We start from the raw sequence: 536,414 nt of genomic DNA, 5'->3' as shown, positions 1-536,414 counted from the left end.
GTGTCGGTGATCACTGGGGTAGTGTGTAGGGGTCTGTACTATGTATTTTCAGTGCTTATCTGGTCACTTTATATAGGTTTTTGTGACTTAGTCCATGTTTTAAATGGCCTAAGTCACAACGCACAAGTTCCGTCTAGGCTCTGTTGTAAAATTTTCAGTTATACATTGAGTACGACTAAGGGCTCCTTTTATCAAGCCGCGCTAGAAAGGGTTAGCGCGTCGGACATTTCATCACCCACTAACCCCCGCGGCTGGCAAAAAAACTGCCTGCTCAATTAGCGTTAGCGGCTATCACGGCAGGCGGTTTAATGAGCGGTATTAAGCACATTAAACCCCTACCGCAGCTTGATAAAAGGACACCTAAGTCAAGCACGGCCCACATCCTACCCAAATCCCGCCCTCGACACTCCTCCTGAAACGCCCTGTTTTGCTCTGGTCGTTACAGTGGCACTCGGAAGGCCTAGGTCGTTTGTAAAGACGTCCAAAACACGTTTCGATTATCAGCACTTGGACATCTTTCATTTATGATCGTCCAAGTGTCGACTTAGGCCGGTTTTTGGACATTTTTCTCTTTCGATTATGAGCCCCTTAGGCTATAAATGGTATATAAATACACATTTCAGACCTATTGATCACATGTCTAGTCTAGTTATCATAAAAGTCTTGATTACAAAAATATTGAAGGAGAGCAAAACATTATTGATGTGATTAAATTATGTTTTTTTATAATTAATAATTTTTTGTAAATCGCATAGAACTTTTGGTAATGTGGTTAACAAGTACATTGTAATGTAATGTAATGTCTGGCCCTGAACACAAAAAAGAAATGAGACCATATACTTGACAACTGCCCAGAGACACCTAGAGGGGCATAATTAAAAAAAAACTTCTAAGTCCCCTTTTGGCCTAGGCCCTAAACGCAGAAAGTAAAAGCAGGGAAAATGTACATTCTCAAAAAAAAAACTTCCAACAGGAGTTTTTTTTTAAATAATGGCCTGCCTCTACGTTCAGCAGTTTAAACGCCCAGACCACTACTACGTCTACACTAGCAACATATAATCAACCAAAAAAAATCCTAAGTCCCAAACGCCCAACACAAGAGCCTTTAGGCAAAGGAGGAGCCAGTCCTTCGCCTAAAAGCTGGATTCTGTAACCGGTGTCTGTCAAAAAGAACACAGGTTACAGAATCCACCCCTCCACAGCAACAATCACGGCAGGAGAGATGGCTCATCTACCCTGCCGTGATAACAATCCCAAAGTACCATCAACAGCGGCACTTGGGATCGCCAATCTCTCCTGCTGCGATCCATCACCCCCCGACAAGATCGGGCAGGAGGGAGCTCAACTCCTCCTGCACCGATGCAGCCCCGTGATCGGCTGGGGCAGGAGGGAGCCCAACTCCTCCTGCCCCAGCGACCCCCTTGCCCCCTACCCCCACTAAGATATAGGCAGGAGGGATCCCAGGCCTGCCTGCCCTGATGCATCCCCCTGACTGCCCCTAACCCCCGATCACCCTCCCGAACACCCCCACCCCCTGACGACCCGCAAGACCCCCTGCCATCCCTGCGACACCCCATCTCTACCTGCGACACCCCTCCTTTACCTTAAGAAAGTTGGACAGACGGATGGGTTCCAAGCCCGTCCATCTGGCAGGCCCACCATCCGCAGAATGGCAGGCCTTAGGGTTTGAGGTACCTTATTGGCCCAGGTACCTCAAACCCTGCCCACAGGAGGGGCCTTAGGCGCCTGGGCCAACCGGAATGTAGTGCACACTAAAAACGCTAGCGCACCTTAGTAAAAGGAGCCCTTAGACAAATACAGTTGAAGCTGACTTAACATTCGTAATTTAAAGTAAGTTTTCTTAATAACATTCTGTATATGTGGTCAAAAAGTAAGCTGAGGGTCCAATATGATCCCTAAATAGGACACCTTATCAGAAAAATGCATCGATGTAACACAGTAATGGCAGCAGATGCTTCCCCCACTTGTTGACACCAACATAATTTTCATCTTCAAAATGTTTAATATCAATCCATTTATAGTCATCCAGCTCCTAATTAGCTTCAACCTAAACTCAGCTTGTGACAATGATTTTTCAGTAGTTAAAAAACACCCTGTATATCATCAGCATAAAGTCGAAACGTTGTTTCATCAATTTGCAGAAGGGAAGTAAATACAGGCTAAATAAAATCGCAGACAATGCAGAGCCTTGCGGAACCCCTGTATACACTTCCCTGCATTTTGAAAAATTACTCCCACACATGCTTCGTGTGTTTCAGAAATGATTCAAACCAATCTAACACTGTCCCTCCAAGTCCAAAGCCAGCCTTTTTAGCGAAATAACATGATTCAAGGTATCGCAAGCAGCACAAATATTAAAAAAAAAAATCAGATATTTAACTCCTCGATCAAAACCACCCTTAAGTTCTTTTAAAGTGGCCATTAACGACGCTATGAGCCTTACGAAAAGCATATTGATGCACATCCAGGAAGCTGCATTGCTGCAGATTACTGCGACTCCCTCTATGTGGGTCTAAACTCTACTCTCCTGAACAAACTAAAGATGATTCAAAACACTGCAATCAGACTATTATTCAAACTAATACAATTTGACTCCATCTCACTTTACTATATGAACTTACACTGACTACCTGTCAAAACTTGTATCACCTTCAAACTATCATGTACAGTATGATGTTCCAAATCCTATATGCAAAAAACTTATTCATCAATTCCTGGTCAACATCAACCAGAAAACTAGAATCGCTTCAATTACTCTATCCATCTTCCAAAGGGGTTAAATACAGATTCTGAAAAAAATTAAAATCTCTCTTCTTTGAAAGCATACACGCCACAGACAAATAACTCAAAATACCTAAAGTCACTAAATCCCATACCAGTACAGTCATGGAACCTCTATTCTTCCTTCCCCGTTACTCCATTCATGACTCTGCCCTCCTCAGACTGCTATAATGTAGTATATACATTCTGTAATTCCTTATATTGTAAGTCGCCTTTAACCTATTTAGGCATAGCGCGGCTCAAAAATACGAGATTAGATTAGATCTAATTGATAATATACAGTAAAAACATAAGAACATAAGAAGTTGCCTCCGCTGAGGCAGACCATAGGTACATCCTGCTCAGCGGTCCGCTCCCGCGGCGGCCCATCAGGCCCATTGCCTGAGCAATGGTCTATACCTATCTATACCCCCCAATCCCTTTTTCTTCTAGGAATCTATCCAAACCTTCTTTGAAACCATTTAATGTTTTCTTGTCTACAACAGCCTCTGGAAGCGCGTTCCATGTGTCCACCACCCTCTGAGTGAAAAAGAACTTCCTAGCGTTTGTTCTAAACCTGTCCCCTTTCAATTTCTCCCAATGCCCCCTTGTGCTTGTGGTGCCCCTTAATTTGAAAAATCTGCCCCTGTCTACTTTTTCTATGCCCTTCAGGATCTTGAAGGTTTCTATCATGTCTCCTCTAAGTCTTCGCTTTTCCAGGGAGAAAAGTCCCAACTGCTTCAATCTGTCAGTATATGGGAGATTTTCCATTCCCTTTATCAGTTTGGTTGCCCTTCTTTGTACTCCCTCAAGTACCGCCATGTCTTTCTTGAGGTACGGCGACCAGTACTGGACACAGTACTCCAGATGCGGCCGTACCATTGCACGATACAACCTTTTCACATATTCCATGAAAACAGATTCACATATTCCATGAAAACATGCACACACACAAACTGGCTCATAATTCTGGGATTTTACATTTTATTCACAATACATTTTCAGCAGATGTATCTAGGACATGGCTCAGTGGCTTTCAAGACTCTTGCACCTTTTTCAGCACCTTAGTGTGGTCAGCACTTCCTTCAGGCTGCCCTGCCTCGTGTGGCACTTACATTGATGAGATTATAAACAACCACAGGAAAGGGGACAGGTGCTGGCATCATTATCATGTGTGAGCACTGTGGGGAAAGTGGTGCTATTTTTGACCATGGTGACGGAGGCCCTCGCTGGCACTTGCTGCAGTGAAAGAAAACTTGTCTTTGGTCTTTGCGATTCCAAGTTTGAGAGGCACTGTCTGGCTACAGGAAAGGACGTTATGTTTCCGGCTGTGGGGATAAGAGCCAATATTTAATGGCCTGAGAACCTTGAGTGCCCAGTTTTCAAATCCCACTATAGCGTCTTGTGATCTTGGGCAAGTCAATTAGCTCTCCATTGCCTCGGGTATAAACCTAGATTGTGGGCCTTCCAGGAGCAGAAAAATGTTTACCGTAACTAAATGTACACCATTTCAATAGCTTTCAGGCTTGCAGCAATGATGAAGTGCTTGGTCCTGGCTTCAGACAAGGCAAAAAGGACATAGGTATTGGCAGGGATTTTTATTTATTTTAAAACGCTTATAGCCCACATATCAAAACATCTATGCGGATAACAGCAGCATACAATTAAAACAAAACATAATACACAATAAAAAAAACAGACAGCCTATAACCCAAAACCAATCCATAAAGCAATTAGTACCATATAGCTACTACTTTATACATTACTTGCATTTGGAAAAGCTAGTCAGAAAAAATATGCCTGGATCGGTAGCATGGAATATTGCTACTCCTTGGGTTTTGGCCAGGTACTAGTGACCTGGATTGGCCACCATGAGAATGGGCTACTGGGCTTTATGGGCCATTGGTCTGACCCAGTAAGGCTATTCTTATATATTCTTTTGATTCAAGCTTTTCCCAAATACCAGGAAGTCGGAAATTAGACAAATGGAATCTGGGATTGAATTCCATAACATTGGTCCGGCCACTTGGAACAGTCTGTGCAAACACTGTGACCTCACAGTGTGCAAAGGAGGTGGTGTGCAAAATCATTGCCTATCTATTGTCTCCTTTTTTGGGTGCAGTGAAGTGGGTGGGTTAGGGACACCAGGGGACATAAACACACAGGTGGAATATCGACTCTGACCAGACCAAAAAAATCTGGGTCAGTCAGGGGCAGTGCTGGGGATGAGCCGGGGCTTATGTGGGTGCTTGCGATATTCAGCTGAGGCCCACTTAAATTAAATGGGTGAATTTAGGAGAGCTCAATATTGGGCCAGGACCCGCAAAAGCTTTATTGTTCTTCTTTCTTATTTTAAATGAGCTCCCAAGAACCTCTTTCACCTTCCCAATAATGTCCCCTCCCTCAGCCAGTGGCAATGTCTCCATTCCAAGTATAGGTAGGCCTCTCGGGCCTACCTCAATAATTGGTGGCCAGTGGGGGGAAGGGGGGGTCGTTGGGGACAGGAGCATAGTCCCCTCACTCCTACCCCTTACTGGTGCCTCTGTAAAATGCTACCACAACCTCTTGAGGCACCTTGCAGTAGTACCCCAAGCTGCTGCAAAAGGTTGCGGCAGTTATTTTACAGTGGTACTGACAAGAGGCAGGTCTGCGTTCCTCCCCCAATGACCCCCCTCACACTGGACCACAAGGTATTCAAGTAAGCCCGAGAAGGCCTATCTAGACATGGGGGGTAGGGGCGGGAGAGGGCATAGGAGTGGCATTATTTGGTTTGTTTATTTATAAAAAGGTTAGGAAGTCAGCCCAATATTCAGGTGGGACTGCATAACTCTGGCACTGAATATCAAGGGATAATTTATCTAGTGAAGACCAGTGTTTAAATAAATGCAGACCACCACTGGCTAAATATCAGGGGGAGGGGGAAGAGTCTGCTGGGGATAAGAAGAAAATAGGGAAACTGCCTGCTTCAGGGGTATGTGCATGCCCACTTCTATAATGACATCAGAGTGCCCTGGTGCCATGATAGAATTGGCACCTCCCATTCTGCAACGGAGTGAGGAGGCACCAATTAACAGAACGGTTCTTCACATCTATGTGGAAAAAATTTGTGAGGGAGAAAAAGGGGGATGTCGGGCAAGGAGTAAGGGGACAGAAAAGGGCAGTTCTTGGCAGGAGCAACCACTAGCTTGTCAAGGAGGGGGAAGATGTACTTTTTAATATCTGGCTCAGTTGCAGAAATGTCTGGTGTCTGCACTGCCTACTAGAATGCACAGAAAGCCTTCTAGAGTTTGTCAGTGGTCTTTGATTCCAGACCTTTAGGCTCTTTCAGGTTACTTTCTTTCTAGCGAAACATTGATGTGGTTGCTGGTTAGTTTGCTTAGATATTTAGAATTACTATTACCACTATTAGTATTAAATGTAAAAACGCATTGAGGATACTGCTATGATAGCCTAGGACCATTCATACCACGTTAACATGAAACATTCATTAACATCACACCATCAATATAAGAAATTATAAAACAACGGAGAAAAATAAACCTCAAGTGTGAGAGGCCGGGACTACACAAGTACCCGAGTCTATTCACATCATCATTGGTTTATAAAAAAACTCCGTGTACATTTAAATCAATACTTCTTCATTCACACTCAATAATTTTTTAAGAGTTTTCAAAGAATATTTTCAAAAGTGTTTCAGGGTGATATATAAAGACCTATTCATGGCATGAACCAGATCCCAAACTAATCATCAGCAGCACGAGGGCTACAGCTCAGCTAAACAGGTGTATGCAATTTGTTGAGGCATGGAAATTTGGAGCACAAGAATGAGAACAAATAACCACTCATCTGAAAAAACCGGAGTGTCCCAAACGATTCTCAGTCCTTTGTCCCGACAGAAAAGTCCTTCTGTTTCGCCTAAAAGGCTACATCAGGGGAAAGATCCAATGTCCAAAAAAAATCTCCTGCTTCCTTTAACGCCAAAAAAACTTGCAGCTGGCTTCTCTCAAGATAGTGTTGGGACTGCGAGACGCGCCCGGTCCGAATAAAACAGCTTACGAACCGGGCGTCTTGACGTCATCACATAAACGTGATGCGTGATAGGCTAAGCCCCAGCCATTCACACACCAAACAAACTCTCTATATTATAGATAAGTCTAAGATTAGCGATCTTAAAGTTCTGAAGACAGTCTAACGTTCAGAAGAAAGGTTGCCATTCGTGACATGTATTCAGACCCTTAAGCTCCAAAGTTTGTAAACGATCTATCCATAACTGCTCCTTCTGCCAGAGCACTCTCCTAATATCTCCTCTCCTTAAAGATATGGGCAACTTCTCAATCACACAACATTTTAAGTTCTCAAACCTATGATCCTGTTGAACACAATGTGCTACAATCGGGGCCGTTAATCTGCGAGTATTTAAACAGCTCTTATGTTCTGTCATTCTTACTGTTAGAGTGCGTGAAGTTTGGCCTACATAAAGCAAAGCACAAGGACAAACCAGAACATATATAATGTTCGTGGATTGACAAGTGGAAGTATGACGTAAGATATAATTCTTACCATCACTTGGATTACTAAAGCTCAAGGTTGTCATCATGATGTTACAATTGGAGCAATGGCCACAAGCGCCATGTCCCATTATATTATCTATGTTATCCATATTCTCTAAATCAAAATTTTCTTTAGATGTGTGACATAACCAATCACTCAAATTCTTGTTTCTAGATTGAGAGAAAATGAATTTCTTATTTGAAAAACAGGGAAGTGTTCTGAGTAATGGAAGATGTCTTTTATATCTATTAATAATAGACTGTGACATGCGAGTTTGTTTTATTACACATGGAATCAAATCCTCTTCTTCTGGTGTCCTTCTATATTCCAATAGATTTTCTCTCGGATTGTGTAAGGCACGTTTCTTTGCTTTTTTAACTACTGCATATGGATAATCCCTAGATAATAACCTCTGTTCTAAAATTCTAGATTCCTGAATGAATCTATCTGTAGTGTTACATATTCGCCGATATCTTAGGAACTGCGCAAATGGAATACTCGTTTTTAAATGGACAGGATGCATACTGTCAAATTTCAACAAAGTATTTCTATCAGTAACTTTGCGAAAAATAGATGTTTCAAAACCATCTTCATTCTTCAGAACTAAAACGTCTAAAAAACTGATCTTCTCCATGCTATATGACATTGTAAATTTGATGGTTCGGTGACATTGATTTATCAATATTTCAAACTCCTGAAGCTGTTGCAAAGTACCCGACCATATCACAAAGATATCGTCGATAAAACGCCACCATTTAATTACATGTTGAAACACAGATAATGTATAGATAAATGATTCTTCGAACCATGACATATAAAGGTTAGCAATTGTGGGTGCAAAAGATGCACCCATTGCTATCCCCGTCACTATTAGTATTAAACATGTGACTGTATATGGCACTATAAGGTGTAAAAAGCCAAACAAAAAGAGCTATGTCTATATATAATACAGTGACAGCCAAAAATTCATATAGACAAAATCTACAACCAGAAAAGCACAGTTGCCCTAATTCTAGTGATAAATAATGAGGAGAAAAAGAGATCTCCAAAAACAACAACCCTTATAATCAGTTCAGAAAAGTCCTACAGGATCTAACACCAGTCATTGGTCTCAGAAAGAACTCCACTTATTTCAAATATCATAATAACAAGAAAAATAGAGCAACAATGTACTGTACTTATCTTCTATGTTGCAAACTGGGATCAATATAAAGAATCAGAATTGGAAAATATGCACTTCTCCCTCCATATTCGCTGTGATAGGGGATTAACAGACCCGCAAACACAGAAAACCCGCATAAGTAACTTTTTCATAAGAACATAAGAGTTGCCTCCGCTGGGTCAGACCAAAGGTCCATCGCGCCCAGCAGTCCGCACCTGCGGCGGCCCATCAGATCTATGACCTGTTAAGTGGTCCCTGCCATTTTCTATAACCTATCTCTAAATCTATATGTACCCTCTAATTCTATCTGTACCCCTCAATCCCCTTATCCTTCAGGAATTTATCTAAACCTTCCTTGAACCCCCGTAGCGTGCCCTGCCCTATCACAACCTCCGGGAGTGCATTCCATGTGTCCACCACCCTCTGAGTAAAGAAGAACTTCCTAGCATTTGTTCTAAACCTGTCCCCTTTCAATTTCTCTGAGTGCCCCCTTGTACTTGCAGTTCCCCACAGTCTGAAAAATCTGTCCCTGTCTATCTTCTCTATGCCTTTCAGGATTTTGAAGGTTTCTATCATGTCTCCCTAAGTCTCCGCTTCTCCAGGGAGAAGAGCCCAAGCTTTTCTAACAGCATATGAAAGATTTTGCATACCTTTTATCAATTTAGTTGCTCTTCTCTGGGACTGCAGCCCTGGGTCATGTAGCCCTGCATGACGACTAAGTTTTCTCTGTACCTGCCGAACAGATACCACAGTTATCAAGTATTGCCATGTCCTTCCTGAGGTTCGGCGACTAGTAATGGACACAGTATTCCAGATGCAGGCGCACCATTGCTCGATACAGTGGCATGATGACTTCCTTTGTCCTGGTCGTGATACCCTTTTTGATGATACTCAACATTGTGTTTGCTTTCTTGGAGGCTGCTGCACATTGTGCCGATGCTTTCATTGTTGTAGCCACCAAAACACCTAGGTCTCTTTCAAGGTTACTTACCCCTAGCAGTGATTCCCCCATTTTGTAGCTGAACATCGGGTTCTTTTTCCCTACATGTATAACCTTGCATTTCTCTACATTATAGCTCATTTGCCACTTTTTTGCCCATTCTTCCAGTCTCGCTAGGTCCCTTTGCAGGTCTTCACAGTCTTCCATGGTTCTAACCCTGCTGCAGAGTTTGGTGTCTTCTGCAAATTTAATAACCTCACATTTCGTCCCCATCTCCAGGTCGTTTATGAAGATATTGAACAGGAGCGGTCCCAGTTCCGACCCAGTTCCGCTCGTGACCCATTGCCAGTCTGAGTATTGGCCCTTCACTCCAACTCTCTGTTTCCTGCCCGCCAACTAGTGTTTAATCCATCGGTAGATATCCCCTTTCACCCCGTGGTTCCCCAGCTTCTTGAGCAGCCGTTCGTGGGGTACCTTGTCGAAGGCTTTTTGGAAGTCAAGGTAAATGATGTCAATGGATTCCCCTTTGTCCATCTGGCTGTTTATCCCTTCAAAGAAGTGCAGTAAGTTCGTGAGGCACGACCTTCCCTTGCAGAAGCCGTGCTGGCTCGCCCTCAGCTGTCCATTGTTTTCTATGTGCTCGCAGATGCTGTCCTTAACCAGTGCTTCCATCATCTTTCACATGTAACTTTTTCATATGTTATTTGTTGTTTTCTATTAAAAACCATCGTGAATATGGTGAAACCGCGAATAACTTGGTGAGAGACCTGGCCTGTTCTTGAAGGAGAGGCAAAACATGGGGAAGAAAGTGCTGGGAATCAGTGATTTTCTCTGTAAATGCTTGGAATCAGCGATTTCTCTATGCAAGCTGATGTAATTTGGGGGAGGAGCCAGCAAGCCAAGAATCATGAATAATTGAAAGCGCAATTGCTGAAACCGCGAATACGGAGGGAGAAGTGTATATGCAAAATAATCCTCGTCAATGGAGGCGTTAGGTACTAGCACGGCAGGTGGTTTAACGCGCGGTATTCCGTACGTTAAACCGCTACCGCACCTTTGTAAAAGGACCCCTAAAAGTCCTAATATACACAAATGAAACCCATGACCCAGACTCTGCATACAGTATACCACCAGAGAAATAGAGAGAAATGCATTTCTTTCTGAACAGTGCAAAATAGAGAGAGCAGATGTAAATTCTCAGAACTGGCGCACTACAATCATTGAACTGAAAATAAAATAATTTTTCATACCTTTGTTGTCTGGTGATTTTATTATTCTAATCATCTTTTCCCAGTCTCTAGCTACATTTCCTTCTGTCTGTGCTCTTAACTTTGTTTCCAGGGCATTTTTATCCATTTGCTATTTTTCTTTCCTTCGTTTTCTGCCCTATGTCTATCTTTGGCATTAAGTTTTAACATTCAACATTCTTCCATTATTTATTTATTTTGTTTTCTATCCAATTCTCCCCAAAGAGCTCAGAACGGGTTACAGGTTATCTACATACGTGATATACAGTTAATAGGTTACAGTTTCCCATAGTTACAGTACAAGTTTTTTGATACAAGTTTATCCTAATTTGACAGTTGATTCCTGTGGCTTGGTATAAAGTTGGAATAGGAATGTTGTTTGGTGGTTTGTAGTTGAAGGGCACAACCAGGGGGCGTTTTGAGGCATATTTCATCCTGGGAACTGAGGTATCTGTTCGGCAGGTACGGAGAAAACTTAGTCGTCATGTAGCCCTGCGCCATGTCGTGCAATTTTTGAACACTAGCATCTGGACCAGGGGTCTCCAAAGTCCCTCCTTGAGGGCCGAATCCAGTCGGGTTTTCAGGATTTCTCCAATGAATATGCATGAGATCTATGTGCATGCATTGCTTTCAATGCATATTCATTGGGGAAATCAAGTTTCAAGTTTATTTATTTAGTTTCTTTGATTAACTCGCATAGTCCAAATCCAATGCGATTTACATAAGTTCCAAAGTTATGTAAAATATTAAAAACCAATAAACATAACATTCATTCCTAATACAATCTATATATATAAAATCGGAGGTATGTATGTGTGTATGTATGTGTGTGTGTGTGTGTATGTGCCGCGATCACGCAAAAACGATTTGAACGAAACTTGGTATGCAGATCCCTCACAACCTGGGGTGATATGTTCTGGGGGTCTCGTGGCCCACCTGCACACGTGGGCGGAGCTACAAACAGAACATCAGATTTCACCCATTCATGTCAATGGAAAAAATGTAAAAAGCTGCCATTCTCACAGTAATTCCAACTACCTGGGGTAATATGTTCTGGGGGTCTCACGGCCCACCTGTACACGTGGGCGGAGCTACAAACAGAACATCAGATTTCACCCATTCATGTCAATGGAAAAAATGTAAAAAGCTGCCATTCTCACAGTAATTCAAAAACGGCTTGACCGATTTGAACGAAACTTGGTATGCAGATCCCTCACTACCTGGGGTGATATGTTCTGGGGGTCTCGCAGCCCACCTGCACACGTGGGCGGAGCTTCAAACAGAAAATCTTATTTCACCCATTCATGTCAATGGAAAGGATGTAAAAAGCTGCCATTCTCACAGTAATTCCAACTATAAAACACTTTAAATGACACTATAACCACTAGGGACATCTTTTCTATTCTACCACGGACACCATACATATAGAGTTTGTATGTTCTAACTGTGTTTGTAACTGTTTCCTTCATGCACCCCAGTTCATAATGTTATTACATTACATGAGTACTCACATATGCTGAACTAGGCACACAGGTTCCATTCTGAACCGGGAAAAAACTGCATGGAGTTTCTTTTCAACCTGAGTTTCCACATATTGAGTTGTTTAAATCAATACTGAAACTTTTGGATGCCACTTATCCTTTTCAGTTTAAGAGATTGCTAATTCCAGTGAGACTTGCATTCATTCACCACTATAAAGTATCTTTATTTGAATCCATTTACAGTGTTATTGCTATAATTAAATACCCGTGCAACGCCGGGGCATCAGCTAGTAGTACATATAAGGAGGGAAGCGGTTAAGAACAATTAACATAAATACAATTCTAAAAAAAACACCTAAAAGTAAAAATAAAACCAGGGGAGGATTAAGCCACGAAAGGTAGGGGAACAAATACCCGCTTGATTCTATTAGATCATCTTTCTGAAACAGATCTATTGGAATGCGTCCTTGAATAGTCAGCTCTTTAGGAGACTTTTAAACTTGCTAAGTGATTTTTCTTCTCTTATATTGAGTGGAAGTGAATTCCAAATTTGTGGGGCTGTGGTGGAAAAGATCATATCTCTCCTAGAATATATAACTTTTAAGGAAGGTACTACTAGCAGGGCTTTATCTTCAGATCTTAAGGATTTTATGGGAGAGTATGGTATTAGATATCTTTCTAAAAATATGGGGGCTTTATTTATAAGTATTTTATGTGTGAGTAAAGCTATTTTGTAAACGATTCTGTAGTTTACTGGTAGCCAGTGTTCTTCCTTTAGAAGTGGTGTAACATGATCAAATTTTTTCTTTTTCTTAATTAGTTTTATAGCAGTGAAACCCCGACTGGATTCGGCCCTCAAGGAGGGACTTTGGAGACCCCCAATCTGGACCTTAAAGACTCAACGTTTGGCAATGGATATAGCTTGAGAGACAGGATTGTGGGCACGGAGGTTTTTTAGAAGTCTGATTGTCACATTTCTGCTTCCTTCTCAATCTGTCTACTTTTCAATGTCTTCCCCTCCTCTCCATCCATGTGTACCATCTCCTCCCTTTCTCTTTCCTTCCCCTCCTCTCCATCCATGGTTGAGTGCCTGATTTGTAAACCATTCTGGCTCTTCTAAAAGGATGGGCTAAAGAAAAACAACAACAAATAAATAAATAAATGTAAATCATCTCTTTGCCCTTCCCCTCCTCTCCATTCATGTGCACCACATCTTCCCTGTCTCTGTCCTTCCCCTCCTTTCCATCCATATGCACCACCTCTTCCCTGTCTCTGCCCTTCCCCTCTTCTCCATCCATGTGCACCACTTCTTCCCTGCCTCTGCCCTTCCTCTCTTCTCCATCCATGTGCACCACCTCCTCCCTCTCTCCGCCCTTCCCTTCCTCTCCATTCAAGTGCACCATCTACTCTTTGCCCTTCCCTTCCTCTCCATCCATATGCACTATCTCCTCCCTCTTTCCTTCCCTTCCCCTTTTCCCATGGTCTGGCATCTCTCCCCTCCTTCCCCTACTGTGTTCTGGCATCTCTTTCTCCTCCTTCTCTTCCCTCCCTTCTCTCCCCCCTACTGTGGTCTGGTATCTGTCTCTTCTCCTTCCCTTCCTTGGCATCTCTCTCTCCTTCCTTCCCTCCCATCTTCCCCTGACATCATCCTCCTTCTCTTCACAACTTTCCGTGGTCTGTTATCCTGTTCCTGTGGTAGGAAGCTGTAGTGAAGGGAAAGCTTCCAGGGGTGCCGAAGGCAGTATGTTTTACTTCACTCACGCTGCCCACGACCCAAAAAGTGCAGTGCTGGAAACAAAAAGAGTAAAAAAAAATGCCAGATCCCGATGGTGAAAGGGGGATGATATTCTGCAAAGGCTCCTTGGGCTGCCGCAGAGCTGCCATTTGCTTGCGGACCTTGCAATGAAGACCACTGCCCTAGATTGTCCCTCTGTACTTAAAATGATGGACATCTGACATCACTGCTCGTCATGTAACTTTTAGATATACCTGCCTCTGGGTATGGCCTAACTGGATTTTTGGAGGGAACTATTTAAGGCCTGGTAATTAAGGGGATGACTGAGAGTGTGCAGGAGACCTTTGTCAGAAGGAAGCAAGGGCTGCAGCTGCTGGAAACAGTGGGAAGATAGTCATGTGAAAAATGAAGACACCTCATGAAATATTCAGTTCTTTCTTAAGATATGTTCACCTATCAGTGTCAAATCTTTTCTTTTTTATTTATCTCTGGAAAAGAAAGTGATGTAATTGCAGGTAAACAACATTTTTCCTTTATTTACTCACGAAACAAAAGATATCCACAAAAATGTGTATTCTAACTGAGGAATAAATTAGAACACCCCCACATATTCTCCCACTTAAAATGGCTCAAATCACCCACAGGTGTATCACATCAAAAAGAATGTTACCATGTGGTTAGAAGAGCAAAAAGAGAATATGAAGAGAGACTAGCCAGGGAAGCGTGAAATTTCAAACCGTTCTTCAAATATGTTAAAGGGAAGCAGCTGGCAAGGGAGGAGGTAGGATTGCTGGATGAAGGAGCTAGGAAGGGAGTGATGAAGGAGGAAAAGGAAGTGGCAGATAGACTAAACATGTTCTTTTTGTCAGTATTTACAAGAGAGGACACGTCCAGTGTGCCGGAACCTGAAAAAATCTTTAAAGGAGATCAAGCAGAAATATTAACATCCATGGAGGTAAGCCTTGAAGATGTGCTCAAGCAGATAGATAGATTAAAAACTGACAAATCTCCGGGCCTGGATGGAATCCACCCTAGGGTATTGAAAGAGCTAAAAGAGGAAATAGCGGAATTACTACAGCAGGTTTGTAATCTGTCCCTGAAAACAGGGGTGATCCCAGAGGATTGGAAGATAGCAAATCTTACACCCATCTTTAAAAAAGGATTGAGAGGAGACCCGTGAACTACAGACCGGTAAGTCTGACTTCGGTTCCGGGGAAGATGGCGGAAGCGCTGATAAAAGACAGCATCGATGAACATCTAGAAAGGAATAAACTCATGAAAACAAGCCAACATGGATATTGCAAGGGAAGATCGTGCCTAACGAACTTATTGCACTTCTTCGAAGGAATAAACAAGCAAATGGACGAAGGGACCCCCCTAGACATTGTATACTTGGATTTTCAAAAAGCCTTCGACAAGGTACCCCATGAACGCCTACTTAGGAAACTACAGAACCATGGGGTGGAAGGGGATGTACATAGATGGATCAAAAATTGGTTGGCGGGTAGGAAGCAAAGAGTAGGAGAGAAGGGCCACTACTCGGACTGAGAAAGGTCACAAGTGGTGTTCTGCAGGGGTCGGTACTTGGACCGCTGCTGTTCAATATATTCATAAATGACCTAGAAACAGGGCTGAAGTGTGAAGTTATAAAATTTGCTGATGATACAAAACTTTTTAGTGGGGTTAGGAATAAAGAGGACTGTGAAGATTTACAAAGGGACCTGAACAAACTAGGAGAGTGGGCATATAAATGACAGATGAAGTTCAATGTAGAGAAATGTAAAGTCGTGCATATAGGAAACAGAAACCCGATGTACAGCTATACGATGGGAGGGCTAGTAATGGGTGAAAGTAGCCTAGAAAATGACTTAGGGGTACTGGTGGACAAAACAATGAAGCATCGGCACAGTGGGCAGCGGCCTCTAAGAAGGCGAACAGAATGCTAGGTATTATCAAGAAAGGTATCACAACCAGAACGATGGATGCTATCCTGCTATTGTATCGGGTGATGGTGTGCCCGCATCTGGAGTACTGCATCCAATATTGGTCGCCGTACCTTAAGAAGGATATGGCGATGCTCAAGAGGGTTCAAAGGAGAGCGACGCGACTGATAAAGGATATGGAAAATTTGTTATATGCTGAAAGATTGGAGAAACTGGGCCTATTTTCCCTGGAGAAGCGGAGGCTTAGAGGGGACATGATAGAGACTTACAAGATCATGAAGGGCATGGAAAAAGTAGAGAGGGACAGATTTTTCAAACTTTCAAAAACTACAAGAACGAGAGGGCATTCGGAAAAATTAAGAGGGGACAGATTCAGAACCAATACTCAAAGGGTGGTGGACATCTGGAATGCGCTTCCAGAGGGTGTGATATGACAGAGTACGCTACTGGGTTTCAAGAAGGAATTGGACAATTTCCTGAAGGAAAAGGGGATTGAAGGGTATAGATAGAGGATTGGATGAATTCCTGAAGGAAAAGGGGATTGAAGGTACAGATAAAGGATTACTATGCAGGTCCTGGACCTGATGGGCCGCCGTGTGGGCGGACTGCTGGGCGTGATGGACCTCTAGTCTGACCCAGCAGAGGCACTGCTTATGTTCTTATGTTCTTATGATTAGAACATTGTTACTCAGCATTTTGTAGGAGGTTTGCCCTACTTGCCGTATTTTTTGCTCCATAAGATGCACTTCTACTTCAGGGCAGCTCCACTGCTATCGGGAGCTGCCCCATCCGAAACCCAGCATCCCACGCCAGGGGAGAGAGACCGGGTCGGCGGCGTGGGAGACCAACTCCGCCTCCTGACGCCCCCCCTCCCCCCCCGCAACCTCAAACTCACTCTCTTCTACTTCAGGGCAGCTCCACTGCTATCGGGATCTGCCCCCAACCGAAACACAGCGTCCCGCGGCAGGGGAGAGAAACCGGGTCGGCGTGGGAGACCAACTCCGCCTCCCGACGCCCCCCATGGCCTCAAACTCACTCTCTTCTACTTCAGGGCAGCTACACTGCTATCAGGAGCTGCCCCAACCGAAACCCAGCATTCTGCGGCAGGGGAGAGAGATCGGGTCAGCGTGGGAGCTCAACTCCGCCTCCCGACGCCCCCCCCCCCCCCGCGGCCTTGAACTCACTCTCTTCTACTTCAGGGCAGCTCCACTGCTATTGGGAGCTGCCCCAACTGAAACCCAGCATCCCGCGGCAGGGGAGAGAGAACGGGTCAGTATGGGAGACCAATTCCACCTCCCGACGCCCCCCGCAGCTTTGTACCAAACTTATTACTGAAAACGACAGGAAATCAATATAACTATTACCACAGGAAGGAATCATAACAATCTGCAAACATGAATCTCCTATTGATCCTATTGATCTATTTAATAAGCAATAACATTAAGGACATTAACTCACTCCATCCACAACTTCACTCTATACATTACCCTGACACACCCATTAGGCTTCTAATTAACCAACAGGAAGAAAGAATAAATCATATTAAAGTAATCACAAGCAACAGAAGACAACATCGTACCCTCAATAAAAGGACAAGGGAAGTAAACCTATCAAAACCACCACACTCACCAGATCCATCACATCCACTTCTGTTCCCTGCGCTTACCTCAACACTAGATCGGTAAGGAACAAAGCTTTCTTAATCAAAGATTGGATCATCAGCAAGCAAATAGCCTGTCTCTTTCTAACAGAAACATGGCTATTGTCAGAAGAGGATCCAATATTAAATGACCTTATACCAAATAACTTTAAAATTCACATGTTAAATCGCGAGGACAGAAGAGGGGGAGGATTAGCAGTTATCCTTAAGGAAGAACTCGAATTTGACTTAGTAGATTTCAAAATAACCAACCAGTTAGAAATACTAGCCTGCAAAATTAGTAACAAGGATCTAGAAGAATCCCTCTCTTGTATTCTATATTATGTCCCACCAAAAAGCTGGTCAAAAGCCAGAGAGGACTTCTACGAATTCGTTCTACATAATTCAATTATTCCTTCATATAATATTATAGCAGGAGACATAAACCTACATTTAGAGAACGAGGACAATCCAGACGCGAAAGATTTTAAAAACTTCCCTCCTCGCTCAATTACAATCTCCCTTTACCCACACAAACACATGAAAAAGGCCATCAGTTAGCTATGTCCACAAAGGAGATCCTAGATCCTTCCATCTCTTTATTCGACGGTATCTGGTGTCATGATATCTGGTCTGATCATTTCACCTACTACTTTAACTTAATCTGGAATCAACCAAAAGCATAAACTCACCCAAACATAAAAAAAGAACATCTCACAAGGGGCCATATCAATACAGAGGAATACTGGGCACATTACGAATTATGTGAGGAAATAGAAGAAGGGGATGATTTTGGGGATCATTGGATGAAAACAAGCACATCCATTTTAGATAAAATTGCCCCTTAACGAAACAGTAAAAACTGCTCAAATTAATATAATAAATGGTTTGACTCTGAACTATTAAAAATGAAATAATTAGTAAGACGACTAGAAAGGATCTGGAATAAAACGGGAGAAATATCAGACCGGAACAATTGGAGATCCAACATAAAGAACTACAAACAATTGATAAAAGAAAAACGAAAAGCATTCTACTCATCCAAAATTAATACATCCAATACGAGTTTGAAAGGAATCAACACTAAAGAACTGTTCAACTTGGTTACAAATTTATTTGACACCACACGCCAATACGAAGCTATCGATAGCAAACGATCTAGCACAGCATTTTGATTCAAAAATTATAAACCTAAGAAACAACTGTTTGACAAACAACATACATGCACATCAAATAGCCAACATACACGGAAATGAAATACTAGTGGATATGATTTGGAACTCCTTTCAGGATCAAGAATGGAATAATTTCATCAAACTATATAACAAATATACTAAATCACACTGAATTCTGGATCTCTGTCCCCCTGACATTATGAAAGCAGCCCCATTAGACTTTAAACTAACACTGTGGAACTATCTGACCGATAATTTTAAAAATGGAAAATTCCTAATTAATAACGGTCACATTATAATCACCCCAATTCCAAAAAATCATAAACAATCCTTAACATCAGTAACCAACTATAGACCAGTAGCATCCATTCCACTCTTCATATAAATAATGGAAGATCTAATACATACCCAGTTGATGAACTACCTCGATCAGTTCTCTCTATTACATGAAACCCAATCTGGCTTCAGACCTCTGTTTAGCACCGAGACAATAATTGCAGCGACCCTAGATTACTTACACTCCTTATTTAGCAAGGGCCATAACGCCCTAATCATGCAATTTGACATGAGCTCGGCCTTTGACCATGTGGATCATGAGAAATTGCTACAATGCTTAGATGCAATTGGCATCAGAAGAGAGGTATTTGACTGATTCCAAGGATTTCTTATGTCCCGCACCTATCAAGTACGTTTCAATTACAACCTCTCTAAAACCTGTTGAAACCCATCTAGCGTTTCTCAAGGGCCACCATTATCCCCACTGCTCTTCAACGTTTACATGTCATCACTAGGCATGCAGCTGGCCCAGCAGGATATAAAATTATTCAGTTACGCAGATGACTTTACAATCATTATGCCGTTCACTACTTCTCTCTCTGAAACTACCCACATGGCAACAGAAGCACTAAACTTGATGGAACAATGGACAACAGAATTCAGACTGAAGTTTAATTCAGAAAAAACTAAATTCATCGTAGCCTCGCCAAACCCACTTGTCACTACAACACCACTGTGCATCAACAAACTCAGCTACTCAACCTACAATGAAAGTTCTGGGGGTAATATTGGACCAAGGCCTAACCATGAAAGACCAAGTGGACTCCCTAGTCAGAAAGGGTTTTTTCACTCTCTGGAAACTTAGGTCCATTAAAGCATACTTCAACGCTTCATCATTCAGAATTCTGGTACAATCCCTAATACTAAGCCATCTCGATTATTGTACATTGCCCATCTGGCAATCTCCCAGAAGAACATGCAGAGACTGCAACTGGTACAAAATGTGGCAGTCAGGTTGATCTTTGGGTTGAAGAAGTCCGATCACATAACCCCTTCCTACCGATGGAGGAACGTGCGAAGTTCAAGCTGGGATGTTTCTGCTTTAAGGTACTATCCGGTCTAGCCCCTAAATATATAACTGACCTCTTCTCCTTCTCAACCAACAGACATAAGAGAAGTACACACCTGAAGTTTATCTCCCCATCGGTTAGAGGATGTAAATTCAAAAGACACCACCAACATCTTCTATCTTATCAAGCAGCCTTATGGGGCAAAGACCTGGAAAAACTAATTACACACGCAAATAACTATGGTGAATTTAGGAAACACCTAAAAACATACCTGTTCTTGAAGTACCTAGGTAATGAATCTGTACAATCTCTCCCATAACAACCGATCCCTTAAACTGTTAGCCACTATTCGTGTCTGTTAGTCACCAATCTCTAACTATGTATCTTCCACTCAATTTGTAGCATCTTTCTAATCATTGTAAACTGCATAGAACTTCACGGTCCTGCAGTATATAAACTGTTATTATTGTTATTATTATTATTTTTCCAAACCCCAAAAAGGGGGTGGAAAAGTGGGTGCATTTTATGGAGTGAATACATCTCCCCCGCCCTGTTTCCTTTTTTTAACTGGTGTGGTCAGTGCTAGATGACTGCCTTTCTCCCTACAGAGTGGCGCATATGGCAGGAGTTCGACCTTTGCGCTTCCTGCCTGGTCCCACTCCGCTTTGTGATTGGCTTGCCGTCAGTTCTCGTGATTCGCAAGAACTGATGGCAAGTCAATCACAGTGCGGAGCGGGATCAGGCAGGAGGCACAAAGGTCGTGCTCCTGCCTTATGCACCACTCTGCAGGGAGAAAAGCAGCAGTCCAGCACCGACCACGCCAGTTAAAAAAAGGTACCTGGGGGCTACAGGCATTGGGCTGTGGGCTTCCCAGCACCAGATACACCAGACCACCAGAAGCACCTACGTGTAGAGGAGGAAAACCAAGAAAAAAAAATTTTGAACCAAATTTTTTTTCTTGGTTTTACCTCCTCTACAGATAGGTGCATCTTATGGAGTCTTATAGAGAGAAAAATATGGTAAACCTTAGACATTTAGTTTGGTGCGCTCATGACTGCTGCGGTGAGAGTGAACACCATGGTGTGATCAAAAGAGCTGTCTGAGGCCTTCAGAAAGATTATAGCAGCTTATAAGTCTGGTAAGGAATTTAAAAAAATCTCAAAAATATTTTACATTAGCCATTCCACAGTCCAGAAAATAGTGTACAAGTAGAGAACTTTCCAATCAACTGCGAACATGCCCAGGTCTGGCCGTCCAAGCAAGTTGATCCCCAGAGCAGACTGCAAGATGCTAAGAGAAGTCTCCAAAAACCATAAAATGTCATCACGAGACGTACAGCAGGCTCTTGCTACTGTTGATGTGAAAGTACGTGACTCTACAATCAGAAAGAGACTGCACAAATTACAAAATTGAAAATAAAATCATTTTTCAACCTTTGTTGTCTGGTAATTTTATTTTCTGATCATCTTGTTCCCAGTCTCCGGTTGCACTTCCCTCTGTCTGTGCTCTTAACTATTTTCCAGGGCCTTCTTATTCATTTGCTGTTTCTTTTCTCTCCTTCACTTTTTGCCCTCATCCATCTTTAGCACAGATTTTTTTCATATTCGGCTTTCTTCCATTTTTCTGCCACCATCTCAAATCTATCTATCTTTCCATCTCTTCCCTTCCCATCTATCTATGAACAGTATCTCCTCTATCTAATCCTCCCTCTCTCTTTCCTTCCCCTCCATCATGTGCACCATCTCCCCTTCCCTTCTACTCCATCCATATGCATCTCTACTCCCTCTTCTCTTCCCTTCCCATCCATGTGCTCCATCTCCTCCCTCTTCACCTCCCCTCCATCCATGTGTACTATACCCTCCATCTTTCTTCTCTTTCCCTCCCTTCCCTTCACCTCCATCCATGTGCACCTATCCCTCCCTCTCTTTGCCCTCCCCTCCATTCATGTGCATATCCACACTCCTTTCCTCTCCCCTCCATCCATGTGAACCATATCCTGTCTCTCTTTTGCATCCAAAATCAGTTCTCTGTATCCCTGTCTGTTCTCCGTGTTCAGAATTGCCCCTCTTTGTTTCTGTTCCTATGCTCTCTCCCCATTCATCTCTTTGCTTTGTCTCTTTTCCTCCCAATATCCAGGTTCTCCCTTCTTTTCCTCTCTTGTCACTTGCATCCCTCAGCAAGTACTCCTCCTAAGTCTAGGTTCTTCCCTCTCTTTCCTTCTTTTCATCTGCATCCTATGGTAAGCAGCACCACTGCCCCTCCTCCCCTCATCTTGGTGTAGCATCACTCATTCTATCTCATCCTGAGTGTGGAATCTCCTCTGCTTCTCCCCCCTTCTGCCATGTCAGAGACTGAGTTAGAAAGGTGGGGCTCAGGCCAGAAGGTGATTAAATAGCCTGGAACATTTATACAGTGAGCAGCAGAAAGATTAATAAAGTGTGTTTTAAAAAACCCTCTTCAAAGAGAAATGTAAGGGTTAGAACCTCATTGCTGGTAGCCTGAAGCTTGATCATTATGGAAGAATCCTTCAGCAGTGGAGCAAGAAACAATAGGAAGGTCCTTTTTTAATTAATCCGTAGTACAGCTGTGAATGTGCTTTATTTGTTTAGTTTAGTTTGTTAAAATCTTGATATACCGCCCTTCAGGGGAATCGGAGTGGTGTACAATAAAAGCACCAATCAAAGAAAAGGAAAAGAACTGCAAACATATTCAGCAAAGGGACAACCCAGCATTAAAGATTAGAGAGATCATTCCAGGCTTTATGGTCAAAATGGGATATCAGGAAATTATATTACATTAGTGATTGCTATTCCGCCGTTACCTTGTGGTTCAAGGCAGATTACATAAGGATATATCTGGCCATTTCCAGAGGAATTAGAGAATACAGAGGTTGGTTCAAAGAGATGAGGTGGTTCTTGTGGCGTTAGATTGTTTTAGAGAATAGAGATGGTGTTAGGTTGATTTCAAGGAATTGTTGGGTAGCAGGGTTTTTAAAAATAGTATGATTTTTATTTCTTTTCTGAATGTTCTATAGTTTGAGGTCATTATCAGCAAAGTGGAGAGTTGGTAGTCCAATCTTAAGAACATGAGAACATAAGCAATGCCTCTGCTGGGTCAGGCCTGAGGTCCATCTTGCCCAGCAGTCCGCTCACGCGGTGGCCCAACAGGCCCAGGACCTGTGCAGTAATCCTCTGTTTATACCCTTCTATTCCCTTTTCCAGCAGGAAATTGTCCAATCCTTTCTTAAATCCCAGTACCGTACTCTGCCTTATAACATCCTCTGGAAGCGCATTCCAGGTGCCCACCACACGTTGGGTAAAGAAGAACTTCCTGGCATTTGTATTGAATCTGTCCCCTTTCAATTTTTCCGAATGCCCTCTTGTTCTTTTATTTTTTGAAAGTTTGAAGAATCTGTCCCTCTCTACTCTCTCTATGTCCCTCATGATCTTATAAGTCTCTATCATATCCCCTCTAAGTCTCCTCTTCTCCAGGGAAAAGAGACCCAGTTTCTCCAATCTCTCAGCGTATGAAAGGTTTTCCATCCCTTTTATCAGATGTGTTGCTCTTCTCTGAACCCTCTCGAATAACGCCATGTCCTTCTTAAGGTATGGCGACCAAAACTGGACACAGTATTCCAGGTGTGGGTGCACCATCGCCTGATACAGCGGCAGGATTACTTCTTTCGTCCTGGTTGTAATATCCTTCTTGATTATACCTAGCATTCTATTCGCTCTCTTAGCGGCCGCTGCGCACTGTGCCGTCGGCTTCATTGACGTGTCCACCATTACCCCCAAGTCCCTCTCTTGGGTACTCTCATTCAATAACATCCCTCCCATCGTATAGTTGTACCTCGGGTTTCTGCTTCCCACATGCAATACTTTACATTTCTCAACGTTGAACTTCATTTATCTTTTTGTCGTCCATTCCCCTAGTTTGTTCAAGTCTCTTTGCAATTCCTCACGGACAGGAGGCCATCGTACAGTTTTTTTTTGTTTGTTTTATTTATTTATCATTTTATAATTATTTATCAAGTATAAACTTGTACAGAAAGTAAAATTCAAGTTAAAAGTACATAACCGTATTAATCAATTCAAATCAAGAATATAAAATCAGTAATACATAACTATATTAATCAGAATTGAATCCATAACATAAAATTAACTTAAATTTTTAACTCAAGTCCTCCACAGCAGATCAAGATGGAACAAGAGCGATTTTAGTAACAAAAAATAGCCATCGTACAGTTTTTTCCATTTGACTTCTCTGATTGGGGGGTATGTGAATTGAGTGTAGGTTCTCCTTTGTTTGGTTGAAGTGGTTTGGATTTGGCGGTTGTTCAGGTAGGTTGGGCTGTCGCCGTTGATGGTTTTAAATGAGGATTGGAAAGCTTGAGAGAAAAATATGCCTTAAGTAGGGCCCAGAACTGGGGGGGGGGGTGTATGTAAAACTGTTCTTATACCCCCCTCCTTTACTAATGCGTAGCGTGGGTTTTAGCGCTGGCAGCAGCGGTAACTGCTCCGACGACCATAGGAATTCTATAGGCGTCAGAGCAGTTGCCGCTGCTGCTGGCACTAAAACCCGTGCTACGTGTTAGTAAATGAGGTGAATAGTTTGGGAGGGAAAGCATTCCACAGGAGAGGTGTGATACTAAAAAAGACAGCGTGGTGTGTGGCCTCTAAGATGAACTAAGAGGAATTATCATTGGGAATTTCCTTCCTCTAAAATTAGAGAAGGAACTGGCTTTTGGGCCCTGTTGAAGCAGCTTGGAGGGAGTGGGAGAGGGAAAACCCTACCATTTCTCATGTGGGCAGAAAGAAGCAGGATATTTTTTTTTATTATTATTTTCTACCTGCTTGTTGGGGTTCCCCTGGGACACTCCCTTACCACTAACAGTAGAACATGACATACATTAACAAATATATACCTTCAAATACTTTTTCTGCAAGACAATCTGTTTTAAATGTGAATTTGGTAGCTGCTAACCATTCTACTGATTTTTTTTCCCTGTGTATTCTTATCAAATGAACAGTATCATTCAAAAATGTTAGCTCTGAGATTAGAGAAAAAGACTTGACTATTTTTTTAAAAGACTTTGCATTTTCTTTCCTAACATACTGTATATATGGTATGTGTCGTGTTAGGATAAAAATCTTGGACTGTAACTATGACAAATTTAAGCTGTAAACTGTATATTATGGATATTGGTATTAGATCCCTAGTATGTGTCGAGTTAGCATAAAAACTTGTACCCCCAAAACTTGCATTGTAACTAAGGCATATTGTAATTTGTTAACTGTATATGTATGTTAACTTGTAACCTGTCCTGAGCCCTTTAGGGAGGATGGGATAGAAAATTAATTTTTTACAAAAGCGTAGCATAATTTTTAGTGCTAGCTGCGGCAGTAACAGCTGCGATGCTCACTCTACGGACCCTCGTTTTAACTCCTATGGACCTCACGGATCCCATTGGAGGGGATACGATGAAGATACATGGGGTGAGCAGGATCCGTGAGGGCTTCGGAAGTTAAGACAAGGATCCCTGCAGACCCCTTGCCAGAGCCGCTTTCTTTTTAAGGCCTTGGGGTAGACATCCGCGAGGTCTGTGGAATCCTCGTGTACAGGTCTGTCAGAGATAAACTGAAATTACAAAATCGCAACTGCCAAAACAGATAAGCAGATTTTTAAGGGCATGCGATTAAGATCCATGAGGCCAGTGGGGTCTGCAAGGTCTGCGTTATACACAGTCCCATTACATAGAAAGGGAAGCCAGCATTCCCACCCAAATTATGCTCTTGTGAACTTGGGGAAGCCTCTTAACCCTTCTCTGCTTAAGCTACATACAGACTAAGACTTCTGGGCACAGGAAATTACCTACCAGTTACTTAGTAAAGGGGGGCAGGGGATGTTGGTGCGCCCCAGACACCGTTGTGGTAGGGCTGCCGGCACCCATCCATCTCTCCGCCCTTCTGCCCCTTTACCGCCCTACATTCCCGCGCACATACACTTCTTCCCTTCCCCCGCACCTTTAACATTCCCGGTGCGAGCAGTAACCCCAACCTGTTGTTCGCGTCGGTGTCGGCTCTTCCTCTGATGTCACTTCCTGGACCCTTGCCTAGACCACTTCCTGGACCCCTGTTAGGAATCAGCAATTTCTCTATGCAAGCTGATGTAATTGGGGGGGGAGGGGGGGGGAGAAGCCAGCAAGCTATAAACTGAATAATCGAAACCACGATTGCTGAAACTGTGAATACGGAGGGAGAAGTGTAATCAACTTGAACTACTCCTGAAAAGGCATGAGTTAAATCGTTTAAAATACTTAATATATCACCTTTCAGCATTTGTCAGAGTGGTATACAATCATTCAATACACTTAAAACATCATGAAAATAGAACGCCATCATAATAAAAAGCTCATAAATCCAAATAAATAATAATATCACTATACAGGACTACCAGGTGATCTAATTTCTGGAAGGAGATTTGTTCATGCCTGGTTTTGAATCTGCATCCCACACAACACATGGGCAACTTATTTAATTTGACAGCATTCCAGGTACTGAAAAGCATCAGGAAGGAGTGGCAGAAACCCAAACCTAAGGACCCTATTACTACACTGTGTTAAAATTTGCAGCTAATGTGGCCTATCACAGGATTTAACATTGCAGTAGTTGCATATTTAATGTGGTAACCACTGGGGGCATTTCCAGCATTCACCATAGGTGACGTGTTAGATTTGCAGATAGGAAAGAACTGCTTCTGTGCTATTCAGGAGGCAGTAAGTGGTTCTGCACCAACTGCAAAAGCAGTGATTAGTGCATATTATTTGCAGAGCACTAATGTCTCTGCCCGTGATATGCCCCTTAACACACAAACACAAGAATTACACTCCAATACTGCCAAAAACCTAAACTAGCAACAACAAAAAAAGGCAGACCTAGTCACATCAAGGTTCATTAGGAGGATGCTCAGGAACACAGACTATACACACAAACAACGTTCAGTATCGTGTGAATGAAGTCAAAATAAAGGGTGCTCTCAGTGTGAACCACCAGCGATAGGAGTCCAGCTCCAACACTTCACTTCTAGGTAGAGGCGATAAGCCCCCACCCGCACACCATCATAGAGCACCCTAAGTGTGCTGAAAATCAAAGTGAAACTTTCACCAATTAAACCAATAAATCCACAAGTGAATAAATCAATGTAACCTGAGCGACCCCCAAACGAACCCTGCCAGCCGAACCCCCCGAAAAATACAACCAAAAAATCAAAATGCACCATACAAGAGAAAAAATAAATGAAATACTTATCTGCGTTTTGTTTCCGTCGGGGGACAGGTTCCTGAAGAAGGGCTCCTCCCCGAAACCAGCGCGGTTGAACCTCCTCTCCTGGCGCGGTTTTTTGCTTTGCAGTTTTGTGACTCTTTCATTTGCAGATAAGTATTTCATTTATTTTTCTCTTGTATGGTGCATTTTGATTTTTGGGTTGTATTTTTCGGGGGGGTTCGGCTGGCAGGGTTCGTTTGGGGGGTCGCTCAGGTTACATTGATTTATTCACTTGTGGATTTATTGGTTTAATTGGTGAAAGTTTCACTTTGATTTTCAGCACACTTAGGGTGCTCTATGATGGTGTGCGGGTGGGGGCTTATCGCCTCTACCTAGAAGTGAAGTGTTGGAGCTGGACTCCTATCGCTGGTGGTTCACACTGAGAGCACCCTTAATTTTGACTTCATTCACACGATACTGAACGTCGTTTGTGTGTATAGTCTGTGTTCCTGAGCGTCCTCCTAATGAACCTTGATGTGACTAGGTATCCTGAAGGGCATAGAAAAAGTAGACAGAGACAGATTTTTCAAATTAAGGGGCACCACAAGTACAAGGGGGCATTGGGGGAAATTGAAAGGGGACAGGTTTAGAACAAACGCTAGGAAGTACTTTTTCACTCAGAGGGTGGTAGATACATGGAACGCGCTTCCAGAGGCTGTTGTGGACAAGAAAACACTAAATGGATTCAAAAAAGGTTTGGATAGATTCCTAGAAGAAAAAGGGATTGGGGGTACAGATAGGTATAGACCATTGCTCAGGCAATGGGCCTGATGGGCCGCCGCGGGAGCGGACCGCTGAGCAGGATGGACCTATGGTCTGCCTCAGCGGAGGCAACTTCTTATGTTCTTATGTTCTTAAAAGCACTCAATGCATGTTGTACTGTGCATTAGCCTCAAAAATACCACAAAGCCCCTTAATGCAGTTCTACACTAGCAGTTACAGTGCTTAATACAGTACAGTAACAGGACCCCTTAGTCTAAAGTGCAGTGGTTAGAGTTACAGCCTCAGCACCCTGAGGTTACAGGTTCAAATTCCACACTGCAAGTCACCTAATCCCCCATTGCCCCAGGTACATTAGTGTTAGCCCACCAGGACAGATAGGGGAAAATGCTTGAGTACCTGAATGAAAGCCACTTGGTTTTATTCTTTAAGTTTATCCTATGAATCCTTTAAGTGTTAAATTACAGTTAACTGAGGGGGTTTTTTTTGGCTTTTGGTAAAATAAAAAAAAAATGAACAGAAGAAATCACTTCCTGCTGACCTTATTTTTTTTCCACTTACTTGATTTTGGCTGTGTCTATTCTGTCCAAGAAGTACTGTATCTGGTTCTTTTGGCTTTTGATGAGTCTTTTAGAAATCCATCCCAAGCAAGTGCAGGAGATCTTCCAGATGCATTTCTCTCTGCTCTTGGTTTTTGCTTCTTGCTGTCAGCAGCTTGTGGGTCTGCCAGTAAATGAACATATCTTTGTACGGCAGGCAGGAAAACCTCCCCCTCTGGTGACTTCAGTGCAGAGGCAACCAAAGTGAGCCTCACATATTCGCTTCTCTCTGCTTTCCTCCGGGTCATAAGGAACAGGTGAATCAGCCTTGGGGGAGGGAGACAGCAAAGTGGGGAAAGAAGATGAGAGGAAATAGGTTTCAGCTCCTGCTTCTAAATGTTATGGAGTGTGTCGAATGTTTTAAAAATACATAATTAGCTCAACGGATTTCTTATGGCAAGCACTACATCTAATACAGTGGTTCTTAAACTTTATTCTGTTGTGACATACTTGACAGATGATGTTCATATGTGTGGCACACTGAACATAAATTCACAGCCAATCAAAAAAAAAAAAAAAATCCTAAATATTTCACTGTAATTAAAAATGATGTAGGGGACATATAAAATATTCTTAAACAATTTTTTTTAAAAATTTTGTAAACTGTTGTTAAAATTAAATTTATCAAATTTGACTTTTTTTCCAGGATGTTTTAACCCCCCCTCCCCCCCACACACACACACTTTTTACAAAACCATAGCGCGATTTTTAGCGCTGACTGCAGCAGCAAACAATTCCGACGCTCATAGAATTCCTTTGAGCATCGGAGCGGATACTGCCCTGGCTGGCGCTAAAAACCACACTACGGTTTTGTAAAAGGGGGAGATATTCTTCACTTTTATTAGTGAGAAATCCAGTACTAATGTGCCGCATACGGTTTTTCAATATGGGGTTGAATGGTAGGCAAATTGATGCTAAATATACTGTCAATATTCAGACATTTTTATCCATTCTAGAATCTACTATATACCCCAGCACAGAGCTAGGATGTTTCCTATTACAGCTTGTCATGCAAAACGAATACACTGGCATTCGAGAAAAGAAATAAACCAGTTTAAGGGCTCCTTTTATCAAGGTACGCTACGGGGGTTAGCGCATCAGACAATTTATCACGCGCTAACCCCCGCGGCAGCCTAAAATCCTAACGCCTCGTCAATGGAGGCATTAGGTACTAGCGCAGCAGGCGGTTTAAAGCGTGGTATTCTGTGTGTGAAACCGCTACCGCGCCTTTGTAAAAGGACCCCTAAGAGTCTAACTCCTGCTCGATACTCACCAGTTGATCACATAAAACTTTGTATACATTATATTATCAAATAGAGATGTGGGTCTAGTACAATGTTTCTCAAACTGTGTGTCCCAGCACAGTGGTGTGCCATGAGAGATTCAAGAATTTTACTTTTATTTTTAAAAATTCCCTTCATAAGTATTCACTAGAATAGATGATATGTATGTCACGTACGCAAGAGTCTGTTAATGTTATGAGCGTCTGTGTGCGTAAGAATACAACTACCCAGACAAGCAACATTTTTTGGCGTTATGGGTTCTTAAAAGCTAACGGCAAATAATTTTATTTTTATTTTTTATGCAGTAGTTATCCTAACTTGAGCAACAAAGCAATCAAGGCTTTGCTACTGTCTGGATCTTCTTACCTTTGCAAACTTGGATTTTCAGCTCTGACAGAAATTAAGGGCTCCCTTTACTAAGCTGCGATAGCGGTTCTAGCGCACACTTAGCACGTGCTGAATTGCTGCACGCGCCAGACGCTAATGCCTGCATTAAGCTGGTGTTAGTTCTAGCCGCGTGGCACGGGTTTAGCGCACATTAAATTTCTGCGTGCGCTAAAAACGCTATCGCAGCTTAGTAAAAGGAGCCCTAAATTTAAAAAAAGGGAACGACTGCAGGTGGTGAATGATGAAATGCGTGTTTGCTTGTCGACTACCGAGCCATATTTTGAATTAATTTGCACTTAAAAATAAGCACATCCATCGCGTTGATTAGCAATTCTATTCTATCTACTTTAGTTTTAGCATTGTTACAATTACCCATATATACAAGTAGCTTAAAGAACTTTAAATAAATAATATTTTGTTGGTTTTGCAATTTTATAATTTCAGTTATAATGTGCTGTGAAAAACATTTGCTCTGTTTAGTGTGTCATGAAAAACATTTGCTCTGTTTAGTGTGCCAGAGCTAAAAATGTTTGAGAGAAACTGGTCTAGCAGAACCAGTACCCTTGTCCTAGTCTAGTTTAAGGCGATGAGAGAGGACAGGAGAGTACTATCAGCCCCATAGCCTTGTGCAGATCCAGACTGGAATGAGTTAAACCCACTTACTGCAAGCAGAAACTGCATATTCTAACAATTCTTTTCCAATCAGTTTGCTTAGAACTGGATTATCAGCAATCAGTCTATAATTAGAAAAATCATCCAGAGGAGAGGTCTTCTTCAAAACAGGGGGACATCAGCTGGTACAATTCCTTCAGCAAAGGAACTGTTAATCAGTTCAGGAAAGATAAAGTGTGTTACGGTAATCCAGGTGACTGATGACTAAGGAGTGGATTAGGACATTAAGAGCTGACAGCTCGAGGAGTGGTTTGATCGAGCGCATCATATGTAGCTTGAAGAAACAACATTGAACAGTCAAAGATACCGGTTGCTGAAAGCTAAGTTTGTTGTCCAGTAGAACACCTAGAACTTTTACTGAGGATGCCACCACCTCTCTCGTGAGCGCATTCCAGGCATCCACCACCCTCTCCATAAAGAAGAATTTCCTTACATTGCTCTTGAGTCTACCACCCCTCAACCTCAAATTATGTCCTCTGGTTTTACCATTTATCTTTCTCTAGGTCCATTTTCCTTTCTCTAGGTCCATTGTTTGAAAAGAGAATGGCTTTGCATTTATTGGGATTTAGTAGAAATTGATTGTCCTGATGCCCTGAAATAATCTGAACTAAGTTGTGATTGATACTGTACATCACCTATACAGCAGGAATGAGCCTTGCTGACACTATTAAACAGTAGACTCAAACCAAGTGTACCACACTGCAGCACACATTCTCATGATCTAAGCTATAGGGTTGGACCTGCATGCATATTGCTTTAAAGCAACCCATCTCTCACCCAAGACAAAGGCGAGCAAGTCTGAGAATTCCAGAGTATGATGAGTGAACCCTACAATTTCTATGAGCGTTGGAGTTCTTTGTAAAGGAGGGGGTTAATCTTGAAGGAAAGGGTTAAAGTCTGAGTATCCCAGGAACTAGCTCTCCCTTTCTGGATCAATGCACCAGCTATGTTGTATCTGGCCTTCCAGATAATAAGCTGGATTTTATAGGTATAAAAGTGGGCCTTGGGTGCTTTCCTATCTACTTAGAAAACTCCTTCATCCTGTTACTGGATTCTGTGCTTGCGCAAGCAGCTCAGTTACCTGTCTTGTACATTCTCACAGAAGTCCAAACTTATTATGGACACTTGACACAATTCTATACCACAGTTTAGAGGTTAAACATAACATTATTTAGATTACATCCTAATCCCAGCACTTAAGATCTACCACCACTTAATTCTTCAGCTCTCTTAGTGGGTTATCCAACACCCATTAATTGACTACAAACCCAACAATACTGACACATCAGAATATTGCATTTGAAGCCTCTGTGAAAAAGAGTCAAATCCCGTTTATCTGGCCCTTGACCTTCTGATGCTTAAACCTGAATAGTCAATTGGACTGTCAGGACTGGCATCATTAGAACAGAGCTGCTATTATTCATTCAATACATTCAACTTTCAGTAGAAAACTGTTTAAGAAGGAACACTGCCATCTACTGGGCTGTGTTAGTACACACCAGACTAAAACATTCTGCTTTCACAGTGGATGGTGATTCAAAAATAATTCACTTCCCCTCTCTTTGGAGAAAGATTGGGGCAGGTTTGATCTGCATTCAAGGCAGCTGCAGTGAAAGAAACAAGGAGTTCCAAACAAGATATACCACTGATTTTTTTTTTTTTTTAATAAAGAAGAGAGAAAGGATGCTTTCAACTCTGACCTGTTACAGAGGACTTAATAGTTTAAGAGGCAGGCATTTAGTCTTGGAAAGCATACTTCCCATAGATGATGGGAAATAAATTTCATTGTTATTTCTAGTGTTATCCCTTTTCTGGGTATCCCTTGTAGATCAGAAGTTATTCTGTTCCTAAACTGAAAAAGAACTTATTCTTAAGTTGTATTTTGTGAATAACCAAGCTTTGGTCTGTGGACAACTAATGATTTTTCCTGAGATGTCCAGACAGACACAATATAAAAGAAAATAGCTTCTTTCTAAAATTCCCTTGTAAGTGTCTTGTAAATTATAAAGCTGATAGATTTGTTTTTGTAGATCCATCACAATTGAAGAATTTTTTGATTGATAAAGTTGTTTTGAAAGTGTCAGATACTAATTTAGTTGTTGAAGAGGTTTAGGGGTCCTTTTATCAAGCCGCGCTAGCGGGGTTAGCGCATCGGACATTTCATCACGCGCTAACCCCCGTGGCCAGCTAAAAAACTAATGCCTGCTCAATGCAGGCGTTAGCGGCTAGCGTGGCAGGCGGTTTAACGCACAGTATTATGCGCATTAAACCCCTACCCCTTGATAAAAGGACCCCTTAGTGACATATGGGAATAGGCCCTTGCCTGTAAATGATGATTATATTGTTACCTATACAAAATTTTTATTATGTTTAGCACTGTGCGGCCCTTTTGATGTGGACTTGAAGAATATTGTATTTTGAATAGTAAGTTTTCTTGTTTGAATTTGCTTTGTCTTTTTCCTGATTTTTGTTAATTATGTAACAAATGTCAATAAAGTATTAATCTAAAAAAAAAAAAAAAAAAAGTTATTCAGTTCCTGACTATGCCCATAGACTGTCTACAAACTCTGATGTGGAATGTCTGACATGGAAAATAAATTCTGCACTTTAGGGCCCAAGGCATGTGACTATTGAGCACTATGAGATATTTCAGACAGTAGTGATGTTCCAAAATAAAATTCTTTACTGTGAAAATTACATCCGACATTGGTATCAGTTTTAGGTGCACATTCAACTACAACATACAGAATAGGGTAGTAGTGTATCCATAAAACATTGGGAAGGGGGCAGATGTTATTGTAGCCATGGGTGACCACTAGGTGCCTACCACGCTACCTCCTCTCACCCCCAAAATTAAGTTTCCAGTCTGGAACTGGGTAACTTGGCATCTCTGTAATGGCCCAGCAAAGCTAAGTCTGAATTTTTCCTGTCTCTAGCATGCCAGTAAAGTGTTACATAGTAACAATAGTAAATGACAGTAGATAAAGAACTTGAATGGTCCATCTAGTCTTCCCTATAACTACATGCATTACGATTTCATTATTAAATTAAAGTGTCTTTTTTCTTTGTTATATCTGGCCCATAGACCTTAGCAGTCTACCCAATACTGGGCACATAACTCAAGCTGCAGTATAACCAGTAAAATAACCGCATCTGGGATTATTTTGCCATCTAGGAGTATCAGGCTACCAAGCCATGGCCCAGTGCTCCTGGGCCTCTGTGTAAAGGGGCTGGCCCCAGCTCAGTAAATGTTAGCAATAGGGTCCCTCTCCAAAGCTCATTGCCCCTCAAGGGCATCTCCTCTAAAATGAGCCTTGAACCATCCCCTCAACCTGACCAGAACCCCCTAGTGACAATGCCCAATATTGATACCTCCCAAGTCTGAAGCTCCCTAACTCCTCCCTCTATCCTTCTGAAGCTCCCCCCCCTCTCCTCCCCCCCCCCGGTCTACTGTAGCTGAATCATTGGTAATCTGTAATGGTGTAGATTAAAATTGTGGTTTTTAAACCTGTCCTAGGGGACCCCCGGCCAGTCATATTTTCAAGATATCCCTAATGAATATGCACGAGCAAGATTTGCCTATAAAGCAGGTAGTAGGCATGCAAATTTCACTTGAGCATATTCATTAGGGATATCTTGAAAATCTGACTGCTATGGGTCCCCCAAGACAAGTTTAAGAACCACTGCTATAGAAGATCCCTAACAGTAGTCTTGAGGTACAAATAAACCAATTACTACTACTGTTGCACTTCCATATAAAGAGAGCATAGATCACTTAGATTTTGACCTTGTAATTCACTTGCTGCCACTCCACTACTTAAAATAGATTGATCTTTGTGTCACAGTTTTGAACTGGTTCACTTCTTATTTACATGCTGTTCTTTTTGGGTCTCTTCTGGTTCTTTTTCTACCATTCACTCCATTTCTTATGGCTTATAACTCCAAATCAAAAACATATCAAAAACCGTGGTGATATGAGAAACGTTTTCTATATGTTTTTGATTTGGAGTTATAAGCCCTTTTCTCCTGAGGCAGAGTGATAATGTGAAACAAGACTCTTGTCAAGGAAAGGTTGTTTGTTAGCTGTTTTCTACCACGGGCCGAGAAGTGCTGTTTGTAGCTGTGGTATGCTGTGTTGGGCTGACAGTTGGAATTGTGGAAGGTGTGACCTGCTGCCGGAGTGGATTACATAGCGGCTGTTGGTGGTGAAGCTGGAAGACTAAAGTTGTGGACTTCTTAAATTGGATTACAGTTGGTATTTCCGCAGGTGGAGACTGCGGCTTTTAACATTGGAATTCACCGGGAGTAGTGAGCCCGTCGGCAGTCTTCCAGGAGAGCGTGCTCCAACCAGCTTCAGCTAAGTACTTGACTTGACTGTGTTTATTTTTGATTTTTTGTATTTTTTTGTTTTTTGTGTGACCACGTTTTTCTACACTGTGCTACGTATATTTTTGCTCTGCAACCGGGACCGGCATAGGTTTTTCTCATGTTTGAGTTTTTTACTGTGCTAGTTCCCAGTTGCATGAGGAGCCTATAATTAATTTGCTTTAGCCTGTGTGGCTGAATTAGGCATGCCTCACTAGGGTTTCTGAAGCCTATTTAACAGCCATTATAGTATATTTAAGGTAGTGTTCTTCGTTCTACATCCATCTTTGGCATTAAATTTAACATTCAGCTTTCTTCCATTTTTCTACTTCCATCTCAAATCAATCTACTTTTCCATGTCTTCCTTTCCCTTCTATCCATACAACTATCTCCTCCCTCTCTCTTCCCTTTCCCATCCATGTGTGTCATCTCCTCCCTGTTTCTTCTCTCCTATTCCCATCTATCCATAAACAGCATTTCTTCCATCTTTTTCCTTCCCCAACACTCCTATCTCTGTGCACCATGTCCTCCCTCACTCTCCCCTTCCCCTCCATCCCTATGTACCATCACCTCCTTCTCTTTCCCTATCCTATAGTCTATATCTGTCTTCCCCCTTTCCCCTTCCTATGGTCTGAGATCTTTATCCTCTCCCCTCCCTCCTTTCCTTTCTCCCCCCCCCTTTTGTGGTCTGACATCTCTCCTTCCCTTTTCCCCCTCCAGTGGTCTCGCGTTTTTATGTGCCTCTTCCCTTCCCTTCCCTGAAGATCTGGCATATTTCCTTCCCTTTTCTCCCTATCCCCGTGGTCCAGAATCTCTCTCATCCACCCTATGCTATTTCACCCCCTCCCCCCAGGATCCGTTGCTTGCTTACCCAGTGTTGCTGCAAGTCTTTGGGCTGTCGGCAGCGTGATTGAAATAAGCACACTGACTTTGGCAACCCAGAAGTTTTCTTTCTGCTACTGCTGATTCATGATTTCAGTGTGTTAGTCAAGTTTCAAGTTTCAAGTTTATTATATTATTTGATTGAACGCTTTTCAGGATACAAAGCGTTTTACAAAGAAATAAAATTGGATTTCTTAAATCACAAATACATCATAAATAAAAATAATTACTTTAAAAATAAAAAACAAACCGGGGTAACAAACCACATGAAACAATAGGAAAGGAGGAAAAAAAGAAAAAATACAATTAAAAAAAATGTATTAATCAGATTAGGTTAGAACATAAGGAAGGTGTGAGGAAAAGAATTTGAGAACTGGAAAATCTAAAGAGAAGGGGTAGATAATCTGAATTTAATAAAAGATGATGAAATTCGGAATCAACCGGAAAATAAACTTTTAGTTAAAGGCTTCTTTAAAAAGAAGACACTTTAAACTATTTTTAAATTTTTTCAAATCCTGTTCAAGTCGTAAATATAGAGGGAGTGAGTTCCAAATAGTTGGGGCTGTAACCGAAAAGATCAGGTCACGGCGAGTACCAATGATTTTTAAAGAGGGGACATATAGGGTAGCTTGTGAGAATGATCTGAGAAATCTTGACGGACTGTAAGGAATCAGGAGCCTATCTATAAATGCAGGAGTATTATTTCTTATTGTCTTAAAGACTAAAAGAGCTATTTTATATGTTATTCTATATGAAATTGGTAGCCAGTGAGCGTTTTGAAGCAGAGGTGTGACATGATCGAATTTTTTTGAACCTGAAATTACCTTTATTGCAGTGTTTTGTATGATTTGGAGGCGCCTTATATCCTTAAGATAAGCCCCCTTTAATAAGGAATTACAGTAATCTAATTTTGAAATCACTAGAGAGTGAATTAAAGTATTGAGCGAAAATGAATCGAGAAGGGGGACCAACGAACGAATCATTCTTAGTCTATAGAAACAATTTTTAACCAATGCACTGATGTGTAATCGAAAAGTAAGATTATTGTCTATAATGACGCCCAAGATTTTTGTATTGGTAGTGAGATTTAGGGGTTTGTTATCTATTAAGATTGGGTTGATGAGTTGTACACCTTCTTTCCCTGAGAAAAGCATAGATGTAGATTTATTGATACTTAAAGAAAGTTGATTAATATTCAACCATTCGTGAACTTTGGCCAGCTTACGGTTAATTTCGAATATCTCCTGGGAATTTAAGGAATCTATGGGGTGCAAAAGTTGAAAATCATCCGCATAGGCATACACTGTGAATCCTATAGATTGACATAGGGTTAAAAGGGGGGCCAGATAAATGTTAAATAGTAATGGGGACAATATGGACCCTTGTGGTACTCCATAATTTGTTTGATATGGTTTTGAAATAGAATTGTTAAAATGTACTGTAGAAGATCTATTTGTAAAATATGATTGAAACCAATCCAATACTTGGTCTTTAATACCAATGGAAGAAAGGCGGTGGAGTAATAAATGGTGATCAATTGTGTCAAAGGCTGCCGCTAAGTCTAAAGAAATGAGAACGACAGATTTATGTTGGTCCAGAAAGTAATGAATAGTTGTGACAAGACCTACTAAGGAGTGTTCTGTTGAATGATTCTTACGAAATCCTGCTTGGTTAGGATGTAAGACCTGAGTTTTATCTACAAAATCTGACAACTGTTGAAATACTACTTTTTCAGTTACTTTTGCTAGGAATGGAAGACTCGCTATTGGACGATAGTTAGAACAATCGCAAGGACTAGTTTTGGAATCCTTGATAATTGGTAGAAGAACTGAATGTTTCCAGTCTGTTGGAATTGATGATGTAGACAAACTTTTATGAATAATTTGAAGAATAATTGGACCGAAAATTGAAAAGTAGCGTTTAAGAAGAAAAGGAGGAAAGGATTCGATTTTAGAACCTTTAAGTTTTATTGCTTGAAATAACTGTCTTAGTTCAGATAGAGTAGGAAGGATAAAGTTGGAACATGTAGCTTGAAGAGAAGTGTAATTAATTTGATCTTCATCAGAAATAGTAGAAGAATTGTTAATTATATTAGCTTTGATAGATGTAATTTTTGTGCAAAAAAAATTTGCTAAACAGTCGGCAGAGGGAGAGTCATTTGTAGAAATATCAGGTTTATGTTTAAAGGTAGTTAATTGTTTTAACATTTTGAAAAGTGATGAGGAATTCTTAGTCATAGATATTTTTTTATTATAATATTTTTTTTTTGCATCGTTGATCATTTGGCGATAATATTGAGAGTGTTTTTTGTAAGTATCCAGATTATTTAATGTAGGTTTGGCTCGCCATTTACGTTCAGCTGAACGTAACTGTTGTTTTAGTAATGCAAGAGAAGAGTTGAACCAAGGGTTTTTTTGTTTTTTTGGAGAAATTATTTTAATTGTTATAGGAGCTATTCTATTTAAAAGAGATTGACAAGTGTTGTTCCAGGTAAGTAGTTGGTCGTTTATAGATAGAGATTTAAAATTATCCAGATCCAGTAATGGTGCAACGATAAGCGAGTCATCTATATTTTGGAGGTCTCTTACTTTAATGACTTTGGGAGATCTAAAAGGATCATGAGGAGGGTGAATAACTACTGTTGATTGAATAAGATTATGGTCAGACCATGGGACTTTTGAAATTTAGGGATCTGAAAAATTATCAAATATTTCCCCTGAGGCAAAAATCATATCTAGTGTATGTCCCTTGGTATGTGTTGGGCCAATATTGAAAGGTATAAGGTTGAGATCGTTCATGTGAACAAGAAATTCGGAAGTAAAAGGGTTAGATTTACCATCGAAGTGGAGATTAAAATCTCCGAGAAGTATAGTAAATGGGGAAGTTGTAACAAAATTTGAGACAATAGATAATAACTGAGTGAATGTAGATTGATTGTTTGGAGGAGGGTTGTATAGTAGAAGTAATTTAATATTTGGATTTGAAGTAAGTTTTAATTGAATGTATTCAATGGTACCAATGATTTGAGTGATTTCAACTACTGGGGATAAATTAGCTTTGTAAATGATAGCAAGACCACCTCCTTTTTTACCTGTGCGATGATTAAAACAAAAGTTGTAGTTAGGGGGAGAAGCATAAGAAAGATAAGATTCGAGATGTCTGTATCGTTAAAATCGTCCTGAAAATGACATTACGGTTAGACCATTGAATTTTGTAATTGATTTTGTTTTGTCTGAAAATAAAACAAAGTAGCCTGATTCTGCCTTCGCAGCCAGTGCGAAAAGGACTGGTTGAAAGAGCTGAAGGTAGAAGTGCTGTGACATCCAACACATGTCATAATAGCACTTGATAATGGGTTGGGGTGTTTTTTTTCCCCGAGCATAAACTCTCAAAGACAATTCATTTGTCCTTTGTTATGACCTATTTAAATTTGCATGTGTACCATAGCACTATTTTGATAACATCCATGTCTTTGTCTTATATGTTTATTCTACATTTTATACGTTTTCCCTAGGGGGCGGAGATAAATAACTTTTGCAGCCCTGGTCTTGTAAAAATATGTCTAATTTTCTGAACATTTTCACAAACACATCAATATTCACACATTTCCGCAGGGCCGATCTAAAATTACGCTTTATATGACACTGCTTTGTGTGAAGGTGACCACTATTATTTTTGTAAAATTGCAGAGTGCATATTTATAGTTATGACTTTGTGAATTTTTTTTCAATTAGTTTGTATGCATATTATATCATTTTAATGATTGGATTATTTTAATGCTGTCCACCACTTTAGGCAGGCTAAGTTAACTTGGTAAGGCAGTTTAGAAGTTCCTAAACAAAAATGTAAGACTGGCCAGACTATTGTCCAAAACTATGGATTTGTTCATGGCACATCACTTCTGTTACACTCATATAGTGATAGATTTTAGTTATTTATTTTAGGTCTGCCTTGTATTACTATAGGAGAAGCGAAGACAAGGGATTATTGTGTTGCACACATGCACATGCTTTTGAAATGCCAGAAACTTTCCGTTCCGTCTTTTCTGTGTGACTGACTGTGATTGCCTACAATGCTGACAAATACTGGGGCTGATGCAGAAAGCTACAGCACACTCTTAAGCCCTCTTTTACTAAGCCATGGTAGAGGTTTCTACTGTGGCCCGGAGTGCTCATAGAACGTCTACCGTAGCTTAGTAAAAGATGGGTGTTTAATAGCTGCTGCATGTTAAAAGGATTTCTGTGCTAAGGTTTATTCCTGTGGTAGACATTTGGCACACAGCATATTAAAATATTTGCTGAAGAGCTTATCAGCTACCCTGCACGATGCAGGGCTGTATACTGATGTCTACTGTGGGAGCTCAACACCAGAAACTATCATCAGGTCTAAGGCTGGCATAGGGCCTGCATAGTCAGCATTTGCCCTATCTCTTTCCTCTCCGTCCCACTAAATAATGTCCCTCCAGCACCCTTCCAACCCTCAAAATGACCCAACCCAATTCCTTATTGCCCTTGGGTCTGAACCTTAGTGATGATTTTTGCTGTAGATCAGTGGTACTCAAATCTGTCCTGGGGGAAACTCAGCTGTCAGGATATTCAGTGTGGATATCCTGAGAACCTGACTGTCTGGGATTTCCCCAGGACAGGTTACAGAGCCACTGCTGTAGATGATCAAATTCTGATTGAATGATCTAAGAAATACTTTTGAAAATCATAATCCTTTCTGAAACTAAAATTTGAACCAGAGGTAGGAGGTCTCTGGTTTTCTGGTGAGGGAGTTCAGGTCTTCACAGGATTCACTCACCTCTTCTTGAATGGATATACCATAACTTCCAGAATACATTTTACCTGAAGGTATACAAAAACAGATCTATTAGGAACAAGCTGATTTTTTTTTATTGCTATGAAGGAGCAGGAATCAGCACAATCAAATATAATTCTATATTTAATCATACTTGAGCCAAGCCAGAAAAAGCTCATATCCCCTCTTTGCCTGCCCAAACATACCACTAGCTTTTGGAATATGTGGATGGAAATGTTATGGTTAGTAATTACAGTTTTCTCTTGCATTATGGTGATATATATTCAGAGAAGTCACTGATTGCCTAATTTTAGATGTCCAAGGAAGTATATTTCAGCAGTCAAAAACAATTCAGCCAGATGTAAGGGAATCAGCAATTTCTCCCTTACTAGTGACTTCAGAATTTTCCATAAGTTCTGAAAATAATGACATCAGTGTGGGTGGAGATAAAGTGATGATGCTCTGAAAGGGATGGTGTCAAGGGAGAAATATGTTTGACTGAACTCAAGTGTTGCGTACAAAACTGTACATTCCCTTGTTCCTTCTTCTCTAGAATTCCTTAGGTATGCTGGGGATTGGGAGAGAGAACACCCAGACACAAGGGAGAAAGTTCTGAAGGTCCACAAGGACAAGTCAGAGAATTATCTTTGTTAGATTTTACACTGTAGGTTCTGGATTTTAGGAAACCTTCGAACCAGGAGTATACTTTGTCTGAGATACCTATTGTATCTAATATTTGCAGAAGGATATTGTGGTCTACTAGATCGAATGCTGCAGTTAGGTCCAGTTGTATGAGAAGTATTTTTTTTTCCTGTGCTTAGTTGTTGTCTGATTGTATCCATGAGGGAGCCAAGTAGCGTCTCTGTGCTATAGTTTGTTCTGAAGCCGGATTGCATAGGGTGGAGTAGGTTATGGTCATCCAGATAGTTGGTGAGGAGTTTGGCTACTAGGCCTTCTGTGAGTTTGACGTATAGTGGTATTGAGGCAATAGGTCTGAAGTTGGATGGTTGATCTGGTGGACCTTTTGGGTCTTTTTGGATTGGGGTGATGATGATTTCGCTGAGGTCCGAGGGGAAAATGCCGTCTTTGAGTGTGGATTGAATCCATTGTAGAAGTAGAGTACGGAATTTTACACTGGAGGTAGTAAGGAGATATGAGGGGCAGTGGTTGAGGTCGCAGGAGGTGTGGCTGTATTTTTTGTAGAGATAGTTGAGTTCGGACCATTGTATATTGGGGAAATGTGACCAAGTTCTGTCTGCTGCAGTTGAATCTTTGTCTGTGGGGTGAGTTGTGATTATGTTTAGGAGGGATGGGGTAGCATTGAGGATGGCTCTGGCGTTTGTGATTTTGTTCTTGAAGTGTTCTGCCAGGATGGTAGCTGAGGGGGGAGGGGTATTATTAGTGGTTGTGTAGGGTTTGGTATCTGTGAGGTCTTTTAATATTTGAAATAGTTTTTTGGAGTCTTGGGTTTCTGTGCCTATAAGATTTGTGTAGTGGGTTTTTCTCTTGTCCTTTAGAAGAAGTTTGTATTGTTACATGAGAGATAATAAAATACATCATTACTCTGATATATATCAATATGTTAAATGAAACATGTTGTTATTGGTACTAACCTTTATAAAAAAAATGTGACACGGATCTTGAGGCCCTAGGCTGAAGCCTAGTTAGCCTAGTTAGCCTATAGGAAAATCCAGCCCTGCCTAGAGTTGCATGAGTTTATTGAATTGGTTACTGTTCTCCTGCCAAACAGGACAGTGATGAGTTGGGTCACTTTGAAGTGGACATAAAGCTGAAATGAAACAAACAGTGTCAAGAAAGGTGTGGAATGACTTGTAAGTTTCATGGCTCCACATCATTCTCTTCTTGGATGGGCTGAGAACGTTTTAGCTGCTCTTTGTATTGTGATGTCATAATGCCTCATTCCACCAATGCCTAAGGGCCGACCTCATCAGTGATGTCACAATGGCTTGATTTCCCTATACTTGTGCCCATTTACTAGATGAATTTGCCTCACTGAAATGAAAAGTGTCACGAAAAGTGTGGAATAACTTGTAAATTTCATGGCTCCACATCATTCTCTTCTTGGCTGAGCTGAGAACTTTTCAACGGCCCCTCGTACACAAACTGCTTCCTTTCCTATATGCCACTAAATAGTTAACCTATCCATCCTTTGAAGTAAATAAATTATATGTGCTTGGTAATTCCATGGAGCACTATAGCTTAGTTTAAGCTACTGCTTTGGCTTAGGTTGCAAACTTCTGCAAAACCTGTTGAAATTTATGCATCATGGAGGGTGCACATTTCAGTTGATTTAAAGCAATAACACCTTGGTCCCAGGGCTTTTGCTGCCAGTAAGTGCTCTGTTAACCAGAGCTGAAGTCAAAGATCGCTTAGTAGTAAAAGTGTTCTTGAGTGGAGGGAGTTACTATCAGATATTTTGGTAAGGTCTCTTACACCTTAGTTTGGAAAAAAGAATCAGAAACAGCCACCAGTGGTAAGTAAAAGAAACAGGGTGTCTAATGGATTCATGCAGTATGGTCCATCAGATTGCTTGCAAGTAAACAGAACTTTTTGTTGAAGTTGTAGAGATGAGAAATCAAATCATATACTGTACAGTGCTCCCCTGTGAATTTGCGGTCGGCGGTTCGCAGTCCCGGTCATTTGCGGTATTTTCTGACCACAAATGACTGGGCAGGAGAAGGCAGCTGGAGAGGCAGGAGAGGGCAGCTGGAGTGCCGGCGAGTGAAGAAAATCACTCGCTGTATGCTCCGACCGCCTCTTCCTGTACTATAGTTGGGCCTTACCAATCAGGAGCTGCGCGTCTCTCCCCTTCCTAAAAACCGTATTCGCGTTTTTTTTTTTAAATTCGCGGGGATTCCTGGAACGGAACCCCCGTGAATTTCGGGGGACGACTGTAGCTTCAAAAAGTATTGCTCATTCTATTTTTATAGAAAAATGTTTTCTTAGATTAAACTCAGAGTTTGTGACTAGTGTCACACTACACTTTTATGAAGGCCTTGATATTTTTCAACAGGCATGAAACTTTGTTTAGATATTCAGGAGTGCAGAAAATGAAAATATATGCATTCTCAGTTTAAAAACTAACTGCAGATTTGTAAGTGGAATGTGTGTAACTGACAATTATGCAGACAGGAAATCCTACATCAGTCCCTCTTGGGGTGTAGCTAACTTTTTGCAGAGTAGCAAGGCAATGGATGGATGATGCCACTGAGTCAGCCACTGACTCATTCCAACATGCACAGTGAGGATGTTTCATGACAGAGTGGTTTGCCATTGCTTTCTCCTGCACAGTGGGTGGCTCCCACTATATTGCTGCAGCCTACAGCAGTGTTCTTCAACCACCGGTCCATGGACCAGTGCCGGTCCACAGAAATTTCCTGCCGGTCCACAGGGCCAGCACGTGCATCAGGCCCAAAACAGTGTTCTTCAACCGCCGGTCCACAGTGCGATCGATGCGGCGTTTTCTTCGAGCCAGCTCCCTCTTCCTAACTGATTCAGTGCACAAAGCCACAGGCAGTGGCTCCTATGGGCATCCTGCGCCTGAACCGGAAGCCTTCTCTTGGATGTAGCAACGTCAGAGGGAAGGCTTCCAGATGAGGCATGGGACGTGCAAGGTGCAATTAGTACTATTAGGGGGACAGGGTCTGGGGTGGAGATTGGGTAGAGATGTGCAGGGTCTGGCCCACAACTTAGCCCCGTGTTCTTCAACCGCTGGTCCACGGACCGATGCCGGTCCACAGAATAATTCTTTTATTTCTGCCGGTCCATAGGTGTAAAAAGGTTGAAAAACACTGGCCTACAGCACCTGGAATTCCTAGGTGGAATCCCATCCAGATGCTAGCCAGGCCTGATGCTGCTTAGCTTCTGATAGTAAGAACAGGCCTGCTCAAGGTGATCAGGCTGTAGGCAGCATGGCAAAGACATGTAAATAATTTTAATGTGCAGCATTACCTCTTGTCTGGCCAGTGAGCTGATTTGCATGCATTGACATGTGGTACAACTTAATAACATGCATTCATTATGCTTGAATTAATGCATGAACGTTTGGATAATTACAAATTTCCAATATTACATTAATTTAATAAGCATTAATTCATTTTACCAGAGGAAAAATGGCATTTAACATGTGCAAGTGGATTAGTGTAGCTCAGTGTTTCTCAACCTTTTCAAGCCAAATATCCCCTAAGCCTAACCGAGTACCCCTGAGTACCCAAACTCTGCCCCTGACTCCACCCCCATAATAATAGTACTAATTGTAATGCAATTTCTTCCATCCATTTTTCATATGCACACAATATAATCTTATTAATACATTAACCACAAAATAACCCCCACCCCCACAAAGCACACTGTACGCAGAAAAAATGTTAATTATCATTTATATTTGGTCTTTTTTTTCAAAGAGGTCAAGGCAGATGACTTTAAAATATGCAATCAGTAAAAACTATAAAAAAAGTAGACAAATATAGACAGCAGATATAAATTCTCAAAACTGACACATTTTGATCACTAAATTGAAAATAAAATCATTTTTCCTACATTTGTTGTATGGTGATTTCATGAGTCTCTGGTTGCACTTCCTTCTGACTGTGCATCCAATATTTCTTTCTGCCTCCTGCATGCTTCCTCTCCTCCAGACCTCATTCTATTCCCCAACTGACATCTCTCTCTGTCCCTCCATGAGTACAATTTTTTCTTCCTCTCTCCTTGCCTGCCCCCTCCCTCTGAAGCTACTGCTGCTGATTTCTCCCTGCCTCCTCGGCCCACCCCTGAAGCCTTCCCTACCACCTGACACACTCCATTACCCTTAATTTTTTCTTTCTCTCTTCCTACCTTCCCACCCTGCTGAAGCTACCACCGCCGCAGATTCCTCCCTGCCACACCCCCGAAGCTGACCCTGCTCCCGACACTCTCAATTCCCCTATCCCCCCTCCCGCCACTGCAGCAGCAGCAACAGGGACGGGCCAGGCACTTGCAGCAACTGCATGTGGGCAGCCCACAAGCCTTCTCCCCCAAATGTCAATTCTGATGTCAGAGAGACGGTTCCGGGCCAGCCAGGCAGCGATTGGCTGTCCCAGAACCTTCTCTCCAATGTCAGAAGTGACATCAAGGGTAAGGCTTGTGGGCTGCCCATGTGCAGTCACTGCCCGTGCTTGGCCCGTCCCTGTTGTTGCTGCTGCGGTAGGGGTGGTGGGTGGGTGGGAATGGAGCATGTTGGGTGGCAGGATCAGCTTCAGCGGGGGTCGCAGGCATTGAGAGATCCCAGGTGGCGGCCAGTTTGTATACCCCCAACAGGCAGCCTGCATATCCTGTGGGGTACGCATACTGCAGATTGAGAAACACTGGTGTAGCTAAGTAATCATTAGAAGACCATTAGCTTTTGTACTTAAGCATCACCCTCGCTTCTACTATCAAAGTTTCACACTCATCCACTCTCACCCATTTCTTACATTGCCTGATCCCAGGATTCAGCTGAACATGAAAAGTACCTGCATGTAATAAATGTAATCTACTTTGGTTATACCACGGAAAGGCAGTGTGTATCAATTCACACTTCACTGCTTTGTACACCAAGAGCTGCACAGTCCTGGAGGAAAACAGAGTGGCTGTTCTGGAGACAGTGCTAGCAACAAGGTGGGAGGAAGTACATATTGAGAAAAGAGATTTAGAGAGCCACACCTAGGGCCCACCATTGGCCCCTAGGCTTTGCAATTAGAAGCACTGGCCTAGGTGAATTTTATAATCATTTGCACACGTTTTTAGTGCTGCAGGTCCACGGTTGTGGAATGCACTTCATCAGCAGATTTCTCAGATCCCTTTATGTCTATCTTTTTGCAAGTGTTTGAAGGCTTATTATTTTCAGGAGGCCTTTGGTAATGTGTAAAGGGGAAATTGTGGTCTCTGCGTTTAACATTTTTATTGAGGCGATTTATAAGAGTATGTTATTAGAATGTTTTTATTTGTTAGGTTGTATATTTATATATACCTATGTATGTTACATAGAAACATAGAAAATGACGGCAGAAAAGGGCCACGGCCCATCAAGTCTGCCCACTCTAATGACCCACCCCCCTAACTTCTTCCCCCAAGAGATCCCACATGCCTATCCCATTTTCTCTTAAAATGTGGCATGCTGCTGGCCTCAATTACCTACAGTGGAAGATCATTGCAATGATCAACCACCCTTTCGGTGAAGAAATACTTCCTGGTGTCGCCATGAAATTTCCCGCCCCTGATTTTCAGCGGATGCCCTCTTGTGGCCATGGGTCCTTTAAGAAAAAAGATATCATCTTCCACCTCGATACGGCCCGTGATGTATTTGAACGTCTCAATCATGTCTCCCCTCTCTCTACGTTCCTCGAGTGAGTACAGCTGCAATTTACTCAGCCTTTCCTCATACGGGAGATCCTTGAGTCCGGAGATCATCCTGGTGGCCATTCGCTGAACCGATTCAGCTCTCAGCACATCTTTTTGGTAATGTGGCCTCCAGAATTGTACACAATATTCCAGATGAGGTCTCACCATGGATCTGTACAACGGCATTATGACTTCATAAACTGCATAGATTTCGGGGATATGCATGTTTTAAATAAATAAATAAGCTTTTTTATTAAGCACATCCTATATATAGCATACCTTTAATGCTAAAGATTACAATATGTTAAAATGGAATTAGTTTTAATGAAATACTTTAATACTACCCTTTTTCTCCATATCACTAAGCCTGACACAGTGGAATGGGCTGAAAGGTGGAGGGGTCATCATAGGGTAAGGAGAGGGGACTGGCAGAGAAGCTTTATATGAAGGGTTCAGAGGGGTTCTTGGAATGAGAGAGAGATACAGTATAATTGTATGAAGATTGGACAAGGTGTGAGATGTTTGAGTGAGGAGACAAGCCATGTGGAATAGCATCAGAATTGGGAATCAGAAGAAAATGGATCCACTTTCTCCTGAACTCAAGTCTCTTCCTCCCTAATCCAGGATACTTATACATGCATGGTCTTCTTTTCCTTTTTATCCCTTTGCTCCCAGTTCTTCCTCTTCTCATCCTCAGCTGACCTTTCCCCTCTTCTCTTCCCTAAGATTCCTTCATCTCTTTCCACCAAAATCCTTCTTTCTATATCACAGATCCTTTTTATACCTCACTAACCTTTCCAGCATCAATCACTAAAATCAGCTCCCATAAAAAAAAGAAAACAAATTATTCAAACAACCACACAACTATTAGAAAGTTACTTATTTATAAAGAACAGTAAAATAAAAATAAAAATACATGATATATTATGAAAACCTATAAAAGCTTTGAAAACACACAGAATTTCAGGAACTTTGCGGAAGAGTTTGCTAAGTTGCCACAAAATGTACCATCGAGCTGATGCAGAAACCTGGAGGCTGTGGACATAGCACCAGATATACACAGCAGTTTCCCCCTGGGCGCAAAGTGGGAAAAATCATTTAGTGTATCTGACCCAAAAAATGAAGTCAAGAAAAAGCTGAAACTCCCAACAAACAAAGAAAATGCCAGTTAACATCTGCAACTCCAGGAAGACAATTTGAATATCTATGTTCAGTTATTCAAACAACTTCCTGGTTCTAATATTTAGCTTGTCGGCCTTTTGGGGCGGTGGCCCAATATACATTTACACGACATATTTGTCTTGCACAAATATTATTATACAAACATCGCATATTTACATAATAACTTTCATGTTAGTCTGACCTAAGAGGGAATACATTTGGCCTCTAATCCTACACACCATGTCAAAGCTGCCGTGTTCACATAAAATGAGATCTTTATTTCCAGGCTCAGGGGAAGCTATATCAGATTATTATTATTACTAGAACTAGAAGAATGCCTTGTTATAAAGTACAGGATTTGGAAGTTTAACATTCATAGTATAGTACCCACACAATTCACTCTGTCTCAAGTCTGGAAAAGTGTTCTTTATGGTGTATGCCAGATTTTCAAAGTTGTTCTTTACGTCATGTGTGTGTGCATCTATTTAATTTTCATTCTTTCTTTTCCTTGTTTCCACTCTCTCTCTGAATCTTTAGTCACTTTTTCCCTCCCATGCCTCAAACATGCACCAGTGTTTTCACTGGTCACACTTCTCAGCTTGTTATACCCATCCTCTGTCTCAACTTCCACCTTCAGCCTTCATTTTGCACCCCAGTCTCCTTCTCCTCCTTGACCATTTCATTCTCTTTTATGAAAATGTGAGGACAGCATCTCCAGTTTTTGTTCTTTCTCAACCTCTGACATTTCTTATCCTTAATGTCACCTTCGGCCCCTCTCAGCCACTGTTCCTTTTAAACTGAGCAGAAGTCCTCCAACTGAATTGCTGCCAGTGGGGGGAGGGAGCAGGGGAAGGGCTTCAATATTGTATTTCAATCCCTAAGGATAACCCAAAAAGCAAAATAAGGAAACTGTGGAACTGATGTTTGTGATGCTGGCATTTATTGAGTTAATTCATAGATGTAGATATATATAGAGAGGGGCATAATCAAAAGAAACTTCTAAGTCTGTTTTGGCCTAACTCACAAGTCATCCAAAGTCAGACACGGGAAAAGGTCCATTTTCAAAAAAATATGTCCAGCATATTTTTTTTCCCCAAAAATCATCCAACTGTATGTCCAGCCGTATGATTGTCCAGACCGCTAAGTCATCCATCTTTATACCCCATTTTTCTCCAAAAATTCATCCAAGTCAAAAACGCTTAGAAAAAGACCTTTTGGACGTGGGATGGGCCAGAAAAGTAAGGGACTGGACACCCAGACATGGCAACAGAGTAGTGGGGCATCTTACAGGACATTGTTGTGAACTTCACATAAAGGGTGCCACATAAACATCTCACAACAGCTCCCTTATAGGTCATGGTAAGCCCCCCCAAAAACCCCAAATCTACCACCCCAATATCCCTTATGGCTGCAGGAGCCACTTATATGGCAGTACAAAAGGGTTTGGGTTTTTTTGGGGGGTGCACATGTTTCTCCATGAATGCAGTATCTTATGGGCCAGAGTCCTCTTCTCCATGGTTCACTAACCTACCCCCAAAACCACTTAAGCCACCTCTGTGCAGCTCTACTAGGCTTTCCTATGCCAGGTTGTCAGGTACTGATGTTCTGGAGGCAGATATGTAAAGGGCTTTATGTGGGGGTCTGTACTTTGTGTCTGCAGTGCTTATCTGGTCACTTTGGATACCTTTTGTGGACTTAGACCTGGTTTTACATGGCCTAAGTCACATCTAAGTTCCGTCTAGGCCAGTGGTCTCAAGCTCAAACCCTTTGTGGGGCCCATTTTAGATTTGTAGGTACTTGGAGGGCCGCAGAAAAAATAGTTAATGCCTTATTAAAGAAATGACAATTTTGCATGAGGTAAAACTCTTTATAATTTATAAAACTTTCCTTTAACAGTTAAAAGGAAAGATATATAAACTATAAAGAGTTTTACCTTATGCAAAATTGTCATTTCTTTAATAAGACATTAACTATTTTTTCTGCGGCCCTCCAAGTACTCTATTTTTTCTGCAGCCCTCACATTTAAAGTTTAATATCTTTTCTTTCTCAAAACTGACACATTTCAATCACTATATTGAAAATAAAATCATTTTCCCTACCTTTGTTGTCTGGTGACTTTATTTTTCTGTGCTTTCAACTATGTTTCCAGGGCCTTCTTGTCCTTTGACTGTTTTTCTCTCCGTCTTCACTTTCTGCCTTGCATCCATCTTTGGCATTAACTTAATGTTCAATTTTTCTGCTTTCTTTTCAAAATCTACGTTTCCATGTCTTACCTTCTCTTCCTATCTCTCTCTTCTTCCGTCCTATTTCAATGGTCTGGCATCTCTTTCCTTCCTTTCTCTCCTTCCCTCCTTCCTTCCTTTCCCCTGGTCTGGCATCTGTCTCCTTCCCTTCCCGCATGCCCTGGCATCTCTTCCTCCCCCTCCATGGTCTGATATCTCCTTTCCTTCCCTCCCTCCCATGAACTTGTCTTCCTTCTTCTTCCTTCCCTCTCTTTCCCCAATTGGGTGCATCAGCAACAGAAGCAGCATTTCCCTTCCCCCTTTCCTGTGCAGCAGAAGAATTTCTCTTCCCCTTTCCCTCCCTCTCCCTCTCCTTTTCCCTGTACAGCAGCTGCAGCAGCATTTCCCTAGAGTCCCCCTTTCCTATGCAGCAGAAGCATTTCTCTTTCCCCTCCCCTTCCGTTCTCTTCCTTCTGGAGAGCAGCGTGTCTGGCCGGCTCAGTTGATCGTTCCTTTCAAAGCCGCGGGTGGCAGCTCCTCTCGAGATCTGCACCTGCGTTTGAAGCCTCTCTGATGTTGTGACGTCAGAGAGGCTTCCAATGCAGAAGTGGATAGCCGGCCAGACACACTGCTGCTCCATAAGGAAGGGAAGGGGGAAGAGAAATGCTATTTTGATCGCATCCAGACCGTGGGCCGCAAAATAGCACCTGGAGAGCCGCATGCGGTCCGTGGGCCACGTGTTTGAGACCGCTGGTCTAGGCAGTGTTGTAAAACCTTCGGTTATATATGCAGTATGACTAAGTCTAGAACGGTCCACATCCTGCCCAAATCCTGCCCTCACCACTCCTCCTAAAATGCCCCTTTTAGCTCTGGTCATTCAGTAGCACTGTGAAGGCCTAAGGTGTTTTTAAATACGTCTAAAACCCGGTGTCAGGTCAAAAGCGCGCCGGGACAAAGGCGCGAGCAGACAACTGAGCGCAGCGCGGAGGCGCGCGCCGAAGATAAAGACTGTTTTTAGGGGCTACAACGTGGGATGTGGGGTATGGGGGGGAACCCCCCCACTTTACTTTATACAGATCGCGCCGCATTATGGGGACGTTGTGGGTGGTTTGGGGGTTGTAACTCCCCACATTTTACTGAAAACTTAACTTTTTCCCTGTTTTTAGGGAAAAAGTTACGTTTTCAATCTGTATTAAGTAAAGTGGGGGGGCTCCCCAACAAAAACCCCCGTCGCAGCCCCTAAAAACAGTCTTTTTCTTCGGTGCGCACCTCCATCTTGCGCTCAGTTGTCGGCGCGTGCCTTTGTCTTCCGCGTTACTGTCTATGAACCCTAAAACCCTGTTCAAGTATCGGCATTTGGACATTTTTTGTTACTGATCATCCACGTGCCAATTTAGGTGGGTTTTTAGATGTTTTTCTGTTTCGATTATGAGCCCCACAATCTCCAAAATACATATTGACTTGAAAAGTATGGACCCAACACGAGTCATGTTTCAACTTAACTATCTTCCTCAGAGATCCTAAGGTGTGAGGTTAAAATTGGCAAATGTAGATAATGACAAAATACACTGGAGACCTATTTGAAGAACTTTTTTGATGAAACAGAAACATCCAACGCATTTGCCTCTCACTAAAGGGGTATATAAAAGAAAGAAAACATGGGGCAACAAGGATAGCAATACAGAAAACTAGTAAAATGTTCTTCTGGTGGACAGGGACAGACTAAACTAAACTAAACTAAACTAAGCCTTAGGTTTATATACCGCATCTTCTCCACTGAAGTGGAGCTTGACACGGTTTACAGAGTTTAAAAAAATATGGGAAGAGAGAAGAGAAAGAGTTTACAAAGCATAAAAAGAGGGGATGTAATCAGGAGAAGAGATTATTATATGCTAGAGAAAAGCCAGGTTTTCAGTTGTTTTCGGAATAGTTGGATGGAGTCCAGGTTCCGCAGCGGGACAGTGAGGTCGTTCCAGAGGCCGGTGATTTTGGAGAGGAGGGATCTACCCAGTTTACCTGCGTGGAGGATGCCGTGTAGAGAGGGGAAGGATAGTTTATGTCTGTGGGCAGATCTGGTGGTAGTTGGTGTCGGGGCGAGGAAGGATAGAGGGATTAGGGGAATTAGACAGCAGAATTCCCCAAGGCCTTTGCTGAGATGACAGTCCTGAAAGGAAATACACAAAAGAAACAAATTTTATATCAAAACATCTTTATTTGATGTGTTCCCCACTTAAAAAAAGAACATGTAGAAAAATTTGGGCAACAGTGAAAAAAGGCCAAAATAATAGGGAAAGGATGAAAAAAAGTATTTTTCCCACTCCTTAAGCCCCAAGTTGATTCCTCTGTTAACTCCTCTTTAATCCTCTTCTGGGACCTTGGCAGGACTCCCCTCTTTCTTTTTCTCTTCCTTCAAATCAAGTCTCATGTGGGAAACTCTTCTAGCAGAATACCACAACACGTTTTACATTTGATCTGTTCTCTCAACAGTTCTCGAGACACTCTCAAAACAGTTCTCTGAAAACCAGTGTTATAGGCCCAAAGACACTTCTTAACTGATATCTCCTATGGAGAGATAATGAAAATGGAAATTTTTCTCTTCCCTTTGAAAAACTAGAAATACAGTATAATCTCGTTATAACGGACTCGCTTATAACGGAACCTCGTCTATAGCAGACGAGGTCCACTGGTCCTAGCCATGCGCCTTTGTAAACATGCAGAAAATCATCGCATATAGTGGACTCGCATATAACGGACTTTCGGATATAACGAACAACCAATTTGGTCCCCAGAGCCGCTTCTAGCTGTAGTTTTGTTCGGCTATAATGGACATGCAGGCTCCGCCTACAAGGCGCATGGCGTGCCAGTGATATAGTATCAAAATGCAGCCCAGAAAAAAATGACAGAGTATTTTTCTTTCCAGTACAGTACGACATATTACTTTAGAACATCTTTTAGTGTTCTGGTTTTGCAATCATTTGTGCCATACCAATGTTTTGCTGAGTTTTGTTATTGATGTTGCTGATATGCTTGTGCAGTGACTGTTGTTCATTGATTGTATGTTGTTTCAAGCTGAGCTAAATAAAGTTTTAAAAAAATGCATATATATATGGATATAACGGACTCTGGATATAATGGCAGGCGTGCTATCAAGGCCTCCGAATCTAGCTCGATACCGAGGAAAACCAGGGAAGTAATCGGGTCTTCTAACTTCTCACGCTCCAAGGGAATCCCAAACTCTTCCGCCATCACCTCAAAGTTCCGCTTCAGCCACCCACACTCATCTGACCACCCAGGGCCAATGAACAGAAAGTCATCGAGGTAGTCCACCACCAAATCCAGACCTGTCCATTGCACAGTGACCCAATGAAGAAAAGAACTGAACATCTCAAAATAAGCGCAAGAGATAGAACAGCCCATAGGTAAACAGCTATCATAAAAATAAGAGCCTCCAAAGCGAAAACCCAGTAATGGATAGGATTGAGGATGAATGGACAATAACTGAAAAGCCAACTCAATATCGATCTTCACCAACAGAGCACCATGGCTTGCCTGAAGAATAAGCCATAATGCGCAATCCACCGACGAATACCGCACCGAACAAAGGTCCTACAGAATACTGTCATTCACCGATGTCCCCAAAGGCTGGGATAAGTTCTGAATAAGGCGTTATTTACCCGGCACCTTCTTAGGTATCACCGCCAGAAATGGCTGTTCATGAAAAGGACCAGCAATCTTTCCCAACTGCAGTTACTCTCCCAATTTACGACGGACCACTGCACTCAAGTGAGAAATCGAAGAGGATGGGGCACGCTGACGTCATTAACCAAGATGGCCGCATGATCACTGGGCTCCGCACTCCTCACCTTTAAAACATCTATAATTTGCGTCCTACCTGATAGTTGGTGGGGGTTTTTTAGCCTCCCCTTCTCGGCACTAATGCGATGCATTAGCCCATACCTGAGATGGCCCAAGCGGGGAAATGCACCATTAAAGATTACGCATATCAAATGCATGTGGGTGATCGCCTGAAAGCAGCTGCGGCTCTAGCATGTGTAGGTGCGGTCCCGGACTCTCCTTATCAGCCAGCAAGTGGGCCGACGCTTTTCCATACTGAGGACACAATGTCCGAATTGCGGGGTATGTTTCAGGAGATACAAGTGGATTTACGGGTGGTTTGCACAGATTTGACTATGCTCACAGCGGACCTCCATGGGGAGATTTCGGAATTGGGCAGTTGGGTGGAAGAATCTGAGGGCCGAATTGAGGAACACCATGCTGATTTCCTTCGTCTGGAGGCCTCGCATAAAGATCATCTGCAAACTCAGCTTTATTTACTTGACAAGATTGAAGATCTTGAGAACCGCAGTTGGCAGTCCAACAACCGGATCCAGGGCCTCCCAGAGTCAGCGGAGTTTATGGATTGTGCGGCTGTTGTTTGCTGGATCGCCTATTCTTTGCTGTCGGAGGGTTCGTGCACATAGAACCTTACAGAAACCGCGCAACAACAGGCCCCGCAACATCATTGCCTGCTTCCAGGACTACACCATCAAGGAAGCGGTAATGCAGGAAGCTCATTTACAGCCGTCACTTTGGTGGGAAGACCAAGATATCAAGCTCTACCATGACCTGGCAGCGGTCACCATATGGAGAAGAGTGGAGCTGAGACCTATCCTGCAACATCTTCATTCCAAGGCAATTCGCTATCGCTGGCGCCATCCCTTCGTCCTTCTGTTTCATCTGGATGGTGACCATTGCACTGTGCACACCTTGGAGGAGGCTGTCCTGATTTTTCCCGGGGTGGACTTTGGGACTCTACTTCATCTGGAGACATTACACCAGTTTATCAGCTGGTGATGGCAGCCGAGATGGCAGCGAGTTACCTGGAGCTGTGGTCAGCCTCTGCGTCAGATTCCAGCCCTTCCTGCTTCTGTTGAAGCCCCGACTGGTGACTGTTTAATTTGCTTAGGCCTTCTCTTTTTCTTTTATTCTTGTTTACTTCATGGCTCTTGTTACTCCTGGTAGAGGGCTGCTTGTGTTTATGTTTCTATGCTTTGGTTAGGGTGTCGGGTTCTGGCTAAGTGCGCTCCCTTCGGGATTGGGGCTAGAGTGAAGACCAGGTAATCAGGACTGGGCTTTGGGTTCTGCTATTTTTTTTTGTTATGGAATGGAGGGGCCATCTGCAGGTTTGGCTTTGGGCCTCCTACAAGAGGACTTTCAGTTTTTTCTTGAGGTTCTGGGGAGCACGGGTGTTCAGCGCCTCCCCCTCTTTTTTCTGGGATTATCTGCCTAGGGGTGTGATATTTTTAGTATGGTATTATCCAGGGGTGGGTTTTGGATAGGGGATGGTGTGGGGATGGGGGCGATTTTGCTATGCATATTTGAGGGTTCTCAGGCTTTTTAGGTTCCCTGTGATTTTTGTTGTTTTTTTCCTTGGGGGGGGGCGGAGGGGGGGTGAGAGTTGGCTTTTTGATGGGCAAATTTTTCTGTTTGTTGTTTACAGATGGGATCTCCTATGGATACTGAGAGATACCTGTTTCAATGTGTGACTTTCAATGGTTTGAATGGTTAATGGTTTGAATGTGTCTACTAAGCGCCATTTACTATATAGAGAATTGTGGTGTATTAGGGCTAATGTAATTTTTCTTCAAGAAACACATTTGTTATCCAGACATGAATATTTAATGCATAACCCTAAATTCCCTATCATGTATTTTGCTTCCAATGTTCAGGAGAAACTGAAGAGGCATTTTGAACCCGAAAAAGGTATCTCGAAACTGACCGAAAAGCCACGCTCCAACAGACCTGCCACGTGAGTGTCTCCATAGAGTCGCAGCCACAGCCACAGTGCGCCCACCCGAACTAGTGTGGGCACCCATCCAGCCCGCTCTCATTTCCCGGCTCCCGAAGGTCCCCCGGCCGATTTCTTGGGGCACTTAAGGACGGAATGCTGCTGCCTACAGTGCGAGTATGCATGCCAGAATCTACAGTTCGGGAAGGGACAACTCAATTTATTGAACCTCCAACAAATATCGGTGCTCGCCCCGTCCCCTGTCCACGCCCCCCTGCCTGAAACGGCTGGCCACTGCCCATGGATCCCACCAGAGCTCACCCGCCACTCCCAGGAACACTCACGGACTTGGAAGACATATGAGTGAGCCACAGATTAACATCCTGGGTCAAACACTGGTTGGCAGGCAGAAGACAGAGGGTTGGAGTGAGGGGTCACTACTCAGGCTGGAGGAAAGTCACGCGGAGTTCCGCAGGGGTCTGTACTCGGACCGCTGCTGTTCAATGTATTTATAAATGACCTGGAAACGGGGACGAAGTGTGAAGTTATCAAATTTGCGGATGACACTAAACTCTGTAGAAGGGTTAGAAATGCGGAAAAGTGTGAGGACCTACAAAGGGACCTAAACAAACTGGAGGAGTGGGCGAATAAATGGCAGATGGACTTCAATGTAGGGAAATGCAAGGTCATGCATATAGGGAGAAAGAACCCGATGTTCAGCTACCAAATGGGGGGATTAGTATTAGAGGGAAGTAACCTTGAAAGAGATTTGGGTGAACTGGTGGACACAACAATGAAGTCAACAGCACAATGTGCAGCAGCCGCGAAGAAGTCAAACAGAATGTTGGGTATTATTAAGAAGGGTATTACAACCAGAACGAGAGTAGTCATTCTGCCGTTGTATCGGGAAATGGTGCGCCCGCACCTGGAGTACTGTGTTCAGTATTGGTCACCGTACCTTAAGAAGGATATGGCAATACTTGAGAGGGTCCAGAGGAGAGAGACACGAATGATTAAGGGCATGGAAAACCTTTCATACACTGAAAGATTGGAGAGATTGGGGCTCTTCTCCCTGGAAAAGTGGCGACTCAGAGGAGACATGATAGAGACCTACAAGATCATGAAGGGCATAGAGAGAGTAGAGAGGGACAGATTTTTCAAACTTTCAAAACATAAAAGAACAAGAGGGCATTTGGAAAAGTTGGAAGAAGACAGATTCAGGACGAATGCTAGGAAGTTTTTCTTTACCCAGCGTGTGGTGGACACCTGGAATGCGCTTCCAGAGGACGTAATAGGACAGAGTACAGTACTGGAGTTCAAGAAAGGATTGGACAATTTCCTGCTGGAAAAAGGGATAGAGGGGTATAGATAGAGGGCTACTGCACAGGTCCTGGACCTGTTGGGCCACTGCGTGAGCGGACTGCTGGGCACGATGGACCTCGGGTCTGACCCAGAGGAGGCATTGCTTATGTTCTTATGTTCTTATCCTGTGTGCCCCACGACATATACTTCTTCTCCTCCATCTTGTCCTGAAACGCCTCATCGTAGGTTAACCATGCCCAGCCCCCGAAATGCTTGTAGGCATTGAGCATCGAGTCTGCGTAAGTGAGCAACAAATCATAGTTCCCCGGATGAGCATGTCACCAAACACTCGCCAGCCGCATGATGGAACGCATCCAATTAAGAACGGACCTCACCATCGGCAATGACTTGGCCTCACTCGTCGAATGTTTTGACTTTTTCTGACTACGCCTGTGCGCCCTACCCTTCATGAGTCGAAAGATATCCAAACAAGAGCATTGCCAGATTTTTCACCGCAAGTCACGAGGAACTCTCTCCCAGAGTTCCGTCAACGCCACCAATGCTGGCACACCCTGACCCTCCCCTTGTGGAACAGCATCTCCCCCCCAGACGAAGGAAATCAGCAAGGAACCCCGCTGCGCGCAGCCACAGAAGAGGATGAAGAAGAGGAAGGCCCAGACAATGATAACGATGTATCCCTCCACTGCCTACACCGATCCCTCCCCCACCCCTTGACTTCTTCCTCTCAGCAACCTTAGCAGGTGCCACATTACCCGACGTTGAAGGTACAACAGAGATGCCACTCGCAGCAATCCCTGCCTCTGCTATCGACCTCTGCGCTGAATCAGTGGCGCCACTGCCAGTAGCCATCACATCCGATGTGGAACCAGTAGCGCCGCCACCAGCAGCTACCACCACTGTGGCGGTATCCATCACTGCCATCTCCACCGCTCTTCCACTCCACTGCCGCTCTGATGTGCTGCCAACATCGCTGGAAGAAGGTCCCCACACTGTCCCAGCTGTTGCTGCATGGTCGCTCTGGCACCAACGAAGGACCCTGCCAAGAGCAGGACCTTGGAAACTTCCCCCAGGTGTCCCCCAACCCGACCCGCAACCCCTGCTAGGCACAGGACCACCGGCCCCCCAAGGGGGGATAGGCGAACCCGGCCCCCATCCAGGTGGCCCAGCACACCAAGGAGGATGGCTCCACTGAGCCCTCCACAGTCCCAGGTAACCTGAATGCCAGGGTCCCGGTGCCTAGAAAGAAAAGACCGCCAGTGCGCTGCAAAAAGCTGCCCTGGAGGACCTTGGAAGGATCCGGGTCCTCCAAGGTCCCGGCTTTAAAGCCTCGCCTCCCCGCCCTTTTCTAACTCCTAATCAATTTAAATCTTCCCTATCTGACAGGCCCCTCACCCTATCCCTGTGCAACTACTTCCCCCCCCATCACTAACCTAACAACCTAGCTGAAGGGTGACACGCGGGCCCTGCCAGCTCCGTGTTATATTCTGCCTATCGACACAGGCTCTCGGGCTCCCATTAAAAGTAATTGAATTTTATATACTGCCTTTCTGTAGTAAAATCAAAGCATTTAACATTTATTATATACAGGTGTTAAAGAATCAGTAAACCCTGGAAATGTTTACAGAATCCCAAATTTGTCTGCCAGTTAATTGTTTCTGTTAGCCACGAAAATAAAGGATATATTAAAAAAGCACAAGAGATTTTTAAAACAATGTTAGAGAAGCATTTCAGTATATCCAAATGAAAACATGATTTTTTTTTTACAATCAGTGTATCAATCTATTTGATTCTTACAGCAGCTGCTGTCTAAGTACCACTTTTTTGGGCAGCATGGGAGCAGGCCCTTGACACTTCTCCAGTTTCTGTATTTCTAGCCGTACAACTACAATAAGGTAGTGTGGTTAGCCTTTCTGGCCATCTGAGATAGGCAAGCAATGAGGGTGAACAAAGGCCCTTGCAGATGCTACTTTTTGTTTGGAATGAATAGTTTTATTTGTGAATAGTTTGGAAAAGCTGCGAACCCTCAATCAAGACTACTACACTGGGATTTCTTACAATTTGTTTGTTGACCTTTAGTTCTTTCTAGTTGTGAAAGTTTCCTTGGCCACAAGCATCGATGCTAAAAACTGTGGATTCAGCACCAGAGATCAGAAAGACTAGTCCCATGCGCCGCACATGCCCAGCAGAGGGCGCTGTGCGCTCGACCAGGAAGCCCAGAAAGGTGGGCACCCGGCTCCGCTTTCTTTGTTCAGCCCGGGCTGCTGGTGGGCTCCTTCTGTGAAAGAAAGGAATTGTCCCGGATGCTGGGCTCCTACAGAAAGGTGAATCATTAAGCTCCGACAGAAGCCAAACAAGGGGGAATTCCATCTGAATTGCAGTTCTGGAAGGTGGCATCTCTTGGAAAGAAATCGGTGGTTTCAATCGCTTTTTCACTGAGATCGAGGTAAACGCTTACCATTGCAGAGCTGACAAATTGTTGCTGGGCACTTCCTAAGTAGCTTTGCTGTTGCTGGCAGCTTGTTTGGATCTTTTTTTTTTTTTTTGTGATCATAGGATTTTGGATTTCCCTCCTCTCCTGAGCAGAACTCGCGTGCTGGAGAATCTCGAGAAATGTGTTGGCAGAACTCTTCTTTCGGTGCATTTCAAACTCTGTTCTTGAAAAGTTAAATGAGGACTCACTTGTGGCACACAACTAACTCCCCAGATCAGATTCTAGTTATTATGAAATAACCCCCCCAAACAAAAAAAAACAACACAAAAAACCTGCCTCAGATTCTAGTGACCCCCCACAAGAAAGTCGAATTGCAACAAACTATGAATCCCATTCAGAATGTGCCTCCAGTACATTTTAGTTTCTGGGTTAAATGATCACGATTGTGTTCCAAGTTCTAAAGTGATAGCAGGCTGTGCTGGGAGGTTCTTAAGCCCTGCATTTAAAGTGGCTACCAGCTCTTCCTGCCCTCCCCGCCCCATGCCCGAGCCCCTCCCCGGGGCTGGTGGCCAGCTTGCACTCTCCGTCCCGGCAGCAGAGCTGGGGCTGCTTCTGGATTGTGTGTGAGGGGGGACAGCGCTCGGCACGGCCAGGTAGGGTGGGTCTCTCTGTGCGGCTTTGATCTTTAGCACGGGGGAGTGGGGGGGGGGGGAGCTCTTCACCTCTGACCTCGCCTCCAGCCTGGTCCTGCAGCGGCGGTGGGTCTTGTGCCTCTGTTTGCTGTTCAGATCTTTGGAGCCATGAATGGGCAGAGAGGTGCCCTGCTGGAGAAGGTCGGCTCTCCTGCTGCCTACTGCAGACTTGGAAAGTTAGGGAGGTTGGGGGAATAGGCTGCGCCCTGTGCTTTGAATTAGGGGTGGGGGGCAAACCAAGCTCCGTCACTAGGTGCACAAGGGGCAAACCTAGTTCTGAGCTGTCCCCATTCCCCCTCCCCCCCCCCCCCGGCTCTGCTTTCTTTGTTCAGTTTTGGCTGCTGCAGGGCTCCTTCCCCTCTGAATGAAAGGAATTGTCCTGGGTGCTGGGTTCCCACAGAGAGGTGAGTCATTTCAGCTCCCGGGAGCCAGACAAAAGGGAATTTACATCTGGGGTTTGGAGCTCTGGAAGGAGGCACTTCTTGGAAAGAGATCGGTTGTCTCAGTCACCTTTTCACTGAAAGAACAAGAGGTAAACAGTGGCCGGTGTGGCGCTGACAAATCGTTGCTGGGCACTTCCTAAGCTTTGCTGCCTGCAGCTTGTTTTGGATAATGTCCAGCTAGGCTTTATGTTCATGTGGTCATAGCACACTGAACTCTGTGCTTGGCTCCATGTGTGTGGCAAGAGAAGGCAGGACTGTTCCGTCAACTCTGATATGGAAAAGTTAAATGAGGATTGACTTGTGGTGCACAGGTAACTCCTCACAGAGTAGATTCTAGTTATGCATAAATTGCTCCCCCCCCAAAAAAAAAAAAATCCAAAAACTTCTACTGAAACTACCCTAAGAATGTTGACTGTATGAATCACTGCATTTGAATCCCATTCACGATTTGTCTTGTAAATTCTAGTCTCTGGGTTAAATGATTTAATACTATTGTGTTTCTAATGATAAACTGATAGTACAGTAGGTTGTACCGGGAGGGATTGGTCTGGTCTTAAACATCCTTTCTTTCTCTGCAATTCACCTTTTTTATTTTTTATTTTTTTAAACCAAAACATTTTGGGAAGGACCTAGTTAAAAAAAATGCATTTTGAAATCTTGTGTTGTGTGTTCTGCAGCAGTGTACAGAAGTTTTGGGTATGGAGGGCCATTATTTTGCTGGGGGGGGGGTGTTCTTGTCAGAGATTGCTTAATATGTGGGAGAGGGAAAGGCATGGGGCACCAGTGATCTTTTTGAAAAAAAAAAATGCAAGGAAAGGGAGAATGCAAAGGGAGTGACACTAGTAGCATGTCTAGATTTTTGGCCACACCTCCAGGGATCCTGCTCATGCCCTCTGTATCTGTCCGTTGAGTTGTAAGGTATATATGTAGTACATGCTTCCTTCTCCCATTCCTCCCCTGTTAGTCACTCCTTTCCACTCATGTTGAAGTCACGGAGTAGCCATGGGTGGTCCTGGGCCCACCCAGTATGGCCTCAGGCACACACAAAATTCTAGCACCTATGTTATGGCTAACAAGCATCCCCAAGCCCTGCCAACTGGAAGAGGTCCTCCAGCAGCCAGAACAGGTAATCCCCTACTTGCTGCATGTGTGGGAGGGAAGGGACTGGCACAGTAGCAGTATGTGAACAGTGCTGCTGGCTGCAGCAAGTAGGGAATTGATCTGTTCTGGCCTCTGAAGGATCTGTTCCAGCTGTCAGGGCTTGAGGATTCCCACCAGTTCAGGTATTTATTTTATTTGTTGGGGAGTCACTAGTTCAGGGGCAGGTGTTGGGGCAGAAAGTTAAGGGGTGGGGGAGAAGCATGTGCCCACCAACTTTGAGATCAGGCCTATCCAAAATACCATGTCTGACTACGCTACTGGTTGATGTACGCCTTTTCATCCTATACTGATGTACCCCTTTTCTTCGTAGTTATATTGGTGATGGGATTTTGGATTTACTTCACACACCTTTGGATTTACCTCACACACCTTTTTTTTTTTTTCCTGTGGTAGCTCAAAGTTACATTCAGGCACAATAGTATTTCTATGTCACTGGAGAGGCCTCAGTTTAAGGGTCCCCTTAATTAAACTGCTTAACCTGTGAAAAAAGAATACTTTAACACATATTGTGGTAATTTCCCTGTCAACTTGTACTAATTGTGTGTTATTTATTATTTTGTAATTATTTAGGGAAGGGGCATGACATGGGGGAATGGACATGGAGGTGTTATCCAGCTAGCATGTTTAATTAGCATGTGTTAACTAGAAAATGCGGGGTTAATGCAGTAAGAGGAGGTAAAAGCTTCTAAATTAATATTTCGCAAGTCTTACCCGCCTTTGGAAAAATTAACACAGGACCTGCAAAAATTTTAAAAAGCCCTGTTTTAGGGACATGTAATAAATGGGCTTAGGGCCAGATTCTCAAAACTTTAAGGCGATCGCTAAACTGGTTCCACAAGGTTTAGCCTGCGTGCATTTTATCAGCAGATTATCAAAATGGCCATGATCTTTATCGAGCTTCTTTGGAGTCTGCAACACTCCCATGCAAATGGGCTCTTGAACATTGAAACGAGCACTCCGGTGGATTCTTAAACATCGCCGAGCCATTCTCCAAGAGCGGCGTTGGCTTTTGGTGACAAAAATCAGCGACAGGTCCAGGGGTGCCAGTACAGTGACAGCGCTGTTAAAAGTGTATCTTGTGGCATGCGTTTTGACTATGGCTAATGAAAAAAAAAAAAAATTTACATGATTCTCATAAATTGTAGTTATATATATTTTAGTGGGAGTGGTAAAAGAACGCTTCTTGAGCACGTGTATTATAGCCTTCCTGGACAGCGGGAGAGATGCCCACGCTCTCCAGCCGCAAACAACACCCCTCCCCCCCCCGGCAGCACCAACCAACACCCCTCAACCCCCTTCAGCAGCGGGAGAGATGCCTCATGCCAGGGGATTGTGTTGGTTGGTGGCAGGAGCAGGGCTGTGGAGTCGGTAGATAAATGTTCCGACTCCGACTCCTCAGTTTTTTGTACTTCAGACTCCGACTCCAGGTACCCGAAATTTCCTCCGATTCCGACTCCTCGACTCCGACTCCACAGCACTGGTTAATTTTCAGATCGTTAAAATGGAATGTCAAGTTGAGAGAAATGAGCATTTTCGACACCACCTTCTTTTTGCTTTTAATCAAGGTTCTAAGGCCGCAGAAGCTGCTCGCAACATTTATGCTGTGTATATAGTGGGTGCTATAGCTGAAAGAATCGCTCGTGATTGGTATGCCAAGTTCAAAAATGGAGTCGGTAGATAAATGTTCCGACTCCGACTCCTCAGTTTTTTGTACTTCTGACTCCGACTCCGACTCCAGGTACCCGAAATTTCCTCCGACTCCACAGCCCTGGGCAGGAGGGATTGGGCATCTCTCCTGCTGTCCAGGAAGGCTATAATACACGCATTCAAGAAGCGTTCTTTTACCACTTCCATTTGCATGAGCGTTTTTTGGAGAATGACTCGCTTTTTTAAAAATCACTACTATAACGGCTGCAACTGCAGCCCGTCGTTTTTTTATGTGGTTTTTTTGAGAATCTAGCCCTTTAGTGGACTGGAAAATCCTGTGTTAAAAAGTGCCAAGCCCTTCTTAGTTAAAGGGCCCTAGAATTTGTATCTGAGGCAATGGGGGATTTGTTCAAGCTCACAAAGAGCATCAGTGGGATTTGATTTGGACTTCCCTAGTTATCAGCCTGCTGTTCTAACTATTAGACAACTCTGTAGCTAGATGTGCCTGGTTATAATTCTTAAATGAGATGAAGAATTTTATTCCAAAATGAATATTTTGTTGAAGGCATGTAGTACAGCATTATGACATCAGAGATACAGGTTGTTCATACATGCACTTGACATGAATAGATTTAATATTTTTCAGGAGTATATCTCAATATCGTTCATTCAAATAGTAGTGCAGTGTCCTCAAGAATCACTTCTTAGCTTCCTGTCTAGACAGTGCAAGAGGGAGGGGAAAAAGTGACCCCTTCTTGCGGCTGGCGTGGCTATGATTGGCATTTATTAAAGCACTGCAGACTAGAGCTATAAGGCTGCTCTGTGCCAGCCATTGTTAAATGTATGTGCAGGCAGTCCCCGGGTTAAGAACAAGTTACATTTTTAAAGCTGTTCTTAAGTCTTGCATGTAACTCAGAACTTGTAGATTTTAAGATTCTTGCTACTTACCTCTGCTCTCAGCTGACAAAAGGGCCGACTGCACAACCACACACTGTTCTTAATATGGCCATGTATCATTCCTGAATCTGCAATCGCTTTCTTAATTCTGAGTCATACTTAAGTCAGGTGCCTGTAATTTGGGGACTGTCTATCTATCTATCTATCTTATATAAATAATATGTAACTGGCTTCCCCTTGCAAAAATGTAAACTTCCTCTATAAGGTTTTATAACCTTTCTCTTCATTGACATACTATTTCCCCATGATGCTGCATGGATACCTCTTATCTTGTAAATCACCTTGAACCTATACTGGATAAGTACGATTAAGAAATCATTAGATTAGATTAATATATAATATACTATATATAGTACTTTTTGTTTTATAAAAGGGCACCTCAGTAAAAATTGCTAGGTTAAAATAGTCAGAAGATATTCTCTGTAACTGTGATATATTGAGATAAGTCAAAAAGAGGCAATTTATGTGGGTTTCTCAAAATAACCTCTCTGGAGAAGTTATGATGATGTTGCTATGATAACATTCCAAAATAAGGTTAGGAATTTTGGAGTTATTTTTGGTCCACCTTGAAGGGCCATATTGCTTGGATGGTTTGGATGGTGTTTTGAATGTCGTGGCTGGTTTTAAGGATAAAATATCTCTTCCTGTTAATGGAATTTTGTTCCTTGATTCAAGTTCTGATTTTTATCAGGGTTGGAATGCATGAACACATTCATTGGTTTGCCACACGTTTTTTGAAAGACTTCCACCTGAATGGAGGAGTAGACTAATGGTTAGTACAATAGGCTGGGGTCCTGGGTTCAATTCTACTACAGCTCTCTCTAACCCTGGGCAAGCCACTTAACCTTCCATTGTTCCAGATAACAAAAGCAATTGTGAGCCCATTAGGAGCTGAGAAAGTACCTGCATACAATATGTAAACTGCTTTGATTGTACAGTCAAACTTTGGATAGCGAGTAACGTGGTTTGCGAGTGTTTTGCAAGACGAGCAAAACATGTTATTAATTTTTTTGTAAATCTTTATTGATTTTTAAACTTTGATAGTGCAATATAAATGATAAATCAGAAAAACTGCACAAAAACACACTATTTACTATACAATTATTACAATAAACATCATTTTCTCCCCTTCTTATCTTAATTATAAACCAATAATACATATGATATAATTTCAGTATTATCATGAAATAATTTAACTCCTCCAAATACATTTCCCACCCCCAACCCATCCACCCACCCTGGATGTGCATGGAATCTAATGAAAAAAGAAAGAAACAAACATATCCCTAATTATAATGCAATAAAATTAGTCAATGGACTCCATACATCATTAAAGGACTTATTAGTCCCCCAACGTTCTGCCATCATCCTTTCATACTTGTATGTGGTACACACGGTTACCCACCAAAAAGTAATCCTATCATGGTTTTTCCAATTATGAGTAATCAGTTGAACCCCTATTCCTGTCAAGATCAGAAAAAGGTGACTTTTATACTTATCTAAAGTAGGTTTAACATGAAGTAGCATACCATATATTATCGCCTCATATGACAAGGGGATAGATGATTCAAGAATGAGATTAATTTGTCCACAAATTGACTTCCAGAAACCAAGTATCAATGGACAAAAATATAACAGATGATCCAAAGTCCCTATATTAATATGACAATGCCAGCATCTATTAGACTTAGAACTATCTAGTTTTTGTAAACAAACTGGGGTCCAAAAAATCCTATGTAATAAAAATAACCATGTTTGTCTCATAGATGCTGATGCTGTACATTTCAACTTCCAAGTCCAAATTCGTGGCCAATGAGATATATACTGTTTTATCTCGATGCTCCAAATATCTCTAAGACTACTTTTTGGCTTTTTATTTAAAAATTCAGAAATCAATTTATACCACTGGGCGGCCTGATGCCCTACTAGATCTGTCTGGTAGCAGAGGATCTGCAAGCTGAAATAAGTTTTTAAATTTTTCCATTCAGAGAATCCACTCTGAATAGCCTGCTTCAACTGCAACCACCTATATTGTTGAGACTTTAAAATGCCAGATGATTGTTGCAGCTGTGAAAAATCAAGCAGTTTTCCATTAAACATAACATCATCTAGTGTCCGAATACCTGCCTGCATCCAATTCTTCCAGGCAATCCCAGCACCGCCTAATTGAATTGTAGTCTGACACTTAGTACATGAGACAGCAGCATAGGGGACATAATTTTCCATTCAAGATATAACCAATCTGGCAGATGTTCCATGAGCTCAGGGAGGATCCAATACATACCTTGACGCATTATATAGGCAGAACATACACCCTGAATGGTGAAAACTTAACAAGAACATCACAGAACGAGACCTGGGTGTAATCATTAGTAAAGATATGAAAACTGCCAATCAGGTGGAGAAAGCTTCAGCCAAGGCTAGACAAATGCTAGGTTGCATCCAGAGAAGTTTTATCAGCCGTAAGCCTGAAGTCATAAAGCCGTTGTACAGGTCGATGGTGAGACCTCATCTGGAGTACTGTGTTCAGTTTTGGAGGCCACATTATCAAAAGGATGTGAAGAGAATGGAGTCAGTTCAGCGTATAGCCACTAAGATGGTCTCAGGACTTAAGGATCTCCCATATGAAGAACGTCTAAGCAGGCTGCAGTTATATTCTCCCGAAGAACGCAGAGAAAAGAGTGACATGATAGAGACATTCAAATATCTTACGGGCCGTATTGAGGTGGAGGAAGATATCTTCTTCCTTACGGGTCTCACGGCAACCAGAGGGCATCTGCTCAAACTCAAGGGTGGGAGATTTCATGGTGACATCAGGAAATACTTCTTCACCGAAAGAGTGGTTGATCGATGGAATGGTCTTCCACGTCAGGTAGTTGAGGCCAGTAACACACTTGACTTCAAGGGACGATGGGATAAACATGTAGGTTTGCTCCGGGGAAATGCTTAAAATAGAGGGTTCTTGTTGAGGAAGGGTTCTTGGAGTGGGTTCGCTCCGGGAAATTCTCAGAGGGAGAGTTCTTGTGGAGGGAGAGTTCTTTGAGTGGGCAGAATTGTTGGGCCGACGGCCCTTTTCTGCCGTCATACTCTATGTTTCTATAAAAACTGGGAAAATTTACCCCACCCTCCATAATTGTTTTTTGTAAAAGATACTAAAGCAATAGTATTCTGATAAAATTTATTTGGCTGGGGAAAAATGCAAGAATTGCTTTAGTATCTTTGCAAAACATGTTATTAAATTTTAAACGAGCATTGTCTTGCAGTTCGAGCACATATCACGCGCCACATCATCAGAACCCACAGCTGAAGCGTGCACATCTTACGCTGAGCGCGGCTGAATGTAATAAAAGTGTCACGCCCAATTTACCCACATTTCAACCACGCACGACATACACACATCTTAAGCTGAGCACGGCTGAACATAAGATGTGTCACACCCAATTTACCCATAGCTCAAGCACTCACAGCATACAGCATTTTGTAATCAAGTTTTTGGGTTGTGGAATGAATCGTCTGAGTTTCCATTATTTCCTATGGGGAAATTTGCTTTGATATACGAGTGCTTTGGATTACGAGCATGCTTCCGGAACGAATTATGCTCGCAAACCAAGGTTTTACTGCTTATGATCCTCCCTCCCCCAATACTAAAGCTCAGATTTTGACAAATTGGGATTATTTTGTGCCACACTTGAAAATCTTGGTTGGCTTTTGCTTGATTGGCATGCTTAGTTTTAAAAATAATATCTTTGGCCAGTAATAGAGATGCTTCATATTTTATCAAAAGACAAAACTGGCAGTTAAATCTCAAAAACTGGCATGAGGGGAGAGTGTGGTGCAGTGGTTAAAGCTACATCTTCAGCACCTTCAGGCTGTGGGTTCAAACCCCCCACCACCATTGGCCAGGGTATATTAGATAGGTTGTGAGCCCATCAGGAGAGACAATGCCGCGCTGGCATTAATTCTAGCTGCATAGTGCGGGGTTAGCATGTGCTAATCTGCTGTGTGCGCTAAAAACACTACCGCACCTTAGTAAAAGGAGCCCTTAAAGATATCAAAATGATTGTAGCAGGGCAGGGATGCAGTTACTGAGGTACAGTGGAGTCTAGGGTGATCGTTCCTCCTGTTCTTGAATCCCCTTCTCTGATCAGGATCTCTACTATTTCCTTCCCTCTGCTCAGTCTCACTCATCTTTTCCCTCCACTGCACTTCCATCCTTCCTTCCTTCCTTCCTTATTTCTCTGCTTTTCCTTGCCTAGGTGCCTTTTTCTCATTTTCTTCCTTTGAGATTTTTCTTCTTTTCCCATCCCTAGATTCCTACTCTTTCCCTATTGTCTATTTGCCTTCTCTCTTTTTTTTTTTTTAAATAAATCTTTATTGATTTTCAAGTAGTAACAGTGCATTACATATGAATCTGAACGTATAACAAATCAAGAAAAGCACTTTGAACTTACAAATATTCAAAAGTAATCTTTTCCCCCCACCCCCTTTACTTAATCAATCATATAAATGCAATTATCCTTCCAATAACCCACTTTTATTAAAGTAGTAATACATTCCCACCCTGGATGTGTAAGGAAATCAGAAAAAAATTAAAGAGAAATTATGACAACTATATAGAAGCAATAAAATATTCCAATGGGCCCCACATCAAGTTACCACACCATACAGCACTTATCCCCAACTATGGTGAATAAAAATCAATGATTATATATATATATATTTTAATTGGATAGTCCAAAAGTTAATCACCATGAAACAAGCTACTGCTTGCTACTATTTGGGTTTTTGCCAGGTACTAGTGACCTGGATTGGCCACTATGGAAACAGGATACTGGGCTAGATTCTCCATTGGTCTGACCCAGTATGGCTATTCTTAGGTTCTTATGTAATAAGGATTAGTTTTTAATTATGTAGTGTGAGGCTGTATATTCATGGGATCTCTTAGGGCTCCTTTTATCAAGCTGTGGTAGGGGTTTAACGCGTGTAATACCGCGCGTTAAACCGCCTGCCGCGCTAGTCGCTAACGCCTCCATTGACAAGGCATTAGTTTTTGGGCTTGCCGAGGGGTTAGCGCGTGATGAAATGTCCGACGCACTAACCCCCGTAGCGCACCTTGATAAAAGGAGCCCTTAGAGAGAGGAAGAGATAATGGTTACTGTGGATGGGCAGACTAGAGGGCCATTTGGCCTTTATCTTCCATCATGTTTCTATGTTTCATTCATAATGTCTCAGGCAGTTTTTCTATTTAGAAGATATCACAGATGCTTGGCTTTGCATTTCTCAAACTGTGAATTTGTGTCTTCAAAGAACATGCAACATTTATGTTATAAAATGTAGAGTTGAGAAAAAGACCTTAGTTAGCCCCATTGTTCCTTTGCAAATCGATGTAAATGATTTAAATCAATTTGATTTAAATCAAATCCATCCTGTCCCTAACACTCCCTTCAACAAAAGAAAAAGCCAAAAAGATTAATTGGGCACACAGAAAAGATGGCAGACAACTTTTTGTTTATAAGGTAAAAAAGTATTTTCATAATTTAATATGCAAATATATTGAACAGTATGCAAATCACCCATCCCCTTTTGGTTGGTCCCCTGAAAGTACTTTTTGTTTTCAGGTAGGGCCTGAAATTTAAGTGAGTTTGACACCAGTATGAGCTTATTTTACTGAATTTTAGTAGAAGAATTTGGAGTACACCTTATCCTGTCTTGGCAGGATTTAACAGTTTTAAACTATTAAGTATGAGCAGTGAAATGTAATTCTATTTTCTGAACAGAAAGGTTGTGACTTTCAGGACTACCAGCTTGTGTGTCTATTTTAAATGACCCATGCTATTTGCCACAGGGCTCATTTTATAAATGTGGGCCTTGCTGCAGATTACATGCTCTGATGGTTTGTAAAAAGAGCTGCTTAGATGACCATATTGTTGGCTTACATCTACTTGTCATGAACTAGAATCTTTGTCGTCCCCTTGTGGCAAAGGAATGCATTTGCAGAGACAGTTTTTTTTCCTCTTCCTGAGCAGCCTATCTCACCTCTGGTTTCAGGAGTTCTCCAAGTGGTTTGTTTTACAAATAACTTAGAAATGTGCACATTTGCTTTTTTTCTACTAAACATTGTAGCTGTATACACATAAGTGCTCACTGTAAGTATTTTGCAAACCAGACTTGTTTGAGAGCCCTGAGGAGTAAAGTTAAGAACTATTGCTTTCAGGCTAATCCAAATACAATTTTTGAGGGCTGTAAACAGGTTAGGATTTTATAATATTCCCAATAAATATACATGAGAAAGATTTTCATGCTCACTACCTCCTTTGTGGAATTAATGCAATCGAATAGTACTTGGTCACTCTTCAATAAAGGCTCTTGACAAAGTATTCAAAGACAATGAGGTAACACTCCAAACGAAGATCAGACTTGTCCACGCACTCATTTTCTCAGTAGTCAGTCACGGATGCGAAAGCTGAACACTATGGAAACAAGGCATAAAGAAGATTGACTCATTTGAGCTTTGGTGCTGGAGAAGGATTTTACATCAATAAACACCTTCCAGTCTTTCAAGTTATAAATATTTTTCTAATTAATGATCCTCAGAGGGCACCAAAACCCATTTGGTTACTGTGAAGCAAATCACAATGATCCGATCGTCATAGGATCTTTTATATATTTTTGTATATTTTGTATATCATGCTGATATTTTATGGAGAGAAGCGGCAGCTTTGAAGCACATTAATCATATGTGGGAGCCTCAACCCTGATGAAAATTATTTTGAAACATGTGCGTGTTGGTATAGGCGCTCCCAAGCATTCATTATATTTATCAAGATAAGTAAATCTATTTATTAGAATTATGAAAATTTCTTAACAAAATATACAAAAATATATAAAAGATCCTATGACGATCGGGTCATTGTGATTTGCTTCACAGTAACCAAATGGGCTTTGGTGCCCTCTGAGGATCATTAATTAGAAAAATATTTATAACTTGTAAGACTGGAAGGTGTTTATTGATGTTAAATTGTGAACCAGTCTATGAATAGCCGGTGATATTGAAGCTAATTTTGGAGAAGGATTTTAGGCATGGTGTGGATTGCCAGAAGAACTAACAAATCGATTCTGGAAGAGATCAAACTGGCTGTCACTCGAAGCCCAAATGATGAAGTTACGACTATCTTAAATGGTCACACCATCAGAAGAGAGAGATCACTGGAAGCCATCATGTTAGGGAAGATCGAAGGAACCAGGTGAAGAGGGCGACCTGCAATCAGATGGCCATACACGTTGAAAACAACAATGGGATTGACACTGGAGGACCTTTGCGGACTAGCACAAAACCGATTTCTTTTTAGATCTGCAATTCATCAAGTTGCTAAGACTTAAACACGAGTTGATGGCACCTAACAACAATAATCTACTTTGCATGCAAATTTATTTCATGGATATTCACATGGGATACTCTGAAAACCTAGCCTATTTGCGGCCCTCAAGCAGTGTTCCCTCTAAGTTGAGGAGTCCTAGAACCACATTCCTGCCATTAGTGGGTGGTGCTTCAATATTGTGTGTTCGATTGCTAGGGAGAGGCAGTTTCCCTGGAGTCCTACAGAGTTATTGAAGATCTGATACTGAAACAGCTCCCCCTCTGGCTAGGGAACTCCCACACAGGTTAGACTAGAGCAGTGGTCTCAAACTCAAACCCTTTGCAGGGCCACATTTTGGGTTTGTAGGTACTTGAATGGCCTCAGAAAAAAATAGTTAATGTCTTATTAAAGAAATTACAATTTTGCATGAGGTAAAACTCTTTATAGTTTATAAATCTTTCCTTTTGGCTAAGTCTTAATAATAATATTGTCATTTATAGCTAAAGAGACATATGATCAAGAAACTGTTTTATTTTACTTTTGTGATTATGATAAAAATACCGAGGGCCTCAAAATAGGACCTGGCGGGCCGCATGTGGCCCCCGGGCCCCGAGTTTGAGACCACTGGACTAAAGGGAACTTTGAAAGACTGAACTTGTGAACAAGCCTGCTTTAGACTGAGACTTGAATGGAAGCCTTCTCTGGATCTCCTGCATGTCTAGTGTGCCAAGTCCTGTACACACAGCTGCAAGCAGTTTTGCTAAAGCCATCATTTTGTTGCTGTTGATTATTAACCATATGTAAGGTCTAGGAACATTTATAGTACTTTGTAACAAAACTTAGAGCTTCCCCCCTCCCCCAAGTGTGCCACTCTTCTCCAGTGGTGCAGTGGACCGGACACTCGTGTTGGTGACTCACTGCCCTTTGTAAATGAGAGAATATCTTGAAAAGGAAACAGACTGCATATGCTATACCTTTTCCTTTTTCCATATTTTATTTTTGACAAGTGAATAGTATGGACAATATAATGACTGATTGTTCCCACCGAGTCATCTGCTAAAGATGCCTTAGTTTCCTCTTCTCACTGTTAGACGGCTTTCCTGCCTTTGATTTTCCTGTTCTATATTGAAGTTAGCAAAGTGAATCATCACTTATGTCAAACCTGGTGCTGCTGGATTTTCCCTGAAGTGCAAATTTAGTTTTTAGGAAACATCAGCTTTGGAGTGGGGATGGTGAGAGACTAAAAGGTGAACAAGGTCATCCAAGAAGTGACCCAGTGATTTACCCAGGAAAGGAAAAATGATGAAAGCAAAAGGACTCTTTAAGTTTGCTCACCAATGGAGAATTTCAAGAAACAGATCCACTAATTCTATACAATTAGACTCTAAAATTAATGTTTAGTGCACAGAGCTGCATGTGTAAGAAATAGTTAAGTAGGTAAGATCATCTGGGGTTCCAAACTGATATGCTCTAAAAGTCATAAGAACTTTATACATGATTCACTGTCTGACTGGAAGCCAGTGGTGAGATTTCAAAAGTCTAGGAACTCTGTCGTATCTGCCAGCCTTACAAAGTAGTTGATTGATACATTTTGAAGAATTTGCAGTTTTTTTAATAGTGTAGTCTGGAATCCCTGTGTAGATAATGTTGCAATAATCTAATCTTGAAACACAAAAAGGAATGAATTAGGGCATGGAAAGTGTCGTGCCTGGATAGGAGATGAATTGAACATAGTTGGCAAAAGGCGGAGAAATTTACCTTGGTTAATGTAGAAATCTGGAGAAGGAAAGAAAGCTTGCAGTTCAAAATTACCCCTAGGTTGTGGAAGCTGTCTACTGGTGTGATCTTATTGCCCAAGAATAAAAGTGGCTCAATGGGTTTTGAGAGGGAACCTGTGAGCCAACAAGCAACCGTCTTCTCTTTATTTAGGATAAGTGTAGAATGGACTTTCATGTATCAAACAATGGATTGGTTTGGAATTGGTTCTGGTTTTATTCAAATGATTCAAACCTTGTATACCGTATTTTCACGCAAATAACGCGCACCCGTATAAAACGCGCACACGGGTATAGCGCGCAGAAATCACGATGATATGTACAAAAACTTTGGTATACCGCGCTCACGGGTATACCGCGCATGCTGCCCGACGCTCCTTTCGCCCGCCCTGACTTTCCGTGCGCTGTCCCGACTCTCCGTTCACCCCCCCTGACTTCTGTGCACTGTCCCCCCTTGAAGGTCTGTCCCCATCCTGAAAGCCTGATGCCCCCCCCCCGACGTCCGATACATCCCTCCCCCCCGAAGGACCGCCGACTCCCCAACAATATCGGGCCAGGAGGGAGCCCAAATCCTCCTGGCCACGGCGACCCCCTAACCCCACCCCGCACTACATTACGGGCAGGAGGGATCCCAGGCCCTCCTGCCCTCGACGCAAACCCCCCTCCCCCCAACGACTGCCCCCCCCCAAGAACCTCCGACCGCCCCCCAGCCGACCCGCGACCCCCACGACCCCCCCACCCCCCTTCCCCGTACCTTTGGTAGTTGGGCCAGAAGGGAGCCCAAACCCTCCTGGCCACGGCGATCCCCTAACCCCACCCCGCACTACATTACGGGCAGGAGGGATCCCAGGCCCTCCTGCCCTCGACGCAAACCCCCCTCCCCCCCAACGACCGCCCCCCCCAAGAACCTCCGACCGCCCCCCCAGCCGACCCGCGACCCCCCTGGCGACCCCCACGACCCCCCCACCCCCCTTCCCCGTACCTTTGGTAGTGGGCCGGACAGACGGGAGCCAAACCCGCCTGTCCGGCAGGCAGCCAACGAAGGAATGAGACCGGATTGGCCCATCCATCCTAAAGCTCCGCCTACTGGTGGGGCCTAAGGCGCGTGGGCCAATCAGAATAGGCCCTGGAGCCTTAGGTCCCACCTGGGGGCGCGGCCTGAGGCACATGGTCGGGTTGGGCCCATGTGCCTCAGGCCGCGCCCCCAGGTGGGACCTAAGGCTCCAGGGCCTATTCTGATTGGCCCACGCGCCTTAGGCCCCACCAGTAGGCGGAGCTTTAGGATGGATGGGCCAATCCGGTCTCATTCCTTCGTTGGCTGCCTGCCGGACAGGCGGGTTTGGCTCCCGTCTGTCCGGCCAACTACCAAAGGTACGGGGAAGGGGGGTGGGGGGGTCGTGGGGGTCGCCAGGGGGATCGCGGGTCGGCTGGGGGGCGGTCGGAGGTTCTTGGGGGGGGCGGTCGTTGGGGGGGAGGGGGGTTTGCGTCGAGGGCAGGAGGGCCTGGGATCCCTCCTGCCCGTAATGTAGTGCGGGGTGGGGTTAGGGGGTCGCCGTGGCCAGGAGGGTTTGGGCTCCCTTCTGGCCCGATATTGTCGGGAAGTCGGCGGTCCTTCGGGGTGGGGGTGCGAGTGGTCCTGCCGGGGGGGGGGGGGATGTATCGGACGTCGGGGAGTCGGCCGGGCAAGAGGGCTTGGGCTCCCTCTTGCTCCGATCGTGGATGCGGGTGCGGGTGGGAGCGCGTGCGAGCGGTCGTTCGGGGTGGGGGTGAGGGTGCGAGCGGTCTGGCCAGGAGGGTTTGGGCTCCCTTCTGGCCCGATATTGTCGGGAAGTCGGCGGTCCTTCGGGGTGGGGGTGCGAGTGGTCCTGCCGGGGGGGGGATGTATCGGACGTCGGGGAGTCGGCCGGGCAAGAGGGCTTGGGCTCCCTCTTGCTCCGATCGTGGATGCGGGTGCGGGTGGGAGCGCGTGCGAGCGGTCGTTCGGGGTGGGGGTGCGAGCGGTCCTGCTGGGGGGGTGAATCGGGCGTCGGGCGGGGTGGGAACTATGTTTTAAAACTTTTGTATACCGCGCTCACGCATATAACGCGCGAGGGGTATGCGCGGTAGGTAAAAACGCGTATAACGCGCGCGTTATATGCGTGAAAATACGGTAGTTCCCTTTCCGCCAGACTATATATTAATAATATATTTTCAGAGCATTTTTCTCTGGAGAGGGGAGTTAGACAATGATGTCCCTTATCTACTTTGACTTTTGATATTGTTCTGGAACCCTTGTTGGCCATTCAGCAGGCAAAGGAGATACAGGGAATTCCATATGCAGGTCGAGAATATAAGGTCTCTGCTTATGCAGATGATATCTTGCTTCATTTGAAGAATCCTGAGTTTACCATCCCACATTTGCTGGAATTGATAGATCGATTTAGTAAATTTTCCGGGTATAAGATAAATTGGAGAAAATCAGAGGTTCTTCCATTAAATGTGCATTGTGTAAAGAGCTTACTTGATCCATTCCTTTTCCTTTGGAAGGAAGAGGGTATAAGATATTTAGGTATCATGATTCAGAGAACATTGGAAGACACAATGACAGTAAATGAAAAATCCTTATTTTTGAAAGTCAAAGAAATGTATGAGCATTGGAATCCATTACATCTTTCTTGGTGGGGGAGTCCAAACCATAAAAATGATGATTGTGCCTGTAGTTTACTACCAAATGAGTATGTTGCCGGTTTATTTTTCAAGGGTCCTTTTATAAAAAATTGAGTGGGATCCTTACAAAATTTATTTGGCTGAGTAAAACTGCTAGAATAGCCTTGGTATCTTTGCAAAAACCACAATCGGTGGTGTGTGTGTATAAATTTTCCAAATTTCTATAAATACCATCAAGCTTTCATAATGCGGCAGGGTATGTATTGGATACTTCCTGAAGTCTTGGAGTATCTTTCGGACTGGCTGATATTAGAATATCAACTCATGTCCCCATTACGATTGTGCCATATTTTGAATATCAAGTTGCCAAAGATTTATAAGGACAATAGTATTCTTTGTGCCACATGGAAAACATTAAAATTCATTAACAATTTGACATCTATACCAGTACAACAATCCACGTGTCAATCCTTATGGTTGAACTCCAAGATTCAAATTGGTGAGTCTAAGATCCTCTGGAAGCATTAGCTGCAGACAGGTATAGATGATGTTATCAAATGTGAAAATGCTTGATTTTTCACAACTGCAACAATCATTCGGCATTACAAAGTCTCAAGCATATAAATAGTTGCAGTTGAAGCAGGCTATTCAGAAGGGGTTCCCTGATTGGCGAAATTTAAATAATCAGTATAGCTTGCCGGGCCTATGCTTACAAACAGATCTGCTAGGGCATCAGGCTGCCAAGTGGTATAAATTAATATTGGAATATTTGAACAAGAAGCCTAAAACTAGTCTAAAAGATATTTGGAGCATTGAGATAAAGCAGCAGATTTCTGTTACTCAATGGCCACGGATTTGGACTTGGAGGATGAGATGTACAGTGTTAGCATCTATGAGACAAACTTGTTTTTTTCTGTTACATAGAGTTTTTTTGTACCCCAGTTCGTTTGCAGAAGTTAGATAGTTCAATGTCTAATAGATGCTGTTATTGTCATCTTGAAATAGGGACACTGGATTATTTGTTGTTCTATTGTCCTTTGATACTCAACTTTTGGAAATCAATTTGGGGACAAGTCAACTTGGTTTTGGAATCTTATATTCCGCTCTCTTATGAGGTGGTTATTTGTGGTAAATATAAAAGTAGATTATTTGTCATCATGACTGAGATAGCAATGCAAATAGTTACCAAAAATTGGAAAAATTGGGATTGGCTTAATTTCACCTTTTGGTGGGAATCTTTAAGTTTATGCTACAAATATAAGAAAATTAACTCAGAACTTTTGGGTAATAATAAGTTATTTAAATTAACTTGGAGTCCATTGATACATTGATACATAAAGTTGATTAGCTGGATTATTCTACTGATTTCTTATTTGAGTTACACATCCAGGGAGGGTGGGAGAGTGGGCGGAGGGGTATTGTATTTTGATGTCATCTCTGATCAATAAGTTCAATATGATCTTCGCTGAAATAATGCATTTTGTTTTGTTCTTATATTGGGGTGGGGGGGAATGTTTTTGAAGTTCCTCTATGTTTGATGAAAATGCAATTTTGAAGTTTATTATATGTATATTTTAATGCATTGTTTTTGAATGAAAAATTAATAAAGATTTATTAAAAAAAAAAAATTGATAAATCTATTTTGCAACAACCAGCTGGCAACCAATTCTAAGCAATTTTGTAAGGGGAGCCTAGAGACGGCAGAAAAGTTTATAGGGAATAGCAAGAGAATGTCATCCACATAGAAATGGGCTGAAATTCCTTGAGGCTGAATTAATGAGGCAGGAGGACTTAAGAAAAGGTTGAATAAAGCTGGTGAAAGAATGGAGCCTTGAGGTACTCCGCTGTTTGGTGGACGATTAGGTGACTGCGATAGTGAGGTATGTTCCTTAAAGACTGTTAGTGAGAAAAGAAGTGAACCAAGACAGAACTGTATCTGTCAGCCCAAGTGATTGCAAATGTTGAAGCAGAAGATGATGGATGTCAGTCAAAAGGGCATGAACAAGCATTTGGTGGTAGATAAGCAGTCCATTGTAAAGGGTTTCTGTACTAAGCATTGTCCCATGGACAAAAATGAGGGAATCTGGCCTGAATTAAAATAAAAGATCAGCAATGTGGACGAATGAAGTGCTGAATAGGGCCTTAGCAACATGGAAGAAAATCCAAGGCATGAACTAACTGGAAAACACTGTGATTTCTAACAGCTTTGTGATCACAGAAGGGTATCAGAAGATTCCCAACTGATTGAACAAAGAAAAATAAATAAACTAAAACATCAAGTTCACTGGTTAATTTATAATACCTAATGCATGCCAAGGCCACAGCCAAAGAGCTGAAGGAGATATACCATGGACCCCGACAGAGCTATCATGTCTTCAAGCATACATAATAGCATCAACAGACACAAAAATTGAGAAGGTGTTACAACATGAAGTACAAGAGCCAACGCAACATTCATCATTAAACTTGGAGAAGCTTTCTATACAAGGAATGAAGGAACCTGCCAATGCACATGGAAAAAGTAGCAACACAAGTCAAAAAGATCATAAATATTTAGATCGGGAGAAAGAGGTGAAATACAGCAAACAGTAAGATGTGCACCTAAAAATCTGATAAATCTGGCATATGAATGATTGAAGACAAGATAGATTGATGGGTGTTGATTGTTGGGGAGCCATTTGTTCTGAACATTGATTATGGTGGCAATTTTTTAATTGCCTACATGCGTAAAAAGTACACACAAACGTTTTCTCTTTGTGGACTTGGCAGGATTTTCAAAGCAAAAATCCTGTTATTTGGAAAATTAATCCAGGAAAACTATTTACAGCTGTTTTTTGCACAAAGGACCCGTTATACAAAGCTGTGATAGCGGGTCTCAGTGTGGCAAATGTAACGCAGCAGCCCATAGGAATTGAATGGGTTGCATTGCATTTGCCATGTGCTAATCGCTACCACGGTTTTATAAAAGGTGCCCATAAGTTAGTGGTTCCAGAGAGTATACAATGGTGAAAACACAAAATAAAAGAGAAACTGGACTAATTTATCTCAGCGGAGGCAACTTCTTATGTTCTTATGGGGTATAGATAGGTGTAGAGGTAGGTTATAGGGTTAGGTGTAGAGGTAGGTTATAGGGTTAGGTATAGAGGTAGGTTATAGGGATAGGAGTAGAGGTAGGTTATAGAGCTAGTCAGGGACCACTGCTCAGGCAATGGGCCTGATGGACCGCCGCGGGAGCTGACCGCTGGGCGAGATGGACCTCTGGTCTGCCTCAGTGGAGGCAACTTCTTATGTTCTTATCTATTTTTTTAATTATTTGTTTTTTTCTAGCCTGTTATCCCAAATACCTCAAAAGACAAAAAAAAAATCTTAATCCACACCAATCTCTAATAAAAACACCTTTTTAGGTGATACTCACTCAAAATCAAGCATTTACAAAACAATAGCAAATAAACAGCACTACCATTTTAGCGTGCGCAATGATGCTGTTAAGATATGTTATAAATAACTAGTTCCGGTTATGGTAAAGTACGGTAACACTTGTGAATGGCATTAGTACACATTTGTAACTAACTGAAAGTGTCCAGAGTCATAAGAACATAAGAAACGCCTTCACCGAATCAAACCCATGGTCCATCTAGTCCAGTGACCCGCACACGTGGAGGCCAAGCTTGGTGTTCTCTGAGGAAGACCTTGTTTAATCTCGATGTGTTTTGCAAGAAGGTGTGCATCCAACTTGCCCTTGAAACCAAGAATGGTGGTCTCCATCACAACCTCCTCCGGGAGTGCATTCCAAGCGTCCACCACTCGCTGTGTGAAACAGAATTTCCTGGCGTTTGTCCTGGGCCTGTTGCCTCTCAACTTCAGTCCATGGCCTCAAATATATAATGAATGTAAGGGGTCCTTTTACTAAGGCGTGCTAACCGATTTAGCGTGCCCTATAAAAGAACAGTCATGAGATATAAATTAAGTTTAATTAAATTAGTTTAATTAACAGTAATGGGAGAACCCTCGGTGTGAGGTTGTGTGAGCTCAAAAGAGCTGATTCAAAAGAACCCGCTCTATTGCTCAGCTGATAAGCCAGACAAGATTCAGCCACACAGCATCATCGGGTGCTCCCGCTGTGTGCAATATAAGTGTCACAACAGCCAGTGAGTGTGTACAGTGCATCCAAATAACTGATTTAGCGCGCTAAAGATTAGCGCACGCTAACATGCTAAGGCACCAATAGAATTTAAAGGGTGCATTAGCATTTAGCGCATGGTAATCCTTAGCGCCCGCTAAATCGATTAGCTCGTGCTAAATCGGTTAGCACGCCTTATAAAAAGACTCCAATGTTTAAAATTATTCAGCGATTCAAAATAATTTGGGTTCAAAAGAATAAGCCCCCGTGCCTGAAATTGGCGGCTCTGCTTTTGCCTCCTGAACCTTTTCAAGCTAAGTGGACTTCAGGGTGGCTTTAACATTCTTGTTGCAACTTCCATCCATTTTGGCCACAGAACGGGGGCTTATTCTTTTGAACCCAAATGATTTTGATGCTGTGCAGCTGAATCTTGTGAGATTTTGCCTGACTTATCAGCTGAGCAATAGAACGGGTTCTTTTGAATTGGCTCTTTCGAGCTCACAACCTAACACTGAGGGTTCTCTCATTACTTAATTTATATCTCAGCATTATACTCAGCGGTTGGGTTCTGGGTCTAAGCCACGTTCTATGCTTCCCCAACTCTTTATGTATCTCTAAAAGAATAGTGGAAGAATCCTTGTCAGTACTATACCAAGAGCTATGAGAGCAATGCAGCCACACAGAATGCAAAACGTTTTCCTAGCCTACCATCTTCTCTTACCCCCTCTTTTATGAATGTGTGTAGGGTTTTAGCGCCGGCAGTGGCGGTTATTGCTCCTATGCTCATAGAATTCCTTTGAGCGTCGGAGCATTTACCGAAGAGTCCCTGTGGAGGTGCTTCTGACCTTTCAGTAGCTCAGGTGTAGGCAATTCCGGTCCTTGAGAGCCACAGGCAGGTCAGGTTTTCAGGATATCCACAATGAATATGTATGAGATGGATTTGCATGCACTGCCTCCTTGAGATACAAATCTATCTCATGCATATTCATTGTGGATATCGTGAAAACCTGACTTGCCTGTGGCTCTCGAGGACCTGAATTGCCTACCCCTGCACTAGCTGAAGCTGTATCTAGAGCTGTCAAATCCCTATGAGTGGAGGAGAAAGGAAAGAGAACTGCCTGGAAGTGCTTAATACAGGAGCCCACAGGAGACCATAAAGTGGAGATGAGGAAGGGGTAAAGGAAAGATTCAAGGAGACGGAGAATCGGGTTCCAAAATGGTTATTGGGGAGTCTGGAGAACTCCAGAGAGATCACAGAGAAGAGAAGGGAAGTGTCCCAGAGGTGTGTGAAGAACAACTCAAGACTCTGTATTTGTATGATATGAAACTGCAGCAGAGCTTCTTATCATTGACAGTTTGACTGGAACAAGCTTTTATTTAGGAACACCACAATCTTGTCTGACCAGTCTCCCTGCACTTTTACTAGTAGCCTTCAGCCCTGAAGCACAGAATCTATTCTTTAGTCCATGCCAGAGCTTGCTGATACTCCCGCCTGGATGTTCAAGGAGTAACCAAGCTTGCAGTTGTGGTACACCATTTCTTCATCCAATGGGGGGGGGGGGGAGGGGTAAGGAGGAGGGGTGAATAAGGGATTGGTACATGTATACCATCTTTTTGTAGTTTTACAACTACTCTCGAAGCAGTTTACATACAGGTACTTCAAATATTTTAGCTATTTTGAAAAATTCCTGCTTCAAATCATGCAATTCGTGTTCCCCCCTCTGAAAATTTTATATACTGTGTAGTACATTTTTTAGGGCACCTAGTACCTTGGTCAAATGTCTAGAGAAAGTAGAATGGGACACATCGCTGGTACCCCCTATCACATACTGGAAGGTTCTGATGGCAAATTACTGCAGGACAGGCAGCAAGACTCTTTTGAAATTTACCTTATAGTTATATAGCTTTATATAGGTGCTTTAGCTAGACTGTGAGTCTCTTGGACAGATAGTGAAGTTCCAAGCACCTAATATTAGATATCTTATTGTTTGTTAACCGCCTTGATTTGACTATAATTGTTAAGAAATGTGGTATATGAAATAAACTAACCCCCTCTTTTACTAAGGTACGCTATGCTTTTTAGCATGCGCTAAACACTAATGCATGCATGTTATCCTATGGACGCGTTAGCAGTTAGTGCATGTGTTGATTTAGCACGCGCTAAACGCTTAGCGCACCTTAGTAAAATAAGGCCTGACTGTAACTGTAGCAGCTTCACCTCCCTTCTGTCCTCATTCTTCTATCTATCCTATCGGCTCCTGAAGAAGATGCAGGAAAACAGCTCCATCCATGTCTGTAGCAGATGAACACAAAAATGCAAGCACTCTGTATTGCAACAGGACAATCTCAGCTGCCTCCACGCGAGAGTCCAATATAAAGCGGGTTGTGTCGTACAGATGTGTTTCATATGCGCCTGTTGTGTGTAAATATATGCATTATACCCTACATATATATTTGCAGTTGTCCACATCGGGTGCGGGCCATATGCCTAACCTCTCCCCACACATATCTCACAACCTCAAAAATTACACATAAGACAGCTGCTTCACCTCTCGCACCGTCCATGAATATGCATACCCTTTCATACCCCCTCCCAACTTGCACACAAATAATACCTACAAAATGTTTGCAAACATCCCACACATTCTCATATCTTTTGGTTGCAGCAGTCACCCTTATGTCCTCCTATCAATGACAGCTTAGATCTGCGTTAAATTTTTTTTTTATGTTACAGGCACACTGGCTACTGATCACCCATTGAATTTCCTTTAACCCTTTCAGGACCATAAGGATCGTAGGCCAATTTTTGTGGTTTTGACGACATTTTTATGGTAAAAAGGGCTTGCAGATGCCAAAAAATTGATTTTTTTTGTGAAATATCATTTTTTTTTTTTTTTTAAAAATCAAACTTCTGGCTTATGGACAGTGTGGCAAGTGAATCTTCTCGTCAATCTGGCAACGACGCTAATGAATGAATGTCGGAACCAGTTTGTTTACATAAAGGCAGTATCATATGGAATCCGTACATATCAAATTTAGAACTGTAGACTATCCCAATCAAAATTTATAGGATTTTAAAGTTATGGGACAAATATGTCCCTTGGTCCTGAAAGGGTTAAGATCATATTATTATCATCCAAAACTCAACTATCTAAAGAGCCCCAATTTATAAACAATCTACTCATTGCTTATATCCTGTCACGTGCACTTCATTCAATGGACCAACATTTATTGACAGGCCCATCCCTAAAAATTATAAGCACACATCGACAAGACATTTTTTTTGGTATTTGCTACAAAGATCTGGAATGCCCTACCATTATATCTAAGGGAAGATAAGAACATGGACCACTTCAAAAGTAACCTAAAGTGTTTCCTATTTAGGGACGCTTGCAATTGCTAAATTTTTCCTTAGCTCTGTTTCTCAGCTGATGCCTTTTACCCCATCCCTATCGTATTTACCTTTATTGTATTTTTCTTCAGAAAAATTATATTTCTTCCTTTCTTTATCTTTTGTACCAGTTAGTCAATGTTTTTGTGTTGTCTGAATTGTCAAATTATTTTTTTAATTATACCCTTTTTTATTGTATTGTATTTTTTTTAATTATATTTTTATATTGTAATTCACTTAGTAAACCAAGATAAGTGATTCTATCAAATTTTTAATAAACTTGAAACTTGATGCGCTTCTTTCTGTGCATCACTTGGAAACGTCTGTGCATCTCACGATGAGCGCATTTTAATACTGCTAAGCTGTTTTATATAGATCTACATACTGTTTTTGTTCCCTCCTGCCACAAAAGGGAAACAACAGGGCTGAGATGCTTTGTGCATTAGATATCCAATAATGGCAGCATTAAACTGGCTAAAACCTGTCTTTCTGAGTGTTACAAGGTCGTTTTTCTTTAAACATCTGCCCCTGAGTCCCTAGTGTATAATGAGTTGGTAGGAGAGGGGGCTTTTACAATGTCTAAAAGGAAGACAGGAAATAGGGGAGGGGAATAGGCCCCTCTCTTTAGCACAATGCAAGTGTTAAGTAGAAGATTATCTATAAATGGACAGAGGCATTGTATATATACCATACTCTGGTCTGAACATGCAGTACAAACCCACTGGAGTATGCTAATCCCTGAATGAAAGAGCTCTTATTTATTCAGGGATCATTTTTTTAGGGGGAGGGGGTGAGGGAGGCAATTTGGACTTTTCTTTTTTTGCACACACCCTTTGCAGTTGCTTTATTAAAATCTCTTTTGCTGGCACCAGGAGTCTTGCATACTGATTCCTGATAGCAACAGGAAGCTTAAGTAGCTGATAAAATCAACCTTAAGGTTTATGTAAGCAAAGATGAGCTGTCCAGAAAAGTGAACTGTGAATATTTAACTCCTGTTTCCAAATGCTTTGCTCTAGGTGTACAGAAGCAGGAGTCCACTACTTGATTACAGATACACAAGGGAAAAATGTACAGTATTCCCTTATTGAATGGGTGGGGATGGAGGGTGCTATCCTCATTATTTTGTTCTTAGGGCTAGATTCATTAAGGGCATGGATCGGATCCGATCCGTGAGAGATCTGATCCGTGTCCGGGGGGGGGGGGGGGGCTGATTCACGAATTGCCCTTATGCAAATGAGGGAGATCGGAATCATGCCCCCAACCAAGCACCCGGATCGCATCTGTAGATGGTCTGCGCATGCGTCGAAGAGCAGCGACTTTAAAAAAAAACTTTAGTCCTGCGTACCCATGTTTTTAACCCGCTTTAAACCCGTGGGTTAAAACCATGGGCTCGCAATGCAGGGGAAGGCCAGGGCAGCGCTTGGGGTAGAGCAGGCCGACAGGAGCAAATTGGCAGAGAGTCGGAGCAGGAGAGGAGATTCGGGGCAGAGCAGGCTGGCAGGAGAAAATAGCGGCAGAGAGCAGGAGAGTCAGGGGCAGAGAACTGGAAAGTCGGGGTAGACAGCAGGCAGAGAGCAGGAGATGGCAGTTGGAAAGCAGTGAACAACTGGTCCCCAGCAGTTGCTTGTTTGTGATCGGCCAGCCCAGTCGGTGTTGCAGGGTTTTTGTTAGTGAATCGCCGCCTGCCTACATTTCAATGCCGTTCCCCCTCATTTGCATGCATGGATCGGAGGATGATCGGGACAGAGGTTAGTGAATCAGGTCGAAGGGAAATTGGGTCGCAAAGGGGTCACAAACTGATCAGTACACGATCGGTTTGCTTAGTGAATCTAGCCGAGGGGTGGGCAACTCTGGTCCTCGAGGGCTGGAATCCATTCGGGTTTTCAGGATTTCCCCAATGAATATGCATGAGATCTATTTGCCATGCACTTCTTTCAATGCATATTCATTGGGGAAATCCTGAAAACTCGACTGGATTCCGGCCCTCGAGGACCGGAGTTGCCCACCCCTTATCTAGCCCTTAGTTTCTTTTCTATTGAGGCAGAGTTGATATACGGTTGATGTCTGGGTGTTGGGTTTTCTCACCTTTACACATATTTTGAGACATCACAGGCCTGAGTCCTTTTCATTCTTCTGAAGGCTTCTTTTCTCGCTGTTTCTCCATTCCATAAACCGCCTCGTTCTCCAAGTCACATCATCTTCTTTCCCTCTGCAGTATTGCTTCCATTTTTTAGCAATGCTTTTCTGTTTCCCTCTTTTCCTCTCACCCCACCCCCAAAAACCATCCAGCTGTTTCCCTTACCCTCCCTTCAGCTGTGCCTTTGTTTTGTGCCTTGCTCCTGCCCATCCCTGCAGCCCTTTTCTCTGACCTATGGGCAGGGTGGCAAATCTCCAGAATCCAGTACATCCCTTTGGTAATAAAAATCATATCATATACACTACTTGTTTAAAAAAACCCTGATATTCTTCCATCTCCCCTCCTTTCTAATATACAGGGCCAGATTTAAGATTTTGATATATATAGACAAGACTATATAGCAGGGAGGGAGGAAGACTAGAGATCCCTAAGGGCTCCTTATACTAAGGTGCGCTAGCGTTTTTAGCACATACACAATATTACCGCGCGCTAAATCATGTGGTGTGCTTCTAGAATAACGCCAGCTTAATGCGTGCGGGGCAATTTAGCGCACACTATTCCGCGCGTTATGGCCCTAACGCACCTTTGTAAAAGGAGCCCTAAGATTGTGGGTGCACAGGATGATAACAGAGGAGCACAGGATGATAACAGTGCCACAGTTTTGTTCCAGCGGCACATGCAAATGGCTATTCGGTGGCAGATCCTATTGCTTGAAATATGTCACCAGCAAGATTACGCCAAAAAGAGAGGTTGGATCTGTTCAAGCGGCTTTTGAAGCATTATTTGATGATATGGGACAGATGATGTTAATATTTTAAGATCTGAACTCTCCTTTTGTTCACCAGTATGATTTGGTTTTCTTATGCATATCTGTACACTGCCTTGGTATACTGCGGTTTATAAATGTTAATACATGAAATGAAATGATAAATGGCTATGGTGATCTTTGTCATAAAGCGCATGGGGACAGGGTTGAAGAGGAGAAAATGATAAATACCTCCATGTAGTTATCATGTGCAGCCTTAAAACAAATTGTGAATGCTTCAGGTGCTCAGGGAAAATACATTGACAAATAAAGATTGGCAGAAATTAAGAACAGTTATTACTAAATTTTGTTGGAATGGGAAAAAGCCAAAATTATCTTTTGATTTTTTACTAGGTTCAGGAATAAGGGGTGGAATGGGTGTTCCTGATCTTCGGATTCATGGGAAGGCTTGCTTACTACGACATATTAGGGATTGGGTGTTTGATGATGTTTTATTTTCCCTTATATTATATGAAAAAGCCTTCTATTACCCTTTTCATTTATTATATCTTCTTCAGATACATCCATCTAAATTACCGGTCCATTTTAAAGGTAATCCTAGTTTATCTTCAATGAGGTCAGTTTGGGGAAATGTAATTAAATTATGGAGATATAACCCATGTATAACAGATTTGCTACCAATTCAGGGTAATGGAGATTTTCAACCTGGTATGACATCTAGGAGTTTTAGAATTTGGGGGTTTAAAGATATTTATTATTTATCACAAATATTGGATGAAACTGGGAAGATTAAGAGTTTTCCTGACCTTTCTATTGTAGTGGGAGGGGGTCCTGGATCATTATATGTGTATATGCAATTGGTAAATTATATTAATAAATTGAAGAGATTGAATTTTTCTTGTGGAGTTCATGACAGAATTATTTCTTTTTTTAATCAATGTGATGATGTGCCTATTTCAGTTTCTTTATTACACAAGTGGTGGTGGAATATATTACCTACCCATACATATGATAAAATTCTACAAAATTGGAATGAGGAGTTGGGAATTCAGATTTCTCTTCTTGATTTTACTCAGTCTATTAATAGACTACCAAAGATTATAAAAGGGTATGTTTAGAGAGAATGTACATATAGAATTTTACATAGGGCTTATTTTTCCCAAATTCAAGCTTTTCATGCGAATCTAATAGATACCCCAATTTGTATTAAATATAGTAAAGATCCTGACACATTATCTCATGCTTTTTGATTGTGTCCTTTGATCAACTCATTTTGGTCTGTCATCCTATTATTTTTGGGTTCTTTATGGGGTAATTCGATAGTGGGTTGTCCTATGGGAATAATTTTTGGTAAAGCATCAGCTTGTGGGGTTTTTGGCCAACTAAAATGTCTTTTAGTTCAGAAAGTCTGTATGATTGGGCATAAATGTATTATGCAATTTGGTTGCAGAAAGAATCTCTAAGTTTTTGGCATTGGAGGAATCACTTACATCGCTTATTTTTATTTGAGAGTTGGGAGGTTCGAGGTTCGCCTAAAAAAACTCATCTTTTTATGGAGGTTTGGGATCCTTATATTCAGAATCTTTCACCAAAAATACGAAGTTTGGTTATCAATGATTTATTATGAAAATTAGGTTTACTAATTCCATTCCAGTTATTTATTTTAATTCTTTATTTTGTCAACTTTCATCCAGGGTGAGGGATTTAATTTAGGGGAAGATAGTGTGTAGGGGATGGAATTAAGGGGGGTGTAGATAAGATTGAATTAATTCATATGGAAATTAAATTTGAAAGAATGATTTAAATGTGTATGAAATATTATTGTGATTCTTATTGTATTGAATGTATTTTTTTATTATCCTATTGTACTGATTATTTGATTCTTTCAATAAAAATAGTTATACATAAGCAGAAGCATACTGAAAGAATGAAATTGGTTTCTTTTAGCCAGAATAAAGTACAGTATGCAGCTTGAATCACAGAGTTGTCAAATAAACAGTTGGGAATGATTAAATAGACGACATTAGTGAGCATTTGCTGTAGAATCACAAGACAGTGGAAATTTTTGGCAGTCTTTGATGTACTAACCTTCTCTTCTACGAAACCGCGCTAGCGGCTTTTAGCACAGAGAGCTGCGCTGAATGGCCCGCGCTGCTCCCGACGCTCATTGGAACTCAATGAGTGTCGGGAGCAGTGCAGGCCTATTAGCGTGGCTCTCCGCGCTAAGCCCACTAGCACGGTTTCGTAGAAGAGAGGGGTAAATGTTTAGGGCCTGATATTTGGACCATGGGAGGTAGCCCACCTAAGTCCCATGGCAGGTGGTGAACTCAGATTATTTAATGTTGGGCAGTTTTCGGTGACTTGCATTTGAATATCCATTTTTTAAAAATGATCAGCTGTAATTTAACCAATTAAGTTGATATTCAGCACTGACTGGTTAAGTTATAACAGGCAAAGGTAGGACTATTAGGTGGTCCAATTTTCCTGCTAAACTTAGCAGGTCAGCGCTGAATATTGCCGGGTAACTTTTAGCTGCTAACCACTAATATTCAGCAGAGATAACCAGTTATCTTGCACTGAATATTTGCAGTTAGCTGGTCACAGCTGTTTCTGGCTGGTTAAATAGCTTTGAATATTGGGGGGGAAGGATGTTAATGCTCAGTTTTTTAATTATTTAATCCACATGCCTGCTTATAGGACCTATAGGAACCCCTGAGGAAGACAGTGGTGTCGAAACACAAACCGTGTTGGGTCCATATGTTTCCAGTGGTTTAGGCCCTAGACATTATTAAGTGGATTATCTATTTGCTCTAATAAAGCCTTCATCTTGGACATCAACTCTCTACAAGTTTTTTGTTTCTTGTTGCATTCCCTTTGCGGAGGGATCAGGGTCAACTTTCTTGTTGTAGACAGATTTTTTTTTTTTAACATCTTTATTAGCAAACACATTGGAGCATTTACCGTGCCGACCCGCAGTAAGAAGCTCTTCCATGGTTAAGTAAAAGGAGCCCAAAGTTATTAGAGCGTTCCTTTTCTTCCTTGAAACACCCCCCCCCCATGATTTCTGGGCTCTTGTATGTCAATCTAAACATGATCTTCCTGTTCTATTTGGTCACTGAAAAAAAAACAAAGCATGGTTACCCCTGATTACTCCTGGCCTTTACTAAACCACAGTAAATGCTCCGACGCTCATAGAAATTGAATGAACGTCCTCGCATTTACTTCGCCGGCCCATGGTAAAAAGCTCTACTGCGGTTTAATTAAAGAAGATCTAAATGTTGACTGTGAGCTGAGGACATGCAGTGCATTGCTTGGCCACCATTAAGGGCTCCTTTTATTAAGGTGTGTTAGCGTTTTTAGCACACGGATATTACCTCGCGCTACGCGGCTAGAACTAACGCCAGCTCAATGCTGGCGTTAGCGTCTAGCACGTGGGGCAATGTAGCGTGTGCTATTCCACGTGTTAATGCCCTAACACAGCTTCATAAAAGGAGCCCCAAGTCATGTTATTTTACTATTAACCCTGGTTATTAGTAACTAGGGAGTCCCTTGGAGGAAAATTGTTCACCAGTATGTGCGGCAAAGCATTCCGTTAGGACGGTGAAGTTGGCTCTTAGAGCCTCTTTCTATGTTTTATCAAATTGTTTTGTGATTGACTCAAAAGGATAGCGTACCTTACCAGCATTCAGACTTCAGACTCCTGAGGCAGGCCCTTTTTGGGCCGAAACACGATCATGTCGAGTCTTGACATAAAATAAAAGGCATTGAACTCCAGAGTCTCTTTCGCTGTTTGTTTTCCACTTACCTAGGTCCTGTTTGCATAAAATGGGACCAGGGCTGAAGAAGCAAGGGTTAGTGGTAAAATGCCATGACCAAACAGTAGCCCAAATTAAAGTAAGCACCCCTTAGTGTCAAGAAAGGCTTTCAACTGTTCAGGCTTGAAAAATACATATGAATTATTCTGAAAAAGTAAATGTACATTTACAAAGGAAAATAAAGTAGAAAGCTTATACGCAAGGTACCTGAGGGGTTTTGGGGGCTTTTATAGTTGTACTTTTTGGGTAGGAAAGGGACTTGATATACTTCCTTTTTGTGGTTACAATCAAAGCAGTTCACAAATTATATACAGGTACTTATTTTGAACCTGGAACAATGGAGGGTTAAGTGACTTTGCCCAGAGTCATAAGGAGCTGAAGTGGGATTTGAACTGGGATCTAACCACAAAGCTGTTACTCCTCTCCAGGCCCTGCAAATAACTCACTTTGGGCTACGACTGAAAAAGTGTGATCTAAATATAAATAAACTTGTAGAATTGTTTTCAAAATTTTAAATGTAAGTGCCACACACATTAACCTGGCTGTACAAGACCAGCCACATGTCTGCATTATCTGAGTTTCAAATATGAATTGAAAGATTCTTTCCAAGTCACAGAGGGGTAGAAAGTGTATCTCTATCTCACAGCCCCCCTGTCATTTAATAGATCCTTAGATGCTCCAGGCCCCATTGCTAGCAGTTATCCATGTCATTAAATTTTAATAGCCTCATCCTGGCAGACCTTGGGCTTTTGAGGCACAAAGCCTGGGCACCCTTTACAAATATAATTGCTAGAGCTGGTTGGGGGAGGGAATGGGATGTGAGTCACCCAGAGCAATTTGTTTTAGTAAGAAGATTTGGTTTGGGATGGGAGTGTTCTTACAGCATCTGTTATTTGGCTTGTGACACTGTAATCCCTACCCGCAGGGGATTGCTAGGCCATCTGTGTCTCCAAGAAAACATTCATTTGATAAAAGTTGATATTCCATATTTGAGCGGCTGTGGGCTATTAAGGCTAAGGATTTTTGTATCTAACCTGAACAGTAATTGTGTGTGTATATGTTGGGGTGGGGTGGGGTGGGGGGGGGGAAGTATATGATAGAAACATAGAATTATAGAAAAATGAAAGCAGTTAGATTATATGGCCTATGAGATCTAATGTATTTGTCCCATGCTTTTTTAAATTCAAATAAAGTTTTTTTGTCTTTCACCACTTGCACCAGGAGACTGTATTGCATAATCCTTTCAGCGCTATAGAAATGATAAATAGTAGTAGCAAATAGTGGTTCTGTGAATTCAAAAACAAAAACTGTGGATACAGTTGTTCTGGAGATAATTTATTAAACACTAACACATAAAACCATGAAAATTCAATTAAAAAAGTACAATGATAAAAAATACAGTGATAAAAGTCCAAACGGACCCTATACGGTCCGTGTTTCGGCGAACACGCCTTCCTCAGGGGTCCAATGGTTTGCAAACTCACATATAAAGAATTGGACTGAAAACAGTCTATTGTCTTTAAACCTGTGAGCAAAGAACACCGCAGGCAAGCTGAAGTAGCAAAAAAATGCTACGGGAAACGTCCAAAATCGGACTTAGGAGTCCTATCAAAAATGCCCCTCCAAGTGCTTTTATAAAACAGGCGCCCAGATCCAGTTCTAATGGTACACATTTGCCAATTCACACATTTTCACCTTGCTACAAGGAAGGTATCAATACTGTATGTATGTGTAATCTACATATGCACATACATGTTTGATAAAATATGCATGTATATTGCAATGCTGCCTCTGTTTCACCCAAGTTATTCCCTGGGAATGATTGTGTGCAGATCTCATAAAAGTAGGTGCAAATTTTCTGTCTCTGTACAAATGAGTCCTTATCTGCATGTAAAGCAGGCTGTACACACAGAAGAAACTTTATACAATTAGTCCTGCAGAATACATATACATATTGCATGTGCCTCAGAGCAAGTGTAAATTTGTGTGAGATTATCAATGCACTATTGGGGGTCTTTGTATGAACCTGTTTTTTTATAAAGCCACATGGGAGGAACTCACCAAGGTGCGCTAATCAATTTAACACGTGGTAACTGTTAAACGCTAAGATATCCATTATATTCCTGTGGACATCTTAGGGCTAGATTCACTAAACTCTCCGTTCCTGTCCAGTTTTACTGGTTTTGCTATGGTTCCCCGACCCCGACCCAATTCACTAAACTGCTGCCAATCAAATCTCCTAGCCGATCCGATCCACCCATACAAATGAGGGGAAATGGCATGCAAAAGTAGTAAGCCATCGATTCACTAAGCTGAAAAAGAAACAGCAATTGAGTTTGCCGATCCAAAATGAAGTGACTGCTGAAGACCAGTCACTCACTATCCTTACCGACTCTCCTGCCCTCTTCCGCCCTGAAATCTCAGTATCGAGGTTATAACCCCATATAAAACAACTATCAAAATAAAAAATACAACTATAAAATAACTTTACATAGAAACATAGAGTATGACGGCAGAAGAGGGCCGGCGGCCCAACAAGTCTGCCCACTCAAGAACCCTCCCTCCCTGGTGTACTCCTCTGTCATGCATAACCTTGCAGTACTCCCACCTGTTTGTCCCATCGACTTTTGAAGTCAGCTACACTACAGGCCTCGACCACCTGGCGTGGAAGTTTATTCCATCGATCAATCACCCGTTCGGTGAAGAAGTATTTCCTGGTGTCACTATGGAATCTCCCCCCCTTGAGTTTTAGTGGATGCCCTCTTGTCACTGTAGGACCTGTAAGAAAAAATATTTCTTCCTCCACCTCAATTCGACCCGTGATGTATTTGAATGTTTCTATCATGTCCCCCCTTTCTCTACGCTCCTTGAGAGAATATAAGCGTAGTTTGGTCAGACGTTCCTCATATGGGATGTCTTTAAGTCCTGAGACCATCCTAGTGGCCAGTCTCTGGACCGACTCCATTCTCTTCACATCCTTTTGATAATGTGGCCTCCAAAACTGGACACAGTACTCCAGGTGAGGTCTCACCATGGATCTGTACAACGGTAGAATGACTTCAGGCTTTCGGCTGATAAAGCTTCTTTTGATGCAACATATGCCTAAGAATTCCTTTTTTATATTTTCTGCAAAAAGCGCTTTGCGAGTCTGTGGTTTTAACCCGCAGTTTTAACCTGCGGGTTTAAAGCGTGCTCTGTTCCATAATCGGGCTGCACAAAAAATAATTAAAATCATTCCTTTTAAAATGTCCACTCGTAGGGCCAGGCAAGTAAACTGCAGCCACCCCTCCCCCTTTCTTTTGAGCTCGCTTGTGCGAAGAGCAAGTGCATGCGCAAATTGCATCAATAACCAAGAAGGATACTCTGCACATACGTTTTGATCGCTCTACAGCGATCCGTGGAGTCGCTGTAAGGCATGTGTGCAACCAGATCATTTGCATTCATAATCTATAGTGAATCGGGCACTTGGCAAAAATCGGCCAAGAATCGCCCAACAATGATCCAGATTGGTAAGTTTAGTGAATTTAGGCGTTAGTGTTTAGTGCGTGCTAAATCAGTTAGCGCCCCTTGATGAATTCCTCCCGTAGATACCTATGTTGCCTTTATAAAATACTGCATTCCTAATGTGGTGTCCCAAACATCTGTCACATACAGTATAATCTCGTTGTAATGGACTATATCCAGAGTTGCATTTTTTAAAAACTTTATTTAGGTCAACTTGAAACAACGTGCAATCAATGAACACCAGTCACTGCCCAAGGATATCAGCAACATCAATAACAAAACTCAGGAAAACATTGGTATGGCACAAAATGATTGCAAAACCAGAACACTAAAAGATGTTCTAAAGCAGTGTTCTTCAAGCTTTCTACACCTATGGACCAGCAGAAATAAAATAATTATTTTGTGGACTGGCATCGGTCCACAGACCGGCAGTTGAAGAACACTGGGCTAAGTCGTGGGCCAGACCCTGCCCATCTCTACCCAATCTCCACTCCAGACTCTGCCCCTATAGTCCTAATTGTAACACAATTTTTTCCATTCATTTTTCATATATACACACAATATAATCTTATTAACAACGCATCGATCGCACCGCGGACCAGCAGTTGATGAACACAGTTTTGGGCCCGATGCACATGCCGGCCCTGTGGACCGGCAGGAACTTTCTGTGGACCAGTACCAGTCCATGGACCGGTGGTTGAAGAACACTGTTCTAAAGCATTATGTCGCACTGGAAAGGAAAATAATCTGTCATTTTCTTCTGGGCTGCATTTTGATACTAAATCACCGGCACGCCGCGCACCTTGTAGGCGGAGCCTGCATGCCTTTAATAGCCGAACAAAACTACAGCTAAAAGCGGCTCTGGGGACCAAATTATTTGTCCGTTATATGCGAAATTCCGTTATATGCAAGTTCGCTTTATGCAGTGCTTTTCTGCATGTTTGTAAAGGTGCATGGCCGGGACCAGCGGACCTTGATTGCTATAGATGATATTCCGTTATAAGCAAGTCCGTTATAACAAGATTATACTGTACTGGGAAAACACTGTATCAGTCCAAACTACACTATTTTCCATACAATATTTGTAGAAGTCATTGAATCATCAGATAGTGAATTTGCAGTACTGAATATAAATCCAGCTCTTCATAAATCAATTTTAAATTTGTTTAACATCCACAATCTCATTTTAAAAAATTGTTTAGTTGAAAGAATTAGGGCTGGATTCTATAAAAGGCGCTCATATATGGCCACTGGAAAAGATCGGCGCCAAATGCAATTCTATAAAGGGTGTCAGACTTCTAGTGTAAATGCAGGCACCCGTGGGCATGCTGACCCGTTACTCTGTAACTCTTCACAGCTTTTCAGAATGTCCATGCTCCTCCCAAGGCCATGCCCCCTTTGAAGTTGCATGCTATGGGATTTGGGTGCCAAGAGTTATATAATAGTGTGCAGCCTGATGTCCACGCAAATCCTAATTGGGTTAGCGGGCCAATTATTGCTTGTTAATGGCTCGTTAGCCAGGGCTGTGGAGTCGGAGTTGGAGGAAATTTCGGGTACATGGAGTCGGAGTCAGAGTCAGAAGTACAAAAAACTGAGGAGTCGGAGTCGGAACATTTATCTACCGACTCCATTTTTGAACTTGGCATACCAATCACGAGCGATTCTTTCAGCTATAGTACCCACTATATACACAGCACAAATGTTGCGAGCAGCTTCTGCGGTCTTAGAACCTTGATTAAAAGCAAAAAGAAGGTGGTGTTGAAAATGCTCATTTCTCTCAACTTGACATTCCATTGTAACGATCTGAAAATTAACCAGTGCTGTGGAGTCGGAGTCGAGGAGTCGGAGTCTGAGGCAATTTCGGGTACCTGGAGTCCGGAGTCGGAGTCTGAAGTACAAAAAACTGAGAAGTCGGAGTCGGAACATTTATCTACTGACTCCACAGCCCTGTCGTTAGCCAACTAAGTTGCACGCACATCTCGGGATTGCACTCAAAGATAGGTTCTCAAATTTGGCACCAGATATAGAATCCAGGGTTAGTGACAAAGGGGTTAGGCGCTTTTATCAGGTGACCAGTTATAAAATGAATCCCTGTATACAGACAACTTCCTGTGGCCTTTTCTGTCTCTACAATTTAAGTAAAACCTTCAATGTTTTCATTATTACCTTCATTTATTTACAGGGAGCATAACTGATACCAAGTTACTGCAGAGTCGTGCAAGTTTGTACAGTAAAACTTAAAAGCTATCGTTTTAAAGTAAACAGGAAAAAGAAATTTTGAAACTGGATCAAAAAATGATAAATGTGGTGAAATGGAAGGCCTGGAGCTAGTAGCTGGTTTCAGAACAGTGCAAGTGGGTTGAATGGAATCTTTCTGTCTCGTGTGGACATTTGAGAGTCATGAAATGGAAACTGGGAGCATGAAAGGAGGGAGGGAGCTCACTATCCAGCCCAGCAAGTCTAGCAGTGAGAACTGGACATTTGAAGAGAGCTGTGAACCTGATGGGATCGTACGAGGGGCCATTGAAAAGTTCCCAGCCCAACCAAGAAGAAAATGATGTGGAGCCATGAAACTTCCAAGTTATTCCACACTTTTCTTGACACTTTTCATTTCAATGATATAAAATGAAATGAAAAGTGTGGAATAACTTGGATGTTTTGTGGCTTCACATCATTCTCTTCTTGGTTGGACTGAGAACTTTTCAGTAGCCCCTCATAGTAGGGATATGGTTAGCACAGTGGTCTCAAACTCAAACCCTTTGCAGGGCCACATTTTGGATTTGTAGGTACTTGGAGAGCCTCAGAAAAAAATAGTTAATGTCTTATTAAAGAAATGACAATTTTGCATGAGGTAAAATTCTTTATAGTTTATAAATCTTTCCTTTTGGCTGTTTTAATAATAATATTGTAATTTATAGCTAAAGAGACATATGATCAAGAAACTGTTTTATTTTACTTTTGTGATTATGATAAACACACCAAGAGCATCAATATAGTACCTGGCGGGCCACATGTGGCCCCCAGGCCATGAGTTTGAGACCACTGGGTTAGCACATGCTTGGTTTATTAACAAAATATAAAAAATGAACCCCCACCCTCCTTTTACGAAGCCATGTTAGGCTTTTTTATCGCCCGCCATGGCGGTATTAGTTCCGATGCTCCTAGGAATTCTATGAGTGTCGGAGCTAATACTGCTGCAGCCAGTGATAACAAAACCTAACGTGGCTTTTTAAAGGGGGGGGGGGAGTTAGTGTACATGAAATTGATGTTCAATAAGCTATGAAATAATACTCTTAACAATTTCATAAGTTATAAAGTTCTGAAGTGTATTCATATTTTTTTTATTCAAGTAAACATGTAATGAACTGAAAAAAAAAAAAATCTGAAAACTGGGAAAAAGTATAAAAACTCTGGTAACAAAATTGAAAGGTTTTTATTTTTGCTCATGCAGATCCCTAGAACCCAGCATAGTTTGGACAAGAAAAGAGATGAATGGAAATGACAGGATTATGGTAGATGAACAAGATGTAGAGTTAAATGATATGAAATTTGTATGCTAATGGTGAAAACAGGAGACTAAGAATCTTTGAGAAGGAAAACTGTTGAAGACTGCTTGGCTGTTCTGCAGTCACTCCCAGAGTAGTTTAACCTTGGCCTGTGTTAAGATCAAAGAGCCGCCACCCTTCCTTGGTTAAGGCTATCTAAATGCCACCATTTGTCACAGTAAAGTGCTGAGCTAAGGGCTGGCAAGGATTTTCTGCTGATGTGGACTCTCTTACGTCACTCTTTTTAACATACTCTAGGAAAATCTTTGCTGAGATCTCCCCATACAGCAGTTTTTAGAATAACAGAGTATAGCTCAGTGGTTAAAGCTACAGCCTCAGTGCCCTGAGGTTATGGGTTCAAACCCATGCTGCTCCTTGTGACCCTAGGCAAGTCACCTAATCCTCCCATTGCCCCAAGGATAGACAGGGAAAAATGCTTGCGTACCTGAATAAATTCATGTAAACTGTTCTGAGCTCCCCTGGAAGAATGATATAGAAAATTGAATAAATAAATATATTAGAACAGTGTTTTTCAACCGCTGTTCCGCGGCACACTAGTGTGCCGCGAGATGTTGCCTGGTGTGCCGCAGGGCCGCCATCAGGGCAGTACTACCAGTCCTGCATTCAGGGGCCCGGAGCTGACAGGGGGCCCGAGGCAGGGGCGCCAGTAGCTCGCCAAGGCAAAGTGAGTCGATCACCCAGGACTCACTTTGTCTTGGCGATCTAATCTATCGAGCCGATAAGTCTTCTTCTCCCCGACGTCAATTCTGCAGTCGGAGAGGAAGTTCGGGCCAGCCAATCGCTGCCTGGCTGGGCGGAACTTCCTCTCCGATTGCAGAATTGACGTCAGGGAGAGCATGCGTCGGCGTCGGCTTTGGGGCCTGTTATCCATTGGTGGGTCCTGTTCCCCGATGGCAGCGGCAGTGGCAATGGCTTGGGGAACGGCAGGGAGAAAGAAAGAAAGGGGGCAGGCAGGGAAACAGAAGGAAAGAAGAGAAACAGAAAAAAAGAAAGAAAGGTCAGGGAGAGAGGAAGAAAAAGTTGGGGGAGGGAATGAGGTGTGGAGGAGAGAAAGCATACAGGCTGATAGAAGGGAAGAAAGATTGGATGCACAGTCAGAAGAAGAAAGTGCAACCAGAAATCACCAGACAAGGTAGGAAAAATGATTTTATTTTAAATTTAGCAAAGTGGAGGCAGTATTACCACAGTTTTCAAAGGAATTTGCCCAAATAACTTAATAGTTAACTGGGTAAATTCCCAGAGATGAAAACTTCCCTTCACTTACTATGCACAGTTCTGAATTTATATCTGCTGTCTATATTTTACAATATGGTCACCTTTTACTAAACCGCAATAGTGGTTTTTAGCGCAGGGAGCCTATGAGCGTCAAGAGCAGCGCTGGGCATTCAGCGCAGCTCCCTGCGCTAAAAACTGCTATTGTGGTTTAATAAAAAGGATGGAGGGTATATTTGTCTATTTTTGTATGCTATAAAAACCAAATACAGAGAGAGACTGAGAGCTGTTGACGAAGAGCTACGTGTGTGTCTTTCTTCGATTCCAGCCAGAATATCAGCTTTGTGTTCAGCCAAACAGGCCCAGGTTTCGCACTGAATAAAGTATTTTATAATTTTTCACTATTCTGTTTACTTAATATTTCATAATAAAGTAATTATAAAATACTTTCTTTGTGTTTATTTGATTCCTATTCAAGAGAATCACTTTATATATAGTCAATATAGGCACAGAGTTAAATTTTTTAACATTTTCTAATGGTGGTGTGCCTCGTGATTTTTTTCATGAAACAAGTGTGCCTTTGCCCAAAAAAGGTTGAAAAACACTGTATTAGAAGACTCACATTTTATTGTCACAAAGATAATGGAATACAGCGACTTTTATGGTATAACTATAGTGAGAGCCATAAGATAGGGAACGAATATTACCTGTGCTGCCAACAGAACGTAGGCCCCAATTCACTAAAGTCAGCGATCATCGCTAAACCTGTTTTAGCAACAATCGCTGCTAACCGACCCGATTCACAAAACGGCCTACCGCGTGTTTTTCCCCTCGATTGCCCATTTTCCGATCCGGCCATGCAAATTAGTAAAACCCCATGCAAAATAGCCAAGTGATTGATTCACTTAAATTGCCTGTTTATTTTGCATCGGGTTTTTTCATGTTTTATAATGGCACAGATATTTTGCATATACTGTACACACAAAATATCTGTGCCATAAAAAAAAATAAAAATCCCCCACCGCCGGCCCTTCTCCAACGACCCCCGAGAAACGTGCGCCCTCCCCCCAACAACAAATGCGGTGATCCACAAATGGCAGGAGGGATGCCCACTCTCTCCTGTCATGAAGAACCTACCCTCCCCCCCCCAAAAAAAATGTCAGGAGGGATGCCCACTTCCTCGTGCCACTTGAAAACTGCCAGAGACAGAGCCCGACATACTGAGTCAGGCAGGTTTTTGCAAGCATACGGTGCAGCTTTCTCTGTCCCTACTGGGGACACAATCTTGAATTTTGTACCTGGGGCAGTGGAGGGTTAAGTGACACTACCAGGGTCAAAGGGAGCTGCAGTGGAACTTGAACCCAGTTTTACTGGTTCACAGCTCACTCCTCCACTCCCTTTTTAAAAAATTTCTAATCCCAATTTGCAGCCCATTTCTACTTTCCAGTTGTAATCCTTTTCTTCTAATTGTAAACTGCTTTGGTGCATGTTTTCAAAAGGTGATAAGTCAAGAAATTAAACTAATACATGTAGGGGGGAGAGTAGGGGTGGGGGGTTACACAAAAATTGATTACAGATGCTTGATGACGTGCAGCCCAGTTGATAATATTAAGGGCAAGGATATACAAGGCCATTTTTTTGTAGTTTGTTTTCAGTTTTGCCTTTTTTTTTTCCTGGTTTTTCAGTGTTTTTAAAAAAAATTTTTAGCTTTACACATTCATGTTAATAATTGTTTAGAACTTTTTAACACATGCAAATCAATGATATATACATTAATTCTTAGGTTATGGTGCATTCAATTGATTTGCGTGAACAAAAATGTTTAAAGTGCATTAATGAAGCAAATGCTTGCTAATGAATATGCTCATTATTCCCTCAATAGGGATGTAATCTTAAAATAAAACAGAAGGCATCAGTAGGCAGGTTTCTGGTAGTTATTCTGGTTGCATTTCTGAAGTGTGCTGCTGCTGTGAAGGTCCTACCCACTTACGAGTACCAAAGAGAGAGTGATGTTATATACCAGTGGTTCTCAACCCTGTCCTGGGAACCCCCACGGCCAGTCGGGTTTTTGGGATATTCCTAATGAATATGTATGAAACATATATGCATGCCTGTCTCCTCCATTATATGCAAATCTGTATCATGCATATTCATTAGGGATATCCTGAAAACCCGACTGGCTGGGGGGGTCCCCAGGACAGGGTTGAGAACCACTGTTATATACAGTGAGATTTACAAAAAGGGGATTTACTGTATACACATACGGGAGGGGGAGAAAGGAGGCATTGGCAAAGGCAAAGACATGGGGAAGAGGGGAGAAAAGTGAGTGTGAACTTCAAAAAGGAAACTGGAAGTGTCTACATGCAGGAGTGTCAAAGTTCCTCCTCGAGGGCCGCAATCCAGTCGAGTTTTCAGGATTTCCCCAATGAATATGCATGAAATCTATTTGTGTGCACTGCCTTCATTGTATACTAATAGATCTCATGCATATTCATTGGGGAACTCCTGAAAACCCAACTGGATTGCGGCTCTTGAGGAAGGACTTTGACAACCCTGGCCTACAGGGACTAGAGAAGGATGGAAGGGAGCGCAGAGAAGAGATAGAGAATGTGGGGAAGGGACATTCTCTTCTGACAGCGAAGTACCAGTATGCAGGTAGTAAGGTGTGGGAGGGGTAATGAGGGATAATACTTAGAGAACCTGAGTAGATTGCGAACCGCTCAGATGTCTGTGTCAATGGGCAGTATATCAAATAAGAAATAAACTTGAAACTTGAGCGAGGAAAGAAGCAGAAGTGAAGAGAGGTGGAGAGGAGAAAAGGATGGGACAAAGAAATAGAGGGAACAAAAGAGAGTTATGGGAAGGAAAAGGGAAGAGGTGGGAGTAGAAAGATTCACTTTCAGTACTGCTTCTTTATCCCTCTGAATTGAAATAAATGTAGTCACTAAGAGCAATATTCTTGATAACTTATTGGGGGGGGGGCTTATGACTATGTTCTAACTTTGGGTACAGCTTGTGGTTTGAACTGCCTGGCACCTATGAGACTGTGGGACCTCAACTGGTTGAAACTGCAAAATGGCTGGCCTGGCATAAAGTGGACAGTGCTGCTGAATATCGGCTCTAAATACCCATTTTCAAATTGGGCAGTAGAAGGATGGTCTGGGGGACGGAGTTGGGGAGGAGTCAGAAACCATTTGGGTACTGAAGATATTCAATGCCAGTGCCCACATAGTTAAGCGACCATCAAGACTGCTGGGTTATATCCTACAGGTTGCCAAGCTAATTCCACCTCTGATCTCCTGGATCCCTTGGTTTTGATCCCCCCCCACCCACCCCCCCGGTCTGATCTGCCCCCACCAAATCAACATCCCCTGATGCTTTTCCCTCCCAAAAGAACTCCTTCATGCTTCTCCCATCCACCTTACCCCCTAATGGCTCCAAAGGCAAAAGAAGCCCACTCACCTGACCTCCTATGACCCTAAAGGCAACAGAGACCCCTTTTCTCTTCCCATCTACCTCAACCCTCAATGGCCCCAAAGACAAAGACAACAGCGATTTCTCCTTCCTCTCGCCACCCACCTGACCTCCCACATAACCCTGACTTAAGGCCATCCCTGCTGGTATAATGGATCAGGTCAGGAATGGTCTCTCTACTCCTGCCCTATCTGGTTCTGGGTGTAAAATAGCGACCACTGATCCCTGACATTAGTCTCATGGTATTGCCTGCTAGAGTTCAATCTTCCTTAGGATCTTGGTTAAGTTAACCTTCATTACCTCCCAGAAACAGGAAAATACTTACTGTATCAGAATATAACTTACCTTAAGCAACTACTTAAAAAAATTGTGAGCTAAATTCAAATAAAGTAGTCTTCTCCTCTCCTTTTCCACAACAGCACTTCCAGTGGATTCAGCTGCCTCAAAAATGCCTTCTTATTAATTGTGGATTTGCTGATTATGTCTGCCAATGACAGAATACAAATGATAGAATGCATCCACATGCATGGTAGAAAGGAATCATTCCGAATAAAATGAGTATCTTGAGCCAAATTATTATTCATATTCAGTTGCTTAAATCTCATCAGGTCCTCACTCCCAGGCCTTAACTCGGGGTCAAAAGTCAATCCCCAATGCTGAAGAGTAGTGCTAGTCAATAGATGCCCCAGGTAACATAGATGTATGATATTATCTGGATTGTAATACTTTAAATAGCTTTTTTCTGCATACTTTCAAAAAAGACGCCTCAGCCCCACCACTCCACCGCCTATAGTATTTTACACAGCGGGAAGCATATTGTGGCGCTTCATCATTGGCTGTCGATTTTTGAATGTTATTTTCTCCTTTTAGTTTATAGTTTATGATTTTATCTTTAATAAATATTCTTAAGAGATAAATATTTCAAAAACACCTTGCTTCTCAGTGTCATGATATACGTTTTAAAAGTAGATAGTACTTATCTCAGCCAAAACCAAGGGAGTCAGACCCGACATGTTTCACACAACCAAGTGTTTTAGCAAGGGTCTCCCTATAAAATATAGAGCAGAAGCTGTCACATACAATTGTGTCCTGCCCCTCTCCTATCAAATTTCTACTTCAAAATTAAAGGTAATGTTAAATAATATGCTCACCAAGGCTGCCGCTGTCACCCGACTCCTGTTAACTTGTGAGAAAAGATGGCGGCGGCGTCCTTAGTTTGGAATTTAAATCATCCCTCTCTAATTGTAATGTATCCGCCCCCTACAGCTCATTGGTCCCAACTAAAGTTACATCATCGATCCCCATTCGATTTCGCTGTTCAGCCCCCGAGGCTCGACTGTGTCCAGCGAAAAGATAAATCTTTGTTCACTCTCATTAAGTTTAACTGAATCGTACCCTCCATCCCACCCAGTCGCTTTTTTAATGACATGCCATCTCAGATCTGTAGTAGTATGTCTCAATCTCAACCAATGCTGAACAAGAGGTGCATGTGTGATCTCATGTCGGATGACAGCGGCAGCCTTGGTGAGCATATTATTTAACATTACCTTTAATTTTGAAGTAGAAATGTGATAGGAGAGGGGCAGGACACAATTGTATGTGACAGCTTCTGCTCTATATTTTATAGGGAGACCCTTGATAAAACACTCGGTTGTGTGAAACATGTCGGGTCTGACTCCCTTGGTTTTGGCTGAGATAAGTACTATCTACTTTTAAAACGTATATCATGACACTGAGAAGCAAGGTGTTTTTGAAATATTTATCTCTTAAGAATATTTATTAAAGATAAAATCATAAACTATAAACTAAAAGGAGAAAATAACATTCAAAAATTGACAGCCAATGATGAAGCGCCACAATATGCTTCCCGCTGTGTAAAATACTATAGGCGGTGGAGTGGTAGGGCTGAGGCGTCTTTTTTGAAAGTATGCAGAAAAAAGCTATTTAAAGTATTACAATCCAAATAATATCATACATCTACTAGCATAATATTGCACTACATTTTTGCCATATTTCTAATACACCAGGTAACATAGAAACATAGAAGATGACGGCAGAAAAGGGCTACAGCCCATTAAGTCTGCCCACTCTGCTTACATCAGATAGATTGCGATCCCACCGAGACAGAAAGGAAAAAAACGTTTGAATACCTGAATAAATTCAGGTAAACCATTCTGAACTCCTTGGGAGAATGGTATAGAAAACTGAATGAATGAATGAATAAATAAATAAATAAACAGGTCCCAATTGCTCTTCAAAAAAGGAAAAACATCCATGTCCTTCTACTGCTGCCATTTCTGTAGCTTTCCCCTTCAGTCCCCTTTGCTGCCCACCCCATCCTATGCTTCCATTGATGTGTTTTAAGTATACTTGTCAACATGTTGTCACTTTTCCCACCTCTCTTGGTGCATTGGGTTTCCTTAGCAGAGTAAGCCAGTGAACCAGGACCAACATATGACATGATGAAATGCCTTTTCTGCTGATTTTACCTCCACTGAGCAGGGCTGACTTAAGAAATGAGCTGGGCGAGACCCTGGATCAGGGTGCCAGAGCTCAAGCGTGCTGAAAGACTTCCTCACTCACTTGGCCTTCACAGTGCCAAGAGGTGTTTTGCTCTCAGCACTGTGCTCTCTGAAGGCCATTGGCACTGCCGCAGATTTAAACGTGAGAAAAAGTACTTTCTGCTCTCATGTTTAAATCTGGGGCTGTGCCAGTGGCTGAATGTGGAGAGTATAGAAGTGAGAGCAAAGTGAAAAGCATTCACTACTATAACAGGTAAAGCTGATGTAAGGCGGCACCAGAACAACATCTGGTTCAGGGCTCTACAATCCCTTCAGACAGCACAGCCTCTGGAATCCTACTGTCTGTCCTGCCCATCGCTATACTTAAAAATTCTGGCCCTGACAAGAGAGTAGGTAGAAAACCAGCCAGCCATACTGGAAGTGGGGGTAGAACTGGTGAGGAGGAGGGGAAGAATGTGGTTTTTCAGGTTCTGCACCAATCCCCTATGCCAAAACTTTCCATACCTGTTTTGGGGATTCCATAGTCAGGTTTTCTGTCTATTCATGAGATACATTTGCATATATTGGAAATCCAGAATATGACAATTTATCTCATGTGTATTCATTGTGGATAGCCTGAAAATTGAATTGGCTATGGAGGCCCAAGGATAGATTTGAGAAGCCCAACCTTCTGACATTCTTCTTCCTTGCACCTGAATACCGAATACCACAGCGGCTCTGTCTGCATATCACTGGAGTGAATGGGCCTCATATGGGGAAAAACAAACAAGCATTTTCTCCATGGAGGCCAACTGCTCCATGACCTAATTCAACAATCAGCAGCTCTGTCATAGAAACATAAGAATAGCCTTACTGAGTCAGACCAATGCTCCATCAAGCCCAGTAGCCCGTTCTCACGGTGGCCAATCCAGGTTACTAGTACCTGGCCAAGACCCAAAGAGTAGCTACTGATCTAGGGCAAGCAGAGGCTTCTCCCAGACTATGGACTTTTCCTCCAGGAAATTGTCTAAACCTTTCTTAAAACCAGCTATGCTATCTGCTTTTACCACAACCTCTGGCACCACGTTCCAGCGCTTAACTATTGTCTGAGTGAAAAAATATTTCCTCTTATTTGTTTTAAAAGTATCTCCCTGCAGTTTCATCGAGTGTTCCCTAGTCTTTGTAATTTTTGACGGAATGAAAAATCGATCCACTTGTACCCGTTCTACTCCACTCAGGATTTTGTAGACTTCAATCATATCTCCCCTCAGCCTTCTCTTTTCCAAGCTGAAGAGCCCTAACCTTTTTAGTCTTTCCTCATACGAGAGGAGTTCCATCCCCTTTACCATCTTTGTCGCTCATCTTTAAACCTTTTCTAGTGCTGCTATATCTTTCTTGAGATAAGGAGACCAGAATTGAACACAACACTCCAGGTGAGATCGCACCATGGAGCGATACAGAGGCATTATAATATCTTTAGTCTTGTTAACCATCCCTTTTTAATAATTCCTAGCATCTTGTTTGAACCTGACATCAAATCTGCTGGCAAATAAAATTTCTGACATTCAAATAGTAACCATTCTCCAGTGAGAGGCTCTAACCAGCAGTTTCTTTTTTTACATGATGCAGAAATTCTTTCTTTTTTAATTTATTAGTTTTAAAGGTAAATGGTTGCATAAGACATAGTAAGTATCACTTTTGAACCTAACGCTTGCTTTTGTGCTCCCAGCTCAATCATTCAAGAAACAAGATATTGTAATGTAATGTAATGTAATTTATTTCTTATATACCGCTACATCCGTTAGCAACCTAAAAGGAGACAAAGGAAAGAATACACGAAGATATCCTAACACAGGAGTCTGCAGCCTTTCACAACAGCAAAGCGATTTTTTTCCTTTATGCAAAATATTTTGCAACCTTTATGTAAACTGAGGAGGTAATTCTATAAATGAGCGTGACTCAGAAATACCAGATTAGATTAGAAGAAATAGGAAATGTGGAGAAGCCATTATAGAATACTAGTGTAACCCTGTCTCAGGGCACCTAAAACCCAGGTGCCCGGAGGTACATTAGCCATAGACCCAAATCATAGAATAATTCTTAGAAGAGGACAAATTTTCAGTGAACTCTTATTTCATTGTTCCCTAGGAAGCTTCTTCCTCCTGTTGATTGTTGTTGGCTTTGGAAGAGAAGAGTATGTCACTGTATGCTTTTGATAGCAGAGTCCACTCTGCAAAGAACAAATGCAAATAGGAATTAGTTATAGTTGCATTCTGCATTTCTTTGCTTTGGCCACTACAGTAAGCTTGTATTGTTGGGTTTTTATTTTTTTTTTTGCTGGTTTAGGAATACTGTTACAATGCCTCTATATGGATCTATGGTCCAACCACGCCTTGAACATTGTGTTCATTTCTGGTTGCTATAGCAAAAACAAGCTGTAGAAGAACTAGGAAAGGTACAGAGAAGGTTAACAAATATGTTAAGGGGATGGAATGATTCCATTATGAAGAAAGGATGAACAGGTTAGGGCTCTTCAGTTGGGAAAAAAGATGACTGAGATAGAATGCGATATAGTTTTATAAAGTTATAAGTGCTATGCAACTAGATAATAATCAATATTTATTCACTCTTTCAAAGAGTACTGGGATTAGGGAACACTAATCGGTAACAGATCTGAAATTAATTTAAGGCAGGATTTTTTTAAAGTCAATCTATGGAATTTGTTGCCAGAGGATGTGGTCAGGGCCAGTAGACTAGCTGGGTTTAAAAGAGGTTTCTTTCTGGAGTAGAGGTCCATTAACACTTGAGCTAGATAGACTTACTTTTGTGAGTAACAGGGAATGGATTTCTCCATTGGGAATCATATTGACCAATGCCAAATCCAGGATGCAGGACTTGATAGACCATTGGTCTGACTCAGCATGGCATGTCTTATGTTCATGTGGTTGAGTTACACATTAAAAATATGGTGAAAGACTGTAGTCTGTCCTCTGGTCATTCTTTGGTTGGTATATGCACACACCTTGAGAGCTTTATCCAAGTCCTTGAGAGAAATAGGAAATGAAAAATAAAAAAAGGCAATTCTGTAACTTGGCGCTTGAAATATACCTGCTAATAACTTGCGTACTTTATAGAATACCAGCCCATATGCATATCTTTGGCACCACTAATTGCCATTTACACAAATAGGCAGGTGCTTTTCTATAACAGGCGTATCTAATCTCTTTGGTCCAGATTCTATAATTGGTGACTGAAGTTAGGTGCTTAGTTTGGCGCAATTAGCCAATTGAGGCATTTTACTTACCTCACCTCTCGTTTTAGTAAGCCGCGATAGAGGTTTCTACCGTGGCACAGAGCACTAAATGCCTTATGATGAAGACCTTGGAAACAAACAGGTGAAATTGCCTTTACATCAGTGAACAGCAAACAAAACAACAAAGGTGACCAATTGTTGTTCAGTCTCTTTTATTGTGATGGACTCGACACGATCGGTTTTCGGCCCACAAGGACCTGCCTCAGGAGTCTTGTTGTAATCAAATCATACAAAATCCACAAAATTTTCAACACATTCTATAGAAAACCTCTCCTTGGTGAACTAACATATGCTGCTAACTGCAGCTCGAGTAAACAGCCTGCAGGAAACAGCAGACGCTGTTTACTCAAGCTGCAGTTAGCAGCATATGTTAGTTCACCAAGGAGAAGTTTTCTATAGAATGTGTTGAAAATTTTGTGGATTTTGTACGATTTGATTACAAGACTCCTGAGGCAAGCCCTTGTGGGCCAAAACACGATCATATCGAGTCCATCACAATAAAAGAGACTAAACACCAATTGTTCACCTTTGTTATTTTGTTTGCTGTTATGAGGACCACCAACCATTCTAGTAGCCTTCCTCTGGACTGACTTCATCCTGTTTATATCTTTTTGAAGGTGCGGTCTCCAGAATTGTACATAGTATTCTAAATGAAGTCTCACCAGAATCTTATACAGGGACATCAATACCTCTTTTGTTTTATTTTATTTATAACCTGCCTTTCCCAAGGCAGCTCACAATAAAAACATGCATAATAAAAAACATAAAATACATATAAAACAAACATGATAAGCGACCAGCACTTTCATCAAAACATATCTCTTAATGCCCATATTTCATCTTGCAAAATAAATGCCTCTTCAGTAATTTCTTAAATGCCTTAAGATTGCTTTGCATTCTAATGTGCAAAGGAAGCCGATTTCATTCCTGAGGTCCCCTACAGAAAAACATAGTTGCACGTGAGATACTCAATCTCAGTTCCCTTACTGATGGCACAAACAAATCGCCATGATGGCCAGAACGCAACTTGGATAAAGGGGCATAAGCTTGAATAATACCCACCATATTTGCGGGAACCAAACCATTCAGGCACAAATAGACCATCACAAGAAGTCCTATTGGCCATATCTCTCCCTATGTACCCTAGCATCCCTCTAACTTTTGCTGTCGCCATTTCAACAACCTGTTTGGCTACCTTAAGTTCATCACATACTATCACAACAAAGTCCCCTATACTGTATCATTCCCTCAGGTTTTTGCAGCCCAAATGTGTGACCTTGCATTTCTTAGCATTAAATCTTAGCTGCCAAATTTGAGACCATTCTTTAAGCGTCGCTAGATCCTTCCTCATGTTATTCACACCACCCGGGGTGTGTACTTTACTGCAGATTTTGGTATCATCCACAAAGAAGCAAATCTTGCCAGTCAGTCCTTCAGCAATATCACGTACAAAAACATTGAAAAGAACAGGCCCAGGAACCAAACCTTGAGGCACATCACTGGTAACATCCCTTTCCTCAGAGCTATCTCCATTTATCACTACCCTCTGTCACCTTCCACTCAATCAGTTCCTGACCAACTGGAACCCATATGGAGGGCACTTAGTTTATTTATTAGACACCTGTGTGGAACACAGTCAAAAGCTTTGTTAAAATCTAAATACACCACATCTAGATATCCAATTCTCTAGTCACCCAGTCAAAGAAATTAATCAGATTTGTCTGACGAAACTTGCCTTTCGTGAATCTATGTTGCCTTGGGTCCTGTAATCCACTGGATTCCAGAAATGTCACTATTCTCTGTTTTAAAAGCATCTTCCTCTCTCTCTTTCCTCTTCACTTCCATCCAGTGTCTACCCCCTTTCTGCACTTCTATTCAGCATCTGCTTTCCTCTCTCCAAGGCCAAAGTGGACTTTTATGAGTTTATTTTATATAATTCGATAAATACTCCTTATAATCTATTATTGGGGGATATCAATCTCCACTTAGACGAGGTAGATAATCCAGAAGTGATGGACCAAAAAGCTTTTTTGGCATCTTTAGATTTTATAATCCCTCAGTTTTTACTATCGCATGAAAAAGGCCACCACTTAGACTTAATGACGTTAACAACAAAAGATGTTTACCCATATTTCTTAAATAATGGAACCTGGAGCCCTTCCATCTGGTCAGATCATTTTATTTACTATTTTAGTCTGCTTTGGATGCCATCTCTCAAGGTTAAAACAAGAAGTCATAATTAGAATTACACCAGACCCAGTTGAATTTTGGAAACGATTTGAATGAATACTACGGTTATGAATACTACAGACTTCCTCATCCATTTGTAAATCTATTTTGGACGATATGGTGCCTTAACACTGTATTACGAAACAATTAGGTAATAACAGGGAATAGTATGATACAGAATTACATAGAATGAAGAAAGTAGTGAGACATCTGGAAAGAAAATGGCTAAAAACTAAAACCAATTCAGATAGGGAAAATTGGCGCAAAGAGATACATAGTTACAAGCTCTTAATAAAGGAAAAACGAAAGGCATATTTTTCTTCTAAAGTAGGTACGATAAATCAACCACCAATACAAAATAAGTATTTCAGCTGGTTAATAATGACTTTAATGTCTCTTGTCATACACAATCACTCCATACATTGACTCCATCTTCTAATGATCTAGCCAGCTTTTTTAGTTGAAAGGAAGCAAAGTTAAGATCATCTTGTCCTTCCAAGGTAGATTCAGCAATTTATGAGCTACCACTCAACAAAATAGCATTTATGCTGATCTACTTTGGCTTTTCTTTGAAAATCCTGATTGAACACAATTTATCAAATTGCATAATAAATTTGAAGACTCTTCTGTGCCTTAGAGACCTTTGTTCCACGATGCTTATGAAAAAAGCCCCTCAAAGTCTAAAATTTGACTTATATAATTGGTTGTCTCATTTTTTGGAGATAGGATCCTTTCCATATACTGAAGGCCATATTATTATTATGCCTATTGCTAAGAACCCTAAAGAATCAAAATCTATAGTTTCTAACTATAGGCTGATTGCCTCAATTCCACTTTTTATTAAAATAATGGAAGGATTGGTTCAACTGCAATTATGAAATTTCCTTGAGCAGTATATTTTGTTACATGATTCGCAATCTGGCTTTCGTTCTCAATTCAGTACTAAAACTGTAATGGCTGCGATCCTAGACTATCTCCACTATATATTCAGTAAGGGCAGCAACACACTTATATTGTAGTTTGACTTAAGTAGCGCCTTTGATTTGATTGACCATAATAAACTCTTGGAATGCCTAGATGGTATTGGCATTCATGGTAAGGTCTATTCTTGGTTTCAGGGATTCTTGGAATCCTGCATGTATCAAGTTAGAGTCAGCAATGTTAACTCAGCACCATGGAAAAACCCTTGCAGAGTTCCTCAGGGTTCACCTCTATCTCCAACGCTTTTCAATGTCTATCATTCTTCTCTAGGACCAAGATGTTGTAAATTTGGAGTAAAATTGTATAGTTATGCCAATGATATTACCATCATAATTCCATGCAGAACATAGGTGAGTAAAATAACTCATATAATCTAGGCAATCTTTGATACAATTGAGGCTTGGATGTCTAAATTTAAGTTGAAGTTGAATTCTGATAAAACAAAATTCTTTTTTGCCTGTCCTCAACAGCTACATTATGATTCATCTATAACTGTAAATGCCATGGAATATACAATCCATTCCACTATTAAAATATTGAGCATTACTCTGGATCAAAATTTAACAATGAAAAATCAAGTTGATGTTCTGGTCCTCAAGGATTTATTTATGTTGTGGAAATTGTGTACACTTAGGCCCTCTTTTACTAAGGTACGCTAACTGATTAGCACATGCTAATCGATTTAGCGAGCACTAAACGCTAACACGTGCATGTTAGTCTATGGACATGTTAGCGTTTAGCACGTGCTAATTCTATTAGCGCGCGCTAATCGATTAGAACACCTTAGTAAAAGAGGGGGTTAGAGCTTATTTCAATGCTTTGGCATTTAGGTCCCTGGTTCAGTCTTTGGTCCTGAGCCAGCTTGATTATTATAATGTTGTATATCTTGTGGGTATTAAGAATAACATCTTAAGATTACGTATTATTCAGAATACAACAATCAAACATATATAATCAGAAGAAGTTTGATTATATCACCCCTTTTTATCAAAATTTATACTGACTCCCTGTAGAAGTGTGCGTAATTTTCAAACTGGGCTGCTTTTACTATAAAGTTGCTACTGGTCAAGCTTCACAGTACTTGATTGACCTATTCGTTTTCCCATCTCAGAGGAGCCCCAGAAAAACCCATTCTTTTTTTTTGCCTTTCCACCAGCTAACGGCTGTAAATTTTAAAAATACCATGAGCATTTGCTCTCTTTTCAAGCTGCTACACATGATAAGGACTTTAGGTACTTGTTCTCTTTGTCTCACTCCTATCTTCATTTTAGAAGGCAATTAAAAATTCACCTTTTTAATAAGTTCATAGGTAACTAGTATTCCTCACACTTGTTCATTCTATGTATTTTTATATTAATCTTTTCTGAACCGCATTGAACTATATGGTTATTGGTTTTATTATATTGTTTTATCTCTATGCTTCCCACTTCCTTCCCGTGTCTACTCCCCTCCTTCTCTCTCTCCCTTCCCCACTTCTGTCCAGCATCTGCTTCCTCTCTCCCCTCCCCACTTCCATCAGCATCTGCCCCCAATCTCTCCCTCCACCTCAGTTCCATCCTGTATCCTGCCCCCTTCTTTCTCCCTCCACCCCACTTCCAGGAAGGCACTGAAAACACATCTATTCTCTTGACTGCACTGACCTGTTACAGCGTATTCATGAACATGTGGTATATACCTCTATATCATTTCTAATATTATGTAAGCTGCAATGATTCCTAGTCGACATTTGCAGGATACAAGAATCAGTATGGTATGGTACAGTATTCTGCTCCCTTCTCTCTCCCTCTGCTCAATTCTATCCAGTATACTGCCTCCTCACAGCTGCTGCTACTTTCTTGAACCAGCAGCAGTGGCAGTAAACTTAAATGCAGCCATTGTGGGATCTTCATGCACCTTCCAGCAGCTGCTAGCTCTGCTCTGGAACAAGGAAATGACATCGGACGGGGTGGACCAGGAGTCATGGGTAGGGTTATCCGGTTTTTGCCTTAAAAAAAAAAGAGGACGTGTGACCTCATCCTGTTCCACCCCTGCCCCCCATTCTGCCCCTGGTCCCGCCCTATTCCGTACACAGCCCTGCCTCGTTCCGTCTCCCAACCCCAGCACCACAAAAACTTGTCTCTTCAAGGCCGTGTCTGGAGGGCATCTGCGCATGCAAACGTACATACGTATGACGTCACTGTGTCACATACGTGCATGCGCAGAAGCCCTTCAAATGTGGTCCCGATCTCAACACTTTTCAAAACCCAGACAAAATGTTGGGTTTTGAAAAACCATCCAGATGCCTAGACAGTCCTCTAAAAAGAGGACATGTCCGGGTAAATCCGGAGATCTGGTAACCCTCGTTGTTGGAAGGTGCCCAAAGATCCAGCAATGGCTGTATTTTACTGCCGCTGCTGCTGGTTCAGGAAAGCAGCAGTGGCAGAGAAGGGTGGGAGGTTCCGGTGTGTTGGCTGCATATCACCTCAGTGCTTGTAACCTGGGACGGACTGCACCCTCCTCTCCCCCCTTGGCATGCTACTGCCTAGGCCTCTCTTGCTGGCAGAAGAGGCTGCCTCATCACTCTGTCCCCTCTCTTTTCTCTCTCTTTTAGGATCATATCTGTCTCTCTGTCATGCCTCTTCCGTAAATTTTCTGTGGCCTGCACGACAGCTGCGCTGCCTAAATCAGCCCTTCTTTAAGCCAGCTCAACAGATTGGCTGGTGAAGGAAGAAGTTTTGCTCTAACTTTTACTAAGAAGTTATTTTTGTCATTGTAGTTTGTATGGCATGTGAGGCTCTTGTCAGGACTCTCCACCCTTTTACAGGCCTACACACCGGCATTAAAAAAAAAAAAAGAAAAAGTAATTTTAGAACTTGACCTTAAATACTGTAAATAGGTTTTGTCCTGTTATCTTCATATGTAAGATGTCAGAGCCAAGAAACCATAATCAGCTTAAGGGAATTTGAACGTCAGCCCATTCCGTTGGCTCCAGGGTGGATGGAGGCAGATCATTTTCTGGGGAACTGTATTGATAGATGGAGACTGTGATTTGGGGTATTTGACTCTTTCTGCTGTCACAGTGCAATCTTTGACATCCTCTTAAGAGTCCCAAGCTTAATGGGAACTGCCAAAATGAGACAGAGATATGAAAGAGCACAAAATTGTGTTAAGGCCACCATGCATGCTAAAAAGGCAAATAGTGCACAACAGCACAGACTATTTACTCCTTTAGCATGTTAAATTTAACCATTTAAGAACATAAGAACATAAGAAGTTGCCTCCGCTGAGTCAGACCATAGGTCCATCCTGCCCAGCGGTCCGCTCCTGCGGCGGCCCATCAAGCCCATTGCCTGAGCAGTGGACTATATCTATCTATACCCCTCAATCCCTTTTTCTTCTAGGAATCTATCCAAACCTTCTTTGAAACCATTTAATGTGTTCCTGTCTACCACAACCTCTGGAAGCGCGTTCCATGTATCCACCACCCTCTGAGTGAAGAAGAACTTCCTAGCGTTTGTTCTAAACCTGTCCCCTTTCAATTTCTCTGAGTGCCCCCTTGTACTTGTGTTGCCCCATAATTTGAAAAATCTGTCCCTGTCTACTTTTTCTATGCCCTTCAGGATCTTGAAGGTTTCTATCATGTCTCCTCTAAGTCTCCGCTTTTCCAGGGAGAAAAGTCCTAGCTGCTTTAATCTGTCGGTATATGGGAGATTTTCCATTCCCTTTATCAGTTTAGTCGCTCTTCTCTGTACTCCCTCAAGTACCGCCATGTCCTTCTTGAGATACGGCGACCAGTACTGGACACAGTACTCCAGATGCGGCCGCACCATTGCACGATACAGCGGCATGATGACTTCCCTCGTCCTGGTCGTGATACCCTTCTTAATGATACCCAACATTCCGTTTGCTTTCCTTGAGGCCGTGGCGCACTGCGCCGATGCCTTCAGTGTTGCGTCTACCATCACTCCCAGGTCTCTTTCCAGGTTACTGACCCCTAGTGGTGTTCCCCCCATTTTGTAAGTGAACATCGGGTTCTTTTTCCCCACGTGCATGACCTTGCATTTCCCTACGTTGAAGCTCATTTGCCATTTTTCGGCCCACTTTTCCAGCTGCGTTAGATCCTTTTGGAGATCTTCGCAGTCTTCCCTCGTTTGAGCCCTGCTGTATAGTTTGGTGTCATCTGCAAATTTTATGACCTCACACTTGGTTCCCGCTTCTAGGTCGTTTATGTAGATATTGAACAGGAGCGGTCCCAGCACCGACCCCTGTGGAACTCCGCTCGTGACCCCTTTCCAGTCCAAGTAATGGCCCTTTACGCCAACCCTCTGTTTCCTGTTTGCCAGCCAGTTCTTGATCCATCGGTGGACCTCCCCTTGCAAATAGCTGTTTTTTTATTCATGCTTGTGAAAATCTATTTAAATTTACAGTTAATGACTGACGAGAGTATATAGGACCAGCTCAAAGTTATATCAAATAGCTAGGTGAAACTTTAGCCATGCACCCCCACACTGGGCAGTTGAGGCCTCCATTTTCTCCTCCCCCCCATCCCCACCGTAATTCAGTATTTCCCATTCCCTTCCCTTCCTTACCCATTATAAGCCTGCATCTCTTTTACCCTTTCCTGTCTTCCATAGGCCAGCAGCTCTTCTTCCCTACCCTACCCCCTCCATATTTCAGCATCTGTACTTTTCTTTCCAATCCTTGCTTCAGTAGTCCAATATCTCAAATCTCCTTCCCTTCCATATATCCCTCATGTCCAGAATCTCTCCTTCCTATCCTTGTACACCAAATAACCAGCATCTCCCCTTCCCTCCTTCATCCCATGTAGGTGTTCAGAATCTCATTTCATTCTCCTTCACTAGCTTCTGGCCCCCCCCCCCCCCATACAGCACTGATGTCCTCTTACCTTTCCTTTGCCAATGTTGCAACCCTACCTCTCTATTCAGATCCAAAATGCTATAGAATGATAATTATCATTATGATTATAATCAGTACCTCATTGTACCTTGAACAAGGGGCTTCGCTCAAGGCCTATCACATTCCAGACTTTCTGTCAGACCTTCCTGTTTTTAGGGGTCAGGACACAGTGAATCTTGTGTGCAGACCTGTGCTGCAAGGCCCTGAACTGTGCTAACAGCAGCAATAAAGTGCTGGCTACCATTGTCCCATGAATGCTGCCACTCTTGGCAGATGCCTTGTGACTCTTTCTGCTGTCACAGTGCCTGTGACAGCAGAAAGAGCCCAGTGATGCAAAACTGCATGTGAAAACAGCTTTGCAAAGCTGATTTTGTGAAATATTTAAATACTCACTGATAGGTTCCCTAGAAGAACTGCATGGACTATTTTACTTTGGCTGCAATGGCTGAAAGCAAATTAGCCACACTAAACAGAAAATACTGGTCCAGATTCAATGCCTCTGTGGGTTAGGGATGTGCATGTGCAAAACATTCTTGGTTCATTTGCTTTTTGGGTGTTTTTCCCTTCATATTACACATTTGTTTTAGTAACATTCTTGCTTGCATGTTACATCTTTTTAACTTGTGCCACTCAGTTTTATGCATGTTCAGTCGATCTGATGCACCCTAAATTTTTTAAGGTGCCCAAATGAATCAAATCTGCACTGATGAATGCAAATCCTTACGATCGGGTCAGTGTAGGACACTGTTTGAAAGCTAAAGTGGACAGAATTGAAAGAATCCTGGAGGGAACAGAGACGGAAGAGACAGCAGTGATAGTTCACGTCGGGACGAACGATGTCACCAGGAGAGACTACAACAAGAATGCACTGACCGAACAGTTCAGGATCCTAGGAAGGAAACTGAAGATGAGGACCCAGAGGATAGCCTTCTCAGAGATCCTGCCAGTACCGAGGGCAGAAACGAAGAGGCAGACAGAACTACAATCAATAAATGCTTGGATGAGGAGATGGTGTGAGGAAGAGGGATTTCTCTTCGTGAGGAACTGGACAACGTTCTGGGGAAAGAACAAGCTCTACAAGAAGGATGGTCTGCACCTGAGCACGGCAGGAACTAGACAACTAGCAAATAACATCAGAAGAGCGATAGAGCAAGCTTTAAACTAAATGGAAGGGGAAAGCCGACAGTCGAACTGATATCGACGGTTCGGGACCCAGTACCCAGTGAAGGTACTGAGGGGGATAAATGCTGGGCAGACACATGTGAACAGCAACAGGTTATGAAACAACAAGGGAGACAGATGAAGAGGGAGGAGGACATGATAAACATACTACAAGGGGAAGTCAAAAAGGATCAGGAAGAAGAGAAGGCTCAGGAAGTAGTAAATACGAACATGCCACATAGGCGAGGCAATAGAAACATATCACAAAGGGAGGACAAAGGAGATAAAATACAGGAGTTGGCTGGCCAGGAAGAGGACAGAAAGAGGACTGAAGCACATGGGAAAACAGCGAGGAAGACTAAATGCCAGGACTTGAACTGCATGTACACTAATGCAAGGAGCCTAAGGAACAAAATGGGAGAATTGGAAGTCATGGCCAATAATGAGAACCTAGACATCATAGGGATCACGGAAACATGGTGGAACGAGGAAAACAAATGGGACATAGTACTGCCAGGGTATAAACTCTACCGAAAAGATAGGAATTATCAGAAGGGAGGCGGAATAGCACTGTACATAAGAGAAACCATTCACTCAACCAGTGTGGATACAGCAGCGGCAAATGGACAACTAGAGTCATTGTGGGTTAAAATACCAGGAAAAAACGGATCCGAGATAAAGATGGGACTGATCTACCGTCCACCTGGGCAACTTGAAGCAGTGGATACAGAAATGGTAGCCGAACTGAGGAGGGAATGCAAGAACACCAACACTATAGTTATGGGAGATTTCAACTATCCCGGGATAGACTGGCATCTTGGAAATTCAAAATGTACGAAGGAAACGGAGTTCCTGGAAGCCGTCCAGGATTGTTTCATGGAACAACTTGTACAGACTCCAACGAGAGGGGCAGCGACCCTGGACCTGATCCTCAACGGGCTTAAAGGACCTGCAAAGGGAGTGGAAGTAATGGGACCGCTAGGAAACAGTGACCACAACATGATTCTGTTCCAAGTGGAAGTAGGATTACCAAAGGGGAAGAGAACAAAGGGAACAGCGTTTAACTTCAGAAAAGGGAACTATGATGCCATGAGACAAATGGTGAAGAAGAAACTCAGAAACAGCTACAAGAAAGCTCTGTCTGTGGAGCAAGCCTGGTCCCTACTCAAGGACACGGTAAGCGAGGCACAACACCTATATGTACCCAGATTTAGGAAAGGAGGCAAAAAGAATCAGACTAAAGACCCAGCATGGATAAACAATGAAGTAAAGACAGTGATAGGAGACAAGAAAACATCATTTCGGAAGTGGAAGAAGGACAAAACGGAAGAAAACTGGAAAGAGCACAGGGAGCATCAGAAAGAATGTCACCGAGTGGTCAGAAAAGCCAAGAAAGAATACGAGGAGAGACTAGCCAAGGAAGCAAGAAACTTTAAACCATTTTTCAGATATGTAAAAGGGAAACAGCCAGCAAGGGAGGAGGTGGGACCCCTGGATGAGGGAGACAAGAAAGGAGTGGTGAAGGAGGAAAAAGAGGTGGCTGATAGACTAAACAAGTTCTTCGCGTCGGTCTTTACAAAAGAAGACACATCCAGCGTGCCGGAACCAGAAAAAATCTTCAAGGAGGATCAGGAGGGTATATTATCATGCATGGAGGTAAGCCTCGAAGCCGTTCTAAGGCAGATAAATAGATTAAAAATCGACAAATCTCCTGGCCCAGATGGGATCCACCCGAGGATATTGAAAGAGCTCAGAGACGAAATAGCGGAGTTACTCAGGCATATTTGCAACCTATCCTTAAGATCAGGGATAATCCCGGAAGATTGGAGGATAGCAAATGTTACACCAATCTTCAAAAAAGGATCGAGAGGCGACCCGGGGAACTATAGACCGGTGAGCTTGACCTCAGTTCCGGGGAAGATAGTCGAATCACTGATCAGGGAAGGTATCAATGAGCATATAGAAAAAAATAAACTGATGAGATCAAGCCAGCACGGTTTCTATAAAGGACGATCGTGCCAAACGAATCTACTACATTTCTTTGAGGGGATAAGCAAACATTTGGACCAAGGTAGCCCCATTGACATAGTTTATCTGGATTTCCAAAAAGCCTTTGACAAGGTACCCCACGAGCGCCTGCTGAAGAAACTGTGGAACCACGGGGTGGAAGGGGACGTCCACAGATGGATCCAAAATTGGCTGATGGATAGGAAGCAGAGGGTAGTAGTAAAAGGACACTACTCTGACTGGAAAGAGGTCACGAGTGGTGTCCCCCAGGGGTCAGTGTTGGGACCGCTGCTGTTCAATATATTCATTAACGATCTGGAAACGGGCACGAAATGTGAAGTTATCAAGTTCGCGGACGATACAAAACTCTCCAACAGGGTCAAAACTGTTGAGGAATGCAAAGAACTACAGAGCGACCTGAACAAACTGTGCGAGTGGGCAAAAAGATGGCAGATGAGCTTCAATGTGGAGAAATGTAAGGTCTTGCACATCGGGAAAGGGAACCCCATGTACAGCTATACGATGGGAGGAAGGGAGATGGGGAAAGGCACCCTAGAAAAAGACCTGGGGGTATTGGTGGATACAACAATGAAGCCAGCGGCGCAATGTGCAGCGGCCTCAAAGAAAGCGAACAGAATGCTGGGCATTATCAAAAAAGGTATCACTACCAGAACGAAGGAGGTCATCCTGCCATTGTATCGAGCAATGGTGCGACCACATCTGGAATACTGTGTCCAATACTGGTCGCCGTACCTTAGGAAAGACATGGCGATACTTGAGAGGGTCCAGAGGAGAGCAACTAGGATGATAAAGGGAATGGAGAACCTTTCATATGCCGAAAGGTTGGACAAACTGGGGCTCTTTACCCTGGAAAAGCGGAGACTGAGAGGAGACATGATACAGACATATAAAATCATGAAAGGCATAGAGAGGGTGGATAGGGACAGATTCTTCAGACTAGCGGGGACAACAAAAACAAGAGGTCACTCAGAAAAACTGAGAGGGGACAGATTCAAAACGAATGCAAGGAAGTTTTTCTTCACTCAGAGGGTGGTGGACACCTGGAACACGCTTCCAAAGGAGGTAATAGGACAGAGTACAATACTGGGTTTCAAAAAGGGACTGGATGACTTCCTGAAAGAGAAGGGGATTACAGGGTATAGATAGAAGGTTACACTACAGGACAAAAGCGAAAAGCATATGTGAGTTTTAGGGTAGGAGCACTATCAGGTCCTGGACCTGAGGGGCCGCCGCGTGAGCGGACTGCCGGGCACGATGGACCTCCGGTCTGACCCGATAGAGGCAAGTCTTATGTTCTTATGTTCTTATAAAAGAAAAAAGGTGTTTGCTCCCCAATGCAATTAGGAAATCAAATGCAAATGATCTGTGTGCATAAAATGTGCACTAATGGAGGAAAGCATACCAGAAGTATGTGTGTATGATGCAAGAACACAATCATGTGTTGCGCTTTACTCAGCGTTGCTTGCTTAAACTACTTACTTTGTAAGCTCTGAGACTAACTTCTACCAGAAATAGGGCCTTTTCCTAAGTTGGTTCATTCCATTGCCATCATCTATTTATGGAATATCTTCTTATCTGGGATTTCGGAAGGCTCCCAAGATAATTATTTTTTTTTTCATGTAGTCCTATTTCTTGATGCGAAGAGCATTTTTTAAAAAAATATTCTTTCTTCATTTTCAAAATTACATTAATTCAGCATCCAGAGAAGTTTAAAGTGTTAAATATATTCATTCACATTAACAATAAGTACATCACTTACAAACAATCATTGGTACATTACATAGATTCTTATCCCTTCCTCTTTCCCATCCCTCCCATCCATATATTCCATTATCATATAAAACATAACAATAATATTCATCCCTCCCTACATCTTAAATTGATAAATATAAGGGAAACAATTTCAATTAATTTTTACAATATTTTGTTAATGGTTTCCACACATCCTGAAATTTCTTAAAATATCCCTGTTGTAATGCAATAAACCTTTCCATTTTATAGATATGGCATAAAGAATTCCACCAAAAGTTATAATTTAATCTCCTCCAATCCTTCCAATTATATGTAATTTGCTGAACGGCAACACCAGTCATTCTTTGCGAAGAGCATTTTTTGATGTGTAATGACTATGCGTATTTGTACTATATTATCATTTTTATTGTAAACCACTTTAAAACTTCTTTAGTATTAAGCAGTATATAAAGCTATCAAATCAAATTAAATAACCCTCAAAGAGGCCCTTTGTGCTAAGCTGTTTAAGCACTAACATACACCTAATGTAGCTTAAAATGGCCTACAGTGGGAAGCACTCAGGTGTCTTGTGGTAAGTGCCATTTTTGTGCATACTAATCCACATGCTAAAAAACTGTTCAATTTTTTTTTGAGGGAGAGAGTACCGGTATGTCAGAGGGTGTTGTGGCACTATTCAGTTAGCACAACTACATTACTGCATGCTAACTGGTTAGCACAGGATTACCGTGTGAGCCCTCTCCGGCCCGGATTCTAGAAGTGGCGCCATTAGCTGCTCTAATCTAATCGAATCTTTTATTTGTGCGTTGCTCATACCTATACAGGCTCAAGGCGACTGTAAAGAGAGGTAAAAGGGGAGAGAAAGAGGAGGGAGAGAGAGGAGGTGGATAGGTAAGAGGGAGAGGAAGGGGAGAGAGGAGGTAGGGAAAGGGAGAGAAGAGAGGGTAAAGGAGATTAAGTATCGAACAGATGGGTTTTCAGTTTTCTTTGTAAGATGATGTGGCAAGGTTCAGTTCTGGTCTCTACCAGTGCCTAAGTTAATTGTTTTAATTGGCTATTGACTGTGCTGTTAAAAACTAATTTAAAACAAATTTAAAGGAAAAAAAGCACCATGAGGTGCTTAAAAAAAAACATTGACGTTGGAATCGCATCTATGGAGAAGTTTAGCAGTGCTGAACATCACAAAAAGGCATGATTATGGGTGGGGCTGACATTCAGCGCCACTAAACGTGATTCTATGTCAAAGCTAGTCCATGATTCTAGGTCACTAAGCGTGATTCTATGTCGAAGCTAGGCCGTTAAACACCTGGCCTATATTTCCGGCGCCTACCTTCGACACAGGCTGCAATTCTGAAAACGGCACCGTAATCTGAGTGACATGACCAACGTCTTTTTTTCATGTGTCTGCCAATTACAGCTCCGCTTTCAGAATCCAAGCCTTACCGTTTATAAAATGGGTGGTGGTAAGTACTCACTTGGTAAATGTTATTAATGGCCACACTTTAATGGTAATATTAGTGCATGTCTTTTAATACAAAAAATGGAAAGTTTTATGGTTGTGACATAAATGATCTTAGCACTCTTGAAAAACCTGTGCAAGGGTGTCCTAAGGCCACTTTTTATCACACCTTTGTAAAAGAGCTCCAGAGTTAGGAGCACAGATTCTTTGACTATCAGTTCTATTGCTCCTAAATTGGCCTCTTCGAAAATTTACTAGAGCTGAGTACAAAATGGCTGCCCTAACTTTCACTGGCTTTAACAATGCTGAGATAGAGGTTTCTACAGCGGGCCGATGAGGTAAATGCTCTGACATTCATAGAATTCCTATGAAGATCAGAGCATTTATGTTGTCAGCCCATGGTAGAAATCTCTACTGCGGCTTTGTAAAAGGATCTCTTTATATGGTAAGTGCCTGGGCAACTTCCAGGTTTGCGGTTATACTTGGATATTCAGTGCTGGGAGATACACATGCTGCTTACCCCTGTGGGCTGAATATCAACCCCATGAATTTTGGAGCATAAATAGTATGTGGTAAAAAGAGCAGATTTAGGATGTGGAAAAACTTAGGAGCTTAACATTGATTTTTAGCACTGTGCTCATAGATTAGGCTCATAAATCTAGGCAAACAAATGGCAGGCCTAAATTAATAAGCATAATTTTTAAGCTCCTAAATTAAGATGAAATGGTGTGGTGGCAATGTTAGTTCACTCTTCAAGGTAATACAGTAGACTGTTAACCGGAACTCAAGCAACCAGACAAAAAAAATCAAAGAAATATTTTAAATAAAAATGAAAGTAAATTCAATTTCTGGTGGAAATTTAAGTGTAAACTTGGCATGCCATACCTGAGTACGCCCATCCTTTGCCTACTACACGTCTGGTAGTTTGTATAGAACAGTTTATAGTATGGCATAATATGGGGTATAATATTAGTTAGATCTATTTTTAATAGTAACTCTCAAGCAACCGGAAACTACATTTATCCGGCATCTACTAATTCCTGTGGGTGCTAGTTAACTGAGAGTCTATTGTATTTAAAACTAAAACAAAAAATGCCTTTTTTATTGGACTAACTTCATTTAGTTTTATGATTAGCTTTCAAAAGTAACTTGCCCAGGGTCACAAGTAGCAGTGAGGGCTTAATAAAAGGGGGCCTAAGTCCAATAAAAAAGGTATCATTTCTTTTTTCCATTTTATTTATATATAGTACCTAAATGTAAGATGAATTTTCAACTGAAAAGTTATGCTGCTAAATTTGGCTGGGAGTGTGTGTGGTGCAGTGTTTAGAGCTACAGCCTTAGCACCCTGAGGTTGTGGATTAAAATCCCTCATTGCTCCTTGTGACCCTGGGCAAGTTCCTTAATCCCCTCTTTGCTCCAGGTACACTAAAAAGAGTTTGAGCCCACCAATACAGATAGGGAAATATGATAAAGTACCTGAATGAAAACCACTTCAGATATACGGTAAGTAGTATATAAATACATATTTAGGAGGTTCTGTTAGGATCACAAATATAGAACAGCATTTTCTCAATATGAGTTTTTAGTTTTTAAATTTTTTTTTTAGTATAATCTTATAGAAAACAACAGGCCCAATATTCAGCCAGTGGCTATCAGGATTTTGCTGACCTCCACTGGTATTATTATCTCTGTAAATTCAATATAGGCCATATCTGGGTATACGGAGCTAGCAAAAAAAACCACATCTGGTTAAGTGCAATATACACTTAAATGGCTGTGGGGCACCACACAAACACTTTCTTTTAAAAGCTTTGCTAGTGGCTGTTGCCTGGCAACGGCACCAAAATGTATTAATTCCCAATGGTTCTTCGGTGCGATTACCACAGGCTGCCGTGATAATCGGCTTTGTAAAAGAGGACCAAAGATGAAACTGCCTCTGCCTCTGGAAAACCCCTAAAATAGCTGGCTTCGAGTTGGACGCTACCTGGACATTGTCAGCGGCACTGTCTAATTGAGTGCCACCAAACATGACTGTTGAGCCCCAAATAAGTGATTTAACCAGCCAGGAGCCGTTTCTGGTCAGTTAAATTGCTTTCAATATCGACTCCCAACATTTTTAGGACATAAAAGAAAGAAATAGTGCAGGGCCCTGTGTATGTTTGTAAACACAGCCACATGTAGCTGAACTTTTCAGAGACGTGTTGCCAACTGTACGGATTTTATAGTGGTATTTTGGTTTGCCTTATGCCTAAAACTTAATTTTGCTGTTATATTTTTAATCTGCACCTAGTTTTCCCTCCATGCTGGTTAACCAAATAACTGTATTGTGCAGAGGAAATTTAAATATGCATTTGTTCATTTTGTCCTGCTATGCAAATAGCTTGGTAGCCAGAAAACCAGATCAAAGTCCTATTTTTTGACTGACAGTGAAAGAGGATGAAGTTCATTTGGAATGTTGAACGCTGTCTCTGGATGGAGGACAGCAGTGATGATTCTCTCCTATTTGCATGTTTAAGTCCATCACAATAGAGCATCACAAATTTATAAGTGAGCTGCACATGACAGCACACACAAATAAGGCACAGATGTCAGTTAGTGACATATTCTGACTGTGGCCTAGATGCACTAAAGTCAGCGATCGTCTAATGATTGTCGCTAAACCAGTTTTGACTGGTGTAGCCATGAACGGATTGGCTGACCCGATGCAAAAAAATGGCTCACTGTGTGGTTTTGTGCACGATTGCTCATTCTCCGATCTGGCCATGCAAATAATATTGAAATGCCATTTTTACTAGCAGAGGAATTGATGCTCTAACATGCACAAAATAAAGTGATCACTTAGTGATCCGAAAAAAGTGACTGGTCAAGACAAGTCGCTTACCTGTCCTACCCATAGTTCAGCCCTGAAATTAATATATGGGAGGGTTGGAGTCTTAGGCCCCGCCCCAGTACATCCCAGGATGCACCAGGAAAGTAGCCTAAGGACCTGATTGGTCCAGATACCTTAGGACCCTCCCATAAGATGCACTAGAAAGGGGAAGGCCTGCTATTTCGAAGAGGCGGGCATGCTAGTAAGAGGGAGTGGTTCCACTTTTGAAGATGATGAAGATCGCATAGTAAATGATGGCAGTCAAAGACCTGCATAATCCATCTAGTCCACCCATGAAAAAGATCTGGGTGTCATTGTAGACAATACGCTGAAACCTTCTGCCCAATGTGCAGCGGCAGCTGAAAAAGCAAACAATATGCTAAGAATTATGAGAGAAGGAATGGTAAAGAAGACTAAGAATGTTACAATGCCTCTATATCACTCAAAGATGTGACCTCACCTTGAGTATTGTGTTCAAATCTGGTTGTCTTATTTCATAAAAAACAGCGGAACTAGAGAAGGATCAAAGAAGAGCGACAAAGACAATAAAGGGGATGGAAATCTTCTTGTATGATGAAAGACTAAAGAGATTAGGGCTCTTCAGCTTGGAAAAGAGATGACTGGGGGGGCCATATGTATGATTGAAGTCTACAAAATCCTGAGCAATGTAGAACGGGTACAATTGGATCAATTTTTTACTCCATCAAAAATTACAAAGACTAGGAGACACTTGATGAAGCTACAGGGAGCTACTTTTAAAACCAATAGGAGAAAATATTTTTTTCACTCAGAGAATAGTTAAGCTCTGGCCAGAGAATGTGATAAGAGCGGTTAATATAGTTGGCCCGAACTTCCTCTCCAACGTCAAAATTGACGTCGGGAAGAAGGCAAGAAGCAGTGGCGGCGGCCCAGGGTTTAAATTGGCGCAGCAGGGAGGCAGACTGGCAGGCAGCGGCGGTGCACAGATGGACGGGTGGGGGAGGGGGGGTTGAATCCACGGGGGGGGGGTTTGAATCAGGCACTGGAGGGAGGGAAGGAGGTAGGCAGGCAGGCAGGCTTCGGGGGAGAGACAATGGCAAGGGAAGACATAGAAAAGGGGCACTATGGACATGGGAAGGAGACACTGGGGGCACTATGGACATGGGAAGGAGGCATTGGGGGCACTAAGGACACAGGACAGAGGCACTGGGGGGACACTATGGACATGGGAAGGAGGCACTGGGGGCACTAAGGACATAGGAAGGAAGGAGGGAGGGAATAGAAAGGGACAATTGTTGGGCCTGAGTGCAGAAAGAAAGAAATGAAAGAAAGGATACACAGTCAGAAGGAAACACAACTAGAGACTCATGAAATCACCAGACAGCAAAGGTAGGAAAAATGATTTTATTTTCAGTTTAGTGATCAAAACGTGTCAGTTTTGAGAATTTATATCTGCTGTCTTTATTTTGCACTATATTTGTATATTTTTTATGGTTACTGAGGTGACATTGCATATTTTAAAGTCATTTGTCTTAACATCTTTGAAAACTCCCCAAATATAAATGATAATTAACATTTTCTCTGCGTATAGTGTGCTTTGTAGTTTTTTTTAAATTTTAAGGTTACCATTATGAATTAATATTATGTGTACATGAAAAATGAATGGAAGAAATTGGGGACGGGATTGGGGGGCGGGGCTAGAGTGGGATTGGAGCGGGGCTAGAGCAGGATTGGGGGCGGGACTGACAATTAATAGATGTCCCCTTATGATGAAAAAAATAAATAGTCACTTTAGATATACTGTATATGTTGTAGGATCTGAATCTTCTTTTATGCCAATTACTTTTAAGTAAAGAAAAATAACAGAAACTAAAACTCAGCAACAGTATAATGTAAATCTGTATTATAAATACCTAACATTTCTGTATTCATTAAACAAAATAAGGAAAAAAATGCCTTTTTTGACTGAAACGTGGGATGGATTCTGAAGGATCACAGAACAGTCACTTTGAATTTGTGTAGGAAATTCTGTGTGGTTTGGTTATAGGACAGAGGGCTAGATTCACTAAAGGCCACTGATTGTGTCCCAACCACTTTGTAACCCGATTTTCCTCTGACCCGATTCACCAACCTAATGGCTGATCATCCTCCGATCTGATCCAATCCGCACATGCAAATGAGGGGAAATGGCAGCAAAGTAGTCAGGCAGCGATTCCCTTAAAAAAATCTAGAACACCAACTGGGCTGGCCGATCAACAAAGAAGCGACTGCTGGGGACCAGTCGCTCATGTCCTTTCCGACTTCCCTCTCCTGCTCTCTGCCGCCCTACTCAGTAAACTCCTGCTCTCTGCCCCGATTCTCCGCTCTCTGCTGCCCTGCTCTGAATACTCCCTGCTCTCTGCCCCGACCCGATTCTCCGCTCTCTGCTGCCCTGCTCAGTAACTTCTGCTCTCTGCCCTGATTCTCTACTCTCTGCCCTGACTGCCCTTCCCCACAGTGCGAGCCCATGGTTTTAACCCGCGGGTTTAAAGCGGGTTAAAACCACGGGCTCGCAAAGTATAAAAAAGTTTAGAAAAGCAGCTCGCAGCTCTGTTAGCATGCGCAGATCATCTACAGCCAAAGATGGTCTGCACATGCTTCAGGATCGCTCACTAGCGATCCATGTGGTCAGTAGGGGGCGTTCCTCCGATCACCCCCATTTGCATGCCGACCCGTTGAGAATTTGTCAGCCTGTCGCGGATCGGCCACAGATTGGGCACGATCGGGCAGGTTAGTGAATCTAGGCCAGAATAAAGTCAACTCAGGTTTGTCCGTATTCTCTTCAAGCCTGGGGGCAGAAATTTGAGAGCTCATCCAGATCTCTCTTTTTCAGATTGTTTGGGATGGGGAGGAGAGAGGATGGAGGAGTTTAATAACAGCTCGTCTCCTGGGAGAAATGGACTTCCTTGCAGTTCTGAGAATGCTTTTCTGTTTATGTAGCCGATAAGGCTGCCACTGACCTAGGGTTATTAACTACCACTGTGTAACATGGTTGTGAAAGTCTTTTTACTGAACATTTCTCCAGTAGCCTGTGTGTGTTTTAATAATTCCCAGGCCTGGCTGGGGTTGAGAATCTTGTTAAGATTACTTACTCTCACTTTTACAAAGCTGCGCAGCAAAAGCCCCAAAGCCCTTTAAATCCCTTTGAGCTTTGGGGTAGTTACCACAGCAGCCTGTGCGGCTTTGTAAGAGAAGGGGGTTCATTTTTCCTGCTTCAAAAGAGGAGCAAGTTCTTCATGGAATCTGGAATGACATCAAACATGTCTGATTTGTTTGGAGGAATATGTTTTTAGTTGCAGTGAAGAAAATAGACTAGTAATCTGTTAAATCATTTATTGCAATGTATTGCAAACTGTGCCGTGGCACACCAGTGTGCCTCCTGAGATTTCAGGTGTGCCGTGACACAATGGAGAGGAGGAGAGTCATCCACGCCGGCTGACTGCCTACAGGACGTGCCTCTCTTGGCCTAGGCAGTCAGCCGGCGCGGATGACTCTCCTTCTCGCCAGTGTCTCTCCTCCTCTTCCTGCACCTCCCTTCCTCCCAGATCCCTCCACCAAAGAGGGTCATGGCCTGATGAGCCTCCACACATGTGCAGACGTCACCGCAATAACTTCACACATGTGCATGATGTCATCGTATCAACGATCACACACTTCCGGGTGCCTTCCGGTCGGGGCATTGGGTTTAGTGTGCTGCCGGCCGGAAAGTTTGCAAGACACTGAGTTATTGAGCGGGACCTGAACATTTGCAGCGGTAAATTAGAAAATAAAAAAGATTATCCAAGGAATGAATAGAAACAAAATTAATCTGGAGTTTTTAGATTGTGATCAGTGATATGCATTTGACAATAAACATGCCCAGTGAGGTAGCCTGAAATGTTGCTACTATGTGGGCTTTTTTGCCAGATACTTGTAACCTGGATTGGCCACTGTGAAAACAGGATACTGGGCTAGATGGACCATTGGTCTGGCCCAGTATGGCTATTCTTATGTTCTTATGTAGACTATAAAGAGATACAGTGCCAGATGGGCTTCTGCCACCTCCTTTTTAATGTGTTGTGTTGCTCTTAGAGGTGTGAGGGAGTTAGGAGAGGCAACAGCCAAGCTGAGAATAAGTGGGTCTTTCCAGGCCCCCCCTCACTGAATGAAGTTATCGGCGTCATATATATTGTGTGGAAATCTTCCAACTTTGCATGGGAAAACACGATATGGATTCCTAAAATGGGAGACTTCTACTCAGCACAGAATACTCGACAAGTCTGTAATTATGTCTGCCAGATTTCAGAACAGGATGTCAGTAGATTTTTTTTTGGCTATGTTTGCACAACAGTAAACATTTCTTTCCTCTTTTGCAGGACAACATGGCCAAAATGGAGGTAAAGACATCCCTTCTGGACAACATGATCGGGGTGGGAGATATGGTGCTTTTAGAACCTCTCAATGAAGATTCATTTATCAATAACCTTAAAAAACGATTTGACCACAACGAAATTTACGTAAGTACCATAAAATATTGAAAGATAATGTTTTGTATTGAATTAACATTTTGGCCATGAGGCAACTGAAGTGGATTATCTAACTTGTTATCATGTGTACAAATTTAGGCCCCCTTTTATCAAGCTGCGGTAGAGCTTTTTACCACAGGCCGGCATGGTAAATGCTCCGATGCTCATAGGAATTGAATGAATATCGGAGCATTTACCTCACTGGCCCACAGTAAAAAGCTCTACTGCGGTTTGATAAAAGGGGCCCTTAGCGGGATAAAATATGCTGTTTTTAGTGAAAGCGCATATTTATTGGCACCTCTTTTTCCCTTTGAGGGAACATTTGCACAATACTAACAGGGTGGAAAATTATAATTGGAAAAGTTAGGCACAAGCCATTATTTATAGGAGCTAAGCTTTTGTCTTTTGTATTCTGGTTTAAAAAAATATTATTCTTGCACAGCATTTGCTTGCTGGGTTTTTTCTGCCTGTCCTTTCACGGTTTAACATTACTGTGGTCCTCCTGGGCCTGCCTGTTTTGTTATTTGTTCTTTCATACTATGGTGTTGTAGTTTCTGTTTCCTTGTTATGGTGATGGCTGTTACCGCAATAAAAATTATTTAAAAAAAATTAAAATTTTTTTTTAATTTGTGCAATTTAAACTTTAAACAACCAAGCAATAAGAATACACTTGTACAGAAAAGTAATCAGTAATTAGAAAAATAAAAGAGGAAAAATATTTTACTTTAAGACGCCCTTTTATCAAGCTGCATTAGGTTTTTATATCACAGGTCGCTGTGTTAAAAGCTCCGACGCTCATAGTGAACATCGGAGTTTTTACTGCAGCGGCCTGCGATAAAAACCCATAGTGCAGCTTGATAAAAAGGAGCCTAAATTTAATCTAAATTGCTGATCAACTCAAGTCCACAATAAAAGATCTAAGATCGACAAATTGGAACATTCAGGAAATTCAAAATTTAAGGTCCGCGGACTGGAGAGCTAAATGCTCAGATAATATTAGGAGCTTTAAGAAAATATCCCCTTGGCCTGAATTAATTTTTCTTTAAACTATGGAATAGTGAGGTGTTTTTCCAAATGTTTTCAGATAATGAGGACTTTTGAGCATCTCCCTACATCCTTTCCTCCCACCTGTCAGAGCTCCTTTTATTGATTTTTATAAATTCTTTGTATACCCTCTGGGGTTGGTGAGCCACTATATCATCTCCGGCAGGATCAGGGTTACATATAGAATTGCTTAACTACAAATGTAATAAATCATTTGTTGCAAATAGTTTTCATTTAAAAAATGTAAAGATGTAGACACATGTATGCAGGTTAGAATTGGAAAGAAAGCTGAATTAGAAGTGGAATTTGTTTTGGGAGGGGGAGAAAGTTAAGAATCACATGGATACCTGGTTTATAAATTCCTATTCCCCAATAGGCATAAAATGATGCAATCCTTTTTTTATAAATTTGGCTTTCGCTCTCTCCCACAAATATACTAAAATAATTTAAAGCTGATTTTATCAAGACTACCGTATTTTCATGCATATAACGCGCGCGTTATACACGATTTTACAAACCATGCATAACCATGCGCGTTATACAAATTTTTTTTACATAGTTACCCCCCGACGTCCGATTCATCACACCGAAGGACCGCTCGCACCCCCACCCCAAAGGACCGATCGCACCCCCACAGCCTCTCCCCCCCTCCCCCTCCCGCATGGAGAAGCTGCCTACCGTTATTTCTGGATGCCAGTGAGCCCAGCTGCTTCCTCTGCCGGCGGTCATGCCCCTTCTCTGAGCCCTGCGCTGCGCTGCTTCCTCTTCGGGTGGTCCCGCCCTTTCTCTGACGTCAGAGAAAGGGTGGGACCGCCGACAGAGGAAGCAGCTGGGCTCACTGGCATCCGGAAACAACGGTAGGCAGCTTCTCCATGCGGGAGGGGGAGGGGGGAAGCTGTGGGGGTGCGAGCGGTCCTTCGGGGTGGGGGTGCGAGCGGACCTTTGGGGCGATGAATCGGACGTTGGGGGGGGAACTATGTAAAAAAAAAATTTGTATAACGCGCATGGTTATGCATGGTTTGTAAAATTGTGTACGTTAATGCGTGAAAATACGCGGTCCTTCGGAAAGGAGAGTTGGGGCGGGCGAAAGGAGAGTCGGGGCGGGTGAAAGGAGAGTTGGGACGGCGAACGGAGGGTCGGGGCGGCGAGAGGAGAATCGGAGCGGCAAGAGGAGAGTCGGGGCGGCATGCGCGTAAAACGCATGTGCGTGCTATAGTAAAAATTTTTTTACATAAATTTCTGTTCCCCGCGCGCTATACCCGTGTGCGCGTTTTACACGGGTGCACGGTATATGGGTGAAAATACGGTATTCCTCAGTTAGAACAGCTCCAGACACTTCTTGACTATAAAACCAGCCACATGCAATAGGACCGTTCTAACAACTTAGATCCTTGCCATCATCTTTCTGTAAAAAACAACTGAATGAAGGAATACTGTTTTCCAGAATATACATTCTGAAAGTTGTGAATTTCCAGCATCACCTCAGTGGGATTCCTTCTAATATTTGGGTGATTTAACAGGAAGATACTGAATCATTTCCCTCTGATTTTGAGGAACATTAAGCCTTGCAGGTGGGTAAATGCTCACATTTGTTGTACTTCAGTGGGAAAGTTTGGTTTGTTGCCAAGCAAAATACCATCTGTAGGAACCAGACTGCAGGCTTTGCAGAGGGAGTAGTAAGATGAATTGATAGATCAAGACTTTATATATTGACTTTTTTCCTTTGTAAAAGCCACTATTTAGTAGTAGTACAATTGAACTTGAGGTGCTCAAGCACCCCAACACCCACATTTCTTTTTTTAGGGGGGGGGGATTGGGAGAAACTGAAGACATCTGGAGGACATTGATGCTATTATCAACTGCTCTTCAAGTGACCTGGAAAATTGTCATTTGTAGTGTTGCTGCCAGAGCAATGGACACACTGATACTACATAATTATATATTACATAAGAACATACGAATTGCCATACTGGGACAGACCGAAGATTCATCAAGCCCAGTATCCTGTTTCCCACAGTGGCCATCCCAGGTCCTAAGTACCTAGCTGCAGATTTTATGTTGCTTATCTTAGGAAAAACCAGTGAATTTCCCAAAGCCATCTCAATAATGTATAAACACATGTGTTTTATAAAATATGCATCACAACTTCACCCCAGCTCTGTGTAAAATTTGCTTCTGGGAACACATGCACAAATCATGTAAAAATAGGCTGGTGTAACCTTGTGGTGTGCTTATTTATTTATTTATTTATTCAATTTTCTATACCGTTCTCCCAGGGGAGCTCAGAATGGTTTATTCAGGTACCTTACTTGTTATGTAATTTTTATGAGTTATTTTCCACAAGAAAAACATGACACAGTCATGGAAATTTTTTTACAAAATGGCCTTGATGTGCCCATGTCTTAATGAATACTGATAAAGATAAGCCTTTAATGTCCCTCCCCCTTCATAGAACTTCATTTATGTTGTGGATTCAGTGAAAGAGCTCATTATTATGATGTAGAAAAGTTATCGAGTCATTGTTTAGTTCCAGGAGTCTCTTCAGCAGTTTCCCCAAGTGCTATTTTGAATATATTGATTCAAATAGAAATGTCTCTTTTCATTTGTTTATATTCTAATTTGGTTTTGAGTGAACAGTTGAGTTATAAATTACCAACTTCTGACATGCCAGGGTGCTTGTTTATCCCTAAAAGAAAAAAAAACATGATGAAATATTATTTAGCATTGACACTCTGGTATTGGAGTTTGGACTCAATTTTCTTCTAGAGTCAAGAGTCTGAGAGAGTGGTTAATCCCTCCGTATTCGCTGTGATAGGGGATTAACAGATTTGCGAATACAGAAAAACCACAAATAACTTTTTCATATGTTAAAAACTATCGTGAATATGGTGAAACCGCAAATAACATGGTGGGAGACCTGGCCTGTTCCTGAAGGAGAGGCAAAACACGGTGACGAAAGTGCTAGGGATCGGCGATTTTCTCTGTAAACGCTAGGGATCAGTGATTTCTTTATACAAGCTGACATAATTTGGGGGTAGGAGCCAGCAAGCTAAAAACCATGAATAATCGAAACTGTAATTGCTGAAACCGCAAATACGGAGGTTGAAGTGTATTAAGTAATTGCTGTTTTAATGCATTTGTTTGTTATAAATTATATATGTTTGTTGGAATCTGCCTAGAAATGTTGAAAGAGCACAAAATAAGTTTTTTAAATTAAATAAATACTATTCAATGACTTTAATACTAGATTTTTTTTAGTTACAGTAGGCCAGTGGCATTAGATACACAGCTCAAATGACTGAGACACAATAGTCTAGGCATAGTAAAGGCAAGTGGTGCCAGCAGTATAAATGCATAATTGCTGTTGATTTTGGAAAATAATACTAAACTTGGTCTCAGTAAGGCTGGCGCTGATCCATGAGAGGAATTGTTTTGATAAAATTGCCTATAAATAATATCATACTTGTGCAAGAGAGTGAAAACGTAATTTATAAAAGATGTTGCTTCAGAGGACTAAACAGGCTAAAACACAACCAATCCCTGGAATTTTCAGGGTTCCTGCATATTTTAGCAGGTGAATCCCTGTTGGCAGGAGTGTTTGCTCGTTAATGAAGTTTCTTTTTAGAATAAAGCTGAGAGTAGGATTCTTTCCTTTAGATAGGTGGGATATAGGTTAACTTTAAATCAATAAATATTTGGTAAATGCATCAGGAAATCAGGAAATAGAGCATTAATGACAGAGATGAAAACTGATCTGAAGCTGATGTGACAACATGGACATTTTCCACTCTGTAAACATACTTTGGTTTTTTAAAAGTTTCTGTGCTGTGAGTAGATGCATCATGAAATGAAAACTGAATCCACCCTGCAGTGTGTAATGTGTCAGGAGCCCATATTGCAAAAATTCACATATACGCTAGCCTTAACGAGCCCCCCTCCCTTTTACAAAGAAGCGCTAATGGCTGCCGCTGTGGTAACTGCTCTGAAGTAGAGAGCTGCACGGGAACGGGGACGACGGGAATCCCGCGGGTTCCCCCTTCGGGTCACGGGGATCCCGTGGGGACGCCCCCTAGGGTCGTGGGAACCCCGTGGGGATGCTCCCTAGGGTCGCGGGATCCCGTGGGGACGCCTCCGAGGGTCGCGGGGTTACTGCTGGGCTGGATGTACTCAGTCGAGCGGCTCTTCTTCTCCCTACCTGTTCTGCTTGCAGCACAGAGTCGAACGGAAGTCTTCCCGACGTCAGCGCTAACGTCGGAGGGGAGGGAGGGCTTAAACAACGCCCTACCTCCCTCCGACGTCAGCGCTGACGTCGGGAAGACTTCCGTTCAGCTCTGTGCTGCAGGCAGGGCAGGTAAGGAGAAGGAGAGTAGCCTCGCGGCTCGAGTGGCTACCAAGGGAGGGAGCGGTCCGCCTCGGGTGCAGCACAGCCGGCCAGGTCCCTTACTTTTGTGGCGCTTCCCCGACCGACCGACCGACAACAGTCCCGGTCCGACAAACCTCCCTGCCCTTAACCGCAAATCTAAATTACCCCCGCGCAACTCTCTACTCTGAAGCCCATAAAGATTTAAAGGGCTTTAGGGCTTTGGCTGTGCAGCTTTGTAAGGGGGAGGAGGTATATTCTGTAAGTGGCATCCTGGTGTTCCTGTGAACCAGCAAGCAATTGTGTTCAGAATGGAGCCAAATATTACATCACCTCATTATGAGACTGAATCACTTCATGCTTTGGGTGATGTCATAGTCATTATTTGAGGGGGTGCTGAAAAGTTCTCAGCCCAACCAAAAAGAGAATGATATGGATACAGTTCAATCAATGATCTGAAACAATGTCAAAACATAGAATTTTGTTTCTGCTAATTGGCACTTAACGAAATAACACTCTTTTCAGCTACAGTGGCAAAATAACGCTCAGAATTTAGGACGCTGATTGGTTGGGCTGAGAACTTTTCAGCACCCCCTTGTAGATCAATTGGATTTGGTACTTGGGAGCTGCCAAAATTTGGGATGATATTCTGAATGTCTGAGGGAAGCAGCTTTAAAAGGTTTCAAATCCAATGTGCAAGTGGAATATCTGACTGAAATTTCTGTACTGGTACGTGCTATTTGATTTTTTTTTTATGGTGGTATGTGGCAGAAGAACACCAAAAAACAAAACAAAACTGCAGAAAATGTACAAGGTGCAGGAATTTATTCAATAAAATCGTAAAAACATGGTAATAATAATGAAACAAAGAAAATTGTAAATTGTGGTAAGACAAGTTTCAGCTATACTGTATAATCTACTGTCAAAGAAATTTGCAGGTTTTTTTTTTTGTTCTTACCAATGTTAGATGGATGGGGATAACTGCATCTCATTTTTGCCTGAAATATGCTCAGGTTCATGCTTCATTGGGGCATATGCTTTGGACCTGCCTCAAAATTCAATAGTTTTGGAGACATCTGGGACATTATATTACGATGCTTTGGGGGAGGCGTTGGCTTCCACAACCGAGAGCACTATTCGGATATTACAATATAGCCACGCCTAAACCTAAGGGAATGACAGCATTTGTCACTAGAGTGCTTTTGATGGGAAAGAAAGCAATCCTTATTAACTGGCTGTCCCGAGATCCTCCTTCCAATGCTCAATGGAAAGCCTTGATGATAATTCATGCTACGCTGGAGCGAAGACTGGTGGGAAACTTGGATCATGGGCCGGGTCGTGGATTTCGTCAGACCTGGGAATGCTTCTGGCAGGACCTCACACCATATGCTCGAAGTAGACTCTTGAATGAATAGATTTACTTTTCACTCTCAATTTTACTGTGGCATTGGACTCTTGGGGTGGGGAGGGATGGGAAGGGAGGGAGGGGGGTGCTTGCAATATTATTTCCTGACTATACTATTTGTTATTGTTTGGTATTTGTTGAAATAATAAAAATCATTTGAACATATTAATAACTTAATGCAAAGAACACAACGCAGCATGTACCATAACAGTCAGTTCACAGAATTCTAGATGAAGTATATTTTAATCTGTACCAACAGAGACTGTAAGGGAACTGCTTTCCAATTTGGTAAGGTTCATAAACCACCTTCATAAACCTGACCGTTCTATTGAAGAACATCTGAAATGGGATATTGTAGCTGAACAAGTACTAAATAAAGCTATGGGTCTCGCAGAATTGCAATACCAGACCTAGAGCTGGATAAAGGAAAAGGGAAAAATAGATTAGCTGCATCTCGAAGTCCAAAACATATCAAGAGTTCAGTTTGCATATTTGTGGTTAAAAATAAGAAACATTTGCATTGGTTATAGCTCATTGTTCTGATGCTTGGAAATTCTGCGTATTCCATGACCGCACCTCTGTGTACACAGAACAATAAACAAGAGCTCTCACATGGAGTGTAAAATGTTGAAGAGAATTAGTAAAACAACCCATTAGATTTTAAAGGGTTTTAAAAAAATATCTACTGTATTCCCTTTATATGTTTATTAAAAACTTTATATGCCACATAATAGCCAAAAAAGGATCCAAGCGGTTTACAATTTATGTTTCAAAACAATTTAGAAAAGAACTCCATTCAAAAATAGAAAAGGAAAGAAAGAAAAAAGAACAAAAATTTTTTTAAAAAAATACTTAAAATTCTATAACAATCAAATATCCATAATAAAAATTAACTAGTTAATACAAACTGAAAATATTCTTTAAAAAAATCAATTACTACATAAAACAGATTGCAATCCCAAACTTGTTTCTTCAATTTGAAAAGGCCAATTGAAAATAATGAGCTTTTAGATGTCTTTTAAATTTTATATACGATTCTTCTTTTCTCAAGTCTATGGGCAAATTATTCCATAACTGTGGAACTAAATTAAAAAAACACACAATCTCTAGTTGAGGCAAGATGGGCCTTTGAGATATGGGGAATGACCACCTTATTATCATTCAGAGATCATAATGAACGCCTCGGTGCATAAAATAACACCAAGTTGGAAAGGTATGATGGTTGTAGCTGAAATAATGCTCGATGTGCAAACATCAAGATCTTAAATTTGATCCTAAATTCCATTAGTAGCCAGTGGAATTTCAGATACGGAGATGTCACATGGTCACAAATGTATGCATGGCCTGACAATCGAATCACAGCTTTTGGACTGTTTGTAGGCGCTTCAGTTGTCCTCCCCCTATACCTGCATATTCCAAATTACCATAGTCTAACTTAGATAGTACAAAAGCGTGAATTAACGTATGTAGTGATTTCTCATCTAAAAAAAATCACAAATGGCTCTAAGCTGTCTTGATGCTCCCAAACCTCTGGCAACCACAGATGAAACCTATTCCTCAAAATTCAAATGACAATCGATTATGATCCCCAAACACTTAAAGCTATTTACTAGCTTTGTACTATAATTATTTAAGGAGAGATCTAATTGCGGTGTTGCCTTATCTCCTGTAATACAACATGCTACTGTCTGACATATTCAAAACCAATTTATGTTCACTCAACCATTCTTCTATCCTTTTTAATTCAGCAAGTGTTACCAATGTTTTCATGAAGCTCTTTATTAAAAGATGCACACTGATTACCCGTTTCTCATCGCATAACATTCAAAATCCTACTTCTTAAGTTCAAAACAAAATTAGAACATTCTCTGGCCTTTATTGATACTGTTCCTTATTCTACTCCTAGAAGATTACGCTCCACTGATCAAAAGCTCTTATCCATTCCATCGATGCGACATATTGTTTATGATACCACATGGAAAGCCATCTTTTCTGTCACAGTACCATCCTTATGGAATGCTCTGTCCATCCAACTTAGACAGGAAAAATCCATATCTAAGTTTAGATCAGATCTTAAAACATTTTTATTTAATGATGTATATAATATGTAAGATCATTAAATAGAGAAAATATATTTTATTTCACCCTTCCTTTTGTGTTTTCCCTTTTACCCTTCGTTTTATTTTAAAAAATTATATTTTTTCCCCTCATTCCTTTTATATCTCCTGCATTTGGTTTTACCTCTCTTGTAATTATGTCTATTTTTAACATACAACCTATACAGTATATATACAATTTGCTTTATTGTACACCACTTAGATTTTCCTAGATAGGCAGTTTATCAAAAACTAAATAAACTTGAAACTTATGCCCTCTTTTACTAAAGTGCGCTAACCGATTAGCGCGTGCTAATTGATTTAGTGTGCGCTAAACTTTAACGCGTGCATGTTAATCTATGGATGCGTTAGCGTTTAATGCACGCTAATTTGATAAGCGCATTTGATAGCGCACCTTAGTAAAAGAGGGGGTTAATTGAACTAAAAATACAACATTCTATAAGCTGATGTGTAAACTCGGGGGGGAACATTGAAATTTTGAAAATCTCATGCAAGTTAAGAACAAAATGCAAAAAAATGAATGGAGGGATATTACCATCCTCCCATCCGTGAAGGACAATGTTGAATATCCTCCAGTGACTGTCTACTACAGTATGGTGTTCAGAGAGCCAGTGAGAAACAAGAGGCGCTTTCAGTATTTCAGAATGTGGGATTTATGCTCATTCAAACATATAAGGGTCCTTTCGCTAAGGTGCGCTAGCCATTTTGCGCATGCTAAATATTAATGCGTGCTAAATGTTAATGCACCCATAGACTATAATGGACCCGTTAGCGTTTAGCGCGTCTTTGTAAAAGGACCCCATAGTCTTAACTCAAGCAGTGAGACGACATTTGAATGAGCTGTGTTCGCTTTTTTAAATGTCCAAATCCAAATAGCTCCAAAAGGTTCCTCAAAGGAAATGAAGCAGCAAAACAACAAAAAAAAGATTGTGTAACAGAAGATCTGATATACCAGTTTGTTTTTATGATTGTTTTTAAGTTATTTGGACGCTTATTAAACTGCAGTCTACGAAAGGTGTTCACCAGGGGCGTCCAATGTGGCCCCGTGAAGTATTTTGTGCAGCCCCGGCCGAGGGCAATGCAGTGTTTTCCTCTGCTGCCCCCGGGTGTTTACTGTCTTGCCGGCTCCCTCCTCTGTCTTGCTGCAGCGTTTGCACGCGGCCCCAGAAACATTTTTTCGCCAATGCGGCCCAGGGAAGCCAAAAGGTGGTGTATACAGTCACAAGTGACCCACCACATAGAAACCAAATAATGTACTGTATACAATAAAAATGACCCAACATGGGCAGTGGTAAAATATAAATGCCTTCCTCAGGGGTCTTACAGGGTCCGTGGCTGTCTTAAATATGAAAACATAAAAATCACAACAAACTTATTATACTTCTTTGAGGGGGTAAACAGCATGGTGGATAAAAGGGAATCCATAGACATCATTTACCTTGACTTCCAAAAAGCCTTCGACAAGGTACCACACGAAAGACTGCTAAGGAAGCTATGGAACCACGGGGTGCAAGGGGAGGTCCACCGATGGATCAAAAACTGGCTGGCGGACAGGAAACAAAGGGTTGGAGTAAAGGGCCATTACTCAGACTGGCAATGGGTCACGAGCGGAGTTCCACAGGGGTCGGTGTTGGGACCGCTCCTGTTCAATATATTTATTAACGACTTGGAGGCAGGAACAAAATGTTAGGTTATTAAATTTGCAGATGACACCAAACTATACAGCAGGGCTAATAACATGGAGGACTGCGAAGATCTCCAAAAAGATCTGACAACGCTGGAAGAGTGGGCCAAAAAGTGGCAAATGAGCTTCAACATAGGGAAATGCAAGGTCATGCATGTAGGGAAAAAGAACCTGATGTTCACTTACAAAATGGGGGATCACCACTAGGGGTGAGCAACCTTGAAAGAGACCTGGGAGTGATGGTAGATACAACCTTGAAGGCGTCGGCACAGTGCACCACAGCCTCAAGGAAAGCAAACAAAATGTTGGGTATCATTAAGAAGGGTATCACGACCAGGTTGAAGGAAGTCATCCTGCCACTGTATCGTGCAATGGTGCGCCCGCACCTGGAGTACTGTGTCCAGTACTGGTCGCCGTACCTCAAGAAGGACATAGCGGTACTTGAGAGAGTCCAGAGAAGAGCAACTAAGCTAATAAAGGGTATGGAGGACCTCTCATATACTGACAGACTGAAAAAGTTGGGGCTTTTCTCCCTGGAAAAGCGGAGACTTAGAGGAGACATGATAGAAACCTTCAAGCTCATGAAGGGCGTAGAAAAAGTAGACAGGGACAGATTTTTCAAATTATGGGGAACCACAAGTACAAGGGGGAACTCAGGGAAATTGAAGGGGGAAAGGTTTAGAACAAACGCCAGGAAGTTCTTTTTCACCCAGAGGGTGGTGGATACATGGAACGTGCTACCGGAAGATGTGATAAGCAGGAGCACGCTACAGGGCTTCAAAGAAGGTTTGGATAGGTACCTGGAGGACAAAAGGATTGAGGGGTACAGATAGGATTAGAGGTAAGTTGCAAAATTAGCCTGGGACCACTGTTCAGGCAATAGGCCTGATGGACTGCCGTGGGAGCGGACCGCTGGGCAAGATGGACCTCTGGTCTGCCTCAGCGGAGGCAACTTCTTATGTTCTTATGTTTTTAAATTCAAGTAGTTAAGAGGCTACAAACAAGCAGCACAACTTACAAGTTATTTGGACGCTAAACTTAAACTACAGACTGATACATCTGATCTTCTGTTACACAATCTTTTTGTTGTTTTGCACTTTTTAAAATGTACCATATACATCAAGCAATGTTTTATAAGAGCCGACTTGGGCATCTCAAATCAAAGCAAGCAATGGGTCATGCACAAGCTGGTCCATGACTCATTTAATCCATGTCACCATTGACCCATACCTCATCCATTATGTGATTCATTATTCATGATGCACTCACCCACAATATATTGAAAATAATCAATGACGGTTCAGCGCTGCCCTACTTAGAGTCCTAGACTTTTAACAAGAACACCATTCCTATGTATTCTGACCCCTTTACTAACCATGGGAACACAATTCCCACACGTTCCTCTCAAAATGACCACTGTAATAGCTAACTGTAAAGTAATATTTGACATTGAGCTTAAATAGGTAGGCCCTTATGTAAAAAACAAGACAGGTCACATTTAGAATATACAAATCCATGACATGTTGACCCATTGGCTATCTCAAATGCTACTTTACATGCCCAAGTTCCTTATAAAATTACCCCACATAGAGGCAAAATTTGGTTTTGTGAAGACAGCAGATTTAAGCCCTTTTAATGGAACCCAGAAAAAAAAAATATAGGGGTTGATGCAGTTCCTGGCATTGAATATCCAGGTATATCTGCCTACCTGGAAGTTAACCAGGTACTGGCTGATATGTAGTCTGATGTCCTGTTAACCAGTCACTGAATCAACCCAAGCTGGAGAGGGAATCTTGTAAAGAAGCCAGACTACCGGTAGTTCCTAGGACCAGAAGCAACTTACTTCAACCAAACATACAGATGATACTCCATTTTGATTGGTTCTTGGTCAAATCTGCATAATTCGCATGTTATCATTCGCAATTTTTAAGACTCATGAGGTAGGCCTGATGGCCGAAAGATGTACATGTCGAGTCATTGAGTTGGTGAATGTATCGTTTTGATGTTTGAACAATAAAGACCGTCATATTACCAGACGGATTGGAGGACACTTTTTTGTTGCACATCATTCCTATCTGGACAATTCCACTCTGGTTCCTGCATATTTGTATTTGTGATATTGTTTTCCCCTGTTTTTTCATCCAGAAAAAGGAGGACAGATTGAGACATCTGGGTTTTACTTCTATTACTTTCAGTGGAAGTAAAATCCAGATGTCTCCATCTGTCCGTCTTACTTCCATTGCTTTCAATGGAAGTAAAACTTAGATGTCTCAAACCGCCCTCCTTTTTCTGGAGCCATATGATAACCCTAGTGGTAGAAGAACTCTAGAGTTAAAAGCACAATGTAAACTAGAAAAGGGATGGGATGAGTCTTGATATACTGCTTTTTTGTGTGATTTACACAAAGTGGTTTAAAGATGGAGGAAGAGAAGGCCAAGGATAGATTACCACGTAGCAATGACTGAGAAACTTAAAAGACCTTTAAATGAAGTGCACATTTTAATATGGGATTTTCATGCACGCTAAATCAAGAATTTAAACTAAAAAATATATTTTCATGCAGGTCATATGCTAATTTAGGGCTCCTTTGACAAAGCCACGGTAAAGGTTTCTACTGTGGGCCAGTGAGGTAAATGCTTCATTGCTCATAGGAATTCTATGAGCGTTGGAGCATTTACCTCACTGGCCCGTGGTAGAAACCTCTACCACAGCTTTCTAAAAGCCAGCTTTAGTTATTAGTGCTCACACAACCTGCCAGGATTAACATGGGACACTTACTGCCTCCTATTAGGAGGCACTAAATGCTCCTGTGTGAACACTACGTTATCTGGTTAGCATTTACTAATCATAATGTGCTAGCTGGATAGTCAACAATGCCCACTCTCAACCCCTGACATGCCACCATCCAAACATATTTTGAAAAAATAGTTAACATGCACTCAACAAACGAGAACAGGGAAATTATAGCACACTTTGTTTATTTAAAACCTTATATTCCACTTATACCTAAGTGGATTACAAAAGACAAACAAACATAATAGCCCTCTTTTGCTAAGCCATGGTGCTAAATACTCCGATGCTGCTCCGACACTCATAGGAATTCTATGAGCGATGGAGCATTTAGCACTTCGGACCGTGGTAGAAGCTTATACTGCGACTTAGTTAAAAAAAAAAAAGGGGGAGATATATAAAATAAAACCACTAAAAACGGATAAACAAAGCATGCTTTAGTAATTGGACCCTGTAACAGCATGAGTGAGGGTCGACTTGGAGCTTTGGAACCAGACGGTGGGTTAAAAGTAAAGCATAAACAGTTTATTGATGTACAGGGAGAGGGGTAACCTGTTCCTTTCATAGGTAAGGAAAAATAAACATAATAAGTCAGTCCCCCTGTGGTATATACTTGTCCTTGGCTTGGAGTCTCAGAGTTGAAGTTCTGTCGTTCAATATTAAACACAATCAGGCTTGACTTAGCCCTAAGTTCCAAAATTACAATTGCAGCAGAGTTCCAAGATAAACTTGGCCAACCTTAGTGAAGCTTCTGCTTCTAATAAGCTTTCAGGAAGGGTTTATGCTTGAGGTTTATTCTTTTCTTCCCAGGGCTTTTTTTCAGGAACTGCAGCACAGCTATTGGAGGGGGTCCTTACCTGGAACCTCCCTGTTCTGTTCTGATCAAGGGCATTTAATCTTCTCTCTGTTTGAGCCCCACCCCTCTGACTCAGCAGGTTAGCTCCACCTATGCTAAGATGGCTCACTCTTGGCGCATGCCACTCCCTCCCTCACAGGCCCCTAAGGGCAGAGAAATAGCCATTCAAGAACATCATATGGAGTATAAGAGCAAACACAGAAGAATCAAGAAAGATAACAAGAATAGTAGAGACATCAGTTTAAAGAAACTGATGTGAAAGAGAATTAATATGGAGAATGTGTATATTATCAAGGAATCAGGTTTCCTAATTTATTAAATAGACATGAAGATGACCCACGAATTGTCATGGATTGCTGTGCAGCATGCGATAATGCTGTGTGCCACATGGGAATTGGGAATTGAATATCAACCAGTGGCGTACTAAGGGATGGGGTGGGGGAGAGGTGGTCCGCCCCGGGTGCAAACCATGATGGGGGGTGTTCCCGGCCTTGGAGTCATGGTCCAGGAACTTCCCTCTCACGGCCTGGTCCCAAGTCTCTGGGTAGTCCCCGTGGCCCAGCATGTTCCCGGTCTTCTCGCCTGTCTAGTCCCATGGCCCTTTACCTTCCGTGAAGCTGAAAAAACTGCCGGCCATGGCAATGATTCAGCTACGTCGCCCGCGGCTCCCCTTCCTGCTTTCTGCGTCTGCCAATGATGCAACTTCCTGTTTCCGCCCAGGTAGATTGCGGCAGAGGCAGACGTGGAAAGCAGAAAGGGGAGCCGTGGGCGACATAGCTGAATCACTGCCGAGGCTGGCAGTTTTTTCAGCTTCATGGAAGATAAAGGGCCATCGGACAGGAGAGAAGGCTGGGAACATGCTGGGCCAAGGGGACTACCCAGAGTCTTGGCACCGGGCCGAAATAAGGGAAGTTCCTGGACCATGACTTCCAGGCCGGGAACACCCCCTTCATGGCTTGCATCTGGGGGAACATTACTACAAATATTTTTTTATATTGGGGGGGGTGTCACAAATGATGGCAGGGGTGTCAAAAAACAATGGGCCCCGGGTGTCACATACCCTAGGTACGCCACTGATACCAGCATAAATATTCTGAAAAGCTAGTGAACAGTGTGGTATCAGGGTGTGGAAGACCTGGACCCAAGTCTCCTGTGTAGAAGTACACATCTTTGTCACTAAGCCACGAAGCAAGCTAATTTCCAGTTGATTTACAGTAATGTTAAACTGGAGTGAAACCTAGCATTTGCTGAATTTTGGTATGTATACTTACTGACTATTTTTCTTTTGTAGACATACATTGGGAGTGTGGTCATATCTGTAAACCCGTACAGATCCCTGCAAGTTTACACTCCGGAAAAAGTAGAAGAATACAGAAACCGGAATTTCTATGAGCTGAGCCCTCACATGTAAGTGTGAACTTGAAGGATTTGGGTTTTGATATTGCAGCAAAGAAGCAGAAGATGAATTCATCTGTTTCCCTTTTGAAATCCCAAGGAAAAAAATGATACTATTATGTGCAGTTTCTTTTTTTCAAGAAGGATGCCAAGTTTTTTGACAGATGCTTTATTTCACAGTTTGTGTAAATCCCTTAATGCTTTAATTTTGTACTTGGGGAATTTTTTATTTTTATTTTTTGGCACTGTTAGGTGCTACTAGCTGTAACATCTGTAGTGGCTGTTTCTGTCAAACAAAAGTTGGAGACAAAAAGTCAGAACTTCCTAGGACATTAGCCTACCAATGTGCAGCCCCAGGGCAACATGTGACTACCAAGGTTCTCCATTGAGGCTCTCAAGCAGTTGGTTGAAATGCTCTTTAAACCCTGTATATCAGTGGTCTCAAACTCAAACCCTTTGCAGGGCCACATTTTGGATTTGGCAGTACTTGGAGGGCCGCAGAAAAAAATAGTTAATGTCTTATTAAAGAAATGACAATTTTGCATGAGCTAAAACTCTTTATCCCAGGACAAGCAGGCATGATATTCTCACATGTGGGTGACGTCATCTACGGAGCCCCAGCGCGGACAGCTTTTCAAGCAAACTTGATTGAAGTTTCAAGTTTGCTACACTGCACCACGCATGTGCATGCCTTCTTGCCCACTAGAGGGCGCATCCCCACCTTGTGGTCCTCAGTTCAGTTTTTTCCGCGGAGCCAGAAGCCCTGTGGATTTTGTGCTCTTCGAATTTAGCCTTCTGACATCGCGGCTGTGTGTTTCTTTCACGGTCGCTGTGCTTAATTTGTTTTTCTTTCTTCTTTTGTTTCAGTTTTCGTCGAAAAAAAAAAAAAAAAAAAATTTTGATTCAGCTCCGGGGGCTCCAGGTAGCCGCGGCCGCGGGACCTTGTTCATTCCCGGCCGGTTTTTGTGTCCATGTCCCGTCCTTTGACGGGCTTTAAAAAGTGCACCCAGTGCGATCGGTTGCTCTCAATTACCGATCCTCACCGGTGGTGCTTGGTTTGTCTGGGTCCTGAGCATCCTACCGAGTCCTGTGATAGGTGCTCCACTTTTCAGACTAGAGCCCTCCGCCGACGCCGTGCCCGGATGGCGGAGCTCTTCTCTGCGGACCCCGCGGCAGGGAAGGCCTCGACGTCGGCCTCGGCTTCGGCCCCGGCCTCGACCTCGGCCTCCGGTCCACCGACCTCGCCTCGACCCTCGACTTCCTCCAAGCCTGCTGCCTCGACCAAGCCTGCTTCGGGTAAGTCCTCCCTTCCATCCTCGACTCCAGGGTCGACGAAGAAGCCATCCTTGGGCTCCTCGACTGCGGGTGGGTCGTCCTCTGCCCCGACCCGAGTAGCAAAGCCCAGTGCCCCGAGGGAATACTCGAGACCGAGGTCGCCCTCCAGTGAGCACTCCTCGGCCCCGGACCTGCCAGCCATGATGGGGGTTCCGGTCTTCCAGGACTTGCTCTGAGCGCTGATTGCCTCGGAGCTGTCCGGGGCCCTCGCACACCTGCAGCAGGCTTCGGCCTCGACTGCTCCGGCCTCGACTGCCCCGGCGTCGGCGGCCTCGGTCTCGGTGCCTTCGGCTTCGGCCCCCGGGGGTCTGCCGACCTCGACCCCGACCTTGCCCTCGACCTCGACCTCGGTTGACCAGCCGGAGAGGAGTGTCAGGCCTCGGGACAAGGTGCGTCGGGTTAGGAGGATCTCTTCCACGTCCTCTTCCTCGAGGTCCTCCCGGGGCTCCTCGCCCTCGAGTCGGCCTCGAATGAGGCGTCGGTTGAGGAAACCCAAGCGTTGAGCTTCTCCTCGGAGACGCGGTCGCTCCTCGCCGGCCGGGGGGGAGACATTACGTGTCTCGGAGCTCCGCCTCGATAATCCGAGGCTCTTCCGCACCCCCGGAGGAAGGGGTTCGAGAGACTCCTCGCCGAGACGGAGGGGACGGACCTCGGTTCCTCATACCCCGGGGACTTCCCCCAAGGGCTCCTCGGGACATAGGCGGTCCCCGACCCCTTCGAGGTCGCTCGGTACGGCCTCCTGGGGATCGGGGTCTGGTAGGGAGCCTCGGTATTCCCGCGAGGCCTCCCCCTCCTTCTTGGCGGCTCGGACCTCGCGTACTCCTTCCCCGCCTGCTAGGCCCTCTTCCTTCTCAAAATTTGTGCAGGATATGGCAAGGGCCTTAGACCTGGACTTGCTTGCTGGGTCTCAGTATACGAAGGAGTTTTTGGAGGAACAAGACCTGCCCACTCCCCCGAGAGAAACTCCTCGTCTGCCTCTCAATAAGGTCCTCCACCAGACCTTCCTGAGAAATTTGGACTCCCCTCTTACAGTCACAGTGGTGCCCTCGAAGATGGAGTCCAAGTACCGGACCATACCATGGAAGGTCTTTGATAAAGCACAACTGTCTCACCAGTCGTTGCTGGTGGAATCGGCGCTGAAAAAGTCGCAGCCCGCTAAGATTTCGGCGGCGGTCCCACCCGGACGGGAGGGTCGGACCCTGGACAAGTTTGGTCGTCGCCTCTATTCCAACTCTTTGATGGCTACCAGGGTCCTTAATTATGCCTTTACATTCTCCTCTTATCTTCGAAGCATGGTCAAAGGCTTGCCTCGTTATCAAGGGGTCCTGCCGGATTCCCACAAGGAGGGGTTTGCCACTTTCATGTCCAACTTATCTCAGCTGCGTCTGTACCTGTTCCACGCTGTCTACGACGCATTTGAACTGGCCTCCAGGGTATCCGCCTTTGCTGTGGCCATGCGCCGCCTGGCATGGCTACGTACCCTGGACATGGACCCGAATTTGCAGGAACGTTTGGCCAATCTACCCTGTGTTGGCTCTGAATTATTTGATGAGTCCCTGGAGGCGGCGACCAAACGTCTGTCGGAACAGGAGCGCTCCCTGGCCTCCTTGGTCCGTCCTAAACCTCGGGCCCCGCCGCAGAAACCGTTTCGGCCTCCCCCACGGCGATACCCCCAGAAGTCTACGCCGGCCTTCTCTAGACCTCCGCCCCGCCGCCCACCGCAGCAGGGTAGGGGAGGCCAACAAAAACCTCAGGCGCAGGGGATGCCCAAGCCGGCGCCGTCCTTTTGACGGGATGTGCGGATGGGGCGGGCCCCCTCCGCACTCTCGCCCAACCCCCTTCCTATAGTGGGTCGACTCCGAGCCTTTTCTGCGGCCTGGACCGGGATCACATCAGATGCTTGGGTGCTCCGGATTATCTCCGAGGGCTACTCGCTCAATTTCTTAACCACGCCGCCGGAACATCCGCCGGCTGCTTACCCGTTCAGCCAAACCCAACTTCCCCTTCTTCTCGTGGAAGCGAGGGCCTTGTTGAGCCTTCGGGCGGTGGAACCTGTACCACCCAACCAACGGGGGCGGGGGTTTTACTCCCGTTACTTTTTGGTCCCGAAGAAGACAGGGGACTTACGCCCCATTTTGGACCTCCGGAAGCTCAACAAGTTCCTAGTCCGGGAGAAGTTCCGTATGTTGTCGCTTCCGGTGTTGTATCCTCTTTTGGAGGAAGGGGATTGGATGTGCTCCCTAGACTTAAAGGAAGCATATACTCATGTTCCGGTGCATCCCGCCTTCCGCAAATTCTTACGGTTTCAAGTGGGGAAGTTGCACCTTCAATACTGGGTCCTCCCCTTCGGACTGGCTTCGTCCCCTCGAGTCTTCACGAAGTGTATGGTGGTGGTCGCTGCAGCCCTGAGATCTCGGGGGCTATAGGTCTTTCCCTACCTGGACGATTGGCTGATCAAAGCGTCGACCAGGGAGGGGGTTATCTCAGCGACCCAACAGACTATCATCTTCCTTCAATGTCTGGGGTTCGAAGTGAACTTTCCCAAGTCTCAATTGTGCCCGACTCAATCCCTTCAGTTTATTGGAGCCGTGCTGGACACGGTTCGCCTTCGTTCGTTCCTCCCCCCTCCTCGGTTGGAGGCCCTACTTCGATTGAGTCACCAGGTCTCGCTGATGCCTGTAGTATCGGCTCAGCGCATGATGGTTCTTCTGGGCCACATGGCATCGACGGTCCACGTCACTCCGTTCGCCCGCTTGCATCTGAGGCTTCCTCAGTGGACCTTGGCCTCGCAGTGGCGTCAGGATTGCGACCCAGTATCTCGTCCAATAACGGTGACTCCTTCTTTGGTGGCTCGCTCCGTTGGTGGACCAACTCTTCCAATCTTTCCGGGGGTTTGCTCTTTCTCGTTCCTCCGCATCGCAAGGTCCTGACCACGGACTCCTCGGAGTACGCGTGGGGGGGCTCATCTCGACCGTCTGCGGACTCAGGGTCTATGGTCGGCAGAGGACCGTCTTTGTCACATCAATGTGTTGGAGCTTCGGGCCATTTTTCTGGCGGCTCGTGCGTTCTGCCACTTGCTACACGATCAGGTAGTCCTCGTACGGACGGACAACCAGGTGGCAATGTATTATGTGAACAAACAGGGCGGAACGGGCTCTTGGTCTCTGTGCCGGGAAGCCCTGCGCCTTTGGGAATGGGCGGTCTCCCAGAACATATTCCTGCGTGCGGTTTACATTCAGGGAGAGAGGAACTGTCTGGCAGACAAACTCAGTCGTCTTCTCCAGCCGCACAAGTGGTCGCTGAACTCCCGGGTTCTACGCGAGGTCTTCGACCGCTGGGGGACTCCTCAGGTGGATCTGTTTGCATCCCCGGAGACTCACAAACTGCCCCTCTATTGAACTCTGATGTACTCCCGGGACCGTCTCGAGGCTGATGCCTTCCTTCTCGACTGGGGGGGGAGGTTCCTTTATGCGTTCCCTCCTTTTCCTCTGATCTTGAGAACGTTGGTTCATCACAAATCGACCAGGGCCACTATGATTCTCATTGCGCCTCGTTGGCCCAGACAGCACTGGTTCTCCCTGCTCCTTCAACTCAGTGTAAGGGAACCTCTGCTTCTGCCTGTTTTTCCCTCTCTGCTGTCTCAGAGTCGGGGTTCGCTGTTACATCCCAATCTTCAGTCTTTACATCTGACCGCTTGGTTCCTTTCCCCTTGACTTCGGTTCCTGTTTCTCAGTCGGTGAGGGAGATTTTGGAAGCCTCGCGCAAGGTCTCGACTAGGCTTTGTTATTCCCAGAAGTGGACCAGATTTTCATCCTGGTGCTCCTCGAATCATCTGGACCCGAGTTCGGTTCCAGTGTCTTCGGTGCTGGAATATTTGTTGCATCTGTCTAAGTCTGGGCTGAAGACGACTTCCATTCGGGTGCATCTCAGTGCCATTGCGGCATTCCATCGGCATATCGAGGGTCGGTCTCTTTCTCTTCATCCTCTGGTAACTCGTTTCATGAGGGGTCTCGTGAATGTTCACCCTCCTCTGAAACCTTCTCCTGTAGTTTGGGATCTTAATGTGGTATTAGCTCAACTGATGAAGCCTCCTTTTGAGCCTATCGACAAATCTCATCTTAAGTTTCTCACTTGGAAGGTGGTCTTTTTGCTTGCGCTCACATCCGCTCGTCGGATTAGTGAGCTGCAGGCTTTGGTTGCGGATCCACCTTTTACTGTGTTTCATCATGACAAGGTGGTTTTTCGCACCCATCCTAAATTTTTGCCTAAGGTTGTGTCTGATTTCCACCTCAATCAGTACATTGTTCTTCCGGTGTTCTTCGCGAAGCCCCACTCTCATCCTGGTGAGGCAGGGCTTCACACGCTTGACTGTAAGAGGGCGTTGGCCTTTTATCTCCAACGTACCAAGTCTCATCGGAAGGTTCCTCAATTGTTTTTGTCCTTTGATCCTAATTGGTTGGGACATCCTGTTTCCAAGCGCACCTTGTCCAACTGGTTCGCTGCTTGTATTTCTTTTTGCTACGCTCAGGCTGGTCTCACGCTCCATGGTCGAGTCACGGGGCATAAGGTCCGGGCTATGGCAGCTTCTGTTGCTTTCCTCCGGTCTACTCCTGTGGAGGATATCTGCAAGGCTGCCACTTGGTCTTCGGTTCATACTTTCACCTCCCACTACTGCCTGGATACGTTATCCAGGAGTGACGGCCGGTTTGGCCAGTCAGTTTTGCGTAATCTGTTTTCCTAAATTGCCATCCTCCCACCTGCCCTTTTTTGGTTGGCTTGGAGGTCACCCACATGTGAGAATATCATGCCTGCTTGTCCTGGGATAAAGCACAGTTACTTACCGTAACAGGTGTTATCCAGGGACAGCAGGCATATATTCTCACAACCCACCCTTCTCCCCGGGGATGGCTTCTTTGCTGGTTATGGAACTGAGGACCACGAGGTGGAGATGCGCCCTCTAGTGGGCAAGAAGGCATGCACATGCGTGGTGCAGTGTAGCAAACTTGAAACTTCAATCAAGTTTGCTTGAAAAGCTGTCCGCGCTGAGGCTCCGTAGATGACGTCACCCACATGTGAGAATATATGCCTGCTGTCCCTGGATAACACCTGTTACGGTAAGTAACTGTGCTTTATAGTTTATAAATCTTTCCTTTTGGCTAAGTTTTAATAATAATATTGTAATTTATAACTAAAGAGATATGATCAAGAAACTGTTTTATTTTACTTTTGTGATTATGATAAAAATACCGAGGGCCTCAAAATAGCACCTGGCGGGCCGCATGTGGCCCCCGGGCTGCGAGTTTGAGACCACTGCTGTATATGCATTCATTTCAATCTTGCCCACTTAATATACGTAGTAACGGCAAACAATCTCTTAAATGTGTTACTCGGGTATCATTTATGGAGTTTTCTGCTGTTAGAAACATAGAAACATAGAAATTGACGGCAGAAAAGGGCCTTAGCCCATCGAGTCTGCCCATACCAATGACCCACTCCCTGACTTTTACTCCCCTATAGATCCCACTTGAATATCCCATTTTCTCTTAAAATCTGACACGCTGTTGGCCTCAATCACCTGCTGAGGCAGCTCGTTCCAATGATCGACCACCCTTTCGGTGAAGAAGTACTTCCTAGCATTACCTTGAAATTTCCCTCCCCTGATTTTCAGCGAGTGTCCTCTGGTTACCAAGGGCCCTGTAAGACTGAAGATATCATCTTTCACCTCTATACGCCCCGTGATATACTTAAAGGTCTCAATCATGTCCCCCCTCTCTCTTCGCTCCTCCAGTGAGTACATCCGCAGTTTTTTTAGCCTTTCTTCATACGTGAGATTCCTGAGCCCCAAGACCATCCTGGTAGCCATTCGCTGAACCGACTCAATTCTCAACACATCTTTCCGGTAGTGTGGTCTCCAGAATTGAGCACAATACTCGAGATAAGGTCTCACCATGGATCTGTACAGTGGCATTATGACTTCAGGTTTTCTGCTGACAAAACCCCTACGGATGCAGCCCATCATTTGTCTTGCCTTGGACGAAGCCTTCTCCACATGATTGGCAGCCTTCATATCATCGCTAATGATCACTCCTAAATCACGTTCCACCGTGGTCCTGGACAAGGTTTCACCATTTAGTGTGTAAGTTCTGTGTGGATTTTTTTTGCCTAGGTGCATTACTTTACATTTTTTAGCATTGAAGCCTAGCTGCCAAGTTGATGACCACTGTTCCAGCTGCCGTAGGTCCTGCGTCATAAAGTCATGCACACTGCTTTTGCTTACTATGTTGCATAGTTTGGCGTCGTCAGCAAACAGTGATACTTTTCCTCTAAGCCCTTGGGTCAAATCTCCTATGAATAAATTGAATAGAATCGGCCCTAAGATGGAGCCCTGAGGTACCCCACTCGCCACTGCTGACGTTTTGGAGGGGGTACCGTTTACCATCACCCTTTGAAGCCTACCATCTAGCCAATCCCTTACCCATGTAGTGAATGTATCCCCTAATCCCATCGATTTTAGTTTGTTCAACAGCCTGCGGTGTGGGACGCTATCAAAAGCTTTGCTGAAGTCCAAATATATCACGTCCAGGGACTCCCCGGCATCCAGATGACTGGTCACCCAGTCAAAGAAGTCAATCAGATTAGATTGGCAGGACCTTCCCCTGGTAAATCCGTGTTGGTGTGGATCACGTAAATTTTCTTTGTCTAGAATTTTGTCAAGTTTCTGTTTGATCAGTGTTTCCATGAGTTTGCACAATATGGATGTAAGACTCACCGGTCTGTAATTTTCTGTCTCTGTTCTGCAGCCCTTTTTGTGGAGTGGAATTACGTTATCTGTTTTCCAGTCTAGGGGTACTTTTCCCGTGCGCATAGAAAGGTTGAAGAGCACGGATAGTGGTTCAGCCAGAACTTCACTCAGCTCTCTGAGTACCCTGGGGTGTAGATTGTCAGGTCCCATGGCTTTGTCTACTTTGAGTCTTGAAAGTTCGTGGTAGACGCTACTGGGTGTAAACTCGTAATCTTGAAACAGGTCATTTTGGCTGTCTCTTATCTGTAGTAGTGGACCAGCTCCCGGTGCTTCACAGGTGAATACTGAGCAGAAGTATTCGTTTAGCAGTTCTGCCTTGGTAGTATCAGATTCTGTTGACATTCAAAATAATGTGAGTTTTAAAAATATATCTTTGAATGTTGTAGAATCAATATTCCTTCATAAATCATCACCCCAAATAAAATACTTTAGACCTTTAGACCTCAGCGGTGTTGCTGCATGAATTAACATAAGACATACAGACTCAACACAATTGTCGTCATCGATCCAGCAATTCTCACAATTTTTTAAAAAATTTTTTAGACTATATATCTCTTTTCTTATAAATATTTCTTCATTCATGTCACAATTTATTAATTTAGCATAAATTCATAAATTTGAAACTGGCTAGGTGGATTTCATTCTGCATAGAGCTTTTGTTTCACCATAGCTTTATCAAGGATATTCCCCTAGAATGGAAAAAATACCTAATTAGGGTATAGAATTTAAACATATTTCTTAGATAGAATTACAGTTTTAGACTGATAATGTGAATAATATCTTAGGCCTCCTTTTATTAAATCTCGTTAGGGATTTTAGTGCCAGCTGCTGCAGTAAAAACTCTGACGCTCATAGGAATTCTGTGAACGTCAGCTTTTACCGCAGCGGTCAGCAATAAACCCCTCCCCCTAATGCAGCTTAATAAAAGGGGGCCTTGTTTGCCGTATCCATCATTCTTGTACTCAGACTTTCTAGATCAGAAACATGGCTGTGGTGTTCATTTCTGTTTTTATAACCTACTCTTAATCATCTATTTTCTTAGCCAATCACAGAACCCTCTAAATTGAAGTTACTCATTTATTTATTTATATCAATGTCATCTATTCTAACTCTAAAGGCTCCATTTACAAAGGTGAGCTAGCATTTTTAGCGCACACACCGGATTAGCGCACGCTATACTGTGCGCTACCTGAAAAACTACCTCCTGCTCAAGAGGAGGCGGTAGCAGCTAGCGCACAGGGTATTTTAGCATGTGCTATTTCGCACGTTAAGGCCCTAATGCACCTTTGTAAAAGGAGCCCTAAATTCAGCCCATTTGTAATCATCTATATATATAAAATCGGAGGTATGTATGTGTGTATGTATGTATGTATGTGTGTGTGTATGTGCCGCGATCACGCAAAAACGGCTTGACCGATTTGAACGAAACTTGGTATGCAGATCCCTCACTACCTGGGATGATATGTTCTGGGGGTCTCGCGACTCACCTGCACACATGGGCGGAGCTACAAACATAAATTCAGATTTCACCCATTCATGTCAATGGAAAAAATGTAAAAAGCTGCCATTCTCACAGTAATTCAAAAACGGCTTGACCGATTTGAACGAAACTTGGTATGCAGATCCCTCACTACCTGGGGTGATATGTTCTGGGGGTCTCGCGGCCCACCTGCACACGTGGGCGGAGCTACAAACATAAATTCAGATTTCACCCATTCATGTCAATGGAAAAAATGTAAAAAGCTGCCATTCTCACAGTTATTCAAAAACAGCTTGACCGATTTGAACGAAACTTGGTATGCAGATCCCTCACTACCTGGGGTGATATGTTCTGGGGGTCTCGTGTCCCACCTGCACACGTGGGCGGAGCTACAAACAGAAAATCGGATTTCACCCATTCATGTCAATGGAAAAAATGTAAAAAGCTGCCATTCTCACAGTAATTCAAAAACGGCTTGACCGATTTGAACGAAACTTGGTATGCAGAACCCTCACTACCTGGGGTGATATGTTCTGGGGGTCTTGCGGCCCACCTGCACACGTGGGCGGAGCTACAAACAGAAAATCAGATTTCACCCATTCATGTCAATGGAAAAAATGTAAAAAGCTGCCATTCTCACTGTAATTCAAAAACGGCTTGACCGGTTTGAACGAAACTTGGTATGCAGATCCCTCACTACCTGGGGTGATATGTTCTGGGGGTCTCGCGGCCCACCTGCACACGTGGGCGGAGCTACAAACAAAATCAGATTTCACCCATTCATGTCAATGGAAAAAATGTAAAAAGCTGCCTTTCTCCCTGTAATTCAAAAACGGCTTGACCGATTTGAACGAAACTTGGTATGCAGATCCCTCACTACCTGGGGTGATATGTTCTGGGGGTCTCGCGGCCCACAACTCTATGTTGCTTGCTCAAGGGTGGGTTCACCCAATAATTTATATGTTCTTGCTCCAGGAGGTGAAACTAAAAATGTTGTTTATAATCACGTTTTGCGTTAGTTGTATTGTATTCATTTTGTCAAATATTTCACAATATAATTTGAATATTGTACTTTTTATTAAGCTGTAAAAAAATAATTTCATTCACCACTATAAAGTATCTTTATTTTAATCCATTTACAGTGTTATTGCTATAATTAAATACCCGTGCAACGCCGGGGCATCAGCTAGTTGTATATAAATAAAAAAATCAATTTCTGCTCTTTAAAATTTAATTTGTATTCAAAATCACCTCCCTCCCACCCTACTTTAACTTGATCTATAACCCACAATTTTAAGTCTGAAATTTTATATTTTATATCAGTCCAATGTTATACTAGAGGGGCTTGAAGAATACCCATAGTAATACGTGATTTATGTACATTCAATCTCAACTTAATCTGTCTGCTAGAGCGTCTTACATTTGAGATCCCCCTAGCTGGTTTCAAATTTATGAGTACTATTTATTTATGCTAAACTAATAAATTTTGAAATGAATGAAGAAATATTTTTAAGAAATATATAAAGTCTAAAAATTTGAGAAAAAATTGTGAGCATTGCTGGACCGATGATGACAATGGTCTGATAAGAACATAAGAATTGCCGCTGCTGGGTCAGATCATTGGTCCATCGCGCCCAGCATTCCGTTCACATGGTGGCCCCAGGTCAAAAACCTGTACCCTAACCGAGACCAGCCCTACTTGCATTCGTTCTGGTTCAGCAGGAATTTGTCCAACCTTGTCTTGAATCCCTGGATGATGTTTTCCTTTATAACAGACTCTGGAAAAGCATTCCAGTTCTCTATCACTCTCTGGGTGAAGAAGAACTTCCTTACGTTTGTACAGAATCTATCCCCTTTTAACTTTAGAGAGTGCCCTCTCGTTCGCTCTACCTTGGAGAGGGTGAACAACCTTTCCTTATCTACTAAGTCTATTCCCTTCAGTACCTTGAATGTTTCGATCATGTCCCCTCTTAATCTCCTCTGTTTGAGGGAGAAAAGACCCAGTTTCTCTAATCTTACTGTATGGCAACTCCTCCAGCCCCTTAACCATCATAGTCGCTCTTCTCTGGACCCTTTCAAGTAGTGCCGTGTCCTTCTTCATTTACGGTGACGCAGTATTCCAGGTGAGGGCGTACCATGGCCCGGTACAGCGGCATGATAATCAGAAAATATAAACATCCAAAAAGTATCCTAAATCGGCACTTGGACTTCCTAATCATCAGGATGTCTAAGTGCCAATAATCAAAACCACCTTTCTGGATGTCTAGCAAAGTGTCAGCCTCTGTGCATCCAGAGTTTAATATGGGCATGGTGGAGGCATGTTATAGACAGACTTTGGGCATGCATAAGAGCAGGTTAGACTTGGACGTCTAGCAGCGATAATCAAACGTTTTGAAAGACGTACTGGATGGAATTTAGATGTTTGGAGCTAGACCTGTTTTAGAAGGGTCAAAGGTGCCCAAACTGACTAGAAGGACACTGCATGCATCAAAGCAAGACACCTCCACACTCCCCCATTGTTCACTGATCCCCTTCTACCACAGAAAAATGAGAACGAAAAGGTACATACCTGGCTCTAGAACAGTAGCATCTGGTGTGAAAAAGTCTAGTAGAACATCACACAGGTGTCTTAAGTAGCCTGGTGGGTGAGTTAGTGAAACATAGAGAGGAGGACCTAGGCCCATAAGGCACTCTATCCACAACATCTATGGTATTAAATATGAGCCCATCAGAACCCACTCAAACCCTATTATTCTGCCATATACTGTATATGCCATCTGCAGCCATAAGGACTATTGGGGTGATGCATAAGTGGGTATAGTCGGTTTTGGGAGAATTTGGTGGGGGGGGGGCTCATCATGAATTATAAAGGGGTTATGGTGAGATATACCATATTTTTCGCTCCGTAAGACACACTTTTTCCCCCCCCAAAAATTAGTGGAAATAAGGGTGCTTCTTATGGAGCGAATACCCAACCCCCACCCCCCAGTTACCTTATTTTAATTCTGGTGCCCTCCCTCGCTGAACGCGGCTGCCTCTCTAGCGGCAGAGCAGCGCACAAGGCTGCCTGCCTGGTTGGCTGACGTGGCCGACCAGGCAGGCAGCTCTGCTGCTAGAGAGGCAGCTGGAGATAGCGAGTCCTGCTTCCCACACAAGCAGCAGCTTCCCTGAGGGCCAGGCACGAGCAGCAGCCATCGGAACCAGAAGCCGCTGAGAGTCCCGGCATGGCGGTGTGGCCCTGACAAGAAAGCGAGCGGCTATGGCAACAGCAGCAGCTGGTTACGACCTCCCACTCTCCTCCCTCCCTTCCCCCATGGCAGGGCTGGGCGGCATATCTGGGCCTCAGCTGCATCCATTGCTGCTCCTCTGACTCCTTTCGTGTTTGCCTTAGCCCCCGCGGCAGGCAGGACATGGAGGAACGGGCCTGTCAAGCTGCGCTGGAGGAACTAAAATAAGGTACGAGGGAGAGTTTGGAGAGGGTACAGGGGGACCCTGCCTGCTTACCTCGGGGGGTGAGGTGCCCTGCCTGCCTGCCTTGGGATGGGGGGGATGAGGAGTACAGGAGGAAGGAAATGAAGCTTGACATGGGGAGGGAAAGAGACAGCAAAGAAATGCTGAAGGAGAAGGGAGCATAAGGACAGGGACATGGAATAATGCTGGAAAGGGGAGGAATAAAGATACAGAGATGTGATACTTAATGGAAGGGGAGGAAATGGTACACATCGATAGTAAAGAAGAGAAGAAAGATTATGCACTTTGGGGGGCCCTGTCTGCCTGCTTGCCTTGGGGTGGGGGCCCCAGCCTGCCACTAGGCCTGCCTACCACTAGACCTGCCTGCCCTGTGCCCTGTCCCTGCCTACCACCAAAAGGGGGACAGGGTACAGAGCCTGGCAGGGAGGGGGGACAGGGTGCAGAGCCTGGCAGGGAGAATTTGGTTCAGAGTGTTATTTTTCTTTTTTTTCCTCCTCTAAATCTATGGTGCGTCTTATGGAGCAAAAAATATCGTATACATCTGACACCCTTTCAGAGAAGTTCACAGCAGTGCCCTCTAAAGTGTCTATGTGGCTAGTCTATCACTATGCTGGCCCCGCCCACATCTAAATGATCTGGAATAGGACGTTTTGAACACGGACATTTTTGCATTCAAAAATGACCCAAAAAGGCCAAAACATTCAAATAGGTAATTTTTTTTAAAAAATTTTTTTTGGGGGGACATCTAGTGATTTCTAAAATGTATGTTTCTCCGCCCTGATATTTGGACGTCTTGCGGGAAACGTACAAAATCGGACTTAGACGTACTATCAAAAATCCCCGTCCACATGCCTAATGCTAATTCATGCAGTAATACCACTGAGGTCTAAGGGTCTAAAGTATTTTATTTGGGGTGATGATTTATGAAGGAATTTGAATACTACACTCTGAATACTTTGCTTGAAATGTTTGAGTACTGTATATTGACAGTAGAATCAATATTAGCATTAATTTTTAACATGTATAACCAATGTGACCAAACAGGTCAAGGATGTTTACAAAATTAATATGTGCAAGCTTGAAATCTTTTGGTGGCCCTCAGAGCTTTCTTGAATTCATACTGCGGCCCTTTACTTGAAAAAAGGTTGGAGCCCACTGTCCTAGGAGAATAAGACAATGTTCACCACTGCTGTAGGGGTGTATGTGTGTGAGAGCAAGCATGTGTTCTGCTGCATTCAAAGCCCGTTTTTATCAAACTGAGGTACAGGGTTTTTTTACCGTGGGCTGGTGAAGTGGAGTATTTACCTCACCAGCCCATAGTAAAAAGCTCTACCATGTTTGATAAAAGGGGTCCTAAGTGGAGCTTTTTTTTGTGTGTTGTTATTTTTGAATATATATTGGTATTTTATAAATTTACATGGAAAATTGTAGCATAGAAAGTGGATTATTTTTTATATACAGGAAATAGGCACAAACAAAATGAAATCCGGTGTGAAACAGGGTGCAAGATTTAAAACCAACCCCCTGTTTTACTAAGATGCGCTATGTGTTTTAGCACATGCTAAATATACGCGTGCACTAACCGCTAACGTGTCCATAGACTAACATGCACGCGTTAGCATTTAGTGCGTGGTTAGCGCGTGCTAATATTTAGTGTGCACTAAAAAGCAAAGCGCACCTTAGTAAAAGGAGCCCCAAGTATTCAGAACTCAGAAATGATAAACACATTTGTAATTGCTGTATATAATATTACATTACATTAGTGATTTCTATTCCGCCATTACCTTGCGGTTCAAGTCGGTTTACATAAGAATTGTCATGATATTACAAAATACATAAGGCAGATTACATAAGAATTGTCATGATATTAGGAAATACATAAGAGGTAGTTTGAACATTTTAGATTTACTAAGGAGTAGATAGTATTGTAGGTGAAGCTTGGGATGGATCTGGTTGAGTTATATAGGTTTTATGTATTTTTTGAAGAGTAGGGTTTTTGTTTCTTTTTTGAAGGTTTTGTAATCTGTGGTCGAAGACAGCAGATTGGTGAATTGTCGGTCTAGATTTGCTGCTCTGGTGGCTAGTAGGTTGTCATATAGTTTTCTTTGTTTGACATTTTTGGTTGGCGGGTGTGTGACTAGTGTGTGGGTTCTCCTGTGTCTGGTTGAGGTGGATTGAGTTAGTCGGTTGTTCCAATAGGTTGGGCTGTCTTCATTTATAGCTTTAAATAGTAGGCAATGGAATTTGAAGTGTACTCTTGCTTGTATTGGGAGCCAGTGTGAGTCGAGGTGTGCCTCTGTGATGTGGTCGTATTTTTTCAGCGAATAGATGAGCCTTAGGGCTGTGTTTTGTACTGTGTGTAGTTGTTTTATCATGGTCGCTGGGCAGGGAAGGTATAGTATGTTGCAGTTATTACAGTTATTACAAAACTATGTGTTCTCTTGTTTTTGTTTCTTCCTAAAAATGTACAGTATCATTCTATGCTCATAGTAGAAAAGATGATTCTAACAGAAAAATCATTCCTACTTTACTAAGTTCCCCTTTTATCAAGCAGCGTTAGGGTTTATCGCCGGCCACTGTGGTAAAAGCTCCAACGCTCGTAGAAATTCTGTGAGTGTCGGAGCTTTTACTGTTGCGGCCTGCGTTAAAAAACCCTAATGCAGCTTGATAAAAGGAGGCCTAAACTACTACTGTAAAGTTACTTGGTTAGTTAAGGTCAGCTGACATGGAAATAGCCAGCGAAGAAAATTTCTTAATTGGTTCATCTTGCACAAGTCATGAGAGGTGAGCAGTATTTTGTACCAAACTCAAACAGTGCAGGCAAATTGCATAACTTTTCTACTCAAGGAGCTCTGCTTCAGGGCTGTGATACCAAAGGATGCAATATGAAATATGATATTCTAATATCAGGAATGATTTTAGGCTGGGCACACATGGATTCTGCTATAGGAAGAGCTCAGTTTGTGCAAGTTGAGTGGGTTTTTTTTGGTTTTTTTTCTACATCAGCTGTTCTTTTTTTGGTTATAGTGTTAAGAGTAGGGTGCTTAATTTTCATACCTGATAGAACAGCACAGGCAGGCACTGCTGAACCATGAAATGAGTTGCCATTTTGAATATGGCCTCAATGATATCTGTCAAAAAAAAAAAAAAACAGAAAGAAAGGGGTAATTTTCTAGCCCATTTCATGTGTTTGTAACTTTTTTTTAATATATTATTTATTTATTAAAGCTAGTACTGAAATCGTACTGAAATATACAATTGCTCATAGAATATGAGGTGAGAGTAGAATGATATGCACAGTATGAAACATAGGGGCCCTTTTACTAAGCTGCGGTAAGCATTATCACTTGCTTACCTCAGGTTAAAATGCACTACCATGGGGGTGTTTGGGGGTGGAGAGTATGCTCAGTTAAGCTAATTGGTTAGTGCATGGACATTGCTGTTAAACTTAAGCACAATGCCAGCCATTTTGACCATGTCATCCCTCTCCTACAAATCTTGTCAGCCATCTTCCCCTTCCTATCTTAATTCCCTTATCGTTCCCTACACCCCTCTCTACTGCCTTTGCTTGTCTGAACAGAATATACTGACCCTCCTCTACCCTCTCTCCTTCATCTGAATGTCTTTGAGGAACTCTGCCTTTAGATACATTGCACTCAAACTCTGGAACGATTTGCCCTTCTCCATCAGAAACCAACCAGCCATCACCTAACTTAAGAAACTATTTAAGACCTATCTTTTCCTAGAATCCTTCCCCTCTATAACTACCCTAGGCCTATGCTCCTTTCTGCTCTTTCCAATAGGTCTTGTCTCTTAGGCCTTAATTCTCAAAACTTTAATGCCGCCGTTAAATTGTTTTCTGATGGTTTAGCCTGCAGGTATTTTAGTGGCAGATCAAAACGGCTTATCTCTGTCTTTAGCGGGGTTTCTAGCAGTTTCTGACACTGACATACAAATGGGCTCTTCAATCTTGAAATGAGCATTCTGCTGGATTCATAACAATTGCCGAGCCATTTTCTAAAAGCGACCTTGGCTTTTGAAGACAAAAATCAGCGACTGGTCCAGGGGTACCGGTACAGTGACAGCACTATTTTAAACTCTGGCATGGCAGTGTTAGAGACTGCTAGAAAGCTAACCGATTCCCCCCTGCCCCAGCAGCGGGAGAGATGCCCACTTTCTCCTGCCACAAGCAACACCCCTCCCTACAGTGGCAAACCCCCCCCCCCCCCAGCAGCGGGAGAGATACCCACTCTTTCCTACCACAAACAACACCCCCCGCAGCGGTGAGCCCCCAGCAGTGGGAGAGATGGCCACTCTCAACTGCCACAAACAACACCCCCCTTGTAATTGCGACCCCCCCCCCCCCGGGAGTGGGAGAGATGCCCATTCTTTTCCACTGCTACACAACATCCCTCTGCCTCTGACCCCTCTTCCTCTTACCTTGAATTAGTGGGCTGACTGGAGGGATGCCTACTCCCTGAGGCCAGCTGGCCCGCCTCTTCAAAACTTGCCTTCCCCTCCTCAGTGCATCATGGGATTCACCAGGGAGGGGCCTGAGGCTCTAATTGACTCAGGTTGTCAAAAGCTTCTCCTATAGGAAGGGCCTTAAACAACCTGGGCCAATCAGAGCCTCAGGCCCCCTGGATGCACCATGAAGGGGCCTAAGGCTCTAATTGGTCTGGACGCCTAAGGCCCCTTCTATGGGGCATCCAAGCCAATCAGAGCCTTAGGCTCCTTCCTGGTGATTCCTGGGAGGGGCCTGAGGCTCTGATTAGCCCAAATTCTATAAGGCTCCTCCTTCCCCAGGCCTCTCCCCAGTGTATCCCAGTGCATCTTCCTCTTTTAAGTATTATTTTTATGGATCCAACCTGAAAGGCCATAATCTAATGATTAACGATTCAAAAACAGCCTATGAAATGGAGTAGCCTAATTTAGGTGTGTTTTAAAAAAACCAAAAAAACTGTATATTGTTGTGAGGAGAGTATGAATTTGGATCTGTCTTTGATAATATTGACACGTTCCTGTATCTTAGAATGTTTATGCAGCTGTGACTGTTTATGGATTTGAAAGTCTCAAATTAATTATGCATGCATTTATTTTCCCCATATTGTTTACTGAAATGCTTTGTTTTTTTGGCTTGCCTGGTGGGGTTACCCACAGACTGGAAATCATACAGAACAGCAAGGAGCACCTCATTACCATTAATATCCAGTTTTCCTTAGTTACTGGTTGTGGCTAGGCCAGGGTTAGACCATTCCGGTCCTCGAGAGCCAGAGCCAGGTCAGGTTTCAGGATATCCATAATAAATATGTATGAGATAGATTTGCATCTCAAGGAGGCAGTGCATGCAAATCCATCTCATACATATTCATTGTGGATATCCTGAAAACCTGACCTGGCTCCGGCTCTTGAGCACCGGAATTGCCTACCCCTGGGCTAGGTGCATGTTTAAGCTCCACACCCTGGGTATCTACTGTCTGTAGGGAAGGTGCCCAGAGCTGGAGCTGTCTTTTATCTATCCACAGGATGCCCCAGATGCATTTAAAAGTTGGGGCCTTTTTATTCCAGTTCCAGTTTTGCGGAATAGCCCTTCACTAGAAATCAGCCAATAAACTAACATGCTGGCATTCAAGAAACAAGCATTGTAATAATGTGGACTTTTCCGGATAATTTTGTGTTGGAGGAATTAAACAAAAAGAAAGAGGAACGTTTGACATTCAGATATGATTAAGTATGTTGGGTCACTGATATGAACTGCAGCTATAATTTACTGATTCTGTTAATGCACCTGTCGACATTATTTTCCATGTTTGCATTTTATCAGTTTTACTTTTGCTTGTTTTAAATTAATTTCTACACGTATTTTATGATTTGTGCACTGCTGCACTCGATCTTCGACCAGGATGATAACATAAATATTTGTAAATAGAAGAAAGCATAATTTATGTTGAACATAATGACCTTTCCAAATAGTTTGCTTGTATGCATGAAAAATCCCATGATGTTAGGGCCTAAAAAGAACAAATATTTCATGCTCTTGCCTAAGTAATAGTGCTAAAGGTGCTTGTTGCATGAAAGATCTCATTCTTGTCTAAAACAAGAAACATCTGGTGGCTGACACTTCTTTCTGTTGTGTAGTAGAATTCGACAAGAGATTTTTTAAAGGAAAACTTTCTGAACTTTGCTTGGAGTGCCAATTGGTATTTTAGAAGCTGTGTTTTGAATTTTTAGGCATTGTTTTGTTCTGTAGCTTATACATTCACGGGCTGATTCTATAAAGGGCACCTAACTTACCCCCTCCTTTTATAAAGCCGCGTTAGACTTTTTTATCGCTGGCCGCAGCTATATAAGTTCTGATGCTCATAGAATTCCTATGAGCATCGGAGCTAATACCGCCATGGCCTGCGATAAAAATCCCTAATGCGGTTTCATAAAAAGGGGAGAGGGTTAATTGTTAAAATACCCTTAGTCTCAGTAATTGGTAAAATAAAATAAATTTAATTGTGCAATAGGCGACTATTCGATTCTATAAAAAATATTAGAGAATAACACAGTGACTGTTACACGCAGGGAGCTGCAGGTAACCCATAGAAACTTTCATCTAGCTGCCCCCTATGCCTGGAATAAATTACCCAAGTTTGTCCATCAAGTCCCTTAACATAACATAATAACATAAGCAGTGCCTCCGCCGGGTCAGACCATAGGTCCATCCTGCCCGGCAGTCTGCTCCCGCGGCGGCCCAGACTGGTCACGACCTGTCTGTATCACCAGAAGAGGCTCCCTTGCCACCTTGGTTTCTCATTTAAATCCTGTCTTCCTATCGAAGTCCTAACCTTCCGGTCTTGCACATGCACGACCTGGTTTGGTTTCTATACTCATTACTTGATTAGCTTTCTATACTTGTGTTACATCCCAGCTCCTCCCTCAGTATCCCACGATCCCTTTATCCTTCAGGAATCCGTCCAATCCCTGTTTGAATCCCTGTACCGTACTCTGCCTGATCACTTCCTCCGGTAGCGCATTCCAAGTGTCCACGACCCTTTGGGTGAAAAAAAACTTCCTTGCATTTGTTTTGAACCTATCTCCCTTCAGTTTCTCCGAATGCCCCCTCGTATTTGCTGTCCCTTTCAGTCTGAAGAATCTGTCCCTATCCACCCTCTCTATGCCCCTCATGATCTTGAAGGTCTCTATCATATCTCCCCTGAGCCTCCTCTTCTCCAGAGAGAAAAGCCCCAGCCTATCCAACCTCTCGGCGTATGGGCAGTGTTCCAGCCCTTTTACCATTTTCGTTGCTCTCCTTTGGACTCTCTCAAGTACCGCCATGTCCTTCTTGAGGTGCGGCGACCAATACTGAACGCAGTATTCCAGATGTGGACGCACCATCGCTCGATACAATGGCATGATGACTTCCCGTGTTCTGGTTGTTATGCCCTTCTTTATGATGCCCAGCATCCTGTTGGCTTTTTTCGAGGCTGCTGCACCCTTCCCTTCCCTTGCTTAAAAGCAGACTGAAAACCCACCTTTTTGATATAGCTTTCAATCCTTAACCCTACTCCTTTGCCCTCCAACCCACCCCGCTGATTAACCGTTCCCCTTAATTGTATCCATGACATCTTGTTTGTCTGTCTTGCCTGATTAGATTGTAAGCTCTTTTGAGCAGGTACTGTTTTCTTACTCTTTGTGACTCTGTGCAGTGCTGCGTGCATCTGGTAGCGCTATAGAAATAATTAAAAGTAGTATTAGGAATGGGGGGAAAAAAGACTGGTTGCTGTGGGTATGGTGACAAGGCCATTCATCGCCCTGTGGAGCGACTTAATTTTGTGTCAAAGCTGGAAGGCAGGGATGGGAAGGGGCACAAACTCGACACAGAAGGAAGGGAAGGGGCATGAACATGGGACACAGAAGGGAGGGAATAGAAAGTGAGAATTGATGGGCATGAGTGTGTGAGTGAGAGATGGTGCACATGGAGAAAGGAAGAAAGGAAAATTGGGCATAGAGAGAGAGGAGTGAGGTAGAGATGCATGGGGAATAGAAAGATGAGTGGGAGAAATGTTGGATATGGTGGTGGAGGGAGAACCGGAATCAAAGTTTTGTGAATTTATATCTGCTATCTATATTTTGCTCTATATTTGTCTATTTTTCTATAGTTGTTACTGATTGCATATTTTAAAGTCATCTGCCTTGACCTCTTTGAAAAAAATCCTGAATATAAATAATTAACATTTTCTGTGCGTACAGTGTGCTTTGTGTTTTTTTAATTTTGTAGTTACCATTATATATTAATAAGATTATATTGTGTGTATATGAAAAATGGATGGGAGAAATTATGTTACAATTAGTACGATTATTATGGGGGTGGGATCAGGAGCAGAGCTTGGGTGGGTCTAGGGCGGAGCTTGGGTGAGTCTGGGGCGGAGCTTTGGTGGGGGTACTTGGTTGGTATTTGTTAGGTTTAGGGGGCTTGAAGAAGTTGAGAAACACTGTGCTAGACCACACATTGGCTCTGCATAACATGTCACTAAGGTTACAATTTCTCGTACAAGAAATTTTACAGTCCAATTTCTGAAAAAAGGGTTTGGTCTGCAACATAGGTCAAAACCCTTTAATCCTCCTGCATAAACACTGGGCAATTGATGAAAATTTCATTATGCATGGAACTGGTGCCTCATCTGATTCTTTAATTTAACTGGTCCTGAGAGCTCATAAGAAGTAAATGAGCAGCTTAAAATCTATGTGGATTGCTGCCTTGCAACAGTGTTTTGAGGCTTTTTCTCCACGTTTTGTAACAAACGTGTCTATAAATTCACTTCCATATGCAAATTATGTATACATACTTTAATGCAGGGGTGTCAAAGTCCCTCGTCGAGGGCTGCAATCCAGTCGGGTTTTCAGGATTTCCCCAATGAATATGCATGAGATCTATTTGCATGCACTGCTTTCGTTTGTATGCTAATAGATTTCATGCATATTCATTGGGGAAATCCTGAAAACCCGACTGGATTGCGGCCCTCAAGGAGGGACTTTGACACCCCTGCTTTAATGCAAATGTTTGTTTTCTACTTTGTCCTGCTGTTTGTATGTGTCCTGTTTTTGGTTTCAGTTGGCCGTTCTACAACAGCTCCAGTTAAAACTCATGCCTCCCCTGTCCTTTCTTCCAGCCTTTTAGTTCCGTGCCACTTTCCTGCAGAGGCACAAATAACTTGAAACTGAACTGAGGCCCTAAAATATGTAGCAGTCTAGCATTCAACATTTTTAACAATCCCTCAGGGCAGTGAGAATTAAATATATGGGTTTATCTCAAACGGAGAGCCAGAGCACGAATCTGCCTATAGTTGGAGGGATGCCAGCTTAAAAAAAAAATAAACTTCAAAGGCTTCATATAATGCAAACAAACAGATAACACATAAAAGTGGCAAATATTGAATTTCTGGGAAGTAATCTCTAGTGAGACCACCATCCTATGAATCTAGTGTTTTTCCATCATTATTTATGTTATGTTGGGTCATATGATACCGTCTGAGAAGGATGAAAATAGTTCTAAATTCAATATGTATTTGCAGTATGCTAATATCTATGACTGGAGGAGTGGCCTAGTATTTAGAGCAGCTGTGAGTTCAAATCCCACTGCAGCTCCTTGTGACTCTGAGCAAGTCATTTAATACTTCATTGTCCCTTGTAAAACTGTTTTTATTGTGTAAAACCTTACAGAAAAAGTGATATATCAGGTCCCCTCTCTTTTATAAAGCAGTCCTGCACTTGTAGTCTCACCTTCACATTACTGAGCTGAAAAGCTGTGCCAGGTTCTTTTTCGATGTCATTGCTCAGTTTCTTTTTAATCATGTTACCTCTCCCCTTTTCAGTCACTCTATTTTGTCATCTTAATGCTGCATACAAATCTTGTCCATTGAAAACATTTTTCTCAGTCAAGGTCTTTGGGTTTTACTGCCTGTTGTAGAGAAAGAGATTTATTAACATGTCTTTTTCCATTTGATGTCTAGAGAAAAAATGTTGTAAGGAAAGGCCAACAGTCGCTCAAAATGCTTGATTTGGAACAAGGCATCTTTGAAGGATATTAACAAAACAGGGAAGTTTTGGCATCCTGATAATGACCTTGCAATAAAGGCCACAATTGTCCAGGTGCCTCTCAATAAAAAGCAGACAGATGTGAAATGTTGTAAGTTATGATTGCCTGCTGCCGAGCAATTTGATAATAGGAACAAAAACATTGTTGATGTGTCTGTATACAAAAAATAAGATGAGAGAGTTAAGAATATATAACACTAAGGGCTCCTTTTACAAAGCCACGCTAGCCAGAAATCTACCGCTTGCTCAAAAGGAGGTGGTAGCGGCTAGCGCATGTGGCAATTTAGCGCACGCTATTCCGCGCGTTAAGGCCCTAGTGCAGCTTTGTAAAAGGAGCCCTAAATGAAAATGTATATACAGTAGGCATCTGTGAGACCTGGTGGAAGGAAGATAACCAATGAGATGCTATCACATCACATTACAAATTATATTGCAGTGGCAGGGTGGACCAAATTGGTGAAAGGGTAGCACTATATGTTAGAGCTACCAAATGCTGGGAAAACCCAGATGAATTTTCAAAACCTGACAGTTTGTCCGGGTTTTGGAAGGCCCAGAGAATCTCGGAGAGAGCAAGACCAGAAGGCTTTGAGCATGCGCAAATGCTCAAAGCCCAGTCCAGCCCGGCACAAGGAAGAAGGAGGATCTCCCTCGCACAGCCCAGCCCAGCCCAGCAACAACGAGGGAGGATCTTCGGGCACTGGCACTGGCACGTCCTGTGCATTGGTGCTGGTGCCGGTGCCCAATCGGGTAAGAGATGTTTTGCGGTGCTGGGGGGGATGTAGGATCGTGGGGGAGGGGGGGTGACGTGGGCGGGGGGGGGGAGGATGCCGGTTCGCAGGCCAGAAGAGTAAGCCGGAGTGGGAGGAGGTTATAGCAGCATGCGCGGTATATGCGTGTGCGTGCTATATAAAATTTTTTTTACAGAAATGCTTTGGACCCGCACGCTATACGTGTGTGCGTGTTATACACGTATGCACGTTATATGCGTGAAAATACGGTATATTAATTCCAGGGTATGATGTTATACAGTATTTCAAATATTTGGCTTCTGTTGCAAATAAGATAAGGAAATTAGGTGGAAACATAGATTTGTGTACAGGACACCAGTATAAATATCTAAAATTTTCTGTGATCATCATCTTCAAATTACATTTCACACTGCTTAAGATGAATTTTACTGCATTTGCGTCATAAACTGGATGAACCAGACTGTTTCTCTACCCAGTATAGCAAATTCATTTATTGAAAGTTGCATGTAACCTGTTATTTTGTATTTCAAAGGCAGTGATCTTCTTTAATGCTCTAATATGCTTTTTTAGCTCCCTGGTGGATTAAAATGATGGTAGCATTTTCTGCCATATCAAATTGCATAGGTTCCCCCCCCCTTACCCCTCACCATTTGAGCCATAACATCTGGAGTGAATTTATGATAACCCTTGGGGCTTAAAGGAAACTGGATGCCAAGGGTTTTGTCTGAACTGATTCACATATCCTCATTGATCATATATAGCAAGAGGGAGAAAACAGCATATGGCCACATAGGGCTTTAATCTGTTGTTTATTTATTTAAAACGTTTCTTACTCGCTATATCCTTCAATTCTATGCGAGTTACAGGACACGTACATAATTTAAAATAACAAACGACACATAAAAACAAAACTCAATATAAGCTGTGATCTACTAATGCAGTATTGACAACAAGTATAAAAATACAGCAATCCTTCCCATCATCATTACATCTCCTCTCATCTCACCTCTCCTAAATGCCTGAATAATATCGCTCAAACAATACCATTTTGAGCAGTTTCCTATAGATGGGGCCAACCTAAGATTCTGGTTGACCCAGATGCCTAAGGCTCCGCCCATGGGAGGGGCCTTTGGCATCTGGGCCAACCTAAGATTCCAGTTGGCCCAGGTGCCTAAGGCCCTTCCTATGGGTGGGGCCTTAGACATCTGGGCCAATCAGACCCTTAGGCCCCTCCCCGGTGCATCCCACAATGCACTGGAAAGGGGCAGGTCCACATCATTCAGACAGAGAGAAGACAAGTCCGTCCTTCCTACAAGGTTAGAGAGGGGTCCATGGAGGTTTGGGTAGGGGGCAGCGGTAGCACAATCTATGGGAGTGGGAGATGTGCTGGGCAGGAGGGACTGGGCATCCCTCCTGCCACTTTCATTTGGGGGGGAGGAGGACGGTTGGCTGCAGTCGTGGCCGATATACCTATCGCGGCAGGGAGATCCCTTACCATGATAAGCTCAGCGGCTGTGTCACTTACAATGTAGGTCAGCATTTTGTTGGCCTGCATTGTACACGTTTCCCGCTGACCCAGGGAGACATGTATGGCCACCTAGGTCCGCCTAAGGCTAATTTGGGGCCAAGCTATGCCTGTGCCTAGGCTTAGGCGAGCTTAGGCAGGCTTGCGTGCCTCCCTAGACCCCCAGAGGTGTAGGTGGCCTGCCTCGGGAGCTTTTTTCTAAAAATGTGTGGCCCGATTGGCTGATTAGACGGTGGTAGGATGGCTACCGCTGCCTACAATTGGGACACTGTTTATAGAATCCGGGCCTTAGTGCCCCAGGCCACAGTAGAAACTTCTATCTTTGGTTAGTAAAAGAAGGCCTTAATTACCTCATTTGCCGTTGCAATTTCTGGATCGTTTATAAATATGTTAAATAGCACTGGTCTCAGCAAAGAAATTTGAGGTACCCACTATTTACTTTCCTCCATTGTGAAAAATAATTAATTTAACTCTACCCTCTGTTTTCTGTCCAATAACCATTTCTGACCAAAACCAGTTCAGCCAGCTAAACTAACAGCAGCCCAGCATCCAAAAGGAAGATTCTGTTTTTCCTGAATTTCAAGTGTTTAATTGCAAAATAAGTATGAACTTGAAAGCAGAAGTCTTTTTGTTCCAGGGCTAGAGTCTTTGAACTGGATATTTACAGTTCCTAACAGGCTGACAATATTTCAAAGATGCAGATATGGGTTATCTGAAAAAATGGGATAATTTGTTGCAGATGTGGTGTTATATTAAGAGTAAACTGAGGAAGTTGAAAATTTAAGTATAAAAGAGTTGGACTTAAATGAAAGTTTGGTAAAAAGAGAACTTTTCTGGAAGAGAGGGACAGAACAGTACTGAATGCTCTGAGTTAAGATGAAGAATCTGCTTTGTGTGTGGGGGGGGGGGGGGGGGGGAGCAAGAAGATAACCCGCAAGGCTAGAGGGCAAGGAAAGGGACCAGTAGTGCTTCTGATAGTGTGTATGTGGCTCAGTGTAAGCTACTTCAGGGTATTAATTGGATGGAAAGAGTCAATTGCAAGGGCGGAGTTATAAAAACACAGATTGTAAGGACCCTTAAGGTAATGATAGTCAGCCTAAGGAAACATGCTAGAATAGCGGTCTCAAACTCGCGGCCCTGGGACCACATGAGGTCCGCCAGGTACTATTTTGAGGCCTTCGGTATGTTTACTGTATCATAATCACAGAAGTAAAATAAAACAGTTTCTTGATCATATGTCTCTTTAGCTATAAGTTACAATATTATTATTAAGACTTAGCCAAAAGGAAAGATTTATAAACTAAAAAGAGTTTTACCTCATGCAAAATTGTCATTTCTTTAATAAGACATTAACTATTTTTTCAGAAGCCCTCCAAGTACCTACAAATCCAAAATGTGGCCCTGCAAAGAGTTTGAGTTTGAGCCCACTGTGCTAGAAGTATGAATAATTAAAAAAAAACCCAAATGCATTGCATGCAAAGATGAATGTGGAGTCAGTACACCCCTGCTTGGTTTCTGTAGATATCAAGCATGCAAGGACTTTAAAAGTTATGGTTGTACAGAAGAGTTCCCCTAAAGCAGGGATGTCAAGCTCAAGCCCGCGGGCCATATTTGGCCCACAGGGTAATTAAATTTGGCCCCTGATTTGGCCTGAGATTTGGCCCACTGTTCCCTCCATCCCGGCTTCCCGGTCTCACATTAAAGCAGCCTGCAGAGGATTGCTGGTCAGCTGTAGCGATCCTAGCAGGCTGCTTTAGCTTCAGCAGCATGTTCCCTCTGCTGCAGTCCTATATGTCAGAGGAGTGGCAGGACCGCAGCAGAGGGAACATGCTGTGATGGCCGACGGTAGCCTGCTAAGCTCGCTACAGCTGACGAGCGATCCTCTTCAGGCTGCTTTAATGTGAGACCGGGAAGCCGGGATGGAGGGAGGGAAGGAACAGAGGGCCAAATCTTAGGCCAAAAGGAAAGATGCCAGACCTCTGGGGGAGGGAAGGGAAACGGAAAGGAAGAAGAAAGAAGGAGACCCTGGCAAGTGAGTTATCAGAAGACAACCAGAGCCTGGGACCACAACATGATTTGAATAATGACCAGACAAGAAAAGGTAGAAAGAATAATTTTATTTTCTGTTTTGTGATTACAATAGGTCATATTTGAAATGTGTATCCTGCCAAAGCTGGTGTTAGACAGCAGGCATGAACTAAGACCTAAAAGAGAGAGGAAAAGTATTTTTTACACCACAGTGCTGGTGAGGGGTTGGAGAGGTTTATACTTCTATTAAGACTAAGGGGTCCTTTTATTAAGGTGCGCATTTAGCACGAGCTAAATCAGTTAGCATACCTTAATAAAAGGACCCCTAAGTATCTTAATAAAAAATTCAGCCTGTGACTTAGCCATGTTTTAGATTTCGGCCCCTTATGTGATAGAGTTTGACACCCCTGCCCTAAAGCCACTACTTTACTGATTGAAATGATATGCTTTTTAATTGATTCAGTTTTGTAGTATATGACTACATTTGGATTTAATGCAGTGATGAAAGTGGGTAGGTCAGTCTTTCTGATCACTAACATATAAATACCAATATGTGTCATAGGTGTATTTTGAAGGGCAGATTTGATAGTTATATCATTGTTTTTTCATTATTGCGTTATTGTTTTTGTATTTCTTGTCGAATTATAGGGGAAGCATTATTCTGTATGCTGGTAATCATTGATGTGTGTATAAATATTGGGCTCATTTTATTAAGCTGCCCTAGCGGGGTTACCGCGCACGACTTTCTATCACGCACTAACCCCCGCGCTGGCCTAAAAACTACCACCTGCTCAAGAGGAGGCGGTAGCAGCCGGCGGTTTAGCGTGCAGTATTATGCACGTTAAACCGCTAGCGTGCCTTTGTAAAAGGAGCCCATTGTTTTATATTTTTGTAGTTTTAAAATATATTTTATATTATTGTTATAAGTTCTGTATGTTCATCATTATACTATCATTTTTCTTCCAAACATTTTTTGCGTCATGTAATGTACGGTATTTTCAAGTCACAACTATTTTGGTTTGTGTGACTATAGGTCACTTTAATCTTGCTTTGCCTCAGATCTCTTTATGATTTTAACAGTAATATGAGGGGGCTGCTAAAAAACTCTCAACCAATCAAAAAAGTTGGGGCAGTCTCCATCAAGGGCTATACACTTAGAAAAGTGATTGTCCACGGTACAAAAAAAGTGGAAAATCGCTGGACTAAATGCACAGCCCTTGATGGAGACTGCTCCAACTTTGTTGTGTGGCTGAGAACTTTTCAACAGCCCCTCTTAGAAGTCTACCATTTTTCTTAAGCTTCATATGATTACTGTATTTTCACACATATAACGCGCGCATTATACACGATTTTACAAACCGAACATAACCATGCGCGTTATATGCGTGAGCGCGTTTTACAATTTTTTTTTACATTGCTGGTTCCCCCCTCCCCCCGACGTCCGATTCATTCCCCAGCCCTGAAAGCCTTATGCCCCACCCTGAAGGATCGTTCGCACACCCCCCCGACGTCCGATTCATCCACCAGCCCCCCCCGCACCGTTTGCGGTGGAGAAGCAGCCTACCGTGGGTTCACGATGCCAGTGAGCCCTGCTGCTTCCTCTGCCGGCGGTCCCGCCCCTTCTCTGAGCCCTGCGCTGCTTCCTCTGCCGCGGTCCCACCCCTTCTCTGACATCAGAGAAAGGGCGGGACCACGGCAGAGGAAGCAGAGCAGGGCTCAGAGAAGGGGCGGGCCGCCGGCCGAGGAAGCAGCAGAGCTCACTGGCGTCGCAAACCCACGGTAGGCTGCTTCTCCACTGCAAATGGTGCAGGGGGGCTGGGGGATGAATGGGACGTCGGGGGGGGTGCGAGCGGTCCTTCAGGGTGGGGGGGCCAGCGGTTCTTCGGGGAGGAGCATCAGGCTTTCAGGGTGGGGCTGGCCTTCAAGGGGGGGGGACAGGACTTCAAGGGCAGGGCGGTGAGAGGAGCGTCGGGGGGCAAGCAGCATGCGCGGTATACGCGTGGGCACGCTATACCAAAATTTTCTTACATAAATTCCTTGTTCCTATGCGCTATACCCGTATGCGCGTTGTACACGTGTGTGCATTATATGCGTGAAAATACGGTAAGAACCTTAGGTATGCTTCTAGACTGCTGTATGTTTGTATTAATATTATAAAGTGTATTGGTATCCTGTTTGGACAAGAGCCATTATTTAAATACAAATTGTTATGACAGTTTTGCTTGTAAACGCCTATTTAAATTTTAAATCATGATTTGAATGTTTGCCCAACGCTATAAAGTATTTCAGTTTCAGAACTCTCAAATTTCAGGTCCATGCTGTTTGCCAATCATACCTTTAATTTCACTGTTTCAATCCTTTGTGTATAGCAGGCTGTACAAAGTAAACTCTCCTCAAATCAACACCGAGATGCAACAAATGTTTTAAAAGTCATAAAAGTGCAGTAAGTAGCCAAGCGAGTTCCCTATCGGAAAGAAACTAGTTTAAGAAGCATTGTATCTGGTTACTTAGCAGTTATTTGTAGAGAGCAGTTCTGGGCCCTGTCCAAGCTAGGAACAATGACAGATGATCATTTTCTTTGGTTGGACCTTTGGCAAGGAAGTTCTTGTTCTATATTTTGCACAAAATGCCAGTAAAGGACTGTCCCAACTGGTTTTGCAGCTAAACAGGCTTATTATTTATTCTGGTTCAGGACTTGCAAACTGAGCACTCATACAAGGCTAGGAGATATAGGCAGTCAGAGTACTGAACTGGCATTCTTTAAATAGAAAATCAAGGTTTCACCCTAGAGGGTGAAAAATCAGGCCCTTGCTGCTCATTGATCTTCTTGTACAGGACTGGTGCAGCAATGTAAGCGTAGTAAGGAGGAATTGATATTTGGGGGTCATCAAGCAGGAATGGAGCCTCCTCTGACATTCTTACCTTGCAACATTGTCCCTGCCATGTCCCTGGAAGGTCCTGTATCACACTGATTTTTTTTCCTTCCAGACTTGGGTGGATGTAGGATGGCTAGAGGTGGGGGTAGGGGTGGGGGAGGTTTAAGGAAGGAGAGGTGAGATGCTAGATATGGGGGTGTAGGGAGGGAAGAAATTCTAGCTCCTTTCTTGTTCCTTTGGCTTTATCCACCAATCTCCTCCAATGGGTAACTTCAACAGGTGAAATATCAATGCAGAACTTCAATTCAGCAGCAATTGCTTGCCTAAAAGGCTTCTGGAGAAGAAAGAGTTAAATATGGTTTAAGACCCTGCAAAACCTCAGTCTACTACACATAGAAGTGGATTTTAGCGCCGGCTGGTGCGATGAAAGCTCTGCGCTGTTCCCGACACTCATGGAGTGAAGTATAATAAACTATGAGAATGTCATCTATGTATTAAAAGAAATTGATATGGCAAGATTGCAGAAACAGCATCAGGGGACTTAAGTAAAGATTAAAAAGAAGAGGAGATAGGACAGATCCTTGTGGGACTTCACATGAAGAAAAGCGAGGGGATGATAAATCTTGGGCTCGTGCTACCTGGAACAAGTGATCAGATAAAATAAAGGGCTCCTTTTACTAAACCATGGAAGAGCAAACCATTCTTTCATCTTTTGCAAAATTGACTGTGAATTAAAAAAAAATCAATAAATTAATTAACAAACTACCCCAAATACTTCTGCTTGAAACTTACTCACTACCTTCATTAGTGATTATCTAATTGTTCAAATATGACTTTTTGGATAGTACCTCGGTTCTTTTCACTTGCTGTCTTAGGAAACATTCTCCATGAAAAGATGTCCCGTGAAAACCGGCATCAGAACAAGGTTCTTAAAGTGCCAGGATGTGATTACATCACACAAGACTGGCACAATACCGAGAAGGTTCAAATACTGATCTAAACACCAGGTTCTGATGGCAATTAAAAATAAGAAATGAAAACAAAAAATCTAAAATCTGAGACCTTCAAGTTGTGATTCTTGAGACCGTGACACTACCCAGAGGGGGGGATATAGCGAGAGCTCTCTGGCCGCATGAACAGTGATGGATATTCCGCTTGAACATAGCACATCCTTGCGGGTTAAACTGTGAGGTGGAGTGGTGTGCTTTTTTATAAAGCCCTTTTGGTTTTTGATGTTAGCATTTATGGTCTCAGATTTTAAATTTTTAGTTTCATTTCTTATTTTTTATTGTTATCAGAACCTGGTGTTTAGATCAGTATTTGAACCTTTTCGGTTTTGTGCCAGACTTGTGTGATGTCATATTTGAACAATTAGATAATCACACAATGAAGGTAGCGAGTAAGTTTCAAGCAGAAGTATTTAGGGTAGTTTGTTAACTGACTGTGAATAAAAAAGTGAATGAATGAATGAATCTTGCAAAAGATAAAAGAATGATTTGCTGTGTTCGGCTTCCCAAGGTAGCTATCGTGAAACATGGCTCGTTTTGAGGCTGGGGTTACCTGTAATAAGATAAGTCTTTTCTATTAAATTCAAACGTGTTTAAACGGCGCTTGTGTGCTATGATTAAAGTATCAGCTACACCACTGGTAAAGGTTGTTTTACTGCACGGTTGCCCTGCAAATATTTGGTTTATGAGCACATGAGAGTCTGTACAAATTTATGAAATGCATTTGAACAATGCTTCTCTTTGAAGGTTGTTTTTTGGGTGAATGCTACCCAATGTTTTTTGGGTGAATCTTTGCCATTAACTTTTAACGTTCAACTTTCTTCCATTTTTCTGCTTCTCAAAATTTATCTACTTTTCCATGTCTTCACTTCCCATCTATCCATGCGTACCATCTACTCCCTCTTTCTTTTCCCCTATTCCCATCTATCCAAAAGAAGCATTTCTTCTCTCTCTTTCCTTCCACACCCATCGCTGTGCACCATTTCTTCCCTCTCTCTCCCCTTTCCCTCCATCCCTGTGCACAATCTTCTTCCTCTTTCTCCCTCTCCTGTGGTCTGATATCTCTGTCTTTCCCCTTCCCCCTCCTATGGTCTGATGTCTTTCTCCTTTCCTTCCCACAGTCTGGAATCTCTCTCCTCCCATTGTCTGGCATCTTTCTCCTTCCCTTTCCTCCTTCCTGCGGTCTGGTATCTCTCTCCTGTCTTTCCCACAGTCTGGTGTATATCTCTCCTCTCCTTCCTGCATACTGGCATCTCTCTCCTCCTTCCCCTCATTTCCTTCCATTTCTTGGTCTGGCATCTCTCTCCCCTTCCCCTTCTAATCCAAGTTTCCAAGTTTATTCAAAATTTCTTAAACCACTTAATCATATTTCTAAGTGTACAATAATAATAAAATTTGTACAACATTCAACAAACATAGAACAAGGTTAAAAAACATTACTTTACTTATCATCAATTAGGGAAAATTTAGTAAAAATGAAGACTTACAATACAGACAGAGAGAAAACAAGAGGAAAAAGGGGAGGAACTACAAAATGCAAAGAAAAGAGAACAAATATGGGAAGTACGAGAGGGTGGGGTAAAACTGCAGATAAACAGTCCAACCTAATCCTTATAAGGGCCATTATAAATCATAAGCATCAAGGAATAAAAATGTTTTTAGCTTTGCCTTGAAGTGACCTAGGGAAGTTTCTTCACACAGATAGTTTGGTATGGAATGCCAAAGGGAGGGTGCCGTCACTGAGAAAATGTTCGATCTCATGATATTGATATGTTTTAGGGATGAAATGGTTAGAAGATGGATCAAAGAATGAAGAGATTTAGCTGGAGTATAAGGAATAAGTAATCTATTGATGAACTCGGGCTGACTGCTTAAATGGGTTTTGGATGTTAGAAGGAGAATTTTGTAGTTAATTCTATGTTCTACCAGCAACTAATGGGCTTTGTGTAAGAGGAGAGTGACATGGTCATATTTTTTTTTCACCAAATATAAGTTTTACTGCCGTATTTTGCATTATTTAAAGACGCCAGATTTCTTTTTTTTGTTATGCCTTTAAAGAGGGCATTACAGTAATCTATACAAGAGATAACGAGCGAGTGAACCAAGATATTCAAAGACGCGGGTTCTAGTAGTTTGGAAAGTGATCTAATCATTCTTAAACAGTGAAAGCATTGAACAACAGTACTGCCATCTCTCTTTTTCTCCCTCCTTCCATCACCCTTCTCTGAAATCTGACATCTTTGCCTTCCTTGAGTCATCTCTCCTCTTTCTCAGTGTAACATTTCTCCATTCCTTCCTCTTTTCTGCCCCCTACAGTCCAATATCTCCCCTCCCTTTCTCCTTTCTGACCACCCTCCCAATTCAACATTTCTCCCTCCTTTCCTTCCACCGGTCTAACATTTTTTTCTCTCTGCCTGCTGCATACTTTGGTTCTCATTCTCTCCCCCAACCAACATCTCTCCTTCCCTTGGGTACAACTTTTCACTCTCTGCCCTCTCCCCCTTCTCCTGAGTGTGACATTTCTCTTTCCCTCCTTTTTGCTCTCCCCATCTATCTCTCCCTCTCTCTCCATGAGTCAACATTTTCTGCCTCCTTCATACTTTCTCTCTCTTTCCTTATCCCCTTCCCTTGAGTGTGACATTTATCCCTCCTTCAAAGTCCATCTCTCCCTCTCTGTCTCCTTACGCGCTTTTTCTGCCCTGCCCCACGATCTACCTTCATTTGCAACCCAAAGGAGCTCACCGATGGCAGCCAATCACATATGAAACCCTGCCGCTGACATTGGCATCTCTTCTCTACTGTGGGCCCACCTCTAATGAAACAGAAGTTATGTCAGAGAGTTATGTCACTATGCATTAGTGAGTAGATGTCTGTTCCGGCAGCAGGGCAGCATATGCAATTGGCTGCCACCAGTGACATCCTGTGGGCTGCAAATGAAGGTAGGATAATGATCCTGCCAACTTTTCTTTTTTTTTGGGGGGGAGGGAGGGGAACATGGTCCCCTCATTCCAATGTCTATGAGTGGTGCAATGTTATGGAACTCACTTCTAATAGAGATTAGACATATCACTTCAGATATTCAATTCCTCTTCAACTCTTCTCCTGGATCAAAAATAATGCAGCTAAGTCATCCTTTAGAATAGGATGAATAACATGTTCTCAGCCCAGTTGGAGGGTCATTGTGTTTAGTTTCTGATAACCAGCCAGAACCCATATACAGAATGCAAGGGGACGAGGGCATAATAGAGCCCCTGGCCATTCCTAAACATGAGGATAGTAGGAACATCCCCTGTTCTGGAAGCTGCAAGACTAGAGAAATGTCAAAATGGCTATCTATTCTGATACCAAAGGTTTCAACATGGTTTAAAAGCTGAATCCAAGTGGCTTCTGCATTTTAAGGCAGACAAAACTGTCTAGTATAAGAGAATATAACTTGAGCAAGACCTCATGTTCCAAAGTTGAGTACCGTATATATTTGAATATAAGTCGATCCGAGTATAAGGTTCAAAACAAATGCAAGGAAGTTTTTTTTCACCCAAAGGGTCGTGGACACTTGGAATGCGCTACCGGAGGAAGTGATCAGGCAGAGTACGGTACAGGGATTCAAACAGGGATTGGACGGATTCCTGAGGGATAAAGGGATCGTGGGATACTGAGGGAGGAGCTGGGATGTAACACAAGTATAGAAAGCTAACCAGGTAATAAGTATAGAAACCCAACAGGTCGTGCATGTGCAAGACCGGAGGGTTAGGACTTCGATGGGAAGATAGGACTTCAATGAGAAACCAAGGTGGCAAGGGAGCCCCTTCTGGTGATTCAGACAGGTCGTGACCTGTTTGGGCCGCCGCAGGAGCGGACTGCCGGGCAGGATGGACCTATGGTCTGACCCGGCGGAGGCACTGCTTATGTTCTTATGAGGTACCAATTTCCCCCCAAAAAGGAGGAAAAAAGGTTGACTCAAATAAAAGATGGGGGGAGGGGGTTAATGCCCTGCCAGGATCTGTGCCCTGCCCCCCTTCCTCACTCCCTCCCCTGCCAGGTTCTGCACTCTTACCCCCTTACTCCCTGCCAGGCTCTGCACCCAGTCCCCTTCCTCCCTTCCCTGCCAGGCTCTCCACTCTGACCCCCTCCCTCCTTGCCAGGATCTGCACCCTGTCCCACCTCCCTGCCCTGTACCCTGTCCTCCCTCTCTTCCAATGTCCTTTAGGCTTCCACTGAGCCTGCTGTATGACCTGGTGGTCCAGTGGTAGGCCCACTGACAATTTTTTTTACCTCCCTCCCACTTCCCCCGCGTACCTTTTTGAGTCCCTGGTGGTCCAGTGGTGTACCGGACAGGAGTGAGCTTTCCGCTTTCCTGCCTCTCAGAATGGCTGCCTCGAGTTCTGCAAGAATTGGAACTGATTAACTTCTTTCTCAGGTTTGTGCAAAACAGGCTTGAATGTCTAGGACTCCCTACAGCAGAATCCTGATATGGTTGGCTTAAGGTTTGTTTTTTTTTTTCACCAAATATTTGAAACCAAACCCCTGAGGAAGGAGTGTGTTTTTGAAACACGGACCGTGTCGGGTCCCGGTTTTCCACACAATTGGACCATATTTGGATACAAACTGATCATAGTTTTAAGGATTTTGATTAAAGTTTTGTTTTTAATTTAAAAAAAAAATACAAGCTAGTTGTGATTTAGTTGTGATTTTCATTGTTTATTCCCTTTCTTGAACTAGGATTAAGGATAGCTTGAGAGCTTGATACTAAGTTGACCTCTAGCAGTTGTTTGTATGCTATCATGAGCTATGTGACTTAGAAAGACAGCTGCAAAGAAAAATGTGCTTGCCTACCCAATGTTCTCCCCAGCGCTATTCAGCCGGGCGATCCGCCCAGCAAATTTTGATTACCGCCCGGCTGTCATCTGCCGAATCCTGCTGCCACCACTGCATAACGCGCAGCCTGAAGAGCCGCCGAAAGACTCCCGCTGGACTTTAAGCAAAACAAAACCCAGCAAGCGACTCGAACCCGGCTTCCCTCCGAAAAGGGAAGTTACGTCGGGGGGGGGAGGGAAGAGAAGCCGGCACGGACCATTAGAGCCCCGGAGCATGCGGGAGATAGGCCAGCCACAGAGGGAAGCTTACTTGCTCTTGCTTACTTCGGGCCTTTCTCGCTGTCGGGTCCTGCCTACTTTCTGTTTCCGCGAAGGCAGGACCCGGCAACGAGAAAGGCCCGAAGTAAGCAAGAGCAGCAAGTTGTAAGCTTACCTCTGTCGCTGACCTTTGGGAGATAGGTCAGCGATGAAGGGAAACTTGCAACTTGCCTTTGTCTGTAGCAAATCTGCCGGGTGTGTGAGATGGGGGGGTGAATGGGAGGAGAAATGCTGCTGTACCCAATTAGAGGGGGAGGGGGAAGAGAAATGCTAGTGCTTCTGCTGTACCCAATTGGGGGGGAGGTTAAGAGAAATGCTGATGATGCTGCTGTACCCAATAGGGGGAGGGGGAAGAGTCATGCTGCTGCACCCAATTAGGAGGGAGGGTGAAGAGAAATGCCGCTTCTTCTGTACCAAATTGGGGGAAGGAAAGAGAAATGCTGATAATACTGCTGTACCCAATGGGGGGAGGGGAAGATAAATGCTGCTGCACCCAATTGGGGAGAGAGAGGGAAGGAGGAAGAAGGAAGATCAGGAAAAGGAGGAAAGAGATTCAAAGACCATGGGAGGGAGGGAAAGGAGATACCATACCATGGAGTGGAAGAGAGAGATGTCAAGGCATATGGGGGGGGGGGGAAGCAGGGCCGGATTAAAGGATAGGCCCAGTAGGCACAGGCCTAGGGCCTGAAATGGTCAGGAGGGGCCCGCCAGTGCTGTGCTTTGGGGCCTCACCCTTGCTGGATTCGCTGGCAGCAGCCTCATCATCATCCCAGGCGCCCCCCTCAAACCCGATCTGATCCTCCTATCTCTCCCTCCTTCCCTCATCAGTGACGTGCCAGAGGGAATCACGGCAGGAGAAAGCCCTGAAGCAGCCTGCTTAGAGTAGAGCAGTGCTGTTTAGAGTCTCATGATGGGAGGGAGAGATAGGAGGGTCGTGGGGGGGGGGGGAGAGTAGCAGTCTGCCCCGGGTTCTCGGCCTGGCGTCATGAACTTCTTCGGCTTGCAACAGCATTTACAATTCACTGCTGTTGCCAGCTTCAGGCCTTCCTCTCTGCCGGGTCCTGCCTACTTCTGTTTCTATGAAGGCAAGACCCGACAGAGAAGAAGGCTCGAAGCTGGCAACAGCAGCGAATTGTGAATGCTGCTGCCTGAAGAAGTTCATGACGCCAGGTCTTGGGTGACAGAAGGAGGAAAGGGAGCAGAGGGGGAGATACTTGCTGCACCCAACTGGAGGGAGAAAGAAGATGAGGGAGGGAATGAAACGAGATGCCAGGGATTGGAGGGAAGGAGGAAAGTATGCCAGACCAAGGGAAAAGGAAGGGGGAAAGGAAGGAGAAGATGTCAGAGCATGGAGGGGGAGGGAGAGATGGAAGAAAAGGAAAGAAGGTGAGATGCCAGAGAATCAGGGAAGGGAAGATACCAGACTGTGGGGTGTGAAGGAAAGAAAGGAGAAGAGAGAGTTGCCAGAGCATAGGGGACGGGGTGTTGATAGAGAGAGAAAACTGGAGATGTGGCAGAGCTGAAATCAATCATGTACAAAGGAGAAGAGAAGGGGCACAGGATAGACAGTTTATTGAAGGAGCATAAAAAGAGGGAAGATGCCATATGGAACAGTGAGAGGGCGGACAGTGGATGGAAGGGGCTGAAACTGCATGGAAGACAGAGCGGACAGATGTTGGCTAGAAAGAAGAGTGAAGACAAGATGATTAAAGCAGAAACGACAAAAGGTAGAAAAATTTTTTTTTGTTGTTTTACATAGAATCAACTAGTATTGTATCTATTGATTAAAGTTTATAAATAGGAAATGGAAATAAGGCAGTTTTTTGGGGACTAAACCTCTTTCCTCAGGTCAGGACAGGATACCATAACAGCAGGGGTGCCCAAATGGTCGAGCACGATCGACCAGTAGATCGCAAAGGCAATGTGAGTCAATCGCGTTGCCTTGGCAATCCTTTTCTTCCTGTCTCCCTGAGCCAGGCCAGGCGCGTACAAGCTCCGGACTCACAAGACTTCACCTCCAATGCCAATTCTAATGTCAGAGAGGAAGTTCTGGGCCAGCCAATCGCTGCCTGGCTGCCCTGGAACTTTCTCTCCGACGTAAGAATTGACATCAGAGGTGAAGTCTTGTGAGTCCGGCACTTGTACATTCCTGGTCTGGCTCGTGGAAGCAGGGAGAAATTGGCATGGTGGCTTAGGGGGTAGGGAAAGAATCAGGGAAGTGGAGAAATTGGCGCGATGGCTTGGGGGGGCAGGGGGAGAGAGAAAGAAAGAGAGACAGAAAGAAAAGGGGAAGAGCAGAAAGAAAAAAATATTGGATTTATAATCAGAAGAAGGAAGTGCAAACAGAGACTCGTGAAATCACCAGACAAAAAGGTAGGAAAAATGATTTTATTTTCAGTTTAGTGATCAAAATGTGTCTGTTTTAAGAATTTATATCTGCTGTCTATATTTTGCACTATTGCCCCCTTTTACTAAACTGTAATAGCGTTTTTTAGCACAGGGAGCCTATGAGCATTGAGAGCAGCGCAGGGCATTCAGTGCATCTCCCTGTTCTAAAAACCAGTATTGCGATTTAGTAAAAAGGGAGGGGGTATATTTGTCTATTTTTGTATAGTTGTTGCTGAGGTGACATTGCATAGAATCGTCTGCCTTGACCTCTTTGAAAACCCGCAGAATATAAATGATAATTAACATTTTCTCTGCATACATTGTGCTTTGTGTTTTTAAAAATTTTTTATTGTTGGTAGATCATTTTAACTAGGTCATTTTAAAAGTAGCTCGCAAGCCCAAAAAGTGTGGGCACCCCTGCTGTAGAGCCATTTCTTGTATGACTGGATGAGCTATATTTATCTTTTTTTTTAGTTGTTTAAATTCATGCAGAAATAAATGGCTAGATTGAACCTAATGACTTCATTAATGCCTTTCCCTTTTTTAAACCTCTATACCATTTGAAAGAGGGCAAATACTTCTTAAATTTAGTAAAAATATTCTGGCACAAGTGTCAAACCTTAAAAGAGGAAGTCATATTGAGCATTGGAAAATAATAATAATAATTAACTAATAAAAATAGTATACATTTAGGGCTCCTTTTACTAAGTTACGATAGTGGTTTTAGTGTGCGCTTAGCACGCGGAAGAATTGCCATGCGTGCTAGATGCTAACGCCAGCATTGAGTTGGCGCTAGTTTTCCCACATAGCGCAGGGGTTTGCGCGCGCTAAAAATGCTAGTGCACCTTAGTAAAAGATGGGGTTAATTTTCACCACCACCAAATTTCCCCATTCCGCCCCACCCGGCTACTTTTTCATGCCACCCGGCTGGAAAAAATTTCTGGGGAGAACACTGCCTACCCTTCATCTAGTAAGCCAGGTAACTCTGTAACTACTAAAAATAAATTCCTAAATGACTTATATTGAAAGTGCAAAAGAGACAGTTTATAAATTACAAAGGAGGACTGGAGATTTCACATTTTGATCCCAGCCTGTGCACTATAAATGGGACCGCTAAAAGGCTCTCAGCCCAACCAAGAAGAGAATGATGTGGAACCATGAAACATACAAGTTATTCCACACTTTTTTTGGGCAATTTTCATTTCAATGAGGCAAATTCATCTAGTAAATGGGCACATTAAACAGGAATCCTCCTTAAAATTATTTAGGTCAAAACTGAAAACAAGGACGCATATCGTACTTATTATTAGAGCCTCTATTTCCTCATTTAGAAAAGACTCTGTTCAGGCTCTCCGCACCAAATGTTTTTTTCAAAGCAAAACGCTCCCAAATTGTTTTTTCCCTTTCCCCCTCTGATATTTTAAATCTCTTTTTTATCTCGATGTATTGTTTTTTTAACACCTCTTGTTCCTTCCCTCCTGTCATGCTTGTCCTTCATGGTCTTGTATCCCCCCTCCCCTCTGCAAATTTTAATCGTCATATGTGGATATTATTTTTCTATTTTTTTTAATTTTCTTTTTTGTTTAAATGTTTTTTTTTAATGATTGTAAACTGTCTAGATATATTTTTTGATAGACGGGATATCAATGAAATAATAAACCTAGAAACTTGGAAACCAAGCCATTGTGACATCACCAATGAGGTTGGCCCTTAGGCATTGGTGGAATGAGGCATTATGACATCACAATACGAGGGGCCGCTGAAAAGTTCTCAACCCAACCAAGAGAATGATGTGGAGCCATGAAACTTACAAGTTATTCCACACTTTTCTTGATACTTTTCTTTTTTTTTTATATATTTTTTATTAGATTTTACAAAAAACAGAATGCCAAATAATACAAATCCAAAAAACATACTCATCCAGATAATCCCCTCCACAACCCCCCATCCCAAAAAGAACCCCCCAGCAAAAGAATCTTAATGTAGTTGTTGTCTCCAATGAACATATGAGTCCCAGATTTTAGAATAATTCTGCAAGGTGTTATGGCGTAAAGCCATTAATCTAGACATCAATTATAAATAGTCCAAACAAGAGTAGAGAGTAAAAAGGCTCGGAATAACAGGAGTGCGCCAACATTGCACTAGAGCCAGGCGAGCCGCAGTAAACATACAAGCTGCAAATTTCTGCTCAGAGGGAGTGAAACCAGGAACTCCCACATTAAGTAAACAACATTCCAACAAAACACCACAAGATTTATTAAGAATCTTAACCAATGAACAACCCACCTGCTGTCAATATAAGCGTACTGCTGGACAAAACCACCAAATATGGAGAAAGTCCCCTTTCATTCCACAACCACGCCAGCAGTAATCTGTGCCTCCCGGAAAAATTGAGGAAAGCCGCACAGGTGTATAATACCACCGATAATACATTTTATAACTATTCTCTACATAATTGATAGATAAAGTCAATTTAAATAATCGCTTATAAATAGTTTCCCAAGGAGGTAAACTGCAGCTACCGGAAAAATCACCCTCCCAACGAGTCCGATATGGATCAAAAGGGGCCTCCCGTTTCAACAACGCTCTATACATCCGGGACACACTACCTCTCCCAGCCCAGCTTGACAAGCGCGCTCCAGCCAGGTATCCCCTAAAGAAAGGTCCCAAAAAGCTCGCTGAGTTAAAAAAATATGCAAGCGCGTATAAAGAAAGGAATTCCTGTTCTCCAACCCAAATTCCTCTTGCAAAACCAAGAACGGGCGCATAGACGTGTCCTCCCAAAGTTGCCCCAAAGTACGGAGGCCAGCTGGAATCCATTTACGGCGAACAGTAACATCTCTGCCGGGTGAGCCAGCCGGCAAGGACACTATTGCCATCTGAGCAAAAAACAAACGCTCCAGGAACATCTGTCGACGAAGTACATACCAACTTGCAAAACCGCTTGTAAAAATGGATTAGAAGTGCGTCCGCCAGGCGTTACCGTGCAAGTGGGACCCAAGGTAACATCCAAAGAGATACCGTTGGTATAAAATACTGCTCAATATGAATCCACGGGCGATCTTCATAAGTAACCCACATCACAATCTCCTGGAGAAGGGCAGCCTGATAATAAAGCCGAAAATTGGGAATACCCATCCCACCATCCAATTTAGATTGATAAAGAATCGTGCGATGTACCAAAAAAATGAATGCAAAAACCTTACGTGACAAAAGACGAAAAAAAATTGCCGGTAACGCTATAGGTAAAGCCAAAAAAACATATAGCAATTGAGGTAAAAGCATCATTTTAATAGCCGAAATACGGCCTATCCAACTAAGCTGTAACCCCTCCCAACGCTCTAGTTCCGCAAACAAAGCATGTAGACGAGCTGGAAAATTATATTTATACAAGTGATTATGATCAGCGGTCAAATTCACTCCCAAATAAGTAATATAATGGGCGGCCCATGTAAAGGGAAACTCCACCTGTAAACGCGGGGCTGTATCAGGCGCTAAAGTAAGATTCAAAATTTCCGATTTAGCCATATTGATTTTAAACCCTGAAAACGACCCAAAGCGGTCCAATTCACATAACACAACAGGCAAAGACAATTTGGGGTGACGCAGAAGAAGCAAAATATCATCCGCATAAAGCAAAATCTTATATTGCTGGGCACCCACGAGAATCCCATGAATCCCCTCCTGATGACGAACCCGACTTGCCAGTAGTTCCATGGACAACGCAAAAAGCAAAGGAGAAAGGGCACAACCCTGTCGCGTTCCACGTGCTAACTGAATAGCAGATGACAAAATACTTCTTGATACTTTTCATATCAATGATATGAAATGAAACAAAAAGTGTCAAGAAAAGTGTGGACTAACAAGTTTCATGGCTCTACATCATTCTTTTCTTAGTTGGGCTGAGAACTTTTCAGCAGCCCCTCATAGATGCATTTTGGAAAATTGAAAACAAGCTAGGGAAGTTTATACAATCTGAGCTGGTTGATGACTGGTTCACTCATCTCTAATCTGCTTGTGATCTAGATCAGAGTGCTAGGAATATATGTTCTCTTTGTGTGTGTGCTAATGAACTTAAGAATTCTGGCTGGTGTTTTTTGTTGTTTTTTTTTACTAAGTTTCTGTTTATTTATTTATTTTTACTAAATTTCTTTCTTTCTTTTTTTCTAAATTTCTTCCTTTGGGTCCCTAACCTGGACTTGTATCTTATGCTTATTTTCAATAAAAACCTTTAATTATTTGGGATCAAAGAAAAGATACCTATTTGATTCATCCAAAATTAAACATTTACAGGGAAAATGTAGATTTATAGTTTTTTTGATGCGAGGCGCTGGGAGCCTCTTTTTAATTTTTGGAGGCTTTATATTATTACTATTATATTATATTGCTGTTTCATTTGTTGTATTGTACTACTCGAAAGGGTCCAGAGAAGAGCGACTAAGATGGCTAAGGGGTTGGAGGAGCTGCCATACAGTGAAAGATTAGAGAAACTGGGCCTCTTCTCCCTTGAACAGAGGAGATTGAGAGGGGACATGATCGAAACATTCAAGGTACTGAAGGGTATAGACTTAGTAGATAAGGACAGGTTGATCACCCTCTCCAAGGTAGGGAGAATGAGAGGGCACTCTCTAAAGTTGAAAGGAGATAGATTCCGTACAAACATAAGGAAGTTCTTCTTCACCCAGAGAGTTGTAGAAAACTGGAACACTCTTCTGGAGTCTGTCATAGGGAAAAACACCCTCCAGGGATTCATGACAAAGTTAGACAAGTTCCTGCTGAACAAGGACGTAATGTAATGTAATTTTGTAATGTAATTTTATTTCTTACTAGCTAATGCTCTGGCGTTGCACGGGTATTTAATTATAGCAATAACACTGTAAATGGATTCAAATAAAGATATTTTATAGTGGTGAATGAAAGTATTTTTTTACAGCTTAATAAAAAGTACAATATTCAAATTATAAAGTGAAATATTTGACAAAATGAATACAATACAACTAATGCAAAACGTGATTATAAACAACAATTTTAGTTTCACCTCCTGGAGCAAGAACATATAAATTCTTGGGTGAACCCACCCTTGAGCAAGCAAAATAGAGTTGTGGGCCGTGAGACCCCCAGAACATATCACCCCAGGTAGTGAGGGATCTGCATACCAAGTTTCGTCCAAATCGGTCAAGCCGTTTTTGAATTACAGTGAGAATGGCAGCTTTTTACATATTTTCCATTGACATGAATGGGTGAAATCTGATTTTCTGTTTGTAGCTCCGCCCACGTGTGCAGGAGGGCCGCAAAACCCCCAGAACATATCAACCCAGGTAGTGAGGGATCTGCATACCAAGTTTCGTTCAAATCGGTCAAGCCGGTTTTGAATTACTGTGAGAATGGCAGCTTTTTACATTTTTTCCATTGACATGAATGGGTGAAATCTGATTTTCTGTTTGTAGCTCCGCCCACGTGTGCAGGTGGGCCGCGAGACCCCCAGAACATATCACCCCAGGTAGTGAGGGATCTGCATACCAAGTTTCGTCCAAAGTGGTCACAGTGAGAATGGCAGCTTTTTACATTTTTTCCATTGACATGAATGGGTGAAATCTGATTTTCTGTTTGTAGCTCCGCCCACGTGTGCAGGAGGGCCGCGAGACCCCCAGAACATATCAACCCAGGTAGTGAGGGATCTGCATACCAAGTTTCGTTCAAATCGGTCAAGCCGTTTGTGAATTACTGTGAGAATGGCAGCTTTTTACATTTTTTCCATTGACATGAATGGGTGAAATCTGATTTTCTGTTTGTAGCTCCGCCCATGTGTGCAGGGGGGCCGCGAGACCCCCAGAACATATCACCCCAGGTAGTGAGGGATCTGCATACCAAGTTTCGTCCAAATTGGTCACAGTGAGAATGGCAGCTTATTACATTTTTTCCATTGACATGAATGGGTGAAATCTGATTTTCTGTTTGTAGCTCCGTCCACATGTGTAGGAGGGCCGCGAGACCCCCAGAACATATCACCACAGGTAGTGAGGGATCTGCATACCAACTTTTGTTCAAATCGGTCAAGCCGTTTTTGAATTACTGTAAGAATGGCAGCTTTTTACATTTTTTCCATTGACATGAATGGGTGAAATCTGATTTACTGTTTGTAGCTCCGCCCACGTGTGCAGGTGGGCCGCGAGACCCCCAGAACATATCACCCCAGGTAGTGAGGGATCTGCATATCAAGTTTCATTCAAATCGGTCAAGCCGTTTTTGAATTACTGTAAGAATGGCAGCTTTTTACATTTTTTTCCATTGACATGAATGGGTGAAATCTGATTTACTGTTTGTAGCTCCGCCCACGTGTGCAGGTGGGCCGCGAGACCCCCAGAACATATCACCCCAGGTAGTGAGGGATCTGCATATCAAGTTTTGTTCAAATCGGTCAAGCCGTTTTTGATTTACTGTGAGAATGGCAGCTTTTTACATTTTTTCCATTGACATGAATGGGTGAAATCTGATTTACTGTTTGTAGCTCCGCCCACGTGTGCAGGTGGGCCGCGAGACCCCCAGAACATATCATCCCAGGTAGTGAGGGATCTGCATACCAAGTTTCGTTCAAATCGGTCAAGCCGTTTTTGCGTGATCGCGGCACATACACACACACATACATACACACATACATACCTCCGATTTTATATATATAGATATACCGCTAATCCGTTAGGTTCGAAGCGGTTTACAGAAAATATACATTAAGGATACAATAAAAATAAGATAAGATGTACTTTGATAGGGCTAGTCTCAGTTAGGGCGCTGGTCTTTGACCAGAGGGCTGCCGCGTGAACGGACTGCTGGGCATGATGGACCACTGGTCTGACCCAGCAGCGGCAATTCTTATGTTCTTATATAATATAATAATACATGACATTAATATATGGTTCTAGGAATGAAAGAATTTTCAAGAGAAATAAAGATGAGCAAACAGGTTGTCATTGGTAGCCCCTACTTACAATTATTTTGCTTTATTCAAAATAGCATCAACTATAATACTGCATACAAGATGTTTTACATAAATTTAAAACATTGGCTTCTAGAAATTATTTTTGGAAATATGTGATGGGTCACACACTAATAATGTAATGGCTGAGGCAGTATGATGAACTTGAACATGAGTTCATCATGCATTTTGACTGCTACGTCTTTCTCAGTAATATACTCTTGATGTGCCATCCCTAAGGGTTATTAGAAAGGCTTCCAGTCATTCACATGTGTTTTCTGTTACTTCTCTTTGGTGGTGGTGGAATGCTCTGCCAGCTGAGTTGTGTGTGATGAGTGATTTGACTTTCTTTAGATGGAGCCTTTAGGCTATACTGTTCACACAGGAATTTGTCTTACAAGCAGTGGATCTGTTTTGATGTTTCTGATGGGACTTGGATTCTGTGTTTCATTGTGTCTTTACTTCTTTTTTAAAATTCTTTATTGATTTTATAAGCATACAAAAAGTGCAACAATTATACATTCAAAGATACAATAAACAGCACTTAACATACTTGCAAATTACTGAAACAATTTACCCATCACCTCCCTCCCTCCCCTCCTGAATATGTGTGGAAACAAAATTAAATCTGGTGGATGACTTACGAATCATTCGGTTGTTTGACAAATGATTCCAATGGACTCCAAATGTCTTTAAAATTCTTACTTTTCCCATATTGTTCCGCTAACATTCTTTCATAACGGTAATATAAACAAAGTGTTTCCCACCAAAAAGTAAAATTCAGTCTATCCCAATTTTTCCAATGTCTGGTGATTACTTGTATGGCCACCCCAGTCATTATAAGAAGAAGTCTATCTTTATTTTTGTCAATTGGACTTTTAGGCTTTAACGATGTCCCAAATAAAATCATATCATATGACAACAGAATAGAGACCCCTAAAACAAAATTAATTTTACCCCAAATTGATTTCCAGAAATTAAGGGCTCCTTTTACGAAGCTGCAATAGCTGCTAACCACCGCGCTAGCCGAAAAACTACCGCCTGCTCAAGAGAAGGCGGTAGCGGCTAGTGCGGCCAGCAAATTAGCGTGCGCTATTATGTGCGTTAAACTGCTAACACGGCTTCGTAAAAGGAGCCCTAAGTATCAACGGACAATAAAATAAAAGATGATCCAGTGTCCCCACTTCAAGATGACAGTGCCAACATCTATTAGATTTTGTGTTATCCAATTTTTGCAATTGAACTGGAGTCCAAAATATTCTATATAACTGTAAAAGCATGAGGTAAAAAGCATGTACCTATCTTTGTATCCACCAATGTAAAACCATGTACCTTTGTACCCACCAATCATGAGATGTGTAAATGAGGGAGTTACTATGATGCCATTAGCTTAGAAGCATAATAAATAGGGACTCGGAGCTAGCCCTTACTAGCGCCTCCTCCCGATTCTAAGATTGCGTGTGTGTGTGTTTCCTTTGTGGGGCATTCCTACATATAACAGAAAAAACAAAGTTTGTCTCATAGATGCTGAAGCTGTACAACATGTCCTCCGAGTCCAAATCTGTGTCCATTGAGTAGCTTGCACTATCCCCAACATGGGTCTTTTCCACGCCCTGAGGCCACATTTAGCACGATGGTAAAATGGCCCCATTTTCCACTAATTCCGTTAAAGACCACAAGCAGCTAATTTTCCCATTTGTGTGTGGTCATTAGCATCTGAGCACTTGACAATACCTATTTTCTAGGCAGTAAGGGCTGGATTCTCTAAACAGCGTTATTAGCGGCGGCAGCTTAGAAAAGCGGCACTGATTGCATGTCAGTCACATAACGGCACTGTGTTGAGAATTGTGGCCAGAAATTTAGACCACAGTTTTACAGGCCTACATTTCCAGTGCCTTATTTTGATGAGAATTGTATCCATAGAGGCGTGGTTTGGTACATGGATGTAGGTGACGCTAATGCGCTTGCTTGAATTTTTTCACGCCTACAGAAGCTGTCAGTCGCCGACAGACCACAGATAAGTGACTAAGTGTAAGCGAGCGCTGTCCAATTTTCATTTTTATCAAAATGACAGAAGAAGTTGAACAATGCTACTGCATTAAATTTTGGGTAAAGCTTGGCGATTCCCAAGTGGAAATGATCCACAAGATTCAACAGGCCTTCGGGGCGAAGCAATGGGCACCACACAGATAAAGGAGTGGTACAACCGCTTCAGAGATGGCTGCACATCAGTAGAGAGTGAAGCACGTTCTGGTAGGCCTTCAACATCCAGAAATGAGATCGTCATTGACCAAGTGAGGACCCTTGCAGACTAGGCGAGCATCAGCATTGGATTTGTTCATTCCATTTTGACTGTGGATTTGGGCTTCAGGAGAATTTCAGTGAAGTTCGTGCCAAAGCTGCTAACGATCGAACAGAAGCAACTCCATTTGGAGATTGCACAGGACATGCTGGAGACTGTGAACAGTGATTCCAACTTCCTCTGCACAGTGATCACTGGTGATGAGTCCTGGGTTTATGGGTGCAATCCAGAAACCAAGTTGATATCATCACAATGGAAGCATTCAACATCCCCGAGGTCAAAAAAAGCAAGGCAGATCCGCAGCAATGTCAAAGTCATGCTGACTGTCTTCTTTGACTCCAGTAGTATGGTTCATCACAAGTACATACCACACAGAACAACCATCACCAAAGGGTACTACCAAGAGGTTCTGCATCGCCATCATAATGGCTGTGAGTTGCAGACGGCCTGTGGGCAATTGGCAGCTCCATCACGATAACGCACCTGCTGTCAATACTTCTTCCCTTATATGGCTCCACAATTGTGGAACTCCCTCCCTATTCACTTAAGGGAGGAACGCATGCTAGACCAATTTAAGAGTAAGTTGAAATGCTTTCTTTTTAAAGATGCCTTCAACTGTTAGCACTCTTGACTTGAATTGTTCTTTAGGATCTGCCCTGTGACTGTTTTTCTTTCCTGTGTCACCCTCCCTTTTGTTCTTTCCCTTTTTTTGTCTTATTTTCTTTAAAATATTGTATTTATTTCCCTCCTCCCTCATGGTGCGTAAGTTTTGTCTGTAGATATATGTTGCATGTTTTGCCCCCCTGAAAATTGTATGGATTTTAGTTATGTACATCACTTTGAAGTTTGATTAAGTGATCAATCAAATCTTAAATAAACTTGGAAATGTGGAAGAAGCTGGAAAAGACAGTGAGAAAAACAAAGGAGATTGGGGGGAAAGGTGTGGAGTAGAAAGTTGAAACAAGAAAGTTTACTCTAGCCCCTAAAATTTGAGCTGACCCCCAGATTTCCTAAATTTTTTTCCAAATTTCCACTCAAGTTGATGGTTTCATTGATTTCCAGTGTTGCGATATGATGCGTTGTGTTGAAAAGATCAGGTGCCCAGCTCAGGTTTGAAAATCCTCCTAATAACTATTTCATATCAGAAGAACCAGCTACTTTTATTTTTTTTATGAGTAGCCTTAAGATGTATATACTACATGCATGGGAGCTCAATTCATACATTTGAAAAATCTCTTTCTATATAATATATATCCTAAGATTAACTTTGTAGAAAGCTGTAGTGGTACGGGTGAGCTTTTTTTTTAAAAAAAATCTCTGTGTTTCCTTTTATTGTGTTGTAAAATTAAAGCAAGGCCAGAAAATAGGCTTTATAAAGGACATCTGTTGGCTTAGACCACATCAAAAATAGAATTCCATTATACTTTAGTCCAAAACTAGATGCCGGAAGAAAATGAGTTTTGAAAACATTTAGTTGAGCTCACATTTTTCCATAGTCAGTTTGGATATTCTTGCATGTATAATCGAACAAGTTGAGTTCAATGAGAACAGTCTGTGTACAAAGCAAAAGAATTTAACCATGCCAATAAACCAAACATAGGGACCTTGGTACTAAGATGAGCTATGTTATGGGCTTAGCATGTGCAAACATAGGACTTTCCCACTTACTGAACCTATTTCTAGCACACAGGCTAGGATAAAACAGGGCTTTTTTTCTTTATTTTTCCACTAGCACACAGGGCATGGAAAAAAATTAACGCAGGAGCACTTACTATCGTCTATTTAGGAGGTACAAAGTATATCTGGATTTTCAGAAGGCGTTTCCACAAGGTTCCGCATGAACAACTACTTCGGAAAATTGAGTACCACGGAATTGAGGGTGAAATACTCATGTGGATTAAAAACTGGCTGGAGCATAGGAAACAGAGAGTGGGGGTAAATGGACAATACTCAGACTGGAAGAGCGTCACCAGTGGGGTGCCGCAGGGCTCGGTGCTTGGACCCGTGCTCTTCAACATCTTTATAAACACTCTGGCATTGGTATGATGAGTGAGGTGATTAAATTTGCAGATGATACGAGTTATTCAGAGTAGTGAAGACACAGGGGGATTGCAAAGATCTGCAATGTGACATAATCAGGCTCGAGAAATGGGCATCAACATGGCAGGTAAGGTTCAATGTGGATAAGTGTAAAGTGATGCATGTAAGTAACAAAAATCTCATGCATGAATACAGGATGTCCGGTGCGGTACTTGGAGAGACCTCCCAGGAAAGAGACTTGGGAGTTATGATCAACAAGATGATGAAGCCATCCACACAATGTTTGGCGGCGGCGAAAAGGGCAAACAGAATGATAGGAATGATAAAGAAAGGGATCACGAACAGATCGGAGAAGGTTATCATGCCGCTGTACTGGGCCATGGTGCACCCTCACCTGGAGTACTGCGTCCAGCACTGGTCACCGTACATGAAGAAGCACACGGTACTACTCAAAAGGGTCCAGAGAAGAGTGACTAAGATGGTTAAGGGGCTGGAGGAGTAGCTGTACAGTGAAAGATTAGAAAACTGGGCCTTTTCTCCCTCGAACAGAGGAGATTGAGAGAGGACATGATCGAAACATTCAAGGTACTGAAGGGAATAGACTTAGTAGATAAGGACAGGTTCTTCACCCTCTCCAAGGTAGGGAGAATGAGATGGCACTCTCTAAAATTGAAAGGGGATAAATTCCGAACAAACGTAAGGAAGTTCTTCTTCACCCAGAGAGTGGTAGAAAACTGGAATGCTCTTCCGGAGTCTGTCATAGGGGAAAACCTTCCAGGGATTCAAGACAAAGTTAGACAAGTTCCTGCTGAACCAGAACATGCTCAGGTAGGGCTAGTCTCAGTTAGAGCACTGATCTTTGATCAGAGGGCCGCCACGTGAGCGGACTGCTGGGCATGATGGACCACTGGTCTGACCCAGAAGCGGCAATTCTTATGTTCTTATGATTCCGCTTTAACTCAGTGGTAACCAGTTAATGTGTGCTAATGTGAACGTGCTAACTGGTTAGCATTTTCACACGTGTTCTCTATCCATGACTAAGGTTACCAAACGTCCTGGAAAACCAGGACATATTCTCTGTTTAGAGGACTAGGTGTTCAGTTTCGTGTACTTTTGAAGACTTATCTCTTTGAATGAGCTTTTCCTAAACAGTGGAAATTAGTAGACAGCATACTTTTGCAGTGATGGGCTGCGAATGTTTTTATGTTTTCTATATTAAAGTAGCATACTATCCTATTGTAATGGTGTTCTTTTTTCATTTTTTGCTTTATAGATGTATTTTATTGTAAACCGCCTTGAATTGTGCTGCAACTAAGGCAGTATATCAAGTTTAATAAACGATCTAATCTAATGTTCGGTTTATATACCGGGTCATCTCCCAGCGGAGCTCGATTCGGTTCACATATAATTAAGACTAGAGTACATAAAAAGAGGAACATGAAAGAAGTAAGAGCTATAGCATTATCATTTCATTGATACTGTAGTTAAGCTGTTTAAATATTGCGAGAACAGCAAAGTTTTCAGGGCTTTACGAAATAGTTGTAGCTGGCCTATCAGTATAATAGAGTCAGGAAATCCATTTCAGATCTCTACCAATTTGAAGACAAAAGATTCCCAGCAGATTTAATTCCCTTAAAGGAAGGGAAAGATAGTTTATATCTCTGTATATTCCTCAAATGACAAGATCTAGATGTATTCCAACATAAGGGGACTAAAGAGTCGAATATTCCATAGAGAAGCTTGAAAATTATGCATGCACATTTAAACTGGATCCTAAAATGGACTGGGAGCCAGTGAAGCTTTCGCAACAGAGGGGACTCATGATCATACTTGCGTTTAGACTACCCTGCTTAATGCCCAGATAAACTGAGTTACAGTAATCAAGCTGGGCAAGCACAGTGGATTGTACCAAAACTGAAAAATGTTCTTGATGAAATAATGATCTAACTTTCCTCAACATACGCAGACTAACAAAACACTTTTTTGTCAAAGAATTTATCTGTTCGTGAAATGTAAGTGATGAGTCCAGGATGATACCCAGGACTCTAGAGAAAAAATCTAAATAATAATAATAATAAATTTATTCTTTTATATTGCCATTACCCAAGAGTTCTAGGTGGTTTACACCATAAGAAACTGAATAATCAGCGAAGGACATACATATCATAAGATAAAACCAGGTTTAAAAGTTAGTAAAATATTTACAATGTTAAAAAGACCTAATTATGTGATAAATTTGTCAAACAAAGCAGACTTTACTAATTTTCGAAAAGAACAGTAAGACATGGCTTGATGAAGACATTCACCGAGCCAACATTGTAGTTTGCCTGCCTGAAACGCTAAGGTCCTTTCAAAAAAGGTCTTATATCTGACACCATTTGGCTTAGGATAGGTAAACAAGCTGGAGCTTCTTGTAATCCTTGATGATCTATAAAATTCAAAGCGAGGGGACAAATAAATCGGAGACTCTCCTGAAATCAGCTTACAACAAATACAAGAAAACTTAAATAGTATTCTTGCTTCCAACGCTAGCCAATGCAATAATCGATAATATGGATTCTCGGGGATCCAAGATGGCGGAACGATTGGTTAGCTGAGCGCTTCGCTTCAGAGTGCTTGCCTACTATCGTTTTCTTTTCTCTTCAATAAAATTACCTGCAGCATGCTGAAGCGAAGGGGCCGTAGCGCCGCTGGAGCCTTGCGGCATTCGGGCCCGGCCGGTCTTGACAACATTGATGAGCTTCTGCGCCGAATGCAGGATATCACGGAGCGTCAGCACGCCCACTGGAGATGCGCTGGGGCGAGACGGAGGTGTTCTCCCTGGGCTTGGAAACCACCTTGAGCCCAATACTAGAGTGCCTCCTCCTCCTCCTCAGACTACCAGCTCCCCTCGGGTGGAGGAGCCATCAGAAGGCTGTGAGAGTCTCTCTCCGGAGGCCAATGGGAACACAGAGGGGAGTATGGAGCTGGATCCCTTGCATCTACAGGGGACTCCTTCGGAACCTGGGGATCTGCCAGCATCACGGTTTATCCGTGAGCAGGAGAGCCACAGCCAGGAGGGAGCTCTAGTTGGTGAGAATATTGACTCTTCTAAAAAACTTTTCTTTACACTAAAGAAACCCCAAGAGGTAACTCTTGAGGCCATTTGGGACCTTGTGGCGGATCTAGCTAAAACAATTAATCCCCAGCTGTCTCAGCTAGAGCATAAGGTTAATACTCAAGAAAATGAAATTAAGAATATTAAAATTGATTTACAAGATTTGAAAAATTCAACATTAAACTCTTCCCAAGAAATGAAAGTTTCTAAACAAATTACAGAAACACTGGTGAGAGATAATATTAACTTAAGCCAATCCCCCACCCCTTTTATTTTTCCCGTAACAACAATCTCAGACTAATTAATTTTCCTAGAGTTGCGGCAGTAACTCCTAGAGACATGTTGAAACGTTATATGATGGAGTTGTTGGAAATTACTGAGGAATTGTTACCGCCATTCACTCAAGTGTATTATTTACCTATTAAAAGGGAAGAAAAACCAAAGGAAGATGATCAACAATTGCTTAATATTTCTATGATGCTGGAACTTTCAGACAGGGAAGTCGCAATGCCGGCAACACTTCTTCTTACAGTTGCCTTAGCACCAGACAAGAATTGGCTATTAAGACTTTTCTTCAAAAATAAACAGAAATAATTTCTTGGGTACAAAATACAAATGTTTCCAGATCTATCACGAGATACACAAAAAAAACGACGTGAATTTTTTTTGTTAAAGCCAGGTGTTATCGCTCTTGGGGGCAACCTTTTTCCTTCGTCATCCATGTAAATGTGTGATATTGTATCAAATGCAAAAATATGTTTTCTTTGATCCCAGCCAACTGCCAACCTTCTTGTCAGTGGCTCGCCTGAAAAAAGTAGGGGAAATATGAATATTCTTAGATTGCTTGATTTCCTTTCTCAGCTAACATAATTGCTAGTTTTTCTTTTATTTTCTTGTTATACTCTCGCTGATTCTACATCTTGGACCCTTACTGAGGACTTGAGTTAAAGTTAAGCTATATTGTGATAGTAGATTATAATTTGTATTGTATTTTATTTTCTGCCTAACTTTACTTTTCTGTACAAGTGGATACTTGATATGTTATTGAAAAATGATAAATAAATAATGAAAAAAAAATTGATAATATGGACTAATGTGGTTGTTCTTCTTCAGACCAAATATCAATCGAACCGCAGCATTCTGAACTATTCTCAATCTTCTTAAAATCTTTTGGGAAGATCTCAAATAAATGATGTTACAATAATCCAGAATGGGTAGGATCAATGATTGTACCAGTAATCTGAAAGATACTGGATCAAATGTAGTGAAATGTTTATTTTCAGTATAAGAGAGGAAGGGAGTTTTTCTAATCTTGGCCCAACCCAGAGCAATTTGGTTTTAGCAGCATTCAGTTTCATTTGAATAGACAATGCCCACATTTTAAGTTTAGAAATGCAGCAATCTATACTTGAAACCAAGTTGCTAAAATTGGGGTCAACTTCTAATAGAATTAAAATATTGTCTGCGTTAGTAAATATAGGGCTCCTTTAACAAAGGCGCGCTAGCGGGGTTAACGCGCGTGACTTTTCATCACGCACTAATCTCCACGCTGGCCAAAATCTACTGCCTGCTTAAAAGGAGGCAGTAGCAGCTAGTGCGTCCGGCAGTTTAGTGCGCGGTATTATGTGCGTTAAACCGCTAACGCACCTTCGTAATAGGAGCCCATAGTCTCTGCTGATGTGAGACAAAAATTTTTCAGAGAAGTCAAATATACTTTGAACAAAATTGGTGACAACAGAGAACCCTGTGGCACCCCACAGCTGGATTTCTTGTAGAGGATGTCTCACCCTCTAGATATACCTCATAGGATCGCAGTGATAGAAATTTACTAAATCAATTCAAAACTACTTGGCTTAAACCTATATCTGATAGCATACGAATCAGGATGTCACGATGAATGACAACAAACGCAGCTGACAGATCAAATTGCAACAATACTGCACATTTATTTTGTGTCTGTAGATTTTGAATCTTTGAAATTAACGATAATAGGAGGGTGTCTGTACTAAAATTTGGTCTAAACCCATGTTGAAATGGTAATAAAATAGAAAATTTCTCCAAGTAGTTGGCGAGTTGGCTAGAAATAATTGACTCCATCATTTTTGTCAAAAGGGGTATATTTGTGATTAGGCGGTAATGAGAAGGAGCTGTAGGGTCCAGATTGGTGCTTTTCAATAGTGGTTTCAAAATTATGTTCCTACTCAACGAGAAATGACTGTTTTCAAGAAAATGATTTAATAGTAAAGTAAGCCATGTAATAGCTTGTGAAGGAATATCCCCAAAAACATAAGAAGGGAATGGGTCCAATATACAACTACATTTTTTCAATTTTTCACATAGTTTTAAAACTTGAGTTTCTGAAACTGGATCGAAGGTATTCCAAAAACAATCTACTGGAATTACCAGTGGCTCATTAGGACCGAAAGAAAAATTGTCAGGGTTTACAACAGGAAACGTATCCATGAGTGTAATTTTGTTTTGAAAAAATTTTGCTAAATCCTCCGCAGTTGGAATACAGTTAATAGCTAGAGTTTAAAGAGAGTATTACTTTGATTATCTGAGTTAACTATCCTAATTCCATAGTAATTTTTCTTGCAATTCTGATCTCTAAATTATATTTCTTGATGTTAACTCTCCAAATCCACTTGCCAGATTCTGTATTAGTTTTTACCATTTCTGTTCCAATCTTCTACACTCCTGCTTTAACTCTCGATGATAAGATGAAAACCAGGGTGCCTTCCGTGTATAACTCATTGATTTAGTTGCTAAAGGAGATAGAACTTGAAAGGTACTTTCTGATAGTCCCTTACAGTCTTTCCATGGATTTTCTGGTAATACTTTTAGTAGATTGGACCAAAAAAACTCTGAGCTGATCTTTTTCCTGGTAGTTATAGTTTGTTTCTGCTGTACATAAGTATTAATGGGGGACATAAAAATTGGAAGGCAGAATTCCCCAAGAAAATGATCCGACCAGGGTACCCTCTGCCAATGAACCTCATCTAGTCATGTGATCTGTAAAACTAGTAAGGTCTAGCATATGGCCCTTTTCATGTGTAGTGGCTTTTATAGGTAAAGATAGGCTAAGAGAATTCAAAAAAGAGATGAAATCTAAAGTGTCTTTGTCAACAGCCTTGGGTACTTCAACAAAGCGTCAAATATAGTATTAAAAATAAGTTCTGAAGAGTCCTTCCAAGGAACAGGGGGACAGTATAACAGAAGAATTCCTAAGGGGTCTTGAGATAGCTCATCGTTAAATGATACTATCATATATTCCAATTCAGGGTAGCTAGTTTTATCAGTCAGAAGAACATTAAAAATAAAATTATCTAAAGATCAATCCCAATCCCCCACCCCTTTTATTCCTCCTAGAGGTAAAAATGCTATTGAAAACATGTGGGCAGAGCTCATTTTGAGTGAAAGAATCGCGCTGATCCATCCAAGTCTCAGTAATAAACATCAAGCTAGGGTCAGTATCTAAAAATAAATTCTTAATAATCTGTTGCACATTGCACACAGATCTAGTATTACAATAAAGTGCTGGTACTGGAGTAAGAGATTCAGTATACAGATCTAACTTCCTATTGGATGGTAAAACAGGTTCCTGCCAAAAAATGATCTCCTACGATAATTTTTTCGGTTTCCAACAACTACTGGAATTCTCTGATCTAGCCAGATGTTATTGCTCAAACAGTATTCCAGTGGGTTGGAAAGAGAAATAGTAGTTGAGCATGTTAAGTTAAAATTTGAAATAAATAATAAACATAATATCCATAACATTGAATCCATGATTCTTAAGTTTAAAAGCCCGCCACTAATGGACAATAACCTATCCAATCCAATAATCGACAAAACCAGAATAAGGTCTGATATTAGAACAGGGGAGTGTGTGGTGCAGTGGTTAAAGCTACAGCCTCAGTACCCTGAGGTTGTGGGTTCAAACCCACGCTGCTCCTTGTGATCCTGGGCAAGTCACTTAATCCCCCCATTGCCCCAGATGCATTAGATAGATTGTGAGCCTGCTGGGAGAGACAGGGAAAAATGCTTGAGTACCTGACTAAATTAATGTAAACCGCTCTGAGCTCCTTTGGTGGAACGGTATAGAAAATTGAATAAAATAGATAAACAGATCAATAGCTCTTGAACAGTACTAAAACAATATTAAAAACAGACAGAGAACATAACTTAGTGCCTGTGCACAACTTAGTTCAACAGATATGCTGTCCATAAGAATGCACAGCTCAATACTTAGCAGTTTCTTCGGGTTTTGAAAGTCCCCGACCTCAGGGCCGCATCTGGTGGACTTGGATGTGGTGATGTCATATGCATCATCGTGTTGACATTGGCGCATGCGCAGATGCCCTCCAGATGTGGTCCTGATCTTGGGGAGGTTTGAGTGGGGGTGGAGTGGGGGCAGAGCTGAAGACAGAATGGGGTGGGGCTAGGAAGCGGAATGGAGTGGGACCAGGTATCCCCTTTTTTAGTAGAAGAAATCTGGCAACCCTATCCATGACACACCCCTTCCAGAAAAACATTCAAAAAAATAAGCATGAGATTAGCTTGCAGAAACAAACAAATTACAACAAAACGTTTTAATATATGTTGCAGTAAGCTTTTTGGGTGCACTAATTGCATGTTAGAGCTTAATGCCCTTTAGTAAGAGTCTCATAGTTTCCTATTCAGTACTGTATGCTGTATTTTTAATGCAGACCTTGACAAATTTTCTTTGTCCCTAAGAGCCAGCTTCTGGGGTTGCAATTATACAGGCTGAGGCCTAAGGAAGAAATTTGGGAACCCAGGAAACTGTCCTAATTTCACTGCTTTAACCCCAGCTCTGCTTCCTCCCTCCATTGTCCCCAATGAAATTTGGGGACTGGGGTGGGGTACAATTAGGGTTACCAGATTTTTTTAAGTAAAAAAAAGAGGACGTGGCCCCGCCCCATTCTGCCCCCAGTCACGCTCCCATACAAACCTTTGTCATCTTCCCTGAGCTTGGGGCCACATCTGGAGGGCCTCTGAGCATGAGCAGATGCAAGGCGATGATGTCGCATGTATGCGTGCAACTTCATTGCATCACATCCGTGCATGCTCAGAGGCTCCCTCCAGAAGCAGCTCCAAGCTCAGGCTTTCCAAAATCTGGACAAACTGCATGGACAGTCCTCTAATAAAAGGACACATCCGGGTTTTCCCAGACATCCGGTAGGATAATCCACAGCCTTCTCTCGGGGAATTCCCTTTGTCGCATCACTGATGATGTCATCAGTAACAAGGCACATGGAAGGCCCCAACGAGAGAAGGCTGCAAAGCAGCCTGTTTAGAGTGCTGCCAGCCCGACGCTGCTCTGGAAGGAAGTATGTAGAGATCGCGGTCAGCAGGGTTTGGATGGGAGAGAAGAATGGAGGGTTAGCAGGGGTTCGGCTGCACGGCGGGAGTAGGTGCTCAAGGGTTCTGCTGCACAAGGGATGGGAGGGAGGGAAGGATGGAAGCTGGGCAAGGGTTCTGCTGCAGGAGGGATGGGAGGGAAGGAGGGAAGGATAGAAGCTGGGCAAGGGTTCTGCTGCACAGGGGGATGGGAGGGAGGGAGGGATAGAAAGATGCTGCAGAAGGAAGGCACAAGGGGATGGGTGAGAGGGGAGGAAAGATGCTGCACATGTGGGGGAGACAAAGGAAAAAATTGGGGTGAAGGAGAGGAAGGGAGAGATGATCATGTACATGAAAAAAGTAAGCCCTACCCTGAAAATAAGACAGTGTCTCATATTAATTTTGGGCCCAAAAAACACACTAAGTCTTATTTTCGGAGAAACACAGTAATCAGAAACCAACTGTCCGCTCCGCCAGGTATGCAGTAGCTATACTTGAGAGCTTATGCCTCTTGGTGTCAGCTATTACTATGGCCTGCAGAAGGATGGAGACAGGCCTCTATTATGGCAAAGGCAGCCAATGCTGGAAAAATAAAATCTTTGGGGGACATGAAATCTCAGCCACCATAGTGCAATTTTAAGTGTCACGGTGAACTGGTGCCTGGGATTTGTTGAGCTGTTTTTTAATATGCAGACCAGTCAGCATGGAGATCTGTTTAAATGAATTAATACAATGCACATGGCTGACTCAAGTATAAGCCTGTTGAAATAGTCATATTCTGTTTTTCATTATTAAACATATCCCTTCCTTTGAAGTACAGACATTTCAGAAATACATAAAGGGAATAAATGGGAAAATGATTTTTATTGGGTCCTGCACAGAAGCATAAAAATTGAAAGGAAACTGCAAAAACACATCTAGCTGCTTTTAATTTAAGTAACAGGTTTACAGTGGATTTTAATTAGCTAATTTTCTTGCTTATCTAAGGGGAATAAGGTTATTCTTACCTCATAGAGGGACATTTAGAGTTCTTGATGAAAGGTGTTGGGGATGATAAACCCCACAGCATTCATGATGACACTGGACACATTCTTCTGTACTCTGAGATAAAGAGAATTACAGATATATTCAATTAATAGTGACTCCTCTCACATTAGAGCAAGAGGAATGAATATCTTGGAAACCTGGAGTAAGGTGTCAGTGGAAATGACTTTCAAAAGACTTCTGGTAATGCCTTGTTTGAGTAAACTAGAAAATTCCTTCATTTCAAATTTAGCTACATGGGTTCTGTTATTTTGGCTGTCTATCAACACAGACTGACTTCCTGAGCAATTTTTGTAGAGTAATGATTCAGTTTCTCTAATTAGTAGGAGAAAGATCCAAGGACAGACGCTGGTAATTTAGTTTGGACACATGAGTTTCTGGGTATTTATAGTGGCATGCTGGTTGCTCTGTAGTTTCTTATGGAGTGTGCGTTATTCCTTTTACCCTTTTCATTCGATGTTTTAGTTAGAGATATATACATATGAATCATACATCTGACTTTTTATTCTGGTCTTTCCTTTCGGTGAATTTTAATTTTACTTTTAAAATGTGGCTTTATATGTGAGTTATTTGTTTAGTTACCAGATTTCTGAACTTCTAAAACTGTCAGTAGATATGGTTGTGTTCCTAATTACAGTAGACTCTCAGTTAACTGGCACCCATGGGGATTGATTGATGCTGGATAAATGCAGTTTCTGGTTGCTTGAGAGTTACTATTAAAAATAGGCCTAACTAATACTATACCCCATATTATGCCATACCATAAACTGTTCTAGACAAACTACTGGACATGTGGTAGGCAAAGCGTGGGTGTACTCAGGTGTGGCGTGCCAAGTTTACACTTAAATTTCCACCAGAAATTTATTTTATTTTCATTTTTATTTAAAGTATTACAGTATTTCTTTGATTTATTTTTTTCAGGTTGCTTGAGAGTTCTGGTTAATTGCGTTCCGGTTAACAGAGTCTACTGTATTTGAATTTTAGTAAAATTGAACTACCCCCCACTCCAGTCTCTTTTTCATACACACCTTCTTTTTCCTACTTATCAGCCTCTCTTTATTTTTTTCTTTTCTTTCCTCATTATCCATTAGGGATTTTAAAAACTGTTATGAAGGAGAATATTTTTCATAGAGCACACATTGTCCTTGTACCAACGTTTAGCATATTTAGACACAAGTAGTATCCATGTCTAATACTTATTTAATGCTTTTCCGAAGATATGTTTAGTGCTGCCTTATTCACAGTCACGTTGTTGTTTCCATCAGCTTTATTCAGCACACCTGCTATTATACACTGCACTCTTTGAAATTAGTTATATCACCTGATGCCTTTAGGTCACATTTTCTCCCCTTTTTTCCCTCTTCTTCTTTTTCTTCCTTTTCCCCCCTTTAGCACTGCTATTCTTTTTATCAGCTAATCCCTTGCAAGAGGGGTTCCATTTTAGGTACTCCAGGTATGTTGCAATTTCACTTTTTTCACTAGCGCTGTTCCTGTATGAGGGGGCCACTGAAACGTTCTCAGCCCAACCAAGAAGAGAATGATTACATTACATTAGTGACTTTTATTCCGCCATTACCTTGCAGTTCAAGGCGGATTACATTAGAGGTTATCTGGACAATTCCAGAAGAGATTAAATAGTTGAGCGGTTTACTTTGGGGGGGATTAAGATACTTCCTGTGGAGTTAGTTTGTCTTGATGGATTTCTTGAATTACAGGGTTTTAATTTCTGTTCTGAAGATTTTGCAGTTTGGTGTCGTCATCAGTAGATTGGATAATTGGTGGTCAAGTTTCACTGCCTACGTGGCCAGTAGGCCATCATACATTTTTTGTTCATTTGACGCCTCTGGTTGGGGGGTACGTGAATGGTGTTTGGGTTCTCCTTTGCCTGGTTGTGTCAGTTTGGATAATGATGTGTCAGTTTGGATAATGATGTGGAGTCATGAAACTTACAAGTTATTCCACATTTTCTTGACACTTTTCGTTTCAATGATATGAGCGTTGGAGCAGCATTGGAGCATTTAACGCTCCAGGCTGTGGTAGAAACCTTTATTGCGGCTTAGTAAAAGAGGGCCTTAATTATCTTTGGAACGATCTCACTATCCCGCTGCGGAACCTGAGCTCCCTCCAATTATTCCGCAAACAACTGAAAACCTGGCTCTTTTCTAACACATAATCATCTTTCTAACATAAGATCATTTCTTCTCCTGTTTATATTCCTTCTACCCATACACTCTTGTAAATCATTCTCCTCTCTTCTTATATTTTTAAGCTTTGTAAAACCGTGTCGAGCTCCACTTCCGTGGAGATGATGCGGTATATAAACCTAAGGCTTAGTTTAGTTTAGTTTATCTATGACTTATTTTATTGTTAATTGCTGTATTTAATGATTGTTTCATCAAGTACATTTCTTCATTAGTCTTTTGGTATAGTTCTAATTTATTTGATTTTTTTTTAATAATGCTCCCTTTGTGTGCATAAATATATATTTATGTGACAATTACTTTAAGAGTTTTACATATTTATGATACTTGACTATTTATGCATGTATTTTCTTAATTTTATTATCACCTCTCTTACTATTTTTAAATTTGTTTAATCTATAATTTTTTTAATTCTTTTAATTATTCCATTTTTTAAAAATTGTGTTTTTATTAATTTATTTATTGTAATATTTGCTATTATATATTTAGACTCCTGAGGCAGGCTTTTGTGGCCGAAACACCCTTAGGGCTCCTTTTACTAAGGTGCTCTAGCATTTTTAGCACACGTACGAAATTACCGCATGCTAAACCACGCGGTACACTTCTAGAATAACGCCAGCTCAATGCTGGTATAAAGGTCTAGTGCGTGCGGCAGTTTAGCGTGCACTTTTCCACAAATTAAGGCCCTAACGCACCTTAGTAAAAGGATCCCTTAATAAAAGTCATCTGTTGGAACACCATCAGTCTCCTCTGCTGTTGGTTTTTCTGTTTGGGATCCTAACTGCCACTATTGTAGTTTTCACTGTAGGCCCCAAAGACCCATATTGCTGCCACTGAAGGCCCCAAAGACCTATGTTGCTTTCACATTGCCCTTTTAATGCTGTCAGCATTTGCTTTTTCTGCCTGAGTATGCCAAGGGAGTAGCCGATGCCTTTTCTGGCCTGCACAGTCAGATGCCCTGGCCGCTGTCCCAGTTTTGTCTTCCACCAACCCACTAAACTGTGTTCACTGTTGTGCAGCAGCCATGCCTAACTTTTACACACAAGTCAAAAAAGGGGATATAGAAATGGGAGGGAAATGGATGGATTGGGTGTGTTCCTTTAAATTACATGTTTAATTACAGAATTAAGGGCCTCGTTGGTGCAAATGGCTGTGCCTAAATTTAATCGCCTTTTTTGGGCGTAAGCACTACACTTCTCCCTCTGTATTCGCAGTGATAGGGGATTAACAGACCCGCAAACACAGAAGAACCGCAAATAACTTTTTCATATGTTATTCGCGTTTTTCTATTAAAAACCTTTGTGAATATGGTGAAACCGCGAATAACAAAAAATACCACACTTGTGATTTTAGTTGAAAACATTTACGGTATTTATTGCAGTTTTTGAATAACACAGTTTTGTATATTAAACTCTAAGAATCAGCAATTTTGCTGTGCAAGCTGGGAATCAGTACTTGGAAAAACGTGCCAAAAATTTTTTATGCACTCGTGGTTGATGTAATTTGGGGGGAGGAGCCAGAAAGCAAAAAACCATGAATAATCAAAATCGCGAGTGCAGAAACCGCGAATACTGAAGGAGAAGTCTATTCTATAAATCACACCCAACTTTAAGTGCAGCTTATAGAATAGCACTTTTTCGGCGCCATATATAGAATTTAGCCCTAGGTGACAAAGGCACATATGTTATAGAATAGTGTCTAGCACTTTTGCATGTAAATTCCAATTATTGGTGCCTCTGACATAATCAAGCACTAGCTTTCTGTAAAGTACATGGCAGTATTCAAAGCCAGACTAAAAACCCACTTATTTGAAGCTGCGTTTAAATACTGACTCAACCAACATATCTGTCTGTCATTCTTTTAATAGTCCCTACCACCTTTTAGCCCCCTCTGTGTGCCTGTCATAATTAGATTGTAAGTTTTTCTTTTTATATTCTTTATTCATTTTCAAAATTACATTAAGTGTAAAATATATTCATTCACAGTAACAATAAATATATCACTTATAAACAATCATTGGTACATTATATAAATTTTTATCCCTTCCCCTTTCCCATCCCTCCCATCCATATATTCCATTATTATATAATATATGTAATAATAAAAATACCTCCTCCCTATATCCTGAACTGATAATTAAAAGGGAAATAATTTTACTTAATCCTTACAATATTTTGTTAATGGTTTCCACACATCCTGAAATTTCTTAAAGTATCCCCTTTGTAAAGCAATAAATCTTTCCATTTTATAGATATGGCTAGAATTCTACCAAAAGTTATAATTTAATCTCCTCCAATCCTTCCAATTATATGTAATTTGCTGAATGGCAACCCCAGTCATTATTAGTAATAATTTATTGTTGTTAGCAGATATCTGACTTTTTGAAAAGTTAGAAAAACCAATTTCGATAAATGAATGGATTGTAAGTTTTTCTAAGAAGGAACCATCTCTTGCATGTATAATGTACAGCGCTGCGTGCGCCTGGTAACACTATAGAAATAATGAATTGTTCTTGCACTTGGTGCCTAATAATCGTAAGGGCACAGTGCAATGGAGAAAACCAAACACAAGCATCACGATAGAAACACAAAACAGCACTTCTCCATTACAACAGAATACTGCCCCGGCATAAGCTGTGGCATGAAAGAGAGACAGAACAAAGAAGTAAACAAAATACTGGATCATGAGACACACAGACAATTCAGGAGAACATCAAACAGGGGTCACATCAGAAACTCAGCAATTTACTATATCTCCTTTAGAAAGTAGCATCACAATGATTTAAAATAAAAGTAACATTTATGGAGCCCTTTTACTAAAGGGCATAAAGCCCTTAATGTGGCATTAGTACAGAAAAACAGGCTAATGTTATTTTTGTAAGAGGGGCAGAAAATAGGTGATACTCAGTAATAGGCAGTGGAATGTTTATTTTTATTTGTGGGGGGCGTCAAAATTTCACCCCAGACCTGCCCAAGCTCTACCTCAGATCCCGCCCCATAACAATAGTACTTCCATTCATTCTTCATATACACACAATATAATTGTATCTGAATGTAACATGCCTTGAGCTATTACTGAGAAAGGTGTGATCAAAATCTAGTACCTGCCATACTAGACCAACAGTGAAATTCTATCATATTATAATAACAGTAACATCTATGGGTCATACAACAAGAATCTATCTAGGAAAAGGCATCACCTTAAGCATTGTGGTAGGCACTGAAACATCAATACACATAAGAGAAAACTAAACAAACCAGAATAGTACAAATCAATCGTGCACAATGTTAAAAAGAAACCATGTCTGTTTCAGAAATGCGGAACACAAATCCCAGTATAGATTAAGCAACAATAAACTAATGGAGAGATGTTTCCACTGGGATCTTTAAGCAAAATATTTAATTAAAGTCTCAGCATTTGATTAAAGATTCCAGTGGAAACATCTCTCCATCTCTACTTTGTATTTGGTTTTCTCCTGTACTGTGCAAAATATGTAAACCTCAAAAACTAATCTTTTCCAATCACTACATTACAAATTAAGAAATAGAAATGTATATAAAGGAAAAAAAAAAAAGGAAAATAACATTTTATTGGACTCATGGTAGCCAATCCAGGTCACTAAAACCTGGCCAAAACCCAAAGAGTAGCAACATTCCATGCTGCTGATCCTGGGCAAGCATTGGCTTCCCCCATGTCTTTCTCAATAACAGACTATGGATTTTTCCTCCAGGAAATTGTCCAAACCTTTCTTAAAACCAGCTACACTATCTGCTCTTACATCTGGCAATGTGTTCTAGAGCTTAACTAGTCTCTAACCCCCTGTTTTACTAAGGTGTGCTATGCATTTTAGCGCACGCTAAATATACACACGTGCTAACCGCTAATGCATCCATAGACTAATATGCATGCGTTGGCGTTTAGCATGTGGTTAGCGCATGCTAAAATTTAGCATATGCTAAAATGCTTAGTGCACCTTTGTAAAAGGATCCCTAAATGAAAAATATATTCTCTTATTGGTTTTAAAAGTATTTCCCTGTAACTTCATCGAGTGTCCCCTAGTCTTTGTAATTTTTGATGGAGTGAAAAATCGATCCACTTGTACCCGTTCTATTCCACTCAGAATTTTTTAGACTTCAATCATATCTCCCCTCAGCTGTCTCTTTTCCAAGCTGAAGAGCCCTAACCTTTTTAGGGCTCCTTTTACTAAGCTGCATTAGGTCTTTAACGCACGGAATAGCGCGCTCTACAATGCTGTGTGCGCTAAACGCTAACGCCAGCATTGAGCTGGCTTTATTTCTAGCTGCGTGGCACGGGAACGCTAGTGCACCTTAGTAAATGAGCCCTTAGTCTTTCCTCATTTGAGAGGAGTTCCATCGCCTTTATCATCTTGGTCGCTCTTCTTTGAACCTTTTCTAGTGACGCTATATCTTTTTTGAGATAAGGAGACCAGAATTAAACGCCATATTCCAGGTGAGATCTATCCCTTTTTAAATAATTAATAGCATCTTGTTTGTTTTTTTGGCTGCCACTACACATTGGATGGAAGGTTTCATCGAATTGTCTACAATGGCACCCAGATTGTTTTCTTGTGCTCTAACCCCCAAGGTGGACCCTAGCATCTGGTAACTGTGATGTGGGTTATTCTTTCCCATGTGCATCACTTTGCATTTGTCCACATTACATTTTATCTGCCACTTGGATGCCCAATCTCCAATTTCCTAAGGTCTGCCTGCAATTTTTCACAATCTGCATACGTTGCCAGGATTTTCTGTCCATTTGGCAGCTTTTCTCACCTCCTCCTTTCGGCTTGCTTCAATCTATTTTTCTGCTTCTTTGTCCACATTTAATTCATTCTTACTACCTAGTAGTCAAGTTCCCTCCATTTTACTGGGTCTACCTGCAACTTTCCATCTCTTTCCCTGGCTCTCCTATTTTACATCCCTTTATTCCTAGGCTTTCATTAACTCTGCCCTCTTTCTCTCCCCTACTATACAGCGTTTGCCCTCTATATCTCCCCTTTCTTTCCCCTTCCATCATCTCCCTCCTGTCTGTCTTAACCCCCCAACATCTGCTTCTTTCTTTCCCCATTCCATCCTGTGTCTGCCTCCTTCTATATAGCATCTGCTTCCTCTCTCCTTCTTTACATCCAGTACCTCCACTTTCTCTGTCTACCCTTGCATCAGTATCTCCCTTTTCTCTCTTCTCTCACTTCAAAATGGAGTCTGCCCCCTCTCGTCTCTTTCTATCTGTCTCCTCTTTCACTTCTCCCTTCCATTATCTCCCTCCTGTCTCTCCCCTCTTCTATTCAGGCCTCTGACTCCCTCCTTCTATGCAGCTTCTTCCCCCTCTATCTCCTCTTCCTTTCCACCAATATTTCTCTCCTCTCTATATCTTCCCCTTCTATACATTATCTGCCCCCTCTCTCCCCCTCACTTTTCTATCCAGCATCTTTCCTTTCACATCCCACTTACATTATCTCCCTACTTTCTGTCCCACTCCCCATCTGCCCTCACTCTCCTCTGTTCTTTTCAGAATCTGTTTTCCTCACTTCTATGCAGTATCTGCCCCTCCTCTTCCATCAGCATCTTCCTCCTCTCTATCTGTCTTCCCATCCAGCAATGGCCATCTGTTTTGTCTTTCCCCCACTTCCATGCAGCATTTGCTCCCACTCCTTTCCATTCTGCATCTTCCCTTTCAGTTCCTCCTTCCATCATCTCCTGCTTCTGTCTTTTCCCCATACCACCTTCCCTCTTTCTCTCCCCTCTTCCTTCCAGTATCTGCCCTTTGTCTCCCCCTCTATAAAGCATCTGCCCCTTCTCTCCCTTTCCATCAGTATCTCCTTGTCTCTCTCCCTTCCTTCCATCCAGCATCAGCTCCTTCTCTCTTTCCATCCAGCATCTTCCTTTCTCTCTCCTCCTCCCCCCTTTTATCACATCCCCTTCCGTCTCTTCTTCTCCCCACATGACACCCTGCTGCTGCTGCTTCTGCCATGCACCAAGAATAGCACTTCCACACCTCCCTCCCACTGTCATCCTGGCCGCTGCTACTGCTTCTCCTCCTCCTCCAAACGAGCTGCAGCAACGGCAAAACAGCCTACCTCATGCTCCTGCAGGGCTGCACTCACAGCCTCAGTATACACAGCTGCTGGCCATGCCCCTCTGATGTCCTCTTTCGGTTCAGGGGCAGAGCTGGCTACTAAGCATAGAGAGGCTGCAGGTGTGGCCTCGCAGTAGAATGAGGCAGGCTGTTTTGCTGCTGCTACTTGTTTGGAAAAGGAGAAGTAGCAGTAGTGGCTGGGGTGGCTGCGGGAGGAAGATGAGGACGTGCTGCTCTTGGGTGCGCAGCAATCCTGAACTGCTGTGCAGAAATGTGAAAAGAGGTGTGCAGTTATGCAGCCACGTACCTTAGAGCAGGTGTGTCAAAGTCCCTCCTCGAGGGCCGCAATCCAGTCGGGTTTTCAGGATTTCCTAATGAATATACATGAGATCTATTTGCTTGCACTGCTTTCATTGTATGCTAATAGATCTCATACATATTCATTGGGGAAATCCTGAAAAACTGACTGGATTGTGGCCCTCGAAGAGGGACTTTGACACCCCTGCCTTAGAGGGAACATCGATACTGCCAATTTTTTTTTTTGGGGGGGAAGGCATGGCCCCCCATGGCCCCTCCCCCATTCTGACACCTATGTCCTGAGCTATCCAGCTAGTGCATTCTGATTAGTGTCGCTACCCGTATAATGCAGATAATGCAGGAGTTCTTAGCGCCTCCTAAATAGGAAGCGGTAAACACTAATTTTTTGCAGGTCTTGTGCGCTAATAGTAACATTAGCGTAAGACCTGCAAATTAGAAAAAAAAAGTCCTATGAATTGTCATGTTATATCTGGGCTTAGTATGCAGGAATGTCTCACGATAGAATGCATTAAGCCTAGATTTCAGCACACTTTAGTAAAAGGACTCCAAAAGACTAAAAACTATTAAAAAAAAGAGAAAAGGAGATGGGAAAAGGAAGGGGGAAGGACACCACCAGAAACAGCAGGGAGATAAATCCTGTGAAGAAAATAAAAATAGAGGAAGAAAGACACAAACCCAGAAATGTGGTGTCATTAAAGAAAACAAAATATGAACTTAAAGAAAACATACTTGGAATGTTGCTTACAAGTACACAATAGTGTGGAACATCTGGTGGATGGAAAAACATGTGTGAGCTTATTTTGGTTTTAATTTTTTTTTTCCGTTTAGTGCTCCTAACTATCCATTAATGGCCCCAGCCTTACACTGCTGAGGTGTATTAAGAAACACACATTGCTATAGCCCAAACAGGAAGGCCATATACTAGAAGACACAGAAGAAATAATTCTGGAGGCAAAATACTCCAGAAAGGTGGTCAAAAGTAGTTTGAAAAAAATAATTTTGTTTCCTGTTAATTTATAAAAAAAATTTTATATACCATTTTCCTGAAGAAATATTTCAAACTGATTCACAAACAAATTATAAAATCAGATCCTAGGGTTACCAGACGTCCGGATTTACCCAGACATGTCCTCTTTTTAGAGGACTGTCCAGGTGCCTGGAAGGCTTTTCAAAATCCGTCACTTTGTCCAGGTATTGAAAAGCATTGAGATCGGGGCCGCATTTGGAGTGCAGCTGTTCATATGTAGATGTGACGTGGTGATGTCACACGCATACGCGCATGTGTGCAATATCATTGCGATGAATCCCAGCATGTGCAGATGCACTCCAGACTCGCTCCAAAGTGATGAGGTTTGTGTGGAGCTGGGGATGGGAATGGGGGGGCTGTACTAGGTGGGGCCAGGGCTGGGGCCGGAGCCGGGGCAGGGCCACGTGTTGCTTTTTCCCGATCTAAAATCTGTTAACCCTACCTCTAAGGCAGGTGTTCTCAACCCAGTCCTCAGAAAAACACCCAGCTGGTCAGGTTTTCAGGATACTCATATTAAATATGTATGAGATAAATTTAAATGGATTGCCTCCATTCTATGCCTGTCTGTCTGATGCATATTTATTGTGGGTATCCTAAAAACCTAACTGGCTAGGTGTGTCCCCAGCACTGCGTTGCTTTAAGGGTAAGCATTTTATATAGCACACGGTAGCGTGCTTTCTGGTCAGCTAAGTTAAAATACTTAATTTATGGAGACTCAGAAGCCAAATGCAGGATGACAGGGTGGCGTTATATAATTGGAAGTTTAGGCAGATTATAATTTGACCACAATCTCTCTGTGTATCCATTTGTGGCCTCAAGGTTGGGTAAGCTAAGGCTGCATGGCAGGCGGAAAACTCCTGCCTGTCAAATTCTTATTTTAGGAGGTTGCTGAGGTGTAATTCTTGCTTGGCTTCCTGTCTTGCTTGCTGTTTTTAATTTTTCTAACATTACACATTTCTGACTTCACACCTACTTGGAATTTTTCAGCTTATAGAAAGAAAATGGAATGTTCTGGCGTGGCTAATTATTACGTAGCTGCTGACTTAGATTATTATAAAAAGAAGTTTGAACATTGGTTTTGTTTTCATTTTACAATATTGATTCATTTGTGCAGAGGCTATATCAAAATTCTGAATGTGCATATGCCCTCTTGTTCTGTAACGTGGCACTTAAATGTACATGTCAATTGTGTGCATAATTTATGGAATACCAGTACTTACACGGGCAGATTCCATTGCAGAGTTAGCACTTAGTGCACAGTCTAGGCACCTAAATTGTAGTGTCCAGTTATTGAATCATCCCCTTGGTGTTCTTTGCAATCCGGTGAGACAGCAGTGACAGAATTATCTAGCAGGTAGAGCAAGCTCTAGACATCTTAGTGGAAACACAGGAACTCAAATAGCTGGGTCTACTTGCTTTGATCAAATTGGTATGGCAGTTGGTAGTGGGTAGGATACAGTCTGGAAGAGCCATGTGGAGAAGTTCAGGTTCTATCCATGCTAGTTTTGTTAGCTAGATTTTCATTTAGGCAGGGCTCGTTGGGTCTTTTAGTGTAAAGTCCTTAGTAAGTGGTTCCTCTCTAATGAGAGCTCATCTACTGGGGGTTTTCTCCTTGCAGGTCTTGAGGTACTCTTCTCTCTCCCCTTGTTCCTTTAAACCAGCCACTATCATCTCCTTCCAAGGAGGAATGGTACCCCATTCCTCCTTGGAAGGAGATGGTAGTGGCTGGTTTGCCAGTCCAGCTTTCACCTGCCTATCTTTTTTTCAAGTTGGTGTAGTGCTGGTATCCCTATTGTCAGGGATGGGGAGATGTCTTTCTGAAAGTTATACTGTGTAGCCTCATGAGAAGTTATCTGATGATTGTTGGTGAAGGAGGACAAGGGCTCAGACCCTGCCAAGTATTATTTACAGCGTCGAGTCTTAGTCCTGTGGTAGCGTCCGAGGAGCTTAAAAGTTCTGGTATGTGTCCTTCAATAAAGCTAGGTGTGTTGCAGAATATCTTTTGTGTTTAGATGGTCTTTGAGAATCACTGCTACACTGTAGTAATGAAAGTGTCAGGTATATGGGTCAGTGCAATTTCCTTTCTCATACTGTATATAACGTAACATAAAAATGTATTTATATAACGCAATACCTTGCAGATCAGTGTGGTTAACAAAATAATCCCTCCTCCCCCCCACATTAGGCTTTTTTTATCGCCGGCCGCAGAATTCCTATGATCTTCGGAGCTAATACTGCTGCGGCCGGCGATAAAAAAGCCTAAAACGGCTTTCAAAAATTTAACAAATAGATAAGTTTTCAATCGTTTCCTAAAATGCAAATAAGAATTTGATTTATCCAATAAACATTCATATTTTTTACAAAGGTAGGATCCTAGAAAAGTAAAAATAACAAAAATGTAAAATACCCTCTTTTTTGTTCTTTTGCTGAAAATCAGCTGCACTTCGGTTCTGTGGCTTATTACAAGCTTTTTAAAGGTAATTTTTATGTTTTTGTAGATATGCTCTGTCAGATGAGGCATATAGATCACTGAGGGACCAGGATAAAGACCAATGTATTCTAATAACTGGGGAAAGTGGAGCTGGAAAAACAGGTAACAATTCAATGTAAATTCATTATGTTTTGCTCTTTAGCATTTTGGCTCAATGTTGGCAGTTTTATGATTTTCTACACATTAATTTCATGCATTTGGTTGTTTGAATCAGCTGGATAATCTCAATGCTAGACCGCTGATGAAGGCATCATTATATACTGAAACACAGACCATGTAGGGTCCAATTCATCTATTACATCCATCTCGCTGCTACATCACCGGTCAGCTGATTTGACATATTGGATTTGTGTCATCTTTTTCCACTACTACCTTATTTATTCAGGTGGAATTTCTCATATACCGATGACCTACCAATTCTCATACAGACTGGTTTAAAATTGGGATGTTGTTTCAATTTTCCAACTACTATTGTTTTTATGGACTTTTTAATGATTATATGTCATTAATAAACCTGTAGGTGTCCAGATCATCTACTCCACTGTGCCGTGTTCATTTTCCGGTATTTGGTTAACACAATTCAGTGTACCTTATGGTTAAAAATCAGCATATATACTGTTAGGGGTCCTTTTATCAAACTGTGGTAAAAAGTGCCTTAGTGTGTCCTTACGCAAGGCATTCCTGTGCACTAAGGCTATTTTTTTCAAATGTTGTGTTTGATTCAGATGTTTTTTATTCCGATATTATTTGCTTTTTATTCCGATATTATTTGCTTTTTATCCACATTTTATGTTCATATATTGCTGTTTATCCACATTTTATGTTCGTATATGTCCTCTCTATTACATACTTTAAGACTCATGAGGCAGACTGTTCAGCTGAAACCCGGCCCATTTGGTTGCCAATAAAGGCCCAAATTCACTAAGCAAACCAATTGTGTACCGATTGGTTTGTGAGTCCTTTGTGACCAAATTTCCCTGCAACCCGATTCACTAAAGACAGTAGCGATACGATCCCGATCCTCCCATGCAAATTAGCAAAACCCCATGCAAAATAGTCAAGCGACCGATTCACTAACAATTGCTTGGCTATTTTGAATCGGGTTTTACTATTGGAAACCCGACTGCTGCAGACCTGTCGGTAACTGACCCATAGCAGGAGGGATGCCCACTCCCTCTTGTCACCACCCGATGCTGCCCTCCCCGTCTGCACGAAAATGGCAGGAGGGATGCAAACTCTCTCCTGCCCTGCCACTGAGTCACCCCCTTCCCCCCCGACAGACATGTGAGTCACCCCCTGGCCCAGCCCACCCCTGACTGACCCACTGCACCACCCCCAACTACCCACCGCACCACCCCGACCAGACTGGCCCACCCCTGGTTGGGCCGGGCCTGGCCCGATCCAGCCCGACACCTCCTGCTCCCGAAGATATTGGTATGGGAAGGGGGTGGGCAGGGCGGATGGGTCAGGCCAGTCAGGGTGGGGTGGGGTAGGGTGGGGTGTGTGCAGGTTCAGGAGAGCATGGGGAGGTTGCAAGGCACAGGGGAGGCTTTTTTTTCTTTTTTTTTTTAATAGGCTTGATATTTTGCGGCCTATTAAAAAAAAAGAAAAAAAAAAAAAAGCCGGCAGAGCTCTGACAGCAGTGACAGGAGGCTGCTTCTCCTGTTACTATTGTCAGGGCTCAATCGGATCCGTGCAGTCGATTGGGGGCGTGCCTCCGATCACCCCCATTTCATGCAGATGGTTGGCGAATCGGTCGGCCTGCCTCCAATCACTCACGGATCGGAGGGTTAGTGAATCTAGTCCCTTGTTCACTTGTTTTGAAGCCCTGGTTTTCTCTGCTCATTTGTGTGCATTGTCTGTGTGTGTGCAGAGTCTGATATGCTCCTTCCTTTGGTAGATCATATGCTAATTTTACCATTAGCACTTAGCCATTAGTGTGTGAGCCCTTAAGGCCACCTATTTTGTAGGTTTTAAGGATTTGCGTGCTAATCATGCGCTAATTGATTAGTGTGCGGCAATGTAGCTTTGCTAACTGATTAGCTCAGAATACGCCTACTCTCCACCCTCCCTGATTCACCCTCAGCGCTAAAAAATAAAATCCAATTTTTATTATGTGGCAAGTGCACACCAATTCCAAAATTATTGCAGGATGCCTAATTTGAGTTATCACCTAAATTAGGAGTCTTTTAAGATTGTAATTAGTGTATCCATTATGCAATGGCATTTTCACTGATTGTCCAGTTTCTCTTTTATGTAAACCGCCTAGAACTGCTGGTGATGGCGGTATAAAAGAATAAAGTTATTATTATTATATACTGACTTTGGCATTCAGAGGTGATATTCAAAGTGGTGGGCACAGGAGGATTAAGTGACTTGCCCAGGGTCACAAGGAGCAGCACTGGGATTTGATCTCACAACCTCTGGGTGCAGAGGCAGCACTCTACCAGTGAGTCACAGCCCTTCCTGAATTATTAAGGCATTTTAAGCTGTGGTAAACACATGCTAGTGCTTACCTCAGCTTAGGGCTCCTTTTACTAAGCTGCATTAGAGCTTTAATGCGTAGAATAGCGAGCGCTAAATTGCCGCCCGCACCAGACCTTAACGCCAGCATTGAGCTGCCATTACTTCTAGCCGTGTAGTGCAGGTTTAGCATGCGCTAAAAACGCTAATGCGGCTTTGTAAAAGGATTCCTTAGTAAAAGGACCCCTTATTTTGGTAATGCTGGCAAATGCAAAACAAGGTAATACCAGAATTGTTTCTTTCTATAAAAGGAGTTGGTGTATGAATGTCTACTTGTCTTTTCTGTTGTTGAAATCTGATCCCAATTTTTGGTACTCCATTTTCTTCATGAATAACATTCACAGTAGCAGATGTGGTAGTGTGCTTGGGGGGGTCTTTAGTTTAAAGGATGTGCCAATGTCTCTTACACGTGGAAAAGCTTCCCTTGAACTTCATGGTTTTGCTCTCTCTTTATTGTACAGAATCTCTTGAAATTCTATAATGAATAGATCATATTTAGAGGTTGTTATGTGTGCTTGACTTGTATGCGCCTCCATTTGAGATAAGCATACTCGAAACAACTAATTTCCCTTGAACTGTTGATATTCCTTGATGTTTATTTGCCAACTTGCATGGTGTTGTAATTATCAGTTAGTGTTTAGTTTAGTCTCTGGCAGGACAGTTGTCTCTGCTTTTGCTCTGAGAAAGTGGGCTCTCATTATCTTCCAAGGCATGAAAGCAAGGCCGTCCCTCGCTCTCTTAAAGTCACATTGATATATTTTAGGGTTTTCTTTATATAATGGATGCCCTAACTCAGCTTTTGATACTTACAACTTTTTGGTATGGATTTTTCATCTTGCTGTAGATTAAGGAGATTAATGGCCCCTTTTACTTAGCTGTGGTAAACAGTACTATGGGGCACACTCGGGCATCCCACGGTAGTTTTGGGATTGGTTTGTGCTTCCCACATGCTAAAAAAATGCTTTTGGCACTGGGGTGGGTTAAGAGGTGGAGGGTAGGTGTGTTCTGTGCTAATCAGTTAACATAGCTACATAAGTGTGCCAACCAATTAGCATCCAAAAAGTACAGTAATCTATTAATGATAGAAACAAAGATTGAACCTATAGAAGAAATCCCCTGCACGAGAGCCCTTACCACCTAAAAAAATAGATGCTGGTAAATGCTTCCATGCTAATGGGGAGATTAGTGCATGGCCATTAAGAAGATATAGGAAATGCAGCCATTTTATAGCCATGCTAAAAGTGGTCTTAGCGCAGTGACATAGTAAGGGGTGGGGGAGGGGGGTGGACAACCAGGGCTGTGGAGTTGGTAGATAAATGTTCCGACTCCGACTCCTCAGTTTTTTGTACTTCTGACTCCGACTCTGACTCCCCGACTCCGCCTCCTGAGTTTTTTGTACATTCCTTGAAGGAAAGAAAGGCAACATACATGTCATTACCACAGAAACTACTGCTTTAAGTGATGACAACAAAAATCAACGAGCCACAATCTCCGCTGGTTTGCTTGCTCGTCACCGTTCAACTCACGGACACAAGGAACGATTTCTTTACCGAATCATTACTGGCGACGAAAAATGGTGCCTGTACATCAATATGATGTTTCAGAAAAAATGTCCAGATTATATTGGTTTTAACAAACCTGACGCCTCAGCCCCACCACTCCACAGCATTCCTTACGCTGCTTCAATATGAAGCAGCGTAAGGAATGCTTAGCCCCGGTAAACAAACGACCCCGCGCGTGAAACAAGATCTTCATCCGCTGGTTGGATGAATTTTTTGAGTCTACACCAGGTGATTTCTACCAACGAGGTATTGAAAACCATGTTGAACGTTGGAAATAAGTTGTAAACAACAACAAGGGAGAATACATTTATAAGTATTGGTGCTCCGAATTGTGCGTTGCGTGCCATATAGTGAAGCATGTGTTCGTTTTGCGGTTACGTGAGGCACTGCATGCATTGGTCTTTATTCTTACAGTAGAGAAGTCATTAATTATAACTTTTTGTGAATTGGGACATTTAAACTTGCTTTTTTTTAATTCCAATCTAAATTTAGTCGGAGTCGGTACATTGTTTGGCAACTCCAACTCCAGGTACCCGAAATTTTCTCCGACTCCGACTCCTCGACTCCGACTCCACAGCACTGTAGACAACTCCGTAAACTGTCTTGGTAGGGGTGCTGGCACCTCTCCGTCTGCCCACGCCATGCTCGCACCCTCCCTTCCCTTCTACCCCGGTACCTCTTTAAAATCTTCGCCAGCGTGAGCAACTACTCCAGCCTGCTGCTCGCACCAGCCTGGCTCTCTCTCTCTCCGAAATCACTTCCAGGTCGCGGAGCCAGGAAGTGACGTCAGAGGGACAGCCAGCGGGAGCAGCAGGCCAGAGAAGCTGCTCTTACTAACGAAGATTTAAAGAGGTACCGGGGTGGGAAGGGAGGGCACAAGTGTGACATGTAGGTGTGGAAGGGGTGGTGGGGCTAGCATAGCGTAGTAAACGGGCCTCTATAATTCCTACAGGAGAAATAAAATTGAAGCATGACATAACAAACATCATGTCAATGATAAATAAAACTAAAAATAAACAAAAAACAAAAATGTTTTGCAGAAGAAATGTCTAATATGCATGACTACTACAAAAAGTGAGTTGTATCTATCTGTGGTTTAATAATACAAAACAATATGGGGCAAATTCTATAACTAGGCACCTTGATTTAGGTAACACAATGGGGCATGCTTACCCTAGGATTCTATATATGGTGCTCAAATTTGGGTGCCTAAATTTGGGTATGATTCCGAGATGTTCATCAGTGAGCAATAATTGGCTGCTGGCAACCAATCATTGTCCTTAATTGGCACCAATTAGGATTTGTACACACATCTGGCTACATGCTATTCTAGAATGTTTGGTGCCCAAATCACATAGCGCACAACTCAAAAGGAGGTTTGGCCATGGGCGTTCTAAAAAGTTGCACGTTTTATTACAGAATAATCAAATGTTAGGAATTATCAGGAACGGAATGGAAAACAAAGATGAAAATGTTATAATGCCCTCTATGGTACGGCTACACCTCAAATATTGTGTGCAGTTCTGGTCGCCCTATCCCAAAAAAGATATAGCGGAATTAGAAAAGGTAGAGAGAAGGGCAATGAAAATGATAAAAGGGATGGGACGACTTCCCTATGAGGAAAAGCTAAAGCAGCTAGATCTCTTCAGCTTGGAGAAGAGACGGCTCAGAGGGGATATGATAGAGGCCTATAAAATAATGAGTGGAGTGGAAAGGGTAGATATGAATCACTTGTTCACTCTTTCAAAAAATACTAGGACTAGAGGGCATGTGATGAAGCTACTAAGTAGTAGATTTAAAACAAACCCAGAGAAAATATTTCTTTACACAACATGTAATTAAACTCTGGAATTTGTTGCCAGAGAATGTGGTGAAATCAGTTCACTTAGCAGTGTTTAAAAAAGGTGTGGATAATTTTGTAAAAGAGAACTTCATAGGCCATTATTGAGATGACTTGGGGAAATCCACTGCTTATTCCTAGGATAAGCAGCATAAAATCTGTTTTACTTGGGATCTTGCCAGGTACGTGTGACCTATGTTAGCCACTGTTGGAAACAGGATATTGGGCTTGATAGACCTTTGGTCTGTCCCAGTATGGCATGTCTTATATTCTTAATATTAACTAAAACTATGTTAATAGTTAGTATGAACAAAAACAGACCTAAGATTGGTAGCTGGTAGCTGATAACCAAGTACGTAGTGTTGAGGGAGAGATCAAAATACAAATAATGTGCCCACATCAAGTCAAAACAACACAGTAAATAGTCCTGTAATGATGATAATAATAAGTTCATATCACTATACAGTAAAGCTAGTCTAGCTATAATGCAAAAAAACAAAACAAAAACCCAATATGCTAGCAGTTATCACATGAATATAAAGTTTCAGAATTTAGTAAGTGCTAAATTATATCCACATGTATGGTATGGATTCTGACTTTAATAGTGGTAAGTTTGCTTATAATGCTTACATTCTCAGTTGGAGGTTCAAGATTATGGAATGCATTGCTGGGTAGTTTAAGATTATGCATAAATGATGTACATTTTAAGTGATTACTTAAAACTCACTTGTTAGTGGCAAAATACTATGGATCATAGGCAGTGGAATGCTTTTTTGTTTGGGGGGGCCCGATAGCTCCGCCCTAGACCCCCGCCCCAGACCTGCCCAAGCTCCTCCCCAGACATCACTCCCATAATAATAGTACTAATTGTAAACACCATTTCTTCATTGTGTAAAGAGGGGGAGGGGGAGTCCTGTGGGGGAGGAGGCTTTGAGAGGGAGGATCATGATGATGAGCGATGTCAGGAGGAAGGAGGAGACTGCCTGTCTCCTTTAAAATGCAGCTTGAGAGCATCAGGTAGCGATTTTGCTTCCGTATGCTATTAGCCTGGAAAAAGCTGGTGTTATATTTCTGGGAATAATGCACCATAAGCTGCATCATTCAGTTTACATGTTAATGAGATGTTTTGTATGCATGTGCATGTTTTGTATTTTATACGCTTTATCCTGCAGTAACATATTAATAAGTGTTATAGTAATATAGGCCCGGATTCTCTATAGGGTGCCGATATTGACAGCCACCTAAAGAGTGGCCACGGATTGTGTGTCAGTCGCACAAGGGCGCCCTTTAGAGAATCGCGTCTCTGCGAAAGAGAGCCACAGGAAATGTAGGCCAGGGTTTGATATAGAGAATGGTAGATCACCAAGCGAAAGTAAGAACTCTGATACTCGCTTCACACACGAAACAAATGAAACCTCCACCGTTTTTTGTTGGTTCTTGACTTGGTTGTGGTGGTTTTTCTCCTGAGTTTTGCCTTTACATTTCCAGGCCTACATTTTGACGCCTGTCTTTGCCGTGATTGCGTCTACGTAGATGCTTTAGGCCGACAATGCCACTTCTGATGTTAGCCATGCCCATAGTGGCATTAGGCGGCCTAAAGCACCTATGTAGACGCAATCACGGCAAAGATAGGCGTCAAAATGTAGGCCTGGAAATGTAAAGGCAAAACCCAGGAGAAAAACCTCCACAACCAAGTCAAGAACCAACAAAAAACGGTGGAGGTTTCATTTGTTTCATGTGTGAAGCGAGTATCAGAGTTCTTACTTTCGCTTGGTGATCTACCATTCTCTATATCACCCAATTACAGTTTGGTTTACAGAGGCTCCTGAAGCAGGCCATAGAGGCCTGCATGTCGAGCCTCTGCACAAGTATCTTTGATTTGATGAATACAATTGCACACCAACAATATTCTGGACTTCCGCTGTTTTTTGTTGGTTCTTGGCCTGGAAATGTAGGCGTGATTCTGGCGCCAATTTTTGGTGAAAAACATTGTTTGAATGGCATTTTTAACTGAGTTTAGGTGTCTACCAGTGCCTAAAAAATCAGCGCCGGTTAGAGAATCTGGGCCATAATATATATCACTAGTTTTTCAACCCGTTACATTCACGGGTGCTAGAATAAATGTATGTGTCTGTCTTTCTTTCTTTCTTTCTTTCTCTCTCTCTCCTCTTAGCCTGTTTCTGTATTTCTGTCTTTCTTTCTTTCTTTATTTTTCCTCGGCTGTCCAGGTGCTAGAATATATGTGTGTGTGTCTGTCTTTATTTCTTTCTCTCTCTCTGCTTAGCCGCTTTCTTTCTTTCTGTCTTTCTTTTTCCTTGGCTGTCCATCACCACCCCTTGCCTGCTCCCCCTGTCCATTCTCCCTTCCTTTTACCTCCCCTGTGTCCACCACCTCCCCTTCACAGCTCTCCTTATGCAGCAGCAGCCCTTCTCCCTTTGTTTTACCTCCCCCCTGTCCAGCAGCACCTTCCTTCTCCCCCTGTCCAACATTAGGCCTCCGTTCCTTTTTCTTCACCCCCCCTGTCCATCAGCACCTCTTTACTTCTCCCCCTGTCCAGCAGTAGGCGTCCCTTCCATTTTCTCCCCCCTCCTCCTTCTTATCCCTATGATACACTTACCTTGCTCTGCCCCTGATCAGAGGTTCCCGACAGCCGCCCAGTTGCACCCATTGAAAAAGTTCCCTCTGCGGCATCCTGCACCCCTCCTGATGCGACTCCCGCTGTCTTTCTTTCTGTCTGTCTCTGTCCCTCTTTGTCTGTTTGTCTTTCTGTGTATCTCCCTGCCCCTGTCTTTCTTCTTTTCTTTCTGTCTCCCTTCCTCCCTCTGTCTGTCTGTCCGAAGCAGCATTCCCTCCCCCTCCATTTCCCTCCCCCCACACCAGTTCCCTGTGCACCTGCCCCTGTGTCTTTCTTCTTGTCTTTCTGTCTCCCTTCCTCCCTCTGTCTGTCTGTCCAAAGCAGCATTCCCTCCCCCTTCCATTTCCCTCCCCCCACACCAGTTCCCCGTGCAGTAGCATTAGTGTTTCCTCTACCCCCTTTCCCTTCCCACAGTCGCGACTACAAACGTGGTCCCGAGTCCTTTGCCGCCCCCCCTTTCCTTCCCGCGGGCCCGACTACACAAGGCGATTCAAGCAGCGTGTGCAGCAGTCTTCACACGCTGCTTTGGGTCCTTCTACTGCCCTGATTTACTCTGGCACATCCGGAGCAAATCAGGGCAGTAGAAGGGCCTGAAGCAGTGTGTGAAGACTGCTGCACACGCTGCTTAAATCGCCAGTCGGGCCCACGGGAAGGGAAGAGGGGGGGCGGCAAATGACTCGGGTCCCGGGCAGCGGAAAGTTGCTGGGCTCCTCGGTGGGGGCGCTGAGCGGCCGCGATCCCTCTCCTCGTTGTGAAGGGGCGGCGTGGTGCGGTCTGCACTGAGGGGAGGGGGGAAGTCTGCTCCAGTTTCGCTGCGCCTGTGGTGACGTACACATGCACACTCATGCCAGCAGTTCCCGACAGAGCGGCGGCGATGGGTGCGTGAGAGAAGCCTGCTGCCCCAAGAGGAGGAGCGGCGGGGTCTGAAGAGGCTGAGCTGCGGCTCCCCGACCTGAGATTTCTGCTGTTGGCTCCTTCGGTCCCGGCTGTCTCTTTTGCCATGTTCCGCCTGTTGTATGATGACGCCGCCGCCGCTCCGTACTGCCTTTAGAAACTTTTGCCGGTAGGGCCGTATTGTGATGTGGAGAGCAGGGAAGGGCGCGCATGCGCACTTGTCTTGCCACATCCCGACAGAAAAGGGATCAGGGAACATGCGAGGCAAGTGCGCATGCGCGGCTAGCATTTTATTATTTAAGATTGTCATTTAATATGTATTAAGGGGCAAATAATGGGGTCCTTTTACTAAGACGTGCTAACTGATTTAGCGTGCACTAATTAATTTAACACGAGCTAAAGATTAGCTCGTGCTAAATGCTAAGGTGCCCATTATATTCTACGGGTGCCTTAGCATTTAGCACTTGCTAATTTGGTTAGCACGCCTTAGTAAAATGACCCCAATATACATTATGGCTGGAGCATACCTCAACTACCCGCTAATATCCTTTATAGGAGTTATCATTCTGATCTGATCCAATACTGATTCTCTCTTTGTGACCAAAGATTATTATTCAAAAGACTGTTTGCTATTGTGTATGAAAAGATTTCATCGATTTCATAATCTTGGTCCAGTTTTCCTTGTTCCAATTTAAAGGGAACAGCCAAAAACCTTATTTAAAAAATGATCTAATTCATTGCATTTCAGTAGTGGTTTTATGGTATGCCTCTTGCCATGTATTTCAAAATGTTATTCAAAGTTTCTTTTAAAAGCTGGCCCCTAATATCCTAAATTATATGTTGCTAAAATATAAAAAAATAAAAAAGTGGTTGCAACATTCTGTTTCTTCACTGCAGAACTGTGACCATTGTTGGGAAAAGGTGTCTAAAGACACCAGAAACAAAAAAAATAAGGATTTAATGGATTCTGTTAGAGTAAACTATTTGTAACGTAACAGTCCAAAACCCCATCCTTTTATGTCAATAAATTAAAAATGTTATAGAAGTTCAAACATGCAGCTTTTTCAGACTGCTTAGGAATCCATGAAATGAAAAATCAGCCATTCTCAACACTTTAGACCCAGAGATGGTCACAGATGTTACAGATACACATCAGAAATTGACATTTTAATTGGCAGTATGTACTCAAACCAAGGACTAACCTAATATATTTTTTGATTGGAGAAAAGTTACTACCTCTTTCTTTACAAAGCCCCGCTAGCGTTTTTAGCACCAGCTGTCATGGTTAAAGCTAGAGAATGACACGGGGAGAAATTTTTCCCTGTCCCCACGGGGACTCATTTGCCTATCCCGTTCCTGTGAGTTCTTTTCCTGTCCCTGCCCCATTCCTGCAGACTCTGTTCTCATTTGCATAAGCTTCAAACACTTTAATATCATGAGTGTTTGAGGCTTGTACAGTTAAGGCAGAGCTTACAGGAATGGGGTAGGGACAGGGACAGCAACAAAACTTGCGGGGACAGGACGGGGAAATTGAGTTCCTGTGGGGATGGGGGACAAACTTCTCTCCGTGTCATTCTCTAGTTACAGCTCCAACGCTCATAGAATTCCTATGAGCATCTGAGCTGTTACTGCCGTGGCTGGCGCTAAATACACTTGTGTGGCTTTGTAAAGGAGGGGGTAAGCCTTATTAAAATCGCAAATTTTTACCCCTGCTTACTTTACCACAGAAGTTGCTAATCTGTGGTAATGCAATACCATAAGTTAGTGACTCTGGTGTAAAGAAGTGACACAACTTAGGATCAATCTTATAAAATGTGTTGTTGTTTTTTCTTGGGGAGCATGTCTTACAGTGGTCAGCGCTGTTAAAATATAATCATGGTCCAGGGTCCTCCCTCCCCTCCAAAGATACTCACTGAACCTCCATTCCCCAGAAGCACATTCCAAATGCTCACCCCAGTCCACTGCCCCATTGGCTCCATTATGGATCCCCAACTAATGCCCCCACTCTCTCTGTAACCTCCCTTAAAATCTACTTCAAGTTATCCCTAGTGATCTAGGGCAGTGTTCTTCAACCACTGGTCCATGGACCGGTGCCGGTCCACAGAAATTTCCTGCCGGTCCACAGGGCCGGCATGTGCATCAGGCCCAAAACTGTGTTCTTCAACTGCCGGCACGCGGTGCGATCGATGCGTTGTTAATAAGATTATATTGTGTGTATATATGAAAAATGAATGGAAAAAATAGTGTTACAGTTAGGACTATGGGGTTAGGGTCTGGGGTGGAGACTGAGTAGAGATGGGCAGGGTCTGGCCCATGACTTAGCCCAGTGTTCTTCAACTGCCGGTCTGCGGACCGATGCTGGTCCACAAAATAATTATTTTATTTCTGCCGGTCCTTAGGTGTAAAAATGTTGAAGAACACTAATCTAGGGGGTCTGACAGTGGCAGTCTTTTAAAGACTTCTTCCAGTACCATCTGTCTAATTAACAAAGGATTCTGTTTCAGCAGTCTCTCTTTGATCGAATAGACTGCCATCTCATGCTCATTGATAAATGCATGTATTTCCTTGCCAACAATTAACTGGTCACACATTTTTCACCATATAGGGATTTTTTTTCTCTGGTATTCACAAGGTCATCATCACTACTATCCTCAAGCTTTCCTTTAACACCATTTCAGCAATCTCACCATCATTGAAGGAATGCACAAGTCCATCTTTGTCAATATTCATTACTTCATTAATATCAGCTACCTCTAATTAACATTTACAGATGCTAGACCAGCATAAGCAATCAGGTTTGATATCAGCGTTTTATCGCAGACTTGAAAACCTTCAAAGTCTTCCTCTATAGGTTCATTTTCATTGAACATTGTTGATGGCTAAAGTTTGTGCCAAGTATTTTTTAATACTGATCTAGTTACATCTTTCCAGGGATTGAAAAGTGCATAAATGACATCCTTAAGACTGAACTCCTTAGGAAAATCTTGAATTCTTATGCCTCTGTTAATTGTATCAAGCATGCAATTCAGAAAACAGTCTTTATACTTGATCTTCATGGTACGTAAAATTCTTTGGTCACAAGGCTATATTAAGGATGTCACATCAGGTGGGAGGTAAATGGCAGAAACATTATTTTTCACAAGAAGTTCTTGAGGTGGATATGCAGAACAGTTGTCTAGAACCAGCAAAACTTCACAGTTCTCTTCAAGTTCAGCTCCTCTACAATGAACTCTTGTTGCTGGCACATAATGGTTATGGAAACAATCACTAAGGGGTCCTTTTACTGAGGCACACTAGTGTTTAGTGCATGCTAATATTTAGTGCATGCTAAATCGGCTAGCATGCCTTAGTAAAAGGACCCTTAAATGTTTCTCTGGCTGCACATGCTTTCTTGATAGTATAATAGTCCACAAGTAGATGACGTCACCTTTGAAACATGGATACCCCTCCTTATGTTTTTTCCCTCTATAGTTCTTTTCTTTCTTCAAAATTATTAATTTTGTAACTTTACCCCTGTACTCCCTTCGTATTCAGTCTTGTCTGTTTTGTCTGCTCGTCCAACCCCTTTTTTTTAGCTAAATTTTTAAATTGAATGTTGTCTGTTTACTTTGGCTTTTATTGTAATTCGCTTAGTAAATTATGAATAAGCGATTCATCAAATTTCTAATAAACTTTGAAACTTTGGAGATGTTGCTTTTTTCCAATCACTGCCAACTTTAATTTATGTGTGCCTGTAGCACTGGTACATGCAAGAACAGTTACCCTGTCCTTAAAACCAGATGGTGCTCATTCATCAGCTGTTGTCAGTGTTTTTCTAGAAATATAGTGCCAGTATAGAACTGTTTCATCAGCATTGTAAATTTGTTCAGGACCAAGGTTTCCATCAGATATCCTCTTAGCAAATTCTTCAATGTAACTTTCAGTTGCCTTATAATCAGCAGATTTTTAACTATAGATTTTGAGATATTTAACACTAAGGAACTTCTTCAATTTCTGCAGTCAACCTTCTGAATATTCACACTTACTGTCAATGTTCAGTTCATGATGGTATTGTTTGCTTGCTTCATTACCATCAAACCAGTCAATGGCATGTGTGCATACTTTCTTTGCCAAACCCACTCAATTAGCATGATCTAAATCTTAGCTTTTAGCCCTATGCAATGTTTTTCTGGTTTTCATTAATTTCTGGTCATTGCTCTCACAGTAAAACTTCAACAACTTATCTTTCTGCTTCTTTAAGTCATATGTAGATGGTTTTCCCACCAAAACCAAAGAAAATTGACCCCAGAGTATCCACAGTGAAGAAAATCCAGAAGAAACCAAAAAAGCACTGTGGATTGACGTTCCTTAAATGGACTTTATCATGAAAATCAAAGTTCCACACCATATTCTTCAGTCAGCTGTTATACAGGCACATCTTGATCAAGCTTCTTCAATACCTCAACTTTCTATGCTATCAACAGAGATAAACACATCCTTTTCTACTTCGCACTGCCATCGTAAATGGAATCTGCATTTCTCTTTGCCACTTTCCAGCCCTCTGACCTTTTCTGCTTCTCATTGCCAACCTGAGTGGAATCTGCAGCTCTTCTTTGCCATTTTTCAGCCCTTCGGCCTTTTTTGCTTCTTGCTACCACCCTGAGTGGAAACTGCAGCTCTTCTTTGCTACTTTCCAGCCCTCTAATCTGAATTGTGCAAAGATCAGGAGAAAAACATGTATCTGTGTTGGTTTCAGCATGTGTCACATTGGGAAAATTGAGTACTTCTGATTCACGTCACATTTTGGGTTTTGGAACTTTGTAGTGTTTGGAATTTCAGAAAAAGGATCTTGAACCTGTTCTATCAGTGCTAGGCCTCTTCCCTTGATGAAACATCTCCGCTTCTCTCTTGCCCTCTCATCAGTGCTAGGCCTCTACTCTGGCTGATATACTTAAGGTGACCATACATCCTTTTTTTAACGGGACCGTCCTGTTTTCAGACCCCCTGTCCTGTTGTCCCCACACACAGCTTCGGGACACTGAAATGTCCCATTTTCAGGGACAGCGTCCCAAAGCTGTGCTTGGGGACAACGGGATAGGCGATCACTTCCTCTCCCTACCTGCTGCGCAAAAAAAAAAGTCTCCCTCCTTCCTTTCCCCCGGTCCGCTGCTATCTTACCTCCCTGCTGCTGCTGCTATCTTACCTCCCTGCTGCTGCTGCTAATTGCTGACACGAAGTCTTCTTTCCGACATCAATTCCGACGTCGGAGAGGACATTCTGGGCCAGCCAGGCAGCGATTGGCTGGCCCAGAACGTCCTCTCCGACGTCAGAATTGATGTCGGAAAGAAGACTTTGTGTCGGCGATTAGCAGCAAGGAGGTAAGATAGCAGCGGACCGGGGGAAAGGAAGTAGGGAGGCTTTTTTTTTTTTTTTGCGTGGCCTGGAGGGAAGGAGGTAGGCAGGCAAGCAGGCTGGCTTTGGCCAGGGAGGAAGGGAGGTAGTCAGCAGGCAGGCTGGCTTCGGGGTTGGGGGGTGCGACAAAGTCTGGAAGGCAGTGAGAGGGACATAGGAAGGAGGCACTGAGGGCAGTAAGGACATGGGAAGGAGGCACTTCGGACACTAAAGACATGGGAAGGAGGCACTTGGGGCACTAAGGACATAGGAAGGAGACACTGGGGGCATTAAGGACATAGGAAGGGGGCACTAAGGACATGGGAAGGAGGCACCGGGGGCACTAAGGTTATGGGAAGGAGGCACTGGGGGCATTAAAGACATAGGAAGGGGCACTAAGGACATGGAAAGGAGGCACTGGGGGCACTAAGGACATGGGAAGGAGGCACTGGGGGCACTAAAGACATAGGAAGGGGCACTAAGGACATGGGAAGGAGGCACTGGGACACTAAGGACATGGGAAGGAGGCATCGGGGGCACTAAGGACATAGGAAGGAAGGAAGGAGGGAGGGAATAGAAAGGGACAATTGGTGGGCCTGAGTGTAGAAAAAACGAAATGAAAGAAAGGATACACAGTCAGAAGGAAACACAACCAGAGACTCATGAAATCACCAGACAGCAAAGGTAAGAAAAATGATTTTATTTTCAATTTAGTGATCAAAATGTGTCAGTTTTGAGAATTTATATCTGCTGTCTATATTTTGCACTATATTTGTCTATTTTTCTATAGTTACTGAGGTGACATTGCATATTTTAAAGTCATCTGCCTTGTCATCTTTGAAACCCCCACAAAATATAAATGATAATTAACATTTTCTCTGCATATAGTGAGCTTTGTAGTTTTTTAAAATTTTATGGTTACCATTATGAATTAATAAGATATTATGTGTACATGAAAAATGAATGGAAGAAATTAGAAGCGGGAATGGGGGCGGGGCTAGGGCGGGATTGGGGGCAGAACTGAAAATTAATAGATGTCCCCTTTTGATGAAAAAAAATAAATGGTCACATTAGATATTCTGTACCTCTGCTTCTTTTTGGACCTCCCACTCATTTGCTGCTTCTTGAGATTTCCATAACTCGAATGCAGCACTCACCATGAGTTTTGTGCTAAGGCATAACTGCCAAGACTTTAGCCAGTACTCAAGTTTCTCCTCTTGCGCACAACAGGATTTAAGACACATACAAAGTACTTTTGTTGTTTCTTATTGGGTTTATTTTGAAGCTGTGCCTGTTGCATGAATGAGTGGAAAATAATCATTTCAGTGCCCCATGTTTGGCACTCTTACTGAACACTAAGTTTCACTGCTCCTGTATGTAGCAGTAATAAATGCAATTAGTAATAATGACTTCTTTAGTAGAAGTAAGCTCAGAAGAACCTTCCACCTCAAGCTGTTTTAGTGCTGTTTTGCAGTTATGGGGTAAGAGACTAGATTCGAGGCCACCATTGTTCTGATCTAATATTGCTTCCAGATGCTTTGAATTTTAATCTGTTTATAATTATATACATGTACATCCTGTCAGAAAGCTTTTCCAGATAGACTGTGCCAGCTTCATTTTAAGCCACATCGCAGGCTTTTTTTTATTTTAGGGTTTAATTATTTGCTTATGGGTTACATCAGTGACACAAACCTACGCTATGGGTTTTTTCCACAACATATGCCAAACAAGTATCACAAGATGGTTCACAGTCATTAAAAATCAGTACAATCTGTATTATTTGTAACTAAGAAGGTGATAATAGAGTGCAAAAGTTTGCTATACTGTTGGGTACAGTCCTTAGTGAATTTTCTTCAAGGAGTTCGAAACTGGTGTCAAACTAGTTTTAAAGTTTGTAGTACCAGAAAGTATTTTTACCTTCCTAGGTTGTCAGGCAGATTCATTATAGTTCCATTTTTAGCTCTGGCCTATATTTAATCCCTGAGGAAATGGTGTTTAGATTTTAAAGTACAACGAAAGAGGGAATCAAAGTGCACACAGTATAACAAAACAGAAAACGCACCAAGTGATGTTCTGTTTGTTTGATGACCCGACACGGACTGTGTTTCAGCATGAATGCCTGCATCAGGGGTTCATACTACAAAACAATGATAATAATATGAATAAAAAACAAATATTTACCATGCAAAGCCTCCTACACAACCATGCAAAGCCTCCTACACAACCTCAACTACCACGATCCCATCTCCCCAGCCCTCCGCGCTGAACACTGGCTTCCAATTAACCAACACTGCGCATTCAAGGCCCTGGTAATAGCACATAAAAGAATTTACGCTACCACCCCTACCTACATAAAATCCAAGCTTACCCTGTACACCTCCAACTGCCCCCTCCGCTCGGAAATGGAGAAACGCCTATGCATCCCCCCAGGAAAGTCCCTCCTGTCAGAAATCGCCCGCAAACGCTCCTACAGCCACTTCATCCCTCAACTCTGAAACCAACTCCCCCCAAAAATCAGATTACAGAATTCATTGATGACCTTCCGGAAAGCGGTAAAGACCCTACTCTACAACTAAAATTCACCCACAGTCTACGCCTCACCCCCATTACCCCCCTCCCCTCTACCCTCTCTTCTCCATTCTAAACTTGTACTTAAATTGCTGTATAGTCCATTCTTAACCTGTACTTAAATTGCCGCATAGTCCTTGTATTTAAATTACTGTATAGTCTTTGTATTGTCCAAATATACTCCACTGTGAATGTTTGCTTGTAGGCCGTTCTGAGCTACTGGGAGGATGGGATAAAAATCTAAATAAATAAACAACACATATTAAAAGCATACATACCAATTAAAATAAACCAAATAAAAGCATATAGGGGTCCTTTTACTAAAGCATGCTAGTGCGTCTTAGCGCACCTTAGTAAAAGGACCTCATAAATGTGATTACACATAAATAATGTGAAAAACTCTCATGCACAATATAAAGTAAAATGAAAATATCCATGTGTGCCAAATCCTCATCACCTCTTTATGCAATGATTCCAAAATAACAATCTTACAATTAATTATCAGCCAGTCAATATCGCATATAAAGAGCTCTGTATTCTCTCTTAAATGCTACAAACAATAAAATAAATAATTTTACTATACAGACAAAAATGTATTTAACTCACACCCCATACCATTAAATAAAAAGGCCTCCCAAACACCCTTAATATATCATTTAAGCTTAGTTATTTAAAATATATAGAAATTGAAACCACAAAACATTATCAACAATGTCCTTCATGCATATTTCTACAGGAACTTTTTTAAAAAAATGTAATACATACTACTACACCATTATACAAAAAGCCTCCAAAATACCCTTAAAGTGTTAGTTAAGCTTATTTATTTTGAAAAAATGGAGATATGAGAATGACATATGTGATATCACATACCATTATCCAAAAATATCCTTTATACGTATCGTTATTAGAGAAACTACATCACACTGCAAAACCCTCCACATCGAACCTAAAACTGTACTTGTAAAGAAACTCTTTGAGTTCTACCAAATCATGTCAATTACGTACAACAAGAGACTGCACTTGCAAAAAGCTCTTACATTTCTACCAAATCTCATTAGCTTCATTTTGAGCCACATAACAGACTTTATTTTAGGGTTTAATTATTTGCTTATTAGGTTACATCAGTGACAAAAACTATGCTGTGGGGTTTTTCCTTAACATATGCCAAACAAGTATCACAAGATGGTTTACAGTCATTAAAAATCAGTACAATCTGTATTATTTATAACCAAGAAGGTGATGTTTTCTTACTCTTTGTGACTCTGCAGCACTGCGTACGTCTGGTAGCACTATAGAAATAATTATTATTAGTAGTATAATAGAGTGCCAAAGTATGCTATAGTGTTCGGTACAGTCCTCAGTGAACTTTCTTCTTCAAGGAGTTAGGGATAGATTCACTAAAGTCAGCGATTGTCGGTAAACCTGTTTTCACAAGTTCAGCAACGATCGCTGCTAACTGACCCGATTCACAAAATGGCCCACTGCGTGTTTTTCCCCTTGATCGCCCATTTTCCAATCCGGCCTTGCAAATTAGTAAAACCCCATGCAAAATAGCCAAGCGATTGATTCACTTGCATCGCTTGGCAATTTAGCATCGAGTTTTACCGATCCTAAAACCTGATTGCTGTAAACCTGTCAGTAACTGTGTTACCGACAGGTCTGCCTGCTTTTGCTTTTTTTATTTTTTATTTTTTTTGCAACAGCACAGATATTTTGCCTTAGGGATGCTTCTCCCCCTTGTATCTGGGATTCAGAGGGAGCCTAAGGGAGTCCCTGATTGGATCAGATGCCTAAGACCCCACCCAAGGAGAGAGGCTTGAGGCATTTAAGCCAATCAGGGCTTTAGGACCCTCCCTGTGCATCAGATGATGCACCGGGGAGGGGCCTAAGGCCTGCATTGCAGACAGTGGCCGGCGGAGGAGCAGGAAGGACTGACTAAGCACCCCTCCTGCTCCCGATTAAAGGTACTAAGGAGGAGGGGGGCTGAGGGAGGAGGGGGTGCCGATCGAGGGTGGCCTCCGCTGGCATGAGGGAGTGGGCATCCCTCCTGCCAAATTTAAGTTCGGCGATGGGGGGCATCTGGTGGCAGGAGGGAGTGGGCATCCCTCCTGCCATATTTAAGTTTGGAGGGGAGCGTCTGGTGGCAGGAGGGAGCAGGCATCCCTCCTGCCATTTTTTCTTGGCTCGCGGGCGTGAGCGTCAGTGTCTGGTGGCAGGAGGGAGTGGGCATCTATCCTGCCATTTGTGGGTCACCGCGTTTGTCTGAGGGGAGCGTATGTTTGTCGGGGGGGATGGGGATTGAGTCGGTGGGTTTGCATACAAATGATTTGCATGCAAACTTAATAGTGAATCAATTGCTGTTGGAAAATCGGCCAACAGCGATTGAGTCGCTATTGTTAGTGAATCTAGCCCTTAGAAGCTGGTGTCAAGCTAGTTTTAAAGCTCGCAGTACCAGAAAGTATTTTTACCTTCTTAGGTTGTCAAGCAGATTTATTACAGTTCCATTTTTAGCTCCGGTCTATAGTTAATTGCTAAGGAAATGGTGTTTAGATTTAGATTTTAAAAACACCTTCTCCTTTACCTCTGCTATCATTGTAAAATCTTAAATTAAACAGAGACACCAGTGAGTGGTGTGTCTGAAAAACTTCATTCACTGACACACACATGAACAGCTGAAAGCAATTCTGGAAAGAAGGTGTTTAAATATGGCTAGTAGACATATGCACAGGATAAATGTTTTCACCGTGTTTTTAGTTTGTGTGTGCCTTTTCTCCCTGTTTTTTGACTTTTGTTGATTCATTTCAGGCATTCATGCTAGAAAACATTTATAATTGTACATTAGGATTTTTTAAATGCAAATTAATAGACTTAGGCCCAGATTCCCAAAACTGTAACGTGGTTGCTAAACTGGTTTCTGACGATTTAGTCGCATGTATTTTAGCGGCATCCATAAGTGCTGTTGGGGTGGTACACAGGAGGGTTTAGTAGATTGGGGGGGGGGCTCACTCTAAATTATAAGGGGGGTTACGGTGAGATATACAGCTGGTACCCTTTATGTGAAGTTCACAGCAGTGCCCTCTAAGGTGTCCCCATGCTCTGTTGGCCCCACCCATGTCCAAATGGTCAGGATTAGGACGTTTTCAACATGAGGACATTTTCAACATGGATTTTTTCTGATCGACAATGGGGTAGAAAATAGATGTCCCAATAGTAGATGATTAAAATAAAATTATATTTGGATGTCCAGCAGTTTGCCATTCGAAAATGGTCATTTTTGTTCCTTCAACTTTGGACTTTCAGCTGGAAACGTCCAAGTTGGACAGACTTTTTTTTTTTTTTTTAATGCCCCTCCTTGTATAGATTTCAAGGGGATGTGGTTTGGGTGAAGGTGTATTTTTTTAGTTCATAAAGAGAATTCACTTATGTGAAGAAAAAGTGTGAAAACTGCATTTGCACTCACTTAACACCAGTATAGGTTTTTAAAAAGCATTTGTTTCATCGGGATATTTACCTGAGGGATTGAGGTTAGTAAAATGGGGCAGCTACACATGGAAATATAGGCACTTATATTTATACTGCAAAAATTGCCACTTCCAGGTATAGGTGCTTTTACCTCAAGTAGACTTTCCAGGTCTGGGTTGTTTATATTTTCAAAACAACAAAAGTTGTGGAACAGGAGATCGGATATACCAGTTCATAATTTATTAAGCGTTCCAAAAACATAAAAGCAATTCATAAAGGATATATACGAGTGACCCACAGAATAAAAACCAATAAATATATAAAATGATTCGACACGGACCGTGTTTCGGCAAAACTAAAAATGCCTTCCTCATGGGTCTTAATAGGTCCTAGAAGGTAGAAAGAGAAAAGATTAGGATAAAATAACCAAGTGATAGTATGCATGTGACAAAAATGAATGGTATATTGATGTGTGGCAACAAATGCACCCAACTTGCAACTATGTATGAACAAACTAATAGCAGCTAATTTTCATACCAAGACCTCAAGTTAAGTGCTCTTCCTTAAATTATTTACAGCACCACATAGATGCATTTGGGTATAGCCTGCATTAAAAAAAATTAACAAGACCGATGATGAACACGTCACCCCAGCAAGGACACGAAACAAGTACAAGTAGTGTCTTGGGTGTTTGAGGTCTTGGTATAAAAATTAGCTGCTATTAGTTTGTTCATAAATAGTTGCATATTACATGATTAGTTGAACAAGCTACTTTTCCATACATTAACTTGGATTATCCAACAAATGCACCCAAATCACATCTCCCAAACCCAATCCACCCAAACTACATCCCCATGAAATCTCTACATAGTGTGAATGTCCATGTGTAAACTGTGGCTTTCCGAAATCTGATTTTACATGTGATGTGCACCTTTAGATGCCAATATTTCAACATGGAAATTAGGACAGGTCTTAAAAAAAATCCCCAAGTCTATTACTACCATTAGTTCAACTCAAACAGCAATTTACCATTCAATTTTTATCATGTGCGCACCATCACTTATTCTTGGTTATTTTGTCCTAATCTATTCTCTTTCCACCTTCTAGGACTAAGGTTGCCAGATTTCCTCTTTGAAAAAAAGAGGATGCCTGGCCCTGCCGTGTTCCGCCTCCAGTCCTGCCCTATTCCGCCTCCATTTCCGCTACGTTCCTTCCCAGCCCTGCCCCAACATGACCCTTCCTGAGCTCGAAGGCCACACTTGGAAGCCTTCGTGCATGCATTGACATGCCTCTAAAAAGAGGACATGTCTGGGTTTTCCTGGACGTATGGTAACCCTATCTAGGACACATTAACACTCCCTGAGGAAGGCATTTTTAGTTTTGCCGAAATGTGGCCCATGTCAGGCCAATTGTATTTATTTATTGGTTTTTATTCTGTGGGTCACTTTTGATTGTATATACCCTTTGTGGGTTTATTTTTTCAACATGAATATTTGTAAAATGGCTGCTTCCGCTATGTGTGGCAGCAAATGCATGTATATTCCTGCATCAGCAGAGCTTTTTCCAAAATGGCAGTGGAATTGAGCACATCCCATCATCGACATCTTATTTCAGATCTTTATGTTAAGTATAAAATAGGGGTTTTAACTCACATCTATTCATATGTTAATGCACATTATATTGGGGCTGATTTTATAAAGGGTGCCTAAATTGTCCAGTGCATAGAAAAATGGCTCTGGCCACAAGTCAGTCACACTTAGGTGCAGTTTACAGAATCGTGGCTAGCGATGCCTATGTAAAAAACTTAGGCACCCGAAATGTAGGCCAGGGATAGGCCTACATTTTCAGGTGCCTGTGTTTTTGGAGAAGCACACTTAGGCCACTCTCCGCCCATAGAAACACCTACTTAGTCATGTAATAGGAGCCTATCTTTTATAGAATCAGATAGGCACCAATCACCAAATTAACATTTTTTCCCCAATTATTGAGGCTGTTCAGGATATTTTGCCAATTAAGAGCTCCTTTTACTAAATAGCAGTAGAGGTTTCTACCACAGGCCGGCAAGGTAAATGCTCCAACACTCATAGGAATTTTATGAGCATTGGAACATTTACCTCATTGGCCTGCGGTAGGAACCATTACCGCCGTTTAGTAAAACCCAGCATAAGTTAGGTGCCCTTTATAGAATTAGCCCCTTAATGTACACTAAAATTTTTAAGGCCCACTAATAAACTCAGGGGCTCTTTTATTAATTTGCACTAGCAAACGGGTTCATTGTGCTCTAAAGTGGAATTTTCCTGTGCACTTGGCCTATTTCTAGCACAGCCATAAAAGAAGCATTTTCTATTTCTTGAATTTCTGGCTGTTTGCTAATGTTCACATTTGTGCATGGCCATTAAAAAAAAAAAAAATTAATGCAGGAGTGCTAAGGATTCCTGTGTTAAGAATGTGCAAACCAGTTCAAGTGCCAGTAATGGCGGTGTGATATTTGCTCAGTGCTTCCATGCCCATTCTCCTTTCCTGACATGCTTCTCCCTCCCCCCCAAAAAAAACCCCTACACACTTCACGCACGCAAATGGCCAAACTAACATAGATGCTTTAGTGCATCCTTTATTAGACCATTTTTCCTGTACTGAGCGCTTGTGAGCACTTAACGCAGCTTAGTGAAAGGGCTCTTGAATGCAGTATAAAAAATTTGCATTCCTAGTGGCCAGTAAAACATATACTTTTTTTATTCCAAGCATATGTAAAGAGATAAGTGCAATTAAAGATTGCAGGCCCATTCCGAGCAGGAACCACGTCCCATATGACATGTTCCCTGGCTCACCACCCTGTCCACTGTCCTACAGCCCAGCAGAGGAAACTGGATGGCACCCCGCCTGTCATTTCAAGCAGCTACTTGGGATACTGATTTTCGTCAATTATTCTTTACATCTATATCATATCAAAATTTTAGGAAACTATTAAAAACTTACGGTATTTATTTAGGAAATTTTAGAAAGATTGAAAATGTATCTCATTCTGTGTTGTAGCAGTATTTTACTTTTGTTAAACTGCATAGATCTGAAGGTTAATGTGGTATACAAATATTATGCTATATCTAAATTAGATTGTAAGCTCTTCTGAGCAGGGACCGTCTATTGTATGTTAAAATGTACAGCACTGCGTATAGTAGTTATGTTAATATGCCCTGTGTGGTTGCACCCCTTCCACTGCCCTTGGAAGGCCCCTGAAAGATTGAACAAAGGAGAGAGTGATGTAGAAGACAAACAGGAAGCAACAGGGCCGAGAAATGGGCAATTTATTTAGAACAGGCTCACAAGCTTGTTTCTGAAAACATTTGTTAGTCTCCTAATGGTGTAATGTATACCAAACCTTTGGCTGGCTGACTTTTTAGCACTGATAAAACAGAGGAACAGCTGCTTTGAAAACAGTTTATTGCCTTCCTCTTCCTGAATAGCTTGTGTATAAAATGCATCAGTTGCTGTTCTTCTGGTGACATGAGTTAATTGTGCACACATTTTAATAAATTAGGCTGTGTTCTTAGGCAGTTACTATGCTGTTCCTTGCACTGTAGGGCTGCCATCATTTGGACAAAGAAAAACTGGATACCTGCCCTGATCCCTCCCTTACCTCACCCTTGCCTTTCCCTTGTTCTATCCCCAAGCCCACACTGTCCCTTGCCACACCTACTGTTGCACCCTTCTGTTGCCCAGCCCCTCTACGATCAACTGTCCACATTAGGATGTCAGAAGTAAAAATTGCCAAATGTTTATTTCACATAACAGAAGCAGAGCTCCAGAAACCAAACACTATAGAAAACAAACATATTCCAGACCTGTATAGAAGGTCTGTCATAATAAAGCAGCGTACCAGTGTACAGGACTCTAGAATACCAATATACTTCCTGCTGATAAAGCATAACAAGTCCAGACTACTACAGATCCCTACAAGAAACTAAACACTATGAATAGAAGAATACCTCACAGAAACATATGCAAGCAGGATACTGCAAAACACAGACAGACCCTCAACAAATATGAAACAAGAGACTACACATTTGTTACAGTGATATGAAGACAAAATACAGTAATGAAAACCTCAAGAAGTCAGACTGCATGTACAGCAGTACTAGAGAAATAGAAACTGAAATGCAAGAAATCAGAGATGCACATTTGCCAAAACTGACATATTCCAACTAACCAATTTGGAACAAAATATTTTTGTCTAAACTTTCTATTTTTCCATTGGCTTTGGTTCCAGCGACTCTGCTTTTTTTTCTTTTCCAATTTTCTAGCCAGAGTTTCTTGTTATCTCCCAGCATGTTATCTTTTGCTCCTCTGCTCTCTTCCTCCCTCTATAGGTATAGCATCTGTTCCTCCTCCCTTCCATGGGTTTAGCATATCTCCCACCCCCTGGAATCTGGCATCTTCCCATCCCTTCATTCATGGGTCTGGCATCTCTCATTTTCCCCCTTATGAATCTGGCATCTCTTCCCTCTCCCACTGTTGTGGAAGGAAGTGTAAACCCATCAGGATAGTAAAAAGTTAATAAAAACAAAATATGCATGACTAACCCCCTCTTTTACAAAGGTGCGCTATGATTTTTAGCGCACGCTAAATATTAGCTAAAACACGCTAAACACTAATGCGTGCACGTTATCCTATGGACGCATTAGTGTTTAGCGCACGCTAATCGCGCGCTAAAACGCTTAGCGCACCTTTGTAGAAGAGGGCCTAAGTGACACCATTTGCTAATTGAAAGAGACTTTAAACCAGTTGTGAACCAGAATAGATCATCCAGGTACTTTTTGTGGACTTTTGTGGATTTTACCTGCCCCTTTATTGTGTCCTGGCTAAGCCACTATCCTATTCCAAATGCATTTTCTGACCTCGTTGATGTATTGCTTTTGCAGAGGCCAGCAAGCTGGTTATGTCCTATGTAGCTGCCGTCTGTGGGAAAGGAGTTGAGGTAAATCAAGTGAAAGAGCAGCTTTTACAGTCAAATCCTGTGCTTGAAGGTAAGAGTTTGCATCAAAGGTTTATTGCTTATCTAGGTAAAACCTAGTGCAAGAGAAAGTTGTAACCCTGACTGGTTTGTGTGGTTTGCAGAATTTTTATTTATTTATTTATTTATTATTTATAGTTTTACAGTTTAACATGTCAATCAGTACTTGAAGGAAATATAACAATCCAATAAGAAAAACAAATATTAATTATAAAATAATGCCACATAGTAACTATGATTAAAGTCCACAATCTGAGAGGAGAAGGAATCAATCACTTCCAAGGGTAGTTGGTTTCAAGAAATAAACTAAATTAATACAATACAAATAACAGAGTGCAGTTGGAGTTATTTAACTAATGGCCTGCTGGGTTGATTCCATGGAGGTATCTGGAATTCTTGTGGTTACTTTACCTTCAAGAAAAAACTGCAATTGATCGGGTTCATAAAAATATATCTATTACTTTGATAAGTAATGCAACATTTACAGGGGAAACGTAATTGAAAAGTTGCCCCTAAACACAAAACAGACTGACGACAAGCCAAAAACTTCTTACGTCTGGCTTGTGTCCACTTAGATACATCAGGAAATATAGAAATTTTGAATCCATGAAATTCCACCTTTTCAGTCCTATAGAATAGACGAAGAATTGCTTCTTTATCTTGAAGAAAGTCAAAAGTTACCAATAAAGTGGCTCTAGTCAATAAATCTTCTTGCGATGTCTCCAGCATACCAGTGAGATCCAATTCTCCCGGTATGGCGTTCCCTTTATCTTTATCCTCCTTTGGTAAATTTAGGTAATATATCTTTTGTAATGGTGGCATGTAATTTTCAGGTAATTTCAAAACAGTGTTCAAAAAGGAATGAAATAGATCCCTAGGAGATTGAAACTTGGAAACAGGAAAATTTAAAAGTCTCAAATTCAAGTTCCTATTAGCATTTTCTAAATTTTCAATTTTCCTAGCAAGTAAAACTTTATCCTTAAGTTGTAAATTAGTAGTAATCTTCCCATCTGCCACAGATTTCTCCAATTTATCCATTCTAAGAGACTGTTGCTGGAGCTTCTCTTCAAAAGTTTTAAATTTACTATTAGTATTTTGTGTGGAAAGTACAATTTGGGAGCATACCTTATGTAAAGTCTCCATAGCGCTCCATAGTGCCTCCATGTCGATCACCGCTGGTTTAATCAGGGGAGCGGGGGACTCCACCATAGGATCCATCTCCACCTTCCCCGCTTCCCGCTGACTTTCAGGTCCTCCGGTTTCCGATGCTGACTGTAAGGAAGTCAGCAAGCTGTGGTTTCCATCCGGGGTCAGGGGTGAGACCTGCAGCGCCGCCGGAGACATCAATTCCGGCGCTTCCTGTTCGTCTGAGGGCATCCCCGACATCATCCCGGGACGCGGAGGAACTCCGGGCCCAAAGGGGCTAAGCGAAACGTCGCCTTCCAGGACCGAGGACTGCCCTCCTCGGTCAGCGGATGCGCCCTCTCCAACTAGGACAACATAAGATGTTATTGCCGCTTGCCGAGTCAGTGAAGTGGAAGAGGAGGCAGGAAGCACACTCCTCTGCTTACCCCTGCGCTTGGGCATAGCAGGTAAATTCTATAAGAAAAAGTTAAAGAATTGAAAAAAAAATGCCGAACAGAGCAGGAGCCACTTGATAGCTCGACTCACTCCGACGCCATCTTGATTCCTCTGAGAATTTTTTAATTGAAAATCACATTTCAAGATATTCAAATTAGTTCGGGGTCCATTGACGTCTTTTGTAGATTTGCTATAGTTGTCCTTTATCTTTATTTTCCGTTGTTTTTCACCCACACATCCGGGGGGGGAAGCGGGAGGGGGGTATATCTTTTGTTTTGGTATTATTCCTGATGATAATGATGGATGGGGGAGGGAATTTTTATCTTTTGTATAGATACTGATTGATTATAAGTGCTTGGTTGATTATCATTATTGTATATAAATCGTATTGCACTTTTTGTCGGCATTAAAAACTAAAAGGTCCTTTTATCAAGCCGCGCTAGCAGGGTTAGCGCGTCAGACATTTCATCACGCGCTAACCCCCGCGGCCGGCTAAAAAACTAACGCCTGCTCAATGCAGGCGTTAGTGGCTAGCGCAGCAGGCGGTTTAACGCACAGTATTACGCGCGTTAAATCCCTACCGCAGCTTGATAAAAAGACCCCTAAATAAAGTTAAAAAAAGAAAATCACATTTGGGTCAATAAACACTATGGTCGTCATTTTTTTAAATTCTGGCCATTACATTAAAGATAAAGTAGATAGTCAGTGCTGTTGTCTGGGTTGCGAAGGATGCAGCATATGCCTTCACTGTCCAGAGAGAAGCAATACTGAGACTGCTATTTAGATAAGTTACAGTTCTTTGATGCCTAAATTTATCAGGCTAATGGACTGAATATCTCTGGGTAACTTGGATCTCTACTTCTGCTTTGCCCTGGCACTCTGGACAGTACCAAATCAAACAAAAGTAAGGGTCAGACAGATAGCTTTTGCAACCAAATCATCAAGGCTAGTGGCGGGGGATAGGCCTAGCCTGGCCTAACCTGGGGAGAGGGGTGTCAGAGCTCATCTGATGGGGCAGAGTGGTCAGGTTGGTGGGAGTCTTTTAATATCTTCTTTAAGCACAGCGCAGCATAGAGCTTTTTTCATTTAAAGGTTTTTTGCCAATGAGGTGGTCACTTAACCACCTTGAAACCACTTTTGTGGAGGTGGGAGGGCCCTTGTCTGAGGTTTTTTCCTCCGTTTATAAATTGTCACTAAGCCTGAACTGTGCTGTTATTACACCACCTGACATTGTGCATTATTCATAGTGAAAGTGTTTTCATATTATCATTGACTTTTCACAATATCTGAGTCTTTTTTAGGCTTATTAATGACCACATTTTAATACATTTACATGCATTTAAATGTGTTCTGTGCTAATGGTTTCAGCATCAACATGTAAAGAATAGTAGTCTCATAAAATAAATATCATTATACTTGCATTTAACAAAGGTAACCACATGTGCTTTTTCTATTGCTTGCTGTTTAGTTTTGCACTTTTGAGATCCCTTTCTTTGTGTTTTCTTGGGCATGTGTCTCTATTACAACAGACTGCTGGTTATCCCATGGAAATGTTTACACTGGAGTGACTGTCCATTGGATTGATAGTCTTTAGAGAGGAAGTCTGTATGTCTGGCCTTAATTAAGGCTGAAGAGTTCCCCTGAAAATGTCCAAGTGCTAAACCTGCCCCAATCCCATCCAAAACACACCTCTAACATGCCCCCTTAAGATTGTGACACACTGGAGACAAACCAACCAGAAAGACATCTAAAAAGCCAGTTACAAAAATGCCTACTTGGACATTTTGACTTATAAGATGTCCAAGTGCCGGTTTATGCTGTCTTTTAGACATCTATCATTTTTGAAAATGAGTCCCTTAAGAGTTAGTAGGCACCTAATTTGGCCTCTTTGAAAATGTACTAGGGCTGAGTTCCGTTGAACAGTCCACTAAACTCCATATTTAGCAGCCATAAAATGTCAATGAAAACAGAGCACGGTTTAGGGCAGGAATAAAGTTACAAGTTTAGCACTGATTTTTATCACTAGGCACCAAATTGATGTTCATAAATATAGGCAAATAAATATCAGACCTAAATTTAGGAGGTTAGGATTCTATACACTTCTCCCTCCGTATTCGCTGTGATAGGGGATTAACAGACTCGCAAATACAGAACAACTGCGAATAACTTTTTCATATGTTATTTGCTGTTTTCTTTTTTTTTAATTCTTTATTCAATTTTTAAACTACAGAAGTGCACAATAATTAATACATTTACATATAATATTAAAATTAAAGTACCTTGACTTACAAAAATGTATAAAAAGGAAAGTTAATTCCCCCCCCCACCCTTCCACCTATTAATCAATAAATAAATACCTTCAAAAACAATCAATACATACCCCTGTTATTCGTTGTCTTCTATTAAAAACCATCGTGAATATGGTAAAACCGCAAATAGCATGGTGGGAGACCTGGCCTATTCCTGAAGGAAAGGCAAAACACGGTGAAGAAAGTGCTGGGGATCAGCGATTTTCTCTGTAAATGTTTGGAATCAGAGATTTCTCTATGCAAGCTGATGTAATTTAAGGGGAGGAGCCAGCAAGCTAAAAACCATGAATAATTGAAACCGCAATTGCTGAAACCACGAATATGGAGGGAGAAGTGTATGCAATTCTATTTAACTGGAGAGGAGGCACTCCTGACTAGTTAAATAGCTTTGTGTAGGTGAGGGTTTAACTAAACAGAGCTGCTGAATATCTGCTCTGACTGAGGCAATGTTCTTCAGCTAGTGCAATGGTGGTCCAGGAATGGAGTTGGGGTAAATCCAGAAGTTATCTAGACAGCACCAATATTCAGTACCGGTACCTGGATAGCCAACTGGACAAGTAAGACCACAGAAATTGTAGTCCTAACTTTGCTTACCCTCTTTTACAAAATCGTGCTAGCATTTTTTAGCGCAGGCTAGTGTGTTGAATGCTCTGCGCTTAAAACAGCTATATTGGGGTTTTGTAAAAGGGGAGGGGGGTTAGTTAGTTATCTGGGTGTTAGCACTGAATATTGGCCTGACTTGGATAGCTTTTGACAGCTGCAAAAGTCCCTGATATTTATTGTCATTACCCAGATTGGGCTGTAGGTTGAATATTGCTGCTATAGTTGTTAAACTCCTATATTTAGGTGAATTTTTTAGCAGAAAATTTAGGGGTACATAGCCAATTGGTGTCACTCAACATTTTGCTGACCACTTCCAACTTTATGCCCGGATATTCAAAACTGGGCCATAACTGGGCTCTGACAATGAGGGCCAGATTCTATAAACTGTATCCTATGTAGGCACAGCTAGGCGCCATAATTCAGATATTCATTACCTATTGAACTCCAAACTATACGTAACTTTCCCTTCTACAATATTGTATTATATTTAGACTCATTGTAGGATACTGTATTTAGACTTATGTATAGTATTATATTCAGACTTATGTATTGTATTGTATTCAGACTTATGTATTGTATTGTGTTCAGATTTTTGTATTATATTGTAGTTAGACTCGTACTATATGGTACTGTATTGTATACAGAATCTTTGTATTGTATTGTATTGTATTGAATGTTGACTTATTGTATTGTATTGAGACCTCTTGTTATTCGCTGATTGTCCAGCCTTCTTACACTGTAAACCGCCTAGAAGTCGATTGACTATGGCGGTATAGAAAAATAAAGTTATTATTATTATTATTATTATAATTGAGGCCACCTAGCGATGCTTAACTGAAATCCGCACCTAGCCTAAATTAAATCGATTAGCTTAAATGGCGTAGTAACTGACTGTGCCATTGAACTTAATTGAATAATTAATTTTAGAAAATTAAAATTTAAAGTTGGGAGCGGAATTCCATGTGGCGCCTAGCAACATCTAAATGGAGGCACCTTCCAATGCCTAACAATGTCTACCTGAAAATAAGTGTGATTAGGGGTGGAGAATAGGCATGGTTGACTTAGGCATCACTAGGTGTCCAAGTTATGTGTAGGTAAATTAGGCCAAGTAAAACCTGGCCTAATATACCGGTGCTCACCTATGCACCGCTAGGTGGAATTCTATAAATGACACCTAGCAGTTGACTGACAACCATGCCAAGTAGAACCTCCAATGTAGGTGCCGTTAGGTGCCCTTTATAGAATCAAGTACTGAATGTCCAGGTATTTGTGGCCACAGAAACTTAGCCGATTTAGTGCGATATTTAGCACTTAAGCAGTTATGGTGAACTACATAAAGGTAGGACTGTGTTTTATGTGGTCTTATTTTGTATTGTTCTCCTAGCCGCATAACCAGCTAAGGGCTGACTCTGCCCAGGGAAAACCCACAAAATTGCCAGTTTTGGCTTAGGCACTAATCGGACATTTTCAGTGGCAGTGTCTGGTTACATGCCACTGAATATGCTGAGATAGCCCCAGGCAAGCAATTTAAATGGGCAGAAATGACTTCTGGCCTTATAAATTGCTTTAACTATCTACCCCATCAGCTCCTATAATGTTGTTGGCCAGCAGGGGACATAAGCAGCCTTTTTAGAATATTGGGTCTTACATTTCTAGTACTAATTATTGGTTGAAGCAGATATATGGGGGCTCTTGATTTATCTGCTCACACATTCTGTGTTTCTGTGAATTCTAACATACCCAAAACTGGAAGAATTGTGATAGATGTAACCAGTTAACATGAAACAAAGAAAAGGGTAAAATGGTTTTTCCTGTTGTTCAGCCAGCTTGAATGACTGAATTTCTAATGGCAAGCAATCAGTGAAAATCAAAATAGCCATGATTTTAAATCATATGTATCACTTAGTGCTGCTCATGTATGATTTTGCAGTTTTATCACTGTGTGTATGATAAACTAAATGTTTACAGTAGAAAACTTACTGATTCTTCCTTCGACTAACAGTTCTGTAGCCCTTTATTTGGCATTGTTGCTCAGAAGCAACATGTGTCTTCTATGGCTCTTATGGGAGATCTGCATCTCCAAATGCCTGTTTACTTGGCACTGTTGCTCTCGTTCAACATCAAGTTACATAAGGCAGCCGTTTCGCCACCTGCCAATTAAAGGGTTAAATTGAAAGGCACTCCCCGCAAATTGAGTATATAGTGCTTTAAGTTGTGCACGCAAATCAGTGCTCACCGCCAATTTGCATGCACAATTGTTTAACATGCCTAATCGGCACAAATAATTGGCAATTAACACTTTGCGATTGATGCTAATTGGCAGTAATTAGAAGTTACATAACTTGATAGGTGTATTTTATAAAGGCCAGGATTCACTAACCTGCCAGATCAGGCCCGATCTGGGCAGGTCTGATCAATTCAGCAAACAAAAATATGCAGATGGGGGCGATCGGAGGAGCGCCCCCATCTGCCTGCACGGCTCACGCAGGCGCGTTCGATGCGCAGACCGCGCACACCCGTCCCAGCCGTGACTTTTTTAAAAAAAAACTTTAAACTTTTGCAGCCCGTGGGTTTAACCCGCTTCGGGTTAAACCCACGGGCTTGCACAGGCAGTTGGGGCAGATGTGTTCGGAGCAGTGCTGTTGCTGGGGCAGTGTTGTTACTGTCGGGGCAGACGTGTTCGGGGCAGTGCTGTTATTGTATCCGTGCACCCGTGCATTAATAGTTTGCATATTTCTGCTCCAAAATATGAGAGGCATGTTCGGGCCCGACTCTCCTGCTTCCATGCGGTAGTGGCAGCCTCTTCCCTCCTTCCCTTCAGTGCGAGCCTGTGGGTTTAAAGCGGGGCTGCACTGTGGCGTGCAGCCCCACTTTAAATATGCGGGCTCGCACTGGAGGGAGGGCGGCAGAGCAAGGGGGAGCAGAGAGGACATATCAGGCAGGCCCAGGGGTGCAAGATCGGGAGAGCCTGGGCACGCAGATCAAAACAGGCAGATCAGGGCTGCAGGAGGCGTTCGTGGCTGCAGGAGATCGGGGTTGACAGGGCAGAGAGCAGGGCTTCAATAGAACAGGAGAGTCGGTAGGACGATTCTGACTGCTCTCCAGCAGTCGCTTCTTCCATTGATTGACCAGCCCTGTCAGATGTGAAATTTTATGTAGTGAATCGGGGCGCTGTCCAATTTGCATGCGTTTCTCCTCATTTGCATGCACGGATTCGAAGCGGATTGCAGGAGAGGTAAGTGAATCAGGCCGGAGGGAAATTTGCTCGTTAAGGGGTCGCAAACCGATTGGTACACGATCGGTTTGCTTAGTGAATCTAGCCCAAAGTGCTCTGCGCTAGTTCTGGTGCATGAATCTGAAAAGAGGGTGTGGCTGGGGAGGAACATGGGTGGATCATGAGAAAAAAGAAAACAAGACGATGGAAGATTGTATGCTCTTTCGAGCAGGGACTGTTTTCTTACTCCTTGTGACTCTGTGCAGTGCTGTGTGCGTCTGGTAGCACTATAGAAAAATAATTAATAGTAGTAGTGAGCATTCCTAAATATTAGGCACACTGTTACAGTATAGACTACACCCGATGTACACAGAAGTTAGTCACAGGATTTAGGCCTGATTTATTTGGCCTAAATGAATGTGCCTAACAGTTCTGATGTGCAGTGGTGCTCAGCGCAATTCTATAAGGTGTGCATATCTTTTATAGAATTGCACTAAACGCCATTCTAGTCAGCGCCAATTTTTTGGGTACCATTCCTCCCAAATTCAGCAATATGTAGTCAGCTGGGAATGTCTCCTGGTTGGCTAAATACCATTTAAAGGGCTATCTGCTAATATTTTGCGGGAGATAGCCAGCTATTTCCCGCTGAATATCCAGCTCACTGGTGACTGGCTATGTTGCGGTCACTGTCAATATTCAGCAGTTGGCCAGCTAAGGCTAGCGACTAGATAGACCTTCCTAAAAAAAAAAAAGCAGGTCTGTCTTTCACCGTTTTGCTTTAGCTAGCCAGCCTCTCAATATATATAGAATATGACCCTTTATGTGCGTGAACTCTTTATCCCAGTTTGCACACAGAGATTCGGTATGTTTTTATGGCCTATAAGCTGTTAACTTTTGTTAACTTGTGAAGAAGTTGAGATTTCATTTTTGCCTGTGATGAATCTCCACACATCAAGATTTGCATGGGATATTTCTTGCAGAAGTTTAGTGAATCTGAGCATTACCCCTTTATTCAAAGTTTGCTTTGGAAAGGAATTCTGGGATTTCATCCCAGTTTAAACCATTCAGCATGCCATGAAACTCCCATAGATTCTTTTTTTCTGTTTGAGGTTTTGCTCTTTGCCAGAAGGTTTGAATGGAGTGCTAACTGTGGTTACGTGAACTAAGGATTCTTTTTGTGTGTGTGTGTGTATATTAACAGATGTTATCTTTTCCTTTTTTTTTCCCCCTCCAACCAGCTTTTGGAAATGCTAAAACAGTAAGAAATGACAATTCATCCAGATTTGTAAGTATTTGAACATATAATACATACTTTTCCTTTTTAGCTTGAACCAGGAAGTAGTTTCAGAGTATAAGATGAGGATGATAGAACATGAGATGGTAAAGATATTCACACAGAAAGGAGCAGAGAAAACATTTTGAATCTGTTCTACATTGTATTTGACAGACTATAAAATATTGGGATGAAGAAAATAAATGTATTTCCTCTGTTTTATCTCTGCTAAATTGTTACTGCAATGCATAGGATTATATGCTATGGTGATTTTTTAAAAAATGTGTGTAACACCCCTCCCCCCAACTCCCCCCAACCGTACAGATACAACCCCCCTTCTATTAAACTGCGCTAGCAGTTTTTAGCGCAGAGAGCCACACTGAATGGCCCGTGCTGCTCCCGATGCTAGAGCAGTTTAATTGAAGAGGGGGTAAAGCATAAGTAGAATTTATGAACTATACAAAACTATACAAAAACCCAGTTTAAAAATAGTCTGAGTACTAACAATCCTGGTCTGAGTACTAACAAACTCTTCTGCGTGACTCATCTTCTACCAACCTCGCTACACTCATGTCACTCCTCTCCGTAAGTCATTTCAATGGCTCCTTATCTGCCATTGCATACAGTTCAAGATCTCATTGCTGACCTACAAGTGTGTTCATTCTGCTGCCCCTCAATATCTCTCCTCGCTTCTCTCTCCTTATACCCTCCCAGATTACTCCGTACCTCAGATAAATCACTCTTAACGTTACCCTTCTCCTCCACTGCCAATTCCAGACTTCGTTCCTTTCATCTAGCTGCCCCCTATGCCTGGAATAAATTACCCGAGTTTGTTCGTCAAACCCCTTCCCTTGTTTAAAAGCAGGCCTTAACCCTACTCCCTTGCCCTCCAACCCAGCCAGTTGATTAACCGTTCCCCTTAACTGTATCCATGACATCTTATTTGTCTATCGTGCCTGTGTAGATTGTAAGCTCTTTCGAGCAGGGACTGTTTTCTTACTCTTTGTGACTCTGTACAGTGCTGGTAGTGCTATAGAAATAATTAATAGTAGTAGTAGTAGTAACAATCCTAGTTTCCCATTGGGGCCACCACTTCACCTATAGGCTTCCTCAGGGTTAATTTATCTCTAACAGGTAACTCTTTATGCTACTGATGGGCCTGCTTCCTTTGCCAAATTTAACCCCTCCTTTACTAACTCGTAGTGCGGGTTTTAGCACCGGCAGCAGTGGTAACTGCTCCGATGCTCATAGGAATTCTATTCAATATATAGGTCAATATAGTTTTTCCAGTCAACTGTTGGAGAAAAGTAGAGCACCTTTTGTGCACAATTAAAAATTGAGAGGTTTTTAGACCGATGCATATGTTGTAAGCAAACAAATATTGTGCCAACATCAAGGCTTCTGAGGTCTTTCCTCCCAACATTGAAAGTAGTCAGACTATTTTGAAGCTGGATTTTTTTTGTACTATATGTATGTGATTTGTAATGCCATTTTTGCTCAGGATTCAGTAGATTTCAACATCTAAGAGCTCATTTTACAACGCTGCGGTAACGTTTCCCATGTGGCAAATGTGACCAAGCCCATTCAATTCCTATGGTCTTCATCGCATTTTCTGCACCGGGAATCACTATCATGGCTATGTAAAAGCAGCCCTAAGTTTTAAAGATGCATGTGCTGTTGTCTAGCCTAGCTTTCATTGTACTGAACCTCTCATTGAAACTTGCCAACATCTACATACAGTTTCCTCTCAGCTTATATATTGATTTGTCTTCCCCAGTCTGTTGAGAATAATGTTCTATTTTCTACTCTAGGCATACAGTCAGGCTGGCTCTAACTGTGGCTTACTGCTCCAAGTTATTGGGTAATTTATGTTTTAGGTTTTGGCGAAGGTACAGCATTTCAGCAGAGCTCTAACACTTCCATACTATTGCTTTGACAGGGAAAGTACATGGATATCGAATTTGATTTCAAAGGAGACCCACTAGGAGGAGTTATAAGCAACTGTGAGTATAATATCTGTGAACGTTTTCACGAACAAGATTTGTTGTTTTCCGTCTGAAGAGAGAAAAAAAAGAAACAGATCGAATAATAACAGCAATACTTGTTAAATGAAATGTCTTCCATTTGTTAAGTGAGAACAGCAGAGCTGAAAGCAGAGAATGACACGGTGACAAAATTCATCACTGTTCCCGTCCCCGCGGATAACCGCGGGAAACCATCTTCATGTCATTTTTTTAAAGAGAGAGGGAAGAATCAGAGTATGAATGGCCACAACCACTGACCCACAAGCTTTGCTTTGAAGAATGCTGGTGTAGAAGGACTGAAGTTGAAATAGACACTAGAAAATGACATAGGATTATTTCCCGTGGTTATCTGCGGGGACGGGAACGGTGATGAATTTTGTCACCGTGTCATTCTCTAGCTCAGGGGTGTCCAATGTCGGTCCTCGAGGGCCGCAATCCAGTTGGGTTTTCAGGATTTCCCCAATGAATATGCATGAGATCTATGTGCATGCACTGCTTTCAATGCATATTCATTGGGGAAATCCTGAAAACCCGACTGGATTGCGGCCCTCGAGGACCGACATTGGACACCCCTGCCTAGCTGAAAGAATTCTTAACTCTAGCAGTATTTCAAGCAAGAAGGCCATATGAGGATGGCTAGGCTGAAGTGCCTTCAAAAGGCCGTATTACACTGTAATGAAACACTATATACAGTATAGCTAAAAAAGAAAATTGCTTCTGAAGTAAAAGCAGTTTCTGTGTAAGATCATTGGTCTTGGATGTCTTCTCTGCCATGCCAAGATGTCCCTCAAAACATTTATTAGAGAGTAAAGATTTCCTGAGGATAGGTGTGGGTAAACTGTGAATTTAGCTAGCAATAAAAGCTTCTGTATCTGATCTGAGGATATCATCTATAGAAAGGGAGTGAATTTCCCGTGGAAAACATATGAAGGGCAGTTTTATAACAGTACACTCATATTTAAATGCCATTTTAGCGCTTGAGTGTATTGAATATTGTCACTACTTTTTTGGGTAAGTGTATAGTTGCACACTTAAGAGGCAGCAGAATACCTATTCTGTCAGATCCAGAACAGCAAAAGATGTGCAGCAGACCAAAATGAGGAGAAATACAAAATTAGTTTATAATCAGATGAATCAAACCTAACATTCTCTAGCCTGACATAGCCTCAAGGGCTGCAGCAGTGTTGTATCAGGCATAGACCTGTCTTGTGATTGCAGTTTGATTCTCAAAGAGATCTTATAAGCACAGCAAACTGCATATAATGAATCACTCAGGCCCGGATTCTCTAAACGGTACTGGTAGGCGCTCAAGCTCAGTGAAAAACGCCGTTTAAACAATGCTTGTAGACTGGTTTCCAAGGTAACTACCGACGCCTAAAAATTGGTTCTGGAATCGTGCCTCCATGGGTGCTTTATTGCACCTAATGCCACTATATGTGTGGCTAACGCTGGAAGTGGTGTTAGGCGCCGTAAAACACATATGGAGGCATAATTCTCATCCAAGGTAGGCGCCGGAAATGTAGGCCTGGAAAACCCTGGCCTACATTTCCGGTGCTTACCTTTGCCGGAGGCGTGATTCTCTAACTGTCACCGTCGCGCGATGGACATGCATTGACAGCCACTTTTAAGACGACTGCCAACAACGGTGCAGGTTAGAGAATATGGGCCTAGATCAGCGCGCCTAGGTAATCTAGGCGCCTAACTTGAATATTTAAAAAGCTTAATCGGCGCCGATAATTGGTAATTAGCACCTTCTAATTGGCTTAAATTAAAATTAATTGGGAGGTTAGAAAGTAGGCATGGTTAAGGGCGGATCTTAGGTGTGTTTTATTTGTAGGCGCCTAAAGTGGACTTAGGCACTGGTATTTAGGCCAAGAAACCCTGGCATAAATAAGGAGTGCCTAAGATTATGCACCAATAGACACAATTCTATAAATGGCATCCAACTTAAGATTGACAGGCGATAAGTGCTGCGTTCCTTGGTATCTATGTTTTAGGCGCCGTTTATAGGATCAGGGCCTGAGCGCAAGGAAAAATAGGTAAAAGATTGGATAGAAAGGGAGGAGTGGGAAGAAAAGGGCTAGTTTGAGAGGAAAAGTGTTAGAAGTGGAGGAGCAAAAGGGAAAATGTTTAGGGCGGTAAAATAAGTGGAAAGGATGGTGAAAATCTGAGAGGAAAGGATTGAGCTCCCCTATCCCTTCTGCTTTATCTCTTCTCTGTGAGAAGCCATGAGTACAGCCAAAGGCATTGGACTAGGAAGGTCAAAGTACACAAAGGCTGGATAATGCAGCAAAAAACACTAGTATTACCACATAAGTCAAACAAGTCACTTTATTAAAAATCTGACGTGGCCACGTTTGATCTCAGGCGGCATCAGGAGTACAGTTAGATTGTGAATTCCAAATTAATTAATGCAATTCAGCAAATGTTATGCACATTTGTTCACCCAATAGCAGTGTTGATAAGTAACTATTCTTAATAAAAAATGGATGGGTCACTCTCTCATAGCCAGATCAGTATTTTATCTAATACAGCATTAGCACCTAGGAAGCCTAGGGCTGGGGCTAGAGAATAATTTGTTTGGTCCCTAAACCTAAAAGGGGTCTCCATCTGTATCCTTCCTTGTTCCTACCTCATCCCGAGCCCCTCACCCTTAATCTTCTTTCCCAACCTGAGCCCTTGGTGTCCTTCCTGTCATGGTGTTCCTTTCACTGTCTGCTGCAGTGTCTCGCTAAATGTGGTGGCTGTGGCTCGAGGCATCTGTAAATGCGCGGACGTTGACGTGATGACATTATGCGCATGTGTAATGTCATCACGTTGATGTCTGTGCATGTGCGAAGGCCCTCAGATGAGGCCCTGAGCTGCCAGTGTGTGTGTGTGTGTGTGGAGGGGGGGAGGGGGTGCTGAAAGGGAAGATGCGCAGAAAGAAGGAGATGCACTGGCACCGGCTGACTGCCTACAGGATCTGCCTCTCGCCGCTAGAGGTACATCCTGTCAGCTGTCAGAGAGGCACCTCTCCTCCTCCCCGGCATCTTGTGGCACACCTGGAATCTCGGCCGCACACTAGTGTGCCACGGCACACAGTTTGTGATACACTGGTCTGCTGTGTAGTTTGCAAACTGCCTTGCTGCAATTACTGCAAGGTTTGGTATAGAAAATACCAGCACCCCATAAAACAAACAAGGTGTTCCGCGGACTTGAGTACAACAGCTCATGAATTTGAGATCCACAACTTGGAGACTTCGAGGTAAAGAGGAACTTTCAAATGCTTAAATGCTCATTTCCTCAGCCATTAAATAAAAATAAAGAAAAGATTGTATTTTGAGCCGTTTGGTGCAATCCCTTAGTGAGGGTGAAGAATTTTGTGTTTGGCGAAGACTGCTGATGGAGAATTAATGTTGCAGCCTTTGATAAAGCTGGAGGCAAACAGGGCCATTGTTGGGCTTTTATGTGAATACGAGATAAAGAGTACAGCTGGACTTTGCTTTTTCTCAACTGTTATGGTTTTGAGTTGTAAATGATATAACATAACATAACAGTCAGCTTATATACCGCAGGACCTTGAAGTTCTATGCGGTTAACAAAAGATTATAATAATGAGTACAACTGAATAGACTGGAAATTATGTAACTTAAAAAAATATAAAACTAACGTAAGCATGGAAATTAATTACTCAGATATTTAAGAAACAAGTATGTCTGTAGGTTTCTTCTAAATTTCACATAAGAACTCAAAGACACGATCAGATTTTTCCAAATCCTTGCTCCATAATGCTGCCTATGACAAAAGGGGCTGATGATGTTTGAGATTATGTCCATGAAAACTGTGCTTAAAGACACATTTTTGCAATTCTTTTGAAGGCTGCTATAGAGTGATATACATAAAGTAGAACCTTTTTGACCAATGACCGGAGAAGCTCCTATATATAAAATATATTCAATCTCATGAAGCTGAGACTTGTTGGAGCAAGATATCCAAGGTCTTTTTTTCTCCACTATTTGAAACTTGTGCAGTCTCTATTGATATAATTACTAATGTGCTTAACCTGTTTTCTGGTTATACTCTATGGGCTCCTTTTACTAAGCTGCGTTAGGGCTTTAACGCACGGAATAGTGCGCGCTACGATGCCGCGCGCACTAGACGCTAACACCAGCATTGAGCTGGCATTAGTTCTAGCCGCGTAGCGTAGGATTTAGCGCACGCTAATCTGCTGCGTGCACTAAAATTGCTAGCGCACCTTAGTAAAAGGAGCCTTATATATTTTATAGGCTTTGCTAGTAAGATTATATACACTTCCCCCTCCCCATTCACGGTTTCTGCACTCGTGATTTCACATAATCGCAATTTTTTTCTGGGGAGGGGGAAAATAAAAATACCCATATTTTTTACCTCCCTGCCACCTTCATGGCCTTACCTGGTGGTCTAGTGGGCTTTTGGGGCAGGAGCGATCTTCTTATGCTCCTGCCCCGTGCAGATCGCCATGAGGAAATGGCTGTAGGGAGTTCCCATCGTAGTCTCGAGAGACTACGGGAACTCACAGCTACGGGACAATCAGTGAAAAAAATACAATACAAATCATCAGAAATACATACAAGATAAAAGATTAAAAACAGTGAATCAGGTTACAAATTGATCAAACAACTGTGTTTTTACTAATTTTCTAAAAGTAAAATAAGATGGAGCACGCATAATAATATTACCCAACCAGTCATTCAATTTGCCTGCCCAAAATGCAAGAGTTCTATCCAGAAATCTTTTAAAACGACAAGCATTTACTGTTGGGTAAGCAAACATATGGATTCTGCGTGTAGGCCTGTTAAAACGGTCTAGAAAAAAATGAGAGACCAGGTACTAAGGAGCCATACTAAATATTGATTTAAAACAGATACAGGAAAATTTAAACAAAACTCTTGCCTCCATTGGTAACCAATGTAGTTTTTGATAATAGGGAGTAATATGTTCCTATTTTTTCAAACCAAAAATCAGCCGAACTGCTGAATTTTGAATAACTCGAAGCCTTTCAGTGTTTTCTTATATGTACCCAAATAAATAATATTGCAATAGTCGAACATACTTAAGATGGAAGACTAAACTATTAGACGAAATGATGCTACATCAAAATATTTTTTAATGGTTCGGAGTTTCTATAAGACCGATAAAACTTTTCTGACTAGCAAATCCGTATGTTCTTCTAAAGTGAGATGCCAGTCCAATGTCACTCCCAAAATTTTTATAGCATCGTCTAAAGGAAAACCCTGACCATTTAACGATATAGACGTATCTTTAATTTTGTCATTAGGGCTCGCCAGAAAGAATTTGTTTTTTTTAGAGTTAAGTTTCAATTTAAATTCAGTCATCCACAGTTCAGTCTGATTTAAGATAAAGGATAAGTGATTTTGTATCTCAGGAGTCAGGTTAGTAAGGGGATGACAGGTTAGAGCACAATCACTCCTAGTAATAGATAAGAACGATAAAGAGAGGAGGGGGAAAGAAAAGAAGCAGACAGTGGTAATTAAAACCAGACAGCTTATGTCTTATTAGGGTTTAAACTGGATGCTATGTTGCAAAGTCAAGTTTTTTTTTCTAAATCATTTTTATTAGTAAGGGTTCGACTAGATAACAGGAACAACACAAATACCAAAAACTCAAATACGAAAACCAGTACAAGTACAAGGGATAAGAATGCACTCTCTACCAACAGCTGCATGGATGATACAGGGACAGCCAAGTTTTTTTTTTTTTTTAATTCTTAGTATAATTTGAGGTTGAGGGGTGGTAGATTAAGGGGCAATGTTAGGAAATTCTACTTTATGGAGAGGGTAGTGGATGCCTGGAATGCGCTCCCGAGAGAGGTGGTGGAGAGTAAAACTGTGACTGAGTTCAAAGAAGCGTGGGATGAACACAGAAGATTTAGAATCAGAAAATAATATTAAATATTGAACTAGGCCAGTTACTGGGCAGACTTGCACGGTCTGTGTCTGTGTATGGCCGTTTGGTGGAGGATGGGCAGGGGAGGGCCTCAATGGCTGGGAGGGTGTAGATGGGCTGGAGTAAGTCTTAACAGAGATTTCGGCAGTTGGAACCCAAGCACAGTACCGGGTAAAGCTTTGGATTCTTGCCCAGAAATAGCTAAGAAGAAAAAATAAAAAAAAAAAATAAAAAATAAAAAATTTAAATTGAATCAGGTTGGGCAGACTGGATGGACCATTCGGGTCTTTATCTGCCGTCATCTACTATGTTACTATGTTACTATGTTTATTAATTTTCAAAACTACAACAGTGCAATACAATCAATGCAACTCATAATAATACAATAAAAGCACATTCATCTTTCTCATGTTCATAATCATCCATTCCCCCCCTCACCCACCCACCCATCCACCCAAACAATTATCATTCCATATTACACAAACATATATTATCATAAATATCTTATCTATACTGAATAATGATATCGTCACACCCATCCCAATTATAAATATTCAAAAATCAATTTTTTGACATAAAGAATCCCTCTCCCCCCCTGCCCTGGATATGTACCTGTAGTAAAGAACAAATTGATTCACAGTCAACAAACAATTACAATGAGGTAACATAAGATGCCAATGGGCCCCGTATTAATTTAAATATATTACCATGTCCTAAGTTTTTAACATAGATTTGAAAGTTTTGAACGATAGTTTACCTCGTATATGGAGAGGAAGAGAATTCCAAATGTAGGGGCACAGTCAATATTGCGGGTGCTCAAACACTCACAGAGCTGCCTCCTATGGATACATGTGTGTATCACAAACTGTATGCCGCAGTGAGATTCTGGGTATGCTGCAAGTTGCTTGGGAGGAGGAGAGGCACCGGCTGATTGCACGCAGGATGTGCCTGTCACCGCGAGGGGCACATCCTGTAGACCAGGGGTGCCCAACACGTCGATCGCGATTGACAGGTCACCCGCTCAGGCGACCCCAGTCGATCGCGGAGCGGGTTCCCTTCTTCCGTTCTCTTTTTTCCCCTCCTGACTGGCCTGCTCCTGAATTCTGCTGCTGCCTCCGCTGCTCAACATTAAAAAAAAAAAAAAAACGGCTTAGAGAATTTATGCTCCGGGAGCTAACGTGTGCTTGTACCGGCTTCCCTTCTCTTCCCTCTGAAACCGGAAGTTATGTCCGGGGGAGGGGGGGTGAGAGAAGGGAAGCCGGCACGCACATGTTAGAGCCCCATTCGTGGGCTAAAGCGGGAGACAGGCAGTGAAGCTTGCGATTTGCTCTTCTTGCTGCCAGGTCCTGCCTACTTTCTGTTTCCTCAAAGGCAGGACCTGGCAGCATTTCTCCCAATAGGTCGATCTTGGGCCGATCAGCCTTCCTCTCCCCGACGTCAATTCTGCCGTCGGAGAGGAAGTTCTGGCCAGCGGAACTTCTTCTCCAATGGCAAAATTGACGTCGGGGAGAGGAATGCTGGTGGGCCCGAAGCAAGGAGAGCTTGGCCGGCGGCGGGCAGCTTTGGGGGCCTGTTATCCGATGGCAGCGGCAGTGGCAGTGGCTTGGGGGAGGGCAGGGAGGGAGAAAGAGGGCAGGCATGGAGACAGAAGGAAAGAAGAGCAACAGAAAAAAAGAAAGGGGGCATGAAGAGAGAAAGAGAGAGAGGGCAGGGAGAGAAGAAGAAAACGTTGGGGGGGGGATGAGGTCAGGAGGAGAGGAAGCATACAGGCTAAAAGAAGGGAAGAAAGATTGGATGCACAGTCAGAAGAAGAAAGTTCAACCAGAGACTCATGAAATCACCAGACAAGGTAGGAAAAATGATTTTATTTTAAATTTAGTGATCAAAATGTGTCTGAATTTATATCTGCTATCTATATTTTACAATATGGTCCCCTTTTACTAAACCGCAATGGCGGTTTTTAGCACAGGGAGCCTATGAGCGTCGAAAGCAGCGCTGGGCATTCAGCGCAGCTCCCTGCGCTAAAAACTGCTATCGTGGTTTAGTAAAAAGGGAGGGGGTGGGTATTTGTCTATTTTTGTATTGTTGTTACTGAGGTGACAGTGCATAGAGTCATCTGCTTTGACCTCTTTGAAAAAAAACCCTGAATAGGAATGATAATTAACAATTCTATGCGTACAGTGTGCGTTGTGTTTTTTTAAAATTTTATTGTTGGTAGATCATTTTGACTTGGTCATTTTAAAAGTAGCTCGCAAGCCCAAAAAGTGTGGGCACCCCTGCTGTAGACAGTCAGTCAGCACCAGCGCCTCTCCTCCTCTCTATGCCTCTTCTCTTCCAGCACTCCACATCCCCCAATCTGAAGGGCCGTTGCTCATTTGTGGACATCAATGTGTTGACATCACGCATGCCACCCTCTTTCTTGTAATCTCTCCCTTCCTCCCCCATCACCCTCCCTTTTACTCTGTTTTCCTTCCTCTTAGACATTCCCAGCTGCTTCCCCTCCTCCCCCACAGCTTACAGATGAACAGACAGACAGACAGATGGACCAACCCTCCGTTATGAACACCATCGCTTAAATGAAAAAAAAAACAGCTAAAAATGTATTTGTATACCTGTTGAGTCATTTGAAACCTACTATGGTAATGCTGCAGTTTAAAATAGATCTCGGTGATATTTCAGAAAAGGCAGGAAAGCTGGTTTGTGTAGTTGCTCGGCATCAGTATGTCTCTGTTCCTTCTTTATGTCTGTCTTCATCTGTAGAGATCGTCCACCTGGCCGCTCGCCTGTCCACACAAAATTGGCTCTCCAAGGTTCAAAGGCAGCCCCACATTTTCCCATAGGAGAGAAATGAAGATATGAAAAGGGAGTGTGACCTGTAGCACTGTGCATATTCAACTTTTGCAGAGAATATAGCCTCGCCAAACCTCGCCACTCATTTATAGAGTTGGAGGGGCATAATCGAAAGGAACATCTAAGTCCGTTTTCGTCTAAGTCGCAAGTCATCCAAAGTAAAAAAAACAGCTTAAGACACCTTTTTGAAAAATACGTCCAAATTTTTTTCCCTTTTGAAAATCGTCAAGTATACAGCATAGGTTAAATGATATAAATTGATGACCATGAGCTAGATGGGGATAGATTTAAAAAAACAAGAAACTTGGCTTCCAGCAATTTTATTTGCCTTGGTCATCTCTGCGCTTTCTTTATAGTGTTCTATAATGACATGTTGATTCCTAGATGCTCTTATAGAATTCATGCTCAGCATGTGGCATTGAGACACCTACACTGTGGCACCTAGTTATAGAATTGCCCTTTGTGTGTTAATTTTTGTAACTAGCAGATGGTAATTGCCCATTTTCTATTGCACTGTAGTGAAAGGGCCCCCCGGTGTTTTAAGAGCCCAAATTTGTAGATGGAGAAAAATAGCACTGGTTGAAAAGTCATTGCTTTTTATTTATGAAATGGCACTAGGCTTGCTTGTGACTGTTTTTTGCATTTCCCTCATGTGCTTCCCTGGCTTTTGATCCAAGTTTGGCACTTGTAATGACTTCCTTGTTTAACCATGTCTCTGTTCATGGAAGTAGCTGCTCCTGTGGTGCATTCTCCATTAGAAGTGGGGGAAGATAAACATTCACATGTATAAGACGGTCGCCTTTTCTGATCACAAGCCAGTCATCCTTCATGTAATCTTGACAGCACCATTTCCCAATCTTTTAATTTATTAATGTGTGCTGGTGTAAATTACGTATATGTCAGTAGGTCATATATTTTAAGGAACATGCCCCGCATCATTAGTGGCCTATTCTGAGAGAAATGTAGGAAGGATTGTTTTTCACCTTTTTTCAGGACAGATGGGAACAATACATTTTCCATTTGAAGGCTACAGTGTATGGAATTGATGTCTCATCACTATTTATAGGATGCAGAAATGACTCATTGAGCGAACTGATTTGGCACTTAACAAACTCAAAAAAAAAATTTCAATAAACAACCAGTCAAAAATCCCACCTTCATACCCAAGTATGCATGCATGTATGTATCTATCCTGATATACTATGACTTGAACAAGAGTTTGCCATCATAGTGGTTTACAGAACCATAAAAATAAAACTGGAACTTAGAGAAACAGAAGACAAAAGCAAGAAACATTCTAAGCATGGAAAAGAGCTTTAGGGAAGGGGAGAGAACAGAACAAAAGTACTAACCTTGTAATCCGAGCCAAGTACAAATGGGAGATGAGGTGGAGAAACAAATTGCTCAATGTACTGAGATGCAAAAGTTAGTCGTAGTTAGGAAAGGGGAGGTAGAAAAGCCAAGTTTTGACAAGGTATTTGAATTTTTTTGTATGAGGAACTCCATACAAACATCCAAAAGCAATGAGTTCCAATGGGAAGGGGATAAGAAAGTAAAGGCAGAGCTGCAAGTAGACTCTAAGCTTAGTTGCAGGGAGAATACCCAGAAAAATGACTTAAGAGTAAGGACAATTAGGAACCAAATAAGAATCAATAAATGGGAATACCTAGGTAGAAACTCGATGGGCGAATGTCAGAATTTTGAATAGATTTCTGCTGTTTCTGCTAGTGTTGCATTTGTGTATAAAAATCTTCATTGGTTATCGGTAGAGAGGCAAATTAAGGGCTCCTTTTGCAAAAGTGTGTTAGGGCTTTAACGCACGGAATAGTGCACGCTGAATTGCCATGCATTGAGCTGGCGTTAGTTCTAGAAGCGTAGCGGGGGGGGGTCTAGCACGCGCTAAAATCCTGCGTGCGCTAAAAACGCTAGCGCACCTTGCTAAAAGGAGCCCTAAGTTTAAATCAGATTGCATAGTTCATCGTATATTACAGACTGACTCATCAGATAATCTGATTTTGCTTTTTTTTCTCATTTACATTATTCTTCATTTTCCACATAAACGACAGCTCAACACTTCTTTTGCTTACACTGCTATTACAATTTGGAATAATCTACCTGTTCATGTTAGGACTGATGTCAATTGCTTAAGGTTTCATACAAATTTGAAAAATTTTTATGACTTGTTGTAATATTCATCGTATGATGATATTTTAATTATTGATTTGCTATCGTATTCTCCTGTAGATTTTTTGGCTCTTTTGGATGTAAATCACCTTGAACCTTTTTGGTATAGTGCAATTAATAAATTGTGTATCTATGTTAGATTAGAAACCAGTGTTTGCTAGTACAAGGGTCACATGATCTGGACATCTTGTATTGTATTTTCACTGCTGTGTTTTGCAGTAATTGAATGTGTTCTAATTTTTTAAAAAAATAGCACAAAAATGGGGGTTCTCAGTTTATATTCAGGTCACCGCCTACCCACCCTCCTCCCGGACCTGTTGCAGGTCTCCATTGAGCCAGCCAGCCAATTTCTTCCAGATAATCTAAATGAAAGGCATGGTCAACTAGATTGAAGGCAACATTTAAGTCTTTGTCTGCAGTCTAGTTTGCATAAGATTTCATTTATTGTGGCAACCAATGCTGTCTCTATATGTGGTCAACCCTATATCCTGATTATCTAGGATGAAAAGTGTTGGTAGCATTTTTTTAAAATTCTTTTTTCAATTAGTTTTGTTAAAAATGGAAGATTAGATATTGAACAGTAGTTTCCTGGAAGGAAAGGATCAACACCTATTTTTTTAAGAGGCCAAGTAATAGAGCCTCTCCACAATATGGAACAGTACCCTTGCTTGAATTAGCATTAATTAAGTCCAGCATCCAATTCAATTATTGAGGCAGAAAGTCCTTTAAAAGTGAAGGGAGTATCAAATCAGCTGATGAGCCTGTCTGTTTCAAAGAAGCTCAAAAGACAAAAAAGCAAGGGGCACTCAATAAATGGTGAAAAATACTTTATAAATTTACAAGAGGAGCTCAGAACCTTTAGCTGGTATGAAAATCACGAACAAGGAAGAACACCTTGTAATGAGATTTAATATGTCTATCATTGCTCCATCCTGATTTTATATAAAGTTATTTTAAATGAATTTGGCTTTGATTTTCCATCTATAAAGATAACTTATCTTCATGAAAAATATATGTAAGTTTCTTCTAAATTTCTTGAAGTACTTTATAATGCTTTGAAAAATGTATTTCTACATAGCTCATTTTCCAAATCACAGCGGTAACAAAAGTTTTCTCACTGTGGCGGGGTCTTATGCATTTCGCCGATAAGGCTTCTTCAGAGAACCCGCTTAAAGATGATTATCATTCAGAAGAAGAGCTGCACACTAAAGAGAAAATAAAAATACCTTGTTACTTGTTAAACAACACTGGATTTCATACATTCTTAAGGTGCTGCTGGTGGATACCTTCCGTAACTCTCTTGACTTCTCCAATTTCCAGTTCAAAATGACGTGTCTTTCAGCTGTAGTCCCGGTTTTATCAATACCTGAGCTGTCATTCATTTGTGGAGAAACGCCCACCATTCAATCTCTCGGTTTAACCCAGTGGGTGTTACTATTTGCCAGTGGTATATCTACAATTGCTTTTTCTTCCACAAAGAAACAACAGGTTTTTTTCAAGGGTAACCCTCGATAATGGAGCAAAATTGTCAGAGGAAACCCATATCTCAATAGGGTTCAACCATCCATTTTCTACTACACAACACTTTCTGATCAGTGATTAGCCATTTCCTAAAATGCTGACCACTGTCTGTTAAATTAGGCCTGCATTTTCAGTGCTGGGTCCTATCAAGGCACCCGTATTGAATAACTGTATCTTTGGTGGTGCCTGGCAGCTGTCTGAATTTGACTGATACACAGTGCCATACCCAAATAGTGAACCAGTCATGGTTAGGACTTGCCCCATGTATGCATAACTCCTGGCTTTCTCTGGACCACCCCGGCACTAACTGGATAGTTTCACAGAGGTCAATGAAGCCATTCAGCGGTACTGACTGGTTAAGTTCCACTGAATATCCAATCCTTTATTTTTAGCATCACTCTGTCTAGTCCCAACAAAGCAAAAACTACAAAAAAAAAAGAGAGATTCTTCTCTAGGTACATTTTTCTATAAAAAGAGAAATCCAGAGATAAGGAAAGCGAAGCTGCCACCTTCATAAAAATATGCAAGAATTTTATGCATTCATGGACAGCAAGCGTTGTGTGGTAGAGGCCGAGAGAGAGATCTGGGCAAACAGGATAGAAAAGAATCAAACAATATTTTTTCATGAGGAACTTGCATTAAACTGTATGTGGGATCATATATAGAATTTTAATAACAATAAATTTAAATTAAAAAGACACTTGGCAAGGCACTGAGGCCTAGATTCTGTAAATGGTGCCTCTGATGTCAGAGAAAGGGCGGGACCGCGGCAGAGGAAGCAGCGCAGGGCTCAGAGAAGGGGCGGGACCACTGGCAGAGGAAGCAGCAGGGCTCACTGGCATCGCGAACCCACGGTAGGCTGCTTCTCCACCGCAAACGGTGCGGGGTGCTGGGGGATGAATCAGACGTCGGGGGGGTACGAGCAGTCCTTCAGGGTGGGGGGCCAGCGGTCCTTCGGGGTGGGGCATCAGGCTTTCAGGATGGGGACAGGACTTCAAGGGGGACAGGCAGACCTTTAAGGGGGGACAGGACTTCAAGGGGGGACAGGCAGGAGCAGGGCAGCGATTCGGGGCAGAGCGGCAAGAGGAGAGTCGGGACGGCAAGGCAGGAGCAGGGCGGCGATTTGGGGCAGAGCGGCAAGAGGAGAGTCGGCAAGGCAGGAGCAGGGCGGCGATTCGGGGCAGAGCGGCAAGAGGAGAGTCGGGACGGCAAGGCAGGAGGAGGTTTTAATTCAATGAGCAGCATGCGCGGTATACGCGTGTGCGCGCTATCTGTTAATTTATTTACATAAATTTCGGTTTCCCGCGCGCTATACCCGTGTGCGCGTTTTACAAGGGTGCGCGTTATATGTGTGAAAATACGGTAACTGGTAAGCACCTTCTGCTTAGAGGTAGGGACATAGTTGGGGCATATTCTGGGCAGATTTTAGGCATGGTCTGACAGGCGCTGGTAGGTGCCTAACCTAGACGCACTCATTTAGGCCAAGAAAATTTTGACCTAAATGGGAGTGCACCTAAGGTTTTAACGTCTACTGGCACCTAAGACTGCTTGGGCACCGCAAGGTATGATTCAATAAAAGGCGCCTAGTGGAAGACTGACAATTGTATTCAACGTCACCTAGAAGTTAGGCACTGTTTATAGAATCAGGGCCTGAGTGGCAAAGTTATCTGAATAAAGTCATCTAGGTAACCTTGTGTGGATATTCAGCAGAACCTATTTGGATAAATCTGGTGATGAATGTACCTAGGTCACTTCATCTCAGTAATTTGCACTGTCTGACTTGTCCACCTAACATTATCCATTCAGTCCTTCAGGAACACTTCAGCTTTGCCTCTACTTATGTGAGTGACTTTTGTGCAGTATTGATTTGCCCAGACAAAATTCTGTCGTTCAGCATAGGGGAAAAGTCAACCCTGAAGATCTGATCAGCTAATCTCCACTCAGTTGGTACTCTAATTGTTCCCGAACCAATAAATAAAAGGTTGACAAATATTCTTAAAGAGGAAGCTATAATGGTTGCCTCGGATGAGCAGACTGGATGAGCCATTTATCTGCCTTCATGTTTCTATGTCTTATACTTCAGTACTGTCAGCTTAGACATACTTTATATGTGGCACATTTTTATATGAATCTTTCTTAATGTGGCACATTTACCTGTTGCCATGCTACAGGGAATACTAGTCTCACTGCTATATAGTGTGGTCATACAAAATAATCCTCAGCTGTCAGTGCTGGGATTGGCTGGTTTAAGAGGTAAATTAACATATTACTCACAATTGGTTTTCCAAGTCTATTGTTTAATTCCTCTGCTCCCAATAACCTTTGACCTGGGGACAGTTCTACAAAATATGTCCATTTCAGTCGATAGTTCTGCCAAAAGCGCTCACCACTTGCCAGGCATATAATGCCTTACGTAGGTAGAACAATTTATATCCATTTTTCACTAGTGAAATACAAACAGATAGCTTACGAATCCTATTATATATTTGTTTCCATTGACTTACTGTTATAGCCTGACCTGCATCTTATTCCCATTCCTGAATAAAGATAGGTTTGCTAGCAAGTACAGGAACTACAGGTATGGAACATTTTTCATACGCTGACAGGTTAAAAATGCTGGGGCTGTTCTCCCTGGAGAAGAGGAGACTTAGAGGGGACATGATAGAAACCTTCAAAATCCTTAAGGGCATAGAGAGAGTAAATAAGGACAGATTCTTCAAACTGTGGGGAGCCACAAGCACTAGGGGTCACTCGGCGAAATTGAAAGGGGACAGGTTTAAAACAAATGCTAGGAAGTTCTTTTTTACCCAGAGGGTGGTGGACACATGGAACACGCTTCCGGAGAATGTGATAGGCCAGAACTCTGTACAGGGGTTCAAGGAGGGTTTGGATAGGTTCCTGGAGGAAAAGGGGATAGAGGGGTACAGATAGAACTTGAGGTAGGTTACAGAAGTGGTCAGAAACCACTTCACAGGTCGCAGACCTGATGGGCCGCCGCAGGAGCGGACCGCTGGGCGAGATGGACCTCGGTCTGACCCAGTGGAGGCAACTTCTTATGTTCTTATGTTCTTACACTAGTATTTCACAGAATATATGGGCATCCCTTTATATCTCCTCTTCTGTAGTAGCTTCACTGTAACCATTGCGCCCTTTCCCAAATCTGCTTTCGCCCTCCACTGATTCAGAAAGCGTTGCAGTTGCGAGGCCCCTAAATTGATAAGGCTCACAGGTGTTTATGATATGATAATACAGATAGGCAATGTAGGAAACCTGTCCTTTTCGGTTTTATGTCTCTGCTTAATTGTTGGAAGGTTGATTTTTCACAGCTTATTCTCTAATGCCCTCAAATCCCATAAAATACTGTACTTGGCAAGCTTTCAATGGTACTGTGTCTCTTTTGGGGAAATATTTTAGAAAAAGATATTTCCTAATCAAATGAATAATGGGAATGTTATGTGCTGACATGAGATTTCTGGGGTTATTTCCTAATTATCTGTTTTTGGTTGAAAGAGCTATCTCAAAGGCATGCACTTTCCTGCTGGCTAGGTAACTAACTTCTGGCCCTTTTCCAGGGGAGGAAAACAGCAATGTCAGGGAACATACAGTATCTTGCATAATTTCAGTAACAGAGGAAGTAACCCCTTTCATGACATGCACTTATTTGGTATTTAATGCAGAGCCCTAACCCGTACCTTAGCTCCACCCTGCTCTGGTAAAAAGCCCAGAATAGCTTGAAGGCAGGTAATAGGCAGGTGGGCAGCGTTTCACGTTATCAACACAATTCAAAAGTATAAAAAATTAACATACAGAAGTTGCCCTTTGAACCAGCACATCAGGGTAGCCAATATCTGAGTCAGCTGTATGGGAGTTGCTGTTTGTAATGAAGGGCACATTACTGCTATGTTTTCTTTCAAAACATAAGTATAGGGAGACAGTTGTGCCACTTAAACGCTGCTGAGTTGTATTGGATGCTTCGAGACTTACGTCAGCTTTTCTGTTTATGTGGTATTTGCATTCATTGCTTTTAAAGGCCTGTGTTCCCTTATGGTCTGGTTCTATCATTTGTTTTTCTGGTGGTAGTAAGACTTGTCCAAAGTACCTGCGGAACAGATTAGAGTGCATTCACCAGGGAAATCTCTGCATTCCAGTCAAGGAGCACTGCTGGAGATTTCCTTAATAAATATAAAGAGAAAGATGTAAAAGTTAATTCTATAATCTTGTGCCTAAATTTACATATAGCATATAAAGGAAGTGTAAATGATGACACCCCTGTGTGTATTGAATCTATCACTAAGTATATTACATAGGACTAAATAAAAAATATTTTTGCTTTAATATATGTGATATGATGTGCTCACTGCCCATTCAACATCTGCATAAATGAACTGCAGGACATCCATCATGGCAATACTGATTTATTTTTAAAATTTATATACCATCTATATGTAGACGGTTTTCATATAAAACATACGAGAAAATCAACATTACAAAAAAGCTGAGTCTTCATGACATTTCTTGCCCATTTCCATCTATTACCTGTACAAATAGAAATCTTTCCTTACATGAAAACAGATACAACTAGCTGTATTTTCAATAGTTTTTTAAATTTCAAGCTGTCAACACATAGGCATAATTGCCACATCAATGCGTTCCACATCTTAACACCTGCCACAGAAAAAGCAGCTGCTCTAGTCTCAAGACACCTATAGAAGAAATAATAATAAAAATAAATTCACCCTAAAGGGTTTAAAAAAAAAAAAATAATAATTTCATTATGGGTGGTTTTCCATCACAATGGGTCCAGTGTTGCACATGGTTCAGGTATGCTCACCAGTTACCAAATAAAACTGCATGGACAACTATCCTAAACTTCTTTATACTCTTCTATTCAGCCTGAGTTTCACTGACCCTTCCTTGGGAAAAGTGACTGCATAAATAAAATTGATATTATCAGGTCAAACTGTATCTAAAAGACATCAAACTACCCAAACATGTTCATAACTTAACCATTAGACATGCTATTATGCACACGTGGAAGGGCATAATCAAAAAAGCTGTCTAAGTCCATTTTTGGCCTAAGGCACTAGTCGCCCAAAGTCAGCAGCAGGAAAATTTGTCCAAGTCCCAAAAGCCCAGAACAAGACCTCTTAGACATGGGAGGGGCCAGCCCTTCATTCTGGAACCCCCGAATGTCCATGGCAGGAGGAGTGCTTAATCCCTCCTGTCGCCTTCCCCCCACAAAGATCAGCAGCAGAAGGGATGCCTAGCCCCTCCTGCCGGACCCCCCAACCCTGCAAAGATTGTTAGCAGGAGGGCTGCCCAGTCCTTCCTGCCAGAACCCCCACTCCCACAAAGATCATTGGCAGGAGGGATGCCCAATCCTTCCTGCCAGACACCCCACCCCGGCAAAGATCTAAGATTCAGAGTCTTAGGCTACTCCCAATCCATCCCAGAATGCACTGGGAGAAAGGCCTAAGATTCTGGTTGGCCCAAGTTTTAAGGCCCCTCCTATGGGAGAGGCTTTAAGTGCCTGGGCCAATCAGGGCCTTAGGCCCATCTAGGAAGGGAAGGAGGAATTGGGCACTCCTCCTGTCATGGACAGGATGGGGGGGTGGCTTTGGGGATTCCAGTAGGAGGGACTGGGCATTCTTCCTCCCAGGGGATGTCTCGGGGGGGGGGGGGGGGAGAACGGGTTCCCTGCCGCAGCTGCTAAACTGAGAGATTCCCTTGCCGCGATCAGCTCCGCGGCAACACAATTCTCTAACCGGAGTGACATGGATGCCAGTTAGAGAATCATGGTGGTTAGGTGGGCTTAGGCATCTGTCCATGAGGACAGATGCAATTCTATATAGAACATCCATGTGCGGTTCTCAAAAGTCGCTTAGGTGGCTTCTGAGACAGGGCGTCCTATGCAGAATCTGGCCCATAAAGCTTAAGGCAATGAAATGCTTGAGCCTTAAGTGGCGTCGTTGAGGTTCTTGGGGTGAAATGGTTAGCACTTGGGCGTCTACTGTATTGCATATGTGCAGGCATCGAGGAGATATAATTAATGATGGTTGACATCCAGTTATTGATGGTTAAAAGCTTGTTAACCAATTAAGTTGTCCACGCAGCTCAGCAACACATCCTCGGGTGCAACTGCAAGGCGATGTACATGTGGATGGAGTTTGGGTGGGTAATGAGCATGTCACAAAAAAAATGTATGCAACTACCCAAACATGTTCATAACTTAACCATTAGACATGCTATTATGCACACGTGGAAGGGCATAATCAAAAAAGCTGTCTAAGTCCATTTTTGGCCTAAGGCACTAGTCGCCCAAAGTCAGCAGCAGGAAAATTTGTCCAAGTCCCAAACACCCAGAACAAGACCTCTTAGACAATGCTATTTGCTATGTGCATTGCATGGCACACTTAAGACCCTCAACTTACACCAGCCATTAACATGGCATCATTTAGTGCACCTAAATTTTGCACAGCAGTGCATCATATGATATTATTCTGTTACTTATTAGGTGTGCCCAGAAACCATTATAGAATGGGTGCTAAACGTACCCCATTGTTCCTAAATCTTGGTGCCAATTTATAGAATTGCCGCTTTAGAGATCAGTGGTAGCCCCTGCTTTGTAGAATAGATTTCTGAGCTGCTTAGATGTTAGTTGGAATCTAAAGATTTTCATAAGGGATTGTGAACATGGCTTTTCCTATAAGAACATAAGAAGCGCCATCTCCGGAACAGACCCTAGGTCCATCAAGTCCGACGATCCGCACACGCGGAGGCCCCGCCAGGTGTACCCTGGCATAGTTTTGGTCCCCATATCACTCCAAGCTTCTCGTAAAGAGAAGTGCATCTAGCCTACCCCTACCCATGTCACTTCATGCCACTCATAAGGAGATGTACATCTAACTTACCCTTAAATCCTAGAATGGTGGATTCCGCAATTACCTCTTCTGGGAGAGCATTCCAGGTGTCCACCACTCGTTGCGTGAAGCAGAACTTCCTGATATTTGTCTTGAACTTGTCCCCCCCTTAGCTTCAGCCCATGTCCTCTTGTCCGTGCCACATTGGACATTGTAAATAACGTTTTTTCCTGCTCTATTTTGTCGATTCCTTTCAGTATTTTGAATGTCTCGATCATATCCCCTCGTAGTCTCCTTTTCTCAAGGGAGAACAACCCCCTTAAGTCTTTCCTCGTAAGTCTTTCCTCGTAATCCAGATTCTCCATACCTTTCACCAGCTTTGTTGCTCGTCTCTGCACCCTCTCTAGCAGTATGATATCCTTCTTTAGGTATGGAGACCAATGCTGGACGCAGTATTCCAAGTGTGGTCTGACCATCGCTCTATAAAGCGGCATTATGACTTTCTCCGATCTACTCGTGATTCCCTTCTTTATCATGCCTAGCATTCTATTCGCGTTCTTCGCTGCTGCTGCACATTGCACCGACGGCTTCAGTGTCCTATCGATTAATACTCTCAGGTCTTTTTCCTGTTCAGATTTTCCCAGAGTTTTCACCTGACATACTATACTTGTGTTCCTTATTTTTTCTGCCTAAGTGCATCACTTTGCATTTTTCCACATTAAACTTCATCTGCCATTTATCTGCCCAATTCTCCAATCGGCTCAAGTCACTCTGGAGTTCTTCACTGTTCTTCTGCGATTTGATGGCCCGGCATAGCTTTGTGTCATCTGCAAACTTGATGATCTCACTGGATGTTCCATCCTCTAGGTCATTGATGAAGATATTAAATAAGATGGGCCCAAGTACCGAGCCCTGGGGCACACCGCTAGTCACATTTTCCCAGTCCGAGAACTTCCCATTTATGCCCACTCTCTGCCTTCTGTTCTCCAGCCATTTGCCTACCCATCTTAGTATATCTCCTTCTATTCCATGGCCCTGCAGTTTCCTGAGGAGTCTTACATGTGGAACTTTGTCGAACGCTTTCTGAAAATCCAAGTATATAATATCCACCGGTTCTCCATTATCAATTTGTCTGTTCACTGTCTCAAAAAATTGAAGTAGGTTCGTCAAGCATGACTTCCCTTTCCTGAATCCATGTTGGCTGGCTTTCATCAGGTCATGTGTGTCTAGGTGTCGGGTTATGCTATCCTTGATCAGCGCCTCAACCATCTTCCCAGGGACCGACATGAGACTCACAGGTCTATAGTTGCCCGGTACTCCTCTTGATCCTTTTTTGAATATCGGCGTGACGTTCGCTATTTTCCAGTCGTCAGGTATCTGCCCTGTTTTGATTGACAGGTTGGCAAGTTTTTGGAATAGTTCTCCGATTTCCACTTTTAGCTCTTTCAAGACTCTCGGATGAATTCCATCCGGTCCAGGGGATTTGTCGCTTTTGAGTTTGTCGATCTGGCGGTATATCTGGTCCAAGGATTGGATTGTGTTAAGGAGCCCTTGCTGGGTAAATGTTTACCTAAAAATTATATTTATAAGTAATAAGAATTACTCTTGAAAAACATCTATTTTAAATAAGAGTGAAAAGTGCATCTTGAGAAGGTCTCCCTACATTGTAATTTCATTAAGCAGTCTCCCCGCAGCATAACATGGTCCATGTCAGAACCCTCTCAAGCTGTATTTAAGATAAGTTATTCACTCTTCTTTGAAAGAATTAGTGGAAAGGCATTCATGTAAATAAGTTGAAAGTGCTATGATTACAACGTGTTTTGAGACAATGAGCGCTGACACTTGTTCTGTGACAGTCTCTTACTCAGTTATGAGCACTTTTAGCTCTTGTTTAAAATAGATGTTTCTCAGAAATCTGACTTTTTTTTCTCATTTCCATACCAAATATCACAGTATCATAGGATAATGCCACTGGGTTATCTAATAAATTATTAATTTGGTTCCAAATTAATTTCCAAAAATTCATAATAAATGGGCAATGAAACAATAAATGGTCTAAAGTTCCTGCTTCTAAATGACAATGCCAACATCTATTAGACAAAGAATTATCTAATTTTTACAATCTAACAGGGGTCCATAACGCTCTCTGCAATAATAATAAATTACTACTAATAATGACTAGTGTTACCATTCAGCAAATCACATTTAATTGGAAGGATTGGAGGAGATTAAATTACACCTTCTGGTGGAACTCTTTATGCCATATCTATAAAATGGAAAGGTTTATTGCATTACAGCGGGGTTATTTTAAGAAGTTTCAGGATGTGTGGCAACCATTAACGAAATATTGTAAAGATTAATAAAAAAAAAAAAATTGTTTCCCTTATATTTTATGTTTTATATGATAATGGGAAGGAGGGTTGGGTTAGAGGAGGGGATAAAAATTTATGAAATGTGTTAATGATTGTTTATAAGTGATGTATTTATTGTTTATGTGAATGAATATATTTTAATACTTAATGTAATCTTGAAAATGAATAAAGAATTAAAAAAAAAAAATAGATGTTTCTCAAGAGTAATTATTAATACTTTTAAATATAATTGCTGTGGGCTTACTTTTTTTAATTTCAAAATACCTGAAAACGCTTTGACACGTTTCTGTGGTAGCTTATTTGCATGCGCTAACTGTGTGTTAAGAGCAAAGCCCTTCAATAAAAGGGCCCATAGTTTGTAACAGGTATTCTCTTTTAGCCTACCATGGGCTCTCTACATGAATTTACTGGTGGAATGGTGCTGGAATCAATGTGCTAGCTCATAGCTTTTACCTGCCCTGGCTACAGGAGAAGCACTTATGAATGGTGAATTGCTTGGCACTATCATTAATTGGGACAAATGACATCAATGATTATAGTGGTTGTGCAGGACTGTAGACATGTTTCTGGTTACTGTCAATTTAAAGAGGTGACATGGAGACAAAGTGATTCTTTGTAAGGCACTAAAATGTTAATATGCTTTTAAGTATGCCTGGTTGCTTTCATCCTCCCTGTTAATAGAATTGATCAAATAAAGGACAAACATGGCAGTGCCCTGCAGCAAAGCATGATGGAAAATTATTTCTATTGAGTCTATAGTGTGACTCTTTTTTTAAAGCAGGAATTGGGCATTGTAACTTTTAATACTGTTCTGCTAAATTATCTTAAAAATAAAGAAAATAGCAAGGAGCATAAAGCATAGAAGTGTAACTAATAAAGTAAGCCAGAAGAAATTTTGAAAAGAAGGTGATTCAATGTGAACCAAATTCTTTCTGGCGAGTCTGAACGACAAAATCAAAGATTCATCAAATTTCCTTGAATGGTCGTCTTTCCTATCACAAATTCCATAAAAATTCTGGGAGTGACACTAGACCGCAACCTTACCCTTGAAGCACATACTGACTTACTGGTCAGAAAAGGCTTCTCCGCATTATGGAAACTAAGAACCATCAGAAAGTACTTCGATACAACCTCATTCCACTTACTGGTGCAATCTTCCATTCTGAGCTTACTCAACTACTGTAACATCATTTATCTGGGGTATTTCAAAAAAACCATTCAAAGACTCATCCAAAATTCGGCAATCGACTGATCTTTGGGCTAAAAAAATGGGAACACATAACTCCCTACTACCAAAAACTCCACTGGCTGCCCTTGGAAACAAGGGTGCAGTTCAAGTTTGCCTGTCTCTGTTACAAATCCATTCTTGGCTTGGCCCCCATATACTTGGTTCCCCATTTTATCTTAGATTGTTCATCCAGACCCACATGCAGAGTTCACCTGTTTAACCATCCAACACTAAAGGCCTGCCGTTACAAAAGATACCTGAACAGAACACTTGCCTTCTAAGCAGGTCAACTAAATGATTGGCTGGGCAATATTATCTCGCGCTCCTCATCCTACCTAAATTTCAGAAAATTATTAAAAACAAACCTGTTTAACCGATTTGTATCCTAAGACCTCTTATGCCCAACCTCTTGTTTCCCAAGTTCCCTTATGCCTTCCTCTGTATCCTGCTCACCTATATATATTGTACCTATATATTGTATCTGTATCCTGCTTTCCTATATAAATTGTATCTATATTCACTGATTGTACCTATTCGCTGATTGTCCAGCCCTTCTTCGTTGTAAACCGCCTCGAACCACTACGGCTTTGGCGGTATATAAGAATAAAATTATTATTATTATTGAACGTGGGGAAGTTGGTTGGACTAGTACTCGAAACGTATAGACGTAGAACAAAATCTTTTCAAGAGAAAGAAAAATGGTAAAACCAGAGGGCATAATTTGAGGCTGAGGGGTGGCAGACTCAAGAGCAATGTAAGGAAATTCTTCTTTACGGAGAGGATGGTGGATGCCTGGAATGCGCTCCCGAGAGAGACAATCGAGAGGAAAACGGTGACGGAGTTCAAAAAAGCATGGGATGAACACAGAGGATCTAGAATCAGAAAATAATAGTAAATGTTGAAGAACTAAGGCAAGTACTGGGCAGACTTGCACGGTCTTTGTCTGATTATGGCCTTTTGGTTGAGGATAGACATGGGAGGGCTTCGATGGCTGGGAGGGTGTAGATGGGCTGGAGTGAGCTTTGACGGAGATTTCAGCAGTTGGAACCCAAGCACAGTACCGGGTAGAGCTTTGGATTCTTGCCAAGAAATAGCTAAGAAGAAAAAAATTTTAAAAAAATTTAAATTGGATCAGGTTGGGCAGACTGAATGGACCATTCGGGTCTTTATCTGCCGTCATCTACTATGTTACCATGTACAGTATATTATCATTGGGTCATTGACAACTGCAATGCTCCCGATTCTTTGTATGGACAACGGTATATTTTGAGAAGTTTGATGAGCTTAGAGGGCAGCTAAGTACCCTTTTGTCTTTTTTCCCGGTACTCAGTTTTGAGTTTTGCATTCTGTGGGCATGATTGAAGTTGTGTTTTGAACTGTGCCAATATCAGATGATACGGGGTGTTTCCCTCCCTATGATAACAGTTTTTTCTTCAACCTACTATTTTGTAAAGAACACGAGTGAACTCTTAAGAAACTGAGAACTTTATGAGAGTGGGGTTTTTTTAACCAGTGAGGTTTTTTTCTCCATTCTTTTGGGTCTCTTTAATTCAGGTGTGATTGAATCTTTATTATAACTTTCAGTGAGTGAATAATTGTTAAGGGTTGGTTTCCTCAAGGGTTCGTAATAGAGTGTGCTTTATTTCTATTGTGGACTATTATCCTCCATATTCTATAAATAGCACTAAAATGTCCATGCCCAATTTGTGTGCGTAGTTTAATTGAATAATGAGCCAATTAGCACTAATAATTGGGCCCTAACAATCTATTATCAATGCTAATTTAAATGTATATGTGCCTGGATCCAGGTCAAAAAGGGGACATGGCTAAGGGATGGTTTCTATGCACTATTCTGTAAACAGTGCCTAACTGAGTGCTGTTTATAGAGTAGCGCTAATCATTTTTTTTCAGTACCAATCTTTCAGTACCATTTATAGAATTCAGTCCCAAATGACTGATGGATTAAAGAGGTACTTAGGGATGATAACACTATAGCAGAAAAAACTTAGGGAATTGTTTACTAAATTACATTAATGTCTAGTATGCACGTTAACATGGGGAAAATACATTAAAATGTTTTGTGGTAATTTGCCTGCCAATGTATGCTAATTATGCACTGTTTTTATTTTTTAAAATTTCTTCAGGAGAAGGCATGTCATGAGTGGGGAATGGGCATGGAACTAGCACTTTCTGATTTGCAGTATTTGGATAACATGACCATAACACTTAGCTTTCTAAATAGGAGGCAACAAGTGTTCTCATATTCTCTTTTTCAAGTCCCACATGCTAATTAAAAAATTAGCATGTGATTTGCAAAAAGAAAAATATCCTAAATGTACTGCTGTATAAAATATGGGCTTAGCATGTAGAAAAGTCCCATGTAAAAAAAAAAATGCTAAGCCAATTTTGTAGTGTACTATAGTAATAAGACCCCTAAATTAATTATTTGCTTTGGTCTTTACTGAAAAAAATGTTAGGGAAACAATCTTTGATGATGACAGTTCAAAGGAACTTAAGCTCATTACAGTGAACTTGAAAGGTGTAATTGAGCAAGCTAGAAACTAAAGAGTAGCAAATCACTAGGACCTGACGGTATACATGTTAGAGTTCTGAAAGAACTAAAAAAAAATTGCAGACCTATTACTGGAAAGCTGCAATCTGTTATTAATATAGGGCCTCTTTTACAAAGCTGCAGCAACAAGTCCCAGTATGGCACATGCGATGCAGCCCTTTCAATTCCTATGGGCTGCATCGTGACTCACTACCGCAGCTTTGTAAAAGAGGCCCTTAATGCCAGCCTTTAGAAAGGGCTCTAGGGATGTCTGTGAAATCACTAGAGGACGTGATTTTGGTAGTAGACAAAATGATAGAAGCTGTTCTGAAAAATAAAACTCTAGCTGTGCAAATAGATAGAGAATAAGATCAGAGAAGCAGATTGGAAATGCTAGCATCTGTTAATGAAGGGGATTGTCCTTGAAACAGCTCTATATGAAACATGGCTCATGTCAGATGGTTAGACCCTGAGTTGAGTGGGAGTTTTTTATCTGAAAGATGAGAGCTAATATTTTACTTAAGTTGGAGATAAGTTAGTATTGATGGCTAAGAGACACTGAAAATTCTATACAAAAATAACATAAAATTATTTTAAAATAAAATATGGGACTTGTGATGGAGGAAAAGTCCATAGTCTGCTATTGAGATGGACATAGGGAAGTCAGTGCTTGCCCTGGGACTAGTTGCATGGAATATTGCTGCCATTTGGGTTTTTGCCAGGTACTTGTGATCTGAATTGGCCTCTGTGGAAGCAGGATACTGGGCTAGATGGACCAATGGTCTGATCCAGTATGGCTATTCTTATGTTCACAAGTAAATGACCAGTGAGGGGCACCACTGAAGTATATAATATTGGACATAATATTAGATGTTTGGGAGCTATCTTCTGAATTTTGAGAGACTGTGTGAATAGACATACCTTAATGGGAAAGGGTTAACATTGATTTAGTAAAGGGGAATCTTGCCTACCAAATGCCTTAGCACCACTTTTTGAAGAGGTTAATTACAAGTGGCTAAGGGTAACCCAGTAGATAATACTGTAACTGAATTTTCAGAAGGCATTTGACAAAATGCCAACATATCTCATGAGAGACTCCCAAAGTAATTAGCCTTGGAATATGACGGAATGTAGATTAGGAACTCTCCCGTCCTTTCTCTTCTCCACCTCTCTCTTCTTTTCCTTCTTCAGCCCTCTATGCTGCTAAAAGACAGGAAACAGAGTGGGACTAAATGGTCTGTTTCTGCGGTGGAGAAAGATAAATAGTGGAGTGCTCCAGGGATTTGTACTTGGCCCAGTGCTTTTTAATATATTTATAAATGATCTGGGAACATGAGATGCAAAGAATTGCATGAGGCCTTGATGAGACTGGGGAAATGAGTGTCTAAATAACAAATGAAATTTAATGTATACAAGTGCAAAGTAAAGCAGATAGAAAAAAAAAAAATATTCCTAATTATAAGTTCACAGTGTTGGGTTATGTTTTAAGAGTTACCATGCAGGAAAAGGATCTTAGAGGCATTGTGGACAATATGTTGAAATCGTCACCTCGATGGGCAGCAGTGGTCAAAAAAGCAAACAGAACTCTGGGAAGTATTCTAAAAGGAACAGTAGCCATCGCTTGAGTACTGTGCAATCTCAAAGTAGAAAGAGCAGAATTAGAAAAGGTACAAAAGGAGGGTGACCAAAATGATAAAGGGATGCAATGACTTCCCTGCCATAAAAGACTGAAGTTCTTCAGCTTGGAGAAGGGATGACTTTGAAATAATAAGCAGTGTGAAATAGGAATGGTTGTTTACCTTTTCAAATAGTACTAAGATGTATGTGGATTCTATGAAGTTAAAATATAGGACGTTTAAAACAAATTGTATAATGTATTTTTTTTTCACTCAAAGCACAATTAGGCTATGGAATTTGTTGCTGAAAGATGTGGTCAAGGCAATTAGCATAACAGGGTTTATAAAGACTTTACCCTTGGATCCTATAAAGATCACCGAACATTACCTGCCAAACACTGGATGCGATCCTGGGTTGCATGCGCAACTCAATTGGTTAACAAGCAATTAACAGTCAATAAATGGATGCTAACAATTATAAATTGATATCAATCGAAATTCACTGCATGCTTTTCTATAACACAGGTTGTGCCTGATTCTCCAAAGGACGCTGATCTCGGCGGCTGCCAAAGAAGTGTCCACCAATCGCGTGTCAATGATGCATCGGCATCGTTTAAGGGAATCTCGTCTTTTTTTTTCTAACAGATGCCTTAAATATAGATCAGCATTTTACAGGCCTGCATTTAAGGTGTCTGTCTCGTACCTATGGAGATTCATAGAGATGCTTACAGATGCCCAAGGCTACTTCTGGTGGAAACCATGCCCATGCCGGACATAGGCATCAGCGTGCCTAGATGCCTCTGTAGGCGTTAGTTAGATGCCTATATTGTAGGCATCCTTCGCGGCATGGATATTTAAAAAATCATGCATCGTGATTGGCTGGTGAGATGGCAGTTGAGTGTCTATCACCGCCTACAATTGGGATGCCGTTTGTAGAATTAACCCCATAGTGTGCAACCCCAAAGGAGCATGGCTGTGGGAGGGGCATGGGCAGGACAGGGGCATTCCAAAAAGTTGTGTGCCATGTTGTAGAATTTGGTGGAAGCGTGCATGTTAGGATTGACACCAGGTTTCAGCTGGCATAAGTCCCCACGGGCAAAGTTGGGTGCGGGAATCAGTACTCCACTTGACTCTATAAAAAGCTCTCATCCTGGAGCAGCCTTTATAAAATAGCTCTGAGCGCTGATTTTTCCTGGCACCTAGTTCTCAGTGCTATTTACTGAATACGGAAGAAAAGTCCATAACCAGCTTGACCAATAAAGAAATTAATGTACTCCTTAGGATCCTTGACTGGAGACAGTAAGCTGGGCTTAAAGGAATTTTAGTCTGACCCAGTATGTCTTATATTTATTTTCTCATGTTCTTAGAAACGTTTTGAACAAGCTGAACTGTATCAGTCTGAAAGGTTCACAGCATTCACTCAGAAACTAAGCTGTGGAACAAACAGGAAAAGGGTTCACCAGTGCTAGCTACAAGGTGAATGGGTCCACAGCTGCAGTGGTGACTGGGGTTGGCAGCTGCCTTATGTGTATATGGAATTCCAGACATTTTTAAAAATTAAAGTGACATTTTGAGCTTCATTTTTAAGATATTAGATAACTGAGTCGTATAAAATTACTTTGAGAGAAGTACTAAGAAAACATAGTTCAGATAATGAAGTTAGTGATTAAAGCAAACAAATGTTTGAATCCTTCGGTTTCAGTCTGCTTTGTACTACAGGTTAGCTTGATTTTTAGAGTTCTTGAAAGCTCCTTTTAATCTGTGCCCAGCATTACGAATCCTCATTAGAACTCCATGAAACCATCAAATTAATGCACCTATAACTTGAATTTGAAGAACGGAAGTAGAGAATGACACTGGGAAAAAATCTGTCCCCATCACTGCCCCGTCACCGGACCACCATTCCCTTCACCGCCCCAATCCCGCCATCCCCTTCACCGCCCCGTCCCCGCCATCCCCTTCACCGCCCCATCCCCGCAGCATCCACCCTTCCCTTGCAACCTCATTGCCCTTCAGCAGCCCGAGAATCTCCCTCCTCCCCCTTACCTTCAGGGCATAAAGAAACTTAAGGGAGGGAAGGCACGCGGTCACTGATTGCGCACGCGGCCCTTTCCTTCCCACCCTCCCTCCCTCTGGCCAAATCTATCTCCCTCCCTCCTTTCCCCTTACCTTCGCAGCACTTTAGAAAAGAAACTGATGCCAGTGAAGCCTGCCTGTACCGCCCTGCAGTCGCGCATGTGTGGGCAGAAGCTTCTCCTCTGACAATTGTCATTTTATAAACACAAATAAAACAGAGCAAGGTTCAACAAAATCCATCTCCCTCCCTTTCACAAATATCCCCTTCACTATTGTGAAAACTGAACAAACCAAATTACTACAGAATGCTACATAGAAAAATCAAGCTAACAGAATACATTAGTCATACATGGCAAGAATAATATTAGCAGAGTACAACTAGGGCAACTGCCCCCTGGTCAGAGAGAGAGCCTTAAGTCATCTGGAAGCTAAAGAAGCACAGCTTGGACTTTGTGGTCCCCAGTTATGTCTAATATCAGCTCTAGCAGGATACATATTTCAAATCTGAAATATTCTAATCCCAAATTAGAAAATAATTTATTTTTCCTTTTTGTTGTCTGGTAATTTTATTCTTCAATTCACATTGGTCTCAGGCTTTAGTTTTAGGTTCCTTCTGTCTTCATTGTGGCGTGGCTGGCTCCTGAAGGTAAAAGAGGAGCTGGGGAGAAGATGCCGAGTCTGACATGGGCGCAATTTTTTTACCACAGGAGTAAGACTTTTCACCGCTCTCACAGTGCGGTAAAGGGTCTTGTCCCCATTCCCGTGGGGCGGTGAATGGTCTTGTCCCCATTCCTGCGGTAAACTAGTTGCAAATGTCTCTATTCCTGTGGATTTACTGCGGTGACCCGCAGTTTACCGCGGTAAAGGGTCCCCGTGCCATTCTCTAAACAGAAATTCTTAACGATCCTCAGAATGTCCCATAGGTTCTAATGATAATAATCATCGGACCCAATCGTCATAGGATCAGTAATTTATGTATTGTTTATATATTGTTTATATTATATATTTTTTATATTTTTATCTTAAATTATTCATCAATCAAGTTTTACTTAGCTTTATAGTTACTTCACTCGAATTGGGAGTGCCTCTACCGACATGTACATGTTTCAAAAGGTCTTTTCATCAGGGTTGAGGCTCCCGTAATTAATTATCGTGTTTGTTTAGCAGTCGCTCCTCTCCATAGAGTATCATGGTTATGAGGATTGTTTGACTGGTGTTGAATTTGAAATAAGTATGCTAGAGTCCAGTCTGGAATAGCCTACAATATAGATTTTGATTCTCTAAACAGAAGCATGGAATTATGGAAAGAGTATCATAAATGTGATATTTCTATAAGTCAGACCAGGATTTTATTTCAGCTGTTTGCTACAGAAGTACCAGCACTTTTTCTTGACATCTTCTTAAATTGTCCCGTTGTTCCAGCAGGAAATTAAGAGTTTGGGTGCAATTCTAGATACGTCCTTAAAATTTTGAAGACACATTGCTTCAGTAGTTAAGACTGTTCCCCTATTGCACCCATTCTAATAAAAATGATAAAAAAAAAAAAGGACTGCTTTTTTTTTTCCCAAATTAGAATGCTGTCAGCTGCGAACTTTAGATTATTTATGCAGAGTTATGTATTACCACACCTAGGTTTTTGTAACTCTCTTTTTTGTGGCTTGCCAAAGACATCACTCAGAGCGCTTCAAGTGGTTCAGAATACTGCTGCTAGGGTAATAGCTAGATTGCCCTGCTATTCCCATGTCACACCTGTACTGGCCAAACTTCACTGGTTGCTGATTCAAGCTTTTAACTTTGGTATTCAAATCTGCACATGACCTATTGCCTAAGGTGATTGCTTCTCTTATGCAGATATATATACCCTCTCGTTCTATGAGATCACAGGACAGAGATTTCTTAGTTGTTCCCACAGTTTGTTCTGTCACTAAAGTTGTAAATCGATCACATATGTTCCAAGTAGCTGGACCTTTACTGTGGAACTCGGTTCCAGATTCCATCCATTTGATTTCTGATTTCCTGGCATTTCGAAAAAGTCTGAAAGCCTACTTCTTTCGACTTGCCTTTTCAAATTAGGCCATTTTGTAATTGCTTGGCTTTAATTATTTTAAGGTATAGGTTTAAGGTTGTTTATTGTATGCTGTTATTTTATAATGATCTGTCATGTTTTGTTTTAATTATGTACTTATTGTTGTTATCCGCATAGATGTCTGATATGTGGGCTATAAATGTAATTAATAAATAAATACAAAAGCATGGCTCAATGCTGCATCTTGTCTAGTCTTCTGTAGCCAATGGGCCCTGAAGTAGCAGAACCTAGAGAATGTGTTATGAGGCAAAATTCCTAGGCTGTGATATTCAGGAAGTGATATCATGGGCTATAGGTAACGTGACCATTTATTTTTTTCATCAGAATGGGACATCTATTAATTTTCAGTCCCGCCCTAACCTCACCCCAGCCCCACCCCCAATTTCTTCCATTAATTTTTCATGTACACACAATATCTTATTAATTCATAATGGTAACCATAATTTTTTTTAAAAAAACCCACAAAGCACACTGTATGCATAGAAAACGTTAATTATCATTTACGAGTTTCGGGTTTTCTTTCAAAGATGTCAAGGCAGATGGCTTTAAAATATGCAATGTCACCTCAGTAACTAAAGAAAAATATACAAATATAGTGCAAAATATAGATAGCAGATATAAATTATCAAAACTGACACATTTTGATCATTGCGTGTTTTACAAAGCTGCACTAGCAGCTGCTGTGCAGCAACAGCCCCGAAGCCCTTTAAATCTCTATGGGCTTCGGGCTGTGCGGCTTTGTAAAACAGGCCCTAAATTTTGATCACTTTCTTTAACAACATTTCTTTCACAATCTAGCCCCATCCCCTTTGAGTCCAGGTCTCTCTCTCTTTTCCCTCTGTTACCCTCCCCAGATCCAGTTCTCCTTTGTACCTTTGTTCCAGGTCTCTTTCTCTCTCCCTCCTCTGTTATAATCTTGCATCTCTCTGTTCTTCCTCAGGGTCTCTCCCCCTCTGCCTGAACCTCCCATAGTCCTGCATATGCCTCCTGTCTTTCCCTTTGGTCCAGGCCTTTCTTTTCTAGTCTTCCTTCTGTTACAACCCTTTCTCTGATTCTTTCTCTCCTTCCTTTCTCCCTCCCTCCTTCCTATGTCCCCCTCACTGCCTTCCAGCCTTTGTCCCTTCCCCTCCCCCAAAGTCCCAGCCTGCCCAGCCAGCCTACCTCCCCCCTGCCATGCCAAAGCCAGCCAGCCTGCTTGTCTGCCTCCCTCCCTCCAAAGCCTGGCCTACCGCCAATTCTGCTCCCCCCACCTGGTCTGCTGTCGCTACCCGCTGCCACAATAACCACAGGAAAGGAAGAGAGGAAGTTCTGGGCCAGCCAGGCAGCGATTGGCTGGCCCAGAACTTCCTCTCCGATGTCAGAATTAATGTCGGGGAGAAGACTTCTGGACCGGCGCCTGGACATGCCTTTCCTGTGGTTGTTGCGGCGAGGGGTGGGGAAGCAGGGAGAGAGCCCATTCTCCACGATCGCCTGTCCCGTTGTCCACACACACAGCTTCTGGATGCCGTCTCTGAAAACGGGACATTTTGGCATCCCGAAGCTGTTTGTGGGAACAGGGGATCTGAAAAAGGGATGGTCCCATTCAAAACAGGATGTATTGTCACATTAGCTATAGGGTTACCCTTGTGGCCCAATGTTGAATTTTTGGGTTTAATGCCAGTGGAAGCCAGCTGAATTTTAGGTCCAGTTAATAAGAAAATGCAGGGACTTTACAGACTGAAAGAGGCAGCCCCAGGGCCAGGAAACGGGCAACTTTCTAGTACGAAGAACTTAATTGTATGGGAAAACCATAGAAACAGAGTGATGAAATGCTAATGATAATAGTTTTCTCTTATAGATCTGTTGGAGAAATCCCGTGTTGTAAATCAACCCAGAGGTGAAAGAAACTTTCATATCTTCTATCAGCTATTGTCTGGTGCCTCAGAAGACCTTCTATGTAAGTACAGAGGCTATAGGATGGTTTCTTTATATTGTAAGTTTGCATTAGAGTTCAAGTTTCAAATTCCAGGACTTAGGGCCTCTTCTATCAAAGCGTCGGGAGCAGCGCGGGCAATTCAGCACGGCTCACCACGCTACAAACTGCTTACAGTACTTTTATAAAGGGGGGGGAGTTTGCAGTTTAAGAAGGCAAGTAGGTCCCTTACTTAGGTGCTGCTTTATAAAGACAAATACCCCCTCTTTCTTTAACAGGTTGCATAAAGTTAGGCACTAGGGCTTGATTCTCTATAGGGCACCAATAACAAGTTTCAAGTTTATTAAAATATTTGATATACCGCCTAGGCACAGTTCAAGGCGATGTACAATTAAAATAAAAACAGATAAAAATATGACAAATATATACATAATCTTTAAAAACAGGCACAATTTAATAGAATATGTTACCCACAGAAGTAATAATTAAGGGAGGCAGGGATAAAGTTACAATAATATTAAAGAAACAGGGGAAGTGGGAAAAACAAGAAAAAAGGGGAAAAAAATTAATCATGCAATGGTGCCCTATAGAGAATCGTACCTCCGTGAAAGATAGGCATCAGAAATGTAGGCCAGGGTTTTCTGGGCCTACATTTCCAGCGCCTATCTTTGTCGTAAATCATGCCTACATAGGTGCTTTAGGCCACATAATGTCACTTTCAGCATTAGCCATGCCCATAGTGGTATTAGGCAGCCTAAAGCGCCTACGTAAGCGTGATTCCAGTGCATATTATTTAGACACAAATCAGTGCTTTAACGATGGGGATTTTTGCCGTTTTAAATGGCGTTTGTTAATCAACCTTGGCAATGGCAGGGCACCTACTGGCGCCAAAATTTATAGAATTTTGCCCTAGAGCATGGATTCTCTATAGGGTGCCAAATACGGTGGCTGCCTAAATGGCGGCCTTCAAGCACGTGTCAATCACGCAATGGCACTCTTTAGAGAATCGGTCCTCCATGAAAGATAAGCACCAGAAATGTAGGCCAGGGTTTTCTGGACCTATATTTCTGGTGCCTATCTGTGTTGTGAATCGGGCCTATGTAGGCACTTTAGGTCGTCTAATGCCTTTTCCAGCATTAGCCACGCCCATAGTGGTGTTAGGCGGCTTAAAGTGCCTATGTAGGCATGATTCTGGCATGTATTATTTAGGTGTTGTTAGGTGCTTTGTTTTGCCATTTTAAATAGTGTTTGTTAATTAACTGAGGCACCATTTCTAGAATTTTCCCCTAGTTATGCTGGTAAGTTAGGAATACTAATATTTAACAATTAAGAACTAGTTTGGAGTACTAAGTGATACACTATAACTTAAACATGCAACTTGCTTGGCATATAAAGGTTAAGGGGCGATCACAGGGGGAAGTACATGAGTTGGGCAAATGGGTGGTTCCCACATTTATGCACATAATTTACAGAATACTCTAAGTTATGCACTTAAGTGCTACATTTAGACGTGCACATTTATGTTTGCCATTAACATGGTATAAGTGATCCTGCCTAAATGACTTAGGTTGATATTCTATAATGGCTCCCAGATGGCGTTATAGAATTAGAGCTTAGTGTACTGCATCTTGGCGCCCATTTGCTGACCTTTATTGCATTGCCTCCGTAGTGCTGGGGTGGTCAGTGAGGATTTGTAATGGCATTGTCAGGATAATGCTGCTGAAAATCTAGTTCTGGCCCCATTGGCTAGGACCTACCTAGGCAGGAGCAGTTCCTACCCAGATAAGTGTCATTGAATATCAGTGCCAATGTTTTTAATTAATTATGCAAAAGCATTATGTTACCCAATAAATAAGTCAGAGAGGAAAACAAGCAGCTTCACCTTGAATAATATAACCCCTTCTAGGTCTTTATCTACAGATCACTGCTTAAGCTTTTCTGCAGAACTGACTGCAAATGCCTCGTAATCCGTTTTTGAGATGTTATCTTGACATAGTTCATCCTTGCTGGCTGACAGCCCAGAGTATAGTAGTGATTCTATTTGAAATGCAACACCCAGGGAATTATGGTTACTAAAAGGTAAAGGGTGGAGCCATTTTAATGCGTAACTAATATTTTTGGCTTTGATTTTGTTAAATGAAGGTTAACAATGCTTTATCACACTTTGTTTAAATAATAAAAGCAAATCAGGTCATTTTAATAAGAATTGTAATAATGTGGCTGTTTTATGTGTCTCTATGCATATAAATGCCCAGATAAAACAGATCAGTTTTACTCAAATAAAAATACTTTTTCCTTGATTTGTAGATGAGGAGAGTGCTATAAGTTGTCATCGTAAACTAGGGGACATAGAACGAAGGTGAAAGGAGACAGAATCAGGAATCTAAGGAAATATTTCCATAAGGAAAGGGTGGTGGATGCATAGAACAGCCTCCCAATAGGTGTGATGGCGACAAACATTCATGTACTTGAAAATTATTAATATACATACAAACCTCTTACAGAAATAGAAGGGCAGAGGACAAGAATTGAGGTTGCAGGACAGTAGACTAATTAATTGAATCAGGAAATACTTTTTCACAGAGAGGGTAGTGGATGCCTGGAATGCCCTTCCAGGAGAGGTGGTAGAATAAAAAATGGTCAGGAAATTAAAAAATGAGATAAACACATGGAATACCTAAATAGAAAGAGGATGGAAACACAATATGGCTGTTGAGGTTGGGCAAGATTAGTGGGAACTAAAGCCAGTGCCAGACAAGTTTCAGGTTTATTAAAAATTTGAGATCCCGCCTTATCAAATATCAAGGCAGTTTTTACATAGTATAAAAAAGAAATAAAAAATACATTAAAAACAGATTTCAAAACAACAACAATCAGACGCACTAACATACAATGACTTACTGATACGAGGGGGAACTGGGCAGAACTACAATATTTTGATAGAAAAGAATGGGGAGAGGGTAAAACAGATGGAAGGGGAAACAGGCAAGTTATCTGAAAATACAAGGCTAATGGAAGGGAACAGACTTCCATTACTGTCCTTAAAAGGACTATCATACATCGTACGCATCTTTAAAATGAAAGGCCTTTAAACTGCTTTTAAATTTATCGAGGGAGTTCTGTGGTTTATGCAGTGGTGTAGTAAAGGGGGAGGTGGGGTGCCATCTTGGTGGGAGCACCGGCACCTGTCCGCCTCTCCGCCTCCCCCACTTCTTCCTCCGCTGCAGACACACCTTCATCCCCCCCTCTAACTTTTTTGCCAGTGCCTAGGCGGTATATCAACGTGCCAGCATCGGCTTTCTCTCTCTGATGTCACTTCCAGACCCCGCGCCTAGAAAGTGATGGCAGAGGGAGAGGCGACGCCGACACAGGCAGCAAGTTTGTGAGGTTGCTCGCGCCAGGGAAGTTAAAAAGGGGAAGGCCCTCACTATGCCACCGGGTCTATGTCCTGCAAATAGCAAAAACAGATGAAGATTCTGCATCTTTAGTATTTCATGACACCCTTGGTCACATCATATGAAATAAAGGGATATACAGTGTTCCCCCGCGAATTCACAGTTTGCCAATCACGGACTCACTTATTCGCGGTCTGCTCCAACCGCCTCTTCCTGTCATAAAGTCAAAGCAGCTCCTGATTGGTGTAAGCCTGATTTTACTACAGGAAGAGGCGGCCGGAGCAGACCGCGAGTGATTTTCTTCACCTGCTGGCGCTCCAGCTGCCCTCTCCTGCCTCCCCTGCCTTGCATTTTTTTTTTTAATTTGTGGGGGTTCCTAGAATGGAACCCCCGCAAATTTTGGGGGAGTACTGTACAACTCAAGGGTGAGGGAAAAACATCTTAAATAGTAGGTTAAATACTGTTAGCAAGACTCCATCATATTTAACTGCCTATATGTGGTTGGCTTTATGGCAAATTGCCTACCAGTGTTTAAGCATGCGCAAGAGTGGCAGGTGCGATTCTGGCCACCGTGTTGGGCAGACTGGATGGACCATGCAAGGCTTTATCTGACATCATTTGCTGTGCTACTGTGCGTTACCTGAATTCAAGAAAACATGAGATTTCTAAGAGAGAGCAAAGGATTGTAGAGCTTAAGTAGTTGATATGTATGGGCAGCCTGAATTGGCTGTATGGTCTTTGCCCAATATAATTTCCTTTATTACTGTTCTACATCCAAATAAGAGCTTGGGTGTTTAGATGAATAATGACCTGCAGGGCCCCTTTTGCAGATCTATTTTTGTTAATTGTCTCAGAATTTTTTCTACTTGTGGTAAAACCAGTTTACCATGCCCTGATGTGATTGACAGAATAAAATAGCTTTTCTGGATTTTTTTTTTTTATAGACAAACTCAAACTGGATCGAGATTTCAGCAAATATAACTACCTGGGCATAGAGTCTGCCAAAGTCAATGGAGTGGATGATGCAGCCAACTTCCGAACAGTGAGGGTAAGAGATAGACATTAGTACAGAGCTGTACTGAGTAGCATATTTTACTGTTCGACCGAATATGAATAATGAAAACTATTCGGCCGAATATGAATAACATAAGAAATAATAAAAGAAGCAATGTCAAATCAAGTGTTTATTTCAATGGGATTTAGCACAGTAGAGCCCCCCCCCCCCTGGATTATTCATATTCAAATTTAAATCACTATTCTTTTGAATACGAATAATATATTTGGGGGGTGCTATTTAGGATCAAATCAAATTGAATATGAATATTTGGTGTATCCCTAATTTAGATTAGACTACATACAACAGGGGTGTCAAAGTCCCTTCTCGAGAGCCGCAATCCAGTCGGGTTTTCAGGATTTCCCCAATGAATATGCATGAGATCTATTTGCATATACTGCTTTTATTAAATGCTTATAGAGCTCATGCATATTCATTGGGGAAATCCTGAAAACCCGACTGGATTGCGGCCCTCGAGGAGGGACTTTAACACCCCTGACATACAGGATGCATGGAAAGCAGAAATAAAGATGTTTTCTATTGTTTAACAGGCTAGCAATGTACAATAAACTAATAAAGAAGCATAATTGTGGAAGAAAAAAATATGGAATAAATATGTTCTGCCACTTTGACGAAGGGAGCTCTAGAGCTCATCTACTTCTTCCAAGCCCATATGCTTCCATAGCGTGATTCTATAAATGGTGCCGTTTTTTGGATTGACAACCGAGCCAAATGGCACCTACATTTAAGGCGCCACTTGGCGCCATTTATAGAATCTGGCACAACATGCACAACTTTCTAAGTGTATTCTATAAAGTGGGCATGGCCAGGGGAGGAGCATGGGTAGGTCATGGGCATTCCTAAAAGTTAGGCGCATTGTTATGGAATACACCTTAGCTGTGCACAACTTAGTCGCAGGCATTTAGGCCTGCTTTTCATTGGCATAAATGTCTGCCCCAAAATGTTAGTCGTGCGGACGAACACCACGCTTGATTCTATAAACCATGTCTAACTCTGAAAGCAGTTTATAGAATCGTGCTGTGCTGACCTTTTTGGCACTGATTTTTTTAAGCAACTTATATAGAATTTGCCCCTTAGGGTGCAAAATTGCATGAACAGGTTATAGAATACTGCCAGATATAGGGTAATTTAATTGCTAAATTAGCTGCTAATTGGCTTTAACAATCAATAATTGGCTATAATTGGGGTTCATTGCTGATAATTGATACCAATTTGCTGTTAGGCATGTTACTGCTTCGGTATTCTATAACCTTGGCACCTAGTTTCTTTAGTACAACTTCTAGGGGATGTGGATTTGGGAGGGGCATGGATTCATCAGGGGAGTACCCAGCACTTACTCATTAAAGATTATAGAATACTTCAGTTATGTGCCTAGCTAACAACAGTTATGTGTGAGCATTTACACCAGCCATTGTACTAACGTAATTTTTTTGTGCGGGCCTATGCTAGTATTCTACAAAGGAAATTACATGTGCAATTGCTAATATAGAATTAAGAATATAAGAATTGCCAGATTCTGTAAATTGCACTCATATTTTGGTGTCAAAAAAAGGAGTGCTGATTGCAATTCTATAAACGGAGCTCCGAGTTGGACACAGTTTGTAGAATAGTGAGTAACACCAGGATCCATGCACAACTTTGGATACATGGATTTACACCAAGACCTGGTAAATTATGGTGTAAAACATGTAAATTATGTGCAGATGCTATAGTAATGCATGCATTAGTGAATGCCCCTGACCCTCCCATGCTTTCCCATAACCACGCGTCCTTTTCATTGCTACCCAGCAAGATACATGTGGAAATCCAAACTGTTGCCAATTTGCATCAATAAGTGACTGTTAGCACCCAATTATTGGTGCTAATTGGCTTATTACACAATTAAATTGCATATGCAGATTGGGTGTGCATCCAAATTTGCATGCACCACTTTGAGCGTGATATAGAGAATTTGAGGATTAGCGCACAACATTCTGGCGCCTAACTTTGGTCAACTTGTAGAGAATTACTGTCTAAGTGTAAATAGCAGTTTGACAATTCCACTATTTGACACATGGTGCCATTTGACTTCACATGGTGTTTTGCACGTGGTGCCATTTGACACATGGCGCTTTGACTTCACTAGGCATCCTAGACATAGACACTGCTCCATTAGGCTTGTTTTTCACTCACCTAATTTGGCGGCACCTATGTTGAACGCATAATGATGCCTAAGTCAACCACGCCTATTCTCCGACCATAACCATGCCTACTTTTTAATATACCCACTGTTGAAAGATGGTCCCCTTCTGACCATCCACTAAACACCTTCTACTCCAAATTAAATTCTTCAGACCCTCAGAGATGTCACCAGTGGTTCAAAAATTTTCATAACCACTGGCTTTACACATCAAATCATCACCGGGCCACTCTTAAATATTTGTTTTTATGTTTAAAGGGTTTTAAGGCTTCTAATGTTATTACCAAATAACCATCAGATATACATTTCTATAGCATTCCTATTTGTATGCTTAATACTTAGCTTAGGTGGTGAAAGTAAGGGACAAGTGCACCGACATGTTTCACCCTTAGGGGGTTTCCTCAGAGCTACAATCCCTTTGTGCTGATTTCCACGACACGCGGCTACCTAAAGTGCTGTTATCAAGTGCCGCGTGCCGTGGAAATCAGCACAAAGGGATTGTAGCTCTGAGGAAACCCCCTAAGGATGAAACATGTCGGCGCACTTGTTTAGATCTTGCAGCAGCGTTTGACACTATTGATCATCATCTCTTATTGCAACGTCTTTCTTCTATAGGGGTTGCTGACCAAGCCCTTGAATGGTTTTGCTCTTATTTTTTTGATAGAGCCTCTACAGTACATTTCAATAACTCAGTTTCAAAATCCTATCATTCTAACGTTGGTATTCCACAAGGCTCCATCTTATCACCTCTTTTATTTAATATCTATTTGGCCCCTCTCCTGACCCTCTGCCAATCAATAGGGTTTACTGTTTACGCCTATGCCGATGATCTACAATTATTTCACCCTATTGATCCCAATAGCCAAACAGAGATTCACTCAATTAATCATAAATTAAGTAAAGTTCATGACTGGTTAAATACTAACAAACTTTCTTTAAACATCTCAAAAACTAACACTCTCCTCTTCCCCGGTAAAGAGGGAGCACAATTAATTTCTCCAGTCACCATTGAAAATACTTCACTTCCACCAATCACAACTATTAAAATATTAGGTGTCCTTATAGATAATAAATTAACATTTCGTCCACAAATTAGTGCATTGGTTAAAAATTGTTTTTATAAATTAAGGATGATTCGATCATTGGCCCCGCTACTTGATGTTAGTTCCCTGAATGTTCTGATCCATGCACTCGTAATATCAAAAATGGACTATTGCAACTTATTATTAAAAGGGATCTATCACAAAGACTTAAAACGCTTGCAGCTTATCCAAAACACAGCCATTAAGATAATCTCTGGCGCAAAGAAATTTGATCATGTTACTCCTTTGCTTCAAAAAGCCCACTGGTTGCCTGTCTCACACAGAGTAACTTATAAAATCGCCCTTCTGACATTCAAAACTTTGCAGACCAATACACCAGCATTCATAGACAGACTTTTGATCCCTTATGACCCGCCGAGAGCTTTACGATCTATATCTCAATACAATCTTAACATTCCATCTTTAAAAATAATTGGTACTCGTCGCACCTCCATTTTCTCTGTGACAGCCCCTATGATCTGGAATACTCTTCCTTTAGATTTAAAAATGGAAAAAAATTTTAAAAGCAATTTAAAGTGCTTTCTTTTTAAAGTTGCTTTTAATTGATTAACTGAAAATTAGAGATTAACCTATTCTTGTTTTTTATATTCATTTTCCCAGTTCCTTTTGTGTTTACTTTAAATGTTTCTCACATTTTCTATATCAATTGTATTTCTCCCCCCCTTCCTATTTGTGTTTAGGGGCCTTCAGGTCCATATTTACCCAGTATGTAATTGCCGTCAGTCTAGTAATTTTTATATAAATATATGTCCTAATTGTTAATTTGTTTAAATGTTATTTTATACCTTGTTCAACGCTTTGTAGTTTCGAAAAAGCGTTTAATCAAAAATCTGAATAAACAATAAACAATATTGTTTATTGGAAGCTTCTACAGTCGACTTCGTTTAAGTGCATGCCCCTCAGACCGGGTTGCCATGTGCGCTTAAATGGAGTGTGCGCTTAAAAGGAGTGGGGAAGGGTAGGATGAGGCTGTAGCTAAGCTGTCTCAGTTTAAATAAGGCATATGGGCTGCTGGAGCCTAAAATACTGGAAAGCTATGCCCTACAGCTTGAGTGGAAGCGGAGCACTCACTTTCCCAGCTGTCCCAGCGTTTAAGCTGCTGTGTGAAGCCTAGCCATTCCCAGTCAGAATGTGATTGCATTTAACCGGAGTGAACGTAGTGTGAAAGAATAGTAGTTTGACCTATAACATCAGTGCGCATAAGTGAATTGTATGCTTATCCGAATTGCAAATATCCGGAGTTTACATCCATTGACTTTAATGTAAAAAAAACTGTGGTGGTAGGGTGCGGATAACCGAAGCGTGTGCTTAACTGACGTGCACTTAGGTAGAGTCGAATGCATATCGCTACTAATGACTGGGGAGTAAATTCTGAGCGATTTGCATGAGTTTCAGTAAAGGTGTTACAATACCTGAGCTTCAGTAATGGTGCTACAATATATGAGCTAAATATATGTGTCTATTTATGCCATCTATATGCATAAAGTCTAATTAGTGCCAATAATTGCTTTTATTTGGCAATTATCAGCGCTGATTGACTTGTTTATTTTTTTTTTATATATTTTTATTGTAGGAACAAATCACAAGAGATACAATCAGCAACCAAGCCAAAAGGGAATAACACTGTAGAAACAATAATACAGATAAGCAATACAGCTAGGCAAGAGATCAAACAATCAAACAAAGCTCTCTCATGAAAGTCCATATTTTTCATTTTTTAGACAGAACAGCAAGAAAACAGACCTCCCACCCTCCCACCTCCCCAAACCCGCCCACCCCCACCCCCCCTGCATCCTTAGAAACCGACCCAGCTTAGAACGAGTTCCAGCACTCCAGATAAGCCGCTGATTGCCAGCTAGTGGCACCCTTCTTGCGTTGCCTTTCCCAGACCACCATCTGGGACATATTAGCTCTCCATTGTTGGAAAGTAGGACACACACTCCCTACCCAGTGTTGCAAGATAAGCTTCTTAGCGAGCCCCAGAGCCAATAACACAAAGCGTTGCAAAGGCGCACTAATACCAGCCTCAGCCGTGACACCAAGCAGCAGAGTCTTGTACGACCACTCCAAGGAGCGCCCCAAAACATCCTCCACCTCTCGAAGCACACGCACCCACAACGACCCCACTAAAGAGCATTCCAAAAAGTGATGCACCAGTGTCCCCTTAAGAGCAGGGCACCGGGTACAAAAGGCATCAGGCCACAGGCCCATAGCGTGTCCGGCGCTGCGGGTTATATACGCCCTATGCAAGATCTTAAGATGAATTTCATGTAAAGCAACGTTAGGAGTCGCCCCAGCACCGTCCACAAAACACTGAGACAACTCATCGACCGTGACCTCCTCTCTCAACTCAGAGCTCCATCCCTCTGCCATCCGGGACAAAAAAAACCTCAGCAGGTTTCCAATCTCTCCCTAGCTTGTACCAAGCCGATAGCGAATTAAATTCAAGCGAGAGGGAAAGGAAAGCCCTGTCCAACGGGGAAAAAGTGGGCAACTGCCCGGACGGCAACCGAAGCGAAGAACAATAACTACGTAGTTGTAGATAGAACAGTACGGACCCTGCACTCCACGCCCAGTGATCTTGACAGGCAGGAAAACCTGGCAGTCGCCCCGATCCCAACTCCATAAGCTGGCCAACAAATCGACACCCGGACTGACTAGCCCGAGCAAAGAAAGCATGCTTACCCGCAGGGAAGGCAGGGTTAGCCACGAACTCCAAGAATGGAGAGGGGCCCGACGAGCCCCGACGAGTTCCCTGCGCCACCAACCCCAAGCGTTACGCAAAGGTCGTAACAGGGAAGCACAAGAGCCAGCCCCGGGTCTCAGGATATTAAACACCGACACCGGAGCCGCCAACAAGGACCAAAACCCCGGCGGGGCAAACTTGGTCTCACCCGTGTAAGCTTCATGCACCCAGCTAAGCAGAGCCGCCACGTTATAAAGACGAAGATCTGGGAGATTTACACCTCCCTGCGACCGCTCTCTAACAAGCTTAAGGTAACCAATTCGCGCCCGTCTAGATCGCCATATGAAAGAAGAAACAATACCTTTATAAATCTTAATATCTCTACATGTGACCCACATAGGCACCATTTGCAGAGGATAGAGCAACTTTGGCAAGAGGACCATCTTAATAAGAGCAATACGACCGAGAAAAGAAATCGGAAAGTCCATCCACCTCTTACAGAGCGCTTTAACCGCATCCAGTTTTTCCAGCACATTTTTCCTATAGACCACCCGAGGGTCTGCATGTAAAAACACTCCCAGGTATTTAAGCGTGCCCCCAGACCATTTTAGTGGAAAGGAAGGATCATGGTGTGCCGCACACTGTGAGTGGACCGGTAAAGCTTCCGACTTATCAAAATTAATACTCAGACCTGAGAACGCACCAAATTGTTGGATAAGCCTAATTAGCACAGGCACTCCTGTAGTTGCATCCCCCAAAAATATAAGCATATCATCAGCAAAGAGATTGATTTTAAACTCTTGCGCCCCCATTTGTATACCCCGAAGTTCCTTAATATGCCTGATCTTAGCTGCTAGAGGTTCAAGGGCCAGCACGAACAGCATGGAAGAGAGCGGACATCCCTGCCACGTACCCCGAGCCAGGGAAAAGGAGGAGGTGAGCGTCCCATTCACCAAGATCTGTGCAGTCGGCTGCTTGTAAAGCGAACGGATTCCGGCCAGAAAGCTCCCCATAATACCCATCTGAGGTAGAATCCAAAACAAATATTCCCAGAGAACCTTATCGAATGCCTTTTCCGCATCCAGACTGACAATAAGGGCATTCTCCTGACCCGGTTGTTCCCGTATCAGTGCAGGGTTCTGCAACACAGAAAGTGCTCGTAAGACATTAGCAGAAGAATCCGACTTGGGACAAAACCGGCCTGGTCCGGGTGAACCAGAATGGGCAAAACCTGGCCAAGACGCGCAGCCATAAGGGCCGCAAAAAGCTTGATATCTTGATTCAACAAAGATATAGGCCGATAAGACCCCAGCTGGTCCTTCGCTCTCCCCGGCTTCGGTAACACAACAATATGAGCATGAGTAAGTCGATGCGGAGGCAAACCCCCCTCACATAATGCCTGACATAGAGCCTGAAAGGGACCAACAACCCGATCCCCAAGCAGTTTGTAGTATTCAGGGCCCAGGCCATCGGGGCCCGGTGCTTTCGCAAGCTTTAAAACCCGTATAGCTCTCTGAATCTCAATTCCCTGCACCGGAGCGTTAAGCGCATCTCTCTGGGCCTGGGTCAAAGCAGAAAGAGGAAGGCCACGAAAAAACTCTGCTCTCTGCTCAGTGTCACAGCTCCCCCGATCATAGAGAGCCTGATAAAACTCTACAAAGCTCTGTTGAATAGCCGCTGGCGAAGTCGCCTCAGAGCCATCAGGAGCCCAAACTTTGGGAATATGACGCCTGCGGGCCTTGTGATTAACCAAGGAGGCCAACAGTTTCCCTGCCTTATTTCCCCACCTATGTAAACGGTATTTATACATCTGAATATCCCGTAGGGCCCTCTGCGCCAGTAAATCATTAATTTGACGTCGCAGCTCCATGTATTGGCTCTTGAGGGCTGTGGATCCCTTTCTATGCAACTCTCCCCACACCAGGCCCAGCTGACGGGCCAAATCCAGTAGTGTCTTATCTTGTACCTTCCGCTTATGGGAGGTGTAAGCTATAATTTTACCCCGTAAAACAGCTTTACTGGCCTCCCAAAACACCACCTCGGAAACATCAGAAGAGGAGTTATCGGCTAGATAAGAATCCCATTGTTCTACCAAGAAAGTACGGAAGTCATTATCCTCATACAATGTGGGATTCATTCTCCAGCCAGACAAGGTCCTCTGGGGCGCCTGGTGATCAAGGAGCTCCATCCAGACCACATGATGATCGGAAAGTACTCCATCCTCAATCATCACTCTCCGGACTCCAGACAAAAGGGGTGGGGCAACTAACAAGTAGTCTAATCTACTGTGTACTTTATGCACCGGAGAATAATAAGTAAAATCAGATTCGTCTGGATGGAGCGTGCGCCACAGATCCACAAGGCCCAACTGCGAATTAACAAAGTTGACCCCCTTGTGTTCCCCCTGATGTAAACGAGGCTTAGGAGGCTTACAGTCAATAAGGGGATCAGCAGTAATATTGAAATCCCCACCGAGCACCAGTTGGTACTCAGAGAAGGGAGCAAGAGCAGCAACCAGAACAGAAAAGAAACGATGAGAATACACATTAGGGGCGTATATAGAGCAAAAAACATATTTCTTTCCCAGAAACACCCCTGCCCAGATTACATACCGGCCCTCAGAGTCCGAAATCACTTTATGCACAGTACAAGTATGCCTCTTATGGAAAAGCACAGCTACACAGCTACTATTAAAGGAAGCAAAGACAAGCTCACCCACCCAGTCACCGCGGAGCTTAGCATGCTCAGAAGCACTGAGGTGTGTCTCTTGAAGGAGCAAAACATCCACCTGCAGTTTCCTACAGTACTGAAGTACCTTACTACGCTTAACAGGAGAGTGCAACCCATCTACATTAAAGCTAGCAACCTTGACCCCAGACATAATTACCGGATATATCCAAAAAGCACAAAGAAGACCAAAGATCATACGAGACGGTAGCACCAGCCTCCCAGCCGAGCCAGCGCTCCGTCCTCTCAGACAAAGAATCAAACTGAACCAGATTCCCAGGATGCAACCCAGTCCCCCAACTACCCATCAACTCAACTGCCAACTCCTTCAAACAAGCCCCCCCCCCGCCCAATCATAGTGGCCCGCCCCCCTCCCTCCCAGCATCCCCTCCACCCCTTCCCCCATCCATACTGGCGACCACACCCCCATATCACCAACACCTACTACAAACAAACACAGATACTCACACTCACCCCTCACCCTCCCCCAATCTCCCCCCCAGTAAGCAAGTTTAACATCAAGTACCATTCTTGTCCATGACCGAAATGAAACAGAACATTAGAGAACTGAGGACAAGAAGACGTCCAAACCTCCAGCCAAAAGGTCCAAAAATAAAAGGTCAAAAAGTAGCAAAAGAGAAACCAAGGTAGCCAGACCCTCACATCAAAGGAAGGCATCCAGCTCTCTCGGTCAGGCCAAAGAGAGAGTCTGAAAATATCTATCAGGTGTCCAAGCCTGCTCTAAAGCCAGCTGGGAGAGGCAGCCCCTCCACAAATATCTTTCCTGCAAGCCGCCAAAGTTCCCCCACCACGCATTTGGAGGCAGTGTAACTATGTCCAAACAAAGAAGCTCCGTCCAAAGGGCAGCAAAGTGATCCAGACAGGCAATAATGGTCCTTGTCCTAGATGAAACCACTGGAAAGCACGGGAGGCCCCAAGGCTCACCCCCAGACCAGAACTCTCCTCGTCCTCCGGCAGGAATGCCCCCTGATAAGCAGGCTCCTTACTGAGCAGGGAGGCTCTCAATGAAGCGCTTCAGCTCTTCTGTCTTGGATACCGTAAAGGTGCGGTTCTCATAGGTCAAGTGCACCTTAGCCGGGTAGAGAAAGGCAAATCGAATTCCTCTAGAAACCAGTTGAGAGCAGTAAGGCGTGAAGGTTCTTCTTAGCTCCACCACTTTAGTAGAGAAATCCTGAAAAATCAATAGCTTAGCGCCCCCATAGAGCAGATGTCGCGCCTTCTTAAACAGGTCAAGCAAGCGAGCCTTAACAGCATAGTTGTGGAAACGGGCCAGCACAGCTCGAGGTCTGCCGTTGCCTTCAGAATCTCGTCGCTGCCCCACGACGCTCCACTACCACAGGGCCCTCAGTGTCTGGCAAACCGAGCTCTTTGGGCAGCCATTGTTCAATCAAGTGTCGGAGCTCAGAATCTTTTACAGTCTCCGGTATTCCAATGATTCTAAGGTTCTTTCGACGAGCCCGGTTTTCCTGGTCTTCCACCTTCTCCTCCAGCTGGGAAACACGGGCCTCCAGAGAAGCAAGCCTGCCGTCAGCCACTCCAGCTCTATCTTCCTGGGCTGATAGCCTCTCCTCAACTTGTTGCAGTTGTGCAGCCTGCCCCACCAGGGAATCTTTAAGGTCGTCCATAGAGGCATGCAGCTTGGCCAGTTTTTCATCAAGCAGCTGCGAGAGGTGCCTCATGAAGACCTGCAGCACCTCATCTGGGGAGTGGGCCGCCGCAGCGTTTGTCTGGGTCTCCGCCATCTTGCGCGCCGGGCTCCCACAAGGTTTCGTCGGCCGCAAAACTTTTGGCGGCATGCTCCGCCGCTATTGAGTGCAAGCCGCGTTTCCCCAGCACACCGCCGGTTCCCAGTGCCTAGCAACGGCTGCGCCTCGAAGTTTATTTCATGTGCCGGTCAGGAGCGCGCTAGTAGGGGAGGAAATCGGGGGAAGCAGAGCGGAGCTCAGTGCTCAGACGTCCGATCAGGAACCAGCCATCACGTGACCCCCCCCCGCGCTGATTGACTTGTTAAACAATTAAGTTGCCCGCGCAAATTGGCAAAGTACATAAATTTGCAATCACAACTTTGGCCACAGAATCTGGCCCTTAATGCAAAAATGGGCATGCAAGATTATAGAATTAGGGGAATACTGTATATATGCCACTATTTACACGTGCAACTATTCTAAAATGACCTCCAAAATCCCACTTCCAATTTCTACCTTGTTGCCTTCAACTCTGTGTATTTGGACTGTTTTTAGGTCGTCTGTAACACAAACATTACTATAACTTGCGAATGCTGGAAAGTTGCTATGAGAAATGTCCTGAAAGTAGAATCCACAAGAGACTTTTTTTTTTAAAATATCCTGTATTGCAGCTCATGGTGATTAAGGTTTTAGCATTCAATGTATCCCTGTGAGTGTCACTAAATACTAGATTTACAAAGAAGTGCTACTGCCACTATTGCTTGCTAACACACTTTACTCACAGAAAGGATTTCCATTTATATGTATACAGTACTTCTGAAAATTCAAGCATCTGTATGTAATTTAACCCAGAAAAATGTGTGTGCTCCAAATAACAGGTTAAAATGTGTGGATATACATAATTTTCCTTGAAGTAAACCTGTACTTAAGCTTTGAAATTCCAGCAAAGTCAGCACAAAGGAAAATATGCACACAGAAAAATTAACAGTCAATTTTCCAGCTTGAGAAAGGAAATGGTGTTCCCTGAGGATCTCAGCTGGGGCCGTTATTGTTTAACATATTAATTAATGACTGCTAAAGGAAGCTGAGAATGAGATGGCCAAATTTTCAGATGACAGAACATTAAAAGCGAGAAATTACAGTAGGAGTGTAGAGCCGGGTATGTAAATGGTAGGTAAAATTTAATATGGATTAGTGGAAAGTGATGCACTTAGAAACATGATGGCAGATAAAGGCCAAATGACCCATCTAGTCTGCCATTATCTCTTTCTCTCTCTGAGAGATCCCATGTGCCTATCCCAGGCCCTTTTGAATTCAGACACAGTCTTTGTCTCCACCACCTCTTCTGGGAGACTGTTCCATGCATCTACCATAAAAATGTTTCAGTTGGATCATGGAGTGATTATAGACAACACAATGAAATCTTCAACTGATTGTATGGCAGCAAGTAAACAAGCAAATACAACACTAACCCTCTGTTTTATGAAGCCGCGCTAGCGGCTGGCATGCGGCAATGGTCCCGAAGCCCTTTAAATCTTTATGAGCTTCAGGGCCATTACCACAGCACAGCCACTAGCACGGCTTTGTAAAACAGGCCCTAAGAATTATTTGGATAGCAACAGAGAACAAAACAGGGATATTATAATGATATAACTCTTCCTGGAGTATTGTGTGAAGCTCAGATCACTGCATCTCCAAAATGACGTTGCAGAACTAGAAAAGGTGCGTAGAAATAAAACTAAATGGTTAGGGGCTGGATCTAGAGAATGACACAGGGATAAATTTATCCCCGTCCCCGCGGGAGCTCATTTTCCCGTCTCATCCCGGTGAGTTCTTTTTCTGTCCCTGTCCCATCCCTGCAAGCTCTGTCCTCATCTGCACAAGCCTCAAACACTTTAAAATCATAAGTGCTCGAAGCTTGTGTGGTTAAGGCAGAGCTTACAGGAATGGAGCAGGGACAGGGACAGCGACAAAACTTGCAGGGACAGGGAAACTGGGTTCCTGCAGGGACAGGGACAAATTTATCTCCCTGTCATTCTCTAGTTGGAACAACTCCCTTGTAAAGAATGACTCATCAAGATAGAGCTCTTCAGGTTGGGAAAGAGACAACAAGAAAATATGTTAGAAATCTATAAACTTATGTATGATACAGAACAAATTTGATAAGGAATAATTATTTGTTCTTTCTTACAGTACTAGGACTATCAGACACCCGGGGACACTAATGAAAAGCAACTCATAAGATAAATTCTAGATGGTTTTCCCCCCCCAGTTAACACATGATGCAACTGCCAGAGAATGTGGTCAAGACTAGCAACTTAGCTGAGTTTTAAAAGGTTTTGGATAAGTTTCCAGAGAACAGGTCCATTAACCATTATATAGCTGGATAAACCTAGGTCTTTCCACCCCTCATTTCTGGGAAGAAAATTGTGAGGTAATTTGAGGCATTTTTGTAAAAAATTTTTTTATACATTTATGAAGAATTTGTAGGTTTTGTTGATATTATTTTGAAGAATGGTCCGTATTGTTTTTGTTTTTGATCTATGTATGTTTACTTGGAAACCACGGTATATTAAGTTTTTAAATAGATAAATAATCAGACTGAATATTTTCAGATAAGGTTCGGTGGATTATTGGTCCGACTCAGTTTGACATGCCTTATGTTCTTAAATGAGAATGCACGCTATTTGTCATTTGAGCACTTTCCAAATAGTTCTTTTTATGGGGGTTTTATGCATGCAGAATTTTATTTAAATCAATTGTTAGTGAGTCACTGGGATCCAAAATTGTGCGGTGAAACTCGTTAACTATAAACTAATGATGGCATTGTAAGCAGCGAAAGGCTTGCAAATGAAACAATGTGTAGTTAAAGTTTTTACAAATTTTTTTTGTAGCAAATCTGTGTGTAATTGCATAGAATTCCAGAAAACCAAATAGTTTGTCCTACTTACTATAAAGTGCGCAAGGTTCATTGCCCTTTAGAAAATCTGCCTCTACCAATTATGAGTGTAAAGCAGTGCTTTGCAGCCCTGTTCTGGAGGCAGACCTGGCCAGTCAGGTTTTCATGAGATAGGGCATACTATTGATTATGCTGATGTATCTCTTGCATATTCATTATAGTTATACTGAAAACCTGATTAGCTAGATATGACCCCAGGATCAGGGTTGAGCAGGAATGTTCAAAAGTATGATACAGTATCTCTAACAGGAAGTACATTTTTAATTATGAATTGGAAATATGTTTCTTCCCCTTCCATTTCCAGAATGCCATGCAGATAGTAGGTTTCATGGATCATGAAGTACAGTCTGTCTTGGAAGTGGTAGCAGCAATCCTGAAGTTGGGAAATATTGAATTCAAACTTGAATCTCGGGTGAATGGCTTGGATGAAAGCAAAATCAAAGATAAAAATGGTAAGAAGACCTGCTTCTTGACTGGTAAAGTATTGGGCTGGTGTCCCTCTTCTAAAACATTATGGGACAGCTTTGCTTTGGCACACTTGGCTTATTATCCCCCCCCTTTTATCAAGCTGCGCTAGGCCGGGCTGGCAAGATAAGTGCTCCGATGTTCACAGGAATTCTAGAGTGTCGGAGCAATTACCGCTCCGGCTTGCGCTGTAAATCTCTAGCACAATTAAAATAAAAATAAAATAGGCCTTATATGACTTTATTTCAGTGTATTTAGGGTCCTTTTACCAAGCTGTTCTAAAAAATGGCCAGTGCTATCCCATCAGAGGGCTTAACCTTGCGCTGAGGCCACTGTTAGTGCAGCAGTAAAATGGCCCCATTTTCCATTATTCTCATTAATGGCTAGGCATTAATTTCCCCATTAGCATGTGAGCACTCATTGACACCTATTTTCTAGGAGGTAAGGCCCAAATTCTTGATAGTGTGCCGTAAATTAGATGGCGACAGGCGCCCTAATGCTGCCTAAGTTAATTGGCTTTAATTGGCTTAATTAGCACACTGATTGTTTATGCCGATTAAAAACCAATTAAACTGTGATTTTAAAAAATGGAGGCGTCTAAGGGTGCCTCCTAAAAGGCTGCCGATATCCTGTTCACAGAGGCGCGTTATGATGCCTAACACCATTGTAGGAGTGGTTAACACTGGAAGTGGCATTAGGTTTTGTAAATCGCCTTGGTGGACACAATTATCTTGGAAGGTAGGCGCTAGAAATGTAGGCCTTTACTATGGCCTACACTTCCAGCGCCTAATCTTCCACGAAGCCACGATTCTGTAAACGGTGCCATTGTGTGATTGACACGAAATCAGTGACCGTTTTTAAGGTGGCCGCAGATAACAGCACCAAGAATCCGGGCCTAAGTCTCATGTGCTAATCAGCATACGTCAGGGTAGCTGCACTAACTGATTAGTGTAGAACACACCTACTTTCTGCCACCAGACATGCCCCCAGTGCTAAAAAATAAAAAATATAATTTATTTATGTAATGCATGGGAAGAACACGCTGGTTCCAAAACTGGATTAGTGCTTTTTAACCTGCAGTAAGCATGCGCCTAGTGCGATGACTACATATGGAAACATGCTACGTCACTGACATTTGCGATTATCTATTTCGTTTTGGATTTTTTTTTAAATGATATTTAGTTCCATCAGTTGGCTCTCTTAACTAGTGGTATTTTGGGGTAGTAAAATCATAAATCAGGCAATGGTTTGTGGGAAAAATGAGTACAACACATGGACCTTGTGCTGTTTACCTATTCTCAGGTACTTTGTTTATGGTAACTGTAGAAAGATTTAGCTAAATGGTAATTTTTAACTAACACATGTACCCTGTATCTAAAGGGAATTGAGAGTAGAACAGTTAGGTAGGTTGTTCCTAGCTAAGGCATTACTCTAGTAATATAATAACCATTGAATGGATAGCTCTTGTGAAGCAACTGAAGTGCCCAGTTGTCTCGTCTTAAGCTTACCTTCTGCTTTCATGTGGGTCATCTGTAGAGTATCTTGTGCTGCCTTCCTAATTGTGCTTCCAGTGATTTTCATGGCAAATAAAGATATGACACAGTGACCACCCTGTTAAGACCACCCTGAAGGTATATATTTTTGGCCTCTGCAAAGAAAACGTACAATTTTCTAGACTACTAAACTATTTATAGAACATGCACAGTTCATTAATTGATATGTTCAGCATGAAAAGTGTTTTCCTTCAGTGAAAGACAGTATTTAGTATAGGTCTTTTTTGTACTTTCTACAGACTTTGTTACCTTATAAGGGGTTGACTTGATATCATGTAAGATGTTCCAGAGTTTCAAATCATATAGCATAGAGATGGGATTTACAAAGAGATGTTCAGTAAAAAGCAGTGTATAGTTTCAGATATTTGTAGATCTGCAATTTCATAATGTTGATTGCTGAAGGTTTAGATAGTTGATCTCAACCCAGGCTGACCGGATTTGTGAGAGCAGAGAGAGAGCACCTGTGTCAAGGTTGACTTGGTTGTCCTCTATTCGTAACATAACCGCCTAGAACTGAAAGGTATTGGTGGGATAGAAGACATCAATGTAATGTAATGTAACATTACTCTATGTTGGATATGCCTTTGGTCCCCACGGGCACATAAGGTTCATTAAATTCGCTTAATTCAAGTTCTTTGAACTCCCTATGAATACAAATTCTGACTCTTCCCAAATCCATGAGAGCTTGGATGAAAGAACCTCCCAACTTAATTAGAAGTACAAACTTGTAATTTTTCAAGTTTGGAGCATCTACAGCATTATAAATATGGCATGTTTCCTGGACATTCCCAGGCAAAATGGTCTTTGTCCCCAAACACAAACAGACCAGGAGTTCCAAAATTCAAGGCTGATAAATAGACATAAACCTCTCTTTCTCCCCAGTCCACAGACAGTGCTTAGTTTTCTGCTTGTGACTATTCAATGCTGATGCAGCTTGGGAGAGTATTCTGTGCCCACTGGACTTGATGGAAGGCTTCATCTATATCTACATCTCCCTCTAGAACAGTGTATTGCAAACTGTGTGCCGCGGCAGATTCCAAGAGTGCTGTGAGCCACTGGCAAGGAGGAGTGGCGCCAGCTTACTGCTTACAGGGCGTGCTTCTCATGGCGAGAGGCACGTCCTATAGGCTGTCAGCCAGTGCTGATGACTCTCCTCCTCATCAACACCTCTCCTCCTCCTCTCCCCCACCAGCAAAGGGACAGATTCAGGGTCTGGTCAGAGGGCCTCCACACATGTGATGACATCACACATGCACGTGACATTATTTGCCTACCTATTTGCTTTTCCACCCATGAAGGGCTGTATCTACAAGAGATTCCTTGATAGATCATTATCATTCCAAGCTGACAAATGGAATAAATATTTAATCAACTTTATTTCAAAAGCATCTTCCTATCAAACTTTCAGGAAGTCAATTAAAACCTCTCTTTGATAAATTTCTCTGACTCCATTCCTGCCTTGATGTATCATTAAAATGCTTCCAGATAAATTTGACTAATCTTAACATGCTAATTTAATTTGAAAGTCTTTTTTGTAACATCGCTGTCTGTATACAGTCTCTTCCTCTGTAAACCACTCTGAACTGCTTGTTATTATTATTATTATTGCGTCGCCATCCATGTACTTTTGGGTTCCCGCTGGCCGTGACACTGGGTTTAGTGTGCCCTGGTGTCGAAAGGTTTGCAGGACACTGCTCTAGAATAAAGTTCAGACTGATATTCCTACTGCTGCATGGGGGATCTCAAGATAATTTAAGAACTCATTAATATCAGCTTGGCAACCCAAAGACCAGCCCTTTCTTTGGCTTGCACTATCAGGCTCCTTCCTTAAACCAGTAGAACAAATTCTTGGGGCTTTTCCAGGGCTGTAGAGTTTTTTGTTGTTGAAATTGCTGCTGATAAACTATTTTGACCTCCACACATGAGACTCTTCCATCAGACCTAGCAGCCAAAAAAGAAGCTTAGCCATGCCAGTTAGTAAATTGCCTAAATAGTTGGTCCAAGTCTTTTCTGTACTAACTGTACTTTACTGTTGAAAAGGATTAAAACCACAGAGAAAGATAATAACAATCTAATGGGTTACAGGATCCAAGGCAACATGGCTTTACTAAAGGTAAATCATGCCAAACGAGCCTGATTGAATTTTTTGATTGGGTGACCGGAGAGCTGGATCAAGGGCATATGCTATATGTCATTTACTTAGATTTCAGCAAAGCCTTTGACACGGTTCCTCATAGGAGGCTCTTGAACAAACTTGAAGGGCTGAAGTTAGGACCCAAAGTGGTGAACTGGATTAGAAACTGGTTGTTGTACAGATGCCAGAGGGTGGTGGTTAATGGAAGTCGCTCAGAGGAAGGAAAGGTGAGTAGTGCAGCCCCTCAGGGTTTGGTGCTGGGGCCGATCCTGTTCAGTATATTTGTGAGTGACATTGCTGAAGGGATAGAAGTTAAGGTTTGCCTTTTTGCAGAAGATACTAAGATTTGTAACAGAGCAGACACCGTGGAGGAAGTGAAAAACATGAAAAAGGATCTTCAAAAGTTAGAGGAATGATCTAATATCTGGCAACTGAAATTCCATGCAAAGAAATGCAGAGTAATGCATTTGGGGATTAATAATCGGAAGGAACCGTATATGCTGGGAGGGGAAAGGCTGATATGCATAGAAGGAGAGAGGGACCTTGGGGTGATAGTGTCTGAAGCTGTAAAGGCAAAAAAACAGTGCGACAAGGCGGTGGCTGCTGCCAGAAGGATGCTGGGCTGTATAAAGAGAGGCGTAACTAGTAGAAGAAAGAAGGTGTTGATGCCCTTGTACAGGTCATTGGTGAGGCCCCACTTGGAGTATTGTGTTCAGTTTTGGAGACCGTATCTGGAGAAGGACATAAGAAGACTTGAAGTGGTCCAAAGGCGGGCGACGAAAATGATAGGAGGTTTGCGCCAAAAGACCTATGAGGAGAGACTGAAAGCCCTGAATATGTATACCCTAGAGGAAAGGAGGGACAGGAAAGATATGATTCAGACATTTAAGTACTTGAAAGGTATTAACATAAAACAAAATCTTTTCCAGAGAAAGGAAAATGGTAAAACCAGAGAGCATAATTTGAGGCTGAGGGGTGGGAGACTCAAGAGCAATGTAAGGAAATTCTTCTTTACGGAAAGGGTGGTGGATGCCTGGAATGCGCTCCCGAGAGAGGTGGTTGAGAGGAAAACGGTGACAGAGTTCAAAAAAGCATGGGATGAACACAGAAGATCTAGAATCCAAAAATAATAGTAAATACTGAAACACTAAGGCCAGTACCAGGCAGACTTGCATGGTCTGTGTCAGTACATGGCTGTTTGGTTGAGGATGGGCTGGGGAGGGCTTCAAAGGCTGGGAGGGTGTAGATGGGCTGGAGTGAGCTTTGACGGAGACTTCAGTAGTTGGAACCAGTCTGTGTGTGACTTTGGTTGTGAGAGGAGCTGAAGAGAGAGCTGCAACTGGGAACCAGAGGCCTGTGGAAGGTGGGAGCTGGGCCTAGCTCTGTGCCCCAGGCAGAGCTATGAAGCTTGGGGTCCCTTCCCAGGGAAGGGCCTGGTTTGGAGGGCCTACTATGGAAGGAAGGAGGGAACCAGATGGTGAAAAGCCTGGGCCATCAGGCTGGAGGAGGCCAGAAGAGCCAGACCCCAGAGCTGCTAGAGGAAGGGTTCCTGTTCCAGAATTGATACCAAGGAGCATGAAGGTACAACAGGGGTCTGGCAGGGCCTGGGAGTTGGAGGTGGAGATGGGCAGGAAGAAAGCCCAGGCTGCTACAGTGGTGGAGGATATGGAGGACTCACAAGGGTCAGAGGAGGATATTTTCAGTGGGGAGGAGGAGGTGGAGAAGGACATGGATTTGGCCACAAGAGCCATATTAACAGTTAAGGGGATGGCTGGACTGGAGAAAAAGCTGCAGGACTTACAAAAGAAACAACGTATGGTGTCCACTCTGTATAAGCTGGCTCCAGAGAAGCAAAAGAAAAAGTATAAGAAAGAACAGCAATACCTTCAGCGGCAGGTGGAGAACTGCATAACAGAGATGGCTGGTATTACAAAAGATGTGTCTAACCCCATGGCTGAAGTGTATCGGAACAGAGAGAGAATGGCAGGGCTGCAGGGACACCAGGGAAAATTACAGGCAGCAGTTTCTGCAGAAGAATCCTGTGCAGAAGCAGGACAGTTGGAAGAAGTGCAGGAAACTCCCACAGCAGTGGAAGAAAAAGCTACCACAGAGGCTACTGGAAAAAAGTTGGGAGACAGCCTGAATTGGTACAGCTGGGAAAAGAGTGCAGACACAGCAGAAACCAGAGTGGAGGAGGGGCAGCAAAGGAGCGCAGGAAGAAGAAAGCCACACAAAGAGTGAACTACCTGGAACAAGCAGGGACTGAAAAACTTCATATAGAGTTTGAGCAAGTATTAGCAGGGACTGAGAAACCACAAACAGAAATTGAGCTACCACAAACTTTAATAAAAGCACCTGAGGGAGTGCTGGAACAGCAGGCAGCTGAGGCTAGTTTGCCGAGTAACTTGCTAAAATTCTTGGAGGAGGAGAAAGAAAGTGATTTGAAAGTGATTGAGCAGCAGCTTGGATTGGTAACACCTGAGTTCCATCAGCAAGGAAAATCCCAGAATGCAGCTCAGGGAAGGAGTTCCCAAGAACTGGTGGGTGGAATCTTTTGTGTGACTGAGAAATGGGTGGAGTCTTCTCTGAGCTGTGCTGAGGGAACTCACCCTAATTCAAAGTGCAGAGTACATCAAAGAGGTGTTTCCAGTGTGTTGGAAGGAGTGGAGTGGAGTCAGGAGCTGGAACCTGAGAATCTACAGAGAGAAATACAGCAGGAGGTGGCTGTAGGTGATGAAGCTGTGCTGCCACAACGGCAGCAATGGACAAAGCAAGTTTTGCCTTGTTTTAAAGAACTGCAGTTGAAAGAACTGAATGCAGGACAGATCCCTATGGATGTGAATGGGGGTGTTGGGGAGGGGGAGGGGGTGGGAGAGGGTGGGGGATCTGGTGGTGGTGGGCATGGTGCCCAGAAAGAGGTTAAACAGGGAATATCTTTTGCAGATGTGGTGGCTGGGGGATCGGGGCAGGGGGGGTAGGAATCGGGGGAGGGGGAATGCGCAAGGGGAGAGTGGGGGGAGGAGGGAGGATAGTGGAGGGAATGGGAATGGTGGTGGGGGGTGGGGTAGCGGGGGAGGGGGAGAGGGGGTATTTTCAAGAGAAGAAATGTGGTTCAGTTGAAGTGGGTGGGGGTGGGGAATATGCCAACAAGGGACAGGGTATTGAGAATGGTTCTGGGGTTGGGCTTCATCCCTGAGGACCTGTATGCCTGTATTCATCCGGTAATGGTTCCGGAGTATGATATCAGTTTCCAGAGACAGAGGGGTTTAGAGTTATTTTGGGAAAAATATGAGGGGGTGAGGGGGAGGGAGCAGTGGGCAGAATTTAAAGCCATACCTGTGAGTAAGCCTGACCTTGTGCAAGTGACAGTGTTGGTGAGAAATGAGTCCATCCCCAGTTCAGACCTGACATACTGGTTGAATCGGTATGGGGTGCTTCGGACTCCATTAGTGAAGATCATGGACCCGAGTAGGGTCTGGGCTGGTGGATGGACGGCCAGCATGAAGCTAAGTCAAGTGGGTAATGTGATACAGCATGTTCCACCAGTGGCATACATTGGGAGAGAGCGCATCCAATGTTTTTACAAGAGGCAGCCCAGGGTATGTTTTCGATGTGGATCGTTTAGGCATCTAAGTATGGTGTGTCCCACCCTGATGTGTGTAAAATGTGGAGGGAAGGGGCATATTGGGGAGGAGTGTGACCTCATTCGGTGCAACTTGTGTGGATGTCTGGGGCACCCGTTCAGCAAGTGTCCGAGGGCTGCACATAACAGGTGGCGAGAGGAAAATGATGGGGGAGGGGAGAAACCGCAGGAGCAGGCCCAGGAGGAGGAACGGGATCAGGAGGGTGGTCAGGAAGATAGCCAGGAAAAGGTGAGGCAGGGTGAAGGGCTGGTGCAGGAAGCAGAGGGGGAGAGAGAGGGTGGGGGTGGGGATGAGGGTACATGGGAAAAGGTACGTAGTAAGAAGGTGGGGAAACACCAGAGGAAAAGAAGGGGAGATAGGGTTGAGGATACTAATAGGTTTAGTGTATTGGCACAGGAGGAAGAGGATGGAGGTGGGGTGTCCCAGAAGAGGAAAGGGAAGAAAGGTCGGGAGGGAGGGCAGCAGGAATACCCGGCGGTGATTTTGGAGAGGTTGCGGGTTGAGACAGTGGGAGAGGAAGGGGATGGGGGAGGGGCTTTTCTAAATACAGAGGTGGGTGGGAAGGAGGGTATGGAAGTAGATGGAGGGGATGTTTTGCTGGTGGGGAGGGATGTGATTAAGGAAGGGGAAGATAAGGAAAGGGAAGGAATTGGGGAAGAGTTGATTCTGGCGGAGGGCGAGGCGGTCCCGCCAGGGGTGGTGGTGAAGAGGGGAATGGAAGAAGGAAGCGGAGAGAAGGGGGGGAAGAAATCTAAATTAGTGTCATGATGGGGGGTCCCGGTTTGAATATTGCAACTTTGAATGTTGCTAGTCTCCGAACGGAGAGAAAGCGGTTTCTGGTTTATGAGTTCCTGGCTTCCAAACAATTGGATGTTATCATGTTGCAAGAAACAAGGGTTGACCACCCAAGTTTATTGTGGAAAGCTAAAAGGGACTGGAAATGGGGGGCCATCATACTGGGTATTAGCCCAGGAGGCTTATGGGGGGGTGGCAATTCTGTTTAACTCCAGGGCGGTGGAAGTGCATAGGGTGGTGGAATTGGGTGGGGGGAGGGGGCAGATATTGGATGTAAGGGTGGAGGGAGAGGAGGTAAGGTTGGTGAACATCTACGGTCCTCAGAGGAAGTGGGAGCGTAAAGCTCTAATCTCCCGGATCAGACCATATTTATACACGACCAGGAGGGTGGTGTGGGAAGGGGATTTTAATGCAGTGGTGAGGCAGGAGGATAGGGAAGGGAGGAAATTTTCTTTAGGATATGATGAATTATTTTTGAAACAGTGGGGGAGGGGGCAGGGCTGGTTGATATTTATACAGTTTTTGGGAAGCAAGGGGGGTTTACGTTTGGCAGGGGGAAATGCCGCAGTCGTATCGACAGGTTTTTTGTAAGGAAGGAAGACTGTCAGGACCCTCCCCAAGTGCAGCATGTTGAATTTACAGATCACGCTTTGGTGAGCATACAGGTAGGGGGGAAGAACCCAGTTATGGGTAGGGGTCTGTGGAGGCTCAACAATGCATGGCTCCAGGAGGAGAGTGTACAGGAGGCCTTTAGGGAGTTCTGGACAGACCAGCTGTCTACTGTAAGCGCGTACGGGTCATTGGGGGGATGGTGGGAGGTTGTGAAGGGTAGGATCAAGGGTTTTTTCAAGAAAATAAGTTGGAGGGCATCACAAAATAGGGAGGGGAGGCTGGTAGCCCTGAGGAAGGAATTAAATTGGAGGGTGGAAGGGGGTGAAAAGGGGAGGGGATTCAGGTACTCAAGGGAAAAATTGAAGCACTACAGTACGATAGATATGGGTCCTTAGTGTGGGAGAGGGACTATGGGCATTTCATCTCACCGGACCCTTTCAGGGCATGCAAAGAGAGGGTCAGGCAGCGGAAGGTGGGGAGTTTGTTGGACAATGAGGGGATAGAGCAGGAGTCACGAGAAGGGATATTGAGGGTGGTGGGAGAGCATTTTGGGGGGCTCTTTGAAGTTGGGCAAGAGGAAAGGGAGGGGTGGGAGGAATATATAGAGGGGACCCCAGGGGTGGGGGGAGGGTTAACAGAGGAGCAGGCAGAAGCGCTGAATGGCCCATGGATGGTGGAGGAGGTAAGACGGGCGATAGCCGGCCTGACCAGAGGGAAATCACCCGGTCCAGATGGGTTGACAGCCGAGTTTTTTAAGACATTTTGTGAGCAGATGATACCTTTCTTGGTCTGGCTGTTTACGGAGCTTAGCTGTCAGCCTGTTCTGCCGAGGTCCATGAGGGAGGCGGTATTGGTTTTGATTGCGAAGCCAGGGAAGGAAGGGTCAAGGGTGGGAAATTGGAGGCCGATTTCTTTGCTTAATACAGATAGGAAAATTTTAGCAAAGATGATGTGCGCAAGACTGGGAGAGGTGGCGGCATCAGTACTGGCACCAGCACAGATGTGTGGCGTGCAGGGGAGGGGAGCGATAGAAGCAGCGGTAACAGTAAGAGAGGCAGTTGAGAGGGGTCGGAGGGCCCAGGGGGGGCGGGTGCTTGTTAGTTTGGACCAAGCCACAGCCTTTGATAGGGTGCCATACAAATATTTGTGGGGGGTTCTTACAAAGTATGGGATTCCTGTGCAGTTTGTGGAGGGGTTGAAGACTCTGTATAGGGAGGCAGCAACCTTTCCCTTGGTGAATGGGTGGAGGGTGGAGCGTTTCTCCATTGGGAAAGGGGTGAGACAGGGCTGTCCCTTAAGTCCATTGCTATATGTATTTGCCATCGATCCATTGCTGCAGCAGCTGGAGAAGGGTGGGGGTTTAACAGGGATAGATATGGGGGAAGGCACAAAGGTCAGGGTGGTGGCATATGCCGATGACATCTCTGTGTTTGTGTCTTCAAATAGAGAGTTTAGGTGGATGGAGGAAAAACTGGGAGAGTATTCAGGAGCCACAGGGGCGTGCATTAACCAGGAAAAGAGTCATTTGTTGAAACTCGGGGATTCGGCATGGGAGGTGGAGAGTACAAGTGGGTTCTTGCCTCCAGAGGGGAGGGTAAGGGTGCTGGGGGTTGTCTTCAGTGGGGATGAGGCGTATCAAATGGAGAATTGGAAGGGAAAAATCCAGGAAGGGTGGCAGAAGGTGGAAGCCTGGAAGCAGTGGAAGCTGACATTTCTGGAACGGGTGCATCTAATGAAAGTATATTTGGTTCCTTTGTTCCTATTTCTTAGTTATGTGTGTTTGCTCCTGCAGGGGTTGCACGCTACGATGTACAGTCTTTTTTTTCAGTGCCTCTGGGGTAACCGCTTAAATCCAATAAAGAGGGGGGTAACGTATTTGGCAAAAGAACAAGGGGGCTTGGGAATGGTGAACCCCATTCTTTTTTTCTCCTCCCTCTTCCTCCAGTTCCATTTGGGGGGGTTGGTGAGGGGACAGCAGGAAAGGGTGGCAAGGGTAGAAAGTGTTCAAACGTGGGGTACAGTGTTTTGGAAAGACTGGTTGGGGGGAGTGGAAATAGGGAAGAAGCGGGTGGTGGGGGTTTTGGCAGGGGTGCCGGGCCAGGCGGACATGGCCCGTTTAGTTAGGAGTTGGAGGGTAACGGTGGATGAAGTGGTGGAGGGGAGGAAGACATGGACGGAAAGAGTGCTGCACCAGTGTTATGCGGTGGAACCTCTGCTGAAGGATTGCCCGGGGATACGTCAACAGCAGGCACTCCGTTATGTGGCGATGCCACGCCTGCCCCCTAAGTACTTCGATGTGGCATGGCTGGCACTGCATGGCAAGATGTATGTCCGGGCGAATCTAAAGTGTAGGCCTGTGACTGACAGGGAGTGTCCAAGGGGGGAGTGCCAGGGAGTGTTAGAGACAATGGAACATTTTTTGTGTTTTTACCCCTTTTCAGTTGAGGTGGGGAGGAGGGTGGCCAGGAATTTACCAAGCCCTTCTTCTTTCCATTGGAGTTCCTTTCTTTTTTAATTCCTGTAAACCATGTCGAGCTCCACTTCTGTGGAGATGATGCGGTATATAAACTTAAGGTTTAGTTTAGTTTAGTTTAGATTTGGGGTTTCAGGTGGGTTTGTTTGAAAGTCTGAGTTATGCGGATTGGGTTTATGGGAGTGGTGGGGGGAAGAGGGTGTATGGTGAAACTTTTTTTATTATTTTATCCATACTGAAGTATTTCATTTGGATGGCACGTTGCCAGATGTCGCTGAGGCAGCGACAGCTGGCACCGGACACAGTGGCGATGGATGTGGTGCGAGCAGTGTGCCAAGTTGCAGAAGCAGAGAGAAAAAGAAGGAGTGAACAGCAGTGGCGTTTACTGTGGAAGGGGGTGCGGCTTCGGCCTCCCTGACGCGTGTTACAGTTTTTGTTTTAACTGAGTTTTTGTATTTATGTTTATTTATTGCTGGGAGGGAGGGGGGGTTAGTCATTTTGTGTACAGGATTTGGGGTTGTTTAGTTTCATAGGTACAGGTTTGGTGTGGGGATAGTGAAATGTCAGTTTATGTTTGTATTATTTGTATGATATTTGCTGCTGTCACTTTGTAATGTATTGAATTGTAATGCTTTTTTGGTGTAAGTCTATATAATAAAAAGAACTTTTCAGTAGTTGGAACCTAAGCACAGTACCAGGCAGAGCTTTGGATTCATGCCCAGAAATGGATATGAAGAAAAAAAAAATAAAAAATAAAATTGAGTCAGGTTGGGCAGACTGGATGGACCATTCGGGTCTTTATCTGCCGTCATCTACTATGTTACTATAGTAGCAAGTGGAGAAAAAAGCTTCAGAATAAATTGACAGTCATAAACATAGATAGTATAGTGCTGTCATGAAATCAGTCGACATAAAAAAAACCTCCAACCTGTATAACCAAACCTTGCAGCATATTTGAAACACTGGAATGCATTCTTTTGAGTATGTCCCTTTAAATTCTCCCTGATTTTTGATTGGAGCACTGCAGGCAGGAAGTGCTTAGTGGTTAGTGGTTTCTACAGTGTTCCTTTTATAAAGAGGCACCATTGTTTGGAGGAGTAATGCACAGGGTTGTTAGATTTCCCCTGAAGCAGCCGGCTTGATCGGTGAAATAAGATTTCTTGTTGGGTTTTCATCTGAATGGAACTGATCTTTGGGCAGCATTTAGAAGCTATATTTACAGGACCTTACCAGATAAGTGACCTCTAGTGCACCTTTAACCCAGTTGTGAGTGTTTCAACTAAGCCATTGAGGAGGTCGACAGCTGCAAGACTGCACTAAAGCAATAGTAAGGGAAAGACAAGGGTTATAACCAGGCCTAGAATAATGTATGCTAGGGAAACAGTAGATTAGGAATGCCAAAATGGAGACATAGTCTAGTGATTGGAGCATTGGGCTAAGAACCAGGGAAGCTAGGGTTTGAATTCCACTTCTCCCACTGACACCTTGTGATCATGGGCAAAGTCACTTCATTTTTCATTACGTCAGATGCAAACTAAGGACTAGATTTAGTAACTTGCATTCTTTTTCATTTAATGAATGCTAATGTGATTAATGAAAGTTACAAATTAATAGGCCCTGTTTGCAGTTCAGAGGCTTGCATGAAATGATGAGCAAGAAATAACATGAGTTAACATGTTCACATAGTAAATTAAGCCTTGATTTGTAAGCTCTGTGAGGCAAGGAAATGCCTTCGCTAACTGGATTTAAGTTGCCTTGGGCTTAGGTTTGGAAAGGTGGCTAACTAAAAATAATCCAAATTGTCTTTACCTACTCACATATACAATGTCATTGTGTAAGATCAGGAAATGGATTGATCACTACTTGTGGGGCAACAAAATAGAGGGACAGAACCAGAATGGGAGAGGCAGGTGTACAGGTATAATTGTTATGAGGCATGTTATAAAATTTGCATCTAAGCCATTAGGATTAGACTGTTCTTGTAGAGATCACATGATGAGTTTAAAAAAAGTCGGGCTACCTATTTGTTCTGGCCATCAGCACTCTGCTTCATTTGGTGAGACAGATTCCCAGATTCTCACAAGTACACCACTCAAGTGAGCATTGCCCTAATCATATCTATATGGGAAGCCGCCTTCCATAAGAGGCATCCTGAGATCTGGTACTTAGTGAGTTTGCCACTGCTCTGCAAGACTTGAGTGTGGCCTCTCTCTCACTATGAATACCCTAGGCATGGGGCTCTTACATATGTACACTGTAAGTCAGGAACATTAATTTAATTTAGTGAGTTATAGCTCACCCTTTCATCCATGAGATGTAGAGAACGAGATAGTACAGAGTCCATCATACAGTCATGACAATAAAAACAAGATGGTGTTTGTTTAATTCCCTATGACCCCTTCCACAGCAGCTCTACATAACCCTCCTAGCATTGCAATCTAGAGAATAGCCAAGTTTTGTTGAATTTGTGTTGAAATTGCTGAAAATCTACAATTGTGGCAGGTCTTCACCCATCTAGCCAAAGTTCCTGGGAGGCATACAGAAATTGCAACCTTGGCTGGACCATGAAACTCACATTGGCTTATACTTCCTCATTTTGCTTTCAGGACACAGCATTAAGCAGCTGAAACAGGGAATCCTAAAAAGAACATGACTTTCTATAGGGAGTTGGCGTAAAGATAAGAACTTTGATGCATGAATAGCAATCAGCACAGCTGTATTTTGAACCATCTGAAGTGTACACATTTTTTTTTTCTGTAGGAAAGACTACTGATTGAACTTCCAACTAAAAACTCCCGTGACACTAATTATGGCCAGGTCTGCCTCACTAGACATAGTTGACCCAAAGCTTTCCTGACTACCACAAGCACTCGATTCTCCAAAGTTAGTGCCAAATCTAGAATCGCTCCCAGGTTCTTGACTTCAGATATAATCTGTGGGTGATCTCCTTCCACCTTGAAGACCCTCAGCTGTGAGGGCAGAGTACTGTTCGAATGTCTTCTGCTATATAAATGATCCTGTGTCTGCTATGCTTAGATCTATTAAGAAGTGTTACTTTACTGTTAACCTCAGTTATTAGTAACTACTGTAGGTCTCAATGTGTGCTCTTCATGATAAGGTATATGGGGACAGACTTAAAGATCTCAATCTGTGTACTTTGGAGGAAAGGCGGGAGAGATGTTTAAATACCTATGTAATGTAAATGTGCATGAGTCGAGTCTCTTTCATTTGAAAGGAAACTCTGCAATGAGAGGGCATAGGATGAAGTTAAGAGATAATAGGCTCCGGAGTAATCTAAGGAAATACTTTTTTAAAGAAAGGGTGGTAAATGCATAGAACAGTCTCCCAGAAGAGGTGGTGGAGACAGAGACTGTGTCTGAATTTAAGAGGGCCTGGGATAGGCACGTGGGGTCTCTTGGAGAGAGGAAAAGATAATGGTTACTGCGGATAGGCAGACTAGATGGGCCATTTGGTCTTTATCTGCTGTCATGTTTCTATATTTCTCTGTTTCAGTGGATAAAATGGGACCAGTCAGTGGCGTAGTAAGAGGAGTGCAGGGGTGGTCTGCCTCAGGCGTGACACCCCTTCTCCGCTATGTCCCCTGCTCTTCTCCTTGCTGCATGCCCCTTGCATTCCCCTGTACCTTTTTTTACTTACCCGGCATGAGGTTGCTGCCCGCATCGACATCAGCACTCTCTTTGATGTCATTTCCGGGACCCGCAACTAGGGAGTGACGTCAAAGGGTGAACCGATACCGATGTGGGCATGCTGCTCATGCCGGAGAAGTTAAAAAGGGAAGGGAGCGCCATTGCCCTGGGCACCGCTCACCCTTACTACACCACTGGAACCAGTGTTAAAATAGCATGAGTTAGTGCTAAAATAACATGATTTGACAGTAGCCCACATTGATAACTATGCCCCTCAATGTCTTATCAGACACCCTGATTAAAGGCACCCATTGAAAGTGGAAATAAAAAATTTCATCTTGTGTGTATTTTTTTCTTCTTTACTCTTTCAGAATTAAAAGAAATTTGTGAATTGACTGGAATCGAACAGTCAGTCCTGGAAAGGGCTTTCAGTTTCCGAACAGTAGAGGCCAAACAGGAAAAAGTTTCAACCACGTTGAATGTGGCCCAGGTAAATCCAGAAATGATAATCAAAGGCACAAATTCTCTGCAGGCTTTTTGTATGGTAGCAATCCTTTTCAGTGAATATGCAGTCCCAAACCTAAGTGGATATGTTGTCCATTTACCGTTAGGACTGCTATATATGTGGTCTACCTAGACCAGGGGTCTCTAACCTTTTTCACCTTAAGGGCCACAAAGTGGTAAGAGAAAGCTTCAAGGGCCGCAAACAACCCCCCTCCCCCCCCTCGTAGCTGGTATCTTCCTACTCTCATCTCCCCATCTGCCTGCCTCAGCCCTTTAAATCTTTCTCAAGTGCTGCTGCTGAAGGCATGCCATTTCTCCCACTGCCCGGAGCCTCTCTGTAGCATGTTGCCCAGAAACAGGAAGTTCTGTCGGAGAAGGTGGGATGTTCCAGAGAGAGGCTTCAGGCAACTGGAGAGGCAGCATGCCTTTGATGGCAGCACAGCAGCACTTAGGAAGATTTGGAGGGCTGAGGCGGGCAGGTGGGGAGGTGAGAGTGGGAGGATGCCAACCGTGGGAGGGCGTTTGAGGGCTGCAATGAAAGACTGCCAGGGTTGCATGTTGGAGACCTCTGACTTGGGTGAATAAGCTTATCCAGGCAATGGCTGTCTATTTGTTTTGGCTCTATTCTCTGGTCCTTCTTCAACAGCTAAATTTTGGACATACAGGGAGCAATTCAGCAAAGGTCACCCAAATATATCCATTGTCCATATATCCATGACACATTCTTTCCTTCTTTTCTATAGGCTTATTATGCCCGTGATGCCTTGTCTAAGAATATGTATAGCAGGCTTTTTTCCTGGCTTATTAACAGAATCAATGAAAGTATTAAGGTATGTTGGAGTTTTTTTTCCAGATAATTATGAAAAACTACAAACTTGGCTATCAGGCATTAATCATAAAGGAGTTCAGTCATTTTATTACTGGGACTGAACATAAATACTAAATGCTAGATGCTAACGAAGGTGAAATACCCAGAAGTAATTATTATTATTATTATTTTATTTTTTTATTGGAAATTGTTTGGAAAAAATACAAAGTCTCAGAGGTACAACAAATACAAAATCAAAAATCCACATAAAACAGGTCCTCTCAAACCCCCCTCCCTCCCCAATTCTTAATAACAAAAAATGTACCATAGCTCTTCAGTACATTGCAAAAGAACACAGCCATTAAAACCAAATCCCCCTTCCCACCCCCACCCCAGGGTCAAAAATATACTCAATAACAGTACAAAAGGTTTGCAAGTAACAAATATATAGCTAACCATAGGTCATGAGGAACTTTCACACCATCTAATATAGGGAGCCCACATCTTAAAAACGGAGTAATACAAGTCTGAAGCAAAGCAGTCAATTTAGACATATGGAAAATAAAGTCCACTTTTCGCAGTAGGTGAGTCGAACCTGGGGTAAAGATTGTTTCCAATGAGCTGCCAATAAAAGTCTAGCAGCAGTAAAGATAAAACAAGCTAATTTATGTGCTTTAGCAGTCAATGGAGTACTACCCATATGTCGAGTAAGAGTGGTGTGTAAGATATCAGACAATAATTCAAAAACTATATCCCAATAGGGGACAACCCTCGGGCAGTCCCACCAAATGTGGAGAAAAGTACCCAGCTGACCACAATTTCTCCAGCATAAATTTGACACTTGGGGGTACATTTTATGGAGATGCAGGAGTGTAAGGTACCACTGGTATAGCATCTTGTATCCATTTTCCACCAAAGAGCTAGCTACAGAAACACGAAGCAAGCGGAGAAACATCCGCTCCCAGTTGATAGTTGGTGGAACTGGTCGCAATAGTCCCTCCCAGATAGAGATAAATTTAATTGGGGGGGTCCTGTTGTTGAATAAAATCTAGAAATGCATCCCCGACCACTACTTCCCATAAGCGCCCACTCCAGAGGGGTCTCCTCCAAGCAAAGATCATTGAGAGCCCTGCGACCAATAAAGTCCACCTCCTGACGATATCGAAAGTGATCGTTCATCGTCAAATCATAAGCCTCCCTTAAATCAGAAAATGATACCAATTTACAGTCTTCCACAAAATCCCCCAAGTCCATAAGACCCTGTTGGGCCCAAATACGAAAGCGAGAATCAACCTTTCCAGGTTCAAAGCCTGCCGCCACCCACAACGAGGTACTACGAAAATAAAGTCTAGAGTGAAAAAGACAGGTCTGCGTCCGGGCCCACACCACAAACGTATGATGCAAAAACGGATTAGCCCCTTTAAACAGCTGTCTAGTCTCCCACACCTGTAACCAAGGGGGCAACAGACATAGATCCTCAGAACCCAAAACCCAAAACTCTTCGAGCTATCTTTACACCAAGGTAAAAACGACTTTAATTGAGCTGCCACATAGTAGCGCCTCAAACAAGGTACCGAAATTGGTGCAACACACTCTTCGGTACCCGCGGAGGTGGACTTTTCCAGATATATTGAAAAATTCTTCTAGCCACCCCACGAAAGAAAGTAGCTGACAATGGAATGGGCAAAGCTTGAAAAAGATAAAGCAATTTTGGTAAAACTAACATTTTCACACTCTGAATACGGCCATACCAAGAGAGTGAAGTATTCTCCCATCTATCCAAATCAGCACCCAGGAGTAATTATTGATTGTACTTTGAGTATGCAAGATCAGATATTACAAGTGGTTCATTGTACCTTTTTTTTTTTCAATTGCACATTTTGAGTTGACGGAAATCATTGCTTCAGCCATATGATTTCAGATTTGTTTTGCGGGCATTGGTATTATCACGATTGGATGATTGCAACACCCTGTTCCTTGGGATCTTAGCTTCAAGGTGCAGGGTCTTCCAAATGGTTGAAAATGCAGCTACCTGATTAATTGCAGGAACTGCATGATAGGAACATGCTACTCCTGTGTTATGAGGATGTATGAGATGGATTTGCATGCACTGCCTCTTTGAGATGCAAATCTATCTCATGCATATTTATTGTGGATATCCTGAAAACCTGACCTGGCTCCGGCTCTCGAGGACCGGAATTGCCTACCCCTAGTCTAGTGCATCAGACACTGTTTCACAATGGTTCCCAAACCCTGTCCTGGGGGACCCCCAGCCATTCGGGTTTTCAAGATATCCTTAATGCATATGCATGAGAGAGATTTGCATATAATAGAAGTGACAGGTATGCAAATTTCTCTCATGCATATGCATTAGGGATATCTTGAAAACCCAACTGGCTGGGGGTCCCCCAGGACAGGGTTTGGGAACCACTGCTGTATCGTGATGCACCATGGATGGTGAAGCAACAATTATCTCTGAATCAACCTAGACATAATATCAGATCAGAGTCAGGTATGAAACTTTCTTTAGATATTTATCAATCAGCGCATTACCAGAGCACGAGATTGGCTGGCTTTTCTTGTGCAGCACCAGTGATTTGGAATGTACTTTCAGGAGTATTAAGAGTTTGCACTTTGAGACTGAATTTTAAGAAATTATTGAAAACATATTTATTTGTGCAGGCTTTTGGAGTAGTGTGAGGCTTTGTGGCATAAATTCTGTAAAGTGCGCCTAACTTTAGGCATGCTTTAGGCATCCAATTTGTGGATAATGAGCGATTTAAGGGTCTTAACAAGCGTTAATTGGAACTTAGATGGACTTAGGCGTCCTTAGAGCACAGACGCGAGATAGGCACAGATTTAGGGAATAGTCGCGTCTAAGTTTGTTGACGTGGGCGTAACATTGGCATGGTTAAGGATAGGCACCACATAGATGCTAGTCCATGGTGCGGCCTCACTTGGAGTACTGTGTCCAATTCTGGAGACCACACTACCGTAAGGACATGCTGAGGATCGAGTCAGTTCAGCGAATGTCCACCAGGATGGTCTTGGGACTCAAGGATCTGACATACGAAGAAAGACTAAAAGAACTGCGGCTGTACTCACTTGAACGAAGAGAGAGGGGAGACATGATTGAAACGTTCAAGTACATCACGGGTCGCATCGAGTTGGAAGATGATATCTTCTGTCTCGTGGGGCCCTCGACCACCAGAGGGCACCCGCTGAAAATCAGGGGAGGGAAGTTTCATAGCGACTCCAGAAAGTACTTCTTCACCGAAAGAGTGGTAGATCATTGGAACAGACTCCCACTGCAGGTGATTGAGGCAAACAACGTGACGGATTTTAAGAGAAAATGGGATGCTCACGTGGGATCTTGGAGTAAATTCAGGGGGGCGGGTACTTGGAATGGGCAGACTCGATGGGCTATGGCCCTTTTCTGCCACCATTTTCTATGTTTCTATGTTTCTAGTTAGGCGACAGAGGGCGTCTAATCAGTGTGGACAATGTAGGCATAGGAAAAGCTGGTCTAAGTGTAGTTTTTGCTTCATTTCAATGGAGCTTAAGTTAGGCATACATTAGGCTTAAGATAATCTTAAGATAGGCATAAGTTAGGCTTCAGATAGGCTTACTTTCAAAATTTCAATTTTCTGGCTGATGAATGGCATGTGAGCTTGCTCTGCCCCTGCACCTCATCAGACACTGGGCTCTGCTTAAAGCGAAGGAAAAGCTGGTCTAAGTGTAGTTTTTTGCTTTATTTCAATGGAGTTTCAGCTTTCTTAGTCGGAGATGCCTAAACAGCACAGTATAATCCATTTAGAATTGCTATGATTTTATGGCAGATTCTGTAGCACAGTGGTTAGAATGAAGGTTGGGATATGAGCCTGGTCTGGGTTTGACTCCCTCATGTCCTTCAGCTGACAAAATACTCATTTTAATAAAAATTACAAGCTACAGACCAATTACATCTCATTTTCATCTCAAACAGCACAATATTAGCAACTAGAAACAATCTATTCCAAAAGTTGAGTTTGCATGTGATACAAAACAGCAGTATTTGAATCCACGTCACATTTATTGAACCCAACTTGAGATTCTGGCTTTTGGGACAATGAAAGCAGCACTTTAAGCCATTGAGCTACCAGTCTTTTGTCTCAGCTAACTGTGAGATGATAGCTAAGCAGATTTTACCTTAGCAGATCACTAAACTATGATATGACAGGGGAGTCAGAGAAACTGGAGTAGAAGGTGCTGTAACTCAATGAGTAAAAGCGCTGTATTGATCTTCCCGAGGTTGTGAGTTCAATTTCCGGCCTATCTTTTACTTGGGCAGGTGCACTTTGATGATGTCACTTTGATGATGAAGTCATCATTGTGCAGCTCCATACCTCCATTTCTAATGAATTAGAAGCCACATTCAGGTCTGTTCTGTGTTTTATTCTGTTTTTAAGCTTGGCCAATTGAAGTTATGGGCTTTCTGTTTGCTTAGAAGAATGAGCTGATTGTAACAATGTTTCATGATAAAGAGAATGTTATTTAGAGCAAGGAATCGCTTCTAAAAACCTCTCTCAAATAACGTCTGTGGGATGCCCAGAGAAAGCTGATTGGATGACCTAAATAGCATGTATTGTGCTAAAGCCTTTCTGGAGCTTAAACCACATCTATTTGAAGCCTATATGGAGCTCAAAATCCTATGCTTTACATTTCTTATAGGAGCTAATGATACCATTGCTATACAAGTTTCTGTGTAGCACAGGAGTGAAGCTTCCCCCCCCCCCCTTCCATGCTGATGTTCCCAGATCAACTCCTACTGAAACTAATATATTATAAATATCCTTTTAAACATGGTATACTATGTTTTTATTATCCTTTTAATGATGGTATACTTTGGGTTAATTATGTTAAAGCTTACAGTCCTGAAATAATGATAACAAATCAGTAAAAACCACCTTTTAAATGGCGTCTGTAAGGGGTTTTTGGGAAAGTGTGCCTAATAGACGCCTAAGATATGCTTAGTGCATTAGAGACGTCTATACGATGCCTAAACAGTGCCTAAATAACGATGATTGCCACTTGCGCTACAAGGACGTCTATAGCGTCTAGTTAGGTGCACTTTACAGAATCTAGGCCTGTATGTTGGTGATGTCCTAAGATGGTGAAGTGTCAAACTGTTTTATATTAGCATTATAAGTGTTTTTATGCTGTACTGTGATCTGCATAGGTATATGCAGAATAGAAGATTTTAAAAAATAAAATAAATCACGCATGGAAGAAATATTTTGCATTTGGAAGTATTTTTGTTGTGGATGTGCTAACCTCCCGTAGTTAAATTAGGAAATGTAAATATTGGCTGCCCTATTACATGGGAAATTTTTTTTTTCCAGTTTTCAGGTCATTCCCTGCCTTTTTTGCCCCCCATTAATTTTTGACACTTTACACACCCCCCCCCCTTCTTACTAAACCGCGGTAGCGGTTATTAGTGCAGGGAGCCGTGCTGAATGCTCCGTACTGCTCCCGATGCTCATAGAGTTTGTATGGGCGCCGGGAGCAGCGCAGAGTATTCAGTGTGGCTCCCTGTGCTAATGACCGCTTTCGCAGTTTAGTAAAAGGTGGGGTTAGTTTTGATTTGGTTCTTTTCACACAATGCTTGAATACCAGAATGCACTAGAACTGTTTAATATGCATTAAATTGATTTAACGTGCAACAAATAAACTGTTCTAACCCCCAAACCCCACAGAGAGATACATTGAAATTGCTTTTCTTCTACAGTTTCCTAATCTGTGTTTTTCAATTTGAAAGGCACAAACCAAAGTCAGAAAGAAGGTCATGGGAGTTCTGGACATCTATGGCTTTGAAATTTTTGAGGTAAGCCTAAATTTGTCTTACATTTTACATGAGACGACTGACTATATTGCCATCAGATCTTATAGTGAGATGCAGTGCAGCCAGGTAGAAAAAAGGTAGCGTTGCTAGCTCTGATCAGGTGTTACTTCCCAGACTTGGGTGGCCATTAATCATTTCAGGTGTTCTTTCTAGGCAATAAGGTATAGGAGGGTGAGCATAGCTGTTTGACAAGAAGCACAAGGAACCTTAGAACAACAGCTTCCCAGGAAGCTCCAACAGCCCACTACATAATTCTTGTAGAGAAGTCCTATAATTATAAAACAACTTGTAAAAATCATGTTATGATCTGGCTCAGTGAATCGCAAACAGTGTGCCACGGTGGGATTCTGGGTGTGTCACGGCGAGATGTGGGCAGTACACCGACAAATCCGCACACAGCAATTGCGCCCCGACAAATGCGTCCTGACAATTGCGCGTAGGGACAAGTGCTTGCACGACAATGGTGCCCCGTGACTGAATCTGCCATAAGTGGATATCTGGAAGGCCCTGATTTGCTCAGACTCCTCAGGCCCTGTCCCTTGTGAGGGGATTGAGGCACCTCAAGCCCCTCCCAAGGGATGGGGCCTGAGAGTCTGAGCAAATCAGGGCCCTCCAGATAAACCTTACCCTAACACTAGATACTTTGTAACCCCCAAAAAGACAAAATAGTATCCACCGTCAGTGCGTGCAATTGTGGGGGTACATTTGTTGGGGCGCTTATGTCGTGCACGCATTTGACGGGTCACAGTCACTGCAGGTACAGGCACTGGCGCCTCTCCTCTTTGCCCTCCCCCCCCCAGCGATGGAAGGATTTCCAAACCCCGGCAATTAGTCCAGGTTTTGGAAGGATCCCAAACTCAGGATCACGTCTGGAGGGCCTCTGAGCATGCATGGATGTCGGCGTGATGCTGTCATGCACATGCATGTGATGTCATCGATCAATGTCCTCGCATGGTCAGAGGCCTTCTAGACGCGACCCCGAGTTTAGCGTGCCGCAGTGAAAAAAGTTTGTGAAATTAAATTATTCTTTAAAACAAAGAGCAAATGAAGGTCTAGTAACTCCACTGTGCTCCCTATAATGGTTTCTTCCACCCCTGCAAGCTTCAGGGTTTTTTTCCTTTATACATCCCCACCCGCACCCTCCGCTCAGAAATGGAGATACGCCTATGCATTCCCCCCGGAAGGTCCCTCCTCTCAGAAACCGCCCGCAAACGCTCCTACAGCCACTTCATTCCCCAACTCTGGAACCAACTCCCCCCTCAACTCAGATTACAGAATAGAGAATGACACGGTGACAAAATTCATCACCGTTCCCGTCCCCATGGATAACCGCGGGAAACCATCTTCATGTCATTCTTTAAGGAGAGAGGGAAGAATCAGAGTATGAATGGCCACAAGCACTGACCCGAAAGCTTTGCTTTGAAGAATGCTGGTGTAGAAGGACTGAGGTTGAAATAGACACTAGAAAATGACATGGGATTATCCGTGGGGACGGGGACGGTGATGAATTTTGTCACCGTGTCATTCTCTATTACAGAACTTACTAATGACATTCCGGAAAATGGTAAAGACCCTCCTCTTCAACTAAAGGTTGCCCTCAGTCTACACTCAACCCCTTAAACCCCACCTCTACCCTTCTTTCTCCATTCTAATCTTCTGCCTAAATTTTTGTATAGTCCACTCTCAGCCTATACTCAAATAACTCATATCTAAACTAAACTACTTATATTTAAACTACTGTTCTTAATTTGCTGTATAGTCTCTATATTTACACTGCTGCACAGTCTCGTATGTCCAAGTTTTTAAATCTACTGTATAATCTTGTATGTCCAATTCACTCCTTTGTGAATGTTTACTTGTAAACCGTTCTGAGCTACTGGGAGGACGGGATAAAAATCTAAATAAATAAAATAAAAATAAAATAAATAAAATATTCTTGAGTTTGTATTCTGAGAAATTTGTTTTGGGTGAAACAGAGCATACACATGCTGATATCATCGGATCTGTATGAGCTTGTTAACTGTGTATGTGTTTTGAAACAATGTACTCAGGAGAAGCTGAAATGAAGTGAAGGGGTTTTGAGTTTGGTTTTGTATGAGGGTCAAAGCAGAAAAGTCACCGCTGTTGATGTGCTTCTAAGGCGATCTTTATCTAAGCTTGAGCAAGTTTTGCTGTTTATCTGTGCGCCTTCTTTTAAAGACTGGATCCTACACCTCAGAATTTTATATAGCATTTTTTTTTTCATACAGAAGAAACATGATACATTTTACCACAGAATTATTCAGGTAAAAAGAATGAGAAGTGCTAATGCTGGAGTTCACAAAGAGTATATAACATAATAATGTAGCAGATGGAAAACATTCAAACATTATAGGGTCAATATTCAGAATAGTTTAAACAGGCAGGAGAGGCATAAACCATACTGAGCCAACTGGCTGCCACTATTCAATGACATTTAACTGGGCAATGCCATTGAATACTGGCACTAATTGGCCATATCAAATCCAGGCAGAAGAAGGGCAATCCAATGAAGAGCCTAGAGCGTATTTATTTCTTTATTTTTAATATTTATACACTGCTTTTAGCCTAAGCGGATTACATTCAAGTACTCAAGTATTTCTCCCTGTCTGTCCTAGTAGGCTTGCAATCTGACTAATGGAGTGTTAAGTAGCCTACCCAAGGTCACAAGGAGCAGCGCTGTGCTTGAATCTGCAATCTCAGGGTGCTGAGGCTGCTGCCCTAACCACTAGGCTACTCAGGAGATATTTAGTGTCAATGCTTCCATAGTAGAAAATGACACGGGGACAAATTTTTCCTCATCCCTGTGGGAGTTCATTTCCCTGTCCCGTCCAGGCAAGTTCTTTTCCTGTCCCTACCCCATTCCTGCAAACTCTGTCCTCATCTGCACAAGCCTCAAACACTTTACAATCATAAGGGACAGGGACAATGACAAAACTCACGGGGACGGGACGGGGAAATTGAGTTCCTGCGGGGACAGGGAAAAATGTGTCCCTGTGTCATTCTCTATTCCTTAGCTATGTGTCCTGATAGGACAGTCCTATCTTTGTGAGCACTTAGCCACATGGGTGCCAGCACCAAATCTTGGTTGGGACCTACATACCAGCCTCTCTTTCCTCCCCTCCCCACATGATGCGCCACACTCCCAACTCCCTCCCTCTTCCCCCCTCTTGCACAAATACAAAATGACTCCCCTTAAACCTCCCCTCAGAAATGGATCCTTCAAGGCCCCCCTCCCCCCGGCCTACCTTTACATTGCTGATGGTCTAGTGCAGTGTTCTTCAGTGCAGGGCCCAGGGGCCAATGGTGGCCCCCAGAGAACTCTTTAGTGAGCCCTCCTTGTCTTTCTGTTTGTGTGTGGGGGGAGAGTTTTGCTACACTACCTCTCTACTCAGGCTCAGGACAGAAAGGGGAAAGTAGATGGGGGATGGGAAGAGCACATGCTTGAAGGATAAGACATTTCTCAATAGACAATAGAGAATGCAACTGGAAATGCTCACAACCTTGATTGTAATTTGATGGTAGGCGATGTGGGGATGGATATTATTGGCACACGCTAATTAGCAGCAGAGCTGACAGTGGGTCATCTTTTGTGACCCATGTGACCCATCACACCTTTGACCCTTGACCAGGGCCGGATTTAGATGAAAAGAGGCCCTAGGCTATTCCACTTATGAGGCCCTTTCACCTCCCATTTTTAAGTTTGTAAATTACATGAGAGATAATAAAATACATCATTACTGTGATATATATCAATATGTTAAATGAAACATGTTGTTATTGGTACTAACCTTTATAAAAAACGTGACACGGATAATAAATAAAAAAAGTCGAGAACACTTATTTGGACATTTATGCTCAGCACCATATATAGTACTTGTAACAATAACTAATCAAACATAACACACAACATTGCCCCTTCCTATGTTCATAGTGCCCCCAGTGCGTCCTTCCTCACCTCACCCCCCATCCCACCCCCGATGCCAGTCTGGGCCGCCCTGTCCTGACGGATCCACGTTTTGCCTCTCTCCCCGCAAGGCTGAGCTTTGTCCAGCTGTTTCCGGACTGACGTCTTTCCCTCCCCGATCCTCCTCCTAGGGCGAGAAAAAGAAAGGGAGAAGCCGAGTCGGCGCCCCGTTGCGGCCGGAGCAGGTTCCGATCCGTAGAATTTCTCCTTATTTTCGGTTCAGTGTTTTAGTGTTCACTGTTTTTAGAATAGTGTAATTTTAATTTTGCTAACAATTTGAATGTAGGCCCCTCTTGAACTTGAGGCCCTAGGCTGAAGCCTAGTTAGCCTATAGGAAAATCTGGCCCTGCCCTTGACCCACAGTGCACTTTCCCGGCTCCAGATGCACTGTCAGCAGATGAGGCTACAACTGATCTCGCTAACTTGCACTGCATTGCTGACTGCCAAACTAGTTCTAATTGTGACAGCAATGGTTCAAGTTCTCGTCTTTTATTTTTATTATTTATTTTTTATTATTACTCTATGCAATTTTCATTCATTCATAAATGGCAGATAGATGCGAATCACAATTGTAATGGTCGCAGCACTACTATGTACGAGCTGTGCGTCATGCAACTGTGACTGCAATAACACAGCAGCTTTATCCCCTGGTGAAATATTTGTCCCGGGAATCTTTCTCACAAACCCGATCGGTCAGCATTTGCACCAGCTCAGAGGCATGTGCAGATTGTTAAGAGGTGCTCCTTTTGCTCAGGTCTGTACACAAAGGTTTAAGGGGATTCAGATTGCAGGTGGAAAATCTTGTGCAAGTCTGTCCCCTGAAAAAGCAGAGATATTCTTTCAGGTTCATGGTCAGCCCTACCAGTGAGCGACTTGTTTTATCACACCTGGTCCTGCCATTTAGCCCTACGGATTTACACAAATGAGTGAGCTTCTGCATATAATCTTCACCCCTCACAGGCTGACCCTATTCAAATTTCAAGTCTAGAGGAATGCGCTTCCAGAGGACGTTATAGGGCAGAGAGCTGGGGTTTAAGAAAGAATTGGACAATTTCCTGCTGGAAAAGGGGATAGAGGGGTATAGATAGAGGATTACTGCACAGGTCCTGGACCTGTTGGGCCGCCGCGTGAGCAGACTGCTGGGCGCGATGGACCTCAGGTCTGACCCAGTGGAAGCATTGCTTATGTTCTTATGTTCAGGAGTGGCAGGTTGGGAGATGGCTCATTAAGGAGTTGGTAGCTTATGTAACGAGAGGAGTAGAACAGGATTAGGTCAAAGAAAGACACAGGAGCAAGCCTGGGAGGATGTGAAAAATAATGTTGGAATGCAGAAGTTTGCAAGGTACAAAAAAAGAAAATAGGGAAAGCAAGGTCATAGAAATCATTAATTTCTGAGTGCCTGGGACACTTTTCTTATAGGCAGGCATCTTTAAAAATGTTCCACTTTGAAAGACAGTCTGGTTTGGCTGCAGTATTGTTTAAACTAGCTGAGTGTGTGCACTTGATTGAATGTGTGTAGGGAGAAGTGGAGGCAGTGAGCTGATATCAGCATAAAAAATTCTTTAGCATTGCTGAGTTCATGAGATAGCAGTGCATTGTTCATTTGAACTTGGGAATCCAGTGTCATTTCTTCTGTCTCGGATTAGTAACTCAACAATTTCATGAAGAAAAGCTTCCTTTGTGATATTTTTGGTTCTGCTAACATTGTCAAGGAGTTTGTTTATATTAAATTAAAAATATCCTGTTAAAAGGAACTTTTTTTAAACTTTATTTAGTTTTTAATGCCAACAAAAAGTACAATACAATTTACATACAAATAATAATAATCAAATAAGCACTTATAAACAATCAGAATCTATACAAAAATTCTCTTCCCTATCCAACATTACCTTCAGGAATAATACCAAAACAAAAGATATACCCCCCTCCCGCTCCCCCCCCAGATGTGTGGGTGCAAAACCACGGAAAATAAAGATAAAGGGCAACTATAACAAATCTACAAAAGATGTCAATGGACCCCAAATCAATTTGAATATCACCTGGGAACTCTTAACAAAATCAAAATGCAAAAGATAATGAGCCTTCAATTGTCGGTAAAAAAATCAATGTCCTTTTTGTTTTTAAGAGAATAAAAATGTAGAGTGGAGTTGCAATCTGGTGGTATTCCTATGTGCACAGTTATTGGTGCTAGAAGGTGGGTTAGGGTTTGGAACTAGAGAATGACACGGTGACAAAATTCGTCACCGTCCCCGTCCCCGCGGATAACCGTGGGAAATAATCCCATGTCATTTTCTAGTGTCTATTTCAACCTCAATCCTTCTACACCAGCATTCTTCAAAGCAAAGCTTGCGGGTCAATGGTTGTGGCCATTCATACTCTGATTCTTCCCTCTCTCCTTAAAGAATGACATGAAGATGGTTTCCCGCGGTTATCCGCGGGGACGGGGACGGTGATGAATTTTGTCACCGTGTCATTCTCTATTTGGAACTGAAAGCATTTTCAAAGAAGTCTGGATTTGAATGCTGCCAGAGATGTCCAGTCAGGCAGTTTGTTCCAGGCTTACAGTACAGCAAGGTAGAAGGGACAGAGTCTGGAGATGGCTGTAGAGGAGAAAGGTACAGATAATACAGACTTTTCCGATGAGCAGAGTTTTTTTTTGGGGGGGAGGGAGGACTATGGGGAGAGAGGAGAGATACTGAGGAGCTGCAGAGCGAATACACTTTTAGGTCAGTAAGAGGAGTATGAACTGTTTGCGGAAATAGATACGGAGCCAATGAAGTGACTTGAGGAGAGGGGTACATAAGAACATAAGAACATAAGCAGTGCCTCCGCCGGGTCAGACCATAGGTCCATCCTGCCCGGCAGTCCGCTCCCGCGGCGGCCCGAACAGGTCACGGCCTGTCTGAGTCACCAGAAGGGGCCCCCTTGCCACCTTGGTTTCCCATTGAGTTCTATCTTCCCATCGAAGTCCTAACCCTCCGGTCTTGCACATGCACGACCAGAGCAGGCCGCGACCCCTGGTTAGCTTTCTATACCTGTGTTACATCTCAGCACCTCTCTCAGTATCCCACGATCCCCCTATCCCTCAGGAATCCGTCCAATCCCTGTTTGAATCCTTGTACCGTACTCTGCCTAATCACTTCCTCCGGTAGCGCATTCCAAGTGTCCATGACCCTTTGGGTGAAAAAAAACTTCCTTGCATTTGTTCTGAACCTATCTCCCTTCAGTTTCTCCGAATGCCCCCTCGTGCCTGTTGACCCCTTCAGCCTGAAGAATCTGTCCCTATCCACCCTCTCTATGCCCCTCATGATCTTGAAGGTCTCTATCATATCTCCCCTGAGCCTCCTTTTTTCCAGAGAGAAGAGCCCCAGCCTATCCAACCTCTCGGCGTACGGGCAGTGTTCCAGCCCTCTTACCAGCTTCGTTGCTCTCCTTTGGACTCTCTCAAGTACCGCCATGTCCTTCTTGAGGTACGGCGACCAATATTGAACACAGTATTCCAGATGTGGACGCACCATCGCTCGATACAATGGCATGATGACTTCCCGCGTCCTGGTTGTTATGCCCCTCTTTATGATGCCCAGCATTCTGTTGGCTTTTTTCGAGGCTGCTGCGCACTGTGCAGATGGCTTCAGTGATGCATCCACCAGCACACCCAAGTCTCTCTCAAGACTGCTGTCTCCCAACATTGCCCCCCCCAATTTGTAGTTGAACAACGGGTTCTTTTTCCCTATATGCATGACCTTGCATTTTTCCACGTTAAAGCTCATTTGCCATTTGTTTGCCCAGTCTTCCAGCTTGTCCAGGTCCCTTTGCAGGTCCTCACACTCCTCCCTGGACCTAACTCTGCCGCACAGTTTGGTATCGTCTGCAAATTTTATAACCTCGCACTTTGCCTCCTTTTCCAGGTCATTGATAAATATGTTGAAGAGTAACGGCCCCAGCACCGATCCCTGTGGCACACCGCTCGTGACTCCCCGCCAGTCAGAGTATTGTCCCTTTACTCCGACCCTCTGCAGTCTACCCGACAACCAGTGCTCGATCCATCTGTGCACATCCCCTCCCACCCCGTGGTTCCACAGCTTCCTAAGCAGCCTTTCATGTGGCACCTTGTCGAAAGCCTTTTGAAAATCAAGGTAAATGATGTCTATAGGTTCCCCATTGTCCACCCGACTGCTTATTCCCTCAAAGAAGTACAGAAGGTTCGTTAAGCATGACCTTCCCTTACAGAATCCATGCTGGCTTGTTCTCAGTAGGCCATGTCTCTCGATGTGCTCGCAAATACCGTCCTTGATCATAGCTTCCACCATCTTCCCTATAATTGAAGTCAGGCTTACCGGCCTGTAGTTCCCGGGGTCACCCCTCGATCCGTTCTTGAAGATAGGTGTGACATTCGCCAATTTCCAGTCCTCTGGTACCTCTCCAGTTTTCAAGGATAGGTTGCAAACATGCTGGATTGTGCCCGCTATTTCTTGTCTTAGTTCTTTCAGAACCCTTGGGTGGATCCCGTCCGGGCCCGGCGATTTGCCGCATTTTAACCTGTCTATCTGCTTGAGGACATCCTCCTTACTTACCTCTATGTGTTCTAATTTTTCAGCCTGTTCCCCACTCATGAGCTCCTCTGAGTCCGGTATATTAGATGTGTCTTCTCTCGTGAAATGTGGGCATAGTGATACTGATGGAATATGAGGCATGCAGCAGAGTTCAGAACAGACTGAAGAGGAGAAATTGAAGGGGGTATCAGTTGGACTGGCATAGTTTGCTGTCCCAGCAAATTTTGACTCTCTTCAAATATCCCACCAGGAAGCTTAATGTGCCTCCTGATGTGTTTAGTTTTTGAGATCAGCTTCAAAACCTTAGCAGGCTCTTCACCAATTTACCTATCTGAGCACCTCGAAATTGCAGGCCCCTCTCGTACTCGAAATACCTACCTGTTCTCTTTTCCCTCCCCGAAGGGCTGCCTCTACAAAAAATTCCTCGACCGATCCCTAGCATTCCAAGCGGGCAAATGGAACAAATGCCTCTCTACTCTCATCTCCAATTCCCCCCCCCCCCCTATCAAACTTTCAGGAAGTTAACTAAAACCTACCTTTTTGACAAATTCCTCTGAACGTTCTCCTCTCCTCCCTCCTCCTCCTCTGACCTCGACTCTCCCCCAGACTCTTTACAGCCGTATGTAACACTTCTATTTGTAACTCTGCTGTATGTAACTCATAGCAAACATAACTACTCCTAATATATTACCTACCTGAAAAAATTAATTTCTCCGTAAATGTATCATCTAATATGTAAATTTAACTTGATTAAAAAATGCATTGTCTAAAATGTTAATGTAATATTAACGAACTTGTAACTTCGCTGTAATTGTACAGTCTCTTCTTCTGTTAACCGCATAGAACTTCCATGGTAATGCGGTATACAAGAATAAAGTTATTATTATTATTATTATTACATTACAGAAATGTATCAAAAACCAAAGACCTGACTAAAATATTAAACTGATGCAGAAGAGCTTGCAACTTGGAAGCCCGAGTCCTCTGTGTAAACATTTGTTTCTGTCATTAGCTGACAAGAGCTACATCATGGAAAAGATGCATAGTGTACCAAGTTGAAAAGTGCAAACCTGCAGATATTTCACATCTTTCTAATTTTTTCCCACAGTCTTTTGGGCTCAGCCATAGCTTGACTAGAAGGATTATCAGCGTGCATCTTAAATGTTTTAATGTACTACTAAAATGTTCTGACAGCTGAACTTTAAAGCAGTTATTTCTGCAGGACCTGAACGTTCAGAATGAGCTTTGCAGTTACCAGGTAATTGCAGCATTTTATAGTATATATCAAACTCTAAACTAAACTAAAGCTTAACTTTGTATACCGAGTCATCATTCTGAGAAGGCTCGACTCGGTTTACAGCAATTAAATAAACAGGAAATGATTTACAAATGATAAATAGAAGATAATAGCAAAATTTCAAAATGTTTGGCAAATAGAGTAGTTTTTAAAGATTTACGGAAAAATTGAAACGAACTGGAACTCCTTAAAAAAAAAAGGGGGGAGATCATTCCAGAGTTGAGAGAATTTAAAGACCAAAGATTGATCTTGACTCCTTTAATCCCTTTTTTAGAAGGAAGGGAGAGTTTAAATTGTTAGATACCTCTTGCAAAGGAGAATCGGTAAACATTCCAAAATAAAGGAATAAGAAGATTAAAGCTACCATGTAGAATTTTAAAAGAAATACAAGCACATTTAAATTGAATTCTAAAATAAACCGGGAGCCAATAAAGACTCTGAAGCAAATAATAATAATAATAATAATTTTATTTCTTATATACCGCTATACCCTAAGTTCGAAGCGGTTTATAGGGGTCATATGGCCAAATTTACGTTTTCTAAAGATCAGCTTCGCAGCGGTATTCTGAATTAATTGTAATCTATGAAGCTATTTAAAAGTTTTTTGTTTTTTTTAGCATTTACATATCTTTATTCATTTTCAGTCTAAAAACAGTGCATACAAGAATTCATACAAGTTATTTGATAAAACAGCACGTACATCCATCAATAAAATACATAAGAATAATTTTCACCCCTCCCCCCTGATTTCAGTGTATTCAAGATAACCATACATAGTATTTACAAAACATTAATAAACCAGTCCCTGTACATTATCCTTCTCCTTCCCACCCACCCCCCTTCCCTGGATGTGTATATTATAACCAGAAGTAAAGGGAAAACTACTCAAGTAGAATCAATAAAATTGGTCAATGGACCCCCACATCAGATTAAACCATTTGATACCCCTTTGCTCAGAAACCATTTTCTCGTATCTATAACATAAGACACAATGAAAATAAAAATTTAAAAGATTTTAAGATCCAAATGTACCTGGAGGTGGTTGAATGACCTTAATTCTTGTCTTATAACGCAGGAGAGTATCTTCTGAGTGAAACATGCTTTCAGAATGGAGAAGAAACCTGTCATACACTACTGAGTTAAAAATTAGGGGAAGATTCCAATTATAAGGTGTCTTGACAATGTGTGGGTTTTAGCGAAAGCAGTGGCAGAGACTATGTGCGTCGGAGCAGTTACTGCCGCTGCTGGCGCTAAAACCCGCACTACGAGTTAGTAAAGGAGGGGGTTAGTATGCTAATCATACTACATTTTTCCCTCTGGCCATCATAACATTACATTTTTCAACATACGAGTATATCAGATTCTATTTATTGTGAAGTTATTACTAGGATTTGTTCTTTCTTGGTATGTCTTGGGGAGGGGGCCATTTGGTTTTTAGAGTGAAAGGTTTATAGTTTGATTTGAAAAGTCTATTTTCCTTTCCTGAGTCTTTACTTCCTTATAGTCACGCATTCAGTATATCAGTGTAACGGACTCATGGTATCCTGATAGGTATCAGGAGATCTGTGTGCTGAGTTACTTAAACTCAGAACGGTAGGTTCAGAGAAGGGGGCACTCTGCATTTTGTTTCAGAAATAAGTTCTGATTTCTTGAAAAATTTGATCTTGCTGACTGGATTTGTTTTAACTGTCAGCTGAATGATCTTAATAAAAATTATACAACTGCTATTTTAAAAAGTGTATTGTTGAATAAAGATTTGCCCCCCAAAAAAGCAAAAACAGAAAACAAATTCTCTGTTTCAGAAGCTCATACCCATTATACAGAGCAATAAGCCAGCAACCTGAATGATCAGATTATCCAGAATTGACTATTTCCTATAATATTTGTCTCCTTTTTTTTTTTTTTGTTATTTTTGCAACAGGAATCAGTAAGTATGATGTGTATAATGCAAACCTTTTTGCATGTTCTGTTTTAATCGTATTTCTTACATGTGCATAAGATTGTGCACTATACAAATTTCACTGCAGCCCCTGGGGTGGTGATCTACAAGTCTAATTTGGGCTCTGCCTAACTCAGCTGTGCCTTCTCGGTTATATGCCAGTGTCAAATCTTGAAGAATGAAACTAGTCGCTATGGGCTCCTTGTACTAAGCTGTAGTAAGCAGTACTGTGTGTTTAACACAGGACACCGAGGAATTCTGCAGCAATTTTGCGCATGTGTAAACCTTGCGCTAAAAATCATTTTTCGTCAGAGGGAGGGGGGTGTCTGGGGTTGGAAAGTGGGTATTTTTGTACTAATCGGCGCAGCTGTATTACTGCGCACAAACGGATTAGTGCAAGATTAGCACATGAGCTCTTAGGGGTGGATTCTGCAACTGGCGCCGGTATTGGCCAGTGCCTCCAAAACTGGCACCAGTCGCGTGTCAATCATGTACTGGCGCCAGTTGCAGAATTGCGGCCAAATGTAGAGCTTTACTGGCCTACATTTCCCCCGCCTACTTTACACGAGGTTCGTGTCTACAGGAGCCCTTCTGGTCCTATGGTCACTTCTGGCACAACACGGAACAAGCGAACACGGAAGCTAATAGCTAACACTATATGCACAAGCACTTTATGATTTAAGCACTTTATCTCGCTGCAGCTGGAAGTTAAAGAGAAACATGCCAAGCCTAGTGAAACAGCTATCAAGATAAGTGTGTTTTTTAAAAAAACTATCTACAAATATATAATGAGCATTAAAGAGACTCACTAATTATATAGAATAAGGAGGCTGGCAATGGGACATTAGAAGTGTGATGATGGTCCCAAATGTACCCCAGTTCAGTGAGATCACAGAATGCACGGGTAACGGTCTGAACACTTCACTAATTATAATTAATTATTATTTATAGAGCTGTGATAATAATAAATAGACACTTCTGGCACAAGCCAGGCCCACTTTGACCGTAAACGCCTCTGTGGGTGGGACATCGGCAGCTTGTTCTGCAGGCGCCTACATTTTATTAATTCCCTCCTTTACAAAGCTGTGCTAGCATTTTTAGCACCAGCTGCAGCGGTAAGAACTCCAACACTCATAGAAATCCTTTGAGCGTCGGAGTTCTTATTTCCACAGCCAGCGCTAAAAACGCTAGTGTGCTTTTGTAAAGGAGGGCCTAAATCAGTTTTAAATTGGTTTTAAATGACACAGTCAATTACTGCATCGTTTGTCACCAATTAAGTTAGGTGACGGTAGGATGCCTACTGCCGCCTAACTTTCAGCGTCCTTATGAGAATCAGGGCCCTACTGCCTACAAAATAGGTGGTGGTAAGGGCTCCTGCTCTAATTTTTGTAAGTGGCCACGTACTAATGGCAGCATTAGCACATGGCCATTAATTTGGAAAATGGAAAATCGGCCATTTTCCAGCTGCACTAGAAATGGTCTTAGCATGCAGGAAAGACCCGTGTAAGGGCATGCTAAGGCCATTTTTTTTTTTTTTTTGCATAGCTTAGTAAAAGGAGTCCTGTGTCTTGAAATTAATGTCTATGGTTTTGTACCATGTCTCCGCTTGAATGTGCCCTTCTGTCTGTGCTGCAACTTTCGGCAGCTTAGCAAAAAAAAAAAAAAACCCAAAACCCCACTTAGCTGGATCATCGCTTCAGATAACAACTATGTGTTTTGTTCTGTTACTGTTTAAAATAACATCGCTCTAAATACTGAAGCTCTCAAGGTGTGGCTAATTTTGTTGGATGCAGGAATTTCTCATTGTATATCTTCCATGTTCATACCCTATGCATTGGCCCTCAAAATTTACTCTCAGAGAATGGTTCAACTAGTTAAATAAGAGGATGATACTTTGTTCGGTCCCTGTTTGCAAAGAATCCTTACTTTTTTCCTTTTGTGTCAAAAAATGAAACTTGTCAAGCATATCAAGCACTTCAAATGTAATCACACCAAAATACTTTCTATGCACAGCAATTTTTAAAGTGAAATTCAAAAATACTAGTGTTATGGTATTGCAATTATAATTGCAATCATTAATATAGGGGGCTTTTTTTTTTTAAGAAGCCACCTATGTGAAAAGCCCAAAAATTTATCTGTATTATGCCTGTTTTTTAAGGGAAAAGAAATTCAAATCAGTATTACTGTGAAACAGCTTAAATCATACACACACTTGAGGCATAATTATCAACATGAGCTACTGTTAAGATTAGTGTTACCATATTATGTGTCACAAAATCCCGGACATATAGCCCCGCCCTGTTCCGCCTCAACCCATTCCGCCCCAACTCTGTCCTGTTCCTTCCCCAGTCCCACCTCCACAAAGCTTCATCTCTTCTTCCCAGACCTTCGTGCCATATCTGGAGGGCCTCAAGCATGCGCAGATGAGCGCGATGTCATGTGCGCATGCTCGGAGGCCCTTCAGACATGGCCGGAGTTTCTCAGGGCTTTCCAATACCCGGACAAACTGCCAGGTTTTAGAAAGTCCATCTGGGCACCCAGACAGTCCTCTAAAAAGAGGACTCTCGGACATCTGGTAAACCTAGTTAAGATGCATTATTTTACCACTAAGGGGGGGGAAGTTATCAATGTGAGATTCTATTGAATTGGTTTATTTTACCTCATGTTGGGTCAATTTTATTTATTTAGCACAGAGTCTCATTGCATAAAATAGGACAACTTGTGGTAAAATAACTCAACAGTAGCAGAAACAGGAAATGATGTCAAAGGAGGCAGGACAGGCCAGAGGGAAAACATTGGAGCAAAGCCATAGGCAGGATATGCGCAACACTGCCAGGGACCAGCAGACGACCACCTTTAAGGTAGACCAGTAGGAGGTGGAGTGATAGATGCCAAACTGTGGGTAGAGAGAGGGCAGTGAGTTGTACACCCGTAAGCAGAAGTGGAGGGGGCACCAGTAAAATCTATGTCCGAGGCTGTAATCTGGGAGTGGGAGGGAGATTACCAGCCCTTTGTGGAAGGGCAGAGGGGCAGAAGAAGATGGGGGCCATGCATCCTCTTATTTGGGGGGGGGCAAAATTTGGTAGCCCTATTTATGATTATATCTTTTAGTTCAGTACTGTTAGAGATTTTCAGAGGGAAGTTATCATCAGGGGATGCTATTAAGTCACTTTGGGTTATTTTAGCATAGGGTCTCATTTTATGCAATGAGACTGTGGTTAATTCAACTTTTCTCCTGTCTATATTTGAAATGCTATCTAGTATTTTTTATAATTTTGTCTACTATTGAAGCTGATTCACAGTAATATTAAATGGGATTTCTTATTTCTTGATTCACAATAACAGGGGCTCTAAAACCAAATTAAGGCCCCCTTTTATCAAGCCGTGGTAGAACATTTTAGCACTGGCTGGCAAGGTAAATGCTCCAATGCTCCAATGAATTGAATGAGGGTCGGACCACTTACCTCACTGGTCCATGCTAAAATGCTCTACCACGGCTTGCTAAAAACAGGCCTAAATTACCTTGGGTAGGGGGTCAATCTTGTCAGAGGAATTTTTATATTTACTTTGTCTAAACAGCATCTTCCATTGATATTTTTTTTGAGGATTCTTTATTGTGTCAAGACAATTTTAGGCAACTATGCACTTTTACGAAATAGGCTGGTACAGTGACTCCCAGTAGCGCACAAACACTCTCGCACAAATTCACTTTGCTCCTAAACTGCATGTGCTTCGTTTGCGTTCATGCATATTTTATAAAATACATGCATACTTCAATACCATTCAACTTACGTGCAGATCGCAAAACAATGGATGCTATTTCTCTGCGCTTATTTTTTACATGTGTATATGCTCTACACACTTCGGAAGAGCCAGTTTTATGTGTAAGACATGCTTTTTTAGGTGCATAAAGATCTTTTCAAAATCATCTCTTTTTAGAGTTAGTTTACCTTGTTTTACTAAAGGACACACCCAGCTAGTTAGGTTTTCAGGATATCCTCAATGAATTTGCATGAGATTTGTGTGCAAATCTATCTCATGCATATGCATTGCTGGTATCCCAACAATCTGATTGGCTAGGTGAGTCATGAGGACTGGGCTGAGAGCCCCTGTACTATAGCTAAAGCTATATGAAGAGAAATAAGCAGTAATACAGAGTATGATTTTAAGATTTTAGTTTGTCAAAATAATAATTATTTTTAAAAATATTTAAATATTTATTATAATAACAGCCAAATACAATACAAAACAGAGTCAAACTCCAGTAGCAATACCAAACAAAATACAGCATACAGGTAATCATAGGGTCTCCAACAAAGCAAAACATATACCATAACTTTTCAGTATATGACTGAAAGACTCAACACAACCCTGTCCCATGCTCAGAACCCCCTTTCCTCCCCACAGATACATCCCCCCCCCAAGACAGGACAGAGAGTAAAAGAAAGCAACCAGTGCACAGTGCAAAGAAAAATTAAAGTACATGGATACCCCCAAAGTTTGTCATAATTATTATGTTTGTTATAACTCATGTGAACCGTTTAGTTCTTAAACAGTCTAGAAAAAATTTAAATAAATAAATGTTTCAGAGGAAAGACAAGAACGGCCCGTAATAAACTAACTAGCCATGCTAGAGGGCACATGGGAAGAGGAGTTGGTTGTGCTGGCACTGATGGCATGGCATCAGCAGGGCCATACAAATCTTTGTTATATTTTAGGGCCTAAATATTTTTTTCTTTTGTATTTTTACTTCTATTGTTTTGATTTCTTAGGACTATTTAATGTATCATTTTAACTGTTGTACACTGCTTGGATGGCTTTGCCAGAGTAGCAGTTTAAAACTCGATAAATAATCATGAAATACAATAGAGAGACGAGACTTCTCCTGTCCACATGAAGCTGCAACATGGAAGTGGATTGGGGCGAATTGCCAAGGCCTACTTGTCAGTTGGGCTTATTCTTGTAAAATACCTTATAGTAGTATTACTGCCTACCAGATGAGAGCATGAGAGGACAGCAGTGTTTAACCAGGCTGTGTTCCAAAAACCCCTAAAGCGCTGAGGTGCTAAATCTGCCAAACCAAATTTAAAAAACTTTTTTTTAATTGCAGCTTTACTTGCATAGCCAGAGAGGGAAAAGAGCATTGTGTGTTAACTGATATTTAGGAGAACTCATAATGCAGAAAAATAAATGTTAGGATATTGATTTATCAGAAGATAAAATCCCAGATTCAAAAAGAAAATGGAGTGGAGGCCATCATTTTTTTCTTCTTCTTGATCAAAGGGCCTCAGTTTAACAGTAACCTCGCCTCAGGAGGGTTTGGAAATGTCTATTGTTGGATATGAATGATTTCTAAGCCCATGATTACTTGGTTCTATGATGCTGCTCAAAACAGTAGCCACATACCTTACCAGCTGAGGTTTTTAGAGATGTATATGTAATTATACCAGACCCGATTCAGGGCAATGCTTCTGTGTGCTGTGCTGTCAATCAGACCTTTTACAGGCTACTGTTTTAAAACCAATTTTGAGACATTACTTTTATTTCATGACGTCTCAATTTTCTCCAAATTCAAACTCCTCAGATTTAATTTTATAACTGTTCCAATCAAAAGTATGAGAAGTGACTGTGAATGCAGTGGCTGAATTATATGGCGTCAGTTCCTTTCCTTCTGTGCTGACATAATATTCTTTCTTTTTGTATAGGATAACAGCTTTGAACAGTTCATTATCAACTACTGCAATGAAAAACTACAGCAGATCTTCATTGAGCTCACTCTTAAAGAAGAGCAAGAAGAATACATCCGAGAGGTGATACCACTTTCTCCTCGTACTTGTGTTTCTTCCGTTTTTACTGTTTGCCCTGGAATATTGCTAATAATAATAATTTATTTTTATATACCACCTAACCAGCAGTTCATAACGGTTTACACAATAGGTACTCAATATAATAAAATTCTAAGTAACTAAAACAAGCATTAAAACTAATGAATAAAAAAACCACAATATAAACTAAAATAAGTATAGATAAAAAGATTAAAAGTACATTATAACTACATGATAATATGAAAATCAGTAATGTATATTATATTGTTTAAATAAGTGGGTTTAAAGATCTTTTAGAAACTGATAGTAAGTAAGTAATGGAAAAACAAGAAAATTCAAACATGGGTTTTGGCCAGGTACTAGTGACCTGGATTGGCCACCGTGAGAACGGGCTACTGGGCTTGATGGACCGTTGATCTGACCCAGTAATGCCTAAAGAAATGTAAACTGCGGATCTGCATTGTTTAATAGTAGTAATATATTGATTAAGATTTGCCATGCCACTAGAAATGAGATCATCTCTTCATTGGGACCCTTTAACTAAGGCTTAGCGCGTGCTAACAGACATTAAAACCTGGATACAATATATATGGGGACTGATTTCCAGACCAAATGAAGCAGCGCAGCTACCTCCCAAGTTGGTGGTGAACTGAGATAGTCAATGCTGGGGCCAATGGTTCAACTATCACCTAAAAACTGGCCTTTTCCCCAAATCAGGAGGAGTAATTGTCTTAATGCCCATTCCCAAGGACCGGAAACTCAGCCCTTCTAATGTAACCAGTTATCGGCTAGTAGCCCTCATTCCCCTATTTGTCAAAATGATGGAAGGATATGCCACAGAACAACTCGAATGCTACTTACAAAGCTTCAGTATCCTCTACCCTTTACAATCAGGATTCAGGAAAAATCACAGCACCAAGATGGTGGTCGCAGCACTAGTAAAATACGGCAAAACTATTAAGCAAGAGTCACAGCATAATCATAATCGAATTTGACCTAAGCAGAGCATTTGACCTATTAGACTTTGATTAAATGTCTGAGATCTCCTGGTTCCAAGGCTTTGCTGTACATAAGGATGGTGAACTTTATTATTATTATTATTTAATCTTGGTTTTTTAAAAACCGCCTAGAACTCTTGGTTAATGGCGGTATAGAAGAATAAATTTATTATTATTATTATTATTAACTTTCTGACAGCTGAGTCTCCTAAGGATCCCCACTTTCACCATCGGTGTCCAACCTTCTAATGCAATCCTTGGGCGTCTACCTAGATCTCACATGAATAAACTATTTCACTTATGCAGATGACATAACGATCATGCTATCTGTAACAGCTGCATGAACCAACACCCTCACCACTGTCAAACAATGTGTCCACATCATAGAAAACTGAACCTCAACCCACCTCCTCAAATTAAATAAGAATAAAACCAAATTCCTTTGGCTGGGACCCTCAACTGACCTATGCTATACACCAAGGATTACAGTAGACAACATAGACTTTCCACTAGAACTACAATCCCAAACCTTAGGAGTAGAAATTGATAACCACTTATCTATGAAGAGCCATGTACAATCAATAATAAAACAATCGTTCCTTGTGGTGGCACATAGCAGTAGAGTAGGGTTGGTGGGCGCATATGTTCCACCATAAATGTAGTGGTTAGAGTGGCTTATGAGCCTGGGTCCTCCTCTATGGTTCACTAGCCCACCCCCTAGCTATTTAAAACATCTGTGTGCAGCTCTACTAGGCTTTCCTATACCAGGTGCTGATGTTCTGGAGACAGGTATGTATTTTTCTATTCTGATATTTGTGGGAGTGTGAGGGGGGTCAGTGAACACTGGGGGAGTGTGTGGAGGTCTTTACTTTGTCTCTGCAGATACTTTTTTGACATTTGTACCTGGATACTTTTTTGACATTTGTACTTGTTTTTACACCATCTAACTCACAACGCTTAAGTTTCATCCAGGATGTGTAGAAAAACATTTGATTATCCCTGCAGGACGACTAAATCTAGGTTGGCCCCCATCCCACCAACATATTGCCCTAACCACTCCTCCAGATACATCCCTTTCAGCTCTGGCTGCACAGCGGCATTCAGAGGCATAAAAAGTCCTGCGACACTTCCAGAAAGTCAGTTTGATAATCGACACTTGTACGATCTGTTTTTTTAGATCGTCCCAAGTGCTGACTTTGGCGGTTTTTTAGACGTGTTTAAGTTTTGATTATGAGCCCCTTGGCATTTAGGATTCCTTTTACAAAGGCGCGCTAGGGCCTTAACGCGTGGAATAGCATGCGCTAAAATGCCACGCACTAGCTGCTACCGCCTCCTTTTGAGCAGGCGGTAGATTTTTGGCTAGCGCGCGCTATAGCCTGCCCTGATCCGGTGCGTGCGGTAAAACCCGTAGGGCACCTTCGTAAAAGGAGCCCTTAGTGCATACAAATGTCCATTAGTGTGTGCTAAACTTTAGTAAAAGGGTCCTTTAGTTATCAATGGCTAGAGTAAAGAGGGACCGAGGGCTGTTCATACTGTGTGGATAATGTTGCTGAATTTCAAAAGACATTTTGCAGTAGTAGTTTCATATTCTTTTGATTCATTTACTCATTTTTTCCCGGTTGCTTTGGGTTGAATTGTTTTTCTTGTGTAGCATATTAGCTCATTTACATCTCTGGACAGCAAATCTTTTAGCATAAAAATCAAGTGTAGAGCCAGGAGGTGTACTGTGTGTTTTGGCAGATTTGTAACATAAAATGTAAGATAAGCTGTGTTGCATCAGACCAAGGTCCATCAAACCCAGAATCTTGTTTCTGACAATGGCCCAGAGGTGCCTAGCATATTCTATATGAGTGGATGCTGGAAACACCAAAGCAAATTTCAAGAACCAAGGGCCAACTTAAATTTGAGATTATTGGTGGTAGGTACATTTTTCTCCTCATTGCTGATAGGGGGACGTCATGGCTTCCAGACAGCCCATCAGGGTTTACGGTTTGCTCTGAAATGATTGGTTGACAGAGTTTACTTTGGATATAATGCAAGTAATAGCTTGAGGGATCAAAGGCCTCACCTCAGTGACAAATTCAGCCACTCCTCTTTCGTGATGCATGAGTCTTATGTTTCACTCATTGAATGGCCCGGAAAGATACTACTGTAATCTTTCCTAATATTTGCTTATCTAACACTGAATACACTAATGTATAATTGAACAATAACCTATTATTTTCTTTCCTTTTCCTTCTTACTTTCTCTTTGCTTCTAACTCGTTTCAGTGGTTAATTCTGTGACCAAGGGTCTTTAAAGGTGTTACATTGTATAGGCCCAAGTAGTAAAAAATACCCTCTCTTTTCTCAGCTATGTTATCAATGGCCCCTTTTCTATTGTTTTGGTACTCATTTTTATAAATTATGTTGTTTGATGGAAATATAATTTGTCTCCATAAAAGATATGAAACTTGCTGTTAGTTGGGAAATTGTATGCACATTCCTCTTTTTACAGCCAATAGAAAACAATTATTGATAGCTAACTACACTCAGTTCAGAAGATTTCTGAAGATAATATGGTAGCCCCTCCAAGATTCTCTCTAATTTAACTAGATTATGTGTAAAACTGTAGCTGTATATGTCTAGTAGCGCTATAGAAATGATTAGTAGTAGTACTGTAGCATGCTGTCTCCTCATCTTTTGTGGGGATCAGTTGGTTTCAAGTTGCCTTTGTGTTCCTTGATGAAAATCCAATAGGTATGTCACACATAAGGCATGCTTTACCTCTAAGTCATGATTTTCATATATTTACCTTTTTCTTGAAGGCCTTCTAGTAGGAATTATAGTCTCATATACCATTGCAATGTCATCGATAGTCGGTTTGACTCGAGGGCACAACTGGATCTGGAATATTGTTGATGACAGCAGAAAAAAACATTCTCTTCCAGGTTTACCAGTTACTCTAGTCCCACAGCATGACAGTTTGTAAGATATTACTTATTTACAAGTCAGTTTATTTATTTTCATCTTTATTGGTTTTGTACAAACCTGGGTAAATGAGTATGTTAGATTTCATACTTAAATTTAAAAAAAATATCCCTTCCCTCATGTGTTATCACTAAAATCTAGTGAAGTTATCTCCCTAATATCTGGTCTCCTTGGACTCCATGGTCTTGTGGGACAGTATCTAACTGTTATCACCTCACGACTAGTATCCCAGTTAATTTCTGAAGAATTGTAATTTGCTGATACCAGCTTGTCTGTCCTAGAATCTACAGTATGTCCAATTTGTGTTTCTTTTCTGCTTCTTGTGTTTGATCCCCATCATCTCTCCCCTTTTGCTCTTGGGGGAGTGAAAAATGGACTGTTTGTATTATTGCCACCCGCAAATTCTTCCTACCAATGGTATAGAACATGTCAACAGAAAAGGACCATTAGATCCATCTCACCTGCCCAGTTTCATTTCTGTGCCATAAATCCTAGTTAATCTTTGGCTTACCCCTCATTTCTTCCTAGCTTGCATCTTCTGCAGTTTATCCCATATTCATGGGTTCAGTTAGCACTTTGACTGGGAATCTATTTCATGCAGCTACTATCCTGTCAGGAAGGAATATTTTCTGATGTTGTTGTAGAGTTTATCTTCCAGAACCTCATACTGTGATCTCTTGTTCTAAAACATTCTTCTGAAAAAGGTTTGCTTTTTGTGCTTTATTTGCACCCACCAGATACTGTATTTGAATGTCTCTTTCTTGGGCCCTCTGTCTTTTCTGTCTTACAGTTTATATATTTTTAGATTCTTTAAGTCTCATTTCAAGTGGCTTTAGTATAAACCCTGTACTATTTTAGTAATCTATTTTTTGGCTTCCTCTGGAATGTTTGGAGGTATGGCTTCTAGAAGTGAACCTATTATTCTAGAAGAGGTCTCACTATCAATCTAAACTGAAGCATTATCATCTCCTTTTTTCTACTGGGTATTACTTTCTCAATTTCAGGATCACTGGACATGATCTCCCTGATGTCTGTCTTTTTCTCAGTATACATCACCCCAAAATACATGTATTTGCATTTTTTTCTTGCACCAAATCTTAACTGTAGCACACAACCATTCTTCAAGTATACTATAGATCAACACTCATTTTGTTTGATCTCTTAAGGATGTCCACCTTATTGCAGATCTTAATGTCACCCTAAGGCTGGTCCAAGGATATTAGAAGATCTAGGCAAAACTTCAGCAATGCTGCTTCCCACCTCCCTCCCCCAGGGGTGGCTCAAGGTCTTACCCCCTGTAATTTAGCATTTCTCCTTACTCCTCCTAAACTCCCAGGGTGGCCAGTATTTTCCCTTGTCCTCTCTACCCCTCCACCAAGTGGCCTCTCTATTTCCCCTCCTGCCTCCACAGATAGATAGCATATACTCTTCTATTTATCTACCCCCCTGGTTGGCCAGCAACTCCTACCCCTTTCTTCCTTGCTTTGGAGTCTACTGTCATCACTCCTACCCCCCACCTGGCTAGCCAGAATGTTAAAGTGTAGCTGGCGCTGCATAGTTGCTGAAGCACTGCAGTATTTTGCCCATCTGATAGGAAATCTGCCTTGGAGGGGGTGGGATAGTGCAGTGCTTCAGTGCAAACATGTGCTTACAGGACCCAGCCAAACATGTGCTTACAGGACCCACCCAGTTCTGGCTGTTCTTTAACCTTCCAGTCAGCCTGGAAGAGGTAGGGGTGGCGGTGGAAGGCCCAAGAATAGAAAGGCAAGACGGGGAGGGCTCTCATGCCCACCAGAGCTGTGCTGCTACTCCCACATTTTGCCACTCTTAAGTGGATGGCTAAACTGCTAGGTGGCAGGGCCATCCCTGTGTCATCCCTCAAAAGGCAAACATTTTCTTCTAATCCTTTCTCAGTCGTACTTAAAAGGTTTTGAACAGAAAGGACCCAGAAGCGATACCATATAAAGTCTTCCAATAACCCTTCATCTAAGTGAAATCCATTTACCATCTGTCCATCACACGACTAGTTTCTAATCCCAGGCCTATTTGATTAATTTATGAACCTCTGTTGGTGCACAGTATCAGAAGTGTTGTCAAAATCCAATAATACCACAACCAGCACGTATCTTTAATTCTCTAGTCACCTAATAAAAGAAGTTGATCAAATGTAACTTAACGTCCATTAGATGCGGAAAAAGCTTTTGATAGAGTGGAATGGTCCTTCATGTTTCAGACAATGGAATGGTTTGGTATAGGATCCGGTTTTATACAAATAATAAAGGCATTGTATAACTCCCCTGTTGCTAGATTATATATTAATAATGATTTTTCAGAAAAATTTATTCTACAAAGAGGGGTTAGACAAGGATGCCCACTATCTCCTTTGCTTTTTGATATCGTTTTAGAACCCTTGTTATTAGCTATAGAACAGATAAAGGAGATACAGGGTATTCCACATTCAGATAGAGAATATAAATTATCAGCATATGCGGATGATATATTACTTTATTTGAGAAATCCGGAAACAACCATTCCAAAGCTACTCGAACTGATTGAAAGATTTGGAAAATTTTCAGGATATAAAATAAACTGGAATAAATCAGAAGTACTTCCACTCAACGTACATTGTACAAAAAGTTTATTTGACTCATTTTCTTTTATTTGGAAAGAGGAAGGATTAAAATACTTAGGAATTTGGATTACAAAAACTATAGAAGAAACTATGATAATCAATGAAAAAAATTTATTACAAAAAGTGTCAGAAATGTGTGAGCAATGGAATCCTTTGTGCATATCTTGGTGGGGGAGAGTGCAAACTGTAAAAATGATGATTTTACCAATAGTTTGTTATCAAATGGGTATGATACCAATTTTTTTCCAGGGGTCTTTTTACAAAAAATTAGATAAAATATTAACAAAATTTATTTGGCTTGGAAAAAACCCCAGAATTGCTCTAGTATCTTTACAAAGACCAATTGAGGAGGGAGGGGTAAATTTTCCAAATTTTTATAGGTACCATCAAGCCTATATTATGCGTCATGGTATGTATTGGATCCTCCCAGAACCCATTGAACATATACCAGATTGGTTCTGGTTAGAATGGAGATTAATGTTTCCTTTACGTCTGAGTCATGTGATAAGTATTCAAATGCCAAGGTTATATAAAGATCATAAAATATTAATGGATACTTGGAAAACTATAAGATATATAAGTAATCTAACTCCTATTCCAATAACTAAATCAACGACTCAAACAATATGGCTTAACCCAAAGATCAAAGTTGGCGGTTTTAAAATTATCTGGAAACATTGGATGATGGTTGGAATTCGTATTTTAGAAGATGTAATAAATAAAGGTAAACTGCTTGAGTTTTCACAATTGCAAAATAAATTTGGTTTAAATAAATCACAATATTTCAGATGGTTGCAATTGAAGCAGGCCATTCAGACAGGGTTCTCTGAATGGAAAAATCTTAATAATTATCATAGTATGGAATTCTTATGTTTTCAGATAGATTCCATGGGACACCAGGCCGCAATGTGGTATAAATTAATATCTGGATTTATACATTTTAAAAAAAAAAAATGGTCTTAGAGATATTTGGAGCATTGAGATTAAGCATCAAATTAATGCATCTCAATGGCCACGACTTTGGTCTTGGAGGATAAGATGTACAATGTCAGCATCTATGAGACAAACTTGTTTTTTTATTTTACATAGAGCTCTATGGACCCCTACACGTTTACATAGAATTGATAGCTCTAAGTCTAATAGATGCTGACATTGTCATCTAGAAGCAGGGACATTAGATCATCTTTTATTCTATTGTCCATTCATATTAACATTTTGGAAATCAATTTGGCCCCAAATAAATAGGATGTTAGAAAATCCAGTAGCCTTGACATATGATACAATTCTATTTGGTACTACAATGAGAGCCCATAGTCAAATCTCATCAAATAACAACAAACTTTTATTTATAATGACTGGAATAGCAATACAGCAAATTACACGTAATTGGAAAAATTGGGACAGATTGAACTATAATTTCTGGTGGAACTCAGTTTGCCATATATATAAGATGGAACATGCATTTGCAACACAAAAAGGATATATGAATAAGTTCAAGAAGATTTGGGGACCATTAACAGAATATTGCAATATTTGAATTTCATTTTCCCATGATAAGAAAATAGTATAAAGAAGGAGGGGGGGAGGGGTTAAGGGGAGGGAATTATTCTCTTTATCATATATTATAAATAAAATATTATAATAGATGATATTCTTACATGAAAATAACGTAATAAAGGGAGGGGGAAAAGGTTCATATTTAAATAATAATTGATAAAATCATTACAATATATATATTGTATAACTTTATAAGAAAAATAATTACAATTATATGATATATAAAACCATAAGAAAAATAAGACAAGAAATGTTATATATAAAATATTTTATAAAAATATCAAGTGTATTGTTAAGATAATTGTATGAAAATTTATGACACTTGTTGTTAAATGGAAAAAAAATTCAATTAAAAAAAACTTAAAAAAAAAAGTTGATCAAATGTAACTTAACGTCCTGGTAAAGCCATGGGGCTACGGATACTACAGTCCACTGGGCTCTAGATTCATCACTGTTCTTTCCTTCAGTAGAATCGATATTGCATTTTCAACCACCAAGTTAAGACAAACAGACCTGTAATTTTCAGCCTCCTCTCTGTTACTACTTTTATGAATGGGGCCTCCCTTCTCTGTCTCCAAAAATCTTTCTTACAGATCCTGCAGGGGTCCTGCTCCCTTAATATCCTAAGATGTGTCTCATCTGACCATGCAGCTTTGTCCTCTTTCAGTGTAGCTAAGTCCAGAAAATCACACTCTTCCATAAATAGTTTGGCAGCTGCCCTTGTCTGCAGTTAACAGTATTTCTTCTGTGAGGACTATTAGAAGAGGCAGCAACCTGCAGTGTCATGCTGCCATCATTGCAGCAAAACTCAGGTTCTGTGCTGCTTCTTTGCGGTATCACCTCCTCCTCATGCCCTTATCATTGGAGGAGGAGTGCCCCCTCTTCACCATCATCCTCCTATCACCTAGGGATCTGTGGAGCCCTGTGAAGCCCCTATCCTTCGTGTATCATTTCTTTTTGGATTTGTCAGCTTCTTTTCTACTGTGCTTTACAGTCTCCCCTTTGTGCCTCCGAAAAAGTCTTGTCATGTTGCTTTACCATCTGGGCCATCTTTCCTCTCACGTGTGTTTTTAAAAAAATCCTGGCTGCCTTCCCTGCTTGTTTCAGACTTACCAAATATTTTTTTCTTTTGCCTTAGCTTTTTGAAGGTCATTCTTTCTGGGTTATCTTTTCCAGTTACCTCTTTGCCGGTCTCTCTTGCCTCTTACTTTTATTCACCTTCTTAGTTGTCTTTGCTATAGCTCCTTGCTGTTTATCCTGCTGTTTTACCTCACAACATAACTGCTCGCTCTGTCTGGGCTTTGTTAAGATACTCCCCATGTTAGCACATTTCATACTGCCGTATTCCTAGACTTTGACTCCTTTTTGATTCCTGTGTACTGTGGCTGTACATTGAAATGTATATGGCTATTAGAAATATTTTCTGCATGTGTTGTACCAGGTCTCTAGTGGCATACCAAAAGATTTTCTTTTAAGAAAGAGCCAGCTATGGTTACGTGTAGGTGCTTTTGTGGATTTAGAAAGTCTCTCCTCTTTGGAATCTATGGGTTAAACATAGAAACATGATGGCAGATAAAGGCCAAATGGCCCATCTAGTCTGCCCATCCGCAGTAACCATTATTTCTTTCTTTTTTCAAGAGATCCAATGTGCCTATCTCAGGCTCTTTTGAATTCAGACACAGTCTCTGTCTCCACCACCTCTTCTGGGAGACTGTTCCATGCATCTACTACCCTTTCTGTAAAAAAGTAGTTCTTTAGATTACTCCGGAGCCTATCACCTCTTAACTTCATCCTATGCCCTCTCATTGCAGTCTCTTTCAAATTAAAGAGACTCGACTCATGTGCATTTACATTACGTAGGTATTTAAACGTCTCTATCATATTTCCCCTCTCCTGCCTTTCCTCCAAAGTATACAGATTGAGTTATTTAAGTCTGTCCTCATACGCCTTATGATGAAGACCACCTACCATTTTAGTAGCCTTCCTCTGGACCGACTATATCCTTTTTATATCTTTTTGAAGGTGCGGCCTCCAGAATTGTACACAATATTCTAAATGAGATCTCACCAATGTCTTATACAGGGGAATCAATACCTCCTTTTTTCCTACTGGCCATACCTCTTCCTATGCACCTTAGCATCCTTCTAGCTTTCGCCTTCACCTTTTCAACCTGTTTGGCCACCTTAAGATCGTCACATACAATCACACCCAAGTCCTGGTCTTCTGTTGTGCACATAAGTTCTTCACCCCCTAAATCTGTGGTCTCAAACCCGCGGCTCAGGAGCCACATGTGGCCCGCCAGGTACTATTCTGCGGCCTGCAGAGGGAACGTGCTGCGGAGGCCAATGGCAGCCTGTAAGGAATGCTACAGCACTGGTTATCCTCTCTGCAGGTTGCTGCAATTAGCTGAAACTAAGACAGGGAGGCCAGGGGGGAAGTTGGAGGACGCTGCAAAGAAGTGTGTGTGTGTGTGTGGGGGGGGGGGGGAGGGGGGTAAGATTTATCTATATATATAAAATCGGAGGTATGTATGTGTGTATGTATGTGTGTATGTATGTGTGTGTGTGCCGCGATCACGCAAAAACGGCTTGACCGATTTGAACGAAACTTGGTATGCAGATCCCTCACTACCTGGGGTGATATGTTCTGGGGGTCTCGCGGCCCACCTGCACACGTGGGCGGAGCTACAAACAGAAAATCAGATTTCACCCATTCATGTCAATGGAAAAAATGTAAAAAGCTGCCATTCTCACAGTAATTCAAAAACGGCTTGACTGATTTGAACGATCCTTGGTATGCAGATCCCTCACTACCTGGGGTGATATGTTCTGGGGGTCTCGCGGCCCACCTGCACACGTGGGCGGAGCTACAAACAGAAAATCAGATTTCACCCATTCATGTCAATGGAAAAAATTTAAAAAGCTGCCATTCTCACAGTAATTCAAAAACGGCTTGACCGATTTGAACGAAACTTGATATGCAGATCCCTCACTACCTGGGATGATATGTTCTGGGGGTCTCGCGGCCCACCTGCACACGTGGGCGGAGCTACAAACAGAAAATCATATTTCACCCATTCATGTCAATGGAAAAATGTAAAAAGCTGCCATTCTCACTGTAATTCAAAACCGGCTTGACCGATTTGAACGAAACTTGGTATGCAGATCCCTCACTACTTGGGGTGATATGTTCTGGGGGTCTCGCGGCCCACCTGCACACGTGGGCGGAGCTACAAACAGAAAATCAGATTTCACCCATTCATGTCAATGGAAAAAATGTTAAAAGCTGCCATTCTCATAGTAATTCGAAAACGGCTTGACCGATTTGAACGAAACTTGGTATGCAGATCCCTCACTACCTGGGGTGATATGTTCAGGGGGTCTCGCGGCACACCTGCACACGTGGGCGGAGCTACAAACAGTAAATCAGATTTCACCCATTCATGTCAATGGAAAAAATGTAAAAAGCTGCCATTCTCACTGTAATTCAAAAACGGCTTGACCGATTTGAACGAAACTTGGTATGCAGATCCCTCACTACCTGGGGTGATATGTTCTGGGGGTCTCGCGGCCCACCTGCACACGTGGGCGGAGCTACAAACAGAAAATCAGATTTCACCCATTCATGTCAATGGAAAAAATGTAAAAAGCTGCCATTCTAACAGTAATTCAAAAACGGCTTGACTGATTTGAACGATCCTTGGTATGCAGATCCCTCACTACCTGGGGTGATATGTTCTGGGGGTCTCGCGGCCCACCTGCACACGTGGGCGGAGCTACAAACAGAAAATCAGATTTCACCCATTCATGTCAATGGAAAAAATGTAAAAAGCTGCCATTCTCACTGTAATTCAAAAACGGCTTGACCGATTTGAACGAAACTTGGTATGCAGATCCCTCACTACCTGGGGTGATATGTTCTGGGGGTCTCGCGGCCCACCTGCACACGTGGGCGGAGCTACAAACAGAAAATCAGATTTCACCCATTCATGTCAATGGAAAAAAATGTAAAAAGCTGCCATTCTCACAGTAATTCAAAAACGGCTTGACTGATTTGAACGATCCTTGGTATGCAGATCCCTCACTACCTGGGGTGATATGTTCTGGGGGTCTCGCGGCCCACCTGCACACGTGGGCGGAGCTACAAACAGAAAATCAGATTTCACCCATTCATGTCAATGGAAAAAATTTAAAAAGCTGCCATTCTCACAGTAATTCAAAAACGGCTTGACCGATTTGAACGAAACTTGATATGCAGATCCCTCACTACCTGGGATGATATGTTCTGGGGGTCTCGCGGCCCACCTGCACACGTGGGCGGAGCTACAAACAGAAAATCATATTTCACCCATTCATGTCAATGGAAAAATGTAAAAAGCTGCCATTCTCACTGTAATTCAAAACCGGCTTGACCGATTTGAACGAAACTTGGTATGCAGATCCCTCACTACCTGGGGTGATATGTTCTGGGGGTCTCGCGGCCCACCTGCACACGTGGGCGGAGCTACAAACAGAAAATCAGATTTCACCCATTCATGTCAATGGAAAAAATGTTAAAAGCTGCCATTCTCATAGTAATTCGAAAACGGCTTGACCGATTTGAACGAAACTTGGTATGCAGATCCCTCACTACCTGGGGTGATATGTTCTGGGGGTCTCGCGGCCCACCTGCACACGTGGGCGGAGCTACAAACAGAAAATCAGATTTCACCCATTCATGTCAATGGAAAAAATGTAAAAAGCTGCCATTCTCACAGTAATTCAAAAACGGCTTGACTGATTTGAACGATCCTTGGTATGCAGATCCCTCACTACCTGGGGTGATATGTTCTGGGGGTCTCGCGGCCCACCTGCACACGTGGGCGGAGCTACAAACAGAAAATCAGATTTCACCCATTCATGTCAATGGAAAAAATTTAAAAAGCTGCCATTCTCACAGTAATTCAAAAACGGCTTGACCGATTTGAACGAAACTTGATATGCAGATCCCTCACTACCTGGGATGATATGTTCTGGGGGTCTCGCGGCCCACCTGCACACGTGGGCGGAGCTACAAACAGAAAATCATATTTCACCCATTCATGTCAATGGAAAAATGTAAAAAGCTGCCATTCTCACTGTAATTCAAAACCGGCTTGACCGATTTGAACGAAACTTGGTATGCAGATCCCTCACTACTTGGGGTGATATGTTCAGGGGGTCTCGCGGCACACCTGCACACGTGGGCGGAGCTACAAACAGTAAATCAGATTTCACCCATTCATGTCAATGGAAAAAATGTAAAAAGCTGCCATTCTCACTGTAATTCAAAAACGGCTTGACCGATTTGAACGAAACTTGGTATGCAGATCCCTCACTACCTGGGGTGATATGTTCTGGGGGTCTCGCGGCCCACCTGCACACGTGGGCGGAGCTACAAACAGAAAATCAGATTTCACCCATTCATGTCAATGGAAAAAATGTAAAAAGCTGCCATTCTCACAGTAATTCAAAAACGGCTTGACTGATTTGAACGATCCTTGGTATGCAGATCCCTCACTACCTGGGGTGATATGTTCTGGGGGTCTCGCGGCCCACCTGCACACGTGGGCGGAGCTACAAACAGAAAATCAGATTTCACCCATTCATGTCAATGGAAAAAATGTAAAAAGCTGCCATTCTCACTGTAATTCAAAAACGGCTTGACCGATTTGAACGAAACTTGGTATGCAGATCCCTCACTACCTGGGGTGATATGTTCTGGGGGTCTCGCGGCCCACCTGCACACGTGGGCGGAGCTACAAACAGAAAATCAGATTTCACCCATTCATGTCAATGGAAAAAATGTAAAAAGCTGCCATTCTCACAGTAATTCAAAAACGGCTTGACTGATTTGAACGATCCTTGGTATGCAGATCCCTCACTACCTGGGGTGATATGTTCTGGGGGTCTCGCGGCCCACCTGCACACGTGGGCGGAGCTACAAACAGAAAATCAGATTTCACCCATTCATGTCAATGGAAAAAATTTAAAAAGCTGCCATTCTCACAGTAATTCAAAAACGGCTTGACCGATTTGAACGAAACTTGATATGCAGATCCCTCACTACCTGGGATGATATGTTCTGGGGGTCTCGCGGCCCACCTGCACACGTGGGCGGAGCTACAAACAGAAAATCATATTTCACCCATTCATGTCAATGGAAAAATGTAAAAAGCTGCCATTCTCACTGTAATTCAAAACCGGCTTGACCGATTTGAACGAAACTTGGTATGCAGATCCCTCACTACTTGGGGTGATATGTTCTGGGGGTCTCGCGGCCCACCTGCACACGTGGGCGGAGCTACAAACAGAAAATCAGATTTCACCCATTCATGTCAATGGAAAAAATGTTAAAAGCTGCCATTCTCATAGTAATTCGAAAACGGCTTGACCGATTTGAACGAAACTTGGTATGCAGATCCCTCACTACCTGGGGTGATATGTTCTGGGGGTCTCGCGGCCCACCTGCACACGTGGGCGGAGCTACAAACAGAAAATCAGATTTCACCCATTCATGTCAATGGAAAAAATGTAAAAAGCTGCCATTCTCACAGTAATTCAAAAACGGCTTGACTGATTTGAACGATCCTTGGTATGCAGATCCCTCACTACCTGGGGTGATATGTTCTGGGGGTCTCGCGGCCCACCTGCACACGTGGGCGGAGCTACAAACAGAAAATCAGATTTCACCCATTCATGTCAATGGAAAAAATGTAAAAAGCTGCCATTCTCACAGTAATTCAAAAACGGCTTGACCGATTTGAACGAAACTTGATATGCAGATCCCTCACTACCTGGGATGATATGTTCTGGGGGTCTCGCGGCCCACCTGCACACGTGGGCGGAGCTACAAACAGAAAATCATATTTCACCCATTCATGTCAATGGAAAAATGTAAAAAGCTGCCATTCTCACTGTAATTCAAAACCGGCTTGACCGATTTGAACGAAACTTGGTATGCAGATCCCTCACTACTTGGGGTGATATGTTCTGGGGGTCTCGCGGCCCACCTGCACACGTGGGCGGAGCTACAAACAGAAAATCAGATTTCACCCATTCATGTCAATGGAAAAAATGTTAAAAGCTGCCATTCTCATAGTAATTCGAAAACGGCTTGACCGATTTGAACGAAACTTGGTATGCAGATCCCTCACTACCTGGGGTGATATGTTCTGGGGGTCTCGCGGCACACCTGCACACGTGGGCGGAGCTACAAACAGTAAATCAGATTTCACCCATTCATGTCAATGGAAAAAATGTAAAAAGCTGCCATTCTCACTGTAATTCAAAAACGGCTTGACCGATTTGAACGAAACTTGGTATGCAGATCTCTCACTACCTGGGGTGATATGTTCTGGGGGTCTCGCGGCCCACCTGCACACGTGGGCGGAGCTACAAACAGAAAATCAGATTTCACCCATTCATGTCAATGGAAAAAATGTTAAAAGCTGCCATTCTCATAGTAATTCGAAAACGGCTTGACCGATTTGAACGAAACTTGGTATGCAGATCCCTCACTACCTGGGGTGATATGTTCTGGGGGTCTCGCGGCCCACCTGCACACGTGGGCGGAGCTACAAACAGAAAATCAGATTTCACCCATTCATGTCAATGGAAAAAATATTAAAAGCTGCCATTCTCACAGTAATTCAAAAACGGCTTGACCGATTTGAACGAAACTTGGTATACAGATCCCTCACTACCTGGGGTGATATGTTCTGGGGGTCTCGCGGCCCACAACTCTATGTTGCTTGCTCAAGGGTGGGTTCACCCAAGAATTTATATGTTCTTGCTCCAGGAGGTGAAACTAAAATTGTTGTTTATAATCACGTTTTGCGTTAGTTGTATTGTATTCATTTTGTCAAATATTTCACATTATATTTTGAATATTGTACTTTTTATTAAGCTGTAAAAAATAATTTCATTCACCACTATAAAGTATCTTTATTTGAATCCATTTACAGTGTTATTGCTATAATTAAATACCCGTGCAACGCCAGGGCATCAGCTAGTAAACTATAAAGAGTTTTACCTCATTCAAAATTGTTGTTTCTTTAATAAGACATTAACTATTTTTTCTGCGGCCCTCCAAGTACCTACAGATCCAAAATGTGGCCCTGCAAAGGGTTTGAGTTTGAGACCACTGCCCTAAACTGTACCATTCCCTCGGGTTTTTGCAGTCCAAATGCTTGACTTTGCATTTCTTAGCATTAAATTTTAGTTGCCAATTTTCAGACCATTCTTCAAGCTTCGCCAGGTCTTTCTTCATGTTATTTACACTATCCGGCATGTCTACTCTATTGCAGATTTTGGTATCATCTGCAAAGAGGCAAATCTTACCCGACAACCCTTCAGGAATATCATTTATAAAAATGTTAAAAAGAACAGACCCAAGAACAGAAGCTTGAGGCACACCTCTGGTAACATCCCTTTCCTCAGAGTGATCTCCATTGATCCCTACCCACTGTCGCCTTCCACTCAACCAATTCTTAACCTAGCCCGTCACTTTGGGACCCATCCAGAGGGCAATCTGTTTATTTATTAGACATCTGTGTGGAACACTGTCAAAGGCTATACTAAAATCTAAATATACCACATCTAGCACACATCGTCTATAAAATTCTCTGGTCACCCTGTCAAGGAAATTGATCAGATTTGTCTGACAAGGCTTACCTCTAGTGAATCCATGTTGCCTCCAGTCCTGTAATCCACAAGATTCCAGAAACTTGACCATTCTCTGTTTTAAAAGCGTTTCCATCAATTTGCTTACCACAGAAGTCAGACTTACCGGCCTGTAATTCCCTACTTCTTCCTTACTTCCACTTTTGTGGAGAGGAACCACATCCACCCTTCTCCAGTCCTCTGGTACCACTCCCGACTCTAGAGACTCATTGTAAAGGTCAGCCAGCGGAGCGATCAGAACTTCCTTAAGTTCCTTCAGCACGCTCGGATGTACACCATCCGGCCCCATTGCTTTGTCTACCTTTATTTTAGCTAGCTCCTCATGAACACAACCCTCTGAAAATCGATCAGGGTCTATTACTCCTCTATCCTTATTCACGTTTGTCTTCTGTGGTCCCACTCCCGGCTCTTTAGCCGTGAACACAGAACAGAAATATTTGTTAAGCAATTCGGCCTTTTCTTTATCAGCTTCTACATATTCCTCCCCTTCACCTTTGAGACTCAAAATGCCACTTTTGCACTTCTTCCTATCACCAATACATCTAAAAAATGTCTTGTCTCCCTATTTTACTGTTTCAGCTATTTTTTACTTCCATTTGCATCCTGCTTTCATTTTCTCTTAACACACAACTAAGTGGTCCTTTTCTCTCCGGCCCTCATTTTTACTATAGATGAAACCGTATCAGTCTGCAGTCACCTGGTGAGTTTCACTGGCACCTTTTTAAGGTTTGAGACTTTTCTGTAATATTATGACAAGCCCAGTCATGACTTGAATCCATCCCTCCATTATTATAGATACTACTTTGTTTTCTGACACACAAATGCTTTGTAGATAAATGCAGAGTGTTACAAGTAACCATAAAAAGCAAGATTTTGTTTTATGCACAGTATGTACACTTACCCACCTGAAATAACACTTTCTTCCCAACAAAGGAGAGCAAAACCTAGGTTTTTGATGTTAGAGAGCAGCTTTTGCTATAAATATTTTGAGCGTATATAATATTGACCTTAGGCTTTGCTGTATAAATTTCTGGCTTCAACCCAGCGAAGTGCATGAAAGTTGAGACAGATTGGAGAGTAGAATAGAAAGGAAGTCTGGAAGAAGTTCAAGAATGCCCAGTTTGATCAACTAATGATAATGGAAGGACAGGGTACTTCTCATTCTCTTAGTGTACTGTAAATACATTTTCATCTCTCTGGGAGATGCGTCTAATAAAGCAGAAGTTTATTGTTTATCAGTTATTAAGATTTACTAAATCTGCCTTTGTCACAAAAGCACATCAAGGCGGAGCACAAAAAACAACTTTTTATTTGTGTTTTTTTAATAGGGTATAGAGTGGACTCACATTGATTACTTCAACAATGCCATCATTTGCGACTTAATAGAAAATGTAAGTTGGTTTTTCTCCTTTTATAAGGATCATACAACTTCAGATTTTTCTTTTGCTATTATTTGTGCAAAGCATATGAATATTTTGAAGAGATTAGCCATCCTCATAATTTTTTTCAATTATACAAATAAAGAACTGAAAAAGCTTTCAAAATATGTTGCAGAATTAAAATTGTTCTACTGTGTAGTAATACCGAATGATCATCTAATTGTCATTTCATTTATTTATGTTCATAACTAGTTATTTTTGGAAAAATAAGCAGTTTAAAACACTCAAGTGGAAATAATGAAAATGTCACTTCTTTCATATAGCTCTTTGTATGTTTCTGAATTTTGATGTTAACCTAAAAGAAATGGAGAGAGAATTTGAGCACCTGAGGACAGGACCAGCATAACCTTTAGACCAGGTGAGCTACTGGCTCAAGATGTAGGTGATTAAAGATGCCAAAATTCCCAGCCTCTGACATCACCTGGTCTAACGGTTAAGCCTTTTCTTCGCCCTCCTCCTCATGAGTCTGGCATCTCTACTGCCCTTCTTCAGTTCAGCGTCTCTCCCCTTCTGCACTCCTCCCCACAGTTCTAGCATTGCACAGTTCCCCCTCTCCCATGGTCATCCCTCTGCCACATCCTGCACAGCATACACGCAAGAGCTGCACACATAAATATCCCCTCCCCCCTACAGCCCCCCTCCACACTAGCCTGGTTGTCTAGTGGGCATCCCCCTCCAAACCTGCTCCCCCTCAACAGTCTCCCACAACCCCCCACCACACAAGTCTGGTCATCTAGTGGGCCGCCCCACCCTCCCGAACAATCCTTGTACTTTTTTAGAAGACTGACAGGGGGGGAGCTCACTCCCTCCTACTGGCAGAACTGCCTCTTCAAAATAACAGGCCTTCCCCTTCCCAGTGCATCCCTATGGGAGGGGCATTAGGTGCATGTTTTAAAAGCGTTTCCATTCATTTTCACAGAAGTCATACTTACCAGCCTGTAATCCCTACTTCTTTCTTACTTTCACTTTTGTGGAGAGGGACCACATCCACCCTTCTCCAGTCCTCTGGTACCACACCCGACTCTAGAGACTCATTCCTGGTGCACCCTGGGATGAACTAGGAGTGAGGGGCCTAAGACTCTAATTAGCCCAAGAACCATAGGAAGGGTCTTAGGCACCTGGGAACAAACAGGGTCTTAGGTCCCTCTCCAGTGCCTACCAGGATGCATTGGGAAGGGGAAGGCCTGCCATTTTGGAGAGATGGGCCTGCTGGCGGGGGGAGTGAGCTCCCCTCCTTCCAGTTTTCTAAAAGATATGAGGGGGGTTCGGAGGGGGGGGCCCACTAGACCGCCAAGCTTTTGTGGTGGGGGGCTGTGAGAGACTATTGGGGTAGGGGAAGTTTGCTTCCAGAAGGGTTGGAGGGGGGATGGCCCACTAGACCACCAGGCTTGTGTGGTGGGGGACTGTAGGGGGGGGAAGCTTGCTGTGGGGGGGGGGGGGAGAAGCTATAGGCACAGCTTTACTGTGTGTGCTGTGCATACACAACAGCTGCACTCATTAAAAAAAGCAGCTCCTGCTCTCCCTGCTTGCCGGTTCAAGCAAGGATAGCCGGGGATACTTTTATTTATTTTTTTTTTTTAACAGTCAGGCAGGCAAGAGGAGGAGCTGTGCTAGTGATTTTTCTTCTGAGCACAGCTCCTCCCCTCCCTTTACCGGCAATTTTCCGCACACATTGCATGCATATAATTTGTATGCTTTTGTGCTGAAAATTGCCAGTAAAACAAAAATCGCTCCCACCATGTTGTTGTTTTTTTTTACCATAGTGTTTGAGCTTAGAGAATCTGGCCCTGAATTATTTAATTTGTATAAGACAGTCAGAAACTTAATTGGATTAGCACAGGCTTAAAACTTGTAAACTGCAGAGCCAGTTGGCAAGGTAGGCATAGGCCATTCATGGATCTTTCAGACACATTGCTAATTCAGTCACTCCTTAAAATTGTATCCACATGATTAACCTGTTGCAAAAGGAAGAAAGCTTTAAAAATTGTGATTGATTGCAGAATCAAAATGGAATCCTGGCTATGCTGGATGAAGAATGCCTGAGGCCGGGCACAGTTACTGATGACACTTTTTTGGAGAAGCTTAACCAAGTCTGCGCCACTCATCAGCACTTTGAAAGCAGAATGAGCAAGTGTTCTCGCTTCCTAAATGACACCTCCCTGCCTCATAGCTGCTTCCGAATTCAACATTATGCTGGAAAGGTATGTAACATCCAGTATGCACTTACAGCATTGCAATGAGTCTGAGTGCTGTGCTCCCTGTTTTAAAAAAGATTATTTCTTCACGCTATGCAAGGGTAATTCAAACAGAGTTATGGACGACAGGGGAGTACATGTGTCAAACTTCAGGAGTTTATCTGCCAGTAATCTGCCATGTAGCAGAGCCTTTCCAGTGCTACTGCCTCTGCTGTGATTTTCCTAGCTTCTGGTCACTGATCAGGAATAATCAGAGCCATAGACGTGCTTAGGGATCAAGCTAAAAGCTGTGGCTTAAAACACCATGGATCATTCTTAAATCTGTCCTCGGGGACCCCCGGCCAGTTGGGTTTTCAAGATATCCCTAATGAATAGACATGAGGCAGATTTGCATATAATAGAGGTAACAGGCATGCAAATCTGCCTCATGCATATTCATTAGGGATGTCTTGAAAACACAACTGGCTGGGGGAGTCCCCAGGACAGGTTTCGTGGGGAGGGAAGTTTCGTGGAGACGTCAGGAAGTACTTCTTCACGGAGAGAGTGATCGAGCATTGGAACAAGCTTCCAGTGCAGGTGGTCGAGGCACGCAGCATCCCAGACTTCAAGAACAAATGGGATACCCACGTGGGATCCCTACTAGGTCATGCGAAGGATAGAGTCACTAGGACTTGAATGAGCGGGTCAGTAGAGTGACAGTAAAATTACAATGAGCGGGTCAGTAGAGTGACAGTATAATTACAATTATACTTAAGAGGTCAGAAGACCTAAGAGGGTGGGTAAATAGTGTGGGCAGACTTGATGGGCTATATGGCCCTTATCTGCCATCATTTTTCTATGTTTCTATGTTTCTATGTTTCTATGTTTAAGAACCACTGCCATAGATCATTAGAGCCTGAGTAGAGGCAAAGTGATGAGAAATGGAGAAGGAGGCAAGGAAGAATGTGATTGGCAAAATGCCACTGCAGATGTAAAAGTAAGGGGGATGGAGAGGTCAGAGGAAAGGAGGTCGAGAAAGAAGAGTATGAGAAACTGGATAAAAGAAAGATAAAGAGCGAGGCAGAGAGGTGGAAATAGATTCTGAGCAATTACATTTCTTCTCATGAATTTTCCTTTAGGCAAACTCAAACCCTCTTGAACTGTGTCTTTGTCCTATTCGGCGATGAAATGCACAGCCAGATTTATACATTAATAGAAATCTGGCAGGACCTTCTTAGAGGAGAAGCCATGCTAGCAGGACAGCTGTCTGGGACCAGATGCTTATGAAAACAGTGTTTACTGAATAAGGCATCTTTTCGGATTGCCCGAAGCTTAATAAACGTGTGCCTATTGCACCTACAAATGGCATATTGCAGGATGCGCTCAGGCATCCTGCGGTAACTGCCAGATTAGTATGTGCTAATCTGTGCACTAAAAAAAGTTGTTGGTTTTTGTTTTTGGAGAGGGTATGTAACTGGTTAGCACAGGAATTGCACATGAACCCTTAGGGCCAGATTCTATAAATGGTGCCTATGTTAGGCTCTACTAGGCATCCTGATTGTGGATGCCTAGCGTAATCCACACACAGTGCATATTATGCTAATTAGCTTTGTGGTGTGGTAATTTTCCATGCCATTGAAGTTAATTGATAAAAATAAAATAAAAGAATTAAGAGCGGTGTCTAGTGATACCTAAGTCGAGTTGCCCTCTGAAGCCTAATAATGCCTACCTGAAAAGCAGGGGTGTTTAGGGGTGGAAAATAGGCATGTTTGACATAGGCATCACTAGGCGTCTAAGTTAAGCACCGGTAAATTAGGCCCAGAAAAACTTGGCCTAATGTACCAGCGACTATCTCAACAGTACCTAGCGAAGCCTAAGTCTTAGGCGTCACTAGGTATATTTCTATAAGACACCCCTGCTTATTGATTGACAATGACGTGGAGCGGCACCTACAGTATCATCATGTTTAGGCCCTGTTTATAGAATCTGGCTCTTACTTCCTGCAAAATGGGTGGCAGTAAGTGCTCTTTTTTTTTTTTTTTAATGACTATGTACTAATGGCAACATTAGCACTTGTCAAACAAGAATTCAGTATACAATAAAACATTGGTTTGTGAGCATAATTCGTTCTGGAAGCATGCTCATAATCCAAAGCACTCGTATATCAAAGCAAAATACCCCATAGGAAATAATGGAAACTCAGACGATTTGTTCCACAACCCCAAAACTTTAGTACAAAATACTGTATGCTGTGAGCCCTTGAGCTATGGATAAATTGGGCGTGACACTTTTATTACGTTCGACTGCGCTCAGTGTAAGATGTGCGCGCTTCAACTGTGGGTTCTGATGATGTGACGTGCGATATGTGCTCGTACTGCAAGACAACGCTCATTTATCGAGTTAAAATTTAATAAAATGTTTTTTCTTGTCTTGCAAAACACTCGCAAACCATTTGACTTGCTATCCAAGTTTTGACTGTATAGGGACAAACCCACTTAATCCAAAGGTTTGCACATTGAAAGAAACAGTTCTTATAGTAATTCATTTAAGTTCACTTAACTCCATGGAAAAAATATTCTTGTAGAAACAGAAAAATTCAGTCACTTATTTTTCAAATGTCTTCCAAGTTTTTCTGTGGAATTAAGTGAACTTAAATGAATTACTCTAAGTACTGTGCCTAGAAGAGTTAGCAGTTAACTTTACTATAAACAGCATTAATTCCGACTTAAACTTGGAAGGAGGGGGCAGAAGAAGGTTTTTTGAGCTGATGAGGTGGTCTCCCTTTCTAGTCTACAGGCAAGACTTGCTCTGGCAGCAGATGGGGATCTGAGGATTTTTCCTCCTTTAGTGACTGTCAGAGCCCTGGTTTGAAGTAACGTTTTACTTAGATCTGTGGGGTACAGAGACCCCACTATTTACCCTTCTCCACTGAGAATATTGACCATTTAAACCTACTCTATTTTCTGTCTTTCAACCAGTTCTTAATCTATAATAGGACTTTGCCAACTAAACCGTGACTTTCTAATTTCCTCAGAAGTCTTTCATGACGTACTTTGTCAAATGCCTTTTGAAAATCCAAATATACAATATCAACCAGCTCACCTTTACCCACATGTTCATTCACCTCTTCAAAGAACTGCAGTAGATTGGTGAGGCAAGATTTCCCTTGTCTAAATCCATGTTAGCTTTCTCTCATTAATCCATATTTATGTATATGTTCTGTCATTTTGTTCTTTATAATAGTCTCAACCATTTTGCCTGGCACTGACGTCAGACTCGCCCATCTATAATTTCTCAGATCACCTCTGGAACACTTTTAAAAAATCGGTGTCACATTGGCCACCCTTCAGTCTTCCAGTACTTTGCTGGATTTTAAAGGAAAAATAACAAATTACTAACAATAGCTCTACAAGTTCATTTTTCAATTCTATCAGCACTCTGGAATCTATACCATCTGGTCCAGGTGATTTGCTACTGTTTAGTTTGTTAAATTGACACATTACATCATCCATTAGTTCAGAGATTTGTTTGAGCTTCTCTGATTCATCAAAATTGGATATCATTTCTGGCACTGGTAGCTCCCCCACATCATCCCAGTGAAGACTGAGGCAAATAATTCATTAAGTCTCTCCATGGCCTTGTTTTCCCTGAGAGCCCCTTTTATCCCTCAGTATTCTAGCAGTCCAACCAATTCTCTTTCTGGCTTCTTACTTTTAATATGCCTAAAAAGTTTTTACTGTGTGTTTTTGCTTCCAGCACAATCTTCTTTTCAAGGTCTCTTCTCCTTCCTTATTTTCTCCTTGCATTTGACTTGACATTCCTTGTGTTTACAATTATTTTCAGTTGAATCCTTCTTCCACTTTCTGAAGGATTCTCTTTTAATTCTAATAGCTTCCTTCACCTCATTTGTTAATTATTCTGGCTGCCGTTTGGGGCTCCTTTTACTAAGGTGCGCTAGCATTTTTAGTACGCGCTGAAGATTAGCGTGTGCAAACCATGGGCTAAATGAAAAATACGCAAGCTCTATGAAGGCATTAGCGTCTAGTGCATGCTAAAACTACTAGTGCACCTTAGTAAAAGTAGCCCTTGGTCTTCCTTCCTCCTCTTTTAAATACATGGAATATATCTAGTCTGAACTTCCTGGATGATATTTTTGAATAATATCCATGCCTGAAGTATATTTCTAACCTTTGCAGCTGTGTCAGAGCAGTTACCGCCACTGCTGGCACTAAAACCTATGCTATGTGTTAGTAAAGGAGGGGGGGGGGGGGTTCTACAACATCTGCCATTTATGCCCCATTTCAATGCCTTGCATCTGTTAGAATGCTTTTCTGTGCTGAAAATTCAGGTCAAAAGTAGCACCAAACTTTTGGCACTACAGAATTCCCTTGAAATAGTGTATGTATTTGATCAAACCCACTTGAAATCATGCAGAAATGAATGAGTTTTTTAAGCACCTGAAAAAATTATATTGAAAAATTAATCTGAAACCTGCAGACCAGCCCCTGCTTAACACCTTTACAATCTGGCAGTTTTGTATCCTGGTGCTGTTTGTTAATCTCTTCACAACCTTCATTCTTCTCCTCATGAAAGAAACTTTGGTATCATTATTGGTGAATTGCCTGAGGACTGGCCATCTGGAAAGTTTCCATAATAAAACATTCATTAGACCAGAATTTACCTTGTACTAGAGACTTAGACCCTCTTTTACTAAGGTGCGCTTACCGATTAGCACGTGCTAAATGCAAGCAAGAGTACAATTCAAATTCTACTGCCTACTATTTAAAACCTTAAATGGAGACAGCCCAGTCTACCTAAACAACCGCCTAATCCAAACTACCTCAACCAGACACAGGAGAACTCACAAATCCCCCAATCAGAGACGTCAACGAAAAAAACTGTACGATGGCCTTCTCACCACACAAGCAGCAAAACTAAACTACCAAATCTCCGATCTACTGATAACGACTTCAGACTACAAATCGTTCAGAAAAGAAATAAAAACCATGCTATTCAAGAAATCCTTGAAGACAAACTAACACCGCAAGACTCATCCCAATTCTCTGAAGCAACTCGCTCTACTCCAATTCCTCTGGAAATGGCCAGATAACATCTTTTGTAATCCGCCTTGAACCGCAAGGTATTGGCGAAATAGAAATTACTAATGTAATGTAATGTAACGTGTGCATGTTAGTCTATGGATGCGTTAGAATTTAGTGTGCGCTAATTCAATTAGCGCGCGCTAATCGGTTAGCATACCTTAATAAAAGAGGGGTTTAGATTATGTGCTGAGAGACATTTTGAAAATAGACAAGAAGGAACTGGAGATTTGAAAATGTTTTATGTACCAACTGGCAGATAAAAGGAGCATTTGGATCTGAATCATTTGGCCTTTCTAGAATTTTTGAATGGGATTATCCCAACGAGAGGCATTATTTTGTATTCAGAAGAAAATAAAACTTTGCTTTTTAAGCATTTCTTTAAATTTAAGGATAGTTTGGTTTGTGTCCAGAAAGTTACTATTTCCCCAGATATTTATGTTTTGTGGACCTGCCATTAGTTTCTAGCTGATAGCACTGAATTCTAACACATGTTTGAAGTCACAAAATGCCCATGTTGGGAAGTAGCTATTAAGGTATGTTATGGCCATAAATCATCTTATTTGTGCCTTAATGCACGTTTAAGGACAGTAACGTACATTATATTACCTTAGCACACATTAAGGTACCACAAGATACACAGTAATGAGATGCAAAGCAGTTCATTGCAAATTGAATAATGCAGCCTGTAGTAAATACTGTAAGGTGCGTTCTTCCTGGAAAAATAATACCAGCTCTTATTCCTGACTGGCACCATCTGACTGCTAAGCTGTTTCTTAAAGGGGCAATAGCTTGCTATTCCCTGAATCACATCCATTCTTCCTTGAAGACCCCCCAACCGTAACTCTCCCAACCCCAATGACCCCTCCCAGTCACCAAAAACTTTCTCCACCCTTCCACAGCCACCCCACCACTACCACCACCGGCCAACCTCACAGTATTTCTGGGGTGAAGTGGGGTTGGGGGCATGAGTGGTCCTCAGTCATTCTTGCTCCTGATGGTGCTGAGTTCAAATAATTAGTGATAATCTTGCTATATGCAGTTTGACCCTTAACAGTAGTACTGCAAAACTACTCTAAGGGGTCGTGGCGCCATCTTGAACCTGGTGCTGACAGGTGCTGCAGCAGCTGGGGATAGTTCCTGCCCCAACTCCTGCTAGTCTCTAGGGATGTTGCAGGTAGGCCTGGAAGGACCTATTGGATGGTAGGGGTGCTTCTGGTGATTGCTGGGTCTTTGGGGTGATGGGTGCAACTATGGTGGGTCTTCTAAGCAGGGGATCAGAGGAGTATGGGAAGTGGGTTAGGATTGAGGGATGTGGTTATTGGATGTTGAGGGACATTGGGGGGGAAGGGAGCATGGGAAACTCCTGATTTCAAGTGACAGCCCCTTTAAGAAGCAGCCCTGGAGTATCAAGCTGCAGCTTAGTTCTTGATGCTCTTGGACACGATAAATGGTGTGGCTTGTGAGGCTGATCACAAGCTGTGTTACTCAGATATTGGTGAAGTAGCTCCTGTGATACTGAGAGTCTACTTGTTAGTCAAAGGTGCAGTAAAAGCCTGACTTTTTAATTGAAAAGACGATGATATTTTTCCAAGAGCACCCATGTTAAGATACCACAGCCTACTGAGATTCCATATTTCTTCAAAGCCCTGTACCGCTACCACAGCTCATAGACAGATGACATAATCAATGAAAAAGCAAACCAAATTGTTGAACACAGTCTGTTATCTGGACTGCTTTTAGAATAACCCTTAAATTTTTTAAGTTTTTTTTATTTTAGATTTGCAGATTGTTACTTTCAGTAAGGAAGATTTTTGGATATGATTTATAAAGGACTTTCATTCATTTTATACTTCTGGAAAAGCCTTGTATAAAATCAAGCCTTTCAATTTTGCTTATTCCTCAAATTAATGCTATTGTGTGTCTCGCAGGTGATGTATCAAGTAGAAGGTTTTGTTGATAAAAACAATGACCTACTATACCGTGACCTGTCCCAGGCTATGTGGAAAGCCACCCATGCCCTCATCAAAGATATGTTTCCAGAGGGAAACCCAGTTAAAATCAACCTGAAGCGACCACCCACAGCAGGATCACAGTTCAAGGCTTCTGTGGCGACACTGATGAAGAACCTGCAGACAAAGAATCCCAACTACATTAGGTAAAGAAAATCATTCCTTATAGTCAAATAGACAATGAACCTTTATCATAGACTTTTGATTGTGAGGTAGAGTGAACTGATAAAGTCTTCAGAATATTGCATGACTAACATTGTTAGAAAGCTATATTATAACCAATTATTCCCAGCAAGAAATAATGATATATTTGGTAGATTATATTGTATATGAAAAGACAGTGGTTTTATGTGATGCTGCGTTAATTCAAGATAACATGCATTCTACAAAGAGAGCCTTCTAAGATGTGCATCTTTGACAAAATAATTGTACTTTAACTATAAAACTTAGAGATATGACATTGTCTACTTATTTTTAGGCATTTAGGCCCAAATGCTATAAAAGACACTTAAAACTAGGTGCCTAGATCGGTTCACCTAGCCCAGAGGTAGGCAATTCCAGTCCTCAAGAGCCAGAGCCAGGTCAGGTTTTCAGGATATCCACAATAAATATGCATGAGATAGATTTGCATCTCAAGGAGGCAGTGCATGCAAATCCATCTCATACATATTCATTGTGGATATCCTGAAAACCTGACCTGGCTCTGGCTCTCGAGGACCGGAATTGCCTACCCCTGACCTAGCCGGTCTAGGTGCCTAACTTAATTATTTAAAAAGCATAATTGGCACTGATAACAAGCAATTACCTCATAACTGGCTTAAATTAAAATGAATTGGGTGGTAGGCACTTACAAGAAAGTAGGCATGGTTAGGGAAAAGATCATAGGCAGATCAGGAGCGTATTTTGCATGTAGGCACCTAAAGTGGACTGAGGCACTAGTAGGCACCTAACTTAGGTGCTGGTAGGTGCTTAACTTAGTTGCCGGTATGTAGGGCAAGAAAACTCTAGCATAAGTAGGGTGCGCCTAGGGTTCAGACCCTACTGGTGCGTAAGTCCACTTTAGGCACCCGCAGGCATGATTCTATAAATGGCACATAGTGTATGCCAATCTTAAGTTAGGCGCCATTTATAGAATCAGGGTCTTACTGTTTGAAAAAACTATAACTAATGTTGATAACCATGAAACATAACTTACAAATTGCAGATGCATCAAGCCAAATGATAAAAAAGCTGCACATATCTTCACTGATGCACTAGTTCGTCACCAAGTCCGGTACCTCGGTCTCCTGGAGAACGTCCGTGTTAGAAGGGCGGGCTATGCATTCAGGCAACCCTATGAGCCCTGCCTAGAAAGGTATAAGATGCTGTGCAAACAGACATGGCCTCATTGGAAAGGACCTGCCAGGTAAGAATCATTAGCTGGTGCATGTATATCTTGACATGCAAATTACTAGCTATAAATATAACTCAACTTAAAGCAATGGAAACAAGTATACAAAATCGTAAGATCAAACACTCTAAAAACTTGTAGAAAAGATGTTATCAAGTGTATAACAGAACTCTCAGATGCCAGCTCTGGTGAATCATCAAAGATTTCTATCTGGAAGTGCAGGAGGAGGTATCATTCATTGAGTTCGTTGCAAAATCATATGTCAAACCAAAATATAAAGTGAATAAATATCAGTATCAAAAATTTAAAACATGGCACTTATCTTTGTGACAACTTTCTGATAATTTCAAAGTGCCGATGGAAAGGACCTGCCAGGTAAGAATCATTAGCTGGTGCATGTGTATCTTGACATGCAAATTACTAGCTATAAATATATACAGCTCCAATTCAAGCCAAGACATAGGGCCTCTTCTGTTAAACTGCGCTAGCAGTTTCTAGTGTGGGGAGCCGCACTGAATGGCCCGCGCTGCTCCTGGTGCTCATAGAGTTCCTATGAGCGTCGGGAGCAGTGCGGGCCATTCAGCGGGGCACTCTGCGCTAAAAACTGCTAGCGCAGTTTAATAGAAGAGGGGGTTAGTATATCTTTCTGGATTGTTCTGTTCAATTCATATCTTTCCTATTGTAAACTGTATTCAACACATGTTGCAACAGGATAAAAATAGATCACTCTAATAAAACACGGTATATCATAAAGCATTCTATAAAGCATAAATCAATATTACAAAAAATGTCATAATAAAACAAACAACAGCAGTAATTAAAAGTGCCTGCACTCTTGGGCTGCCCAATTCTGGTCCTTGAGATCTACTGGCAGGCCAGGTTTTCAAGATATCCACAATGAACATGCATGAGAGAGATTTGCATACCAAGTAGGCAGTGCAGGCAAATCTCTCTCATGCATACTCATTGTGGATATCCTGAAAACCTGGCCTGTTAGTAGATCTCGAGGACCGGAATTGGGCAGCCCTACATTAGTCCCAATATGTTTATGTTGATTCTCTATGTCTCATCATCATCTTGATCAAGTTTTCTTGGTAGAATACAGAAGTAGATTGCCAGGCCTTTCTTCTGCAAAGTATAAATTCTATGTTGTCGCTGTTGTTGCATCAGACATGATCCTCCACCTACAACACTGCCCATCTGCTGCTGTTCAGATGGGTGGTACATCGTTAATCTATCTCTGCTGAAACCTGTTCGCCTTGGGAGGCCCAGCTGGTAGTGAAACTTGATATTATAATGCCTCTGTATCACTCCATGGTGCGACCTCACCTGGAGTATTGCGTTCAATTCTGGTCTGCTTATCTCAAGAAAGATATAGCGGCATTAGAAAAGATTCAAAGAAGAGCGACCAACATGATAAAGGGGATGGAACTCCTCTCATATGAGGAAAGACTAAAAAGGTTAGGGCTCTTCAGCTTGGAAAAGAGAAGGCTGAAGGGAGATATGATTGAAGTCTACAAAATTCTGAGTGGAGTGGAATGGGTACAAGTGGGTCGATTTTTCACTCCGGCGGGGACACTCGATGAAGTTACAAGGAAATACTTTTAAAACCAATAGGAGGAATTTTTTTTTCACTCAGAATAGTTAAGCTCTGGAATGCATTGCCAGAGACTGTGGTAAGAGCAGATAACGTTGTTGGTTTTAAGAAAGGTTTGGACAATTTCCTAGAGGAAAAGTCCATAGTCTGTTATTAAGACATGGGGGAAACCTCTGCTTGCCCTAGATCGATAGCATGAAATGTTGTTACTCTTTGGGTTTTGGCCAGGTATTAGTGACCTGGATTGCCCACTGTGAGAACGGGCTACTGGGTTTGATGTACCATTGGTCTGACACAGTAAGGCTATTATGTTCTTATGACATAGCTTTCAGCTTCTCAGATGCGAGCAAGTGCCAGTGGTAAGACAAGCCCATGTACTATGATTGGAATGTTTGTGGGTAGGTTACCAAATTAGCCACATAGGAGCTATGAGGCCAACTATGTCCAGTTTCATTTCTGGTGCAGTGATATAGAGCTAATATGATATCTGGATTGTTCTCTTACTTCCTTGAAGCTATAAGAGTTAAGGAAGTGCCAAGTTTTAGAAGGGTACGCGGAGGCCTGGAGAGCTTTTTTTTTTTTTAAAAAAAAAAAAAAGCTTACTGATGGTTTACAGTGCCCTTACCATCTGGAATATGTGGCAGATTGGTGACTTTGTCATAATAAGAATGGGAAGAGTAGAGGTGTATGAGTGGGAGAATGTTTAGAGTATTACAGTAGTGTAAGCTCGGGGAGTTGGGAAGGGGGAGGGGGAATAAAAAAAAGGTGCCATGGGAGGATCCACACCATAAAGTTATATTGTTATATAAATAACACACACACTTTCTCTCTTTTTGTCATTGTATATATACCTGGAGAAGTTGGTACCTACCTGAAAGCTATAGGGATCTTCTGCACTTATCTCATGCTGTTCTGAATTATTGCTGGTTTGTCTCTGTCACTTCCCTTGAGAAGTTGTTCCACACATTCATACCTTTTCCCTGGGTTATTACCTCTTGTTCTGTTGAAAAGGCTTGTCTCTTATGTATCGTCTGAGGGATTTGAATGCCTCTATCATAATTCCCTGTTTTTCCTATCCTCTTAAGTCAGTGTTTCGCAAACTGTGTGTCGTGAGATACCGGGGGGGAGGAGAGGCACCAGCGTCAGCTGACTACAGGACGTGCCTCTTGCGGCGAGAGGCACGTCCTGTAGGCAGTCAGCCAGTGCCAGTGTCTCTCCGCCTGTTCGCGCCGCTTCTCTTCCAGCACCCCCTTCCTCTGGCAGCTCAGGGCCTTCATGCATGTGTGAATGTCATCACGGATGTGTGCGTTGTCTTCGCATCAACGTCTGTGCATTTCTGGATGCCTTCAAGCTGCATCTCCCAGTTTAGTGGGCCACGGCTTCTGAAAGTTTGCAAGACACTGCTCTAAGTGATACTTGTTTAAACTCTTTAGTTTTATATGACTTTTGGAGCAGACCCTCCACAATTTCGGTAACCTTTCTCTGGACTACGACCTATTTGTTTATATCCTTTTGGAGATACAGCTTCCACAGTTAGACATAAGGGAGGTCTCAGTCCCTAGAAACCAGCCCAGAGACTTTATCGCTGCCTGTCTGTAGCTGGTTATGTCTTTTCCTATGTGCCTCAACACTCTTCTTACTTGGATAACCAACTTATTACGCTATTTCAGTACATTAAGATATAATCAGACACAATCATCTTACTATTTCTCTTTTTGTTGGCCGTATTATCTGTCCCTTTTCCCTCCATTCTTAGGCCACTCCCTTGGATGTTTATGTGCCTTTCTACGAATCTCTTTGGAGGGAAACATAAATGACAGTTCTTTTGTGAGAAAATGGCTTTATTTACTTTGGAGGGAGTTATTGTGAGGCTGCAAGCTGGACAAACTATTACACGCAGTGGTAATTTCTGTGAGAGTTTGCACTTTGAAAAAAAGGGTCAACAGATGTTCTGTAGAAGATTTCATTTCTTTTTTCAGCCAATTAATGGTTTTAATAAAACAGACGTATTTGTAATAAGGGATTAAATAAGATACAAAGTTATAATAGTTACTGTTTAAGCCAGGTTTGTCCAACCCTTTTTTTAATCCAGGGCCACATTTTATATTTCATAACATTTGGAAGAAACCAAAATAACTCTGTGGAGTGACGATGTTCCTAAATGGACTTTATTTGAAAGTGTCAAAGTCCAAAGGTACACTGAAATCATCCACATAAAATAATTTCATCCACATAAAAGCCTTAAAGGACCTAGTCCGCTAGGGCAGTGTTTTTCAACCTTTTTTGGGCAAAGGCACACTTGTTTCATGAAAAAAATCACGAGGCACACCACCATTAGAAAAAGTTAAAAAATTTAACTGTGCCTATATTGACTATATATAAATATATAGGAATCAAATAAACACAAAGAAAGTATTTTATAATGCTGCCACCGCCACTGAGGAATAAGCTGCCACTGCCGCCATCGGGAACAGGCCGGCACCGAGTTCTCCCTGCTTCTCTTCCCCGCAGGGCCGACCAACTCTCGCCACCTGTCGTCAATTCTAACGTCGGAGAGAACGTTCTAGGCCAGCCAGGCAGCGATTGGCTGGCCCAGAACGTCCTCTCCGACGTCAGAATTGACGCGAGTGGCGAGAGTTAGCCGGCCCCACAGGGAAAAGCAGGGAGAACTTGGCGCCGGCCTGTTCCCGATGGCGGCGGTGGCACTCAAGTGGCTAAAGAGCCGCAGTTTGCCGGCCTAGGGACAACACTGGAGGGTGGCAAGCTGTGCACCCCCTTGGGACGTAAACCCGGGGTGGGGCAGACCGCCCCCCCCCCACCCTGGTAAGCCACTATCTGTACCTCACTCCCTCCCTATGACCAAAAATTCTCCTTTCTTCTATTCCCTGTGTACACAACCATCTCTTTCCCTCCCTTCCTCTCTCCAAAGTCCATGCCTTCTGTGTCCAAACACTCATTCCCTCCCCCACCTCAGCATCTCTTTCCCTCCCTTCCTCTCTCCCAAGTCCATTTCTTCTGTGTCCAAAAACGCATTCCCTCCCCCACATCAGCATCTCTTTCCCTCCCTTCCTCTCTCCCAAGTCCATTTCTTCTGTGTCCAAAAACGCATTCCCTCCCCCACCTCAGCATCTCTTTCCCTCCCTTCCTCTCTTCCAAGTTCATGCCTTGTGTCCAAAACGCACTCCCTCCCCCCTTTTGTGTTCCGTGTTTGCCTCCCAGCCCATCTTTGCAACTTTCTCAGCAAAACGAAGCTCAAGCCGCGAGGCTTGTCTTCTGCTTCCTGCCTGCCCTGCCGCGCACAAATAGCCGAACGGAAGTATTCTCTGATGTCAGCGCTGACGTCGGAGGGCAGGCTTTGCTTAAGCCCTCCCTCCGACGTCAGCGCTGACATCGGGGAACGCTTGCGATCGGCTATATGTTAGCTGCAGGGCAGGCAGGAACAGAAGACGAGCCTCGCGGCTCGAGATGTATTGAATTCCGCGGGTCCCCCGTCCAGCTCTCTCCTGTCCACGTGGGGCGGACCGCCCCTCTCCCTAGACTGGTGGTACTGCCCTGATGGCGGCCCTGACCGTATGGCACACCAGGCAACATCTCGCGGCACACTAGACAGCGGTTGAAAAACACTGCGCTAGGGATACAGGACCCAACACAGTCCGCGTTTTGACAAAAAGTCTTCTTCAGGGGTCCCTGGGGGTCCTATAAAGGTGAATACGTGGGAAACAAATGCAAGTAGTGTCTCACTTCCGGCTCACCACACAATTGTTTCCCACGTATTCACCTTTATAGGACCCCCAGGGACCCCTGAAGAAGACTTTTTGTCGAAACGCGGACCGTGTTGGGTCCTGTATCCCTAGCGGACTAGGTCCTTTAAGGCTCTTATGTGGATGATTCAATTTTATGTGGATGAAATTATTTTATGTGGATGATTTCAGTGTACCTTTGGAACTTTGATACTTTCAAATAAAGTCCATATAGGAGCATCGTCACTCCACAGAGTTTTTTTGGTTTTCTCTGGATTTTCTTCTTTGTGGATATTTTGGGATCAATTCCTTTTGTTTTTTGCTTGTTGCATAACATTTGGAGGGCCAAGATGTGCATGTGTGCACATGTGCACACACTCATGCTCTCTATCCCATGTGCCCCTCCCCTAAAGCCTTCCCCCAGACTCACTCTCTCTCTTCCATATACTCCGCAACAGCTTTCATCTAAGTTCTCTCTCTCCCACATACTTCCCACCACCGTCATCCATTTTTTCCCTCACCTGGCTTTAGGAAAAGAAGAAATATAGGATTTCTGCTTCCCCCATCTCGATTCAGCTAGACTTGAGGCAGTAGAAACAGTAGAAAAATGGATGACAAATCATAAGTTGAAGCTGAACTCAGACAAAACTAAATTCCTACTACTAGAGAAGGACAAAAAACCATCCCTAACAGAACTGGAAGTAAACTCAATCAAGTATTCAATACAGAGCTCCCTTAAAATCCTAGGTATACATTTAGACAGATGCTGCACAATGCAAACACAAATCCATAAAATCACCCAAAAAGCATTCTTCACAATGCGAAATCTAAGAAAAATCAGAAAATTCGTTAATAAAGACCAATTCAGGATCATTGTCCAAGCCTTTACTTACCTTGCCCTACCAACACAATAAAAAAACTACAGACCATCCAGAACACAGCCCTCAGACTCATATACTCACTCAGCAAACACGACCACATTACCAATGCATACTTAGAATCTCACTGGCTACCAATAAAAGCAAGAACACAATTCAAACTCTACTGTCTCATTTTCAAAGTAACCCACGGCACGGCACCCAGTTACCTAAACAACCGTTTTCACTACTACCTCTCACCCAGAAGAAGGAGAACACAGAACCTTTTCACCTACCCACCTCTCAACGTTACTCGTCGTAAGAAACTTTACGACAACCTTCTGGGGACACAGGCAGCTAAAATTGACGCTGACATCTCAAAACTACTGACCAAAACAACAGACATAAAAGAGTTCCGTAAAGAAATAAAAACACTACTGTTCAAAAAATATCTCCCATCACTCTAACCACCATCCAATGAGTTCCCAATCAACGCCTTTGGAAACACCCACCTATAGTATCTCTTTGTCTGAGATCTAGAATGTACTGTAACTCTTTTACACTACACCCGATTTAACTTGATTCAGTTGACATGTATTACCTTCTGTGATATGTATTATCTTCTGTTATATGTATTATCTTCTGTGATATGTATTATCTTCTGTGAAATTGAAGTATCATAATTCTTTACTGTTCCTGTAACTTACTCTTATCCTGAAATGTAATTCTACTGGAATTGCCCAGATAATTTCTATATTGTAATCCGCCTAGAACCGCAAGGCACAGGCGGAATAGAAATCCCTAATGTAATGTAATGTAATGTAATAGTGGTCAAAAATGTGCACAGTATCTGTTCCCAGGTAGAAGGATGTGCTTCTGCTGCTATGTCAGTCTCATTGATACACAAAAAAAACTAGTTTGTTATCCAGAAGAAAATTGTAGTTTTGGGGCTCCTTTTACTAAGCTGCGATAGTGGTTTTAGTGCGCGCTGAATTGCCACACGCACTAGATCTTAACGCCAGCATTGAGCTAAAAACGCTATCGCAGCTTAGTAAAAGGAGCCCTCGGTTTCCCTATACAAATGGATCTGCTAGATGTATGTAATTCTCATTACAGCTGGCTTACAAACACTGAAGTAATAAAATATTACCAATTAGGGGAGGCAATTATTTATCACAATTATAAATATAGGGCTCCTTTTATTAAGCTTCGTTAAGGGTTTAACGCGTGGAATAGTGCGCGCAACATTGCCCCGCATGCTAGAACTTAACACCAGCATTGAGCTGGCGTTAGTTCTAGCCACATAGTGCGTGGTGTAGCACATGGTAATTTCCTGCGTGCGCTAAAAATGCTAGCACGCCTTAGTAAAAGGAGCCCATAGCTTCAAAGACTCAACAAGCACCAATCCAACTCAAAGTTGTCACAGCGGTGCTCTTATAGAGTACAGCAACACTGTCATTGACTAGGTTAGAGCAGAAAAAGCTGAGAAAAAAAAAACAAAACCTCAAAAAAAGTGAGGAAAATTCTCTTGCTCAGAAAAAAACCCTGTCAAACTAATTAGATCAACCTCCCCCAAATACAATAATATATTGAAACAATTTTTTGTGGTCGCAAATAGTTCAAAATAAATCAAACACACTACTGAAAAAAGTAGTCACCTAGCTGATAACTGTCACTCTCCCAGCAAGGATCTCTGAGCTAGGTCTGTGAGGCAGCAAAGCACAATTTCTTCCACTGTGGTAGCACTCTGGAGAAACAAAGACCAAAATCACTCTTAACAAAATTCCCCTCCTGGCCACATTCGGCACTGCTTCAAAGAAACAGGAGATAGCACCTTCCCAAATTAGGAAAGCAAGAACAACAGCCAGTGACCCTTGGTGCTCTGATACTTTATTGATATAATTAGGGTTTTTTTTTCACCAGTTATGATTATTTTTAACTTTAGACTCCTAAGGCAGGCCCTTTAGGCCGAAACACGATCGTGTTGAGTCAATTATATCAATAAAGTAATAATAATAATAACTTTATTCTTTTATACCGCCATAACCAAAAGTTCTAGGCGGTTTACACTAAAAAGAGCTGGACAATCAGTGAAATACAATAATACAGTAAAAAAATACAAATATTTGTAAAATAGAATTTCAGTAGTAAAACTCACTAAGTAATAAACTTATCAAACAAAGTGATCTTAATTAATTTCCGAAAACTGCAATAGGATAACATAGCTTGTAGAATACATTTACCTAACCAAGATTGTTGCCTACCAGCTTGAAATGCTAGGGTCCTATCGGAGCACCAAGGGTCACTTTGGCTGCTGTTCTCGCATTCGACAGTGCACCATCCAAAAAACTCAAACAGGGCAGCCTTGTTTCACGGGACACCAGCCTGCTGCATTAGGAGAACAGGAATAAGACCACATTGAAATTCTATTCAACGAGAACAGTTACATTTATACTATCCATTAAATGACTGAGTTGAGGAAGTGTAACTATAATATTATTTTACATAGTATCCCCTAATTCTATAAGCTAGATTGAAATGTGATTGTGCTAGTGGAAGCATTAAACAGCTTTTTCTTGTCACTGTAACCTTCTGTGTTTCCTCTTATAGAGCTGGTGTAGAAGTACTTGTCCATGAGTTGGAAATCCCAAAGGAAGAATACTCCTTTGGCAGATCAAAGATCTTCATCCGCAACCCAAGGACGGTATGTGAACAACATTTCCTTTCTTATTTGGCATGTCAAGGCTGACTGTGTATAGGTGATGCTCGTTTGCTTAATGCTCCCATGGATTGTGGTTCATATTTAAACAAATGGAACTGACTCATGTGACTAAGTGCATTATTTGAAAACAAAAACAAAAAACTGTGGATACAGATGTTCTGGAGATAATTTATTAAATACACTGACATATAAAAACATGAAAATTCAATTTAAAAAGTACAATGATAAAAAAATACAGTGATAAAAATCCAACCGGAGCCTACACTGTCTGTGTTTTGGCAAACACGCCTTCCTCAGGGGTCCAATGGTTTGCAAACTCGCATATAAAGAATTGGACTGAAAACAGTCTATTGTCTTTAAACATGTAAGCAAAGAACACCGCAGACAAGCTGAAGTAGCAAAAAAATGTGCACTAAATGCTAACGTGTCCATAGACTAACATACCTGCGTTAGCGCTTAGCGCACGCGCTAATCGGTTAGCGCACCTTAGTAAAAGAGGGCCTAAGTGTATAAAGGTTGTATTGCATTCCTGGAACACCATCACCTTGACCCTTTTTCTGCAGGTAAATTTGCTGCACAGAACAATTTATTCTCAGAAAATTCTCTGCTGGGGGGAGGAGCTTCTTTAAATTTTGTTTCTTATTTAATTTAGGGCCTCTTTTATCAAGCCGGGCTAGTGTGTGCCACGTGGCAAATGCCCCGAAGCCCTTTAAATCCCTATGGGCTTTGGTGCATTTACCGAGCCTTAATGCAGACTTTTATATTATGCTTTGCCATTTTTAGTTTAAGGTGGATTCCAGAATCATCTACAGTATAACTCATTATAGTCTCATTCTAAAATTAGCAATATCACATTGACACAATGAATTAAAATGAGATAAAATATAACAATCATCAAATATCAAGACACAACAGAGTTCCTATAAGAAAATATCTACTTTTAGCAATTTAAAGTGCCATTGAATTTGGAGAACCATTAAATTAAATTCATGAACTTAAGAAGTTACACATGTCACTGTGCCACCGCTCACACACACAACTGGGCCTAATTGGGGAATTGCCTACTGAGAACTGGCCCTTAATAGGAATCAAAAGAAGACATGAATGAACATGCATGCATAAAGTGAAAGCTTTTCACCTCTTGACAGTACACATTGCTGTGTATCTGCACGAAAATATTTCAGCTTGATATACAGTAGTTTGGTTTGTCAGTATTAAACTACCATTTCGAAAGTTTCCTTTGAAAATATGTACAAATTTTTATGCAATTTCTGAGAGAGGCCTACCCATAATTAGATTGTTTGCACCAGAAATAGGGTGACTGATATTGTGCAACCAAAGGCCTGCATATGGTTCACTTCTTTTTAAGAAATTGCCTTAATTGACACTGCAGACACTGCAGAAATCTAAAATACTGTAAACCTGAAAAAGATTAAGGCGTTTATTTTATAACAGGGTGTCCACATTAATTAGGAGGAAGGTGCCTACTTTTAGCTTATTTATAAAGATACATAAACACCAGTGTGTCTTCATAAAACACCAGTATAAATCGTCAGAAATTATATCTAGATTGAATGCACTGACATTACACCTATTGAAGGTGTGTTTTATACAATATGGGCTGAATTCTGTACCCGGTGCCGTTGCTGGCAGCCGCCTTAAAAGCAGTCACTGATCACATGTCAAACACGTGATGGCGCCGGGTACAGAATCATGCGTCCAGTAGGCCAGGGTTTTCCAGGCCTACATTTCCAGCGCTTACCTTTGATGTGAATCATGCCTCCAAGGGCGCTTTAGGTCACCTAACGCCACTTCCAGCATTAGTCATGCCCACAGTGGTGTTAGGCGACCTAAAACGCCTATGGAGGCGTGATTCAGGCACCTTGAAAATCCGTTTAAAGCGTCGCTCAAACACCTTTTTTTTTTTTTTTACTGAGCTTGGGCGCCTAAAAAATCAGCGCTGGTTAGAGAATCCTGCCTATGTGCATAATTGTGAATCTGCCCAAGCTGCCCTTGAGCATATCTAAATATATGCACTGGCTTCTATTGTATGTAAGAATGACCAAATTTTATAAGAACATTTTATGCATAGGTTTCTAAATTACTGGGCCCGATATTCAGTGCTATTTAGCTCCCAGCCGGCTAAATAACAGAGCTAAATAACGGTGCTGTGATAAAATCTTCTGCAACAGTGCTCAGAGCAAAAAAAAGTCCCGGGCGTTCGGGACTTTTTGGCTCTGTTGCACAAGATTTTTTTACAGCACCGTAGCATTGACTTGAGAGCCTATACATTTATTCAAGGCACTATCCGTTATCATTTAGAAGATTCTCAAGACTCCTGAAGCAGGCCTGTTTGGCTGAAACATGTACATGATGAGTCATTGAGTTATTGGATGAATAAAGTCATTTGAACATTGGATGAGTAAAAGGACATTTTTACCATAGTTTGTTGTCATCAGTCTGATTAGGACATTTCCACTCTTTTTTATGTACTTTTTAAAGTTATATTCATGAGCAAAAGGGCTTCTAGTTATAGAATTTTCTTTATATGTGGTGCTAGATTATTCGAGTTACAGCTTGATACCTTTTGTGATAATGATAAATACCTGCATCTCCTTTAGAAAAATGAGTGAAGAATTTATATCCTGGCCTTTTCTGCCTCCCAGTCACCTAATATTTATTTTCAGCTGTTCAAATTAGAGGACCTGAGAAAGGCACGTCTGGAGGACTTGGCCACGCTTATTCAGAAGATTTACCGTGGATGGAAGTGTCGTACACACTTCCTTTTGATGAAGAAGAGCCAGACTGTCATTGCTGCCTGGGTCAGAAGATACATAGTAAGTCACTAAGCCTAGCAAGAAGAGATTTTGCTAATTTGATGAAAGCTGTGTAGGAGACTGACCTGGATGAGCAATGTACAGAACAGCTCAACATGTCAAAGAAAAATAACTCAAATACAAGATAGACTTCAGCATTACAAAATCAGAGGAGCCAGCATTTATCCTGAATGGTAGGTTTAGGCCCGAGAATAGGGTTCAGCTGGGCACAAGCAATGTAGGCAACTGGCAAAGGTGCCAGATTTTCAAGGCATAAAGGGCCTAATTCTATAAACAGCACCTTAGTTAGTCACCCCTAGATGCTGTAATTGAGGATGCCTAGCAGCGCCTAACTAAAATCCATGCCTAGCTTAAATTCAAATAGCTTGAATGGCCTGTTAATTGACCACACTGTTGAAGTTAATTGAATAATTGATTTTAAAAAATGAAAATTAAATGTTAGGTGCAGAATTCTGCGTGGCAACTAGTGATGCCTAAGTGGGGGCACCTTCTGATGCCTTCCTGAAAAGTAGATATGGTTAGGGGCCGAGAATAGACATGGTTGACTTAGGCATCACTAGACATCTAAGTTAGGTACTGGTAAATTAGACCTGGTAAAACCAGGCTTAATAAACCAGTGCCTACCTCTAGGTCGCCTAGTCATGCCTAAGCATGCCTAGGCACCGCTAGGCAGGATTCTATAAATGCCTAGGTGCTGTATATAGAATCAGGCCTAAAATACCTGCTTGCTTTAGGACCATGTTTTATGATCTCTGAGTGAGAAACTTCACTTTCCCACCTCTCTCAGATCCTGCCTCTGAGCATCAGCATCTTGCATCCGGCCTTGTGGTTAAGCCTTGTGTCTGTAGGGTTTGTGGTCTTAGGCTCTGGGGACAGGGTGCAGCTTCATGTCACTGATCTCTGTAGCTCTTCTCTAGAAGTAGATTCTGGCTGAGCAGATGCACAACAAACCTTCCTTAGCTTTTTATAGGCTCTGCCCTCTTAGGGGCTTGGAATTTTGCTAGGCAGTGGTTACCAGTGGCTTACGAAGGGCAGGGCTAAAATAAGACTAGTGAGTGTAAACTGGCTTGTTTCCTTCCTAGACATATTTCAAGGAGGGAATTCTATAAATGTTCCTGAAAAATAGATGCTGGGAAAAATCCTCACTCAAGTCTGTAAAAATTTCTCTTGGCTGAGTGCCTTTTATAGAATAGCGCTAAGTGAGGACATCTGGCACAAGGACTTACGTCTGCTGAAACCTGGTGTAAACCCTGGCGCACAAGTTGGGCACACAGCCCTAGTATTTTATAACACTGTGCGTAAATATTTAGAGTGCCCCTGCCCCACTCGTGGACTTGCCTCCTTTTTGGGTTGGTGGCCATCAACAACAAAGTCCAACAGAAGACAAATACCCATGAGATCAAAATCAAGGCAGAAGAAAGTGGGTTTGAACCACAGTCTTCCAAACAGACAGGGGCCAAAAGTCCAATACAAATCACTTTATTGATAGGGGTCCACAGAGGTTGCGCATGAGAAACTTTGGCCGTGCAGTGTTACAGAACAGCATGTAAGCAGATATGCGCATAATTCCAAATTAGTGCCAGTTAATGGGCCGTGAACACTTATTAATGCCAATAATTGGTTGTTCATCCAAATAGTAGTAATCTTATCCACTATTTTTCGTACAACCCTTATATATATATATCTGAGGATGTAGTGGTCACAGCTTCTGGCGGTACAATAGTTAGGGGTTAAGCCTTGACAAAGCTGAGAAAGCGAAACATGTTGACATGTAAATCCCTAGCCAGAGACCACATGATCTAAGCTAAGTATATGCTTAAAATATTAAATTAAAAAGTTAATATTAACAAAAGTGAAAGAAAAATTAGTCACATAAGATTTAGAAAAGAAAAAGGGACCCAATGACGAGCTGAAACATAAAATTTAGAGCAATGAGATTTGATTGAGCTCTAAGTGGTGCCGCTGAAGATCCTATAAAGAAGCTATATATATAAGGGTTGTACGAAAAATACTACTGTTTGGATGACCAATTGTGCATATCACGTGAATAATTGGTTGTTAGCACCCAATTGACTTATTACTTTATGTAGACAGCTGGGCTTCACGCTTAACCTCTATAGACTCTGAGGGTAATGAAGCTCATGGTTTCCCTTTTAATAGGATACATTGCTCCTTTTTGACTCATGTCTGTTTAAGTATGAAGTTCAGTTTAGTTGATATTGCTGGTTGAAGCTCTTCTCATATGAGGAAAAACTAAAGAGGTTGAGGCTATTCAGCTTGGAAAAGAGACGGTTGAGGAGGGATATGATCGAATTCTACAAAATCCCGAGTGGTGTAGAACGGGTAAGAGTGAATCGATTTTTTACCCTTTCAAAATGTACAAAAACTAAGGGACACTCAATGAAATTACATATGGGAATACTTTTAAAACAAATAGAAGGAAATTTTTTTAACTCAAAAAATAGTTAAGCTCTGGAACTTGTTGCCAGAGGATGTGGTTACAGTGGTTAGGACAAGTTCCTGGAGGTAAAGTCCATATTCTGCTATTGAAATAGACATGGGGGAAGCCACTGCTTGCTCTGGATCAGTAGCATGAAATGTTGCTATTATTTGGGTTCCTCTTGCTGGTAGAAAATGGGCTTAATGGATCATTGATTTGATTTTTTAAAACTTAATATACCACTAAAAACTAAAGTACTATAGCAGTTTACAATTCTAAAATCAGCTCATTATAACAAGTTACAAACTGAATAACATCTCATTATGCAACAACAATTATTTTACTAATTATATCATCACATCCGCAGAACCCACCCCAAATATAATCATCTAATTGCAACCTTCATTATCCAAATCCACTCATTAATTATAAAAAAAAGACCTCACAATACATATCTGTTACCCATAGCATTTTGACTCTCCTTACTGATAAATATTAATTTATTTCCCTTTTGTTCATACAAGTTCAGGGTGGGGGATGGGAATATTTCATGATTTCTTTTGCTTATGAATAATTGTTGGGTATAAGGGAGGGGGAATATTTGATGAGAGTTTGAATTTCATGATATATTATTGTGAGTTTTAAAAATAAATAAAGATTTTAAAAAAATAAATAGTGTTCATGCCACAATACAAAAGTTTTCAGTGAAAAGCCACATTTTCAATAGCTTATATAAAACCCATGTAACTTTCCACTGATTGCAATACAACATTCAGTATGGCTGTTTTTATTTATTTTTATTGGGATTTATTTACTACCTTTTTCATGATGAGATTCACCTAAAGTGGTTTACAGTACACTGAATAGTAATCAGGTACTCTTAGATATTTTCCCTATCTGTCCCGGCAGGCTCGTGGAGGGGCAAAATCAAAACAAACGTCTAAGTCCCCTTTTGGCCTAAGTCCCTAAACGTTCAACCCAGAAGCAGGGAAAGTGTCCATAACCAAAACAAACATCCATGTTTTGATTATGGCCTTCCCTTGCCTAAACGCCCAATCTCCACTACGTCTAAAAGTACCCCCACAGCACGTCTACACTTTTCAGCCATAATGAAACAAAAACACGCCTAAGCCAAAAACATCCAACAGAAGGGCTTTTAGGCGAAGGAGGAGCCAGTCCTTCGCCTAAAAGCTGGATTCTGTAACTGGTGTCTGTCAAAAACAACACCGGTTACAGAATCCCCGCCCCCCCACAACAACGATCCAGGCAGGAGGGTGCCCAAGCCCTCCTGCCATGTCAAACCGCGACCACCCCCTCCCGACGATATCGGGGCAAGAGGGAGTCCAAGCCCTCTTGCCCAGTTGAAGCCGCGACCCCCCCAATAACATCGGGGCAAGAGGGAGCACAAGCCCTCTTGCCCCAGGCACCCGCGGCACCCCCGACACGATCGGGGCATGAGGGAGCTCAAGCCCTCTTGCCCCTCCGACTCCCCGACTCGTTCGGGCCAGGAGAGAGCCCAAGCTCTCCTGGCCCCGGCGACCCCCCCCCCCCCCCCCCCGCGACTCATTCGGACCAGGAGGGAGCCCAAGCCCTCCTGGCCCAGGCGACCCCCCCCGACGTTACTGTTCAGACCAGGAGGGAGCCCAAGCCCTCCTGGCCCAGGCGACCCCTCACCCCCCACTACATTACGGGCAGGATGGATCCCAGGCCCTCCTGCCCTCGACGAACCCCCTCCCCCTCCAATGTCCGCCCCCCCCCGAACGGCCCCCCGCCGACCCGCGACTCCCCCCACCCCACCCCCCTTCCCCGTACCTTTTGTCAGATGGCCGGACAGACGGGTGCCCAAACCCGCCTGTCCGGCAGGCAGCCACCAGCAGAATGAGGCCGGATTGGCCCAGCCGTGCCAAAGGCCCGCCCACAGGTGGGGCCTAAGGCGCCTGGACCAATCATAATAGGCCTGGGAGCCTTAGGCCCCTCCTGGGGGGCGGGGCCTGAGGCACATGGGCCCAATCCATGGACATTTCCCATGGTATTATGGAGTGGAGCGGATTGCTATTGGGGAATGAGATGATTCTTGCTGTGTTAATGGTGCTGGCCAGTCTCCGTTTATGGTCTTAAATAGTAGACAGTAGAATTTGAATAGTATTCTTGCTTGTATTGGGAGCCAGTGTGAATCGAGGTAAGCCGTTGTGATGTGGTCGTGTTTCCTCAGTGAATAGATAAGTCTCAGAGAGCTGTGTTTTGTACTGTTTGTAGTTGTTTTAGCATGGTTTTAGCGGGGCAGGGGAGATAGATGATGTTGCAGTAGTCTAGAAGACCCAGGACTAGGGACTGGACCACGAGCTGGAATTGTTTTCTGTCGAAGAATTTTTGAACTTGCCTTAGGTTTCTCATGACTGCGAATGATTTCTGTATTGTTTTGTTGATTTGTGGCTGCATGGTACAGCCTCTGTCTATCAGCATTCCCAGAAGTTTTAGAGTGGGTTGAATGGGTATGTGATTGAATTTATTACTAGGTTTGTTATGGTTGGGGTTTTGTTATTTTCAAGAAGGATGAATTTTGTTTTGTCAGGATTCAGTTTCAGTTTGTGCTCTTTCATCCATGTTGCTACTGTTTCTAGTGTTCTGTGCAGTGTGTCTGTCATGAAGGATGCTGGTTGATCAAAGAGAATGATGATGTCATCTGCATAGCTATAGGAAGTTAGGTCTAATTTGTCTAGGCAGGTGCCAACAGATGCAATGTAGAGGTTGAAGAGCGTGGGAGATAAAGGTGATCCTTGGGGTACACCGCAGGGATTGGACCATAGTTCTGATTTTTTTTTTGTTTGACTTTACTCTGTAAGTCCTGGATTGTAGGAATCCTTGAAACCATGTGTGTATCTTACCTGTGATTCCTATTGAATGTAGTATTTGTAGTAGGATGTCATGGTCTACTAAGTCAAAAGCTGTGGTGAGATCTAGTTGTATAATCAGCATTTTTCTGCCTATGCTGAGGTGTTGTCTAGCTGTGTCCAGGAGGGATCCCAGTAGTGTCTCTGTGCTGTAATTGGTTCTGAAACCAGATGGTGTAGTGTGGAGTAAGTTGTGGTTTTCTAGGCAGTTGGTGACGAATTTAGCTACGAGGCCTTCCATAAAGTGATATTGAGGCTATGGGTCTGTAGTTGGATGGTTGATGTGTTGCTCCTTTGGGGTCTTTTAGGATTGGGGTGACGATAATTTCATTAAGGTCTTGCGGGAAAAGGCCGTCTGCGAGCAAGGTTTGTATTCATTGTAAGAGGAGGGCGCGGAATAAAGTACTGGAGGTTTTTAATAGGTATGGTGGGCAGTGGTTGAGGTCACAGGCTGCGTGGCTGTATTTTTTATAGAGTTTGTTAAGGTCTGACCATTGTATAGTGGAGAAGTGGGACCAGGTTCTGTCTGCTGCAACTGATTCTTTTTCTGTGGGGGGGCAATGTGATCTCTTCTAGGTGAGTAGGGGTTCCAGTGAAGGCAGTCCTGGCAGTTGTGATTTTGTTTTTGAAGTATTCAGCTAAAAGGGTGACTGAGGGTGGAGGGGTGTCGTTATTGGCCAGGTAGGGTTTGGTGTCTGTGTCTTGAGAATCTCTGCCTATTTGGTTAGAGTAGTGTGTCTTTCTTTTTTCTTTCAGTTTTAGTTTGTATTGTTGGTTTAGTTTTCTCCATGCTGTTTTTGTGGTCTCTTGATTACTTTTTCTCCATTTTCTTTCTAGTTTATGTAATAAACATAAACATATTATTCAGACACATAAATGTTTAATCATGGTTAATAAACAAAGCAAAACACAATACACGTGGAGGGGCATAATCGAAAGGGACGTCTAAGTCCGTTTACGTCCATCTCACAAGTTGTCAAAAGTTAAAGAGCCTAAGACACATTTTCGAAAGAGACGTCCAACTTTTTTTTACTTTTGAAAATCGTCTAATTATACGTCCTGCCGATCTGATCGTCCATCTTTATACCACATTTCTGTCCAACTTTCCGTCCAAGTCCAAAACACCTAGAACAAACCCTGTTGGACGTGGGAGGGGTCTGCAAAGTGATGGATTGAACACCCAGACATGCCACCTAAATAGTGGGGTACCTTACAGGGCACTGCTGTGAACTTCACAAAAAGGGTGCCATGGCTTCTCCTCCCTAAAGCTCCCCCAAACCACCTCCAGAATCTCCTAGACCCACTTATCTACCACCCCAATAGCTCTTATGGCTTCAGGAACCACTTATATGCCAGTAAAAAAGGGTTTGGGGGTGTATAGGGCAGTGCACATGTTTAAGTATCAATGCAGTGATTACAGGGGCTTATGAGCATGGATCCCTAACCCACCCCCAAGATGATATAAGCTGCCTCTGGGCGGAACGACTAGGCTTTCCTATGCCAGGCGGCCAGGTGATGATGGTCTGAAGGCTGAAATTTAAAGTTGTGAATAAAATTTTTATGGGGGTGGGGGAGTTGGTGATCATTGGGGTAGTGTGTGGGGGGTCTGTGTTATGTGTTTGAAGTGCTTATCTGGTGAGTTTAGATGTTTTTTTGTGACTTAGACCATGTTTTACATGGTCTAAGTCACAACGTCCAAGTTACGTCTAAGCTCTGTTGTAAAACTTTCGGTTTTACATGCTGTACGACTAAGTCTAAGCCAGCCTCCTGAAATGCCCCATTTAGCTTTGGACGTTGAGCGGCACTATGAAGGCCTAGGTCATTTAGAAATACGTACAAAACCCGTTTTTATTATCGGCACTTGGATGTATTTGAGAAATGTTTGTCCAAGTGCCGACTTAGGCCGGTTTTTGGACGTTTTTCTTTTTTGATTATGAGCCCCTTACTATATTGCTGGTAGGAACTCCTGAAACTATTGATTTTTAGGCTTCTGAACATCTGTTGGCATATAGGAGTTTTCATGAAGATGGGCACACGTTATTACTGGGCATAGGGAAGATCAATAACCTGGTGAAAACAGATCAAGAGCAAGATTTAGGGATTTCTTCAAAGCTCCACATTAGATTGGATCCTAACCTTGTCCAGTGATGTCAGCTCCTGAAGGAGCCTTATAGGTTCTTTTACTGCTTTGTAATTAGGGTGAAAATGTGGTGACAATCTTTATTTTAAGTCACTGAACTGAACTAACAAAACTGTTGAAGGGCCTCAAAGAGTGCCATGTTGCCTTGTTTCTAAAAATAATATTACCTTTCAAGCCCACTTGGCGTTAAATTCACTTGAGTATGTTGTGTTTGTTTGTTTTTTTCACTACTTGCTACTTCTCCAATATTTTATATCATCTAAAAATTCTCTGTTTTCTCCATTACAGCAACAAAAGAAATATCAACAAATAAGGATTTCAACCATTGTAGTACAGTCATATATAAGAGGGTGGAAGGTGAGTTTTGCTTATCAATAATATTTCCCTGCTTTCAAATGAGCCTATTGTAGCATCATTTCTTTCAGAGATCACATTCTTAATACAGTGGTGCCTCGCATAACGGACGCCTCGCACAGCGAACGCTGCGCACAACGAACTTTATGTCTTGATCCGTACAACGAACTTCGTTTCACACAACGAAGTCGCCCGAGCTGCATCCTTCCGCGCAGGCACTGCGCTTAACTGCCCTCTCTCCGCCTGGTTCCCTCTTGCCCCCCCCGACTCCCCGACACAATCGGGGCAAAAAGGAGCCCAAGCCCTCTTGCCCCGCCGATTCCCCAACTCCCCACACAATATCGGGCCAGGAGGGAGCCCAAGTCCTCCTGGCCACGGCGACCCCCTAACCCCACCCTGCACTACATTACGGGCAGGAGGGATCCCAGGCCCTCCTGCCCTCGACGCAAACCCCCCCTCCCCCCAACGACCGCCCCCCCCCAAGAACCTCCGACCGCCCCCCCAGCCGACCCGCGACCCCCCTGGCCGACCCCCACGACACCCCCAACCCCCTTCCCCGTACCTTTCTGTAGTTGGCCGGACAGACGGGAGCCAAACCCGCCTGTCCGGCAGGCAGCCAACGACGGAATGAGGCCGGATTGGCCCATCCGTCCCAAAGCTCCGCCTACTGGTGGGGCCTAAGGCGCCTGGGCCAATCAGAATAGGCCCGGGAGCCTTAGGTCCCTCCTGGGGGCGGGGCCTGAGGCACATGGGCCCAACCCGACCATGTGCCTCAGGCCCTGCCCCCAGGAGGGACCTAAGGCTCCCGGGCCTATTCTGATTGGCCCAGGCGCCTTAGGCCCCACCAGTAGGCGGAGCTTTGGGACGGATGGGCCAATCCGGCCTCATTCCGTCGATGGCTGCCTGCCGGACAGGCGGGTTTGGCTCCCGTCTGTCCGGCCAACTACAGAAAGGTACGGGGAAGGGGGTTGGGGGTGTCGTGGGGGTCGGCCAGGGGGGTCGCGGGTCGGCTGGGGGGGCGGTCGGAGGTTCTTGGGGGGGGGCGGTCGTTGGGGGGAGAGGGGGTTTGCGTCGAGGGCAGGAGGGCCTGGGATCCCTCCTGCCCGTAATGTAGTGCAGGGTGGGGTTAGGGGGTCGCCGTGGCCAGGAGGACTTGGGCTCCCTCCTGGCCCGATATTGTCGGGGAGTTGGGGAATCGGCGGGGCAAGAGGGCTTGGGCTCCCTTTTGCCCCGATCGTGTCGGGGAGTCGGGGGGGCAAGAGGGCTTGAGCTCCCTCTTGCCCCGATCGTGTCGGGGAGTCGGGGGGGCAAGAGGGCTTGAGCTCCCTCTTGCCCCGATCGTGTCGGGGAGTCGGGGGGGGCAAGAGGGCTTGAGCTCCCTCTTGCCCCGATCGTGTCGGGAAGTCGGGGGGGGCAAGAGGGCTTGAGCTCCCTCTTGCCCCGATCGTGTCGGGGAGTCGGGGGGGGCAAGAGGGCTTGAGCTCCCTCTTGCCCCGATCGTGTCGGGGAGTCGGGGGGGCAAGAGGGCTTGAGCTCCCTCTTGCCCCGATCGTGTCGGGGGTGCCAGGGACCACACGGAGTCACCCACCGTACCACCCGATTCGGGTAAGCGCAGGTATCGGTGGGTGGCTTATTTGCGGGGGGGTGCCTTATTTTACATTTTTTTCTAAAAAGGGGGGGCTGTCTTATTTGATGGCCCTGCCTTATCATCGGGGAAACACGGTAGAAAAAAAAAAAAAAATGAACAGTTAAGTCCCAGTTTTTGCCGCTGAGACTCTGCCCTCTCACTGTAAAATTAGACTCTACTTAGTCTGTCTTTAAATTTAAAAAATGTGTGTTGTTTTAAAAAACAATTATGTTTTTAGATGTATCTAAATAAAAATAATAACCAAAAATTTATCTTTTTTTATGTCATCTTAGCATATTTTATGCTACAGAACGAATTATTTTTTTTAACATGTATTGTTATGGGAAAACACGTTTCACACAACGAACGTTTCACATAACAAACTTGCTCCTGGAACGGATTAAGTTCGTTGTGTGAGGCACCACTGTAAATCAGAATTGGTAGGGTTACCCCATAGGTTTAGGCTTAGCCTAAGGAAGTCCCTGATTGGCCAAAGCAATAGCCAATCAGGGACTTCCTGAACCCTAAGGAAGTACCTGATTGGCTCAGGTGCCTCAGGCCCTTCCCAAGCGGTGAGGAGCCCGAGGCACCTGAGCCAATCAGGGCCTTAGGCTCCTCCCTGTGCATCACATGATGCACTGGGGCAGGATCTAAGGCTCAGCCAGACGTGTCGCTGGAGTCAGAAGAGCAGGAGGGACTGAACACCCCTCCTGCTCCCAACATAGAAGTTGGGACACTGGGGTGACACTGGGGTGCCAGGCTGGGCCGCGGGTGGGCCGGGGGTGGGATGCCTACGGAGCAGGAGGAACTGAGCACCCCTCCTGTTCACAACTTTTTAGTGCCGGGGGTGGGCCATGCTGGTTGTGGGTGAGGGCGAGGACCGTGCCAGTCGCTGAGAGGGAGACCTACGGAGCTGGAAGGACTGAGCACCCCTCCTGCTCCCAACTTTTTTAGTTCGGGGGTGTCGATTCGGGCCATGCCAGTCTGGGGTGTGTGCCGTGTCGGGGGTGTGTGTGTGTATGTGTGTGCCGTGCCTTGCCTGTCAGGAGGCTCGTTTTCATTTTTTTTAATAGGCCTGATATTTTGCGGCCTAATAAAAAAAAAATAAAATAAAAAAAAAAGCCGGCACAAGCCCTGACAGCAGTGACAGGAAGCTGCTTCTCATGTCACTATTGTCAGGGTCTCCGCATGCTCCAGGATCACTTTCTAGCAATCCTGGCCATGGGTGGGGATGTGTCAACGATCCTCCCCATTTGCATGCAGGCCTTTTGTGAATTTATTGGCCTGCAGGCAATTGGGAACGGATCGGAGACGACTCAGGGGTTAGTGAATCTAGCCCTATATATGATGCTTTGAGTTTGCACATGCAAATTTGGGCACACACCCAATTTTCATTCACAACTTAATTAAATAACGAGCCAATTAGTACTGGAATTTGACTTCTGGCATTAATTGGATTTAATTTAAATTTGTCGAGGCCAGAACGGGGGCATGGAAATGGGAGGGTCATGGGCAGATTGGGGGGGGGTGTTCTCAATTTAGCACTTATTTAGAGAATAAATTAGGGATTAAGATTTGTACTATGTTTCATCTGGTGCAAATGGATGCACCTAAAATTAGGCATTAGTCCCAGGCGTAAGTGCTATTCTGTAAATAGCACCTAACTTAAAGCGCGGTTTATAATGTAGAATACTGCTGGTTGGCTTTTTTTTCTGTGGCAATTTTTTAAGCACTACCTATAAGGATTTACCCTTTTAGTGCCTAAACTTAGATGCCCCTTATAGAACTGCCCTTATTGTATTTTTGTATCGCCACTAGATGTGCTTAACATTGGGTGAAGGTGTTAAGTAATTCAGGTACTAAAAGTCCCTACCCCCAAAGAGCTTATAAGTTTACCTGAAGCAGTGGACAATATGACGTGACTAAGGTCACAGGAACATGACTGGGAGATGTGGGATTTGAATCCATAGCTTCCAAACAACTGCCATAACCCTGGGCCACTCTTTATCTCAAACATGAGCCCTGATTTCAGTTACACAGTTATAACAATTCATTAATTCAAGCAACAGCCGGTTTGTTTACATTTTGGGCACAAAGGCTGTTTGTACACCTTTTGTTCAAGATAACTTTGTTTAGTTTATTTTCCATCAAATAGCTGGAAAAAGACATACAGAGTTCTTATTTTGTGGTTTTTAAACCTACCACAGGCTCGAAAACTTCTTAGAGAGCTGAAGCACCAGAAGCGTCGCAAAGAGGCCGCCACCACCATTGCAGCTTATTGGCACGGCACACAGGTAAAGGCCTTTGAACAACCTTTGAGCTGTTCAAAGTGGATTATGCAAGCGAGGTCATCTTGAGTACAACAAACAGTGGGAAAAATCCAGTTTCAATGACTTAACTGCCTCACTCGCATTGCTCTCCACTGCTTCACAGTCATTGACTGGAAAAGCTAGCCCGTGGTTCATGTTTACTTTTGACGGAGACCATTTTCTCTTTAGCACTCCCTGTCTCCATTTGGAACCTGAAGTAACCTTTTCTGCTTTAAACTTTTCTCTAACCTCATTTTTGAATGCACCACAGGCGCGCAAGGAATTGAGACGGCTAAAGGAGGAGGCTAGGAATAAACAGGCTATTGCTGTTGTTTGGGCTTACTGGCTTGGATTGAAGGTATTTCATGGTCACGTTTTATTACCCAGTGATCCCTTCCCCCTGAGGAGTAGCCAATAGAGAACTAACCACTAACACCAATAACCTTAGTTAGCTGTTCAATGCATGATATTGCCTGCTTCCATTTGCAAATGTCTGACGACTTCCTAAAAGGACAGTCTTGCATCCCGGCAAATGCATGCATGCCAAACTGAGTGCAACTAACATCACTAAGAATTTCATTCTTTAAAATCCCATGAGAAACTGAGTAGTAGCTAGGCTAAATTTAGTCTGCATGCGGTGATATTACCGGTAGCATGCTGTAGTGGTAGTATTAGAGATCCGACATCATGATTGACATAACCCAGGTAAAGTATAGCATCTCCTTTTACAACAGATATAATAATGCTGACAATTTATTCCTTAGCTATGAGCAAAGCAACAAAAGCAAAAGTGAATGAGATTTTATTTTTCTGTTTTGTATTCCATTACATGGCATATTAGGTATCTCATGACTCAGCATAATTGTAGCAAAACCTGTTTTTTGTGTGTATAGAAAGCCTTTCAGAATTTGTAAGCAGCTGAGCCGCTGTTTTCCACCCACTCCTTAGTTACAGAAGGAGTAACTAAGGCACAACTGTGCTTTCCAGTCTGGGGTTACAAGCCTTTCTCTGGTGGCAGCCTGGGTTCGGTTCTTTGAACCTCTTTCCCTCAGTGTCCTTTTCAATAGCCTGACATTCCATCCAATGAGAAACAGTGACTAAACCTGCTAATCACAAGGCACCCTACTTTTTACACTCGGCTCCTCTCCCTGCCGCGTGCCCCTTGCCTTTTCCCATATCGTTTTTACTTCCCTGTCGTGAGGTTGCTGTCCGTGCCTAGGAAGTGACGGCAAAGGGCGAGCCGACACCGACGTGGCATATCGCTCACGCCAGAGAAGTTCAAAAAGGTACGGGGAAAGGCAAGGGGGTGCACGCGTGGTGGGGGCAGGGGAGGGGCATTGCTTACCTTTAACTATGCCCCTGTAAATGCTTTTTGGTGATGGACAGTCTTCTGTGCGCTGCTGCTTCTTGGTAACAGGTATCTTTTATTTTGCGTTTTTCTGCTTCCGTTCTGGATTTTTGCTGTTTTCTGCAGTGGAGACAGTAACGCTTGGAAACCACTGCCTAGGCATCAATTACCAACATATCAAGGAGTGCACTTGAATCGTCTCCTGAAAGGGCCAGTTGGCCACCCTCAGGAGATTTTTTTTAAAAATTTTTTTTAAAGAAATTAAAAAGTTATGAGATAGAAGGTGATTGCTAAAATGATAGGAAGCAAAGAACTGCTGTTGGTTTTCCTAGTTGGTTGGTTTCCCTAATGAAAAAAGGTAAATAGTGGAGTTCCTCAGGGATCTCTACTGGGAAGAGTGTTTTATAGCATATGTACGAATGATCCCAACTAACTACAAAGACATGATGCTGGGTTCCAAAGAAATCGCCACTCAGGAAAAGGATCTGGAGTTATGTGGACAATACAGCAAAATCCTCAACTCAATGTGTGCTGCTGCAGTCAACCCAAACAAATAAAAACAGCAAAGAGAATGTTAGCAATTATCTGGCAAGGAGTGGATAATAAAACACAGAAAATCATAACTCTTCCACATAGGTCTATGATGCGACTACATCTTGAGTACTGAAGGCAGTTTCTCATTATGTCACCTCCCCAAAAAGATATAGAATAAGTTATAAAAAGCTACAGAGAAGAGCAACTAAAATAATAAAAGAAAAGGATGAAACAGCTCCCACATGGGAAAAAAAACCCCCAACAAGATTAAGCAGGAGAAGGCTCTCCATTTTGGAGAAAAGATTACCTGCGAAGGGATATGAAAAAAGTTTACAAAATCAGGGGTAGTGTAGAAGTCGCAAATAGCAAACGGTTATCAACCCTATCAAATATTACTGGCATGAAACTAGCTTAAAGTAAATTGGAGAAAGTACTTTTCCACTCAATGTACAATCAAGCTGTAGAATTTGTTTCCAGAGGGTATGCTCAAGGCACCTGACATAGCTGTTTTAAACATCTAGCACAGTGGTTTGGATAAGTTCCTGGATGGAAAGTCCATAAACAATTATTAGCCAGAGCTAGGGAAAGTCACTGTACAAGGAAAAGCAATAAGGAATTGATCTTAATTTTAGCTCAGAAGAACATGGCTTAGGTTAAATATACAAACACAGGACTAGAATCACACATGAGTTTGGGAAGTTTCCACCAGGAAAATGTTTTATAACACTTAGGAATCATTTTACAAAGCCGCTCTAGGGCCTTAACGCGCAGAATAGCGCACACTAAATTGCCGCACACACTAGCCGCTACCGTCTCCTTTGGAGCCAGGTGGTAGATTTCCAGCTAGTGCGCTAATCCGGTACGTGCATTAAAACCGCTAGTGCAGCTTTGTAAAAGGAGCCCTTAGTCTCAAAAGAAGAGGTCAGTCTCTGCAATCTACATACAATTTTATATGACACAATCCCACTAAACATTTGGCTATAATCCCTGCCGTGATCAGATTAGCGGCCATGGAAGGGAACCCGTGCCCCCCCCGCAAAGACTACCAGCAGGAGGGATGCAGTCCCTCCTTCCAGAAGCTGCTCCCCTACCTCCAAATGTCTGTGGCAGAAGGAGTGCCCAATTCGTCCTGCTGCCACCACCCCAAGACATTGACATTCTCCTACTGGAACCTCCCCCCCCAAGACATCAACCTCTCCCCCAACATATCTACTGGCAGGAGGGTTGCTCAATCCCTCCTGCCGCCCCCCCCTCCCCCCCCCTCCCGAGACATCCATTTGCAATGCAATAGAACACTTGAATCTTTCTAGATTTGTACCGTAGACACGCTGTGCTAAAAAAAAATCTCACTCTTTGGGGTGGCTCACTCTTATCGCTGCATTCTATGGGAGTGTAGTCAAGACCATGCCAAACTACAGTTGTGCCATGACTTGCCCACTAGTACCCACCCCCACCCTGCCAGCTTTGCCACTGCCAATACAAGGAGGCAGCTGGAAGCAGTGTTTCTGTCCTTCCATATTTGCACCCTGTGAAACTGCACTACTCACACAACTCTTGATATATGCCACAGAGTATATCATTTTGTAGCTTGCACTCCCCACTCTGTGTTCTGCACCTGCAACATCAAAAAGAGCTGCTTGAACCTGGATGCATTTCCATTGCTGCCACTTACCTCACGCTTATGACTGTCTAGAGTTTCCCATAACTCTAAGCTGCGTAAGAGGTTGCAAATCACTGCACAGATTACTTGGCTGCAGATTTGGTGTGCATGTTTCAGCGTCCTTGTGGTTACTCTGGAGAGATCACCCGGGGAATTTGAGAGATTTGGACTTCATAGCCTCTGATTGTCTTTCCGCCTAAGCAGCTATGTAATTGCCATTGTAAGACATAAATCTGAATGTCTTTAATAAAGTTCATTATCAAAGGATTTACAGGAAATCTTTAAACTTGTTTCATTTCACTTAAGAGAAATTGTTACAGCACAACAGAGAATACTCATATTGGCTGCATTTCAGATAATTATTTGTAGTATTTATTCACCCCCCCCCCCTTTTTACAAAAGTGTGGAAGAGGTTGTTAGCGCTGGCTGGCATGCTGAATGCTCTGAGTTGCTTTGCTGGTCATATAGTTCCTTTGAGCGGTGGAGCACCGCAGAGCATTCAGCACGCCAGCCGGCACTAAAAACCTCTTCCATGCTTTTGTAAAAGGAGAGTCTAATGATGGGTTTATCCAAAGTACTATCCTATACACAGGATATCTGAGGGTAATCCTATAAAGAGTTACCTAGTTATAGGTGTTACGAAGGCATGTAGTCATTTGCACATGTAAGTAGCCACTTATCCGTAAATATCAAATAATAGAAAAGCCTGTGCCAAAACTATGCTAGTGGGCACACACATGAGTAGAGTTGGGTGGAGCGTGCGCAGGTATGCATGCAAATAATCATAACATAACTTCGTACTTCTTGACCGCGTAACCATAAGTTCAATGCGGTTTACAAAATATTATAAACAACAAACAATTTAATAATGACAAGAAGAATTATTTAACCAAGTATTTTGAAAAAAGATAAGTTTTCAGTTGAGTTCTAAAATGTTTATAAGAACAAGCTTCATGTAGTAATGATTGAAATTCTCTATCGTGGTAAGCCGATAATAGAATGTTTACTACATGTGAGTCAATAGGAGTGATCTATTTAATTCAATGTCCATGTGATTTAAGAATTGGGCAGATGTCTAAGGCTCTTCACAAGATTGCTTGAACACCATTCTTGTTTATTGACAAGTAAAGTGGAAGCACCTCTAATGGCTCACTTTTCAATATTCCCGCGCGTTTGATACATTGTGCTGTGCGTTGACATTTTAAAGGATTGTTAATGACAATGTGAACAAAAGTGGATATTTTTGTTGAACACAGTTGAACCTAATGGTTTGACTTTACTTATTGAATGGCCTGCATTCTTTTGATGACATCATTTGGATTCATCATCTGATTGGTTACAGCTGGATGAGGTGTTTCTTGGAAGACTTTGAAAGGCTGGCATCTTTTTTTTTTTTCCTAATCTCCATTTTGACCTTGCTGAGATCATGGAACAGGAGTTATTTCTCTGATGCCGCAGAAGTGAAACAGGGGTTCCTTCTTGGGTTTCTTCAGATATCTAACTGTAGTTGATGGAATGTGATTTACATAGAGATAAGTAAAACCGATATTACCTTTTTTTTTGTTTTTTTGCAAGAGATTTGCCAATGTGATTGAATTGATACTTTCTGTTTATATGTGCAGATTTTTCCTGGCCTAGTAGTTGAACTGTGTTTTGTGTGGCGTGTTCTTCTGACCTATATTGGCATTTTGGGGGATGTTTCCTACTTGTTGCAAATTGTTTGCTCTTTTGGGTGCCTGGTAGCTGAGGTATCTTTTCTCCACTTTTTGTTATTATCTGCCAGGCTAAGCATCTCTGTAATTAAGTTTAGGTGTATTTTAATTATAGAATACTATCATTTATGCATGTATGTGCTAACTTCTACGAGGGGGTGCTGAAAATTTCTCAGTCCACCCAACCAACATCCTAAATTCTGAGCGTTATTTTGCCACTGTAGCTGAAAAGAGTGTTATCTTATTGCATTAATTGCCAATTTGCAGAAACAATTCTATGTTTTTTGACATTGTTTCAGATCATTGATTGAACCATAACCAAGTCATTCTCTTCTTGGATGGGCTGAGAACTTTTCAGCACCCCTTCGTAGGCTTCACTATGTATGCAAGCCATATGGCTAGTGTAGGTAATCACATCTTCACATCACATTTTCAGACATTTTTGCTAGTATTCTCTAATAAACTAGGCACCTATAGAATATGCTTTAAAAAAGTGCCATAAGTGAGTTATCAGATGGTGGCTTGTCTAAGGTACAGCAGGATTTGAACCATGGCTTCCCTAATTCTCAAATCATGGTTCTAACCAATAGTTTGTATCTCTTCTTTGCCTATATAACCATTTTCACCACTGTAGATGCATATAAAATAAGCTATTCTTTTTGTCACTAAACTGTGCTATCTCTATACTGAGAGGTGTAGCTTATGTGATGTCAAAATGATGAAACACATGTACAGTATCATCAATCTGTTATGAATAAAAGAGAAAGGAATGACACTGAACAGGAGTAGCCGCTGGTAACCCAGATGTGATGAAAAACCAATGTATGATAAGAGTAAACACTTTCAACACTGAATGTGAAGATGTCCAAAAATGTAAGACAAGAACAGCATAGACCTAACTCAATCCAAAAAATGAAGGAAAAAGCCTCAGAAAAGGCCCTCCCACCTCACCAAAACGGCTCAAAGAGGTGGTCAAGCGTTCACCTAACTGGCAAAAAACCTTCATTATGTGATAAAGTCTTATGCTGTGCTGTAATGTGCCAACGAAAATTAAATAATGGAGGAAATATTCCACTTATCTTCACTGATCGGTACACCAACGGTGGCCAGCGTTTCACAAATTCATGCTGCCTCAGGGTGTATCCCGACCGATCAGGTTTCTAGGAGCACAAAACCACCTCTACCAGGCATAGAAAAACACACACCCCATTCACTTACCCCCCAATCAAAGAAGTAAAAAGGAAAAAAACTATACAACGGACTACTGGCCACTCAGGCAGCGAAGATAGACAACCAAGTCTCCAACAACCCCAGACTACAAGATGTTCAGAAAGGAAATAAAAACTATACTCTTCAAGAAATCCCTTAATAAAGCTTAATACCATGATAAAGCTTAACCCCCCTCTTACCATCCCCTCCCTAACCCCAGATCCTACTTTTCCCTCTCTTGGAAACCTTCTCTGATCTAACGTTGTAACCCTTCTTCCATAACTCTTTTTGTAATCCGCTTTGAACCGAAAGGTAATGGCGGAATAGAAATCTGTAATGTAATGTAATGTAATATAAATAATTAAGTCTCTTTCTGATGTGTCCCAGGAGTAGACCACTTGTGAGGTTTTGAAGTGTCATAACATAACATAACTTTATTCTTCTATACTGCCACAATCAGACGATTTCTAGGCGGTTTATACTAAAGAGAGCTGGACAGTCAGCGAAATACAAAATACAAATAGTAAAAGTACAACATATTTCTCAAGAATAGTCAGAATAAAATTATTGAACTTAGTATGACTTCTGTTTAGGAAATAAATCTATCAAACAATATAGTCTTAATTTCTTTCCGAAATGCGCCATAGGTCAACCTGGCCCCATTGATGTTATTACCTAACCAAGACTGCTGTTTACTTGCTTGAAACATGATAGGACCTATATTTACAACCGGTGATCCTTGGATAGGCAAATAAATTACAATTTCTGGTTATACTTGTAGGGCTATATAGCACGAAATGAGGTGAAAGACAGGTAGGAGCTATTCCCCAAACCAACTTAAAGCAAATGCAAGAGAACTTAAATATTACTCGTGCCTCCATTGGCAACCAGTGCAGCAGTTTATAGTAGGGACTAACATGATCGCTTTTCTTCAGTCCAAATATCAGTCCTGAATTGGCTTCTACTACTGTCAGTTTTGGGCAGTTGATATTCTTCTATTCCATGATGCTAATCCATTCAATCCTGATATTTCTAATCTAGATGCTTGCTTATATTCCATTGCACGCTGATTAAAAGAACACCTCCTGTACATGATACTGTACATGTGTTTCATCAAGCTACAAAATTGTGAAAAAAAACCCCAATAGCCTACTGGCTGACTGGTAATTTGCCTCAACCGTCCTCTGACCAAAGCATCCCCATTAGAGTCTTTCCAATAGGTAGGCATAATCTTTGATTCTAAACTCTCTGATCATTTCACAAGTAGTCTCGGTTTGTAAATCTGGCTTTTATGTTTTAAGACAACTCCATACAGCTAGTACTTTGATCATGATTCCTTTCATTCGCTTATCCTCTTATTACTCATTTCTAAAACTGACTACTGCAATAGTGTTTATTTTGGAGTTCCAAAATCCACGTTGAAAAGATTACAATCTCTTCAAAACACAGCCATTTGATTGCTGTGCTCTTCCAGTCCCTCATTTTGTATCACTCCGCTTTTTAGACAACATGATTGGCTCCCAATTGCATTCCGTATCAAATTTAAAATTCTCCTCCTTACCTTCAAAGTGTTTAGGTTTGGCAGTTCTCAATGTTTGAACTCTCTAACCATTCCTTACATCCTTACTCATGTCCTGAGATCCCTGAATGATCATCGCCCTGTATTACCCAGTCCTAGATTTGCTCATTTTGTTCTTTCTATTGCAATGCTCCTTTTCTCTGGAATAGCATGCCCCTAAACACCCAATGTGAATTGTCACTTAAGCGCGTCAAAACAAGCTTTTTCAGCAAGCTTACCCTCCTTTATTTATCTCCATTATCTGGGATCCATGACGCACCAGCCTCTGTTTTTCTTGCCTATCTCTCCATCATGTTGTGAAGTATAAATGAATGTCTTTCCTATCTTAAAAAAATGGAGTTCTTTTCACTGCTGGTATCTTAGTTTGTAAACCGTCTTAGCCCTGCGAGTCAAATTTGTGCGGTTTAGTAAATGACTACTAAATAAATAATAGAGAGTTCTTTGAAAGGGATTCACTAATAAAGACACATAGAAAGAACATTCCTAAAATGCAAATTGATGAGACAAAACCCCCAGTGGTCTTTATCTTTAAGGTGCTTGTTGTGCTCTGGTCCTGACTAACACATTGAGGCCTGCTTTATACAGAATGTAGAGATTGGAATTGAGATGTCCAGGTTGGGATGCGAGAAATTCTGGTGGTATTTTAGAAAGAGTGCATATATACTTGTTAACAGTGGGAACGGCCATTTTAGAAATCTCTATGTTGTGAAAACAATGGAGGAAACGCAACAATTTACATGTATAAGTTGGCATTTCACAACTTAGTGTAGAAATGTTTGCCCTTACACTTGTATATGAGCCATTTTGCAAACCTATACTTATAAATGGTGCTCATTAACTACAGAGGCCATAATCTTTATTTGTTTTCCATTTGGAAGAGCAAATAAATAACAAGGATGAAGGAGGATCAGATCTTTAATCCCTCCTGTAAAGAGCTGGCCAAAATAAGAGCTTTTTTATAAATATATACATGCCAGAATGCAGCCAGAATCCCAGCACTGACATAGTAGATCATCGATGCCTTCCCTTTATGAAATGGGGACTGCACATGTCGATTTTTGACTTGCCCAGGAAACACCCAAACCACATTGTGGACATCCATATGTAAATTGAGCCCTTTCTAAAACTGCTGTGAACACACGGATGTCATTTCCACGTGTAAATGCCAAAATGTTCATGTGGAAATTTTGAATAAGGTTTCTAAAATAACTCTCTGATGAAAGAACCTGAGCTATCTTTTTCATGGACAGATTTCGCAATAAATGGTTATAGGATATTAGAATTACCCAACCCCCCCTCCCCTTTATGAAGCTGGCTGATACCGCTGTGTCCAGTGATAAAAACGCCTAGCATGGCTTCGAAAAAAAAAAAAAAAATAGGGGGGGCAGGGGGTTAGCCCTCTAAAAGCAATTCTGTAAACAGGCACCTAAAATTACATGCAGATATATGTCAAGTTTATAGAATACTGTTCAATAACTGTAGAATTGGTGTTAAAAAGCACAAATCACGCTTGTACGAGCTAAGTACTATTTTATAAAATTGGTGCCTAAGTCCCTTATCACCTGACTGCAAGGGAGCATACATATAGAAGTCGCACCTAACGAAATTTGCAATTTATAGAATACCATCAGGCAGCGCATTCCAAAGCTTGGCAACTGCTACAGACAGCATGTTTGCCCCATCTTACCCTCCAAATTCAACTTCATACCATTTTCAAATCTCAAACATTTTCTGGGTTGATAGATTTCAAAAAACTCCTTTAGTGCCCTTGGGGAAAACGTGATGTAAGATTTGCTGTATGATTGAGAGAATCTTAAACTGCCAATTTATAGAATTGCCCCCATGTGTTTAGAAAAATAAAGAGTGATCAAAGTGGCAAGGAAAATAGCTTTTCAGTAATATTATAGGCTACAGGTATAGCATTTCACTTTCTGCCACTGTTATCGCAAGTCCAAATTACTGACATTCAGATTAAATAAAAGAACTTGATGAAAAAAATGCCTTTTTTTTAAATGAGGTTGTTAGCATAATTTTAAAGAACAAAATAAACAAGCAGGTATTGTGAAGAGATATCAACGCCTGTTGAAAGGGGTTTTCTGTTTCTCTTTGGATTGTGAAGACAGTAGGAAACCACAGGCAAGCACTGTGCAATCCAGTAAACAAACAAGAAGAATAATTTACATTGAGACCGATGCAGAAAGTTACCTCGAGCAGAAGCTCATGGTTGACGAGCGGTCTACGTTCCAGCATTGACGTTAACTCACTTGGTAGACATCAGCGCACAACATATTAAAATGTATGGTAAGGAGGTTTTTTTTAGTAATCCACAGTGAAGTAAAGATGTTTGGAGCCGTGTGCTGATGTCTACCGTGCAAACATAATGCCAAAAAATACCACCAGTTCAGAGGTGGCATTCATGAAGGGGCTTATTTTAACTAAACTGACCCATTAGCTTTCTGCATGACCCCCCTCCTCCATATGACTGAACCTATAATCCAACTTGACAAGGTAGCTGACTCCCCCTGGGCAAGCCTTGGTAGTCTAGTATACCTCTTCTCCTCTCTGAACCCTCTAAATCCACCCACACATCCCAAGGAGATGCAGGAGCAATGCCCATTTACTCCTGCTTCCAGCATTACCATGATCCCAAATGGTGGCACCTAGCTGGTAGGGGTCTACCAAATAAGGCATTGCAATCAGTACAGTACAAAGCCTTATTTGGTAGCCTTGACACCTAGCAGTATGTCACAGCTCAGCACTAGGGTTGTGACTTGCACTGGCATTTTGCATCATGGCACCTGAGACAAGAGTGGTGATTGCTCCTGCCTTTCCAGTCTAGACTGTGTGTATGGGGGGAGGGGGGTAAGGAAGGAGAGAGGATACACTAGACCAACGGGGATACTTTTTAAAAAATGTCAGGGTGAGGAATTAGGGTTTGGAGCCCAGGAGACTTACTTGTCAAGGGGAGGGGTGTTGGCTTGAGTTGGATCAAGTCAGTCAGGTCAAATCAAGGATGGGGGAGCCATTAAGCGCAGGGAAGATGCAAACCCTCTAATACTTCTTTCTAATATCCCCCTTCCTTTCATTGTGTTAGCCAATCACTGCTCATGCACTGACAGAAAAGGGCACAATTTGGCAATGAGTTGTGGATTACTGCCACTGTTCTTACATGGCAGTAACTTGCATTCTCATTGCTTATTGCAGTGGTTCTTAAACCTGTCCTAAGTAATCCCCAGCCAGTTGGGTTTTCAAGATATCCCTAATGAATATGCATGAGGTAGATTTGCATGCATGTCACCTCTTATATGCAAATCTGTCTCATGCATATTCATTAGGGATATCTTGAAAACCAGACTGGCTGGGGATCACCCAGGACAGGTTTTCGAACCACTGGCATAACGCACTCCACAATATTTTTCCCTCACTAATTTCACAGTAGAAGCCGCTCACTGAGCTAGCGCTACTGCCTGGCTTTCTGTTTTGACCCCCACTGTCAATAAACTAGCAAACAAGACCTTGTTTCTTTTCATTTTATGCATAAATGTTTTGCTTTTGTACGCAGAATGAATATTGCAGTGCACAGAGGATCCCCATAAGTTTAAAGCATGGCAGAAGCTAGATTTTTCAATAGTGTGAACCTGGACTAAACCTTAGTATTTCTTGATTGTCATAGATTTGTTTCTTGCCTTGGAGTGTTAAGCAAGCCAGAGCAACGTTCTTTAAAGATTTCGCTTTGGTAACACAATACTGTACTATAATAAAATATCTATTACTCAAGAGCCATTTACCAGACTTCATCAGATTTGATCTTTGTGAGGAAGCATGGGGGCTTGGACTATGAAATGTTTATGACAACTAACCATTGCCAGAAATATTGGATTTTACTGTTCTTTCCTCCTCCTTCTGTCTTCGTTCATAAAGCAGCTGCTCTGTTTGGGAGAATCCTTTTTTTCTGGTCATTGTGCTATCTGCATTGCGCTGTCTGTTCATTCACTATCTAAACATTGTAGGCTCGAAGGGAATTGAAACACTTGAAGGAAGAGGCTAGGCGTAAGCATGCAGTTGCTGTTATTTGGGCTTACTGGCTTGGACTGAAGGTACTTTCTTATCCCCCTCCTATGTGTGAAAAATCAGTAGCGTGTCTACTAAAATTCAGTCACATTTTCAATTGTGTAGATTTCCAAATTTTCCTTGTGCCTTTCACAAAATAGTTGATTTTGTCATGGAACTTTTTATAAGCAAACCCTTCCTATATTAAAATGTTTTTATCCATGTAAGAATTACTTTACAAAAATGAGACATTTTGTTTCTGTATAAGACGCTGCTATATCGTTTCCAGATTTATGTGTCCATAGCTTTTAAAATGAATTTTCAAAAGGTTTAGGCTCCTAGCTTTAAGAGGAAGGTAACTAAATGGCTTCTTTGAAAACTGATTATGACTGAGCACCTAATTTTGAAAAATGTAAAGACTGTGGCCTACAGGGTAGAGTTAAGGTGGGGCTAAAGATTAGGTGCTTGCTAAGCACTGTTTTTTTAGCATTAGGCACCTGTGTCCACCTAACCTGTGGCCCTATTGGCTAAAAGTTTTCATTTAGAAACATGATGGGAGAAAGGCTTTGGTAAATAAAACTGGGAAAATGAATAACAGGCACGAATGTAGGGTCTAAAGATTTAGATTCCTAAATTATTTAGGATAATTTTTAACTGAAAACACAGGGTCCTAAATTCAGCTGACAAGCCCCTTCCATTTGGGATCCTGATGTTCCAAGAACTATTTAGGGACTGAGATATACACATCTCCCTAATTATTTGCGGGGGATAGGGGCAGAGCCGGACCGCGAATAGGGAAATACCATGAATATCCGGCTCTGACCCACCCTCACCTCCTCCCGCCTTCCCCCAGCATCCCGGCCTTACCTGGTTGTCTAGTGGGCTTTTGGGGCAGGAGCGATCTTCCTACACTCCTGCCCCATGTAGATCGCCAATAGGAAATGGCTGTGGGGAGTTCCCGTAGTCTCTCCTATTGGCGATCTACACGGGGCAGGAGCGTAGGAAGATCGCTCCTGCCCCAAAAGCCCGCTAGACCACCAGGTAAGGCCGGGATGTTGGGGGGAAGGCTATAATATGGGTTTATTTTTTTCCCCCTCCCCCCAAAAAATCACAATTATGTGAAATCACGAGTGCGGAAACCGCGAATGGGGAGGGGGAAGTGTATACCATATATATTTTTTAACTGAAACTAATGTGATGGGATAAATACACAAAGAGCTGGCCATCAACACTTTTTATAAACCTGAATGCACAAGGAGCAGCTGTAAATCCTGATGTTTTAGTTTAGTTTATTTGCTTATAATCCGATTTTCCAAAGCGGAGTTCAACAAAACATGCACAATAAAATCAACATACAAGCAAACCAAAAATTGACCCTGGGTACTCCACAGATCCAAGGAACAGACGAAAACAAAAACAACTGTCCAAGATGCTGGCTTTATTGAAGATACAATCTTTTAATCCATATGATAAAATGTCTAGGACCCAAAGAATGGGAATTAAGGACCCAACATGGTCTGTGTTTCGACTACCCTGTCTTCCTCAGGAGTCCCTGAAAAGTCCTAAGACAAAGAAACGTGGATCAAAGGCTAAATCAGTCCTGCTCAAGGGTAAAGGAATGTCACTCAAATTCTTTTTAAATCCCCCGAATGGATCAGCTTATGCTGCCCTATAGTGAGTTGGGGAATGAATTTCTGAGGTCTCACCACAAATGAGTTTTATATTTTGAATGAAAGCTCAGCCTTACCACTCTTTTCAGCATTGATTAATGAATTATTTATGATCTTTGGCAATAGTTATTTCACCCCACATTTTTGCTGTTTATCATTTTTGATTTTTCAGTGGGGGTTTTTTTTTTTTTTTTCTTTTTTGATTTTGTGTTTGACCCACCGAAGGAAGTCATTCAAAATCAGAATGGAAAGATGTGCCGAGGAGAGCTCACAAAAATGTGACCCCTTTACTCCATTGAGAAAACGAGAGTACTGGTCCCACACACGCAAGCTGGGTAGAAGGCACTCATGCATGTATAGTGAAATGCTGGTAAAGGCTTCTTAAATCTATAGAATACTGGGCTCTGTCAGATGACATTATCCATATACGAGTAGTAATGTCATGCTTGTCCTCAAAGAATAACCATCATAAGTCTTTCTGAATTCTCTGAATGTGTTAAGTATTCTCAGTGCTTTTTCTCTAGGGAAAAAAAAGTTGATAGTACTCGAACAGGGCCAACCTTAGGGGCCAGGATGACTAACCCTGGCTCTGTCTTTACAATAGCCACAGGACTGCCAAGTTACCCATTTCCAGGAGGGAGATTTTTTTGATTTGTCTTGGTTTTACATTTACATCCCAAAGCAACATGAGATTTCTAATCACTGATTCTATCCATTGATATCAATTCTACAGGTCTCATAGGCATCAGAAGGGGGATGGGAATAATGCATTTTGATAGTCCATCTCTCTGTGATACAATCAAAGCAATTTACATTTATTATATGCAGGTACTTTCTCTTTCCTTAGTAGGCTCACAGTGTAAAGGTCATCAGAAATCCAGGACTGGCCTAAAATCTGCTCCTGGAACTGGGTAACTTGGCAGTTCTATAGACATGCCCTTATTGCCAGGCACACTGCATTCAAAAAGACAGCATTGCAAATATTACACCAGTCCCTATTCCAGATGTGCTATTACCAGACCTTTTCATTTTCCCTACTCTTGGTCACTCCTTTGGAACTCTGGGATCTTGGATGTTTTACCTCATGCTTCACTTTTTAATGTAATTTGTAGTAGTGAAGTTTTTTCAGGATGAGCACAGAGCAAAACCTTTTGGTTCATTTTCAATTTGTATGGGCTTTTTTCTCAATTATCAGACTTTTTTTCATTTTGTATCACACATTTGTTTTAAGGTCCATAAGACCTTTTAACACATGCTAAATCTACTTAGATCACGTTGTTAAATCAGTTTAGATGTGCAGTGGCGAATGCCCATCCCTGAGTTTTCCTAATTGGAATAATATTGTTTGCCCTCTGTAGCCATTGTCATAAAGTTATTTCAATGAAAGTTTTTTTTTTGCCTTGCTGATGATATCATGAAATCATTAACAAACAGGATAAAACCAGATTTAAAAGCTGTTTTCTTGGGTTTTTAGGATATCTCTAATGAATATGCATGAGGCAGATTTGCTTGCTTGTCATCGCTATTATATGCAAATCTGCCTTAATCATTAGGAATATCTTGAAAATCCGACTGGCTGGGGGTCCCCCACGACAGGCTTAAGAACCACTATTCTAGGCAAATGCAGTATATGTTGGAAATCATACAGCAGCCTCATCTATGGAATGAAAGCATCTCATTTTTATTTAGAAAGTATGACCCAGATTCTATAAATGATGCCTAAAGTTAAGTGCACAGATCAGCGCACCTAGGCATACAGCTTAAAAGGCTTAATTGGCACCAATAATTAGCACCTATAATTGACATAAATTTCATTAAATTGGATGCTGGGCACCTAACTTGGTAGATGTCAAGTCCAAGGCGTCTATCATAAAGTAGGCGTGGTTAGGGGGTGGATTGGGGCCTGTTTTTCATGTAGGTGCCTGTTATGAACTTAGGCACACTCATTTAGGCCGAGAAGTCTCTGGCATAAATAGGGTGCACCTAAGGTTAGGACTCCTATAGATGCCTAAGCCCACTTTAGGCACGTTCTATAAGGTGTGCCTAGCTGTTATAGAATCACATCTGAGCGCCAGACTACTCAGTGCCTAAGTTTTAGGCACCATTTGTAGAATTGGAGCCTGTATGTGCATGCTGTGAGAAAAGTGTATCATCAGGCAAAAGATACGGTAAATGTGAACATTTAAGACTTGTGAAAAGGTGAAATGACACTGGCATGGGACTCAAATATGGAGCTAAAGAATTCAGCTATGCTTTACTCCCTTCACCCAGCTATCAGGTATAGTGCTTACTTTATGATATAGAAATGCTACCTGAGTTCCATGGCAAAACTCATCTATATGTGTAATAATTCCTTAACAAGACAGACAAGTATGCAACTTGCTTCCTGGTTAGACCTGACCACCAAAACCCTAAACGATGCCTGGCTTTAATCACCTTGCAAATGTGTTTCATGTATTTCATGTTTGAATGCATGAGACATATCAGAGAGCCATAACTAATTTTGCCGCTTTCACTTTGCTTTTTAATGCTGGCACTGTAACCAAAGAACACGCTCTAGAAACTTGTCTTTTTATTTTCATTGTGCTGATGAAAGAAAAATAGTATGAGAGATGGTAAAAGATGACACGTTTTAAAGCTGGAGACTTTGTACAGACTTTGAACACTTCCTTTGTTCGTAGTTAACAATGGTGGCCCTGAAATGCCATTGTCTTTGTTCACCTACTGTATGTAATAGAGTGACTAATTCATGATCATGTTTACAAGGAGAACCAGTGAAATCTCGGGCAGACAATTTGCCATTTTGTTCAACAAAGGAGTTCCATTCTTTGTCCTTTGGTTGTGTGTGGCCGTGATGGCATGCAGGGGTTATTAATCAGTTTCTGCTGACATCTTCATGGAGATGCTGGTTGCTTGCTAATTACAAGGAAAAACAGTAACCTTTTAGTGAAGTACTACACACCTACTGTTCCCTTGGCTTGTTAAAGGTAATGTAGTTCCATTTTCTACTTCAAGCCTCATTTTGCATAGGATGTTGAGGTAGAAATTAGAACCCCCAAGTTGGGATGTTAACTGTTCCCTCAGCAATTTACAAAAGGCTCTGCCAAAGAGGGAACCTATTGTAAATAAGAATCGTATTGCAGACACTTTCAGGCCACAATGGGGCAGACTCCCTGCCATATCTATAACAGCTCCAAGGTGCATCTGAGCCATTATAGAATAATAGTACAAAGCCATGTTGACACACTGAAATGCAGGTGTGCACACTTACGACAGGCCAGTGGTTGGTGTAAGCTGGCATGCCTAAGTGCACATTGCTCGGTGACATGCCCATGGCCCTTATGCTCTGCCTACTTTTAAGCCCCTGTTGCAGTTATGAGCTGAGCAACTCTGCTATATACATTATAGAATAGCGCCTAACGCTATTGGCGCCCATGACACATTTAAAAGCTACCATTCTGTAACATATAGCAGCAAATTATAGAATTGACCTCCACATGATTAAGTACAACCAATTAAGGAGCTAAGCCCTGATAGGTAAATTTGTGCATTTGGGGAGAGTTCATCAAAGGGTTCTAAGCACATTAGCTTACACAATCATGTTAGGATACACAAATGCATTAGCACGTGCTAACCGCTAAAAACACCCTATGGGCATCTTTAGTGGTTAACATACTTAGTGCCCTTTAGTGAATTCCCCCCCCCCCTTAATGGTGACTAAGCACAATCATCCACTCAATCATTCTTTTCAAGGCGTGGATGAAGTGAGCCAATGTAGCAAAGTGAGTACTTCACAGAAGCTTGAAAATGTTATGAACTATACATGTTTTCCCTTATAAAATGAGAAGTACAGTATATGTATAACTTTTTGACCTGCCCAAAGCATGCCATTTACACTTAAATAGTGACATTCTGAAGTAGCCATTTTTGTATGTATTCAATTGAAACATGTTAATGCCACCGTGTAGCAAAGCATCTAAAATGAGCTCCTTAAACAGATGTGCTGAACTTTATTTTCAGACACAAAACAGAAAAGACCCTTTAGAACATAGGACCCTTAAGAGACACAGAAATAAAGATCAACGTATTAGGTCAGGCTCGGCAACCTTTTTAAAGCAGAGAGACATTTTATCCTAAATGTTTGACCCAAGATTTACAGAGCCGCAATGGGTAGAGAAGGGGGTTTGAGATATTTCATTCGGCTGCCTTCAAAAATGGCTGCTGTGACCTTTCATATCTGCTCACGGCTTTTCCTGTGGTATCAAGAACTGCCACGAGAGGTCGCGGCAACCACATAGAAGGCAGCTTCAAGGAGGCAGGAGTGAAAGAGCCATGCTCCTGTCACAAAGACCCTCACTGGATCACTAGGTACTTCAGTAAGTTTTTTTTTTTGGGGGGGGGCATGGCAGAAGAGCCCCAGCTACATGGGTGAAAACCTGGTTTGTCCAGATTGGTGCCACATCCAAGTTGCTTGATTGACATTTCAGCTATCTTGATGCATCATTCTGAAAAAAAGCCACAGCGAGATGGCTGGAATGCTGCTCTAGCAAATTCAGACACAGCACTATGCTGTGGACAGCTGCAAGAACCATGATACTAGTCACAGACAGAAGCCTACAAGAGCACAGGTGAAAACCTGTTTACTTGACCAATACATCTGAGGCTAGATTTCAAGATCTGAAAACTCAGTCAGTCAAAGCAATTGATGTAGAAGTGTGAAAAACAAGTCATAAATGTCCCAAGCTAATCCAATGAAAAGTCATCATTCGGATTTTTATTTCTCAGTTGTTTCCTAGATATTAAGAGGTTTTGAAAGTTGTATTTTGTCAATTAAAAAATTCAAGTAAAAGGCATAATCAGATTAACAAAATATGGGTTTTCAATGAGGCTAGTAGACAGGTGCTGTTTTTTCTGTTAAACCAATTTCTCCTAATGTTAATTAATCTTTTCCTATTTCAATGTATTTGAACAAAGCTAGATTTGCATACGGGATGCTTATAATACTCATAAATCATTCACATTCAGTAACATGTCTTTAGTATTTTGAAATCTCTTGTTTCTAAGAATCATAGAATCTGGTTAATTTAAGCCCAATTTAAATTCCTGATGGGGTAATTTTATAATGATGCCAATGTGAAATGCCTAAAACAGCACCTGTTTTGTGCTTATTTTATGAAGCCAAACAAAGAACAATCCAACAAGTCTGCAGTAAAAGGCGAATACCAAAAACAAGAAAAAACTGCAGAATAGAATGTACAAGGTACAGGAATCTTTATAAAAAAAACCATACAAAATTGTAATCCTTAAAAAATAGCTCTCATATACATGGAATACGCACCCACTTTCGGCAGCTGGACTCACCCTGTGCGGCAGCTCAGTAGTAGAATTTCCTGCCTCTGATTTGACAATTTTCATGATTTTATCACTACGTTGTTTTCTGCATCACTCTCTACATGTGATATATTGGATATCCCGGACCTCTGAGGAAGGAGTGTTTCTCCTACACACAGAGCGTGTTGGGTCTGTATCCCATGTATATGAGAGCTATTTTTTAAGGATTACAACTTTGTATGTTTTTTTTAATAAAGATTCCTGTAACTTATACATTCTATTCTGCAGTTTTTTTTTCTTGTTTTTTTTTATTTTCTGAAGCCAACATAGGCGCCTAGATACTTTTATGAAAGAGGCACACAGAATTATCCACAGAGGCATACAAATATTCATGGCCAAATTTATACCTGCTCCAAAGAAGAGGTTATTTGTGTGCAGGTGATCTATATGTGTATATCACAATTTCCCCCCACCCCCCCCCCTTTCTATTCAAAAGGCATTTACAGAAATGCCGACACACTGCATGCATGTAAGTCAGAGGTTCTCAATGCAATCCTCTGGACACACCGAGCCACTCAGGTTTCCAGGATACCCCCAATAAATATGCATGAGATAGGTCTGTATACAGTGGAGGTAGTATACAGTATGTTAGTCTCCCTAATATCAAAGGTGCAACAACTACATTCTCGAAACAAATTTGCTATTCTGTTACAATTCGACCTCTCTGCTGCTTTTGATGTCGTCCACCACGACATACTACTTTATCAACTTTCCGAGATAGGAATTGATTCCACCGTTCTTAATTGGTTTTCAAACTTCCTTCGCTCTCGCTCCTACACTGTCAACTCTAATGGCACCATGTCCACTCCTTGGTCTCCTTCTTGCGGTGTCCCTCAGGGATCACCCCTTTCCCCTATTCTTTTTAATATCTATATGTCCTCATTGAAGCTCTTCCAGCTTTCCCCCCTTGAAACAATCTACACATATGCCGACGATATCCTTGTCCTTCTTGAAACAGACCAGAACCTCACCAACCTCCACAATAACATAACATCCTGCATAATGAGACTCCACTCCTGGTCCCTCTCGGTACAGATGAAACTAAATGAATCAAAAACAAAATTACTCTGGCTCGGCCCAAAGTTAGAACACCTGCCCAACCTCTTCGCACTGCCCTCAGGCACTGCCTTACACCTTGAGTTCTCAAGCAAGGTTCTTGGCATCATTATCGATTCCTCTCTCTCTCTCAACGACCACCTCAACTCCTTGACAAAATCATGCTTTTTCAGCCTCCACATGCTAAGGAAAGCAAGACCCTTCTTCCTCCAAAAACATTTTGCCGTCCTTGTCTAATCCATCATCCTCTCCAAACTTGACTATTGTAATGCCATTTACCTATGCTTAACAAAAAAAAAGCCTCCAAAGACTCCAGCTTATTCAGAACACGGCAGCCAAGCTGATTTTTGCAAAACATAAATCTGACCACGTCTCCCCACTCCTGGCCAATCTTCATTGGCTCCCAGTGATTTCCAGAGTCCAATTCAAATGCTCTTGCCTGGCTTTTAAGATTATTCACGGCATCCTTCCTTCCCTAATCCCACTTTCTTTCAACTCCTCATGCCCTGACTCCACCAGGACCGCCCATAAATTAAAACTATCCTTCCCCTCCCTATATAGTATTCTCCACGCAGGTAAACTGGGAAAATCACTTCTTTTCAAAATCATAGGTCTCTGGAATGACCTTACTATCCCGCTGCGGAACCTGAGCTCCCTCCATTTATTCTGCAAGCAACTAAAAACCTGGCTCTTCTCTAACATGTAATTTCTTTTCCCTTACTTTTCCACTCGATTTATAAACTTATGTAAACCTTTTCCTACCCTTTCTCATTTTTAAGTTCTTGTAAACCGTGCCGAGCTCTACTTCCGTGGAGATGATGCGGTATATAAACTTAAGGTTTAGTTTAGTTTAGTACAAGCAAATGTATCTCATACAGATTCATTATGGCTATCTTGAAATCTTGACTGGCTGGGTGTGTCCTGAGGACTAGGTTTGGATCCACTAATATAAGTGCATACCATCTTGATGACATGCATTATGTACGTATTTGGCCATGCAATTTTTAAGAGCCGTTTCCATGAGTAAAACATACTTTATATAAGCAAAATCCTTTAATAAAATTAGTCCTTTCGAGGCTGATTCTATAAAGTTAGGCATTTAATTGGCAAAATACCCATAACAGCTTCGATAATTGGTTAAAAAAAATTAATTGTGCGATAGGCACTTATCCAATCCTATAAAAGATGCACTTAGCAGCGCCTAATGCCTAAGTGGGTGTTTCTATGGGTGGAGCGTGAGTTAGGCGCCACTAAGCACGATTCTCCATAAACTTAGGCGCCTGAAATTTAGGCCTTTAAAACCCTCGCCTATATTTCAGACGCCTAAGTTTTTGCATAAGCACCACTAGTGCCTTTTTTAAGCACCGGCCAATTTAGGCGTCATTTATAGAATCAGTCCCTTGGTGAACCCATGCATATTTTAAACATAAGAACATGAGAATAGCCTTACTGGGTCAGACCAATGGTCCATCTATCCCAGTATCCCATCTTCACGGAGGCCAATCCAAGTCACAAGTACCTGGCAAAACCCCAAATAGTAGCGGCATTCTATGCTACTGACCCAGGGCAAGCAGTGGCTGTTTCAACAGCAGACTATGGACTTTTCCTCCAGGAACCTGTCAAAACCTTTCTTAAAACCAGCTAAATTAACCGCTTTTATCAAATCCTCTGGCAATGCATTCTAGAGCTTAACTAGTCTCTGACTGAAAAAATATTTCTCCTATTGGTTTTAAAAGTATTTTCCTGTAACTTCATCGAGTGTCCCCTAGTCTTTGTACCCATTCTACTCCACTCAGGATTTTGTAGACTTCAATCATTTCTCCCCTCAGCCCTCTCTTTTCCAAGCTGGACAGCCCTAACCTCGTTAGTTTTTCTTCTTACTAGAGGAGTTCCAAACTACACCTTTGTGCAGATCATATAAAAGGGGTGGGGATGGGGCACAGTTTTGCATTGTGCCTACTTTTTTCATTTGCATACCTGGACATAAACCCATTTCAACATGCAAAACATACTTTACACGCCAAAAGTGTGCTATAAAATTACCCCAATGTATTCATAATCATTCAGTACTCTAGTTTTCATGGCATTCTTTCTGTTATGAAATTACTTTTCACTCGTCTGGTTTTTTTTTTTTTTCTTTTGCATGCAGTTAGTTTCAACATATAATACATTTTTCATGAAGTGATTTCATTAATACTTTTAGTAATAATAGATGCAAAGATTTAAATAAAGAAATTTTTGTATTTTTGCCATAGTTAACCTATTTCATCCTTCCATTTATTTCCTGAAAATCGCATAAATTCAACTTCATTACTTCAGGAACATGTGGCTACAGTACAGTGGCTAAACAGTATTGCAGCACTGTGTACAATCAACTTCAGCATGCTTCCTCTAAATGCAATTCTTAACTATCTTTATCTGCTTGCATTTTTTTAGGTCCGTAGAGAGTACAGAAAATTTTTCCGGGCAAATGCAGGAAGGAAAATATATGAATTTATAATCCAGAGAATTGTAAGTATAAACATAACTGTTTGTATGGCTTCTAACATACTGTAACTCCATATACAGGGCAATTCTATAACAGAGCTCTTACTGATTAGGAGCCTATTCTGTAAAGGAAGCTAAACACCCACATTCTTTTAGGGAAAATATTTTGAGGACCTGATTAGATCGTGAACCCTTGTGAACCGCACAGACGGCTGTGTCAGTGGGCGGTTTATCAAATGAGAAATAAACTTGGAATGCTACGAGGGGCCGCTGTAAAGTTCTCAGCCCAACCAAGACGAGAATGATGTGGAGCCCTGAAACCTATAAGTTATTCCACTTTGCTTGACACTTTTTTCATTGATATGAAATGAAGCGAAAAGTGTAGGATAACTTGTAAGTTTCATAGCTCCACATCATCCTCTTCCTGGTTGGACTGGGAACTTTTCAGTGGCCCCTAGTAGTGTATGGCATAGGCAAGCCATAGAGCTGATGTAAATGCCTGCACCTAAATATCGAAGATACCTGTAAGTTACGAGTGTAAATTTGAGCCCTGCTTATGCTCATAAGAGCATAAGAATAGCCATACTGGATCAGACCAATGGTCCATCTAACCCAGTATCCAGCTTTAAACAGTGGCCAATTAAAGCATCTAACTTAACCCCCCACCCCCTCTTTTACAAACCGCGGAAGCAGCTGCCGCATGGCAAAAACCACAAAGCCCTTTAAATCCCTATGGGCTTCGAGGCAGTTACTGCAGCAGCCCATGTTATCAGGCTTTTGAAAAAGGGGTTAATTATTTAAAATGCTTAATCAGTGCTGATAATGAGCTTATAATTGGCAAAAATTAATTGGGTAGTAGATGCCTAACTTGGTAGGTACCCAGAAATTTTAGGTAGGTGCCTACTCAAGGCACCTACCAGAAAGAGGGCGTGGTTAGGGGGTGAATCTTGGGCGTGTTTTGTGTGTAGGCATCTAAATTGGACTTAGGTAGGGTTACCAAATGGCTCCATTAAAAGGAAGACAGACTGAGATATTTGGGATTTTACTTCCATTTCTTTCAGTGGAAATAAAACCCTTACTACGGTGTTCCCTCTTTATATTAAGTTCTTGTAAAACTTCTTTATACTAAGTTCCTGTAACCCTTACAATGAAGTTCCTTCTTTATACTAAGCTCCTGTAAACCGTGCCGATCTCTATGATTGTGGAGATGATGCGGTATATAAATTTGGAGAAGCATAATAAAAAAAAAACGTCTAAGTCCCCTGTTGGCCTAAGGCCTTAAACGTTGAAAGTAGAAGCAGGGAAAATGTCCATTATCAAAAAAAACGTCCAAAATGAGTTTTTTTTTAATAATGGCCTACCTCTACGTTTAGCTGTTTAAACGCCCAGACCACCACTACATCTACACTAACACCATATAATCAACCTAAAAAAAGCCTAACTCCCAAACGCCCAAAACAAGAGCTTTTAGGTGAAGGAGGAGCCAGTCCCTCGCCTAAAAGCTGGATTCTGTAACTGGTGTCTGTCAAAAACAACACCGGTTACAGAATCCCCCCCTTACAACGATCCGGACACACTTACACCCAACAATTCTCCCTTTCTATTCCTTCCTCCGCCTCAGCATTTCTTTCCTTCCCTCCATCCTGTGTCCCAGGTTCGTGCTCCCTTTTTCTCTCCCTTCTCTGTCCTAAGTTCATGCCCCCTCTCTCCTTCTGTGTCCAAACATGCTCTCTCCCTCCTTTATCCTAAGTTCATGCCCTCTCTCTTTCCCTTCCTTGGTCCAATGCATACACACACACACACGCTCTCTTCATCCTTTTCTGCCCCCCTCCTGCAAGACTGTACCGGCACCATCCAAATCGGTTGCCTGCTTACTGCCTTCCAGCCACACTTCTGGCTGACCTGCAGTCTTCCTTCCGATGTCAGCTCTGATGTTGGAGGAAAGGCTTCTGGGTCGGCTACAGGTGGCGTGCTGGGAGGGCTGTACACTGCTTTGTAGAGGAGCAAGTGCAGATGGAGGGCAGGAAAAGGAGGCACACCAAGGTATTCGAGCCCCTTGAGCTGCCTCCAACTCCGTGAGATCCCCGTGACCACTAGGGGCATCTCCATGGAATCCTCACAACCCGAGGGGGCATCCCCATGGGATCCCTGTAACCCCAGGGGGATCCCCAGGGTTCCGCGGGATTCCCTGTTCCCGTGCAGCTCTCTAGTAGAAACACAAGGCAGATTATAAACACAGAATGAACAAATAAAAATCAAATAAATATTACAATTACAGGGATTCATAAAAAAACAACGCCAACTTCTTTGCTCATCTCCCGGTCATGCCCTTCGAGTTTCTCTTAGGGTGAGAACATTGCTCATTCTTTTTCCCTCTGTCTAATTCCAGTTAGTGATTTTAGGAGAACTGCATATCAAGAGGGAGATAAGGCATGCATATGGCAGTGAAGCCAAAAATGTGTTATCAGATTCCAAGCTGTGTTTCCAAGGTACACATGGAATCCCAAATGTGTTTCTTTTCCCCCCTCTTAGCTTAGAATAAAGTTATTTTCATTTGCTAAAGTAGATGAAAAACATTCTGTAGAAAATTCCAAATCCTTAATGTTGGTGAATTGGACCTACAGTAACTATGCATCTATGGGTTTTGGAACTCTAAAATAAAGATGGCATTCATTCTTTGATACTTGATGTATCAAATTGAAAGTCAAAAGATTAAAGAACTTAACATAACTTTAAAATATAGCAATCAATACTAAGGACTCCACTCCAGGAATACAATCAAATGGAGACATTAAGGATTCAGAAGCAAAGCTTGGAATCTTTATCCAGGGCAATTATTAGTGAATGAGACATATTGGGTCTGATTTTATAAATGGCGTCTATAACTCCTAGGCACCATTCGGCATGGTTATCAATCAACCACTAGGTGCCATTTATAGAATCGCACCTAGTGGCACCTAAGTGGTCTTAGATGCTGCTAGGCATTAAAATCTTTAGACATACTCCATATAGGCCAGGGTTTTATTGGCCTAAATGAGTGCACCTAATTCAATCCATGCCTAAACTCCACCTCAAATCTGCCCTTAACCACACCTACATGTTGTGTATGTACTGGTAGGCGCTTACTGACGAATTAATTTTTATTATTGATATTTTGATTGCCATAGAATTTTTTTGAATTGTAAAAAAAGATTAAAAAATCAACTTCTTCTTTTCTCTCCTTTTCTATTTTTGAATGGAGTTCCTTTCCTAATTGTTGTGAAATATACATGTAAACCACTTAGATCCTTTTTTGGCTAATATGCAGTATATAAAGTTTTTAATAAACATAAACAAACTTTCAATATTCAGCACAGATTAAGCTAATTTAAAAAATTAAGTTAGGTTCCTATAGGCATCTTTTATAGAATCGGGGTCATTAAATTTATAATAGTTATCACTTATATATATATATATATATATGTATATATATATATATTTTTTTATTATTATTATTATTTTTGCAAAAGACACAGATACTTTCTTCACTAAGAAATTCAGGTTGTCAGGTTATTGTAACATTCCTCAAGTGATTTAAAAGTAATAGAGACAAAGGTTAAGCGACTCAGTTATCAAAATAAACTACTGTACATCTTGGATTTCCCTTAATGTAACTAAATCATGAGCACATTTTTAAAACTGATGTTAACATTTAAATATATGGAGTGTTATTCAAGGTGTTATGGGAGTTAGAACGTCTATATGTGAAGATAAAGGCAGGGCACTTTTTTAGGCAGCACTAAGAAGTGACCAACGCTATTCCCATCATGGGGCTTTCCCACACCCTGAGGCCACTTACAACACTGTAGTAAAATAGCCCCATTTCCCCTACTAATGGCCATGTGCTAATTTCCCTATTAGTGCTTGGCCATTAACATGGGAGCAATTACTGACACCTATTTTCTAGGCAGTAAAGGCTTACATGCTAACGGCATGCTAATAGGTTAGCATGTGGTAATGTAGCTTCCCTAAATTAGTGCAGCGCATGCCTATCCTCCCAGCGCTAAAAAAATAAAATCTATTTCTTAGTGCATGGAAAGTAGGCACCAATCCCAAAACTACCATGGAACGCCTGAACGCACCCTGCAGTAACCACACGTTAGCAAGAATGTGAGCCTTTGGGACAGTCAGGGAACTCTAAGTACTCTCTCTTCATCTTAATTAATCTTACTTATTGCATTTCTTCTATTTCTACTGTAAACCGCTTAGAACTTCACGGTACAGCGGTATATAAGAAATAAAATTATTATTATTATTATTACTACTTACTGCAGCTTGGTAAAATGGTCTCCTGCATGTTGTACCATCAAAATTTTAAACTGTGTTGCTATACACAGAAAATGCTCATAAATACTGCGTAATCGCTGCAGTTTGCTTTTGTTCTTTTTGAAATTGATGGTTGCTGTATTGTGCTAGATTGGGGTACTATCCAGTTTTTGGAATGGATTTGAACAGAAACAAATTCATCAAGTGAGTTCTAAGTGGCACTGGTTGTCAGGACTTATTAACTGGAATGAATTTGCTATACACACTTAAGGATCAATGGTAGAAATTTTCCCCCTGGTTTACAAAGCCATGCTAGTGGCTGCCACGCGGCAAAAGCCCCAAAGCCCTTTAAATCTCTATGGGCTTTGGGGCAGTTACCACAGCGGCACCTGCTAGCACGGCTTTGTAAAAGGCAAGGAAGGGGGGTCTTTTTGTTAAAAGTGGGCCTGAAGATTTCTGGGAGAATCCTTGTGATGAAGAGTTGGATATTTTCAGTTCTACAAATGACAGGCTGCCTTTCAAAGTGGTTTATGAGTTCAAATGACTAAAACATGCTATGTTAAACCTGAACTTAGATACAGAAGTATTTTCTGGACCTGAAGACCAAGATGCCTTCACTATCGCCAATAGACCAGAACTGGCCTGCAAGGCCTTACCACTTCTTGGATTCTACTGACAAAGAAGTGAAAAGGATTTTCCATTTATGGAGGGTAATTTAAAAAAACAACTTTTTCTTATGAAAAGTAAAATTGTTTACCGGGGTCATATAGTAAATGCTAGATTATTGCATGTTTTCTGCTGCTGCACAAAATGGGCCCCACAGCAGATAACTTGCAATAATGGCATTAGTGTGCACAAAACTTTAGTAAATGACCCCATTTGAATGCTTCCACTAAATTATTTTCATTTGCTTAGGCTCTGTTTCTTTAGGATGATTTTTAAGACCTGCTTAAGGTTGTCTTTCCACTTAGGCACACAGCAGACCTTGAACAGACTAGCTTCATCTGTGTTTGGAAAATGAAACTAAAGTATACTGCTGTTCTCCATCAGCTTTCAATTTGAAGGAACTTAAAATTTGTATATTCCCTTTAAGGGGTTTTTATGCTTTGGTTCAGAATCGATTCTCATTTCAACAGCACGTATAGTCTCTCTTGAATCTTTATTCTGGATGCTTAGAGGGGCATAATCAAAAAATATGTCTAAGTCCAATTTGGGCATATGGTGCTAGACATCCAAAGTTGGCAGTGGGAAAATGCCAATTTTGAAAAATACATCTAGAATATATTTTTTTTAATCATTTATCTGAATGTCCAGGCTATTGTTCATTCAAACCATCAGGACGTCTATCTTTATACCATATTTTCGACCAAATTTCATCCAAGTCCAGAACAAGATCATTTGGGCATGGGAGGGGGCCAATCTTGTAATGATCTGGCCACCCACACATGGCAACAGAGCAGTGGGGCACCTTACAGGGCACTGCTGTGAGCTTCAGAAAAAGGGTGCCAGATAAACATTTCACCAGATCTCCCTTATAAGTTATGATGAGTCCCCCCAAACCCACTATACCCACCTGCCTACAACCCCAATAGCCCTTATGGCTGCAGATGGCACCTATATGGCAGTAGTGTAGGGTTTGGGGGAGGGGGGTTTGGTGGATGCACATGTTCCACCATAAATGTATTGGTTAGAGTGGCTTATGTCCTGGGTCTTCCTATCTATGGTTCATTAACCCATCCCCCAGCCTATCTAAGATACCTGTGTGCAGCTCTGTGCATACAGCAGCATTCAGAGGCATAAAAAGTCCCGTGGCACAACCAGAAAGTTGGTTTGATTATTGGCACTTGGGACGACCTGTCTTTTAGGTCCTAGAAGTGCCGACTTGGGGGTGGGCTTTTAGATGTGTTTATGTTTTGATTATGAGCCCCATAATGCCTTTGAAAAAAATAGCAGAAATCTTTCCAGTTGTTTTGAGACTGTGTCATATAGCTGCCATCATTTTAGGTACCTAAGATGTGTCTGATTGCCATAATTAAAAATCCCTGTAATTCTCAGAAAAGAATATTGTGTTCATGCTTTTCAGGTTCATATACTTTGTAAATTTTATACAGTAGACTGTCAGTTAACCGGCACCCATGAGGATTGATAGATGCCAGACAAATGTATTTTCTGGTTGCTTGAGAGTTACTATTAAAAATAGGCCTAACTAATACTGTACGCCATACTATAAACTGTTCTAGACAAACTACCGGACATGTGGTAGGCAATGCATAGGCATACTCAGGTGTGGTGAGCCAAATTTACACTTAAATTTCAAAGTATTACAGCATTTCTTAGATAATTTTTTCTGGTTCTAGTTAACTAAATTCTGGTTAACAGAGAGTCTACAGTAAATGTCTATTTTTGTGAGTAATTATAACAGCCTAGCAGTTTTTTCTTTTACACATTTCACAAGTACTTATAGAGGTTGTTGACTTCAGATTTTTTTCTTGTCTCTTGTTTATTTTTTTAATTTGCTGAGGTCTCTCTCACCCCCGCCCCCTCCCCAAATAGGAGACAACCACATTTTGGTTTCGGCTTCGGCTCTGACACCAGCTCAAAATCCGGGTTCGGGTTTCAGCCAAAAATGTTAATGCATTTTCAGCTGAAACTCTCTGTCACCCCCCTCGCCTCTACCTTTAAATGCCCTGGTGGTGGCCTCTCCTCCCCTTGGGCTGCCCAGGCCTACCTTTTAAATGTTCTGGTGATCTAGTAGACTCTTCCAGGCAAGAGCAATTTCCAAGTCACACTGGTTCTTCAGCCAAAATGGCTGCTAGGACTTCCCGCAGCAGCCTTGTGAGATTTTGAGATTGAAACCAGCATAAGCATGAGTGACTTGCCATTGAAAGATATCTTTAAATATGTAACAACATTGACTCCTCACAAAAATTGTGTTAAATAATGACTCACAGGAGCTGAAGTTCCAAATAAATCACTGCCATAATTTATATGAGGATGTATCGGTGAATAACAGTGCTATCCCAGCACTCGTTGATTGACAGATCTGTGCTGTTCTTCGGCTTTACTGTCACTGTAAATTCACATCATGCTGCTCCTCTGTTAAAGTGCTTATTGAATGTGAAACACAACCATTTAAATGTAAACAATATTCTATGTGCTGCCACTCTGAGTCAAATTGCACCCAATGTGAAATACTCAATATAGCTCCCCAAAAATCTGTAAATTAATAGGAAATACTTATCTGCTTACATTTAAATAGTTTTGTTTCACATTCATCTTCACTAAGCACTTTAACAGAGGAGTTTTCATGTGACATGATGTGGGTTTTCAGTGACAGCAAAGCCGATAAACAGCATAGATTTGTCATTCAACGAGTGCTGGGATAGCACTGTTATTCACTGATACCTCCTCTTATATAAATTACTAGCTGATGCCCCGGCGTTGCACGGGTATTTAATTATAGCAATAACACTGTAAATGGATTCAAATAAAGATACTTTATAGTGGTGAATGAAATTATTTTTTTACAGCTTAATAAAAAGTACAATATTCAAATTATAATGTGAAATATTTGACAAAATGAATACAATACAACTAACGCAAAACGTGATTATAAACAACATTTTTAGTTTCACCTCCTGGAGCAAGAACATATAAATTGCTGGGTGAACCCACCCTTGAGCAAGCAACATAGAGTTGTGGGCCAAGAGACCCCCAGAACATATCACCCCAGGTAGTGAGGGATCTGCATACCAAGTTTCGTTCAAATCGGTCAAGCCGTTTATTATTTACAGTGAGAATGGCAGCTTTTTACATTTTTTCCATTGACATGAATGGGTGAAATCTGATTTTCTGTTTGTAGCTCCGCCCACATGTGCAGGTGGGCCACGAGACCCCCAGAACATATCACCCCAGGTAGTGAGGGATCTGCATACCAAGTTTCGTTCAAATCGGTCAAGCCGTTTTTGCGTGATCGCGGCACATACACACACACATACATACATACATACACACATACATACCTCCGATTTTACATTACATTACATTGGTGATTTCTATTCCGCTTGTGCCTTGCGGTTCTAAGCGGATTACAAGTTAGAAGACTGGACATTTCCAGTAGCATTACAGTACATGTTATCAAGAATGCGTCAAGTTACAATTGTTATTATCCCAGGACAAGCAGGCAGCATATTCTTAACACATGGGTGACGTCACCGACGGAGCCCTCGGTACGGACCTTTTTAACTAGAAGTTTCTAGTTGGCCGCACCGCGCGTGCGCGAGTGCCTTCCCGCCCGACGGAGGAGTGCGTGGTCCCCAGTTTCTTCGTTTCCGCGGAGCGAAGAAGACGCGTGTATTTTTTCAACGGCCGTTGAAATCACTTTTCGCCTTCCCGCTCGCGTTTTTTTCCTAATTTTTTCTCTCTTTACCTTCGGGTTTACTTTTTCTTTTGATTTGCAAAAAAAAAAAAAAAACTTTCTTTTTTCCTTTTCCTTTCGTTTTTGCCCCGGCGGGGCCTGTTGCCATTATACAGGCCTCGGACTTCGATTTTGCGGAGGCTATCTTCCCCTTCATGCCCCCGCAGGTCGGTTTTAAGAAGTGCCAGCGGTGTGCACGCCCGATCTCCGTTTCTGACCCACACAATTGGTGTTTGCAGTGTCTGGGTCCGGAGCATCGGGCAGACTCCTGCACCCGCTGTGCCACTCTGCAAAAACGAACGCTTAAAAACCGAAGAATCCAACAAACTCTTCTTTTCGGCACCGAGTCGGCGATGGACTCTTCGACATCGACAGCGGTACCACAGAAATCGGCACCGTCTAATTCGACACCGCCCGACCCCACATCGGCGTCTCTGGCGCCAGGTAAGCCGGCTAAGAAGCCTTCCTCTTCCCTCGAGCGCCCTCCAGCTACGGTGGTGACACCGTCCCTACCGGCATCGCACCGGTCCCGCAAACGCTCCGCCCCGATATCGGTGAGTGCCTCGTCATCGGCCTCCTCATCGCCGGGGCGTGGAGCGGCATCCAAGGAACCGAAGAAAAAGAAAGCGGTTCCGATGCCACCCCTAGATGACCGTATCTCGGTCATTCTCAAAGCTCAGCTTCAGGAACAGTTGAAGAAACAACTTGAACAGCTGTTACCCTCTATCCTGGCACCGCTCCTTCCGGTACCAGACCGGCCCGAGCCCCGCACCGAGCCCCCGGTGTCCACTCCTTCGGTACCGGTAAACACCTCTATGCCGATCCTTTCGGCTCAACAACTTCACGCCGATCCGGTGGTTCATTCTCAGACCAATGTGGATCCTTCTCGGCACCAGGCGGTACGGCATTCTTCTCGGGACCGAGAACGACGCCGATCGTCCTCCCCTGGTACCGTTTCAGTGCGCTCTGGTAAGTCTTTGTCCAAGACTCGCCACACCGCGCCCTCCACCCCGGTGTCTCGACATGCACCAGAGGTCAGAGACCCTGATTTGTGGGAGGAGACTCCCCTCGGTACCGAGGAGGATCCCTCCTCATCTGATGAGGAACCATCGGCACCCGATGCCACCTCTAAACCGGAGCAGTCCTCATTCACTAAATTTCTGAGAGAAATGTCTGCTGCCCTATCCCTTCCACTAGAATCTGACTCGAAAAAGTCTCAAGCCTTTCTAGAGGCTTTAGATTTTGAGCAACCTCCTAAGGAGTTCCTCAAGCTTCCCGTACATGACATCCTACGGGAAACGTTCTACAAGAACTTGGAAACTCCCCTCACGGTACCGGGAGCCCCCCGTAAGCTGGACAACCTTTACCGGGTCATCCCTATACCTGGATTTGACAAATCTCAATTGCCCCATGAGTCCCTTTTAGTGGAATCCACTTTGAAAAAGACCCAGGGCTCCAGTGTCTATGCCTCTACCCCTCCTGGCAGAGAAGGTAAGACCATGGACAAATTTGGCAAGAGGCTTTACCAAAATGCCATGCTGGCCAACAGGGCAAACAACTACTCCTTCCATTTTTCTTTCTACCTAAAACACTTGGTCCAACAACTGTCTACCCTTCAGAAGTACCTTCCTGAGCGCAAGGTCCCGCTATTCCAACAACACATCTCTGGTCTTCTCCAGATGCGAAAATACATGGTCCGCTCAATATATGACTCCTTCGAGCTCACCTCTCGGGCCTCTGCCATGGCTGTAGCCATGCGTCGACTAGCCTGGCTCAGAGTCTCCGACCTGGACGTCAACCACCAGGATCGTTTGGCCAACGCCCCCTGTCTCGGGGATGAACTCTTTGGAGAGTCCCTGGATTCCACCACCCAGAAACTCTCGGCCCATGAGACCAGGTGGGACACCTTGATCAAGCCAAAAAAGAAGACTCCGCCTGCTCGACCCTATCGGCCTCAATCTTCTTACCAGCGGAGGTTCTCAGCCAGGCCACTCAATCCGCCCCCCCCAACAATCTCGGCGACCTCGTCAACAGCAGCACCATGCCCAGGCTCGATCTCAGGCCACTCAACCCTCTAAGCCGCCTCAGCCTGCTAAACAGTCTCAGCCCTTTTGACTCTTCTCTCCAGGGCATAGCCAGTCATCCTCCCTCACTGCCTCTTCCACAGCCTATCGGGGGTCGTCTCACCATTTTCTCCAGCCGTTGGGAAGTCATCACGTCGGACCAGTGGGTCCTCAACATCATCCGCCACGGCTACTCTCTCAACTTCCAGACTCTTCCACCAGACAACCTTCCCGTAGAGTCTGCTTCACACTCATCTCAAACCCCCCTCCTCCTGAGGGAAGTTCAATCCCTCCTCCTTCTCAATGCCATCGAAGAAGTACCTCCAGATCAAAGGGGTCAGGGATTCTACTCCCGCTACTTCCTGGTTCCCAAAAAGACGGGAGACCTCCGTCCCATTCTCGATCTAAGGGATCTCAACAAGTGTCTGGTCAAGGAGAAGTTCAGAATGCTCTCCCTTGCCACGCTTTACCCTCTTCTTTCTCAACACGACTGGCTATGTTCCCTGGACCTCAAAGAGGCCTACACTCACATCTCCATCAATCAGAGTTCTCGCCGCTACCTGCGGTTCCAGGTACTGCACCACCACTATCAGTACAAGGTGCTACCGTCCAACAACTGTCTACCCTTCAGAAGTACCTTCCTGAGCGCAAGGTCCCGCTATTCCAACAACACATCTCTGGTCTTCTCCAGATGCGAAAATACATGGTCCGCTCAATATATGACTCCTTCGAGCTCACCTCTCGGGCCTCTGCCATGGCTGTAGCCATGCGTCGACTAGCCTGGCTCAGAGTCTCCGACCTGGACGTCAACCACCAGGATCGTTTGGCCAACGCCCCCTGTCTCGGGGATGAACTTTTTGGAGAGTCCCTGGATTCCACCACCCAGAAACTCTCGGCCCATGAGACCAGATGGGACACCCTGATTAAACCAAAGAAAAAGGCTCCGCCTGCTCGACCTTACAGGCCTCAATCCTCCTATCAGCGCAGATTCTCAGCCAGACCACTCAATCCGCCTTCACAACAACCTCGGCGGCCCCGTCAGCAACAACACCATGCCCAGGCTCGTTCTCAGTCCAACCAACCCAACAAGCCTCTTCAACCTGCAAAGCCTTCTCAGCCCTTTTGACTCTTCTCTCCAGGGCATAGCCAGCCTTCCACCTTCATTGCCTCTTCCACAACCAATCGGAGGTCGTCTCCACATATTCTTCAGCCGTTGGGAGGTCATCACATCGGACCAGTGGGTCCTCAACATCATCCGCCACGGCTACTCTCTCAACTTCCAGACTCTTCCACCAGACAACCTTCCCGTAGAGTCTGCTTCACACTCATCTCAAACCCCCCTCCTCCTGAGGGAAGTTCAATCCCTCCTCCTTCTCAATGCCATCGAAGAAGTACCTCCAGATCAAAGGGGTCAGGGATTCTACTCCCGCTACTTCCTGGTTCCCAAAAAGACGGGAGACCTCCGTCCCATTCTCGATCTAAGGGATCTCAACAAGTGTCTGGTCAAGGAGAAGTTCAGAATGCTCTCCCTTGCCACGCTTTACCCTCTTCTTTCTCAACACGACTGGCTATGTTCCCTGGACCTCAAAGAGGCCTACACTCACATCTCCATCAATCAGAGTTCTCGCCGCTACCTGCGGTTCCAGGTACTGCACCACCACTATCAGTACAAGGTGCTACCGTTCGGCCTCGCTTCCTCCCCCAGGGTCTTCACCAAGTGCCTTATAGTGGTAGCGGCCTTCCTCAGGTCTCACAACCTCCAGGTGTTCCCCTACTTGGACGATTGGTTGGTGAAAGCACCTTCATCTCAACTCGTGCTACAAGCTACTCATCACACCATCTCTCTCCTCCACCTCCTGGGGTTCGAGATCAACTACCCCAAGTCGCATCTGCTTCCCACCCAGCGACTTCAATTCATTGGAGCAGTTCTGGACACCACGCTGATGAGGGCCTTTCTCCCCTCCGATCGCCAGCGGACCCTGCTCCATCTCTGCCGTCAGGTGCTCATGCATCCCTCCATTCCTGCCCGACAGATGATGGTCCTCCTGGGTCACATTGCCTCGACGGTGCATGTCCTTCCTCTGGCACGTCTCCACCTTCGTACGCCTCAGTGGACTCTCGCCACCCAATGGTCACAGACTTCGGATCTTCTTTCTCATCCCATCTCTGTGACATCATCTCTTCAGCAATCTCTCCAATGGTGGTTGAACTCCTCAAATCTTTCCAGGGGTCTACTCTTTCATCTGCCCCCCCACTCTATGATCATCACCACAGATGCGTCCCCCTACGCGTGGGGAGCTCACCTGGGAGATCTACGCACCCAGGGACTTTGGACCCCACAGGAGCGTCGTCATCACATCAATTTCCTGGAACTCAGAGCCATGTTCTACGCCCTCAAGGCTTTCCAACATCTTCTCTGCCCTCAAGTCCTCCTCCTGTGCACAGACAATCAAGTCGCCATGTACTACATAAACAAGCAAGGCGGCACCGGATCTCGCCCCCTTTGTTTGGAGGCTCTGCGCATCTGGACCTGGGCCACGGACCGCAATCTCTTTCTCAGGGCAGTCTATATCCAGGGCGAACAGAACTCTCTGGCCGACAATCTCAGCCGCATCCTTCAACCTCACGAGTGGACGTTGGACCCTCCGACTCTGCTATCCATCTTTGCTCGATGGGGCACTCCGCAGGTGGACCTCTTTGCAGCACCTCACAATCATCAGCTGCCCCAATTCTGTTCCAGACTCTTCTCTCCTCACCGTCTGGCTCCGGATGCATTCCTGCTCGATTGGAGGGATCGGTTCCTGTATGCCTTCCCTCCACTTCCTCTGATGTTGCGGACCTTGTCCAAACTCCGCAAGGATCACGCCACCATGATTCTTATCGCCCCTCGGTGGCCTCGCCAACACTGGTTCTCACTCCTGCTCCAACTCAGCTCCAGGGAACCCATTCTACTTCCTGTGTTTCCTACTCTACTTACGCAGCAGCATCAGTCTCTACTGCATCCCAATCTGTCTTCGCTCCACCTGACAGCTTGGTTTCTCTCGGGCTGACCTCTCCAGAGAATCTATCTCAACCGGTCCGCCTCATTTTGGACGCCTCCAGGAAACCGGCCACTCTCCAATGTTACCATCAGAAGTGGACCAGATTCTCCTCGTGGTGTCTCCGGCATCGTCAGGAACCCACCTCCTTAGCGGTGGAAACTGTCTTGGAATATTTGCTCTCACTGTCCAATGCTGGCCTCAAAACTACCTCCATCAGAGTCCACCTCAGTGCCATCACTGCGTTTCATGAGCCTATTCTCGGAAAACCCCTCACGGCTCATCCTCTGGTTTCCAGATTTATGAGAGGGCTCTTCAATCTCAAACCGCCTCTCAAACCTCCTCCTGTCGTCTGGGACCTGAATGTGGTTCTCTCAGCCCTCATGAAACCCCCGTTTGAGCCTCTTGCCACAACTTCGCTCAGGCTTCTTACCTGGAAGGTGCTTTTCCTAATTGCCATCACCTCTGCCAGGAGGGTTAGCGAACTGCATGCACTGGTTGCCGACCCACCTTTCACTGTTTTTCACCATGACAAGGTTGTTCTGCGTACCCACCCTAAATTCCTTCCCAAGGTGGTCTCGGCTTTTCACCTTAACCAGTCCATTGTGCTGCCCGTCTTCTTCCCTAAGCCTCACTCGCATCCTGGGGAACAGGCGTTGCACACGCTGGATTGTAAGCGTGCCCTTGCTTACTATCTTGATCGTACCAGAGCTCACCGGACATCCCCTCAGCTCTTTTTGTCTTTCGATCCCAACCGTTTGGGTCGTCCTGTCTCCAAACGGACACTTTCCAATTGGCTTGCTGCCTGTATTGCTTTCTGCTACGCTCGGGCCGGTCTCTCACTGGATGGAACTGTCACGGCCCACAGGGTCCGAGCTATGGCTGCTTCTGTAGCTTTCCTCCGCTCCACGCCCATCGAGGAAATCTGCAAGGCGGCCACTTGGTCCTCAGTTCACACATTCACTACTCACTACTGTCTGGACGCATTCTCCAGACGGGATGGACACTTCGGCCAATCTGTGTTACAAAATTTATTTTCCTAAATGGCCAACCATCCCACCTCCCTCTTTGTTAGCTTGGAGGTCACCCATGTGTTAAGAATATGCTGCCTGCTTGTCCTGGGATAAAGCACAGTTACTTACCGTAACAGGTGTTATCCAGGGACAGCAGGCAGATATTCTTACGTCCCACCCACCTCCCCGGGTTGGCTTCTTAGCTGGCTTATACTAACTGGGGACCACGCACTCCTCCGTCGGGCGGGAAGGCACTCGCGCACGCGCGGTGCGGCCAACTAGAAACTTCTAGTTAAAAAGGTCCGTACCGAGGGCTCCGTCGGTGACGTCACCCATGTGTTAAGAATATCTGCCTGCTGTCCCTGGATAACACCTGTTACGGTAAGTAACTGTGCTTTCTGGACTTTTCCAGGAGAAATTGATAGCAGATAGTAGATAGTGATAGGTTGTTTAGACGAATAGAGATAATATTGTCCGGATTCTATATATAGATAGCAGCCAGTGGCATAGCAAGGGTCAGTTGCTTCTGGGGTGGTGGTGTTCCTCCCCTGCCCTCTTCTCCACACCCTGTTTCAAGTTTATTAGGATTTTATATACCGCCTATCAAGGTTATCTAAGCGGTTTTACAATCAGGTACTCAAGCATTTTCCCTATCTGTCCCGGTGGGCTCACAATTTATCTAACGTACCTGGGGCTATGGGGGATTAAGTGACTTGCCCAGGGTCACAAGGAGCAGCGTGGGATTTGAACCCACAACCCCAGGGTGCGGAGGCTGTAGCTTCAACCATCATGCCGCACACTGCTCCTTCCTGACCCCCCTCCCCTCCGCCACACACACACTCTCCTTCCCTTCCCCCATAACTCTTTAATTTTCCCAGCGAGAGCAGCAATTCAAACTTGCTGCCCGTGTCATGTCGGCTCTCCCTCTGATGTCACTTCCTAGGTGCGGGACCTAGAAGTGACAGAGAGAGCCGACACCGATGCGTGCAGCAAGTTCGTGATACTGCTTACATCAGAAAAATTAAAGAGGTACAAGGGAAGAGGAGCAAGGAGGCGGGAAGGAGCAGGTGAGGCAGAGAGGACGGGTGCTAGCGCCTACAATAAGACAGCGCAGGGGGCGGACTACCACCCCTCTTACTACGCTACTGATAGCAGTGATTTATTTGGAACTGCAGCTCCTCTGAGCCATTATTTAACATGATTTATTTTTTGTGGGGGTGGGTCAGTGCTATATATTTAGAGATTTCTCTTCCCTATTTCCGGATTATTGTATGGAAAGATATCTTGACATCTGTAATTACTGAACAAGCAATTGTACAGAGAGTAGTGGTTCAAACACCAGTGCTGATGGCTACTCCAGGTGTGTAGATTCTGTAGTAGACCAGATGGAGGATGATCATGCAGGAAGTGTGTTTGGTAAATGCTGAGTAATGGAGGAACAAAAATGACGTGCAGTATCTAGCAAGCACACATTACCAATGCATTAGTTGGCTTGTCACTTAGAAAGCCGATCTTATGTTACTGTCTCTTAATGAAATTATTATTCTGTTCAATACTATGTATTCTTAGTGTAAGAAATACCGAGATCAGTTCACAGACCAAAAGAAGCTGATCTATGAAGAGAAACTGGAAGCAAGTGAACTGTTCAAGGACAAGAAAGCATTGTATCCAACCAGGTAACATGAGCTGCTCTGTGGGGGGAATTTTCTAAAGTTGTTTTCATGCATATTTGGTGGTATTCACATGTACAATGCCTAAAAAAAAATTAGGTCCCAAGAAACAACAAGGCAGATGGTCTACAAAATTGAATATCAAACACTCAGCTATTGGAAAGCAAACAAACTACCTAAGTCAATTATGAAAGAAGTTTGCCAAGATTCTCATGGTAATAGGGTGGGAAAACTACAACTCATACATTAATAAAGAATAGAAGCCTCAGAGTTTCAAGGATGGTCCCAAAACAGCAGCATCAAAGCCACACAATATATCTATAGGAACCTCTTCTTATCAATGACTTCTCTTTAGGCTGGAAAACAAATAGCACAGTAAAAATCTCCTACCACCACAGGGGAGAAAAAAAACTGTACTACCAAAAAAAACTGCCAAAAGTTAGAATTACAGGGGTCATTTTGTAAAGGTTGAAGAACCAATAGCACACTGATAATGGCCAAGTTTCATCCTATGGTCTGCATCAGGTGCAAAAAGACCAATGTAGTGTATGTGAAAGGATTCACCACAGACTTGTTACTGGGCAGACTTGCACGGTCTGTGTCTGTGTATGGCCGTTTGGTGGAGGATGGGCAGGGGAGGGCTTCAATGGCTGAGAGGGCTGGAGTAAGTCTTAACAGAGATTTTGGCAGTTGGAACCCAAGCACAGTACCGGGTAAAGCTTTGGATTCTTGCCCAGAAATAGCTAAGAAGAAAAATTTAAAAAATTTAAATTGAATCAGGTTGGGCAGACTGGATGGACCATGCGGGTCTTTATCTGCCGTCATCTACTATGTTATGTAGAGGTAGACAACATGAGCTTCTCTGAGATTGAGTATTCTCTCTCTCTCTCTCTCACGCTCTCTCTCTCTTTCTTTCACTCTCTCACACACTCACTCTCTCACACATTCTCTCACACACTCTTACTCACACTCACACACTCTCTCACTCTCACATACACTCACTCTCTTACTCACTCTAACTCACACACACACACACTCTCACTCACACACACACTCTCACTCACACACACACTCTCTCACTCACACACACACTCTCTCTCACACACACACACACTCACATACAAACTCTCACACACGTCTTTTTGCCCCTGATGCAGCCCATAGGATGAAACTTGGCCATTATCAGTGTTATCTGTTCTTCATCTTAACAAATTAGATCTGTTGAAAAAGTATGTACATTGGCATGAATGCGCACACACTGCTACTGTAGTAACTGTTGACGAACACAGGTAGAGCATGGTAAGAGTCAGGAAATATACACATTTGGTTATGGCTCTGTTTTAGAAATCAATAAAGAAATTACTAAATAAAATGAAATACATTAATCTACATGTGCACTTGTAAACTCTGCCCTGTGCTTTCAAACTAGGTGCTACTGCTATAGAATATGTGTCAGTAATACAGTGTCCTTCAATGCAAGACCAGGGGGCCAATGATGGCCTCTGGAGACCTCTGGGCCGGCCCCTATTGAATTTTTACTCTTCCAATTTACCCAGGCTTAGGAAAGAAAGGGGAACATGGATGAGGGAAAGAGCCATGTGTTTGAAGGACAAGGCAGTTCTCAATAGACAAAAGAGATACAGTTGGAAATGCTCACAACCTTGTGGATACCTCCAAAAGAAGTTTGACAGTGGGCTGGTAGGGATGGATGTCATTGACACACATTGGTCAGCAATGTTGTGGCTCTCCTTCAGCTCATTAGAATTCAAAGTGGCCTCAGCCAAAAAATTAATGAAGACCACTTCAGTAACTCATAAAGATACATAGGACTTATGGCCTGGAGTCTATAAATGGCGCCTAACATAAGTTCAATATGCCGTTTAAAACAAAATAAAGCTTGTTAAAGAAAAATGTAGACTCCTATTGGTGCCTTAAACAAACGGCACCAGAATCACACCTAGGAAAGTGCTTTATGACACCTAACGCGACTGTGGGCGTGGCTAACACCAGAAGTGACGTTAGACATCATAAATTGCCTCTGTAGGTGTGTCATGTCAAAGGTAGGCACCAGAAATATAGGCTTTGAAAACCCTGGCCTACATTTCTGGCACCTATCTTTTCCAAAGGCACGATTCTATAAACGGCGCCGTCGCATGATTGACATATGACCAGCGGCTGGTTTTAAGGCAGCTTCCACCAACAGCACCATTTATAGAATCCGGACCTATGTGTTTACATGAATTAGGGTCAAAATAAATGCATTCTTGCCCATTTAAATTAGGCTGCCTGCCATAAAATTGCCCTTTCTATGTTGCATTTCAACCATAATAGTAATTATCCCAGGACAAGCAGGCATGATATTCTCACATGTGGGTGACGTCATCTACGGAGCCCCAGCGCGGACAGCTTTTCAAGCAAACTTGATTGAAATTTCAAGTTTGCTACACTGCACCACGCATGTGCATGCCTTCTTGCCCACTAGAGGGCGCATCCTCACCTCGTGGTCCTCAGTTCAGTCTTTTCCGCGGAGCCAGAAGCCCTGTGGAAATTGTGCTCTATATCTTTTGCCTTCTGACACCGCGGCTGAGTGTGTTTTCTCGGTCGCTGTGCTTGATTTGTTGTTTTTATTAGTTCGTGTGTTAGTTATCGTCGGAAAAAAAAGAAAAAAAAACTTTTATTTTTCTTCCGTTCGGCTCCGGGGGCTCCCGGGAGCCGCGGCCGCGGGACCTCGTTCGTTCCCGGCCGGGTTTCGTGTCCATGTCCCGTCCTTTGACGGGTTTTAAAAAGTGCACCCGGTGCGATCGTCTCCTTTCGATCACCGATCCTCACCGGTGGTGCTTACTTTGTCTGGGCCCTGAGCACCCGACCGACTCCTGTATTCGGTGCTCTACGTTTCAAACAAGGGCCCTCCGCCGCCGTCGCGCTCGTATGGCGGAGCTCTTTGTAGTGGACGCCGGGGCGGGGAAGGCCTCGACGTCGGCCTTGGCTTCGGCCCTGGCCTTGACCTCGGCCTCGTCTCCCTCGACCTCGCCCCGACAGCCCGCGTCATCGAAGCCGGTCTCCTCGACCCCGAAGTCGACGAAGGGTAAGTCCTCGCTTCCTTCTTCTCTTCCAGCCTCGAAGAAGCCATCCTCAGGCTCATCGACGGGGGCGGGTGGGTCGTCCTCGGCCCCGCCCCGAGCGTCGAAGTCGGGTGCCCCGCGGGAATACTCGAGACCGAGGTCGCCCTCGAGGGAGCACCCGCCGACCCAGGATCTACCTGCCATGATGGCGGTGCCGGCCTTTCAGGACTTACTCCGTGCGCTCATTACCTCGGAGCTGTCCGGTGCCGTCGCGCACCTCCAGCCGACTTCGGCCCCCGGGACGGCTTCGGCCTTGGCCCCGGCCTTGCCCTCGACCTCGGCGGACCAGCCTGAGCGGAGCGTGCGGTCTCGGGACAAGGTACGGAGGGTTCGGAGGATCTCCTCCTCTTCCTCCTCGTCGAGATCCTCCCGGGGCTCCTCGCCCTCGGGTCGGCCTCGGGCGAAGCGTCGGTCGAGGAAGCCCAAACGTCAACGGGTTTCTCCTTGACGATGTGGTCGCTCCTCGCCGACCGGGGCCGAGACCCTTCGGGTCTCCGAGCTTCGCCTCGATAATCCAAGGCTTCTCCGTTCTTCCGAGGTTGAGTACTCGAGGGACTCTTCGCCAAGACGGAGCGTGCCTTGGTCCCCCATGCCCCAGGGACCTCCCGAAGGGGTTCCTCGGGGCATGGCCGGTCCCCGACCCCGTCAAGGTCGCTTGGTGCGGCCTCTTGGGGTTCGGGTTCGGGTACGGGGAAGGAACCTCGTTATTCTCGTGAGGCTTCCCCTTCCTTCTTGGCGACGAGGGCGACTCTTCCAATCTTTCCGGGGGTTTGCTCTTTCTTGTTCCTCCACATCGCAAGGTCCTGACCACGGACTCTTCGGAGTACGCGTGGGGAGCTCACCTCGACGGTCTGCGGACTCAAGCGCTATGGTCGGCGGAGGACCGTCTTTGTCACATCAATGTGTTGGAGCTTCGTGCCATTTTTCTGGCAGCTCGAGCATTCGGTCATCTGCTGCGCAATCAGGTGGTCCTGGTACGGATGGACAACCAAGTGGCAATGTATTATGTCAACAAGCAAGGGGGGACGGACTCTTGGTCCCTGTGCAGGGAAGCTTTGCGCCTTTGGGAATGGGCGACCTCCCAGAACATCTTCCTGCGGGCGGTTTACATTCAGGGAGAGAAGAATTGTCTGGCCGACAAGCTCAGTCGTCTTCTCCAGCCGCACGAGTGGTCGCTAAACTCCAGAGTCCTGCGCGAGGTCTTCCGCCGCTGGGGGACTCCTCAGGTGGATCTGTTTGCCTCCCCGGAGACTCGCAAACTGCCCCTTTATTGTTCACGGATTTACTCCCAGGACCGTCTCGAGGCAGACGCCTTCCTTCTCGACTGGGGAGGGTGATTCCTTTATGCGTTTCCTCCTTTTCCTCTGATCTTGAGGACGCTGGTTCACCTCAAGTCATCCAGAGCCACTATGATTCTCATTGCGCCTCGTTGGCCTCGTCAGCACTGGTTCTCCCTGCTCCTTCAACTCAGTGCCAGGGAGCCTCTACTTCTGCCTGTGTTTCCCTCTCTGCTGTCTCAGAGTCGGGGTTCGCTGTTGCATCCCAATCTTCAGTCATTACATCTGACGGCTTGGTTCCTTTCCCCCTGACTTCGGCGGTCAGGGAGGTGTTGGAAGCCTCGCGCAAGGCCTCGACTCGGCTTTGTTATTCCCAGAAGTGGACCAGATTTTCATCCTGGTGTACCTCGCACCATCTGGATCCGAGTTTGGTTCCGGTGTCCTCGGTTCTGGAATATTTGTTGCATTTGTCCAAGTCTGGGCTGAAGACGACTTCCATCCGGGTACATCTCAGTGCTATTGCTGCTTTCCATCGGCATCTAGAGGGACGTTCTCTCTCTCTTCATCCTCTGGTGCTTCGTTTCATGAGGAGTTTAGTTAATGTTAATCCTCCTCTGAAACCTCCTCCTATGGTTTGGGATCTTAATGTGGTCTTGGCTCAGCTGATGAAACCTCCTTTTGAGCCGATTGATAAGTCTCTTCTTAAGTTTCTCACTTGGAAGGTGGTCTTTTTACTTGCGCTCACGTCAGCTCGTCGAATTAGTGAGCTACAGGCTTTGGTTGCGGACCCGCCTTTTACTGTGTTCCATCATGGCAAGGTGGTTCTTCGCACCCATCCTAAATTTCTACCTAAGGTTGTGTCTGATTTTCACCTCAATCAGTCTATTGTTCTTCCGGTGTTTTTCCCGAAGCCCCTCTCTCATCCTGGTGAGGTGGCACTTCACACGCTTGACTGTAAGAGGGCGTTGGCTTTCTATCTCCAACGTACCAAGTCTCATCGGAAGGTTCCTCAATTGTTTTTGTCCTTTGATCCTAATCGGTTGGGACATCCTGTTTCCAAGCGCACCTTGTCCAACTGGTTGGCTGCTTGTATTTCTTTTTGCTATGCTCAGGCTGGTCTTACGCTCCATGGTCGAGTCACGGGGCATAAGGTCAGAGCTATGGCAGCTTCGGTTGCTTTCTTCCGGTCTACTCCTGTGGAGGACATATGTAAAGCTGCCACTTGGTCTTCGGTTCATACGTTCACCTCCCACTACTGTCTGGATACTTTGTCCAGAAGTGACGGCCGGTTTGGCCAGTCGGTGTTACGTAACCTGTTTTCCTGAATTGCCATCCTCCCACCTGCCCTTTTTTGGTTGGCTTGGAGGTCACCCACATGTGAGAATATCATGCCTGCTTGTCCTGGGATAAAGCACAGTTACTTACCGTAACAGGTGTTATCCAGGGACAGCAGGCATATATTCTCACAACCCGCCCTCCTCCCCGGGGATGGCTTCTTTGCTGGTTATGGAACTGAGGACCACGCGGTGAGGATGCACCCTCTAGTGGGCAAGAAGGCATGCACATGCGTGGTGCAGTGTAGCAAACTTGAAACTTCAATCAAGTTTGCTTGAAAAGCTGTCCGTGCTGGGACTCCGTAGATGACGTCACCCACATGTGAGAATATATGCCTGCTGTCCATGGATAACACCTGTTACGGTAAGTAACTGTGCTGAATAGTTCAAACTATTCACAGACAATTCCAGTGCTCTCTAGCCTTGAGCAGCTGTATTTAAGTAATTATAGAATTTACTGCCAGTTGAGGAGTTGAAGATCTGAGGCAAAGATGAAAAAGCAGATCCTTGTAACCCTGGGCAAGTCACTTAATCCTCCACTGCGCTAGGTGCAAAATTTAAAAAGTTTGAGCCTACTAAGGACAGTGAAAGTACAGTAAAACCTTGGTTTGCAAGCATAATTCATTCCATAAACATACTTGTAATCCAAAGCACTCGTATATCAAAGCGAATTTCCCCATAGGAAATAATGGAAATTCAGACAATTTGTTTCCACAATCCAGAAACTTTAATACAAAATACTATACATACTTGTATTGCAAGACCTCACTTGTTTAGAACACTCACTACACTCCTGCAGTGTCAAAGAGAGAAGAACCACCGGCTCAGTTATGATGTGACACGTTTACACAGTATGTACTTGTATTGCAAGACTTTGTTTGTATATCAAGTTAAAATTTAATAAAATGTTTTACTTGTCTTGCAAATCACTTGCAAACCAAGTTACTTGCAATCCAAGGTTTTATTGTATTCACATACAATATAAGTAAACTGCATTGGTTATGTCATAAAAAGGCAGTATAACATATCCACGACCCTATTACCATTTAACCAGGATAGAGCAGTAACTACCAATGTATTTCTTTTCCAAAATAAATTATTACTGTTAGAAATGTTTGTTTGTTTAAAGGAATTTTTAAACAGTATTTTGCATGAGATTTTCTAAAAGAAAGTAATTAATATGCAGATTAGCTTCTTCAGTGAAATAATGTTATGTCTAGGGACTCTGGTGAGATCTCATTTAGAATATTGTGTATAATTCTGGAGGCCACACCTTCAAAAAGATATAAAAAGGATAGCGTCGGTCCAGAGGAAAGCTACTCAAATGGTGCGTGGTCTTTGTCATAAGGCATATGGGGTCAGACTTAAAGATCTCAATCTGTATACTTTGGAGGAAAGGTGTGAGAGAGGAGATATGATAGAGACATTTAAACACCTAAGTGATGTAAATGTGCACGAGTCTAGTCTCTTTCATTTGAAAGAATGCTCTGGAATGAGAGGGCTAAGGATAAAGTTAAGAGGTGATAGGTTCAAGAGTAATCTAAGGAAATACTTTTTTACAGAAAGGATGGTAGATGCATGGAACAGTCTCTCGGTAGAGGTGGTGGAGATAGAGACTGTGTCTGATTTCAAGGAAGCCTGGGATAGTCACGTGGGATCTCTTAGAGAGAGAAAGAGATAATGGTTACTGCAGAGGGGCAGACTGGATGGGCCATTTGGCCTTTATCTGCCATCATGTTTCTGTTTTTTAACACCTTTTTAGACTTGTTTACTAAACTGCATTAGCTGCTAACAGTTTACATTGAAGGGGGCATGGACTGAATGGGGAATGGGCAGAGCGAATGTTGAGTGCAGGGTGCTGGTCATTGATGTATTCCATGGTCTGGTCAGTTTTTATTGGTTATAATGAGGTTTATCGTTGAGGTGACTTGTATGTTATATGTAATTTTATATTCTGTATGTAAGTGTGTCATTTGTTTTATATTGATGTTTGTTGTTGATGTGATTTGTATGTTAAATGTAATGTTATATTATCCCAGGACAAGCAGGCAGCATATTCTTTACGCATGGGTGACGTCACCGACGGAGCCCTCGGTACGGACCTTTTTAACTAGAAGGTTCTAGTTGGCCGCACCGCGCGTGCGCGAGTGCCTTCCCGCCCGACGGAGGAGTGCGTGGTCCCCAGTTTCTTAGTTTCCACGGAGCGAAGAAGACGCGTGTTTTTTCAACGGCTGTTGAAACTCACTTTTCTGCCTTCCCGCTCGCAAAATTTTTCTCTTTTTGTTTTCATTTTACCTTCGGGTTACCTTTTCTTTAATTTGTCAAAAAAAAAAAAAAAAAAATCTTTATTTTCTTTCTTTTTTCGTCTTTGCCCCGGCGGGGCCTGTTGCCATTATACAGGCCTCGGGGTTTGATTTTGCGGAGGCCGTATTCCCATTCATGCCCCCGCAGCCCGGTTTTAAGAAGTGCCAGCGGTGTGCACGCCCGATCTCCCTCACTGACCCACACAATTGGTGTTTGCAGTGTTTGGGTCCGGAGCATCGGGCGGACTCCTGCACCCGCTGTGCCACTCATAAAAAACGGACACTCAAGAATCGCCAAATTCAACAAAACATTTTGTTCGGCACCGGATCAATGATGGACTCCTCGACATCGACAGCGGTACCATCGAAATCGACACCGCCTACTTCGACACCGCCCGACCCGACATCGGCGCCGCTGGCGCCAGGTAAGCCAGCTAAGAAGCCTTCCTCTTCCCTCGAGCGCCCGCCAGCCACAGTGGCGGCACCGACCTTGCCGGCTTCACGCCGACCCCGAAAACGCTCCGCCCCGATTTCGGTGAGTGCCTCGTCATCGGCCTCCTCATCACCGGGGCGTGGAGCGGCACCTAAGGAACCGAAAATAAAGAAAGCGGTTCCGGTGCCACCCCTGGATGACCGCATTGCGGCCATCCTCCAAACTCAACTCCAGGAACAGCTGCAGCATCAACTCCAGCACCTGTTGCCTACTATCCTGGCACCGCTCCTTTCGGTACCAGACCGGCCCGAGCCCCGTACCGAGCACCCGGTATCCACCCCATCGGTACCAATCAATACCTCCATGCCGATTCTTTCGGCTGAGCAACTTCACGCCCATCCTGTGGTTCATTCCCATACCACTGCGGACCCGCCTCGGGACCGGGCGGGGCTCCATTCTTCCCGGGACCGTGATCGACGCCGGTCTTCCTCTCCCGGTACCGTTTCGGTGCGCTCTGGAAAGTCTTTATCTAAGACTCACCATACCGAGCCTTCCACCCCGGTGTCTCAGCATGCGCACCCAGAGGTTCGGGACCCGGACTTATGGGAAGAGTCCCCTCCCGGTACCGAGGAGGATCTCTCCTCATCCAATGAGGACCCCTCAGCTCCCGATACCACCTCCAAGCCGGAACAATCCTCCTTCTCAATGTTCCTCAGGGAGATGTCAGCAGCTTTATCTCTCCCTCTGGAGTCAGACTCCAAAAAATCCCAAGCTTTTCTAGAAGCTCTGGATTTTGAGCAACCACCTAAGGAGTTTCTCAAATTGCCCCGTACACGACATCCTACGGGAGACGTTTTACAAAAATTGGGAGAACCCTCTTACTGTACCTGGGGCCCCCCGTAAGTTGGATAACCTCTACCGAGTTATCCCAATTCCGGGGTTCGATAAGTCCCAATTGCCCCATGAGTCTCTTCTAGTTGAATCCACCTTGAAGAAGACTCAGGGCTCCAGCGTCTATGCCTCCACCCCTCCTGGCAGAGAGGGCAAAACCATGGACAAGTTTGGCAAGAGGCTCTATCAGAATGCCATGCTGGCCAACAGGGCGAACAATTACTCCTTCCATTTTTCATTTTACATGAAACACTTGGTCCAACAGTTGTCCGCCCTCCAAAAGTATCTTCCGGAGAGAAAGGTTCCACTTTTCCAACAACAGATTTCTGGTCTCCTTCAGCTGAGAAAATTTATGGTCCGCTCTATCTACGATTCCTTCGAGCTGACCTCCCGTGCCTCTGCCATGGCTGTCGCCATGCGCCGCCTGGCCTGGCTGAGAGTATCGGATTTGGACATTAACCACCAGGATCGTCTGGCCAACGCCCCCTGTCTCGGGGATGAACTTTTTGGAGAGTCCCTGGATTCCACCACCCAGAAACTCTCGGCCCATGAAACCAGATGGGACACCCTGATTAAACCAAAGAAAAAGGCTCCACCTGCTCGACCTTACAGGCCTCAATCCTCCTATCAGCGCAGATTCTCAGCCAGACCACTCAATCCGCCTTCACAACAACCTCGGCGGCCCCGTCAGCAACAACACCATGCCCAGGCTCGTTCTCAGTCCAACCAACCCAACAAGCCTCTTCAACCTGCAAAGCCTTCTCAGCCCTTTTGACTCTTCTCTCCAGGGCATAGCCAGCCTTCCACCTTCATTGCCTCTTCCACAACCAATCGGAGGTCGTCTCCACATATTCTTCAGCCGTTGGGAGGTCATCACATCGGACCAGTGGGTCCTCAACATCATCCGCCACGGCTACTCTCTCAACTTCCAGACTCTCCCGCCAGACAACCCTCCCGTAGAGTCTGCTTCTCACTCCTCCCAAACCACCCTCCTCCTGAGGGAGGTCCAATCCCTCCTTCTTCTCAATGCCATCGAAGAGGTGCCTCCGGAACAAAGGGGTCAGGGATTCTACTCCCGCTACTTCCTGGTTCCCAAGAAGACAGGAGACCTCCGTCCCATTCTCGATCTCAGGGACCTCAACAAGTGTCTGGTCAAGGAGAAGTTCAGAATGCTCTACCCTCTTATCTCTCAGCACGACTGGCTATGTTCCCTGGACCTCAAAGAGGCCTACACTCACATTCCAATCAATCCGACTTCACGTCGCTTCTTGCGATTTCAAGTTCAATACCGCCACTATCAGTACAAAGTGCTACCCTTTGGCCTCGCTTCATCACCCAGGGTGTTCACCAAGTGCCTTATTGTGGTGGCGGCCTTCCTCAGGTCTCACAACCTCCAGGTGTTCCCCTACTTGGACGATTGGTTGGTGAAAGCACCTACGTCCCCACGTGTGCTACAAGCCACTCATCACACCATCTCTCTCCTCCATCTCCTGGGGTTCGAGATCAACTACCCCAAGTCGCATCTGCTTCCCACACAGCGACTTCAATTCATTGGAGCAGTTCTCGACACAACACTAATGAGGGCGTTTCTCCCCTCCGACCGTCAACGGACACTGCTCCACCTCTGTCGTCAGGTGCTCCTTCATCACTCCGTCCCGGCCCGTCAGATGATGGTCCTCCTGGGCCACATGGCCTCGACGGTCCATGTGCTTCCTCTGGCGCGACTCCACCTCAGGACACCTCAATGGACTCTTGCCAACCAATGGTCACAGACCACGGATCTTCTTTCTCATCCCATCTCTGTGACATCGTCTCTTCATCAATCTCTTCAATGGTGGTTGAACTCCTCAAATCTTTCCAGGGGTCTTCTTTTTCATCTACCCCCTCACTCCATGGTCATCACCACGGATGCCTCCCCCTATGCGTGGGGAGCTCACCTCGGAGATCTACGCACCCAGGGACTCTGGACCTCTCAGGAGCGTCGACATCACATCAATTTCCTGGAACTCAGAGCCATGTTCTATGCTCTCAAGGCCTTCCAGCACCTTCTCTGCCCTCAGGTTCTTCTCCTGTGCACAGACAATCAAGTCGCCATGTACTACATAAACAAGCAAGGTGGCACCGGATCTCGCCTCCTTTGTCAGGAGGCTCTCCGCATCTGGACCTGGGCCACGGCCCGCCATCTCTTCCTCAAGGCTGTCTATATCCAGGGCGAACAGAACTCCCTGGCCGACAACCTCAGCCGCATCCTTCAACCTTACGAGTGGACTCTGGACCCTTCCACGCTCCACTCCATTTTTGCTCGCTGGGGCACTCCGCAGGTGGACCTCTTTGCGGCTCCTCACAACCATCAGCTGCCCCAGTTCTGTTCCAGGCTCTTCTCTCCTCACCACCTGACTCCAGATGCATTCCTGCTCGACTGGATGGATCGGTTCCTCTATGCTTTTCCTCCTCTACCTCTGATGTTGCGGACGTTATCCAAACTCCGCAGGGACAGGGCCACCATGATTCTCATCGCCCCTCGGTGGCCTCGCCAACACTGGTTTTCCCTCCTGCTTCAGCTCAGCGCCAGGGAGCCCATTCCTCTTCCGGTGTTTCCTACTCTACTTACACAACAACGTCAGTCTCTACTGCATCCCAATCTGTCTTCGCTCCACCTGACAGCTTGGTTTCTCTCGGGCTGACCTCCCCAGAAAATCTGTCTCAGCCTGTCCGTCTCATTTTAGACGCCTCCAGGAAACCGACCACCCTTCAATGTTACCATCAGAAGTGGACCAGGTTCTCCTCTTGGTGCCTACAGCGTCATCACGATCCCACCTCTTTGCAGGTGGAAACAAATACTGGACTATTTGCTCTCTCTGTCCAATGCTGGCCTCAAGTCTACCTCAATCAGAGTCCACCTCAGTGCCATCACTGCGTTTCATGAGCCTATCCTCGGGAAACCTCTCATGGCTCATCCACTGGTCTCCCGATTCATGAGAGGCCTCTTCAATGTCAAACCACCTCTGAAACCTCCTCCTGTTGTCTGGGACCTGAATGTGGTTTTATCAGCCCTCATGAAACCACCTTTTGAGCCTCTTGCCACAACTTCGCTCAAACTTCTCACCTGGAAGGTGCTATTCCTCATTGCCATCACCTCTGCCAGGAGGGTTAGTGAGTTACATGCACTGGTAGCCGATCCACCGTTCACTGTTTTTCACCATGACAAAGTGGTTCTGCGTACCCACCCTAAGTTCCTTCCCAAGGTGGTCTCGGCTTTTCACCTCAACCAATCCATTGTGTTGCCTGTCTTTTTCCCGAAACCTCATTCACATCCTGGGGAACAGGCGTTACACACTCTAGATTGCAAGCGTGCCCTGGCCTACTATCTTGATCGTACAAGGGCCCACCGCTTGTCCCCTCAGCTCTTCCTGACCTTCGATCCTAACCGTCTAGGTCGCCCTGTCTCTAAACGGACGCTGTCCAACTGGCTCGCTGCCTGCATCGCGTTCTGTTATGCTCGGGCCGGTCTGTCACTAGAAGGTGCTGTCACGGCCCACAGGGTTAGAGCTATGGCTGCTTCTGTTGCTTTCCTCCGTTCCACACCCATTGAGGAAATCTGCAAGGCTGCCACTTGGTCCTCAGTTCACACGTTCACTACTCACTACTGCCTGGATGCATTCTCCAGACGGGATGGGCACTTCGGCCAGTCTGTACTACAGAATTTATTTTCCTAATGGCCAACCATCCCCCCTCCCTCTTTGTTAGCTTGGAGGTCACCCATGCGTAAAGAATATGCTGCCTGCTTGTCCTGGGATAAAGCACAGTTACTTACCGTAACAGGTGTTATCCAGGGACAGCAGGCAGATATTCTTACGTCCCACCCTCCTCCCCGGGTTGGCTTCTTAGCTGGCTTATCCTAACTGGGGACCACGCACTCCTCCGTCGGGCGGGAAGGCACTCGAGCACGCGCGGTGCGGTCAACTAGAACCTTCTAGTTAAAAAGGTCCGTACCGAGGGCTCCGTCGGTGACGTCACCCATGCGTAAAGAATATCTGCCTGCTGTCCCTGGATAACACCTGTTACGGTAAGTAACTGTGCTTTTTGCATGTGAGTGTATAACTCGCCATGGATAAGGGTGGGGGATAAATAAATAAACAAACAAACACAACTAGGTTATTTAGTCTGAGATTCCTTCTAGCAAAGGGAATAAAATATATTTTTATTCAGTTCTGGCTTCATTTTTTGTGTGAAAAAATATACTTATATATAGGGCCGGATTTAGATAAAAAGAGGCCCTACGCTATTCCACTTTTGAGGCCCTTTCACCTCCCATTTTTAAGTTTGTAAATTACATGAGAGATAATAAAATACATCATTACTGTGATATATATCAATATATTAAATGAAACATGTTGTTATTGGTACTAACCTTTATAAAATGTGACACGGATAATAAAAAAAAAAAAGTCGAGAACACTTATTTGGACATTTATTCTCAGCACCATATATAGTACTTGTAACAATAACTAATCAAACATAACACACAACATTGCCCCTTCCTATGTCCATAGTACCCCCAGTGCATCCTTCCTTACCTCACCCCCCCTCCGATGCCCGCCTGCCTCCCATCCCCCTTCCATTGAATCCCCCATGCCATCCTGCCTGCCTGCCTTCCATTAACCACCCCCCCCCCGCCTGCCTTCCATTAAACCCCCCAACCCCCTCTGATGCCAGTCTGGGCTGCCCTGTCCTGACGGATCCACGTGTTGCCTCTCTCCCCGCGGGGCTGGGCTTTGCCCAGCTGTTTCCGGAATGACGTCTTTCCCTCCCCGATCCTCCTCCCAGGGCGAGAAAAAGAAAGGAAGAAGCCGAGTTGGCGCCCCGTTGCGGCAGGAGCCAGTTCCGATCCCGAAGCATAGAATTTCTCCTTATTTTCGGTTCAGTGTTTTAGTGTTCACTGTTTTTAGAATAGTGTAATTTTAATTTTGCTAACAATTTGAATGTAGGCCCCTCTTGATCTTGAGGCCCTAGGCTGAAGCCTAGTTAGCCTATAGGAAAATCCGGCCCTGCTTATACAGTGGTGCCTCGCATAACGAACGCCTCGCACAACGAACGCTGCACACAACGAACTTCATGTCTTGATTCACACAACGAACTTCGTTTCACACAACGAACTTCACACAACGAACTTCGTTTCACACAACGAACTTCGTTTCACACAACGAACTTTGTTTCACACAACGAAGTCGCCCGAGCTACCGATGTATTGCATCCTTCCGCGCAGGCACTGCAGGCAGTCGTTAGTCACTGCGCTTAATTGCCCTCTCTCACTGTATACAGTCGTCCTTTTAAGATAAACTCAATATTTTTTATATATCATGGCTTCTAAAAAAAGCAGGAAGGTGATTTCTGTTGAAATGAAACGGGAAATAATTAGAAGGAGTGAATGTGGGGTAAAACAGTGTGACCTCGTCAAAGAGTTTGGCCTCAGCAAGACCACCATTTTCACCATTTTGACAAATTTATCTTTTTTTATGTCATCTTAGCATATTTTATGCTGCAGAACGAATTATTTTTTTTAACATGTATTGTTATGGGAAAACGCGTTTCACATAACGAACTTTTCGCATAACAAACTTGCTCCTGGAACGAATTAAGTTCGTTGTGTGAGGCACCACTGTATATGCTTACAAGATAACAATCCATGCTAACTGAATTACATTAAAAAAAAAAAAAATTAGAGGCTTGAAGGAGCTGTCTGGTTTTTCAGTGTGGTTCTCAATTTGAAACTAAAAGACACCTTTTTTGGGATGATTTATTTCTTGGGTTATAATTCCCATTTTAGCTTTATCCCAGGACAAGCAGGCATGATATTCTCACATGTGGGTGACGTCATCTACGGAGCCCCGATGCGGAAGCATTTTCAAGCAAACTTGATTGAAGATTTAAGTTTGCTCTGCTGCTCCACGCATGCGTGCCTTTCTGCTCCACTAGGGGGCGCATCCCCTCGTGGTCTCCAGTTCAAAATTTTCCACTGAGCCTAGAAGTCGTGTTTTTTCAGGCTCTGCCCCAACTGCCTTCTAGCACCACGATTTTTTCTTATTTTTCTCGATTAAGTCGCTGTGCGCAAATTTTTCTTGTTTCAACTTGTTCCTGCTTCGTTTTTGACTGACCCAGAGGCTTCCGGGCCCCCGTGGCCGCGTGGCTACTCGAGCCGCAGCCAGTTTCGATTCTATGTCCCGGCCTTTGACCGGCTTTAAAAAGTGCACCCGGTGCGAGCGGCTTCTTTCCATCACAGACCCGCATCGCCGGTGCATCCTCTGCCTGGGGGCCGCTCATCCAACTGACTCCTGCCCCCAGTGTGCTACTTTCCAGAACCGGGCCCTCCGCCGAAGAAAAGCCCGCATGGCGGATCTCTTCGCCGCCGACCAACCCTCTACCTCGGCCTCGAGGTCGGCCTCGGCCCCGGCCTTGACCTCGGCCCCGAATACCCGAATACTCAAATCCGAAGTCCTCAGGACAACAGAAAGCCTCGGCTCCGGGTAAGTCCCCTCTTCCCTCTTCAGGTCCCGTAACAGCGAAGAAGCCAGCCTCGGGGACACCGATGACGCATGGCGGAAGTCCCATGCTTACAGCCCCGGCGAAGCCCTCCAAGCCTTCGGGCCGTGCCTCCACCACACGGGAATACTCTGATACGAGGTCGCCCCCGGTGGAGCGCACCGAGGCAGTGGACATGCCCTCGATGCTGTCCGTGCCCTTTTTCCAGGACCTACTCCGAGCGATAATTTCATCGGAGCTGTCCGCTGCAATGGCCCATCTACAACCGGCCTCGACCTCGACCCCGACCCCGCATGTGCCAGACCAGCCTGAGCCTCGCGTCGAGCCACCCCGGGGAAAAACGCGCAAGCTTCGCCGTATCCCATCCTCCTCGGACTCCTCGCCGAGACACCCAAGGCGCTCTCCCTCCACAGACCGCCGCGGGGCAAAACGTCGTGCTAAACCGACGGAAACCTCGAACCGCCGTACCTCCAAGAAGGCCCGGGGTTCTCCCACTCTACGGGCCGTTCACCTACACCTCGTACAGGACCGCTGAGGGTGACGGAGCTATCACTCTCCAACCCGCGCATCCTCCGAACTACCCCTCGGACCGGGGCTCCGATCCGAGGTTTCAGACTTTCACCGAGGGAGTCCGGTTCGAGGTCACCGAGTCGACATCGATCGGTACCCCGAACCCCGGCATCGTCTCCGAGGGGCTCCTCGAGACGTCGGAGATTCACGACCCCGGAACACTTTCATAGTGCTTCCCCGGTCTCGGAGCGTGGATCGGAGCAGGAGCCTCGATACTCGAGGGAAGCCTCCCCATCCTTCTCCACCCGACGGAGGTCTCGTTCACCGACCCCGCACGGGGCCTCGGGAACATCCCGCCCATCCTTCTCTCGCTTTGTCCAGGACATGGGCCACGCTTTGGACTTGGACCTCCAGTCCGACTCCAGATACTCTAAGGAGTACCTAGCGGAGCTGGATATGCCATCACTGCCCAGAGAGTCCCTTCGCTTACTGCCTAACCCGGTACTCCAACAGGCTTTCTTCAGGAACCTGGAGACCCCCTATATGGTCACAGCAGTACCCTCCAAAATGGAGGCCAAGTACCGTACAGTACCCTTCCCGAGATTTGAACAACTGCAACTCTCCCACCAGTCGCTGTTAGTAGAATCCTCCTTGAAAAAGGCTCACCCCTCCAGGGTCTCAGCGGCGGTCCCCCCAGGCCGAGAAGGCCGAACCCTAGACAAGTTCGGCAGGAGACTATATCAAAATGTGATGATGGCCTCTAGGGTGCAAAGCTACACTTTCACCTTCACATCTTACCTCAAACACCTCATTGGACTACTGAGAGCCTTTGAGACTGACTTACTGGCCTCACGCCAAGGAGCGTTTAACCTGCTTTCAGAGTCCCTCTCCAGCCTACGCCTCCATCTATTCCACGCGGCCTACGATGGCTTCGAACTCTCCTACAGAGAGGCAGCCTTTGCTATCGCCATGCGACGCCTAGCTTGGCTGCGCCTGGTCGACATGGACCCCAACTTACAGGACCGGTTGGCTAACCTCCCCTGCGTGGGTAAAGAACTGTTCGATGACACTATTGAGGCGGCTACAAAACGCCTCTCCGAACACGAACGCTCGTTTGCCTCCCTCGTGCGGCAAAAGCCTAAACCGCCCGCGTCCAGGCCCTTCAGGGCCCCTCCGCGCCGCTACCCACAAAAATCCACTCCTGCCTTCTCGCGGCCTCCGCCCAGGCGTCCGCAAGCCCACCATCGGGCTCTGCCCAAGTCCCAACCGCCGTCCTTTTGACGGGATACGCGGAAGGGGGCAGGCCCCCTCCGCCATAGTTCCAGGCCTCCTTCCCATCGGGGGTCGCCTCAAAGTCTTTTACCCTCGCTGGAAACAAGTCACGTCGGACGCATGGGTCCTTGGCGTGATTTCATCAGGATACTCTCTCAACTTTCGGGCCATCCCTCCAGACAACCCCCCAAGGAATTGCCCTCCCAACCGGACGCAGCTACCCCTACTCCTCTCTGAAGCTCGAGATCTGCTTCACCTGAGAGCAGTAGAGGAGGTTCCCCCTGGCCAACAGGGGAAGGGCTTCTACTCCCGTTACTTCCTGGTACCGAAAAAAACGGGAGACCTTCGCCCAATACTAGACTTGAGACGCCTCAACAAATTTCTGGTACGGGAAAAATTTTGGATGCTTTCCTTACCGACCCTCTACCCCCTGATCGACGAGGGCGACTGGTTCTGCTCCCTCGATCTGAAGGAGGCGTACACACATGTTCCAGTGCACCCCGCTCACCGCAAGTTCTTGCGTTTTCAGGTGGGAGACCTGCACCTGCAATACCGAGTCCTCCCCTTCGGCCTAGCATCATCACCTCGGGTCTTCACCAAGTGCCTCGTGGTGGTCGCAGCTACCCTACGCTCCCAAGGTCTTCAGGTATTCCCCTACCTGGACGACTGGCTGATCAAAGCCCCATCCAGGGAAGGGGTTATCTCAGCGACCCAACAGACTATTATCTACCTACAGAGTCTGGGGTTCGAGATAAACTTCCCAAAATCCCAACTATGCCCCTCACAGTCCCTACAATTCATCGGGGCAACGCTGGATACGGTTCGCCTCCGTTCCTTCCTCCCCCCTCCGCGTCTAGAGGTGTTAGTAAATCTGAGCCGAAGGATCTCACTGCTGACCTCGGTATCAGCTCGACAGATGATGACTCTCCTGGGCCACATGGCCTCCACCGTCCATGTCACACCCTTCGCCCGCCTCCATCTGAGAATCCCTCAATGGATCCTAGCCTCTCAATGGCGTCAAGACCCGATCGATCGTCCCGTGACAGTGACTCCTTCCTTGCAATGATCGCTCTGCTGGTGGGCCGACTCTTCAAATCTTTCCAAAGGTTTGCTCTTCCTCGTCCTTCCTCACAGCAAGGTACTCACCACGGACTCGTCGGAGTACGCTTGGGGAGCCCACCTGGACGGCCTCCGCACTCAGGGGATGTGGTCGGCAGAAGACCGCCGCTGTCACATCAACGTGCTAGAACTCCGGGCCATCTATCTCGCAGCTGTAGCTTTTCAACATCTGCTTCATGACCGGGTGGTTCTCATCCGAACCGACAACCAGGTAGCAATGTACTACGTAACAAGTAAGGGGGGACAGGGTCTTGGTCCCTCTGTCGGGAAGCCATACGCCTCTGGAAATGGGCAATCTCCAACAACACCTTCCTTCGAGCGGTGTACATACAAGGAGAACAAAACTGTCTGGCGGACAGACTCAGCCGCCTCCTCCAGCCACACGAGTGGTCGCTGCACTCTCAGACCCTACGACAGGTGTTCGAACAGTGGGGGACGCCTCAAATAGACCTGTTCGCATCCCCCCACAATCACAAACTGCCCCTCTTCTGCTCCCGGATACACTCTCCGGACCGACTCGAGGCCGACGCCTTCCTCCTCGACTGGGAGGGAAGGTTTCTGTACGCGTTTCCGCTGTTTCCTCTGATCCTGCGGACGCTGGTCCACCTGAAAACGGTGAAAGCCACCCTGATCCTGATTGCTCCTCGCTGGCCACGCCAGCCTTGGTTTTCCCTTCTACTTCAACTCAGTGTCAGAGATCCACTGCCTCTGCCTCGGTTTCCCTCTCTACTATCACAGAGTCAGGGTTCGCTGTTACATCCCAATCTTCAATCTCTTCATCTGAATGCTTGGTTTCTTTCCCCCTGACTTCTCTCCCTGTGTCTCAATCAGTCAAGGAGATATTGGAGGCCTCTAGAAAGACCTCGACGAGAACCTGCTATTCTCAAAAGTGGACCAGATTCTCAGCTTGGTGCTCCTCTCACAGCCAGGACCCGGTGTCGGTCCCCGTCCCTCTGGTCCTTGACTATCTACTTCAATTATCTCACTCCGGCCTAAAGACCAACTCCATTCGAGTACATCTCAGTGCGATTGCGGCCTTTCATCAGCCCCTGGAAGGAAAAGCCCTCTCGCTCCACCCCTTACTCTCTCGCTTCATGAAGGGTCTTCTGAATGTCCACCCTCCTCTCAAACCCCCTCCGGTGGTTTGGGACCTTAAAGTGGTTCTGGCTCAACTAATGAAACCTCCATTTGAGCCCCTAGACAAATGCCATCCTAAATTCCTCACGTGGAAGGTAATTTTCCTGCTCGCACTCACTTCCGTTAGTCACTTAGTTAGTGAGCTACAGGCTCTGGTAGCGGACCCACCCTTCACTGTTTTCCACCATGACAAGGTGGTACTCCGCACACATCCAAAGTTCCTGCCTAAAGTAGTGTCTGATTTTCACCTCAATCAGTCCATCGTCTTGCCCGTGTTTTTTCCCAAGCCCCACTCTCACCCCGGAGAGGTGGCACTTCACACTCTTGACTGCAAGAGAGCGTTGGCCTTTTACCTCCAACGCACTCAACTACACCGGAAAGTCCCACAATTGTTTTTGTCCTTCGACCCAAACCGGTTAGGCCACCCAGTTTCCAAGCGCACCTTGTCCAACTGGTTGGCCGATTGCATCACCTTTTGCTACGCTCAGGCTGGTCTCGCGCTGCATGGTCGAGTAACGGGACACAAGGTCCGAGCGATGGCAGCCTCCGTAGCGTTCCTCAGGTCCACACCTATTGAGGAAATCTGCAAGGCTGCCACGTGGTCTTCGGTTCATACTTTCACCTCCCACTATTGTCTGGACTCACTGTCCAGAAGCGATGGCCGGTTCGGCCAATCGGTATTGCAAAATCTATTTGCTTAAATTGCCAACTTCCCTCCATCCCTTTTCAGTTAGCTTGGAGGTCACCCACATGTGAGAATATCATGCCTGCTTGTCCTGGGATAAAGCACAGTTACTTACCGTAACAGGTGTTATCCAGGGACAGCAGGCATATATTCTCACAACCCGCCCACCTCCCCGAGGTTGGCTTCTTTGCTAGCTAAGTGAACTGGAGACCACGAGGGGATGCGCCCCCTAGTGGAGCAGGAAGGCACGCATGCGTGGAGCAGCAGAGCAAACTTAAATCTTCAATCAAGTTTGCTTGAAAATGCTTCCGCATCGGGGCTCCGTAGATGACGTCACCCACGTGTGAGAATATATGCCTGCTGTCCCTGGATAACACCTGTTACGGTAAGTAACTGTGCTATATGACAGATGGATGATGTAGTCATCATGTTTTGTTTACGGTATATCATGACTAATGCATAATGAAACCTGTACTTCAGTGACTGTAGAGAAAAAGTGGGGTGGAATTAGTATTTTCATTGTCATCTAAGCATGTTGGTGTTGACATGAACACAATGAATTGAAGAGATGGCCATTTATTGAGCAGAAGCCTGTTTGTTGAGGCTTAGGACCAGCTGGCTCATTTCTTGTTTGCAGAAAGAGGTGCTATCATGTCCGAATGGAAGAAAACTGTGAGGTGTGGATTGGAACTTAAAAATACCACACTGGGTCAGACCAGTGGTCCATCTAGCCCAGTATCCCGTCTTCAAAGTGGCCAATCCAGGTCATTGCCCGTAAAAACCCAGATAGTAGCAACACTCCATGCTACCAATCCAGGGAAAGCAGTGGCTTCCCCATGTAGGTCTCAATAGCAAACTAAACAAAAACAAAAGATGTGGAAAACACTGCCTGAGTGGTTTAGGTAAGGCAGGAACAATGGCCATGTTGAAAATTGTCTAGCAGTACTAGTGATTGGTGGGATATAAATAATTTTAATACATTGTTAACCAGAACCCCTTTTTCTCTTGCATCTGTAGTGTGAGTCTGCCATTCCAAGGGGATTATCTGGAAGTCAGCAAGAATCCAAAGTACAAGAAGCTCAGTGATACCGTGGAAGATAAGATCATAATCGCTGACGTTGTAAACAAGATCAACAGAGCCAATGGAAAGGTAAAAGAAAAGGCATGCATTGGTCAAAATCTTGAGGAGTGAGTGCATGCAACTGGCTGTCAATCTGTGCTATGATTCCACTCCTGAACGTACCTAAACATGGGTTATGTAGAAACTACGTACCTTCTTGTCGCCAAACATACACTTACTGTACATGCGTAACCCCTGTGGTAAATTTACCCGTGGGGGCATGCTAGATGTTTCAAAAATAGGAAGGATTTTACCCTTTGCGATTAGAAATGTACATAAAAATGGCACTTTTCTATCTGATGTACCTTTTCTATCTTTGCACCTTAATCATCTTATTTCCAGTAGAAAAGCACATGAGTTCTGAACTTGTGGGTAGTGTATCTTCACCTGCAAGGCATGCAGAAGACATCATCTAAATTTTAGGTGAAGCCCCAGAAACTCTTAAAAATCCCCAAATCAACTCCACCTGATGTCTCTCATAGACAGTAATGGGCTGTACTCACTGTTCTGCCATGTGCTGAGCCTGCATCAGCTCTCACTGTAGCTGGCTGAAGGAAAAGCTCTTCTGCCTCAGCCAAGCAAGCAGGTTCTCCAGAGGCTTGTCTCTTCTGGCTGCCTTTTACACAGGCCAAAACAGCCTGAAACCCTCTATCCCACCAGTCTCCACGATTTTTCAGGGGTAGGGGGACACAGCCAGCACCCACAAGGTCTCCCAAGTAGTGCGCAGCCCAGATTCAGCCTGCACTCATGTGCTTCAGTTAAAACCTGGTGAGCAAACTAAAACCCGAGCCAATCCAAATGTTAGGCAGGCTGGTCATAGAGGTGCCCTGCAGTAAGGGTGGCCCGCCCAGGTAGAGACCTCAGAACACTGTGTCTACAGCTTCTCCTAGGCAGAGCTGTCCTAGGATTACTGAGAACCTCTATAGCTTAGAATTGTAGGATAAGCGAGATATAAATTGTTTAGTTTCAAGTTTCAAGTTTATTTAATGTTTGATATAATCGCAATATCTAAATCCAATGCGATTTACAAAACTAAAAATATCAAAACAATTGCAACAAACATGGTATTAAAAACATTGTGATTATAAAATACTAAGAAAAGAAATGAAGGGAAGAAAAAAAAAATAAATAAAATAAAATTGAATTAAATACAATGTAAAAATAAAATAAAACGGTGGGTAGGACATGAAAAGGTTGGGGACGGTACCAACTTGATTTTTATTTAACAGTATTCCTTGTCCAGATAAGTTCTAAGAAAAAGTAAAATGATTAAACCAGAAAAAGGTCAGATAAAAGCATCCCTAAATAGCCAGCTTTTTAGTAAGCCTTTGAATTTAGCAAGTAGTTTTTCATCTCTAATATTGAGAGGTAGGGAATTCCAGATTTGGGGAGCTGTAACGGAGAAGATCGTGTCTCTCCTTGAATATATAATTTTTAGTGAAGGAGTAACCAGCAGAGATTTTTCTTCTGATCTAAGAGATCTTGTAGGTGTGTATGGTATTAAAAATCTTTCTAAAAATACTGGAGCTTTATTTAGTAATATCTTATGTGTCAATAGAGCTATTTTATAAGTGATTCTATGAAGCACCCAAGAAGCCTCTAAGAAGAACATCAGATGATACCCCAAAAGTAAGAAATTTAACAGAGTAGATGAAAAAAGACACCTTCTCAACTTGCTTGCAGAAGGAAAAAAAAACCTGAGGAGAGAGGGCAATGCCCAGTGATGCAGGGAGGCAAAGTTGAAAATACAGATGATGCCTTCTGCATAACTCGAAGGTGAAGGTGCACTACCCACAAGTTCAAGACTCATGTATTTTTTGCACCAGAAATTTGTTTTAACCTGTAAGTAGAAACAACCAGATTTTTTATCTTATTCTAGATTTTTATTTTGTATTTTTGAACCATATTTGACCTGGCATTCTCCTCTTGCTCCACTGGAACCAGGCTATAAGTTGAGTGATGGTGTCATAAGTCCATATGTGAAACTACCTAGGGGCAACATTCCCATTAAGCAGCTTCAAACTGTATGGAGGCCCTCTGTCAGTGTTGGTGCCGTGAGGATATCAAAATAGACTTAACTCTATTATAATATCTTCTCCCACTTACTTTATTTCAGCTATGGCAGTACTTGTTCTTGGCAAGGAGCCTCATATTATAACAGCTGCCTTCATAATCTGTTGTCATGGGCCATTAGAACATTAGAATAGCCTTACTGGGTCAGACCAATGGTTCATCAAGCCCAGTAGCCCATTCTCATGGTGGCCAATCCAGGTCACTAGTATCTGGCCAAAACCCAAGGAGTAGCAATATTCCATGCTTCCAATACAGGGCAAGCAGTGACTTCCCCCATGTCTTTTTCAATAACAGACTATGGACTTTTCCTCCAGAAACTTGTCCAAACCTTTCTTAAAAACCAGCTATGCTATCCACATGGTAGACAAGTGGGTATAGTAGGTTTTCAGGAGTTTTGGAGGGCTCACCATACAGTACATTATAAGGGGATTATGGTGAGATAGACTTCTGGCACTATGGTGCCCCACTGCTTTGCTGGCATGTCTGTATGATCAGTCCATTATAATGCTGGCCCCCTCCCACGACCAAATGCTCTGGATTTAGACCTTTTGAACTTGAGACATTTCTGTGGTCAAAAATGGCAAACAACCCCCTCCGCCCCGCCTCCCCCCCCCCCCTTATACAAAACCGTAGTGCGGTTATTAGCACCGGCCGGCACTAAAAACCACACTACGGTTTTGTAAAAGGGGGGGAGTTAATTATCCTAAGGCTGGACGTACTTAAGTAGACAATTTTTAAAAAAAAAAAAATTGGATGTCTAGCGGTTTCAAAAACGTCTACTTCTCCACTTCTGAGTTTGGATGTTTTGTGGGAAATGTCCACAATCAAACTCAGATGTCCTATCAAAAATGCCACTCCACGTTTTTAAATTTTCTGGTTTTAAATTAGAGAAAACTTGAAAAAAAAACCAACAAAAAACCCTATCCCTTTCATGCTTAATTCAAACAATTTTCTTTTCTAAGACTAGTCTATCTATCACATGAGACATTTCTAGTTTATGTATATGCTCCGTCCTGTTTCTATAGTCACAGTCCCACTCTGTCATCCTCCTGCATTTACTTGTTTGTATGTTTACTCATTGAAGGGAGCACCCAGAATTTTCTTGTTAACAAAAAGCAATATCCTCCTTGCCGACCAAAAGTCAGGACAGAAGAAGCTGGAAGTGCCTCTAGGAGATATCACTAAAGTGTCCATGAGCTCACAAAATGATGACTTCTTTGCTGTGCACCTCAAGGAGGTAAGCTTGGGTTTCCTAATAACAGACCATTCTAATTTGGATTCAATGGATTCAATGGAAACGACTTTTTTCTTTAGGCACAGGATGGCAAGTCTACACAATCATTTTGAGTCATTACTCACTTGAATTAGGGGGCCAGATATTGAAAGAACATAAGAGAACATAAGAATTGCCATATCCGGGTTAGATCCTGGGTCCATCAAGTCCGGTGATCCGCACACACGGAGGGCCGTCAGGTGTGCCCCAGTATTTGATAAAGTCCCCATGTCACTGTATGCTTCCCAAGGGAGATGTGCACCTAATATACCCTTACCCGTGTCACTCTATGCCACACCTAAGGAGATGTGCATCTAGTTTACCCTTAAATCCTAGAACGGTGGTTTCTGCAATCACTTCCTCCGGGAGAGCATTCCAGGCGTCCAGGCGAGAAGGCAGTAACGCCCCGTGGATGTTCTTGTACTTTCAGTGATGGCCATTTTCTGCAGTTGTCTGTAATTACATAGAGATGTGATACTTGACTATATTCTACTGAAAACTATTGAATTAAAACTAACCACAGCTCCTTCTTTCTGGCAGGGTTCAGCAGCTGCTGGTAAAGGGGATTTTCTGTTCAGTAGCGATCATCTAATTGAAATGGCCACCAAGCTTTATCGAACTGCTCTGAGCCAAACTAAACAGAAGATTTTCATAGAGATCGCTGATGAGTAAGTGCCTCCTTTATATTTAACATGTGCTGGAAGTACTAGGGCAGTGAACCTGAAATCCAAACTCCGATGCCCAAGGAAAGTTCTGTAAATGTAAACAGATCTAAAATTTAGCAGATCTAAAGGAACATTTGGACTTCATGGACTCAGTCAGGTGCTTGATTTGTGCAGATGGGGAATTGCTCACCAGTGGAGGAGTTAGCATATTATATCTGCTGACCTTCTCAGTATCAAGGCTAAATAGGGTCTATATGTAGCATGGGCACCCCGAAAATGTTCATGTTTTATTTGGAGGTTTTGGTTTTTTTTTCATTTCCATTGAATGTCATTAATAGACTGCATTCTTTCCTGAGAAGGTATTCAGACATGATAGTTTGCACGTGTATCCTAGGGGGAAAATAATGCACACTATGGGCCTGATTCTATAAGTGGTGACTAAATTGGAGACGCCTAGCCGAGTTCCACGTGGAACTCAAAATTGATTAATTGGTATTGACCATGCCATTAAATTCCCATTTAAAAAATTACTACTATTACTACAACTACTATTAATTATTACTACTATTAATTATTTCTGTAGCGCTACCAGAAAGGAGTAATGTGCTCCCATTTTTTTTAATCCAAAAATAAGACGAACAGCAGTGTTCTGGATCAGTCTTCATTTTTTGATCCAGAATACTGCTGTTCGTCTTATTTTTGGATTAAAAAAATGGGAGCGCATTACTTCTTTCTACCAAAAACTTTATTGTTTGCCAGTGGAGTCCAGAGTCTTGTTTAATTTCTCCTGCATCTGTTTTAAGGCAGTTTTTGGTATGTTACCAGACTATCTTACCTATCATTTTTCCTTGAATCTTTCCACCAAGAGTACATGTAGGATAATTTTTTTTCAACTATCCCTCTGTAAAATCCTGCTTAAGTGCTGCTAAAAATTAGCAGTTAGCCCTGTAGAGGTGATTTAAGCAGCCAGGAGCCATTTCTAACTAGTTAAATTGCTTTAAATATCAACCCTTTAATATGCAAATGGCACTTACATTAAGGCACTAAAGTAACAGAATGTGTAAAAGGCCTTTACATGTAGAAAACCTTTATAAATTACTCGATACATATTTCATTTCTTTTCTTGCATGTGCTGTGTTATTTATCTTTGTTCTGTGTCTTGCAACCTTTACTTCAAAAAGCAGACATTAATTCCACCTTGGCAACTCATTTATTGCCAAGAAATAAAACTCGGTATCGTTTTATCTATCCAGTGGAACCAAATCATGATTTTGTATACTGTATGCTGTACTTTTTTGTTTCTGTTTGCTCTGTGTGTGTTGTTTCTGTGACACACCCAGGACACCTGCCATCATGCCTCCCAGCATCTAATTAAGCAAAACATGCACTGTTAAATTTTGTTGGCCAATTGACAGGTAACAGAGCTGGGAAAATCCTGGGTGAGTAGTGATAATTGACTTACCGGCAGCTGCATAAAGAAGAATATGCTGCAGCAGCCTAGTCACATTGCTGTGGACAGGTTATGCTAACTGTGCCACCAGAGGTGGAGGTGCTGCCCTTGCCTCTGTTGCAACCGCTGCAATCTGGTGTGGAAGAACATGCTGTCGTAACACCCAAAGGAAGAGATGCAACCTTGGCCTTGTTTGGGCCACGTTAGGCTGTCAGCGGTAAATATGGAGTTAGTGGAGAGAGAAAGAAACTTCACTGGTAGGGAAAGCTGGAAAAAAACGAAGACTAGAATGAAGGTGAAAGGAGGTACAGACAGATATACGTATAAACAACTCTTCTTCCTCCCTCACCCCCAAACAGCAGCACAATAAACTGAAAGAAATACACATACCTACCTCTCCTTAAAAATACATTGGTGGCAGCCATAGGCACCAGTGAATAAAGGGGATGGGACTTGATATATTGCTTTTTCTGTATGGTTTACATAATCAAAGCAGTTTACATGGGGCAATGAACTGTTAAGTGACTTGCCCAGAGTCACAAGGAGCTGCAGTGGAAATCAAACTCGCAACTTCAGGGTGCTGAGGCAGCTGCTTTAACTACTAGGCCACACTTCTTCACTCCTCTCCTGGGCACCCCCAATATTTGTAGCTCACACGCACATCTGTGCTAATCTCATGCATTCTCATTCTCTCTCTCCCATTCCTGCCCTAGCCCGGCATCTCCTACTTTCTTGGCACTCATAATCCACCAAACTTCCTTGAGGCAGTGCTGAACAGATGCTGCTTTTGACCAATGAGGGGGGGCCTTTCCTCTGCCACTCCTACCTCCACTGATGATGCTTCTGGTTTCTGCAGGCAGGAGTGGTAGAAGTTGGCCAAAAGTATCGTCTGCGTCAGAGGGAAGGCTTCTGGGTCAGTAGGCCGATCGCTGGTTTGTTAAAATTAAGACTGATCCAGAACACTGCTGTTCGTCTTATTTTTGGATTTAAAAAAATGGGAGCACATTACTCCTTTCTGGTAGCGCTACAGAAATAATTAATAGTAGTAATAATTAATAGTAGTTGTAGTAATAGTAGTAATTTTTTAAATGGGAATTTAATGGCATGGTCAATTACCATACCAATTAATCAATTTTGAGTTCCACGTGGAGCTCGGCTGGGCGTCTCCAATTTAGTCACCACTTATAGAATCAGGCCCATAGTGTGCATTATTTTCCCCCTAGGATACACGTGCAAACTATCATGCCTGAATACCCTCTCAGGAAAGAATGCACAGTCTTTAAGAGAGTGCACTATTAATGACATTCATTGAAAATGAAAAAAAAAAAAGACCAGGGGAGGAGGGAGCTGGCCAGAGGAGGTAAACAACCGCGGAAGGCACAAATTTGGGACGTGGAACGGAGGGGACAATGAGGGGTGCGTTGGGATACGGAAGGGAAGAGGAGGGGTGCATTTGGACAGGAAGGGAGGAAGAAGGGGCGCATTGGCACAAAAAGGGAGAGGCAGTACCCCAGTTTGTAAGTATGAGTTCGACGTAAGTCGAGTGTTCTTAAACCGGGGACTGCCTGTATCTAACTTGTATATTATTGAGTCAAGATTTAGCAGACTACGGTGTTTAAAAAAATCACTACCAATATACGGAAAGTTAGCATTTCTGAATATATGGATTTGCCACTGAACACCGGTAGCCATAAGGATAACTATGATAGCTGATTGCTATCCGTATATTATTTGTGATTAACTTTAGGTCACTTTTAGCAGGCCAACCATCAGCCACTTAACTATGCTTGAATAGTGACCAAATATCATCCATGCTCCGCAGGACTATAGGCCAGATTCAGTATATGGTGCTCAGAATTAGGTGCCATTATTATCTGTGCTCTACGCACAATGCCCATTAAATAATACTAACTTTGCACGCTTCTCACGCCTAAACTTGGATGAGAGCACTTACACTGCCAGAAGCTGATCTAAAGTTTCAAGTTTCAAGTTTATTGGTTTTTTAATATCCCGATCATAAAACAAATATCTGACCGGTTAACAATAAAATTTAAAATAGGATAGAAAGAATTAATTAATGGTGTATTGGAAAAATTAGGAAAAAAAAACAAAAAACATATAAAACATATACTGACAAACCTGACAGTGAGGATGAATGGGGAGGAAGGGGAAAGTTACATAATAAAGAAGAAATGAGATAGAGGGAAGGGATATAACATGAGGGGTAAGGGTGCATGGTATAAGAGAAATGCGCTGAAGAAAAGGTAAATTTTGAGGAAGAAATCAATGAGTGAACCGAGTAAAGATTAAGATTTGGCGAAGGCATCTTGAAATAGGTAAGTTTTAAGAGCAGTCTTAAATTTTGGTAATAGGGTTTCGTCCCGAAGAAATTGAGGGAGAGAATTCCATAATGTGGGGGCAGTTATAGCAAAGTTAGTTTTCCTAGTATAGTAGGATTCCTTTAAAGATGGAATGAAAAGCAGTTTTTGGTCAGTAGATCTTAAGGATCGAGGAGAACTTTGGGGGATTAATAATTTATCAAGAAATAGGGGCAGGTGAGAGTGTTTGATTTTAAAAGTGAGCAGTATGGTTTTATAAGTTATCCGATGGGTGACTGGGAGCCAATGAGCCTCTTTAAGAAGAGGGGTGACATGTTCAAATTTACCAATTTTGTAAATGAGTTTGATTGCGGTATTTTGAATGAGTTGCAACCGTCGAAGTTCTTTTTGGGGGAGTCCATTTAAAAGAGAATTACAGTAGTCTAAATGGGAGATGACTAAGGAATGAATTAAGGTATTAATAGAGTCGGTAGTTAAGATAGATCTGAGGGAACGGATAATACGTAATTTAAAGAAACAAGTTTTTACAACTGAACTTATGTGGTCGTGAAAAGTAAGCTCACTGTCTAAGATGACGCCTAATAATTTTATTTTAGTATCCATACGTATAGGTGTGGATTTAATATAAATTGTTCCTGGTAATATTTCTGATTTTTTGATGGGGAGAAGGAGACCACAAGATTTATCGACGTTGAGTGAGAGTTTATTAGAGAAGAGCCAATCACTTAAGATATCTAATTTGGTATTTAGATCGGTAATATCTAAAGGGTTTAAAGTGTTAATCGGGTAAAGCAGCTGTATATCGTCAGCATAGGCGAAAATAGAGAATCCTAATGATTGAGCGAGAGAGAGAAGAGGAGATAGAAAGATATTTAATAATAGCATATCCAGCTGATGGCAGTTAGGCACACAAATTCAGGTATTCTATAACATCACTCTGAGTTTATGAGAATGCCCCTGACTCACCCACGCCCCGTTATGATTTGGCATTTCTAGGAAATTTAGGCATGCATGTTATAGAATAAGGTGTAGGGCAGATCCACATGTATCATTCTCTCTGCAAGAACCTCTCCAACTCCTATATATCCTGTATGTCTATCCAATTAGATTGTAAGCTCCTCTGAGCAGGGACCGTCTATTGCACTTTGATTGTATAGTGCTGTGTACACTTTTCAGCGCTATAGAAATAATAAATATTAGTAGCAGTAGTAATGCCTAATTAGTGCCAATTAACTCCAATAGTTGATTGTTAGTGCCTAATTGACTAATTAATTTATGTGCATATCTGCGATTCGCGCACAAATTTGGATGACTTAAACAGAATCTGGGGGCGTATGGATAGTGCCGAAATAGCTAAAGCAGTTTTTGACAACATTATCATATGGAAGGTAAGTTTGTAAACTCACACTTGGTTAATGTGCATTTTCCGATTTTGCTTCCAGGCTTTGCTCCAGTTCTGATCCATACATAGTCTCCAGGATCCCTCAGCTCAAAAGTCATTTCTTTATGCAACAGTTCTCAGCCATTTAGACTACACAACTGTAATCTGTGCAAGCCTCCTATCCTATCTGCTCAAGTATCTTCAGACTGTCCAAAATGCAGCTATCCATATCTTATCTTGGGCTAGTAAATTTCATCACCATTGGCTTAAAATTTCTTTTCATATTCAGTTTAAGGTTTGTTCACTGTTTCACAAAGCCCTTTATTTTCATTCCTCACCTTATCTATCTAGTTTTTTATTTCCCTATGTAACACCTTACTTTCTTTGTTCTTCTAATGTCATCTGACTCTACTGCCTCCATCTCTGACACACTTGGAATCCACTAGAAAGAGTGCTTTCTGCTTTTTAGGCCCCTTTCTATGGAATTCTCTACCTCCTACTCTGTAATTAGAGTCTTCATACTTTGTCTTTAAGTCTGCACTGAAGACCCATATCTTTAGTCTGGCATATGGAGAACAGGCCTGAGACTGTCCATCAGTGCACACTTTCCTATGTATTTTTTTTAGCTCTAATTCTTTTCAGCTCCCTCTGTCCTATTAAATTTTGATGTCCTTTTCTGTTGAACTCTGTTTTTTAATTATGGGCTCCTTTTACAAAGGTGCATTAGGGCCTTAACGCGCAGAATAGTGCGCGCGCTAGCCACTACCGCCTCCTCTTGAGCAGGCAGTAGTTTTTCAGGTAGCGCGCGCTAATCCAGTGCGTGCGCTAAAAATGCTAGTGCACCTTTGTAAAAGGAGCCCTATGTTTGTAAATTGCCTTATTTTTACCAAAAGGAAAGGCAGTTATATAACATTTTAATATACCATAAAGTCAAGGACATACCAGTTTGACTGTAAAATATTGGCGTAAGTGCAGAGAATATGCACACAAGTTGCCACTAGTATATTAAACAAGCTGTAGGCTGTAAATAATGGAATTGTATAATATATGCATGTAAGAGTGGATTCTGCCCAGACACCGTGCATACCTACAGTAGAAATTATGCACCACGAAACTTGCACGCTTACTTTCAAGCTGGTCGGCTTTTTATAAGGCCACTTATGTACGTACATATCTAAAATTCCAGAATTTACATGCACTTTATGGGCCAGATTCAGTAAATAGCACTGAAAAATAGAAGCCGTGAAAAATCAGTGTTCCAGGATGAGCGCCCTTTACGGAACAGTTCCTAGCGGGGATTGCCGCGCCCAATTTTCAGTGCGAGGACATATGCCAACTGAATTCTGGTATAAATCCTGGCACACAAGTTGGGTGCGAATCCCTGAATTCTGTGGCACTACCCACACCTTTTAAGAACACCCCTGACCTACCCAGGTCCCTCTCATGGCCACATACCCTTTTGAGTTGCATGCTATGGGATTTCGGTGCCCTGCCAGATGCGCACTCAACTCCTAATTGGTGCCAATTAAAGTCAATAATTGATTGCTAGGGTACAGTTATTAGCGCACACTTCTCTGGATTACATCAAATTTGGACACAGATATTTGTGTGCCCTATAAAGAATCTGGGATTACCACCCCAGATTCAAAATTAGGCAGCTGTTTATATAAATGCTCCCATAGTGCTGTTGAAAATCGGCAGCCAGGGCACATTTACCAGCTGCCACTAATTGTATAAGTATTTTGGAATATCTAATCATATGTAATGAAAATGCATATAAAAACATTATTTGGGTACAGATTTAACCACTAGGCTCAGTAACTTCTGTATTATAGTTTTATAACACTTTTGAACATCTGGACTTCAAGTATTACAGCTGTAGTATTTGAGGAAGATGCCTCCTAACTTTAGATCTCTAGGAAGCAGCATCTTTTTGCCCTCCAAACTGAGACTGTAAATGTCCTCACAATAGATTTCAGCTAGCACAGTTGATATAGCTAAATGTATACACACGTTCACGAAGCATGCATTCTGGAAATCTGATCCTGTGTTTCCTGTAATCTTGAGCTTTGTTTATAAGAGCTGTGCTGAAACTGTCCAGGCTAACGTGGGAACAGAGATGGGGGGGCTCAGGCAGGGAAACATGCTAACCCAGGTTTAGGGAGTTGAAACACAAGAATAGGTCAGGCAGGTCTAAATGGCTCTGCCAGATTGTGGGAGATGGAAGCACAGTACAGCACATATATTTTAGCCACGTTAGGGTTGGCTTTCTGTTCTTAATCTTCTAGGTCGCCTTTATCTCAACCATTGTGGGCAGAACTAACTAGTCTTTTTCCCTTACCATTGTTCATTCCTTCCCTTTCCCCAACCTTTTTTTTTTTTGTAACCTACCAACTCCATCCTTTCCTCGTATTTCCTAGTTGGTTGGTTTGTTTAATTATATTTTATGTTCCCTACCCTATTTAATTTTTATATTTACGTATTTTAAACTTTTATTGTAAACCGCTTAGATTTACCATTGGTTTTATATTTGCGGTATTGAACTTGAACTTGCTTTTTTCTTTCCGATCTGGCAATTTCTTCCTATGCTTCCAGGCTGTCAGTTCATTCATAATGAAGGCTCAGATCTTCATATTGAACCTTCACTTGAGAGTGGAGGAGTATCCTACTGGTTAGAGCAATGGGCTAAGATGCAGGGCTGGCCTTACCACCAAGCAAACTAGGGCAGCAGAATTTGGAGTAGCAGCAAAGGAGCAAGCAGAGTCAGATAAGTGAGCTAGAATGGCTGGTGGAGATCCCCAAACTCTACTAGACAGAGAGAGCTGAGTCAGCTAGGCAAGTCAGTGGAAACCCTGTGCCGCAGCTCTCCCCCACTCTTCCTTTTCCTTTATATGGCTAGCACAGTGAACACATCCAAAACTTACTTTGCATAGTCAGTGTCAGGAAGTGCTGGCCTCATGACCATGTGTTTTGAAAGTGCTCATGCCATCAGCCTTTAGGAGAAAGCTGTGGAGAGCCAGAGCACAACTGAAGCTCGTGACGAGTGAATAAGTTGTGGTCTACAAGCAAGTCAGTCTAGGACGCTGATCTAGCTAAGATGCTTGGTGATATTGCCAGAACATCCCTAGGCCATCATTTTAAAGAAGCATCAAGCTCTATGTGAAGTGCCCCCAGTGAGGGAAAGCCCCACTGACAAATTAGAACCCCCACTGGTTCCCCCTACTATCTGGCATGTCATTGCTGGTCTTTTAACCCCATAAGGAAGCTGCATTCTTATTAATTAAAAAAAAAAAAAAATAATGCTCACGGTGAGTTACAATAAATAAACAACAATAAAATTCAACCTAAACCCCCAAAATAAAATCATCCTACTGAAACGTTTTCTTCTAACCATACAGTAAATCTTCCTTATCCATAGTTAAAAAGCCAAGTTTTACCAGTTTCCAGAATTTCTTACATTCCCTTCCAACCATGCAGTCAATGAAAGGGCATTATTCTGCTACTACGGAAAACAAAATTGGGAATGTTATAATGCCTTTGCATTGCTCCATGGTGTGACTGCACCTCAAATACTGTGTGCAATTCTGGTCACTGCATCTCAAAAAAGAAATTCACTACAAAGAAATTCAAACTGCTTTGTCGCCTCTTTGTCTCCAACTACCACTGAAATGCTTTCATGTTTCCTTTATATATACCGTATATACTCGAATATAAACTGGGATTTTTGGGTGAAAAAATTGGCCCAAAAATGGGGGTCCCGGTTTATAATTGGGTCAATGACCCCTCCCAGAATTTTTTAAGGCTGCCGCCGCCAGGCTCTACTCCTCTCCTCCTTCCTGCCCTATCTTCATAACTCTGCCGATCTGGTGGAGGTGCAGCGGATCCTCTGCTGATTGCTGGTGGAAGTACAGCGGGCGGAAGCAAGCTTTCCAAACTCCTGCCCTGCTGCGCGATCCAATTTCGCCATCTGAGCTGCACAAGCAGCAGCACGATTTGGCGCTGCTTCTCGGCGCTGAGCGGCTTCCTTACTGGCTCCCGCGAATTCTCGCATGTCAGTATGAAAGTAAGGAAGCTGCTCAGCGCTGAGTAGCAGCGCCAAATCGCACTGCTGCTCTGCAAGCTCAGATGGCGAAATTGGATTAGTAGAAGAGGCCCTTAGTCACATTCTCTATATGTTATTGATTCTATAGCTTTATGTTTTGATCCTATAGCATGTTATTGATTCTGTAATGTCAGTATCTCTGTTCCTAAAAACTTTGTGTATGTATCCTTGTAACCCGTTCTGGGCTCCTGGGGAGGATGGGCTATAAAAATGAATAAATCAATCAGATCTCAACCAGATGCTCAGACCCTTGCTGACTTCTTAAACAAGATAAAAAAATGTACAAATTGAGGTTGAGAAAGCAGTCACCACTATGCATCCAGAAGATGCTCCACATCTGATCATCTGATGATAACTGATCCTTGTACTGTCAACCAAATCTGGTTTACAGTATTTAAAATTTGATTAAATGCTTATACAAATTTCTAAGCGCTGTATATAATTTAAAAAATGGGGTACAAAGCATACAGAGAAATATGCATCTTCATGACTCTAACAACCTCCAACACAACCAGACTCCTAAAAAACCTTTCAGCTCAAAGCAGCATCCTTGATAAATGCCCCACTCATCATCAACAGATGCCCTGGACTAAATTATATCCTGGATCACTAACCTCTTAAACAACCTGCTATAACTTGGCCAATTACCATCTCAAATGGGACACATCACCTCGCCCCCATCCCTAAGAGCCAAACACTGACCCTCTAACTTTAGCTCTATTGTTGGCAACCCTATACTAAGTAAACATCTACAAGTATATATCTGCAAACAGCTCTCCGGCTACATTGAAAAATACTTCTGACTCCTGCTCTCCCAGTTTGGCTTTCACCCTCAACATAGCACAGAACTTCTGCTGTTAACCTTACAATCAAACAAACCTTAAGCATGGGACACCAAGAAGTCCTACTCCAATTCAGTATATCAGCTGCCTTTGACTGTCAACCACCACCTATTCTTAACCAAACTAGGGCACTGTAAACTGGTTCAAAGACTTTCTACAGAATAGGAATTATCTCATCAGCATAGATGGGGTACTCTCCAAGAGCTGGCAAGCATTCTGTGACATTTCCCATGGTTCCCCACTATCCTTTATAACTATCCTTTATAACTATTCCCCACTATTCTTTATAACTTTTTCATGAATTCCCTGGGCCACTTTAACTTCAGCAGCAATGAATGCTTCCTGTCTTATTCAGATGACATCCTCCTTCTCATCTCGATCAAATGCAACTCTACTGATGTCTTCCAGAGAATATCTAATGGCAGTAACAAAATATACTTCTGGGCTACACTCAATAAACTCAAACTAAACACAACAAAACCCAAAATACTGTGGTTCACAGCACCTTGCAAATAGTCCCTACAACTATCACACTACCCTCTGGAACCGCTCTAAACACAGACAAAACTTCTAAAATAGTTGGAGTCTTACTCAACTCTACCTTATCCTATGAACCCCAAATCTCCAACCTATGGAAAAAAATCATCTACAGCATGAGACAGTTAAGAGTAATCAGATCATTCTTCCATGATCACCAGTTTGCCATACTAATGCAAATGCTTGTACTATCCCATTTAGACTATTGTAACTCTCCCTAAACTCATATAAAAACTTCACTTATCCGCAAGCTACAATTGATACAAAACACAGCAATAAGACTAGTATTCAAACTGAAAAAATTTGATTCCATTTCACATTTCTTCAGCAATCTGCACTGGCTTCCTATCATGTATAATGTTTCACATCCTATATGCAAACTCCCCTGAACCTCTTATAAACCTTTTCATCAATTCTTGGTCTACATCATCTAGAGGCCTCAAGTCACTTCTATTGATTCTATCTTCTACCAAAGGAGTAAAATGCAAGCACATATTTAACTTACTACTCACCTATCTTGGCACAAAGACCTGGAACAACCTTCCAATGATTGTCAAGGCTGAACCTGACTACCTCAGATTTCTTAAGAAATACACTATGGACACCTAACAATCACAGCCAACCTTGACAAACTACACAACATTGCATCACTGAAGTGCAGAACAACCTCATAACCTGCATCTTCCTTTACCTTACTCAGTTGAAACTATTATACTATGCTGTATATCTAATGTTTTCACAATTCTTACCACTATGATAGATTCAACTTTATCCTTCACCAGTATATAGCTTAATTATCTGTTCACCTTATGTTACCATTGTATTTCCTAAACAAATTGCAAAACTCTAGAATTATAAGTCACCTTGAACCTAGATAGGCATATAACGACCCAGAAATTGTTGATTAGATTAGATATGATAGAAATCTATAAAATACTGAGTGGAGTGGAACAGGTGGATATGAATCACTTGCTTTTTCTTTCCAAAAATACTAGGACGAGGGGACATGCAATGAAGCTACCAAGTAGTAATTTTTTTTTTTAATAATTTATTTATAATTTCTATACAACCAAAAATGGTACAAGAAATACTGACTAAAGAAAAATGTACAAAGCAATATACAACTTATAAAGTCCTCAATTCAAGGAGGTAGGCAAGACATAAACTGAAAAACCCCTGGGGAGAAGGGATATAAGTGCAATTAAAACATAAAGCAAAAGAGCAGATATTGACCTACTATTTAACTAAATTCCGCAATAAACACTTGAATCATTCTGGCTGCGTTAGAGTCCCTTTATTCTCCAAGAAAAAACCTAATTGGGCAGGCTCAAAAAATATATATTTATTGCCTAGATAGGAAATAAAACATTTGCAAGGAAATCTTAACTGAAAAGTTGCCCCATAGAAATCACTTTAGGACGAAATTGCAAGAATTCTTTCCTGGATTGTGTCCATTTCGAGACATCTGAAAATATGTCTACCCTTTCACCTAAAAAGGTGATTTGTTTTAAATTAAAGTACAATTTCAACAGCATTTCTTTATCCTGTAAAAATACAAGAGAGACTAGCAATTTTGCCCGACCCACTGTTTCAATTTCAGAAGATTGCAATATAGCTGATACATCTAGTTGCATAGTTTCTAAAACTTTTTCTTTTTGAACATTTTTTAAATAATAAATTCTCTGCATCAGGGGAAGATTTGATTCCGGAACTTTTAAGATTGTCAACATAAAGTTCTTAAAGAGTTCCTGAGGAGACATAAATTTAGCTATTGGAAAATGAAGAATCCTTAAATTCAAGTTTTTCTGTTGATTTCCCAGGTTTTCTATCTTCCTCAGAAACATCATTCCATTAGTCATTTGTTTAGTCACCAAATTTTTATTCTCAGTTGTTAATTTCTCTAGTTTAGAAAGTTCAACTTTCTGCTGCTGAACTGAAGTCTCCAAAAGGGTTATCCTGGAAGAGGAGTTTAAGGTAATAGATATAAAATTTGTACAAACTGAGTGCAGGTTTTCAATCGCTGACCAGATAGAATCAAGAGTCACTGCCTGTGGGTTCTCCAGTGGCTTGAGGGTGAGATAGCTGCCAGATTTCCTTGGGCTATATCCCCAGAGAGCAAACTCCGGGCTTCCTCGCCCTCCCCACCACTTGTCCCCTCAGGTTCCGTGCTTTCAAGGTGCAACGACTCCTGTCCTAGAGTCGGCATCGCTGAAATCACTTCCGGGTCAATTTCGGGTGCAGTACGTGCCATGTTCGATGTATTCGGCATGCCCTCCAGCAGCGTCTGCTCTCTCGATGTTTCGCCGGTCTTTGGGGGCATGTGCGGTCCTTGCAGGCTCAGCTAAGGTTCGCTGTCCAAGCTGTGCTCTGCCACACTCACAGCAACGGATGCACCCGATGAGTAGGATTGGACTGTAAACGCTGTTATTACAGTCTGTCGCGGAGTTGAAGAGCCAGAGGTAGGTGGAGGAAAACCTCTCTGTTTTCCCCTTCTTTTAGTCATCAAAAAAACTGTGTTAAAATGAAATTCAAAGACAAAGTTGCCATGTGAACGGGAGCTCTCAACCCTGCTTCTACTCAAGACGCCATCTTGCCTTCCCCAAGTAGTAAATCTAAAATAGAGAATGACACGGTGACAAAATTCTTCACCGTTCCCGTCCCCGCGGATAACCGCGGGAAACCATCTTCATGTCATTCTTTAAGGAGAGAGGAAAGAATCAGAGTATAATTGGGCACAACCACTGCCCGCAAGCTTTGCTTTTAAGACTGCTGGTGTAGAAGGACCGAAGTTGAAATAGACACTAGAAAATGACATGGGATTATTTCCCGCGGTTATCCGCGGGGACGGGAACGGTGATGAATTTTGTCACCATGTCATTCTCTAATCTAAAACAAACCAGAGAAGATATTTCTTCACTCAATGTATAATTAAACTTTGGAATTTTTGCCTGAGAATGTAGTGAAAGCAGTTAGCTTAGCAGGGTTTTAAAAAGGTTTGGACAATTCCCTACAAGTAAAGTTCATAAACTATTATTAAGATGGATTTAGGAAAATCCACTGTTTATTTCTGGGATAAGCAGTATAAAATCTGTTTTACTCTTTTGGAATCTTGCCCGGTACTTATGACCTAGACTGGCCACAGTTGGAAACAGGATACTGGGCTTGAGGGACCTTCAGTCTGTCCCAGTAAGGCAACTCTTATGCTATTTGTCCCCAAAACACAGAATCTCTCTGTCTTGTAACTTTGGTACAACGGAGGAGTCATGAGGATAAGATGTCAATCAGCCACGGGTATACAGTTCAAAGTACACTTTAGTGGTACTTGCACTTTACTACCAATAAAGTGTACTTTGAACTGTATACCCGTGGCTCAATTATTGACATCTTATCCTCACGACTCCTCCGTTGTGCGTGCTTCTGTCGTCATTGAAGCCTTTTTGGGCTTTCTCTTCATTGTAACTTTGGTAAACACAGTAGTGACTGCTAAAAAGAGTGAAGTAATCCCTGTGAGATTTATGGTGCTAAAATATTAGTAGGATCCTGAGATTTCTTGAGATGAGCATCTCAAAAATCTAGACACAACCCTATTCTTTGCTAACAAGATCAGGAAAACACGATAACTTGATTTCTTTCTAGTTAACCCCTTGCAGCTATCCGTATATATTGCCTGCAATTGGAAAGATAATTTTAGGCTTAGTTTTCAAGAGTGGTGGAATCACCCCTGTGTTATCAAGAAATATGAGGAAATAATTGCATTAAAAACAAAATAATATTGCTAGGTGTACCAAAATCTTGGCCCCTCTTGATGAATTTTGCAAGGACTTGAATGTCAACCCCAATTAACTCCATTATGTTTATGATTTAAGAATTTGCAGCTTACTGTATTGTTTCATTTTTACATTGTTTGTATTTGATTCATTTCAATAAAAATATGATTAAACAAAAAACACTACAAACCCTTGCAGCTATATTTTGCACTAGTTGCAGCCACTTAAGCTCCCTCCTTGAAAGACTGGCATAAAGATAATTATGGTCATCCAGTCTGTTCATAATCAGAAATTATGTGGAGGCTCATTTTCAAGGCAGATAGGATCCAATATTCAGTGCCATTTACTGTAGGTGGCCAAGAAACAGATATAAATTAGCATACCAGCTCCTTATTTCTCCAAAATTTGTATATCCAAGTGAAAACCAGAGTCTAGAAAAACCTCCAGACTTTTAACTACTGGAGTTAATTTCAGTTTGACCCCTCCCCCCCCAAAAAAGATTGCACTGCTAATTTTCCCTTTGCAGCTGTTTCACATGCAGTCTGACAGTATGAGTGTTAATCTGTACATATTAAATAAATCAGCCAACATCTCTAAACACCTATTCAGCATAGGTCATGAGGGTCAAAGAGCAGCCTCAGGACAGCCATTGCTACTTTGTGTTATATTGGGCAGGGGCAAGCTTGGAGGCCTGAGAGGCATTAATCATGGGGAGCAGTGTTCCTATTGCCTGAGGAACTTTATCTGAATAGAAAATCAATGTTTTGCCCTTATTCAGGGCTTCACAATATACAGTAACATAAGAAATAGCATAGAGGGATCATTTCAATATAGAATAAATGTTATTGCAGTGATTCCCAAACTGGGTTCCTCAAACTCTCTTCACGACTTCCTCAAGAAATTAGATAGAATCTGTTTGTATGACCTCGGTGTATGAAAAAAATATTTTAGGGGTTCTGCCATAGTATCACTGTGTTATTGGGTGATTCACTTTATTCCTAGGCACTCAGATTCAGATGCTCCACCGAAATTTATGTCCTATTTTGAAGAGTTGGTTAATGTTTAAACAGAGAAAATTTGGTAGTGGAAAAATGGTGCAAAATTCATCTAACCTACTGCTAACTTATAGATCTTGTTTGTGTTCTGACTGTATCCTTCTCTTTTCACCACCATTAATAAATATTTTGTTCGCTGCTTTGATTTTGGATTTCTGTTTTGCCCCTACCACCTCCATAACTCTACCCTTCTTTACATGGGCGTCAGAATGGGGGTGGCCACAGGGGCCATGCCCCCCCAAAAAAAAAAACTGGTGGCCGGAGGTCAAAAGAAATGGCTCTCCAATCTCTTCCACCTACCTCCTCCCCAGCCGCTCTCAATTTAAATCTTCAGGCAGTGCCATCGGCGTGCCCCGGAAGTCTTCATTCTGCAGTGTCAGGTTTCAGGATTATTTAAAAATTTGATATACCGCCTTATCAAAATTCAAAGCAGTTTTACATAATATAAAAACAAGTATAAAAAGAGCGTACGTTAAAAACAAATTACAAATAATGCTACAAACAATCAAACGCACTGACAAACATTAACTTAAGGAAAAGGGCAGAAATACAATTTGTAAAAAGAGAAAGCGGGGGAAAAGGACCAAAACAAAAGGAAGGGGAACGATAAAATAAATAGTCTAGTATTTTGTAAAATAGGCTAAAATGATTAAAAAATGGCATGGAACAGGTTTCCATTACCGTCCTTAGAAGGACTATTATACACCGAAAGCGTCTTTAAAAAGAAAGGCCTTCAAGTTACTTTTAAATTTATCAAGGGATGTAATTTCTCTTATATAATTTGGTGCTGAATTCCAGATAGTAGGGGCCGTAACAGAAAAGATGCTAGTACGCATAGTGTTAATGTATCTTAAAGATGGGATGGATAGCAAGTTTTGATTAGATGAGCGTAATGTACGATGGGGGGATATGGGGGACAAGTGGCCTGTTAATGAAATCAGGTTGGCCGGAAATTATGGTCTTGTATGTCAGTAACATTATTTTATAGGAAATTTGATGATATATAGGCAGCCAGTGAGCATTGATCAAAAGAGGTGTGACATGATTGTATTTTTGTACTTTTGAAATGGCAGTATTTTGAATAATTTGAAGACATTTGATTTCTTTCTTAGTGATTCCTTTGTATAGTGCATTACTGTAATCTAAACAAGAAATAACGAGCGAATGAATAAGAATATTTAATGAAGATTGATCTAATCATTCGAAGACGGTAGAAACATTTCTTAACTACTGAACTTATTTGTTCATGGAACGAGAGTTTTCCGTTGAAAGTAACACCAAGAAGTTTAATAGAAGTGACTATTTGAATTGAAACTGATTTTATTGTTATGGGACAGGGAAGGGAAGACCATCCTTGACTGGGAAAATCATTACTTTAGTTTTGCTGATGTTAAGGGCTAACATATTTGTGCTTAACCAATGGCTGATTTGTTCCAGTTTCAAGTTAATAGATGAAATATCTGCAGGGTTGTCCAGATCAACAGGGTGGGTAAGTTGAATATCATCCGCGTAAGAGAAGATAGAGAACCCAATAGATTGCCCTAATGTGATGAGTGGAGCAAGGAAGATATTAAACAACATAGGGGAAAGAATGGAACCTGTGGGATCCCATAATTGTTAGGGAAAGTGTCAGAGGTAGAGCCATTAAACTGGACTTTCGAAGAACAATCTTTAAAATATGATTTAAACCAGTCTAACACTTGATCAGAGATCCCTATGTCACAAAACCTATGGATTAACAATTGATGATCTATAGTATCGAAGGCTGATGATAAACCAATGAAATAAGTAAAACTGATTTATGATGATCTAATTAGTACATGATGTTAGTGGTTAACCCTATCAAGGATAATTCTGTTGAATGGCTTTTACAGAAACCCGTCTGAATAGGATGGAGGACATTTGTTTGTTCAATGAAATCAGAGAGTTGATTAAAAACAATTTTTTCTGTAAGTTTAGACAAAAATAGAATATTGGAAATAGGACGGTAGTTAGTGATCTTTGTTGCACTGACTTTGTTGTCTTTAATAATGGGAAAGACGATTGCTTCTTTCCATTGTTTTGGAACAGTACTTGTAGTGAGACTAGTTTCAATAGTTGCTGCAGAATGAAGACTTCTGGGACAGGCCATTGGCACAAGGCTCATTCGTCACTGATGGCTGCCCGAAGATTTAAAATGACAGTGACTGGGGAAGAAGTAGGTGGGGGAGCCAGGAGCCGGAGAGAGAGGTCTAAGACAGAGCTTTGGGCTCCCCCCACCCCTCCCCCAAACAAAAAGTGTTCTGCTCCCTTTGTTTCTTTATGTAAAGAAATGGCTTCAGATCTTGGACTCTTAGTGGTAGGATAAGATAGGTAGGAAAGAAATGGAATTTGGCTGCACTATCATTCACTAGAGAATACTTTAATATAGGCTGGTATTAGACATGCTGGGCCCAGGGCAGATTTTAAGAGAGCTCCAAAGTCTGCCAGTAAACTGTGCTGCCTTCAGTTTTGGGCAGTCTTGGGGTCCTTTCTGGTGTGGGGACCTAATACATGTGACTTGTTTTTTACCTTGCTAACACTGGCTGCCTGGCTCTGCTCTGATATGGAACTACATGTCATATTTTTCATCAAAAAAAGGTAAAAGTTACACTCCTATCTAAAGTCTTTTATTCTTTCTCCTAGGTTCCTGGTGCAATTCAAACAGGACAAAGTCTGTGTGAAGTTCATACAGGGCAATCAGAAGAATGGCAACATGCCAACGTGCAAACGGAAAAACAACCGTCTCTTAGAAGTGGCTGTGCCTTAACTGCAACATCACCACCCTCCCTTGATAGACTTTGTTTCTTTATAACAGTGCAATTTCAGAGGGCTCGTGTGTTTTGTATAATTGTGATTGTAAGCTGCCAATGGTTAATCAGCTTTTAAATCTAGCTTTCCTTTAACTCAGGGGTGCACAACTCCAGTCCTCAAGGGCCAAATCCAGTCAGGTTTTTAGGATTTCCCCAGTGAATTTGCATGAGATCTATTTGCCAGCACTGCTTCCATTGTATGCATATTGATCTCATGCATATTCATTGGGGAAATCCTGAAAACCTGGCCTGGCAAGGGCCGAAGTTGTGCACCCCTGTGTTAACTGAAAGTCTGTAACCCTTAATACTCATTGAACATTGGCAGCATTTAAAAAATAAAAAATCCAGTTGCAATATCATACACAGTTTTCTCTTGTCGGTCGTACATGTTTAGTACAGTACAGAACAATGTCATTTTCCTACAAACTTATCTTTATCCAATCAGGAACTTATAGACAGTGAATCAGTGCCGGCTGATGCTACCGTCAACATGGGAAAGACACCTTTTGGAATTTCTCAGCCATAAAAATATGATTTTGAACAACTAGGTGGGGTCATGTTGAGGTCAGGGAATTTCAAAAGCATTGAGCAGTATATACTGATCCAGTAGCTATATAAAGAATCTTTTATCAAATAAGAGCAACCTTAGTAAAAGTGGAATTAATAAGTCCAAAAGACTTCAGAGGCAATTTTAAAAGTGAATATGAACAGAAAATCCACCATGTTCATAGCTGATTTACCCCCTGAGGCCCTCTTTTAAGTTTATGCAGGGATATCCCTACAAGCACAAACTTAGAAACATTTTAGGCAACTGCCTAGGTGGATTTTCTATCCATGTAAATTTGCCCCTGAACAGGCACTAGGTGCTGAATCATGTTGGACTTATGGACTATAATATGAAATGTTTTGGGCTATTTGGTCCACTTTTACTAAGGTTACCTCTAAATTTTGGATATGCGGGATATACATGTTTAAATAAATAAATAATATATTGCTGCAGTCTCAGTATATGCTGCCCTGAGGTTTTGGTATTATTGTTTGCAGCATTTGGACCTTTTGTTCTTCTTGCTTGTTTGTGGGCAGGGAATCTGGGGGGAACAGTTATATGTGAGTGGCATCAGCCCTAATGCAATATGATCACTGTTAATGCTATCAATAGAAGTAACGGGGGCAGCAAGAATGAATTCTACAAAACATGAAGTACATCTGATTTATTTGAAATAAAGAAGGTGCTGCAATGAGCTAGGATTCCTGTGGGTCCAGTCTTTTAATTACTCACTAAAGGGTGAGATGGAGTCATTTTCTTAAGGAGATGGCAGTGAGCTTTTTGTTTAAGTGAGCTTTCCTCTGCAATTTACGGTAATTTTTGATCACACACGTGGCAGGAGTAGGCCTGCTGCCTACCATGGGCAAATACAAATTCTTTCACTCTCGATCCAGGACTCAGTTTAACAGTTTATTACGCATTAAGGGTTACAGGCCTCTCTGGATATTAATATGTACCATAGAATGTGCAATAAAACATTTAAGACATCTTGAGAAGGTTATTTATATGACACATTAGCATATGAAGAAGACATGTTTGGTACACGATGTGTATTTTAGGCTGCAGTTATTTTTGTTATTAATTTGCAGTTTCTAGAATTGATACTACAGTTGTCATCGTTAAGGGAAAAATTGCAATGCAATAACTTTATAATTCAAAGGGGTAATGTGTATGTACATATATTAAACAAAATACCCTGATATTATGATAACTTAAAGTTATTCTATTTCTGTTACTTCTGGTACTCTGTAATAACAATATTTTTATATTTTAAACTGTTTTCCATCTGTTTTGTATTAGTCCTGTGCCTGATGTAAGATGTGCACAAACACCCATTACAATCAAAAACTTCATTACCGGTATTAAATTGCCAATGTAGCAGATGACACATACTCTTTTATAAAGCTAAGACATTACCTGAAAAATTTGTTGAGCATTCTTTTGTTTGTTTGTAGGTTGATTGTTGTTTGATGGTAGCTTCATGATTCATAGAGTAGACGATAGTCCATCTCTTACAATATCATCAAAGTGAATTACCTTGCATTGACAATGAAATCACAGATAATAAACATCAGTCATATAGAAAATATTTTAAAAATCCTACAGCTTCTCATGAACTGCATAGATATTTGTTTTCTTCTCTCAGTTCCACTGGCAGCTGGTTCCACAAGATCAATCTTGCATAACTAAACACAAACTACCCATAACTAAGGGGGTCCAAGCCAGTACCCCCCATTATGAAGAATGAAAACATCATCTAGATCAGGGATCTCAAAGTCCCTCCTTGAGAGCCGCAATCCAGTCAGGTTTTCAGGATTTCCCCAATGAATATGCATTGAAAGCAGTGCATGCACATAGATCTCATGCATATTCATTGGGGAAATCCTGAAAACCCGACTGGATTGCGGCTCTCAAGGAAGGACTTTGAGACTCCTGATCTAGATGGTTCATCATGTTGTAAATGATTAGCTGAACATCTTGGTAACCCTCTGCAGATACATCTATAAACCAAGCATAGAATTTAAACTGGATTCTACTAACTAATGGAAGCCAATAAAGATCAATCAAAATAAGAGTAATGTAATCAAATTTCCTACCACCTACCAACAGCCACACCGCTGTGTTTTATACAAGCTGCAGCTTTTAGAGGTTGTATTTGAAAAGATGTAGTTTTCCAAGAGGCCTAAATCTCTCCATAGTTGAGGTTTGACAATTAAATTAATGAACTTGCTACTGTGCGCTTACGTTGACAGCACTATACAAACAGCTCAGTAATATTTCATAATTTTAATATATCAGTGTCCCACAGCTGGGTTCGTGTCAACGTGTGGCGGTGTCTTGCTGAGTGGTGTTCATTATTATTGTTGCATGTTTTTGTGTGCCGTCATGAGAATGTCAGAGCTTGAATTAGAGCAACAAACAAACATTGCATTTCTTGCTAAACTTGGCAAGAGTGGAAATGAAATCAGGGACATATTAGTCTAAGTTTGAGGATAATGCCATGAAGAAAATGGCAGTGTACCTACGGATTAAATTTTTCTAGGAGAGAGAAAGCGTCATTGATGAAGAGAGGTCAGGGTGGTCAGTAATAGACATAACTGTCAAAAACATTGCAAAAATTCATCGAATTGTGCGTCAAAATCTTCGGCTGACTGTTGAGAAGAATAGCAGACCAAGTAAACATCAATGTGTCAGTTTGAAAGTGGCCCCCACAATATTAGGTGGTAGGGGTTAAGTGAAATGCGTACTGACAAACGCTGGTCCCAGGTTCAGTTCCCTCACAGATGACTCACCAGGAAGTAGAATAATAGACACGACCAGAGGTGATTGCATAAAGAATATATTATAGAAATAGTCTTACAGAAAAGTAATATTTATAAGCATTACAATTAAGCAGAGAGCATTACACTTAAGCAGAGAGCAAGCAGTCTCACTGCCTTACAGAGGTCAGAGGCAGAGAGGGACATAGAAGCTTGTAGTTCTAGGAAGCTTCGTGTTAGATAAATAAAGGGAAGGATAGACAGAGAGAGGGAGAGCCAAGACAGAACCAGAGTGCTGAGCAAAGAGCCAAAAGATAGCTCCATAGACAAAGAGAGAGCTAGCTTGATAGAAAAAGAGAGCGATAGCTTGATAGAAAAAGAGAGCTACCTGTGTGTTGCAGAGAGGAGGCTTTTATACCTTGGAAACTTATTCTGAATAGAGAAAATATTGTATCTCCCAGTATCTTTCTGTTTAGAACTTGCAAACTGTTTGAGACAATGGTTAATTTAATTGCTAAGGAGGGTGAGATCCTAAGCACCCTCTTAATCAGACATTAACACCTTTTAGCTAGCCATGATTCAATCAGGGCTACTTGAAAACTTAAAAATATATCAATCAGGGCTACTTAAAACAGTTTCCCTGCACTAAGGGTCTATCTGCCTTCCCATGCCAGGGTCAGATTGATATAATCTCCCAGAGGCCTCTAGGCTGACATCTCCCATAATTTTTTTATTTTTATTCTTTGAAATGAGGGCAAGCTTGTGGTACCCTCGCTTACCTCCAACAGTACGTCCCCTGTCTTGCAGAATCTCCAAGCTATGAAGATAGGTTGTAAACAGTTCCCATTACGAGTTCAAACCTCTGTCTTAGGTCGTATAGGCCATAATCTGGGCGGGGATCCCAGTATGCCAATATCTTACCTGTCGTTGAGCGAGTGAACAGTGCATAATGGATGAAGCTTTTTCAGGAGGTTCAGGTATAAAGGTACCAAGATGTCATAAGAGAGAGTATCTAAGTATGGGATATGGGATAATATTATATCTGACCCTGGTAATGGTAATGCAATAGGCCATGCCAAATTAAAACCAAATTAGAACCAAATTAGCAAGTGTCAGAAAAGATACTGGAAATACATGTATAACTGCCTTAAAAGTTAGAGGAAAGCTTGTATGATAAGCGTTGTAAAGAAATGTACATGTGTTTCACTTTACAGCAAAGAAAAATCATAATAATACATAACAAAATTTGTACAATAATTAAGATAATGATAGGGTGAATTAAAACATTAAATACGTGGTTTGCAGTGGGCGAATACCCAAAGAAAAGTTCCCAAACTGAGACATGAGCGTCTCGTAGCAAATTTTCTATAGTTTGTGCAATCTGTCCATTTTCAAAAGTGATAATATGATTCACTTCTTTGGAGGTTTTCTTAAGTTGTTCAATGTAAGTATGGAGTTCAGTAAAGTTCAGCAGCTTGTGGAATGTCTCATTCCCCATTCCAAGAGGTAGTGGATGTACAGCATAAGAAATAAAGTCTGGAATGTCCATAGAATAGATTACTTAAGGTTCTTAATCAGACATTCCAAAAAGATATGTTTTTATGTGCTGTATATAACTATTATGGCACTTCAGAGAGACCATAATTCTGTACTGAATGTATATATAAAAAAATTTGTCAGAAATGTGTACTGAATCTAATGAGAAGCATAAAATAAACACGGTATAAAGTGAAACCTTTACTTAAAAATATAACCCCTAACTAAGCTAAATTTAGGATATAAAAAGAACATTGCGCAATTGGGCTAGTTAAAAAAAATAAAAATGGGGAAAAGAGCTCTAGAAATGGCCAATGTTATGTATCCTGGGGTACCCCCTAAACTAAAACAAATAGACAAAAGACAGACCACATAGCACAGACAACATAAAACACAAATTTTGAGGCGTTGGCATTATTCTTCCATCTGTCAAGTGTTCAGGCTGAATTTAACTCTGCAAATAAACACATTGTTATAGAAAAACACAGCAAAGATGAACACCTGAGTAATACAAATAATGCATATCATAACCATCTCATATTCAGAAAAGGCATAAAGCTAATATCTTCTTTGGAACATCTTTATCTCTGCAGTGATAAAGAGGAACCTTGGAAAACACTAGAAATATCTTTGTGCCAAAATTGGTCTGGGATGGCTATATCCGAACTGCTGCTAGGAAAAAGAAAAAAAAACATTTTAAATTAGCAGCAACCTCAAGGTCACTTAGAGCAAACTTTGTCCATGTTCCATTCAGGCCGACCTGGACCACATGTCTGCCACCTGGGTCCCACTGCACTCGGAGGAGTGGGCACTGCGGTGCAGAAGTCAGGTGCAGGCTAGATTTGTCTTCTTTTGTCTGCACTGTGGTGTCCTGGCATTCAGAGGCAAGGGGCAAATTCCGAAAATCATTAGTCATATCTAGGACAGAGAAAAATGCACATGTAGGGTTAAAATTCACAGTAATTTCAGAGTGAGAGGCTGCCACTGGTACTACGGGCTTTGAAGTCTTAGTTAGGGCCTGAGAGTGTATAGTGAGCCTAACAGAGCCCTCTGAATTAGCAAATGACCCAGTTGGAGAGCCACATGCTAAAGAGATAGGTCCGCTCAGACCCCTCTCCTCCATCTTAGGCACCAGTTCTGTTGCTGGAGGAAGTACTGGATGCTGTGTTTGTGGTTCAGGATCTTTGCCCTCAAACAAAATTTCTGTGTACCTTTTCCCACAGTCTTGTGCCCAAAGTGAAACAGCTGCAACCTCTGAGTGAGTTATACTACGATCATGCTTCTGCATTAGCATACTACACTGTGTGGCTAACTGCACAGGAATAACCTCATGAACCAAAGGTTTAGAAGCATTTAGAATTCCTGTACCCAATGCAAGACCAGCCACTTCAACTATTTCTTTGCCTGTATTCTCACTCATGCTGGCAGTAGTTTCTACAATGTCTTTCATTTGTTCCTTTTGTGGGATAGACACACACTTTGAAGCTTTGTCATTTAGACCCTGAATCTCACAGATTTCCATATTTTTCTGATCTCCAGTAGGAGGCGCTCTATCTGTGAAACTGATTCTAGCCCCTGTATCAATCAATTTTAATTTATCCTGACCCTCTATGGTAGTATTAACATTGGGGCTATCGGAAGTGTCCAAAATCAAAGGTGCAACATACCTCAAGCTGAATTCTGAGTCTGACATCTTTCCCTTATCCTGCGTCTCCAAAAGTGAGTCCACAGGTAAGCGAAAGGAGTCTGGCTGGGCTGTGATGGCCTGAGTCACCTTGGCATTCGGACACAGAGAGTCAGGACATCCCTATGGACTAGCACTGTTGTTCCTAGCTGTCAAATCACTTTTTACTCTGTCCAATTCTATCTGCATTGTGTGACGATCCTGTTCCCATTTCCTTTTCTCTTTTTCTAATCTTTCCTTTTGGTCTTTGAGTTCATGGAAAGGAATGTAAGTGGAGGAGTTTCTGTAACTACCTCTGCCATGCCCTCTATTTCCTGTGTGTGGTGTGTTCTTGTATTGGGGTGCTCCCTCAGCACGCCACCTTCTAGCTTCTGAGACTGAAATAATTTGAGCTGGCTGGGTCTTCCACACAGACCCAATCCTGAGCAGTAAAGTGTCAAAAGGCGTAGTTTTAGGGTCCTCCGAGAACAACAGAAGGTGTTTAGTAATCTCGGGAGATAATAATTCTAATAGGAATTCTTTATGTTCTCTCTGGCCATAATCTGAGGAAATGGGCCAATGTTCATGTTCGTTAAGTACCGCGTTGATTACCCACACTCTATATGCAAACTGCTCTGGTGTATCACTTGGCAGGGGTGAAAGAGTTCTAAGTACTTGCAAAGAGGTGCAGCGAAATAGTTGTTCGATGCCCATCTTTACAAATTGGTAAGGATGAACAAGAGATCCAAATTTATAATAATGTGGACCCAGGGCTAAGTGCATAAGCTTATCAAAATCTGCATTGTTCCTTTTGTATTTCCCTAGACCCCAGTGAATCAGTATGTCAGTAGCCCATTTGCACCATTCATTTATGTTAAAAGGCATAGGGCCCACTTTCTCCACTATTCTTTCAATGTCACTATCTTTCATATGTCCCTGCAGCACTACAGTTACTGGAGCTGTGTCACTTATAGGGGTACTATTGGTATTGCTCTGGCCTGGTAATGAATTTTCCTCACTTTCGTTTGTCGGGTCTTCTTCCTGTTCTACATCTGTAGCTAGTTTACCCTTTCTCTGACCTGCTACAAAAATGGTTTTCTGTTTCTCTATAAACTGACTACATGGATTATATGGTGATGGTGGCACAGGTGCAGACGGCAGAATCTGTAAGGCACATTTTGACTTTAAATACTTTAATTCTGCCTTGGCCTCTTCTAATTGTTCATTTACAGTTAAAAAGGTATTTGTGGCCTGAACAATTTGGGTTCTTAGCATGGATATATTAATTTGTGCCTCATCTAAGTCTTTGGACAGCTGATGGCACTGAGTGTTCAAGTCAGTATTATCTTGTCTTAGGCTAATAAGTCCTCTACATAAGCCCTGAATGAAAAGGCATTTGCGTTTATCTGTTTTCTTTCTAAACTCCTGAGAATGAGAAACCATTTGTTTCTGAATATCGTGCCATGTGTTTTCTGGAAAATTACCCTCATATGGACCCCCTTTCTTGTCAAAATATTTGTGTACAATATCTGTGAGTTCTTGAAAATCAAAAGGGTTCATATTTGAGGCTGCAGAAGTCTGCCTTGGTTCGTGGGCCTTGCTCATATATTTCATGAGAGAGAATGGGCTTCTAAATGTCCCTGTCTGTGTGTAGCCTTTGAGATTGAAATGCTCCCACTTATGAAGGAGGGAGACTTTAGTTAATAGGTAGAAAAGCGAGGTAAAGCGTGTTAGGCAAGAGTCATTGGCATAAAATAATACACTTATGCCCACACTGGTTACTACCTGAAATTTACAGGCAGAAGTTTAGCAGGATAAAATATAGAAGAGCAGAGGTGTCAGCTGCCAGTTCCAGTCCAGTGTGCACTGGGCCTTTCACCAGGGCAGAAACTGACAAGAAATAGAATTAAAAGCACAAGGTAAAAAAAAGTAAAAGTTAGTACAGATGTGGCGTGTCTTAATTGAGTGACTGTTTTCACTTTGAACCCTGCTTTTCTTCAGAGCAGCTCAAATATTCTTACATGCAACACCCTAGCAAGCATATAATAGCAAATCATACAATGCAAACTGGCACAGGTAAACTACAAAGACTTTTGATAGTAAAATCTCACCAAATATAAAACCCAAAATATTACTGAAACTTTTCACAATTGTGTCATCCAGTCTAAAACAATTTAAGGGTTCCAAAAGGACTTTTGATTTCTATCTCACTCTGTCTATCAATCAAAAATAGAAATAAAATCTCACCAAGTATAAAACCCCACAATATTACTGGAACTTTTCAACAGTGTGTCATCCAGTCTAATGTACAATCAATCTAAGGGTTTTCCAAGGACTTTTGATTTCTATATCACTCTGTCTATACATAATCCTATTGCACAGTGCATAAAAAAAACTTAAATTCTACTTACCCAAATGAAATCATCAGGAAGGACCGAGACAGAGCCCCCAAAATGTCAGTTTGAAAGTGGCCCCCACAATATTAGGTGGTAGGGGTTAAGTGAAATGCGTACTGACAAACGCTGGTCCCAGATTCAGTTCCCTCACAGATGACTCACCAGGAAGTAGAATAATAGACACGACCAGAGGTGATTGCATAAAGAATATATTATAGAAATAGTCTTACAGAAAAGTAATATTTATAAGCATTACAATTAAGCAGAGAGCATTACACTTAAGCAGAGAGCAAGCAGTCTCACTGCCTTACAGAGGTCAGAGGCAGAGAGGGACATAGAAGCTTGTAGTTCTAGGAAGCTTCGTGTTAGATAAATAAAGGGAAGGATAGACAGAGAGAGGGAGAGCCAAGACAGAACCAGAGTGCCGAGCAAAGAGCCAAAAGATAGCTCCATAGACAAAGAGAGAGCTAGCTTGATAGAAAAAGAGAGCGATAGCTTGATAGAAAAAGAGAGCTACCTGTGTGTTGCAGAGAGGAGGCTTTTATACCTTGGAAACTTATTCTGAATAGAGAAAATATTGTATCTCCCAGTATCTTTCTGTTTAGAACTTGCAAACTGTTTGAGACAATGGTTAATTTAATTGCTAAGGAGGGTGAGATCCTAAGCACCCTCTTAATCAGACATTAACACCTTTTAGCTAGCCATGATTCAATCAGGGCTACTTGAAACTTAAAATATATCAATCAGGGCTACTTAAAACAGTTTCCCTGCACTAAGGGTCTATCTGCCTTCCCATGCCAGGGTCAGATTGATATAATCTCCCAGAGGCCTCTAGGCTGACACAATGAACAGGAAAATCTTAACTGAAAATCTTGGCATGAGAAAAGTGTGTGCAAAAATGGTCCCTCGTGGCTCTTGCATCACAACAATGCAGCAGCTCACATGGCTCTGTCTGTGAAAGAGTAACAAATAACTGTATTGGAACACCCTCCTTACTCACCTGGTCTGACCCCAAATGACTTTTTTCTTTACCCAAAGATAAAGGAAATATTGAAAGGAAGACATTTTGATGACATTCAGGACATCAAGGGTAATATGACAACAGCTCTGATGGTCATTCTAGAAAAAGAGTTTCAAAATTGTTTTAAAGGATGGACTAGGCGCTGGCATCAGTGCATAGCTTCCCAAGGGGAGCACTTTTAAGGTGACCATAGTGATATTCAGCAATGAGGTATGTAGCACATTTTCTTGGATGAGTTCATAAACTTAATTGCCAGTTTCGTACGTCTCAATAATGGCTGAACTTTGGGAGAAGTCTGAAGGTCAAGATGACTCATTAACCTTCAATTCATCCATAGATTTTTATATTGTTACAGACAATATCTAGTCAGTAGCATATGGGCTCATTTTCAAAAAACATAGATTTCCAAAAGACAGCATAAACCAGCACTTGGACGTCTTGCAAGTCAAAGTGGGCATTCTCAAAACAGACTTCCTAGACGTCTTTCTGGTCACTTTCTCTCCAGTGTGTCTAAATCTTAAGGGGGCCTGTTAAAGGCGTATTTTGGGTAGGCTTAGTACTTGGACGTTCTGCAGGGATAATCAAACTTAAAACATCCAGAGCACCATTTAGATATTTGGGGCCAGACCTGTTTTAAAAAATGAATAGATTAAAAAGGTGCCCAAACTGACCAGATGACCACTGGAAGGATTAATGCATGATCCCCCTTTACTCCTCCAGTGGTCACCAACCCCCCCCCCCCAGTACTTTCCAGCCTATCAGGTGACATGATCGAGACATTCAAGTATCTCACGGGCCGCATCGAAGTGGAAGAAGATATCTTCTTTTTCAAGGGTCCCGCGACAACAAGGGGGCATCCGTGGAAAATCAGGGGCGGGAAACTGCACAGGGCACCAGGAAATTCTTTTTCACTGAAAGGGTGGCTGATCGCTGGAATAGTCTTCCACTTCAGGTTATTGAGGCCAGCAGCGTGCCTGATTTTAAGGCCAAATGGGATAGACACGTGGGATCTATTCACAGAGAAAGGTAGGGGAGGGTCATTGGGGTGGGCAGACTAGATGAACCGTGGCCCTTATCTGCCCTCTATTTCTATGTTTCTATCTTACAGATTCACATAGCTCATATACATCACCGCAGCACAGCAGAGGGGCACTCTAAGGGTTACTGCAGTGAATGTCACATTAAGAGTTCCAGGTCAGATGTTACTATAACTTGCTTATATTGTATGATGAGTCCTCCAAAACCTACATTACCTACATAAAGATGTCACCTGCAGGCATAAGGGCTGTTGTGCACAGGTGGGTACAGTAAGTTCTGGGTGGGTTTTAGAGAGCTCACCATACAATATAAACAAGTTATAGTGACGTGTTCCTTGGACTCTTTATGTGACATTCACTACAGTACCTCTGCTGCACTCAGCTGTCTGTGAACAGTTTGCTAAGAATGCTGGCTGCTTGGACATCCGAAAAGCTTGCTTTAGTGTGTTTTTCATGTGGACGTCTTTATATTTGAGAATGGCCAAAAAAGATAGTAATCCTAAGGGTCAAAACATCTAGATAATTCATTAAAAAATAAAAAAAAGATAAGATATCTTGCAGTGTTAAAAATGAACATTTTCTCTACTTGATTTCTGGACGTCTTTCTCAAGACATCCAAAAAGACTTAGGGCTCCTTTTACTAAACTGTGGTAGCGTTTTTAGCGCGCGCTGCAGATTAGCACATGCTAACCCCCGTGCTACACAGAAAAACTAACACCAGCTCAATGGAGGCGTTAGCGTCTAGCGTGCGTGGCATTGTAGCGCGTGCTATGTGCGCGCTAAAACCACTAGCGCAGCTTAGTAAAAGGAGCCCTTAGATGTCCTATTGAAAATGTCCCTCCACATGTCTAAGAAAGAAAAGTAGGCTAGTGATCATTTGAATCTGTTTTATGTAGATAGTAAATTGATTGAATTTTAATGGCTATCTTGTTCTCTAAGGAAAAACCAGATTGTTAATTCATGAATACAGTACCTTATATTTTCAATGAAGTTAAATTATTCTGTTGTGAGTGGGGTTTGGGGCTGGGCAGCTGATAGTAAGGTTTTTTTCTCTGTATTTGTGATGCACTTCTGCGTACTTGGTGAGTCATATTATCAAGTCATGGATTTAAGTAAAATAGGTAGAAACAAATGCTCCATTTGAAAACCTGAGTAAACGTTAGGCATGTAACCTCCAGTGTGAAGTAGAACAAAATCATTTTCAATGGGTTATACATCACGTATACGCTCAAAGCAGTTCCTCTCACAGGCCAGGTAACTCATAATCCTCTTCTAAATCAGTCCCAATACAAAGGGAGCAGTTCCTGCCAGTCTACAGTTAGTCATGGTGTACTCAGAAGTATCAAGTTAAAGGTCAGCATTCGACAGACAAAGAAGGGCCTGGCTTCTGTCAAAGCTATGAGGTCTGCATTTCACAGAGTTCAATGGAGAACTTTTCTACCTTGTTCATAACTTGTGGAGATGTACCCTGAAGGGCTTTTTGCTGCTCTGGACTTCCTGATCATATGATCTACTCTTGTATAACAGCTACTGAAGTGTACAATTCCTCCTCTCTGTCAAAGATACTTTGCATTTATCCCCTGCTGATTAATACCCCTCAGCTTTTGTTTCCCCATGGCTGGACCACACCCTCCTCCGTAAACAGTCTAGAGACCCCCAAACAGTTACCGTACAGCCTTTGCACTTGCTGCATGTTAATTTTGAGTGTTAAAGCATGGCAAGTGCAAAACATAGGCCCCAAAGATTTTTTTTATTTGTATTTGCTGCATTTTGTGAATACCTTTTCATAATAATGTTTAAAGATTCAAATTTTAATTTGTTTGTTTTTTAGGGGTGAATGCTGTAAAGTTTTATACCATTAAATACTATTAAAGTGGTCCCATGCAGTATGAAAACTTGCTTGGGAGCAAGAACAAATAGGATGGTTTCATATTTCAGGATTTACCATCCATGTTGCTTTTAGCTCAAGGCAATATTTTGTCGTGTAGGATACATTGCCTTGCCTCAAAATACAGGACTGCATTTTCTGCTACTACTGTAGTTCCAAATTTTAAGGATAAAATTCCACCATACAAGTCACATTTTTATGTGCTGTTATAAGGTATTTTAAATGTATACAAGATGGAACACAAGTGGTAAAAAGTCAGCATTCCAATCTAGGAGATAAAATAAATGGAAACCTGTGGTATGTGCATTCCATTGTTATCATTAGATTAAAACAAAGTGTGGAAGGAAAGATTGTAGACTCTATGGCACATAAGAGGAATGAGCGAGAGTTGTTAAAGCTAATATAAGAGCTCCTAGGATATCATAGGAAATAGCTCTCTCTCTCCTTCCTTCCTCCCCTCCTCCCCTCTATGGTTGGGTCTCTCTCTCACTCCCCTTCCTTCCTCCCTCCCATGGTGGTTGGGTCTCTATCTCTCCTTCCTCCCTCCCTCCCCCCCCCCCTGTGGTTAGGTCTCTCATTCTTTTTCCTCCCTCTCTCCCTTGGTTGGGTCTCTCTCACACTCCTTCCTCCCTCCCTCCCCTCTGTGGTTGGGTGTCTCTTTTTCATCCGCCTAGAACCGCAAGGTATTGGCGGAATAAAAGGCACTAATGTAATGTAATAGCTGCCGGGCCCTAAATATGGAAAGTAAAGTCCAACTGATACAAATTAACAAACAGATAAATGTTGGTACACAAAGCAAAGAATAGCACATTTTACTACAAATTTGTACATTGTACTGGGGGAGGGGGCATAGAACAGGGAAATTACTAACCATGCCAGTTTTGGTTCTAAACTACCAACCATGCCAGCTAATTACCAAGATTGAGAATCATCTTTCTTAAAGTCAAGAGATTGAAAAACTTTCATAGAGTTCTTTTAAAGCATTATACAGTGGTGAAGTGGGGGAGGAGAAGGGAACATGTTTTTCAAGGAATTCAGCAACACTTTCTAGACAAAGAGACCTTGCATAGCCTAAACAGGCCTATAGCAAAAATACAAATCAAAGAGATCAACAAAAAACTAATCAAGTACCCAAGGCCAAATGGCTGAAAGGCTGAGATAAGGTATAATTGTTTTAAGATAAGTATATTTGTATTTTTAATTTTTTCCATAAGCCTATTCAGATCATCTTTTGAGACATAATGCATTTCTATTTTATTCCCTTACTTTATTTGTACGTATATGGTTCATTTTTGCATGTATTTTTACATTAGGAATCTTATCGGTTTTTATACATCAGCTGGTCATATTCATCAATATTGTGTGTATTCTGTACCATTGATGTTTTATCTGATTTTGTCAGCTTATTTATGTATGATTTTAATGTTTATGCATGTTATTACTATTTTAGTCCTTTGTTGTCCCCTGAGGAAGGCGGCAGAGTTGCCGAAACACAGATCCTTGTTGGAACCTGGGACTTTACTTGTACTATATGTGAAGAATTTTTTAAAAATTTTGCACATATGTTGACATCAATAATGAGTTTACTCTATCACCTCTACAACAGGGCTCTCAGCCTTTAAGAGAACAACACAAAAGAGATGCAGGAGATGTCTTAAACCAGCCTAAAGCATATGTAACTTTAGGCTGGTTTAAGACATCTCCTGTGCCTCTTTTGTGTTGTTCTCTTAGGGCTCCTTTTACTAAGCTGCGCTAGCGGTTTTATCGCACGCTAGACATTAACGCCACCATTGAGCTGGCGTTAGTTTTTGGCACATAGCATGGGGTTAGTGCACACGGCAATGTAGCACGTGATAAAAACGCTAGCACACCTTAGTAAAAGGAGCCCTGTTGTAGAAGTGATAGAGTAAACTCATGACCTGAACAAAATTTAGCCCATGTTGTTTTGATCCCCAAGCCATGAAAAAACCTGGCAGAGATGGGTTTCTACAGACCAATTTGTTTATTAAACCAGAATACAAAAAATACGTACAGCAATACTAGCAGTGAAATTAAATAAGAGTCTCAAATGTTCTTAAGGCAATGCATACCATACGAGTGAGTACAAGGGCAAGTAGAAAAAGAAGCAACTGTGCATCTAGATGTCAAAAAAGTGTTTGGCAAGGTGTTGTGTGGAGTACCTTTCCTGAGTCTAACCCCCCTTTTAATAAAACCGTAGTGTGGATTTTAGGGGTAGCAGCGCAGATGCTCATAGAATTCCTATGAGTGTTGGAGCTGTTATCATCATGGTTGGCGTTAAAAACTTCACTACGGTTTTATAAAAAAAAGGGGGAGTTTATTGAAATATGACATAGAGAATGAGTATGTAAGATGGATCAAAATTGTACAATAAGCCAAAGTTATTGATTAACTGGCAGCCGACAAGGATTTGCTCTACAAAGAGGAACAACAAAGAGATGCCCTCTTTCACCCTTGCTCTTAATATTGTCCTTAGAGTCCTTGGTTATTAAAATAAAGGATAAAACAACAGTTAAAAGGATTATGATTGGGCAGCAGAACTGAAATGTCATAGATTTTTAGATGATATGCTACTGCTCATGGGAAGAGTAAGGCAAGATATTGAGAAGGTATTAACGTTGATAAATCAATTTACAGTAGAAGTCCACAATCTGCACTGTTTGGAGATTGGGTCAGTCTGGATTTTTGCATTTTCCTAATTCTCAGGCAGTACATTTAAAATTCAAATTTAAGGACTATAAAAGAGATGAACAAGCCAATTTTGTTGATTTATTCACTAACAAATACAGCATGATTCATGTATCAAAATGGGTATATTTACAGGAAAACATATAAAGAAACTTAAATGTTAGGCCTCGCTGAATTAGAGTGGTTAGAATTTGAGGAGGTGACAGAGGAGGAAGTTAAAATAGTAGTAAATGGATTAATACCAACAAGATCATTATTTGATCCATGTTCTTCATGGTTAGTTAAATCTGTTATTAATGAGGGAATTACAGCATTGATAAAGATTGTAAAAATATCTTTGCAAATGGGAGTTGTCCCTGACAGTTGCAAAATTGTGACTGTAAAACTCATATTAAAAAAAACCATAATATGGACTCAAGAGTTTTGAGTATACCCATATAAACGATGTTGCAATAGTCCAGAGTAGAAAGCACTAGTGATTGCACTAGTAATCTAAATGATAATGGGTCAAAGTATTTTTTGATGGTCTTTAATTTCCATAATGCCCATCAAAAAATACTTTGACCCATTATCATTTAGATTACTAGTGCAATCACTAGTGCTTTCTACTCTGGACTATTGCAACATCATTTAAAAGGATATACCCAAAAAAACAGTGAGGAAACTTAGAATTGTTCAGAACACGGCAGTCCGCTTGATATTTGGATTGAAAAAAAGCGACCATGTTAGCCCCCACTACAGACTGCTGCACTGGCTGCCAGTCAAGGCATAAATAATATTCAAGTTCTCTTGGATATATTTGGTTTGTTTGAAGTCCTGGCTCGCTCTGCTCTTTTTGGGCTAGTAGAAGGGACATGATATAGGGTTCCAATGCCATTAACACAGAGAAGCTGTTTAGTAACATATATTGATATTTAACAAATGCAGTGCTCCAGGAAATAGAGTTCAGGCATTTGCATGGGTTATTTATAAAGAAAGAGGGGTGAAGATAAAATTGTGAAGGGAGAAACAGTACAGAAAATCCAAAATGCGGGATGAATGCTGATGGTTTTTTCCATTGAATGCCCTAAACTGGCCAAATTATGGAAACTGGCCTAACAGAGAAAGTTGGTCATGAGAATTGAAGTGGAACATACTTATAGGTTGTTATGTAATATTGGGGTCGTAATAGTGTTGGAGATGGCAAGAGCCCAGAAAACTGGTTAAGAAGACTAATTTGAAATGTATTTTGAAATGTTGGGTCCAGGTGGAGGCTCTCTTCCCTCTGCAGAGCAAGCAGCTGATGAGGGAGGCAGCACTGCTTGAGTTAGAAATGTGAAAATAAAATGTCAAGCCAGTGTGGTTAATCTACTGATACTTACGGCAGCATTTCACAAAGCAAAATCCTCTGGGGAAAACAGCGTGAGGCTCAGAGTCCATACAGAAGAAATAAAATGGCACAATGAGTGTAGAAGGAGAATGTCCTTGACCGAGTACATGGATTGGTTTCCATTGTGTGAATGGGTGCATGAGAAATGAATGGTGACTGAGTAATGTGAGGTGTGATAAAAATAAGGACTCAGAATACATGATAGAATTAGCCTGGTAGAAAAGAAGATATTCCTTATCAATCAATGGTATTTCTATATAGGGATGAAGTATTGTTATTGTATGTTCTGCTTAGAAATAGTCACAAAGAAACAGGAGATGCTTCCTTCCCAAAATAGGAAAGCAAAAACAACAGCAAAGGTTTACATAAAGACCACGAATGGGTGTGCATGAATTATGGTGCCATAAACAACACACTTTAAGGATTATATGAACAAGTTTTGTCTTATCTTCCAAAGCTTTATTGTACAGGAAGCATCATCAAATCTCTATAGCTAGTAACGTTATCTGAAATTTCCAGTAAATTCATCAACTAAGATTCAGACTCCTGAGGCAGGCCTCTTTGGTCGAGACATGATCAACTCAAGTCACTATATATAATAAAGGAATTGAATACTCCAGGTCATCTTTGCTGTTTAGAAATAGTAACAGAGTAAATTTCATCAGATAAGGACCTGAAGAGTCCATTCAGTCTGCTCAACAGACACGTTCATTGTTATTCATGATTAAATTGTCTTTTTTTTTGGCATTTCTGGGGCATAGACCATAAAAGCTGGCCTTAGGTTCCAGCTACTGGAGTTGCTGTCAAAGCCCACTCCAGCCTATCCAAACCCTCTTGCCATATATGGGACGCAGACTGTAAAAGTCTGCCCAGCACTGTCCTTAAATTCCAAATTCCTGAAGTTTCCGTTGAAGCCATCTCCAGCCCATTCGAATCGAATTACCATATACGTACAGGACACAGAGCCTAAGTTCTTCACGGCCAGAGTTGCCATCTAAGCACAACTTGACACTTCAAACACATGTGCAACATTTAAGTTTGTTTTTAAATTATTCATTTTCTAATTAGAGATCCTCTGTGTTCATCCCATGCCTTTTTGAATCCTGTCACCATTTTCATCTCCATAATATAACATAACATTGTGCTTATTAACCGCGTAACCCGGAGTTCAATGCGGTTTACAAAAGATTATAAAAGTAAGCATATTACATAAGATAATATGTTGGTTAGTCAGTCAAGTGCTTAGAAAAAAGATAGGTCTTCAATTGTCTTCTAAAATGGCTGTAAGAATGTGAGCAATAATGTTCAAAATTCTTTGTCATGAAGAGCTGCCTGAGATGCCAAAGTATGATTAAGAAATTTCTTACTCCTACAACCCTGAATAGATGGAAAATTAAACAAAGGATGAGTTTTTCTACTGTATGAAACCAAAGAAAATCTGTCGACCAGATGAAAAGGAGCTATATCACCACCTCCATGAAATATTATCTCAGAAAACCATAGTTTATTAAATGTTGGATTTTTATTTATTTTAAACAAAACAAAAAGCTTTCCTTATGGATCATCCACGTGTTAGACTAGGGATAGCTGCTCCCTATAAGAGATGTGGGCAAAAACTCTTTTCTCCATAGACCAAACTGCAGAAAACTTTTAAAATGGAATTGATCGTTTTTATGTAAACTGGGCATCATCCAATCTGCCATATGACAGTGCTTATAAATGCAGTAGAACTTTGTTATAAGGGACACTTGAATATAGTGGACTAAATTTTTAGTCCCAGCTGAGAAAATAGGACATCCTTTGTAATTCAGTTTGGTTATAGTGGACTTCCAGTTATAAGAGACCATTTACCTAGTTCCAAGGCTTCAGTCAACCATGTATATAAGAGACTGATATGGCAGTTGCATTCGTTGGTTCAAAGACAACCATCATACAGCTAAATATACAGTAGCAAAGTCATAATCTGTTCTAAATTCATTTGACGGAGTGTGCTATAAGTGAACTGACCAACAGCTGGGCTGAATACAGCGGTTGCTGTTCAGACAATATTGAATGAAGTGACAGTTTAGTGTTGTTGCGATCATTTCATCAGTGATTGTTACAATAGTACCCTTGTCCAGTCAGTGCAAAGTGATTGTATCTACTGGTCTACTAAATCCCACTTTTCTGGATGCTGTATTGGCCTTGGAAATTTTACAGTGCTATCTTTACGCTGTCGAGGGCAGCAAAGTGGCTTTGCAGCACAGGTTCAACATTGACTTATTCCTAACTAAGCATGAGGTTATCTTGCACAAACATCTCTATTGGGCTATTTCAACTAAAATGTAAATCTTGTTAAACTTCTTTGCATTTACTGTACATATATGTTTTGTTGTTAACAAGAAACAGAGGATAAAACATCAGTAGCATCTATACATTATACTAACTGCAAACCTGTACTTCCTTGTGAGCTGTGATTGAGTAAATAAGTTCATTAATGGATAATTTGGATATAAGGGACCTAGGATATAAGGAATGGTTTTTATCAGTCCCCAGAAGTCCTTTAAAATGAAGTTTTACTGTATTATTCTGTCCAATGTATATATCTTCATCTTTCTTGGTCATGGTACATTGCCTCGGAACTATGGAATTCAGTGGCTGATATTCTGAACTCTCCGTGGCGTTGAAATAAAAATGAAAGGAATGCTATAGCTTCCTATAAATAACCCTCACTGATAAATCTTTAATAATTGTGTTTACAGAGTTTATTAGACCGAAAGAGATGTGAGGGTCCATTGAGTCCACACTTTTTAACTGAGGAACTGATAAACCATCTGTGCCTGGTTCGAATGTTGGTTCGGATCATACTGGCTTTGTCCTGCTGGTTTTGACCCAGTTAGCATGAAGAGTCAGATTCTCATGGCCTTCTGATCCCCTTCAGCTCCAGTTGACTTGGATATAAGGAAAGGGAATTGCAGATTGCCAAATGATACACGATCTCAGCAGCTGCAATTCCCTGTTTTTTATTTTTATTTTTTGGTGGGGGAGGTATTCAATGAGGAACAGTAAAAAACAAAACAAAAAACCTAGTGATTTAAAGGGGGACTTATTAATAGTCCTCAGTTTGTATTCCCTTTCACCAATCTTCTTTCTCCATCTGCATTTATAATCATATGTGAGCTAACTGCTCATTTGGACCTGCAATTTTGAGAATGAGAGGCAATTGTGTTCATCTTTATGGCCTTAAAAAAACACCTCAAAATATAAAAAAAAATTGAGGGCTAGAACTGTTTCTTAACTGGCTTCTCTTGCACCTAGATGTATATTTGTTGGCCCTTTCACATGTATAGAACCACGGAAGAATGTGAAGACCTACAAAGGGACCTAAACAAACTGGAAGAGTGGGCAAGCAAATGGCAAATGCGCTTTAATATAGAGAAATGCAAGGTCAGGCATTTAGGGAAAAAAACCCCGAAGTTCAGCTACAAAATGGGGGGGCCAGTGCTAGGGGATAGTAACCTTGAAAAAGACTTGGGTGTGCTGGTAGATACTACAATGAAACCAACGGCACAATGTGCAGCAGCCTCCAAGAAAGCAAACAGAATGTTGGGTATTATTAAGAAGGGCATTACAACCAGGACGAAGGAAGTCATCATGCCGCTGTATCGTGTGATGGTTCGCCCGCATCTGGAGTACTGTGTCCAGTATTGGTCACTGTACCTCAAGAAGGACATGGCGATACTTGAAAGGGTCCAGAGAAGAGCGACGAAAATGATAAAAGGTATGGAAAACCTTTCATACGCAGACAGGTTGGGAAGGCTGGGGCTCTTCTCCCTTGAAAAGAGGAGACTCAGAGGAGACATGATTGAGACTTTCAAGATCATGAAGGGCATAGAGAGGGTGGAAAGGGACAGATTCTTCAGATTATTGGGAACCACAAGCACAAGGGGGCACGCAGAGAAGCTGAAAGGGGACAATTTCAGAACCAATGCTAGGAAGTTCTTTTTTACGCAGAGGGCGGTGGACACCTGGAATGTGCTTCCGGAGGTTGTGATAGGACAAAGTACACTACGGGGGTTCAAGGAAGGATTGGATAAATTCCTGAACGATAGGGGGATTGAAGGATACAGATAGAGGTAGAGATAGGTTTTAGATAGAGTATGGATAGAAGGATAAAAGGGATTAGAGAAGGATCACATTACAGGTCATGGGCCTGATGGGCTGGCGTGGGTGCGGACTGCTGGGCACGATGGACCTCGGGTCTGTCCCAGCAGAGGCAACTTCTTATGTTCTTATGTATATTGCAAAATTGTCACATATATGTGTGAATTGATGTTTACATATGTAACATCCCTTATTAAGCCAGTCTTTTTATTTTCTGTATGTTATTGTTTGGGCAAAATGGGTTTTTTTTTTTTCCTGCTGGATGAGTTGCACAATGCAAATAAAGCTGGCTCAAGGGGTTGTGGTGTTATGAGTCAGCTTTCGTTTTGCCCCCTCTTCCCCCCCCCCCCCACACACACACATTTTAGGGTCAGTCTTGTGGCACAAACTGCAGAGATGTCAGAGCTTATTCCATAAAATTGGCCCCACAATGGAAGGTTTACTTATTGTCATATTATTTCATTTTCCAACTGGTCCTAGTATTCATTTTCCAGGTCCTAGTATCTCTTTACCTCTTTCATTTTGTGGGGGGGTTTTTTGCGGGGGGGGGGGGGATTCTAAGTTTTTTCCTAAGATATAATTTCCATTTTTTATTTTGTCAATTTTCCTGTATTCTTGGGGTTTTTTTGGTCACTATATCTTTCTCTGGCATCCATCCTTTTGTTTTGTCTTGTTTCTCCATCTCTCTCATCTGCTCTATTATCTTTCTATAGCTTGATTTCATTCTTCCTTAATCCTCATTCATTTACAGATTCCTCCTTTTCACCTTTAAGCTACTTAGCAATTTTCCATTTCCTACTTTCCCCCTCTAGTCCCCTCATTCTGTAATTCTGTCTCATTTTTTCCCCTGCCTCCTATCTCCCGTCTCACCCATTTTCTGGTCCCATATTTCTACCATCAATACTTATCCCCTTGCTAGCCTCTCATCCCCTTATCATCCCTATCATTCATCCCCTCCTACTCCAGCTCTTTCTTATGTGTTTTACCCCTATCCAGAGTCCCATTTTTACTTCTTCCATTTCCTTCAAACACCTGTCTCGTTGTCTCTCACTGTTTTCATAGAACTTTGCTCCTTTCAACTGCCTCCCAATCCCTTCAGATCCTTCAAACCTTCTCATCTTCTCATTTTTCTGCACTTAGTCTCACAGCCCTATTCATATGTATCAATCCAACAATTGTCCTCTTTAATGCCAGCTTAATTTATTAGTCCTTTTCCTTTCATCCTACACTAGGAACCAACCTTTGAAAACAGTTGGGGGTGCTGAACTCAAAACTCACAACAAAATTTCCCTCACTCAGCAAAGAAAAACAATACATCAGCCTGTATCTAAATGTCAAGAACAGGGTAGGTAATGTGGACAAATCAAAAACTATGGTCCTGCAACTCTCTCCTCCCCCTAGCAGCTTATCTCATCTCTTTCTCCATTCAGGCCATCTACAGCACTATTCTCCACAGTCCCTCAGCCCATCATCTGCACCACACTTTTCTCCTTCAATTTTTTTTTTTTAATTTCCCCTAATTTCATTTTCTTCCTTGCTCCTCCTTGTCCTCTTTCCCTCTCTCTGCAATTTTTATTTTTTTTTTCTCCTTTTCAGCAGATATAATTTTATTTAAAAAAAAATTTGGGGGGCTAGTAGTTTAATAGCTCTCTTGCTGCACTACTCCCTAAATCTTTTTTAGCCTGTTCTGCTTCTCATTTCCCCCTAACCCAGATTTCTATTTCCCTATATTCCCCAATAAATTCCCATGCACTTTTCCCTAACCAGTTGCTGTTTGATTCAGATTTAGCTTACCCATCTCTTCACTGCTTCCCACTTCTTACTCTCCTCTACAGGTGAGACTTCCTTTTTTTGGTAGGTTTAACTTTTCAGTTTGTGATTCCCTATTGACCTCAAGCATGTGAAAGACTGGTTACATCTGCTCCATACCCCTGGAGTGGTTGAAATCCCATGCAGTTGTGGCCAATCTTACATTGGTGAAACTGGTTGCAATGTAGAGGAAAGGTTGAAAGAACACAAGAGACACCACTTATGCAACACAGAAAAAACAGTTGTAGCTCTCCATGCCAAGGAAACTGGTCATACAATCAGATTTGAGAACACAAAAGTCTTAGAGAAAGAAGACTGTTGGTGGCCAAGAAGAATCAAAGAGGCAAAAGAAGTAGCAAGACATTCCAATAACTTCAATGGAGATAAGGGGCTCTCCACAAATAAAGCATGGCAACTGCTCATCCAAAAGAAATCTAGCTCAAAAAGAACTAGGGCCTAGGACAAATGGTTCTTCCTCCCTCTCAAAGTTTCAAGCCCTTTCCTGCCAGAATTTAAAAATTATGCCCAATGGACTTTCCAGACAGAATTTAAAATTGTGACCAATGTTCTTTCCCTCCACAATTCAAATTTGTGACCAATGAACATTTCTGCCAAAATTCAAATTCAGGATCAACATACTTTCCTGCTTCAACCACCTCAAGCCCCAGTCAAACTATAGATGCCACAGCATGATGGCTGAAACGTTGCTTCTACCTACTCAGATGCAGTGAGACAAGGACAACTGCAACAGTCACAGGCATGGATCATTTCCCTGCTCTGCTCTCCCTGGCTCCAGACACATTCCTGTTTTCTGGAATTGCTTCCCTATCCCCTTATGCACTGCAGTACTTCCTCTGCTATTTGCAGATTCCAGGCCAATGACCACCCTCTGCCTCTAGAGTCTACATGAGATTCTTTGCCACATGCTCACCCTGAGCTCTAGAAGCCCAGCAAGGATCTTTGTTTGAAACCTCAGAGATTACATGTCAAATGGGAAAACGTATTCCAGCAGCCCAGGGCATAGAAGTATGCACTCAAACTAAACCACTATGTTTGGGCTGCCTATATGATATTGCTCCATTGGTCAAAGAACAATCATCTAGCTCAGGGAGCTGAGTTGAGATTTGGGAGATGGTTGCAGAGTTTTACTAACAGCCAAGAACAAAGATTCAGCAATTAAACACAAGGAAATCCAGGAAGCCAAACCAGGAAACACACAGAGTTTGAGAGACAATCCTCCCTCCAACTTTGTCAATAATCTCCTGCCACCTCTTCCTACTGTTGCTGCTCTGCTACCTGTTTTGACTCACATAGCCCAGTGCCCATTTCTATCTCCTGTGGGATATAATGGGGGAATAATATTTTTTTAATTTTTGTGACAATAGCCCCTCTCAATAACAGAGCTACCAAGAGAAAGTAAGTTTTAAAAGGGAAATTTCCAGTTCATGGACTTCCATGCTTCCACAACTTCATTCCATCTCCCGTTCCTTCTAATGATATACCTTATTTATTCCTGTGACTGCAAGGTTGGAAGAAAAGAACATATACCCAAAACTGATCCAGCTCAATTAGCAATATAATTCATTCCTATCCAGTGATTCTTTGGCTCACTTAGTTGTGGGGAGCAACTGGTAAATTTGAACTATGCCTTTAAAAATCTGAAAATTATCTTGTTCTTGATTTATTTCCCTAGTTTCACTTCTCCTGCCACTTTCATCCCTCTCTCTCTTCTCAGAACTCTTTTCTAAGCCCCCCTCCCTGCTTTTTGAATTCCACACAGTTCCTCTCCCTGTCCTCATCTCTGTTTTTCTTTCTTCAGCCCATCCCTCTCCCACTTATCTTTGTATCATAACCGTGCCCCCCCCCTGGGCTTACATTCATTTTAGCTTTGTGCTCCCTTTCATAGTCCATGTGACTTCTCTCAGCCTCTCTTCTTACAGCCTATCTCTTCTAGCTCTCAGTGCCCGTGCTACTCTTTGCTTCCTTATTCCTTTCCCAGACCCTTCCTCAGCATTTATCCTCCTTTCTATGGTAGACCTAAGATAGGAAGCCTGTCTCACCTACACTGCAGCTTTTCTCTGTTTCTTGCTATTAACCTATTGGTCAGATATTCCTTAGCCAGCCAGTAGGCTTTAAGAGAAGGCAGGACCAGTAGTTTAGGAGACACCAACCTTCCATTCTGCTTTTCCCTGTGGCATATTGGCTGGCTAAGGAATGTCTGACCAATGATGTCTCCTAAGTTACTAGTCCTGCTTCCTTTCCAGCTTATTGGCTAGCTATGGAATATATGACCAATGGGCTGCAGGGGAGGTGGGAGCAGTAGCTACAGAGACATGGTCTTTCTTCCTGATTTCCCTTGCAGCTCTACATTGGTAAGATTTCAGTTCTGATGTCTGGGCAGTGCTGGAAAGAATATTGAAGATACGCTAGCACCCACAGAGCTGGTGCCTGAGTCTTCACTTAAATCCTATCCAAGCCTTATCCCTAATTATACTCCCAATAGCCAGCCAATCCTAGTGTCTGTCTTCTCTACAATCCTTCACTTATATCTGAGTCCTTGCCTTTGTTCATTTCCATGGAACAAAGGCAAGGACTCAGATATAAGTGAAGGATTGTAGAGAAGACAGACACTAGGATTGGCTGGCTATTGGGAGTATAATTAGCGATAAGGCTTGGGTAGGATTTAAGTGAATTCCCTTTCCCTTGGGTAGGATTTAAGTGAATTTCCTTTCCCTTGGGTAGGATTTAAGTGTATTTCCTTTCCCTTTTCATAAGCATCGGTGAAGCAGGCTTTAGGCACCTATAAGCTTTGGGCCCTCACTGGCTCACCACTCAAGCTGGCCCTGAATACAAGCATACCCCTACACACAGTGCTTGTACCATGGGCTGTTTGGGTGGTGCATTCACACAGGGTGCATAAATTGTTCCTAGCCTACCAGTTTCTTTCAGTGGTGGTGATAGCAAAATGGGCAGGATGGGGGATGCCAGTGAGTGAGTCAACAGGGGCAACTATAGTTCAGTCCTTTCTGCACATCCTTACATGCATTTTACAAAAGACTCCATTTTGAGCTAGGTCTTTTGTAAAATACACAGGAACATATGGATTTCCTGACCATTTACTTTCCCTATGCAAAATGTTTTTGGGTTTTCTTTTATATGCATCTACCCATAGGAGCCAGCTCTGTTGGTGCTGTGGGTGCTTGAGCACCCCCAATATTGAACAAATTCATTGACTGTATCCAGGAAGAGGTAATTTCCATTGGGTTTAGCACCCCAAATCATTTTGAAAAGTTGGCTCCTATACATCTACACAGTAGACAAATCAGAACTGAGACAAGATGTACCCTTTCTACTCTCATTGTTCACTATTTCTCATCATTCAGTATATTATTATGAGTTATATAGAACATAAGAACATAAGAAACGCCTTCACCAGATCAGACCGAGGTCCATCTAGTCCGGTGATCCGCACACGCGGAGGCCTATTTAGGTGCTCCTTTTTGGAGACCCGGATTTCCCGTATCCCTCAATATGATCTGCAAGAAGGTGTGCATCCAACTTGCGTTTGAAACCCAGCACAGTATTTTCTGCCACCACCTCCTCCGGGAGAGCATTCCAAGCGCCCACCACTCTCTGTGTGAAACAGAACTTCCTGACATCTGTCCTGAACCTGCTGCCATTCAGTTTTAGGCTATGACCTCGTGTCCGCGTCACATCTGAAAATGTCAGTAATGCTGCTTCCTGGTCAATTTGATCAAATCCCTTTAATATTTTAAAAGTCTCTATTAGATCCCCACGAAGTCTTCTCTTTTCGAGGGTGAACAGTCCCAGTTTTCCGAGGCGTTCCATGTAGCTTAAATTATCCATGCCTTTGACTAATTTCGTGGCTCACCTCTGTAATCTTTCCAACAGAATTTTATCCTTCTTAAGGTATGGAGACCAGTGTTGGACACAGTATTCTAAGTGTGGTCTGACCATTGTTCTGTAAAGTGGCATTATAACATCTTCCGACCTACTCGTGATCCCCTTCTTAATCATGCCTAACATCCTATTTGCTTTCTTCGCCGCCGCCGCACATTGTTGAGCCGATGGCTTTAGGGTTCTGTCTATCAGCACCCCCAAATCCCTTTCTTGTTTGCATTTGGCTAATGTCACCCCCGACATCTTGTATTCTGTAAGTCTGACAGATTTAGATGAAGCAAAAATAATATAAATGAAAGCAATTTTTATGTGGTGGAAAATTGATGGCGACTGCTTCTAGCTAGGGATGGGCTGTTGCTTGCAATGACATATTCCCATATAGTAGCATGTCATTCCAAAAATGAGCAGAAAAAAAACACATTTTTGTTTGTCAATAATAGCGTGCAATCTTTTGAATAGTGCACCATTGTGCATGCTATCAGGAAAGGAGTGTGTACTGTTCTAAATAGAATGCCCTTTTTAGTGCACACTGAATGATTTTGCTCCTGAGACACAAAAAAATGGTCAGTGGGAAATAACACAAAACAAAATTTATCTGGCTGCCTATCCCTGCCTATGAAAAGAGGTATAGATGTAAGGGAGAAATATCTTTCATTCTTTTTCCTCAAACATCTCATTTCCCTTGCATATATTTACATAGTTCTGATTAATCACCTGGATAAGATGTTCCTGTTTTTTGTAGAATAATAGATAGCTTATGAGCTCCTGTCTTGCAGCATTTGTTGCTAAGCTACTGTGGTGTGGGTTCAGGCCCACAACAGTGGTAGTTCTCCTTAGCTACCTGATGCTGATCATACTCAGTTTTCACTCATGTGCAGGAAAACGGAGTATGAGCCAGATGCGGATGTTCGGTGCTTAAGGAGGGCTGCCACTGACAGCATAGCTTTGTTGAAAAGAGTCCTAGGTGCATTGAAGGAGTTTTTCAGCTAGTGGGGCTTGGGAATCCCTGCCAGCTCTGGTATTTACTGCTTAGAGAGTGTGTGTGTGTGTGTGTGTGGGGGGGGGGGGGGGGGAGGGGGTGATGCAGAGACTACATGTGCCCACCCAGTTTGCTCAATGGCTTACCCAAAATTTGAGATCTAGCTTTGCCTCTGATATGCTGTTTGTTATATGGAAGATGCAACACATATAGATATATCTGTTTTATGCACGTTTTTTTGTGCAAATGGTAAGACTTTTGGTCTATAATCCATAAATGAGCTGTGTGTTGGCACTCAGTGATACAATTTTATTTCAGCTTCTGCATTTCACATTGGACCTGTCATAGTTGCTGCTTGATGAACCGTCAGTCTGTCCCAGTATGGCAATTCTTATGCTCTCTTTTGAACAGGTAGGGAGAACGAGAGGGCACTCTAAAGTTGAAAGGGGATAGATTCCGTACAAACGTAAGGATATTCTTCTTCACCCAGAGAGTGGTGGAAAGCTGGAACGCTCTTCCAGAGTCTGTTATAGGGGAAAACACCCTCCAGGGTTTCTAGAAAAAGTTGGACAAGTTCCTGCTAAACTGGAACATACGCAGGTGAAGCTGGACTCATTTAGAGCACTGGTCTTTGACCTGAGGGCCGCCGCGTGAGTGGGCTGCTGGGCAGGATGGACCACTGGTCTGACCCAGCAGCGGCATTTCTTATGTTCTTATGTTCATAGCACTGTGGTGCCTGATCCCCTATTCTGAATCCCTTATTTGGGTCCAATGGGATTGAGATATCCAAGTCAGATGCCAAATGCAGGATGCACTAAAGCAACTCACATTTCTCTTGTCATGTAAGCATGTTAACCATGCATTCATGTTTTTTAGAAATTATTTAAGGGGGGCATGTCAGAAGTAGGCATTCCTGTGCTATCCAGTTAATGCATCTGCATTACTGCATGCTAACTGGTTAGCACTCAACTAATCCCAGAGCCCTTACTGCCTTCTAAAATGGTGATGGTAAGTGCTTATGAGGTAATTTTTTTTATTGGCCATGCACTGATGATAATATTAGCTCACAGCCATAAATTAAATTAATGGAAAATAAGGTTTCTTTTACAGCCACAATATACAAGGATAAATCAAAAAGTAAAGACAAAATACATTTAACGGCATTAATAGAAGTAACTGAGCAATTGAGCATATCACTTTTCCACATAGTCCTCATGCAAGATGACATATTTGTTGTACAGTTCAACTAATTTCTACATTCTTGTAGAGAAGAAGTTTTTCAGCTGCTCCCAAAGTCAGGTAAACACCGCTTCCTTTACTTCATCATCAGAGGTGACTCTGCAACCTCGCAACATCTTCTTCAGGGGACCGAAGACGTGGTAATTGCTAGACGCCAGATCCGGGCTGTAAGGAGGATGTGGAAGATGTTTGAACCCGAGCTGTTACACTGTCTCTTCTGTCACTGCTGCTGTATGAGGACGTGCATTATCATGGTGCAGCAAGACTGTTTCAGACAATGTTCCTCTTCTTTTGCTGCGAATTACAGGTTTAAGTTAATTTTGCAGCAATGCACAGTAATTTTCACTGTTTACCCATGCGCTTGGAAATGCACCAGAATAGGTCCCCCTTCATGTCCCAAAAGGAGGGCTGATGTTTGAATTTCTTCATCACAGATGTCTCCACTCCATGCTGGCTTTTGCCCTCCGGGTCATAGTGATGCACCAATATCTCACGGCCTATGACAATTCTCTCCAGAATACTCAGATCTTCATACTGTCTCAGGAACTGGGTCGCAACCTCCACATGCTGTTGCTTGTGCAGATCAGTAAGCAGTTTGGGAACCCTTCGTATGCAGACTTCCTGTATCCCAAGTCATCATGCATAATGGCAAATGCAGATCCATTGCTGATATCCAAATTTGCAGCTAATTGAGACACCGTTATCCATCGGTGTTCTCTAATCAAGGCATCCACCCTGTCAATGCACTCTGGTGTGCGCGATGTTGATGGACAACCAGGATGACCTTTGTCGGTTACACCTGTTCTTGCCACTTTAAACCTTTTTACCCACTCATAAACATTTTGTTGATTCATGGTGTTATGTCCATACTCAGTCAATATCTGATGATGAATTTCCACAGGTTTCACTCCCTCTGCCCAAAGAAAATGCACCACTGCACGTTGTTCTTCGATGGTGCAATCTTGCAATGGAGCGTCCATGTTTCTGACCTTGTGGCTGCTACATGACTAAAGGTTGAGTGATGGACTATCCAACAAGTAATGAATGAGTAAATATGTTACATTTCACTAGCTCTGTTCCGGTTATTGCATAATTTAACAATTGCTTTTAATTTTTGATTTGCCTTTATATATAATAAAAGAAACATGAAATCAGAGAACAAGTGTGTATTTCAGTAGGATTTAACACAGTAGAGCCTCGTGTTATTTGTATTTGAATTTAAATCACTATTCAGTCAAATATGAATAATATATTCAGGACACTATTTGGGGCTGAATTGAATAGAATGTGAATATTTGATACAGTCCTAGATAAGAATCAGCATAATTTAGACCCCTTTTTTATCAAGCTGTGGTAATAAGTGCCACATGACAATTCAATCCCTATGGGCTTTGGTGCATTTTAAAAATTTATTTATTCAATTTTCTATACTATTCTCCCAGGGGAGTTCAGAATGGTTTACATGAATTTATTCAGGTACTCAGGCATTTCTCCCTGTCTGTCCTGAGGAGCTCCCAATCTATCTAATGTACCTGGGTCAATGGCTAACTTGCCCGGGGTTACAAGGAGCAGTGTGAGTTTGAACCCACCACCTCAGGGTGCTGAGACTAGCTTTAAACACTGCGCCACACTCTTCCCCTATTTAAAGCCTGCACTATTCAGCTTGATAAAAGAGGCCCTTAGATTCCCTATGGGGGTTGTGGTTGAGCAAGAAGTGCTTTCAAAAATATTTGGGATTAAGAGTCTCTGCTACGAAAGAAACGGGAACTAAATAAAAAGAAGGCTCTTAACAGCTGTGCTTGTCTCACCAACAACTGTGTTATCTAGGAAAGCACATAAATTCCCACTACTGTATATAACGAATGTTTATTACGAGAGGGTGCAGGAGGAGTTTGTGCTTCCTGCGATGAACACTTAAATGAAAGATATACCATGTGAAGATTTTAGTATGGAGGTTCATTCTGGCCTCTGGCCAGACCACAAATCTCATATACCAAGCCTCTCAGGGAAAATATTAATCAAGAGGAAGCAATGTGTGGAATGTGCTAATGATACTCAGCGCCCAACTTTACTTCATGATATTCAAGCTGTTGGCTTATATATATATATATATATATATATATATATATATACTGTATATTAAAAAAAGAAGAATCGCATTATAAATTGGTGTTAAATATGGAAGCCATGACAATAGAAATGTAAACAGGATGGATGAAATGTGCACAGGCAGCCTGCTTTAGTTCTGGCATGCTTTTGCAAGCCTCTGTCTCCTGTCCAGATGTTCTGAATCACATATAGAGTATTTGTGGTCTGAATCTCTTTGAAATGAATCGCTGATAGTCTCTTTGGACAGCCTGTGACAAATTGCATAATAAAAAGGCTAAAAATAGCACAGTTATTCCCTGGAAAAGCCCGGTTCCCACAATTTGGTGAGCTGGGAAAATGGTTGAACTTTTTGTGAACATTGTGTGCTGGTTCCTGGTTCTAACAACTTTCCACCGCACCCAGGCTTTTTCTAATACTTTTACAAGTTGGAAATAGTCATGTTCCAGACTTTCTTTCTGTAGAAATAGTGGATGGCTTTATAATGTGTACCTCTAGAAATATGTCGAATGCACGTAAACTTTTCATAGAATCACCAATTTGAGTATGGATAAAATTGGATTTGCTCAAAGTACACTTTGTGGTGTGAATGTTTTGCTTTTTTTTAAAAACTATTTTATTTTTTCTTAAGAATATAGAGTTTGTTTACAAAACTGTGATGATATTATGCACATTACCGAGCACATAAGGGGCAAGTCTACAACTGGGCATTTCTATTTAGGTGCCTCAAAGCTGTGCTGTTGTAAGCTGTTCTACAAAAGAACCTGGGTGCCCACATTCTGTAATAGGATAATGATGCACAATTTTATAGTATTGCATGTAGCCAGAATAATGGCATTTACACATGTATATGCACACACACACACACATATATATATATGTATATATGCCAGAATTCTGGTCATTTACAAGTGTTGTTGGCATGTAAACATTGGTGCCCTCATACCATTATCCCCTAACTGTACAAGAGAAAATTAGCATGCAGAAAATATTGTGTGCTAATTGCAATGTACAGTACATGCCCAGTTCTTTGCCATCTTTAATGGCTGGCAGCTTAGCCTAGCAGTAGGCATACAACAGGTTGTACTCTGGCAGACCTGACCTTGAATTTAATGAAGAGAGCGTGAGATATCTGATTATCCAGCAGTGTCTAACCACAATACATTAACCTATTGTTCAGCTCAGTTTTATGAGGCAAAGGCCTCCTCGTAATTACTTTGAAACTTTGCCTATCATTGGCATCATAATATACTCTCAATTCTTGCATTTCAGCTAAAAGGATTTAAAATACAGCATTATGTGTCTTTCCTGTTGCCTGTAAAACTCATGGAATGCAGAGAACAAATTTCTATTTCAAGCAGTGGCATTCCTAGCTTGGTTGTCAACCGGGGTGGAGCACCCCCCTCTTCCAGGCAGTACGTGTGAGGGGTGTGTGCAGCAATCGCGGGGCTGCAGTTTGCATGCACGAAGCCTTCATCTATGCCAGTCCCCTGCCCTGCAACAGGAAGTTGATGTCAGAGGGGACAGGGGCCAGCAAAGTGGACAGCCGTGTATATGTGGACTGTGGCCCCGCTGCTTCTCTGTGCACTCCATTACTGCCTACACCCAGGCCAGATCACACCCACTGTCCCACCCTTGGTAAGTCACTGATTTATAAAACCTAGTTAGCCTCTTTTATTCATATCTCAGAATTTATGGGGCTTAGGAAATACAGTGTTTAAAGCTGAGAATTTCCAGGCACTGCCATGAAAATATGAGCCAAAATAAAGGAAAGAAATAATAATGCTCCTGGCCTTGCAACTTCATAGTCTACAACCACAGAGTGTGAGGGGCTGCATCAGAGGATGAGGGCAAGGGGCTTACTTCACTCTTTGTCCAGGAGGGGCAGATCAGAATTGCTTCCAGTGTAAGAAACAAGGACACAGGAGGTCACAGTGCGCAGAATAACCCCTAGAGCAGGGGTGTCCAACCTGTGGCCCCGTGAAGTATTTTGTGTGGCCCCGGTCGAGGGCGATGCAGTGTTTTCTTCTGCTGCCCCTGGGTGTTTACCGTCTTGCCGGCTCCCTCCTCTGTCTCACAGCAGTGTTTGCATGTTTGTGCAGCCCCAGAAAAAAAATTTTCGGCCAATGCGGCACAGGGAAGCCAAAAGGTTGGACACCCCTGCCCTAGAGGTTATTTATTTACTTTTGTATTTCTATTCTGTGCTATCCAAAGTTCTAGGCAGACTACAAAGAATACACACAGTGACAATTTGGCAATAGACATTGAACAATCAGTGATGTTTACAGTGTCAAAGGTTATGAGGAGAGGATAGAACCATGACTCTCCACGATTTCAGGGCTATTTTATTCTATTCTTAAGTGTGCCAACCATGTAGACCCTTGAGGTCAGAGGGGATGTTAAAGTTGGCTAGTGAAGGGCTCTTAAGTGTACCGTATTTTCACATAGATAAGGCGCACCCGTGTAAAACGCGCACACGGGTATAGCGCGCAAAAAACACAAATTTATGTACAGAAATTTTTATATACCGCGCACACCCGTATACCGCGCATGCTGCCCGACTCTCCCGTCACCGCCTGACTCTCCTTTCGCCCGCCCCGACTCTCCTCTGGCCACCCCAACTCTCCTTTCGCCTGCCTGACTCTCCTCTCCCCCTTGAAGTCCTGTCCCCACCCTGAAAGCCTGATGCCCCCCTGACGTCCGATTCACCCCCCCAGGACCGCTCGCACCCCCACCCCGAAGGACCGCTCGCACGCACCCGCACCCCCACCCCGAAGGACCACTCGCACGCACTCCCACCCGCACCCCCACCCTGAAGGACCGCTCGCACCCCCACAGCCTCCCGACCCCCCCATCATGTAGAAGCTCCTACCGGTGTCCTGCTGCTTCCTCTTTGCGGTCCCGACTCCCCGACACGATCGGGGCAAGAGGGAGCTCAAGCCCTCTTGCCCCAGCCAACCGCGGCACCCCGACACGATAGGGGCAAGAGGGAGCTCAAGCCCTCTTGCCCCCCCCGACTCCCCGACACGATCGGGGCAAAAGGGAGCCCAAGCCCTCTTGCCCCGCCGACTCCCCAACTCCCCGACAATATCGGGCCAGGAGGGAGCCCAAGTCCTCCTGGCTCTTGCGACCCCCCCCCCCGCTAGTTGTTCGGGCCAGGAGGGAGCCCAAACCCTCCTGGTCACGGCGACCCCCTACCCCCACCCCGCACTACATTACGGGCAGGAGGGATCCCAGGCCCTCCTGCCCTCGACGCAAACCCCCCTCCCCCCACCGACCGCCCCCCCCCAAGAACCTCCGACCGCCCCTCCAGCCGACCCGCGATCCCCCTGGCCGACCCCCACGACACCCCCACCCCCCTTCCCCGTACCTTTGTATAGTTGGCCGGACAGACGGGAGCCAAACCCGCCTGTCCGGCAGGCAGCCAACGACATGGTCGGGTTGAGCCCATGTGCCTCAGGCCCCGCCCCCCGGTGGGACCTAAGGCTCCCGGGCCTATTCTGATTGGCCCAGGCGCCTTAGGCCCCACCAGTAGGTGGAGCTTTGGGACGGATGGGCCAATCCGCCCTCATTCCGTCGTTGGCTGCCTGCCGGACAGGCGGGTTTGGCTCCCGTCTGTACGGCCAACTATACAAAGGTACGGGGAAGGGGGGTGGGGGTGTCATGGGGGTCGGCCAGGGGGGTCGCGGGTCAGCTGGGGGGGCGGTCGGAGGTTCTTGGGGGGGGGCGGTCGTTGGGGGGGGGGGGGTTTGCGTCGAGGGCAGGAGGGCCTGGGATCCCTCCTGCCCGTAATGTAGTGCGGGGTGGGGGTAGGGGGGTCACCGTGGCCAGGAGGGTTTGGTCTCCCTCCTGGCCCGAACAACTAGCGGGGGGGGGGGTCGCCAGGGCCAGGAGGACTTGGGCTCCCTCCTGGCCCGATATTGTCGGGGAGTTGGGGAGTCGGCGGGGAAAGAGGGCTTGGGCTCCCTTTTGCCCCGATCATGTCGGGGAGTCAGGGGGGCAAGAGGGCTTGAGCTCCCTCTTGCCCCGATCGTGTCGGGGGTGTCGCGGTTGGCTGGGATCGTGTCGGGACCGCCAAGAGGAAGCAGCAGGACACCGGTAGGAGCTTCTACATGATGGGGGGGGGGGGGTCGGGAGGCTGTGGGGGTGCGAGCGGTCCTTCAGGGTGGGGGTGTGGGTGCGGGTGGGAGTGCGTGCGAGCGGTCCTACGGGGTGGGGGTGCGGGTGCGTGCGAGCAGTCCTTCAGGGTGGGGGTGCGAGCGGTCCTGCAGGGGGGGGTGTGAATCAGATGTGGGGGGGGGAACTATGTAAAAAAATTTTTGTACAACGCGCTCACGCGTATAGCGCGCAAGGGTGTGCGCGGTACGTACAAACCACGTATAACGTGCGCGTTATATGCGAGAAAATACGGTACACTATGAGAAAATGAGAGCTTCAGTAATCTCAGTAGCAGGGGTGCTTTTATGGAATAATTTGACTGGACCACTTAGGCTGCTTTCAGACATTCAAAAATTTTTAAAGGGTATTGAAAACAATTTTATTTATGGAGATTATTTCCTGAATTTTATCCAATGATAGTGATCCTGGAGAATTTTTGATAAATGTAAATTATTCTTTCTTGTACTCTTATTTATGATTGTGTATGTACCTTGTGAACCACCTAGGTTTAAGCGGGGTATAAGTTCTTAAATAAATAAATAAATTTGAAGTCGTCACTAATCTCTACTAAGAATTCTAGGCAGATGACAAAAGTGCAGCAAACAATATAAAATATTCATCAGTCATCAATCACATTATATCCAATCAAACAAAATAATGTCTTCACAGCTTTACGAAACAAAGAATAAGACAGAACTGGATCACTTCAGTTAGAAGGTTATTTTACTGTTTTGTTCCTTGATAGGAAAATGAATGCTGAAAAACTGATTTTTGCTTAATAGCCTGTATTAAAGGACAGCCAAGTTTTGTAGCTTTCTGAACTCGTCAACCTGAATAATACATTGGAAACAGGCACTCCAAAAGCTGAGCAAGACCTGAAGGCCTTAAACCATGTAAGATTTTATACACACAAGTCACCATTTTCAAAAAAGGTGTTATGCGATTATGTTTCTTAGCACCCAAAATCAGCTGTGTAGCTGTGTTCTAGAGCGACTGTAATCTATTTAAGTTGAAATCTCACCACACAAAGAGTAGCAGTAGTCCAGTTGTGGTCAAATAATGGCCTGCACCAGCGTTTGGAAAGTATCAGGGCTCAAAGAAGATACCAATTTACATGCATTAGGAGCGGGATTCTGTATACTGCGGCCAAAGTAGCGTGTGCACTGCTGATTTGCAAGTGCAACTTAACAAGCCAATCAGCATTGATAATTGCCAACAGGCAATTATAGGCACAAATTAGCACTAATTGTAATTTACAGGCACAACTTTCTAAGCATACTCTATAAAGTGGTACGTGTAAATTCTAGTGCATGGATCTCAAAAGGGGGCATGGCTGGGGAGGAGCATGGAAGGGTCATGGGCATTCTTAAAAGTTAGGTGCACTACTATAGAATATGCCTGATCTGTGCAAAGCTTTTAGGCGCAGGCTTTTAGGCCAGGTTTTCATTGGCGTAAATGCCTGTGCCTAAATGTTAGTCACATGGACAAAAGCTATGCGTGATTCTTTAAACTGTGCCTAACTCCGAATTGCACTAAATACCGACCTTTATGGCACCAATTTTTTAGGCAACATATATAGAATTTACCCCTAAGTGTGTGACACAAGCATTTGGCTGCATTCACATTCTCACATGATAAGCAGGGCTGGTGTTAGGAGGGATAAACGAGGCAGCTAAACTGGACTGCAAAGCTCCAGATGGCTGAACAGTTCAGGCATTTTTTTTTCTTTTCCCCCACCATGGTTCATCTCCCTCCCTTCACCTTCCTAGTCTTCTTTCAAAATCAAAATTTTCCTTTTCAGAGGGGCCCTAGCATAGCAGCCATTCTCACAAGCTGCTGGCAGCTGGCCCAAAGCTTTCCCTCTGTCATGATCTTGCCTCCTCTGATGCAACTTTCTATTTCTGCCTGGGTGGACTGCAGTAGAGGGAAAGCTTCAGGGTAGCCTCTGGCAGTGAGAATGGCTGGGGACCTTCTGAAAAAGAGAATTCCCTTTTCTTCCAGTCCGATGGCAAGAACTCTCCAAACTTTGCCATCCAAGCTTTGGCAACTTGGAAACACTACCACTAGCTGCAGAGCTTGGAAATTTCTGACTGGCAAAGCAGAAAAAATGGTCTTCAACTGGCAGCAAGGGGGAAAGTGGCTATTTTTTTTTTTTTTTGGGGGGGGGGCTGGGACCCCGTGTGTTCAGTACAAAAAAAAAGTGCATATCTGTCTTTATTTTTCCAGTGTTGTAATACTTGCTGAGTTTAATTTCTTGGGGTTCCCACTTCAATTTTTATTTCTATTTGTGATCCCTTGTTCTGTATTTGTTTTGTGTGTGAAGAAGTCATTTAAAGTTGTTTTATGTGTGGTATTAATGTGTGGTAGTAATGGCAGGTGGGGAGATCTGGGAGAGGAGGCAGGGAAGAGAGGGGACTGGGGCCCCCTCCTTAATTTTTGCCCTGGGCTCCAGCATGTCTAAAACTGGCCCTGATGCTAAGCACCCCTCTTCACATACATTTGGGAGCATACCTTCTGCAATTCACCATCTTTTCTTCTCTCTTCCTCCTTACCTGCAGTCCAGTATCTCCCTCTCTCTCTCTCAACCCCCTTTCCCAACACTTACTCCCGTCTATGGCTGGTGTAATTATGGGCACACAAATGTTAGCTGTGCTGATACTAAAATCTGCTAATACTCTGTAATGCCACCTGTATACTCAAATGCCATTATAGAATAGGTGCCTAAAGGGAAGTTAAAACTGGTCTTTATTTCCTGTCTATTTCTTGAGGTCACTGTTAATGGGAGTGATATACATACCCTGCCTGCATCCAGACCCAGAACCTTCCTTTGTCACATCTCTTCTGATGCAACTTCCTGTTTCTGCATGGATGCAACATGATAGAGGAAAAGCTCCTGGGCTTGCCACAGGCAATGTACTGTATATGAAATGCTGTTGCTGACAGTGACTTCTAGAAGTAAAGGTAAGTTTTAAGGTTGATTGAGGGAGGGGGTTGAGAGAGAGGGACATGCTGGACTGTGAGCAGAGGGAGGGAAGTGAGATGCTGGACAATGGGAGGGATGGATGGAATGATGCTGGATCCAGGAGCAGAGGGGTTGCTAGACAATGGGAAGGAGGGAGGGAAGAGAAGAGATATGATGGACCCTGAGGTTGAAGGGAGAGATGCTGGGCAATGGGACTGAATGAAGAGAGAAGGACAGATGTTGGACCTGGTGGAGGGAAATATATTGGACAATGGGAATAAAAAGCAGGGAGTAAAAAGCAGGGAATAAAAAGAGAGGGAGAGATTCTGGACATGGGGTAAGTGAGGGCAAGGAAAAGAGAGGGAGAGATGATGGACCTGGGGGGTGGGAGGAAAGAGAGGAAGAGATGCTGGACAATGGGAAGCAGAGAAAGAAGATAGATGGGGAGAGATATTAGACCTAAAAGAGGCTCTCAGGTCCTACCATTAGTAATCCTTGTAGTCTACGTAGTGGGATTGGGGCAGGAGCAATCTCAAAGTAGCCAGATCATATCCCCCTTTCTCTGGTCTGTTGTGGCAGCAGCCTTACTGGTGAAACATCTTGAAAATCTTACAGCATTATTTGTTTGTTTATTTATCCCCCACCCTTATCCAGGGCGAGTTACATATTAACATACAAAATAAGACATAATATTTATCATACAAATCACATTAAAAACACACTATAAAAAAATTACACACTTACATATAAAAATCAAATTGCATATGACATACACGTTGCATCAACGACGAACATCATTTAAGGCCAAAAAACTGGCGAAACACTAAAATACATCAAAATATAAAATTGCATAAAGCATACAGGACGCCTCAATAACAAACATCATTATGCCAAATAGAACAGACCGGACCATCGAAAACCTCCGTGACCAGCATTCAGCAAACAACAGTCACCACTTCTTCTCCCTCCGCCAAACTCAGACCCTATATTTCATCTTACAGAACAGATATCTTTTCTGCATTTTCAGAAAGTAAATTTTGCTGTTGGTGAATATATCCTGGAAGGTTGTTCCACTCCCTGGGGCCGATACAGTGAAAGACATTGTTCCTGGAAGAGGAAAGCCTTAAGTCCCGCACAGATGAAACAAACAGATCACAACACTGCAAGATGCTTTGGCCCAGATGTTTAGGGGTCAGCTTACGCACATGAAAACATTTACCAAAAGCTTGTAAAGTATCTTGTCCCTTACTTTCAGCCAATACAGCCTTATAAAATATTCTGTCACATACTCACGTCTGTCCAATTTAAATAGAGTCAAAATATACCAATGTGGACTCGGGCTAAAACAACATTAACCTATGTTCTTGTTGCTAAAGGAAAGCCTCAGCCCCACCACTCCACCGCTAGTTATGAAATTCAAATGCGGGAAGAATTATGCAGGAACTCATCATTGGCTGCCAGTAGCGTGTTTTATCAAACTAATTTTTTTGTGTGTATATATCTTAAATGCTTATATAGTCAACGTTTTCAAATGTCATGTTTTTAAAGCTTGTACTTAGCTCATTCAATTACAGCCAATATCCAGGAGTGGAACCCGACATGCATGTTTCGCACCATATAATAGTGCTGTGTCAAGGGTCTCCCTAGGATAAAAAGGGGAAAAAAAGGGGCCATTAGAAACATTCATAACCCCCTCCCCCCACCTACAAAAGCGTTCACATCAAATTTATCACTATACCCATGCCTACCAGAAACGCTCATGTCATCCGACTCCACTAGTTAAAGGAGTAAAAGATGGCTGCGGCGTCCTGACCAGGAGTTTAAATAACCCGCTCGAACAGAGTAAAAGAAGTAACGCCCCTCGAGTCCCATTGGCCTAAACTCTTAACCAATCAAAGAGACCCACTCAATTTCACCATTTAACCCCCGTGGCTCCACTGTATCAAGCATAAAAATATGCCTCTGTTCGCATTCATTAAGTTTGAAAGGATCCTTTTCCCCGTCCCTCCCAACCACCTGTTCAATAACTCGCCACCGAATTTGATCCACTGTATGTTGGTGTCTCAACCAATGGGCAACCAGGGGGGCTTGGATGACAGAATTGGCGATACGGGACTTGTGCTCAGTAAGACGAACCCGAATCGCCCTACTTGTTCTGCCAACGTAAAGAAGATCACAAGGGCACACGATGACATATACCACGTCCTGTGACGTGCAGTTAGTTGCAACTCTTGAAGTTAAGGTGATATCTCTCCCTGGAACCTTCCAACTCCCCCCTTGAATAGCTAAAGAGCACCATTGGCACCTGCCACAGTTAGTATGACATCCCACCTGATTTTCACCCACCTTCCCATACAACAAACGACTGAATTTTTGTCCAAGTGTCATGCCCCTAGAGAAAGCCACCCGAGGGAACTGCCTCAACACCTTATGAGCTTGAAGAATGTGCCAATGACGTTTCATAATGGATAAAAGCGGGTTGGCTGCCCTAGAGAAAGGAAGTATACAAGTAAGTACCCCTTCCTCACCTTCCTGGGACTTATCAGATGCCTGCAACAATAGCTCACGCTGGGCATATTTAGCCCTCAGATAGGCCAACCGTATAGACCGTTCAGGATAACCCCGGTTTTTAAATCTACTTGAAAGGGCACTGGCTTGTTTCTTAAATTCCATCAAAGTGGAACACACTCGCCGAACCCGGAGAAATTGGGCAATAGGAAGGTTAAAACGGAGCTTATAAGGGTGGAAACTATCAAAGTGTAGAAGTGAATTTCGCGTGACAGGTTTCCTATAGAGAGATGTTTGAATTCTACCATTAACTACAGTAATAGCGATGTCAAGAAAATCAATACTCTCTAGATGGCAAGTCATGGTGAACTTGATATTATTGTCAACGGAATTGAGATAATCAAAAAATTGTTGGAGCTGTTCCCTAGTACCGCCCCATATCATGAAAACATCATCCAAAAACCTCCCCCAGTAAATGACTTTAGGAAACCACATAGAAGGATAGATAAACTTATCCTCGAATTTGGACATGAAAAGGGCTGCCACCGAAGGGGCTAGGGTCGCCCCCATGGCAACTCCCTGAACCTGCTTATAAAACTGACCCTGATATTGAAAATAGTTATCCTTTATCACCCATTGGGCCAATCTAAATAAACATTCCGTTGTTATGCGTTGGGGGGCCTGTCTCTGATGGAGAATATCCTCAATAACTGATAGTGCTTCACTTTGAGGAATTTGAGTATACAGCGCTACCACATCAAAGGTTACCATCCATTTTTCCTTCATGTCTATCTTCAGGTTACTAAGAGTATGTAAAAAGTGGGAAGAGTCCCTTATATAAGATGAAATCATGGGAACCCTAACCTGAAGAAAGTAATCAATGAACTTGGATAGGGGCTCTAAAATGGACCTACGTGTGTTAACAATCGGGCGACCAGGAGGGTCGTGCAAAGTCTTATGAACCTTAGGGACAAAGGTAATGCGGGGAATCCTAGGATATTTTTCAAAAAGAAAAGTGTATTCCTTTTGAGTGAGTATTCTAGATTCCAAAAGTGCATTAAGATATTCCAAGATGTCAGTAACTAATTGGTGAGTGGGGTCCTGTTGGAGAGGCAAGTAGGCAAAAGTGTTACTTAACTGACGTTTGGCCTCAATGTCATATTTTTGACTGTCCAGCACCACTGTGGCTCCCCCTTTGTCAGCCTTAATGATTACTATATCATCTTTTTTAAGAAGCTGATGTAATGCTTGATTTTCCGAGCGGGTTATTTAAACTCCCGGTCAGGACGCCGCAGCCATCTTTTACTCCTTTAACTAGTGGAGTCGGATGACATGAGCGTTTCTGGTAGGCATGGGTATAGTGATAAATTTGATGTGAACGCTTTTGTAGGTGGGGGGAGGGGGTTATGAATGTTTCTAATGGCCCCTTTTTTTCCCCTTTTTATCCTAGGGAGACCCTTGACACAGCACTATTATATGGTGCGAAACATGCATGTCGGGTTCCACTCCTGGATATTGGCTGTAATTGAATGAGCTAAGTACAAGCTTTAAAAACATGACATTTGAAAACGTTGACTATATAAGCATTTAAGATATATACACACAAAAAAATTAGTTTGATAAAACACGCTACTGGCAGCCAATGATGAGTTCCTGCATAATTCTTCCCGCATTTGAATTTCATAACTAGCGGTGGAGTGGTGGGGCTGAGGCTTTCCTTTAGCAACAAGAACATAGGTTAATGTTGTTTTAGCCCGAGTCCACATTGGTATATTTTGACATTGTTTGAATGACCTGGGCTTTCATTATTTTGCTTTAATCTAAGCCATTTATTTTGAAGCTGACAATTTAAATAGAGAGCATACCATTGAATTCTGGGTCACCAGAAGTGCACCCAAAACTGATTCTGGTACTCCCAAGAACACCAGACTTCAATAGTTGATAACGAATAATACCATCGACTGCAATACCATCCTAAATAATGCAGCCACCAAATAAGGTCTAAGTCCATTGACTAACCGAAGATGAAAGTACACCTTCCGAACTACTGCAAGCACTTGCCCTCTCATTGGTTCTTGAACGTCCACTTGCCATCAGGGCAGGATTAATTCGTTGAGGGCCCCTAGGCACACAAGTACACTGGGCCCCCCTGCCCCGCCCCTCTCCACACCACCGTGCGCCCAGGCAGAAACAGGAAGCTGCGTCAGAGGGAAGCTTTGGGCAAGCAGCACCACTTGCACAATTACAGTTCCCGTTGCCTTTCTTACCCATGTTGCTTGCTTGTCTTACTTTCCGTCAATGGGGGGGGAGAGGGAAGGGGAGGCGCGTTGCCGATCGATGCTGGAGGGGCCCATCGCTGTTTGGAAAAAACAATGTTGATGCCTTCCTTCATTGGGCCCCCCTGACCATTTTGGGCCCTAGGCACATGCCTACTTGGCCTATTGCTTACTCCTGCCCTGCTTGCCATTGCTGCATTGCTCTAAGACTCAGCATGTCTCTGGAGCTTGACAAACTCTTAATGAATTCTTAATTTTATCTGCTTCACAAGTAAACATCCAGAGATGCAACATTTTAAACCCTAATCCCAAAAGACTAGCAGCGCGTTTAAACAGTGAGTTATTATTGTGCTTTTTTGATCATAGCATCTCTACAATTATAAGCATTGGACTTGTAACTAATTGCTTTTTTTGTAGGTTCTGACTTCCTGTTCTATGTGAGCTATTACAATCCCAACGAAACAGCAATATGGCTGTGAAACGATTGTCGGCTGGCTGCACATAGTTGCCATTAGCTGTTTGGCAAATTCTGACCTTCTATGCATTCTTGAAGTCATTCATTACTTTGAGGTCCTTTTACTAAGGCGCACTAGCTGTTTTTGCGCACGCTAAACACTAACGTGTCCATAGGATATAATGGATGCATGAGCTTTTAGCGTGCGCTAATATTTAGCATGCACTAAAATGGCTAGTGCGCCTTAGTTAAAGGACCCCTTTATTTTGTAATTAGGCTTTGCAATTGTCTCTGCAATGAAAGTTTTTTATGCCTGTGATGTGTGGTAGGTAGAGTGCGTTTCCCTCACTATATTACATAGGCTTTGTCTTTCGTTTGCGTTGACATGCATTGCTTTTGAGCCTAGCGTTCTTTTTTGTGTTCTGGGGTGTTTTTGAATTAGTAATTTTAAATTATCATGCCTTTTCTTCCTTTTGAATTTTTTGCATTCTTAGGCATTGGTAGGTATTAAATCCTTAGGCACACTGCCATTTAGACCAGGTTTTTCTTTGCTTAAATAAGTACACCTAAGGTAAGCGCCTACTGATGCCCAACACAATCCACCCCCAAACTCCACTCAGAATCCATCCTTAACCACACCTACTTGCCAGAAGGTACCTCACTGTAGATGCCTACCAGCAAATTAATTTTTTAATTAGTTTTTAATGTCACTTTCAATTATCAGTTCCGATTAAGTCAATTAAAAAAAATTAAGTTAAGCTCCTAGATTGGCTAGGTACACCAATCCTAGGCATCTAACTGTAGGTGTCTGTTATAGAATCAAGGCCATTGTGCTCACTATGCAGAAACCTCAGGTTATCTATGCTCAGTTTTTTAGGCGCCTTTAATTTTGTTTTAAGTCCGCTTTTAAACAGCATTTTGGGCGGTACTGGAATTGCCTGGAAGAATTGGATGCAAGCAGGAATTCGGACATTAGATGATGTTATATCTAATGAGAAGTTGCTTGAGTTTTCACGGCTGCAACAAGAATTTGGTATTTTAAATTCTCAACATTCTAGATCATTGCAGTTGAAGCAGGCTATTCAGAGTGGGTTCCCTGAATGGAAAAATTTAAAAATTTATTATAGCTTGCAAATCCTTTGCTATCAGACAGATTTAATAGGACATCAGGCCGCTCAATGGTATAAATTAATTTCAGAATTTTTAAATAAAAAGCCAAAAAATAGTCTTAGAGACATTTGGACTATCGCGATAAAACAGTATATTTCTGCATCTCGATGGCCATGAATTTGGTCTTGGAGGTTAAAATGCACAGCATCAGCATCTATGAGACAAACATGGTTATTTCTGTTGCATAGGATTTTTTGGACCCCAGTTCGATTACAAAAAATTGATAACTCAAAATCTAATAGATGCTGGCATTGTCATATTAATATTGGGACATTAGATCATCTGTTATATTTTTGTCCAATGATACTTAGTTTCTGGAGGTCTATATGGGGACAAATTAATCTTATATTAGAGTCATCTATTCCTTTGTCGTATGAAGTTATAATTTGCAGCACATTGTTACAGGTAAAGCCTGTGTTGGTTAAATATAAAAGCCGTCTTTTTTGATTTTTGACAGCAATAGCCATTCAAATGATCACAAGAAATTGGAAATTTCACATTTTGGTGGGTGAGTGAGTGCAATACATATAAATATGAAAGAATGAATTTGGAATGCTTAGGTTTGAGTAATACATTTAATAAAATATGGAGCCCATTGACTGCATTTGTTAACAAATAATAAGGATATTGTAATTGTTGCTTTTCTTTCTTAGATTTCCTTACACATCCAGGGTGGGGGGGGGGGGGGGAGGGGAGGGAGGGATATTTTGAAGGTTTAAATATATGAGTATATTTTTGTAATAAAAATAGGATTTAAGGTATTAATAGTGGAATGATAGGGGGGAAAATGGTTGTTTCATTATATTTTGTGTATTAAGATACATTTTATGCAAGTTTTTCATGTTATAATTTCTGTAATGCACTGCCATTATTTAAAATTCAATAAAGTTAAAAAAATAAAAATAAACAGCATTTTGGATTTAACTTAGGTGCTGGTAGGGCACCTATCAGTGCCTAAGTTAAGGCATCGTTTATAGAATATGGGCCCTTATGCAAAGTTAGTCTACACCTCTGACATGAACACAGAACAAGAGTTTTTACAAATACATTTTTAATATTCTTCATCTAACAATAGTGAGATTGTGAACTGCATAATCTACTGATATAAATTATGTCTCAAATTAAACTAAAAATTGAAGGGTGTTATAACTATTTTTGAAGGAGGCTATATCTGGATGACTTTGAGCCAGGAAAGTGGTATATCAACAATTTAAATTAATTAATATCTAACTGATGGAGGTGGCTTAGTTTTAGGAACTCTACCTTTAATGGAGAGAGTTCTGCTATCCAGCTCTGCCAAAATGTACAGTAGTGTTGATAGTGTCCTTAGACTGACTTTGCCCTTATGGAAGGCTGTATTATAATGTGACTGTACAAATTATTCTATAACAAACTCTTCTGTAGGGAAGACAACCAAAATGAAACAGTCGGCTGAACTGCTAGCTCTGAGGATTTACTGTAAGTAGCAATCTTCTCTCTGTGGCCTATCACCAAAGTAACAGGCAAGGTTGGAAACAGTGTCCAAAAACAGGAAGCTGCGTCAGAGGAAAGCTTTGGGCAAGCAGCACCGCTTGCACAATTACAGTTCCCGTTGCCTTTCTTACCCATGTTGCTTGCTTGTCTTATTTTCCGTCGATGGGGGGGGGGGGAGGGCCAGCGTTGCCCATTGATGCAGGAGGGGCCCATCGCCATTTGGAAAAAACAATGTTGATGCCCTCCTTCATCGGGCCCCCCCTGACCATTTTGGGCCCTAGGCACGTGCCTACTTGGCCTTTTGGTTAATCCTGCCCTGACTATACCCACTTTCTGGTAAGCACCTTGGACTAGGCACCTAGCTGAAAATAGTAGATACCTACCGAGTTAGGCATCTAGAAAGCAATTAATTTTAATTTAAGCCTATTATTAAGCCAATTAAGCTTATCAGCACCGACTATTGTTAGGTGCCATCAGCTCATGTTCAAGTCCTAGTGACTTGATCAATTACAGATCTAGAAAAAAATCGGTTTTGTGCTAGTCCGGTAAGGTCCTCCAGTGTCATTAAGCTTTTTAAATAATTAACTCCTCCTTTTATAAAATAGCAGATGCCGCACGGCAAATGCTCTGATGTCCATTGAATCCCTATGGGCGTTGGAGCAATTACCACGGCCCGCTGCGACAATTGCCTTTGTAAAAGGGGTCCTAAATTAGATGCCTAGATCTAGGCACCTAAATTTAGGTATCTTTTATAGAATTTGGGCCAAAATTCTATAAAGTTTGCTTCTCCCAGAGCACCCTTTACAAGCTTAGTGTGGATCATAATGGTGCCTAACTTTGGGTAAATAAGAAACATGCACCAGATATGTCAACTTACAAGCCTGATACTGCTGTTTGTGCTCAGAGATAGGCTGGATAATGAGTCCACTATGTGAGCAAACAACCCACTGTAGAAGCGACTCTTGTTCTCAATCACTGCACAATTGTTTTGATGCTTCTTTTTCTTGTGTTGGCTATTTTCTCTGTGAAAACTACTAATAAATGTGTATGTGCTCAAAGAAGAGTTATAAAGTTGTACTTAATTTAGACGTTAAAGCACGGGTCCTGACACGTTTCGCCGATTGGCTGCTTCAGAGATACCTGGTTATAACGTTTGCTTTACTTGCAGGATCACCATGAACAAAAATATAAGAAAAAACATTCATAAACCCTTATATCAAGATCTCGTTGGTCATATATTTCGACAACAATATTCACAGCACTAGAACAAACAATCCATACCTGCTTCATGTCTTTGCAAAATTCGTAAGGGATGCCCGCCTTGAGGCTCTGACCACTTATATACATCAACCCTCTGACGTTTCAATGATGTAATGAACAGCTGACTGGGTAAAACCAACATTATGTCTGTTCCTGTTTGAATTAAAGACAACATCTTCTGGTGGGATTTACCTAATTCTTACAGGGAAACTGATGGTCATAAGTCTCTCATACCTGTGTATTGTCAGGCTGAGATTAATGCAAAAAGGCACGCCACTCAACCTCCCGGTTCAAACCATGTGGATCCACCGTTTGCCAATGGTAAATCCATTCCTGTTCTGTTTGTCACAGTCGGACCGCCAGATTTCCTGCCCGAGGTAAGGTGATAGTTTCCAATACAGTATAACGCAATTTTTGGAGTTGGAGGGCTGCTGAAATCCAGTGTTGAACCAACAGGGCTTCTATCTCTCCCCATCTGATTTTTTGGGTGCCATTTACTGAATCTTTCCCAGTATACCGAGCTCTGCGCATGCGGAGATGGTGCGGTATACAAACCTAATGGTTTAGTTTAGTTTAGTTTATACAGTACACAATACTGCTCTAATAGTCACAAGATTTTGTTGTTTTACTTACCATTTTTATTCAATCCCTGTTAAAATGCAAATGCTGAAAATTTTCTTCTTAAAGAGGAGTTTCTGGATGGATCAGTGCTGGACAACCCTTCTGTATTTCCATCATTGTTTTCGCCTTCGGTTTGCCTGAAATAAGTCTGGTGGTCACTATTCTTTTCTTAACTTGCTATTGGTGAACCACAAAACTATGACTTAAACTTTCTGGAACAATTTGATTTTAATTTGCCATGTGGTTTTTGAGAAAAGTAAAATTTATAGCAGCAGTTGTGGACTTGTTGGACGTTCCTTCGGGTTTTTGTACGCATGCCAGCACAGCTATGCCCTCTTTACTTTGCAAAAACCAGGTTCACAGCAAGTAGTAAGCAAGTTTGAAGGAAAGATCACAGCAACCACAGAATATATATAGTCCCTGATTTTGGACTTCCACTGGAACAAAAAGGCAACTTTTCAGGAGCTACTGAAGCCTGACAGATCTCAACAGGATTCTGTTTTCAAGGACTCACTATTACTCCAGGACCTTAAAAATCAGGATACGGATAGTCCAATAAATGTCTTCAGTTACCAAACTGAACTGATGCCAAGCAATAAAATGGTATAAGTTGACAAAAAATCTATTTCTTGCTACACCGCATGCCTGGAACAGGCTGCCTGAATCGATATGTCATGCTCCATCCCTAGTAGTATTCAAATCCAAGCTAAAAGCCCACTTTTTTTTAAACTGCTTTCAACTCTTAACTCCCACTCACTGCTGTCAGACACTTATACCCACTGTATCATTTCCTCTACCATAATCTCCCCAACCCTGAGTTGTCCTGTCTGTCAAATTAGATTGTTAGCTCTTCTGAGCAGAGACTGTCTATTGTATGTTAAATGTACAGCGCTGCATACACCTTTCAGCACTATAGAAATGATAAATAGTAGTAGTATAGTAATTACTGTCCAAATAAAGAGCCTTACTAGGATTCCCGCTAAGTGATGCATCCCAGTAGTTTCAAGCATGAACAGTAGAATAGACAACTAAACTGTCTCTGCTAAAATATATCATTTAAGAATTGCTGGAGTGACTTGGCTTTTATAGGGGTTTTGAATTTCTTTCAGCAAGTTTCACCACGGATAGAAAGTGATAATGAATTCCAAACTGCTGGGTGGTAACACTAATCAATGATCATCTAATGTACGGAGACTACGGGTTAAAAAAATGGTGATATTCCGGTAAACCATACAGTAAGGTTTTAAATGTGAGGAAGAGGATCTTGAACTTAATTCTTTGCTCAATAGGAAGCCAATGATTTTCTTTTAATAAAGACTGCCGGAATGATTGAATGACTTTGGTTTTTCCTCTCCTGATGACGCCTTGCAAAACAGGGTACTCCGAGTGTGAGTTTTTGGCCTGTATTTTTGATACTACTATGGTCGAGTGTGTCATGGATTTATGAATGTGCTACAAGCTGTCTGCAATAGAAGAAACTAGAGTAGGGAAGTGTGTACATCAGCGTTTTTTAAAGAGATAAGTGACTTTTGATACTCATTGTCTCTGTATGTGTATCTAGCATTTTGCGTTGCTGGTGAATCTCCTTATTACTTTATTTTTTGTGTTGTATACAAGATTTGCATTATGCTTATATTTTCTATGCTGTAGTAGTTATGACCATTAAGTAGGATATATTCCAGTTTGAACTGCAGTCCAAATATTATTCCCTCAAGGAGCCTATTTATTTCTTTTTCTATACCAATGTTAGCACCAGCAGCCTAGTTCCATCCTGGTTAAGCTGGAGTCCATCATTACATAATAGGCTCCCACTTTCCCAGAATATTGCCCAGTTCCTAACAAATCTAAATTCCACATCCCTTTACCAACATCTCAATGATGCATTGAATGCCATCTTCTGTGAAGACTTATAGGTTGCTTGCAGGTCACTTTCTCAAAACACATCCAGCTGATTTGTCCTCTTAGTCTTCACTTTTTCGAGACTTCAGAACTCTGCCTGTCTTGTGTGTAGAATGGGAAACATTTCTGAAAATGCTACCCTGGAGGATCTGGATTTCAGAATTCTACCTAAGAGCCTAAATGTGGTTTCTAGAACTTCTCTCCCACATTTTCCTAAGTCATTGGTACCCCAAATTAGCAAGATACTCCCCATCACTGTCTAAATTCTATCTAAGTGGTTGTAAGAGGTCTGCCATTTTTGCACAAGACAGGCAGGAGACCAAGAGATTCTCAAGTTTACCAGCCACCCAGCTATCTACATGCCTAATAATTAAATCACCTGCTAAAATGGCTATCCTAATCATTTTCTCCTGAGTAGAAGTCCCTGGAGATATCCTTGGAGGGAAAGAATATTACATTCCCTAGAAAACAGAACCAGGCTAAAGAATAACTCAATAAAAGTAGAAAAATTGATTTTTCTGATCTGGTTGAACATTATTGATGTTTTTTACACTTCGCTAAGTGTCATCAAATAAAACTTGACAAGTAGCATAACTGCTATACCACAATTAGTTCAGCCAGCAGTAGTCCCAATTCAGTATGCTTGGGGTGAGTTCCCATGATCCCTCATATCAGAATATAGTAAATTCTGTCTGGTTCTGTTAGCTACACAATGGAATGCAATGGCAAATGAAGTTTGTCTTTGCTCTTCTTATTATCATTTTCAGAGGATGTTGAAACAATACCTTTATTCTTTATTTTATAATTGATCTGTTGTATATTTATTGTTTTCATGATGTGATTTTTGTAGACTGCTCTGAACTTCAACAGAAGGAAAAAGCGGCATACAAATCACAACCTGTTGGTAACTTTGCCATATCTTCAACCTGCATTTGAGGTTAGATTTCAATAGCAATAGGGAAGTGATTTGTGATGAGTACAATGGGTAGATCAAGTAACTTGAATTATTTGTCACTTGAATATTTGGTAATAAGTGTAGATATATGCTTTGTGTAGTTATGCTACAAAGAGATACAGGAAGTTTGTTTCAGAGGAGTGGATTATGACAGGACAGGATCTTTTCTTCTTACTCACTTCCCAGGTGAATTTGTGTCTCTGAAGCAATCAGTACAAGATTAAATTACACGTCACCTCATTTCAGGTTTAGGTTTCTGGTTAGGTTGCCAACCCAAATGTGAGTAACCAAATGCAATTTTTCTTCCAGGATCAATTTAGAATAGCAAATTATTTCATACCATTGATTTTTACATATGTGGAGGGCCATTTTGGGTGGGTTTTGGTGAACTCACACTTTCCACCATAAATGTAGTGGTTAGAGTGGGATATGGGCCTGGGTCTCCTCTCTATGGTTCACTACACCACCCACCAGGTTACACCTGACACCTGATTGCTGCTCTACTAGGATTTCCCATAATATCTGCAGCTGTCATAAAGACTGGTATGTACTGTTTCATTCAGATCTTTGGGGGGTTGGGAGGGGGGGTCAGTGACCACAGGGTAGTATGGGGGTCATGACCTAATCCCTCCAGTGGTCATCTGGTCAGTTTGGGTACCTTTTTGACCCTTAGATGATTTTAAAACAGATCTAACTCCAGACGTCTAAATGATATCATGGACGTCTTGGTAAATGTACAATTATCGCCACAAGACTTGTAGGCGCTAAGCATGTCCTAAGCTTGCCCATAACATGCCTCATTGAACTTTGGATGCACTGCAGACAAAAAGTCTAGCAGGACATCTAGAAAGTAAGTTTTGAAAATCAGCACTTGGATGTATGATCAGGGGACAAACACTTTATGCAAACTATTTTTGTGTTACCCTCACCAAGGTAATGTACAATAGGGTATAATACAGTGTCACAAAAGCTGAGTCATACTGTGTCTTGATAGGGAGTTCCATGGCATTATAAGTTCTTAATCTCTCTCTCATCCACAATTTCTTAGAGCAGCACTAAGATAAATAGAAGAGATACTTGGGACCTGTGATATATAAGATTTCCAATGTAAAAGAGAGGAACTTAAATAAACATGAGTTGCAATCGAAAGTGTCTGTCTGTATGTAACTTGCCAAGAATAATCCCAGCAGCTGAGTTCAGCCATTTCAAAAGCTGGAGGAAAAAACTACCTACTAATCATTCAGCACCTATGAACGTCGGCCACATTTTGCTTCCTTGCCTTCTCCTTGAAATGTTTTATTTCACTACAGTGTACCAAATGAGAACTGACCTGGTGTATGGTGAGTTGTAAAGACACTTGAGCTTGGGTATTGATGCTCTAATATAAATGCTGGAACCAGAGATTTACCCATCTTTTACAAAGGTGCGCTAAGCTTTTTAGCGCACGCTAAACGTGTGCTAAATGCTAACGCGTGCATGTTATCCTATGGACACATTAGCGGTTAGTGCACATGTTAAATTTAGCACACGCTAAATCCACGCTAAAACGCGTAGCGCGCCTTTGTAAAAGAGGGCCTTAGTGTGATATTGCAATGCAAAGAATTATTGAAAGAATAATCATTTAAATGTTTAGCACCCAAAGCTTAATAACAGTTTTATGCAACTGATGAAATTACATCTACGGTGCTTCCTTTCTACCTGTGTACCTTACATAATGATAGTTCCTTGTAGAAGGGAAATTTACCTTCAGTTGCAAAAATGTATTCGATCTAACTGGTTTCCTGTCAGCATTTTGAGCGTACACTGACCTCTAGTGCTTAAAGGTTGTATGTACTGTGTACTGTATATGGATTTTTGAATTAAACATTTCAAAGGTGATTCCGTGTTTGGTAAAACATCATTTCATAACTGTGCAAGCAATTGATGTGCAGGGATTTAAGAAAAAATATTTTAACCTGAAATACAGATCTGGCTTTAAGACTTAACAATATTTATTTACTCATTTGGGAATTTAAAAAAATGTTGTGGAGGGGCATAATAATAATTTAAAAAAACACGTCTAAATCCCCTTTTGGCCTAGGCCCTAAATGCTGAAAGTAGAAGCAGGAAAAATGTCCATTCTCAAAAAAAAGTCCAAAAGGAGGTTTTTTAAAATAATGACTTACCTCTACGTTCAGCTGTTTAAACGCCCAGACCACCACTATGTCTACACTTACAACAGAATAATGAACACAAAAAAAGCCTAAGTCCCAAACGCCCAAAACCAGACCTTTTAGGTGAAGGAGGAGCCAGTTCTTTGCCTAAAAGCTGGATTCTGTAACCGGTATATGTCAAAAAGAACACCGGTTACAGAATCCACAGCCCACACATATCCCCCCCAGCAAGGATCGCGGCAGGAGAGATGGCTCATCTCCCCTGCCACGATAATGATCCCAATGTGCCTCCAACCACGGCACTTTGGATCGCTATCGCAGCATGAGAGATAGCCCATCTCTCCTGCCGTGATCGCCGCACCCCCCACCCCTGACATGACTGGGGCAGGAGGGAGCCCAAGCCTTCCTGCCCAAACAATCCTCACCCTCCTCGACACAATCAGGGCAGAAGGGAGCCCAAGCCCTCCTGCTTGAAGAACCGCCATCCCCCGATACGATCGGGGCAGGAGGGCATCCATGCCCTCCTGCCCTGGTGACCCCCTACCCCTCACCCCCACTAAGATATGGGCAGGAGGGATCCTAGGCCCTCCTGCCCCAATGCAGCCCCCCCACATCCGCCCCCCCACTCCCAATCGCCCCCCACGAACACCCCCTCACCTGACGACCCGCAAGACCCCCCGCCGACCCTGCGACACCACCCTACCCCCGTACCTTAAGAACGTTGGCCAGATGGACATGTCCCAAGCCTCCTATGAGTGGGGCTTGAGGCACCTGGGACAATCAGGCCCTAAGGCACGCCATTCTGAGGATAGTGGGCCTTCCAGATGGACAGGCTTGGGACCCGTTCGTCTGGCCAATGTTCTTAAGGTACGGGGGGGGGGTAGGGGTGGGGTCGTGGAGTCGGCGGGAGTTGGAGGGTGGGTGGGGTGTTCAGGGGGGCCAATCAGGGGTGTGGGGGGCTTGATGTGGGGGGGCTTCATCGGGGCAGGAGCACCTGGGATTCCTCCTGCCTGTATTTTAGTGGGGGTGGGGGTAGGGAGGGTCACTGGGGCAGGAGGGCTTGAGCTCCCTTCTACCTCGGTCATGTCTGGGAGGGTGGGGGTTATTCGGGCAGGAGGGCTTGGGCTCTCTCCTGCCCTGATCGTATTGGGGGGGGTGGCAGTTCTTCGGGAAGGAGGGCATGGGCTTTCTCCTGCCCTGGTCATGTCAGAGAGGGTGGGGGTTGTTCGGGCAGGAGGGCTAGGTCTCCCTCCTGCCCCAATCGTGTCGGGGGTGGGGGGCGGTTCTTCGTGCAGGAGGGCTTAGGCTCCCTCTTGCCCCAATTCAAGTTTTTATCCTAACTCGACACATACAGGTTGCAATTTGCCATAGTTACACTGCAAGGTTTTTCAATTCAAGTTTTTATTCTAATGCGACACATACAGAGGATCTTCTATCAATATGCATTTCTTTGTAATCTATCGGTCATGGGTGGGGCGGGGG

At 42.6% G+C, this 536,414-nt stretch overlaps 1 protein-coding gene across 9 annotated transcripts; it reads left to right on the top strand.

The window, feature by feature from the left end:
• The first annotated feature begins 60,222 nt into the window (after positions 1-60,222).
• MYO1B (myosin IB) lies at positions 60,223-483,889 on the top strand. Of its 9 annotated transcripts, none has more exons than XM_033945224.1 (32): positions 60,223-60,345; positions 130,557-130,697; positions 146,254-146,369; positions 218,188-218,282; positions 243,954-244,058; positions 252,991-253,037; positions 254,965-255,028; positions 288,159-288,257; positions 292,573-292,676; positions 306,368-306,515; positions 321,758-321,876; positions 322,634-322,720; positions 328,496-328,561; positions 340,336-340,341; positions 346,059-346,163; positions 364,365-364,427; positions 366,476-366,676; positions 373,680-373,906; positions 374,965-375,165; positions 383,955-384,048; positions 386,754-386,903; positions 394,663-394,731; positions 398,563-398,649; positions 398,936-399,022; positions 410,717-410,803; positions 421,310-421,384; positions 426,241-426,375; positions 437,766-437,872; positions 459,507-459,639; positions 462,767-462,919; positions 463,496-463,623; positions 481,758-483,889. In XM_033945224.1, exons 2-32 carry the CDS (start codon positions 130,563-130,565, stop codon positions 481,879-481,881), a joined length of 3,417 nt encoding a protein of 1,138 aa, XP_033801115.1. In that variant the 5' UTR covers positions 60,223-60,345; positions 130,557-130,562; the 3' UTR covers positions 481,882-483,889. The 9 variants fall into 9 exon arrangements, with proteins under 9 accessions (XP_033801115.1, XP_033801114.1, XP_033801116.1 ...); XM_033945223.1 differs by lacking the exon at positions 60,223-60,345 and adding an exon at positions 60,892-60,986; XM_033945225.1 differs by lacking the exons at positions 60,223-60,345; positions 340,336-340,341 and adding an exon at positions 60,892-60,986.
• The last annotated feature ends 52,525 nt before the right edge of the window (positions 483,890-536,414 follow it).

Source organism: Geotrypetes seraphini, chromosome 5 (genome assembly GCF_902459505.1).
Source record: "Geotrypetes seraphini chromosome 5, aGeoSer1.1, whole genome shotgun sequence".
Taxonomy (NCBI): domain Eukaryota; kingdom Metazoa; phylum Chordata; class Amphibia; order Gymnophiona; family Dermophiidae; genus Geotrypetes; species Geotrypetes seraphini.
This window is presented reverse-complemented; position numbering and strand designations above follow the sequence as displayed.

Bases quoted from the DNA above. Each gene is read 5' to 3' on its own strand.
- MYO1B (XM_033945224.1), top strand. From the start codon at position 130,563: ATGGCCAAAATGGAGGTAAAGACATCCCTTCTGGACAACATGATCGGG. The intron at 253,038-254,964 runs GTAAGTATTTGA...TTGCTTTGACAG, and splicing joins ATGACAATTCATCCAGATTT to GGAAAGTACATGGATATCGA. The intron at 410,804-421,309 runs GTACTTTCTTAT...GCATTTTTTTAG, and splicing joins CTTACTGGCTTGGACTGAAG to GTCCGTAGAGAGTACAGAAA.